General features: G+C 38.9%; 2 protein-coding genes and 1 long non-coding RNA gene across 3 annotated transcripts; 2 read left to right on the forward strand and 1 right to left on the reverse strand.

Annotated features, from left to right (window-relative positions):
- The first annotated feature begins 8,056 nt into the window (after positions 1 to 8,056).
- On the forward strand, positions 8,057 to 11,214 carry LOC121171005. The gene is made up of 3 exons (XR_005886077.1): positions 8,057 to 8,133; positions 10,771 to 10,875; positions 11,137 to 11,214. It is a non-coding gene; the product is annotated as an uncharacterized LOC121171005 (long non-coding RNA).
- An 11,137-nt stretch (positions 11,215 to 22,351) lies between these two features.
- Positions 22,352 to 70,046, forward strand: TSPAN12 (tetraspanin 12). The gene is made up of 8 exons (XM_041002445.1): positions 22,352 to 22,492; positions 23,307 to 23,442; positions 42,311 to 42,393; positions 43,818 to 43,953; positions 59,550 to 59,624; positions 62,848 to 62,955; positions 65,332 to 65,475; positions 68,475 to 70,046. Exons 2-8 carry the CDS (start codon positions 23,377 to 23,379, stop codon positions 68,778 to 68,780), a joined length of 918 nt encoding a protein of 305 aa, XP_040858379.1. The 5' UTR covers positions 22,352 to 22,492; positions 23,307 to 23,376; the 3' UTR covers positions 68,781 to 70,046.
- Positions 70,047 to 90,645: 20,599 nt separating this feature from the next.
- Positions 90,646 to 467,052, reverse strand: KCND2 (potassium voltage-gated channel subfamily D member 2). Its single transcript, XM_041002054.1, has 6 exons — positions 465,757 to 467,052; positions 103,830 to 103,992; positions 97,127 to 97,222; positions 96,223 to 96,315; positions 93,010 to 93,257; positions 90,646 to 91,076 (listed from the first exon to the last, which is right to left on the reverse strand). The coding sequence occupies exons 1-6, from the start codon at positions 466,869 to 466,871 to the stop codon at positions 90,899 to 90,901; spliced, it is 1,893 nt and encodes a 630-aa protein (XP_040857988.1). The 5' UTR covers positions 466,872 to 467,052; the 3' UTR covers positions 90,646 to 90,898.
- Positions 467,053 to 576,716: the final 109,664 nt, after the last annotated feature.

Here is a 576,716-nt window from a genome sequence, read left to right on the forward strand (position 1 = left end):
GGTTGGAGGGAAGATAAAAAGTGCAGACAAGATTTGGGTAAAAAAAAAAAAGTGAAGTTCTTTTAGAGAACTCAATGAAAAAGTAAAGATAGCTCCTGTACTGACGGCCTTATAGAAATTCACTGTGCTTCAATAAAGCCTTTGTACATCTAAAGATGCCTTTTAAAGGGAATAATAGAGATGGGATCTACTGACTAACAGAAGAAAGCTGACACCAGTTCCACAAAGTAACAAACACTAAGATCAAATACTTGACCATCATCTCAAAGGCACTTGGTAGCTGTGTTCTTTTGGGATGCTCAAAGTTAAAAAATCTTCTAGCTGACGAGCTGTTCCATCGAACATTTCCCAACCTGGACTGGAGGAAAAGAAATCTTTTAGTCATAAACCATGTTAACTTTAATCATAACCATGATTAACTTTAAATCATTATACTTAGATGATATGGATTTTAATTGGGTAAAACCACTTTTGTTCTACTATTTTAAGAAAGTTAATTTTTTAATTTGATAAATGTATTTCCAGAATGTATACAAGATACTGGTTAACACAGAGGAGATGAGCCATGGAGATTGCCTCTAAGGGGGGTCTAGTCTAGTGAATATAGAGCAACAATTAGGTTACACATGACTTGTGTGTTAAGTGGTTTATTTGCGGTGTTACAGGAGCCTCTGTGAAAGACACGAAACTCAGGGAGGTCATAGGTCAGAGTTCTCTTAGGCCTACTGTGCTGGACATGTCAGTGAGTCTTCAGGGAAGTCATACTTTCACGGGTGTTTGGTTTTGAGTGGAGAAAGCTGTTGATGCAACCCTAGAGACCAATCCCTATAATGGAAAATCAAATGCCACTGAGAAGCATTTGTCACTCTGGCGTAAATGCTATGTTGCTCCTTACGATTAATCCAGTATGTGTGAAAATGCAGTTTCAATATTATTTAGGGTGACTTTTGAATGAAGAGAAATTATTTTGGATGATGGATTGGCTAGAAAAATAGACAGAGGTATGTAATTTCCAACCTCAGTTGTACAAAGCGTTTAGACAAATTTCCACATCACAATTCATACATGAAATTAATCAAAACATTAAATGAAAAGTTAGTCATAAATTTCTACATAAAAGGTAAATATTTCAGTTGAACTTAGTTTAATTATTTTAGCTATTTACAGGCTGATTGAGATATTTGTGTGGATATTCTGACTATGATAAGTGCATTTTTAGTAATGAATTTATAAATTTTAAAAAAACTTTGAGAAAAATATAATTACTCATAATTTTATTATTTCTGGCCTTCTCTGACCCCACAGTAATTTTTTAAATCTCTGGATATTTTTTGCAATGTGTGTTTATATGGAGAGATGGAAATATATTATGGTCCATTTTATTTTGAAAATTAACTTGGAAAGTATTCATTTGGTCACTATCCTTTTAGATAGAAGATATGTAAAAAGAAGCAGAAAGTAAAGCTTGCTAAATCCATTATCTAGTTGTATGGAGTGGAATAAATCAATTAACTTCTGAGCTGATTCATCTGGTTTAAATGCTCCAGCTTTCTTCTATAAAGAAAGCAGTTTTGGGCAAATCAACTTATCACCAGGGGCCTCATCTGCAGAATGGGGACAGTAATACCTATGGCACATAATGTATAGGAAGATTAAATGAGACAGCACATGTAAATTAAGTGAAGACTCTTACCTAAGGAAAACTCATTAAGTTTTGAGATAAAGAATGGCTGTAGGTATTGGTTGCAATAGAACCTTATGAAGGAGGAGTTGGATGTATATCCTAGAGGAAGCCTCATAAGTCAGGAGGAGCTGGCTTTGGGAAGGTCAGGAGCTAAAACGGTCCAGGCAAAAAAGCACAGCAAGTGCACTGTCTTAGGACAAGTAAGAGGATGATGTGCATGAGAAACCCAGTGTAGACTCCACCAGAGCGAGTGAGGAAAGGCTGGGCAGTGTGCAAGAGACAGTTTCATGCAGAGCCCAATACCAAGATGAGTTTGAATTTTGCTCTAAGGCAGTGGGAAGGTGTTCCATTATTTAAGTTGAGAATATATGATTCAGCACTTTGTTCCTATTTGTTTTACTTTTTAGGGAAAATAGATTTCAAATTCCAAATACAGATAAGTAAGGCAAAGGCTGTGGAGATAGCCAATTGAAAAACACGGCAGTATTTTTTTTTCCTCTTTTTAAATTAACTACACTGGTGACAATGGAGCTGGAGAATGAGAAGGATTTGAGACCATTTTGTAGTTGAATTGATGGAATACTCCATTAGAGTGAAACCGGTTTGGGAATAATAGAAAAGGTGGAATTGAGGACAAAACCTGCGTTTTGGTTGAATGAATGGTGACCCTGTTCGCTGATACTGAGAATGGGCATGATGCTCTCTGTCCATGAGACTCCATGCTGAACACATCATGCCTGAGAAACCGTCTAGCTGCAGGTCCCAGTGGAGGGTGTCTGGGCTAAAGGAGGATGTTCAGGGTTCATTGTGATATAAATGTAATTTAAAGCTTGATAACTAATTGCAGTCCAAGAGAAGGGAGAGACTTAAACTGGGGGTTGGGGGGAGAGGATAAAAATAGCTGGAAATGCAGCATGGCTCAGGAAATGCAGCTGCTGGCCATTCCATCATCTCCCGGGGTCCCAAGAGCTCTTGAAATTAATCCTGGGTTAATTTGGTGGGGATGGGAGGGGACAGCGGGGACATATATGAAAGTCCTAAATAGAAGCAGCTGCTGACTCCTCTGGGTAGTAATTTGATGATTTTTTAGCATCAGTGAAATCATGTTGAGTAGACCAAGCAACTTAAAACATTCATAGGCTAAACTGTGTATACCTTCACCTCTAACCAGTTTTTATTTGTTTGTTTTCCGCATGAGAGAATTCACAGAAGGACATTTCCCAGTAGAATAAAATATTTTGGAGTATTAAAAACCTAAATATGACATACACTTCACCTTGAGTTAGCACTACTATGAAATTCCTAAGCAGTATATAGGAGATGATGAATGAAAGTTCCTGTTTGTGCCTGCCATTGTTGGAGCCAAAATTATATTGACAGTTTACATATTTGATGTCTGTGACAGTGACTTCTTTTGGCTGATATTTATTTGAAAACAATGCATCGTAAGCTAAGGATAACTTTTTTAAATGATTGTTTTATGAATTAAAAATCTGTTCTGCAGTCTCTCTACTTTGCCTGTAACCTTAGAGACTGTTTCCTCCCCCACTCTCTCTCTCTCTTTTTTTTTCCCCTCTAAGACATGAAAGAGATGAAAATCTAAAGCATCCCTGTTAGGGCTGCTCTGAAGTTACTAAGTTAAAAACAAGTTCAGCAAGTTTTAAAGAAAAGACCTGTTAGTTAAGTAGAAGGCAAATATTTTCCTTAGCGCTGAGTGGAAAAGGGAAAGTTTCATGTGACACATCAGTGTTGGATGACTCCTACCTGAAGCCCTTTCAACTCAAAAGAGGAGACAGCAAGTAGTGAATTGGAAATGAGGCCAATTTACATCAGGCAAAATGCCGCATTTTTTACCAAGCAGGAAGAAGAGGCGTGCTGCGTTACAGTGTGTTTAGTATCTCTGTGCTTTTTCATGTAAAATACAAGCTCATGATATTTGGGTATGTTTTGGCCTGGGAGGAAACAACTGAGGGTAATAACCAGGTAGAATGTGTTAAAGATAGAAAAGACGAGGAGAGGGAATGCATTGTTAGAGTTGGTCCCATTGTGTGCACAGGGCACTCCCAAAGGCTTTGCCAACCTCCCAGATGACAGGCAAGGTCAGCACACTGTGGGACTGAGGCAAGGCTTCTGGCATGAGCTTCTACAGCAAAGAGTGATTTCTCACAACAGTAGTCCTAGTTCGAAAGGAGAGTTAAGTTGGATAGCAGAGCTGTGAAAGGAACAGTTACTGGGGGGGGGTGGAGTATTGATTACTGCAAGCTGTGGTCCTTTTAACTCAGCTTCCAAAGTGAGGTCATTCTAGAAAGCTAAATGAAGAATTCACAACCCAGATTTGCACAGAAAGCACCCTCCTTTCCTGCTATGCTCAAGAAATATATTAGAAGATGCCATGCAAAGCAATTGTAGCAAGTAAGGTGGTTACAGGAAACCATCTTTTAATCTGTGACTCTCTAAGTGAGAGAATGCAGCAAGGGAGAGTGTCCATAGCAGAGTGTCCAGTCCTGGCACTCCAGACTTCTGATCCGATTTTTTCCTAACACGTCTGGGAGACATTGTGACTAAAGTGTTTGGGTTCCTGCAACTCACATTGTCAACATGGTTAGACTTGGATTCATCTCGAGCTTGCCTGGATGGTGTGGCCATTTGGGCAGGGAATTAACAGATGGAAGATTTTCTCTCTCTCTCTCTCTCTCTCTCTCTCTCTCTCTATCTCTCTCTCTGTGTGTTTCTCTTTGTCACTTTGCAAAAAAAAAAAAAAGAAATCATTAAGAATATTAACATGCCAGCAATTGCAGCCACTTGGGGAGTGAATCATTGAATGGAAGATCATCTTCTCTGTCTCTCCTGCTCTCTGTATATCTGACTTTCCAATAAAAATAAATAACTCTTTTAAAAAAAAAAAAGAATATAAACATGCTCCAAACCACAGTGTACTGCATAGGGATATGACTTAAGCCCTTCCTTGGGTGGAACTGAAATGAAGCAAACTTGGGTGGATGTGTGGAGATCTGTGATACTTTTCTCTTCTCTGTCAATGTTTTAGCATATATGATGCCAGAAACACATCTGGTCAGTTTCTCTGGGGAAAAGAAATAAGATGCCTAGGAACCCTCGGAATATGTACACATTGAGACTCTGGGTTGATATGAGGTGGCGGTTCCTCATCCCTGGGTACTGGGATGTGTGGAAAGTCATGAGTGATTTCCCCCTTTGTCTCTCCCCTTCCCCCAGGAACAAGAAGAAATAGCACATTTGGAAGCAATGAATTCACCCAATTTTCCCTAAACCTCGATCCTTCCCACCCTGATCCACTATATAATCATTATTTTTAAAAAATGAAATTTATTTTTTAAAAAATTATAATATGGTTATTGTAAAAGACTTGATGTTAAGATATTTGGTTTTTCAGCAGTTAAGATCATTAGGACAAAAATATTAAAAGGGTACAGATGAAACTAAAATGTGCCTTGGTGCTGCTGATTAAAGTAAGTGAATAGTTGTAATTTGTTTTATCATTTTTACAAGAAGGAAATTTTGCAAATGGAAAATAATTACAGCAAAAGCCTAACTAGATGCTAACAGACCATACACTTCTGTTCTAATGCATTAATGATTTCTTTTGTGTTGTAATTGTTATATTCATCAGGACGTATGGAGTGCTTTCTTTGCAATATTCATGTGGAGAATAAATCACACAAGTGGGGGAGGCACCTCTGAGGAGGAACGAGCTACTTGAAATGACTTTGATATTTCTAGTCAAATTCATTGCAGTTTTATTGTTTATACTACAAAAGTTTCTATTACATTTGACACTACTGTTAGCTTTAGCAGAAATTCTGTCTTCTGAAGAATCATAGCTTTCTGTAAGTCTGTTCACTTGGTAATCACAGGAGTACTTGTACTGAGTTGTTCTTGGTCACGGATGCGCTCATTTCTTTGGTGATGACTGCCAAGTCCTAACAATCCTGTAACATTGTCATTTTTATCCTGTACATAAATTCCTTTCAAATAATTATGCTATTATTCTTTGGAACAATAGGTTAAAAGCCTCATGATCTGTAGCTATGAATCTGAATTAACAGAGAAACTAGTAACTATCAATTAGCACAGGTTTTTTTTTTTTTGAAATTTTCTCTTTTCCCTAAGACACAGCTTTATAAAACACAGATGTTCACATCACACACAAAAAAAAAAATACAAGGACTTCACATGAATGTGGAAGAATAATATAATTATATGATTTAATCACACCCAGCTTCAAATGTGTAAATCCAGAGAAGACTAAGGAAGGATATAAATTCAACATGCACAATGCCCAAATCCACCTACAGAGAACCTGGTGTTCTCTGTACCCAGAAAGGCCATTTCTAAAGCTTTCTTAAAACAAAATGCTGGATCTGGGACACCAACCCGTTGTAGACATAACTATGAAATTAAAAATGGTTAGAGTTTGTCATTTTTAGAACATGAAGTTATCATCAGTGGAATGAAAGGACATTGTGCATATCCATAATCATTTTTTAGATGTAAAAGAAGGATTCCCTGATCATCAATGTTTTGCCTCTAAGAATTATGATAAAAGTTATCTTGGTTTTCTTGAAAAAGATCAGAGTTGTAAATATATGATAGCGATTTCTCAAAGTCAGTACTTAGCGTATTACAATTAAAGAAGTAAATAGAATATTCTGGATGCACCATCCTTGTCTCCTTCCTTGGAATGAGCAGCTTGAGGTTTCCAGTTCAGGAAAAAGTCAGATGAGAAACATTTCTGCTTTCCAGTTCAGTCACTATACACATTTCACTCACTATACATCTCAGATGCAAAGTTAGAGTTGTAGATACAAAGATCTGCTATAAATGAAATTAGGTGTTAGTTCAAACATCCTTTCATGACCACTGGCTGTTTATCTCAGAACCTTAGCTGCACAGAACACAGGTGAAGAGAAACACACAGTAGGTACATTGAACTCTCAGCAGTGTATATTTCTTCCGACTTTGTGCTCCTATCTATTATCTTGATTCTCCAGATTTTCTGCCCTAAGTAGATTAGAACTTCCCTTTGCTTTTGGCAAAGAAGAGAGTAATGGACAGAGAAGGGGAGAGAGATGTGACTTGCAGCAAGCAGACTACAACATGCAAAAACAAGAAATCAGCCAAGAGCATCCTGAGAAAAAGAGTTCAGAAACTGATATTATATGTTCAGTGAGAGAGGCTGTTCAGTGATCTGCTTGCTTCTGAAGTTGTGAGATCAACATGGAAAAGTCATTTTAATATATTCACTGTTGTAAAACATGAGATAAATAAAAAACAAAGACACCAAAGTCACATTAATCTCTACAGGCAAACACAGGCAAGGACTGGGGAGGATCATGTCCCTCCTCCACTTCCTTCCTTGCTCTCTCTCCTGTGACTTCATGATCTACAGGCGCTTCCTTAGCCCTCCGCAGCTTGACTTCCACTCCTCTGTGCTTCGAAAACACAGCCGCACATTGTGTAACTTTTTAGCCGACAATAGACTTTGTATTTAATGGTGACTCAATAACATTTTTAATACAGCTGAAAAAATGCTTATCCTCTGTTGATTTCATATTCATCATAGCATCATAGCATTTTATATAATGTGTTATTTACATGTTTGTGATGATGCTGGTATAAATCAACCTATTGCATCATAAAAGATGTAAAGGTATAGCACATTTATGTAATTATAAAGGCTACAAAACACTTGGTAATAACTGACTTATGACTTTGTTGACTATGCTATACTTTTAATCATTTTATTTTAGAGAATAATCTTCTGTGTATTATATGTGCTAGTGATTTCATGTTGTAGTATACACACACACAAATGTCCATGTCATATAGCTATTTGCAGTAGCCTTTGCTACTGTGTAGCATGGGATACATATAGGCTATATGTCTGTATATTTATACTTTTGTGTTATAGGTCTGACAATACTCTGTAGATATGTGTATGCTATTTTTATGTGTTTTTAAAATCAGTTAAGAAAATAAAGGAAATTATGTTTTTATGATGTTATTTATAGTTCATGGTATCATCATTATTGGCATCAATATTGTCATGCTTTGTATTGTATTTAGGTGGATTTGAATTGTTAACTGGCACCACCTGATTTTCGGCTACATTAATATTTATCTTGAGACTGAAAACAGCAAATTCTCCTAGCCTCTGTTTATCTGAAAAACTTTCTTTACCCTTCATTTCAAATAATAACTGTATTGGATTACAATGTTATTTTACTTTTTTATTTATTTGAAAGCAGAGGCACAGAGAGAAGGCCAGTCTTATATTCAACTGTCTACTGCATCAGAAGTGGAGGAGCCAGGAATCAAATCTGGTGCCTATATGGGATGACAGTACTGCAGGTGGAATTCTAGCCTGCTGCACCACAGCACAGCTCAACTGGATGTACAACTCTTGACTGGTGAGTCTTTGAGTTTAATACGAAATTCCACTGCCTCTTTCCCTCCATTGCTTCCTTTGAGAAGTCAGATGTTAATCTTACTGAGTTATTGTAGTGTGTCTTCTCTTACTGATTTCAAGAATTTTTCCTCTGTCTTTTGGGATGTACAGTATATATCTGTATGATATATTTTTATTTATTCTGCTTGAATCTGTTAAGCCTTCTTGATATGTAAATTGCTGGGGTTTTTTTAAAATAAAAAATGGTAATTTTCTATCAATACTTTCCTTTCTCTCATCCTCTGCTATTCCAGTTGTTCATATTTAAGAACACATAGTATTTCATACATTTCTAACATAAATTTTCATTTTCTTCAGAATTTTTTTGTATTTACAGCTTATAAAATCTCTATTGATCTATTTTCATGTTTGCTAGGTCTCCTCCCAGTTGAAATCTGCTTCCCTCATGATTTTTAAATTCATTTAATAAATTTCATTACTTCATATTTTAATTCCTTTCTTTTTTCTGACTTCTAAAGTTCCATTATATATATCATCTAATTGATGTGACATTGTCGTTACATCTTCTTTGACTTCTTTAACTATGCTTTCTCTTAGTTCCATACTCTTATTTATGGCTACTTAAAACTTTTTATTCTGTTTAATCCACCATCAGGTCTTTATTATGCTTTACATTTTTTATTGTTTTACTGTTTTACAGTTTCACTATTCTTCTACCCCTACCTGATATATCAGTAATATTTCCCGTTTCTTATCAGGTCTCATACTTTTTCAATGGAAATGGACATTAGGATTAACATGTTATGGCCAGCACTGTCGTATAGTGCATTAAACCAGTGCCTGTGATGTTGGCTTAACAAACTGAAGGTTTGAGTCCTACCTCAGATCCTGCTCCCGGAATTGTGTTTGAGAAAGAAAATAATGACCCAAGTACTTGGATCTCTGTTACACCCATGGGAGACTGGGATGTCATTCCTGGCTCCTGGTTTTGGTCTGGCCCACCTCTGACCATTGAGCCTATTTGGGAATTATTCTAGTGGCTGGGATAATTAATTCTCTCCTCTCTCTGTCACTCTGCTGTTCAAACACATAAATTTTAAAAAGTGAAAGATACTATAGTAACTATAATTATATCTCCTTTCCCCCTTTACTAATCTTTATTGTGACTAGTTTGTTTTTTGATGACTGGACTATTTTAATAAACTCTATTCTCCTTTCCTCCCTCAACACACAGTTAAGACTCTGACCATGCTTCATCAGCGAAGTACAACTTTGTTTAGGTCCCGATAAAACACTTTTCTACTCTGTCCCTGACTATAGCCAATGGTCTAGCTCCATTAAATATCTGCCAGTACTTTTATTGTTTTCAGCAATGCCTTGGGCATGCCTTTCCTTAATAAACTGATTCAATCAAAGTGGTTTTTTGGAAAGAATCTTTTCTGAGAAACAACTGTTTATTCTGATTGCAGAATGATGCCTCTGAACTGCCTGAAACCTGCAAAAATAATCCTTTAAAGGCTGGTTATATCTTTATTAGAGCCTCCAATTGCATTCTGTCGCAGCCTCCACCTTCCTTGAGAGCACCTTAGGCTTAAGATTCTATGGAGAAGAGCTTCTCTGCAACTTCCTGGTTGCACATGAAGTCAGTTTCTTTGGGAAGTTATTGGCTGTTAATTTTGATGTCTTGCATCAAACTCTGGGCAAAATCACTTAAGCTAGATATGGGGATAATGAAAAGCTTCCATGAATGACATCCTCATTCAGAGAGCTGAGTGATTGATTGGGAGGTGGGCAGCACCCTAAGGTCCCTGAGCCTGGTTCTCTACACTGAGAGCCACCACCACCTGAGCAGGAACAAGGTTGAGTATGTCTATTGTGTGCCGTATGCACAGACTGGATAGCCTACAGAAGGAAGAAAAAGGTGGGAAGAAGTAAGGGGAGGTTGTTCTGAGAAGGAAGAAAAATATGTAGATTTTTAATTACTTATCTTTTCTGTTAGTCATCCAATCCATTGAGAAAGGGAGTTGCTTTTTGTTTCTTAAATATTTTCTTTATTTAACACATGCACGGAAAAAGAGGGACTCCCATCTGCTGTTTCATTCCTTAAGTGCCTGCAACAGCCAGGGCTGGACCAGATGGAAACTGGTAGTCAGAAACTCAGCTCAGATCTCTTATGTAAGTGATGAGAACTCAAAGAGTTGGACCTTCACCTGCTGCCTCGTCAGCATGCACAATATCCGGAAGTTAGAGTGAAGAGCAGTCAGGACTCAAACTCAGGTGCTCTGGTCCAGGATCCAGGCATCCCACATGCATCTCATTAGATTAAAGGCTGACTTCTTGTTCTTCCTCCTTCTTCAACCAACCTCCTCCCCGCCAAACACTCATGCTGCTGTTGCCACCACCCTCCCCTTGCCCTGTCACCATCACCACTGGAATCTACTGGGCAAAGGCAGTAATTGACCACAGAGGGGGCCGAGAGATCATACAGCTGCCCTGCGAGGCCTTCCTCTTATTCTCCAGCATTTATGAAAACACTTTCAATCCAGTGAAAATGGGAGCTTTGTCAAACTAGATACAATATTTTCCATATATTTTTTTCACAAATAAACATCCCTCTGCATGCATCCTTCTCTTGTAGGTTTGAAAATACAATATGATGTTGTGCTGAGCGTGCAGTGTTCTTGTGTCTGTGTCATATGAATTTCTGGAGTGAATCTGGCAGGATGGCTGGAGCTGGGACCTGGTAAGTGGGAAGCATCTTCATGATGGTTTCAACTGGAAAAAAGGGTCACTTACGATGGCTAGAAGCAGTCGATAAGCACATTGAAATGGGGACAAGAATAGAATTTGTCGGTAGCATGTTAACGTAGTGTTGTGAGGAGGCAGAGATACAGGAACCTGATGACTCCCGAGGGTGCAGACAGTCCTGTGCCCGTACGTTACTAGGCTCTGGTATCAGATCAGACCCTATACATGTCTTACCTGCTCAGCATTCTGTTCGCAGGTGCAGTAGTTCTCAGGTGGTCAGCAAGATAACATTCTTGGCTCTGACTCCAGACCTGACCACAACAGTGAGAAAATACATTTGAACATGACCATTGCACAGAATATCTGTAAAATATGCATTTCTCTTCTCCTCTCTCTTGATTTTATTTTTGTATGATGAACAGATTTCATGTACTTCACAACACAAATTTAGGAGTGACACTGCCCAGCCTCTCCTCCTTCCTGTCCTGTTCCTACCTTCCCTCTTCCCGCTTTATTTTTTAATGTGTATAGTGACATACTTCCAGTTCCTTAATAATCAGGCTTAGCCCTCAAAGACCCTGACCACTTCTCAAAAAGCTGCAAACCAGACTCATGATGCAAATATATTTATAAAAAGGAAAAGCCAGACATCTTACTTCAGAAACTATATGTGAAGTTGATCAATAGATCCAGCTTTAGATAAACTTCCATACCCAGACCTATCTGGAACCTTCCCTTGGGTTCCCTCTTGCTGAGCAGGAGTCTGTTTCCAGTAAAACCTACTTTCACTCACCCACTTCCTCTGTTCCCAATGCCATGCTTCATCAGCCACAAGACATTTACCCACTTCAAACTCCAGGTACAGTGTCAAGGGCACAGATCAAATAAAGATGAAAAAGAAGGACAAATAGCAAATATAGAAGCAGAAAAAATGGAATTTGAACATCAGACGTGATATTGTAACAAAACACTTTGCTGGTTACAAAAACATTTTAAAGCAAATGTGAGCTGAGAAAGTGCTTGCTTAAAAGTTTGTGAAATAGAGACATTAGGATGAAATAGAGACATTAGGATAGTGTTTACATAGATTTGAGAGTAATGCTAATTGAATTTTCAATTGAATACACAGGTCTCGTGTAGGATGCCACAGACAAGAAGAGAATGATACTTGTGGCTAAATTCATGTTCATTACACATCCCCTGTATTTCCTTATTTTTGTTCTTTATACCTACTTGCATTGTCAAGTCCTGCGAAGTGTCTCAACCTTCACAGAAATTGCTATTTCCAGTGTAAGTCCAATGGACTATTAGCTCTATTCATTACTGATAGGAATGTGTCTTTCTCCATCTCTATCCATGTCAGTCTTTGTCTGTCTTTGTCACACACACACAAATGTTATTTGACAAAATATATAATTATATTGGTGAAGTTCTGACATACACAAAAGAAATTGCTTTCTGACAAGTTGTAAGAAGCTTTACTATGTTGAAGAGTTGTGAATGTCTGAGATGGGAACAGCGTTTGCCCATGAATGCTGAAAGACGAGTGCTCCACAGGATAACCGGAGAAATACGGCCTTAGTTCCCTAAGTGATCTTGCTGTGTTTGACTTGTCCTACAGTCTACTTGCAGAACAGTCTTAATAATTTATCTATTTGGGACATGTGCTGGATTCTGCCTATTGCTATGAGACTCTGCAAACAGAGGCAGAAGTTTGGCTCTTTTACTAACTATATGACTTGACTTAGTTTCTTTATTGATAAAATGTATTATTTTTAGGATTATGTTATTACTATTTTAAAACCTTTGCATTTTTTTTTCTGAGATACAGGATGCAGGATGCACTCTAAAAGGGGTTTGCTATTTTTCTTTTTTAAACAAGTATTTCTCTTGGGGAAAACATTGTGTGAAAGCTGAGACTTGCTGGCATATTTGGACTGAAAGAAGTCTGAGACAAAAATGATCCTATTCTGTCTGAAGGGGGGTTAGCAGGGCTTGGCCCTGGGGCGGAAGTGGCATGAGAGATCAGTGAAGAAGGGGCCAGGGATCCCAGGCAACAGGGATGAGCAGGAAAGGTGTCTGGAAAGACAGGGGCTGCCATCGCCAGAGGAGCTCTGTGTTAGAACGGCCTGTGATGCTGCTGCAGGAATGCCTTCAGATTCTCTGCTGGACACATGCTTGTATGAAGCTCATGTTGAGAAAGGAGCGGTTTCTTCGCGAAGACTGGCATCCCAGAAAGGAGCGAGATGCACAGATTCACTGGGTCATCATGATCTCAGTCTGACTCTGGAGGGATTTCCTGTTTCTTCTCCAGTCTGAGGAACACCATCAGGCTTGCAATGGGAAAATAGTTTGCTCACTGCTCGAGGCAAAGAGATTCAGCCTATAATATTTAAATCTCAAAGGAGAGTGGGACAACCCCCACCTTCTACTGCTAAATGTTGCACAACTTGCATATCACATAATATTCATGGCTACTTCAGGAGGTAAGGGTACAGACTGAGGCTCTTAGAAAGAGATGGGTTCCTTTCTCATGACCTCATGATCAGTTAGTGGGAAAGTCAGCATTCAAATCCAGGTCACCTTTCTTGCACTGTGTGCTGTTTGTTTTCTTTTGTTTTGCTGGGAGGATGTTTGCCCAGTGGTTGAGACATCTACATCATGGCTTCAGCTCTGGATTCCAGCTTCCTGCTAATGCAGAGCCTGGGAAATGGCAGATGATGGCTGGCTCAGATAATGAGACTACTGCCAGCCCCATGGGAAACCATCTCCAGGCTCCAGCCTGACCCAGCCTGGGGTATTGTGGACATCTGAGGAGTGGACAAGAGCTATCTTTCTGTCTGTCTGCCTATCTCTGTCTCTATAATAATAAATAATAATCATAATAATAAACAACTCCTGGGCCTGGCACATTAGCCTAGTGACTTAAGTTCCTACCCTTGCATGTGCTGGGATCCCATATGGGCGCCGATTCATATCCTGGCAGCCCCACTTCCCATCCAGCTCCCCGCTTATGGCCAGGGAAAGCAGTCGAGGACAGCCCAAAGCCTTGGGATCCTGCACCCGCATGGGAGACCTGGAAAAATTCCTGGCTCCTGGCTTCAGATCGCCGGAGCACCGACCATTGCAGTCACTTGGGGAGTGAATCAGCAGACAGAAGATCTTCCTCTCTGTCTCTCCTCCTCTCTGTATATCTGACTTTCTAATAAAAAAGAATACAAACTCCTCAGCCCAGCTTTTAAGATCTTCCTTAATCTGGAAACTACAAACTTTCTAATCTTCATGAAGTGACTGTCAAACTAGGGTCTAGTGAAATTCCTGGCAGAGTGTGTGCTTTGCTTTTGAATCTTGTTTTTGCTGAGAGCTGAATTCATCTCCCAGGGTCAGTTTCCTGGGCAGAGAGAAGCTAAGTCCGCCCGACGTAGAGATCTTTCCTTTCTTGCGTGAAGCATTCGGAACGGCTGGGCCACTGCGCTCTGTCTGTCTGTCTGTCTGTCTGTTACCATTTACAGGGCCTCTTCGGCACTGCCATCTGTCTTCCTGCCGGCATCTCCACCCAGCGCTTGCCAACACATTCCCCTCATACTTGGTTCCGCTTCACTGCCTGCATTTACATTGCCCTTTGATGAGTCTTCACTCAAGTTCCAGTCACACCCTAATTGATTGGTCTAGTTTTTAGACCCCGGCCCTCCATGCCCTCTCCCATAACCGAACTCACCACATTTGTGAAACTTTGAATGTGTAGCAGATGTGGTGAGCTCATGGGATAGTTTGGAACCCTGGCTGAAGTAGAGTGAGAGCTGTGGAAAGCAGGGAAGAGGAGCCAATTTCTGATATTTGTATGTATGACAATTGGTAACAATACAAAGAAGATCAGGGAAGAGAGTGCAGTTAAGAAATGAAAGCTTTGGCAACTGTATTTTCAGTTTTCACATTTGATTCAAGGACTGCTTATTGGGATCTGTGTTAAGTTCAGCTGCACTCTGTCTTGTAGCTCAGCCTGGCTGCTTTCACTTTTTAGGTCATTTCTCCCACGAGAATCAGTTCATCTTTGCATTGGCAGATGTGGACAATGACTCACAAAATATCACCAATATAAAACTTGTCTCAAAAAATCTATAACTTCAGTAGTATAAGTTATTAAAACATGAGTGAATTTGCTAAATCAAAAATGCTGCATCATAAATCTTTGATCATTACCGTGAGCAGTACAGCGCACAGAGAGAAGGTAGCACAAATGCTTGTGGTAGTAAAGCTACTTGTATTGGTTATCTATGGACGTCTTTCAGTCTTGACATGCTTTCTTCTGCTTTATTAGTGAGAGTGGTAGCCAATCAGTAAATACTGCTTTCTGAGAGAGAAAATTGACCATCCAAAGACGGTAGCACACATTGGCAATTTTAAGAGATGACAGTTGTTTTTCTGCAGTAATACAAATGGAGCACCGTCTCCCCAAACCAGGATGGAGATGACATTTTTTCTTATCCATTCACCAACCATTTCTGCATTAATACTATAACATATGCAATGAATATTCACTGCCTGTTGAGTTCTCCAAACAGTATGGCTGATAATAGCATGCTCACAGGAAAATAACATGAGAATACAAAGTTTAAATTTCAATCAGAAAGCTTTTGTAAAGGTTAAATTTTAACCAGAAAATCACAATGCATTTTGCTACATAAAACAGTTGGCTTATTCATGGTAGCATTCAGACACTATTGAATTTGGATTAGCTAACTGAATACAATTTTCCAAATTAAACACATTAGTGTAAATAAATGATTTCTTATTTAGCACTATGTAGGAATAATTTGAAATTTCTGACACATGTTTAATATTCATGGTCACTGTTTATCTTTTCTTGGTTGTTGTGTTGTTGAAATGACATGAAGCTGACACAGTGGTATAATTGATTAATTCCTGACAAAAGTAGGCCTGTTGGAACTGTTGGAATTGACCTGTCCTCCGGCTTTTCCTTTACAGTTTATTTTAATGAATCATAAGTTAGGACTTTTCACAAAGGGAATGAATTATTAAGTCCTGTGGGTTTTGTTCTCTAAAGAGAAAGAATGCTAATGAAGATATACAATTTTTGAGAATCAAAAATATGTGAGAATGTTTGGCTCCCAGCGCAGTTAGAAGTTTGTAGTCACTGTTCACTAAATATTTATTGAATGGGATTGGATTATTTGTAATAATGTCTACTGATGAACAGAGTCCAAATCCCTGAACTTTGCATGGAGTCTGGGCTTGAATAAACTCTGAGGAAGGCATTCTACAAGTTTATGTGAGTGTGCTAATGTGGGCCATCCTTTACTCCAATGTGTTACGTATAAACACAGATGGGGGTCCAGGAAACTGTGGCAAAGCAGAGAAGCGATGGAGCTGGAATGTCTTGAGTTCTTTCACTGTTTGCCAGTGAGTCCCGCTTCACTGATTCTCACAGTAACCAAAAGAAGGCTTTTGTCGAGTAGTAGTCCAGAAAGTCACCCAAGAGCCATGCTGTTTCAGCAGTGAACGGGAGCGAGAATGATAGCATGATGGGGCCCATTCCTTTCTGCATTGCCTAGTCCCAACCCCTGCTTCAAACACTAAGCTATGTTCACTTACTTCACTTCCTCTGGCCATTTTCTGGAAAGCAGAGTTTCTTGGGCCCCAAAAATGATCCTGCTTGCCTTAAAACCAGTGATAGTGCAGCCCATACTTGGTTCATCTGTGGATATGTGATGGGATTCTATACAATGAGTCAAGAGATGAACTCCTGGGAAAGGTTTCTTTAATCCCAAAAGAGACCCCTCAGAGGAAATAGCTTCTTCTTCTCTGCAGGAGAAACAGTAGCAACACGGAGATACACTGGAGGTGAGCAGACAAGGAAAAGAATGGACTCTGTGATATGATACTATCAGCTCAACAAACCCCTATTTCTTGACTTCCTCTGCTTATTGCTGTAGCACTTTGAGTTGTTTTCTGGCATGCATTCAGTGGGGGCCAGATTTAGCAAAGTAGGAAATGCAATTGTATTTGAATATCAGATTAGTACAATTTGTTTTCAGTAGAAGTATGCTAGTGTGATGAAATAATTGGATCATGTTTTTACCAAAGAATTCATTGTTTGTCTGAAATTAACATCTAATTAAGCATATCATATTTTATCTGTCAATCCTAATGTTGTAGTAGACAATGGCCTACTTTTTCAAAAGGAGAGATTCTCTCAGTTCTTATTGGGCATACACTTTCCTAAGTAAAAGGTGAAGGCAGATTTACCAATCATACTTAGAAAGTACATATTCGAGGGTCCGGCACAGTAGCCTAGCAGCTAAAGTTCTCATCTTGCACATGTTGGGATCCCATATGGGCATTGGTTCTAATCCTGGTAGCCCTGCTTCCCATCCAGCTCCCTGCTTGTGGCCTGGGAAAGCAGTCAAGGACAGTCCAAAGCCTTGGGACCCTGCACCCACGTGGGAGACCCAGAAGAAGTTCCTGGATCCTGGCTTCAGATCGGCTCACCCAGCCATTGCAGTCACTTGGGGAGTGAATCATCAGATGAAAGATCTTCCTCTCTCTCTCTCTCTCCCCTATTCTCTGTGAATCTGACTTTGCAATAAAAATAAACAATCTTTAAAATAAAAGAAAATACATGTTTGTAATAAGTACTAATAATATCAGGGCTGAGGTAATGGCTCAACTGGCTAATCCTCCGCCTGAAGCACTGGTGTCCCATATGGGGATCGTTTCAAGTCCTGACTGCTCCACTTCCTATCCAGCTCTCTGCTTGGGGTCTGGGAAAGCAATTGAGACTGGGCCAAGTCCCTTGGACCCTGCACCTGTGTGGAAGAGACCAGCAAGAAGCTTCTGGGTCCTGGTTTTGGATAGGCTCAGCTCCAACTGTTGTGGCCATTTGGGGAATGAAGCAGTAGATGGGAGGTCCATTATCTCACCTTCACTCTATCTTTCCAATAAAAGTAACATTTAAAAAACATTTAACAGATAAGGACTAGTAGAAAAGGCCTGAGGCTGGAGTCTGGCCTCACAGCTCTGCGGCCTGGGTTGTGCCGTGAAGTGCCTGATTACGCTTCCCTCACCTGCTGCGTGGCCCCTGGGACGTTTCCCTCCTAGCAGAGTCTCAGTATTGCACCTGCGGTTAAGAAGAATTAGTAGATGTTTTTAGAGAAGCCTCTATTACGTCAGGTAAATGGAACAGTCGAAAGCATGTTAGATTTCTTTCCTGTCGTCATTATGAGGATCTGTGCCACGTATACTCAAAAGAGTCTTAACACTAAGAAAAGATGCATTTCCATGATCCATAACGTGCTGCCTTCCGCTTCTCCATAAGCCAGAACAGAGAGTAGAATAAGATCGGGCAACTGCGGTGACTTGCAGAATCACAATCATGTATTTCTATCTGACTCTGAAACTGACCAAGATGGAACTGCTTGAAAATGCTTATTTTGCTATTATCAGTATTATCGCTACTATACAAACACAGGACAGCAGTCTTACCTTCTCATGGAAGGCAGGGAGTTGGTATCTTGTGCTGGAAACTCAGTAGATGACACGTAGTCAAATCACACTTGAGGAAGTGTTGCATGGCCATAGAACTGAGTTCCTGCCTCCATGGGAACAAGAAGATCATATGATTTCCCTGATGTGTTGTTGCACATTTAAACTCCCCTTTGCCAGTCTTGTGAATTCTCCATCCCCCTTTGGTGCCCACCTTCAAAAACACAGTTCTTACAAAGAAAAACATACAGTCTGCAAAAGACAGCCAGGACAGCAAATCTTACTGTGTTTCTGTAATGCTGGAGGAGAGGAGATTGGAGGGGGAGGAGATAACAGCTGCTTCTGCTGGCATTTCTGGAGAAAGTGTTACTCACACACGGAGGACTCCCAAGGACAGAAACAGGGTGAGGATCAAGGTTAAAGAGAGGGGAGTTCAAGGCGGCAAGCTCAAACAGCTGAACAGCCTGATCCCACAAAGCACTATCAGGGGAGTGGGGGAGTCCCAAACTCCCGATCATGTATGAGGACAGCAACAGTTAAAGCCCTGAACTTGTGAAACTGGGATGATTGATCCCAATGAATCAACTCCCAGATGGGAGATAGGAGCCGGAGAGACTCCTTTGTTAATTTTTAAGTAGTTGTAAAGCGTTGGTTGTGTTGATTTTTAAACTTTGCTGCAGACTGTAACTATGGTTGGGAGCTTTGAAAAATCTGTATGCAGAGGCCACATCGACTGCAGTTCTGATGTGAGTGGTGTGGGGCACAGTAAAACATTAGGAGTGGGGCCAGGATGGATTGCGGCACCCATTGGTTCCAGTGGAAGTCGAGGCTGAGGTTGGAGCCAACCCAGTGACTGCAACCACCAGCTGGTCGGGGAGATGGACTGTGCCAGGTCCTGTGCTTGCTAGTGCACATAGGAATGTGGTATGGGAACATCTCAGAGTCTCTTTGGGGGTCCCCTCAACCAAAATAGCAGACTCAGAACCTTGACCAAGAAAAGACAGAAGATGGAACAGGTGAGTCAACCACCACAGCTGTATGTTGGCGGCGAAATACTGGACAGAAGGAGACTCCATGATGGACTATGTCAATCAGTGGATTATGCAACAGCCTCATCATGTCTGGAGTGGCGAGATTGGCAGCAATGCATAACTGGTGAACTACTGGGACCACTTGAGCAGGATCTAAGGGCGTGCCCTGCATCCGGGACCTGGGGTGGGTGGGAGACTGGGTGGGGCTGCTCCTCAATGTTCCCTTTAGCCCTTGTAACTTTTTACCCTTATCAGCAATGTAAAGATTGTCAAAATAAAAAAGTTAAAAAAAAATTAGGAGTTTTTGAAACTCCTCAAGTAATTCGGTTGTGTAATAATTTTAAGAATCACTGGCCTGGCCATTGAGTCGTAACTCTACAGGGCACTTTGAAACCTGAGTGGATGAAAGATGTCATGACAGCAACTTCTTTAACACCTTTTTTGTTCCGTAATTATTTTAAGAGAACTTCATATAGTTCATGGGAAAATGAAATTAAAAATAAGTTTATGTGGCCTGTGTCGTGCTGCAGCATTGGCCTTCCAAATATGTGCTGGTTTGAGTCCTGGATGCTCTGCTTCCAATTCAGCTTCTTGCGAAATTGGCCTGGGAAAAGAGAAGACAGCTCTAGTATGTGTGTGCAGTCACCCAAGTCGGAAATCCAGATGGCGTTTCAGGCTCCGGGCTCTGCCTGGCCCAACCCTCCGTCACTGTGCTCCTTTTAGGATTGAACCAGAGGATTAAGGGTTCCTTCCATGTCTCTCAGTTTCTGTAACAGAGCCTTTCGAATAAATAAATCTTAAAAAAAAAAAAAAACAGTTTATTTTGTTGCAAAAGGCTTTTGAAATCCTTGCAAATGTTTTTTTGTTAATGTATACATTTCACAGACTTTTAAAATATTTTATTTTTATTGGAAAGGTGGATATACAGAGAGGAAAGACAGAGAGGAAGATCCTCCCTCTGATGATTCACTCCCCAAGTGAGCGCAACAGCCAATGCTATGCCAATCCGAAGCCAGGAGCCTCTTCCGGGTCTCCCACGCGGGTGCAGGGTCCCAAAGCTTCAGGGAGCTGGATGGGAAGCAGGGCTGCCGGGACTAGAACCGGCGCCCATATGGGATCCCAGGCATGCAAGGCAAGGACCTTAAGCACTGCGCCATCGCGCCAGGCCCCATTTCATAGACTTTTGAAGACCTTCAGTACACATAGATTTCAAATTCCAGGGGATCTGGGAAGGCAAAATAAACATTTTTATTCCACTTTTCCATGAAATTTGGAAGGCCCCTTAAATACTAGCAAAAGTGGTACACACATATTTGCAAAGCCCCTTCCTCTGCTTTTTTTTTTTTTTTTTAATTCCAGGGTGCTGGTCCCAAGAATTTTGTCAGTTAAGTTGAAAGCACCTAACTGTTGCCGAAACAGGAGATGCTGTGCAGCATCGGGCTCAGCGCGCCTTGCTCTTGGGTTTTAGTGCACAGGCTCGCCTTGGTGCGGGGCATGTTTATTTCTCAGGAATGCGTGGCACCTACCGCATTCCAGTGGCTCTGCATGTAACAGCCACACATCTTGATCTGTGCAGAAACTGCCTGGCGCGAAGAAATGGGCTTTTCCGCTTTTCTTCCCGATTCTAGAAGTAACTTTGGGGCCAGAGGAGTTGGAGTCCTCTGCCGGGTGACTGAACATCGCAGCCCTTCAGTATGCTGTGCTACACATTGCCTGGTGACCAGTTTACACGGAATTTCTCAACTAGCCCAGATCACCAAGGATCTTGACTTTGATTCTTTTTAATGAGAATGTGCGTCTCATTGTCATGCTGCTCATGGAAGCCACTGACCCTAGACAGACGACAGGAGGCAGGGTTTCAGTCCTCTTTTCTCCTGCCAGGAAATGGCAGGACTCCAGTTATTAGATTATCTCAAAGACATTGCTTGTGTGACCGGTAATTCAGATTCGCTGGTGAAGTTTTGCTTGCCACACCATAATAAAAGTAAGCATGGAAATATGTGCCATTGTGAGGCGTAAGACCATCGAATTGAACGTGAGGAACATGATCCAGTGTATGCAGTGCTTTTTTTTTTTTTTAGTGTTTAACTTACTTATAAATGGCATGATACATTAAGAAGGTAGTTGCACTTGAAACTTACTTTCTAGTAAAACAATGCAGAAATCTCGTTTTCCAAAACTCCACTAATACCTACATCTTTGAGAGTAAATTACTCGCTGAAAATGCCCAACAAGTTTACCGGGAGGCGAAGTAAGTGAACATACTGTGCCCTCCTGCCCTGGGTGCCCGGAGCGGGCTCGTGGCCCCGTGTGTACCCAGTGCTGTTATGCGGGGTGGAAGGAGGGGGTAGTGCTGTGAGAATGGAGGGCAGCGAGGCACCCAGAGGGTTCACAGGGCACCAAGCTAGTGACAAGTCACAGGCGGTGGTTCCATAAAGGTTGCAGAAAAAGGAGTTTCTCATTGCAGGAGCTGGGCTGGTTCCCACCTCTCTCCCCCCTCCCCCTTCTCAAACACAAATATTTTCATATAATAAAAGCCTGCTTCCCTACGGTTATAACCCAACCTCCGTTCCTCCAACACCACCACCATTTTAAAGGGGGTTTACTGAGCAGGCTCCTCCGAAGTTTCCCAAACTGAGCTCTTTCTCGGTCGTGTGTGGGAGAGGTGAGGAGACCTCCGAGGGCTCCGGTCCGGTGAGGGAGACAAGAAACACCCACTAGGACCCAACCCCGGCAGCCAGCCGCCCGAGCATGCGCTGAGAGTTTGTGCAGCTGGCCCTGGCTGCCGCCACTGCCTCGTCCGGACTTGGCGAGGACTTGGGAGGGAAGGGACAGCGGCGCTGGGAGGTGGCTTAGCCGACACTTTCCAGCAACTGCTGCCCAGGACTTTTTCTTTCTTTCTCGCCCCCCCCCCCCCCAGGAGGCGGCGGTGAGGGGAGAGGAAGAGAAGGAAGCGTCGCAGTGTGAGCCCGTGCAGCCCTTCGGCTGTGCGGGAGGCACGTCTCTGCCCCACGAGTGGCCGCCGTGCGTCGCCGACGGTGCCCCTGCGGGAGTGGGGCGCGGAGCCCTGCGCCCACGGTGAGTGGCCGTGCGCCTCGCGTCCTCCCCGGCCAGCAGCTGGGTGCTCGGCCACTCTAGGGGCTCGCCCGGAGCTTCCCCCGGCGCCCTGCCGGGGGCGCGCACGCGGTGGCCGGGCCGGCTTTGTGCTCCGCGGGCGGCGGGGGAGCGAGAGACTCCAGCACTGCCCCCATCGCGTGCACAGCTGCCCCGGCCCTAACGCCCTGGCGCACCCCCTCCCCCAGCTCACTCCCCTCCGCCCCCGTGCGTTCCCTGGCTAATCCATCATTCTGGGAGCGAAAGCCTCATTTCTCACATTTTCCCAAGGAAATCCTAGTCGGCGGGCGGAATCCCTGCTCGGAGGTGCGCCCTCTCCGGTTCCCCGCCTTGGCGCCCGAGCTGCGGGACCAGGTGCGGACGCGCGAGGTTGGGAGGTGTCGCGGGAACTGTCCTAACCAGGAGGACACGCGCGCCCTCCGGCTCACCAGTGGCGCCTGTAACCCTCCCGGGACAGTTCCAAGCAGAGCTGTCCCCCAGGAGGGGCGTAAGTCCAGGGAAGTTTTAATAAACTTCTCAGCGGAAAGCAGAGGAACTTGCCTAGCGTCCCCCCAGGACGGGACTTTACAAGGCACCTCCATCGATCCGGAGAGCCTGCCTGGCAGGTGTTAGCTGAAGCACGGTTGGAACTTTTGGGAGCTCAGTTACTATTTACAACGCTAGCAAGTGCGTTTTGATGAAATGATGTTTCGGATGAACTAGGTTTTGGGACTGAGGGTGGGGCTGTCTGTGGAGAGCTGGATGTTGACAAGTTCCCTTGTTTTTCGTAAACCTGCAGATAGCTCCTGCTTTGCCCAGGAGCATAGGATGTGGTGAGAGGATGGAGCTTTTCTCTCGCGGGGCTCACCATGGCCAGAGAAGATTCCGTCAAGTGTCTGCGTTGCCTGCTCTATGCCCTCAACCTGCTTTTCTGGGTAAGTCAAATTGTTCTGCTGCACCCCAACCAGCAGGTGGGGACGGCTGGACCCGGTTTCCTGCAGCCAGCAGAGACTGTGCCAAAGGGCATGGCTAAGCATTATTTAATTACATGGAATCACACCCTGAGTTTTTCACAGAAGTAAAACTTGACCTTTCTGAAATGCCTTTGATCTCACTGGAGCCCCGTTTGTAATTAGAAAAAAGAAATCCACCCTGGATCCTAGTAGCAGTAAAATTAGACTTGAAGCTAATCTGGGGATATAAATAAGGACACGTGCTTGTACTCTTTGATAAGAAAGTTATGACATACTCCTTAGGGAACTATTTGCTAGCAGGAGTTTTAGATAACTGGGCAAGCCATAAGTTATTTATTTTTGTCCCCCAAGTCTATGGAATCTTCTTGATGGAGCCCTTGACACATTTATTTATTTATTTGGTGAAAATTTGTACCTAGATATTCTTAGGGTGATTCTAGACAGTCTGAAAGGTGGTTTTTGTGTAACTGTTGCAGAGTTGGCGAAGATTAAGGAATTTTGTATATGCTTTTGGAAAATCTCATAACCATTTAAGGGAATGAAATACATAAAATTTAACAAGCTCATGGAAATCTTTAGGCCCTATGAATTACTGACTTTTTAATGCCTTATGCTCAGGCATAAATTCTCATAAAATGTTGTTAATAATTACGTTATTATTTATAAAACATTGGAAGTGTAAAAATTTAAACTTGTTTCTTTAGGAGGCTGTCATACTTAATTAAGTTTATTTCTTTTTCTTTCTTTCTCTCTTTCTTTCTTTCTTTCTTTCTTTCTTTCCTTCTTTCCTTCTTTCTTTCTTATTTCCAGGATTCTAGATTTTTCTTTCAGAACTTTTAACAGATTTTTTTGTGGGGTGGGGGAGGAGGGTTGCCTGGCTGGCATTGACCACGGTTTTCTTCATGGTAGTATTGCATATGGTCTCCAGAATGTGACATTTTAGCTGGAACTTTGGGGATGGCTTGTTTTAAGGTGAAAAACCTTAATTTAGTAAATCATCTGCAACTTATCTAAGATGATATTACTTTTCTCTCAACATGAAGATGAAAGCATTGAGTACTGTCACCGTGTAGACATGTAAAATGACTACTTGATCTTATGATAGTTGTTAATTTTTAAAAGGTAGAGTTTAAGTGGATCATTAAATTGGCCATAAAGATATTAACATTTTGAACTCTATTTCTTTCAAATACATATTTGTCATTCTTGTTTACTAACTTCTTTCATTTCTACCTTAGGCCTTTTCATTCTAAGATCATCACATTCTACCTCTAAAAGTAACTTTAGAAGTGACCTTGTTGAACTTCCTTTCCTTGCTAGTGTGGAAATAAGTGTGAGTTCAAAGCATTGCCGAAGGTCAGCTAGTCCAGTGGTGGCCATTTCAGAAACACAACTTAGCTTTCTTTCACTTAGTCCGTGCCTTTAACATGGAGCCTTGCTAACACTTGAAACTTGGAATTGTTAAAATATTTTTGCTGTTATTCGGGAAAGAATAAATCTTTGGAAACTTTTCTTTTTTTGTTTTTGAAAATTTCTTATCTGCTTGAAAGGCAGAGGGAGGGAGCGAGCAAGAGCGAGACAGACTCCCTCACCCCCAAACGCTCATGCTCACACATGGAGTTTTTGCTAGGTTAGTTCACTTTGCAGATGCCTGCGACAGCTAGGCCTAGGACAGGGCCCAAGAACTCCATCCAGGTCTTCCACCTGAGTGAAAGGAACCAAGTAAGGGGGCTGTGATGGTGCATCCCAGTCCGGGGTATGTTGGCAAGAGGTTGGATCAGAAGTGGAGGTGGCACTTGATCCCTTGGAGACGCAATGCAAGCATCATGCCCTGCCTCAGGCAGCCTGCCCCTGAAGACTTTCTGAAAGGTGTTATATATCATGGTAGGAAAAGCTCCTAATCATTGAACAGAAATATTGCTTCTCTGAAACATGAAATTGTTTAGAGACTAAACTCCTCCACGGCCCAGGGCTCTTTGTGTCCACAGAGGGTGAAAAATGATATTTCTCTTGAGTTCTGTACTCCCACCTTCTAACTTTGTGTGCTGGTTTTCTTTGGATTGCTTTCTGTTCTCTCCGTATTCCCTCCTCTCCAAAAAGTAACTGGTGACCATCTAGTATGCATCCCGATGTACTTGAAGTTGTTTCTTGCAACATAAATTCACTCCTCCCTTTCTACGTGGATCCATTCCTGCCATGCACATTCATGTTTTTGTTGTTGTAAAATTGTTTTTCACCTGTGTTAGTCATAAAGAGTGTGATTGCTTTGTTCAAAGGTACATGGTTTCATCAGCAAAACAAGCCCCAAATTATATAGTTATATAGCGGACATACTAAATAGCTAACATGGAGTTGTAAGGCACACAAGTAGTATCCCAGTTTCCTTTCTGTGCCATGGGAATACTAATTCCTGTTTTTTGGAGTTGGGAGGATTAGAGCTAACACATATTGAAAGTACTTAGGACAGATACACAAGAGTGCTTGTCTGTGTAGTAGTGGTATTTGTGGTTGTCATTTCTCCACTGGCTGTACTAAGTGAAGTTGGAGTTCAGGAGCTTAACCGCTGAGCCGATGCCTGCCCCCCTCAAGCTTTTTAAATGTAGAATATTACATATCCTTTTGTATTATATATTCTTATTTTCTCTGAAAGTGATTGTGTTTCTCAGTCAAAAGTTTACTTTTCCATGTGGACTTTCAGATTGTTTTACGTAATTTAAAATGCTTATTGGGGTTTTCATTAAGATTCTATGAAACATGTACACTTACTTTTAGAATACTAGCATTGTCCTGTCAACATTAGAGTGGGATTTGTAGATTTTCTACTTCATTATCAACTCAGAAGTGGACTTTTTACTGTGTGCTGGACACACCCCTGGCTCTCCTTATGTTAGTTACCTCTTACCTTCTTGTCTCTAGTTATAACAGCCCCTGCAGCCTAGTTTTCTTTCCTGTTTATTTATCTTCAGCAAAGAACCTGGTCCTCAGATAAAGGGAGTCACTCATGAGTTGGGGGCAGAGCAGGAACGATGGCAGAGTCCAGCTTTGTTTCTTGTTCAAGTGCAGGAGAAGGTATCCTTCTGGAACAGCGGAGGCTAAGCCGAGTAAACATCCTCAGTAGGAAGGGATTAGCTGTCCACCTGCTCATTCCAAGTCCCCTGGAGCAGTGCTGCTCAGACCGCAAGGTCAGAGTGAATTACCTGGGCATCTCCTCAGGGCGAGGCAGGCCTGGCTGCATTTCTAACGGCATTTTCAGGACAGAACGCTGATGCTGCTGCCACGGGCCACGCCCCCACCCCCAGGAGCAAGGTCTGAATCCTGCTTTCGGTCCTCAGGCAAGTTGCAGGCACAGCAAACCAGGGTGCTCTTAGAGTCTCACTTCTCACACCAAACTGCACCTCCTGAGTCTGGAGAGGGAGTTTGTCCTTCAATGTAGTTTGCAAGATTTAGACATTTGCCTTCGTTACTCCTGGGTCCAAAGCTGTAGCCTTTTATTCTTCACTCAGGGTTTTCAGTGAACTTACTTCTGTTTAACTTCTGTTAGGCTGAAATGTTCTCCCCTTCTCAGCCTCCCCAGGAGTTTAGGGAAGAAAACACTAAAACTTCAGTGAGAATTCATACAGTTTTGTTTTGAAGTTTTGGAATTCTAGATTTTCAGGTGTTTTTTTGTTTGTTTGTTTAAATGGAAAAAAATGCAACTTAAGCATTTAAAATTTTTTTGTGTGAAGATGAAGCCTCGATGATCTAAGAGGAAGCAGTTCATAGCACTCTCATGGACACAGACATATTGTCTTCATTGTTAGGGATTCGGTCACCTTCATTTGGCATCTGTTGGGTGTTTCTTCCATGTTAGGAAGACAGCGTGGTCAAAGGACAGTGGTCCTGCAGCTGGTAGACGGGGCCTTTCAGTTTGCCATGAGAGTTGTGGGTGTGCAATACGAAGGTCTGCGTGAGACGTGGTGTAGGTTGGTAAACTTTGCCCAGAGCTCTCTTCCTTTTTAATCACTCATTTATGTGTTTGAGAACACACACACACACACACACACACACACACACACACACACACACACAGAGTGAGCGAGAGACTGCACTTTCGTTCATTGTTTCATAGCCCAGATGTCCACAGTGACTAAGGCTGGGCCAGTGCTGCAGCCGAGCATCAAGTACCTTAAACCAGGTCTTCACGTGGTTGGAGGGAACACTCCTGCCATCACTGCTAACTGACAGGGTCTGCATCAGCAGGAAACTAAAAATCAAGCTGAAACCAGGACTCAGCCCTGCTAGTCCTGACCCAGGAGCCTTAACCGACTGGATAACTTCAGGGTTAAATCCCCACCATTCCCAAGGTTAGGTGCCTTCACCCACTGGTTAATTTCAAGGTGGAATGCTCACCCTTGCCAAGTTTTGAGACCTGGATTTGCAATATGTTCTTGATGGAGTAAGGACGTGTAGACCTTTACTATTTAAAAATAGTGTTATTGTTGAATGAACTACACCCTTCCTTCACTGTAAAGAAGGCTAGATGGAAATTTTCTGCTATTACAAGTATGGATAGAGATGATTCTCTGAGAATTTTTTCAGATTCTGAGCAACTTAGTATTCACAAAATGTGTAATTTTCTAAAAATATATCATGTTTGTTGTATAAAATAGCAGTAAAAGTAGTAGAGTTTTAAATACAGTATTTGTTTTCATTTATTGGAAAGGAAGCCACCTGCACACCCAGAGACAGGGAGACAGAGGTTTTTCCATCCATGGATACATTCCTCAAATTCCTGCCACTGCCACAGCTGGCGAGGCCCAAACCAGCAGCCTGCCGTTCAGTTAGGGTCTTCCTTGTGAATGGCATTGGCCTATGTCCTTGATCTTCACCAGCCACTTCACACAAGGGGCATCAGCAGGAGGCTGGAATCAGAAAGGAAACTTGATTTTAAACCCACACGCAGTCATAAGGGATGCGGGCATTCTAACGTCAGGGATAGCCAATGTAAATGCTCATGCTTTAGTGATGGCCAGACTGGATTCAGCCACCTTGTACTTCCCCTGTCCTTTCCCAGTGCTGGAAGATAGTGTTATTTGATTCCTCTCATTACTTCTGTCTGATAGGTAGATAGGTGGGCAATGGGAAAGGCACACACCAACAAAAAGGCAGGGAAGGTCTGCCATGGGAAACAGGAAGCACACCTGTTACCAGGGAGAACTTCCGCTGTGCTGCCAGCCTGCAGATCACAAGTCATTGGTGTCTCTTTTTCAGTCAATAAAAAATTAAATCACCCTTTTAAGGAAAGCTGCTAGTCCAGTTTCTCTGTTTTCAGAATAACCAAGTGGAGTTTATGAAAGCTAGAGTTATTGTGTAGGTCTTCTTTGAAGAGACAGAGCTAAAGTTTGTGGTCCTGACTGCTTTGGGGGAATCTGTTGTTTGCTACAGATTTGACAACAGTGGAAAGTGTAGCTAGGCGGGTGTTAGATGTCTGGCATTCCTTTACAGAAATCGTGTCACTGTCACCTCGTGTGAGATGAGATAGTGCACATAGCTCACAGTTGAAGGGTTTGAAGACTGTGGTTTTGACTGTGGCCTTACTGTTTTGTGGTAAATGTAGGTGTACATTAAAGAATAAATTCAGGGAATGTACATTCACATACAATTCTGATTCAGCAAGCAACTCAGTTCAAGACTTAGATATAAATGAAATTGAACCGTATCTCCAAGACAGCAGATTGTATATTCTCAGCATTTGTTGAGAGCTAGTATTTTCTAGGCATTTGCAAGACAGAAAGTGGCAAGTGTCTTACTAAGTAAATTATTGAATATATTTCTATGAAATATTATTTTTGTGAATTCCCTAATGTTTGCTTCAGTTTGAAATAGTATATTACTATAGGAGAAAGTGTAAGGGGCTGTACACCCAGTTACATAGACTGTTTCCAACAATTTAGTTATAAGTGATAGTTGAAGAATGATTTCCGTGACGTACTTGGAGATCTAGCTCAAAAGAACATTATTGGTGAGGAGTTCTGAAGCCTTGCGTTCGTGTGAGTGATGAACTTAGATTCAGTAGCATCAAAGTTAGCAGCCGGGGCCCCAGGCTCAGCTCAGTTGAGCTTTTTGCTGTAGGCATGCGCTGCATTTGCCATTAACTGCTATCGATTTCTCAGCCCCAGTGAGGAAGATCATTCCTTTGAGCACGATCCTTAGCTCTGTAGTACAGCATTCAATGCCTTAGCCAAATATGTTCCTTCTCAGAGCTTCTTGTTCACTACAGGATAAAGATTTAGGGGCAGGTGCTGGGGGACACAGAGTTAGTTGCTCCTTGGGGTGCCTGCATCCCAGATCAGAGGACCCAGGATAGAGTCCTGCCTCCACTTCCAATGCAGTTTTTGCTACTGCACTTGGGAGGCATCTGGATCTGATGACTTCCTGAGTGTCTGGGTTCCTGCCGCCCACATGGGCAACCCAGCTTTCGCTTGGCCCGGCCCTAGTTGTTGCGGACCTTTGGGGAGCGAACCAGTGGATGCAAAATCTGGCTTTGTCTCCGTTACTTGCATTCATATAAATAAATAAATAACAAATAAGTAAGTATAACTTTTTTTAAAGGATAAGGAGTTATATTTATTGACTAGTGTTATTTGCACAGCTGCAATCTATGGGTATACTCTTACAGAGAAAAAGAAGCAGTGGAAGAGAACAGAATGTAACTTCTTCCCCCTTCATGTAGTTTGTAGTCTAAAGGATTTTGAGCATACCTAAGTAAGCAACTAACCTGATGTATAAATCTTTGATGTTGTCATTTAGCAGGGATCTCTCTGCTGGGACACTTCCAGTGACAGGAAGTGTAGTTTTGTTAAAACATGTCCTAATTTTGTAAACGATCTTTACTAGTTAGATTTTCCTGCAAGTTGAGGCCACCTGCCTTTTAATTTAATGATTTTCTCATTTGTTCACTTAACATACATTATACCCTGCTGCTTCGCCTGCTGTTCTGCTGTGCGTTGGGGAGCTAAGCAATGGTCTGTTTGCTCTGCTGGAGTGAGACAGGTGGGGCAGAAGTAGGAAGCAGGAGAATGACTGACTGTTCTGCGATCTTTTTTTTTTTTTGATGGTTAAAGCCGAAGTTTATTAGGGGCATCAGACTTTATACACTGAGAGTCCATACTGTTTCCCTCTCCTGATTGGAATTCCTTTTGTTTTGTATATCCCACCAGGTGTTCTCATTTACATGCTGTTTATACCAAAGGTAGCCATTAGGTTGTTGTCATGCAAATACTGTCCAATGAACTGCAAACCTGTGCTCGCTGACCTTCCAGGCTCACAATGTCCTCCTACAAATCCCCCTTCTGTGTTTTATAAAATTAGGCCTGAAACTTGTAGCTGGGGGAACATGCTCTTGGAAGAGCAGAAGAATGGGGAGAAACAATGTTATATATATTAACAGATATAATTTCTCCCAAGCTAACATGTTTTTGAATTCAACCTAAATCAGAGTTGCACAGGAACAGTGAACAGTTAACATCCATCATATGTAACAGCTAAGTATAAACTTAACATCATAGTTTCTATACAGTTAGTATTAACAGTTGATGAAAGTTTTGGGGAGGATCTCATTACAATTTAAGCCTTGCCATTTATATAATTGAAGTGTGATTTTACAGATTTCTATGCATTTAGGATAATCAAAACAGTCTTATAATTCTACCAAATCATAGAAAAGCGTTAGGCAGGTGAGCAGGGAAATCTCCAACAACCTAGTGAATGAGGAAGAATTTAACTCTATATCCTAACCTAGTAAAGTCCTTGAAAAGCAAATAGGGAGCCTGACCAGTAAGTACAGGCTGAGCGATTATAAGTTAATGGCCTTTGTTCTGACTGTTCCAAATACTCTATATCCATGTCTCTCTGTAGCCTGATCAGTTAGGTACAAGTTGGGTGATTATCAGTTAGCTGACCTTTATTAGTCTCTAGTATCTAAAATAATTTTGGGGCTCACAAGCAACCCTGATAGTCGGTGTGGTGTAAGAGAGGGCTGGGAACCATGGCTGGAGCTAGGTAAGAATTAGGGAAAGCTCCTCCTCTGAGTCCACTTGTCTCTGAATGCCACCCGGGGCTCCGGGCTGAAGTTCCGATGTCACCAGACCCTATCATGAGGGAACTGGGCTGCTTCAATCCCATGTAGGAAATTCACTAGGAAAGGACTGACCTCAGAGTTCTCGGCCTCCAAGGGCACTCACCTTCCTTGTAGTCCCCTTGGCAGTCGGGATAAGGTCCTCCTTGATGAGGCAGGCATCCACTGCTTCTGTAGTGAAAGCACATGGGAGACCTCCGGGGGTCTCTGGGACTAGGATAGAGAGCTCCTCTTATCCTCCTGCTCCGCCTTGAGATCCCCTCCTGCTCTGTACACACAACCTCCTTTAAGAGGGTGTCAGAGTCGTCCTTGGATTCCACCACAAATTAATATGGCTTTTCTAATGTCTAAGGCAGTTAAGAATTTATTATCTATGAATAATAATTTACACTTAAAGTCTTCCTCAAACATCCTAAGAAAGTGGAGAATTTCTCTGCACTCCTGACCTGTAGTGGAACAAGAGGAATATTAAACAAATTTAGTTTTCAGTTCTTAGAGGCAGTTCCACTGGGGGTTCCGTCTTCTCCAGGGGCAGCGTTGCGTTGAAGGGAGTTGCTGCACTTCCAAGGTCAGATGAGTCATAGGGAAACCACAGTTTTGAAGATTTATCAGGAAATTCTAGGGACAAGAGCATAACCTTTCCCATAGATTATTAGTGTTCCACAGTATCAATCATTCAGTTGTATTATCAAGTACATCATGTCAGGGACAGTTGTGCTTGATGCACCAATCTCTTAGAACCCCTCATGTCACCTGGCATTGGGAGGGGTCTGGCCTCCTCCTCCTCCTCCTCCGATGTTTCCTTGATGGTGATGGATCTTTCAGGATGAGGTCGTGAAGCTGTCTTACTGCAGGAGCTTCCTCCAGTGAATGGAGTCCAAGACTTTACATTACAAGTAGGCATCCACACAGGCTGCAGCTCAGTTCCTGGGAAAATAAGCATATCCTCTTCCCACAGTTAGCAAGGAGTTAGGACCTCTACACTTGTGAGTGGCTAGGTCCCTCCATCAAACCAAAGACATCTGCGTTGGGCCTGCAAACTGCCTCCAGTAACACAGAGCTGCTGCTCACTAGAAGGCAAAATCTGAAGAAAATTTAAGGTGAATAAGACCAAATTAATGCACGCACAGGGGTAGCATATTCCCCCCCTCTGCTTTTAAAACATATATTGTTGGACAAAATAAATTAGATTTATTAACAGTTTAAAATCATGCAGATACTTTTACAATTCTATCAGAAAGCTCTGAGCAACCTGCTCTTGTTGATAAACAAACAGCAACACATGATAACAATTTTAAACAACTTTTACAAAAGACAAAATGTTAAGACACACATGTATGCGCACACACACACACAGACACACACACACTTTTGGAGACTTAAAATAGTATTCTCAACCAAGCTTAGTAGTAGTGTTCACCAGAAATCTGTAAGTGAAATGATATTAAATCAATAATCTTGAACCAAGAAACTCAGTGAAAAACATTGATCGCCGCTATGAAATCTCTCTATCAATCTAAAAATGCAAATTTCAGTCTTCCCAGTAATATAGGCATCCTAAGAATACATAGTTAACAACCAGATACAACTTTAGAGCTAAATCATTAAAAGCATGTAAACTAAAATTTAAACCTTCACAATTCCATGGAAGCATACATACACCATTTTGACACAATAAAATTTTACTCCATTTTGCATTTGGCAATAATCTTAATATAATTCAATAGCCTGGTCTACTGTCTCCACAAAACAGGAGATAGATCCGTTGGCATTCTTGAGGCCTCGTAAGAATACCAATCGAAGCCCTAGGATTTGAAAACTTTGAATACTTAAATGCTTTTTTAAAGGTAGCTAAAAATATCTGAAAGATTTGTTGTTGAAGTTAGCATGACACATTATACATTACAATTGGTTATCGATGTGAGAACATCACTCAGATATCTTTAAAACAAATACAAAACCTTGACACATTAAAGGCAGTGAGAGATTTGATTACTAGCCAAAAGCACAAGAATTACATTAATACATGTAAACACTTTGTAGATGATATCACATTAATTTAACTTATAGCTTGAAATAATCTAACAGTGTGTTACAGTTCAATTCTATACCAAAATTACGATAAAATTTCACTCCTTTTTTTAAAATGTCTCCCCAAAAAATCCTCAAGATTTACAAAAGCCCAGTCTTTCCTTTGAATTCCAAGTTCCCAAAAGTTGCAGTGGATATGCAGATGAAATCAGTTAGCTAAACATTTATCACAACAAAAGACCTTGAAATTGGTCAATATTGTGAAATCTAGCAGTTAAACTGAAGGCCTGTATCCCAGTTTTCTTGTATTCCAGTGTCCTCAGCATTATAAAATATTCCAAAAGACATGCAGTTACAACCTGGGTACATTAACACAAAAACAGCAAACTTTCACCTTATAACGATATAATGCCGTCACCCAAATACTCCTTAAAGCAAGAACATCACTTTGTTAATTTTAAACAAGAAGAACTTAATGAGACAGAGAACATAACTTAATGTAAAAACTTGTCCTTAAAAATTGGCATACATGATTAAGCAATGCTGTATAGAAAAAGTGCTATATGAATAACATGCATTCACCACAATTGATTGAAATTTCAGCCTCCAGGATTTACTTGCTGGCTATTTTAAGTTTGAAGCTTCTCTGCAGGCACAAATTGAATAGGGTGTTCCTGTTTTGTAAACTCCTGAATGTTTGGGACCTGGGAATGGCTTCTCCAGCAGTCTTCTGGCCACAGGCGTCTGCCACCATGATCAACTTTAGATTTACATTCCTTTTTGCAGTGGCGGCCTCTTTGGCACTTAGGACATATTCCTGTGGAGTGACTGTTAGAAGTATCAGCGTGGTATCTTTGAGTTGTAGGAAGCATCCCGCATTTTTTTCTCAGGTGTCCTGGCTTGCCACAGTTAAAACATTTAGCATTAATTTGCTTTTGAATGGCAAAAGTTTCAAGTGCTGCTAGGCGTGCAAGGTGTTTAAATGTGCCTATGTTGTGACAGGCTTTGAGGTAACCCAAAAGATCTTCCTTTTCTTTTATAGGACGAATAACAGTCTGGCAGTCCTCGTTTGCATTCTCAAAAGCCAGTTGCTTTCATAACAATTTCCTAGTGCCTTCTCCTCTAACTTGTTTTTCTATGGAGTCTGTCAAAGGCCTTACAAAATCAACATAAGATTCTCTGGCTCCTTGAAAGACTTTTGTACAACTGCCTGCAAATTCAGACCTAGCTTCAATTTTTTCCCATGCCCACGATGCTACGTCTCGTATATGAATGAACACAGCTTGAGGTAGCAGTATCTGCTGCTCTGTAGTAACCCACTGTCCATCTCCGACTAACATATCATAAGTCAATTGCCCCCCTCCAGGGAGTTGGCGACCTGATGCTCCTAACGATCGCAATTTTTCCTTAGCCATATCGCTTCTCCATATTTTCCATTGTAAATATTGAGAAGGAGAAAGTCCTATTTTTGCTATTACTTCAAAATCATAAGGAATCCAGTTTGCTCCCTGGCTGCAGCCATTTAAATATTCCCACACGTACGAAGAAGTAGGTCCGTAGGACAAGCAAGCCTTTTTAAAAGCCGTGATGGCATTACCATCTGGGCTTTCATAGATAGGTTGATGGTTTTCTTGACTATGATTGGAAAAAGCAATCGGAATTCATGAGGTCTCCGGGGAACATCAGACATTTGGAAACGTCTTTGATCAGATTTAAGAGTGAGATGGCATGGGCTGGTATTTAACTCTTCCATTATCCTATCCTTGTTTACCTCACTAGAGAAATCCTGTGGTTTAACACTACAAATTTTCTTCTTTTTCTTAGTTCTCATTTCATTTTCAGTCACATTATGGTAACATCTTTCATTAGGAGAATCTCTCCTGAGTTTTCTTTTCCTAATTTCCACATCTGCAGCATAAGGCCTTTCTCTTTTAGCTGCATTACAGTGGCATCTAGGAGGGTCTCTCACACGTTCTTTTTCATCTTCATCTGTAGTATAAGCCATTTCTTTCCTAGCCACATTACGGTGACATCCCCCGTTAGGGAAATCTCTCACAGGCTGCTCTTTGCCATCCTCCTCATCTGCACTATGAGACGTTTCTTTTTTAGAAATATTACGGTAGCCTTTCCTGTTAGGTGGACCTCTTAAGAGTCCTCTTTCTCTTTCTTCCTTGTCCATATTACGAAACACTTCTTTTTTGGCTACATTTTGGGGGTGTCTCCTCTTAGAGGAGTTTCTTGCACATTCCCCTTCTAAAATTATAATAACAGCTCTAATTAAAGCTGATATAATCCAAAAACTAACTTGAATATCTTCTATCCTTCCGGCCTTTTCAGCATTTTTCTGAGTAAAATTCTTAAATCCAGTTTCTAGTGTCCATTCATCTGGAGACCAACGATTATATTCACCAATAAGCTCTAAATAAGAACGCAATTGCTGCCTAGTTACCTTTGCTCCACTTTTCACTAAAAAATTCTGCACAAGGGAGATAAACGACTGTGCCTTGCACTGGTTCTGGCCCATTGTCCCACTCACCACTTCCTGTGGGGGTCCCCGCTGCACTTTCTTTTCTTCTTTCAAGTCCCTGTTCAGGCGCCACTTGTCGCTGTCCCGCAGCGACGGACTTGGTGCACGGAGCCGATAATAACACGCGTGGACCCTGACTGATGGTTAAAGCCTGTTCTGCGATCTTTACAAGCGCGTTGGGAGCAGGCAGGTAGGAGGCAGGCAGGAGGGCATTGTCACACTCAATCTGAGCTGGCCATGAGAAGGAGAGTCGTTTAGCTCATGAGGATGGGCAAGCAGGGCTAAGATGGTGCCCAGTGGAATGAGCAAAGACAGGCATTGGCAGGTCGACCTGCTGTGCTGTGGAGACTTGCAAGTAGTTTTGTTGTTTGAGATTGTAGGAGGGAGCCAGCAGGAAATGGAATTGAAGAGCCATGTTACAGGGTGGCTGCTGAGGGATCCCAGAGCCCTGCTCGGGAGTTTAAACCATTCTTCAGGAGGGAATGGCGGGTACAGGAAACGGGAGTTTGGAAAGAGCCATGAAGAAGAGCTATAAACTGAAGTGCTTGCTCCATGCTCTGCCATGGTAACCGAAGGTCGAATTCAAAGTGGGAATATTTCTGGGTAAGATGACTGTAATCGCTTGGCAAGGGAGGATGAAGGCCTGACCCAGCCAGAACCGGGGCCTGAGCTAGGCAGGAAAGGGGGTGGAATTCAACAGGCGCCATGCAGGAACAATCTGAAGGACTTGGAACTAATTAGTTATGGGGCTGAGGAAGAGGGAGAGGTTTGGGCTGCCTGCCCAGCTGCCAGCTTGTGTGATTGAAGGGTTGATTATCTCGTTTGCTATCCGTGGGAGGGACCCGTGGCCTTTGGGAGCTGTGGCACCGAGTTCAGTGTTAGAGATGTCAGAAGAGAAGGGCCATGGGCATCCAGTCAGTAGCTGTGTCTCAGCGCTTCCTCTCTTGTGCATTTGGTAGGACTCCAAATAGCTGAAGATTCCATTTCGGAACTGACTCGGGAGGAGTCTGCTCCGCTGAACTGACTGAGGAGATTAAGAGAAAGCCCTTTGATCTGAAGTGACTTAGAAAAATAATAGGAAATATGTACAGAAGGCTCTCACACTGTGTTTTTCCCCCGTATAAATCTGTGAAGCGAGACTTGTTTTTCTAACACTTTATCAGTGAGAAAACTCAGTCTTGGGAATGAGTAAATGGCCTTCCCAAAGCCATCCAGCAAAAGGAGCCAAGATGGAATTTCTAAGCGGAGTTCAAGATGCAGAGGCTTCCCATGGTTAGCAGGACAAGACCGTACCCTGAGGTGGCTGCAGGCCTCTGCGTGCCCTGACCGCTGCGTGTCAGTTATCCTTGCTTGAACAGAGGCTGTCTTCCACCCTGAGGCCGTTGCTCTTCTTTTTGACAAGGATACGATCAATATTTTTCTCCTAATTAATTTTATAATTGCCTTTCAGATCATGGCTATTCTGGAGAAGTTTCTTTGACTTTGTGGAGTAATAGATTAGGCACTCCCAAAGGAATTCCTCTAGCGATTTCAAATCTTTCTTTTTGGTGCTTGTCATAGTTTGCAGTTATAGATTTATATCTTGCGTGAGTCGATTCATGTGTTCAAGTTCAATGTGTCACGGGGAAAATGTCGGCTGTTGATCACCGATGTGTTTAGCACATGGCTGAGCACCCGGCAAGTGGCGGGTGAGCAATACGTGTTTAAAGAGTTCTTTTATTTATTTGAAAGGCAGAGTTACAGAGAGAAGGAGAGAGAGAGAGAGAGATCTTTTATCCACTGCTTTATCCCTCAAATGGCCAAGATGTTTGGAGCTGAGCTGATCCAAAGCCAGGAGCCAGGGGCTACTTCTACATCCCCCATGTGGGGGTAAGAACCCAAGGGCCTGAGTAGTTCTCCACTGCCTCACATCTGAAGGCCACAGCAGGGAGCTGGATAGGAAGTGGAGCAGCTGGAACCTGAACCGGTGCCCATATGGATACAGGCACCTCAGAGAGAGGCCCAGGCTACTATGCCACAGCCCTTGCCTTCAATACATATTTTTGAATGGAAGAGTAACTCCTAAGTCCAGGCTTTTGTCATCCTGTCATATACAAATATCTTGGGGTATATAATTTGAAAGAAATTCGTTTTGTTGTTGTTGTTTTTGCTTTGTTTTATATGAAAGAATTGTATATAATAATACCACTGATAATAGACTACGTGCAATGGGACAATCAGATAATTTGTTGGCACATGACTGAGCTATGATATTGAAAACTGGCTAGCTGTTCTGTACGGACTTGGAGGCTGGAAAAACCAACAGCAATCATTCCTTAGGGGAGAGTGATAAGGAGAGAAGAAAGTTGTTAATGAAACCAACTAGAATGCACGTTGACTTTACTGTGCCTGAGACACTTGTGAGGTATTTAATGACCCAGGAGTTAATCGAGGAGTCTGTGGCCTTGGACCTGTGATGTTTCTTAGATTCTGTAATTAGCTAGGTGTACCTTGTGGTTGTGGACTCAGAGAGTGAAGGTGTAACTTTGGGGGCGGGGGACAGTGAAGAAAAGAAGCACTGGGGTCCCTCCCTGGGCAGAGGCAGAAGCTGTGGGCCTGTCCCTGTGGTTTGATTTCCATGGGAAGGAGTGAATGATTGGGCATAAACAGGTTTGGGATTGGGTAATTAGGGCTGGTGAACCATGACCTGTGTGTAAGAACCCATTCAGAGAGTTACTTAGGTATGTGGAGCCTGGATTACTTGGTTTATGTAGGAAAGCTAGACCACGGGAGAGTGCTTCCTGTTGAGAAGGGCTTGGGCGTGAGCAAAGTAGAGGCCCAGGGAGGTACCAGATGGATTCTTAGGGTCTCCAGGTCAAGGTGCTCAGCGTGCGCACACAGAGCGGAGTGAAGTCTCAGGTTCTCTGAAGTTGGGGATGTGGCCAGTGCATGGTGGCTGTCCTGTTGCAGCTTTTTAAGTCTGATCTGTTCCTCGTTCACCGGAGGAATGAAGATCATGGCACCTGGCCTGATTATCCCGGGAACTGTGGTCCCGGGTTCTTAACCTGTTATCGACGTAGGCCTTGTAATCCTCTGGTTGTCTCAGAAGGCATGTGGCCCCATTATCAGAATCAACTTTTTTTTTCTTTTGAGATTTATTAATTTATTTGAAAGACAGTTGAGAGAAAGAAAGAGCGAGCGACAGAGATGTTTGAGCTACTGGCTCACTCCCCAGACGAGTGGAACTGGGCTGGCTTGAAGCCAGGCGCTTCTGAGTCTCCCATGTGGGTGCAGCAGCCCAAGCAGTTGGGCCCTCCTCTCTTTTTTCACTGGCATATTAGCAGGGAGCTGGACTGGAAGTGGAGCTGCCGCGACTTAACCTGCTGTAGGCCAAGGCATTGCCTGCTCTGCCATAATGATGGCCTCACGGATGTGTTTTTGTCAGCAAAGTGAAATATATTGATTTACAAAGGAAATTAATTATGTTGAAATACAGTTCTAGTTACAGGTGAACATCACTGAAATCCATTTGCCAAAAAGTACGGTTCACACCGTGAACCCAAGCCTGCTCAGGCCATCCCACGCTCCAGCTGTGCAGAGTCCTTGGTCCGCTGAGTCTCAGAAACCCGCGCTGCTCATTTCTTAACTTGGGAAGTAGGCAGTGACTAAGTCAGGGGCTCCGACTTAGTTCCCAGTTCTGCATCTGTGGATCTGTGAGGTCACAGGAAGGTCGGTTCTCTGTGTTTCCTGTACGTACTGCAGGCTGAGATTAGTTTGTATATATAGTCATTGCCTGTGCTCCCCGAGAGACTCCGGAAGGACGCATGTCCTGGGGACGGGCACGGCAGTGCAGCGCGTCCCACTGTCACTTGGGACACCCATGGCCTTTATTGAGGCACTGAGGAGCGAGTGCTTCCTTTGCCTCTGACGCAGCTTCCCGCACAGGCACACCTTTGGAGCAGCAGATGATGGCTCAAGTGTGTGTTGTCTGGCACACAAATCGGGGAGGCCTGAACAGAGTTCCTGGCTCTTGACTCCAGACTGGCCCAGCTGTTGGGCAGGTACTTGGAGGAATAAACTAGTAGATGGAAAAGTCTCCTTCTAGTTTGGTATGTTCTGCTGACTTTAGGACCCTTATCAGGGAAGCGTGAATCACAGCTGCTGCTTGAGTCAGCACAGTTTTCATTGTTAGCTTACATTCATTGCAAATGAGAGCAATTGTATAGATACTTACATAGATAGTGTCCAGGCGTGTAAAGCTGAGTGTGCAGCATATGGGAGTAAGTGTTCAGTCAATACCTGGAAATGATTAAAGTGAGAAGAGGTAGGCGTTTGGTAGAGCAGTGAGGGTGCTTGGGGTACTCGCACCGCACCGCACATTGGAATGCCAGTTTGAGGAACTGGTTCGAGTTTACAGAGCAATTGCAAACCTGATTACAGGTTCCTACTCGCGTGCTGGGGGACCGCTGTCATGGGTTAAGTGGTCGGTCCTGCTTGGAGCCCATGTGGAAGATCAGGTTGAGTCTTTGCTTTCAGCTTTGGCCTGCCCAGCCCTGGCTGTTGCAGGCACTTAGTCAGCAGATGGGACTTGTTCTCTGTCTCCCTGCCACTTCAATCAATCACTCAATCAATCACTCAATCACTCAATCAAAATCGGTCCAGCTTGAGTTTCTGTGTTCTTTGCTTATGAACCTAAGTGTGAAGATGTTACAAAAGACTCATGAAAAACTAAAGCTGAGAGATGTTTATTTTGGTGAAGAAATTTTTTGAAATCTGTGTATAATATTTAATATTTTCCAGCTATTCCACCAATTGTTAAAATTATTTGTACTGTTTGATTCAGGATCTCTTGCACTGAGTAATCTCTCAAATCTCCTTTAATTAGCAAATTTTTTTCCTTCTCTCTTTTTGTCATTTTTTGATTCAGCAAACCAGATTATAAGTTATGTAAAATTTCTCATACGATTGATTTTTACTGATTGCTCTCTCAAGGTAACCTTTGGCAAGGTTAAATCTGTCATGAGTAGTTTCCCCAAACCGAGGTGTTCAGTTGGTGGCTTCAATGGGCTCTGCTTTGACTTTGCTAATAAAAAGTAATCATAGAGGTTACTGAGCTCTTTGCTCAGGTCCCATTGGGGGACCTGTCATGTCTGATAACCTCTGGGGTCTGTTATGAGCCCATCCTAACAGTTCCATTCAAAAAATCCAATCAGCCCTTCATGTGCCTAGGTGCTCTAAGCCCTTCCTGCACAGTGGAACATCTGGGGAGTGGCTACGGTTCTGTGCCCACACCCCACTGCCCAGGCTTGGTCCGTAGTAGACCTGGACTCAGAAAAGCGTTGGGTCTTAGATGATTTTGATGTACAGACAGGATTGGGAACACCTAACCTGGTAAATTTGGCAGTCATTGAGGACATTTCCCGAGACGCATTAGTTCTGACGGGTGTGTGCAAAGGCAGTGTTTGTGCTTTCTGCACATACCAGCACAAATTCTCCCAGGAAAACTCTCACCGAACCTTTGCTTCTCTTCTCTGTAAGTTTTATTTATCTATTCATTTATCTCTATATCTATTTTGATTTGAAAGGTAAAGAGAAAGAGAGTTAAGTGAGAAAAAGTAGGACAAATAAAAATATTGGATTCTTATCAGTTTTCCAAATGAGTGGAATTTCTAGGATCTTCCAGAAGTTTCTAAAATGAGTTTTGTTTAAACATTATTACTGGTTTCTGCACTTAAACATGTTTGGTTTGTTTCAAACTCTAGTGTTTATTACTATTGTTTTAATGTTCACTTAAAAAATCACTCCATTGAAAGTTGCTCCTGTGGTTTTTTTTTGGACGCACTTTTTAATTGCTCAGTAACGTTTACTTGGTTTTTCGCTTTTAGATTTGACAGTGTGATGGTTCTATAGTTCACTTACCTTGTCTCATTTCTGTCCTGAAATTAGAATCAACCATTTGGCAGTTTTGGTTTCTTTATCCTAATTAGTGGTGTTCTGTTTAATGGCTATGACATGATTACAAAACAGAATGACAAGCATTTACAGTAATCATAAGTTGCAGTGGTGTCAAATGGAACCTAGGAGAAACATGAAGGTTACATAACTTAGATCCTTTGCTTTAAAATTCTGGATACATTAAGCCCTCGGTAACCAGTGTTGTGTTTGTTTCTTCCAAGTTGATGTCCATCAGTGTGCTGGCCGTTTCTGCTTGGATGAGGGACTACCTGAATAATGTTCTGACTTTAACTGCGGAAACAAGGTAAGTTTTTTTGGTGATTCCTCAAGTCCCTTGGGCAAGTGGCCTCAGATGCTGACTTTTGAGTGACTTTGCCAACTTTGCCCTCCACTGTGTGTATGGCCGTGGTCTTCTACAGGCTATGGGAAAAGCTTTCTTGATCCATGGCGCTATTGTTCGCAGACACCTGCAGTATCTGACATCTTCCTAGAGGTGTGTGCTTGGTCTCTGTTGGGGAATTATGTAGCCTTGTGTTCATAGGAATGTTCTTGGACACAGTACTATTAGTCACCTGGATTCCTTGAATGCTTGTCAGCTACATCATATTTATATACATATGAAGCAGTATAGCTACTTAGGCTTAGCAATTACTGTTAAAGACGGGTGTTTGGGTTGGAATGTCAGAACTTCAAGTTGGAGAACAGGTTCAGATCTTGGCTGTGCCTCTGGTTGCAGCTTCTTGCCAGCGCATCCCTGGGAGGCAGCAGTGGTGGTTCTGGTTCTTGGGTATCTGAATGACTTCCAAGCCTCTGCTCTGGGCCTGGCCCAGCGCCAGTTGTAACGGGCGTTTAGGGAATGAACCAGTGAGCTCAAAGTCTTTGTGGCTCTGCTTCTCCTCTCTCTTTCAAACAAATAAAAATATATTTTTTTTTCAAAAAACCTAGTGCCAGCCTGTTCTTGCTGTCATATTCTTGGGCTAATGAAAATCTAACTTCACAGAACTATTTCCTTCTTCAGCTTCAAGGGCTGATTTCCTAACATCACTTGGGCCACACTCACCAGTTTCTTCATCTCTGGATGGGGATTGCAGTAGGAAACCTTCAGAACTGTGTTAAGGATTAAAGCAGGACATTTTGGCCTTTAACATAATTAAGCTTAACAAACATTTAATTGTTTTTAATTTTGATAGTGCTATTATTACTGGTTCTAGTTGATGAATTTTGCATAACGTCCTAGTGAAAATGATCTTTCTACCTTCCTCTCTGTTTGAATGTCAAACAGCTAGCTTCCCATTGTGCCTTTCACATCTTGATGGAGAAATCAGTTGTCAAGAAGAAGGAACCTGCTGCTGTGAGCTCAAAGATCAGAGAAGAGAAACAGAATTCTTCCCCCTGGGAAGCAGCACATTTTTACGTAGGCTAAGTCCTCAGAGCTCATGGTAGATGCCTTTCTTATTGAGTTCGCCCATTATGTTTTAAATGAGTTGGGCTGGGGATGCTCCCACTTAAATAAAGAACTAGACCAATATAGAACAAGATAAAGCAAACAAGCACCCCAAAACAATAGCAAACCAAAACAACAGTGAATTTGAAAACACCAGTGCAGTCAGTACCGTTGAGGCATGAAGAGTTAAACAAGAGCGCAGCTCACCACTGCACCTGTTGCAGGTTTCAGGTACATTTTCTTGATATGTTATTTTGAATGCAATCTTCTTTTTCTTCTTTCAGGGTGGAGGAGGCAGTCATCTTGACTTACTTTCCCGTGGTTCATCCGGTCATGATTGCTGTCTGCTGTTTCCTTATCATAGTGGGGATGTTAGGGTATTGTGGAACGGTGAAAAGAAACCTGTTGCTGCTTGCATGGGTATGTGTTTATGTCTCCTCTTCATGAAAGACCAACCAACGATGTGTTATTTTTTCATCAGTTCACAAGGTTAGGAACCTGTGATGGTAGCAATTGTAATCTGTGTTAATTGTTCAACATCCTGTGAGAAAGGAAGCGCTTTTTCCAGCGGAGATGATTTCAGTACAAGGACTTTCTGTCTGCACAAATGCTGAGCTTTAGAAAAATACACGCTTTCTGTTATTTTATTCTGGCAAAGTGGTGACATTATCATTTGGATATAATGTAGTCTTTCTTATGAGAGAAAGGTCAAAAAGGTCTCTGAGAGGCCTTAATGAATTTTTAACTTTTTTCCTCTTCATTTTTAATTTAAAAAAACTTTGAGTATCATAAAAAGACAGAGAGAGAGAGAGAAAGAGAGAGAAGTTTGAGATGCTGGTGCACTTCCCCAGTGCCCACAGTGGCCTGGCCTGGGCTGGTCTGTAGCTGGGCGGCTAGAATTCAGTTGCAGTGCAGGTACTGGCTCCAAGGACTGCATTAGCAGGAAGCTGGGATCAGAATAGAGCAGTTGCTTAACCACAGGTGTACTAATGTGGGAGGTAGGCGTATTAAGTGGGTCCTAATCAGCAGGCCAAATGCAAAGCTCAAAAACACACTGTGTAGTTCTTTGAAAGAGTGTTCAGTATATGCATTATCCCATGCAAGTGACCGCATATGGTAAGGATGCTGGGACATGACCCTGTGTGGCATGCTGCTGGCACCACAGGTGGCAGTTCAACTGACAACACCATATAGCCTGCCGTGGCAATGTACTTTGTGACTCTTACGATGCCAGTCTTACCTGGAGGACTGTGGGCTTTAGGCCACTCGTTTATTCATTCTTTCTTTCTTCAAGGTCTTACAGAAAGTAATACATACCTGCTTTTACATTCCAAAAGATATGTTTGGAAAACAGTTGTGTTACCTAGTCTGATTTGCGCTATGTGCTCGAGGCCAGTGAGGCAGAGCTCTGCTCGGACTGGAAGGGATGGGACTCCGTGCACTGTTCTTGCTTTGTCTCAATACACCATCTCCCCACTTTGCTTGTTAGATGCACCCTTTTCCAAGAAACAACCTCACATTTTTAAAACTCATTTATTGGAAGGATAGAGTGACAGAGAGAAAGACAGAAAGAGAGAGAGGTTTTCCATCTGCTGGTTCACTTCCTAGTAGCTACGACAGCTAGAACTAGGTCTGGTAGCTGGGCTGTGATGCCATTCGAACTAGTGTAAATAAGGCCAGTGTTCATCACATTGGTCAAAACACTGCGACAGAACTTCTTTCCAAATTTAACCTCAACCTGTTCTCCAGAAGACCAGCAACAGAAACAGGAAACCCGAGCTAAGAAGCTGCATTTCTGATGAGCTTTGGTCACAAATTTCACCTTTCTGTTGATTACAGATACCTCAGTATCAGTTGTTCCAATACCTCAGTTTAAGTTCCTCAGTAAGATTCAGGATGGGCAGTTCAAATGTATTTCAGACAAACAAGGTACAATGCGTTAGTGTGAGTGTATCTCATGTGAAATTTAGGATAGCCATATAGAAAGCATTATTGATTATTTATCTGAAAACTAGTCCTAATGGGCATCCTGTGTTTTATTTGTTGAGTCTGGCTACCCTACCTAGTTAGATTTGTTGTTGGAACTTTCATGGAGTGAAAACTCGTATATATTTGTATGAGGAGATGAAGAATAATTGAATTCTGATCCTAAAGGAAAAGTCAGCTAAAAGTGAACAGGAAGAGAAACTTGGATATGTGATGACTTTCAAAGTAATTCCAGTGGCAAGAATTCCTTCGCTGTTTGAAATAGACATCATAGCTAAGTGGCAGTTGGTGTGAAGCCATAGATGGTTGCTCCCCAAGCCTTTGCAGGAAACGAAATGAAATTCACTTGTTATTGCAGTTCTACCTTGCCATTAGCGCAGACATTAGAGAGGCAGTGCTGGCTCACGGGGAATATAAACAGGTGAACAGACGTGTTTACATTGTCGATATCAGCGGAATGTCACCATTCAGAGAGCATCATTTGTTGGAATGTGATGCTAATGTATCCTGAAGTGCCGCAAGCCACAGCAGTCAAGGACTTATCAGAAATGAAGTGGCATGGACCTGGACCTTCCATGTTCAATATCAATGAGTTGCATGCAAAAGGAAGTGGTTTTTTTCCCCTTTAATTTTTATGATTCCAGGGAGTTAGCATATGGTTGGTGATTGTGTGGATAATTTTTTTAAAGATTTGTTTATTTTATTGGAAAGTCAGATACACAGAGAGGGGGAGAGACAGAGAGGAAGATTTTCCATCTATTGATCCCCCACCCCCCCAACACCACAAGTGGCTGCAACAGCCAGAGCTGAGCCAATCCAAGGTCAAGAGCCAAGAGCTTCCTCCAGGTCTCCCATGTGGGTGCAGGGTCCCAAGTCTTTGCGCCATCCTTGATTGCTTTCCTAGGCCACAAGTAGGGAGCTGGATGGGAAGTGGGGCCATAGGGATTAGAACCGGTGTCCATATGGGATCTCGGCACATGCAAGGTGAGGACTTTAGCCACTAGACTGCCACACCAGGCCCAACAATTTTTTTAAAAAAAAGATTTATTTTATTTTTGTTATTTAAAAGGCAGCATGGCAGAGAAAGAAATCTGTTTGCTGGTTCATTTCCTAAACAGCCACAAAAGCCAGGTCTGAGCCAGGCCCAAGGTGGGAGTTAGAACCTGCCTCCTGGTCTCCCACATGGCTGACAGGTTCCTATGTACGACTGCTGCCTTCCCAGGCACCCTAGCGGAGAGCTGGATTGGGAGCAGTGTAGCTGGCACTAGAACTGGCACTCAGATAAGAGATAGCTGGTGTCATAAGCAATGGCTTATGCTGTGCCACAATGCTGTCCTCTGTTCAGGAGAATTTTTGAGGCTGTCTTAAAATATGATGGTCGAACCAGATATGCACATTATCCTTATTAGAAACCAAGGAAACTTCTAAAGATCGTGGAAATATTACCCCTCTTCAAGATCTTATTGTCTAAAACCATAACAAAAAGCTTGAATGTCTTTTTGTTTTCTTTGTCTTACTTGTTTGAAAAGCAAAGAAAGAGCTAGATAAAGGGAGAGTCTCCTGTGAGCCGGTTCACACTGTCAGTGTCCTCACAGAGGGGTGGGGAGAAATTGACGCTGAGACCAGGAACTGTAGCTGGGTTCCCGTGTGAGTGTCAGGCTCCCGGCTACTGGAGTTGCACCCTTCTGCATGCCAGGCTGTGCGTTAGCAGGACGCTGCTGTAGGGAGTGGAGTCCACATGGAAGTTAGGTAGCTCGATCTGGGATGCCACATGCCACATGCCACATGCCTGTCCTCCATCCTCCACAGTATCTGTAACTAGTCCTCCGTTTTCTGAACCTTCTCTCATTCTGGAGAGTGTATGTGTATATATGCCATTTAATCAGTTCTGGACATTTAAGCTTAAATGATTATGTCAAATGTTTATTATTTTTGTTTTTGGTTAATAGCAATTTTATTGCGAATCCCGGTCCCCCTCTCATGTAGGTAATATCTGCCTCTGCCCGAGGCTTCATCTTTGTTTTCTGATACAACACTGCACAGCTCTGAGCGGTGAGAGGCAGCCTGCACAAGGACCCACAGCGGTGCTGGCATTAGCTTTCCAAATACATGATTGCATGCAGCACGCTACGATTAGAATACAGTGAGTCAGTTGCCAGCATTATTTCTTCTGTCTGAGTATGCTTCATTTGTTATTGCAAGGCGTTCAGTAGTCACTCAACTTTAAGACATATGATCTTTTCGTATTCTTATTACAGAAGTAACTGTAACATTCAGCCGTCATCATCATTGTCTCTAATCAAGGAAATGCGCAGTCTCTTCCTTTTACTCCTCCTTCCTTCCCAGTCTCCTCTCTTTCCCCTCCTTTTAAATGTGTGTTGAGTCTAAATTTGTGGTAGACACTTGAAACACAAAGATGAAAGAGGAGAATACAGAAAAAAGCAAAACAATTTGCTAATAAATCACCACGGGGTCTTCAAACCAGGTGCCATCAGAAGCATCCAGAAGACTGCACAGCAGCCTCTATTTGAAAATGGATATTGAACCTGCAGTGGGGTTTCTGTTGGAGAGAGGAAGGGAGCGTGAATGGGCCATGCGTACATTGTGTGGCAACAGAGAGGCGTGAAGGGACAGGTTTAGAATTCAGGGCACACTGGGAACAGGAAGTAGGGCCGAGTGTGAAGGTCTTTGGAGCGTGGGCTGGTGCAGTCCATGGGTGACCGAGAGCAGTGTTTCTAGCTCGGGCTGAAATGATAATTCCTGTTTAGGGCGAGAGGCAGCAGGAAGCCTTGTTAATGGTTACACTGTAGTTTTGGTTTATGCAGGGGCTCACAGTGGAGTTTTGTGTCTGCCTCTGTTTCTTAGCTGAGGTCGGTTTGACTGGGCCTAATCCTACTGCAGGAAAACTTGTAAGCAGATGTAATTAAAAGCACATGTTGTGTCAGAAACAGGGGCCCCAGGACACCTGTGTGCTGTTCGTGGCCCTGGCGTTAGGCTTTTGTGCAGGATTTGGGGGCTCATTGGAAGTCTTGCTTACTTCAAGGTTTTGAAATATAAACGGCCTTTGGTTTTATATTTCTGACCTTTGCACAATTCAGATGTACTCTGTTACAGTAATGCTTTCAAGGCTTGACCTATATTGCCTCTTAGAGTATACCTTTGCAGTGCCTTTAGTTAGCTGAAAGCCGAGTGCACCTGGATTTGGTGGCTGTCCCCAGCCCTGGAAAGTTCAGAGCCGGTGTCCTTGAGCAGCTGTTGTCAAGCTTGCGCTAGCACCAGGTCAGCAGGTGCAGCTCTGTGGTTCATCCAGCAGTTTGACCGTGTTTTTGCTTTCTTGCAAACCTGTACCTTGTCTCTGCTGACTTCCTTAGGCAAACATAAATGGCTGACCTTCATTTAAGATCGTGTAGCTGTCTAGGTGACTAGGAAACTGTGTCCTTAAATGTCTGGAGAGCTAAGAAGGGCAAATTACATGTGTAAGAGATGAGAAAAGCCAGTTGAATCAGTAAGGAAGCTGACTTTCAGAAAAAGTGTTTAGAGACTTAATGTGTAGCGGTTATCTGTGATATCTGGTGGCGTCGATGAATAAAGGGTGTTATTGTGAACTGAGGAAGATTTGTATTCTTGAAGTTATATACATTTTTGAAAACCTCACTTGTTTTCAAAATTGTGATCCATACATATTTCTTCCTTTTTAGGTAAAAGCTGAGAACAGATCCTGGTTACTCACTCAAGTCAAGTCTTTTCTACTCATATGGCAGACATACACGTTACATACATATATATACACATATACATGTAAGCACATATACATACATATATGTATCTATCTATCTATATATATTGCAGCTTTGTTGCATCATGTTCCTGTAAGAGAATATCTTTGAATTATTCCACAATAAATGCTTACTCCTGAACTTGCTTTAGATTGTCACTGTATTAGTTTTAAAACTTTAAAGTTTGGAAATTATCAATTTCCAATAGATTATAATAACTGTGAAACAGCTTCTTTTTAAAAAAAAGCTTTATGTTTAAGAAGATTTGAATTTACTGGTTAATACTTGCCAATTTAAGAATCATTTATAATCAGGCCTGAATATGAGTTGTTTCAGTGTCTTTTCCAGGAAATAAGCATTTGAAATATTTTACAATTTCAGATAATGTGCAAATTTGCATAAAACTGAGTCAAAGTCATGAATTGATAAGCTTTGTGAGACAACTTGATGTTTGCTTTTTATAATCAAGGTATTCTCGTTCCCAAAGCTCTCTCTTTGCCTAATTAAATGTATTGTAAAAGAACTTTGAGAAGCAATGATAGCACTTCTAAAGCTTCACAGAAAATTGGATTAAAACATTAGTTTATTTTGATGCAAAAATATGAATTTTATATGCAGGAGGTATCTTTCAGAAGTTCTTGAGAAATCCATATTGTTACAAAATCATACATGGTTTTCAACTTTAGTGTTTGTGCAGCAAAGTAAACTTACCTTTGGGTTTGGATTCTTTTCTGTGAATGGCAGTTCCCCAGGAGTCGTGTTCTATTGAGAACAGAATAAAAGGCATGTTTGAGCTGAGCTCCAACAGAGAGCAAAGGGTGATGGAGGCAGGCCCGTGGTGGCGGACGGCCCTCCTGGTGCCCAGGGACTGAATCCAGAGGGAGCGATTCGGCTAACACTGAGATGTCCTCGATGGTTTGCCCTGGTTTTGAGTATGTGCTAGATACTCCCGAAGCTGCCTATGGCACAGACTGTTTTGAGTGCATGTGTCCTCCACAGCCTGAAGATCTGGGAGGAGATTGATCTGATCGGATTCTTTTTCTTGCTGCGTGTTCCTACTAGCAGTGCCTGTTCTTAGCAATGCTGGGCCTTTTGCTCAGGTGCCTGGCACGAAACAGCTGTTACCTCTTGTCACTGTGGACAAAGGGAGCACCATAATTAGAGATCACTCCAAGATAGAAGAGCGAACGGAGGAGACACTTTAATTCTGAAAAAGATGTCTTTATGGATGAATGAATAAAGGTGTTCCTGCGAGGAAGGCTGTCTCATGTCTTAGATTGTTCTCCTAGATGTCCATTATGAATAAAATTCTCTTCTTCTGGCCATCTGATTTAGACACCGTGACAGATATAGAGCCATTAAGCCAAAGTAAGCATAGAGCAGGTAGGACCTGGGCTAAAGCAGCCTTAGGGAAACGGGACAGCACCCAGGACCTTGTTGAAAGGCTACACCAGTAGCTCTTGGAATGCCCCAGCCATTTCCAGCCCCAGGGGAAATTTTGCATAAACAAACTAGAATCAGAGGAGTGTGGTAGCTCCTACTTGTTTGAAAACAAACTCTTCAAGCAAATTAGAAGTATTGACTTAGGTAAAGGCTTTTTCAATTCATGGATCATTTTTAAATAAAAGTAGGTTTGTTATATTCAAATATTTGCTGGAGTACAAGCTCATTCCTAACCACGCTTCTGTGTTGGATGCGGTTTAATTCCAGTTGTTCCCCGTGTCACTTGAACTGAAATCCCAAAGCTTTGGTCACCTTGGACACTTGACGATTTTGTCCTTTTCCCACAGGTTTTTCCTTTTCTGGACATTGAGCGTGACAGAGAATCAGGTTGTAATATTCACAAAGGATCATGTTCCTTTATTTTTCTTTTTAAGGGAAAAAGTTTACTTTTGGTTTAGGAAGAAGGTATATTCCCTTGAATGTATTTCTCAAACCACACAAGCCTATTGACTTGCAAATTTCTTTGTATACACAAATTTTGTAGAATCCAAAGGAAGCTATTTTTTAATTACTCATTTTTGTAAAGAGGGGTTTTAAATATTCTGAAGCATATAGACAAAAATAAAATACTTTATGGATATAAGAAAACATGAAAAGATATTTTCAGAGTTGTGAGTCCCAAGTTATTGGCAGATGTTAAGCTCTGGACCTTCTCCCTGCCTAATCATATATGAGGTTTCTAACTTGTTGTCTGATAGAAAGTGCTACCATAAGATGCCTGCTAGAATGATCCCTGCTTCTCTCCTGTTGCGACAGGGCTTGAGCTGGGTCAGAATTGAGATGTGTATTCTTTGTTGTGTGTCTTAGGCTATTTCAAAGGTCTTCTATTTGCATTTTTATATATGGGTTTTGGGAATGGGGTTCTTGTCTCTCATTCTGAGGAATGACCCAATAATTTCTAGAAGAGATTCCTTTCTAAAACCCAGTAACACCCTGTAAATCCCCGGAGATAGGCCTGAGCTTGCAGGCCTGGGCTGACCTAAATCAGAAGACAACCAGAGCTGTGTGCATGGGACCTCTCTAGCATGTCCAGCTGTTTTATGGCCCTACCCTTAATGCTTTTCCTCTCATGATCTAGGTTACTGACCCTGGACCTCAAAGCCTTCATTTAGACCCACATCCTAGCATTACACACCTCCCAGGCAGGATGTTTGAACAGCACACAAAACAAACACTAGTTAATGTGAACTTTGTCAACATCTTTGGTAAAGAAATTACCTTCGTAGTAGTGATCAGTGTAAATAAAATTTAAAGGGAAAGAAGTTAGTATACAGTTTTAGAAATACTTCTGTCTGTATAAATACATGCAGGAGCAAAGGCCCTCAGCCAGCCGTTGCTTCCTTATTTGAGCATGGATCTGCACATACAGAGGAGTAATAAGAACGTGATTTCAGGAACTGGCTTATAGTTGTAACTTTTTCCATATTGAGCTGATCTCATCCTACCTCTGATGAAAGAAAGGATACTTACCGTTGTTTTCCTTCACATATTTGTAGACAAACAGTGAATACGAACCAAGCTTTAAAAAAGGAACAAGCCTGTGTCTGCTTGACATTGGTTTGAAGAGTGGCTAAAACAGAGGCCATGTGTGTTTCTGGGCGTCTTTTCAGCAGAAAGTACTCTTGAGCTGTTAATATTTCAGTCCCTGTGGATTTTTCACAGGAGGGTGGCTGTTCCATTATCTTGTACAAATATTTGGTGCTGGAATTCCCTTGTTTACTAACTATAAGTAATATAATATTTTTAAACCTCCAATCACTGGGAAAGGAAAAATAAACAACTGACACAAAGACACTTAGCACTGAAAGCTTGCAGAGTGTAGTGTTTGACAGGGTGCAACTGGAGTTTATCATTTATCATTGGGTGAACACAGGTCTTTAATCAAGCTTTCTGTTTATGAAGAATTGCTCATGTGGTGTGTAGACAGGAGTCGAAGCGTCTGTGCTTCTCAAATATTCAAATGTCTGGGCAAGTCTGTTCTATTTTGAAATAGTTTTTGTTTCTGGATGGTGGTGATGGTGTGAATTTCTACTTATATTAATTTTCCAAGATAAGCAAGTCTGACTTTTGTGGTTTTCAGTTATGTGGAGTATTATTTATGGGGGAAAAAAATGTTGAGTTTTTAGTTGTAAATTTAGAGGCAGGTTAAAACAACGTTTGCAGTGTTTAGGATTTCCCTGTGGTCTCAGGGTAGGATTCTCACTGCAGGGGTTCTGTGGCATTTGCTTAATGGTTGCTTGCTTGGGAAGAAATTTAGGTGAAAGTAGGAAGATTATGATTTTATTGTACAAATTTTGTTCTGGTTAGCATTGAGACAAAGAATCTGATTGGAAACAACTGCCTTTTCTGTTTGTGGTGAATTAAGACATAAGATTTTTTCTTTTTACGTTAAAAATTATTTATTTCCATACAATTGAAAGGGGAGAGAAAAAATTTTATATGTGTAGTCTATCCGTATCTATACCAATATATCCATATCTGTGTCTCCAGCCAGCTAAGTTTATAGATATCTGTAAATTGCAGGTTAAACCCCTACACCAACCAGAGCCTGGACCTGCACCTGGTTCTCCCACATGGGTGTCAGGGGCCTAAGCAGCCAAGTCATCATCCTATATCACCCACCGTGCAGGTGTGCAGTCAGCTCTATTGGAAGCAAAGTAGCAGGGATTCCTGGTACCACTCTAACATGGGATTCAGTTGTTGCAATCAGCATTGTAACCCGCCATGCCACGATACCTATCCCAAGACATTAGGTTTGTAAACCTCGTCCTTTAGCTAGCGTAAGTCACAGAGATCCTAATTGTGTTGCATTGGTCACTTCCTGCTCTTTTGGCTAAGATCAAATGTAAGTGTTGGATGGAAAGAGGGTGCTGAATTTTACTTTGATGGGATATAGTTTCTCCAAAAGAGTCTTAGTGTTTAAAAGAATTGTTTCTTATGTTTCTCAGCTATGTAGCCAAGTGTTCACAATGGCCGGAGTTGAGCTGATCTGCAGCCCAGAGTTGTGTCTTACAGACGCCTTTGGGTTTACTCTTGTATCTGTGCACCTTGTCTCATAGTTTTCACTTTTAGCATGACTGGCATTTTTCCTGCCCTCCTGTTCTTCCTAATCTTGCAGTGTTCCCTCAGCTTGGGCACATGTAACTCTGGTTAAATCCAGTCATGTCAGGTACAATACCGCATTTACATCTTGTTTCTGAACTTATGATTATTTTTCTTGAAATTAATAACTTTTCTTGGTTTAGTTTCCTATGTTAATTGTGGCTAGTTCAACACTTACCTGGGTGTCATTTTTCTCTTTATATCGTCAAATGCATCAGACAGTTCATTGGTGATATTTTAAGAAAATCTTCCTCTGAATGTTCCTGAACTGCTGCAGTGTAGGCCCGCTCAAGCTCTGGCCATCCAGGGATATCCGTTTACACCATCCTGGCATTTCCTGTCCCTCCCTTTGCTTTAGAGTCTCTGTTGTCTGGATTCCAGGTCGTTGTCCTTGTGTTTATTGGCTTATTAGTGGGACCACACCTTCCCAGACTTTGCCGGAGAGAAGCAGAGGATTTTAAAGGCCCACGTCCTGAGAATGGCTTCCTAACCCTGATATCTTAATGCTGCTGGTGAAAGACTTAGGTGCTGGAAATTGGCTTTGTCTTCAGAATGTTAAAGACACTCCTCTGCTGACCTTGAGCTTCAGACATCCTATTGCAATCCATTGCTATTTCGGTTTGATTTGTGTTTTGAACCCCTGGCTTTCAGCCCTTTGGGTCATTATCTTCTGACTCCCTGGCCCCAGCCCTGCACCTGCTTGTCCTGGTGTCTCTGCTGCCCTGGATTTACAGGCTCACTGGGGCAGAGAGTCACTGCGCTTCACAGGGGAGGGGAGAGGGCTGTGTGCAGACCCGCCTTCTCCAAGTCTTCCTCTCATTGAGCTCCACCTCACCCTCTTGGCAAAGTGTCTGACCCTTGGGGACTGTGGGATGAGTCACTTTGTTCCCAGCTCTCCCCAGCCTTCAGCTTTTGGGAGATGGCAGATCAAGTTCTCGTTCTATAAGCGCTGTATTCTCCAAAATACACTCACCCTGTCTCTTCTATCTCTCTCGGGTTGGGGGGGGGGGGAGGGAGGTTGTGCCTTTAAAATGATTCCTTTGTGATTTTGCTGAAGTTCGAAGAGAGATAGAGGCAGAAGGCCCGTTCTTGACTCTGCTTTCCTCTGGCAGAAATCGTACTGGTGGTGGTGTCCAAGATCGGGACCATATCAATCCATTAACGTGTTTTTAAGAAAAGCCCTTTTGGGGGTTTGACGACCTTGCCTGTACACCTATTTTGAAGTGAAGTGGCCTTTGAAAGGGAGGAATGCGTCCATCTGTGTCTGTTGCATAATGCGTATGTCCAGAAGTCGCCACCGGAAACGCAGGATGTCACCCCCTCCCCTCCCTGCCTCCTCAAACGCTCCAGGGGACGGAGGGGCTCCTAGTGACCTGTGCCAGCCATGTCATCCTGTAGCTTAAAATAACAGAACATTTGATTTCAGCTCTTTCTCAAGAGGAACCGTGTCCCCCACCCTTCATACACTTCCTGTTTTAATTTTCTGATAGAGATGTTTTCAAAAATGGTAACTGTGTTCTCACCAGGCGTGGATTTTATTAAGCACTTTTTCGTTCGTTTTGCAAAGTACGCTTTGGAATGAGATTCTCTTTCATGGGGATGGGAGTGGGGTTGGAGGTGGTGGCACTTAGACGGCTGAGCAGTTTTCCACACTGTCATCATGATAACATAATGATAACATCTAGTTGACAGCTTTGAACTGTGCACCTGCCAGGTGCTAGGCGGTGTGGGACCGGTACAGTACAGTCATTCCTGTGCTCCTGTCCGCATGGAGTTTACACTCTGGCAGATCCTGTTACTAGTCAGTAACAGGTTCCACTTGGGAATGCTTACAATGCAGTGGCATTTTACCTTACTACCGGGGGCTTGAGATGATTTTAACTGCCTCCTTGTACAAATGAGGAACCAGGGGCGTAGGAAGGTGTGTGCATTGCTGGAATGTGAAGTTGGGTCTATTGTGACTAAAGCCCATATTCTTGTATTTGTATAGTTTTAAGAAAAAAGCCAAGAAAGCAATTTAATGTGTATTGTTTTCTCTAACTTTCCATTACCCAACCTGATGATGCTGCCATTTATGATAAACTTCAAGGTATTTCTTCTCACTTCTGGATCGTTGATGAAAAAAAACACTAACAGCTTTTACGTTGTAAGTGTGCCCTACTGTGCTAGAACCTTAGTAGACGGTGGGTGGCTGGATAGGCTTTTTTTTTTTTTTGGTCTTGAACATATATTTAGGGACTAAACTTACTTATAGAACACAAATTTTAGTTTCATGATAGTAGAGAAGCATAGCTACTTAAAGAACCCCATACTGAGTAATTTGTAAGCAAACATAGTTTGCAATGCAAATGACTGTATTATTTTTGCATTGACACTGTTTCTCTCAGTTTCCCTTTGTGTAAAATCATTAGCTAGTGGTAGTTCAGGACAAACTGAGCAACATGTTGTTGCTTTTCTGTGGCTTTTACACTGTCTTAAATATTTGCAGGTACACTGGATTATCATAGTGCAGGCTACAAAAAAAGAACATGTTAAATAGACAAGTAATGTTTTCAAAAAGAAACATGTGGGCACAAGTTAAGGGGCAGTAACAAGCAGCTCAAGGTTGAAATGAGAGAAACCTAAAGAAAGATTGAAATTTGTCTTTTAAGTTAGTAAGCTGCTCTTTGAAGTGAAGGAGTGTGCAAATCACGGGGTACTCACCCACTCCTTGCCATGATTGGCAGTATCAATTCTGAGTTTGTAATGAGAGATTACTTAAACTGTTGATTTATTTGCTTTTATTTGAAAGATAGAAAGGCAGGCCTACACATGCCTACCATCTGCTGGTTGACCCCCCAGTGCCCACAGCAGCAGGGGTGGCCAGACCGAAGTTGGAGCTCTGTGTGGCTCTGTCTTGAGAGCCTGATCATCAGCTCTTGATTTCTGCCATGCGCAACGGCAGGAGGCTGGCGTTCAAAGTGGAGCTGATGCTTGCACCCAGGCCCTTGATGCGGGCTTTAGTGGTTCTCCCAAGGATCTTAACTGCTGGGCCCAGTGCTGAAAGTCTTTATTATTGTTTTCCTTTTTCTTAAGATTTTAAATTTTCTTTGTTTGAAAGGCATAGATGTGGGGAGGGGCAGAACAGACAGAGAGATGGAGATAGCTGTCTTCTACCTGCTGATTCATTGCCCAGTATCTGTAATGGCTGTAGCTGAGTCAGGATCAAGCCAGAAGCCATGCGCTTCATCCTCATAGGGGCAGAGTTCCAAGCTCTTGCGTTGTCTTCTGCTGCTTCTCCGGGCACATTAACAGGGACTTGGATTGAAAGTGGAGCTACAGGGCCCTGCGTGGTGGCCTAGCAGCTGAATTCCTCACCTTGAACATGCCAGGATCCCATATGGATGCTTATTCTAATCCCAGCAGCCCGGCTCCCATCCAGCTTCCTGCTTGTGGCCTGGGGAGGCAGTAGAGGATGGCCCAGAGCCTTGGGATCCTGCACCCATGTGGGAGATCCGGAAGAGCTCCTGGGTCCTTGCTTTGGATTGACGCAGCTCTGGCCATTGCGATCATTTGGGGAGTGAATGATAGAACGAAAGATCTGTATCTATATCTGACTTTGCAATAAAAACAGATAAATTGTAAAAAGAAAATGGAGCTACAGGACTCAAACCAATGCTCACGTGGGATGCCTGCACTGCAGGCAATGGTTTCACCCACTGTGCCATAACATTGGCGCCAAGAGATTGTTTGTGATATATATAAAGCTATATAGCTGCTTTCCTGTGAATACCTAAATAATGATGTTCATAGCCTCTTAATTTACATTTGAAGAAATCAGAGGTGGTGGCATGCTCGTTGTTAGCATACTCCTGTTGTCTGGATCCACCGACCTTACTCAGCTGCTGCATACTCAGGCTACACATCTCTGGACACGTGCATCGCCCTGTGCCGAACGCTGGTGCAGCCTAGGCATTCGCAAGCTGATTGGCGTGTACAGGAGGCGAGAGAGGAGGGTGGTGACCGCAGAGGGACTTAAGAGTGCCGAATCACCGTAAAGAACTTCATGATGTACGCCGGGGAACATTGGGATACTTCTTATTCCCATTCAGCACACATAGTCATTACCTGTGTCTTCAAGAGATAAAAATATCTTCAGAGAGATTTTGCCTTTTCAGGGCGACTTTGACTTTCGCCTTAACTAGATGTCAATTTTGAAAAAAATGTGAGTGAAGGATAGGAGAGCAAAGGTATTGTGTGGTGTAATTTTCTTTGGAGTCTCACTGTCTCCTAGATTCTTCTCTTATCAAAGCTAAGAAAATTGATCAAGCAGATAATTACTGAACAGTTGGTCAATTTGGAATGTAAATGCAAATGTAATATTTTTGTGTGTGAAAGTCTCCTAAGTGAAGCATTAAAGAACTTGGAGGTGAACTAACGTAGAGTACCGTGTTCACCGAATTTCTGTGAATCATCATTTCGAGGCTTGGAGATACTGATGCTTGGAAACGCAAAGTGAGTGGTTTGAAGTAGACCACGAGAATGACACCTGCTGAAAATAGAACCGCTGGGATATGGGGGCCTCTTAACAAAATGTCACTGTGTCATTTTGATCAGTTATTCTTTTTAGGCCATGTTATGGTGAAAAATGTTATGAGTTCTATATTCCTTATTATATGAGAGAAATATGAAGGAAATAAGTTAAATCCATGAGCAGTTTCTGTGTTTGAATCATAAGGGGCGTATCATGGGAAATAGTGGAGGTTCAGCCCCATGTTCTGTACCTGTTATTCTGTCCCATCTTTCTGGGCAAAAATTATGAGCAAAGAAACTGAAGATCTAAGTCCTCTTGTCTCACAACTAAGCAGGAACTGGAGATGCCAGCTGCTGTGTCTTAGGATGCAGTAGCAGGGAGCTGGATTGGAGGCAGAATGACCGTGACTTGAGTTGGCACTGTAATAAGGATTATGGGCATCACAAGAAGCCACACAATGGCAGAGCTTTTAGGTCATCCTTTTTTCATAAAATGCAAGTATGTTACTATTTTCCTCAGATAATTTCGCTTGCTATTGGAGTTCCATTGTACTTGGAATAAAATGCAAGATCTCTCCGTAGAGATCTGACTCCGTACCTATCAAGGACATCAGCTTGTACTTCCTGTCACCAAGCCAAACCTTTCTGTGTTCCCACTTACCGTTGAGTTTTTATCAACCTGGCTTACGGTGACAGGTGGCATTGGACTTGATTGCTTCCTGTCCAAGTTCAAACTGCAGTTGTGGACAACTCAAGTTGGTGGCTTAACCGCTACAACATCCACCCTGTGATTAAATGCGTGGGGTGGTGAAGTTTCTGCCTGTGGCACCCGCGCTGTCGTCCCGTATGGGCCCCAGCTTGAATCCTGAATGCTCCACTTACAGTCCAGCTCTCTGCTTCTTCCTCCTCCTGACACAGTCATCATGGAGATCCTCAGAAAAGGAAGTGGCCTTTCCTGATCACTGCCTATCACATCCACTCTTCTGTTTTGTTTTCGTCTGTTCTTTTCTGCCATAAATTCTGGGTTAGACCCTGTTAATTGCTAAGAATGCAGTAGAGAATTAAATATCCTTTCTTTGGGATGACAGCACTTTTCTTAATCCTTTACTGATGGCGTCCTTTGCTGTTTCCTTGCAGTACTTTGGAAGTTTGCTTGTCATTTTCTGTGTGGAGCTTGCTTGTGGCGTTTGGACATATGAGCAGGAACTTATGGTGAGTTCAGAATGACTTACAACCATAATCCAGAACAGTAACCAGTTCAGCCTTTTAAAATCGTACACTGTCATGGACCTTGGCATGTAATTATTAATTTTGACATTTATGCTACATGATGAAGATGAATGGGCCCAATAATTCTGAAAAAGTTACATTTTCTTTTGGGTGTCTATAGCATGCATTGAAATCATATTTTAAAATATTGAGTTTAGTGTATTATGATGTGTCTTTAATTCCATGGGTGTAATAGCTTGAAGATAGTATAGGTTCTGAAGTAATGATACCAGTTGAGTTAGCAATTGAAAAGACTTTCATTGGGAGAATCATTTATTTGATCGTGCTTATCCCTCTGCATAAAGCCCTGCTCACTAAAAAGTCTACCCCAGCCGGGAGCCCATGTGTATCTGCTGATTGCAGCAAGCTGAACTAGCTTGCACTATAAGAAGTCACAGTGGCTCAGTGGCTAAATCCTTACTTTACAAGCAGCAGGATCCCTTACAGGCACTGGTTTGTGTCCCAGCTGCTCCACTTCCCATCCAGCTCCTTGCTTATGGCCTGGGAAGGAGTTGAGGATGGCTCAAAGCCTTGGATCCTGCTCCTGCATAGGAGATCCAGAAAAAGCTCCTGGCTCTTGGCTTTGGATCGGCTCAGCTCTGGCCATTGTAGCCATTTAGGGTGTGAGTCGGGGGGCGGGGGCGGGGGGGGGGTAAAAGACCTCCCTTTCTCTCTCCCTCTCTGTGTCTCTCCGCTCTATAAATCTGATCTGTCTTTCCAATAAAATAAATTTAAACATCTTTTAAAAATGTGTTTGAAATGTCACTGTGTTTACCACAGTCTAGGAATATTCTCGCAGTTTAGGACTTGACTCCTTGGAAAGAGATCCTTCGCACTTTTCTTGTATCTCAAGCAACTGAAACCGCTGGAGCAACTTTCACAGTCGTGATTGGATGAGTGAGGCTGAGACTTTCTCTGTCTTAGATTTTACCATTGCTGATTTTCAGCTGGCATTTCACTCTTGTTCAAGTTGGGTCTCACTCCTTATTTAATGTTTGCCCACTTCTTGGGTACACACTTCTGAACTTCTGACCAGTGAGGCTGAGTGGTGTTGCATGCCTGTGGAGGCAGGCCAGGTTGTTCCACCATTGTCCCCGAGGAGTCACTCCACCTCAGTAGTACTGCCTGGGTGTTTTTCAACATGTTCTCCTTGATCCATCTCCAGCAGGACATGTCCGGGGAGCTTCACCAGAAAGTGCACAATGGAGAGACAGGCAGGGCAGGAAGGCAATTGTCAGTTACAGATTCCCCAGCAAGTCTTAAGCATTTTCAGAGTCAAGGCTGCCTAAGATGGGATGATCATTTGTTTCAGAGAGCAGAGGGGCGTTGGGCAGTTGTGTAGTCAAATGAAGTTGTCTCTGGTACCAACGCGGCCTTGAAGATTCTGTGCAGATCTGCTACTGTACTGCGGGGCTGTTTTGAATACTAAGTGGAAACCACACAGGGGTAGGCTCTGCTCATGCCCCGATTTACATGCAAATGGTGCTGTGCTTGTGTCATATTCCCAGTGTCTGAGGACTCTCAGAAAGACAGGAGAGCTTATGAGACACTGCACAAGGCAGGTTCTCGCTGATTTCAGAGGAAGCTGCGTGCTTTCTCCCCAAGCCTCCGCGGATGTAGGAATTTACTGTCCTTGCGAATCAGGGTTTTGTGTTGCCCCTAGAAACTTTGTATATTTACAGGAGAAAAAAGCATTTAGTTCCAGGGATTTGGATTCTGTGTTTGATGGGTAAAGAGATTGTGAATTTTTTTTTTCTGTTGCATTTATCTTCTTGCCATTTAAGCTATAAAGTCAGTGAGTCTTATAATTATCTCTTGATGTCTTTCTTCCCCTTTTGACTGTATTCTTTTTGGCAGAGGTTTTCAGAAATGAGTTTATTGCCTGTGGATTTTAAAATGGATTACATAATCTATGTTGGCCAGTAATATTTAATAAATTTCCTGAGTTATAACAAATTCAGCATGAATTAAAGTGTTTGAAAGGGAGTGTTTTGATTCTACTATAATTCTAAGAACCCTGAGGAGACGGGAGCCATGCCCTTGTGTAGATGCATTCTTGTGTCATGTGCAGGGACTGTCTACGCAGCTTCAGATCTTGGGGTGCTCTGTGTGTGCCCAGCACCACTCCAGTCCAGGGCATAGAGCATCATTGCACCTGTGTAACTCTCATTTCATCAGCGACAGAGCAAGGACTGTTTACATCCGAAATGTGGTTAGGTGTTTTTTTTGTTTTTTTTTTATGCTTGTCACAATTTATTGCTTCTGCACTTGTAACAGTGTGAATGAGAAGTGCCATTAAAGTTTATTATCTGCCAAACTTTGCCGAGCCCTGCCTTGACACAGAGTGGGCTTTGTGTTCTGAGCCGTTCCTTGCAAGGAACCAATCAACGTGTGTGTTAGGTTCTGGCCAGATTCCAGCACTTGGTGCCAGACTCACAGGTCTCCTGTGTTTGCTGGCCACATTCAGTTTCAGACTGATTGTGGTTGCCATGAAAACACCCTCTGTATTTATTTTGGAAGGTCGCATTTAAACAACCAATTGTTACATTGACTAAGTAGGAGTGCTGCCGGGCTCCTGTCTTCCTGGATGGTTACCTTCCTGAGAAATCTCTCAGTAGCGTTGTTTCCCATGATACATAGCTCAGGAATTTGTTTTACTTCCATTTACTTTATATAGGGAACAGTAATAATTCAGAGTAAGTGTCTTGAACTTTGCTTAGTTCTTTGGCCTGGTTAAAGCCATAGGAACACGCGGCGTTCCCAGTCACTCTACCACGTGGAATGTGTGCTAGCTGTGTGCGTGTTTTCCTTGCCAATGCATAGAAAAATAACAAGTGCTCGGAAAAAAATGGAGGGATTATTATTTTAATCATTTCCCACAGTCTAGAAGTTTAAAATACGAAACTTCGGTCCATATTACTGTTTTAAAATGTATCCCTCTGCTTTTACTCATCTTAAGCCTTCCTCTGGTTTCTTCATCTTTAGGTCATTTATTGAATGTCAGGCCTGGTAACTGGTGCTTGATGTAGGCCAGGAACAAGTTTAAGTTTAAAGCAGTGTTTACCAGTTGTACTGCGGGGTCTGTGGCTGCTTGTGCGTATTGACACGAGAGCAGGTTGTGCCTGTGTGTGTTTTTGTGTAGTGATGTTTTGCCTTTTATCTGCAGGTTCCAGTGCAGTGGTCAGACATGGTCACTCTGAAAGCCAGGATGACGAATTACGGCCTGCCTAGGTACCGCTGGCTCACTCATGCGTGGAATTTTTTTCAGAGGGAGGTGAGTGCCACAGAATCCGGGGTACAGTGTGGAGCCCTTGATACACTCTGGACACACACGTTCAGAGCTTTGGTTTCGGTCTTTGTGTGCGTGTGTGTGTGCTGAAAAATTGAGCCTAAAATTCATTTGCTGCTGCTGTAAATTGTTTCTGTGTAGAAACACACTCAGTAGCCCCGTGCCCCGTTTCTGCCCTGTGGAGAGCAGTTCCTCTTCATGTTGCAGGGGTGGTCGCTGTGCCTCAGTGGCTTAAGTTGCCTCTGGCACTGGGGGCATGCTCTGTAACTGTGATTCCAGCTCCTCTGCTTCCAGTCCAGCTTCCTGTCAAGGCATCCTGGGTGCCAGCTGGAGCCTGGTGAGCTGTTTGATCATTCAAGGGCTTTGCTTATGCGTAAATGATTCATTTGGCAGATGTGACACAGGAGTGGTGCTGGCTCACCATGCCGTATTAACTTAGGCAGCCAAATGGCAGTGAGACGTCACCACCGCCACATGTTGACGTAATAGCGGGCTTACCAGGGAGTTTGCAGGAAAAGTTTCATCGCAAATTCAACATTAAAGAAGTAAGAATTATATCAAAAGACAAAGCTGATTAAGTTACTTAGAGGAACTTTGACACTGAATGTGATGTGCCTGAATGGTGTGGAAGGGCCACCTCATTTGCTGACACGGCTGGCTGGATGGTTTTGCTCCACAGCGGGTCAGATGGAATACTCCAAGAACTGTCGTTAGCACAGAGAGGAGGTGTTTCCCTTGGAAATGAGGGAAGTGGGTTTTCTGTAAGTGTCAGGGTCTAAAAAGAATGACTTGGAAATGCAGTAAGGTGTTTTGTTTAGCCCTTGACTGGGATTGTTAAAGCTACTCAGTGAAACAGTGAAACATAAAAAACCTAGCAAACCATGTTAGAGTTAATCGCTGATGTTTTGGTAAACTGATGGCCTTTGCTTTGATTTGTGATGTTCATGGTACACACATAGTTTTAAAAACAAATTTACAAAAGAAAAGACTGAAATGTGAAATAAAGTCTTTCAAACTTTTGGTTTCGAACCTTTCAGCAATATATGATTAACAATACCCTTAAGATGACTTCACTTTTTTTTTTAAATCTATGTTTAGACATGTGTGGAAAATGCAAATTTAATTTTAGTACTTTTTTCTAGTTTCCTTTTGCCCTGGGAATTCAAGACTTCCTCAATGTTGATTTAAGTTCAATGTTGAAGTCGTGATGGATTGTCATATTTTAACATATGGACTAATCTTGGGCATGCACTGGCCTGTGGGGCATAGCCAGTAGCCAGTGGCTAAGTTGTCCTTGACTGCTCTGTTCCTTAACATTGAAAGGAGGACTCGTAGTCTTCATAGTTAATTGTTTTTAGGATTTATTTATTTTTATTGGAAAGTCAGATATACAGAGAGGAAGAGAGACAGAGAGGAAGATCTTCCATCTGATGCTTCACTCCCCAGGTGGCCATAACGGTTGGAAGTGAGCTGACCTGAACAAAGCCAGGAGCCAGGAGTTTCTTTGGGATCTCCCACATGGGTGCAGGATCCCAAGTCTTTGGGACATCCTCTACTGCTTTCCCAGGCCACAAGCAGGGAGCTGGATTAGAACCAATGCCCTTGTGGGATCCTGGAACATGCAAGGCGAGGACTTTAGCTGCTAGGCTGCTGCACTGGGCCTTGCTTGTTTTGGATCTAATCTGCATTTGTCCTGAAGCAGTGCTTCTAAAGCTGTCAGAGGAAGCTGTGGCACATCGTAGGAGAAATGAGAGCAATGCGGTATAAGCAGTGCAGTGTGGCCTTTCCGAAATGTTACTCTTCACATCATTCCTGCTGATACCGTGGTGACAAAATACAGTGGATCAAGAACTGCACTCGGCTGGTGTAAAGTTAGTTGCTGACCCTGTGTGCGTCTGTGCAAGTTTTTGCAAATTCTGATCACTAGTGAATCCAGGTGACCTTTGTGATGTGGGCTTGGCCAGTCAATTGTTCTAAAGAGATTGTTACGGAAACTCATAATTCAGTTTGTTGAGCGAACAGCAACTAGGCACCCTGTCAATCTGATTAGTGAATTAGTCTTTGTGGTTAGAGAGGAGTTCTGCTAGCTGATTGGTTGGTGTGTCTGTGAGTCTTATTGCACGATCCCCCACGCAGGCGGTATGTGAGCCTGTCGTCCCTTGTCTGATTGTAGGTGCTGTGAACATGGCGGTTTAGACTGGTTGAGTTAGGGGGCAGTTCCGCACGCGGCGCCTTTGGTGCATCCGTCTGCTCAGCGTGGCCTCCGATCTCCATCACTGTGCGGTGGCAGAGGGGAGCGGAGCTCTGGGGAACAGGCAGTGAGGAGTCCTCCATGGCGTCTGAGTGTCGCTTCCCTTGCAGTTCAAGTGCTGTGGGGTGGTGTACTTCACGGACTGGCTGGAGATGACGGACATGGACTGGCCGCCGGACTCCTGCTGCGTGAAGGAGTTCCCGGGGTGCTCCAAGCAAGCCCACCAGCAAGACCTCAGCGACCTCTATCAGGAGGTAAGAGCCTCCCTGGTGACCTTCCAGGGAGAAAGGACTTCCTAGAATAACTCGGAAGAATTACCAACAGACGGATGACTTTTATTTTTTTTTTCTGTCCTTAAAAAAAGTCTCAGAGTTTGTACTTAATCTGTTTGGAGAAACACAGTAAAAAATTCAGTTTCAGAATCTGCATGCAGGTCACATTTTAACAAAGGTAAGTGGCAAAGGCCAGGTTTTCTCATTTTAAATTTGAACTGTTTTGCTTACACCCAAATTCTGTTGCTATCTCCTGGGAGATCCTTGGGAAACAAACATGTAAATTATGTGGTTAAACCTGCATAGCTAAGAGGCTCAGAATGTAGAATTCTGGGTAAAATGTTTATTTTTGGGCCCTCACCACTTAGCCCAAGTCTGAGCAAATCCCTCAGTTGCCTTAGAAAATGCTCGGGATTGCTCTTCTCTGCCCCCTGCTGGCTAACGCTAAGTCATGCCAGGGGTTGATGTAAAATCATTGGCGTTAAAATCACTTGTCATATGCCCAGAAAACTTGCATGTTTTTCTGTTTGTTTTGCTTTCTGATAGAATTTATCAGGACCACAATTTAGTGCTTTTAGTGGAAATAACCCTGTTTATTAAACCTTTGTGGTGATTTTCACATTTTGATAGCAGTGGAATCTTTTCCAAATTACAGTTTAGAACTATACTACCCAATATCACGATTACACTTGGCTAATTAATTAATTCAATTAACACATCACTTCCTCAGTTGAATAGCCACATTTGAAGTGTTCAGCAGACACTTGTACTATTGTATTTGTGCAAATTGATTACCTAAATGACTTTACAACTTTTTTAAATTTGTTTTCACCCAGAAACTTGGATAGCAAGCTGGCAGGCAGTCAGGTCTGAGGTGTTCCTTGGACACAGGTTTCCTGCTGAAATGAGGTTCGTGGCAACAGAGTCGCCTGCCTTTGACAGATGTTAATGTTTGTAGTGACTTAATGCATTGTTTCAGGCATAGTGGGTTTGCAGAAGTTGATCGGTTAGTAGTAGCTTTACGGCACAAGGACTAGTAAACGTGTAATGTAGAAGAAGACTTCAGTTCCGGTATGTTGTAGAGAACACGTGCTTGATCATTGTGCCTTTCCTGGAAACCTTTGTATAGGAAGAGAGAGTTAGAAAAGGAAACGCGTGAACGGCAGATATGTGGGATGTTTGTTCTGAAGTTGAAGGGAAGATGTCTTAGATGTCTTCCGATATTTTAAAGCTCATATTTCAGAACAGGAGCTAGACCTACTCCGAGGGCCGGAAGTGACAGGAAGGAGATCTTGACTCAATGGAGGGAAGACCTCGCCCATCAGAATCTTTCCGATTATGAGGCCAGTTATCTTGTACAATACGGGGTGTCTCATCAAGGTCAGATAACCATGTCATTGCAGATGCAGAGTTGGTTTTTGAATTAAGAAAGCATCTGGACTAGATGAAGTCCAAGGTCCCCTTTATCTCTCCTATGCTGTACGCACACCGATAAGGGCTGGGGTTCTTCCTGCAATCTTTCTTTAGCAGTCTGAAGTCAAGGAAATAAATCATTCGCAACCATCTGGTGGCCTGCCTGGTCCCTGACCCAGTAATATTTTATGACATATTCTGAAACCTGTGAAAAATGATAGAGGAGAAATATGGCAACAATTGAACATTTTAGAAATATTCCCATAAGAGGCATAGTTAAGTTTGGTGCATAGCTCCCCAGATATCCAAAATAAGCTGTGTATTTGTATCAGAGTAGAAGCTTAAAAGTCACAGATGAGGCTGGCATGGTGGCCAGGCTAACCCCCTAGCTGCAAACACTAGCATTCATACGGGTGCAGGATCTGTCCCGGCTGCAGCACTCCCGAGCCCGCGCTCTGCTGTAGTCTGTGAAAGCAGTGGAGGATGTCCGAGTCCTTGGGGCTCTGCACTCACGTGGGGGACTGGGAAAAAGCTCCCAGCACCCAGCTTTAGATCAGCTCAACTCTGGACATTGTGGCATTTGGGGAGTGATCCAACAGATGGAAGACCTGTTTCTCTGTCTTTCCTTTTCTCTGTATAAAAGTCCTTCAAATAAAAGCAAATAAATCTTTTTTTTTTTTTAAAAAAAAACAAGTCACAGGTGTAAATTTCTCTGCCCCTCACTTTGGTTCCATGCATTCTTTCATCTTAATCGTAAATGCCTGTTGAGTTCCACTGCTCTTCTGAATTCTGGGGATACCGTGGTGAATGTAGCAGACCTCCCCCTTTCTTGTGTTCTGTATTCTAGTTAGGAATACAAATACTGAACAAACATCTGCATAGTTAACCAGCCATTGAAACAGATTTCAGTTGGTGAGAAGCATTTTGAAGAAGAGTCTTGACAGGAGCTGGGTCTTGTTGGTAAGGAAGCTGCTCTGAATGGCCAGGAGCATGCGTCTTAGGAGTTCCTAGCGGAGCTGAGACCAGCTATGACGTAAAGGCAGCTATACAAAGATCTGGGAACACTCAGTTTTGCTGTCAGGAATGGCAAGTGCCAAGGCTTACCCACAGGTGACCTAGACCAAGGATTACCATTTGCCTAAGCTAACCGTTTTTGAAGTTTTCCAGGAAAGCACAGTCACTGAAATGTTGTATGTTGGTTTGGCACGAGACTTGGCCACTTAAGAGCTGTCATCTAAAAGTATTCCTGTCTAGTCATTACTACAAAAAACTTGCCAACCTTGACCCTAGATGTTGGGTTTAATACCAGTAGGTTACGATCTCAGACCGCAGAGAAACAAAAGCACTGGGCTCATCAGAACTTACCGGCCATTCATCATAAATGATGTGCATTTCTCTGTCCGTCACCTTCTCATACTTTCCATACCTACTCTGAGTCCCTGACTTAAATTTTCTCATTCAAAATAGTTTGATTCCATTAGCAAACACCGTTCATTTCTTTCTGCTTACTGTTTGTGATCCTTTGTGGCATCTCTGAAATCATACTGATCAGGTTGTTTTTCTTACAGGGCTGTGGGAAGAAGATGTATTCCTTCTTGAGAGGAACCAAACAACTGCAGGTGCTCAGGTTTCTGGGAATCTCCATTGGAGTGACCCAAATCCTGGCCATGATTCTCACCATTACTCTGCTCTGGGCTCTGTATTACGACAGAAGAGAGCCTGGGACAGACCAAATGATGTCTCTGCAGAATGAGACTTCCCAGCACCTGTCATGCCACTCAGTGCAGCTGTTGAAACCGAGCCTGTCCAGAATCTTCGAGCATACGTCCATGGCAAACAGCTTTAACACACACTTTGAGATGGAAGAATTATAAAGACCGCCCGGGGAGGAAACCACAGATGTGCTTTGTTGGACATGAGAGTTTTTTATGTACACACTTGGTATGCTCCCGAAACGCGTAGAGGTAAAGATGTTGTCATAAAAGAATGCCTAGGCAGATAATGCTCTACCCTTTGCAAAGAGGAGGAAAATGTTCCATGCCAGGTCATCACTGAGTCAGTAGTCGATGCCCTTACAACGCTGGGGTCGGCCCTGACACTCTGATGGCCTTGGTGTAAGCGTGAATCAGGCTGTTACCGAACACACCTGCGTTCGGAGGCCACGTGATTTGATGAGCTTTTCTGCCTTTGAGAGCAGACGCATGCTGGGGTTGGAGCCGCAGTCAAGCTGGATTCACTTGCACCAGCTGCTGTGTAAAGTACCAATTCACTGCCAATGTAGTGCATGCGGCAGTAAGAATGACTTTACTGCTTGGCAGTGTATTCCTTTGAGGGTGAATAGGCTATAGATAAAAAAAAAAACTTTCAAAATTGCTGACTACCTGAACGTGACTGTGGCTGGTCACTAACACACTCTTACCACTCAGATGAGCAAGCTAACGTTGTGTAAACTGATCAGGGATCTGTGTGTATATAAGTCTGTGTTGTGTGCACAATTCAGTAGCTTTCAGTTCTTCATCGTGTTGAGAATAACGGTTGTGAAGAAGCATCCGTGTCCTGTATAACACCTTTGTTTTTAGGTTTTCTTGTTAACAGAGCTTCAAAGTTGTGTCTTGACTTTATATGACATGCATAATTATTAATTTAAATACATAACCACTAATTTTAAAAATTACCAGTGTGCTAAATAGAAATCATTATAATTCAGAATATAGTATGGTCTCTGGGACATATTAAAAATGTACAATAAGTGGGATGATTTAGCAAAGACTTGGATGTTATTTATCTGAGACTAAGGCTCTTTTCTTTTCTAATACTAAACACCTTTTGAAAAGAGCTTATCTAGTAGAAGACACCGCCTCCAAGTCTTTAGGATTCTACAGAGAATAATGGTGTTCTACAGCAAAACTACTTGTGAAAATCATAAAAACAAATGACAATTTACCTAGAGATGATCATTGCTTTATTTCACTGATTAATATACTGTACTGAGTTATACAGATAATTAAAATTTTTTACAAGAGTAAAATATATTTATTTGAATGGGAAAAGTGCATTTTACTGTATTTTTGGTGTTATGTTTATTTCTCAGACTACGGGAAAGAGAATTTAAGCAAGTATCAATAAATACTTTCTAGAGAGTAATAATTTGTCTGTGTCTGTTTTTCACATTCTATAAACATGTTTACCACTCAAGAGGATTAGCAAGGAAAGGACAGTGTAGGGGGGATAGAAAGAGGTAACACTGATTTCCAAACTCTGGTTTTACGCAGTAAGAGTATGTGTTCGGATTGAGAGGAGACACACGATGCCTTTTAATTTGTTTTTAACCTAAAGGATAATCTAGTTTAATATAATCTAAAATATACTTATTACATTCATTTACTTTCTCAAAGCTTTCTTGGCCAAGTTTTAATAGCTATTATTAATTTTTAAAAGAAAATAATTCTGAGTACAGTTCACTGCTGAAATTAGCTGCTAGACTTAGAATCGTCTTTGTATTTAAATGAAAACTGAATCAATTAGTTGCTGAATCTGAATTCCCTGAACCCTTCAGGGTCCCACAATTTCACCTAAAATACCCAAGTAACTGAGACAGCTATAAATCTAACTGGAGCAGTTGTTTAGGTAATGGTCTGATTTGACTGGTTTGTCATAGAAAGTGCAAGTATCTATTCTATTGAGCACAGTAAAAGAAAAAAAAGTCCTCAAATTATAAAATAAAGGTTGATTTTTACAGTTTTAGGCTTTAGCTACTTTGATATATTACCTGATTTACTGCCCTCTAGAAAAGTCAACATAAATTTAGACAATCATCTTCTATGGGATAGGCTTGCCTAATGGGAGCAAGCGACATTTATAGCAGCGTCCACAAAGGCCTCCCGCGCACCTGCAGTCGTAAAGCTGCGAGGGACTTGAGGAAGTGTGTTTAATGCGGTCAAGCTGAGGGCGTTCACTGTTTGGGTACATTGCAAACAAAATTATTAACTGCTTCCTTGGGACTTTTGAAAAGCTTTCTTTAGCTAAAAAGAAAATTACCATTTTAAAGATTATTCTTGGACTGGTTAGGCGTCAGTTCAGATGGCCCTGGGGACTCTGAGATGGCAATATGAGAGAATGTCTGTCCCCAAGCACTGTAAAATCTGGATTAGAAACACAAATACTGAACATATAGAGAAGGAGTACAGGAGCAGACAGCGGGTCAATTCAACAGAGATTTACTTTAAATTATTTAAATATTTATTTACTTTCATTGAAAAGGCAGATTTACAGAATGGAGACACAGAAAGTTCTTCCATCTGCTGGTTCACTCCCCAAATGGCTGCAACAGCCGCAGCTGAGCTGATCCAAAGCCAGGAGCCAGGAGCTCCTTCTGGATCTTTCGTGCAGGAACAGAATCCCAAGGCATTAGGCCATCTTCTACTACAAGGAGCTGGGTGGTAAGTGGAGCAGCTGGGACGTGAACCGGTGCCCATCTGGGATGCCAGAGCTTGGAAATCAAAGATTAGTCAGTTTAGCCATTGCATTGCCCCTCAACAGAGATTTTAAAGCAGGTAATCATGACCTGTGTCTCTCATGGCCTTCTCAAACGCCGAGTGGAGCTCTGGTCGTGTTCAAACCCTGCTCTCCCATAGGCTAGATCTGCCTCTGAGTGTTTGAACCCCGTGTCACTTCATTAGATGTCCTGACCTGTACGTTGCTGGCATCCCTTTTCATTTTTTCAACTGATTTCCCTGTTCAGTTGTTCAGCCTTTCTTGACTACTTTCCTTCTGTTTTAGTCGAAGAACTCAACACATTGCACGCTGAGCTTGTCCTTCAGCTTGAGCTGGTGCAAATCTGCAGTCAGGTGCAGCCCCTGCTGCTAATGACTTGGATTCTGGTTCAATGTGGGGCATCTCTGCTGTGCTCCCAGTAGAGAATCCTTGTTATTCTCAAAGGGCGAGTTAGCTAAATAAGCCCATGGGTAACCTTTACATGACCTTCCAGCAAAGACGGAAATCAGGTTTTGCTTGGAACGGGTAAGCATTCTCTCTATATTCTTCTCTGGCTCTCACAAGCTTGTAGATGGAAAAGTAAAAGAAAAAGAAAATATAGTTTCCTGGAATTCAAAATTAAGCCTTGGTCTATTACCTTTTGTATATTATGGACTAAGGATATGAAGATTTAACTGCCTTTGTGTTAAATTCTCTACACATGAATAGCTTAAAAATCTTATCTCCCTCTGGAAAGCTGTGCTCTGGCAAAACTTGAAAAATAAAAGGCTCCCAGTAAAGGTTATGCTATTATTGTGCATGAGATTCAGTAAGAATCTGATAATTAAATGGCTTAGGATATTCCTCGTGGTTTCACAATCTCTCCTAGCTTTCCTCGGAATTCACTTATTTTCTGTTGCCAAGCTGTGGTCCATTTAATTCTGTTCAGTACGACATTGAACAACCATTATGTAAGACAGGTTGGCATGGCTACTGGGAGGACCAAATGAAAATGTATAATGCAATTTCTGCCTCAGGAGACACAGAGTTGAGTTAGGAAGCCCAGGCAAGTGCATGTGGAGTAACCACCTGGTACCTGCGGTAGTGCCTACACAGCGGAGATGTTTATTAATGTGTGAGCTGAACGAAACGAAGGACACAATGTACAAGATCAAATCTGTGAGTATTTGATGCAAACGCCGATTTCAAGGAAGCGAAATCCAGGCAGGCTGAAGTTTTTAACAGGAGAGATACTGCTTGAGATCAATTTGGATGAGGAAAACCTGAGAAAGATATTCCAGGTTAGAGTAATTACAAATAATTAAGAGATGGGCAGCACCGCACCAACACTTGGACTTCATCTTGGTGAATGCTCATTTTTTTTTTTTTAAATGTCTTCCCCTCTTTTGGACTAAACTTGTTATGGCCCTACAGGTGTTTGTGCTTGCAATTCCTCGATTAAATTCCTTTCTACTAAACATTCCTATAGTGTAGTTCCCTTTCTTCAGGAATCCTAAGAAGAAAACATGTAGACAAAGCAGGTAGGGAGCCAGCTGCTTACCTGTGTGCTGCAGAAGAAGTGCAATTAATAAAAGACACGGGAAAGGAATCATTGGAACATTAAAGGAAAAATGAATACATTCTGTAACAGGAGTCAAATGAAGGAAAAAACGTGAGGTGAGAAATTATTTTTTTTTTTCAGTTAATGGAACAAAATAAGGCAAAGGAGATGGCTCACTAAGGGGAAGGGCATCCTAGTTTTCAAGGTAAGAACAGTGAGTTGGGGACATAAACCAGAGACCCAGAGACCCTGATGCTTACCAGGGTCTGCATTAGCAGGAGCTGGAACCAGGAGCCAGAGCCCACGATTGAACACAGATGCTCTGACGTGAAACACAGGTGGCTTACCTTGTGTCTTAATTGCTGGATAAATTCCTCCATAGGATCACTTCTGGATATTTTTGGCATAGACCATATGGGGGAATTTAATGTGGAATTGACGTAAATTTCTACTCAGACATCTTTTAAGTTTGTGGTTTAGTATTTCTGAAGGGAGGAGTTGTTCCAGCACTGTTTATTGGGTAGTTCCTACCCATCCGCCCTTAATCCAGAGAGAAATGACCTCCAGTGCGGAGGGACCATGCTGAATACATAATTTGCTTTTAGAGCATGCACAGGCGTACACACACAGCCAGCTGTGAGATGGATTGTACACTCCCTGGTATCCATTGTAGCAATGATACCCAGTTGCATGGGTGTGGACACCTATGCCACTGCCTGAGAGGGGGTGGACATATATGTGGCTCCCTGTGAATCCAGACATGACAGTACGTGGCTATGTGGAATGTTCATGTTTCTGAGTGGCACCACAGGCACCAAGACAGGTGTCTCCTGTGGCCCCAATGCCGCTGGAGGAAAAGGACTGCTTCCCTTGTGTCTCTTGCTGCCACTATAAATAAAAGGGGTAAAAAAACCCCACCAATGGCTCCCAGTTTTTCTCTGACAGGGTGGAATCTGAATCTGCTTCTTCTGGGCCTCAGTTCCCGGGCATACATGACTACAGGTGCCTTTGGGGAATAAGACAACTATGTAACCTTCTCGTGGCAGTGTGGCAAGAGTTTGTCCTTGGAACTGGCTCAAATCTGGGAAGCAAGTGAAGTTGTGATTCCCCATTATGCTGATACAAGTTAAAATTGTTTCTCCCCCATCAAAAACGAAAAGATATTACTTTTGGTTATTTTCAGTCTATATAGTGATACCTGTTTTAGGAACACCACAAGCTGTCACGAATCCCATCTGTGAGTAAAGCTGTACTGATTAGGGCTCTCGTCGGGCTGTCGATTTGGGTAATCGCTTTCAGCTGTCTCGTAAACTGGCCAATAAAAGGGCCCAGCTCACTCAGGTGGTAGGACTTGAGCCCCTTAAAATTTGGACTCCGTGAACCCAATGCAAAGGGATGACTCCTCAGTGCTTCACTTGCCAGCAGATACCGAACTTTTCTAAGATGATGATTCTTACAAGAACATTCTCGACGCCTTGGTAAAAGGAGTGTTCCCTACTGAGAATTACTGAGCGGAGTTGGTCAGTGTGGAACAGCATTGTCTCAGTTCTGGAGTTCTGAAAATTCCCGTGGAAAGGATTGCGAAGAGAGTCTTTTGTTCCAGAATTGGGTTCTTAGCACATACCTCTAAAACTCTTGGAATCTCAAGAGTGCTGTTTCTGTTCACACCAGTAAGATTATTGATAACTGGGAACTCGATAGCTTTGGGATGAGAGGTTGAAAGGGAAGCAACCCAAGAGCTGGAGATTTCAGTCTCGGCTCGTCCTGAGCTTCTGGAAGGACAACAGGGGGCAGGTGGAACAGATCACTACCACCAGTGCGTTAATCAAGCACGCCTACATAACCGAGGCTTCTCGCGAACCCTACAGGACAGTCTGTGAAAGCTTCTGGCTTGTCACGGATGTGGAGGCGTCTCTCGAGGCGCATGCAGAAGGGCGCGGGAGCTCTGCCACCTTCCGGGACCTTGCTTACACACCTTGCACCTGGCTGCTCGTCTGTCCCTGTCGTCACACCCTTTACAATAACTCGGTAAGTACAAATATACTATTTCCTTGGGTGCTGTAGATCACCCTAGAAGGTTAATCTGAGGAGGGGTTGTTGAATTGTCGAATTGTGACTTTTAGTTGGCTGGGCAGAAACACAGGTCAGAACCTGGGCTGCGTGAGTGGCTCAGAATACGTGGCTGGGAATGCAGCCTCACCGCGGGGGCTCTGACACTAGTTGGGTGGGGTCAGAATCGAGCTGAACTGTGGCCATGCAGTCATGACCCACTACAGAATTGTTTGCTTATGTGTGGGGACAAATTGTCACAAAACTTATTAACAGGTGAAGTTTTCTGTGTGAGAACAGGAGGAAACATTTGTATTTTTCTTGTATTCCATATGATGAATTCACTTCAAATACATGACATTCCCCAAGTTCCTTTTCCCCTAAACCTTTGAATTTCATCATCTGTAAATGAAACTTTCTAGTATGTCAACTTCATTTAATTTGCATATGTGTATGACCTAATACTTTAAATTACAATATAACTTGCATGAACATAAATGAAAATGCAATGTAAACAAAATTTCAGGTCTGTGTGTATGGAAAATTAGAAGGGGACAGGAGTCAGCAAAGCTTCACTTGCAATTGTAATATTCATTTCTTAAAACATAATAGAAGCTCTATAATAAGTCAAAACATTTGTTGGATTGTAGTGGTATGAACACAAATGTTTATTTTCAGGTTTTTCAAAATATTAAATATTAAAATATTTTGACATCTTAGACAATTGAGATGAAGCTGTTATATTAAATGTCTCAAGTACAGTTCTAGCAAAGCAATTACGGAAAGATTTTTAAGGTGTCTCAACTGGATTTTCACCCCAAAAAACTTCTGAGAAGCCAGAGGTTGAAAAAGTAGCATGTGTTTCTAATTCAGCTTTGTGGTTTGGTTTTTTTTTTTAAGACTGTAATCTTGTATCTGCTTAAGTGGCTCAATCTTGGACACCTGCAGGTTCCCGCAAGTTTGACTTTCTTCTCTTTATTAGAAGCCAGAGAATTGGAAAATTCAGGTCTGATATAGTTACCTCAACAACTAATATGTGAGCACATTACGTTTTACACTTTTGTATTTGTAAGGGATTTCTCAAAGTTTTGGATTTATTTAGGATTTTGCAGGATACAGTTCTGCAAGTGTAAGGATTCCTCCCTCTGCCTCTCGCTCCTCCCTCCTAAAGTTCCCCTCCTGCCTTTCCCCCCATAGGATCACAGTAGTATAGTCTTTTAATAACACATACAAGCTTAACATTCTAGTCAGATATCTTATAGTCTCTCTAAGACAGCCTTCATGCAAAAACACAAAATAGATATATAGGTAGTCAAGCATTCTCAAAGAGAATTGTATCCTAGAAACTAGCCCACCTGGGTGTGAGATCATTGCAGTGCACATCTTTACTCTCAAATAAAAGGGAGATGCCCAATGAAACAGTTAGATACACCTTGGCAGTAGGGTACTAGGTGTTCGACCTTTGCTTCTACCCACAATGCCATGGGGCATTTAAAGAGCAGAAAGTGTTGGTTTTATGTGAGGAGATGATCTACTCGCCTTTTGGTGCGATGGTTATTGTCCTTTGCAGTGATTTCAGCAGGGAGAAACGAGAGCAAAGATGCCAGAAATACTAGCTATTCAGAACCTGATTCAGGTTTCACAGATAATCCCTTCAATTCATGTAAAAAAATGTATCCCAAGAATCCCCAAAGAGGAGAAAGAGCAAGGATTTAAGGGTCACTTAGAGAAGTAAAATACAAGAACAGCTGAGTCAGGCATTTGGGGGCTGTTTGGGGACGCCTAGATAGAACTGTGTGCTTGGGAGTAAGTGCTGAGCTTATACAACAGGTGGGCAATTTGAAGAAGGAACATTAAAGTCAGCTGAGTCAATGTGCTCTGGCCTCCCAGCGAACCACCGGACTCTCGGCTTGTCCCCGTCAACAGCCGGTCAAGGAGTGAGTAGGCGGGGATAGGCGTCATTCCGAAACCTTGGACTGTAAAAGAGCGATCCCAGCTTTGTTTCATTGACTCCTCTCATCCACGTGCAAGGCGGATAGAGCCTCATTTCAGAGCTGCAGACACAGAAGCTCTGTATGTACATTTACACCTTGCAGCCCTGTCCGTTACCATGGTTTGTGTAACATCTGTTCCCCTCATTCTTGTACGTCTCTCTCCAGCTCTGTTCTCTCCGTTACATTCCGTCCTTATGTATTCAGCAGCTTGCGACGCATCTCCACAAAAATCCTATCGATTCCAAATACGCCATGGCCGCAGGGCCCTTGCTTCTCCTAGCTTCGCTTCCAAGACTTAGTACAGTTACACTTCTGTCTGTTTTATCTCCTACCCAGTTCCTGGGCTGGTCCTATTAACAATTAACTACCTCAATACCTCTCCTGATCAAGCACATTTTCTGTTTCTATGCTACCACACTCGCCAAACTAATCTCTCAATTCCCTGGGCCCTTGTAGAATAGTAACTTCGAAAAAGCTTTCCTCCTTTTGTCCCTGTAAGATTCTTCCATTACTGCCGTGATGGTGTTTGAAAATGAAAGCAGATTAAAATTCTGCATTAAAATTCTGCATTTAGAGTTCTTACAGCAAGTAGGCATTTGGTCCTCTGGTTAAAGTGCCTGTGTCCCACGTTGGAGTGCTTGGGTCGAGCTCCTGGCTCCAGCACCCAACTCCTGCAGCGTAGTCCACAGGCGGCAGCAGCCATGGCTCTAGTCTCTGCGTTCTGTGAGTTCCTAGCCCTGGGCCAGGCCTGGCTGTTCAGGTATTTGAAAAGTGAAGCAGTTGATGAGAGCGCTCTGTGTACCTGTTACATACATTATAGATGCACAATACCCCATGTCTTACTGCATATGAAATATTTGAACATTTCTTGTGGCTAGCATTCTGTATTGGAGTGTTTGTTGGAATCGTAGCATTTCCTTCTGATTCGGCTCCCTTCTGCTGTGCCTGGGAAAGTAGCAGATGACGGCCCACCTAGGCGCTGCCACCCATGGGGGGATCTAGATAGACTCTGTCCTGACACAGCCCTGGATGTTCTAAGCACTTGGAGTGTTAAGTAGCAGATGAAAGATCTCTCTGTCACTCTGCCTTTCAAATAAATGCTCTCTTAAAAAAACCTTCTGACGTATTTGAAAGGCAGGGTTACAGAGAGTCAAAGACGCATTTTCAATCTGCCAATTGACTCCCTAAATGGCTCTAAGGATTGAGGCTGGGTCAGGTGGAAGCCAGGAAACAAGGACTCCACCTGGGTTTCTCCTTGAGGGTAGTAGTGGCCTAAGTGCTTGGGCCATGCTTTACTGCCTTCCCAGAGACTTTCCAGGTGCGCCAGCAGGGAGCTGTTTTAAAAGAAGGCAGCCAGAATGCAAAATCAGAACCAGCACTGCAAGCAGCATCTTAACCTGCACAGCCACAGTATTAGCCCCCAAGTAAATAATATGAAAATCATTTCTTATGATTTAACATTACACTTAGAGTGATTAAGCCCAAGTTTTTGTTCTTGAATTTATTTCTCTTTTCACCTAGCTACAGTGGCCTTCATCCTACAGTGATTAGACATAAGCTGTGCAATGCATACCTGTGTGCTGTGCGTGTAAATGAGTATAACTGTTATGTGGTTTGAGTGTAGATTTTTGTGCCCTGTGGTGTGTGAAGGTAGCTGTGGTCTTGTGTATGCAAAGTCTTGCTGATGGACAATTTAGACAAAACAGACACAATAGATAGGTCCCCTGAGAGCACTCAGATCGCAGATACTGTCTCTCCCAATATTGATATTTCTCTAGAGATTCATTAAGTGCAAGTGGTCTCTTGCCAATTGCAGATATCCAGAGAGTTGCACCGTCATCTGTATCTTCCTGTGATTTGTCATAATTAGATTGTGCTTCAGCTAGCCCTTGCTGACAACAAGCAGAGATAAGAATGAGTCGCTCAGTCTCAGAAAAGGATAGCTGGCAACATTTATGTTGCTGGCTTTCTGGCTGCGGTGACGCCTGCTCAAAGGATTCCCTCTCCCGCACAGGCCTGGGCGCTGCAGGGCAATGGGCAAGTGCATGGTACACACTTTGCTGAGTCCCTCATGTGCGTGGCATGCCCGTTGGCTCTGCATTCCTGCTGCTCTTCAGATTTGTGGTCAGTTCCACTTTTACTTAGAACATAATCTCGCTCCCAGTAGGCAGAGTCACTCCTCTGAAAGCAGACAGAGGAGCGAATGGAGTCCCAGTCTGTGCAAGCTCTGCCACGCCTGCACAGCCACACCATGGGACACCCTTCCACGGGAGGCCTGCGCTGGTTTTCCCAGCGGAGCCCCTTCCTTCTGGACATCTTCCTCTGTACTCTGGTTCCATGTCTTCCCTCTGTGCTTTCACTCCTTCCCCCTCCCCTCAGTTCCTGTAGCTTATCTCTTTTAGTTCCTCAGTATCTTCTACTAATGTCCAAACAGGCTGTGTTCTATCCCATTCAATCGAGAAAATCTAAGTTCATGTCCTTTCATCTCAGGTTCTCCTTTTAGAAATCTCTATTGCAGGGCTGAGCCTCAGAGTGTATTCCCCACTTAGTGCCCCTAACCCAATCTTGTCATTGTGCCCCCCACATCACATCAGATGCACTGCTTCGTTGCATGATGACCAGACTGGTGTCAAATCCTTACCCGATTTCAGCTCCGACCTCCCCGGCTCTGGAAGGAGCGTCCCGTGGGCTGACCTCTGCTTTGCTTGCCCTGTCTGTGTGGTTCACCTCAATCATTCTAAGGAGCCTTCTTTTACTCTCTGCTTAATTCCATTCCTTTGTATTTAATCCTCCCTCCTGGCCTCTTTGCTACTCGCTCTGAAATAAATACCTCTTGAATCTTTCTCTGGGCTTTGCTCTCCTACAAAGACAGAAAAGGAGGGAAACCTTTGAGGTGATGGTTAAAGTTTCAGACTTGGAGTTGGAATCAAACACCTGGGATCCAATTACAGTTTTTGCAGCATATTTGCTGTGTGGCTTTAGGTAAGTTGTAGGATATTTATTTTGCACCAGCATTTTTTTTTTTAGACCATATAAAAATGTGAATTCTTTTGGGACACCGTATGATGCTTTTACACATGTGTATACTCCTTTGTGGTGAAAACATAAAAATTCTGTCTTCTAACTTTTTAAATGGAGCACTCTATTAGTATGAACACCAGCTATAGTTAGCCTATTGTGCAGTGAGATGCCAGACCATTTCACTGCCATCTAGCTGTAGTATCCATCAACCAACCCCCCTTGTCCCTCTTTTTTTTTATCAATAACTAGTACTGAATCTACTCCAAAAGGCTTCTACCCAAATTCTAATGATAAATATTTCTTTTAATTTATTTGAAAGACAGGGAGACAAAGACACAAAGATTGCCAGACAGCTCTATCTACTGATCCACTTTGTAAATGTTTTCATCAGCTAGGACTGGGCCTGGCTGGAGTCAGTATTCAGCAACCAATCCAGATCTTCCATGTGGATGGGGGAATTGCAAGTATGCAATCCTAAATTAGCAGGAAGCTAGAGTCTGGAGATAAAGGTGACCGAGGCACTCTGAAGGATGCAGGCATTCCAAGCTACGTCTTGCCCACCTTGCCAGAGTCCCTTCTCAGTGATTCAATGCATTTAAAATCACTGAAATTTGTTGGTGGCATAGTAAAATGGAATTTCAGGAAGTTTCTGGAAAGATGGAATTAAAACGTACATGTATTGGGTGCAAAAGATTTCTGAACTCCTGTAATTTTCTAATGCATTTTCATGAGCTTTTGGAAGCCTCTAAGATGGGATTTAAAAGCTCTTTTACACCAAGATAAATTCCTATTTGAATCTCCTTTCTCAGACTTTTTGAAGTTCTCATAGTGAACAATATTGAATCTTTTGCTTTTCATTGCTATTCCCTCTTTTCTTGCATGATTCTTAAACACACTCAAAGTCAAATATCTGATCGTCACCACAAATGATTTCTTTCCATTCCACCTAAACCTGAAATTGACAGCTTCCCTAGATAGCTCTTGCACTAAGTAGTACCAAGTCTCCTTGACTTTAACTCTAAAACGTCTCTGAAAGTACCCAGTTCTCTCTGGTGCTCTCCTAACTCGGCTCTATCTCAACTCTCACTTGAGTTACTATGATGGTTTCTGAATTGGTCTTCCTGCTTCCTCCCATGCTCTTTTTCTTTCCTCCCAACTTTTTCTTCACCACCTAGCAACTAGAGTGATTGTTGAAGAGCATGCATCAAGTCATGTCACCCCAGTGATTTCCTGCTGGACTGAAGACAAATTCTTGACACCACTGGGTGACAGGTTCCACAGCTCAGAACGTCCTCTATCGCGTCTGATTTGCAGGCTGCAGTCCCTCCTCCCCTTCTTTGGCTCATCCACAGCGTTTCTAAGAGGTTTTCAAATGCGATAGGAGCCTCTTTTATGGATTGTGATTTTGTCTATAGACTAGGTCTGGTTTGTTTCTTGCCTTTCTGGACAATTCCCACTTCTCTTTTGACCTCAATAAATGTCATTCCTTACAGGAATTTTTCTGAACTTTATACCTTACCTACAGACCCCTCTGTTACCCATCTTGTAGTGCTCTGGATGTTTTTCATGATGAAATTTGCTACAGTTTAACAGTGTGTTCCTTTGGTTAACGGTTGTCTTCCTTACCTAGATGTCCCTGTTACAGTGACAGAGCTCGTGTTCATTAGTTTAGCTTGACTAGGCTGAAACATTTGAAGCTGGGTAACTTTAAGATATTTATTTCATTCCCGGTTCTGAGGATTCAAGAACTATAACTAGTGATGACCTTGCTAGCTGAGTCCTAAGGGAAGGCAGGGTCTCACTTGCCAAGGCACAGGGAACACGTGTGTGTGAGTCGTCTTCATTCTCTTATCAATCACGGCGTTCAGTCTTGGAGGTCCGTCATGACAATCCTATGTAACCACAAATACCTTCCAGAGGCTCAACCCAAATGTCCATGTGAGATTAAGGTTTTTTCCTATTAGTGTCTCAAAATAGGGCTTCTGCTTCAACACAAGAAATCTAGGGGACACATTGCAGCCATAACCAAACCAAAGCAGGGACATAGATCTGTCTGATCAGTTGTTTCATTTCAAGTATCTAGCATAGCGTCAGACACATTTGAGGGAATTATAGTTGTTGGGTTAATAAATTGAGCAAAAAAATTGGCAGATTTAACTCCTTACTGGTCAGCAGCATTGAAAAACCAGTCCTGTCATGCAAATATAAGCAAGTCACATGCTGTTCTTAACATATAAGTGGTGAAGTCTTGAATGAGGTTTTTGTACACAGCTTCAATGCCACTTAATTGCACTCTTGACAAAACAACTGGCCCTGTGATAGGGGAAGCGTGTGCCCTTGGCAGTGAGACCTAGGCCTGAATCTCATCCTAATCATTTACTATTGGTGTGGCCTTAAGAAGTTGACTAACTTCTGTGCATTTCAGTTCCTTGCTTGGTAAAGAGTTCTCCTTAATATCATTGTGTAACTGTTGCTGAGATGAAGGGAATGGCTCGCGTTGGTTGCCTAATGAATCAATATTGGCTATCATTTTAACGAAAGACCATTATTTTGGCACTTAACTGTGAAAATCAAGAATTAAACTTATGATTTATTTAACATATCCAAGCAATTTGTTTTGGTCTCCACATAAAAATACCTGAAATAATGAAAAGAGGAAGCAAAAATAAAGCATTTTTTTTTTTTTTTTACCAAAAATGGATTTGTTGTTTATATTCTCGGGGATAATGTATGTATCCTCCCCAGGTCTGGAATGACGTTTGTTTGGGCCCTTTTAAAGTTCTAGAATGCCTTTTTTTCCCCCTGGAGGGCTTTCCTTCATAGCTGTATTAAGCATCCCTGTATTATTGCCTTACTTTTCCTCTTGACGTAATGCCCCTTATCTCGGGCTGTGTGCTTCCGATAGCCGTCTAAGCCAACAGGTAAACTACAGCACCAAAGGCCAGTCTCTGTTCTATCCCCAGCACCTGACCTAGTCCCTCACATGCATGGTGTGCTCAGACGGAAAATGAAGGCAGAGAATGGGGCTTGATGCTCCCCCACTATGCTGCTTTAGCTACAGCTGAAGTAGACTGCAAGAGCCATTCCTTAAAACAAAAACAGCATTGTTTTTAGCAGCTGCACTTGTTACAAACTTCCTTACCAGAGTAATAACACTCTTGAGCCAGATTTTGCACTAATAAGCATGATGCACCTTGCATCTCCATGAGAGAATTTTTGCCTCCTTCCCGTTAGCATGACCCCTGTTTTCTACAGTAACATCTGTGGTGATTAAAACTGACTTGAAAACATGCGCATATATGTATGAGCTTTAAAAAATTACCATGATCTTTATAAATTACAAAGACCACAGTAAGTGCATAACCACATAAAAAGTAGGGATAGGAAAATGGGGTATGTACATGAATAGGCTCCCTTTGAAAAACAAGAAATTGAAATTCTTCATGTGCTCTTGAATTCCATGGTGATAACCCGGAAGAATGGTCTGCTGTTCCCAGCCCAACCATCAGATATATTTATTTTAACATTTAAAGAAAAGTTACTTAAGGAATTGATTAAATGTTAAAAAGATGTATCTGTTGCTTTATATAAAATGTAACCGACACACATAGTCTCCATACACTTGCATGTTAATAAATGGTGAGGTTCCCAGTTTTAACCTGTGCATGCAAACACTGGCAACCTTTTTCCCTCCATGTACCAGCCTGTGCAGGTTCAGGAATTTTAAAGCAGTTAAACCTTAGAAATATCAAATGATTCTTGTTCTCTTTTCTCTCTCCCTCTTTTTATTCTTCTAAGAGTGTTGCTTTAGATAGCTCATTTCAGATTATTTTGGTTAAATGTATAGTTGTAGGCACATTATAAATTTCTACAATTGACAAAACCCCAATGATGTGTAATGATTGCTGGTAAGAAAAATTGTTTCCAAATGGTGCAGCATGTTAAGCTGCCACCATCCTATAGAAATGCTGGTCCCAGTGGCTGCTGCTGTATTTCAGTCCCACCCAGCTCCCTGCTCACGTGTCTGGGCAAGCAGTGGATGATGGCCCATGCACTGGGCTCAGTGCCAACTCTGTAGGATACCCATATGAATTTCTAGGTTCCTGGCTTTTATTTCTCCAAACCCAGTGTTCACCATGTGGGGAGTGGACCATTGGGTGTAATACTTCTCCATCTTTCAAATAACTACATCTTTAAAAACCTTCCATTTTCACTAGATGGTAAAATAATGAGATTCTATGTGTGTGCGTGTGTTTCTATGCCTGCCCTTAGATTTTCTCGAGTTTTGGGACACATGGAAAATATGTCCTAATACCTAGAGATTTTATGGAAATACATGTTTAAAAATAGGAAATCATGGCTATTTCTAACAGCTTTTTAAAAAATTACTGTACATGTTTCTATTATGAGGGATACTCTAGATACTTAAGTCTTTTTGTTGTTGTTTATTGTTTTTAGTCTTCCTCATACTGTTAATTCACTTGTTGGTTTGGGCTTTTATTACAAATTTGGAACAATAGATGCAATTTCCCCTCAGTTATGAAGAGCAACAAAGGAGAGAAGTGAAACTGATCAGAAAGAGACGATCGTGCTTAGGTTCATTAGCATCTAAAGTTTGACTTCAATCAGGATAGACCTTTAATCAGAAGTAGCAATACTCAATCATTTAAAACCCTTGTAAGGGTCATTTGTACACTTAGGTTTTTTTTCAAGAGTTTTATTTTTATTGGAAAGTCTGATATACAGAGAGGAGGAGAGATGGGGAGATCCCCAAGTGACCGCAACAGCTGGAGCTGAGTCGATCCAAAGCCAAGAGACTTTTCCAGGTCTCCCACGTGGGGGCAGGGTCCCAAGGCTTTGGGCCGTCCTTGGCTGCTTTCCCAGGCCACAAGCAGGGAGCTGGAAGGGAAGCGGGGCAGCTGGGACATGAACCGGCGTCCATATGGGATCTGGGTGCGTCCAAGGAGAGGACTTTAGCCACTAGGCCAACACACTGGATCCTATAGACTTAGTGTTTGGCTTAAGACCTTAACCTTCATCTGCTACATTGTGTTTTTATAATCATTTCAACATTAAACCTAAATTTAGGTTGAAATATTTACTATGATTTTGAGGATGTGCGTATTGAGGGGAAAAGCCTTGAAGTAAGTTTTGGTAAACCTACCAAATTGCTAAATCTATGTCTAATAGTAAACAATAAAAATCTATCATAGCTAAGAATGACAGAAGCAAAACACCAGTAAATTCTTAATGTTTGCTGAAGAACTGAACTCTGGGTGAGAAAGAAACAGAGATGATGTTGAATTCTTTTGGTCTTCTAAGCTCTGTTTTTCAAATTGTACAGATTTAAGTTCTCATGATTTCTTTTATTGCATTAGTCTCATTAGTGGACTTTTCTACATTTGGATAAATTCATTTTAGGCATTAGATGTACTTGAATATATGCCTTTTTGTCATTATGTTGTGAGATTTGACACAAGTGTTAGGGTTTACATGCTGTATATTCCTAATTTAGAAAAAGTCAGAAATGAGATTGTTTCTTCTGATTTCCATATCTAGAGATTTATTATTTTATAACAAATTTTATTTTGTAAAACCCATCCGACACATTTTAAAAATTAGGATTTGAAAATTATATGCCAAGATTGAATATTGGTTTCCCATACCTGTGTTCTTGTCCATATTGGTATCTTAAGGTTTCATGAAGTCTTAGACATAACATTAATGCTGATAATGATGTATTTATCATTTGGGAAGTGGGAAGAGCCTGAGAGGGACTGTAAAGCACTGTTATTAATAGGCTAGTGTTATTTTGGAACATAAAACAAGCAAACGATGAAATCCAAAGAAGTTTTATGGCAGGGAGTTGGATCTCAAGTACCATTTTAAAAGGTACATTAAATTTTGTACAGTTCTACGTAAATCAAATCTCTGTGTTTACAACTTAAATGGAGCTTCCCATTTTATTAAGGACAAATAAAATACATCAACCAGTTAGAGAAATATGGAGAATTATTTGTGAGGATGGAAAAATTCAAAGCCTTTTAAGTTTTAGCATATTAATTTGGAATATTGAAATATGTAGTTTTCCATATCTGGATCTCTGCACTTGATTTTGCATGTAAATTCCAATAGCAACTTCATGTGCTATTTTGCAATTTTTACTCATATGAATCAAAGAATCATAAGGAAAGGTAGGAATTACAGTTACTGATATTAACTCTAAAAATACTTATTCTGTTATCAGCCTCCATGATTTAGACTGTTGGGCAACTAGATGCTGCCATGTATAACCACAGCCCTGATCTACACCCTGGGAAATTTTGGCAGACTTCATGCAAAAAGGCGAGCACCCGAGAGATGGTGAATGCTCTCCTGTAATTCTTTCACTGGAAAGTTAACTCGGTGTGCTGTGACTTGACATGAAGTTGACGGAAAAAACAAACCTAGCAGCAACGAGGACAGCAATATTGTTTCCTAGCTAAAGCCTGTCTTATTTTAACTTACTAGTATTCAGTCAGGAAGCAGTAACAGTATAAGAAAACATTTTAGACCGAAGACAATGCAGAGATATTGTCTTTGAAAAAGACCCCGCAGCCACTACTGCTTGCATATGTATATCCAACCCTGGATCTAACAAGGATTCTATTTTTTAAAAAAAGCTTCCATGTTTATACACAATAACCATACAAATACATGATCTAACTAAAACATTTATTAGATTAGGAAAATCCAGACATGTAATTTTTAGTGTTATCAGAAAATGTAGCAATGTTGAATGGGTCCTGAGTTAGGTAAACACATCTGTTAAATCTCCCAGAGATAACTCTTGGGCAGCCGTAACGTCTTATCAGAGAATATAAAAACTGTAAAAGTACTCTTATCTCGTATAGTCCCAGTTTTACAGTGGAGTCCATCTAGGAAGGTGGAGTTCTTAACCCTACCAACCTGGTAATAAACGAATGCACAAACCATGGAAATAAAACCCTAAGACACTCTGTTCAGTGTAGTTTCTTTCTCCAATAGATTTAGAGTCCGCCTTAAACAGTGATTCTAGCAATTGCAAATATATTAAAGAAAACCTAACGATTTCTAACTTTACTGGGTCTTAGAGGTATGCCCAACTCTTTAGAGCTATTGCCCACAATTGAATTCATTAAGAAGAATTTCTTCTGGTTTATTTGCCATCTATTACCACATTTGATGTACCTCCAACATTTCATAACTTGTATGTGGAATAAACAGTTACCTAATATTGATTTGCATGAGAAAACCAGAGAAACATTTATTTAAGGAAGGGTGGAAATTGCTAGAAAAATATTACTGTTTGAAGAGCAAGCAGCAAGAAAATATGGAGTGGGTAGAAAGAGCAAAGGCTGAAAACAAAATTTGACACTAATTTGAAATTTTCAACTCAAAACCTTTTGCAAGGAATGTTTTATAATTGTCTTCAGCTCATTTATTCATTAGCAATTTCTTAGAAGTAAAAAAAAAAATCACTTAGAGAATCTTTTACTATCCTAATATAACCAAAAGGTAAAAATACCTTTCAAAAGATTGCACTACACATCTGTTCAATTGTGATGAGGTTTAAAAAGAGTGGGGGCAGTAACAGTCCTTGTATCTCTGAGTTAATAACTTACACCCTCACCACACTCGAGGGAATCGGAGCTGCCTTTCTGATGGAACTCTGAGGAGTCATCTGTTTGATAGCAAGAGCCTTTTCTTCTTCGGTGCAATATTGCTGCTAGCCATGGACCTAATCCCCAGAGGCTGGTTTCAAGCCAATATCTGACCATGTGGGAGAGAGTGGAGTGTTGAATCTTTTTAATACAGGATTGATACCTTAATAAATTAAGGCTGTAAACTACAAGAATTAACAAGAATGTGGTTTCTTTACCCTGAGGACCCTGTGTTGGTGTAAGTTATTAGCAAAATCAGTCTCTGTGCTAGATGACTGCTTTTGTCTTTTACCTTCTCCTAATGAACTGTTTAACATTCTATTTGTCCTCTCTAGGATATTCCATAGAAAACATCATTGTGTGCATATTAAAATGAAACTGCTAATGTTTATGCCTATCTATATATACACATATATACACAAAACTAAAATAATATTTTCCTGTATAAGAAAGACCTTTGGTTAATGATTAGAGTTCTAACTTCCACTATGCCTCAGAGCTCTTCTGCTTATGGCAAATAGTGGTGCATGCAAATGGAGATGCATCTAAGATTCAAAGTTTGTCCCTACTTAAATGATATTAATTTTGCTGTTTACATCTTCGTGAATTCCCATTGTTGGTGGAAAGCTACTGCCTACACCACTTCAAAGTGTTACGAAGTGTTACTTGCAGTTGATGTCCGAGTTTGCATGTGTCCCAGTGTTCTCACATGTGAATGCTTTGAGAGTGGCGCATGTCGCATAGAAAGAAAATGAAATTCACGAAAACAGGGCAACCATGGACTACACTGTCCTGTTTCAGCATGCATGTGTTTTATTTAAGTATTCTTCAAAGGTCTATTTTTTTTCCAGCATAATGCAGGTATTATGCTATCTTTTGAAATAAGATATATGAACTTCAAACAAAACTGTCAAACAATGACCTTAGTTACTCCATATGGTACACAGAAATAACTACGTTTCACTTACAATACAGATGCACTTAACAGTCATCAAAAGTCATTCACCACCGACACAGTATATTTAAATCACCTAAAACATCAAAAAGGTTTTTCTTTTCCGAAATTCTAAAAAAATTAACAGTTTTGATAAATGATAAATCAGAAGAGGAGGCAGAATTGCCAACAGAAATAACCTAACTGCATTTTTTTTTATGTAATAGTAAGAACACAGTAATAGAACATTTCCTTGGGAATCAAAGTATTCCTGATCATGGTGTTTTTAGTCTACTTTTTAGAAAAGTTTTCCAGTAAATGCCATCAAAGATATTTCGCTCTATTTTTCTCTAGAAGCATAAAGTGACATAAGGCAGGTGTTAATGTAATTGTTAATATTCACGCTGCTGGAAGATTAGTAATTTTATAATGGTCTACTAGGAATAAAGCCAGTTCTTCCCAGACACAATTTAGTTGATCCTAATTTCACTTCGCAAATATCGAGAGCTACTGTGTGCACAGCACTGTTCTAGAAGCTAGTCTAGAAATGGGAAGTGAGGATTTCTGGCTTTACTTGGAATTCATTGGATTAATTCCTTTTTATGATAAATTATGTTAAGTGTTTAAATCTCTAGATAAAGGGATAATTCTTGATTCTTCCCATGTACAGAAGCTAAGCTTTATTTCTTAATAATGGTGGCATGAAATGAACAAAAACTTCATTTGACGTGAAACTTTTACACTGTCACATGAAGATGTGTCTGATATATTTCAAGGGTGAAAAGATGGAACGACTTTTCACTTAAATGTACATAGAGATCAACGTTGTGTCATTAAACTCTTGCTCTCCTGATTTGGCGGAGAAAATTGCACCTTGTGACACATAGCAACTTTGCTAAGATGAATTTGTGCTGCCTTCTTGAATGTCATAGCAAGCTTGCTTTCATCAACCATTGCTACATAAAGCACTCCAATTTATCTTTATATCTGCATTCCAATTTCACTTTATTCTCAAAACATATTCAAGATCTAAAGCAAAATAAATAATATAGCAAGTAAGATTCTGAGATCATTGATCCTATAATATCAGTCCCAGTCAACTCTTTCCATGAAACATGTAGTGGTATATCCAGTCTCTGGGCTTCTCCATAAACGGCAAAGACGTTGGAGATAATTCATAAACATCAACTCCTTTTCTCTGGTTTTTGCCAAGGGGATTGATGACAGTCTCCTTACAAGATACTTTGTAGGGGGATACAGGGGGAGGAAAGTTATTTGAGCTATGGTTGACATTAGTCCAGTTGATGATAGTGAACCCAATAGAAGGTGCTACAGAAACACAGGAACAGGTAATGCACTACATCACAGGGATACATTAGACCAAAGAATATTACCAAGAAACATATATGGCACAATAGTTTGGAATTAAAAAGTTACCTTAAAACTGGCCACACCAGAACTTGTTCTAGGAATGTAGCTTTCACTGTATCTATGAAAATCTGGCAAGTACAACAACAACAAAAAATCCCGATTCCTGATACAACAGGTGTACAATGAATTATTGCAGTTGTAACAGTATCTAGGTGCATGGTTAAAGGAGAATTGATACTGAACTGGCTGAACACATTGTTTACTAGTGAGAGTCCCCATGAGAAACACTGCAGTTCTAAAAGGAGTTTATTTGGAAAGCCCACCATGAACGATCAGCTCATTGTAAGTGCACAGAAGTTCCCCCTTTCTACAAGCAGAGTTTGTCATGCCTATTCTGAAGACAACATAAGGAAACTGAGATCACTCTTCCAAAGAAGTCTAGCATGCATTGTGATGGTTCCTTCAGTGGATACAAATGGGTTGCATGGGTTTTTTTTTTCCCCATATGGGATAATCATCATTGCCAATGTTTATGGTTTCAACAGGAAAAATTTTTATCAAAATGTTCTCCATATTTTTGTTGTGTTGCATTCAACTGGAACATTAGGTCCGAAGATTCATTTTATATAAAAAGAGTTCCGATCCTAAGAAGCATCAATAGATGGCATTTCATTGTGCTCATTCACAAAGTCAAGGGTCTCCGAATATTCCTGTAAGAGGTCAGTCTCTGGAAATGCCAGTGGGTGGTTTTATTCACAGCCTCGAGGTTGGAAGCTTTGTTTTGCTTTTTCTACCAACCTTCTTCTGTCATCGTCTTGATCTGCAGATGGTTTATATCTTCTTTCTTCAACACTGAGATTCTTTCCACAGCCAGGGTGCAAATTCTCTTGAACTTCTTCCAACCGTCTTACAAAGCAGACACTCTGACGATATTTCCTCCCGAGTACTCTGGAGATTCTGGTCTGTCATCTCCCTCTGGTGTGGTCACTGGAGGAGTCGGGATGCTTATTATTGCTGTGGTCACATAAGGTTGTTCACAGTTTAGTTTAACACACTCTTCCATTTTGGCATTCAAACTGGATCGGCTAATGAGAAAAATACCGATTTAATCAAATCAGTTGCTTCAATTTGTTTTCATACAATTGAGCAATGCATATTTTAACTATGTCACATTTTAAATGCATAAGAAATAATTACTTTAAAAACTTTCATTAACAGTATATCCTTTCTAAATTCCAACTAGGTTTGATTCTATCAGGTATTTCTCAAAGTGCATTCCAAAAAATGCAACATAGAATTGGGAAAGATTCAGACATCATAACTAAAATTTCTTTAATGTGGGAACTTTGAAGGTTTTGAAAATCTAGTATGAAATTGTCCTATTATGGACTTGGGGTGCTGGCTCAATTGGAAAATCCTCACCTTATAAGTGCCAGCATCCCATATAGATGCCAGCTCCTGTCCTGGGTACTTCACTTCCCATCCAGCTCCCTGTTTGTGGCCTGGGAAAGCAGTAGAGGATAGCTCAAAGCCTTGAGACCCTGCACCTGAGTGTGACACCTGGAGGAAGCTTCTGGCTCCTGGCTTCAGATCAACTCAGTTTCAGCCATTATGGTCATTTGGGGAGTGAGCCAGTGGATGGAAGATCTTTGTGTCTCCGTAAATCTGACCTGCTTTTCCAATGAAAATATTTTTTTTAAAGAAAGTATCCTATCATAGGGATTTCATGGCCACAGAATCTTTTTAGTATATATCTTCTTAAAATAATGGGGCATCACAAAAAGTCAATGGGAGATGGAATTATTTATGTAAAAAAATAGAATCCACAGCTATTTTTTAGTAACAATTTACATGAACTTTTTGAAGAACCCTTGTATAATCCTCTGAAAGCTTTCACTTCTGTGATGACCATAAGTTAAAAATCCTCAAAATGTTAGCTATTTTATTCAAGTTTGGGCTGGGCAATCCTGGTGCAGTGGAATGCTTACATACCATATTGGGGTGCCAGTTCTGGCAATGGCAAGTCCACTTGCAAACCAGCTCCCCACTAAGGAGCAGGGGAAACGGCAGATGATGGTGCTAATTTTGAGTGCCTATTACATCATTGGCCTGGATAGAGTCCCTAGCCCCTGGCTTGGGCCTGGAGAAGTCCAGGGTGTTGTAGCCATTTAGAGAGAAAACTATTGTGTGGACAATATTTCTTTCTCCCTGTTATTCCAACATTCAGATAAATCTTAAAAACTTGAAGGCTTTCCCAAAGTGCTGTGCTGGCATGCATGTTATCCTGAGTGTAAGGAAAAAAACAATTATAATTTTCACTTGGTAAGGTGTTCATTCTAAATAGTGCTCCACTTCTAGTTTGTTTCATAAGAGATGTGAAACATTGCAGAGATGTGACACCAAATATTAGTGTATGGGTCCCAGGGTCTTTCTATTTATGTAGATCCATTTATGGCCTGAATTCAGACTGTCATGCAGGTCTGCAGCAAACAATACCAAACACCAACAGAGGAGGAGAACTTATGGGCCATCAGTCCAAAACTACCCAAGTAAATAGTTGCTTATCTTACTTATTTGACAGGTATTGTGACAGAGATCATTCCTTGGCTGATTCACATCCCAAGTGCCCTCAATAGTTGCTGCTGGGCCAATCTGAAGCCGGGAGTCCAGAAATTCATTCAGGTCTCCTATGTGGCTGTCAGGGACCCAAGTATCTCCCAGGAATGTGAGCACGAAGCTGGGTTGGTACAAGAGCCATCCCATCATGGAATAGCAGCATACCCAACTGAATGGCTCAGTGTACAACAATGTCTACTCTGTTCTTCCTGCCCTATTCTCCGTCTTTGGTCATTTTGGGGCATGCCAGTGGATTTCTTTTTCTACCTGTTGTAATATCTGTTTTCTCTCCAATTCTTAGGAGCTAAAATCTAGATGACCAGCAGGTAACAACCCAGCTGCAGAGGGTGACCTGTAAGCCAGCATAGCCCTGTGCACGTGGCCCAGATGGGGTTCACGTACCTGTTAGATAGCGGTGTTCTCTCCACACATCTGATCTGAATGGTACTGAGTTCTTGCACGCTGCCTCGATGGCTTCCTGACACATTGGCATTAGGGATGCGGAATGTTTTTTTGTGTCGTCGTGAACAGCAGGTGCTGGTGACTCCTTGTTGTGAAGCGAGAGAGGGACTGTGACTTGAAGGACGATTAACAGTTGCAACTTCCATGCAACTTTCTTCAAAGACTTGCTCATCTACAAACTCGTGATTCTGTTTAATAGTGACAAGAAAATAGAAAGAAAGCAAATAAATATGTGTTCACAGATTTTAAAGAAAATGCATAGCTTTATTTTTAAGTGGAGGTATAATGGACTCCATTAGTATCACTGTCTAATCATTGTGATTAGAATATTCAAACCACTTTTTATGGCACTTGTGTAGAAATAAAATTTCTTTAGTTAAACCTAGAGATTTAATGTATACACATTGATTCAGTGTCTAAATATGGGCTATAGCTTGAAATATCAAAAGCATGGAAATGATTAATTTTATCAAATCAGTAAGCTACACATATTTAAAGTGAACGTAGATAACACTTGCAGAGAATTTGTAAATCTGTATTTGTGAATCAAACATCCCAATTTATAAGCTTCATTTTAAACTTTGTTATAGAAATAAGACAATTTTAATAGAATGTCCCTAGTTTGTTATCTATAAAAGGTCTTTAAAAAGTTCATGAAAATGGCATTCAAATTTTAAGAAAATTGAAAGACTGGTTTTGTTGCAAAATGTCTGAAATATATTTTTCATAATATAGATTTCCCATGAACTTTCTGAAGACCCCTTGTTTTAACAAATATTTTATGTGATATTAAAAAATTATACAAAGATGACTATGATCCTTTTCATTTCTTTACACTCCTTTAAAATACCTAGTATTCAGAAAAATGTGACAGCACTTAAATGAATGATATGTGTTCACCCGTCCAATGTGTCCCTGTATTTGACTCAGGCGATTGCTTTGGTCTTCTGTGTCTTCCTTTCTCTCCATTGCAACATATTACTGGCCACTAATGACACCCACCTGTGTTGGGGTTGCTCTACTACTAACTTCCTCGCTGCCAGCCCAGCAGTGAGCAATACCGGGCATCATGTCACAGCTCACTTTATAGAAATACAACATGCATTTTGCTTTTAAGATGTTTAATAAAACGACTATGTGCAAACTTAATCTGACATAGAAAAAATTTTTGTCTGAAATATTAATGATTTCAATTTTTGTGTGTATGGTAGCGGGGGTAGTTCTTTGGTAGAAATCTCTGCTCTCATTCTAAGATACAAGTATAAAAGTTGTAGTTACTGGCTAAGAGGGAAATATAATTTTTTAAGTTATTCTGCCATCTGTTTGCTGAGACAAGCATTTCCAAATGCAAGGAATTTAACATATTTAAAATCCAGAGGCTATGATCATATAAAACCCAGTTTTCACTAAATATTAAAGAAAAATATAGGGTGGAAAACACCCATGATCTGTTTTCTTCTGCTGCAAAGTACATTTCACACACATAAAGAAAATTATCCTGTATGTGAGGATGCAGGGCAGCGTGCATCTCTACTTCCGAATCAAAGATGGACTCCCAGTGTTGAGTTATTAGTCTCAGTTGTGGAGTATATTTTGACAATGGGATGCTGGACTCTCTACCATTGTCCATACCTACAATGTCAGGATACACTTACATAGCAGAATAGTGAACTTACGACTATTTTTTTGAAGAACTATATTATTGTAATAGTCTAGGGGAAATCAGTAGGGAGGGGCTAGAGAGGGTTGCGTAGATACCCCAGAGCCTATGGAGGTTAAAATTAAATTAAAAATTCCAATTTATCTCCTAGGGTTCGAAAGCAAGAAATGATTCTTTTGTAGGCTGCTGAATTTAAAATCAATTTGTGTTAAGTCATTTAAAATAATTATTTTAAGGAAAGCCCTAAATGGTAAAGTAGAGGAAAAAGGAAAATGAAGGGAAAAAGACAGGAATAATGGGTCCTGTCATTAATGTGTCATTCAACTTTCAGACTTGTCTACATTTTTATTTCAAGATCCAAAAGTAACCGTGAGTTAAACTCTCTAAATTTTTCTTTCTACATCAGGTGCTGATCGAAATTTTCCCCATTGTCTGTACGGTCTAGCATTACCTGGCCACTGCTTCTCTATACCTTTCCTGTGCTGGCTCTACTTTGTCCTTGTGGCCAACCTCAAGTTCTTTCATTCGCTTGCTTTCTTCAGATATGTCTATCACTTGGTGGTGCCTTCATTTCTTTGCCTAATGAACTTCAAGTCACCTGCAGGTCTCAAGTTCCTTCAGAAAGCTTTACATGTTAGGGATCTTTGTCCCCCTTCATTGGGCTCATGATGGCTTCCACTGCTTCCTGGTTTCCTCCGGTAACATGTGTTTGTAGTTTTCCCCTAAAGGGAGGCTCTGTCGACACAGGGGCCAGGCCTGATTTCACAGTATGTCTTGGACTTGGCTGTAGGGTCATAGCAAGGAAGGAATATGTATTTCTTGAGTGACACTTAGGCAGAACAGTCGCATGGGTAATATGCTTGCATTGAGAGTCTTCAAGTACAAGTAACTTCCTGGATGTTGAGTGTGTGAACTGATCTGATGTGGGTGTTGGGAAGTTGTATGGTAGTGCCATGGCTCTGGAGGAGGTGTTAGTGTTTGGGAGTGGAGAGAGAAGCAGATCCCTTAATACTTAGGGACACAAGAGTGATTGTATGTGCCATTTTCTCATGAGAACTTACGCTTTTCTACTATCTATTCCTATTCATTACAACTATAAATGAAAGCAATGCTTGTAATTTGGAGTTCTATTTTTTTTCTTTATCACTATTGATATTCTCTTTTATCCTGGCATCCCAAACTCCAGATTTTCCATGTTTTAATTAGCATTTTAACAATCAAGGAAAATGGTATTTTATAGACAAATTGCATCTTCATTTAACTCATAGTTTACACTGGACTTAATCTAAAGTAACCACTGAGAGCAAAACAGCCTAACTACATCTCCACAATCCCTGCCACCTTGCTATTGTCTTTCAAAGTGCAGGGGAGGACTGTTTGTTTCTTATTTTTCCTGTAATGCACACAGTGGAACACGCGTGGAAGTGTTAAGTATGCAGAGAAACAAATGGCATTCCGGTCAGAGGGCAGAGGCCGGCCTGTGGGCCCCTTACCGTGGTTTTCTCCAGGCAGTGGAGCAGATGGTGGTGCTGGGTTTCAAAGCTGGAGCCGGACTTGCTAACAAAGGCCTGTTCCTCCTCGGAGGACTGTTGATACAGAGAGGACAGAAGGCTTTCTATTTTATTTGCAAACAATGAGAACTTCAGCTACACATTCCACGGAGAGATCTGACCTATTTTCTGAGATTAAATGTCAAGATATTAAAAAAAAAAAAACTAAAAAGGAACAAACGTGCAGTTCCCTCCAAGTTGGATGATCAGCATTTCCATTTTCATCAAATTAGCAGTCTGGCCTTCCTGAACTGAAATTTGAAATCTCTTACTTTTATAAACCTCAGGACCATTTTCTTTGGATAAAAAAAAATTTAACCTAATAATCTCACCATCCGGAAACCACTCCCATGCTAGTTTCCATAATAGCTCATTTTGTGGGGGAAAAATAGGATTAGAATTCTGAACATTAAAGGAAGAATTTTAAATTATATATACCACATGGACTTCATAACAGTGAATGCGGTCCTCTCTTCACTTACAAGGAAAATGAGACCTGTCATTTCCTCAACCCCTCCTCGTCCAGAAGAATTTTAAGCAACTTGTTACTCTGCGACAAAGAGGTATTAAGCATGTAAGTTACTGCACATCATTAACCCCTCTATGTAATAGGAGGTGTGTAGAGATACCCAATCATGATCAGGAATCATGAGTCATTGGCAATAGTTCGTAACACAGTGTCTAACCTACTGCAGCCTATGGAAATACATGGGGGGAAGCTAAAAATAAATGATACTTGTGTTTCAGTAGCCATTTTCTTAATTACCCACAATAAAATGATATGGTTAAATAGAATTCAATCGATATTACATCAGTGAATTAAATAAGACAAAGTGTGTGGCTGTACCTGCAACTGGTTACTGAGTAGACCATTCCGTTTGCTCTGCATGTAGGCATTGGCACTTCCACTCTTGGCTGCCCGGATTCTGGCCAGTCTAGCTTTCTGCAGAAAAAAAAAAAGAAATAGCCTGTCAAGATTTGTGGATGTTTTCCTTAAAAGAGCAAATGCACTCTGCTATGTCAGCATGCATATCTATTTTTTAGTAATTCATGTTTTCACATATCACCATTGAAAAGTACTCCTTTTGTGTACTCTGCATAAGTTAACATTTGGCAGGACAATTACCTGATGATAATAAAGATAACCACTGTTAACTACCTTCAATTTATTCCATGCGTTTGGGGATTAAATTTGTTTAATAGTAGGATCAAGTTATTTCAATATTGTTTTTTTTGAGTGTGTCAAGGCAAAACTAAATGATATAGAATGCAGGCTAGCAAATCAGTTGACACCACTTTTCTTTTCAACGAGTGTCCCTTTTAAATCCAGAACTAAGTTCCAGAAGCCAGCTGCATCCTCCTTGTTTTTCTGTTCCTTCCTCTCTCCCCTTGTGTTTTCTTCCCTTTTTCCTTCTAGTGTCCCTTCCTGCCAATTCCAACCCCGGGAATCAGCAGTGCTGGCTCAGTTAACGGACTGGGTGCCTACTGCTCATTTAGGTGGCCACCTGCATTTAGTTTGTATTTCCAAGCATGACTTTTTCCCCATCTTGGGTACCTTTTGGTCTTTGCATTTATGATTACATTTTCATTTTAAGAAGGAGGCTATTGCTGAGATTTTAGTTTTACAATGTCTGTTTCCTGGAGCTTTTACTGCCTTTTTGGGGGATTCTCTTTGAATGTCTCCCATCCACTCCTCCACCCCTGTCTATCTCCCTTCCCTGTTTCCTCGACGCCTTTCTGGCTCTCTGTCTCCTTTGGTTTTTGCAATTATTGTATGTAATGATATTGTTATTAATGCTGTTCACTAAATACTTAACAGTGCCATGAAATATTATTTTCTTTCATGAATGAGACACATGTGTTAACCAGAAATAATGTCCAACAAAGGAAAATGTATATTTCTCATTTTCTAAAGCAGAGTACACATATGGCCACAACTTTAGCAGGAATTCTTTGCTTTGGGAAAAATAAATGTTTTACAGAAAGACTAGAAGCATCTCCTAATTCACATCTTGTGTTAGAAAAGGTGCTGCCATCTCCATTTCCATCACGTCTTCTCTTGTTTCACTATAATACTGTACAAGTTAATTGATTTAATTGGTCGTGCAGAGCTCCACACCAAATGCCGGTTGAATGCTAGCCTTTATGACCTGTGATTACATCTTTGGTTCCAGCAGGTAGTTGAAGGAAATTATTTTACAAAAACGTTTTAGAAAACCACTTCACTTCTGACCTACTTAGTATGACAATCTTGGCAACTCTGACTGTAACTGGGAGATGAAAAGAACACAGGATGCTGATAATAAGAAATATATTCCTTCCAATCATCTACCTTTATCTCTGCAGAAAATACAACTTCTTGGCATGGCAGAGTACCAGAAAATAGTAGGAGCATTAGAGTAAAGCTGCGGCAAGTACTTTATTCTGCTTACATCAAAAGTGGGAGGATTCCAAAATTTTAGTTAGAAATAGGGTTTATATAAAAGTTTTGTAGTTATTTTCCAATTATTTATCTGCTTTAGGAAATAGTTTTTGAGAAAACCTAACTTTCTCTTATGAGTACATTCTTATTTACCCCAAATTATCCATAAATTTTGGTTTTGCCTGCTTGAGTGGGTTTCAAGAAATTAGTAAGTCTATTGGGTAAAATTTCAACCAGCTAGACAAACAACTGGTTCTGTGGTCACGGAGAGGTTGGGAATTGCTAAGATGTTAAACAGATCTCTTCACTGTTGGAGTCCCCACACTGTGGATTGCAATGTTCACTGTTGGAGTCCACACACTGTGGACAGAGTATGCAGATGTTTTTCAGTAATTTGACATTGAGCTCTTTCACTGTGATGCATTCAGAAGCTACTGTAGAGTGGAACACAATGATTTTTAGCAAATAGGTTGCTTTTTAGTTACATCAAATTTTATAAACCTTGCAATATCTTTCCAGAAACAGTGATTGGATGTCCAGTTGAGAAAGATCTTTAAGTCAGACACTGAAATCAAGATTTCTCTTAAATGGGCAACCAGACTCCAAATGGAATGTGAGACATGTTGAGGGAAATTATTGAACCTCCTTGTTACCACATTACCAAATATTTTCTTTTTTTTTTTAAAGATTTATTTTTATTATTTTTTCATTGGAAAGGCAGATATACAGAGAGGAGAGACAGAGAGGAAGATCTTCCGTCCGATGATTCACTCCCCAAGTGAGCGCAACGGGCCGATACTATGCCGATCCGAAGCCAGGAGCCTCTTCCGGGTCTCCCATGTGGGTGCAGGTTCCCAAAGCCTTGGGCCGTCCTGGTCTGCTTTCCCAGGTCACAGGCAGGGAGCTCTAAGGGAAGCGGGGCTGCCGGGATTAGAACCAGCGCCCATATGGGATCCCGTGCGTGCAAGGCGAGGACCTTTAACCACTTGCGCCACCACGCCGGGCCCATTACCAAATATTTTCAACACTTCAGCAAAATAACCTTGAACAGTGAGAGGAGAAAGTCTCTCTCCTTGGTAATCTTGGACAATTTCCTTTGCCTCCAAATTGGCCCATACATTCCCTGTATCACATATTCTGAATGTTTCACTTACCATTTCGTTCCTTTAAAATCTAGTGAAATACTTCATGTAGCACATCAAGGTCTCTCAGCTGTTATAAATTTAAGGATCTTGAAATCTTTTATTTGGTAAGGCAAATGGCTGCTCTAGTCACGAGTAAAGGTCTGGCCACACAGTAATAGAGACCAAAAGTTAAAGGAATTCCACCAGGAGACAGTGCAGTGCTGTTTAGTTCTAGAGCTGCATTAATGCGGGAGGTGGCAGTGCTGGGCAGACCGGGACTAAGTAGAAGGCTATAGGCATTGACAGTGAAATAAAAGAGGGAAGAAATGGAGGAGAGTGAAGGGGGGTATTACAAACAAAATCATGCTTCCTGATATTGCTTACAATTGGCACTTTGTTCAGTGTGCTGCAGGCACAGAAGCCATTGCCCAGGTTAACAAGCCCTGCTTGCTCACACACTCGTTATTTCACTCACTGCACAAATCTGATGATCTTTCATGCCAGGTGCTACACTCAGTGCAGTGCATGAAGGGGAAAGTGTGGCACAACATGGCCATAGATTGTATGCATAACGTTGCAAGGGACGAATGAATAACTAATGGTGCCATCACATCCAGAAAAACGTTTGTAAAAGGAATATATTTTATCTAAGTCCTGAATCTTGGGTAGGAGCTTGCAGGTGGCTACGTCAGGTGGTACAAGGATAGGTGCAGATGTAAGAGCAGAGCTGATTTGGTGAGGTTGAAACAGTGGATATGGAGAATTATGCAGGTTCTTAAGCTAGAGACAAAAGAACAAGTTCCCCAGAGACCCTTGGGACAGAAGCTAGAAGATTTTATATTTAATGGTAGATAATCTAAGATCTTCCTCGGGGACTAGGTAGAAACTATTGCTTTTTCATCATTCTACAATTACATTAGAAATCCTGTAATCTGGACCATGCTGAATGTATTAGGAGATGGTTTTCATAGTGCAGTTCTAAGAACATCATCTGAATATCGGCAGGGAACTTGTTAGGAATGCAAAGCATCGCAGTTGCAGGCTCTGATCCCAAACTGCAGAATTGGGTGCTGTGGGGATGGGGGTCTGCTCATCTGCATTTACAACAAGTTCTCCAGGTAATTCCAAAGAATCTTAACTGGTGAATACAACCATACAGGGTGTGCCAAATGATGAACTGAGTATCAGTAACGTCTTCTGTGTGTCAAAATAGTGATGAAAAGTAAGACGTTTACTTGCATAGCAGTTGGCTCGTTCATTGTATACGTACTGTATGTAAATTCTCAGTGGTAATAGATTAGAATGTTCTTCTCTGGGTCTTTAGTTGTGTCTGTATGTGTAAGACATATGTAAAGCAGAAATAACTCCACATCTGTAAGTTTGTTTTGTATATTCTAAGTGACAAGTACAAAGCACCCAAAACAAACAAGAAACTTTGGAAAGTGTTATTGCTAGTATTGTTACTTTATAATGATAATGACTTTTGCCATGATTGCAAGGGTTGGCATTCATCATATTTTAAAACATGCTGGGTTCCTGACTTTAGGATATTTAAGGTAGTAACCAGCTACTTATGAAATCAGTTTCATTTTGGCAAATATACTTTACTCAATAAATGTTTATGGAGCAACTGAATGAGCAAATAAATAGTAGAATACTCTGCGTAGTAGCAGGTGTGGGTGAGACGTGTCAGTTACCTGACATATTTACCCACATGTCACTGTTTAGTTAAGGCTTTAACACAGGGTTGGATGGCATTTCTACTTGAAGTAGCTGGATTTTTTGGCTTTTGTTTTTATAATTTTGACATTTGTAAAATCATTCGTTGCTAGATATATCTCAACTAAGCCTAGGAGAAGTTTACTTTGCTTTTTTTTTTAATTTGGAAAGAAAAGCAGGAAATAGTTTGTACCTGACTTCATATCTGTACTCTGTTAGATGAAAACGCTCAGTCTATTGACAGCGGACGGTTGAGGGAGTCGTTCTTTGTAGGATGTTTTCCACCAGGCGTGTGTACTTCAGGGAGAGGGACTGTGGACGGCGGGCACAGCCACAGTTGTGGTGTGTTACATTCCCTGCCGAGGAGCCAGCCACGGCTGAAGCCCTGAAAACTCCGCTTGAAAGCGTGTCCTCAGTGTGAGCACACAATGGTACCGGCAGTGTTTTATTTAACCCCATTTCTCCTGGGATTATCAGTTGTCCATACCCAATGCTGACTGGGCCGTGCACTCTTCCCTGTACTAATTGGTTAAAGCTAGGCATTTGTCCAGAAACGAGAGCTTGCACGAGGCAGACAATTATAAGGCCGAAAGAGTGTTTGCTAAAAGATGGTTTCTTGCAATGCGTATCAATGAACTCTGGACAATGCTGTGTGGCCGCAGTGATTAACCTAAACTTTTCAAATAGTTTATGAGACTTTTTTTTTAAAGGGACCAGTGTTGTTCAAATTCTATTTATCATGTGTGGTAGGATTACTGTCTGCAAGAGCAGTCATGAGCTGACCCAAAATCCTGTGATGGTTTACAGTTACACCACATTAACCAGCCTGTGGGTTCACAGTAGTCATGGTTGTGAGCAGCTTGGGTGGATTTTTGTTTTAATTTTATAAGACAAAAGATACAGTGACCATGAAGAACATGGAAAATATTGCACTGTAAGCACTGAGGAAGCTACACAATATATTTCCAAAGTTAATTATTATCATTGTTTTTTTACTGGGGAAGCAGCAGCTTTACAGAGATCCTCTGTCTGCTGGCTGCCCAAGAGGCTGCAATGGCTGGAGCTGAGCAGATCAGGAGCCAGGAGCCTCCTCTAGGTCCCAAGGTTTGGGTCATCCTCTGCTGCCCTTCCAGGCCACAAGCAGGAGCTGGATGGGAGGTGGAGCAGCTGGGACATGAACCGGTGCCCACATGAGACCCCAGCACATGGAAAGCAAGGATTTAGCTGCTGAGTCATCACACCAGACCCTCTAAGGTTATTTTGAAGCACAAGATGTCCAGCTTCTTGGCGTGTCTATTTGGACAATGCATGTGACATTAGTACACTGATATTCAATCAGTTCTTCTAAGCAGCCAATGATTACAGTGTTAAAGTGTATAACCTGGGAGTCAGGTTTGATGGTTCTCCAATTACTGGGTAGGTGACATTTGACCTGTTAACTTTTAGGGGCGCCATAGGATTCCATAAATGGAATAATGTTACCTGACTCCCCAAATTGTGAATTATAAGAATTATTTTGTTGAGAAATGTTACATTGTTGCCACATAAATAACAAGCCATCATATGCATTAAATGCTATTAACATTAATACATGTTAATATAAATTTACATATTTGAACATCTATGGTTTTGCCCATTTTATTGATTGTGCACTGTGTTAGGCATTAGTCAAATTAATTGTGCACATTTCATAGATGAGGCCAATTGCTGGGCTAGAAATAAGACCCAATACTAATGATTAAATATTTCTACTTCCTGTGTTAACTGTTTAGACTATCTCAGCTATATTTTGATGTTCTTCAATAACCCTCTTCCGTACCAACTTGATCCATGGACAGACCCAATAAATCACATGTAGAAATCTGGTTGTAGTAAATTTCACTAAAAGTTTGTTCTTGATTTCACTGCTATTGCTAATGCTGTTCACACATACTACTTCCTTCTTGCCTCTGGCTCTGTGGCAGGGTTATATTTCGCTGCTTGTTTTGTGCTTATAGGATTGGCTTTGGTTGATACAGATATGGGAGTGGCTTGGGTCATTTTCTGGGAAAGCCTTCCGTGGTTTGGCAGGTACTTTGCCCATAATTCGAGGTATGGTCAAAATAAGTCTGTCTCTGTGTAATCATGGACCTGTAGCATGATTAAAGAATACATTTTTTTGGTATTTGGAATAACCTAGCTGGTGCTGGCAGACGCCAGTTTTGAGCAACTCAGATTCTCTGAATAGAAGCACTGCTTATAAGTACGATTTCAAAGCTCATGGTTGCACAGATCTGAATACACACCTTTTGTGCCCTCCGCTTGTCTGCTCGCTGGTTTTGGTGGTAGATCCGACTGAAGTTGGAGACAATCACTGGGACAGGTAGAGCAATGACCAAGACTCCACTCAGCGAGCAGATGGAACCAAAAATCTTCCCTGCTATGGTTTTTGGCACCATGTCACCATACCTGTGTTAGAGAAAACATTTTTAAGTCTCAGAAATATACTTCTATTTTAAATTTTTGTTCGAAGTAAAACTTTTTGAACAAATTTATTTCATGATTAACATAATATTTCAGACTTTAATCAGCCAGAAATTATGCATAAATGAATATAAAATTAGCTTGCAACAATGCAGAAATTGCCAATGTTTAGAAGTCCCTTTGGAAAATATTTTAAGCTAAAATATGTAATGATAGCTTTTTCTTTTTGCTCTTTGTGTAACATGGCAAAGCTCTTCCCCTTTTTGCATTAGTCACTATTTCTATGGCAGAATTTATAGGCTTAAAAAAGTTTTCCACTTAATTTTCAATATTCAGTTGGTTATGAAATTGAAATCTGAACAATAGTGTATTCCATTCCCTTTATCTGTGAAATCTCGTGGCCATTTCTCCAAGATAATCTTACACAACCTCTCACTTTTCATTAGTAGACTACTCTCTCCTGCAAACTCTTCACTCTTGGCTTCATATAAAACATTCCTCTCATTATTATCCTATGTCACTAATTGCATTTACTCAGCATTTTTTCTGACTTTTTATGATTTATACATCTCGGAATAATTCAATCTTAGTCTGGAGTCTCTTAATCTTATCAGTAAAAGTGTTCTTTCTACATTCGTTCCTCTAACCTCATAGCTTAAAACTGTCTCTGCTGCTCAGTTACATCAACAGCCCTCATGTCTGCCCCTGAAAACTCAGACTCGTGTCTTCAGTGGTCTAGGCTGACTGTTTCTAATCCAGGACTCCTATCAGCCCATGAAAAATTAACCAAAATGAAGTCTCATTTCCCTAGTTTTCCGACCCACCCCTCAAATGTATTCCTTCCACAATTTTCCACCTATCATTAAATAGAACCACAAAGCACGCAGTGGTTCATATGAAAACTGCAGAAGCCACAACCTCAGTGTTCAAATCTTGTCTCTTGTCTAGTCTTGATGTCTCTGACCAAACCAAGCTGTGTCTTGTTTGGGTCTCTCTCATCAACCTCTATGTGACCACAGTAAATTAAGTCATCGCCCCGTCTTGCCAAAGGTAGTGTCTTCACTACCTTTGAAGTGAATTCTTCTTTTGTTGTTTTGCACCACCCCGAGTCATACCGTCACACCAGCCAGAGTTATGGTACAAGATACAGAAATCAGCTAGTTGCTGTTTTGGTTAAACCTGCTAATGAAATTGAAACTGAAATCCAGACTCCTCAGCTTTAGCTGCAAAGGCCTGTGTTTTATTATACACTTGACCAAACTCACTGCCTTTTGGCCAGTGTGGCCATCTGAGTTCCGCAGCATGTACAGTTCCCAGATTATCTTTATTCACATTGCTACTTAATGTCTCCATCTAAGAAGTTATTTTCCATTTTGATCATCCACTTGATTTTCCCATATACATTCACTGTATGTATTCACATGTAATATTTTAAAATTTATTTTAAATTCCTCATCCACCCCACTGACATTAGAATATAAACTGGATAAAGCCGTAGATCTTCTACTTTGCACCCTACTAGCATCAAGAAGATTTCTGCCATACATTGGTTGAAAAAAAGATTATGCTTTTTTGATAGCATCTTTTGACTGTGAGTCCATTCCTGAGCAAGGAGGCAAGCTGGAGGTCTTTTGCTCATGCTGTTGGAAATGTTAGCCAGGGGAGACTGTAGGGCTTTGGGGGCTCTCTGCTCCCTTGAGGCCTACAAGGTATTGGCATCGAGTCTGATGCTTAGAGACAGGCTCAGGGGTAGTTAATGGTTGGCATCCAGATTCAAGGCAGTGGAGGTGAACTTGCGGTTTCACTGTAGCTTGAGGGGGTGTTCTAGGAAGTGATCACCACATGGGAAATTGTTTGTCAATCTGGAGGTGTGTGTAATTCCTCAGTAACTTACAAGTGGATGAGAGCGACAGGAGATAATCTTGGCTAGCCCCACATTTGGTGAAGCGTTGTGTTCTCTGCTGTGAAGGCCTAGTTACTCATTCTTACTGGTATTTGTGGGTAACCAGCAGTTGAGCTCACTCACTGAAAATAAGTCTCATAGGGTTTTGGTTCCACAATAACTGAATTAACTTATGACACAAAAAATAGCAACTTGAGAACTGGGATGCTGTGTCCCTGTGAAGCCAGGCTGCTTCTGTGCTACATCTGATGGTTATGTTGGAGAAGAGTCCAAGCTGGAGGAGCTCAACAGATGAACACAAAGGCTGGAGGATGTTCTCAATATAGAGATGCCAGTGGACTTGGAAGGTCAACCTGTTTTTACATTTTTGTGTGCAGGAGCCAAGTTCTATGTTTGCCATAGTTCACATGGAGAGCCATTCATATTTTATAAATACCTTTTTCTTTGTACTGATTATGCAGTAGGCTCTGAGGAAGCACTCACACACACACACACACACACGTACACACACATGTACACGCAGCTGTAAACCAAGAAATTTGCATTGGGTCTAACTAGAGAAAAGTAAAAACGCATTAATATTATGACCAGAGAAGATAAACATTGAGTCTATATAATTAAAGTAAGCATTTTATTATATATAAATATATAAAGCAAGACCATCAAATGAATGCACCGTATAATTTCTTCTGTTCTAGAGCATTTTCAAAAATTAGTATTTATTAACTACTACTTGTATTCCAGGTTTCCTATGTCATGAGTTGATAAAACCAAAATATGTGTAGTTAATTTAATGAATGAATGAATTAAGGAGATATTAATTTTCCAAAAGCCAAAAGATTTCAGCCTGAGGGTCAACAAGGGAAGGGAGAAGATGGATACACACAGATGGCTGGATGTCTTCAAGTTCTGTTAATCTACATCATGCAAAATGATGTCATTATGTTTGTTTAGTAACCCCAAGTTCCTTCATCGTTCAGGAAACGTGAGTGAGCATGTGAGATATGGGGGTACTGTAGCAGTGATCTTGCTGGAGAGAGGAAGGGGAGTGAGTCAGTATTGGCAGGCATAGCTTGTGTCATTTTTTTCTCTTGGATAGAAAGCTTTCCTGCATTAAGTTCCATCAGGATGGTCCCCAGGGTGCTGCCATCGTGAGATGAGGTGAAGTAAGATGATGCTGGAATGCAAGGGAACAGCACAGTCGGGGTGATCAGGTAGTCTGGTTGTTCTGTGATTATTCATGAAGCGGACAGCCCGAGTCCCTGGCTGATGGCCAAGGAGCGCCATCTGCTTTCTTCCACGCACCTGCTGGCATGTAGAGATGCTCTTCCTGGTCTGCACTGCTCTGCTCCCCCGACTTCTCAGACTGCTCTGCTGTAGATAGTTCCTACTCCTTTACACATGCCACTGTTATTTGTTGCACAACAATGAAGACTACATAGTCTCATGTATGCCTGTTGTTAACATTACCTGTAGTGTCATTCTTCTTTAGGAATGACCTGGAGAAATGGAAGCGGTGCATTTAACATTTGTAATTCGGCACGGGGCATTCTGGAGATGGGCTGGCTGTACCAACTGCACCCTCTGTTAGCAGGGCACTTTTAAGCAGTACTGAAGCTCAATACAAAGTTACTATCGCCACACTCTGCATAACTCGATCCTGTGAAACTTAGTGCAAGGTGCAGAATAGAAAGCTCCATAATGAAAATGACACTTGTAATTCAGTGAACAGCTCAAATATTCCCCAAATCCTGTAATATTTTAATGGTTGCCCTATGCAAATTGGTTACCTCTTGGTACTTCATATTTCACATGAAAGTACATCCCATTCTCTTTTCATTTTTCATTCTTAAATTTATAGCAAGTCTAATAGTATTACATATTTCTATTTTTGTTTTTCTCCCAAATTTCATGTTTCTAGTCTTCAAAAATCCAGTTCCCAAAAAGTTAAAACATTGCTCAGATGTGTTAATCTTCACATAGATATTCTTTATTTTTTATACTTTCATATCAATAAGGTTGATTAAAAGATTACAGGGAGTAGATTTTATTTTGAAAGAATTCTTTAACATAGAACAGGGAGGCTATGCCATGAGGGGACTAATGACCAAAGTTATCACATAATCGGTTACTTGCACTTTGTTCATCGAGAGGATGGTTTCATCTAAAAGTCTTCTAAGTTTCCTGTTTTTTCTCTGAACTCTGTCAGTAGTTCCACTGCTGTTCCTTCCTGCTTCTTTTCATCCTGCACATCTGCCAGTTTGTTGCTCATTTTCCATGGTTATCAGTTGGAGAGGTATAATATAGAAGCATCACCAACAACAAGTGTTAATTCTTAATTCGCACAAATGGTCCCCAAATGACCTCTTGCTAAAACAACTCTGCTTGCCATCTGTTAAAAGTTATATTGGGTGAAGGACAACGAATTACTCAGCAAAGATTTAATTTTTGGCTATTGAGAATTTTCATTGTCAAACACTGTCTAAAATAGTTATGCAAAATCCTTGAATTCTGGCATAAAAGCTATTTTAAAAATGCCAAAAAACTGGTTAAATATGATTAAGTCAGGCAAATATCTCTATCATCTGTTTATCATCTGTGCATCCATCTTATTCATCAAACAGCATTCAGAGAGAAAGTATGCCTAGTTTAAAAACAATATTATAAACAAATTTTATTTCTATCTACTCAGCTTTCCTTGGCTGGCATTTTCCCAGAAATCATATGGCTAGAGCTTGGCTATGTTTGGGTTTCAAGCAGAGAAGTACTTCCTTGAATTTTCTTACACAATTGACAAACACAATATTGCTAGCTTCTTAGTGCTATTCATATGCTTTCTACTTTTCTTCCTTTATTTAAAGAGTATATATGTAGCTTCATTTGATGTAGGAGAAAAGGTTATTTAAGGCCAGATCTTCCTAGTTCAGGTATGATTTCCCATCTGTGAGATTATTTCCCATGGACACCGAAAAAAAAGTCCCCTGCCCCCGAAAAAATACCCTCCATGTATTTTACAAACAATCATGCGTGTTTAAGTGATCTCTATAAGATGGGAAAAAATGCTGATGTAAGAATAAACCTTGGTGGTTCCTGTAATTCAATCTTTCCTTCTTTTTATCTCTTTTTCTTCCTACAATAAAGAGTTGAAAATTGCTAGGTGTAAGGAATAGAATAAATGGATCCTGGCAGGTGCACGGAAGCCCGGAGTATCCCACCCGTTGTACAGGGCAGGTGCTAGTTCCACAAATGCTGTATTCAACTAGTGTCATTTTAAGATCAAAACTTTATAGAGGCTGTAAGTCAAGAATGTCCAGTATAAGCATTTGAAAAAGTATTGTTAAACACGTAAGATGAAACCAATCCCTGTTCTGTGCTGGTGAAAGCCATTTATTGTGTGTGTGTGTGTGTGTGTGTGTGTGTGTGTGTGTGTGTGTGTGTGTGTGTGTATTTTAAGGGTTGGTTTGGGGACTGGACTTTCCTCTTTAACCTGAGCACTAGCTCAAGAGATCCAAAGAACAATTTAGTTCTACCTGGAAGCTGGATCCCTTTGTTACTAAAAATGACGTCTTCCAGGGTCTCAGAAGATGGATTTTCTGCCATCAGTTTGGTATCCTGAAAGAATCACAGTTTGAGGGGCATTTTTTTAAAAATTATTTTTCACAATACGGTTTTCTAGGTATAGGATTTACATTCCTACCCCCCACCATCCCCTCCTGCCCCTCCCATTGTCAAAGTAGTATAGTTCGTTGCTAACAGTTACAAGTTTAGCTTTCTGCTATTTTGAATGTACAAGCAAAGGTAGAAGAATCTAGTATAATATTGTAAAGGTATATTTAAATGTTTCATTGGGAATCCCCCTTTTGTTGCATTCTGCAGCTTCTTTGCCTCCCTGTCCGTTAGTCTGTCATACAAGTTATCTAGGAGAAGGTATGCCTATATTTATGTCTATTTTGTACTTTGCATAAAGGCTTCTATCAGAGAAAACATATCTGTCATTCTGGGAGTGGCTTTAGAACCATTTTGTTGCGAGTGGTAGGATTTGCTTTTTTTTGTGGCTGAGTAGTATTCTATAGAGTACATGTACCAAGGAAGGTGCAATATTGGTAAACAGCAAATAACTTCTTTTAAAGATTTCATGATTTAGAAAGTCAAAGTTGCAGAGAGGGGAGACAGAGTGTCCATCCAATGGTTCCCTTTAAGATGGCCGGAACAGCCAGCACTGGGCCAGTCTGAAGCTTCTTCTGGGTCTCCCACATGATTGGCAAGGGCCAAAAATAACATTGCATGGACCACCTGACTGTCATGGTGGTGTATCTAGCTGCTGTGCTCAAGGCCAGTCCTACCAATGACTTCTGAAATGTTCTGTAGGACACCTGCTTGTGGCGCAGAGCTTGTTCACAGAAGGGCCCAAGGATTACTTCAACAGTAGACATACTTCTCTCTGACATTTTCAAAATCAATGCTTACTTAAAAGCCAGCTTTGATTTTTCTTTCCACCTCTCTTGCCTGGAGAAGCTATTGTCACCATGGTATCCTAGTTCTATAAGCTTGAGAGTAGTTTTGTATTTTCTCAATTTAGACAGTTTTTAAAATGCTCCATTCTGGGGTCAGCTTCTGGTAGGAGAGCCTTAAACTGCTGCCTGGGACCAACATCCCATGTGGGAACCGGTGCAAGGCCTTGCTGCTCCACTTTTGAGCCAACTTACTGCAAATGCGCCTTGGGGAGCAGCAGCAAACGGCCCAAGGGCTTGGGCGCCTGTGCCCATGTGTGAAACTGAGAAGTGCTGAGATCCTGACTTTAGCATGGCACAGCTCGACACGTGGCAGCCGCTTGGGGTGTGACTCAGCTGATGGAAGATTGATTCTATGCCAACCTCCTATTTGTCTCTCTAACACTGCCTTTCAAATACAAAATATAAATCTTCCAAATATTCTATCTTATCATCTGTTACAGAAAATTACCAGTTGCAAATCTTTGCTTCGAATTCAAAATTTACTTATTTATTTGCTTATTTTACTGTGAAAGCAAGAATGGAGACAGAGAAAATACGTGTGAGAGAATTTCCCATTAATTGGTTTATTGCCCCAATGACTGCAGTGGCCTGGACTGAAGCAGATACAACCCAGGAGTTGAGGAATTGGTCTCTCCCATCTGCGTGGGAGCTGGACTCCGGAGTGGCCCCCGCGTGTGCGAGCAGGCTCTGTGAGATGGGATGCGGGGTCTGCAGCAGTATCTTCGCTGCTCTATCAAACACTAGCCTGGCTACTTTTTAACGTGAATTTTTAAAAAGGCCTTTTCCCTCCTGTTTATAGTATTAATTCTCCGATGAGCCAAAAAATGCAAAAGAAAACCAGATGATTCCTGTTCTGATGAGAAATTTTAGGCTGGAGTCAATGGATTTCATGCATAATATTCAATTGGATTAGGGAATTCCATGTTCATATTCAATTTCAAGTATCTTTTCCTGAAAAGAGGTTTTTGTTGTTAGTTTTTGAACTAATTTTAATTGAATCATTTTGAGATTTTAAAGAATTTATCAAGTATGTGGCATAAATAGTATTTAAACCCTATGACTTGGAAACCTGGGAGACTATCAATGTCATATATTGTGCACATAGTCTGAACTAACCCAGGACAAAAGAAACGCTAAAAATACTAGCATTATTTTTCAACTGCAGGAACGGCACATACCCACTAGGGGGCATAAGAGCCTAAATGAAACTTGGAAACAAACCAGGTCCTTTCTGGTTTTCGAAAGCTCAGAGTGAGAAAAGCATTTCCAGTAAATTGCTTGCACCAATCCCTTATCTTTGCCTCCACACATTCAATATTTAAGGTGTATTTGGGGAATCTTATTACTGTGAAAACAGTTGAACAGAAACATTCCGAACAATTTCATAAATTATCTGTTTTTGCTGTGTTTCCAAAGAGATAGAAAACATTTGTGACGGCAGTTTATGGTGCTTCTAGAAAGATAAGCAATGTTCTGTAATGTAAGATATCATGAAAACCTAATTTTAAACAAAAAAGCCTTCACCTGGAGCACAGGTGTGAAAATTGAGGAAAATTAGGTTTGTGTGTAGCAAGTGGGACGGGAGGCTCGGGGGTCGGAGCCAGGATGTCCTCCACACGGACACTGAGGGACCAGGCTTGGCATCCGGGCGCCGCACGCCTCTGCTCCTTTAAGAAGACAAACCCCTGTCTGTATGCTTCTTTTGCTCTTCACCTCCTATCTTTCAAGGATGATTTAAAATTTATACATGGAACAAATGATTATGATCTCACATTCTATTAAAAGACCAGAATCCTTTAAGGAGGAATTTTAATTTTCAGGGTATGTTTTCTTCAGAACATATCTGTATCATTTTTTTTATTCTTAATTTTTGGGAAAACATTAAGAAGATGTATGTTCACTGTTGAAGAAGCGTACCTTCAAGCAAACAGACAAAAAATAAATCACTGGGGGTTGGCTGCTGCAGACGTGGCCTGCAGAAATGGCTTCCCTTTTCTCTGGGCTCCTGGTCTTTGTTGCTCAGAGCTCTCCTTTCATCCCAGCTTTCTTTGAATCCGATCTTGGTAAAGTCTTCACCGTCTCACAGTCTTCTGCTGGAAAAGCTGGTCCTTAGCATGACACAGCCAGTCACCGCATCCTGCAGCACACACTTGCTCTCTGCTAACTGGGACAAGTAAGAGCAGCCTTCCATTGCAAGGCACCATGTCTTCCATCCATTCACCTAGACCTTGGCAATACTATTCTTTGTAGAACATTCAAATGATGCAATACTATTCGTCGCAATATGATTCTTTCTAGAACATTCCTCTTCACACTCCCGCTGTAAAAGCCCTTTGGGTAAATCACCAATCTATATTGATATGCTTAAATATCAGGTCTGAAGTGAAGAATTTCTTGAGTATTTTAATCTATCCAAAACAAGTATCCTTTCTCCTTTCTTTTCTGCCTCCAATGCTGCTTGCAAATTATAGAATACAATTAGATTTTTACAGGTCTGTCTTCTCTCGTTAAGCCACAAAGCCCACAAGGTCAAGGCTCATGTCATCATTATAAACCCAAGACTAGCACAGGCCTTGCCCAGTGTTCAGCAAATAGTTGGAACTCAATAAATGTTTATTGCTTAAATAAATCCTTCAAAGAAAGGTCTGATGCCAAGCAAGAAATATGGGAGGAGAAGGGGAAGGTATTTATCCTCTGTAATTGCTTTTGAACCATGTTTCCTGTCACCCTCCCACCTGCCCAGCACAATCTCATTTTGTATTTTGATTCTTTTGCTGCTGCTTTGAAAGATGCAAAGCATTGATTGAGTGGTCACTTTTCCTACCAGCTCTTTCTACTAACCATGTAAATTAGGAAATCTACAAGGAAAGAAATATGCATGAAGAGGGCCTTAAATTCACGGTTTTGCCTTTATAGATGTACTTGGTTTTTGAGAATCCTATAGGACAATGACTTCATGGATACTTTCTGTATTTCATTGACAAAATAAAACAAAACAAAAAACCCACAAAATGAAAAACATTAAGGTGAAACAAAATGTATCCCTAGTTAAACACAAACCAAGTAAACACAACTTCCATTAAATGTTATTTTCCTCCTCGAGTTTGGTTTTATGGAGGAAGAAGAAACAAATTATATGAAAATAAATTGAAACTAGAAATTAAGATTTGAATCATCCCAGGATGTATCCCACATCCCCAGAACATGAAATGCATCCTTTCTCATACTTCTTTATTATCTACACTTTGATTTTCTGGAAAGGGTTAGATTTTCTTTAAGTACCATTTCTTATTTTGCTTGTAGATTGGGTCTAGGCAAGGAAACACAAACTAGATCAAATCTTTATAGCAGTGAGGAGTTAGTGAAGCGGATCTCCCATCACGTAGATGCTGGAGGAGCTGAGAAGCCTGGACAGAACCGAAAGTCAGCTCTAGCAGCAAGGGCTGCCTGCAGGAGACCAGAGGGCCAACAGGAGGGGAACGATTCCAGCTCGAGGTTAGACTTTCGGATGGCGCTGGACAAAGAGCAGAGCTGCCTGGCTCCTCCTCTGGCTCCCAGCCACCTTCTGCCTGCATGCTCTGTTGGCACAGCCAGCAGAGGATGAAGGACTGGCCTGGGAAGTGCGTTCTCCTGGCACTCAGACACTTAGAGGCATGCCAGCTGTTTCACGCAGCTACCGAAAGGGTCCATTCTGGTCCCCGTCAGTAGGACCCACACACAGAGCTGTTAATTTGTTGATTGTCTGCAGGCCTCTTCCTAAAAAAAAAATTGTGTTCTACCAGAATTGAGATCTCATTGATGAGATGGACAGGGCCTTTCTGGGCGGCAGGATCATGTTTCTGTCACCTGTCTTTAATGATTAGAAGCAAATTGGTCTTCCTACCCAAGGAACCAAGAAGTGGACCTTCTTCTAGGGAAGGCTTGAGGCTTGTCAGTTTTTGTCAAAAAAAAAAATGGTCATTTCAATTCACTATTATTAAGTTTGATAGAGTGAGGGAAACAACGAGAGACACGAAGCGGCATTATGATGTGAATTAGGTCTGATGACTGTAGGATGTTGTACTTGCTTGAAATTGACACAATGTGTAATAAAAGCCAGTCCCTTGGGCCTCCAGGACTCCTAGTGACTAAGTGTTGGCAGGAGGCTCTTACTTGTAATAAATCGTTCCGGAGTTGAATCCTTCAACAGATCATTGAGAATGCCATCAGTAATAAACTGAAGCTTAGTTTAAGGGCAGGTGAGTATATGCAAAATTCAGTTGTCTTTAAAAAATGAACACAGTTACACAATTAGTTCAGCAGCAGCTCTTTATTGCAGGAGTGTGTGTGGGTTGCTGTTATTTTTGATTATAGTAATGAAAATCTACAGCTAAACATTGCAAATGTAAATAAAAATATTCCGTGTTTAAAAGAGAATAGAGACTACCAGTGGAGGTTTTGTCACTAACATGGCGATTAATAATGTGTGCTTGAAATTGAAAACAAGAACACAGTAATTCCATTACAGGTTCATTAACATGAATAACTAGAACATTTTTGAAATTTGTTTGGCAACCTGATGCTTCTACCCCTAAGGAGAGGTTGTGGTAATGGCTTATTTACCATTGCAGGGTAAAACCTGTAGGGTTTTTCATCACCTCACTAAGCTCTAAGAGCAGTCACTGTGACTGATTTTCATGACAAGAAAACCAGGCTGACGCTGGAAACAGCTAAAGTGCCTTCCTTGCAAGATTAGTCAGTGGTTTTATTAATACAATTGTCTGCTTGGGTGGAAGGCCTTAAATTAATGAACTTCCACATGTGGAAAAAAAATAAGCTTAAGAACATAACTTCTAAAAGCAAATCTTCCCCTTAGAAATGCTTTTTCTTTTGCCTCTCTCCTTCCTCAACAATCCATCTGGTTCTATTGTGTAGTGTATCTTGGTGCTGACAGTGCATTGAACACTTGGTTCTTAGAAAGCAAAACAAACAAAAAGTTATGGCAATAACAAAAGAATTAAGGTCCCATGATCTTGTGTTTCTAAGTGTTTGTGTATTTTCTTTTGCTTTCAAAATGCCTGGGGTCGCTATTGCATGCTTGATCTAATCTAACTTCTACTGGAAAGTTGTTAGTTGTCTTGCAGTAGAGACCTCTCTTTCCTAGCCTGCAGAGTCGCCCAATGGCTTTCTCTCCAAGTCTAAGTGAATCCATTTGTTCTCATATGTAGTTGTTTCCAAACTACAGCCATGTGCTGCATAATTCCTTGTCTGAATATAGGATGGTGCTCCCACAAGATTTATTGACCAATGACATCATGGTGACCTTTGTTTGTGTCAAGTACACTGTGGTGTTCAAACTGATGAAATTATGAAATACATTTCTCAGACCGTATTCTGTCCTTAAGCAATTCACGGTTGAGCTTTTGAGAAAAATAATGTTATCAGGTCGCTTGTGTCATTCCTCACATGCTTATTTTGAGCAGCCATTTTTAAAAATACACAATAGTAAGTATCTCAGGCCTTGCAGGACAACCTGCTTGTCATGGTGATTCAATCTCTGAAGAATGGACATTGTTAATCCAGAAACGACTAAGGGTGACTGCGTCCCAACAAAATCTTAGTTATGGATAGTGACATTTAAGGTTCATATTCATTTTACATGTCAAGAAATACCATTCATCTTTTGATTTTTTATGATCATTAAAATTTTTAAAAATTTGTCTAGTTTTCAAGCAGTGCAAAAACAGGAGTTGACCTGTGCGTCACAGTTTATTAAACCTCCAAGTGGTGGGCTGGGTCTTTGTGTCATCAATTCAGTTTGGAAAGGTTATTTTTCCTTCTCAAAGTTTGTAATGATTCAACAATACATTATTGCATTGCAGTTAAATGTGTTTCTTCAAATACTTCATGCTTTTAGACTTTCAGACACGTATCTTTTAGAGAAAGAAAAGAGGCAACCGTATTTCAGCCCATCCAACTTTCCCATTAGTGCCCTCTCGCCACTTCAGAAGGGCTTCTCTCTCTCCACCAGGTCATGGCAGCTGAGAGCCTAAATCAGTGAGATGCTGTTCTTTCCCCTACTGACTCGGTAGCGGGGGATAGGGGAGAGGAATGTTGTACACCATCTCAAACACTGTGCTATGTTTGGGAAAGAAGGGCTGATGGAAGTCCTTGCTGCTGCTGAAAGGAGGTAACCAGGGAAGAACGAATGCCATCCCTGTTATGTAAAGATGGTGTGCGTCCTTGGGCACGTAGAGAGTGCACCGTGGAAATAGTTCCACAAAGTGGCAAGATTTGAACTGGATGAGAATGAAAAGAAGGATTTAGCCAAGCAATAAGAGAAAAGGTTTCTGTTCAAAGGTTTCTAGGCAGCTGCTAGCAAGAGTGGCGCCAGGAAGGAGGTGGCATAAGTCACTGTGGTGATACGGAGACGGATTCCATCCATTCTGTATCTGAAATGCTTGCTTGCATTTCTCGAATTTCACCAGCAGAGACAACACACTTCTGAGAATTCTTCTGTTAGCTAGAAGTACTCTTACTTGAGAGTGCTGGTACATGAATCCTTTGAATTGATACGTGTTGTAGTTCAAGGCATTTCTCTAAGGGAGGCGTCAATGGGGAGAAGGTATGGCAAATTCCTATACAGAGAAAGAACACTGTTCAGAAATGGAGGCTGAAATCCAACAGGTTACTTTAAAGGTTTAGCCAAGGCTTGTTGTGCCAAGAAAAAGCTTTCTTCCTCCCTCCCTGTCCCTCCTGGAGAACTGATTTTTAAGAGGACGTTCGTCTGTGTAGTGGGAATGATCTGAGCCAGCCACTGTGCCTTGTGGACCATCTATTGTACTTAGCAGACAAACCATTTAATCAGACTGGACTACTATGCAATGGAGGACCGATTCTCCCTTCTGCGTAAGTGTGGAGTGAGCCTGTCAACAAGCACTGGTGAAACCTCCCTCTATGAGGAGGGCAGAGGGGGGCTCCAATAAACAAATTAATGAATGATATCAAAATGGAATGTGGCAAATTAGTTTTGTCTTAAACTTGGTAACATCAAGAACAATCGTTTTCCCCATAACAGCTCATATGTATCATTTTTTAAGATTTATTTATTTTTTATTGGAAAGTCAGATTTATAGAGGAGAGACAGAAACCTTTCCAGTGGTTCACTCCTCAAGTGACTGCAATGGCCGGAGCTGAGCCAATTAGAAGCCAGGAGTCAGTAGCTTCTTTTGGGTCTCCTACATGGGTGCAGTGTCCCAAGGCTCAAGGCCCTCCTCTACCGCTTTCCCAGGCCACAATCAGGGAGATGGAAGGGAAGTGGAGCAGCCAGAACACAAACCAGTACATATAAGCTGAAGATTTTAGCCACTGGCTATAGCTCCAGGCCTGTTTCTGTTTTTTAATATATATATATATATTTGATCTGCTGAAACCTCAAGTGACACTTAGCTAATATTTTAGAAGGAAAATGTGAAGAGCATCTTTGTTCTACATTTTAGAGGGTTTTCTTGTTGAAATGTCCCACTAGGTTATGGGAGATTTGAATACAAATAAATCAAGTAGTTATGAACTTTTGCTAGCCTGGAATATGATTATCCTGAAAGAAATTCTGGTTAGATTTACTAAATGAGTGAAAAGCAAGTGTCCCATCAGCTAAGTATTGTCTCAATGGACTCTAACAAATTCCACATTTTTAAAAAATTGTCTGATTAGGTATGGATACAAATTTAACTCACTCATCTGTAATTAATGACAAGTTAAAGCTAGAAGAGTTTTGCAGAAAAGAAACGGGAGAAAACTCCACTGGAGAGCATGTTTCAGCTTCACTATCAGCTCAGAAACCGTCCAGCTTTGGGAAGTTGGCCAGTTTCTGCGAATTAAAATGCAGGGCCGTGAGTGAATGAGGACAAACGGCCTTGGGGCCATGTGTGAATTTTAGCACTGGGATCTTTCTCATGACCTGTGTGATGTGTTGCTCTAACTTTCCCCTCAATTTTCTCACTCCAAACAAAAGTAATCTTGCTGTGATGGCAGTTCTAGGACCCTAACGTTATAGAGGACTCGGAGAATAAATGCCATGATTTTGCTAGGATGGAATTTGCACCTTTGTCTATGGAACATTCGCCCTTCCTGGAGTAGCAGGAGTGACGGCAGGTGTCTCACTCTCACTGTGCAGTGTGTTCAAAAAACACACACCCAGCATAAACAATTATTAACCAGAAGGGAAAAGTGAAGTGCTATATTTCTTAAACTTTAATACATGAGCTATTAAAAGTTTTAGAGGGGGCAGAACTGCCACTGAAAATGTTTTACCTGGTCACCTACTATCATTTAAAAAAATACAACTTTCTGAAGCAAAAACCAAAAATCTTTGAAACACAGAGCCAGTGTTCATACATAAGCAGCATGCTGAGTCTCTCCCACGTGTCAGTTGAAAGATATGAATCCTCCATCGCGACTGCCTGCACCAGCCGGGGCTCTTGTATCAGCTTTCATCAGTAATGGATGGCATGTACTCTCCAATCTTCCAGAACATAAGGGCCCAGGCAAGAGAAATGACTGAGAGATGTATCGTGGATTTGGCTTGCATTGCCTTTTAACACAAAAGTTCTGATAGCCCAATCTGTGTTTCATTCTCTCAAGTTGTTTCACACCTATGATGTTTTTGTGACTTAATTTTTATTTAATGTGCTTGAAAAATCTCTAAAAATGGATGTGTGTTGTAAAATGAAAACCACAGGGAAAAGATGTCCCAGTACGCCATGGCCAGGAATGACTACTGTCCTGAGATCTTCCATTCTTACGTTCTGTTTCCTCATGCCATGGTCCCACCTCCCCCCTTCCCTCCAGCGAAGGATGAAGATTGTAAATTTTAAACTTGTACATATTAGGATGACAGAGCAGGCACAATGTATCTGAATGTTGCTAAATTCTTATGATTCCAAATGAATACTGCACTGAAAGAATTCAAAGATTAGTTCTTTCTGTGGATGGATCTTTGCAAACACAATATGGCTTCACCCTGTGTTGCAGTACAAACTAATCTATGAATTATAGCCAAGCACTTTTTATATGTTAATTGCATTGTGGTCTATAACCGACACATGTTTTTACTTACACAATCAGATAAAACAGTAATTTTCTTTCTTTGTCAGAACTTCTTTATTATCTGAAAGAAGCTTTATCTGATCAACTGTAGTTGGTCAATTAAAATCCTCAGTGATTGCACATATTACTACCGTTCTCAGTGGATACATGAAAGAAATGTGCTTTTTAAAAAAAAATGTTTTTTTATATGGAAGGCAGAGTGTTAGAGGGAGAGCCAAAGGAAGACAACTTCTGTCCTCTGGTTCACCCCTCAAATGGCCAGAAAGGCTGGGGCTGGGCAGGGTGTAAGCCAATAAGTCCAGAACTCATCCGGATACCCCAGGTGCTTGTCAGAGATCCGTGTATACCTGGGTTGCCATCTGCTGCCTTCCCAAGAGCCTTAGCAGGATCTTGATGGGCAGCACAACAGCTGGGGTGGAACCTGTGCTCACATGGGAGACTGGGCTCACTGCCTACAGTTTCACTCATGGTGCCACATGCCAGCGTTGAAGATGATTCCATTGGGGAAGAAAACGAGCCCAGTTAGGCAGAATGAGGGACTGGAGAACTTAGGAGTCCATACCAGATGTTGGATTTTCATGTATTATCTATCATAGCTAGAGATTAAATTATAATTGATAAGCTCAAGTCAGCCCTACTAAAGAACTACTCTTCCCAGATATGAGACAAAGCTTTTTCTATCTTCATTATGCTCCTAATGCATGAGTTACCATAAAGAGAAACATGTTTATTGTCAAAGCGTTATTAGTAAAGAGCTTGTTTACATTTGCTAGACCTGAATTCATTTCTGATATCCCAGAAAAAAATATATCCAAGAAAAATCTGCATAGTGTGTCACCACAATCCAGACCTTCTTCTGAACTCCTGATCAACACATTTTGTAAGATTTATTTAATCTAAAATCAGAGTGAGAGAGTAAGAGAGAGAAACAGGAAGATATATATATCTTCCATCCACTGGTCTGTTCTTCAGAAGGCTGCATGGGCAGGGTCAAGCCAGGAGCATCATCAGGGTCTCCCACATGGAGGGCAGGAGCATCTTCTGCTTTTTCCAGATCATGAGTAGGGAGCTGAATTGGAAGTGGAGCAGCTGGGACTTGCAGAGGATCTCATATGTGGGTCTAGGCATTGCAGGCAGAGGTTTTACGTGCTATGCCACAATACTGCCCCTCCCCATGCATCCTTCACATGAAAATGCAAGCTAAAATTCTAACAGCTACAACAAAACCTCTCAGTGACAATGAGATTGGTAGGGGTCTACTCTCACTTTTTACTCATCCCCCAGATGGGTAAAAACTAGATTGCTAGAACTAGATTTCACATTAGAAAAAGATAACAGAATTATCTGAATGAGAGTTTCTTTGGTGTCATTCTCCATGAACATTTCTGATTGGTTTGTACCCATCATAAATTTGAGAGCTACTCTGACTGATCGCCAAAGGCTGGGGTATATGTTCCCTTTTACTGTTTCACAGATGATGGCATTTTATTTGAAGCAATGTAACTGAGTTCTTCTGATTGGTTGATATGGGATCAGAAGACCTGTAGTCAGTTTGAAGTCCTGTCAACTACTGGACAAGTGATATTGGGACTGCTTCTCTCAGTGTGAAAAATGGGGATGAAAATGGCCACTTTTTGTTCTCCAGTTTGTGATGGCGATTGTTGCTTATTGTGGAAGGCTGAGCTGCTGTATAGTGTATAGTTTTCCAATGAAATTTTTTAAGAGGTGAGTTGTAACCTACGTTGGCTTAGCAGTAAGTAATATTTATAAAAATTGCATGAAAAAGTGTGTGTTGAAACAGACATTTATAATCACTCCACTACCCCACAGTCAGGTGGGTATAATGATTATCCATGTATTCTAGGCTAGCACAGTATCTTAGGGAGGCTAAGCACTTCCAGCAAAAATCATGGCAGAGGTGAGAAGACCTAGCTGGACAGGACTTTGCCATCACAGAAGAGCTCACTGGCGGGCCTATGCCTGATCCTAAATGCGGTTATATATACAGATATTAAATAGGCATATTAGCTGTACAGCTGAGTAGAAATCCAAACTTAGGCATTTTTGATCTTGCAGATGAAATACAACTCTTTCAAGAAGCAAACTGGCACACACTTCTAAATGTGTGCCAGAGACTTTTTTTTTGCCCAGTCATCACTTCAGAAACCTGCAGCTGGTTTTTGAAATTCCAATTTAAAGTTACTATCTGTTTTATTTTCTTTCTGTTTTCAAGTCAAATAGTTTATATATTCATAGGTGTAAGTATTTTGTATTTTGCATTATGACCTTTTGTTTGTGCCCTTTAATATTTCCTTATTCATATACCTGCATTATACAGAGCCTAGTAAATAATACAATGAGGAAACTCCAAGCTCAAAGAAAATCACAAAATTGAAGTTTTAAGGAATTAAATAGGGTCCTCACATACGGGTACAAATTAGGTTTATCATGCCAAAAAATAATAGTTTTTTTTAAAAATTCCTCTCTTAAGGGAGTGCATGCTGATGGAGAGATGAAGGATTGAAAAAAGCTGATGTTCTCTCAAGTGGAGAATGCACTGAGACACTGGTCATTGAATAGAACATCAGTATTTCAGTGTCTTAATCTTCTTTCAGTTTTAGAGTCTTTGTTACAGAATCAGCTTTTTTGCTGTTGACAATGGCATATGTATTTGGTTCATTTATTGATTTGCATATATAGGTATTTAAATAAACTCAGTTATGGCACTAATGATAGACTTCATTGAACCTCATTGTAAAATGCACCACAATACGACCTTCATTCCTTCATACAAATCTGTTATGAATTATTTTTGCAAAGATGCCAATGCCTCAACAGTGGAGCAAGAACATTCAGCTGAACTTCCACGAAGCCCAAAAGCAATGGATGCTCCCGTATTTGTAAAAAGATCAGGAGAACTGTCAGTCCCTCAGTGACAAGGTTTATCCTGTTACAGGATCTAACCTGGGGAGCTGCAGCAGAGCCTTCTTTGGGCTTCTGGTTGCCCACAGCTGTTTAGTGTGCTTATTTTCGTGATAGAACCTTCTTTTCATCAGGGTCTCTGGCATTCCTTAAGTTTGGAAAAGGACCTCTTCATAGTTTTCAGATGTTGAATTGTTTTAGGCATGTATATAAACAACTATAAATCACTGTACATGTTGCGTTAAATTCACTGCTTCGCATATACCATCTTTCATTTGTATTGAGAGAATAAGTATTATATTGGTTGTAGAATATGAACTCAGCAATCTAAATGTACCTAGGCACTATGATAATGGAATCTCTTTGGAAATCTGATAAGTTTCTAGAGTCACTTTTTGATATGAGAATATGACATCCCACAGAGAATAAATTTTGACTTGGTCATTTTTTATATAGCTTTAATTGTATATGTCACATATGAAAGATATTTTATATCCATCTGCAGCACATTTATTATAGCAGTTTAAGGAAGTAACTTTTGCATTTTTATCTTCAAATAAAGCAGTAGCAGAAAAGTGGAAAGTTTTGAGAAAAGCACAGACAGATTAAAATGTGTATCCTAATGCATACCTATATGACAGAGCTAACAACATCAACTTGAGACATCAGAGAAGAACTCAATGGCTTTAGTTGGCAAAGCCATACAGATATTATGATTACATCATTGGTTTCAGTAAGCTTATTGGCAATTGTGTCAGAATGTGTGCTCGGCTAACCCGGAGAGCAAGTCCTAATGCTGCTATTTACTAGCTGTGTGAGTGATTTAACTTTAATGAGATAACTTTTCTCACCTGTCAGCAAATCGGGATGATTCGGTTTGTCTTGATGCGGTCTCAGTACTAACTTAGACTGGCTTTCCTCCAATGTAATTCCAAGTTATGTGATAAATAAGACAAATTTGCGATAGGGAGGCTAACGGAGTATGTGCTTTCAGAACGTGGATTGTGTCAGGAGAACGTGGAGCAAGAAAAGAAAAATCAACCAAGACTGAAATAACTGTGAAATTGATGTCCTTATCTAGGACTGTCTGTTCTTCAAAAGAGATGGAAGAGCCAACGTATTCTTGTCTGAAATGTTTGCTCTGCATTATTGTATAGTTCAACTCTTGCTCAATTTCAATACCCCGTGAAGTAGGGTATAAAGTATAGCTGTGCTAAATTACCTGCTCCCTGCTCAGATCTGAACATTTAATGGTCCAACCGATGGCAAAGCAATTATAAATGTCTGTAAATGAAAATAATTCCGTTTTCCTGGTGCGCAAGCATATGTATACTGCCTCCTTAACTAGTTACAACAGAAGTCTGCAAAGAGACATATGAACTAGTTGCCTCTCTTCATTGTCCTGAGTTACTGAAATCAAGTATATTTGTCTTAGCACGATATGAGTCACTGCTACAGAAGTTGGGACACAGTGTCCCTGGCTACAGAGCAGTGACATGCCATTAGTTACGACAGTCTGTGATGTCAGCTTCCTGAGTATGTGATCTGTGTGGCTTCACAACCACAAGCTCACAACCACCAAGCTTGCTCTGGTTCTCTGCTGCTGCTGCTGCTGTTCCAAAATGTGTAATAATTTTATTTTTGATCATGCATGTTGCAAGTGAAGTACCATTGGACAGTGAGCATGAACAGAGCAGAGGAACATGCAAGTATGAAGACTTCTAGCAGAATCCAGGAAGTGATAGGAAAGGCAATGGAGTTAGTTCCCTGTAGTATACCTGGCAGCAACAAAATCCATATGTAGGAGTTTGAAATATATTGACTGTGTACCTTGGGTGATTTTGCATGAAAAGCTCTCATCTGCATTGAAATATGGTTTAGAACAATATAAAGATGAATGCTAAAAATTAACAGCAATATCAAAGTTTAAAATTTTTCTTAATATCGTATTAAATAGCAAACAATATGGCAAACTGAGAGGAAACTGGGAGTGAGAATGTTTTAATCGTTTACTGGCATATTTTGCTGCTTTTTGAACAGGGGCTCATATTTTTATTTTGTAGTGGGTCCTACAAATTGTGTAGGTTAGCTAGTTTGGGCAAGGTTGTGGGTGGTTACTTCCCAGGGCTTTGAATACACTGAAATTTTATTTGAACAACTTTGCTATTGGTTATAGGTTTAGTTGAGTATCACAATTAATAAAATATCATCAAAGTATTAATTTGTGTTAATACTTATAAATATTAATTTAGAAATCAATACAATATTAATTTTCATATTTAACAGTCATATGTGTTCACACTACCAGATAATGGGAACAGAGTAGACTCTTCATCCTCATGGTACAAGCATGCTCAAAGAGAAGATAGAAATTAAATTTATAAACAATACTTTCATAATTACGTATTATTCTATGAAGAAGTACCAGGGTGTTTTGAGAAAGAAAGCTGGGGAAGGTGTTGAAGAATAACAGTGAAGATATTTCCTTTTTGTCATTGACTTTAACAACTGTTACACAAATCACAAATGAGAAAGTGTCTTTGAGTTATTTTGTCTGTTCCTGACAAACACGGCATCAGTGTCTCCTATAAGGCTATTTTATCTGAAACATTTTCTCAGGTTTTGATGGATTCCCAATTCTGAGGCCAAGTCACTTTCTTGGAAGAAACTGGGAAATAGTTATCTGTGGGTAAACTCTAACAGGTAAAGTCAAACTTGGCTGGGGCTGCTGCAAGGGCCCAATAGGCTAATCCTATCTCCTGCAAGTGCTAGAATCCCCCAAGCGTACCTGTTCATGTCCTGGCTACTCCACTTGTCATTCAGCTCCCTCCTTGTGGCCTGGGAAACCAGAGGATGGTCCAAAGCCTTGGGACTCTGCACCCATGCAGGAGCCCTGGAAAAATCTGCTAGCTCTTGGCTTAAGACTGGCTATTGCAGTCATTTGGGTTGTGAATCAGCAGAAGGAAGCTCTTTCTCTGTCACTCCTTCTCTCTGTAAATTTGCCTCTCCAATACAAAAGAATACATCTTAACAACAACCCCCACCCCCACCCCCACTCTCACTTTTCCTAGCTGTCCAGCAGCTCTCTCAGTCTGCACCTCTCTGTTGGTGACCCGACAGGTTGATCTCTCAGGGAGCAATGTCATTCTACTGCAGCCTGGCTTATCACTCATCAGTACATCCCAAGTATTTGGGCTATCACAAGCTATTGTCCACTCCAATGAGAAATTGATTTACAAGAGAATTAGTCAAGCGAAGTGCTCCAGGACCCCGAGAGTTTGATAGGTGAGATGCTGTGGCCACTGGGCAGTCTTCCTACTGTCTACTTCCACTCTAACTCCGTTTCCTTCTCCAAACAGTGTGGGAGCATTGGGATCTGGCTCTAAGGGGTTACACTGGCAGCAGGCTACATTTCGGTGACACAGCCGCTTCCATGAACAGTTGTTATAGCTGTGTGTGGGTATAGGAGGTATTTCCAGAAATACACCCACCACCCTCTGCTCCCGTCGCTCTGTGCCTGACAGAAAGGGACAGAGGGTGGAATCTGTGTCGCTGTATAAATATTTCTAAATGACCCGATATCATCAGTCTATAATGGAAAGCAAAATATTCTTGTTAATATTACCTATGCTTATAAATCTACTTTGTGAGCAATAAATATATAAATATCGAAGAGTTTTCTCCTATGTAAAGCAGGATACAACGCACCTACATAATTAGTATCAGTTATAAGGTAGGATTGATCATAGTCACTTTTGGGAAGATGTTCCTATTATAATACTAGAAACAATAAATATGCCTGTTTTATGCGTCTCAACTGTCAATCAGGCAAAAAAGCAAATTTCTCTTTTTCTCAATCTAAGTAAATATTCACTTTGCTTCAAATCTCTATCATTGCTATGGTTTGAATGTAGCTCTTCTAAAATTGGGAAGTTTGAACTCTGTGCAATGTGATATTATTTAGAGGTGGGAGGTCTTTAAGAGGTAATTGGCCTTTTGGCTAAGATCAAGTGAAGAGGTAATTGGGCCATGTAGATTCCTTCCACATGAATAGAATTAAGACTTTTTTAAAAAAAATACTTGATAACTTTTTGATTTGGAAAGTCACATATACAGAGAAGAGGAGAGACAGGAAGATTTTCCGTCAGTTGTTTCACTCCCCAAGTGGCCACAATGGCTGGAGCTGCACTGATGTGAAGCCAGGACCCCAGAGCCTTTTCCAGCTCTCCCACATGGGTGAAGAGTCCTGGGGCCTTGGGCCGTCCTTGACTTCTTTCCCAGGCTCCCAGACCACAAGCAGGGAGCTGGAGAGGAAGTGGGGCTGCTGGGATTAGAACTGGCATCCATATGGGATCTGGGCACGTGCAAGGTGAGGATTTTAGCCGTTAGTTTACTGCACCAGGCCCAAATTAAGATTTTTTCAAAAAGGTTCCCACAGTGGTGCTGGGTTGGTTTTCCTTCCCCTGCTGCAGGAGCACGTAGTAGTCCTCCGCTTTGGATGATGCAGCTCTCGTGGACAATTAAAGCTTGATTTGGACTTCAGTCTCCCAAAATATAAGAAACAAATTTCTATGCTTTATATAATACAGTGTGCAATATTCTGTTATTAGCACAAAATAGACTATGGATAACACATTTTTCTTAGTCTGAAGCAGGGTTCTCAGATCATACAATCTTTAGGAGCCGTACAAATCTCTGATCATATTCAAAGGACTGTATATTTTATCAGAAAAATTAGTGTTAAGTATTTGCTAGGATCTTTTGCACAGCTCATACCATGGGGGCATTACTCTCCTTATGGACTCACCCCAAAGAGTCTGCCTGCATCCTTACACTGGGGAGTGAACAGCTGCCTCACCCTACTCTCTGGCTGTACTGGTTTCTTTCAGCATCAGAGAAGCAGATGTCAGCTGCTCCCTGGACATACTCGAGGCAGAAGGGGCTTCAGGCTCTGCGGGTGTTGGGAACATGAGCACACACGCTGATGGAAAAGCATACATCACACTGAAGGAGAGGGGAGACGGAGAGTGGAGAAGGAGAGAGAGAATACGCTCAATTGTCTTTCAATTTCCAGTTGCAGATACTCCGTCTTGAGATTCAGAGAACTATTTGTAAAACAGCATTGCCTCAGTATGTGTCCACAGATGCACTTTGCATGTAATTAAGTGACTCTCAATTCATTGCAAATCACTTTTGGACATATCTTTCCATCTTGTGCGTTCCGTAACCCTGATTGATGGTCAGAGTCCTAGGAGAGGGTAAACAAAGTCACTGAGATAGCCTTCCAGATTTGTCTTACAGGTGCAGGCCCAGAATGTTCCTTATTTATTGTCTGGGAAGTTAATGCCTCTTGAGAAAGTTCAGGTGCACTTAGGTCAGCTGCAGGGTATCATTAGCTGGCTTGTCACATAGCGTCTTACTCCTGAGGCTGAAGCTGTGCAGATCCACGGTCTCATTTCAGATGACCACAACCTTTCTATGCTCTGTTCCCTGCCAGTATTCCAACACATGGTACTGTACAGAGTACTGGTTTTGTACAGAGAACAATGTTCTCGGTCATTACTGCCTTTGGTGACAGGTTCCTTTACAATGAATTTTCTAACTCATCTCCCAAAACTAACCTTCCCAATAGATTCGCATTTTAGTGGAGTGCTCTGAAAAGTAATAGATATGATTAATTGAACGCCTGCCCAAGTATCAAATACCTATACTGTCTCTAATCTTCATGATACCACTAGAAGAAAGCTAACTATTATTACTGACATTTTATAAGTGAGAAAATGGCCTTGGAGAGGGTTAGTGACTTGCTAAAGTTCACATAACTGGAAAGTGAAGCTGGATTGTTTAATTTCAAACTATATGTTCTCACCATTACCACACGGATGCCAAGGTCTAAAGCCAAAAGAAGGAATGACTGATGATGGAAATTTCTGAACTACATTGAGCATAAGACATGCAGATCACCTAATTTTAATCCCTAATTTCTAATTAATGTCATTGAGGCCTCAAAAATTTAGCTCAAGGTTCCAGAATAAGTTTTGCATCCAAGCTAAAAACTTGCATTTTTGGGTTTTCTTCTTTAAATTATCTCTTCTGGTTATGTAACATAATGCCAGATTTAACTTAATAATGTTTCTGTAGTAATAATTATTTGCTTCCTTCAAATTCACATTTAATTAATTTTATTTGAAAATACAACATTAATAAACAGGATTAAAATAATTCAAATATGATTTTGTTTAAGAGTTTTCAATTGATTCCACATGTCCACTCATTTCAAAGGATTTGGACCTGAGATCATTTAGTTTATTTAAAAACTAGAAAATGACACTATTTGGTATTCCTTAGCAAGGTCTCGCTACGTCATCTATAATTTCCATATTCACTGCTGTACGTTGTTTACAGAGAATGAAATTTAGACAAATGAAGTAACTTAGTTTAGGTCATTCAAACAATAAGGAGCAAAATGAGGTTTTGTGACCCAGGACATGTTGGCTACAAACAGCAAATTTTTACCAAATCTGTGGAAGTTCAACATGAGTAACATTCAAAACGTGAGCCCTGGACGTGGGTTATAGCCGCCATTCTTCCCTTGTGTTTCTTACTGTGTGTGCACTGATTGCGGCTTACTGTTGAAATCATTCTTTGAGCAGAGACCTTGATAAATAAATACTCAGGGCTGTGGATTTTCTCACTGAGCAGGAATAACCTTTTTAAGATCTATCCTTGTTTTATTTTATCTCTATTGTTATTAGTTTCCATGCTGTGTTTTTTACAGGTCTACAGATTGTCCACTCTACCTTTCCTTTCACCCTCCCCATTTCCTCCCTCATCCACTGTTCTCTTTGCATATTGTTACAGCAGTATAGTCCAGATTATATGTCCTCTCTCATACATAACAAATGGAGAATAGTACATCGGGAAGTGAGGATACATTGCGGCATGCATGTCTACTCTGGAACAAAAGGACTCTGGTGAATCTGTTATAGATCCCTTGACAATATCATGCTAGTCTTTAACCATTGCCTATACCTACAATGATACACTTAAGCAGTAGAATGTTGGACTTGTGCCCGTGGCTGATGGAGTGGCCTTTGAAAAGTTGATTATTATAGAAAAGCAGCTAAGCCGAGCAGATGTTTAAGATAGAAGCTCTGCATTTAAACCAAAGTTCAAGGATTTGGGAGATTTATTTAAGCCCATAGTGAAAAATATTCTGGAAATTCTATCATCCTGAATAATGTATCAGCCAAGTAGACTAGAATTAATTACAAAATTCTGCTATTTTGGAAATGTTTCTTTCTAAAATTGATCCTTGGCTTGCTGTGGCTGATTACACTGGCATTGATTTTGGTTGTTGTTGAATAAACAGAGGTTATGTGAGGTAATATTCCTTATCGAGAAGTTTTTCTTTCAAGACTGTCTTAGTAGGAAGGTAAACAGAATTGCTAGTTTGGCCAATAGCCATTGCTGGTGAGATAAAATGAATATAAATTTATCACATTCTGGCATACCATGGAAGCTCCGAAAGTGTTAGCTATTATTTTATTTTTCATAGAAAAATGAGAGGAAACCGTCAGAAAACATGCACAACTTCCTAAAACGAACACAGCATTTTGGCAAATGTCTCACAAAACATCCAAATGTTCCAGCCAAGTAGTGAAATAAATTGGATATATGTGTAGCAACAAGATGAGTTTTGGCTCTCATCTGGCTGTGCACCAGTCACGTCAGAGCCCTTGTCGATTGCAATGGAGGCTTCATCTGACCTGCTGATGTGACATTGCTGACACCACAGTTCGGCCCGTGCCACCTGCCATGTATCAGCACTTTTCTTCCTGCAAGTGCCACATGGCTCTAACAAATATCCAATTTCTCCCTCTGGAGACGCACTTTATTTGCTCCTTTTCTTGAACTTAAGGCCCCAATTCAAGTTCTCGTGCTGAGCGAAAACTATTTAAAACAGTACAGCAGATGAGCAGGCTCCCATCATTTTGCACTTGCAGTTATGTGAAAAGGAGCAAGCGGCAAGCCACTCTGCCAGCATAACCACATCGCTGCAAACAGTTTTAACTATAAAGAGTGAAAAACAATTGGTTCAATATCTGGATAATTATTCTCAAGCAGGGTTCACAGCCTTTGGGAGGCAGTTTGCCAAGGTCCTGAGGATCACCATCTGCAAGCTGATGGCTAAATGCTGACTCCTGTCCTGAAGTAGTAAGAATGGAGAGTAGTGACCTTGAATCATTCCCAGGGGAGATGCTGAGGAGAGGGAGGCCCAGCTAGGATTTTGTCATTAATTTAATAGAACTTGTTTGCAGAACATTCAGCTCCTGTGCCAGTGAAGACTGGCATGTGTGAACAGTTTGTTCATGTACGGATGCCCCCTTTCATTCCAGAGTCTCTAAATGATGCAATTTAGTCCCTTGGGCACTGGTCCATTTAGGACATCGAGACAATACATTCCACAGTTGAGTCTGCTTTCTACCCTTTTAATGGAAGTATTAGGATTGTGAAAGAACTAATGAACAACTACAAAGATGAACTCATCATAGCATCCAAACAAGTGATTTAGGAAAATGAATACTGCTTGTGAATGTCACCAATTAACCAACCTAATTTTTATTCTCAATTCCCTTAGCATCTATGCTGCTGCTTGCCTTGCTGTCATGGTCAGGATGGAAGGTTCATGATTGTCCCTGTATACATGTGACAGAAGCACTAGTTATCGTCCATCTCTATGTAATATATTTACTAACAGAACTGAGATCCTAATTTTTACCTAGGCATCAGAACCAATCAGATATTTGCTCATGTAGGCATGTCCTTGTGACTACACACACAGTGAACTACACACAGAAAAGCTGGAGCAAACTTTCAGGGAATATTTTTATTTTATGGGAATATTTCTCATTTTTCCTACTATCTTTTCTCTAGAGAGCAAATGGAATAGTTGGACCTCCAACAGCTTGCTTTGCCCATGAGGACAAGGGCCGTACCCCGAGGATGCGGAGTAATGATCTGAAAAGAACTTGGGTCCTGGAAAGCTTCTGGAATCATCATTTCAGTCTGAGAACTTCTGACCCTTTCTCTTCCACATGTAAGTGTTAAATATAAGGATTTCTCATTCAGGTTATTTGGCTAAAACTAGTTTTGACTCAGAGCTTAATGAATGTTAACAGACATGTTTATCTTACACATTTTGGCTCTCAGCTACTTTCTTTCTCTTTAAGACTCTTCTGAAACCGCTTTGCTTTCAATAAATATTTGGTGAACAAATAGAATTACAACCACCTAAATACAATTTTTACTGCATATGCAGAATTGATAATTATTGGCTTTAACCTTTAAGAAATGGTGATATGAGTTGTTGTCTTCACTTTAATCAATTTTCTTGATATTTTTAAGTGCTCAAACATTTCTAAATTGGTATGTAACAATGTGGTTTATGTCATAAGATCAGATCAAAATAGAGTATTGACTTCAAATGAAGGAAAGTTATAAGGTGCAGGCTACTTATCAAGCTGTGGTTTTATACGTTGGCCAGACATAAAAAAATGTGGCAACTTGGGAGAGCTCCCAACGTTGTGGGTGTCATCTCAAGCAGACTTGTACGAGGTCTAGCTGTTTTTGGGAAAACGTTTGTACGAACAACTGTGTGTTTTAAGCACAGTTAGCCATAAATGAATTAGCCATATGAAATAGCTTTGCTTTTTGTTGTCTATTTACTACATATTGAAACCTTTTGCTCACATGATCAAAGTATGTACTTTTTAAAAAAACATTCTGTTCACTTCTCAGTGCTCGTCTACTTTATTTGTATCCATTTTCAAAGACTGGGTCTTCATGAACAATCTGTCTAAATGTATTTTCTAATCTCAGTTCCATGTGGCTTTTCAGGCTTTTCTTTGAGCCATCTCTGACATGTGTCATAGTTTGTAATGTCATCCATGACGTCATGCCCTGGACATCCAGGAGAACTGTTATCCTGCGTCTCTCAACCAGTGAACCAACATTTATTGTGTCTCGTCTTCCACTGTGCCTGAAATATTGTTTATCATGGGGTTCTGCCTCGAGTTTACTACTGTGTCACTTTTGCATGAATATCAAGGCTTCACATACCATGATTTTCTGATGACTCTTAATTCTAATTCTACTTTCCTAACTTCACAACTGTTTGTTTAGGATTGTAAGCAAAATCCCACAAATCTAAGGCTGAACTGATGCAGATCCAATGTTGAGCTGCTGTTGCTCCCTCATTGGAGGAGTGCTGGGGACATTTCCATTTTCCTTCTTTATCTAGTTCTTGCGAAAGTCATTCATTCTTTACGAATGATACCAAGTTCTACCACTTTGTTGACACTTCCCTGGCACTTTTAGCAGCTTTTCCTGTTCTTCCTTCCTGCTGTTTGTATCTACAACTTAGGCCTTATGTTGTTTAATATTTTTACTCTGTGTTGTCATTATTAAATTCCATATAAAATTTCCTCACTGCACTGCTAATCCAGGGATTCGGTTGCTTATCTGTGCTTTTAGAACCTATCTCGGTGACTCATACAAGTAAGGGGCAAAAAGGTTTTGAATCATTATTTCTTCAAATCTTACAAATAGTTTTTATAGTCTTGTTTATATATACCTAAAACAAGGCTATACACACACACCCCCTGTATCTATTTTTTCATTTGAAAGGCTTTAATAAACTCCCATCCCAATTGGCTTTTCTTTTCCATAAGCTAAATTCTTATTAAAGAATTTTTACTTAACAGAAACAAGTAAATGTATAGAAAATATTTCAAGGAGAATCATGATAGGACCTTATTGTATTTTTCTGTTCTTTGAACCCAAAGAGCACTAATGTTTTCTTGGTGTTGAGGGGAAAAAATATATGTCAGAACTCAATACCTAACACCTCTCATGGGGTATCTGTGATCGGAAAACTGGTCTGTGTTTTAGTTTGACATTCAAATTTACTCGAAAATACACCTAATGAAAGATGCAACCAGCTGCCAATAGGTACTCACATGCCTGTTTAATGATTTTATGCGTGGATGACTGCACCCACTTTCAAGTTGAAGTAGTGTATTTAACTGCTCCTACTAGCCATCACTCCCTGAGAACCTGCTCTGAGAATATAAAATGTGCAAAGCATTGTTCTTTATTGTTTCCTAGTGCTATTCAATCCTTATGACAACCCGACACAGTTGATATTACTCATACTGCTATTAAGACTATTTGGGAAACTGAGTCACTAAGACGTTTCGAATATTTTCCCGAATCTTTTCATTAGCAAATCACAGTAAGCTCAGCAGTCTGGCTCAAGTGCGCATTTGCTTAAATTTGCTGGAGTTGCTTAACAAAAGATAGAGGAGCTCCACTTATCTTCAAAAGAGTTCATTTATATGCCCAAATATGTGTCCTTAAAACATGAGGATTATGAATAATCTAAGTAATTGCTATTTGGCATTTGTTCAAGGAATAAATATGGTGATACTTAGAAAATCACAACCACAATTGGTTTAGAAAGTGTACTATTTTGTAAATATCTAATAATTTTATTTGCAGGTGGTTGATATTCTTTTTTTTATTGCATTTAATTTTATAACAACGTTTGATAGGCTCTGTGATATTCTTTTAACTCCAGCCTAGCAGACTATACTGCATTTTAAAATTTTATCCGTAATAGCTTTGCTAATTGTTGTTCTTAGCATTATCTTGTCATTAGCCTCTTAGCTTCTGCTTTTCATTTTCTTGCAGTTTTCCATTGGGGAAACTTACTACTTTCTTACTCTTTTGGATTATATTTGCTCTCACACTTTTATGAAGCCTCTCTGATGAATAATCTGTATATCATCACATGCATGGCTTTCATACTAAAGTGTATAGCAATAATTTATACTCTGAAAATGCTGCTAAATCCTACTTAGCATATCAGACTGGGGACTTGTTACTATGAAACATTTTGCTGTTTTTGCAAATATCCTTGAGCTCTAGTTAAGCTTACAAAACAAATTATTATAGAAAAAATTCCTCAAATATCCAGATCAATTTACAAAGGGGGACCTTTTATGCTTGTAGGCTAAAAACGTCACCTCTTAAGAGGCTGACATTTGCCCAGTCAACACTGGAAAGACTCTTAAGTCAAGCAAAAACTATCACTATATCAAAAGTTACCCTCTGATTATCTAACTTAATGACACATAATCTATTTAAGCAACTAGAACTCTTTTAGAAGTGCTTATGGAAGACTCCTGGCATATACCCTCTTACTATGTAAAAATAGTTTTTATTGATTTAATCTTCAAATGTTCTATAAAATATGATCTCAAAAATTTTTTTAAAAAGGGTAATGGCATTATTTGTCAATGTATGTAATTTTAGGTTTTTAAAATACTATATTCACTTGGTAGTCTGTAAGCATTTTAAGGATTGATCAAGTAATACAATTTAGGGTTTTGCTGTAGTTTACACAGTGTTGTAACTCTGCCAACTTTAGTATGGAAAAATGACCCAAGCCATTTCAAAATGCATTTATTAAAGGAATACCAAAGTGGGTTCTTTGTAGGCCACTTCTATGCAATTAACAGTGGGAATGACTAAGTTAAATTTCACCCTGCTATGCATACAAAAATGCTAATTAGCCTTCAGCTTCACTCTTTTCTGTTGACAAAAATTAATATAGTGAAGTGGTATTCTTTTACTCATTTATTTTTAAATATTTAGTTACTTTATTGAAAAGCAAATATACAGAGAGGAGGAGAGACAGAGAGGAAGATCTGTCCACCGATTCACTCCCCAAGTGGCTGCAATGGCCAGGGCTGCGGGGATCTGAAGCCAGGAGCAGGAGCTGCTTCTGGGGGTCCCATGTGGGTGCAGAGTCCTAAGGTTTTGGGCCATCCTCTACTGCTTTTCCAGGCCACAAGCAGGGAGCTGAATGAGAACCAGGGCTGCCGGAATTAGAACCGGTGCTCATTTGGGATTCTGGTGTGTATAAGGCGAGGACTTTAAATGCTAGGCTACTGTGTCGGGTACTCATTTATTTGAAACAAAGTATGTCTGTCTATATCCTACATTGAAAATAAAATTACATTGAGTTGCCCAATAAAAATAAACCCAGCTTTTTCTAAAAATAAATTATGGTTTGAGTTAGGTAGCTCTAAGCAATAGAAATGTTGCCTGAGATAATGACATTTTTGGCTGGCTGCCTTACTTGATGCCCCCAGAAGTGGTTCCCATTGAGACTATTAAATAAAAGGGTTGATGTGATCTGGAACATAAGTCAATGGTGTCTCCTGAATGAGGATTAGTTGACTCTTTGATTTATTTTGGCATTTCATTTTGTACTTTTTTTTTTTTAAAGTCAACTCACGGTGGTGTGGCCACTTAGTTTCTTTCTAAAACTGCTCAGTGTATTTCTAATTTGACATACCACACATGTATTTAGGCTAGTATTAAATCATCACACACTTTGCTGAAGATAAATGAATGACAGAGGAAGGATGCATAAGGCTGTGTGAATGTGAAGAAGAAAATGCATTTTTCACTCCTCCCATCATTGCCATCAGCACCATTATCATCATGCATAAATACATTTATTTAACAGATGCATTTGCTATTTTTTCCTTGTTTTGATTATAGTCTTAGTTGAAGGGTTGTGTATTTGAGAATTGTTAAAATATTACTTTAAACTGAACCTGATTATTCCCCTCCTTAGAATGAAGCACATTGTGTGGTAGACCACTGGCATTTAGGATAGATAGTTCATTGGTACTCTTTCACAAAATATGTCTGACACAGGGCAGGAAGTCTCATCAAAAGAGAAGTCAACACAACAATAAGCTTAGCATAGTATATTGACAAAATTCAGAGTTTGTAGTTAAAGAGAAATGTGCTTTTCCCATGTATGCTTTAAAATAAAATGGAAAACTCCTGGATCTATGTGATTTGTGTTGACCTGTGTATTTCATGTTTTGATTGTTTATGTTACAAAATCATGCTTCCTTGTGTGTTCAGATCCATGGAGTAGTCAATGATAGGCAAGAGCTAAATAACCAGTGGTTTGCACACTTTGTTGGGGAGTAAGATCCATTAATCAGTCTAGCTCACCATCAGAGCTAGGGCAGGTTTATGTGTGTTGGGGAGAAGGGATTTCACATGGCACTTCAGTGTTGCTGAGGATTTGTAGGAGATAAGAAATTGAGTTGTATTTCAGCCTCGAGGAAAATCCTGAGCAAAGGTGAAAACAAATGGAATACTGGCAGATCAATCTAATTGCATAGGCAAGTGGTGGATTTTGGCAGTATTGGTTGTCAGGATTACAAAAAAAATTCTATCTGATTTCAGAATATGCGCAATACTTAGGATACCTTCAAATGGTCAATTAAGCAGCATAGGACAGAGGAAAATATCTCAACACTATAGGCATCATTATGGATAATGGTACAAATGCAACAGAATTACTAATTTAAACCCTTTTTAGATTTAATTCATACAAAATACAGAATATATGAGTAAACAGGTATATGCATCTATTCTCAGATGAACTGTATAATGGAGACTAGCATGCTGGGAAGTGAAGATACATTGCGCTATGAATTTCTACTCCTAAATAGACACCCAGCGAAACTATTAAATATGCCTTGACAATATGATACTAGATTTTCCACAATTTCCAATATCTACAATGCCATATTAGAATGTTGGGCTTGTGACTGAGTTGAAGGACTACATTATTGTAATAATATGGGGTAAAACAGTATGAGAGGAGAAAGGGAGGAAGAGTATGTGAAGGGGGCAGGGAGGGATTCCTATACCTACAAAATCGTTTCATGGAAAGTAGTAACAATTTAAAATTACTCCCAAAAGACTGTCTTAGTATAAATGTTCTTCTGAAAGTGCCTTTACAAAGAACCTTCTATGTTGGAGAACAGAACACATTTTATTAGAATTCAAATAAGGGTGTAGAGTCAAAATTTAATGGCTTTCATGATGGCAGACAGCAGCGGATACCCTCATACACAATGCAACCAGACTGCTAGGAGAGCACCTGGCCGCAGTTGAACTGGCTATTCCTGTCTTCAGCGATGTGACAAGTGTTTATCACAGAGACCCCAATTCTGCCAACAGGCACTGTGGGTTAGATGCCATCATATCTGTTCCTAATGCCTCAGTGCTCTTCTTGCAAGCTTCACCTCAATAAGGACAAGATAAGAAACAAGTATTTGTAAAACCTGGGTGGGCTTATGAGGGGGTGTATGTGACACTGGAGGCAATAATGACCTTAGTGCCCGGATGACTAACAACAATCAAGTCTGTAATGGTGCAGGGAGCATGTCCTCTTGCATTTGGTCTTGGTTCACAAGCCATGTCCATCTTCATCAGAACTCATCTGTGTTGTCATTGCTGGATCTTCCTGCGACCTAAGTCTGAGTTTTTTGAGCTGCACCTTAACAATGACTAAAGGCAAGGCAAAGTAGATACCAAGAGACAGTTAAGGTCTTACCGAAGTGCATAATTTCTTATGTAGCCAAAATTGAGCACGTACTGCAAGATTCTGAGTCTTTAAAATGAAAACCTGTAAAAACAGCTTGAAAAAAGCTAGACAATTTGCAACTAGAAGGAAATTTACATGTACCGTTATCATATTCCAGTAGAGAGATTTTAAAATATTTTTATTTTGGTTAATCTTTCTTTGCCTCCTTGAAAATAACTTCTAGTTGCATGCAGTTGCAGAAGCTACAAGGCTCCAGGTAAAAGTGAACTTTTTCTATTTGAAGGTCCTAGAAATGAGATGACAAAGAAAAGAGGCTACTCCGTGCTAGCATGCACATAAGGAATTCAATCCTTTGGACAGAGCCTGACCCTGGGATAACAGCTTTCCATGGAATCAGCAATGTCCCTTTTGCTTTTAAAGGATGATGTAGTCCATTTTCTTATTACAACCATTTTAATACATAAAGGTTCTATTTGGAGACAGCTCCTATTATCCCAATGGCTCAAGTAAGGAATCAGGAGAATTTTATTTCCTGGTTCCTTAGATACTAATTACTTAGGTAAAAGGAAAGAAAAGAAAGGAAAAAGAACAGGCTGTTCTGTACAAGATACAGACTTTACCTAGGCTCCCAGATGGGAACAGAGACCAGAAGCTACTTTCCCGGGCATGTTAGCAGGAGCTGGCTTGGACTTGAAGTAGCCAGGAGTCAATCTGGCACCCGTATAGCATACTGACAAGGCCTGCATAAGAAGGAAGCTGGATTCAGGAGCCAGGCCAGAAATTTAAGTGAGGCACTCCAATATGATGAGTGCAGGCCATTTAATTGCTAGGAAAAATGCACTGCTTTGTGTTTGGACTCTTCCCTCAGCTCTGAGTAAGGTTGCTTTAAAGATGTGCTATGTTCTTCAATAGTCATTTAAATGAATGAGCAGTTGTACCTGTTTTAACAGTGTTGTGGCAGGTTCAGGTAGTTTCTGGCTGGTTCCAGCTTTGTGCTTTTAGTAAAGACATTGGCGACTTATAGAAAGTACCACACATAAGGGATCTGAATGTGTTTTACACGCTTTCAGTTGCTAGTCCCGAAGCTTTATTCGATATTCTATCACTTAGGAAGTATGGTTGTTACTGAAAATGTATGTAGGATTGTTTTTAAATTTCAGATGGTTAATATAGTATGTCTCGCTAAAGCTGTATTAATATTGTCCTTTTTTCTTCACTCATCTTTGAGGCAAATAATTGCTATAATAAAAACAATCGAAGAGAAGACACACAGAAATTTTGTGAAATTATTTATGTTCCTTGATTCAGAAAATGGAAAACCAGGGAAGGTTACTAATTCATTGACTAAACAAATAGCTTGAAGTTATAGAACATATGTTGTAGCAGAGCTTGAGATTATATTTCTGAAATTGAGACAATAAACTATAATTAAAGCTAATTCATATTCATTACATTATGCAGGATTTTATTATTTGCTTTTAAACAGTATATTTCCTACTATGATATTAAAGTTAAGCAGTGTCTTTTTGGGAGTTTAATTATCTCAGAGTTTGTATTTGCTTAAGTTAGTATAATTTTGTTATTAAGAAATAAAGCCACTCATTGACATTCAGCAAAATATTTCCTGTGTAATATTAAAATACTCTCCAGTTCTGCTATAAAAGCAGCACACACAGAAGGTTTACTTATTTCTTTTCTTTTTAACAAAGATTTATTTATTTTGAAATTCAGACTTGGGTCTGGCATGATGGTCTAGTGGCTAAATCCTTGCCTTGCATCTGCTGGGATCTCATATGGTCATGTCCTGGCTGGTCCACTTCCCGTTCAGTGTCCTGCTTGTGTCTTGGACCAAGGCCTTGGGATCCTGCACTCACAAGGAAAATCCAGAAGAAGCTCCTGGTTCCTGGCCTCAGAATGGTTCAGCTCCAGCCTTTGCAGCCACCTGTGGAGTGAAGCAGTGGATGGAAGACCTTTCTTTCTGTATCTTCTCTCTATAGAACTGGCTTTCCAATTAACAATAACGTTTAAAAAAATTCAGAATTAAAGAGAGATAGGAGGCAAATACATTTTCCATCTGCTGGTACTTTTCACTGATGGCCACATGGCTACTGCTGGGCCAGGCTGAATCTAAGAATCAAAAATTCCCTCCAGGTTTTTAATGTGGATTGCAGCATCCAGAAACTTGGTTCAGGTTTCCCTAACTTTTCCAGGGCACTAGCAGGGAGCTGTATCAGAAGTGGAGCAGCCTGCACACAAACTGGCACCATTATGGGATGCCTGTCGCAGGAGGCAGCATTACCTGCCACACCACAACATAACTCCTGCTGCTGTTTTTCCTAGCAGTTCATCCGATAAAGAGATTTCTTCACGTTCAACAATAAAAATGTGAGCAATTATGACCACAGGATAGAAAGAATGTCACCAAAAATTTATATATGTACAAATTTACAAACTTTCAACTAGAACAATGCTTATTTTTTTGTGGTGATGCAGAGCATATTTCTGAAGCACTGACATACTTATGCTTCTGTGTGTGACAGAGTTCCCGAGATGCAGATGAAGAATTGTGCTTGCTAAGTCATGGCACTTAGAGCAAGATCACCTGCCTCCTGCCTTCCCCTTGTCTATCTCTGCCACCCCTCTACCTCCAACCCAAACTCAGTGACACAGAAAGGGAGACCTGAGAATTTAGGACTCCTTATTTGATAGTGGTGAAGGACCCTGAGACTCAGGTTCTTGGTATGAGTATTTCATGGCAGCCTCAGCTTCTTAAGGATGATGTACGGCATCCAAATATTGTTTTGAAGGAAGGGCTCATGGAGAAGTGGTGTTTACATGTTTTGCAATGCACAGTGTGTGAATAAATTGTTGAAAAGATAAAATAATTACATATTGGCATACATACTATAGGATTTCACTTAAAAACACCTGCCGGTGTGGGATGACTAGCTATCCAATGCCTGTACCAACTGCAGTGCCCATTAGTATTGTATCTCTTACGGTCTCCTAGGGAACCGCTCCTTCCAATTACTTGGTTGTTAAATACATATGACTTCATCCAAAATTCTCTAAAGTTAAATTTTGATATAATGCTTGGACATTCATTTCAAAAAATTTGGTGCTTTAAATATAATTAAGCCTTGTTAAAAATTGAACTTAACCATCATTCCTCATGTTGTTCATTTACTTCTTGAATGCAGTGCTTATCGCATGCTACTTTGTGTCAGTCAGTGCTGTAAAATGCAGTGATTTTCATGGAAATAGCTAAAACAGAGAAATCTTCCCGAGGAGCTTCCACACTATTGGATTCATCTGGAAATAATGTTTAATGATAACTGTGGAAATGATAGTGTGTGGCTTGAGAGATGGGAGCCTGGGGGCGGGGGATAAGAACTGGGTGGCTAGAGGAGGTGTCTCTTTTATGACATTTGATTAAAGATCCTATTAATTCTATGATCAGCATATTTTAATCAGTCATATCATTCATTGGATTTGCTCAGTTGGATTTGTTATGTGCCCTCTGTTGTAAAGTATGTTGGCTGATATCGCACCTGGAAAAAATGAGCAGGAGATGCTGCCCCCGTGGGATTCACAGTTTAGTACTAGAAACATGGCCGGGCTTTGCAACCACAACTGATCGCAAGGCAGACAGTGGTCGCTGCAGAACAGAAAAGCTGGCTAAGTAGCAGGGAGAGAAAATGCAGAATATGCTTTTTTGTTAATCTTGGCTCCTTCTTGTCTGGCTGGGAACACAAGATTCCTCTATTTTTCTGGATCTATCTCTGCTTCTAGCTCAATGCTTTCCCCCTTTCACTTTGCTTGGACCATCAGTTTGTGTAGATGATTGGTTATTGTTTCTTTAGCCAGTGACTGTCCTTTAAATTGCCTGGTAGGAGACAACTTTTCTTCAGTCGTGCCGAACATCAAACACAGCTCTGCTCTTTCTCTTGTCTGTGTGTACCGCGGTCCAAGGCTTCTCACATTCTTACTTCTGTTTACTCCACCAGTAGTCATGTTATGAAGACATAGCTATGCTCTCAGTCCATGCAAGAATGAAGGACAGGTAAACAACAAATGTTGAAATGAACAAATGAATGAACGAAAGGACCCCTTTCTGAGTTTGCGTTCGCTTTATTTCATTTGGAATATAAAGTAGGTCTTTCATGATTAAAAGGAACAGAAATGGAAAAAAATTAGTTCAGAAAGAAGCTTTGAAAAACGTACAACTTGGACTCCATGGTTCCTTTCACTGTAGTGATAGGCTTTCTACTTCTGGTGCTTGCCGGACAGCTCTTTTATTTTAGCAGGTTAAAAAAATACTTGAAACGACTAAACAGTCTTGTGCATGATTATGCGGCGATGCGTTTACACACATGCGGGAGCGTCTTCTCTCGTGAGCCCTTTGAAATCCCAGGTGTTTCGTTTTAAATCATTTCAGTTCCTCTTTCAGTCAAAAGATTAAACCATTTCAATTTTCTGAGGGAAGAAGCCCCCAAAGCCACATAGAAGTTTTTAATCTTGCCCTGATAGAAGCTGAACGCTCCAAAATGCAAGCCTCTAGGGTAAACAGAATCCACTAAAAATGGTTATTAACCCCTGTGAGCCAAAACCAAAAAAATATTAAAAGCCCCCAAAATGATAGTTTTGGGGCACTGAAACTTATCAATAGGAGAGTATAGAAGCAAGCATAAAAGTGGGAAAGGGATCCCTTTGTACAAAAACAAGATTATGATGAAAAATTAATTAGCATTTTCATTGTTTCTTTCAATAAAAATCTCAAAAAACTTAAAGGGAGAAGTCAGGTAATAAAGCCTCGGGGTAGGCTACCAGATGGGTAATAAATACACTGAAAAATATAAACAAATGTGGAACCGTCATTATTTACATAAGCCGCGTAGCTGCATATTCTATTTTCTGTGTATATTGCCTGCCACATGCAGTACTTTGAAATTTCCTCTTTAAGAGCCATATGCATGTTTAAGGAAGTACTATTACATTTCTTCAGTAACTTCAGAGTCAAGAATAATTGGGCCAAACTTCACAAGCTTTTATACAGGGAATTAAAACACTTGTATGCCCAACCCTGAATGTTTGTATTCGTAAAACTCCCCCGGTGAGATTGTGTGTGCGTGTGTTAGAGCAGAGCTGTGTAGTAAAGACCTGGAGATCAACAGAGGGGTTTCTTCAGAAGTTCAAGGACAATGGTGCTAAGAAGCATGATAAATTTAATATTGCTTGCATTGAAGTAAAATTATCATTTAATTTTATTTTCCATCAATTTTTTGAAATACACTCATACCTTACATTTATGTGCCCTCAAATTAATGTCTATTGATAAAGGGATGTGATTGAAATACTAATTAGATAGATGAGCCCTGGTTACTCACATGATTACTAAAATAAGATTTACTATGCTTTTTAAAAATGATTTTATTTTTATTAGAAAGATAGATGCTCAGGAGAGACAGAGAGAAAGATCTTCCATCCAATGATTCACTCCCCAAGCGGCCGCAATGGCCAGAGCTGAGATCATCTGAAGCCAGGAGCCAAGAGCTTCCTCCAGGTCTCCCATATGGTGCAGGGTCCCAAGGCCTTGGGTGGTCCTTAACTGCTTTCCCAGGCCGCAAGCAAAGAGTTGGATGGGAAGTGGGGCTGCTGGGATTAGAACCAGTACACTTATGGGATTGTAGCACATGCAAGGCAAGGACTTTAGCTGCTAGGCTACTGCATCGGACTCAATTTGCTATGCTTTTTTATTGATCTAGAAATAATTGATCAAATTATTGATCTAGATCAAATTATTGATCTAGAAATAATAAAAAAAGAATAAATATTCTTTTTTATACAGTCTTGCATTGTAATGCTTACTTTAATGAAAACATTTCTACATATTTTAAAGGTAGAATATTAAAGCAGGGACAAAATGATATTTTCCATCTTCTGGCCCACCCTTTAAGTGACTGTAACAGTCAGGGCTAGTGCGGGGCAGAGGCAGGAGGGTCTCCCATGGGGATGTCACAGACCCAAGCAGTTGAACCATCCTCTCTGCTTTCCAGCCTGTGCATTAACAGCTGGGTTGGAAGCAGAGGTTGGACTCGATCTCAAGCACTCTCATGGGATCTTGGAAACTCACAGGCAGCTTCCCGCACTGTCCCACAGCATCCACCCTTTAACGCCCCTTTAAACTCGCAACCCGTGTTAGGCAACTTGGGAATTGAAGAAGTCATTCACATAGTAACCACTGCCTACAGAAGCTCAGGGTCGGAGTGTATTTTTCTTTGAAAGTGGAGGCACAAACACCCAAAGCTTCGACATTGGAATTGATGTCTTGAGTCTGACAACATCGATCTAACTTGTGCTCTGAAGACCTCACGAAGGAGGGGCTGCTGTGTTTCAGCTTCTGGGTATTCAAATGTGTTTGTATTGTAGGTACCACTTGCAATAGCAATGGATTGTCTACGTGCCTGAGTTACCTGAGGTACCCAGGGTTGTGGAGACTCAACAGCAGCCCTTATCCATCGCCACTAGCTGACAGAGACTGACTGGATTAGCAGCCTTTGGAACTCAGCATGGTTTTTCCTTGCCTTTTCTCCTATCATCTTCCCGGGTTCTTATTATTTATTGCTAGTTAACTCTTGCTAGACTTGGTTCAAGGTGACAGGCTAGTCACAGATCCTGTGACGTCAGTCATGTAGCTTCTGCACATTTCTCTTTACTCATAGATGTCTACTGGCCTGCTGCTTGTCGCTAATGCAGTTCCTGAATTTTACCAGGCCCTCTGCCTGTGATTCCTGCCTTTATTCATGCCACAGCTAGGCGCGAAGCACTCCTGTTACACAGCCTCATCACTGCCTTGGTCTCTACCAGAACGGCAATTTCCAAGTTACTGTAATCTGGCTCTTGATTTGTCCATGGTGATTACCCATTGGATTTGCAGAATGCTTGCTGAATCATGACTGAATCACAATAGATATGATTTTATAATGTTAGGTTTCTGTTCTTTAGTATGGCACATTTGATGACTTGAGGTGAGTCCTTCAAGAGCAGGGACCACTGTTCATTCTTACGACTGTTGGAGTCATTCTTGATGCTTCTTTCCTCTGGTGTATCATCAAATAGCTGGATTTTAAGGGGAGTAAATGTTGTGAAAAAGCACACCTAGAGTTCCTGTCAAACAGATGTACAATATTTCCTAGGAGAAATGCAATTCATTGATTATGATTTTTTACTCTCATGTCATCCTTGATACCTTGAAGAACTTGTTTTTTTAATAATAAATCAGATTATGATACTTAATGCATTAAAGAAATTTGTTAAATGGAATTTGATGTGTAATTCCTCTATTTAAATGCATATATTGTTAAATCACAGAAATTGCTGTGCAGAAACCATTATAACCTAGAGAGACTAATAATTCATATTGTTTAAACACAACATACAAATAACTAATGCAAAAAAATACAGTGGTGCTGAACAGAAAAGGCTGGGAGTGAATTGTGCCCAAGTTACAATTAAAGTAACTCCAAATTGGGTACACAGTTAATGATATAATCCAATTAAATTATAAAATGAAAACAGAATTAATAATTGAATCTGTAAAAATAAAGCCAACAATGAAAATCCTTTCAGTTTGCCAGTCAACTCAAGTAGCATTTAGTGAGTATCTATAAATGCTTGGCTGCTCCTTGTGCTTTGCTCATCGGCTTACAGTCAAGGGACAACAGCAGTATGGCTCATTTATGATGCTATGGGAAACGAGGTCATGAGGGATCCTCAGAACATGAAGAGAGCAAAGTCCCTAGAGGTTGTTTTCGTTCCTGGCTTGTCTTCGCATAGGAAATAGGTGTGTGGCAGATGGGAAGTCTTTCTGTAATATTCATTGTTTATCATATTCCAGAAAATTAGGCATCTGCTTCCCATAAACATGCATTTACCCTAAAACACCAGTAGAAGCTCAACCAAGATCGTAAAGTTCAACAGAGGAGGAGCTAGTGGGAGCAATTGGTGTTAATTTGAAATAACCAAATACATGACAATGTTAAGTAATCGGATGCAAGACTTATAAGCAAAGTGATAGAAAAACATCCAGGATTGTTGCAGTTAATAAAGTTTTAATTTGTTATTTTTAATTTTTATCTTAAACTTCGATTCAGGCTGGGAAAAGATGAAACTGCAATAAACAGTGATTATGACAATATAATAAAAACCAAATAACATTCATTTCTTAAGTGGGGTATACATTTATTTCTAAAGGCACATTTATTTTAAAATCCATTGTAATATAAAGGCATGCTTCAGTAGTTTTTTTGAGAAAAGTTCTCTTCTCATATATTCACCTCCTGGTTGAATGTAAATAAATTGTACTGATATTGTCTGATGACCTTGGATTATGGGCACAAGAGGTTGATCATGAAGCTTGAAGATATTCATGAACTATAGAACTAGAAGGATGTGCCAAGAAATTACCTTCAGGATGTGAGATCATATTACATATATATATATACTTATTCATATATATATGCATTTTTTTTAACAAGCTGAGAAATTTTAGCAACTGCAGGCATTAGAGTGTTGATCTGAAAATTCTTATCTAGGAAAATTCTCGGGCTCAGGATTTAACCAGTTTACTAATGGCTTAACCCTCAGGAAATTCCAAATGCAATTGAACATGCCTAAAGGTACACTCATATATTCATTTATTAATTTATTCTTTCATCAATTTATATTTCTTGAAGCCAAAACTGACCCTCAGGATACAAAGATGATTTTCTCAGATTTTAAATCTGACGCTTTAAACTCACCGGTAAAGAGTCTGTTGCAATAACAACATGATAAGGAAATAAAATGAACACAAGTGCTCTTGGCTATCATTGGAGGGCCAGCTAGTTCAGGCCGGACTGTAGCAGGTTGCTTATGGAAGGGTTCCATGAGTATTGCCTTGTGCTGCTACTTAAAGGGAAATTGAAGCTTTGCAGCTTTAAAAATGGTGGGCTGTTTAAATGCATGGGGAAAAGGGATAAGGTGTTCATCAACTCCATGTGGTTGAACACTGCCTGCAGGACAGAATGGGAAGGCCAGGGACTTTGGATGCTGTCACTGGGACATGGAGGACATTGGATGCCACGACCATGATCTGGTATTCATTTTGTGAGTTAAGAAGAACCATTAGTTATGAAGAACATTGCCAATTTGTGGCAAGGGAATGCTAGATTTGCATTTGGGGAAGCTCATTCTGGCTGCAGTGCGAAGGATTAATCAGAGCAGGGCAAAACAACAGGCCCATGAAGAGAATGAGGAAACATTTCAGGCCTGGCACGATAGTGTAGTGGTTAAAGTCCTCGCCTTGCACGCTCCGGGATCCCATAGGGGTGCTGGTTCTTTCCCTGTTCTTATGGTTATTGCGTTCATGTTTGTAAGTTCAAGGTTTAAACACATCCTGGTCTGGTTCCTGTGGGAGCAACCTGACAGAGAGGAGCTTGAGCTCGGCTTGAGAGATGGAGGAGTATTCCCTGTGTCTGATCACTTCCATGAGCTCACAATTGCTAGAAGCACCTAGCGGGAAGCTTTGCCTCTGACAGTCCCTGTCTCCATGTTCTACAGCTCCAGCAGCTTAGAACCTGGGAAGTTGCTCAACTTTCCCCTTTTCTTTTCAGGTTGGAGACAACAATTGCAGACGGGATGCTGGGGAGCTCTCACTTTCTGTCAAAGGCAGTTAACTCAGAGAGGTAGCCAAGCAACTACTGTATGCTCCTATCTAGAGCACCACGTCACCTAATGGTAGACACAGCATTCTTCCACCCACTGTTCTCTTTTAGCTTTACCAACTTAAAAAATTCCACTGGTCATCCTAGTCTAGCAGTTGACAACATATATGAGTAAGCGAAAACATTATACTTATGTTGTTATTGGTTAACCTTGGATAATGGCATGAATGGGATACAAAATATTTATTTTTGCCTCCTCCATGATTGTACCGTTCTTGTCAGATGAGGCTAATTCATCAATGCTGTTGTTTTCCTCTAGGAACTCTCCATAGGTTTCTTTCTTCTATTCTAGCATGTGGTTCTGTTAAGTGTCATTTACAGTGTTTATTTCAAAGACAGAGATGAGAGAGAGAGACAAAGAGAAAGAAACAGAGGGAGAGAAAGGTCTGAGTCCCTAGCTTACATCTTTCTCTCTTTTTTTTCTTTTAATTTGAGAGATCTTCTCTCTGTTGGTTTGCTCTCCAGATGACAACAGTCAGGTCTAGGTCAGGCTGAATGAACGAATCAGAAGCCACCTCAAGGTCTCTTGTGTTGGTAGCAGCAGCTCAGACACTTGGGCCATCTTCCACTGCTTTCCCAGGCTGTTGGCAAGGAGCTGCATTGGAAGTGAACAGTTGGAACACAAAGTAACACACATATGGGACGCCAGCACTGCAAGGTTTATGATCACACAGGAACCTCTAGCTCACGTCCACGTTAACAATAGCTGGGGTTAGGCAGTGGCTAAAATCAGCAGGGAATGTATCGCAGCTCTCGAGTCAACACTGATGCTTTCTATTATCTGTGGGATCTGTATTATCAGGATGCTGGAACAAACCCATATATCCCAATGTGGGATGCAGGCCGAATGCACGCTCCCTGTGATCCGTTTCGCACGAGTATTGAACAGTTGCTATGACTTCAATGAAGGGAAAGAGTGTTACCAAACTCCATTCGCAACTGATGTGGAAAAAAGGGCTATTAAAGTTCTTGCTTGAGAAGAGCTGTTTAGAACAGGATCATCTATAAAACACATTTAAAAGGCACTGATCACATTTTGCAATGAGTCCTAGATAAAAAAAAAAATACCAGTGTTGTGAAAGATAAAAATGAAATGATTTGGCACCTCTGTCATCATAAATATCAATGGGCACTGTAATTTTAATGTTGCTGAAATTGGCACTAGAACATTATTGATTTTCTGTATCATCTAATGGTTTCCTGCAAATATCTTTTATAAAAGCGTATTATATGTCTTTTTAGCAATCTTTCCTCAAGTCATATACTATCAAATCCCCCAGAGTCCTATTCATTCAGTGCTAAAGTTAAAGCCGTTAAACATATTCCTATTACCATTTATTAGACATCCTGAAACTGATGCATTACAATTTTATTATTCAACCAGCCAACTTGATTGTTTTATGTTAAGAAACATTTAAACATTTTTCCTAATAGGATCATTATGAGATTTTTTATTTTTTGGCAAGTTTAACAGGAATAATTATTTCAAAAGCCTGTTGTTACAATGACTTTTCCTTTCTCAGGGAATTAGTCCTTTTTTCCCTCTATACTATTCACCTGGGCAGAAAGATATTTTAATCTCTAACCTATGTGAAATATACTTTAATTTTGTTCAATTCCCAGCCAGTTTACATCCCGATATGGAAGAATTACTGCATCACAAAGTGTTAGACAGAAGTTAGTGGGTAACTATTGAACTTTATGTCCCTACTGATGTGTGAAATATTTCAAGGAAGAAAATCCATTCATTTCAATAATACAGCATACTGGCTAAACGCAAAACCTGTCTCATCAAAAATAATCTTAATATATTTTCTTTTTCTCTAGTAGGCCATTAATGGGGAGTACCTCAATGAATTTTAATCTTATTTGGGGTTATAAGATGTACTTATTTTAATGTGTGTTTCCTCTGAGCCACTCGTGTAGAATAATAAACATTTTCATTAATAAGATATTTAATGTACTCTATCTGCCTCTACGTGGAACTGTTAGGATACAAGGAGTTGAATTTGCTGTCACATGTCATCTTCACCTTCCCCTACCTGGAAAGCTGATTTGTGCTTCTTGTACGAAAAGAAACTCAGTGACAAGCTTGGTCCTGCTGTCTTTTTGTTCCCTTTTCTACTCTCTCCTTTTTATGAAGTTCAATAAAAAAACAAATTTGGATATATTCTGCTAAGCAGAGATGGAACCTGGATTGCTAGAAGGTCAGATATATTTTGTTGAGCTAAAATTTTTAGCTAAAAAAATTCATAGGGGATTTCTCATGCTGCCACATGTTTATGAAGCTTGATTCAAGAAAATGAATATAATTCTAAAGGACCAGTAATCAGACCCATTGAGGTGTTTCTTAGATGTTTATTACACACATGGCTTGATTGGATTCAGTACACTGTTGTCACTGCATTCACTATGCATACAGTGTAAGTTCATATTTTTCTTTGCATTACGCGAATGAATTGGGGATGCCAGTATGATAGGTAAGATATTCTGTTCTAACCAGGGACCATGGATGACCATAAGGTGTCTGAGACCACATTGAGGCTGCAAGTATTATCAACTTTCTGTAGTTTTCCAGAGAAGTACACAGCTTTAACTAGAATCTTGATCGTTCCCTAAAGGTGAGAGTCTTTGTAAATGAACCACATGATACTTTAAAATTTTATTATATTACCTATTTGAAAGGAAAAAGGGAGAGGGAGAGAAGAGATACATGTCAGTCTTCCATCACTAGGTTACTCCTTGGTGTTCTCAACAGTTGGGGCTGGCCCAGGATGATGCTCACAGCTTGGAGCAGCAGCTGGTTTCTGTGGAAGACACGTACTTGAGCCATCATCTGCCAACTCCAAGAATGTACATTGGCAGGAAGGAGGATTGGAAATACCCTCATAGAGTATGAACTAGCAGGAAGCTGGGAGTGCAGGTGGGATTCAAACCCAGGTACTGTGATATGAGAAACGGTTGTCTCAAGCAGCAACCTAAGACACTGCTCTGCAAGGCTGCCCAGGCCACATACATTAGGTAGCAGTCATACCACATTTTCTTTGTCTCCTTTAAAGTGAAAAATCACAGCCTGTACACTGCCTATAGTAAGTGTGTAGTTAGTCTGTTACTCTGTACCCAGCAGTGGTCTGTTAATTGAAGTTCAGACCCTGAGATATCTTCCCCTCTGTGTGTCTGTCTTCTTGTCTCATGCTTTCTTCTTTTCTCAGTTGTTAATTGTTTTTCATTTTGTGTAGGTAAAAAGAAGGGACTGAAATATTGAGGTCAATTGAACTAATTTTCCCTTAAGGAACAGCCACCACATGCAACCACTATGCCCCTTTTCAGATTGTAGATTCTAGTCTTGGATGCTCTGCTTCCAATGAAGCTTCCTGCTAATACACCTCAGAGGCAGAAGATGGTAGCTCAAGGGAATAATAATAATAATGTGGCTCATGCCACAAATGTGAGACCCAGATGGAGTTCCTGGCTCCTGGCTATAGGTTTGTCCAACTCTGGCAGTTGTGGCCATTTGGGAAGTGTACCAGTGGATGCAAGAGCTTGCCACCCAGCTTGTTCAACACCCAGCTTTTCAAATAAGATGACTAAATTTTAAAAACATCCTCATATCCCTGTTTTTAGTTTAAGTATTGAAGATTCTGCTTGTGAGTTTTAATGAGTTTTCTTTTGAACTACTGGAGAATACCATCTGGCTGGCACATAAAAAGAGGCCGATTGAAGCATTATCATCTGATGGAATGTGTGGTTTCAGTGGAGGGACCTAGTGGTCAGAAGTCAGGTTGTGCTGACTTTACAAACTTTGTGCTAGGGCAGGTGACAGGCACAAAGAGATGCTCTTGTAAGAGCGTGTGGATTTCACAATTTGGACATGAACTGGGGGAGAGGGAAGCATCCCACTTGCATATATGCATGTCTCCTGAAGAAATGGGAAGATAACGTTCCAAATTGAAGCTCAGTGGTGCCCTAGTCATTTAGTTTCTGTGACTCTTACAAAAAAATCAGAATTGCATTATTTTCCTTTTGGATTGTGGATTCATGAAGTAAAATAGTTATGTTTTATATTAGTGTCTTGAGAAACTGGGTGACTCACACATTAGTGGGTATTTAAACTGGAAGTCTCCTTTCTACATATTAAGTAATCCTTTTTCTTGCTGACTTCTCTTCCTTTTCATTCCTTATTGTCAATATCATGGAGGATAACAACATTCTTTAGTTCATGAGTAACTCCCCTTCTTCCCTCCAACATGTCAAAACATTCCTGAGCTTTTACTGGGTAGAGTCCAGATTAAAAATATTTAATATTTAATGAGGAAGTGTTCAAAGAAGTGAAACTAAAAACAAAAACATCAAAATGCATGAGATACAGTTTCCCCTGATCTTGGTTGGTGAGAGATCTCCTGTTGACAACAAAGAGATGGGTTTTATGATTTCAATCCAGTCTAATAATTGAGTTTAAGTCATTTATATTCAGGGTTAATATGTATGTGTGGTAATTTGGTCCTGCCATTTTCACAGTGGGTTGTTAACTGATTTAATCTTCTGTTGCTATTTTACTCGAATGTTCTTCATATTTGCCTTTGGTTCTGGTGAGTGCTATTCCTTTTCTATGTCAAGAGAATAAATTATCATTTGTAGAGCAGATCTGGAAGAAGCATATTCTTTTAACTCTTTATTGTGGAAGAATTTTATTTCCTCTTCAAAGACAAAGGAAAGCTTTGCTGGATATGTTATTCTGGGTCAATTTTTGGCTTTTAGAATTTGGAATGTGTCACTCCATTCTCTACTGGCCTGTAGAATTGCCTGTGAGAGATCAGCTGTGAATTTAATTGCCGTTCCTTTATATGTCTTTTTTTTTTCATGAGCACATTTAACAATCTTTTCCTTATATTTGATTGAGAAGACCTTGATTATCATGTGCCATGGTGAAGATCATGTGTGGTCAACCCTGCTGGGTATTCTGTGCCCCTTCTAGATGTTGTTTCTCAATTCATTCTCCAGATTAGGGAAATTTTCTTTTATTATTTCATTGAATACACTTTTAACCCCAGCTACTCCTTCTGCACCTCCTGGAACACCCATAGCTCTTGTATTTGGCCTTTTAATAGTGTCTCTTAATTCTTGAACTCTTTTTTTTTTTTTTAACTTGACCCAACTCTGTTTCTAGTTTTTTGATTGTTTCCCCATTGTGACAAGAAATATCTTTCAATTCTGAGATTCTTTCTTCTGCTTCCTTGATTTTATCATTGAGACTATCCACTGAATTTTTTATTTGCTCTATTGTGTCCTTCATTTCCAATAATTTGGCCTTATTTTATTTGTGTTGCTATTTCTTGTGTGATGTATTACTTAAATTCCTGCATGTGCTTCTCATTGTTGAGAAGAAGCTTCATAATGAGTTTTCTGAATTCTGTATCCCCCGTTTTCTCCACGTATTCCTCAGTTAATTCTGTGGTTGGCAAAGGCTTTTTGCTTCTTTGCAGGTGAGTTTTCAGTAACATTGATTGTGTCTTTGTCTCTTCTTTTTTCTCTCAGTTATTGCACTTCGGGTTACTAAATTCTTATGGCAGGTTTCTAAGCTCTGTCACCCACAGATCTGTAATTCAGTTTTACTTATTGTGGTTATATATGATTTTTGAGTCACTTGTGCCACTCCTTCTAGCGAGTTTAAGATCTGGGTGCTTATGACTTCCACCATCCCACGTTGTTGCAGTTCACTGAGTCAGAAAGGAGTTCACTCCCAGCTCAGTGCATGCGCGGTACTGTCCATAACCTTTGCCCCCTACACAAGATGGTGCCTGATTTGGCTCTACTGGGGATTTGGGCTGTGAAATCCACCCTGTTCCCACACTGCCTGTTTGGGATCTGGTGCCCTTTCTCTGCTGCTGGTCAGATTAAACAAGCCAGCAGTATGGGTATGTTTTTGTCTGGGTTCATCTTCTGAGTTCTTGGTAAACTCTCCTTCCCACCTGGTTGCTGGTGGAGTTCTGGCCATTGGTATAGTTCAGATCACCCCTGCCTGAATGATGCTTGGATGTGTGGTCACTGCAACACCACACTGTTGTTTTCACTGCTTTTCTGTGTCCATCAGTCTCCAGGTGCCCCTCTGCTGTTGGTCTGTTGTCAGTTCCTGGAATGTGCCCTCTCTGCTTCACCCTAGCTAATGTTTCTCCATCTGTTTAAATGTGCCCTCACCATTTTTCTTTCATTTAATAAAATAAAACCCTTTAAATTTGCTGAGAGACTTATATGCAATGATAGCTTTCTGAATTATTCTATCCTCTCTTCCAGTATTATTTTCTGGCTGATTTGAAATTTTGCCTGTCTAATCAAGAACTTGGTATTTAATGTTAATTACAGAAATATGGACATATTTGAAATATTATCTATAATTATAAATGGTGCCAATACGGATTTAGACTTGACTGAATGTGCGTGCTTATGGATGATTTGCCCATTTGTTATCTGAATAATTGTGCTGGCAATAAACAGAAACAACCAAAGGGAGATTCAATCTAGTCTGATCATTGCAAAACTATTTGAAGAAAAAGAGATGGGTTGTGAGAACCAATTATCATAAAGAGAATGGAAAGTAAATGACTCAAGCAATTTCTTTTAGATTAGTAAAAGCAGCCTAGAAAAACTCTGAATTCCCATTTTTCCTCCTTAACTAATTTTATGTTGGCTTTGTTGCTAGAAAGTCCACAGGCATACACAATACCTTTTCTTTTTACCTTGAAGGAACGAAAGCTGTTGAAAAAATTGGAAGCAAAAAAGTTTGTATTGGTTTTTATTTTTTTTTTTAACTTCATAGGCTTGGGAACATAGTAAAATGAAGCGAATTCATGAGAAATTAACTCAGTACAGCACAAGGAATACTGCATTTCTATATCAAGTGAAGTTGTATGTGAAAGAATGTTAAACTTGGGTGTTATGTAGGAGTGAGGTAAATGTATAACATTTAATTTAAAACCTCATGTGCTTTGAAATCTGACAATACAAAGATGGATATAATTGCCAATTAACCAACTAACGACATATAACCAAATCTGGTTTTCTCAGAAATTACTCAGTAGCTTCTTTATTGTGATGAAATACACCAGATTATTTCTTTCACTACACCAAACCTTTAATTAATTGCTTCTTTTCTTTACAACTTGAGGTTAACAATAATTAAATTTATATACTAGTGTGTCACTGCCATTCATACAAAACTCAACTTTTCTATGGAGACTTTCAATATTTTTGGATCCCCAAACCATGCCATCATAGATATTCAAAGAAAGCAAGCAGTATGTCAGAAACAAATATAATTAAATATGGTATTCCATATCTTTGATGATAGAATGTCACATGTTTTATTATTCACAGCATGATATCTGGGATTCTTAAGTTGTGACCTCTTTAAATATTTTACTATTTGGCTTGAATGCTATGGTACTAGCTATCTCCAAGATTCTCCTGCAGATTTCTCTGGGGTAGAACAATCACTAAGACATTCATGTGAAACTTGTATCTGGACGGCCATAGATAAGGCCTAGATTCTCTCTGCTCATCAACAAAAACGATCAGTGTGGTGTTCCTTATGATTGTGCCTGGCTTTGAAAACAACAGTGACAGGACATTTACTGCTCCAGACTACGGGCATGTCCCCTCTTGACCAGTGCTAACTGGATAGTGATTACTTTAAATACTGATGCTAAAGGTATCTTGATTTTAGCCTGTCATTCCTGTCACTTAACCTGTCAACCTGTCTTCCTTCCCTTGTTCCTTCCTTTTTAGTAAATAACTCATTTTACAAATTCTGCTGGAAGGATAGCAGTGTGTTTTTTTTTTTTTTTGGGACACACACACACACACACACACACACGTTTGGATCCACTTGGTGAAGATTTAAGGAATATATGTCTATATGTGTATAATTACTACATTCAAGACTACTGCCAGTTCTTTCTAGGGTATTTTAATGAAGGAACGAGATTAAATCTGTAGAATAAGAAGACAGTTCTAACCCAAGAGTTATTCATGATAGTTAGAAGGCTGAGGAACCAATCAATAAACTGAGAAACCAGCCAACCAAAACTGAAACAGTGGCATGAGAGCCAAAACTCCGTCATAGTAATGACCCCAGCTATGAAGTGTTTGTACATGCCTAGGTGTGTGCACACAGGCGTTTGTCTTGGAAACGTCCTAATGTTAATGACTCACACCATGGAGTGTTTGCACGTGACTGGGCGTGTGTGCACACAGGTGTTTGCATTGCAAAAGTGATTGGATCCCGGAGGAAAGGCCACCACACCAGATCGTTAGAGGCCCCAGAGGTGTTAACCTACATGACTAGGCTTCTGTTCTTCTGTGTAAATACCCTGGAACTACAATCGGATCATTGAGCACAAGTGCAATGAAATGTTAAAAATGGTCAGGAAAGTAATTGTCAACTTGAAAGACAGGAAGCTGAGCCCGAGGACTAGGAGAGCTTGGAAAATCACGTGTGCTTACTACACCTCTCAGGCAGCTGTGTTGGTGTGAAAGTTTGTGAGATATGATCAAGTGGGAAATAGATGTCACACGACACAACGACAGTTATATAACTGTAATCATATGGATATATCCAACACATTTTAATGGCAACTGAATAAACGGAGACACATAAATACAAATAGGTTATACTGTTAATTTTAGGGAGATGGAGGTAGGGGAGAGATGGTGATAAATAATTTTTCTGTACACTATTTTTAAACACATCTAATTTGTTTTGCTGATGTGATTAATTTAGAAGTAAATGTTATAATTGGTCATTTTTAAAATTTTATGTATCATACATTGGTGAAATCCTGAAAAACTGAAGAGTGTCATGGCTTAGCATATTTTAAGTTCTATCATTAGTTCTTATGAGTAGATGATCAGGAAAGTAAGGATGCATTAAAATCTTCTGAAAAATCATTGCATTGCTTTCATTTTTTCAAATTACTGATTGTTAAATTTTGGTGATACAGTGTTATCACTTGGAATCTCTCCTGTCAGCCTGGTCAATTGATGTAGAAAGGAAGTGGATTTGAGTGGAAACGAGTAATGCGTATGTATTTATCCAACACAAGGAGTTAGTTTCAAGGAACTAGAGAAGGAAGACATGACTTCTACCCTATCCTGTACCTTAGTAAGCATGTGAAAACCCAGTTAGAACCTGAATACCCTTGTCATCGGTGGAACTAACTCCGGTAGTTGTGGGAACATTACACTTAACATTTATCATAGAAAGGAGGCCAAAGGAAGGTAAGAAGTATCCTAAAAAGTTCTGTTTGAACAGGATTGCTTACCCTTCTGCTCAACTTCTCAACTTTCTGACTAGAATATACTTTCCTTCTGGTTACAGGCAGGGGTCTTCCCTGGGCAGATTTTATCTCCCACTTGCAGGAAGAGAGAAAGTACCGTTACATCATTTTTTTTCCCCCATCTGCTGCTTTTTCTTAAGCTCCTTTAGCTCAAAATAATCCCTAATCCAACGTGACGTATCTTGGTGTGGCATGTTGTCTTAAGGCCCTGAAGGAACAATGGGTAAACGCATACTGTTCCATCACAGGGCAGCTGGGCTTTCATGCAGTTGTTTAATTCTCTCAGATAAGGCTTCAGTGTAGCAATTTGCGGTTCCTTCTGAGTGCTTGAGTGTTTCTCCTGCAGGCGCAGCTTTCCCTTCTTGGTTTGTTGGTGTTTGTGCATCATGCTAGCACTCTGCCTGGGCACATCAGCGACAGCATCATTACTAACATTAACAGTAACTACCAACTGGAATAGTTTGTATTATGGGAAAATGAGAGTCAAATTGCCTTTGGGCATAGAGTGCTAGAGGACCAGAGGTGTCCCGCTCTGTTGCTGGGAGCAACACAGGTGCTCCCATGTAAGGATGAGGAGAGCCAACCTTCTCTTGTATTCCACTACAAATCATTATTTCACTGCATATGTTTTGAGCCTGCTCATTTTTATAAATGAAGCTAAAAACTCATCTCAATATCACTTTTGGAAATTTTTCATAAAATAAGTTTCGAAAGAAAGTGATATTTACTCTTTTTCTGTCTCAATTTCTAGGAAAAAATATTTTAATTGGAGAGTTATATGTTGGAAGTTCATTTTTTTAAATCACCAAATCAAGCCCAAGAGAATTGTATTCCTTGATTGAAATGATGGTGCATATAACCGCACCGCATATTCCCTCTAAAATCTCTAATAACTTTACACTGATATCCTTTGTTAATGGTCTGTGCTGGCACATTTGTATCTAACATTGTTTGAGGCCTTCCTAGAACCCTATCCTGGTCAGTAAAAATGGCACAGTTCATGTTTTTACAGCAAATTTAGGCTAAACAAATTTAGCGTAAGTTTTTTTATTGAAGTCTAGCCAACTGCCAAGAAGCAAGAGGTCATAATATATAGTGAAAATTAATGATCCATTTGTAATTGAAGACTTTTTTACATTCACTTTTGTTTTAGAGAAAGGATGGTTTCTTAATTAGGAAGTTTCCTTTATATCATCATTATTTTGCTTTTGGAAATTAAAGGAAGCATGCATTTTCATCTGAAGTCTGTTCAGTGCCTACTGCATTGTGCTTGGAAGAAAGACTTCAGAGTTGACAGTAAGATTCAAAATTTGCTTTCTTCTTAGATGCCATTTACTAAGCAGAAAAATGTAATCCAAATGTATGTAAAATAGCAGTGTCTCATACCTATCTATGGCAATAGAGCATTTCTGTTACAATTTGTTACATTGTTGGTAATAGACAACTATGCTGCAAGTAATATCTTACACCAAAGCTCTGGAATCTTTGGGTGGCATTTTGATTTCTCTTACATTTTTTTTAACTGGTCTCTGAAGCATTTGTAAAATCTTTGTTTCAACATTTGATTTATGTGGATCAGTCATCTCTTTAAACAACTCCTAATATTGACATTCAAGAACACTTGGCATTTACCTATGTTTCCTTTGTACAACATTTAAGCCAACGAGAGCCTTCATACCTACAGGGCAAATACCCATGGAATTAGATACTTACCAGTCATTTTCCCTTAAAATTTTTTAAACATTGAGTATGTGCTATTTAGACATTTTCATGAGTTTCATTACAGTATTTCAACACATATACACACAGTAAACAAATAAAAAGCAGACAGTACACTTTTCCATTTCCTTATTTTTCCTCTAGAACACCAGAACCCATGAACTTTCTCTCACTATGGCTTAGTACCCCTTATCGCACCTCCCCCACCTTTCTCTTCCTCTGGTATTCTAGTAATTACCATTTTAAATTCAGATGGACTACCTCTGTTTTTTTCTCTCTCTTTATATATTTATATATATACACACATATACGTGTATGAATAAGTGTATATGTGCATACACTTACATACATACACATACATACATATCTATTTACATGCACAACACTCTTATAAAAGTATGTCTACATATAAATAAGTCTACATGTAAATAAAGATGTGTGCATGTGTATCTTCTGTGTAGGATGCACTATTTTCTGCATTTGATTGAATTCCATTTCTGCGCACACCTACTCCAGTAGCAGCATCTCTTTTCAAGATAGGAGAATCATTGTTTATTACTCCATGCCCAAAACATCCCTCAATGCAGACTTTTCCCTCGGAGTGAGATCTGTTAGAAAGCTATTTCTTCCTGCCCATTTGGTGAAACGTTTTCTTGAGGTGTGAGTTTGCTCCATGTGCATGCGTGGCCCAGTGGCCTCCTGGAACCTCAGCTGGATGGGTGCCTGGGAAAGGGAAACGGCTAACATCCCACATTAGGACGAGGCTGCCAGATGTCTGCTCCTCTTTATGTACCTCTTAGTCGTTCTGCACGGAGGATCCCTTGGGTGAATGCGAGAGATACATGAAGTGTTGAGGGGAATAATAATTTTGCACAAGGTGAAAGGATAAAGCAAAAAATGAAAAACAGCCCTGCTTAGCCACAGGATAAGTCATATTAATTAGTCTGCATGTGACACAACTCCGCAAGTGGAAATGAAATTTATGAAAAGAGAACCATAAAATGGATACACCTCATAGATAAATATCACTTGAATGCTACACTTCACAGCTTTCCCACATTGTATAAAATTACTTCATTATTCATGACCTTATTAAAGCACATTATAGATACACTTGGATATGAATTCTAAATACGTAATCTCTGTATGCTGTGTGTATTTAAAAATATTGTGAAAGATCCATTTTCACCATTTCAGACTTAGCATTTGCTTTACAGTGATAAATTGTGAAAAGAAATGGTTGGCTATGGTTCATTTAGTAAGATACCTTTGAGTCAAATCTAGTCCATGATAATGTAAATAAGCAGTTTCGTGCATAATCTAAGAAGCATGGGCACACATTTACCCCTGGCATATATCCTTAAATATTTTCTTCAGGTTCATTTTCTAAATTTTGCTTGGCTTAGGATATCAAAATGTATTTATAAGTATACCATAACCAGTGGTCAGGAAAAACACACCAGATATGGGACATATCTAATATGTAAATGAGTATATAGATAATAGTATATGTAAATAGACATATATAATAGTATAAGACATCTTTTAGAATCAAATCTTGACATTGCTAATCCATGTTTCAAGGAAGGAGAATGACAGAATATCAAAAGCTTGCACACTTTGCCCTTTGAAAGCATGAATCATGTGTAGTTTTAAGGAAGGGAGGAGAAGGCAAGTTTGATTTGAGATGTGCCTTCTCCATCTCTAAGGTTCATCCTTCTGACTAGATTGATTAAATATGTGTGCATAGATGATCTCAATTAGGTTTGTGGTCAAGTGATAGTGTCTATTGAGGCAAATGTTTCTCTATTTTTTTTTAACCAATCACACACTAATGTTAAATGTATTCATTAACTAGGGAAAAGGGGCTGGGTAGGGAATGGGAGAGAATGAATAAGAGAAAAAAGTCCCACTTGCAGGTCACTCTGCAAATGGCTGGGACTGGACTAGAGCTACCCCCAGGAACAGAGACCTGATGTCAAGTCTCTCATATGGGTGCTATGAGCTCTAGTACAGGAGCCATCACTGTTACCACCCAGGATCTGCACCAGCAGGAACCTGGATGCAAGGTCCGGAGGCAGGAATGGATTGCAGGTAGGGCAATGTTATAGTGCTCCAAATAGTCCCTTAGCCATTTTTGTCCATTTTTTTTTATTGGTTACATTGCATTATGCGACACAGTTTTATAGGCACTGGAATTCTCCTCTCCCCTCCCAAAACCTGCCCTCCCCCCATGGTGGATTCTTCCACCTTGTTGCATTACCACAGTTCAAATTCAGTTGAGATTCTTCCTTGCAAGCATCTACAAAGCATAGAGTCCAGCATCTTATTGTCCAGATAAGTTCAACAGTTTCTTGGGGAGACCGTTTCTGGTCTGAAGGTAGAGCTGACAGAGTATCATCCCAATCAATTAAAAGTCCCGACATTACATCAGTAACAATTTATAATGTAATGGAATTAGTTGACATGGTATTGTGTAACCAGCATGTTAAGAGAGAAAAAAAAAAGAGTGCAAGTTCTGAACCACATCCTATGACTTCTACATTGACATTGGAATTATTAGTTTATATACAACTGGGTTCTATACACCTTAAAATGGCTATAGATTACTATTCAGCTGTCTCATGTCTATTTTAATTTTAGTATTTCGCAGTTTATAGTGTTGAAGCATGATTTTGCAGAACCTGGCTGTTTTTCGGGTAGTCTAACTCTATAACTCTAACAAGACATATGTCAACAGTTTAGGTGAACAGTTTTAGGAGGGGTGTGCAGAGAAATCTTCAATACCCTAGTGAGGAGTAACTAATCTTTGTGTCCCACCCAGTGAGTTATAAGTGCATCCCCGCTGACCATTTCCTGTTTCTAAGCTTTCCTTGCTGTTCTCTATCTATTCTAGTTTTTTTTTGTTAGTTTGTTTTGAGGGGTTTCTGGAGCGATCCTGATGGTCATTACGAGAGAGGGTGGGGACCCCCCTTAGCCATTTTCAAGTGTGTAGTTGCCAGCACTGGTTTTTAAAAGGGTTTTGACAAAAACCTATCAGAAAGCTGGGACATCAGGAGCAATATAGAACCAAGTTTCAGAGTGACTTACATTCATCCTTATAGAAACACTGAAGCCTGAGAGTTAATTTGTGAGCGCCATGCTGCTTCAGGAAATAACATTTTTTCTTTGTTAATAGCATACTTCTTCTTCAATATGGTATATAAATACTTTTATCAACAAGCTGGAATTAAATTTCTTGAACATATGCATGTATCAGCATTGTTTCTGCTGTGTGATGAAAGCAGTAACCACTACAGTATAATAATTATCTTTTTTTTCAAGGAGTAATTAGGAATGCAACGCTGCATGAGAAATGGCTGTAAATCAGTGTAGGCGTCCCAAGGATCCAGTAGCTCTTACATTCTTCTTTCCAAAAGTTTTTTTTTCTTGGATTATTATGCCTCATTTGCGCCATCAAATTTAGGATTCGTGCCTTTTTTTTTTTTATGGCTGATGCTGCCTCTTTTGGAGTAAAGTAATTGAAGTTTATTTACTTCCTGGGGTAAAAAGTAATTTAAAGAAGTTTAAAGAAATTCTCCCTCCAGAATTTTTTTCCCATTTAAATATAAAAATGAATTAGGATATATAATCCTTATGAATTTACAGGAAACTTTTCTCAATGTTAGTATCAATATGGTTGGGGGAGAGAGATCTGTGTTTTAGGAATTTCTTTTGTTAATTCACTTAGGTCATTTAACATTTGCAAGTTCATAATACGTACAAATCTTATGTCAAAAAATACATGTGATAGGTGATTATTTGTATTTTAGCTCCTTTCTTTTGCTTGACATGAGTACATATTATGAGTTCTCATTTGCTTTTACAAGATTTCTTTATGTAAAAAGCAGAGTGACAGAGAAGGAAGGCAGTTCTTACATCTGCTGATTCACTCCCCAAATGCCAGTATCAGCTGTGATCAGCCACGCCAAAACCAGCGGCCAGGAAGCCCAAGCTGGGCCTCTCGTGAATGTTAGGGGTCCAAGCACTTAGACCTTCATCTGCCACCTCCCAGCTGCATCTCAGAGAGCCAGACTGAAGCACAGCAGCTGGAACATAAACCCAATGTAGATTCAATCATCGGCATCAGTGGGTCAACTTACTGTGCCACAATGCCCAACACTGCTCACTTACAGTCATGGCCTATCCCATTGGTGGAAGTTATTTTTAAATATGCATGTCACATATCCAATGTACAACATTCATTAGCTATTTTGATATCTTGGTCACCTATTGAAGTGAACATTCATGTGACTTGTTATCTGTCACTATTATAATTGCTACAATAAATCCACAGATACCTTCATAAATGATCAACATGCAGATTATAGTTCTAGAATTTAGTAGCGATGAGTCCAAGAATCTGAATTATAAATTATGATTGGCACAAGAGTCCTTCAAAAGTCTTGTGGAAAAATGAAATTGAAAGAAAAATTAACTGATGCAAAATAAGTGTGAAATATTTGCACAATATTAATACATATAATTACAGAAACATCCTAAAGTCCCCTTATATTTACAAATCAGTCTTCATAGAAAGTTTGCTACTGGACCTGGTGCTGTAGCCTAGTGGCTAAAGTCCTCGCCTTGCATGTGCCAGGATCCCATATAGGCACTGTGAGAGACCTGAAAGAGGCTCTGGGATCTTGGCTTCAGATCAGCTCAGCTCTTGACGTTACAGCCATTTGGGGAGTGATTCAATGGACGGAGGATCTTCCTCTCTGTCTCCTCCTTTCTGTATATCTGACTTTCCAATAAAAATAAATCTTAAAAAAAATTGCCACCAATGTCAGAATGGATACAAGTGTCTGTTACTTGTTCCTTTCACCTGAAAGATTCTCTTTGTGAAAGTATTATCTCCATTCGTATACCCGTTTAATAACACATGATTATGAGTATGATAGTTGGCATTCTATTTAAAAATCCCACCTTTTTCCTCATTCACAATATCAAATTTCCTGCCTGCTTTCTTGGAGTTTTCTCTCACAAAATACAATGGGTACAAATTGCTACTTCAATTGGCTAAACACCAAGACTTTAGCTACTGTTGCCATCTCTGTAATAAAACAACAGCAACTAAGACAAAAGGAAATTATAATGATCACCAATAATAAATTTTCTGAGCATTAAAATATATTCAGCACCTTAGTGATCCCTCAAAAGGACATTTTCTGGATGCATTTGAGTTTGAATATCATGTTGCGTAGGAAGCACACACAAACATGCCTTCATTTTTCCCTGTTGATCAGTAAGAGGACTATTAATGGAGTTTCATCAGACAATGTTAAACCTTTGTATGCTTAGAGTGATTTGCTTACAGTGTACACTTTCCCTCTGTTCACCCCTTGACATCTCAGCCATCACTCTGGACTATGAGAGCTTCAGACGAGGAACTAGACTTTTTCTGGAGTGTCTTCAGGATTTTGCATGTTTCACGTATAGTGGGTTTTAAATAAGGGTTTGCTTTAGTGATTATTTTTTTTCATAAAGTTAAAATTTGCTTTATGGTGCTGATCAACCTTTATCCAGTAATAAAGGTATGATGGGATATCCCTGTTCTCTTTTATAGATGAGCTATCTGATGTATCTGTGGATAGGACAGCTGTTTCACGTCACAGAACTAGTTAGGTGTGAAGGCAAGGATCAAATCCCAAGACTCTGACATCAAAATCAAGCTTTGGCTGAATGAAGGCTTTGCTTGGGCACAGCCTAGTTCCCTGAGGAACCCTTCATCTTAGTCCTGTGGAGTCACTGGACCCCAATCTCCTCTTGATAAAGCTGTGATGATTCCATGGTTCCTGAGTGGCGTACTTCACAACGGGCTTAGGATCTGCTCTGGCCTCTACATCCTAAAAGTGTCTTCCCAATCACTAAGAAAACGACACAGGTGCAAAATTAGGAACCCTGGTTGAATAAAGGTTGCTTTATTTTACTCTTAAGCCTACCTCTGGCCTCATGTCCTTTCTCCACCAGAGATAACTGAATTTAAAGTTGGGATTGGAAGTAGTTTCAATGTGATGAGCTATCTGATATCAACCACAGAGCTAGCTCAATTCTGCCAGTCCAAGGATAATCAAATTAAGATCACTTTTCAGAAATAACTTTGTTCTCAAATTTCCTTTTCTGGCCTGACACAGAGAAGCCGTGCTTTTGGTGAGTCATTATCATCTCTTCATCATGAGTTAATGATGAGTCTTTCCAATGAATTTTCCCCCTTGTTTTGGAGTGCTGAGGAATATGTTAATTCAAGTTTACGGAATGAAGGCATCTGTAAGCAGAATCAGTTTATCCTTCCATCCTTCAGTTCTTGCCAGTTTTGCTCTCTTTGCCTTTAGACAGAACTATCTGAGATAGAAGAATGCATTGGGAGATGAAGAGGCAATTTCTCTCACCCTAAAATTAGCAAATTTCCAATAGCTTCTTTTAGCTGAACTGAAACATGTTGTAACCCAAAATAGGTACAACCACGTGTGTATTCTGATAAAGTCAGATAGGTGCTGGGTGTTTGTGGGTACCAGATGTTTTCCTTTGGGGAAGTTTTAAATAAAGATACTTATTTTAAGAGTGAAGAAAATGTGACTTGAGATAATTATCTTAAAATGATTTATGAACCCAAAAATTTGAAAAAATTGGGACAGGGCACCAAAAAGAGCAGACTAGCATTGATTTTCCTCATCTATTGATTCCATGTTATTTGTTTGGAATGTTTGTAGTTTGCTGAAGATAAAGAAAACAGATAACAACAAAATTCCCTCTTGAAGTGGGACTCCTGAGTGGAAGAAACTCCAAACCAGAAAACAGATGAACTTGATTCTATTCCAGATTTAGAGTTTGATGATCTATTCCATGTAGGCAAAACGCTTAATCTATATCCAGAGTTACACTTCCAAACCTGAGATTTATGCTATTTATACAGTTCTGTAATGAAAATACAAAGCAGTACAGAAAGCCTGTCAAGCTGCACCAAAGGAACAGGCAAATCCTTCCTTTAACTTGCTATCATCTGGCACGGCAACACAGTAGGCTCAGGTTTGGCTCATATATTGATCGATGGATTTTTACTCACACTGACATTCCGCAGTAACACAATTTACATGTTTGTTGGTTGACCCTTGAAACAGTTACAGATCCTGACCCACTGTCCAAAGCCTTGCTCTTCTTCCAATATAAATATTATGTTGCTACAGGTGAATGAGACTAGAATATCAGATTGAGGAAGGAAGAGCTGGATAAAGTTTATAGACCAAGAAGAAAGACTGAGGGAAATTAGGTGGGTTTGCCATATTGCTTTTAAAATCGACACTCTTTATATGTAATCTTAGTCATGCTGGGTTCTCATGAGCCAGTGTCCTTCATTTAATGCTTATCAATATGAGATTTTATTGTAACTGTCTTTTAATTTCCCTAATTTTTATTATTTTCCTTTATTTTCTATGGAACATCTTTGCTTTTGGAGAAAAGTGAATTTACCAGCTCTTGTGGACTCCTTTGCTCTCTTTTTTCTTCATATATATATATATACATATATATATATTGTTTCTATTTACTTAGGGTATGCATTCTCAGACAATTCTGATATTTATCTTTTGAACATTTTTTCCTTGAATACTTTTCTTCAGTATAAATTTCAATTTTAACTATATCCATATAACAAAAATGTCATAGGATTTTGAAAAAAATCACATCCTCCACTAAAGTTTGAGTAGTAAAGCATTTCTTAGGTGGAACATGTACAAAAATAAAAAATAAATCCAAGACTAAAATTCTTTATTAACTGAGAAATGAAGTACCATTCTAAGGTTCAATCTCTGTGCTAGGAAAGGGTTGCTCATCGCTGGGTGAGTCTCCTAATTCTAGCATTGGTTATCTCAATATTTAAGTAAGAGGCTATGTTTGGTCTAATTTTTAAAGAAGATTTATGTATTTTGATTGGAAAGGGAGATTTTACAGGAGAGAGAGAGAAATCTTTCATATGCTGGTTCACTACCCAAGTAGCTGCAATGGTTGGAGCTGAACTGATCCAAAGCCAAGAGCCAGGAGCTTCCTCCAGGTCTCCCGCATGGGTGCAGGGTCCGAAGGCTTTGGGCCATCCTCCACTGTTTTCCCAGGCCACAGGAAAGGTGCTGGATGGGAAGTGGGCCAGCGGGGATACATACTGGTGTCTGTATGGGATCCCTGCACGTGCAAAGTGAGGGCTTTAGCCACTAGGCTACCGTGCCAGTGTTTGATCTATTTTAGAGGTCTTATCATTTGTATCTAGGGTTCTATAAATTCATTTGTTTTTTCCCACAGATGAATTTAAATTTGCTGTATAAACAATACATTATTTTGAACATATTATTTATTCATTTTTCTGTTATCTCCTGAAATTAATTTTTGGGAAATTAAAATACAATGACTTATTAAGACTCACATGTTAGTTAAAAGAGGCACAATTTTCATTTATACAAAAATGCCTCTAGGAATACATGGATGAATTATGTTTTGGGGTTGACAGGGTAGTTTCTAGTGTACAGGGTTCTAATTGAGGGTACTCAGGCATGCTGACCTCCATGGATGTCTGCTCTATGTAAAGGCTGCTGGAAAATGTGAAAATAGAAATGTGAAATTCAACCCCACTTCCACTGGAGGCTCAGGGCTCACACAGGGGCTCCCGCAGTTCCTCCTCTCTTGCACTTTTCCTTTCCACTTGTATGCTGCCTAAACTCCTCTCAGTGGTGCTGCTGCCCTTCCTGCTATGCTGCCGCTGCTCCTTTTGGGGGTCACTGCTTCTCAGCACCTTGCTTGGCCCCTTAGCAGAGCAGCTGGGACTCGCTGTAACAGGGGATGCTGGTGTGTGGGCAGCCCGTCAGTCCACTTCACTACAGCACACACCACCAGCTCCTCTTTTTTTTATTTTAACGTATCACTAGTCTACTTGTCATCCCACTATTTTAATACCCTCCTGTGGAGCAACATCTATTCCTTCATTTTATTTATTTGGTTGAGATTTTCCTGATCACCTCACCCTGTAAGTAAGCCTTTATTTTTAAAAATAATCTTTGTGGTTCTTCTTTTCCTCTGGTTCTGGTATGCACTGTGCAGTCACTCATTCAAACCTGTGACTACCATTGCTTTTACCTATCTATTCCTTTCATCACAAGTATTTATTGTACCTCTATATAAAGGAATATATATATATTTGAAGTAAAAGAATCTTTCAAAATATTCACGGGAAAGAAGAGCCACAAATATCTTTCATGAAGAATGTGGAAATTAATATATATGAAGAATCTTCAAAAATTTGAAAATATGTACAACAAAGAGTATGTAAGGATTTCAAACCATGCTTGGATTTTTTCTGCACTGCAATAGTTACTTTTCAATTTCATTTTTCTATAAAACTTATGGAAACTTCTGGCTAGGAATGAAATCCATATATTTTCTTTAATGCTGCCAATAAGTTTGTTAGAAGTCATGAGCAGTTTTCCATGTTAAGTGAGCATAAAGTCATAAATACAAAACAATATTCATGAATACATTTTTCGGAGTTTGGCATTAAAACTAAGGAAAACATACAATGCAATTAATTTCACCAACATCTAATGCAGTACATATGCACGATAATACTAAAGCATGATTAGGCAAAAAATAGGAAGTAATTTATAAATAATTAGTATTATTCCTTCTCTGAAGCAAATCTGTCAAGGTCCTGGTGTTTCAAATCCATCAAGTTCTTGGTGTTTCAACTTGAAACAACCAAAGCTGCTTTATCTCCAACATGGCAACCATGTGACTTAGACTATGACACTAATATATTTAGAAAGGGAAGAGGTTGGGAAGGAAACATACAAGACAGTCACATCAGCACAAAATCCAGATGTGACTTGGAGCCATGGCTTCTCACGCCACGAGTCCATTGGGATTTATCTCCCACTTTTTTAAAAGGTCTGAAAGTTGGAAAGTAATTCTTTCAGAGCACACACTCATACCTCTAGACAGAGAGCAATGAGTTGAGTGGCAATCATGCAGCTTGAAAACAGTCCAGGGAGAGCAAGTGCTATAAACCCTGGAGGTTAATACGATGCTTAACATAAGGTAAATAATGATCCCAGGTCTTAGACTCTAGTTATATTCAATCAGTGAGGAGAGTAGGATGCTTACGGGTAGGGCTAGAAATAGAAAAATGTGAACTGCCCTGGAAGACAATTTGAAGAACTGGTAAAGCTGGGATTATTCTGTGATGCTTTGAGGAAAACAAAAGTTCTCAACCTAATGTCATTTTCAATACATTCTCTATTATTTAGGCTAAGTTGCTTAAGACACTGTATTATGTGAGCAATGAATCTGAACGTTAAAGAAAAAAAAAACCCTTTCTGAGTTGTGCTTCACATCTTAAGAACAGATACATCTGAGTAAGTGAAATACAGAAGATTTGCACATTGAGGCTTATATTTCAGCTATCAGCTATCAGAAAACACACCTCTAAAATTGTTATCTAGCTGAAGAGATACAATTTGCATTAATTTAGCATTGGATCTCTTGGCTAAGATGAATAATAATTATTCTTTTGCTTGCTTACTGGTGTGGTATCTGTAAATTACCTTGCATTTGATATTAAATCTCTTCTTCATTTAGAAACTAAGTATTATGTTTCTTTTTCTCTTTTTTCCCCTCAAAATACAAACCATGGAGCCATTCCTATATTCTTAGAATGGTCAAGTTTTTTTTTACTGAGTATGACCAGAACCCAAACCACAAAGAATGGTGACGAGAAATCTAAACAGTAATAAAGCAACTATAGATATGAGGGAGAAATCACCATCAACAACATTGGAATGTATACATCTATATAGATCTATGTATTGTGTGTATATATATATATATGTTAAAATAGATAACATTCAACAAAATACTTGAGAAATTGTTTCTTAAAAATACGATTTTGGCCATGGTTACACATAAGAGTTGCAACAAATTGAAGCTATTACGAAGAGAGGAAAGAAAGAGTTATTGGGGAAGTAAGGGTGCCAGAAGGAATTGGGATATTGAAAGCAAGCAAGCCTGTGCCATGGTGTTGTGGTTGTTGGGGCAATTTTTTTTTTAACTTTTCTTTGGTCCTCATTCAGAAACAGATTCAGTTATCAAGTTGGGTCACATCTGGTTATGGGAAAAAAAAAACTTTGGGACAGATTATCATAATGTAAGGTCTGGATCACAAAGTAATTTCATCTGACTTCAGTTTAATTTCCTATGGCCACAATTTTATCCTGCTGAGCAGAAGTGATTTCATGGTCCAGATCTGCTCATAAGGCAGCCACCAAGTCGCATCCTGTTGGTGGACGCGCACAGTAGTACCTACTTTCTCTTTTGGTTCAATGTGGGACCCTCCAATTTTTCCACAAGACAAAGAAAATAGAACTTGCTCAGTGTCCACTGAGATCACGCCCTGTGGACACACACAGCCCTTTACTAGCAGGCCAGTTACAACGCAGCCAGCTGATGGGCTTTCGCTGCTCTGGAGCCCGAGGCTACCGCTCTGTACCATCCCTTCATTTAGTTGTGAGAACTGGAACTACCTCTGAACTTGTATCTGTTTTACTAAACCAATTTTCTGAGTCATTTAACAACACATAACATATGCCCTCTGAATGCAATTCACTGCAGTAGGCACAGGGAGACATTAAGAGTAGCTATAGGAAATACAAAATAGAGAGGCAGAATGGATGAATTTTATAGAGAAAATAGGCTTGCCAACAACTGAAATAGAAGTGATTTCATTCAAGAAATATTCAACCTATCATGGCCCAGACACTGCTAACAACTGTGGATATACCTATGGCCAAAATAGGTAGCCCTACATACACTATACATATACACATATGCATATACATATGGAATATAATTATCAGCAAAAGATATTTCCTCTACAGGATATATTAGAGGAGGTAAATATTAGGCACAGAAATATATTCTTCAGAAGGCCTTGACCTTGGTGAAACTATTTTAAAAACTCACTTATTTTCATTGAAAGGTAGATTTACAGAGAGAAAGATAGATAGGAAGATCTTCCATCTGTTGTTTTACTTCCCAAATGGCTGCAATGACTGCCGCCGAGTCAATCCAAAGCCAGGAGCCAGGAGCTTTCGCTAGGTCCCCCAGGTGGGTGGTAGGTTCCAAGGCCTTTGACCATCTTCTGCTGCCTTCCTAGGGCATAAGCAGGGAGCTCAATGGGAAGTGGATTAGCCGGCCCCGTGTATGGGATGCCAGAGTTGTTGGGAGGTGGGAGATTAGCCTGTTGGGTCATTCAGTTGGCACTGAGAGTATTCGTAATTAACATTGAAATGTTGGACCAAGCTCCTGACAGAAATGAGTACTTATCAATAAACATAACTAGAGCCACCATAGACTTATTAATTGAATTCTTTGGCTGGGCACATCCTTATCTTTGTGAAATGACACAGGTTTTCTTTCTACCAGGAATATTTAACCTTGGTGAGGAGGCAGAACTGGACACTCTCATTACCAGAAGCAAAACCTTCACTAAGCTTTTTCTTCACTATGTTTTTACAATGGCATTAGCATTATAGACAGTAAATGTGGCTTTTTCCTGATAATTTATTATTTTCTAGGAGTTTAGAAATCGATTTTATCATCATTTTTCCTAGGAACTTCCTTATTTAGATAAAGTCTGTGTGAAGCATCTATCTTTCTGGAGGAATCAGATTTCATTAAAACACAGGCTCTGCTTGGAATATTTGGACCTTAGAGATGGAGCCAACACCTAGTATTAGACAGACACATTTTCCAGTAGAGTTGCCAATAGGAATGTTCCTGAAATGGAGAATGACTTTTCCATATATAATGGTCACTATAAACTCTTACCACAGTATTTTTTTTGCCTTCATATAATATTCTGGAATACCTCCTGTGGCCCTTAAACACACACAACCTTTCGCTAAAGTTAGTTTCACATTCTTTGTGGTTCGTACATTATTGTTGGTCTTTTAAGCAATGAATTGTCTTTAAACGGACTTTGGCTCCAAATATTGTGAAACGAGTTCCTCAATGAAAAAAAGAACACTTTATTTTCCTAAAAAAAGTTCCCTCTAATAGAAAGGAAGACATAAATAGTTTAGCATATAACTATCTATTTCTTTGACCAAATCATATCTGTGAGAACAGAGAATGCTATTGCAACTCTGCACTATGTAATTTTAGGTTAATTATTGTCAGATAAACCTTGGAGGTTTTCAACACTGCAATGCTACATTTACCTTCAGAAATGTGAATGTTTTATTCCATGTTGACGTTCAGAAGCTGCCATCTAGCTAAGTCAGTATAAATATCACTAACAAGACTAATAGTGCATTCCCCAGAGTTAATATCCTTAGTTCCTTACTTAGACACAAATAAGTGAAATACTTACATGTAGAATACTGAATGGCTTTAGTAAACAGCATCTTATTTGAAAAAATATTCTGATGTATACTATTCTGAATTGTCATTCGTTTAATTAGCAAACATTTCTTTTCCCATACTCATTATCAACACTCAGTACTATTACATTTGCAAGGATTTTTGTGGCCAGTCCTATGGAACAACGTTCTACCAGCTGACAATGTGATACAATGGAAGTTACTGCAGTGTTGAAAAATTTAATTATAAAAATTATTATAAAGTATGAAAAAATCATGTAATTTTGCTAACAACAACAAAACCTGGTTAAAATTTTAACTGTTGGGGTGGGTATTGTGATTCCTGGGATGCCAAAATTCTGTCTTCAGAAGGTGGTTGGAGTACATCTTTGGTTATTTTTTTTTTTTAAGATCTATTTATTTTCATTGGAAAGTCAGATTTACAGAGAGAAGGAGATACAGAAAGATCTTCCATCCTCTCATTCACTCCCCAAGTGACTGGATCTGAGTGGTTGGATCTGAGCTGATCCGAAGCCAGGAGACTCTTTGGGGTCTCCCACGTGGGTGCAAGGTACCAAGGCTTTGGGCCATCCTGGACTGCTTTCCCAGGCAACAAGCAGGGAAAGCTGGATGGGAAGTGGAGCATCTGGGACATGAACTATGGTTCATATGGGATCACAAGGAATGTGAAGTTGAGGATTTAATCATTAGGCAATGGCACTAGACCCAAACTTCAGTGTTTCTAATCCAGCTCCCTGCTAATGGTCCTGAGAAGGCAGCAGAAACTCGGGCAAGTACTTTGGCGCTCACTGCTCACTGGTGAGACCCAGACAGAGTTTCAGACTCCCAGCTCTGAGTTGGCCATGCCCTGGCCATTGCAGTCATTTGGAGAGCAGATTTGTTGAAGCAGTTAAATATATAGACCTATTGTTTTCTACGTATAAAATCTTGCTAACTGCCTCTGTGTCCCAGCTTTCATACTCTGCAATGCATGCCTCATAGATAGTTAGATATAAATTTGATCTCCTGTGAAAATGCTTTCTAAACCCTATTTAGGTTTTAAAGCTTCACTATTATTACAAAGCATAGTTCATGCCTTAAGGACATGGAATAAGAGGGAAAGAAAATCCTTTATGTTACAGTAAAATACCTTTGTTTTAAACATGTAGTCATTTACCTAAAGCATATTTCACATAATCAAAAATCAGTCTAGGTATTGAGCATAAGGAAAAGGACAAATCTGACTCCTGCATTAGGTCAAGGTCAACCCACTTATCTGAGATCTATTTGTGATATAAATAGGAAAGCGGGAAGGGAAGTGGTGATCAGGTCTTGTGGAGATACAGAGCGAAGTGTTGGAACAGCACACTTTCAACTGCAAATAGTCAGAAACATCCGAAATAGGTTCTCACTAGCATTTTTATTATATAAACTTGAATTGGGCATCAAAATCTCAGGAACCCAAAAAAGAAGGAAGTTGTCGTGGTCTCTGTGATCTTATCAGGGAAAGGCAACAGCTGGTTCTCTGGGCTTCATGTCAGAAGCTAGAAGAGAAAGCACGATGCTTTTAGTTCATTCATGCTGCTTTGTAATCTTTTATGCTTCATAATGGAATGCTGCTTATTCTTTCCAGGAAATTTTTATAATTGGCTTTTTTAAGTATCAACTACAGAGCAAAGAAAAATGCTTAGAAGAAGAAGAAAAGAAACATTTTCTCACTTTCAAAATCTGATGCTCAAAATCCCAATTCATGCTGCAATAATGTCACTAATGGTGCCTCTACTTCAATTCATGTCACTGCATAGATATTAAGCAGGAACACTTTGAAGTGTTTTTCCACCAGCCCATTGCTTCGGGGGGATGGGGGGCTTTTCTCCTGGGGTGCTTCTGCAAGCCTACAGCAAAGTCCAATTAAAGTCAGTGGGAGTTAGGCACCCAGGGGGCAGGAGAGGCAGTCACCCAGGGAAAACAGCCATTATCAATGTGATTTATACAAGGTCACAGGGCAGTTTGGTCTCTAAAAGCATGCCATGGGATGAAGCTTGGTTGGAAATCTTCTTGCCTGCTTATCTCCAGAGTCTCTGCAGGGCACAAGGCCTTGGTGGAATAGATGTGCTAGAAAGACCATCTTGTTTCATTTTCTCCGTGTGTTCCACTTGGGTTCAACATTACAGGATTAGCTGGGGGCTGCCAAAATGATAGCCCTTGAATGACTGATGCCAGATCTACACATCAGTCTAGGTAATTGGATCTGCTGGGTTAACTCGGCAGCCTGGCCACAGTGAAGCCCTGAGGACTTCAATCAGATTCCATTGTAATTCTCTGGATAATTAGGAGTCTAGTTGGTTGTAGAACAGCATTCTTTAGCTGTTTCTTTCTTCTGTCTGTATTCTGTATTCCCTGTATGCATCAAAAAAAAAATCACTAACTTGGTCCTCCATCAACATGGCCCTTGATCTATCTGTTGGTGAAAGGATGGTACTACTCAGAATAAAACACCAAATGAAAAGCTTACACCATGATCAATTAGAAGTAACCAAATTCATGAAACAATGGGCATAAAACTTTTGAAGAGACTTTTGAAAATTTGTGTCAGAATTTTGACCTGTTCTCTACAGAAGCACACATTTGCAAAAATGTAAATCACTCAGATACATGAAGCTATATAATGTTGCTAAGAAGATTTATAATACCTCATGTTTATGATATATTTTCACACAACACAACCATTTAATGCAAGGGTTCAAGAAGCCTATTGACATTTTCTTTACTTCTTACCATATATTTATTAAGCCTGAATATAACATTCACATTAACATCAAACACACGTAAAATATGAAATTGCTGGAGAGAAATGATGACATATTTTAGTACTTTGATGGTGGTGCCAACATTTCATTTAGGATATTTATATGTGTCACCTAAAAAGGACAATAAATTTCAGTGAAGGCTCAATATATTACCAGGCTTTCCATCAACCCACTCCACAGGGTAGGCTAAAAACACAGAGGGATGGAAGAAATACTGCTGAAGAATCAATCTTTGAAAGCATTCAGTGTTATTAAAAAATGCTACATTTAAAATATCCATAAGGCTAAAAAATGAACGTGTCGGAAGCAGAGTGATGCATATGTGAGGGTGTGAGTATCTAACAGAACATTGGCTTTTCCTTTTATTTTGTCATTGTTAACAGTAGGCAAACAAAAACTCACAACTGGATATTAATGATGCCAGGAGACACCGCTTCACACCAGCTCCAGTCCTAAAGGTAGAAAAACCCCTTTGTATGAAATTGTTCCTGCTTTCCAGGCTTTGCTCTTGTTTTCTGGCAGAAAATAATTCTCCATGGCTCACACAGATGACAAAGCAAGGCAAACTTTTTAGTGTTAAGGATGACTGAGTTGGCTTAAACAAATTAATTACTCTTCTAACATACTGAAGATTAGAATAATGTTTGCTTATATTTTACTCATTGTGAACTTGGTCTTACTTTCTATGTGTAATATTTCACCATGATAGACAAATGCTGACATCATTCTATGCCTATGCCATGCTGACTGAGCAGAAGGAAGAGTGGGGTGAGGGCCATGCATGCAGTATTTCTTCCTCACCCACTGGAGCTCTACTGCTCTCTGCTAGAACTGGATGTACCAAATTTTAAAAGGAATAAACAGGGTTCTATAGATGTGAATCCCACATCATTGAAAGATTAAATACAAGATGACTTCAGTTATGTCTTCTGGTGCTTAAAAATGTGTATTTTATCAAAGGGCTAGCATTGTGGCTCACTGTGAAGTTGCCACCTGCCACAGCAGTGTGCTATATGGAAGCACCAGTCCAAGTACCAGCTGCCTAGCATCTGATAGGAAAGCAGGAGATGGTTCTCCGACTGCTTAGGCCCTTGCCGCCCAAGGGGAAGACCCAGATGGAGTTCCTGGGTCCTGGTTTGGCCTAGCCCAGCACCAAGTACTGCAGCCATTTGAGCAGTGATACGGATGAATTCTGCCTTAAAGTAAGATTTACTTCAGGAGAGTGGGTTTAAAATGTTGTCAGCAGAATATCATTAAGAGGAATGTGGTAAAGTAACATTTATATTTTTCCTTTTACTAAAAAATATATATTTTATTTGAAAGCCAGAGAGGGAGGCAGAAGTGAGACTGATTTTCAATCTACTGGCTTATTCCTCAAATGGTCACAGCTGCCAGGGACTTGAATTTCTGCCAGGTCTTCTATAGGTGTCAGTGTTCCAATATTTGAGTCACCCTCTGCTGCCTTCCAGGGGAATTAGCAGGGACCCCGGGTTGGAAGTGGAATAGCTGGGATTCCAACTGACATTCGGACATGGTATGCCAGTATTACAGGCAGTGCCGTACTCCACAGCACCTCAATGTCAACCTCATATTCTGTATATTAATCAATCTCTCCTCCCCTCTTTCTCAGCCTTCCTTCTCCTGCATCTGTGTCCACTCAGACATACCACAAGCAGGTACGACTTTGTCGTTGTAATGCACTTTCATTACCATACAGCTCCCCAACAAGTGTGAGGAAGCCATTGCACAGAAGCATTCTGGATTTCTGGAGAGAATTATCCTTCCTGACTTTACAGAGGAAGGCTGTAAGTTAGCTTGGTGTATAAGCACTATTTATAGACGGCCCTGTTCTCAAAATCTCAGGAAGAAATACTTTGTCACTAACCTGAGAATTATACAATAGCATGATAACAGCCTTGCCCAGGAGCAGAATCTCATTCTGCCCAAGGATCCTTTCAGGAACCACATGAAATTTAACTCTTGAATAAGTATGGAAATTAATAAATTAATATTTACCTGTTATCTGAAAAATCAGATTATTATCTCCACATGTCAGGGAGACATGTCCCTTTTTTTTTTTTTATCAAATCTGCTTTCTAGCACAGCTATTTTAGAACTGGTCACATGTGCTCTTGGGGAGTTTGTAAACTTGAGACACCAAACATGTCTCATTTGGCTTGGGCTTCGGCACAGCTCATGGACAGCAGATTGTTGGGAGACCAGAACACTAGACACAGGGAATCCATGCGGGGCACTCGACAACTTTTACTCTATTTTGGAATTCATGGAAGCTATAACGTTGAAAAGATTAAAATCAGTCCATCACACGAGCATACAGGAAAGGTCCTCCTTACCAGACACAGCTAAGAAAGGCTGGGAGAGGGACAACACTGAGGCATACAAGTTGTTGTCCTGGCTGCTCCGTTTTGATCAAGCTCCCTGGGAAATGCAGCAGGAGATGGCTCAAGTGCCAGGGCCCCTGCCACATTGTGGGAAAGCTGCATGAGACACCTGACTCCTGGCGTTGGCCTGGCTGCAGTGGCGTTCTGGTTAGTCAATCAGTGGAAGGAAGATCTATCCCCCTCTTTCTCTGTAACTCTGACTTTCAAATATATAATAATGCATGGGACAATTTTAATTTCAAAGTTATGTAAACTTTAGGATCCAATTATTGTTTTACTGCAGACACTTCATTTCTCCTCGACCATTTAATCTGACATAATTTAATATCTCAGTTTTATATTTCTTTTGCGTTGTCTTTACAGTCTGTGATACCAGGAGGTTTTGTATTTTTGGCAAGTGTTACCTTTAGGTGTCGGCTTCCTGGTACTTTTGTGTGAACTTTGAGGTAGATTTTCCCCTAGGGCTTCATTTTCAAACTCAGCAAAAACCAGACTGGAGAAAATGTCTTCAAGCTAGGTCCTATGATGGTTATCAAGGAAGCTTGACCATTCACAGGAATAAACACACTTAAAAGTTCCTGAATCAACTTTAGAAATTTGAAAACTGTATTTCTCAAATCTGATTTAGTAGAAATTCACCATGTGTGGATTCCTTTCTTCACCTCCACAGTGATTAAATCGAGGTAATCTACTTATCCACATCCAAAACAGGTGCCCGTATCACTAGAGAAGAGCGTGGCCTTCGGGTGATGCTTTTATCAGGAATGGCCAGAAATGAAATCTGGCCCATTCTATATTGTTGGTGTCAATGAAAGAATTATGGAATTATAGTAGAGCTGTTTCTTAGTCTTTAAGTGATTGGCATGCAATAGTGAATACAGGAGAAAATTTCAAGAAAAAATTGAGAATAATGTTAAGTCCATTGTTTGTTTTAAACCTGGCTGAACCCTTTGCAGGACAGAGATGATTATGATGCACATTTTTCAGCTTTAGAAGAGTCCTGGATTTATCCAGCAATAGAGAACATAGAATCTGACGTTTGCACACAATACATTCTTCCAATTACATCCTTTTCACTTTCGTATGGAGATGGAAAACTCCTGAAACTCATTAACACTCAGTAACCTTTTTTGCGGGCATTGTTACATTTCTTCACATGATTTAACTGTGTATCATGCTAGCCACCCCTTAGTCTTGAGTGTACATAACTGTGTTAGAAGGGGAGATGTCACTTCTTACTCATGTTTGGCTCAGACAGTACAGCCAAGTGTTGGAGCAACAATAAATACTTTTCCAATAAGATTACGTCTGGACCTTGAGCCCGGATGAACTAGCTTCTTTTTGTGGTTTATCTGTATAATGAAGCCACAATGTTGAAATTTATAAGGGCCAGTTTTGCTTTTCATAGTTATCCAAGTCACTGACATACGGTGCATTGTTGTCAACTGAGAGGAGGATATACAGATATTGTGTAAAACACTTGAAGAGCTAGCATGTTACTTGTCAGATTGCTGTGGGAGTAAGCTGTCAATTTATATAACCTGCAAGATATTCATGCCGTGATTTTAGAATTTAACCTGAATGAGGTTTTTATTAATTTACTTCACAGACCGCACATCGCTCTGCAGGGTCTGGTTTCACCTTGTCAAGACATTTTGCTAAGACCTATCTAGTTATATTGTTTTATAGTCAAAGCTTCAAACATGTGGGAATCAAATCCCATAGTGGGGAAAAAAAAGCACAGCTTCAGTTTGTTAATAAGGAGAATATTGGCAAATGCAGCAAAAAAATTCTAGTTAATCACAAATTTTAACCACTATTTAGTTGACATGTGCCTGCTGCGTTAATTGCTTCAGTACTTAATTATGCAAAAAATAATAGCATCCACAGCAAACACAGCCCATGAAGCATTATTAAAATACCAAGAAATATGCTCTAAACTCCTTAGCACAAGCATAAATATTTTATAATGAGAAGGAGCACTTACAACAATCATGAGAATGTTACAGCTAGTGGAGTTCAAGTGTAGCCCTGTGATACGAATATACTGTGGACTGGGTTTATCATCAAAGATCTTGCAATGACACTGCACAAAGAGGTTCTCCTTGAAAAATGATAGAGCACTGGCATCGATCCTTAAAGTTGTAATTTCTTGTCATGATATGTTAAATAGCAAAGGAATAAGCGAGTGAGGATAGGAATGAAGTAAAATGAACCTAGTAAGTAGAGAATAGCTGAGGAGTTAGGAGACCAGCAACTATTTCATTGAGATCCCAGGCAGGAGCACTAGAGCAGGAGTCCTGGTTGTGGTCCAGGTGCTCAGTAGTAATTAAACACCTGTCAGGGTTTCATTTACATGAACACCACTAGTCTTGTGCAAATGGATACTCCTGCCCACTGCCTTATGTTTTTTTTTTTTACTTTAAAATTTTACTGATACATTTTTAAATCTTTGTGTTTTTAACAGTCAATATGATTTGTACATAAAATTCTAGGAACACAACCATATTGCCTTCCTCGTTTCCTCACCCTTTCTATCTTAACATTCATCTCCCAGTCTGCTTTTTGTAGTTTTTAAATAACATTTTAAATTTACATTATAGTAGAAAGGCTCAATACTTCTCTGGATGAGGAGTTTAACAAGGAGAGCAAAAGATCATAGTTTAGTAGGAGTAGAAACAGAAGCTATAAAAAATAACGGAATGGAAATATGTGCATTTCACCCCAAAATAAATTTTAAAGTAATCACAAATCATTAAAACTGCAGTAATATGACATTATTTTTAGAAAATATTCATTTTCATTGGAAAGGCAGATTTACAGAGAGAAGGAGAGACAAAGATCTTGCATCATTGGTTCACTCCCCAGTGGCTACAATGGCCAGAGTTGAGCCCATCTGGAGCCAGGAATCTGGAACTTCTTGGTCCTAAGGCTTTGGGCCATCCTCCACTGCTTTCCTGTGCCATAAGCAGGGAGCTGGATGGGAAGTGGTTTAACCAGGATTTGAACCAGAGCCCATATAGGACACGGACCCTTGGAAGTGGATTAGTTGCTTAATCATCACAGTGGCCCCAGTATTCTAATATTCTTAACCATTTGTTTCCTGAAAGTATAAAACAAACTTGACAAAAGTAAGGTTACAGTGAATTGATACACATTTGTTTTTTCAAATTTTAGTTCCTCCATATAAGGGAAGACGTGGTATTTGTCTTTCTGTATCTGCCTTGTTTCACTCAACATTGCAGCTTCTTGTTGTGTCCATTTTTGCTGCAAAGGTTAAATTGTGTTATTTATCAGTAATATGCCATCATACATAGAAATGTACCGCATTTTCTTTATCCAGTAATTCAATGATGGATATTTTGGTTTTTCCAAATTTTGGCTACTGTGAACTGCACTACTATAAATATGGTGGTACAGGGATCTCTTTTCTAAAACATGGTCATGCTTTTGCAGTATGTATCAAATAGGACTGCTGGATGTTACAGCAAATCTGTTCCAGTTCTTAAAGAGATTTCCCTGGTGTTCAACATAGTGGCTATACTAATTTACATCTCTACATCCTCTATAGCATTTGCTGCTCTGAGTTTTGGATTTTAGCCATTGTAACAGAGGTAAAGATACATCGCTCATTGGGGGTTAGGTTTGCATTTCCAGGATGGCACATGATGTTGAGCATTTTTTTTGTATGTTCACTTGCCATTTGTATTTTTTCCTTTGAGCGCTGTCAATTGAGGTCTTCTATTTTTCACAGGCTTTGTGGGTTTTCTTTGTTTTTAATTTTTATTGCCTCATGTGTGGTAGATAAAAAATTTCATTTTTCTCACAATACATATTTATAAGCAGAGTGACACTTCCCACACATGTCCCATTGCTTGAAATGTTTTTTAAGTTTTCCAGAAATTGTTGTAGAGTTTAAAGTCTTCCAAGAAATTCAGTTTTAATGATTCTCTAGTTCTATTTTTCAAACTAAAAAAATAATATTTTGTTGTTGCAAGTAACCTTACCATATGTCCCTAAAATTGGGTAGTTTAAAAGTTGAAAGCCATCTCTAGTTTTATTTTTCAAACTAAAAACAATCGTTTGTCCCTTCAGGTAAGCCTACCACATGTTCTTAAATTTGGACAGTTTATTTCAACTTCAGTTACTTGCAATCATTGAAGAAATTCTAAAGAAAGGGATTCTGATTGAATGCTGAAGAAGTCACAAATATAAAATAAGAAAGCATTGTGAAATACTTGTGTTCTAAAATATCTAAAGGAAATATACTGTTGGATTTCATCATTTCTATTGCATTCTGAATCTTTCACTTTTCAATAAACAATCTACCTTTTAATATTTTATAATGCCTACAATGTTCTTGTATCTTGCTGAATCTTAGAAAGCAGATGTGAAGTTTATTGCACATAGTCTTAATGTGGAGAACTGACATATCTGACAATCAGGAGTGGCCCTCATAGCACATGCTTGGAACTCTAAAGCTGTCTCAAAGTCAGGTAGCCTATGGCTCTCGAGCCTCACCAGTTGATTGCTGTGCATTGTTATTTCCTTCATTCCTTTGTAAAATCAGTGTTTGGATATCAGTATATCCATAGATGAATGGACAGATGGCAGGTCCAACCAAAGCCACAGCTATGTGAGGGATAGTGTCACCAGTGTCGTGATTACTTCTTAAGAGGATTTTTTGTTTGTTTGAAGTTGAAGAGGAATTTACCAACAAGAACATTTAATTTTTTTTTCTAAGCATTGAGTAATGGCAAGGAAATAGTGTCAGCAGGTAGGTTTTGAGGATCTACAGGAATCAACTGAGTAGAGGTGAGGCAGAGAGAGCATGAGGGGACTGAGACATGAGGCAGAGTTGCCGCGATCCCAAGATGACCGATATCTGCTCAGCGACACAGGAAAGCGGCGTGTGGCACCGAAGGCTGATGGGCTTAAGCAGAGTTGTGGGGATACTAAGCATAGAATTTACCAGACGCCCAGCAGAAGCCATTACATGATTTTACGTAGGGAGAAAGAAGGATCATTTTTAAGTTTAAAATTTCACTGGCTGCAAAGTGAAGAATAGAAAGGAGCAGGACTAGAGAAAATGTCTTTCAGGATTTCCTGCAAATATCAGGTGAGGCACTGTGCTCCCAGTAGGCATACCAAGAAATGGCTAGATCTGCATGGGAACTGGGATACATTTACCAGCCTTTGGAACAGGCAGTATGATACAGGGAAATTGAGGGGAACCAGCAGCACAACATCTAGAATTAGAATTGGTATGTGTTCTATGGTACTATTGATTTCTATGCCTGGGAACCTATTGAGTTACTATACTATTGAGTTTCTAAACCTACGCAGTTCCTACTGAGTTCAGTATTGCTTTCATTTAGATTGAATGCATTTGAGACCTTCGTACACAGAAGTAGCTGATAAGAATCTCTGAGATTGTAAAATGTTACATCCAATTTCAATATGTGTTAATAACATCGTTTTAACCTAAAACTGTAAAAGGCAATACATAGCAAGTCATTGTTCACTATGTATTTATGGCTTACTGAATGTCCTCATGAGACTCAAAGGCTGTAATATTCTTTAAGGTTGTGGTATCAGCTACGTTTTTGCAGCTCTACATTTTGTACACTGCCAAAACATGACATCTGTTTACAATGAAAAGATTCTATAAATTCCTAGCACATCACTGTGATATTATATAGTGCTTAGAAAACTTGAAGTTCTTTTTCTAACCACATCTTTCAAGGATTCAACAGCTCTGACTTTTCTCTTATTTGAAATACCTTCGAAACACTTAGCAAATGTTCAGATTGGAAGTCTTCATTGCCTTATCCAATTTCAAACTTGATGCATACCCTAAGCAAGATAAGGTCCTGGTACCCTGTCAGATTCTCTCTAACAGAGATGCAAAAATGGACATTTCATGGGAGGTCATGGGTTTCTTTAGGATTTTGTGTTTATTATACTCACATTCCACTTGATGAATTCATTGAAGTAACGGTTTGTGAACAAGGGTTTTGATACTGAGTTTTTCAATGCTTTTTCCTAAGTGTTGGGCTCAGCCTTAGTGTTCTCCCCCCATGTGTTCCTTGTACGGTTAAGTTGTGCCTTAATATTGTTAGTGTATGTTTGAATTGTTATATTCTCTAAACTGATAAGGAACTTTCCCAAATGGACCAGTCTGCTTGGACGTACGTGCCAAGTGTCCTAAACATAAGCAGTTACCCTGTTCTTCATTTCATGACAGAAGCATTGTTGGGCACAGGTCAGCTAATAGAGTCAAGCAAAAGGCAGTTGCAACAAAGCACTCTTTCTTCCTGATTCCAACTCCCTAATAGAAAGACAATAAGAATATCTTCAAAACCTGGAAGGGCAACAATTTGGTATTTAAAATGTGTAGTTCACAATGGATATTTAAGCATGTACCTATGCTATTGTTACTGGAAATATTTCTCTTAGAACTTGAACAGAGTAAGAATTGAGGTGAATTTTAAAATCTTTCATTATGACAAGATTTTGGAAGTTACCTTAATTTAGTGAAAGAAAGTCTTGGCCAGTTGTGAGAAACTATTCTTGTCACTTTTTACAAAGTGAGTCTCAAGAGTCAATGAGGTGAAAATCTTCCAGCTCTTTACTGCGTGGTCTGGGACAAGCTATCTAATCGCTCCAGAGCCAATTTCTTATCTATAAAATGGTAACCACCAGCCTGTCACATTGTATGCATCCAATTGATTAATCTACATGGAGTATTTATTTGCAGGTCAACAAATACATCACGGCTTGTATCAAAGTAAAACCCATTTATTGTCATTTTTGTTTCCCATGGTTTCAATTACTGTGGTCAGGAGTATGAAAAGTGTTATTTACCTTGAAAATTTCAAGAGTATGCACGTATGACTCACTGATTTAAAACTAATTGTTCTATTTTGAGTTATTGTTAATCTATTATTGTGCCTAATTTACAAATTAAATTTATGTGTTTATTGGAAAATACAGTATATAGAGGGTTCCGCAGTTTCAACATCTGCTGGGGAATTTTAGAAATTATCCCCTTTTGGATAACAGGGAATTTTGTAAAATGCAGCAAATAAAACAAGTAATGTAGGAAATTTTGGCCAGGTAGGACTTATTTCCTCATTTTTTTGTGAAAGGGAGAAACCTCACATTATCAGCAGCAAAAGATATATTCTGAATACGCTCTTACTCTAAGTCACTACAGAAGACTTTATTCCCACGCTAGAGTCTGAATACTTTCCTTCACTAAGAAATTAGTAACTGTAATTTACAGATTGTTGCCTCTGATTTGGAAAATCATTTAACAATTTTCAGTTTTTGAGATGTAAGACATACAAACATAAGAAATACGCCCTTGTTTGGTATCTGTGCATGAATACTGCTTCAATTACGTTACCAGGATGGCAAATTGCACAATTAAGAAATACTCTGCACCAACTTTTTTTTTTTTTTTAGAGAAAGGAAATTGGGATACTTTAAGAGCAGGATGCTGTTTTGTGAATGTGATTTACTGGAATTGTTCTTCTCTAATCATTCAGAAAGCATGCTATATCCTGGATAGGTTACATAAAATATATAGAAATCTATTTATCCTTCAGGGAAATTGAGGTCTTAGAGTAATGACAAGAAGCCGAAATTGAGTTGGGAGCCCTGACATCATGAGTTGGGAAGGTACCCTAATGATTTCATTTTGTGAAGCTGCAACAGTAATACTGAATACACGAATAAAAGAGGATGATGCTTAGCACTTGGGCTGTCTACCCTTTTAATCTTTGTTATTTCTTTCTAAAATATGCTCCAAAATGGAGCATAGACATTTCTATAATGAAGGGTTTATGATAACTCCATATCTAGGCTAAACTGAAGACAATGAACTATTTGTACTTGATGGTGTTATAACGAACTGAAAAATAAATTATATAAAATTACTTCCTCATATTTTATATAGGGATGAAAGCCAATATATACACTTGACTATGCAGTCCAAAAAATGGCTATTTCTTTTCTTCATAATCCAGAATTCTAACTCTACAAATCAGTTAAATACGCTGTTTTAGAAAGCACTGCATCAAGCAGAAGATGCGATGTTACTCTCTGCCAGAGGGAAGCTCTAACGCTGACAGGTGTGTCCTCCGAAACGTGGGAAGTGCTCATGTACTCTTCTGTCTTGGATGTGCTTTCCCATCTTTGCATTATTTCAAGCCTTTGCAAAGTAACGTGTTACTAAAATTTCATACACTAATTTTGATTTTTAAAATCACTCAGCCTCAAACTGAAATTCCGTAACTCTCTGTTGCTGGGATACTTCATACACAATGCCTATGTTTGGCAGCAGATGAGTACAACGGGATCTCAGAAAAAATAATTGAATAAATATTGACTAGTACGGCCATACCACCCTGAACGCGCCCGATCTCGTCTGAATAAATATTGACTCATTAGATAAAGGTTGTCAGAATATCATTTATACTCGCCAGAGCAGTGTCTTATGACATCACACACTTGATTTAATGCCGCCTAAATGAAGAAAAAGATCAAATATTACCTTGAGAAACTTTTCAAACATTTCTCAAAATAATAGATGTTCATTTCCTTTGCTATCAGCAGCTTTGGAAGCAGTTGCCAGAAAAACATTTAATCTCTTTGAAACTGCAGCTTTATAATGTTGTTGTGATCATTAAACCAAAGATTTTCTAATTTACAGATTTAGTTAGCAGATGCATTTAGCACTGCTCTTATAATGGTTAACAGCAGATGCAGCTAAATTCAAGTCCTTTCTTAAAAGATTGTTGCAGTCTGTTCCTGACAAGAATAATATTCATGTATACACACACACACACACACATACATCACCCATCCAACCAAACAAAAAACAAATGAAACTAGAGTTCTTACAATATAGTTGGGGCTGGTATTGTGGCACAGTGGGTCAGCCACTGCTTCTTGTACCATCATCCCAAGGGAGCAGTGGTTCTAGTCCTAGCTGCTCCACTTCAAATCCAGCTCCTGCTGATGGACCTGGGAATATAGCAGATGGTGGCCCAAACGCTTGGATCACTGCCTCCCATGGGAAAGACCTGAATGGTGTTCTTGGTTTCTCATTTTGGCCTAGCCTTTTCTGCTTTCTTTAACACTGCCTTTTATAAACAATCTTTAAAGGAAAGCATGCGATTTACTCTAGAAACCACATTGTGCCATTGCTGCCCTACCTGCCTATAGATGTGGAGTTCCCCGCCAGTTGCGCTTCCCTCGCAGAGAGGTTGCCCCAAGCCTTCACCCTTCACCTTCCTGCAACACTCCTTGGGGGTTGTGTCCCCTGCACTTGACACATCCTTTAATTTAGAGCTAGGCAGTAAAGTGGTCATCTGTGAGGACTACCAGAAGCCAGACTTGCAGGTCTCTGTCACCATGGGTCCCTCTGTGTGTCAAGGCATCTGCATGAGCCCCAAATCCTACAGGGCTGCCCCAACACCCAGCACAGCCCTTCTGCACCAGGGGCTCCTGAAACAGGGGCCTGTCCTCTCCCGGCAGCCCCTGTGGTTCCGTCCACCCCAACCAAACCCTACAACATGCCCAGAGAGACAGGTGAGAAACTGGAAGAGAAGCTGAAGAAGATGGAGCAGAGCAAGATGGCAGCGCCTGGTACCTGCAGGAGGAGAAGGCTGAGCAGAGAGCCCAGATCCAAGAGGGCAAGAAGCTGAGGGAGAATGTGGCTCTGAAGGAGAGGGCCAACTGGCCCAGGAGATCCGGGCCCTGAAGGATTCTATTGAGGTGCGCGTGGAGTGGGGCAGGTGGCAATCCACCCTCCAGTCCGCGCTATTGTTGTACACAGAAGTCACTTGCTGAAGTTGTGCTATAATAAATTACTGTGTAGTGAAATGAAAATGAAAGCATATTGTAAATAGTGTATGGTAATAAGTTTTAAGCAAAATGCCTTCATTCTCTCATTCTATCAGCAGACTGAGAATTGTATCTGTAATATAAATATTTGTTTATTATGATGCTTGTATTTACTATATTCTCCTAATAAATCCATTACTAAAATATTAGAAACTGGTTATAAAATTTAGAAATATGAGCTTTTTGCTCATAAGTTTCCTTGTCATTCATGCTTGAATTTATGAGCATTGTTAGAACATGGCAGAATATTTTCATAACTAAAGCAACAGGAATTAAAATCTAAGATGTTGGGTATTTGGGGAAGAAAACAAAAGCTTTTTTCATACTACAGAAATTTTAAAAATGACTTTTAAAATCTCTTTACACTACAATTCCATCTCACGTTGCCTTCTAAGGAAACTACAGCCTCCCACTCAATGCCAAAGGATTAGCGAATGTGTACTGGCCTGTGAGCACTGAGCTGGTTGTGTTTAGGCCTGACATATCACTATGAAAATGAGTCTCTAATTGGCACACCTAAGCACACTGATGCTGAACACTGCAAGGTAACTATGTTATTGCCTTTTGAGAACAAGACTGAATCATCATTTTATCTTCCCTAAGTGTCAGCACTGGGATTTTTTTCTTGTTATATTCATTCTTATGACTTTAATTAGGGTCTCCTAATATATTCTAAATCTATAACTTCTCTCTCAACTTCTCCCCTTGAAATTCAGACTCATCACACTGCTGTGTGTCTTCCTCATTTCGCATTCGAATGACATCTCAAACTTGACGCGCTCCAAAACTCACAACTTGTGCTGTGTATACCATCATTCCAGTGATTCCAACCAAAAATGGCAAAACCATCTCTCCTGACTTGATATGCCTATCTTCTCTTGCCCATCCTCAGTTCATCCCAACCTCCTGCCTTCCCTCGCCTGCCCATCTGGACCTTGTTTCTGACACATCAGCTGAGAAGCTGCCCAGTTTAAGGCTTCACACTTTTTCTTCTGCCATGAAAAAATCTTCCATAGGTTTACTCCTGGTTCTTCCCATTTCTCTGAGCCATTCCTAAAAGGATGCCACATCAGAGTTCTCCCATGGGCGCCTCTATGACGTATGTGTTTCTCTGCTCATCTTTTGAAAATATCTTCATCATTTTGTTTATCCTAAGTTATTGGCTTCATTCCCTGAATAGCAGGAGAGCCCCTTAGTTCTGTGACTTAGCTTTTGCATATGATTTCAGCAGTGTGTAAGACCAGTGCCTGGAATAAGGCAATGGCACAATAAAAATTTGCTGTCATCATATGGCAAGTCTGCACGATGGCATGATGTAGAGAATGTGGAAAATATGGATTTAGTCATAGATATTTCCTGAAGTGTTCCTCCCTTATATGGAGGCTGGATTGGGGTACCTGGCTTTGCTGTTTCTATAACCTCTAAAATTTCTCTATGCAGAAGGGAGTGGATTTCTCTAGGATATGGTTAGTTTTATTTAATGTATTCTATTTTTAAAGCTGAATGTAGCATATATTAAAATTTAGTAATGTTATGGTTTTAATATTTTCTCTTTAAACTTTATCATTCTGGATACAGTTCTATAGGGCATTGATATATTCTTATTTATGAAAGATATGTGCCAGGGAAAATAGTATTCTTATTCCAGTCAATTACATATTGAGCCTCCTCTCAAATCCTGACTCACATGGCAATCATCTGAACTTGAGGATGACAGCAGGAAGATTTCCTTGGGGGACAGTGACAGTAGACTGGCAGCACCGTCCCTGACTTGGCCACAGTGGCTGCTAATGCAGTCGCTCGCCTGATCCCTCACCTTTGGAATGTCTACACCGATTTACTTACTGTGCTTGATACAGAAGTGCTTAGTGCTTGTCCCAAGTGGTCAGAAAATAGCATGGCTTTGGTATGTAAGTTAGAGTTCTACACCTTTAGTGTTTCCGTGCATGGTCTCCAGAACACAAGAGGAGACTGAATCAAAAACTTTCCTTTGGTTATTTCAGGTCTTTGTGTACCTCTTTCTTCTTTCTCATCTCTGGTTGGTTGTGCATATGTTGCCATCAGGGCTTCTTACACTTTACAAAGTTGCTGCTAGATTCATTCAGAGCCAATATGTGTGGAACCAGGAGGTGCATTTTTTTTTGTATCAAACTTGCTGGCTTATAAGAAATTTTATGCATTGAATTTCAAATCATTGATTACTATAAATTAATTGATGCCTTGTCTTTGAGTTCTTTAAGGTTTCTCTAACAAAAGAGATGGCATTGATAATTACATCAGCAAACAAATGGGTTTAGTCATCTATTTATAATCATTGCATTATATAAACTTTTAAAATGTGTTTGAATTTATATATTTCACAGTTCCATAATTTGATTTGCAATTCAGGATACATGCTATATAAATTCTGTAAGTGTGAGGAGCTTGACTAGACAATTTGGGTCCTTGCCATCTTCATTGCTTCAAGTAATACAGGGTAGAATACATCACTTTAATTCAATAAAAGGGGTTGCCCATCGAGGAGGTTATAAATTTGACAGCCAGAGAGATACTGAAAGTAAATTAAACCAATGAACAATTCCTTTAGAATTGACAAACTAGAGTGTGTAATGTTTAAAAGGAACTTTATGTTACAAAATATTTATCAGAAAAATGGATGTCAGTGCACAATTTGAATTGAACCATGTAATTTTTATAAATCCTATGGTAAGCATTTAAGTGAAATAGTTTATTACAATGAATGAATACTTTTCAACCAAATGCTTTTGAATATTCAAATATTGAAATAGTAATATTGGAAGCAGGATGTTATATATTGTCCTTTCTCTAACTAGATGAAAAGCTCTTGAAAAGTAGGATCTTTATTTTCTGTATTCTTGTGAAAGGTACAAGGCTGGACATAGAACAGCTGCTTAAAGATTTGTGGAACTAGTGAATCAAATTTTCCCATCCCATGTAGATCCCTGTTGTGTGAAGTATTCATCTGTTACACTGAAATATAATCATCTTTGCCATATGATGCAGTTGTACTGTGCACAAATGAGATGCTGATCATCTCTGCATACAACATTTGACAAAGCCAGGGCATGAGACTGCACTGCTTACCATGGCACTGGAAGGGAAGCCAGAGATGATGGATGAGAAAACAGGCATAGGGTTTTGTTAAGGGATTTCTTTTTGTTTCTTAGCATGTTACATTTTTGGAAGTACTTGGCATTTTACGTATTTTCCCTTATGATGTTAATGACAAAGTGTTTTCAAGAAATATTTTTACTGTGTCTCTAGGATATTAACTTGTTCTTCTTACAGCCTGATTTTCTATTTAGAAACAAAAAAAAATGGACCAAGAAAACTTAACAAGTATTTATTTATGAAGCAATAAAACAGAAAATGCAAGGGAAGTAAATGATTAAATATTAATGTACACTACATATTTTAATAGTGATCTTAAATTTGCAAAGGCTACAAGAACAAGAAATATATACAGTCAAAAACAGATCCTTGTTTTTAGTTTGAAAGTGACACAAAATTTAGTATGTCTTTACCTACAAATTTAACATACTATATAAGTAATTTCAGAAGTACAGTCTGAAGCTTTATTTTTTTCAAAGACAAGACAAAATATATCTGAGTTATCCTGCTGGTTATCCTATATGTGATTCCTTCCCAAGAAAGGCACATATTGCATAATGCTAATAACTAATTATACTATGGAGCTGCCATAGAATTAACCAAGGAGTAACCCTCATAAGAGGTGGCCAAGATTGGGTGACTTAGTGCATGGCATCACTCCGAAACAATGGAGCACAGTAGATAATTGGCAGAAAACAATTTGCAAACATGATAAAATACCAAAGCAAGGCAACTGTCATTAATAGAAACCTGTAATGACCTTATGAAAGAGATTGCACTCAGTCCCTATGCTGATTCAATTCTCTGAGCAATGACAGTAAGCTAAAAAAATCTGTATCACGAATGAATCCAAACTTTCGTTGTTTTGTTCTTTGAGATATGCACAAGCCCCTCACTTTTATTTATTCTTATAAATTTCCAGTGTGATTTCACAGTTTAAGAAGCATGGGTGCATTTTTGAATGATCTTGGTTCAATAACCGTTTGCATTTCTCCATGATTTATTTACATTTCTGACAAGTGAAATAAAACTGTTTTCCACATGTATTGTATGTGTTAATAAAACTTTCTTTGTCATTTTTATATGAGCTAAATGACTTATTACAAATTGGAAAATGAAGGGCAAGAATTGAATTGAAATAATTAGCTCTGGATATGAAACTGCAGCTTAAGTTTAAAACTTAAAAAAGATTCAAAAGTATTTCATTTGACTTAGATTTATAATAGTAGACATTATTTTTGTAAAGCTTTGAAAAATATCCAGAGATTTGAATTAGTATAGAGACTGATTAAAATGTCTTTAATAAGGTCATTACAGGTTTCTATTAATGACAGTTGCCTTGCTTTGGTATTTTATCATGTTTGTGAAATTTTTTCTGCCTATTATCTACTGTGCTTCATTATTTTGGAGTGATGCCATGCATTGAGTCACTCAGTCTTGGCCATCTCTTAGGAGGATTACTCCTTAATTCTATGGTAGCTACATAGTATAGTTAATTATTAACATTATGCAATATGTGCCTCATTTCATCGTGCCTCATTCCAGGAAAGGAATCACATGATAGGCAAAGTTGTAAGTAGATACACCGATGTGATTTTAGTGAGTGATTTTCTGTCATGGGCTTCATAATCATATGATCAAAACCTGTGGTCATTCTTTAATCAAAATTGACTTCTAAAACAAGTCTTCCTAAAGCAGTATACATATAATAAACAATGCTATGTTCTATTTTTACATTTTTGTTCTGGAAATGGATTAGCTTACTTGTTTATCTTCTCTGCCTGGCATTTTGTTGTAATTTCATGTGTTAACTGTAGAATCACAGTATTATCAGATACAAAAAGTGTGTCATAAATATGAGTGCACCAATTGGATACAATAAGCAGGAGTCAAGGCATGAGTTCCTGACTCCTGGCTTCTGTATACCTAGGACCCAGCTGTTGTGACCATTTGGGGAATGAACCATTGGTCTCTCTCTCTCTCTCTCTCTCTCTCTCTCTCTCTCTCTGTTTCTCTGTCATTTTTTCTCTTTTTCACACTATTTCAAATACATATATGTATGTTTATATGTATATTAGGCAAGTTGTACCACCTTATTTTATTGGTAGAAGTATTCGTCAACAAATTTAAGACCAAAATATACTTGTACTCTTGTTTTCAGGCTTAGTTAAAATGTTATTTAACATTACAAAGAAGGGATATTTTAGCATAACTTAAACTTGGTGCCAAATATAAATTGTGAAAGCCCATTTGAATATGTACTTATGAGTTAAAGTTTCGATAACATTCAAGCACCTAATTTTTTCCTTCTTTTGATAGCCCACCACCTAGAATAACAACCAAAACATGATGCTTATGTCACAGATTTTGCTTAAGGACTTTTTACATTAGGTCATTATTATAACATATTTGTATCAACTAAGATTTTCAAACTGTCTAAATGTTATTTTTAAAATCAATTGCCACGCTTATTTTACTTCATGACCATTCCTTTTACTTTACTCAACCCATCATTTAGCTCAAAATCATTTCCAAGTATAGCATTTCCTCCATGCTACCCATCCATGTTTTTGTCATTCTTCAGGATCTTGATCACTTGTGTCATGCGTGGATTCTGGAGAATGGAATCATCAAGGCTGCTGGAATCCCACTTAGATCTTCTGAACCGGAATTGAAACTGCATGAGAAGAGGACTTCTAGGTGAGTAATATGAAAAGAGCCTTGCTCTGGAAGTGACAGGTTAGAGCTGATCGCCACACCTTCGTGGGAGAAATCTAAGGTGAGTGGTGATGAATGAAGATCAGTACTGACACTGTCATGAAGTGATTTAGAGAAGCAATCACTTCTTCACCGATTGTCGTGCATGTCCTTGGTCCGACGCTAAGCGTTTAGCATACTTTGCTTGCTTTCCATTTTCATATTGAACACATGTAAGTGCCAGCATCCTCATTTCACAAGAGAAAGATAAGGCACGAGCAGTTTGATGCTGGAGGATTATCCAGGTTAGGATTTACACATGTGAGTATTCTCTGCTTTAACTTCTTGGCACTGCATTGTCTTCACTTATCCATGGTGCTACTCGTAAATGCCTTTGTCATTAGTATTTCCCTCAGAAATAACTGAAAAGGAAGTCATTTTAAAGCCTAAGATGATATGATTAGGTATTTGCTTGTGAATTCCATGATTTTGCTATAACCCTCTGAATATAATGAGGAATTAGGATACTTTTCACTTATCTATTAACTTGCTTATTAGCAGAAATTATAAGACTACATGCATTTATGTAATTCTTCATGGTTCATTAAGTAAATTGCCTAATTCTGCTAGGGTAAGTAAATTTGGGGTAAAACTTTCAATCTATCCATAGAACATTTCGCATATCTATGCTTTTTATATTTATTATTTTCATGATTCAGTTTTATAGCCATGGGGAGTTAATCCCTTCCCCACTCATTCCTCCCTCCCCATTTTCCCTTCCCTCTACCTGTCAGTAGGGTACCACAATAGTATGACCCATTAGTAAAAGTTACAAGTTTAACTTTCTAATATTTAAATATATCATGACATAGCAAGCATAGTTATTCTAAATTAGCATAATTTCCCACCCTTAAAAGGAATACTTATGAATGCAAATATATTAGTCTTCATGTCATGTATCTCTGAACTTTGAAGATGCTGTCTTAATAATTAAGTCATTCCAGTAGAGGTTTAACATATGCCAAGTTCTCTTATGACAAGCAGGATACATCAGTTCTAGGTGTTTAAAATTTTAAAATAAAAGTGAAATAAACCATTTGCTTAAGTGAGGATTATTTATTTTTAAGGCAGTCGCATTTTTCTTACAATCGTGTACAATAAGTATTACAGTGTTTATAAAGGCTTATCACCAAACGTAGGCTGGGTCATAATGATTTAATTAAAAAAAGGAAAGGGTCTTTGAAAAGCAGGGCTAGTTTAGTTCTTTTTTAAAAAGCATCCTTTCATTTTTTTCACTCATAGTCGAATCCCATTTTTCACAGAACATCAGAAGTGGTTGGGTTCTCTCGGGAAGATGAATAAAGGAAGGGACTCCATTGGTAGCACTCTCAGGCTTTCTTCCTTTATCCGTCAGTGCTGTTGTGAAAGGAGACTTGGCAATCTGCTCCTTTAATCTTGTTTTCTTCTAGCACTGGCAATGTTTTCTATCTAGTTCCTTTTATTCAACCTCAGAATAAGCTTTTCTGTTACTAACTGCCCACCAATTTTGAGTTATTTGTACTTGGTGACAGCAAGGTTCATCTTTATGTTTTTTCAATAGAGAAAACCCTATCTTTCTTACTAGTTATTTTATTCACAATATGTTTTATAATAAGCAGGTGTCACAGTGGGAATTATTTTAAGTAAAGACTTATTATGTTGCCAGTATTATTCAACCCCTCACTCACCATGATACCTTGAATATCTATCATTGAGTAGAGAATGTGTTGACTTATAGCTGGGAGACCTTGGGTCAGAGAGTCCAGTGAGGTGCGTTACCCCCACAGTGCATTGGAAAACATGGCAACTCATTCTGCAATGTGTCCGACACAAGCACAAACAAAAGGCTGTGGCTTAGTTTGGCAACATGGGGGGGGAGAGAACGCAAGTGATAAGGTGCATCAGAAGTACAGTAAAAATTACCTTTACGTCGTAATCAAGATGAGGAAGGGTCAGTTTAGGATCCAGACATTTGCATAACGGAATTTTTGCTTACTGCATGTTGTTGAACTTACTTGGATCAACCTGTAATGACTTCCCATGTCAGTTCTTATACTTCATATCTATGGAGAGAATTAGTCTAATTCTTAAAATAATGTCTTTTTCCAATTCCTGCACAATGAGTTGATAAAAATTACATAGTGGTCTCAAGAATTTTTAATTCTTTCGAATTCGGATATTTCTAGAGAAAACAGCCAATAGGAAGTTTTGTTCATTTGTTTTAAAATCACTAACATTTTTAGCATGCTCAGCTCACTATGATTTAGTTTTGTTCCTTGCAGTTACTCAAAATGAGTCATTTGAACTTCTCCATACAAGTGCTATGCCACATACATGACTATGGGCAAGATAAGCATAATTGATGCCCTCAGTATTTGCTCTGGAATTGAAATTATAATCTTCTGCTAAGTAGTATGGATTGGAAATGAGTGAAAATGGCTGAATGCTATTAGGAAAAAGAGTGATTATTGCAAATTAGAATGGAAGGCAGAGAACTCACGGTATCATATGTTTTAACATCACATGAGATTATTTTTCATAACTGGTAGACTTGCTGTATTCTTACAAAATCATTTTCAAAAAACTCATCAAATGAGGTATATAAACATTTTTGTGTATTGGACAGGAAAGATAAATTTTAAAAGTGTCAGTTGGGTACTTATATTGAACAAATATTGCTTTGTGAATGAAGCTAACACTTGAGATGTTTTTTCAAAACCAATATGACTTTTGCTTTAGTTTCTGTTGTACAAGTTCACAATTAGATGTTCAATTTTCAAAGGATTATAAGACAAGAATAGTCATGGCAGTAAGAAAAACAAAATTAGGGCTTCCTGGCTGTGGGACTAATGCTCCTTAAGGAACCGTGTCAGGTGACCCCAGTCTGTTTGTTTAGTTTCTGTTGCTATTGTTACAAATTCTATTTCATCTCTGTAAATTGTGTTTTCTAAATTTACATGCACAAAACACTATTTATTATGCCAGCAGTTGGTTTCATGGTGTCTTACATTCCTGCAGGAACAGCTAGTTGCTTCATTTCAACTACTCACACACTATATGAGAAGGTACAAACCTGAGACATTCATGTTTATATTTAGAAGTCTGTTACAGATGTTTAGTGCTATCTAATACCTATGTTCTTTGGTTGTTATAGGCCAGGTACCATTAGAATGAAAAGTTAGCTGTGTGGCTGCTTTGAACATGGTAACAATTTTATTCTCCACTGAGTCACTCAGCAAACATATAAGATATGCCTATTTAAGAAGAGTGGATTCAAGAAAACTTCCAAATATTCCTTATCGGAGAAAAGGAAATGAATAAAGAATTTTTACTGTCTGTGGAAATTCCTTTGGGAAATCCATATAATGTGAGTACATAAGACCTGAAAAAACAAACCACCTGTGTTCCTTTTTAAAAGACTGATCCATCTAGCCTGAAATACAGCAGAATACTAATGGACAGTTAATTTGCACTAAATTAAACTGTAACTGACAAAGCCCTTCCTTGTTCAATGAAAATCAGTCACTAATGTGATAAGTAGGAAAAATATACAACAGGAGGAAGACAATAAAAGCTTGTATTTTTCCTTAAATAATTGTATGCTCTTTTTCATGAAACGATGGAAGTCTTTAAAAATACTCTAAATGTTAATTGCATTAAAAAGGAGAACATTTAAATAAGACATTTTCCACAAAAGATGTAGAGTTACTGTAGCTGTAATTCAGTTTTGAGAGCAGGAAAAACTATCTTTTCTGAAGACACATTATTTCAGGAGGAAGACAATTAGATTACTGCTCATTAGGCTATAGAATTGAGGCAGTATCAACTTCATCTACTGTGATTTAAGGAACACCATATTTAAGAATATTTTACACAAAGATATGGAATTGCATCTTATAAGGGAGCCATTTGGCTTATATTGGACTCATTTTGATTCTGGTTTCAGTTTATGAAAAATTTTGAATATTCATTAACTATAATTTTGCTGTAAAGCAACATTCCTTAGCACAAATTTGGCACAGACCTGGTAGCTTGGCTGTTATCCCAAAGAATGTAATTATTAGAAGTACTTTGCTGTTGCTGTTTCATTTTTAACTTGCTCCAATATTATAGCCTAAGAAACTTTGGGATCGTAAGTCATCCACAGGGCACAATTGAAATTCAGATGCAAACATCTTCTCTTACCCAGTAATGCTGATGTGCCCAGTGAGGGTCACCATAGCGTGATGCATAAGCTATCTGCTTTCTGTTGACTTTCATCCTCTGGTCAGTTGTATATGCAAATATGGCTGCTGTTATCAAAGCTAAACATGGTGACACTAAAAAGGTAGAAAGTTAATAGGAACTCAGAACAAGATAGACTAAAAAATGATTAGGCTGGCATCACAGCATGAAGGACACTCAAGTGTGACTCAGCTTGATAAATGCAAGTGAAATTTTTTGTAATCATCGCGGTAGAGCAGGAAATGATGCCACACATGTTGGCTTCAGAAGTTGCAGTCTAGCAATGTGCTTATATTTTGCAACATTTTTGGCATGTGACTGATACTTTATGCATTTTGCTCCCTAGAAGGTCCTTGGTTTAGGTGCATCTTCCTTTGAATAGTAACAATGTTACCTCTAGGGTTACTATTTGTAGTAATGAGGTTAATTACTAGTTGTAGCCCATACAGAAATCTGCAGTTATTGGTTACTTGGTTATGGAAAAAGGACTCACCTAGTATAGTGTTGGCTCTTAATCACTAAATAACTTAAGCAAAGGTCAAATTCTCCATGGATGGGATTAAGCCATGTAAGTCACACAGTGCCCTCCAACCTTTCAAGAAGGAGGACAAAAATGCTTGGAAGTACAGCAAGGCAGAGAACTCTCACAGAGAGGCACTCAAGGCTAAATTCCTCCTCCCACTGGGTAACAGAACTCAACCTGTGAGGTTGCAGGGTTACTCTCCTTTCTCTACTTCACATAAGTTTGAGTTTGAATAGAAAGATCTTTGAAATAGACAGAGGCTCATATCAGTTACAATTATCAGGAATATGTAGGATATGAGTGAAAAGTTTCAATGTAATTGATTCAAATAAATCAAATATTTGCTAAAGTCGATTCATGTAATTATAAAGTATTAAGATTTTGATAAAAAGGCAAATTATGTTGAAACTAAATCACTAGGGAATCTACAATTAATTTCAATTATTCTATGGTTCTATTTTTTGAAATTGTCTTTACAGCCAGTATTGTCGCATAGGAAAATGTTTCCTCAATTTAGAGTTCCTGTATAACATATCTAGTTTTCATAGCATGTTTTGCTTATTAGAAATTAGGATGTTATTGAGAAATCATCTGTTTAGAGAAGAACACTTGTGACTATTGACTAATTTCCTATAAGCTTCAGAAGTCATTCCAAAAGAAGTTTCCAGAGATGCTGCCAATGAAGCTAGCATTTCTAACAAACCACATGCAGCTTGTGCCTATCGGGATTGCTGTGAGAACACTGCCCACATACTGATGACACTGATGCAATTTTTGTTATGTCAACAGCACGTTGTAAAGTCATCCATATTGGTATCCCTGAGGCTGCAGTAAGTCTCATTTTACAATAGCAGATGCTCCTTTCTACATAGTGTCCAGACATCCCAAGTGAGCCTTTCTGTCGCACAATAACAAGGAGAAGAAGAATGGCTTAGGCTTGGGCTAGTAAGAAGGCTCTTTCAACACAAGAGAGTTTCTTGGTCCCTTGGTTTTTCCCTCTAACTAAAAAGTTCTGAACTATCAGCAAGTTGTCTGCAAATAATGGAAGCAATTTCAAGTCTATCTACTACCTTTCTCCAGATCCTTATATTGCGTACTTCCCATCTTTTCCTCGTCTTCCACCTGCATCTACCCAACATTGTATATATAACACAAAGGGGAATCATATCATAGGTAAACCTTGGCATGGTGTTCTCTTGCTATTATCTTGTTTTTAAAAAGATTTATTTACTTTTATTGAAAGGCAGAAATACAGCAGAGAGGAGGAGAGACAGGAAGATCTTCTGTCCAATGGTTCACTCCCCAAGTGGCCATAACGGCTAGGCTGAGCCAATCCGAAGCCAGGAGCCAGGAGCTTCTTTTGGGTCTCCCATGTGGGAGCAGGGTCCCAAGGCTTTGGGCCATCCTCGATTGCTTTCCCAGGCCACAAGCAGGGAGCTGGATGGGAAGCGATGCTGCAGGGTTTAGAACCGGTGCCCATATGGGATCTGGGCACATGCAAGGTGAGGACTTCAGTTGCTAGGCTTTCACAATAGGCCTCCTTTTAATTACATCCCATTTTATATGGAGTAAATCTTAAATTGCTGCCATGGCCTATAAGGCTTTAAGTGATTCATTCCCTCTTTGCCTCCCCATGTGAATTCTTTGGCCAAGAGAAGCTTGATCTCTTACATTGTAATGTGATCTTCATTTACAATGTCTATTTCTTGAAGACTGCCTTTTTCATTAGTTATTTGGAATCTGGCATATGTTCTTCCTAGCATCTTTGAGATTTAATTTTTTGTATATTTATTCAATTAGAAGGCAAAACAAAGGACAAACATATCATTTTGTTTTATCCTATGTGGCCAGAAGAAGAGATCTGACACGTTAATAAAGGCTTGCATACTCACTAAGGTAATACCATTGTGTCTTCTCAGGATTGTTGTCACTTCTAACTTCTCTCTGACTCCAGACTTGTACTGCCTCTTCACCCCTTTCCCTTTCTTAGGTTTATCTTTTTGAAACCAACTGATGGTATTGCCATCTGGCTTTCCTCTAATCTTAATAACGTCCAAAGTCCTTAGATGAGCATGGCATTCAAGATGTTACAAAATAATCCTCACTTGCCTCTGTTATGTTATCAACTGAACTAAAATGTTTGCTTTACTGAAATGATTTCTACTCTAATAACATATCAGGTGTTTCTCATCATTTTGGCAAGTGTGTTTACTTCATCTCAGGAGGGAAAATATCGAACTGCCTGACCAAATTCCAAGAACTCCCTGAGCTTTTAAAGTCAAAACAACTCCAGTCATGTAAACATGCCATCATTGAACATCAATTAGCTGCATGGCAAACTATTGAACGCTGAACGCTCAGAAAATTGGATCATTTAGAGGAGCCCGATTTCAGACCATACCCTGAAACTGATGTATTGGGAAACTCAAGCCCTGGAGAGCAATTATTTGCCACACCGACTCTCCACTATCTTATAGAGGGCAGTAAGGAAGGTGATTTATGGAGAACAGAATTCTGGTAGCTACCAGCAGAATTACAGGATAAATGCTGAAGGGGAGAGAGCTATAAACCACATTGAGATGATCTTGGCTACTGGGAAGAAACAACAGCATGTTAGGTCACTGTGACACTTGGCGGTCTGAAATGGGTTTGCCCCTCATCACACAAGGATGCAGTCAAGGAAAGTTAGACATGTGTCAGCCTCTGTGGCTACAAAGGGCATGTTGTTTTCAAGGAAGAATATGTCCTATTGTTTGTCTTTCAAGAGAATAATATATTTGACCCCTTCACTGTAAGAATATCTCCCTATGCGAAGCTAGTAAACATTTTAGACATAATATTTTTATAATTAGACCATTTGGCCTTTAGAATTTGACACAGTCAATGGAGTTTACGAAAAACATCTGTCAACTTAAATGGTGTTCATAAAGGTGAGTGGAGCCAAGTTCAAGGACAGGACTATTAATGACCATGTCAGTTTTTATAATTGATACTTCTAGTAGACTTCTGAAGTCAAGCCAAGAAACAACACAAATTATGGTGTATTTAGAAGAAGTGTTTGAGTCAGGTTTTTGATTCTCTGTATCATTACTGCAGTTGTATAGTTGTGCTACCTTGAGCTAAAAGATAAATAAAACATAGCCATCCAAGTTTTCAATGCTTCCTGAAAGCTTGAAGGGTGATCTGCTTTACCTTCCATGTCCCCTTTTACTTCAAGTTCTGAGTTTATAATAACATCATTTAAATTGCTAGTGTTATGTTACTCAAACGTAAACATTCATGTGCTAAAACAGTAACCTTCCTAGTTATCCAACTCCTCCATCAAGTATTCCATTTGTCAAAAAAATGTAAATATCCGTTTGCAGAACTTTTCTTTAAGATCTCTTGTTTTGCTTTAAAATTCTGCAAATGTTGCATCTTACTCTATAAGGAATTCAACTTAATACAAAAGATGTTTATAACTAGTTAATATGAGAAAAAAAATCAATGTAAAATCATTTGTACCATATTTATCCTGTGATGTTAAATATCTCCTGGTACACATCGGGCAAGAAAATTAGTTCATATCCAGTTCTTACTGCATTTTAATTGACTTTAGCTGGGGAATATATGAACGTAAGTGGGGAAGGATTTCTGTGAAGTGAAGGAGGTTTTGAGAGGTAAAATAAAGAGTGTTGGTGAAGGAATTACATGACACTGCAGAGTTCTACAACTGCAATTACAAAAAAAGTTGAGGTTAACTTTTGTCTCCCTTGACTTTATCATAACTGAAAGACAGCAAAGGCAAAATCATGCCAACCACAAAATGATTCTCTACTGAAACATTTTGTGCCAACCGTTTATGTCATTCAACTTTCAATCCCCTTTTTAAAAATCTTTATTTACTTGTTTGTTTATTGGAAAGTCAACTATAGAGAGAGATAAAGCAAGACAGAGACGTTTTCATTCTTTGGTTCACTCCCCAGACGCCTGCAACAGCCAGGGGCCAGGGGTTTCCTCCTGGGGCTTCCACCTGGGTGCAGACCCCCAAACACTGGGGTCATTTTCTGTTGGTTTCATGGATCATCAGCAGGGAGCTGCACAGCGTGAGGCAACCAGGACATGATCTGATACCCACAGAGGATGCTGGCACTGAAGGTGGCACCCTCATCTGCTCTCCCTCTATGTTGGTCACAAATTCTACCTTTTCTTTTTAATTATTTCAACAGAAGTTAAAATATTTTCTTAGAGAGTTACCTATCTAGAAACATGCGCATACATATTAAGATTTCAAAATTGGTAAATATTTTTTTTTCCTAGTTTCATTAAAACCTTGTAAATTTTTGCTGAAAGTGGCTGATAAACTGGGTATGAAATGTTGAATGCAAATCTGGTTACTTTCTAGTGAAGAAGGAGTTGTCTTTTAGGAATGTTATCAAGGAAATAAAGAGAAGACTATAATTCTAGTCCTGAAAATGACAGAGTCCCATAAGGAAAGCAAACAACCTGACTCCTCAAATAGACTTTGTGTGGTAATGATGAGTTCTGCAATGGTCAAAGGGGAAGTAAAATTCAAGGACTGGGCGTTTAATCCAAGAGGAGTCAAACGCCAAGTTATCACGGTTTAGTGGCACACATGATCACATCTTTTTTTCCTCCAGGTTTATCTAGGGATCTGCAAGCAGAAAATTCCACTAACTGATTTTTTAGGTTTGTAGAGTAAGCTGTTTTTCTGAAATTACTGTGTACTAGAAAGGCTAATCTTCTAATCCAAGATCATACCAGAAAAAAGAATTAAAAACTTTAGCTAAAGACCCAGTTTTCTTCTTTGTACAGTACTGTCTCCCACACATTCCACAGTCATCGTCTTGCCTTTCTTAGATTTATGCTCACACTGTTGTGTAAGAGGCAGTTCATTTGAACTTGATTTTACATTTTGACTTTATAAAAGGATTAATCAAACAAGGTTTCAGAAATCACAGCACTTTCCCAATGAATCAGTAGAAATGGAATTATTTTAACATCTTTCTAAAAATATCAAAAAATTGGCTTGATAAAAACCATCTAATTATAGTCATTATGAATTTATCAGGTATTTGGTAGAATATAATGAGAATACTAGCAGGGCTCATAACAGAAACCATACTTTTAGGACTAAACTCCCTAACTAAAGGATGTTTTTCTTAAGGTTCACAATTTGAGGTGATTTATATTTATCTGGATCTTACTAAGTGCATGCAATAGTTAGTATGGGGATTTCAGCTAACATTATAAAGGGGGTAAGATTGAATTATTTGAAAGATAGTGTGAGAAGTTGGTGAAGCAAACAGGCATGTCTTCCATGAAATGCAGTGACATGGGCATGGCTGTTTTATCTTTCAGCATGTTACATCATCATTTAATTCCTTAGCAGCAGACCTTATGTATTCTCTCCACTGCTGAATGATTCTTAATTACTTTATTTAATGGGAAACATAAAAATGAAAGTGTTATGAAGAGACAGGTCTATGGGACCAAAGTACATCATTAGCTCTCTGTTTCATCAACTACATGTTTAAGTGTGTGGGCACCAGGGATTTGAAAGACGAGTTATGATCTGTTTTTTTCAGAGGCAGTTGCTTGTGCAGATTCAGTGAGAGCTGTTTTCCGGAGCTTTAGATACATTTTCAGGGACAGATTAGCAGTGGTGCAATGGCCCTCTGTCTGCTCATTAGCTGTAAGAAAGCCACAAAAGACGTATCTAGGGTAGAGAGCGCCATTGGCTAATGTTCCATAGGGTGGGTTGGGAAGTTGCAAGTGCCTGACGATCTGCCTTTGTTTTGGATGAGATGCATTTCAGAGTTTGTCGAAGCAGGAGTGATGTTGCTTAAACACCATTTCTGGTAACAGAATTCGGCAGAGCTGTTCTTGCAGAACACTTCCCACGGAGTTGAAAAAGCACAGGCCAAAGGTTTCTTCCCATGAACATCATTTCTCTGCCAGACCCAGTGGTTTTCATAGAGCAGCACAGGCAAAGGCCCTGTGATGACTCTAGGATTTTGTAACCTCTGATCTATTACAGATCATTACCAAGAATTCTTTAAAGGTCATTTTGTCAGGTGACTCTCCTTAGAATAAGTCTGTTATTCAGTTTGTGGAGAAAAGAAAATGAGTGTCTTGGGAGCACTCGGGTTCTGAGCTCTGCATCCTAGAGCAGGCACTCTTCTGATCTCATCAGGTCCATCAGGATTCATTCACACAAACTGGTGTTTATCAACCACTTCTCCACTCATTTTACCCTACATCCCAGGGTAAGCCAAATCAAAATCAGAAACCCAGTCACCTCCTGAGAACAAAAGTCCATTTTCAGACTCGCTTTCTCCCCTACAGAAGCATAGGGCCCCAGATCCCAAATCATCCAGATTTGTTCTACGGCATGCTGCTCAGTCCCTTGGAGAGAGGTCGGGTTCCTTCACCCCAGCCTTTCTTAAAAAAAAAAAAAATTGTGTTCTTACTATGAAGCTTGAATTGAACAAGGCTTTCTGTTGCCCAGCAAGGATACAGTGGCAAGTGAAGCTTGTGATAAATAATACCTACAAATTGTTTGCATAGAGGAATCCAGATATCTGTCTTGAGAGAAGTCACTCCTCTTACTAGCTTTCCTTTAATGGCAAAGTTCAGGACTCCAGGAGGGCGGCTGTAGGCTGTGGGACTTGGTGCTCGATAAGCAATTATCTTCCCTCAACAATAGAGACACAACAAATAACCCGTGATTTCTGTAGGGGGCAGACAGATGGATGTTTTCAGAATTGACGTGTAAAATGCCTTTTGGTAGATGCGAGGCTGGATTATTTTAAGAACAACAGGTGAGTGGGTGAAGAGAACAAAAGGGCAGGCTGAGTTTAGAATCATGAAAATACACCTTGATCTACATTCCCAGGCAGTGAAAACCAGACGAGCAGCTGAGCTGCATACCACGATGTTCCCCTTCCCCTTCCGAATGAAGACCTGCATTTTTAGACACTGCAGTTTCCTTAAAAATGATATAACTGCAGCGGCAAATTGTTAGTTTTTACATGACTAATGATCGCATGGAACATCTATTTGTGCCTATTTTAGGGCAGCTAATTGACTGTTTCCTGTGAGCTCTTGTCTCTCAAACACAAAACGGTATCTTGTGAAAACTGTGGAAACTTAGAATTTCAGATCATTCTATACTGGTATCCATATCTACATTTTCTTGGAGTTGCTCACGTCCTACTCCAGCAGACTGCTTTTTCTTTTTCCTTCATTTGGATTGTGGTACCAGTCAGCATCTCTAGCTTCTCCTTTCTTTAATGTTACGAGCATGGTTTCATGGTCTGCAGGGGACATAGGAACAAGTTCACCGGGAAGTGTTGCAGAGGCCTGCCTCCGTGCATCACCTTTTCTCTGGCTTCCACTGCAGAGTAATGCAGTCAGACATCTTTTGTAGCTTACTCACACATACCTTGGAGTATTGATTTCTTCTTCTTTTTTTAATAAGGAGTAACTATAGCAACATACGTGAAACCACTCAGCTCATGGTGAACACTATGATGGATTAGCTTTTGAATCACCATGAAGCAAATTCAATAGGATATGTACGATATATGATGTTCACACAAGCATACACATACATGTATGGATATACACTTATGAACAGCATTCAACCCCAAAATGAAATGAGAAAAGTAATTGCTTTAACAGTAGATCAAAAATAAGAGTTAATAAAAGAAGTGAAAGGAGCAGAGATTTAGCACAAATGAGGCGCAGTACCCCATGCCAGAGCAGCTGAGCTGACGTGCTAGCTGGGTCTGTCCCCAGGTCCAGCTTTCTGAGAAGGACATCCTGGAAAGTAGCAGACTCTAGTTCATGTAGCTGGGTTCCTGTCATCCACATGGGGGAACTTTCTGGAGTTCCTGGTTCCTGGGAATTGGGACATGAACCTGCAGGTGGGAGCTCCTTCTTCTTCTCCCTCTTTCTTTCTCTCATTTTGCTTCTCAAATTCACAAAATCATAAATAGATGAGAATTTCACAAAATACAAGCGCAAGACTTAAAAACTCTGAAAACTAGAAAGCATCCTATTAAAACAAACAAAAAATACATATGTAAATGAAAAGATATTCTGTGTTTGGACTGGTAGAGTTAATTTAATATTGCTATGATGGCAATACTTTCTAAATTATTATGTAGATTCAATGCAACCCCTGTCAAAACATAACTAGCTTCTTGGCAGAAATGACAAGCTGAGTTTAAGATTTACAAAATTTGATGAAACCAGGATAGCCAAAATAATCTTTAAAGTCAAGAAAAGTGTTGAAGACGGAAGCTTTTCAATTTTTAAAACTGACTAAAAATATACAAAATACAGTGTCATACTGTATAATTATGTATATAAATATAAATTTTGTAGATAAAAGAAATTAAGAATCCAGAAATAAGCTTTCACAGCAATGGTCACAAAACAGTTCAACCGAAAAAAGAATAATTCTTCTGAATGTATAATAGGACAATTGGCTTCACACTTAAAATCAAGCTGGATCACTCCTGTGTTCTAAATATAAAAATTAGCTCCATGTGGATCCCATACCAATGTGAGAGCAGAAGGAGCATAAAATTCAGAGGGTGGGACTCTCCATTAACCTAGATGAAGTATTGGTTTGCTAGATACAACTCCAAAATCACAGGCAACAAAAGGAAAACATAAATTGGATTCCATAAAAAGTTTTTTAAATTGAAAATTCTATTTTTATAAACTCACAACTAGCAAAAAAGGTACACAAAGACACACTTGGTGTTATTATTTTCAGGAAAAGCAAAACCACTTCACTCGGACCAGAGAGACTGCAATAAAAAGGTAGTAAAAGCATTGGTCAGAGTCTGTGGAACAGGAACCCTCACACACTGCAGATGCGTACTGTTGCTATCTATTTAGAAAACAATATCATTGATACTGCCTCAAAAATATAACATTGAGTGACACTGGACAAATTCACTCCACTCCTGGGTATAATTAAAGAAAACTAAAGGTCTGTATTCATAAAAAATTACTATACATGAATACCAATAGATGAATTTACCGTTCTGAGCAACTATCTCTAGACATTAAAGAGTTTGGATTCTAATAACTCCTTATGTAATCCTTTACAATACTGATAGAGCAAGACCGTGAATATGTATCATTAAATAATTTAATTTTAAAAGGGGTGGAATGATGAAAATGCACCAATGTTTAATTCTAAAATCATCTGAATTTTAGAGGAGTGAATTATAGCTTGTTAGGGTAAGAATATTCTGCATCATAATTTTTGCATATGAGTTACAGTGATATTCTCCTAGCATTACAGATGTTATAGAATGATGAAGAGGTCACATCTCTAATGTTTTTATTTTTATAATTCCTAGATAACAGATGATGTGCCATAAAAAATTTTATTACATTCTGTACTTAACATAGCACTAAAAATGTTGAATCTGTTTCCAACAATGATTAAAGCATAATTACATAAATAAAAATAAATCAAACTTTTGCATATTTGATATGAGAATTCAAGAAGCACCTGTTTCCATTTTAATTGCCATGGAGAACACAGGATCTTAATTGGATTTTCCAAAGCAGAAAGACTAAAATGATAAGACTTCCTTATTCAGACTCACAGAGTAATAACAGCTCTAGCAGTTAGAATCTTTTTAAATTTGTTGGACCCTGTACTGCCAATATTAAGTTGGTGATTCTAGTAGGTATGGCTCAAGGACTTACACCCATTCTATAGGTAAGGAAATTCAGGGTTAATATTAATGAGGGTATGTACACAAGTGATATAATTAAGTCCTATATCCAGACAGATTTAATTTCAAAGTCCCATATATTGCACAACTCTCCCTCTGTTTAAGAAAAATATTACATGTTAAGAAACACTATGGAGCGAAAGTGTGATTTGCTTGCATCTCTTTATTACATCGTGTAGAATTTCCAGTTCCTTCCTTGCCACTAGAGAGAATAATCATTACAGTGAACATCTTGGAATTCTATTTCCATATGACAGAGACGATAGGAACCACCAATACTAGAACTTGCAGTGGCCTGATGACAATCAGGATATAATTTGTGTCTCTATTCAAAGCGTTACTTGAGTGGTTCAAAGGCAGCTACTTGATAAGTGTGAAGCCAAGGATTTGAACCTAGGCCTGCCCCATTACTGACCTCCCCCTTGTTTTGTGGCAACATGCCCCTTGTCAAACTTCTGTGAAGCAGACAGTACACACCCAAGACAAGGTTGCAACCAGCTGCAGAATGACTCTGTGCACAGAGCTAGCAACCTGGACCCTAGAAATGACTTGAGATCTGCAAAATTGTTCCCTTGAGGAGCATCCCTCGTTGATCCTTCAAGGTGGAGGAGCTGTAAAATGTGCTTCTACACATCTGAACTTTGTGATTGTAAGTCAGGTTCTACTATGATTTAAATCCACATATGAACATATGAAGCCATGGAGATTTTATATAGCATCTAGTAAGTCACATGCCCAAGAGTAGGATAAAGGAGTCTTATTTCTATAAGTAGTGTTACTTCCACCTAACAGACTACATTAGTTTTATTTTCAGGAAAGTTTGTATTTTATTAGTGTCTTCCTGTCTGGTTTGATAATATTGGAATCTCTCACACGCTTTGTGTTGAATTACGTCTCATCTTGTCCCAGGTGTAGAAGAGAACATTTCAATAGATTCCTAACAGCAATGTTTACTCTCACAAACTGTTTCTGTAACTGAGTCTTTATTTCTATCTTCTCAATGTTATTTCGGGAATTTGTTTAAAATGTTTCCATAAACCAACTGGAGGAGAAAGCAGTGAGCTCTGTGACATTCTGAGTAGATGTCTTTTTGAATGTTGGACACTTGTTCCTCAAGAGATCTCAGTTTGTATTTTGAGGCAGAATACTTTGCTAAAGCAAATTCTCTTTATATACGTCTAGAATTCTTTAGTTATGAAATAATGTTATAATTTACATGCAAAGCTTCACAACGTATAAAACTTCCTAGCTTAATTATTGTAGCTGAGATGGGGTGCCCCATTTTTCTTCACCAAAACATTGCATCTGCTTAGCACCCATTCAACTTCCCAATGCTGAGATTAGATCAGAGAACACTAGAAAAGTAGGAAGTTCACGCAATGGCAATGTTATAGCCCAAAGTACCAAAAGGGGAGAAGAAAACAAGAAAAATGCATGTTGACGTTCAAGCAGGATATTTGTGGAAACAAAGGGACAAATCCCAACACCATGCATTTTATCACTAAGCCCCAATATTTTTTTCATAATAACACATTTAACATCCATGGATTCTCTAAAATCGGAAAATGTGATAAATGTAAAGGATGTTGGAATTTTTCCCAGTCTCAATTTACACGACTTTACTATTTACATTTCTACCACGGAGATATCAGTGGAGGCACTGACTTCCTCGTGGGTGTGGGCTCAGCAGGTGTTTAGTGTGTAACTTAGAGCAATGACTACTCCTGTCTCCCACTGCAGCCCCTCAGTTATATGTCCTTATCTCCCCTGGACAGCTTTCTATGTGGCGGTTTCCCTTATCCACTTCCTGAAGCTGATCAAATAGTGAAAAATACTGAATGGAATTCTATATTCACCTCCCATGTTGGCATAATGATCTATAAATTAGCAAATGGGAAGGGATAATATATTCCAGGGAACAACATGATTCAGTGTTGAAGTTTGAACCTTCAGTGTTCTATGGCAGGGTTTCATTTTTTAGCGAGGGATGGCAGAATGCATTAGAGTCTTTTTTCTCAGTATAAAAGGGTCATTCCAATATATGATTCTTGAATCATATGTTGCTGCTTTAGAACATTGTATAATACATAACACAGCATTAGGCTTCACTTTTTGTCATCTCTGTCTCCTATAGAGATGTGGCCCCTGAGAAGGGAATTTTTAAATCTGTATTTATAAATCTATTCTCTGTGAACAGCTTAGGTTTTGTTAACAATGTCCAGTTTCTACAATAATGATTCCACATGGTAAGGGTAGCTGTGTCTCAAACTGTTTCCATATGCTATTCTACTTTGAACATACTTTGTTTCTCTCCCCTGCAGGGTTGATTTCAAATGAGGTCTCCTCTGAACAAACTTCTCTGTGAGGAATTAGTTACTGGCTTAGAGTTGTGTGGTTAAACATTGATTTAACCATCAGTCACAAATATGAGTACATAAATGTAGTCCCCATTGCAAAATTACAATATTGTCACTCATTATTCTAATTCACCCACAAGAACTCTTAAGAAGATACATAATATAGGCCACTTATTTTTGCAATTTTAGCATCAAACGTAAGGATTTGTGCAAAAAGGACAAATTGTTACACTATTTATACATTGAAATTGATCTTAAATATAATTTTAGTTTTTGTTTATCAGTATGTAGAGATCTCTTTAATATGTAGATAAGAGATCTCAGGAATATCAGAGATATGATGCTTCCCTCTTTCCTCCTTTTTATTTTGTTCTTCCATTTTTTTTTTATAACATCCTGAACTCTAAACAAAGAGCTCTGCAGTGAGGGTGGGTAGATCTCTCTTATGCAGGTACATAGCCAAGGGTTATAAAAAACAAGCCAGTTTAGTTCAAAATACATGGGGTTCTTTTTTTAAATTGCATGTTATTCTCTCTCTCTCTCTCTCTCTCTCTCTCTCTCTCTGTTATCTACTTTAGATACACTCAAATAGGGAAAGCATATATTTGCATTTTGGGGATTGGCTTATTTTAATAGTGGCATCCAATTGCATCTGTTTTGTTGCAAAATATTTCATCCTTTGTGATTGAGTAGCATTCCCTAGTGTGTGTATACACCATGATTTCCTTATCCAGATTATCAATTGATGGGCATCTTGTTTGAGTTCATATCTTAACTATTGTGAATTGAGTTGTAATAAACATGGGGTACAGGTGTCCCTGTGTAGACTGAGTTTGGGTGGATCACCAGGAGCGGGATGGCTGGATGATACGATAGCTCTATTTTCAGGTATCTAGGGAATATCTAGAATGTCTTCCATAATGATATTCTTAGTTTACATATTCACCAATAGCGTATTTAGGGTATGATTTCTCCACATTCTTAAAAGCAGTTTTCTTTCTTTCCTTTTGTCTTTTTATTTCTTTTACTTTTTTTTGGATGCCAGCCATTCTGAGGTGAGACAAAAATCTAATTCTGTTTTTTAATTGCATTACCCCGATGACTTGTGATTCTGAACATTTTTTCATGTCTCTGTTGGCCATTTGTATTTCATGGTTTGAAAACGCCTATTCATATCCTTTGCCCATCCCAAACTGGATTATTAATTAATCTGGAGTATTTCTATTCTGTATGTCTGTTTGTGCCTTGGCAGGTTGTTTTGATTGCCTTGTAGTCTGTCTTGAATTAATATATATGACTGAAACATATGTATCTGATCCATCAGATAAAAGTTCATGAAACTATACAATTACAAAACAAATGAAATTAGAAAAAAAATGCATGGAATTAAATGTCAAGGAGTTCTCATATTTTTACCAGCAAAATGATATATGAATCATTAATTCATTTGTTCAGTTAATAAACTTTCATTGAGGTAATACCTGAACCACATTAAGATATTTTTCCATTTCTTCATATTATATCACACCTTGAAAATCTTTTATGAACTCATTGGAAATTGAGAGCAAATGAAATTTAGAATTTTCTGATGATATCTTGCTAGATGCAGCAATGCTCACTGGTAATTACACACATCACTGTTAGCCTTCTCTATTTTGAAAAATCAATTTACAATTTACTCTCACAGTCTCCCTGTTTACTTTGAATAAACACTTAATGGATTATGTGAAATTAAAAGGTAATGGAAATTAAAGTTCATTTTGAAGTGTGGAATTTTGAACTTAATTTTATATTCATACACTAACTAGGAATAATCAGAAATAGAGTGGAACCATCAGAATGTATCCAACTATATAAAATGTATGCTTAAAAATATCAGTGTCCAATATTTGTACTCTGAAAATGACAAAATATTGATGAAACAAATTTTTTAAAAACCTGATTAAGTGGACAAATATGTTGAACTCATGAATCAGAAAAATCAGTGTTGCTAAAAATAGAAAACCTCCTTAAACTTGTTAAGTATTTCAATGCAATTCTAGCAAAAACTTCAACAGGCGTTTTGTAATAATAAATTTATACTAAAATTTATTCGGCTAGGAAAACAACTCAAAATATATAGACACATTTATCAATGGAACTGAGTAGCAAATTTGCAAACAAATTCATATATATGTGCATATGTTAAATTTTCTATGAATGTGCAGAGGTGATTTCATTTTGGAAAATAATTTTTTAATAAAGAAATGAGTTAAAGCATTTAGACATTTATGTTCCCTAACATAGAAATTATCCCCAATGTTGTACACTCTATGTAAAAATTAATTTAAAGTAGATAAGAAAGATAAAATTTTGTCAGATAATTCATAAAAACTGTAGCCTTGGGCAGCAGAAGACTTCATAAATATGACATTAAATAAACCAAAAACTTACATTAAAAGACATGGTTAATAAAAGGGCAAGCAACAGACTGGGAGAAAATATTTTTTAGAGAATAAACAATGACAGAATTTTCCAAAGAAAATACATAGAATTCTTAACTCATGATAATAAGAAAACACACAACCCACATTAAAAGGTTTTATGGCACATACAAAGCACAAAACTAAATATAACAAAGTGAAAGTGCTGGGATGCTTATCATGACTTTTGAGTACACAAAACACAGATCAATATGAGAAACTGTTTAGCCGAGTCTTAATTAGGCCATTATTACATGACTCAGCAAAAATGTTTTAAGGAGAGCCACACAAGCTCTGCTCCTCTATACGAGATAATTTATGCAAATAGGAGGATGCCCCTTCAGTGCATTGAACCTTTTGAATTTGAAGATATGTAGATTATTCAATATTTAGAGGAAATGCTAGTCTCCCTGATGTTGATTTCTTCTTTTATAAAATTTTTATTTACTAAAACTGTACGTTTGTATCCTGCAATGTAATATTTGACTGCCTATATAAAATGTGCAGTGATCAAGTTAAGACTAATAAATATATTCTCTTCTTTGCAAACAAATATGTAATAGGTTATTGTGAGTGACAATCATCCCATGTGCTGTGTAAAATGAGCACAGTGAACTTACGTATTCCTGATTTGTAATACACACACATACACAACATCAAATTCAAAGTCACAAAGAGTAAATACACATTTCCTCAATGGAACCGCTTCATTGCTTTTCAGTGCAACAACAAACTATTTTTAATTCTTACTCTTTGAAGACTTAACCCAGCTAGTTACTCAACAAATGAGAAATATAAACAAACAAAGCTCTTTAGCTGAAGAACTGAAAATGCCAGTGTAGTGGTTTGAAGTTTTTTGCTCTCTCTGGAGAAATACACTTTTTAAGGGAGTAGAAAGGTCTCTCTGAACACCTACAAAAGGAAGCCACTGGAAGCAAGGCAGTCCTGTTGGCAGGGGCCTGGTTCTGCCATGCTTCAGTCATGGCAGGTGCAATTTAGCACGGGCCATTTTCTGAGAGAAGCCAACTAAGAAAATCAGAGTGGTAAGCCATGGATTTCCTTAAACGTGTATTTATTTGCATTTAAGACGTTTTCCATACCTACCTTCTTTCCACTTTGTATCATTTGCATGGTATCCATGAGCTGGGTCATATTGTCATAGAGACGATTTGAGGTTTGAAAATGCTCCTCCGATGTGCTCAGTGCTACTCATACCAAGCTCCACAGCTCTTGAGGAATTCATAATGTAGTTTTACAAGAACTTGAGTTGACAAGTTCAATGATTTCTATGCTGTGGCCTCTCAAAAAATAAGATTAGAAAATGACCTTGACATTGTTTGGATTTCATTATCTATAAACCCAAATAATATTTGTGATATGATCATTCCATGTGGACTTTGCTAGATTGAGTAGCAAGTGTTATGTTTTCATTGGAGGAGACTTAAGACACATCTGCTCCTGGAAGCATATTTCTGCTATACCATCTTAAAGCACTTCTAATGACAGGCTCTATTTTAAGCGATAAACAGTAAGAAAAAAGCTGTAGCTAAAAATGATGACTCTTAAATTCTGGCTTCTGTAATGGGTGTTACGGTCTCTGCACTCATGTCCCTCAAAGTGCTTGTGTTGAAATCTCCATGCAAGGGCTTTAGGTTGAAGTCCCCATGCAAGGGCTTTAGGAGATGGGGCCATCAGGTCACCAGGGTGACACTGTCATTAGTACAGACTGTGCTCCTATGAGAGATCTCAGCTATCCAGTCTTCCTCCGATGGCACAAAAAGACAAGTTCACAGGATCTCACCAGAACCCAACCATGATGGCGCTCTAAACTTGAACTTGACCTGTGAGAAATAAATGTTCACTGGTTAAGTGCTTTACGGTGAGGAATTTAATCAAAACCCAAATTTCTTGAGATCTGATCTTTGATCTTCACATTTGGTCGACTGAAGGTGAGAATCTCACATGTCCTTTTCGAAGAGGGGACTGCTGTCCCATCTTTAGGTTTAGGAGTTCCCAAGCCTCCTTCCACGAGTTTCCTTGTCATAAGGCAAAGTCCTATAGTCATGGATCTGAGTACTAAGTGTGGCAGTATAGCAGGTGCTACTATGGGCACAGGTGGCAGGTAACAGCAGTCATCAGGAGATTGAGGCAGAGACTACCGTGTTCTACTACTACCTGAGAAAGTGCTCCTTCTCCATCTTTGAGGTCTTAGTGGGCTGGGGCAAGGGCTCGGTTTTAGATGAAAGTTCCAGTTTTCAACCAAGTTGGGCAAAGCATTGAAGAACCAGCATATGATCTCTGCAGGGCAAAATTTTTATTTTGTATGGATAGTGGCCTGATAACTTATGTTGGATTATGCCTGGTCTTTTACACACATCCCAGGATCCATACAATTGAGAGTTCAATAAATCTGTTTAGCCTAATCATTAACAAGGCCAGTGATAGGGAGATGTCTTGTTGCCAAATTGTCTGAATGAGTTTTTGTTGAATGTTTTGTTAGTTTATCTGAACAATGATGAGGAAATTTGTGTCAAAGAGGTAAATCTGTTATCACAGTAATGGTTTGCTCTGGTCTTGAAAATAGTAGAAAGAAACATGTTAAATTTAATGGATTCTTTGATATTCTTCTCCAGTTTCTAAAGAGACAATACCATACAACTTCTCTGATGGAAGTTGTTCTCTCCCTATCAAGTATTTCTTAAGAAAAAGGAAGACATGAATCATACGTGATTGGATCAGTTGTTATTTACCACTTCTTATTTGGGTTCAGTGACCACACTCAGACAAAATATTTCATTGATAAGGTATTTTTCCCTTTAGTGCTTAAGCTAAATAGGATTTTCTCAGAATCTTTCTTAAACACTTTTGTATTTCTTCCTCTACAGTTTAGCTGTTTTTGGTGATATATGAGTTGGCCATTTTTATGTGAACAGTTTAATAAAAACTCTTTACTTATAATTCACATTTCTCAGTGAATTTTGAAAACAGCTATCTACTCCCTCCAAAAACATAAATATTAAGAGTGTTTGTTAGAATTATGCTGTTATAATTTTCTTCTTTTTAAAAAGTTAAATACAAATCTCTATAAGATATAATATTAAAAAATGAATACTACCAAAGATATGTTGGGAAGCATTTACAGTGTTCTGCAAGTACGGGTTTTAATTTTCTTCAGAGCAAAATAAACCTATTTTTATTAGTACATATGTTCTATCTTTACATTTTGTATAAATATTTCTAGCACACACACACACACACACACACACACACACACACACACACAAAGATTTAGGAAGAAAGGGTGGAACATGAAGGAATGAAAGTGCCTTTTGACTTTACCAAAACTTATACAACCTTTAAAAAATCATGATGTTGTTTAAATTTATGGATTGATAGAATATTCTAGTTGTTTCACCTGTTTAGCTAAGGGAACCCTGAATGTGCTATGCTCAGTCTGCATTGTGCACACAGCTGGGTTGTAGGCTTGGTGACAAAACACACCTGACAGCACGATGATGCTAGCAGCTGCTTCCTTAAAGGAGTGAAGCGACCTTTAGCACTGCCAAAATGAAAACTGGGTGACTTGAATATGCTTAGCAGCAATGGTTAAATTAAAAAAAATACATTACATTTTAATCAGTTCCTAGAATCTCATTAACTTCTGTTTATAAAGTCTTTTCAGCCATCATGAAGCCATTAACACATAGTGGATGTATTTTAGCATCGTGAAATGAAACTTCGTTTTGCAATGCTGATTGCTTTTAAGGACCACATAAAAGAATTAACAGTAATAACAGCTAAGATTCATTAAACTTCACGTACACTGACAATTACTGCATTCTTTTGCTTCCATTATTCTGTTTATTTCTCTCAACAACCCTTTAAGAAGACTGAGGGACAGATCAGTTCAAGAATTTGCCCAATATCAAATAACTAATAGTAGAGGAAGCAAGACTGAAGACAGAATATATTATATTCCATGACAGATATTTAACCACAGGTTAAAAGGATGAGGTTGACTTTGTGACTTCGTATTAAGCAAGGCAGCTAAGTAGTATCTGTCTCCATTTCTGGACTCTATCAACACTTTATAATTCAAGAGCACTTTTCATCTTACTATTTTGTAAGTTCTAGCAAGTCTGGTGTATAAACATGGTGTTACTTCCTTGTGGAAGAACAAACTTCTGCTTGAATCTGCCAAACCTACACCAAGGACCAGTCTTGTATCTCCCTAAATTGAAACTTTGTACTGAGTCCTGTAGCCTTTCCGGGTGGACCAGCCTGTTTGCAGCCCACGTGAAATACATTTATCTTTGCATAAGATGAACACAATTTAGAACATTAGAACTTTTTTCCAGCTCTACACCATATGTAAAACTTATAAAGTCAGTTACTTAGATTATAATGCATACAGTAAATAGAATTCAAACTATATCATCATATTATTGTACCAAATAGTAATTTCATAACAAATTCTGTTTGAGACCATGCCAGCACAGTCTACCAATAGGTTTTTTGAGGGCTTGGAGTGATCCAAGGTTAAACAGTCACAATTACTCTCCAAAAAATGAACCTCTGGGCCGCATACTGTTTGGTAAACCATATGAAAGCTTTTATTTGGAATTTTTCTCCCAAAAAATGCACACAGATGTTACAGTTGCAATGCTTATTGCATGAAAAACTATGAGTTGGAAATTTTCAAATCCAGTATCTTTCACAAACAAACAACAAAAGCAGTTTTAATATTCTTTAGGTGATACTTGCCACAATTAGGCTTGCTAAGGATTGCCAGCAGGAATTGGAAGGATGGAGTGTCAGGCAAGAAGCTGTAACTGTATGTTATTTTGCTGGAGAAAGAGAAGGAAAGAAGAGGAGAGAGGTGGGAGGCTGCCCTTTCCTAGAGCCACACAGTGACAAGCTGTGACAGGCTACAGCCAGGAGACATCAATTCACCCAGGGTCTCCCAGGTGGATGTCAGGAATCTATTTACACAAATAAACAATGCCTCCCAGGGTGCGTGTTAGATAGAAATAGAGTCTGGAACTAGAGCTGGCATTAAAACCAGCCTTTTCAGTCTAAGATTCAAAATGTTTCAACCTCTGTGTAAAATGCAGAGCCCCCAAACTCCACCTTTTTGAAACACATCAAAAGAAGATGCAGGAAGGTAGATACCAGCAAAAACAGGAATCTTTATGAAAAGGAAGAGACACAAGCAAATTATTAACTCCAGAAGCCTCTGACTACATATCTATCAAATCTTAATCAAATTCATCATTTATTGAGCACTCAGATTCTCTCTCAACATCATGAAGTTATTGATTCTGTTATCTTCATTTTACATAGAACAAAACCGAGGCCTTGTGAGGTTAGATAACTCATTCCAGGTTTGACTCCAGTTACTGAAATCTGATTATTAACATTGTCAGAAAGTTTTTTATTTTGAAAACTGTGCTGCCTGTTTTTTCTCACAACATAAATCAAGATAAATTCATTAGGTGCTTCCACTGTAGCAGAGTGGGATGAGTAGCTGCTTGCCTGCTGGCATCCCACAGTGGAGTGTAGATTAGCATCCCAGCAACCCTACTCCCAATCCAGCCATGCTAAAGCGCCTGGGAAGACAACAAACAATGGCTCAAGTCCTAGGCCTGTCCAACTCCGAAGATATGCATGACAGGCATGTCACTGCCTCGTGTTACTATTGGAACAATATTTGTCAGGTTTTTATCTCAGTCTTCAAAAGAAACACGTTTTCCTTGACTTAAGAGAAAGCATTTTTGATTGATTATATTTTGGCTTGCTTTATGGAAACACCCATTCTCATGGCAAGGAGTAATTTTGAGTTTTCAAACTTAGCCCAACAGATAATGCTCCACAACTTCTTGACGTTGCCATAGGAAGCAATTACGGAGTAAAAGAGTGTCAGATACGCTGATGAGTAATTATACCCCAAACCTAAAATAATCAGATAAGGCAAGCTTAAAAATATACATTAGGCAAGGGTTTAACATTAACTCAGTCCTCTTCCTGTTCCTGACTATTGTGCCATTCCTTCTCCACCCCCATGTAGGGTTTCTATTGTAATGGGGGACTGAATATAGCTTTATTCACAAGCTTGTGCTCCTTAGCCCACGGATGTCAGGAGGAGGAGGGAGTGAATACAGCTGTGAAAGAGAATCCGATTGCAGCCTAGATTCTCAAGGGAGGGACCCACTTAGAAAAAACAGGTGCATCATTGCTTTCACAAGGGCACTGGCTCCGATCCTTGAGATGTCCCAGCACTAACACTGCTTGGTGGTATTTATTTTCAAGCAGTAGAAAATACTTACACCTGAGGGGCTTCGATCAAATGCTTGCCATCTACATACACTTGAGAGAGACTGGGAATCCTTGGTGTGTGTTTATAGTTCCTCTCTGTATTATTTCTGTTCCTAGCTGTAACAAATCAATGATCACTCTACACCCTACAAAATGGCAAAAATATGCATCACATTTTAATTCTGATATCTAGACTATAAGATATAAATTATCTTCTACATGCCTAATAAGGTGAAAGCATATGAAATATATTTAAAACCAAGAGTAGCACTAATTCCTTGACTTACTTGATACAAACCTAATTAAATATGGTATGTTATTTATGTAAGATTAAATAAGTATAATGTAAACATCCAACTGAGAAGATACTATATGTTAATTAAGATAGTTTCTTTTTAATCCCACAAAGCAAAATAATATAAGATGATGTATTGAAAAAAAGAGTTACATTATCTCTTATATTTTTTCTTCCCCTTATCAAAAAGGCCTGTTTGCTAGAAAATCTATTTGCCTGGAAAAAAAATTCTACAAGCTATTAAAAGCTGCATTCCTTTGGTCACTTAAAATCACATGAATAAACCATTCCTACTAGTTATGAAACAGATCAAGAAGAATAATATATATTGCTGCCCTCGAGCTAAAATTTTGAAAAATTATGACACCTTTGAGGAAATTAGTATTCTTGATGTCTACTCGGCCTGACTAGAAATGAAATTTGGGAAAGATTTCTATTTCCAGTTTCCCCTTTCTGAGTCCCTGCCTTGATGTATTTCTCTGCTGAATTTGGTACATTTTGAAATTACATTGTTGGCTTGAAGCAGAGGTATTAGATAACCGAAAAACACTCTACATTTATTCCTATTGTTTGAGAACATATTTCATTAAAATTACAAAACAAAAACAACAAAAGGTACAAATATTTTGCTCTGTGAAGAATTTTTTTTATAGCATGCAGGCAAACAAAGTGTTTGATTTATAGAGCTGAAATGGTGATAGATTAAAAATATATATCCACTGAATATCCTTTCTCTGCATAAAAAATAACCCCAAATCCTATTTGTATTTCAATTAGAAATTTAAAATTAATAAAGTGCGGAGTATTCCAATAAACAAAGAAATTTTGTATTCAGTTACACTGGGAGCTTAGGAAGCTTCACCTATTCTTTAATGAGAACAAAGTGTTATTTCACCCTGATCGAGATCTTGAGGGGTCTTGAAAGTAAGAGTAGTCTTACTCTAAATGAAACCATTCAGGCAGGGCTATGAATGTGCCTTTGGCAGAGGTTTTCAAGTTCTACTTAAAATGCTACACCAGTAGAAAATGAGATGAAGAAAAACTTCTGAAAGTCAGGAAAGCGTTGAGAAAGCAGTGAGACCCTCAATGAAAGCTTCCCTACAGCACTAACTGTATATCTGACACTATTCCATTCACAAGAGTTGTAAATGCTGATACAATATTGACTGGTACAACACTGTTTTAAATTGGAAATTTAAGTAGGAAATCCTCTATTTGTGCCTAGTAGGTTCTGATTCGGGATTAATGACAGGAAAAGGGTCTATGTATAATAAGTTATATTAATAACATCCTGTCTTACAAATTTAATTATTGAACAAAGATTGTGGTGCTTTTAAATGTTAATGAAGATTTTGTTCCATCCTTTGACAGACCAAAAAAGACAATGAGAAGTTCAGTATTTAAAGTAGAGGAAATGAAGGCTTTTTAAATATTCAGTAAAATACACACAGGGGCCAAACATTATAATCATCAGGTATTTAACTTTCCAAAGCATAAATGTGATTTGCACGAAGAGAAAGTGTAATGTCATCATTTTGTAATTCCCAGTGTTTATGCGTGTGTGTGTGTTTATAGATACTATATATTTTTATATACAGTAAAACTTAAACTCTTTTTGAACATCATAATTCAACCACTAAGTAGGGGGAAAAATCTCACATAGAAATCAATAGCCTTTGGCATTTTTCTTGAGAAGGATTATTTTTAAGCTCAGAATTTATACCCTGAGTCAGACTGAGCCATCTGACCATTTAGAGGATCAATCTTAAAAGCTGCCAATTCTCCATGGTGAACCCGGAGGAATTTTCTCACTAATGGGAACTGAATGAATAGTCCATGATGGACCACAGTCGCCAGGGAAGATGATCTGATCTCCCAGCAACGTGCTTTTAAGGGTTTAGAGTCATTACCACGACTTTCAAAGATCGCTTTTGTTATAAGTCTCTGTTTAAATACCCAAGTGTGAGATGTGCCACTGACAGTGTCTGGTCAACCCAAAATGCCCTGGCCCACATTGTGGGTTCCTCAGCTTGCTTTCTGGAATTCAACCTTTAGTAACATACATGGTACCTGCCCCTCTGCTGGTCAACTTTTGTCTTTTCCTCCCTTTGTACCTGAGTGAATGTAATGTATGGTGCAAATGGGTCCTTTGCTTTGACCTGAATTTCAGACCCTGGCTTCCTCTACAATGTCTTAATGCAATATAATTCTTTGCATTCTTTTATTCTGCCCAAGTCATTCCAATTAGATCTACAAATGAACTGTTCTCATTTTTCATGTATATTTTAGATATTTCAAATAAGACCACATCAAATCTTTGTGGTTTTTTCCCTATCTTCATCATCAACTGCTGTATTCCCCCTCTTTGTCTTCCATCCATCTTTCCCCATGATTCATCCAATGGACAGCTATTCTTTCACTAACGTGAATTTTATATAACTACCGTATTTGTCAGTATGGTTTTGTTTGTTTTTTCACAGTTTGACATAGCAGTAAAATTGCCACTGCAGACATCTGCATGTGAAATCAGAATGCGTGGTTAGAATCCTGGCTTGTTTGTCTCTGAGTCTAGCTTCTTGTCATGGCACAACCTGAGAGGTACAGGGATGGCTCGGGTGGGTGGATTTCTGTTACTGCCATAGGAAGTCAGGTTGAGCTCCTTGTTCCTAGGTTCGGTACAGCCCAGTTATCTTTGAGGTATTTGGGCTTGTATTCCAGCAGATGGAAGACCTGTTTATGTGTCTATTTCCGTGTGTGTGTGTCTCTCTCTGCCTTTCAGATTAAAAGAAAATAAATACAGATTTACACACAGAGCAAAAAAGTTGTGTCTCTTGACACATATTCATTTCAATCATAAAGATTAATAAGATATTTTTATATAAAACAATCACACATGTCCATGTTTTCGTGGGTTTAACTTTTTTTTTTCCCAAAGTGGGCATGTGTGTATGTGTATGCAAAATCTTTCACATTTTACATGAACAGGCAGCGAAGTGGAAAAATGTGGGTCCACATTTTTAGGACTACCATAATGGCTTAAAACACATGAGATTTAATTTTTGCTTCTGTGAGAATCCTGGGAGTTTTGGGGTGAACCCTTGTGATGTAAGCATGTTCTACAGTAGGTAACTCCTAAATAAACCAATTTGTTGGTTTTCTGAAAAGAAAATTTTATTTATTTGAGAGCACAAAGAAAAAAATATCCCTTCCATCTCTTGGTTCTTCCCCTGAATGACCACAGCTGCTGTTTGCACAGCTCAAAGCCAAAAATTGTCTCCTGGTTTTCCACACAGCTTCAAGCACCCAAGCATTCGGGCCATTTCCTACTGTCTCTGCTATTGGATTAGTAAGGGAGGTGAATTGTTGTAGAGCAGCCAGACTCAAACCACCATTTCGTATGAGATGCTGTTAACAAAGGCAGTGACTTAACCTGCTATGCCCTGATCCAGCAAGTGGGCTATTTTGTAATACCCTCAACCTACCTGTTTCAGTCGCTAACTTGTTCAACTTTTATCACCAACAGTTAGAAAGGCATTGAACATAGAATCTATGTTAGCTATGTAAATGCTTTTCCTCTAAATGTTAAGACAGTCAGTTGGGAAAATTACAACATGCATCACTAAAGAAACAACAGCAGGAATACCAGCAAGGCAACCTTAAAATGTGCTGAGTCAACTGAGTGTGAGACTAAAGGTGATCGGTGAAGACCAAGGCTGCGCACAGTCAACGGCTCAGGCCTGGGCCCATGTGGGGGAGATGATCTGCATGGAGCATGAAGTTCTCGCTCCGCAAGGGCAGCGTATGTGCCATGAGGTCATTCCAAGTGCAGCGCCTGGCCCCGAAGGGACAGGGTGCTTATTCACATTCTGAAGCATGCGTATCATATGTCTCTGTCAGTAGTGCAGTCCAAATATTTACCTCAGTCTCCTGAGAATTTCGCAAGGACTAAAAATGTTATCATTGATACCCTCTGAGATTTCACTGGCCGGATTAGCTATTTCCCCTTCCTTACGGAGGGGACACTGCAGAATGTCATGACTTACTGATCTCAAGTGGTTAACACCTTCCCTGCTGAATTCTTCAGACAGTAGGCTGGAGGACTGAACGCATTTTCGTATGGTTCTTTTTTCTTTTTTCCCCCTTTCTGAAGTCTTAATGTCTTTTCTTTCTACAGTTTTCCATTTTGAGTTATTTTTCTCCGTGAGAAATTAGAGATAGAGATGGGATAAGTTATATGTGCCCCTCAGTACTTCCGGCCTAACGTCATCCAAACACTGTCAGTCCGCACAGAGAGGCCCTCAGCTCCAGAATTTCAGAGAGTGAGAGTTTGGAGATACTGGAGGATAATGATAGTGTTAATAGAGTAAAGCTGAGGTTGCTAGGGTGACCAGAATCCAATATTACTTATAGGAAGAGGGTATTGAGATACACGGTGCATCTGGAAAGCCAGGGAGAGAAATCTCACAGGAAAGCAAATTTCCTGACCCCTTGATCTCCTATTTCTCTGGATTGGTTCCAGGACTGCCAGAAAACTGACATGTATGTCTGGTGTTTGAGGCATCTAGTCTGTGTTATTTTGTTATGGGAGATCTAGCAAACCAAAGTCATCTCTCTCTCTACCTCCGCCTACCCCTCACCATGGGCTATCAAACAGTTCATGGAAAATGGAATTAAAAGGTATATTTATTTTATTGAAAGCTATTTTGTGATCAAGTCGAGGTATAATTTTTTCCACATTAATTCCACACAGTCCTTTGGAAATCTTTCTGTGTATGTTTGTGTCTGTTCCAAATGGACAATGTTTGGTTCATGTTAAATACAGCATAAAACTTATTAAAATAATATTTTAAAAACACATTGTTTTCTATTCAAAATATCCTTTTTCATGAACTTTTTGAAGACCTCTCCAATGAACAATTGCCATCACCAAAAGAATTTGAGACAATGATGATGGTGGAATGTTCTGGTCACACAGGAAGCAGAGGAAACCAAACTGCACTCTTTTCCCTCTTTGTGCATTGGATGTGACTGGGTACTGACCAGCTGTAATTACAAATAGCTATTCTGTTTATGAATTGGAGGATGAACCAGGGCTATGGATGGCTCCACACGAGGCTATTTTCTGTCCTCTGAGACCTTACAAGGCCATGTACACATCAACACACAGGCATGCACACACACAAAAGAGTGAGAACTGGCCGAGAGACTGTAACTCTGCGCTCAGGAGGCTGTTGGAAGTCATTTGAGAGCCCTCTGGACCGTAGGACAGCTGGCTGAGACTGGACACCTGCCAGCTGGTATTGGGCCCCAGGGTAAGACAAAACTGACCAACAATTCCAGTGATAGAGTCAAAAAAAAAAAAAAAAAGAATTATGAGTCAGGACCCTGCTGCTGACCACTAAGTGCTGCTAATTCTGGAGTTTCAGACCAGTTCTGGTGGCTGCTGGGGAACACGAGGGAAGGGGAAGGTTCCCTTGGGGACCTGGAGGATGGACAGTAGGTTTCACCTCTCCTTTTCCCTCCTGTAGGTCTGCCTTACTCTCCTGAAAAGGCATATGCTCTATTGGTACTCAAGCTGTGACTGAAATGTTAAAATTGAATATTAACACTGAGAGATGGGGTGCAGACTTGGATTTTCATTGAAATGTCACCACTAGGTTTGGGTATAGGGAAGGGAACCCTAGGCTGTCTAGGATTGGTCCTCAAACACACACATCTAAGATCAGAAATGCAGTCAGATTGTCCAGCCAAATGCCACCACAGGCAAGTGCCAGATTTGCCAACAAAGCATCCATCTGGCTATTCTCCTAAGTCAGGGCAGTGTTCAACATTGCTTTGGTTCTAACAGACTTAAAGGAAAGCTTCTCAATTGTAAATAATACTATATGCTTTTTTATATTTTATATATGGTTTTTTGGTTAAATAAATGCTATTCAACTGAAATAAAAATTAGAAATTTAGGTACTTTTTACAAAAGAATCTTTAATTAAAGAACTCTAGTTGAAGGGAGACTTAGAGTAGTTTTTATTTTATAGGAAAACATAGAGTTTATAAACCTTATTTCTTTAGTAGTACATCTCATTCAACTTGCTGAGGACAGAAATAATACTGGGCCAGATTAGCATGATTTTTGGCAATATAAAAGGAGTTGAATGTAGAATTTTCAGTGCTTCAGAAGCAGCTTTTTTTTTTTAAGAATAAAAAAAATTCAGTTTTTTTTTGCTTGAGAATACTAAGGCTTTTATTTTCGCTGTTGCTTGATTTAAGGAAGGCATAGTTAACTTAGTTTCTCATAATGCTAGTGGAAATTGCAGGCAAGTAGATCTTTATTCTTATCCCTGCAGGCATGACAAAGTCACTTAACAAAATTGGAAAAGTGATGTATGTTCCAGGAAAGGCATATTTCACAATTTGAACATTCATAATAAGTTATGAATAAAATTTGTATAAATTGAAAAGGAACAAATAAGAGTGATCTTCAAAAAAAAATAAGAATGATCTATTATTATCCCTCTTCTCTGATTAACAACTTAGCATTTGCTTTTATAATTGAAACACATTTTAAATTAAATTTAATTCAAACTTAAAATTATACACATAACGAGGCACCACATGGTGTTTCAATATATGTATACATTGTGTAATGCTCAAGTCAGGGTAGCAAATCTATTCCCTAAAACACTTCCTTTCTTTATGGTGAAAACTTTTTAAACCCTTTTAGTTTTAAAAATCATATAGTATTGTTATCAACCATTATTTTCTTGTGCACTAGAACACTAACTTCTTACACCTACCTAGCTATAACTTAGTACTCATTTATCAAACTTCAAGCTTCCACTCTTACTCATACTCTCCCCAACCTTTAACTTTTGAGTAACCAGTATTCCACGCTCAACCCTGATAATTATAAATATGAATGTGAATAAGAGATTTTTTAAAAATCTCGATCTGGCCTAATTTGTCCAAGATATAATCCTCCTAGGAAACATATTGTTGCAAATGTCAAGATTTCATTTTTCTTAAAAGATTTATTTGAAAGGCAAAATTAGAGACAGGGAGAGACAGAGAAAGATCTTTCTGCTGGTTCAGTCATTTCCCAAATGGCTGCAATGACCAGGGATAGCCCAGGCTGAGCCAGGCGCTTCTTTGGGTCTCACGGGTAGGTGCAGGGGCCTAAGGACTTTGACCATCTTTCCCTGTTTTCCCAACTGGTTGATCAGAGTGAATAATCTACTCAATGTGCTTTTGGATTTTATTTGCTAATACTGTGTTAAAAATTTTGCATCTATATTCATCAAGAGTACTGGCCTGAACATTTGGTATGCGTGTTCTTGTCTGATTCTGGTATCAGGCTAATGCTGGAATTTTAGAATTTGGAAAACTTCATTTATTTTTTTTAAAATAATTTCAATAAAATTGGTAATTTATTCCTTAAAAGCTTGGTGGAATTCAGTAGAGAGGCATCTGGCCCTCAGTTTTGTGTTGCTGAGCAACTATTGGTTATTTACTCATTCTCATTACTTGTTGTCTATTTTCTGTTTTTTATGAATTAATATTTGTAAGGTGTATGTATTCATTAATTTGCTCATTTCTACCAAGTTATCACATTTGTGTATGGTTTTTCATAAAAATCTCTTATGCTCATTTATATTTCTCTGATGTCAGCTATATTATTTCTTTTCTCATCTCTAATTTTGCTCAACTCAATTTTTCTTGGAATAGCTATTATTTTGGCTATTTTATTCTTTCAAAGAATTATATTTTTAGTTAATCTCTTGGACATTTGTGTTTCTTTATAATTTCAACTCTGATCAATATTTATTTTTTACTGATTTTAGGTTTTATTCTTTTTTTTGTTTTCTAATTCTTGAGGCACAATTTTAGGGACTTTTTCAGTCCTTTTCTTTTGGATGTAATTACTGGTCACTCTAAACATTTCTCTTAGATCTGTACTTACCATATTTCTTTTTGAACAGATTTATTTATTTAAGGGGCTGGATCAGGAAGTGGAGCACCAGGGACAAGAACTGGAACCCATATAGGATGCTGGTGCTGCAAGAATGAGGATTAGTTTGTTGAGCCATCACACCAGCCCCTAATGCTTTTCTTTTTTTTTTTTTTTTTTTTTACAGATTTCTGGTTTATTCATTTTGATCAATATAGATACCAAATATAATTTCATTTAAAAAAAGTTTTTCAGACTTGAGAATGTCTGTGTGCTATGGAGAAGAATGTGCACAATAACTAGATTGACTGTTTTGTAGAAATCTGTTGGATCCAGTTGATCTAGAGTAGAACTTCCCTCTGCTGTTTTTTGTTGGTGTTTGAATAAATTATTTTACTTATGTGGAAGGTATCAGAAAGAGAGAGGAAGGAAAAGAGAAGGGTGGAGAGAAAGAGAAATAACTTGCATTTCCTGTCTGCTGGTTCACTCCTCAAATCTCTCCAAGCCTTTAGTAACCAAGGCTTGAGCAGGAAGAGCTGAAAGCAGGAAGCTGATTCAGTCTTCCCAGATGGGCCGCAGGATCCACATGCTGACTGTCCTCCAGTGTTTGGCAGAGCACAGGTTTGCAGGGAGCTGGACCTGCGACGGGGCTAGAACCTGGACACTGTGCAATGCGATGTAAGCAGCCCAAGTGAAGTGTTCTTACGTGTGACGTCCAGTGCATGGCCTTTTCTTGCTGTTTTGCTTGACCATCTCTCCATTTCTATGAGTGGGCCATCAAAGTTCCGCAAATGTCCACATTCATCCGTTTAAGTCTGTTAATAATACTCCTGTTTCTTGGGGTCATTACAGTGGGTACTTCCATATTTGAAGTTATGCTTTCCTCTTGTGGGACTGAACCCTTAACTATATGATGACCTTCCTTGTCCTTGATGGCTGCTTTTGATTTGATTTCTATTTCATCTAAGCATGGCTTTTTAAAATTTCTTTTTGCTTTTGGACTCTTTGACATATACAGCCTTGTTTTATCTTTTCCTTTTCTGTATATATGTTTAGAGATGAATTGAGTTTCTTGCAAGCACCATATAACTGAATCTTCTAGAATTATTTCATTGAGTCACCCTGTGTCCCTCAAAGAATTTTGCAGAGTTAGCAGACAGACTTGTAGAAGGCTTATAGGCATTCCTTATGCCTACATGAGGTTTTGCTTTGTTAGTTTTGCTTTTTAAAGGTGTATTTTTTACAGAGAGAAGGAGAAACAGAGAAGTGTTCCATGCACTGGTTTACTCTCCAAAAGCCAAAATGGCCAGAACTGAGCTCATCTGAAGCAGGGAGCCAGGACCTCTTCCAGGTCTCCCACATGGGCATAAGGATTCTAGGGACTTGGACCATCCTCCACTGCTTTCCCAGGTCGTAAGCAAGAAGCTGGGTCAGAAGTGGAGCAGCTAGAATATCAACTGGCACGCAGAGAGGATGTTGGTGCCACATAGGGGAACAATGAACTTGCTGTGCTACTACAAAGGCCCCCCTATGTGAATTCTTAATTCTGACTTGTATCTACAATAAAATCCCCCAAAGTGAAAGCAACAACTCAGGGTGTTAAGTTTTATTTACAAAGAGGATGCAATTGGGAAATACTTACATAAATAATGTTCAGAGGCAATAACTAGCAATTAGAAATTGTATTGGTAGAGAAGCATCACTGGAGAGTACTTCACTGCTCTGGTTATTAATTAAGGAAGCATGCACCCTAATATCAGTTATTCGCAGTCTTTAATATTTTGTTCCAGTGAAATATGGTCATGATACAGGATGTGGAAACCTTAGAAATCTCCTCAGACACAAGGAAGTGTAAATTTAAGGATAATTGCACCCACTACTGCAAACTTCACGTAGGTCAGTTTTAGATTTGAACTATGTCCCAAAGTTGGGATGTTATTTCTTTATTCCCGTACTGTTTGCTAAGCTTGTTTGTGTGTGTGTGTGTGTGTGTGTGTGTGTGTGTGTGTGTGTGTGTGCTGGAAGTGGTCATTAATTATTAGGATAGTGTTACTGGAAGTGAAAGACTGATTCATGCATTCAGCTGAAGGTGTTTGGCAGCTATCTTAGCATCCTCTGAAGGAAACACAGACCCCCAGCGTAGATAAGGGAGTGAGTGCAGTATACTAAGTCATAATCAGAGCAAACATTTATATGGAACTCCTTTTGTTGGCTAATTTTATGTTCACAACAACATTGTGAAGTTGTAACCTCTACTTCAGGCTTAAGGATGGTTAGTCACTTTCTAAAGGGACCATGTTAAGTAGGGTTTGTGATAGGGCAGCCTGGCCCAGAATTCATGCAAAGATTGCCTTCTCCGTTCAAACCCTCCTTGTTCTCATCCTGGCAGGGAGTGACAATTTACAGCAATATTTTCATAACGGGAATATTTGCGACACTTGAGCAATTCTCATAGGTGTTTCTGGGGTTCATGGAAGCCTTCGCAGTAACATACGGTGCAGCTGTGCATTGAAAGGAAATGTAGTCTCCTAGTTTCTCATTTCTTCACATTTATTAGGACTGCTTGAAGTTCAAGATCTTTCTGCCACACCTCTTCCCTGTCCTGATTAGTGTTTTATCCTAATAATTAAAATGTGCACTTTTCTAAAAATAAGTAGGAATCTGGTCAGTCTCATCAGAAACTGCTTTTAGAGCCCACTGATTTTTAATACATCACAAAAATACACCGAGGCATGAGACTTCGTTTCGCATCTAGTGGTCTTGCTGCAACTGCACAGAATTTACAATATGAACCTCAGGGTTGGAAAAGGGTTTATTTGCAGCCTGTGAGTCATTATACTTAGTCCCTCAATGTATGTTGAAAAAAGGCTTATGTAAATGTTCTTGAATTTTTTTTTTTGCGGTGCCTTAAATTGGAAGCTAGTCTGTGTCAAGCATTTTTCTTGTAAGTCTATTACCAAGAACATACATAGGGAAGTGCTAAATGAATCCTTTGTGCATCCATTAGTTAAGTTCAAGAATACTACATGCATCATCGATGGCATGGACACTTAACTGCAGAGCAAGATAAAAACGCATGCTCACCTGGTTTGATGCTACTGGCTGTGATCTTATCTACAAATATTTTGTAATTGTGTTCCCTAAGGAGCTATTTTCTTTACTGGCATGATGGCATCCGTGATGATGGCGTGCAAGTTTGAAAATCTGTAACTAGCTTTGCAGGAAGAAATATAAATCTTAATGGCAGTGTTATGCTGCATAATTACCATGTCAGGAAGCAATTATAAGTAATGTTTTATACCAAGAATATTAAAACCTCTGCTCCTTTTAAACAACTATTTTTTTCCAGGAGCATTTCCATAGAAAGATGCATGATTATAGTTCCTGCAATATCTTACTACCTCAAATCCTGAGAGTGACCTGTCACCTTTTTATTTTAAATAGAGGCCTGAGCTCAAGCTTTCTAAATCCACTGGAAGGAAAATTAACTTCCGCAGTCTAAATGATGATGGATTTATATTCTGCTCAGATCCTGGGCTATTTTTCAGATGACAGATACATGGATTTCAAAACATGGAATACACCTGAGGCAGTCATTTGTATCAAGTGGAGGGAGTTATTGTAACAATATAAAGGGAATACAGTTTCTATTGAGATTCAGGATTACTAGAAAATTTTATTAAGTGTGTACAATTGCATGCCACTGTCCATGGACTGTAAATATGGTAATACAAGTCATGGGTTTTTATGAAGGAGAACATTCATATTTCCATGCAAAAGCATGGTAGTAATTTCAACTGTTGAGAAAATAAAAGGGTTGACTCCAATGATTGCTGAATGTAGATAAACACAGCAGGAGAAGTAGCATGGGGATTCTTCCACAAGACATTTTCCTCCAGAGGAGTAAATCTGATAATAGGCATTCTAATGAAAAGTAATTTCCCATTGCTCAAAACACAAGATGCATCCATAAACAAGGTATTTTGTGTTTTTCAATGCACTCATTCGTAAAGCATAATAAAAAACTTCACAAATGAGCCAGGAACTAAGGCCAGGACTAGACATGTCAGGCATGAGTATAAACATTTAATTTATTTCTTTAAAATGTTCTGTGGCTGTGGGGGTGTTGATGGGCAGTGTGATAGCTCAGCTAGCTAATCCTCCCCATAAGTGCCAGAATCCCATAGGGCACTGGCTCTAGTCCTGGCTGCTCCATTTCCCTTCCAGCTCCCTACTTACATCCTGGGAAAGCAGTGCAGGATAGCCCACAGCCTTGGGACCCAACATCTGCATGGGAGACCTGAAAGAAGCTCCTGGCTCCTAGCTTTGGATCAGCTCAGCTCCAGCTATTGCAGTCACTTGAGGAGTGAACCAGCAGATGAAAGAGCTTTCTCTCTTTCTCTTTCTTTCTAAATTTACCTTTCCAGTATTAATTATCAAATTTTCTGTTGACATCATTATTAATATAGATATTCCAAACATTAAGAAGAAGCAATGTCTTAATTATAAGATAAAACAAAAAATATGTGTGATGAGAACTGGAAATTGGAATTATAAAATTTTATATAGTTATCTTCTATGCTTGTGGGTTCTATATGAATGAAATCAACCAAAAACAATAAAAAATTTGAAAAATGCATACATTTCCCCAAAAGTGAGCTTTAATTTGCTGCATATCAAGAGCTATGGTGAATTCTTCTGAATGAAGTGACCATAGGCATGGTCTCTTGCAGCCTCTCTCTATTTTGCATATTCTGAGTCTGTCCCTCCAACTCTATTGGTGACTTCCTCTCTTGTTCCTGGATTACACATTTAGGTCTACGATGGCTCATGTCTGTAGTGTTTTTTTCTTGCTGTTATTCCCCAAACAATATAGCATAACAAACATGTTCATGGCATTTGCACTACATTAGACATTCCAAATAATCTAGAGATGATTTAAACTGCACAAGAGAACTGCAAAGGTTACATGCAAATGCTGTGCCAATTAATAGAAGGCAATGGAGCGTGTGCAGAGTTTGGTATTGGTAGGATTCTTGGACCCAATCCCCCAAGGATATCAAAAAGATACCGTAGATTCTGTTCTGTTGTGCTGATTGATTTAGCTCTGTGGGCCTTAGTGACTTATATAAAAATAATGAAAGAACCATTTGCTCAAAAGGTGACACACGTATTTTAAACTATGTTCTATGATTTATCTACTCTTCCCTACCTGAAGTAATTTAAAATAATGAAGGAAGCCATATTTCTTTTCCCAATTAATTCCTCTTTCCTTCAAATCATGCATCACTATGCTATTCCCGGGTGAATGATTACTCATGCCACAGTGGCAGCCTTGACATACGAATGTCAGTCATATGACATTACAAGTTCCTGAGTAATAGCATCTTTACTTCTGTATTAAAAGATCCCAGGGACCCTTTCTATCTATGACAATCATACGCTTATTGCAGACCTAGTCTAGTTGGTGAATCTTCACCATGAAGTCCCTTAAGCTCTGTATGATGAATAAAATGACTTGTAGACTCAGGAATAGGAAAATAATTGGGTAATTTTGCATTTGATCATTGGAAAATTGACCAATCAATCTCACCTTGACAGAACTGATGAAGTAAAAAAAAAAAAGTCAACAATTCCTAAATCTACAAGAATGAAAAAGTATTGCATATCTTTTGTCAGTTTTTCTTCAATAATAAACTAGTTTATCATTCAATAAAATGACTCAATAAATACTTTGTATGAACTTGTCCTGACCGGACAAACTTTGTGTTTTATTTTAAAAATTAGAGAATTTCAGTGTCCACAGAATCACCTCAATGCCTGTGGATACAGAATTGTACATACTCCATTCCACAAATTAACCTGGACAGTCAGCATAACCTAACTAGACCATTGGTTCACACCGATTGACTACGGTTTGAAACTTCTAAATATTTCGTAAATTACTGCTAAGCTTTGCTTTCCTTCACCAGAGACTCAGCCTGACATGATGTCACTGTCCTATATAACTATGTTTGTTAATAGTCTCTTTGTTGCTATTAAGGATAGACTATAATGAATACAAAAAATGTGTAATTCAATGCTACATGTGAAAAGGATGTCTGTCTTCTGCACAGATACGGACCATGAGAAGTCATTGTTACATCTCTATATAACTTTTCCAAAGTCACAGAAGTAGTGGCAAACCTGGACTTTTAATTCTATTTAACAAAATAAGAGCAATTAGACCAGTCCAAATGGAAAAAATATTAACTTGGTCTTGTCCTAGTATATACGGTCCTAGTAAAAATGGAAGTGAAATGTATTATTCATTTCAATGGGACTCACAATGCAAGTTTTGAAAATGAGAACTCTTTTTTTACCTTCACTATAGTATCAATGAATATTTTTCTCTGTGAATATATATGCATACCAGTACATCAAGTATGATTTTTACAACATTAAGCAAAATATGGCACATTTTATACATTTTATACAGAGAGGCGTTTTCATTTAGTTTTCTATGCAGCGTACCTGAATTCTGCAGATAGGCTCTGAATCCTTAGTCGCCTCAAGGACAGAGACAGATATGCAAAATGACAAGTTCGGTGTACTTTGTCACTGTTAAGATGGGATAGCTGCAGCCTGCAAGGGAGTATCCAGGAGGGAAAGCTAACTCAGTTGGGGAGTATGGAGAAGCTTGTGGGCACTCCTGGAGGAAGTCACGTGTATGTGGGCCAATGAAGAGCATGCATTATCCAGGTGAAGTGGGAAAGATGGGTTAGGGTCTTCCAGGTGTGGGAAACGGTTTCTGCAAGGCTGAGATGTAGAGTTGTGCTTAGAACATCTCAACATTGGAGAGTTCAGCCTGGTTTTACTATAGAGACAGAAGAAAACAGAAGTCATATCATGGATGCTTTTGTACTTAGTTTAGCATAATGGATTCTGACCGTGTTGATCACAAGATACTGGAGGTGCAGTGCTACTTCAGAATTATATCTAAAACAATGGAGAATGGAGTGGGAAGCCCAACAATATAAGGTAGTTTGATGAATTAAGAACTTAAGGGCTTGGATGATTGGCAGGCTTGGTACATAAAAAGGGAGCGTACTTTCAAGGACACAGTGATTGATGAGGGTGACAGGGGAATGAGGAGTGTTTATATTGGTATCTCACTTGTTGGGCTGAACAGTCTTGCCATCTGAGCCAGGGAATACAGGCAGAAAGGCTTTATGGTACGAGAAAAGTTTTTGTCTTATAAATGACCCTGGAATGAACTGAGCGCATGGTTTCCATAACAGTAAGAAGAGACCGTTAATTGTTTCTGATGGTGATTTGGCTGTGACATATCAAAGCATTCTTCAGATAGCCTTGAAGAAACTCACAGAATGAGCCAGACACTACTTTTATTTCTTTCTTGATCACACCACGTGCATTCTTTACTGAATTTTCAAAGTCCAAGACATAACCATGTACTATATAGGAGACTAGTCTAATATTTCCTTGGGTTGCCAGGGAAAACAATTATATCAGGATTTTCTCTGATTTATCAGGATTCTACTTTAGAAGAAACATTGTAGCATTAGGGGTTCTATAATAAATGGCTTAATAAGTGTCTGATATAAATCAAGAATATACAAATTAAACATGGGATGACTTTTCAAATTCGAAGTTGTTTACACTGCAGATAAACTGCTTTTTCCTGAATGTTGTTACAGCTTCCAAAAATCTTTTCACAGATACTTTGCCTCATTCAATCTATTAATGACCTACAATTTCTCTTGCTATCTTGTAGTAATTTGTTCACCAAAGCTCTGTTTCTGATTGTGCTTTGTTCAACACTTATCTTCCCTGCCGAGAGTAGTGCCTGGTGCTATGTGCATTTAACAAAATGTCTGGACTTTATTTTGTACAACTAATTTCAGTGCCTGCAACATACTATCTTATGTTTCAAAAATTGACAAGCAATTGTCCTTAATGTGACAATTTTATTCCTGAATCTAATTGAGTGTATTTTATTTAAAGGAGCAAGATAAACTGGGTGAAGCCTTCTTTGCATAGAAATCAACCAATGATTCTTCAGGCAAATTCTTTTCTACTTCCCTCAACACCATCTAATTTTTGCAATTCACAATAATTTTGCTTCAATAAAGTGGCCCTCAAATCAACAAATTCTTTCTACCTCATGTGTATGCTTTTTTTTTAAAAAAAAATTTATATTAGAAAGGCAGATTTACAGAGAGAGGGAGGGACAGATTTTCTATCCACTGGCTGGCTTCCCAAAGGCCAGAGCTGAGCTTATCCAAAGCCAGGAGCTTTATCTGGTTGTCCCATGTGAGTGCAGGCTCTCAAGGCCTTGAGCCATCCTCTGCTGCTTTCCCAGGCCACAAGCAGAGAGCTGGATGGGAAGTGGAGCAGCTGGGACATGAGCCAGTGCCCATATGGGATGCTGGTGCTTGCAAAGGGGGAGTTAGTTCATTGAGTCATTACACCAGGCCCAAAGAGTGTGGTTCTGAATACCATAGGAGTGACTTTCCACTGCAAAACCTCTTGGTTGTCAGCAATAGCTGTCACTTATAAGTCCTATTCCTCCTCAACTTCTCTTTAAAGGCAAAATGGGAATAAGCTTCACCTTGAACTGATGACAATATTAACTTGTTTTTCTTTCCGATGTTTCCATTTCAGTCAATTCTACTGACTTATTTTTGCCTGGGTTTCAGTAAATGTTTCAGTGTGTCCTTCAGGGAACCCCATTCCCCAGCTTGGTTTAGTGTCAGAGCAAGCTCAGCTTCACTTAACATCTGCAGCTACTGCCGCTGTACTCATGACTTCCAAACAGCTGCAGCCCTGACCAGCTGCACACATGCCGACTCCCTAACAAATAGATACCTTGACTCTGTCAAAATAAAGAAACCTGTCATTTATCTCCCTTCCTCAAAGCTTATTTCTTTTCCTTCATAGCCCATTTACTTTAGAAATGGTGCCATCTGTTTAGGCACCCAAGCCATTAGCGCTATCCCGTGACAATCAGACAACTTCATGTTTAAGAATGCAGAGTTCAGAACTAAATTTCTGATGTTTATTCCAAGTCAGTGCCTTTAGCAAAAGTTGTTAACTTTTTCTGGGTCTCCAAATGCTTGTCTGGAAAACCTTGTGTTTGCTTGGTCTTTGTTTTTGTGGACCCAATTTTCACTAGTCCCAACATAGTGTGTTTAAATCACCATCATTAACTTTCTCCTTCTCTAGTATAAATCCACACGTTGAATCCAATCAATACTTTGGTTTTATTAAAAGGAGAGATAAGTGGAAAATACAGTTATCTGCTCTCACTTCTGTCCCTGAGAACATGTACTTGCTGTGTTTGATCGGTCTGTAGTGCCCAATGCATACTAGGCTCTCAACTGCTGTTAACTAAGTTAGCTATTGATGCTTTAAAATGCAGTTTCAAAAAGGGAACTCCGAAACTCTTGCTGGCAATTGCTAGCATACTTGTATATTCTCTGAAGGTAATTGGTTTGAAAGATGGATCATTTGGATACAACCATCCTGGGAGTTTTGTGAAGTCAGTCTCTTTTACTGCTGTGATGTGATGGTGCTGATGGTGACTGGCTAATGAGCATTCTGTGAGACAGTTGACATTCTTGGTGCCTACTGTTTGTGTAGCACTGGCAAAGCTGAGTTGTGTGTGTGTTCTACCAACTTACAGGCTCAATTAAGATGACCTCAGTAATTTCATAATGAATTCAGTGTATTTCTGCAGTGATTCAACACTTAGAATACATGACACTGGGAGGAATGTTTCACACGGGGCATCTCATATAGGGAAACAATGGGTTGATAACCTTGGTTTCCCAGACTAATGTTTGGCTCAAAAAGATAGGCTGGTAGACAGGGCTCTGTAAAAGGCAGCTTTTTACATGCAATTTTGCAGAGTTTCCCCTGTTTTAGCCTAAATTTGCATCTCTCCAAAATGTGCATAAGTTTTTATCTTAAGCTGTTTACTACCTTAAATTTTGACCTTAAGCTCAAGAATACCTCCACAGAAACCATTCCTACCATTCAAGATGTTATGGACTTTACAAAATGACAGATGCCAACATTTCATCATCAATTTTTCCCTCTGATTATTTGGAAGTTTTTGTAAAGGAACGGTATTTTAAATCAAATTTGATTCACCGTTCTGCTTCAAGGAGCAAGTTTTTAAGTATATTCTTTTAAAACTAACGAATACCTAAAATCTCTTCTGATTAATCCAGGATAAACTTTTGTGTAATAAAAATAGTCTGCAGAAAAATTTGTAAAACTGAGAACAAAAGCTTTCCTATAAGAAGGAGTAGTATCTACATCATTGTTGAATTATGTATATGCCACCAGCCATCTTAATGTTAAATTTTAACTGAGCATGACCTCAAAAAGTTTGGCCCATATAACTTGTTTGCTTAAAAAATATTTTCTTTTGAGACATAGTCATTTTGTGATTTTAGAATTCAAATGATCATAGTTCTGTTGATAGTTTTCTTGTTGTCTGAGAACTTTGTTTGAAAGGACTGGGGTATTTCACATTATATCCTTAGGAAACCAATGTTACTATTAAAGCTTCGCTTAATTTTTCTAAGTATAATTAGAGAAGTAATTCCTGATCTCACATTTTGATGTAGAAAATGAATGAATCTAGTTTCAAAGACTACAGTTAAATAAATCCGAACCTAATACACTGGAGCTCATGGAATGGTAGACAAAATTCTGCAGTCTGTTTAGCAAGTACAGTTTATTGCTGTGAAATAATTATTTAATAGACTGCAAGTTAATTGTAATATCCCATTTTCTCCTGGGTATCCTTTCTGTTTCTGTAAGAAGAGTCATCTAAGTGTTTCTTTCAGAAGATATTCTAAGTAAACACATGTGGGTAAGAGGACAGACTACAGCATAAATCTGAAGAGTGGTAACTCAAACTCAGCCCTTAATTTTTGTTTTGCTTTTACCTGCATAATCTTGAGAAAGTTTCCTTATGTGCCTAAGTATTGGATTGCCAGCTGTAAAATGAATATATCCGACTACCCTGGAAGCAAGGTGTTGATCTTTTGTTTGCTTATCAGGCCAAATACGACACGGAGTGTTTACAGTGCCTAACAAATAAAAACAACTCAGCTAATTCTAATTACTATCAGTGCTAGTGGAATGGTTACCATTAAACTGAATTTAGCAACTATCAGAAAATACATAATTTGGCTTTTGATAGTAGTATGACTATCATTTCTTGAAAGATTAAATTTGTGTATTTAGAAGTATTTTTATTTTCACAAAGGTGATTAAGCTTCTGAATGATGCATTAACATTTCTAAAGTTTTCAACCACTACTTACATCTACTTGGTGGAAATGTAAAAAAGCATTTATGAACTCTAACCTATCACTTTTCAATCATTTAGAGAAGTCAAAGGATTTTGACATGCTGTTGACTTTTTATAATATTGTACTGCAATGCCTATAAAAAGTTCTTCGATATATTGGTTTGCTTCCCACCAGACTAGATGGTGTGTACACAGGAGAGGGGAGTTGATATTTCAAGAAAACAGACAACTCTAAAATAAACAGGAATTTAAAGACTCATGATCCTTGCTTTAAAGGACAAATCCATCAGCTCATGGCTTCAAACGCCCAGAGAACAGCTGACTCAATCTGTATCACCATAGGACGTAGACCATTACTTTCAGTGGAAGAACCACTCAAGTGTAGATATTATAAGAAACAGCGTGGGTAATTAGCTGTTCACATATATCTTACACATCCCCTTTAGTCCTTTCCACAATGCCAAATTCTATACACACAGATGAGATTAATTCCAGTTTGAAAACAAGGTTTGCCTGCAACTCGAGATGAGCCGTTCAGGAAAGATGTGTTTGTGTGAAGTAGGAGGGATGGCTTTTCAGTACAGTTGATGTCAACAAGCATGCTGTAATTGAAGGATGTATCGGTTCTCTCTGTCATATCCCAGTACCTACCATAACAACGCCTTTCCTCTTGTGATTCATCAGAGACATTTGTATTCTCTCCCTTGAAAGGTTTTCCCATTGCTTTTAGTTAGGCCAAGAGCACAGTCTTTCCTAAGGAGATCATGATTTTTCAGAGGTGAACTTGGTTTTGACTTCCTATGAAAATATAACTTTACCTGTGATGAAAACATGTATGATAATTTTATAATGGTCTCTGAACAAAGTGAAACTATAAAAAATATTAACCACTAAAGGATCTGGGGGAAATATTAGTTAAAATGTAAAAAGTCCACGTTGTAAAATTTCTGAGGATGCAGAAAGTTAGCTAGTTAGAGCAACTGTGGGCACAGAAGTTGTAGCACAGTCGGTTAACCCATATCTATCCAGGCAGGAGATCCTAGTGGAGTTTGGGGCTCCCAGATTCGACCAGTCCTAGCCCTGGTTGGTCTGAGCATTTGTGGAGTTAACCTGCAAATGGAATATATTTCTCACCCTCTGGCTCTCACTCTGCCTTTCAGATAAACAAATCCTAAATAAGACCCACTAACTGAATCCCAATCTTCTATTTCTCCAAGAGTTTGGTGTTTATAAATTACAGCATAGGAATTATTTTTGTTTAACTAAAGATCATTACTCCTTAAATTTCTCAACTGCCAAATCAGAATGTGACTTAAGTGTTGACATTTAACTTAGTCTGCACTTAGTAAAGATGTTTAAAGTGTTATTTTAGTTGCAATTCAGAAACAATAGAAAACAAAGTTCTGAGTTTGCCAAGCAGTTTAGGCTATAGGTGGATACACACAAATCAGAGAAGATTGCTGTGCTGTGGTCGGGAATTAGGTGGCAATGATTGTATGTGGTTTGTCATTGGAACAAGAAAATTATGGGTGCTCGAAGGTTACGAAGTAGTCCTTAGAAATGTGAGTCTGAGCGTACAGGAGAGGAAGATGAAAGACATTTCAAGTGGGGTCAACTGCAGGAGTAAAGGCGAGAAGACAACCGGAAGCATTAATTATAAAAATTGTCTTCTGTTATTGGTTATATGATGTTAATTTAACTATACCTGTAAAAAGTTACACAAAATGCTGTTCTTGAAATCCTTTCTCACAGACTGCAGTAGCTAACATGTTACCATAGGGAATATAATTGACTAACATTCAGCCTGTGAAGAGTTAGAAAAGAGTTTTCAAGAGCTTAGTACTTACAGCTGAATTAACTGGTTGATTGAATAACATGTACAACACATACGCAAACGAACATTGCAAAATCTGTCACTGGGATGAATTTGCCTGACAGACAGGTATCTTAGCAAGGAAAGTCTGCTTTGTCAATGTAACTGTGCCACAAATTCCTTAAGCAGAGTTATGTGTCATGTTTGATATACAGGTAAATTTGTATTAGTGTTGTAAGTCCAGGTCATTTGCCTGCATTCTATAATTTTCAGGTAATATTGTTTCATTTGCATAATGCAGTAAATTCTTACTCTTCCACACCTCATCTTGCACGCCAATAAAGTACAATGACCTAGTGTATAAAGCACTAGTGCCAGGTATCTGATGAGAGAGCTGGAAAAGAATCTGCCAGAACAAGACTTTGAAACAGTGGCAAAGTGGTTAGTGATCTGTCCCGAGGGGAGCTCCTTGAATGCTAACACTGCATATCCACAGTCACGTCGCAACCTCTCTGCTCGCGCTCAGTGTGCGCCCTGACGGGACGGTCTCCACTGGATTCCCTCCTGCTTTCTCAGTATTCACACAGAACCGTTGGGTCACTCCATCTGCATGGAAAACCAGAGTTTATAGACGTGTGTGTACTCTGGCACTGTCAAGGAAGCAGCCGATTCCAAGACTGTTCCTCGTGAAGAACATTCCTTCTCTGTCCCTTGGTTTGGCAGGAAAATACTTTCTGTTCCTTCCACCCTTGACCTTGGAGGCATTGTGAGTTGACAAGATGAGATGGCCATAAATGGTGTTTTTTTTAATGTCATTCCTCATTTAATAGCAATTTCTTAGGAATGACTTATGAAGATAGTGTAAAAGATTTTGTCCTCTGCTTGTAATTTACATGTTATTCAAATTCACCTTTGATTCAAGAATTGCTCATGTGTCAATCTATATTTCCATATTTAAGTTGCCAGTTTTGGACAGTATCATTTTAAATAGAAGTAATATGAGCTATTAATCATTAACATAATTTAAAATATAATCAATATAGTATACTTAATACATTTTAATCCTTTTCCTTTGGATCATTTTGTTCACAAGAGAAAATGACTCTTGTAAGTATTCTAGCAACTGTGTGCTGTGCTAAAGCTAGTACATTTTCAGGCAGATCTGTTCATATGCAGGGTTACAGAGCGGCTCAACTGGAAGCTTCGTCTGACTTAACTGTTTCCTGAAATGACTGTCATTATCTTTACATTTGATACATATTTACATTTAAATATGACTTTAAATTTCATTTTTAGGGGAACTACACAAAACTGTCTTTTCACCCAGATTTAATCTCTCTGTTTCTATGAAACTGAATCTTGAGCAGTCAGGTTTTATAGAAAACCCACTGTTCTGAAGGTAGATGAAGCTGACCTGACAAGACTTGATTTGCATGGAACATAAAGCTTTGCCAATCGAGTGTTACTTTCTAGTAAGGAGTGCAATGCCGCTAAGAGGAATGAATGTACCGATTTCTTCTTAACTGCTTATGATGATCAATATTGTGAATTATGCAATATTATGATCAAACTAAGATCCTCTTACAGTTTGTGGTGATCCATCAGGGACTAGTGGGAGTCATCACCAGCCACTAGGGGTCAGCAGACACCAGGAATGGCAGCCACTATGGTCCCTGAGAAGGGGGTCAAGTTGAGGACCTGCAGATTTCTGAGTGGCTGTAGAGTCACATTGTTCCCTGGCATGTCCTTAAATCTGAACTGAGATGATCAGAATGCCTAGCAGCTGAATGTGGGATCGGGGTTTCAGAGATTTTCAGTGCTGCTTTCTAAAGATCTACCTACTGGGAGAATGGGAATGCTTGGAGAGAGGCAGAAAGCCCAGGCACCTGCCAAGAATGGATAGTGGAACATCCTCCATAGGTCTAGTCAGTCTTCACTCTTGTTCTCTCTGTAGATTTGCGAGATGTTCTTTTGCTTATCAGGAGATTCTCAAAGTGTGGTCTCCATACTCAATGTACTAGCATTGCCTGTGCTGAGAATAAGTGCTGGTAATTGGTGTTGAACAGGCTTTGCAGTGTGACTCTGTCTGATACAAGACAGTCATTGCAACCTTGAACTGAAGTGATATGAAACTGGCCAGGAGAACCAGGAAGGAAACTGTTGTAATTACTCTAAATGATGGAACTGAGTTAATTTTTCTAACTACTTATCAGTGACCTCCTCCTCTCCTGGTTGGTTCTATTCTTTTAAACTGGCACTATACTTGTGGTTAACACCGAGGTTTGAATCCCTTTCCCAGCTCAGCAGGAAAGTAGGCTATTCCCGGGGGGAGTGATAACTGAACAACAGTAATCTCAAGTGGAACACATTAAATGTATAGGTCCGTGATGTTGTGATGGCTAACCAAGGTCAGGGACTTGCAAGAACAGAGTATTTAAGAACAGCTCTGAGCTTTTGCCAAAGCAATCTGTATAGTGACGTTTCTCTTACGGGAGGCAAAACTATGAATCCCTAGGATGGCAAGTCCAACTCACACCAGTTGCTGGGCCATAGGATATAGTCGTAAAAACCTACTAGAGACTTCCTTTTTGTGTGCAATTCCAGTCCAGCTTTTTGAAATCTCATGCCAGCCAATATATATGAAGATAATCATTTCATTTGCTGAGTGGTCGAGGCTCTGTGCTCATGGATGGCATAAAATCATTACCGACTGATGTAAGCTATGCCCGTATTTAAAAAGGGATCAGGATGATCATTTGTCAACCTCATTGGCAGCTACAGAGACAGGAACAGCGGTACCCAGCCCACAGAATATATTGCAGCAAGTTCTGTAGCCACAAAGGAGCCTACTAGGTGGTTTTAAAAAGGAAGTATCACTTTAAACATATTTTCGCATGATTCGTAGTAGCCAAGATATGGTAATAACCTAAGTGTTTCTCAATAAATGAATGGGTAAATAGAACGTGATATGTATCTGTCCAGGTATAGATAGGATGGGACATTATTAAATACTAAAAAGAAATTTTGTCCTTTCTGATGATATAATGAACCCAGTGAAAGAACCTGACAAGTACAGCCCGATTCACAAATAGGTGTAATCTAAGATATCCAGCTCATAGAAACAGCGGTTTAAATGGTGATAGCTAGGGCCTGGCTCGGGAGTGTTTTGGTTAAAAGCTATAAATGTTCTGGATATATAGCAAAGTTATACACACACACAAGGTTATATATACATATATATAGAGAGAGCGCAAAGTTCTGCAGATCTGTGCTAGCTATAGTTACTTTCTAGCTATTGTACACGTAATGTTGTCTAGGAGAGTAGCTCTTAGCGATTCCTACACACATGGACATACAGATTAGATATATTAATTAGCTTAATTGCAGTAATCACTATTCCACAGTTGCATCTCCTGTGTTCTGTAGGCCCGACCAAGTCGCCCCATTTGTTCCTCTTTGTTTGCAATCCCTGTGTCCTTTCACCTTTCCCTTGTGCTTCCCCGTTCATCAGAGCTACACAGACTCTCAGGTTCACCCATTTCTTAGCGTCTTCATTCGTTGTGGTGGCTCCTGATTCACATAGACTTAATATGAAATTATATAAACTTATATTGAATTATATAAACTTATATTAAACAAATTATTATGTTTTTAATCTTTTCAGAATATGGAGATCCTAGAAAGGAGGGATGACAATACTGTCTAGCCATGGATACACGGCAGGAAAAGATTAGCATGAACTTATAAACATGGATTTATTTCAAAATCTAACTCCATATTCAGTAACTTTGCTTGTTTTAGTCCTGTCGAAAGCAATTTTTGTAGTATAAATAAAATTTTAATATCCTGGGATCTATAATTCACAATTATAGAATCAAAAGAAGAAATTTCATGGTAGGGTTTATATAACCTTATAAGAAACTTTCCTTTCTCAATGGGGTAGACATGGACTGAAGTCTGTGTGTGTGTGTGTGTGTGTGTGTGTGTGTGTGTGTGTACGCGCTATGTATGTATTCCCATTTGTTTCCTGAATTTCAAGTTCAACAGGAATGTAAGTTATGCCTGGAGAAAGTAGGAGAGAGATGTGCTGTAACAATAAGGCGCTGGCATCCTGGAGGTCTCTAAAAAGTGCCAGGATCTTAGGGGCTTTTGGAGGGCAAAGCTTTGTTTTAGCTTCATTTCTTTAGTACCTGAGCACAGTGAGCGATGGGTACAAATCAACAGTCAAAACATAGTCAATGAATGAAGATCCGACCCATGGACTGTAGGCCGTGGCTATCATATACACTGCTATCCTTTGCACAGTCCACGTGATTCAAGAGGAAAAGTAATGTCTGGAAAAAACATAAGCTGTGCCTTTTGCAATAGCCTTCAGTGGCGCGTGTGTGTGTGTGTGTGTGTGTGTGTGTGTGTGCGCGCGCGCCTGATTAACGTACAGTGAGATAAATGTGATAATGACTTTGTGTGCAGAGAAGATGGGATGTGTTTCACACATGAAAAGTCCTGATACATAAGGGTTCTATGCAGATGGGAATGCAAAAGCAAATTTTCTCCACATACTAAATGATTCAGCTTTAACCTACAATGCCTACTACATGATTTTGCCGATCAACAACTTAGTAAATATGAAAGGATATCATAGTGTTGACATGTTGAGGTTTTTACTACAACAATCCTGGAGGGGAATACTTTTAACGGATAAGGTTAGTTAATTTGTACCAATTTAAGTAGAAAATACTATCTCTAATAAATAGTGTAGAAAATTTGTAGCGTCCTGAAACTTTACTAAAACTTCGAAATGAGTTGATATGGATGAGGTTTTATTGTACTTGAATGTTGATTACATTTTCCAGTCTTCGCTTCTCTACCGTAAACAACGGCAAATCCTCTTTATTCTCTCCTTTTCCATTGTGGATTTCCAACAGAACAATCTTCTCTACAGAGCCTGTCCACTGCTTATCACATGTGGCCATTCCATCTTTTTTTAAACAAGATATTTTCATTTGAGGAATGCGATTTCAAGCCCCCATCCTCCCTCCATTCGTGTGTTTATGTGGCTCAGGAAGTTCATCTAAAAGTGACTTATTACTTTCTCTCCCAAACTGATAGAAGATTCCACAGACATAAAGGCAAATCGTCCCTCCTTTAGAGGCAGGAGCTGGGAAGGCATGTTTTAGTGCAATGGCTCCCTGGAGACCCCAAGAGCCTGCGAGGATGAAGCAGCCGGGGTCTCCTGTGGCTGACTACAAAGTGCTGGATTGCACACTGCTTCCTGTTTTCTTACCATCAAATGGAATCAAGTAAAAGGAAACCCCACTGAGAAAAATCTGCAGATGAATTTCAGACCACAATAGAAACTCATCAAATGAACACAATTCATTTGCTGTCCATTCTGGGCTGGGCCTTCCTTGTGGGTCTCCTTACTTAAAAGCAGAAAGCCGAAATGGGGTAATTGCTGGTTTGTGGGCTGAGGGATACGATTTCTGATTGACTTCTGATACCCAAGTCACGCCTGTGATACCTCAGTTTCTTCCATTTGTGAAATAAGGATGATACATGAGGCATTAGGACACAGACCATCACTAAACCATGTTGACAGCGCATTCTGTGTCTTAGGAGTATTTAAACTTCCACATAGAGAAATTATCCAACCCTAGCCCTGGCTAGGTTGGCACTGCACTCTGGGAAATCATGAAATCATTCGGGCTTTGATCTTCTCCCCAGTCACCCATTAGCTTTGCTAAAAACATTTTCCATGTGGCTACTTCTGTTTTGTTTTGCCAATACTATTTTAAAATTATGACAGTAAAATAAAAGTTGTGACAATTACAATGGCTGAGGATAGGGAAAGAAGTATTTCTAGAAATAAGGCATTGACTAAAGAAGCCTTCCAAGAAGATGGTGTTTTCACTACTGCATGGTGTTCTTGTTCAGGCAACTCCCATTAATGCTAATGGGAGCTAATCGGTGAGAGAATGAGCACCTTAAAATGCATTACATCTAAAACTCAGCATGATCTGAAAAACAGCTATTTTACTCAGTTAGCAGGATGGATGCTTTTAGAGTAAAGGGAAAACCTGCTGTTGAGTTCACAATTCTTCTTAGGCACGAAAGAAAAGAAATTATTTTAAGTGTTATTTGTATCTGTAACCCACTACTGTGCTCTAGCTATAATTTGCAGCAACATGTCAGTTAAGTAATAACAGATGAAACCATCCTGGTGTTGATCAACACACCAACACTGAGCGAGCGGAGACAAAGCCTCCACAGGAAGCTGATACTGCATTTTGAAAAAAAAAAGGTCTCTTTCCCTCTCTTCGCTTCCTTGACTTCCTCCTGTCATTTCACTTTTCTGCATATTTCACCCAGGTCCTCAGTAGAAAATGATTCATTTTTATAAATCACTGGCAGATCTGCAGAGCAGAAAGGGATGTTTTCATAAATCCAACCACTGACGTCCCCTTGAAAATGGCATGCTTGCTAGTTTGCACACTGCCCAATTCCAAGGCTGCGGAACACACAGCATCCAGGTGTCTGAAGCCCATCTGCTCCTTTTCCTTGCACTGAAAAAAGAGTCAGCCCCCATTTCTCTGGCTGCTGACTTCTTACTGGATGCGAGGTGAGTTTTGACTCAGATACCTACTGGTTAAGATTAAATCCCTACAACAGAGTGCCATTTTTAAATTCAGTCTAGTAAAAAGATCACATTAAACTTCTATACCTCAACAGAAACAGCCACTGGAACTAAGTGCTGAACAGGTTCTATGATCTGAACACCTCCAGTTAACCAACCCCCGCACCCCAAACCCATCTGGGGTACATCCTTTACTTTCCCTGCTGCTGGAGGCTCAACCCGTGCCTTGGCAAGCTCTCCAGTCCAGCCCTTTTAACAGTAATCATCATGAACTTGCCACTTGTAAGAGTCCCATATTCCTTCTCCGCTCTCTGAAATACATCTCTATCAGGCTCTGGTAAAAGGAAAGGAAATGATATGTCATATCTCTTGAGAGAAGGCTGCAAGAACTTTCATTTTTCATTGTTCTTTAATTCATTTATGCAACAAATATTTAATGAGCATAGGGTGCTAAGATGTTGTTGCTGAATCCTCCTTTCCCACTGAGAGATTCTGGGAGGTGAGTCCTCCATTGTATAATACAGAAAGATTTATTCTCCTTTGGGGTTTCCTTGCTGGTGGAGAAAGAGAAGGCTGGCTGAAAGGAAGCCACAGCTTTTTAGTTCCCTAACTCAGCTCATACAAAACCGACTACACTGCTTAAACTAAGGCAGGACGTGCTCATTGCCAAAGTAGAAGGTCAGGAGGATGGGTTGATGGATTTTATTGGGATGATGCATTTTATCAGCTCATCTGATCAGACATAAGATTTTTCTACCTCCTCTGTCTGCAGTGCAGTGACTTAGGTCAATTTCTTGCCACAAAATAACCCAAATACATCGTTCCACAAGAGCGAGAGAACTTGGCAAAATGAAGAGGTCTCCACTTTGCTCCTATGCCCCCTGAAGTGGGTTCTGATTACCACGTAACATGTGCTTGGTTGGAAATCTGACTTGCTACTTGCTTCGAGCAGTTCCCCAAGGCCACCTGTTTCAGGTGAGAGAAGTGCTTTTTCTTTGTAAGACTGGGAAAACTCTTTAAAGGTCAGGCAGGCAGCACAGCTGCTTCCATGCAGAGATGTAGAGGCAGGCCCAGGAGTTGAGGTGGCTTGCAGCCTGTCCCATGGTGTGTTGCTGACAGTCTGAGGTTAGAGCTCCACCTCTGAAATGCTACTGCTCTTCTCTGTCCTAGAAAAGGTTGTAGCTGGAAATGTGCAGGACACATAAAGGTGACCAAAACCATCTGTCTTCTATGCTTAATAAGTCTTGAGTCAGTATCAATGTAGCATCAATCATGTGATGCTATTTTGTACCACTGACAATACAAAGAATATCCGGGAACCGACTATGAGGATTTTCTTTGCACGTTAAATCAAACACAGCAGAACAGCACGATTTTTAGTTGCCTAGATTTATTTTAAGGAAAGCACTTTTTAAAAGACAGGTAAATAATTTATCCATGTCCTCATGCAGACTGTGAAATCCTTATCGACTTTAGATGTATTGGGACCTTTCATAGCCACAACAGAGAGGGAATTCGGAGGCAAAGGGGGGTTTAAGAGCTTCCATGGGACTTGAGCAAGCACACTGGTAAGTGTCTGCTTGTCATTTTGCCAGAGCTATAGGAGAAGTGAAGATTCTTCTTCCATAAAAACCAAAAATAAAATGGAGATTTGGGCACAACATGACCCACAAAAATCCATTTTTTTGCAGAAGGTGCTATCAGAGGCAGAACTTCTCCAGCTAACCATAGGGCAGACTGGAGAGAGTGTAGTCGTTAAGCTTTTATTGAAGTTCCTGATGCGAGCCCAGATTCTGGCTAGGTAACTCCAAGCCTGACTAATCCTGATTCAGTCCCACTTTGGCTCTCTGTAAGTTAACCTTTTAAGACTCATTGTATTGTAACAGAAGGAAGACTATACTTCCAGAAGGTGGATTTCTTTCAAATTTGTAAAAAGTTACATTTAAAAAAATGAATTCTGGTGCCAGTGTTAATGGTTTATAACAACACTTCTCATAAGATGGCTGTTATATTATATCACTTTGATAATGAAAAATACATCACAGGAAGAAAGAGTGGGGAAAGTGGGAGCAAATACCTTCAACAATCTAAGCATGACAGTCTAAGCAACTGCAAAGGCCTATTTTTATTTCAGACCACAATGTATATGGCACAAATATGAATTTTATCAGCCATTAATATATATTTTATTGTCAAATGTAACTTAAAATGACAAGCAACCTTGCATTCTCAACCATGCAATTATCTTTGAGTGCCTGATGAATTGTCTAAGTGCTTATTAAATTCATCCTCAGATTCATAATTTGGATATGATCAAGGTAAGCTTACTAAGAGAGAGATGGAAGAACTTATATAGTGAGAACAACCTGTTAGCTTTTAGGTTTTTATTTATGACTGAGCAGTTCTGGAATCTTGACAGTCATTAAACGTTTACAGTGTTCTGTTTTTTGTTTTGTTTTGTTTTTTTAAGATTTATTTGCTTTTATTGGAAAGTCAGATATACAGAGAGGAGGAGAGGCAGAGAAAAAGATCTTCCATCTGTTGATTCACTCCCCATGTGGCTGCAGTGACAAGAGCTGTGCTAATCTGAAGCCAGGAGACCGGAGCCTCTTCTTGGTTTCATACTTGGGTGCAGAGTCCCAAGGCTTTGGACCATCCTCAACTGATTTCCCAGGCAGGGAATTAGATGGGAAGTGGGGCTGCTGGGACAATGTGGCCATATGGGGTCCTATAGGGCCTAGCACAGCAGCCTATGTTTCTAATTTCACTCAAAAATAGAAACCGGAAAAGTGATGTTTAACTTAGCAGTTAATGACAATTCAGATGCCCTTGCCCCCTACAAGAGTGCTTGGATTCAATACCTGGCTCCAGTTCCTGATTCCAGTTTCCTTCCAACAATGACCCTGGAAAGGATCGGGTAATGGTTCAATGAATTATGTTCCTATTATTCATGTGGGCAACATGAACTGGGATTCAGGTTTCCAGTTTTGTCAGGCTTAGCTCCAGGTATTGCTAGCATTTGGGGTATAACTTATCAAATTAACACCCTGTTTCCTAATTAAATACATGAACACACATCTGTACATCTATATATCTATATGTATCTACATGCATAAGTAACAGGACCATGCCCGGTGAAACATCTCAATATGTCTTTAGGGTTATATTTATATCTGATATAGTTACATCTAGTATGAATACTATTTATTTTTCTTTTTGCTTACACCTACCATGCCATAATACATTTACATAGCAGAAAGTTAAATTTGTAACTGTTACTCAGGGAATGCTGCTTACTAGTCTAAAATATTTTTATTTATTATGCTATTGGTTGTTGAAGGAGAGGTTAGAACCTGTTCATTTTATGAATGACACTTTGTTCCTGTAACTGCAACATGGAAGGTGATTAACCTTTTTTTAAGGTTGATTTTATTTCCATTGGGAAGTCAGATCCATGGAAAGAGGGACAAAGCTCTCCATCTGCTCACTACCTTCCCCAAGAGGCCACAATGGCCAACGCCGAGCCTACCTTAAGCTAGGTGCCTCCTGGGGATCTCCAAAGCAGGTTCAGGACCCCAAAACTTTAGGCTGTCTTCTGCTTTTCCACGCCACAAGCAGGGAGTTGGATGGGGAGTGGAACAGCTGGGACAGGAACCGGCACCCATATGAGATCCTGGCACATGCATGGGAATACTCTATAACCACTATACTACTGCGCTGGGCCCAAGTGGTAACTTTTTAAATGTTAATAATTGCTTAAACTGTAGGTTCTTATCAGAAATGGATGAGAATGATTTGTGTCTAATGTGATCAATTATTCCAAAGACAGATTGGCTGCAACACAAAAGCAGCCAACCCACTTTGCAAATTCAGGATTTCCATAGACAATTTAACCTTCACTCTAAAAGAAAGATAATAAGGACATATTGAAAATCGCTATGGGTTTCAAATAAAGGATATATATCCTAGATAGAAGAAAACTGTCTTCCATTTTGAAAACTTGTCTTGAAGACACACATAATATCCAATCTGAGAAGAGTTACAAAGTAAAAAAAATATCAATAGAGTAGCGAAATCTCAAGATGTTATTTTTGTGAGAATAGTAATATTTTAACCAGTTAGGCAGAATAAGATACTTCACCATGCAGAACCCTCATCCTCATTTTTTTCATCTGTGAAACAACAAAGAATCCTGAAATCAAGAGTTTTATCATCTTCCCCTGTAGTGCTTGACCCTTTGTGCCCTAATCAAATATGTAAACATAACCAAAATGAAAGAATCAATAAAAAAAATTTATCTTGCTTTCCCTATCTTGTGGAGAAGGTGAATATTTCTTGGTTCTTGGATGAATTAAAGCAGACACATCAGGCACCCAATGAGACTCGCTATGCTAGACACAAGATGTGGATCTGCTGGAGTGTGAAACTGAAGTGAGGAGGAGAGAGATGGTCCAAGGGTGGAGAGCACACTCAGACATTCAGCACAAACATTAGACCACCACTCGGACACCTGTATTCCCACACTGTCGTGTGTGGTTAGCATCTCAATTGTGTTTGATTCCAGCTTTCTGTTAACATACGTCCTAGTAGGCAGCAGGTAACGCTACAGTGCTGGCCTCGTTACTCAGGCAGTAAGTTTTCCATAGGCTCCTAGGGGGCATGCAGGTAGGACACACCCCATATCAGCGAAGGTAAACTGACAGGTGCGGATTGAGCAGACCCTGTATGAACGGTTAGGGCAGCATCCACGTCAGGTCCTACTCTCTTAAGGTTGTTGCTATGGAGAAAGCCATGAGGGTAATTTTTCTTATTGTACTCACAATGGTACATGATCAATACTTCAGAAATCCTGTGCTGTGCCAACATTTTCTCCAAGAAGCTTTTGTGTTTTCTTTTTCATTTTTTCATCGACACATCGGTTATTCAGTAGAATGTTACTTAACTCTATTGTGCTGTAAGTCTTTTGCTTTATCTTTATTGTTTATTTTTGTTTTATGGTTTCTCATTTAAGGGAATGTATAATAATTGTGTAATAGAGACTATTGTATCCAGTTGTGAAAGTACAATGCTATATGCATCTCTCCTTCCAAGTCAAAGATGGACTGCCAATAAAACTGTTGGATATATCTTGATAATAGGATGCTAGACTGTCTGGCATGGTCTGTACTAGCAACGTCAGGACACATTTAAATAGCAGAAATGATGGAATTATTGCAATAGTATAGTATTTCATAAGCAGTCATAACATGGGGGAAATAAGGGAATAAAGAGAGGCAGGTAGGGGAAATCCCAGAGCCTAGGGAACTATACCGTAAAATTAAAAATAAAATAGAAGAAAGAAAAAATAATGTGTTATTTGGGGAAAAATAAAATGAATCAATTTCTTTTAAAATTGATTCACTCTAATAAGATGAATAAATTACCCAAGTAAATATTGTCAGGTGTTGGGTTGATTTCAGGGCAACTCAATGGTGGGTAGGCATTGTGGTACAGTGGGTTAAGCCCCTGCTCGGGACACCCATGTTCTGCATCAGACTGCTGGTTGGTGTTGGTTCCACTTGGGAACCATTTTTCACCTACCTGTATTAGGCAAATACTTGACCTACGTCCCTCATATCAAGATATTGTCAAATACTTAACAAAATAGGTCACACAAATGTCATGTTAAATGAATAAGTGGTTGCAAAATGTTTTATGTGTCTAAGGTAAACTTTCACAACATTATAATGATTTAATACTTCATCATAAAACACATGGTGAAGATAAGACTTACTGTGATATAGGTAATAAAATGCTTTTAAATGAGTTGCCTGGATGCTCATTAATTCATTATCAGATAAACACATGTAGATATAATTTGATGATTAATGATATTATATGGTCCATTTCTCTTTCTTCCTGACCAGAAGAATCACCACAGCCTGATTCTGCAAGCCGCTCAATCCCTGCGAACTCCGCCCTGCTTCCAGGTTCACCTGCTTCAGAGCACGGGGCACATGCAGCAGCAAAGCAAGCTGAACTTGGCAGAAGGTCACGGTACAAACTTACTCCATAAAAACACTTATCTGGTATAAAGCTTCCTCATTTTTGGCTCTGAGAATCACTCAGGTTTTGAAACAAAAAGTCAACTATTCCTTCTAAGCTTGCATTATCCTCAGTACCTAGGGGGAAGCTGTAGGAAACGTGACCACAAGAAAAAAATGTGTTTGTGGGCCTAGTGCGGTGGCCTAGTGGCTAAAGTCCTCTCCTTAAATGTGCTAGGATCCCATATGGGCGCCAGTTCTAATCCCTGCAGCTCCATTTCCCATCCAGCTCTCTGCCTGTGGCATGGGAAAGTAGTTGAGGACGGCCCAAAGCCTTGGGATGCTGTACCCGTGTGGGAGACCTGGAGGAGGTTCCTGGCTCCTGGCTTTGGATTGGCACAGCACCGGGCATGGCAGTCACTTGGGGAGTGAATCATCGAACAGAAGATATTCCTCTCTGTCTCTCCTCTCTGTGTATCTGACATTGCAATAAAAAATAAATCATTTTTTTTTTCAAAAAGGAGGTTGGGAATGGAAACAATCCAGGTTAAAAATTTTACAGCAATTTGACAATTACTTGTATGACTTGTGTATCTAAAACTAAATGCCTTCTGTGTCCTTGTTTATGTTTCTAGCATTTTTTGGGTACTTTTTAGGAAAATTTGAAGGATATTTTGACAAAATAATTCCCAATAAAAATTAAAGACCAGTTTAAAAGTTAAGTCAATAAGGGAATATTTCACTGTTTACAAAATATTTTGCATTATACAGACAAACCAATTCAGTCATTGAGATCAATGGGAGCTGTCTCTCTCTCTCTCACTCTCTCCCTCCTGCTTCTCTCTTTAAAAGATATATTTTAACATTTTTTTCTGAATTGGAAAGGCAGATATACAGAGAGAAGCAGATAACAGGGACAGATCATCCATCCGCTGCTTCACCCCCAAGTGGCTGCAACGGCCAGAGCCAGGAGAATCTTCTAGACCTCCCATGTGGACACAGAGTCCCAAGGCTTTGGACCATCCTCTACTGCCTTCCCAGGACACAAGCAGAGAGCTAGAAGGAAAGTCCAGCATCCGGGATATGAACTAACACCCATATAGGATCCTGGCTGATGCAAGGTAAAGATTAAGCCACTAGGCTATCATGCCAGGCCCCTCCTTTTTTCTCACCGTCCTTCTTGCCTTTCTTTCTTTCTTTCTTCCTTCCTTCCTTCCTTCCTTCCTTCCTTCCTTCCTTCCTTCCTTTTCTTTCTTTCTTTCTTTCTTTCTTTCTTTCTTTCTTTCTTTCTTTCTTTCTTCCTTCCTTCTTTCTTTCTTTTCTTTTTCTTTCTTTCTTTCTTTCCTTTCTTCCTTCCTTCCTTCCTTCCTTTTCCTTCTTTCTTTCTTCCTTCCTTTTCTTCCTTCTTTCTTCCTTTCTTTCTTTCTTTCTTTCTTTCTTTCTTTTTTTCTTTCTTTCTTTCTTTCTTTCTTTCTTTCTTTCTTTCTTTCTTTCTTTCTTCCTTCCTTCCTTCCTTCCTTCCTTCCTTCCTTCCTTCCTTCCTTCCTTTCCTTCCTTCTTTCTTCCTTCCTTTCCTTCTCTTTCCTTCTTTCTTTCTTTCTTTCTTTCTTTCTTTCTTTCTTTCTTTCCTTCCTTCCTTTTCCTTCTTTCTCTTTCTTTCTTTCTTTCTTTCTTTCTTTCTTTCTTTCTTTCTTTCTTTCTTTCTTTCTTTCTTTCTTTCTTTCTTTCTTTCTTTCTTTCTTTCTTTCTTTCTTTCTTTCTTTCTTTCTTTCTTTCTTTCTTTCTTTCTTTCTTTCTTCTTCCCTCTTTCCCTCCCTCCCTTTCTCTCTCCCATCTCTTTAATAAAAAATTCAATTGCATTAAGGGCAATCAGTTAAGTAGTCAACATTTAACTTTAAAAAAAAAATGCTTGTTATTTTGATTGACTTACGTGTTGCAGTGGTTGAAACTTGTGTGTACCTAAAGCAACCTGGGAGGAAACTTCCTTGGACGCAGTTTTTTTGTGAATAACTTGTTCGGAAAGTTTGTGAAATTTAAAGTTTCTCCCACATATGAATATATTTCAAAGCCTATGGCATCATCCAGTTCACTGAGGCACTGATTAAGACAAATGGTAATATCACTCCTAAATTCTGCCATATTTTAAAAACAGTCAATGTTAGCATATCAACAAGGTATGACAGCAGTCCTATTTGTGAGGCCACTCAAGGCAGCAGGATAAGGCATATTTAAGTAAGTATATTAAGGTATGGAACTCAAAGCCCATTCCAAAGAACAGAGTGGGAGAAGCAGACCCACAGAAAGATGTTTATCTCAAGTAGTTCACTCCTGAAATGGCCACAGTATGCCCGGCTGGGCCAGGCTTAAGCCAGGAGCACAGACTCCAGGTTTCTCATGGAGTGGCAAGAGCCGGAGTACTTGGGGACATTTTCTGCTGTCCCAGGTTTATTAGCAGGAGATGAGCGGGGAGGGAAGCGGCCATGGCTTGAATCAGTGCTCACAGGGGAAGCCTATATTACAGGCAGTGGGGTACCACATTGTGTCACAGTGCCAGTTCTAGAGATATTTGTTGGAAATTTCATATCATAAGGTAAGCTTAAGCAGTAGGTTTACTAGTTACATAACACTTCCTGCTTTTTTTTGGATAAAGTTACATGCATATTTTATCTCAATTGATTTTTCTCATTTTATTAGATTCATCAAAGGAAAAGCCCTTCCCTTTCTTGAAAAAATTTTCTTGCAAAAGAAAGAACTGGAACACGATTTTGCTTAATTTCCAGTTTTTTTTTCCCCCATCAGACTCACCATTCATTACTGAATCATTAAGTTTTAGACTTACACAACTGGAAACCATTATGCTTAGTAAAATAAATCCGTTCCCAAAAGACAAATATCATGATTTTCCTAATTGTGACAATCAAAATAAACTACAAAAATCTGTGTGACACTGACATTGAGATCTAATTGTTTTAGAGCCTTTGTCTATAATTTTGAGAAACAGTGTTTTTGTTTTCCCTATTTGGTATTGAATTACTTATATAATAATGTGTTAAGCCTGTGATTGCAAAGTGAACTAATAGCATGTCATTATAAAAATTAAAAAAAAAAAACGCCACAACAACAAAGTAAGGAACGTGCGTGGGGGATATAGGCATGAGGGAGACAGGGTAAGAGGTACTACCATTCCATTGCATTTGTATGTAAACTATGTAAATTATTTAGAATGTCAAAGACAAATTAATGGATGTAAAAACATTCAGACTTAATGGGGATGCGTTCTGATGTAAATGATATCTGAGGTTATTGTTTAACAGAACGTAAGCACAAACAGGATGGGTATGTCTAGAGATTGAATGTAGCACGTGAGGACTGCTATTAATAAAACTGTCATTGGATTTCTGTTTGAAGATTTGAGGTGCTCTTGCCACAAAATGGATAACTGAGATGATGAATACATTCAGCACAGCAATGGCTTCAGTATGTATCAAAACACCATTCCTCTACAAATTACACATCTGCAATAGTTTTTTTAAAGTCTTAGCCAAAAACCTGCTTCTGTATCTCTATTACAACCCCCCCATGGGTGTTGCTTGTATCATATGCTTAGGCATTACCGGGAGAATGCCTAGAAGTTCCACCAAAGTCTGGGTTTCCAATGTCCCTTTGATAACTTTGTACCTCTGTATGCCCATCCCATGCATTCCAGACATTGATACCCCCCCACCAGGTACCTCCCGTGAGAGCTGACTTTGGCAGCCAAGTACAGGTAGAATGCTTTAATTCTCAAGGCAAATGCACACTTCAACAGAAACTGTGAAGAAGGTGGAGTTTTCTAAAATGCTTCTAAAGAGAAGCATTTGCGTTTTGGTTATTCCCCTATAGAAATACTTCCATGTGCGTGATGACGTAACTTGTGCATGGACCTGGTTTTAAATGAGAAATGCATGCATGTTTCACAGAGCCCTAACTCATGCAGCCTGAAGGCCATTTTACATAGCATTGTCAGTGTTCCCACCTGTGCGCATACTCCTCACATAAGATCAAGTGTGCAATTTTCTACTTGCGCATCATGTTGGAACTCAAAGTTTCTGACTCTGCGGTATTCCATATTTTAGATTTTTCAGATTAGGGATGCATAGCCTGTACTAGAATGTAGCTGCACATGAGAAACATGATGTGATAAATGTACAAGGGTACTTCAAAAATTTCATGGAAATGGAATAAAAATACATTTATTTTGGTGTGAAATTTTTGAAATCCATGTGTAGTTGTAACACACATTCCCATAAACTTTTTAAAGACCCTCATGCATTTACATATATAGTATCTATCAATTATCCTACATCTTGGTTAGTCTGTTATCCTTGCCTATAATCTGTGTGAATGTATTTAGAATAAAATTATATCACCTATATGTAATGATTAGTACATACAATAGCGATCTCTAAAATATTAAATGAATGCCTCCCTTAACTAATGTTTACATCATTGAAGAATGTCTAGGAGAAAAATAAAAGCCACTAAATACTGGTCTACATTGTCTGTCTCATTTTCTTTCAGCTATACCCTCTTGCATGCCCCTATACGTACACACACACTCACACGCAAACAAAATCACAGGTATCTGGAAGGGTCTTCCAGCATCGTGCCCCCTCTCCAGCTGGATCCTCTCACATTGCCACAGAGACCACGCTTAATTTCATATCTCAGTCACAAATGCCCCAGGTACTATTTTAGACTAGTTGCCCATTTGTCAAAAAATAATGTACTCTGTTGCAAACTATATACACTGCAAATTTAAGTAGCCTTATTAGCATTCAACATATTGGAAAAACACAGTCGTAAATAGTCCTGAGAAGTTCATTAAGAGCAGAAATAGAAGTCCAGTGTGTCTACCTGCCTTCCATGTAGCTGTGTCCCCTCAGGAAAATGATGTTCTCTGCCCCCCGTCTCATTTTATGTCTTTGCAAAATGAAGATTTTACAGTAAGTGAAATTGACACATTTCAGCCCCCAAATAGATTTTTTTACAAGCCATAAATCATACATTCTTATCTAAATGCTGCATAAAATATCTATTAGACTAGAGAATGTAAGACAGTCTATCATACATTGCAGTGCACATATCTACTCCAGAATAAAAATAGGACTCCATAAAATATTGCCATGTACCCTGGCAGTATGGTGCTGAAGGTATAGGTGGTACAGACATTTACCTTTGCCTACACCAACAATGTCACAAAACACTTAAATGGCAGAAAGTCTGGCCTGTAACTCTTAATAAAAGATTATGTGGCTGTGATAATATGGAGAGACAAGGTGGAAGGGAACTAAGGAAAGAGGAAGGGGAGGGATAAAGAGGAGGAACTTACAAAAGTGCACTATGGAAAATAATACTGATAATAATAAATAAAAACAAAAGCCTATTTACAGTTATTTTTAAAGAAGCCAGAAACTGGATCAGTAATTAGAAAATATCAAATCACATATGACTAAGTGTACAAGTTACTTACATTTTTGTGCTCAATGTCAGATGAGAAAAGCAAACAAAAATGTACATATTGTTCTTTAAGAGAAGAAATGATGGCGGCAGTGTCTTACTTGTAGGAGAATGAAGACACCCAAATGATAGAGAATAATCTATCCCTCTCTAGAGGATTACTATAATAGCAAGGTTTTAAGATTCATCCACTTTCCCTCCTATTTATTGAGACATATTTCCTTTGTGCTTGTAGCAGTTAGAACTCTTTAAAACCAAAGACTACACATAAAAAACAATCTTGCTGGATTGATAGGATGAGTCTCTAAAATACATTTCTTAAGCTTTTCATTTAAGAAACTGTTTTTCATCTTTTATAAAGACTATCTCTTATCATGTTGTGTGGTATCTGACATATTTCCCATAAATATTAAATGGTACTTTCTAGTGTACAGTACAAAAGTTACCTGAAGTAAAACAGTACTTTACAGAAAAGTAGCAAAGACAGCACAGCGTTCCCACATGTTAGCTTATTTTGCTTATGATTATTGTCTTATTTTGTTAGTGACACATTATCCTAAGGAGAAGACACGCACCGGTACAGAGTTCTAAACCACGAGTCCATACTGTGTGCAAATAATTTAACTTTTTCCTACTCCACGCATTGTAGCTTGGGCCTCTATGCAGGACACCACGCAATGACTAGTTATATCTGTAGGCTTACATATCTTCAGACAAGGGCAACTGCTTGATTTTTTTTTAGACACTGAAGGCTTTTGAGGAATATTCGTTAAATGTTGTAAGCTCCATTAATTTGGGTTTGGTTCTGATTTCCTTGTGGTTAGACCGAGAGTAGGGTTTGGATTGTGATAAAGCAGAGACATTAAAGAGCAGTTTGTACAAACCCATCAATACAGCCAGGCATGAAGGATGCCCAACTCTGACCATGGAGCTGACATGGTGTTTGACAGATTTTGTCCCATTGTTGAAGATACAGGGTAGCTTCTCCCATCTTCATCTTCTCTGATCATTACCCTACTCACAATTTTGTGTTTATCTAGGATGTTTTTCTTTTACATTGGAGTCATGTGAAGTACATACACGTTAATTGTTATTTTTTTTTCACGGCTGCATTTTTTTATATTTTTATGCTGCTTGTATTATTCTGCTATAGAATTTATTAAGAAGGTTACCTTTTTTTGTAGTTACTTCAAAGAATTATACAATCAATATTTTAAATTGGGCACCTCTGTTTCCTCAAATTGTGTATGTGAAAAGTTACATAGTGACATACTGATTTTTAAAGAATGCAGATTGTATTGAAAAATATACTATAGATTCAAGTGACCTTAAGATTCCTTGCAAATATTTGCTAATATCTAAGTTTATATTTCTGAATCTATGTCACAAGTTCATATGTATTTGTGGTAATAATTAATATTTTAAAGAATAACATGGATTTTATTTTTTACTTTGGATATTGATAAAACCATAAATCAAATTTTAGGCTCTAAATGACATTCATATTAATCATTGCACAGATTCAGCAAGAATCATCATTTTCTTTGATCATCCCCAGTTTTAAAAATCCGAGTTAACTTTTCCATATTTATTTTCCAAGATGCTTTGTGATAGGTTTATTGGCTAGCTCAAAAGAACTGATAAAAGAATCTGATACTTGGGGCCTGAGAGCATAAAGTAACATTTAAAACCATGAGAGCTGATAAGACCACCCAGAGGGAAAACAGGGACTCCAAAGAAGCCAAAGGACAGATAACTGCAGAATGACAGCCGTTGTTGGAAGGGAGAAAAGAAAGCAAGAAATGAGAACTGAAGTCGTCAGCCATCTCAGACCTAAGCTAGAAAAAAGCATCGTGGCTCCAAGGTCATGGATATTAAGTCTTCTGCAAAGGAGTCACTAGCTATGCCAAGTGAGACAGTAGAGTTGAACAAAGTTCTACTTAAAAGTTGGCTATTGGCGTGAGCAGCACTGATGCCATGGTGACCCATACAGCCCTCCCAGGAGGAGACTGGAAAGCCTGACTGTTAACATATGAGAAGTGACAAGGTATAAGAGCAGTTTTTCTACCAAGGGAGGCAGCTGGATGGGAATGATTTTGCACCAGTGTGGTTTTATCCTTAAGGTGGGGGTAATTATAGAAAGCTGGTTTGCCCTTGAGAAGGACCAGTCACTTAGAAGAGTCAATGACAACTGCAAAGGCAAAGACTGAGCACCTGAAACACACGGGATGCAGCTTGAGCTGCTGCCGCCTTCACCATCAGGGACAGTTTATCAAGTTTAGAAATGACTAAGGGAAAGTGGGCAAAGGTAAAGGCAGGCTGGTAGGTATTTGGGTGGAAAAATCTTAAAGTTATCATCTAATGGCTTAAGGGATATAAAAGCAGCTAAGTGAATTAGGTGGGGAGAGGACACATCTGAGGTTGAAGGGGAGAGGGGAGGTTACTGGTAGTTGCTTAAAAGTGCAGGAATCTGAATTCACTGAAGAAATGTGTTAAGATCTCTGGAGTGTGTTGAACTATAAATCTATGGCAACAGATTTAACATTAGTCAGTATTACATTTTTTTTCCCCTCCAGAGGCGCTCAGCTGTTCAGATGTAGCCTGTTAATAGGAGAAGAGATTGATTTAACCAAAGCTAGGATTTGACAGGTGAGTTTGAGAAGAGAAAAACAAGCGAAGAGCAAGCAGGTGTATGCCGGGGAGTGATAATTATAATGATGAATCATATAATCTACACTATATGAAAGGGCAGTAAGCAGGGTGAGGTGAGGGATAATGAGATACTGGTAGCATCAATAAGTAATATCTATGTGGTTGAATAGTGCCTGGTATAATTCCATTATTGATTGAATAATGGTCTAATACAGGAAATGAGGTGGAGAAATGACAAGCAGCGGATTACTCAGATTTCATAAAGTTTGTGAAGAACTGAAATAAAAGTGGGTATATTTACTCACTGTGATGCATTTATTGTATTAACATAAGATTTTAACAATTGGGGAAGCTCTGGGGCTTATGGGAAGTCTTTCTACCAATTCACATTTCTACTTTGCAAAATATAACTAATGCAAAAGATAAAAATGGAATTCAAAGTCACCAAAAGCACAGGCAGTCAAAGACATAAACAAATGGGACTACTTGAAACATAGAAGCTTCTAAGTTTCTGTGCAGCAAAGGAAATAATCAACAAAGAAAAGAAGCAACCATCAGAATGCGAGAAAATCTTTGCATACTACACAACTGATAGGGGACTAATATCCAGGATATACACACAACTTCAGAAAACAACAGCAAAACTTATAACCCTGTTAAGAAAGGCAATGAGCAGGCATTTTTCAAAAGGACAAACTCAAATATCTAAAGGACATACAAAAACAAATTGCTCAGGTTTACTATTAGTGAAATGCAAATGAAAACTGCATTGAGGTTCCCCCCAAGTCCAGCGAGACTGGCCTACATACAGAAATGAACCAACATCAACGACCGGTGAGTATGTGGAGAAAAAGTTACCCTAATCCACTGCTGGTGGGAAGGTAGACAAGGGCAGTCACTGTGGCAGTCAGTATGGGGAATGCTAAGACAAATGGAAATATGACTCAGCTGTCCCACTCCTGGAATATATCCAAAGGAAATAAAATCTAAACATTAAGCGATCTGCAACCCTATAGTTACAGCAGCATCATCCACAACAGTGAAAACATCGAAACCATCTAGACGTTTTGGAATGGAGAGAGGGACGGGTGAGGCCACTGGCCCACACGGCTATGGTATCCTATACAGCCTTTCCAACAGCATGAAATCCTGCTATTTGCAAGACAATGCTCCCAACTGGAGACCACTTTGCTTAGTGAAATGAGCCAGTCTCAAAAGGACAAATATCATATGCAGTGCCGGATATATCACACTCTTAATACAAAATAGATGTATAAGTGATGTAGCATACGCATACATCCTCTTAGATGAGCTGTGTAATGGAGACCAGCGTACTGGGAAGTAAGGAAACATTACAGTACATGCTTCTACTCTATACCTTGGCAGTACTGATACTGTATTCTTACCATTGCCTGTATGTCTAATGCCATGATATGCTTAAGCAGCATAAAGTTAAACTCGCAAAGGTTACTTCAGTACCATGTTACTATGATATTATGGAGGAAAATGATGGGAGGAGAAAATGGAAAGAGACATTCTTAAAATAGTTCAGTAAGAATTATTTTGTGATCTATGTACAATTTCTTTATAATATACACTTCTATGAACTATCTGAATCAATTATTTGTTGCTCATAGTAATTATACAATCTGGATGATCTAGGGATAATCTGTAAATCCCTACATCACGTGAAAGAGAAAATAAGCTACAAGAAGAGACCAAGGATTTAATACTGTATGTCAGTTTCACAGACTCACAAGGAATCACAAAAGATGAGAGCAAGCGAAAGTTTTCAATGAAGGCTGTCATGAGGGTTAGAACTTTACAACTCCACTGAAAAGAGACAGTGGATTCACGCTGCACGCTTTGGAAAATCTTTTAGGAGAGGAAGGAATGGCTTTCTCATAAGAGGTGGAGCAGTCCAGGATATCTGGCATCGTGGCTCCTTCCTGTTCCCTCCCCAGGGGACGTGAGTGGCCTCCTGTTGGAGGGGCCTTGCCTCTAGGTGTGTCGGGTAAATCCATGCCCAAGGAGTGTGCTTCTTTGGAACGGCTGTGGACTGTTTAGTCCAAGGGGCAGGTCACTAGCTTAAGCAGAATTTCAACTTGTGCTCACAATTGAAAGCCTATGGATGAGAAAATGACTGTGGTTATTAAAACTGACTATGAAATAATCCTGACTGCAAAGTGTCTCTTGTATCTGGGGGAGGGCTGCGTGCCGGCAGCCTGTTTATTTAAGAAAGGCACTTTTGCTTCTAGCTTGATTTTCTCTTTGGGATTTTAGTGACATAGTTGAAACTCAGCCAAGGTAATAGAGCATTTCAAATTCAACTGGAGGGAAAGCAGCTGGAGTGCCGCCACGGAGAGCTTTCTGGAAGAACAGGGTGAAGGTGAAATGGCCCAAGCACGTCTGAAATCCTGGCATCCTTCACATTCACTCAGAATACTCAGTGTCACTGCTGAATAAGCTACTAGGAAAACGTCTTTCTCACTTAAGCTGAAATGTAAACCCTGTCTACTCTGCAACCTTATTACAAATATGACCATGGGGACCTGCAAGGAACAGGCAGGAAAGAAGAATGAACGTGTTCTGGACTAGTTTCCAAATGGGTCAATGTGCTCCCAGATTGTACTTTTCCAAGTTTGTTGCTAGGCTACCGCACCAGGCCCCCGATTTAAAATAAAAATTAAAAAAAAAAAAACAGGAAACATGTGTCCCACCCACTTTCTCCACACTTCTATCCTCTCCATCCTAACAGGAGCATACATCTCTCTCAAGTATGTAAATAATACTAAAAATAAAATTAAAAATTAAAAAAAATTAACACTTTGGCTTCTTACGACCATGAATTAGCATTTTGTCCAAATTGAATATTTAATTGTATTTAGTAACTCAGATCTAGGAAAGCTCATGGTCTAACAGCCTTCTAAAATGCATCAATTTTATTAAATCATCACTTTAAAACTTCTTTCACAAATATAACAAGTTCTCTTTTCCTGCTCTAACTCTTCCCTCAGCTACAAAAACTTAAGATTCCGTTTTTCTGACGAGTACCTAAGCTCTGTGACTGCTGTCAGTTTACCCGAAGCCTTTCTGATCTGATTGCAAGATCCGCGCTTGTATAAACTACTGTGAAAATGACACTTTCCCAAGAAGACAGGGTATTGACAATGTTAGAACCACGTTTATCTTTGCAGCAGAAAAATAAGATTTCTGGGAAAAATAAATATATGTGAATTACTGGAATACTTTACTGTATATCATGCTAACAACAGCTATTATTATATTTTACAAAATGTATTTATCTGTGTTCTTCCTTCCCACAGTTAGGTAACAGCAATCCGGTGTGATTCAAACAAGTGGCTAAATACCTCTGCTCGATGATTTTGCCAGCTCCTCAGGATTCCCGGCTTACTTAGTCTGTGTCACAAATACATGCTAAAGGCACTTCCAGGAGTTCGTGAGAAATGTGATTTACAAACAACTTTGTAGTGGGCATTTACCCAAGCAGTGAAGGTACCCACATCCACATACTCGAGTTCAGTTCCCTCTTCAGCTCCTGAGCTGGGCTTTCAGCACAGTCCTGGGAAGCTCCTGAGCTGGGCCTTTCGGCACAGTCCCTGGGAAGCTCCTGAGCTGGGCCTTCCGGCACAGTCCCTGGGAAGCAGTGGCGATGGCACAGCATTTGGGATCTTGCACTCCACATAGACCTACAATGATTTCATGGCTGCTGGCTTCTACTTGGCTTTGATTAGAATGGACTTTTGGAGAATAAACCAGTGGATAGGAGCTGTGCTCCCAAATAAATAACTAGAAAAACAATTAAGTAAAAGATTGTTTCGCTGCAAACATTTTTAAATTCATGCATATAAGATTTCAGAAGGCTCACAGAAAACATATATTGCATGCAAAATGTGTGCATTTTAATACTGCTTGCTGCATAAAATAAGCTGACCTTTTACTTTTGTTCACAAATTTTCTGAAGTACCTTTGCATATTCATCCCTTTATTCACTTACTTCTGTGTCCTTCCTTTCTTCCTATATGCAAACTCTCATATTCTCACAAGATGCTCTTGCTAATATAAAGATGAACTAGTAACTGTCCAAGACTTTCACTTCTCACGGGTCCAGTGCTGGAGAAAGCCGGTAATAGCTGCTCTTACAAAGCAAAGCCACTACAATCGGCGTTGCAGCAGGCGTTTAAACAATGAGCACTGGGAACACAGATGAGGAAGTCAGCTTCAATGGAAGGAGTCCAAAACGCTTTAGGGGACAGTTGATCTCCTAAACTTGGGCCCTGAAAACCATGTCGTGCTTTGTAAAATGTATATAGTCTATATTGATTACAGAAGTAACACAACCTTGTGCTTCAAGATGGTCCATGCATTTCACCTCTCAACTTGTAATGGGGTGGAAGAATGCAAAGAGAAGTCGACTTGTGGATTGTTATGACTTCCTGCTATTAGCTTACAGAAATAAATAAATAGAAATAAGTATAGAAATACGTAATTGTGGAAATAATTAGAGTGAGGAACGTATGCTTTCAACAGAGAAGAACTCGGTGGTGGTGGTGGCGGCTCCCAGAAGGGACCGTCAGCGGGAGACATGGCATAGCATATCACACTGCAGGAACACACAGCTCCACCCGGGACAGAGCGCAGACCCAGATGAAGAAACAGGTCATCAGAACTTGGAAGAGAAGGGCAGGGACAGTTGTCAGAGGAAGATGGGAAAAAAAAAACCAAAACAAGATGCTTTCCTGAATTATGAATTATGACGTAGTGGAATGCTGAACTGATCATCTACCGACAGCCTTAGCGCATTCACACACATGCAGTTCTATTACTAAAATATTAAAAATATATTAATGATATTGGAAAGTGGATGATGTGACATAAACTCACCTCATTCTGGTTAAATCAATCACAGTAAGTGCACTCTATACAATGAAACAGAATATTTAGAGAGATGACCTGTATATATACACATATGTAATGCATGCAGAATGTGTAATTCCAGGTGTACAGAATAAAAATGAATATATATGTATTCCCCATCCATATATGTTAGCAGGCACAGATAAATTATACTGTTGGCATTTCAGGCATTACAATGGAATAGTTTAAATGATGCCATACACATTTATATACTTAATGTATATAATGTTTATAATCCAAGGTTTGAATAATAGTACATACGTGGTGGCATAGAAGACATACTCTTTCTGTATATGTTAACGGACATAAAAATGATAACAAACAACCCTTACATAAGAAACAGTAGTATTCAAAAATGAACTGGGGAGGGAGGCAGAATGTGAAGAAAGATCTGACCCTTTCACGTTTAGCTTTATGAGTTTATCTATTCAACCGAATTGGTAAAAATGGATGAAAACAATTCTGACTAAGGCAACACTGGATATTTAGGGAATATAAGACATTCCTGAGTTCTGCCTTTTTCTATGCATTTTTTCCCAGTGATGCTTCACTTACACCTCACTTGCCGAGAAAGTTTCTCATGCTCATTTCTACAGACAGGCTAGCGCATCCTTGGCAGTGTCACCAGAGAGGTACTGCACCTCAAGTCAGGGGCACTCAGGTATTGGGCAGTTTTAAGGATGCCCTTGAGCTGAGTCCAACTAACAGGCAAGAAGAAGTAATTAAAGTGTGACCCTTGAAACGTTGCATTGATTTCCAGGAACGAGGCCCCTAATGACCACTGCACTTGGCTTGCAGCATGTTTTATAGATGTTTTTATTAAAGTTGATTTAATTTCCCCCTGCTCACGTGTTCTTGCTAATTGAATCATTTCCCCTAAGTTCCCAGAAGGCCATAAAAGAGAGAATTTATTACACAGTACGTAACAATATACATTAGGGTAAATATATTGATGTGACTCTTCAGCTAGTGTCTTGTGCAACTCTGATAAAGAGCCATCATAATTACTCAATGAGTCCATTGCACTTCATTATGCTATCAAAAGCTCTATTGGTTATGAATGCTAAAATGATCCATTGTTGTTATTATTGAATTAAGGTCAAACATTTTATGTGCTCTCAGGTGTGGAAAAGATACATTCTCTTCTTACTAAAATTAATTATGGATGATTATTTGGGATTTATGCTATCGTCCTTTGGCCAATGAATGAAATGCCAATAGAATTGGAAAGGATAAAAATAATAATTGGATTTTTTAATTAAAAAAAGAAGAGTCTAATGTGATTGTCACTGTATTTAAAAAAAATAAAAACTAAACCAATTCTAACCTGAGATAAATGTTTTACTGGAATGGATAATTATCCAGACTTGATACTCATGGATTGACCTGCAATCTTTCTGTCCAGAATATTTTTATCTTAGTTATTTCATCATTTTTTTTAGAAACATAAATGCACCTTTAAAATAATGAAAATATTGGGTTATTTTTGACAGGCTTTTTAAAAAAAACTTCCTCAATATGCTTACCTTGAAGGGTCAAATCTTTCTAGTTTTAGTTAGAGTAACAAAGATGTTTTAGAACTTCCCATGATGTGCACTTCAAGGAAAAGCTTACATTCTTGTACTGTTTACATCACAGTATAATTTTTCTTCTGTATTTGATAAAGAGACATCTTCAGGAGAATTAAATGGAGTTAGTTTTCCCCAAAGCCCCATGAATTTCACCATTGGGATTCATCCCACACCCTTAGACTTAACATCCATTTCTCCTGTTATAAGCTACTGTTTTTCTGAAATGCACAATCAATATTGATTAGCTGAACTGCGAATTGAATCAGAATGAGGAAGTGAAGTCTGGTGGACTGCACATAAAAATTGATAAAAGAGAATGTATAGATCACAGTCCTGTGCCAGATGCTCAGGAGACGTCCCTGGGAGAGGGCAGTGGGCAAGATGAAAGGCAGGGCTTCCTCCTCCTGGGGACTGGAGGGGGTCCCAGGCTTACCAGCGTGACTATCATTTATTAAGAAAGGGAAGATGGAGAAGAACAAGTGAACATATTTGGTCAGAATACAAAGTACTGGATTAACATAGGGAACATAATCAGGTTATGATGAGATGATGAACAAGGGACCAATAAAAATCTTCCTAAAGGAGAATTTGGATTGGGTATGTGCACAGAAATAAGTATGTGGCCCAACAAGAACTTTACTGAGGCGGTGAACATCAAATGGGCATATATGGCAGTTTTTCCTTGTCTACTGATTAAGCAAGTGGTAAGTGAGTGAATAAATGGCTTTTCCCTAGCATCTGGTGTTTGATGCATTAGTGAGCAAAAGCTTGCATAATGTTTATGTTGGACAATTATATCAAAGATGTGGGGAGAGATTGTTGAGTCAATTCCATATTTGTAAAGGCACGCATTCCCAGAACATGCGGCCACCTTTGGGGAGACTGGGATTCCTGGCTAGATACTTCATTGTGCCCGGAGAATCGTAAACAGAAATTTTGAATTTATTTCACTCACACTTTCACTCTGTCAGGTCGATTTTACATTATAAAGTCGGCATTCTAAATACAAGTAGGTGTTCTGAGACAAAACTAGAGCACACTCAGGTTGTAAGGTAAGATTTCGGAAATGGATCCAAATTCTAGATTCAAAAAGAGGGTATGTTTTATGCATTGGTCTACTACTCTAACCATGGCGTAGTATCTAAACATCTCAACTTCTATTATGGAGCCCTAAACCTTAAATATTGTTCACCAAGTCATAATGTAGAGATAGAATTAGAATTATATTAGTTATAGATATAATTAAACATTTTCTCAAGTCATTGATAGCTTGAATTTACACAGAATAACAAACAAATTTGGAAGAAGGAGTTACAAGGTATTACAGACTCTGGGACACAATCAACAGGCGATAGTCACTTCGACTACGCAAAGATCAAACCAGTGGGTGATAATACCTCACTAATTCTAAATGACCAAAGGAGTAAAGTCTAAAATTTGAAAAGAAATAAAGATTTATTTCATCTTCAAATGTGAGATGAAAACCATGTCCATCCTATGTATAAATCCTAGCAAAGATGTGGTTTGATCCTATGTAGGAAGTAAAATCTGACTCCTTGAGAGAGAAAGAGAGAGAACAGCTTTGGACCTTAGAATTCTATAGACTAGTAGAAGAGATTAGACATGCAAAAAATGGCAGTTCGAGGAGTTGGGTGTAGTTTGCGTTACAGGAGAAGTCCAGCATTACTGAGCAACCCATACGTTCCTTCCCAGTGATTGAATCAGAGAAGGCTTTATTTATTTGACATCACTCAGATTATGAGGTAGGGATACGCTCTAAATCCTTTGTTAATTTTTGGCACTAGAAGGTCAATTTTATGCATTGGGATAACTTACACATCCTTTTAGTAACATATTAAAAATGCTTAATACCAAATAGGGTTAGAAAGCATAGAATAAAATTGATACATTTTAAGATTACAGAGATTAGAATAAATGTTTTGAAATTTTTAAAGCTACATGTTACAGCATAGTGCTTTTGAGTATCCACACTGGTGACAGTCATACAATTTTAAGTGTCATTTCTGTCAGGATGGAAAAGCGGGGTGTTCATGTAGAGAAAACAAATGATCAGAAATGATACGGCTTGTGATCATACTAATTTAAACAGGGAACTAATCAGCAACAAACCATCTCAGCTGCATCTTTGTTGTGAAATTCACAATTTTTCCTATCATTTCCCAACGCAGACAGCGTTCATAGCCACCCTTTGAAGTGTCCTTGCCAACAGATGATTTTTTTTTCATAGCCAAGTCTGATTCTGTTTTGTGAAAATCTTCATTTAATTTCATGGTGTGAAGCATCACAGCTCCAAGGCTTGCCAGGCTATCGTAGGGGTTATTTAACTTCCTTGAGGTTTCAACACGAGGCCTTGTCTTCTAAGCCCATTTGTGATTACAACCTGCACTAAGAAGCTGTTTCTTGCCTCTATAGAAGCCACTACCTTCATTTGTATGGCTACCCGTGTTTTCTATCTCCGGTAACTTCAATTGCCCAATCTCATAAAAAATACAATGAATTCACAATAAGAATGAAAAAAACAGGCAAGTCTAAGTAATGAAAGCAAAAAAGTGTTACAGAAAATTGGCAGAGTACAAGGAATCCCTTTAATATTTAGTATTTCATAAAATAAGCTCTTAACAGAAATTCTTTTTATTATTTACGAAACCAGACCTAAATTTACCCCAGACCCTGCGTTTGGCAGTGTATGATTTACCAAGGTCATAAAGCAGCTCTGTCAAGTTGGACAACCTGAATATTCCTGGCTTTCTTTTACCCTTCATAGTGTATCAGGAATGATCCTCAGGACTGTATCGTAACTTATGCTGAATGACCACTCTTCCTCAGGTTCTGTACTGATACCTGTAAGTGCACACCTTTCACATCACTCAGAACGGTGTCACAGGGGCTCATTTTTAAAACCAATGTGGGACACTGAGGTCGTCTTACCCTGCTTTTTCTTTCCAAAGACTGCTTTATATATATCATCATTTAAATATATCATCACAAATGATATAGCATCATCTACTGATCATTCAGTATCTTGATGTTGTGGTGAGTAAATTGACTCTGTTGTGACAACCAGACATGCGATGCTTGCTGAGGGTCACTCCTTCAGCCCATGGTCTAGAAGTCAGCTGTGTATTCTATTCTAATACTAGATCCTACATGCTAGCGGGTAAATTCACTTGGATTGTTGAATTGTGCCTTTAGAATGTCTTCTCTAAAAATCCCCAATATAAATTTAACATAGAAGACCTCAGCAAAATATATGGGTTCCTAATAGCAGATGGAGCGCAAGATAAGAGCGGTTAGGAATAGTGTGGACAAAACCACACACACAGAGGCCAAAGACAAAGCTGAGAAAACCAAAGCCGAAACCGGCTACAAAGAGTGGGCTGCTGCAACTTTGCACGTGGAATCCCATCCCATATCATGTGACATTGCTTTTCCGTACAGCAATACTTTTGGACAACAAAATTTCATTACCCTGAGAGATCATTAGACATTCAAACAGTTGTCGATGAAGGTCTTTTGGCTGTGTACCTAGCAGGTTATTATGCCATGTTCTGCAACAATACTATGAAAGAATTCAGATATGACTATATTTGTGTGTAGACATGTAGATACACATACATCATGCATTTACAAATACATACGGTAAACATATATACACATGCAAAAATGAGCAAACGTTTAGAATCAGAATGAGATACAAAGGGAGAGATTTGTTTTTAAAAGGCAGTTCTTATATCTTAACAACTTTCCCATATTTTCTCCACTTGAGTTCTACCACAGCCCAGTTACGACAGATGACATCAAGTTCAGTTTTGACAGCATGAAATACAGGTCTCAAAGCATAGTCTGGGTGTGTTAGTCTAGTTGATCTACTGCTTTGGTGAATGGAGAATGCAACATAAAATATCATACAAAAGATTATTTTGTTACATTTATAAAGTAAAATGAACATGGATAAGAGACAAAGTTTTGACTGATTTAATGAGTATTGCTTGGATTTTGTAATTCAGAGATGTGATTAAAAAAAAAATTAAAGGAGGGTTGGGTGTGTGGTCTACTCGGTAAGAAAGTGTCTAGACACTTGGCCTGCATGCCCGGTACCAGTACTAACACCTAACCTCTCTGCCGACTTGACTTACAGCCGATGCAAATTCCGAGAGGCACAGGGGATGTTTTAAGCAACAGAACAGGTTAAAACAAGAAGAAATGAATGGGTCACTTTGAATGGCTTCTATGAGCAAAATATCAAGGGTCAGCCTTTTTCTCTTTTGATATTCTAGCCTCAGTTTATTGTGACTATCATTCCTATCTAAGCTTAGATTACCCCCCGAGCAACTGAGTATGCATGAGAAAAGAAAAATCTAGAAATCTGAGGTGATGCAGCTGTAATATAATACATTTCAATACATGATTCAAAATTGAGACTAAAGAGAAGTATCACCAGAATACCTTTACGTAGAAAAAGTATTAGTATTGATATATATTTTCACATTTGATAAAATTTGCATATTCAAACTTGAGCAACCAGCCTAACATTTTTCTTAATATAAGTGACACAGCAGTGATTATGGGTTATTTCACTAAGATCAATATTCAGAACTATGATTATTGAACCTACTATATTCTTCTAAATACTTTAGTCTGTTAATTAATTTGTATAAATAATAGATAAAATAATTTTTAAAAGGACAGTTTTAGGCCTAGCACTGTAGCTTAGTGGCTAAAGTTCTTGCCTTGCACATGCTGGGATCCCATATGGGCACTGGTACATGTCCTGGATGCTCCACTTCCCATGAAGCTCCCTGCTTTGTGCCCTGGGAAGACAGTGGATGATGGCTGAAACCCGTGGGACCCTATCCTAATGTGGGATACTTGGAGAAGCTCCTGACCATGGATCAGCCCAACCCCAGCAGTTGCAACCCCTTGGGTAGTGAACCCGTGAACTGAAGCACGCTCTCTCTCTCTCTCTCTGCATCGCCTTCATTTTGTAAGTCTGACTTTCCAATAAAAATATATAAATCTTTAAAAAAGGAATGCACAGTTCCTTCCATGTTCTAATAGTTTTTATTTCTATATTATTTGGAAATTATTACTTATTCATTATCAGGAACTATTTTGAATATATTCATTGTCAAGGTACTCACTAGATAATGAGAAGAGCCATTACTTTTGAAAAAATATTTTCTTTGTGCAAATATTATGATCCTTAATAATTATGATAATTTGTAATTTATATTCATGGCTTACTGATAAAATGATTATATGTCTTAACATTAACTTTGATTGCATAAATATTACATTAGCTTAAATCACAGAAGAATTTTAGAAACTATTTTAAATAAATATGAAGGAAATTGATCACACTTGACTGCAAAACCCCAACTATGTAATAGATTTTATTTTGCTTTAAGGGTTTATTTTATCTATTGGAAAACATCTATTAGATTCTGTTGATTGTATTAATGAAATAATGCCATCATAGGAAAGATAATTGGTAAAACATGCACTAGTTTTTTCCTACTGTCATAAAAAAATACCCAATCTTAAATCAACACATACATTATTTTATTAAAGCAACATCATTGGGCCTGGTGTGATGACTCAATGGCTAAATCCTCACTTTGCAAGCACCAGGATTCCATTTGTGTCCCGGTTCCTCTACTTCCCATCCAACGCCACATGAATGCAGGGTCCCAAAGCAGCAGAATATGCTTCTAAGCCTTGGGACCCTGCACCCACATGGGAGACCTGGAACACGCTCTTGGATCCTGGCATCAGGTTGGCTCAGCTGTGGTCATTGCAGCCCTATGGGAAGTGAATCAGAGGATGGGAGATCTTTCTCTCCTTCTCTCCATAAACCTGATATTTCTAATACAATTAAGTGAATCTTTAAAAAACATTATTATTATTATTACTATTATTAAAGAGTGGAATTTGATAGCTCTTTTGCTTCTGTTTCCAAGCAGACAAACAGGTGCCAGTAGCCTAGACTTTCACACAGAAACCTAGGTTGTAATTCCAGGGAAAAGTTTGCTCCTGAACATACTGGGTTGTTGGCAGAATTCATTTCCTACTTTTAGGAATGAGGTTCTGTGTTTACTGCTGATCGTCAGCTAAGTGCTGCGCTCAGACACTTAAGATAAAGCTACCCTATACTCATCTCGCTGTCCCTCCAATACCACAGCAGCAATGAACAGCACAACATTCCCACAGACATGAGCAACAGTTATAGAAACAGTTTAGAGGGATGAGATGATGGCTCGAAGACTACACTAACAATAACATTTCCTTGATCTTCTCCAAAAGCATATCATTAGTAAATTCAAATCCTCTTGTTTTAACTATGATTTTGCCTTTTATCAGACTGATTTATCAAAAAAAATCAGTAACTATAACGCTGCACTCTAATTTTGACAAATGGAATTGCTTTATAAATATACAATAGAGTTACTTTAATAAAAGTAATTGTGTAGTCAATAATTTGTGAAATGAATAATCAATTCCAAGTTTAATACTGTTTTTGTAGATTAAAAACTAACATGCTGAAAGTAAAAATTATTTTACTGGAACAAATTATTTCCTTCTGAGAAAATTATATTTTGACACATTCCAATGCTGATTTCATATTTCTTGGGATAACTTTAGGGTCTCAAGAGTGTTGTGTAGATAGAATTTTATGCAACATTTCTCCTTGCCTATCCAAATTACTAGTTATAGAAAGACCTCATTACAAACCTACCTATGCATTAGCAAGCTCTCCTGGAGCTCCTAGTGCACCGTGAGGGCCACCATGTTGGAGGCTCTGCACGTGTATTTGCATTCAGCACCTGGAGTCTCAGTGAATATATACACAGATGTGAGGTGGCAAATTATTCCCAGATGTGAGTAGCATGCGGATCTGCACTTATGCCCATAGTTTCATTTAGGTACACAGCGACAAAGAGAGGAGGAAGATTTTCCATTTTCTGGTTCACACCCCGAATAGCACAACAGCTGGGCTGGACCAGGAAGAACTCTGTCTCCTTGGTGGGGCACAGGAACCCAACACTTCCTGCTTCTCAGGAACATTTGCAGGACATTGCAAAGCAAGCAGTGGTGGGCCTTCTTTCCAGGAATTTCTGCACAGCAGTTTGGCCCATTGTATCACAACTTCCACCCCATGACCATTTCAATGATTAATTTTTTAAATAATTATTAATATAAAGAGATGAAATTTTATGTAGCTCCTAGCTCTATTTCTAGGAATCTATTCAAACTTCCTTTTGTGTTTTCTCTTTCCTTCAAGATTTTATTTGCAATATCATTTTAAATTTATTCCCAAAGGTTTAATGCTCCACTAAAATAAAGTTTAGCAAGTGAAAAAAAAAATAGACCACTGTTCAGTAAGGATACAGATAAGGAGGATAATCAATAATCAAATTAATTCATACTCTCCTCTTAGCTCTCAGTCTTCATGTTAACCCTCCGCTCTAACCTGCCCTACCCCACAGCTTTCAGGCTGCAGGCTGCACACTCTGCCCTCAGGTGGCTCAAGTTTAGAACATGAACAGCATCTTTCTGACTCCACTGCCACCTCTGCTTAGTGTGACAAACAAGGCAGAAAGAATTGGGAAACAATAAATCCCCTCGAAGAAATTGAAGACACATTTGCATAATTATAGAGACTACTAAAAGATTAATTAAAATATTCCCTTGTGTGTATTTGTTTAGATACATGTATCAGAACAAACATACTCAACAGAATTCTAGGAAGTTGATCTGAAGTGCCAGACAAGAGAAAAACTAATTTCTTTACGATCTTTCATAATAAGCCCTTCAGTACTTACAAAATTGAAAAGCAAAAGCCTTAGGTTTTAAGGAAATTGTATCTTCATTTGCTAACAATCATGGAAATCATTCTCAAGGATCATAGAGGCAGGACGTGACACAGGATGCCACACTGGCAGCACGAAAGCAGTCAGAATCTGAACAGAAATCCATTGGAAGGTTAAGGTGCTGATTATTGGTTTATGATCTTTCCACATCAAATCCACCATTTGTCTAAGCCTGGAACTGGCATCTCAGCCCGCTGGTTGCCACTCACTTTTCTCTGGCCTAGAGGGGAGAGGACTAACGGGAAGACAGAAAGCAGTCTGGGTTGCCTGGCTTCTTCCTCACGGCCACCACCCCAGCCAGCGGCTCTTCATCCCCCTCACCAGCTAGCTCCAGATTTTCTCTTTTCCTCAGTGTCTGCTTGAGGCTTTTCTCACATAGGGAGAAGCATTTTGTAGATACAGGAATTCATTCCTCATGCTCTCCTTGCTCCGGCCCTATTCTCCCGATCTCCACCTTCCCCCATATGCTCTCATATTATCACAGTAGTATAAGTCCTATAGTAGCAGTTACAGGTTTAACATTCTGCTATCTATCCATCATGGAATTGTAGGCACAGACAAAGAGAAAATCCAATATTGCCTTGTATGTATGTTTAACTATTCTTAAAACTGTTAACTATAAGTCAGATCGGATCTGTTAAAAATGAATTAAAAATAAAAAAAATTTTCTCATGTGAATTCTGACAAAATAATCGGCATGGATTTTGTTTTTCTAATTGGATCCTGACTGGGACAAAAATTAAAATGTGGAGGTGTGTGGGGTATTCACTTCCACTGGAGAGTAAGTGAGGGCTTGGTAAGATGTAAAAGATTCTGCTTGACCGAGAAGGGATACTGCGCTGTGTGCTTAAGTGGGAAAGATAGAAGAGACAGAGGGGAGGAAGGAAGGGACACATTTGGGGAAGATGAGAAGTCAGTTAGGATGTGGAGGTGTGAATAGGGTGAGAACACTCAGAACCAGGTTTTCTTTTGGGTTCACAGAAATGTACAGTGTAAATTAGAGGGCTTAAATCTTAATAATATTATAAGAACAGGTGTTTCAAAATGCAAAATAGTGGACAGTCTTGTAGTACAGCTGGTTATGTCATCCGTATCCCATTGGAAGGTACCCATTCAAGTACGCTATTCTGCTTATTATCCACCTGCCAGCGAATGACAGTAGATGATGGTCCACGTATGTAGGACCCTGCAAGTCACGTGGGAGACCCAGATGGAGTTTCTGGCTCTCTTCTTCCTCATCCTCTTTCTACTCCTGTGTCTCTCACCCCCTCTCCCAGCCTTTTAGATGAGATCGGGCACATTCAGGGTGGTATGGCCGTAGGCTCTCCCAGCCTTTCAAACAAATACTTCCTCACTTTAATAACTGCAATGGTTTTGTAGATTCACTACCTTATTTACTGGTATAAAACCAAACTGCTTTTTATGCATAAAAATGAGAAAGTTCTTTCATGATTGGATGTTGGACCATCCCATGTTATAAATTCTTACAACATAAGAAGATACAGTGTGCTAAATAAAATATGTGATTGAAATAATAAGACTATATATGAATTCCCTGAGCTGAATCTGATATGTAGGGTGAATACAAAGGTGAATCACCTTTGCAGGGTGTTTGTAGTTTGGACATTTCAACTGATATACCAACAAGAGAATGCAACCAAGGCATCTGCTTCATAACTTATTTCAGATATTTTGACAGTATCTTCAGGATTTCTGTTTTTTTTTTCTTTTGATAAGTAGGAAAGCATGTGCATAGGTCATAAGTCATGAGCAAAATGTCTAATTATACTGGTTTTGAATGCAAACGTTATGTTTTGCTAGCACACTGAGACTTGAAGCATCTTTTCCAGGAACTAACCTTTTAAGCATGAGCAGACTACAGATATAAAATAAATCCCACCAGTTGTTTAGTTCTTTCAGCATATGACCCAGTGACCCCAGTGGAAAAAAATAAACATGTGAGCATACAAGGGCAGATTTTGGCTGTTAATAATTTCACATTTAAATTTTCATTAGTGTATTAAATTGTTAGTAGTGACGTATTAAATATTAGACTGTGTATTCTGGTAGATCAGTGGCATAATTCAAATCAAACTGTGTTCAAAACAACCTGTTAATTCTAGTGTAGTTTTAATTGGACGGACCTTTGGATGTGTATTTTAAGCTCCATTACTTGTTTCTTAAAATTTGCAACTTCAAATGTGAATTTCATGCTAATGAAACATTATGCTCTAATCACATAAAGAAACAAAGATTAGCATTTAGGAAAATTAAAACAAAAAACAAAAAGCCTCCAAAGTGTTACACTTATTTCAAATAGAATTTCTGTACATCTTCATGCTACCTTACTTAGGCAGTATTCATCTAAACCAAAAATACTTTTATTTCAGATTAAAAAATGTGTTTAAGGGCTGAAATTACAGAAACGATAGATTTGATTAAACAGTATCCTACAGTTTTTTATATCATACAGTTTTGCAAAATGGGGTAAATAGTGTTATACCCAAGTTGATGAACTAACTCGTGTTAATTTAATGAAACCAGAGGTGATGGTAATGACATAGATGAATTTAATAATTTGTTTTAAAATGGAATAGCTAACTGTATTAAAATGTTAATATTTTATGTATTTAATTATTAGTTTGTTTGAAAATCAGAGAGAGACAGAGAGAAGTGACCTTTCATCCCTTAATTGATTTCCCAAATGTCCACAATAACCTGGGATGACACAAGCGCAGGTTAGGAGCCCAGATCTATTCTGGTCTCTCTTGTGAGGGGTGGGGACCCCGATATATATTATTACTACCAGGTTGCACATCAGCAAAAGCTGCTATTAGGAACAGAGCCAGACTCAAACCCAGCCACATTGGCATACAGTGTTGATGTCCCAGGCAGAAACTTAAATGCTTCACCAAATACTTGTCCCTGAAATTTAGGTTTTTTTTTTTTTTCAATCTCACAGAGATAAGCTCTATAATCAAGACATTCAGACGTAAAAAGCAGATTTAATTAGAGTTGCTAATTGTTGACTCATTTTGCCTACAAGGAAACCTCAGAGACATCCACAATCCATAACTCTTAGTTCACTAAGAATCTATCTTCCCTGCGTTTATGAAACTGGTGGGAAAAAGAGACCTAACTTTTGTTGTGATTGTCCCTGACATGCGTGTTCATCTGCAAATAACCTCATCGACATTCAGAAAAGATCACCTACGCGAACTTGTCCATATATTGCTCCTTATGATGAATCTCCACAGGATTAATGACTTATTAGTGCCATGGGCACTAAGTGATTAATTAGCCGATTCTAAAGCAAACTGTTAAGTGTATAATTGCTACCTTTTCTTAATTTCTGAAGGTTACAAGTTAATGAATTGCTAATGTAGCCCAATAGATTTAATTTTTGTGTTCACTAACAATTTAAAAAAATCTACATGCTTAAAATTTGTCAATGCTTAACATGTAATATTTAATAAATTACATGCATGCTTAAAATATTTCTTATAATTCTATTACTTATTTTCTAACCTATATCCTATTCTTATTCCCAATTTAAATATAGATAAAATTGTAGCTACATCATGTTTTTTGAAATATTACTTATTCCATGTTCTTTGGAAGACTGGCGCTTTCCGTAGTGAAAGTCACCTTGGGATTGCCAATCTTTCTAAACATAATCAACTCTCAGTTACTCATGTCCATGAAAGGAAGCATTTTTATGGACAGGATAGATGAAAAAAAATGCACAAACAAGGTTATCGTAGCACTAGATGGTGATCTGTCATTTGGGGAAACGAAGTACGGACATCAGAATCTGCAGGGACAGAAGATGTGGGCAGGTCTCACGGATAATACACGTTTGAGGAAGAGATGTGAACAAAGCATGAGCCATGAAGCTCTCTACCTGAAAAATGCTCTCAAGACTGCAGCAGTAAAGCACTGGACGTGGGTGCTCCCAACACATTTCAGAAACAACCAGAAACTAGGATGATTGGTTAGGCGTGCGTGTGGGAGTCAGTCACTAGAAAGAAGCTCTCACAAGTATGTGTTGTGGGCGTTGAGAGGAGGGGGAAAGGCTGGAATCACAGGGAGTCACAAAATCTTTGGTTTGTAACATATCAAGCCGCTGATGTTTGGGTGGAATAACTGGTTCTCAAGGACTCAGTGACGACTGTGTAGAGAATTGAGGTTTTTAGGCTGAAGTAGGAAAACGCAGCAGAACTGGTAAATGTGGAATTTGTGAAAGGTATGCCAGGCACCTTATTGCTAAACTGGTATTAGTCAGACAATTTTAAAGGTCACAAAGTACTTAGTACATATTAGGCAGAGAATTTTCACAATTCGTGCAGATTTGATGCCAACAAGCTCCTTCCCTCTAACACTGGGAAAATGGATACCTTGTTAAATTGAATGCATTTCCTAAATTACAGATTGGTGGTGGAGTGACATAAGGACATTCAGTTAAAGTCAGGTTTGGATTTAAGTTTCTAAATTCCTCCAAACAATGTTCTCCCTTATATTTTCATATTCTTCCAGATTCTGGCAGTCAGCCTCTGATGTGTCTTTGGATCTGGGCTGTTCAGGTTCAAAATCTGACTTTGAACATCTTGGGCAGTAAGTTTATACTCTGGCCTCATTTTCTTCTCATAACAATAATACTGCCTTTAGAATTTTGTTTCACAAAAACTTAATGCATGTGGAGTTCGGAGAATACTACATGGTGTCTCCAATCAGTAGAACCTATTGCCTTTAACATAGCATCTTCAACCTATTTTATTCTCATGGAAGAGAGTCTTTGCTGTTAAGATGCCTTACACAGAATACTAGAAGTAGTAAAGTTGTATACAAAGGAGTGTGTGTCACAAAGAATAACCTGAATATTACATTTCAGTGAATGCTAAGGAAGTAAGAAATGCCTATCTCCTCTAGGGGTTTGCTACTAGATCTACGCAGAGGGTATATTTTTATCGCAGTTATTCCTCAACTACTAATATTGGTGCTTGGATTGAAAAAAAAAACAGAGTAATCCTAAACAATTTCAAAGCACTGATTCTTGAGTAATGAATATTTTCTTTTTATTATCTCTCTCTCTCACACACAATATGGTTCCTTATGCACAGGAAATTCCTTTCCACTCTCCTGTTCCTCCCGACTCTCTTCTATATTATTACAACATAATAGTCCCTTAACAACAATCACATGTAATTAAGAGATTGTGGGGATTATGTACAGGAGGCAAGGCTCAGCTTATGTACAAAAATATAAGTTGGTAAATAACTTTCCAACTTGATGTTTTTAAGTTGAACTGGGATATACAAATGCTTATTGTAGCAGTATATTAATATGTTAAGGTACAACTTTCACTTCATGTGTCAATAAATATATGCCAATAGGATACTGGACTGTCTACCATTGTCTACACCTATAATGTCATGACACACTTACATAGCAGAATGACAGAGTTTTGACTGTTGCTGAAGGATTATACTGTTATAATAACCCAGGGGAAAATATTGGGGGTGGGAAGTGGAGAGGAGATAGGGAGAGTGGAAATGAAGATCCTTGAGTCTCTGGAATTGTTGCATGAAAAATAATTTTTTCTAGTCTCTTTTTTATAGTTTTATTTTGAATTTTAAGGTACAATTCCATAGAGTCTGGGATTTCCCTATCCTCCCATCTCCCCGTAATTCCCACCCCAACCATTTTGTCTCATATTACAATAGTATAGCCCTTCATAAGCAGTCCATCAGTCTGCTTTTTAAGTGTGCCCTAATATTGCTGTACAGGCAATGTCAGACAGTCCAGCATCCTGTTGTCTAAACATATCCAACATTTTCACTGGGAGTCCATCTTTGATTTGGAAGTAGGGACACATATTGCATTGCATCTCCACATATGAATATGACAGTCTCTATTATGTAATCACTATATATCTCTTAAATGAGAAGTAATGAAACAAAATCAACAATAGGTATGAAGTTTTAAAACAAACATTTTTTTTAAAAAGGAAAAAAATGCCAACAAATGGCAAAAATATTGAGATGGCATTTGATGGTTACAGCCATATAATTCTTCTTGTGTATTGTCAAAATTATCAAAAATGTTGGCATTTTTGAAGCTAATACATTTATGACAAGAGATTCCTCATGTGTACCTTTCACTGGATAATGTAAGACTTTATGAAGTATTTATAAATGCATGTTTTGTGTTAGGAACTAATACAGTCATCTGGAAGGTATCACTTAATTTTTGAAACACACTGAATTCATTTAAGATGTTATTAAAAATAGTGTCTAATTTTTTTTGAGATGGAGAAAATATTAAGCACCCAATTCAGGGATAAAATTTCATTTGCGAGATAATAGAAATACAGTTAACTGGGAATAGTTTTCTAATAGAATTTTAACTGTGGACATCAGCAAAGTATATAATAGAAAGGGTGATATTTTAAATTAAAGAAATAATTCTATTCTAAAAGTTATTAAAAATTCAAAAAGAATCGTCCAGTTCATTTCGTTGATGAATATTTTGTTCCTCAATAAAACACTAATTAAAATCTTGTAAATGTGCCTTAGTTTGCATGGCAGCTAATAAGGAGACAAAACTCTGAATTTCATTAAAATGATCAAAGTAGCAATATAAACTCTTAATACCTCTAAATAGCTCTAAAGAGAATAAGCTTCTCATTAAATTAATGAAAATATTACTTCAAAATAAACATTCAAATTTTTGACATGTATTCCCAAGTGGGCTTCAATTTATAAAATACTGTCATGAAAGTCAGCACAAACATTATATAATAATACTGTCCCAGCATACCAAAAAGAAATTTATATACTACTTAGTTATCAGTTTCAAAGAAAAAAGTTTTAAAAAGCAATACCCATGTCAGATGCTAATGCATTTCTTTTTCACTCAAAAATGTTCCCGATCATGTGAGTTTAGGGCAAAGATTCCAAAATAGGGAGCCCAGACACAGTCTGCCTTGACAACAGATTCATACTTAATAACCTGCAATCTTCTCTTTCCTTTTCTGCTTTTTTTTTAAACAATTGTATTTGTGTGTGAGGGGGTGGGGAGTGAGAGAGAGAATCTTCCACCCACTGGTTGACTTGACCAGGACTGAGCCATGCTGAAGGTAGCAGCCGCTAGGAATCTCATCTGGGTCTCCTATGTGAGTGACAGGGTCCCCAGTACTTTTCCTAGGTGGCTGCGCAGGGAGCCAGATCAGAAGCACAGCAGCTTGTGCGTGATCAGCACTGGTATGGAGTTGTGAATATTGCAGGTAGCTGCTTTGCCTGTCATCTCAACACACCTGATCCCCTCTTTCCTATTGCATGTTAATTTCTCAAGTATTAGTCATCAGCAGTGCATTTCAGCCACTACAGAGGAGGATGAACCAGCCTGCTCCCTCCATTGCAGCAGTATTATAAACTGCATACTCAAGACTGCATATGCTCTCTCAAATTCTTTCTGGCAAGAGATAGAAAACAAAGTCAAAAGCCAAGAAAGAATCTAATCTGCATGCAATCTATGGCTGTGGAGCAAAGACAAGCTAATTGGTGCATAAGTGGAATCTATGATCTTAGTATCATTTACCATCATGCTCTAATCCAATTAACCAGTGACTGCCCTTGTCTATGCGCTACTCAAGGGGATTAATCTTATTAATGTTTGTGCACCCACCACCAAGCGCATTTCCTGACACATGGATCAAGCTTGGTGCTTATTAAACAAAACTATAATCTCATATTGTTTTCTTTAAAAAAAGACTTTCTCTTGGTATATTTCCTCTTGCTTCCACATTTTGGAAGAAAAAAATGATTAAAAAAAAATCACAGCTTCACCTGCTCTTGACTTTAAAGCATAAGACAACGACATAATTTTTGTTTGTTTCTAGTGTCTTAAATTCAAGAAATAGTTTAAATTTACTGAAGTATTATTTAAAAATTGTTCAGTTCAGCATACTAAAAACATTAAAATAAGATGTATTTCAGTGTCAAATGCATTTTTGCAAAAAGATTGAACAAAATGTTAATTGGTATAAGGGCAACTAGTGCCCAGACACTAGGCAGATCACAAAGCCTTTAACCCACTGTTACCTCATAGGATCTTTTAAGTTCTACATTGATTCTGGGTTGAGAATTCCAACTAGTATCAATTCATTTCTACATAATTCTAGTATTGTCCAGGGTGGCCCAGATGATAACTGCTAAAGTTTGTGCTTCTACTAAAATAGGGAAAGATCAAAATGAATGACCTCTGAATCTTACATTTTGATTGGCATGAAAAATTGTGAAACAAAAAACATTTTTTTTTGTTATTTTGTTGAAAACATGCAATTTCTCTACAGATTCCTACAGTTGACTAGCCATCATCACAACACTCAAATAAACTCAAGTATTTGAGTTTCTCTCATTGTGGTTATAGCCAATTGCCTGGCTTCACAATTTAATTTCTCTCTTCTTAAAATTTTTCTTAAACTCTGTGCTGATATTGGCCTTTGCAGACAAATAAGACAAGCACTAAATGGAAGCAAGGGAGGAAGCACAGAGCTCAGACCATAACTGGGTGTGAAGTACACTCGTGTTTGGCTACTTCCTGCCACTCTTCACCTGATACACTTTGAGGGAGTTTCAGACAGAAATAATAAAACTAAAATAGGGCTTAAGGATATTAATAAACGGAAGCTAGCAGAGCATTTGCCTTTCATTTTGTGAGAATTATTATATTACGCTAAATACTGCTTGAGTGTTTTTAGTATTTTCTAAAGAAAATTTTATCTTTACATAAAGAAAATGTTATCCAGAATTTGAGCACTTTGTTGTACAAAAGTGTTCTATATCCTGTAATAAGTGAGCATTCCCTAATATCTTTTCCAATGTCACACGCGCCTAATTCCCACCTATTCACCTGCTAAAAAAGAGCCTGTTGATATTCACAAAGGATCCCGAATTCCACCAACGCAAACAACATCCACCCAAGCCTTTCCATGCGTGCACTCATTACAATGACGTACAGAAATGAGGCCTATGGCTGAACGCAAACCTAGTGTTACTTAGTATATTTTCTTACAATTTATGGAACCACCTCCTAATTCTTAATTCAAATGTGTATACCAACATTTTTCTAATTTTAATGACAATTGTACCACATGGTCTTTAGCATGGCATGCTGCCTAGAAACTGTTTCAGTAAATTACACACTAAGATGATCTACTCTTTGGATTGTCTCCAGAACAAAGACTATGATGTATAATTAAAGCCAACTAACAATTAACTGCCGTCAGATATGACACGGGGACAAGCGTTGTAAATTTAGTTATTTACAACAAGAAGCAACATAAAAGCTTTTTGCAATGAATGATAGAACTAGATTTACAGCCTTGAGATTACAACTTGAAGATTTATGTAAGATAATATTAAAAAAAAAGAAAGCTAACATGTTCCACGTTTCATTGTGCTGAAGCATTTTGTTAGCATAATAAAAAATTGTCTGAGAACTTAGCAATTACTCTCTTTACTGTTTGTTTTGAAGTAAGAAAGTATTTTAAGAGACATAGTAATATTACTTTGGCATTATTTTTAGTTATATAAGTGTGAGGGTGTTCAATGAGCCCAAAATTATGTTTTTGTACACTATAATATATTTGCGCATACCAAAAAACGGTTACTTAATTACTGTGATGTAGCTTTTATACTTAACACCCACTCAGGAATCAGATCTTGATGATCTGTACAAGTTTCTTTCATTATTTATTCTTATATAACCTAGGGGAAAGGCACAGGGAAGAAGCTATCTAATTATGACTGTTTTAGAAGGAAAGAAGAAAGGAGCTAAAGACTTCTCCAGGCTTTTTATATATGGTTGCAGAGGCGGATTTGCTGTGAAGTTAATGAAGCTTCAGGGCCCTTCCTTACCAGGGTCCCTGCCAAGGCCTTGAACTTCATTTTATGTTTTTTGCATTGTTTTGTGTTCTATTCTTCACAGTGACTCCCCCAATATTAAAAGTTCCAAGCACGCCTCACATAAAATAGACCCGCAGCATGTATGTATGAAGATCTGCAGCTCTTTTGGTTTAAGAGCTGGAGTCCTGGGATAAAAAAAAAATGGATCAAATGGACAAACACAGTCTTGAGGATGTATGAGCAGTCATAGGCACATTCTAATGATCTTTTGGAATAAATGAAAGGAAGAAGTCAAGGACAGGATGCAGAAGGATTATGTAAAGATGGTGTAAGTTTGGCAATTGGAAGAGAATATAAAAGGGGAAAGAGAATGAAAAGTTAAAAAAAAAATTACATTGTAAAGAGTGATTCTTAAAAAGTTGCTGATGTGCCCCCATGTGGTGGCCTAGTGCCTAAATCTTTGCCTTGCAGCCACGAGATCCCACATGAGTACCAGTTTGTGTCCTAGCTGTTCCCATCCAGCTTCCTGCTTTGGCCATGGGAAAGCAATAGCAGATGGCCAAAAGTCTTTGGACCCTCCACCTGTGTAGGAGACCCAGAAGCAGCTCCTGGTTCCTGGCTTTGAATAGGCTCATCTCCAGGCATGGTGGCCATTTGAGAGTGAATCAGTAGATGGAAAATTATTTTTCTGTCTCTCTCTCTCCTCTTTGTAATAATAATAATAATAATAATAATAATAATAATAATAATAATAATAGCTGAAAAGATGGGATATAACCTTCACCATTTTGGTCCACAGTTTCTTGGTAAAAACTTTCTAACTTTAAAGCTAATTTGTTATATCAGGTTATCCATAACAAACTCCAAAATATTAGTTTAAATTACCTTCATCTCTATGTTGTATGTGCTATTTGATACCTTATTTAAATGCCATTTGAGTTTGATTTCATCAATAAAAGTAGTCAGGAAATCATACAACACGGTTGAAACATAATGTGGTTTCTCTTTAAATTTGCCCCATGGTAGGGTGCTTGCCAAAGAATTACTAACTGACAAGATTTCAGAAGGGATGCTTTGGATTTGACCTAAAGTAAGAGAAGTCAGCTAAGTACCAGGACATTTCCTGCAAGCATTTCAAAAGGGATAAATAAAAGCTGAAACCCAGTAGCTTCAAATATACATGACTAGGGAAATCAATGAGAGGCACAAGGGTCAGAGGAGCTATCCTGGACGGAGCCAGGCTCAGCCTTGTCGCTTCCACAGAGTGGGTAAGAGTGGGTAGGAAGTTCAACCCCACCACCTCTTCCCTCAACTTTTACTCATGTCAAGAGAAGCAGCATTTGATGGACCCACTTGGAAAGCTTGTACACGTGTCCTCCTGCAGGTGAGGGACACATAGCTTTAAAGCTCAGCCTCCACCGCCCCCACCTGGGAATCCTAGTAAAAAAATCAGCTCACCAATTGCTTTGGTGCTAATAGTAGTTTGCTCTCCCATTGCTTAGTCTAGAGAAAGAAACAGAGTCCTATTTGATGGGACCACCTGAAGGGCCAATGGACCCTCAGCAGACCAAAGCTGGAAGTAGATTGGTGAATGGCTACTTGCTGCTAGCAAACAGCCAACCGGGGTTTCAAAAAAGAAAAAAACAACTTTCATCTACATGGACAGAGCTTCAGGTGTCAGTTCAGTGGCCTATGACAGAACTCAAGCACCTGCTATACTCAGGGAAGATGAAGCCAGGTTGCCAGCCTAGTGCGGACTTCAGAGCTGCTCTCCTCTGCTCTGTGATGCCTCTGCGACCTGCTGGGGCCATGCACTTTAGTTAACGAATTGTGGGAGAGGATGAAAGCTTGGCACAGGGGAAGGAGGAAATAAAGACCTGACGCCAGCCTTCAGGGAGTCCTCACTTGGGAAGGAGATAAAAGGTATTCAGAAATCAGACTTGCGATTCTTACTTAGAAGGGACTGCTGCATGAGATGAAGCTGCTTCCTAAAGCAGCAGTGTTAAGTATCCACCAATTCATCAGTTCAAGATTTGTATACAAAATAAAAGAAAATGTAAAAGTGCTTACTGGTGAAATCTCATTGATTGGCTTATTGAAAGCATTGCTTACAAACACAGGAGAATATTTCTTAGCTAATTCAAGGAAATATTTTCAAAGATAAATGACCCTAAAAAACTTGAACCTAGTGGAGACAGTTTTGCTTTGAATCAGGGAAGGTGATTTTGTTATGGAAAATTAAGTATTTAAAATTGAATATTTAAAAGTAGTTTAAACTATCATGGGAGTACAGAATGTCACAGAAGGAAACAAGTGATCCTATGGGACGGGAGCTAGATTTTTGAATAGAAAGTCGAATTGGCAGCAAGTGTTGAGTTCATTATACTCTGCGCAAAACCTACTGAAGAACATATTGAGTATAGAGGCTAAATAATTCTAGTACATTTTCACTTTATAAATATTTACTTTTCTCAAATAATTTCAAGTTTTAGTTTCAAAACCAAAACCTGTGAGTGTGTGTGTGTGAAGGTGACACTGTCATGGGGCAGATGGCATTTATTTAAGTGCAGCTGAAGGCTGCCATTGCTTTGGCCAATTTCCAGGCTTCAGACTCGGCATGGAAGAAATATGATAATCAAGCACATTGCTCAAGAATCTGAATCACAGCTCATTTCTTTTCTGTATGCAGTTACTCCCTCTTACAATGTACAAAACCTTATGGGACCTGTCATATAAATATTTCTACAGATCAGTCAATACCTGCAGTATTGCCATCCATCATTGCTGAACAAGTTCTGTTTTACACGGTAATCACATAAATCGAGTTACGAGAGATTATAATTCTTGAAGACACACCTCTTGGTCCTTGGCAAGGTCATTACAGTACACTGAATCGGTTCCCCAAAGTGCACATGTCAGAATATAAAGGCTGGTGAGACCAGAAAGAAAAATAGTGGACCAACAGAATCTAGAATAAGTATTCTTACTGAATAAACAAAAGCCTCTCAAATAAAGCAGTAGGTTTTACACTAACTTCTGCTGAGTTCAACATGTGCTACACTGAAATCTTTTCATTTGAAAGGCAAGATAGCAAAGGGAGAAAGAGATCTTCCGTTCACTGGTTTAATTACACAAATGTCCACAACAGCCCGGAACTTCCCTGCATTACACATGAGTGTTGCAGAGAAGGAAGTACTTGGAACACCTTTCCTCTGTCTTCCCACAGAAGTTAGAAGAGAACTGAGTTCAACTGGAGCAGCCAGTAGGATGTGGAAGCTGATTTGGGAAAGAGATTAACTGCTGCCAAACCAGTATCTCTATGAGTCCTTCTTACGAAGCCCATTGACTCTACCATTGCATTTTTTTTCACATAAAATAATAACTTGTAGTCAGCAGTCAATACAAAACTTAATCATCAATTGTACAACAGAATGCAATGTGAATCAAAATTCACATAACTTGCCCACAAATACTGAGCCTGATAGTGAGACTAATTTCTGCCATGATGTGAAATATCCATGTTCATCTCGCTCCTATATGGATATAGATTTTAGAAAAGCTAATTTTATTAACAAATGAGACATATATGAAGTCATCTAACTAGGTGAAATTGTGCATTTGAGCAAGAAAAGTTGTACAAGTTCAACACGACCTTAGCTTTATTTTGTTTCTTGTGTTGTTGTTCAAGGAATTAGTTACTAGGTTTGGTTTCTTTTGTGCAATGAATCACATTAGGGACTTAAAGTTCTTGAGCTTCATATCCAGATAGTATTTTTTGGAACAATTTCAGAAAAGTACGTGCCCATTTTTTAGACTGTGCATTGTGACTATCCTAAAGGGCCAACAAAGAATGTTTGAAGGGTGAAAGCAAAGCATCAAGGCAGATTAACCCAGCAGACACACAGAATTAATACCCGATGATTGAAAAGAAAAAGTCTAATTAAATACCTAGTCCTGTCAGGCAAAGAATATTTACTCATGTTAAAGGCAGTTGGTGAAGATGGTGCATTACAGAGCTTGCGTCTATGTCTCACTTCCTTGTTGGGCTTTGGTAATCACAATACTCAGTCATTTTCCATTTCTGGACTATGCTCTTCATTCAAATGAGTTTGTTGATCGACACTAATGTTTATCGAAAATGCAGGCTGGACGCAAAATCTTTCTAATACTAGTTTCTAATTTTGGAAATACTCATAAGCCAACTCCAAATACAAATCAAACCTTAAGGACTAGAAAAGCTCACATGAAAGATACAGTTTTGTGAAAGTGCATATATAATAATCCAGTATTAATTTTAGTATTCATTTTTTTGTGACCGCAATGACTGTGTCTTTTTTTGAGCATTTCTTATGTACTGGTTAGCTTGTGCTAGGCAAGGGCATGTTGACTTTAAAGGCAATCAGCTAGGGAGAAAGTGTTTAATAATTGAATCATCTAACGAGGAAGATACACTATGTTACAACATAAGATGTGCGGTAAGTTATTTCAAGTAAGCACAGATGAAGGGCAGAAAGGGCAGTGTGGATTCCAGGAGGACACAGCCTGATACATTTTACTTCTGGCATGGAAGCTGCATTTTGAAAAGCAAGCAGAATTTCCTTTAGTAAAAGAGTATGCGTTGGGGTAGGAGAGGGGAAAGAGGAATTAGAGCAGGTGAAGAAGTCCACTGCAGTTAGAACAAAAGCAAAGGTTCCATATTGTTGTACAATTTTCTGTGATGAAAATTATTACTTGATAATGCTTTGGGGTTCCTGTGAAATAATAATGCAGTTCTCTTATTGTACCTTGGGCGTATACCAAACAGCACACATAATGGAAATAAAATGTTCTTTGGCTACCGACTGTAAAAACAAGGAAAGTTTACATGATATTAATTTTTTAAGCTCTAAATACAAAATATTAATGTGAATGTGATAATAGAATGACTTATTATTTTATTTTAATTGAGCTATAATTCATTTATAATAAAACACACTAACAGAGTTTTGAACACCCATTAATTTCTATAAATGCATAGGATCTGGATTTGCAAAATTCCCCTGAACAGGGAATCCATTTAAATATAGTTCAGTATATAATGAGATTTTCTTTCCTTTGCTTCAGTTGAATATTTAGCAATACAGAAACTTGACAGGTTCAGCAATTAAAATACAATTTATGGCACAAGGCTCATGTGCATGAATTGCTTCCTGCCCATAATTCTGGATGCAAGTCAAACTGCAGATTCCTTACGCTAGTCTAGAAAAAAAAATCCTATGAACAGTATAATGTATTAATAGTTTCACTAAGATTTTCAGGCGATCATGTTGGAAATACTATATAGGCCAATTTATTTGGCATCTGTAAAGATGAACAACATAGCACTGTTTTTATCTACTGGTCAGCCTAATTCTTACAGAAAACATTTTTTTCCTATAGGGGGACACTAACATGTTGAGGCTTGCTTGATACCTTTGAATATATTCCTATCACTTCATTTTTTTTCAATGCTGTCTCAATAGCCTGTTGGAGCTACCATGCCTTGTGATACGCCTATTTCAGTGACAGCACTGCTATAAAGGTTATAAAAAAAGGTTGGTAGGTGGATATATCCTTGAAGGGATAGTAAACAAAGATTAGTATGGCAAATTAGAGAAATATTAACACATTGTTTCCTCTACTCTTTCATATTACTTTATTTGCTTAAATTTTTAAAAAACTATTTCATTGGGCCTGGTGGCGTGGCCTAGCGGCTCAAGTCCTTGCCTTAAATGCACCGGGATCCCATATGGGCGCTGGTTCTAATCCCGGCAGCTCTACTTCCCATCCAGCTCCCTGCCTGTGGCCTGGGAAAGCAGTCAAGGACAGCCCAAAGCTTTGGGACCCTGCACCCACGTGGGAGACCTGGAAGAAGTTTCTGGCTTTGGATTGGCATAGCATTGGCCGTTGCGCTCACTTGGGGAGTGAAACATCGGACGGAAGGTCTTCCTCTCTGTCTCTCCTCTCTGTATATCTGCCTTTCCAATAAATAAATAAATCTTTAAAAAAATAAAATAAAATAAAAAACTATTCCATTTGTAGCAGTGGATGCTAAGTGTCTATTTCTTAATTTGGTCACATTAACTCCGAAAAGGACTTTTAAGGATAAAAACAATCTCTTTAAACATACGTCGTATGAAATGGGTGTTTTGGAAGCTTGTTAACAACTAGTATAAATGCAATTAGAGAGCTCATAATAGAATTGAATATTCTTACATGCTTATTAATTTTATCTCTGAATGTTAGTGGTATCCTTTATTTTCACTTCACATTTCAGTCTGGTTAACAAAGAGAATGATTAATCAGTATTTTATATGCTGCACATACCATTTAGCAGGGACAGGATGTTATTAAAGTCTCAACTATATGACAGTTCTTGTAAATTATCTTTATCTTAAAAATAACTGAGACAAATTCAAATGCCATCATTATCATCATTAAACCAGTTTAATCTCTTTTCATGGGGTTGGGTCATGTGTTTTATTGAGTTCAACAAGCCATTGCACAAGACACTACAAGCTGTGTAGACAAATCACCTGTTCCTCAAACTGGGAGAGATGAATATCTGATAGAAAAACTAAGACAAAGCTGAGCATGACAGAGACCACAGTGACACACCTTCCATGGGATATAACAGAGTTGTGGAGATGGGCAACTTCTTGGCAAGGACCAGGAACCATCTGCAGAGGCAGGAGGCTACGGTACACTGGACTATCACCTCCGTCCCAACACAGGCTGCTTTCATCTCTGACACTGTGACCCCACTGGAGCCAAGGCAGGCACGAGCACAGCTCACAGACAGGTTAGAATCTGTGCAGCAAGTCTCCGGCTCAGCGATCCAAATCCTCTGGCCTTTCAGTAGCTCAAGGCACTGCGTCCAGGGCAGATTCTTTTTCTCTTCCTTATTTGTACTTATTTGCTTGTAGTAAAGTTGAACACCTTTTCAAATCCTGATACATTTTTTTATATCCTATGAAGAAGACTCCTTGTGGTCTTTATTTTTCTTTGGAATTGTTAATGTTTCTTTTTCAATTACAGTTTTTTTTTCTTTTTACTTTTCATGATACAATTCCTTAGGTTCAGGGATTTCCCCTCCCAACACCCCTCCCCAACCCCCCCCAGACCCTCCCCTCTATCATTTCCCTTATATTATAACAAGAGTATGGTCCTTCAACAACAGTCATGACTTCATCATTCCTCTATTTGTGTGTATCATTGCATGGCAGATGTAGACAACGGTAGAAAGTTCAGTATTCTACTGTCGAGATGTATTGTTAAAGAAACTGCTAAGTTTCTTTGTCCCAGAAAGATTTCTGAGTCATGGAAGTTAAAGCACTCCTTTAAACAGCCACTTGTCTCAGCCTCTTGACTTCCACAGCCTTCATGATGACTCACGTTACTTGTATCAATTCTGAACCTACCACATGAGTGAGCTTTTCTGTATTTGGATTTTGGCTTTCCAAAAACACCCTTCCAGCCCTAGCTTTACTCTGTGTCACATGCTGCCGGTTGCTTAATATACAAATAGGTAAATACCTCGAAATTACAAGATAGGAAAGTTTTCATTCTCCAAGCCACCTTTAAGACAGAATTACTGTGTCTGAGGCCTCTTTTTTGCCAAACCCAGGTGGACACCAGATCTAAGATGGCTGGGACAAGGAAGGAATACTTCAAACCATTGTAATCACCTTTCATTCTAGGAATTACCAGAAGCTTCTTTCAATGCCATTCAGTCTGCAAATCAAAAAAAAAGGACCCAGGACTAAAGATCTACTCATGACAAGTCTAAAATGCTAAAATGGCAACTTTCAGTATTTTTTTTCCTTCCTGTGGATGGGGACAAGTTAATGCCATTAAAATGCATTAAGTTCATCAGCCATTATGCAAATATACACCCTGCATAGCTCAGGGTCAGTAACATTACAGTCCCAACCTTCTTGATTGAAAGGGACACAGTGACCTGGGCAGGTTGGCTTGACAGGCTTGTTTCTTATCTCGCAGTGATAAAGTAGGTCTCATTGAAGAGAGCTAGATCATAATGAATTGGGGTTAAAAATAAGTTGTCATCCTATCCTGCTTTAAAATACCCAAGAATGGGTTGATAACATTTTTTTCCTGTTCCTAATGGAAAGTTTGATCTCATGAATTTTTAAAACAATCATAATCTCTACTGCTGGTAAGACATATTTAAATGTTAGATTTTTTTGTATTTGTTTATTTTAAGATTTAAAATGTATTTGAAAGTCAGAGAGAGAGAGGAAAAACAATGTTCCCCAGCTGACTCACTCTCCGAATGGCTGCAATGGCCACGCTGGGGTGGTCAGCGCCAGGATCCAGGACTTACCACATGGGTGCAGGGGTCCAAAGCCACGGGAAGTCCTCTCTGCTTTCCCTGGCACATTGGCACCTTTGAAGTCAGAGGCGGAGCAGCTAGGACTGGCACTGGTGCCCATGCGAGCAGTGGACAGCAGAAGCAGTCACTAACTGCTGGGCCACAGCAATGGTCCTGGCGACCAGCCTATGCCAGTGTTGCTTTGCTCTAGTTCTTTTGTGATAGAACAAATTTTCTTCACAGAAAATGGAATACTTTGTGCAGAGCTCTGGAGAAAAGGGAGTTGTGTTTTATCTGGGCTCAATGATCAGAACATTTACAGGTAGGTATGGAGAGAGTGGAGGGGGGGACATTTTTCAAAGATTTGATTATGTTTTCAAAGCATCTACTTATTTCAACAGCCTTATTATTACTAATGCACATGATTTCAGGGGAGTAGACAGAAACTGAAGTTAAATAACTACTTTGGCAACACATCGCCAATTATACACTCCATGGCTATTTATGTCCTCTGGTGATCAACGGGCAGTGGGAAGGAAAATTGACAACACACTGGTACAATCACAATTATGGGTCAAACTTCCACCAGCCAGTTTAATGGTTCCATTAGGCCCTACTCGATGTACTGATTTACATATATTTTGACTATTTTCAGAGATGCTATCCACTTTAAAATGCTGTGATATAATCATTTCCCATAAAGATGCATTAGTCCAGAGCATGGAAAATAACAGTATGCCAGGCAGAGAAATTTCTGCAGAATTTAAAATACATTAGAATACATTTGCTACTATATTTTAGCATATTAAAATATCATTTGGATTCTACAACAGGCCTGTTTAACAGAGACTTTGAATATTTTAAAATTGTTTAAGTGGGTGTTATCTGAGTATTAATATATTCTCAAAGTGAGCAAAAACTGAGTCCCTCGGCCATGAGACGACTTCCTGTAGTGGCCCTGGTCTTCCCTGTTACTAGCTTCTACTCAGCGGATCTAAGGATACCTTCCCAGGTCATTTATCCTTGCATCTGAACAGCAACTCTTGTGTGGTGCTCTTTGAACACTGTCCTAGAAATCAGTTTCTCAAAAGATTCATCTCTTTAAAATTACTTCCTTCTAAACATTTTGTCATTATTTTAGAGAGGAAAAAATGTAAGTAATGCATACTAACCTACAAAGCTCCTAACTTCTCTTATAGGCTATGTAAACATCTGGCTCTCACTGCCACCTGTCGCCTTTGATTCTGTTTCTGATCCAACCTTTCAGAGGACACAGTTCCACCAAGAATTTTTCATTTTATTATTCTTAAATGGAGTTTTTACTTGACATGTGACTCTAACTCGTGTATTATTTCTTCATACAGATTTTCCATTAAGTTTTTAAAGGCCTTCCCATGCGTGTGTATGTTTATTCATGGACTTATAACTGTTCATGAGGAGCTAAACTGTTGCAATATGGGTGAAGAGTCGAACAGGGCAGATTTGGGGAAGGGGAAAAGGAAATCTCAGGACCTATGGAACTTTATCATAAAATGATAATAATAATAATAATAAATGAAAAAAGTAAACATAGGAAATGTAATCAAATGCATATGTATAGAGGTGTGTATTATGGAGTAAATACATTGAAGAGACTTTTTTTCCTAAAAAAAAAAAATCTGGGGCAGTAACATAAACATCTTTCAGTTCCATTGTTCCAGGAGTTTTTCAAAGAACATACATTCACGTATGCTTATGCACATATGTGCACACAGAGACGCCTGGATATTTGCGCTATCCAAAATCCATATACGGAAATCCTAACCTACCGAAGTTACTAGCATTGCTCAAAGTAATGGTACAAAGATTAGAGCTTTCAGCACTTCCTGAAGTTGCAAGTGTTGTACCCTCACAGATTGGAGGGCTACCGGAATAAAAGGCCCCACGAGCCATCTCCTCCCGTTTGCCATCTGAATACAGTGACAGAAAGTGTCAAACAGGAAGCAGACTCTGAATATGCCAGTGGAGGTCAAACTGAGAAGAATGACAGCGGTGAGGAATGAATTTCTCTTTCTTTTGCTTATCAGCTAGCAGGCATATGATATTTTAGTTATCATAGGCTGAATGTGCTAAGACATTGCAAAATATATACATTGTCACAGACAATGGTTCTCTAGAAAGACCATATTAATTTTTGGTCTGCTTAATAATATCTTGTATTTAAAATGACTTCAAGAAACTCACATTAAAACTTTCTAAATAATATATTATAATCTTAATGCTACTATGAATAATATATGCTGGAATGTGTGTGCTTTGATTTTTACTAGATTCTCATTTCACAAGAATGAGTAGCGATGGAAATTGAAGTGTTCCAAGAACTAGAAGAATAAATTACTTCCCTTTTGATTGATAGCCATGAAATAAGTTGTTGAGGTAAATGCTGATGTCTGAAATCAAATAATCCAAGGCACAAGGCAGACATTTTTTCATTAGAAAACATGGAATTAAAACTGGTATTTTGCATGGCATTCTTAATGGAAACTTCTATTAAACATGAACTAAATGGCCAAGAATTAAAAATTAAAAATGTTGTTATGTAAAATCATTTAACATTCTAGATAATGTATTAAATATAACAAACATTAGTTGCCAACTTATAAAGTATTTACTTGTGTAACTGTACCTATATTATATAACCAGGTGGCAGCAGTTTAAAACATTAACTGTTTCTAAAATTTGAAATACAAAAACTGAGAATTAAAACTGAAATAAAAAGAGATGGCAGATTTGAGAATTAACTTTTTAAAAAATGATTTAACTTACTGATTGTGCATATACCCACTTATATTTTGCTAAGGTTTAGTATTATTCTAATGCTTTCACAGTTACGACTGTCTCACAAGGTCTCTTTGCAGACAATCCTTTTGTTGTGTATCTTGTGTCAACTTTTAAACCCTAGTTTCAGTAAAAATGTTACCTTTTGAGCAGGAATGATAAACTGCCAACTATTACAGGTTATCACTCCAAAAGGAAAGAAAACCCTTCTGTAATCCTGAGGTCTCCATCCACTCTGTTCCTTTAAGAATACCACATCAGGGGCCCAGTGGCCTAGTGGCTAAAGTCAAGAGAGAACGGGACATCAAACAAACTCACTCTGGTGATAATGGCGTGAGCCACTGATCAGAACTGAGAGCTGGTCGCCACACAGTGTGCTTTCCTCTTAGTACTGTTGCAATGGCAATTCAAGAGTTTCAAACCATAGCGGTGGTCTTTGGCAAATGGACACGTTCATGTTTCTTGTGGTATCTGCAGCTCATTTGCTCCATGATATATATTCACAATTTTTATATGATGATCCAGAAAATGATTTTGGTAAGTCCATTATCAAGAATTTCCTTCTTTTTGAGGATTTTGGGATGGTTATTTTAATTTAGAAGCTTGAGGAATGGCTTTTCTTCCCTTTCTCAGTGGGGAAGATCAATGGTAGCTCTGCACTTGCCCTGACACTCACTGGGTCCTTCTTTGCGATGTGGAGGGGTGGCCTCTTTGAAAATTCTTTTTCAGTCTTTCTCTCAAGCTCAGGCTAACCTCAGCAATGAGGCAACAGAGTCACTTACTGTAGCCGGAGTTTTGCCCCAAGTGCTGCTGAGTAATATCCAACATGCTGAGAAGCACTTTTTTCCTGAGCTATCCATATGTGTTTATCATAAGTAACTCTTTCATTCAGTCATTCCCAGTCCCTTTGTGGGTATTAACACTTCTGCAATCTCCAAGGGAGCAGTTACAGCACTGAATGGAGCCACACATCTCTGACATAAAAATGCCTCTGCACCTTAGAATACGTGATGAAATGCTGCTGCTTAACTCAAGGTCTTCATGCCAAGCAATGATTACGCTCCATCTATTCCTCCAGTGTTTTGATGAAATCTATTCACCCCCCTTTTTCAACAGAATACTAACATGCATAAAATATTATACATAGGGTCATAAAACTAGAATTATTGAATTGCAATAGAAAAAGAATTAAGAACTGAAATCATCATATGCTCCTATGAACAAAATGCAAGTTCTTACATCACAAAGTAGGGATAAACTGAAGTGTCATTGGGAAACATCTGTAACTAGTACAACAAAGCCATTGCCCACACTTACACTGCCATGTTACACTTTAATAGTATAATGTTGGACTTATACTATTACAGTATAATAATATTGCTCAAGGTCTATACTAGTGCAATAAATTGGGGGAAAATGTTGTGCGGAGGGGAGAATAAAGGAGAGTGAAGAAAAGCAGAGAAAAGGGGCGATCCCTTTGCCTACAAAGCTGCACTAATGAGAAATAACAAAAATATAGAACCCCCATCAAAACATGACTCAGTGAATTAGTAATGAAGTGATATAGAGCTTGCAACCACAAGGGCAGCTGAAAGACTCAATAGAGTAAGATTTTGATAGAAAGATGGTGCTTTTGTTTCATTTCCAGTGTATGGACTCTAGATCTAAACTGAAATCTGTGACTATTTTTTTTAAGATAACCCATACTAGACAGCTTGGGGCTCGGAGAATAGAACAGGGGAAGCCATTTCAACGTGCTTTACAAAGATGACAGCCTCAGGTGACCCTCATAGAAGCACTTTTAGCATTCTCTGTGTTTATGCCAGAATCCTTAGGGATTCACAACAAGGTAAAGGTAATCTTCATTCACTGGGGATGGAGGAGAAAGCCCAGCATCCTCTGTAACTACATAAAATGCTTCCACATCAGAATCTGATCGGGTGAATAACAGAAATTGAAATGTAAGTATTTTAATCTCTATGGAAATCACTCTAAATGTAACAGGAAAAATAACTTTACAGAATATGCCAATGCTGACAAGTTGGATAATCCATGACGATCAGAGGGAGAATTTTGCAATGGACACAGAATTTCTGTGAAAGAGTTTTTATTTCAAGCGTACTGTGATGACTGATTTCAGCTGGAGAATTTCATAACTGTTGATTACATGAATGCTGATATTTTAAATGTAAAAAATTTAATAAAATTCATTGGTCTCAGCGTGGACCATTTCTCTTTGATGGTTTATAATCTTAAAATTTTTTTTAAAGATTTATTTTGTTTTTATTAGAAAGGCGGATATACAGAGAGGAGAGACAGAGAGGAAGATCTTCTGTCCGATGATTCACTTCCCTGGCGGCCACAACGGCCGGAGCTGAGCCAATCCGAAGCCAGGAGTCTCTTCTGGGTCTCCTGCACGGGTGCAGGGTCCCAAAGCTTTGAGCCGTCCTGGCTGCTTTCCCAGGCCACAGGCAGGGAGCTGGATGGGAAGCAGGTTGCCGGGATTAGAACCGGCGCCCATAGGGGATCCCGGGTGTGCAAGGCGAGGACCTTAACCACTGCGCCACCGCGCCAGGCCCCTTCTTAAAATTCTATATTATATATGCTATAGATACAATTTAATGCACTGAATAACATATATACATATGCATGAATCTTTCATATATATGTATACACACATATAGAACAGTATTGCCTTAAATACAGTTAACATATGAATCTATGGATACACAGGCTATCTGTATTTATTTATGAATTAACTCCTATTTATATTATGTCATTTAGGTGCCATGCATTAGTAACACAAAAATGAACTACTCCATATGGGAATATATGGATATTTTGACCTATATTTAATATACAGTGTATTAAAACATATGCAAAAGACTGAATTAATTTCTAGCAAAGTGGTAATTTTAATCAGAGTACTTATTAACATTTAGGTATAACTGTCAATTTATCATAATGATCTAACATTCTATACTCTGAATTTGTAGAGGAAAATTGGACAGATTACTTAAGGAACTTACTGAATATGTGCTTATTTTTTAAAAAGTCTAGAAAAGGGGGATAACACTATCCAAAAAAAGTTAATTTTCTTTCATATTATCAAATGTATTTTAATGTTTAAAACAATCTTTTACCAAAATTAACCAGTAAAATATATTCTCAGTCTGTTTAAGATAATGAAGCCCTTCTACTACCCTGGCTATCCTTGTTCTTGTGCGTGTCTTCTCTTGGATGTTTGCATTATGGATAACTGGCTTTGATTTTTGGCAGTTATGCAGGATCCTGAGATTTTGTCCCACATTATTGGACAGAAAGCCTTAGCTGAGGTGAAGTCTAGACATGAGGGGTGTGACTTCAGGAGCTTTGTTCTCTGTCCTTTCAAGAAAATTGAGCTCTATTTGGAAACACTATTCCAGTCCAACTAGAAGGTCAATTAATTTTTTTTTTTTGCTGTTTCTCTTCCTGTGTCATTCTGCCTTTGAAGTAAACATATCTTTCAAAACATGGATCTCAAAGATATACACAGATAATAAAAAGTTCAAAAACAAAAAATATCAGCATTATGATGATGTTCTCTAAATCTAGAAGCAGCTTTGTCACAAGGTCCAGTATGCACTGTGGGAGGAGAAGCTTTGGGGAACTCAAACATGAGCCCTCCTGCAGGCGGGCAAACCCCGGAGATCTCTCCTCTACACAGGACAGACTGACGCTGCTGTGAACCAGGCACACTTGGAGGCTGCACCTGCTGTCGGACCTGGAGATGACATACTCTGGCTCGGAAGGAGTCATTCTCTCCCTCCTTGTCACTAAGCCTGCACTTTCTTTTCTGCTGCCCCATGCCCTGCCGCTTAGCTGTACCCAGAACGGTTATTTCCCTCAGATTCTGCTGCTGAGAAGTAAATTGCTGCCTCGTCTAATATGAAAGGTATCCTTCTTTTCCCTTTCTCTTAAGGAATATTCCTTATTGCTAGTAAGAGCTGCAGGCTACTTTGGCAAGAAGGCCAAACCTGTTGGAATCTGATTTACAGAATACGGATGCCAGACCCTTGGTGGGAGTCGGGCAAGAGCACTGGACTGTCCCTGCACTGTGCTGTTCACACGGGCTTCCAGCAGCTTAGCATATTGATTATACAATTGATGGCTTTCAAAGCCATTTACAGCCTTGATCTTTCTCATAGTTCCAATTTGCTTCTGTCAGTCAAGAACACTGAAATGTTCAGTGGCAGCATGCTTCCTTTGTAGCTCTGATTTAATAGTTCAAGTCATTTCAATTTGGACTGCAAGCTAACATTGATTTTCCTCTTAAATGTCTAGGATTTCTCATATTCTAGTCCCATATATTGTGGGCTTATTACACGCATATATTTAAAGGATAGTTTTGATTGGTAGTAATATTTTACAAACTTCCCTTGTATGATCTCAATTACGATGACTTGACTCAGAAAGTTCAGTGAGCTGTTTAATCCAGAACAAAGGCAATAAATGAGCTGGACATAGCAAGGACTGGGGATTCCTCTCTATTGATCATGAAAAATTTAACTCATTCTCTTTGTTTTCCTTTTGGTGTTTCCAGGGGGGATTTATTAAAGTGATCTGGAGGACAAACTTTGTCATCTGGTGTTGTGATGAAATCATTATGGAAAGTAAACCTGGTTTTCCCCTAGCACACTGGTGAGCTAGCTAAGTGCTCTATCTCCAATCGTCGGGGACTATATATATTATTTTTATATTATGTTTATATTATAGATATTTTTACCTTGTCACCCTAGAGGAAGTAGTACCTGCAATCCCTGAGATATTTCTAGAATCTTAATCAGTATGCATCCTCTTTACACCCACAACGTAGAAGGTCAGGGCTCCACTAAGACCCACTGCTCACCTGTCCACTAGTAAACTTCCAAAATTTGAGCCTCCTTCAGCATTTATGATCCCGTTCTCTTTGCCCGCTCAGGTTTTACGGCTTGTACCACTTGCTTCATTATAAATTTTGCATGGACCTCAGGATATAATCCAGTGAAATATATCTCTTCATTTACACCAAACCACTCTAGATTTTGATATACAGAGGAACCCCTGTGACCCATTACAAAGACTGTACGTATAACATTTAAATCTGTTGGATTCAGTCTTCAGTAAGTGGATTGTAAAGTTTGTCACAAATTCTGATACACGCGTGCACCTCAGAACACACTAATTGTTAGGAACATAATTTCTAAATACTTGAAGAATGTCCATTCATTCACATACTTGAAAGTTTGTATTGAGCACCTTTTATACACCAAACATTGATGAGCAAGAGCAAAGTGAGTTCTCTCATGTGCCTTATTCTTTACAAAAGTGAGATGAAAGATAGAAAAACTTATAAAAAATATATATATGCAGTGGTATTGGGTCTAGTACAAATGATCAATAGAACTGCTTGTAAAAGAATCAACATAGAGGACCTGGTGCTGTAGCCTAGTCACTAAAGTCCTTGTCTTGCACATTCAGGATCCCCACTGGGTGCCAGTTTGTGTCCCAGCAACTCCAATTTCCTTCCAGCTCCCTACTTGTGACCTGGGAAAGCAGTAGAGGACAGCCCAAAGCGTTGGGACCCTGCACCCATGTGGGAGACCTGGAAGAAGCTCCTGGCTCCTGTCTTCAGATTGGTTCAGCTCTGGCCACTGCAGCCACCTGGGGAGTGAATCATCAGAGGGAAGGTCTTTCTGTCTCTCCTCCTCTCTATGTATCTGACTTCCCACTAAAAATAAAATAAATCTTAAAATAAAAGAATCAACCTAGAACTGGATATAAAAAATACAGACTAGATCTGCTTATAAAAGAGCACAGAAATTACTATTTCAGGCAGGGTCTTGTGGGAACATATCTTTGATGGGGTGAAAGCATTATGAATTTTTCTTTTGTAACTTCCCACTTTGATAAAATCATTTCTCTAGTTTGGTGGACATACATAGCATGAGCTCTTTGTTCCTGGAGAAGGCCTACTGTTCAAAATATGGAGGTCACAGTTGAATATAAGGAAATCAAGGACTAGCCTTCTCCTCTTATCTTTTTTTGAAAATATTAGGATGTTATACAGATGTTCGGGCACCTGTTGGAGAACAGAGACTATGTTTCCACTGTACACTTTGATATTTATATTGTCATAGAATCGGCTTCTCCACATTATTTAAAGGGGTAAGTGAGGTTTTCCCACTTCAGGATAAGTAACTCTGGGCATGTCAGGGTTTCATGTTCAGGGGAGAGATTGAAATAATAATATTCAGAATACAAACTCAATAAAATCATTGTTACTCTCATATTAAATATACCCCAAATTGGAATTGGAATGAAATGACAATAGATACAAATAATACATTGAACCAGAGATTATTTTTTCAATTCATTGAAACCATTGAAAGTTTCCACAGTGTTGAGCAAAATGCAAAATCCTAGTTTTAATTTGTTTTAGCTGGATGACTGCTTAGAAAACTTAATTTCTTTCTTCATTACTAAGGAAATGTGTGTGTGCTGGAAGGCAGCGGAAATATATTGTCAGTAGCCTGAACCTCAGGAATAGGTACGTGTGTGTGTGTGTGTGTGTGTAATTTATCTGCTTCCGGTTTTTGTCTGACTCAAATGACATTTTTCTGTTACAACGGCTCCATTCTTTATTTCTATCTGTCTTTATTTCCATCTTTCATCAGACATTTCTTGACTTCTTTATTTTTGGCTTCCTATTTTATCTTTTCAATGGCACTTCTACAACTCCAACACTTGTGTTTCTTTCCTCTTTTGTTTTGTTGGGCACCATGTATCTTTAAAACATGGTTCATGTATCACATTTGCTTGATGACTTTCATGATGTCTGCAGAAAACAAACTTGTGGTTCTATTGTGACATAGTGTGTAAAGTGGCTGCCCGGAGGTCAGCCTTTCAAATGGGTGCTGGTTTGAGTCCTGGCTGCTCTGCCTGTGATCTAGCTCCTTGAGAACAGCCAGGGAAGGACAAGGACAGATGATGCATGTATGTGGTCCCTGCTATTCATTCGGCCAATCCACATGAAGCTTCTGGCTTTATCCTGGCCAAGCACTGGCCTTTGTGGCCACATGGGGAGTGAACCAATGGTTGGCTGATGGATCTGTCACTTGATGTCCCCCTCGTGCCCTCCATTCCTCTCTTTGATTTTTCCTCCTACTGCCAAAATAAACAAATCTTTAAAACGGGCAAAATATGTTTTTGAAGTTTAATCCTTGATAAATAGTGAAGAGAGGGAGGGAGGGTAGAAAAAAATAGATAAACGGAGATAGAGAATTTCTGTGTGCTTGATCAGCCACTAAACATCCATAACAACTGAATCAGGTCTAGGCTAAAGTCAGGATCCTGGAAGTTCACTGGCTTATGATTCCTAAGTTTGTTTTAATACTGTTCTTATGCCTCTCCAATAGTCAGTGGTTAAAATTTAATAAGCAACAAAAATCCACTAAAGATGTATTTCCTCATATAATTCTAGCAAGGTACATTATGAATTATTACAGGCAAGAGAATTAAATATAACTTCATATGGGTTTTTATGGTCAATGTAGAGAAGATATTAGTTTTAGAAAAGAATTTTATTAAGAAAAAAATATAAATATAGGGAATAAATATGAAACCAACCATGTTGATTGTTTTCATGATTTTCCTTAATTGCCAAACATATCCTCACTCTATTTTTTTTTGAAAAAATTCCTATATCATATCACTTTATCAGAAATATATCTTTTTTTTTTTTTTAAAGATTTATTTTTATTATTTTTTCATTGGAAAGGCGGATATACAGAGAGGAGAGACAGAGAGGAAGATCTTCCGTCCCATGATTCACTCCCCAAGTGAGCGCAACGGGCCGATACTATGCCGATCCAAAGCCAGGAGCCTCTTCCGGGTCTCCCACGCGGGTGCAGGTTCCCAAAGCTTTGGGCTGTCCTCGACTGCTTTCCCAGGCCACAGGCAGGGAGCTGGAAGGGAAGCGGGGCTGCCGGGATTAGAACCGGCGCCCATATGGGATCCCGGGCGTGCAAGGCGAGGACCTTTAACCACTTGCGCCACCGCGCTGGGCCCAGAAATATATCTTTTTAAAAAGTTTTTAACTGTTGATTTACGAACAATGTCTCTTTGCAGTGTGCCTCCTATTAACACTGGCATACTGAGGGAAGGTTCTCCACTGGCATTTTCAACAAAAGGACAGAATATTTTGCATTTGGAAGTGCTTTTGCCAGCTATCACATCAATTTTTTAATCAAATACACATTTAAAGTTTATGTAAAATTAAAATAATCTCCTGACTAGTTAAAATGCAAATACTACACTTTTCAAATTCCAAAGGTATAATATACTCCAGATTTAAAGAAAACCAGGAATCTATACTATACATTTATGTGTTTCTAATAAACACAAATAAAACTATGTGCTAAATAAGTGCATTTTATAATTCCAAGAAAAAAATCTTAGGAGCTGCTGCATTTCCTTTGTTTCTAATTGCTGAAACTGGATGCATGAAACCTCACAGCACCTTCGCAAAATTACAACCTTGAATTTGACGTTGATGATGCCTGCAGTCAAGCGCGAGTCATGAATTTCAATACTTTTTTTTCTCAATTGTTCCCGACAGCAAAGAGGCAGAAAATACTTATTTCCCTGGCTAGTGTGAAATTCAAACGAATTTTGTCGTGTGAGCCAACAAGAACACTCAAGACACCATTCTTCCTGCTAAAGAACACATGAGGAAAGTAGAAAGACTAAGGACTTAATGAATGATTTAAAGAGGATCCCATTTTCCTTCTCCTTCCCTTGCACACGATGATAAAATCTCCTGGTTGCTTGTTTTCCTGGCTTGTCTAAAAACGAGATAAAAGATGTCCCTGGAGTCTGGGAGAGAACATGACAGCCAGAGGCCAGTGCAAGAAGCTGGTAGAGTCGGGGATATGAATTGTGAGCCTGGATTTCTTCTGCAGCTCGTTTTGATTCTTATAGCTATAATTACCTTTTTCAAAATATTTATGCAAACCTTCACTAAGATCATTAGAGGTTTGAAATTGTTTCCCAGTGTTCTGCATTTTTCATACTACACAATAAAAATTTTTTTCATGATGCATCACCTAAACGGAATTTCCACTCTTCCCATAAGCTTCTGAAATAAAGGAAAGGCGAGAGAGGTGGGACTTGGTCCCAGTCACATTTTTACCTAGAGTGCAAATGCAACTCATTGCTTAGCTTTGGTTTTTTTTAAACCTAACATTTGGCAGAACTTATTGATATTAAAGGGATAGACAGCATGATCAAATGCTAATTTATGCATAAGCTTAAAAATGTAACTTATGATTTGTTCATACTCTGTTTGAAGTATGACTTTAACAAGTTAACTGACTTGGAGGTCTCATGGCATGAAGAGTATTAGGTGGTTGGTCAAATGACATGTATTCAATTAATTGCGATGTGATTAAAAGGACGTTTCTAGATTAAGCCATGTCAAAGACTCTGAAATACAATAGTAAACAAAGACAAAGGCTTCTGTTTTCAGCAGCCGCATCTGAGTAATAGCTAAGCAGGCCATGCTCTGTGCAAGGCATTTTGATTTGTATTTTAACTTGATTTAGATATTTTTAGTGTCCCAACTACCTCATCAGAGCCGAAGTATTCAAAGGTTAATGTATTGCCAAAGGCATAAAACTGGGAAATTGTGGTGATGGGATTTGAGACAGGATGCTTACCCCATGTTCTCTGCCTCCAGCCACGTGCACAGGTGGGGCTTCTAGGATCCAGGAGCAATTCTGACAGTTGTTTATGACTGACTGTGAGTATTCATCTTGGAAACCTGATGCACTGACAAATGCCAGATGACGTGAAGTACCAGCATTTGACTTAGTGGGAAACATTGAGTTTTTTACATCTAGATTTTTTAAAAAACAATGCATTCAGATTTGTGGCTTGTGTTAAGAGAACTGTTCAGCAATATCATATTACAGCAGAGCTGCATATTTCATACACAGACACACTAAGTGGTGTGCTTATTTCTGTTGCTTACTGTGGTGCTATATGATTAGATGATAACCATTAATTCAAGAAAATGTAGAAAAGGAGATCAGGGAAGACATTCACCCAGCAGTTTTATTCACTGAGCCTCTATATTCTGTTATCTGACAGTAGATCACATCACCTGGACTCCATGAATGCATTTCCCACTTAAAAAAAAAAAAAGGAAGGCTTAGCTACCTTTCTCTGCCTCTGTAAGATACGAAATGCAGAACATAAATAAAATGACTGGACATTTCCAAACCTACTCAAATTTCAAGTTACAACTAACTCTAAAGAAATGTAGCCAACTTCATAAAAAGCACTACTCAAGGTCATTAGAAAGGTCCTAACACAAGGGAAGACAAAATGGAACAAGGTGCACCCCTTGCCCAGCAGTCACTCAACAAACCCTAGCTAGCTGTCTTTGCCTTTACCTATCTATCCTACATATCTCTATGCGCTTATATCAAAGAACCCAACCTGAATACAATTGAAAGAAGTACCCGATTTCTTCAGGGTATGTCTAAAAAAGGATTGCTTTCTTTTCCTTGCCTTTCTGAATTTAGAACGTTTTTGAACAAAAATATCTGAAAAGAACTAGAATTTCTTATAACAATCCGTAGACACGGCTGTGCACTATTCTTAGTTTCAGTACTTAAAATCAGGTCCCCAATGGTGAAGAGTGAAGGTCTGGGGCAAAGGGCAAAGAGGGGATAGGCGAGAAGATGTGATCATTAAACACACACGTGTACACACACACACACCCTTCTCCAGGAGAAACTAGATGCCCACAATTGGAGAAAGGTCATAGAGCTTCGGAGGCATTAGATTAATGAGGGCAATAGGAAACAGAAGGAATATTCTGGTCTCTGCTCTTCATCTAAGAACTCTGGAAAGAAGCATCTCAGAAGACCCTTGTCGGAAGCCCTCGTATCCATAGAGGAATTAGGCAGAACAGATGGGTTTGGGAAGTGAAGCTTTGCTGAGAGGCCAGGGAAGGGTGTGGGGCTACTGTTTGGGGTACGCCTATTCCATATTGAGATTGGGTTTGCTTTCAGGATCCGCTCTCCCCTTCATCTTATGTCTAATGTGCACCCTGGGCGGCAACAGGTGTCAGTCCTCGACAGCCATGTAAGAGATCAAGACTCAGTTCTGAGCTTCCGGTTTTGGACTGACCTAATCCTGGGTGTTGAAGGTGCTTGGGTAGTGAACCAGCAAATGAAAGATCTCTTTGTGCCAAACAAACATAACAATTAAATACAAGTTTCTTTAAAAAATGATTTATGTTGATTAGAAAGGTAGATCAGATTTATGAAGAGAAGGGGAGACACAGAGAAAGTAGTTTCAACTGCTTGTTCACTCTCCAATGGCCACAACAGCTGGAGCAGAGCTGATCCAAAGCCAGGAGCCAGGAGCCAGGAGCCAGGAGCCTCTTCCTGGTCTCCCACATGGGTGCAGGGTCCCAAGGCTTTGGGCTGTCCTCCACAGCTTTCCCAGGCCACAAGCAGGGAGCTGGAAGGAAATTGGAGTTGCTGGGACATGAACCAGTGCCCACGTGGGATCCTAACACTTGCAAGGTGAGGATTTAGTCATTGAGCCATTGCACTAGGTCCCAAAATAAAAATGAAAGTGGTGGGCAGCATAGTGGCATAGCCATGACCTCCTGTATGGGCACTGGTTCCTATACTGGCTGCTAAATTTCCAATCCAGCTCTCTTCTTATTGCCTGAGAAAAAGAACAGAGGATGGTCTAAAGCCCTGGGATCCAGAACACATCTGGGAGACCCAGAAGAAACTCCCAGCTTCAGGTCAGTTCGGCTCTGGTCATTGTGCACATTTGGGGAGTGAATCAATGGAGAGGAGACCACCCCTGTCTCTCCTTCTCTCTGTGTAGAAATGTCCTCTCAAATAAAAAATAAACCTCTTTTTAAAAAAAAAATAATGGAAATGGGAGAGAAGATAAGCATTGGATGGCAGAGACTGCAGGCTCTGCTCCATTTAGAGATGGCACTTGAACAATATTCTGAAGAAATGGAAAAGTGTAGTGAAATGATCCTGCAAATCTATTGGTTAGAGACAGGGTAGGGGCTGGACCATGAAACCTGACCTCCATCTCCTATTATGAAACATTTTACTGCTGTCAGCAAACATACTGTTTGTGAAACTGACCACGAATACCGAGGCGGCAGCCTTTAAATTAAGCATAACCCAGCGCTGCCCGGGATCCCAGACTTTAAGCCAGTAACGCAGCTGAAGGTCTGGCTGCACTTCTCTCTTGCATCTAACACAGGGTCTTCATCTGCCATCTCCCGGGGCTCTAGCCTTGCAGCTTTGCTGCTCCTTGCCTTTATAGAGTTGTACTTCCTCTGTCCCCATACCACTTCCCAGGGTTGGTACTAACTAGCAAACTTCAATTCTAGGGTCAGCCTCCTGTCACTTCCGCAATCAGTGAAGTCCTACTGACCTTTGTCTCCATTTTGAAACGTGAAGTTCATTTTTTGTGTCTCTGAATCCCTGGTTGTTGATGATAGTCATAATTCTTTGTGGCCTTTTGCTTCCCCTTCTTTGTGGATTCTGGAGAGTCCCACGTGTTCTCTGCAGGCTTACTACTTGTGTCCAACACACTTTCCTTAGCTTTCTGATGGCTAACACTGTGTGTGCCTTGGCGAGACCCAAGGATCTCGTGCCTAGGTCACTAAGTCTAATCCTGAACATTACAATGTTGGAACATTTCACAATACTCCATGCTTTTTAATAATAATAAAAAAAGATTATGCACAACCGCAACTAACCAAAACACAGAAGAAAGTCAAAGCCATCTATGTGTCTATTTCCAGTATCCCAACAATCCTTTGAGGACTGCTGTTGCTGCTCTGTGAAAGCACTGAGTGAGAACGCGGATTGCTCAGCAGCAACATCACAAGCTCATGTCAGATGATTCCCACTAGAAGAGTGTCCTTCGAAGTCCTGTGCTCTTTTCACAAGGGCAAGAAGGGCTTACTTCCAGGTCCTCTGTTATCCAACCTGCCGTTCTCTTGTTCACACTATTGTTATCCTGGCAAATTCTCTTCCTGAAGTACCTATAGCACACTCCTTAGTAGCAGACTCAGGTAACTTACATCAACATATTGACAACTCCAGATAATACTAGCACTCAACCCAGAGCAAATGCTTTATTATTTGTATTATTATTCTAGTTGCTTTTGATCAAAAATTTTTTACTTTAATTTTTAAAAATAATTATATTTATTTGCCAACTAGGATCCTGCCACTCCTCTGAAGATATGCCATTCTTTTCCCACATTTTGAATTACTGAACATACCCTCTGATGATAGTTTGCACCAACACCTTTTATGACTATTACAAAGCACTACAGAGCTTATTTGACATTTAATACTTCATAATAGAAAGTAGAATTCAGTAAGTTGTCAAACAGGTTTTCAAAGAATAATGTCAGTTTGTCATGGTTAATCTCTTCTTGACATAGACCCTGAGGACAATGATAGTGAGATGATAATAAATTCAAGTATCAGAGATATTAAATAGCTTGACTATGAGTGAAACAGACAGATGGGGACAAGAAGCTCACAATCCTGTTCACTGATTATGAACACGCTAGTCAAGTCAAAAAAGGTATACCTTGCCTAATGATATCATATGTGTTTCTATACTCAGGTGTCAATATTTTATGCATGCATTTTCTAGAGACAACCTGGAAATAATTTGAAGAGAGTCTTATTTTAATGCATTTAGAATTATTTATAATTCATATTCCAATCAGGCCAACCATGAGTCACTGCTATTTGAATATTTACTGTGATGGATTTACCTCTATTTTGAGGATTAACAACCTATTTAGGAAAAAGTAACATCTTCAATTAAAGGATAGATAGATGATGACAAAGACAGTAAGTTTCCAGTTGATCTTCAAAGGGTCTTAGACAGAAAGACAAGATGTAGTTTTTCCTAATATATTAAAGCCTAATGACTCTTTCAATAAATACCTTTTTTACATGTTATGCAATAAGTATTGTTCACCTGTAACTTGACATGACAGCTCATTACATGGAATCTTTATCAGCATGTAACCAACCACAGTGAACTCCAAGTCTATTATTTTTCAGTTGTAATATCTAATCATTTTACTGACACACTCAGAAAACACTCATTTTTTTTTCTTATTAACAGTGGCACATGAAGAAATCTTAGTTTTTATAAGCCCTTTAAACAATGCCTTAGCCATGAAACATTATCAGAACATTAGTTAATCCAAAGATGAAGATTGAGATGCATTTTGTTATCAAATATGACATGCATGATAGCGTGACACGTGGACCCAGCTACCGTTTCATTCATCTCTCCTTCTCCTTGTACACCATGAGATCTACATTCCAGATCAGTTATCGATCTTTTAGAATTGCAAACTGTAAACATTAAAGGTTGAGATTCATCCAGCCTTTGCAGAATTACAAAATAACTCCTCTCCTTAAAAAGTTTCTGGCAATCAAAGGAGAAATCCTTTGCATAGTTGAGAATAGTTTTATTATTTATTAGATCTAGACATAAAACATCATTATTTGCATAGCAGTTTTATATTAGCTCCCCTGCAGAATAACTTTGGGTACCCTTACGCTAATGAACTTCAAAGCAGTGGATAATTATGTTGGAAGCTTCCGGAATCTGTGCCTAGGCATCTAATGGATTTATGATATTAGTAATTGGATAACACTAGAGTAAGGTTCACTCGTTTGGAAATATATAACTCGTGTTACTAGTTAAAAGTGTTTCTGTTAAATTTGTTCCACTAATTTGCTTCTATGTGAGTGTTTCTTATACATTGTATGCAGTACCTTTTATATGTAAGTGTAAATAAATATTAATGTTAACTAAAAATAATTCCAAATATCATGCCAACTGATATTCAATATTGGATTGCAACAGATTTTGCCAACCCTACTTTATCACCAATTATAATCCTAGTCATGCACTAATATTCAACCAGATACATCATCTGAATAATGAAATAGAAAACCTAATGTGATATTTTAACACTATTAATAGAACTTAACAGTGTAGCCTTTTTGGCTTTTTCCCCTTATAAGCCAAAAGATACAGTTTTGCTTCTAATTTCAATAACACTGGCACTGGTATCATGCAAACAATTTAGTAATTTCTTATTCCACTTGTTTATTTCATGTTTGCAATCATTTCAATCAGAAGAAAACGGTTATTGTTCTAACAAGGAAGATGGATGAAAATTGCACTGCTGTATTTCATTTCAGCTCAGGGCCACAGTCTCTGGCTGCTAATTTGACTCTGTCATGTTCCACTGAAGCTTTCTGGGGAAATATCCTATGCATCTGGCAGATAAAAGCAGACAGAAACGGAACTGGGACATGAGCTCCCAATTCTTTAGCACTGAGAGGGAGCATTGACTAATGGTGATTTTTCTAACAACATTAGTGCAGTCAGACTCTCCCATAACCTTTTGTTGGAGTTTACTGGCACTGTGGAGGTGAGGATGAGCCCACAGGACATATTTGATGCTAAAACACTGTGCATTCACTGAATATGGGTTAATTCCAAAAAGGAAATTCTATGTACTACTTCACTGTGAACAGAATTTAAATATGCCACTCCTGGAAAAAAAAATCATGAATTTCATTTTACTTTCAAATACACATCTTTGTAAAATTATATTCAGCTAATAACTAAACCTATTCCATTACAGAGGTATGACAATGACGAAGTGCTGAGCTTCACAAATGAGAAGATCCAATTCATCTATGTTTTGTGAATTACTCATGCTTGACATTGGAGGAATTTATACCAATAAAATGCATAATGGATCAAAAGTTAGTAAGTTTTCAATTTAATTTTCAAATATAAGGGCTCAAATCCAAGGCTGAGAGCCGTAGTTTAAGGATGAGAGGCATTCTGAGTATGTTTTATATTCTCAAATTTCTTTCCAGAATGTGCTATTATTTTCTGGGGACCATATTTTCTTAATGAATTCTAATATGGAAACAGGAAAAATTTCATGGCCAAGCAGCAACTCTGCTTGCAGTTAAGAATCAATGAAGAATAGTCCAGAAGCTGAGCCTGTATCCTGTGCAATCTCATTATGACAGGTTTCTAGGAAATCAATCTGTCTGCTGTTTATTGCTCATTTCTCAGCGAGATCCCATTGAAATTCTGACCTTAAGTTTTTCAGCTCTCATTGCACAGAAACCAGCAACAGTGCAACCGACCCAGGGTTAAAAAATACACAAATATGTAAATTAGATAATAGCACACAGAAAAGCTTGTGTCTGCTATGTCCTATTAAATATCTGTAAAATAATACAATTTTCTAAAAATACCTTATAGAAGATAAGTTACTAAATAGATCTTTTGTGAATTGTTTCCAGAAGAATTGTATCAAGTATAAATCTGAGAGCTTCTGTGCAAATTGTCAGTAGAGAAAAGATCACTACAGTACTGCCTGGGAGATGCTGCAAGCCTGAGGGATGGAAAACTTCCTGATATTAAGAAGGAAACTCTTTATGATGGTGTTTAAACAAAGACATTATCATTCCCCAATCTGCCCTAGAGAAAATATTGTTACAACAAATATTATAACCTACTTGCTAATTATTTAAAGTAAGATGAAAGTAAATTACTAATTTTCTTTCTCTTTTCTATGTGAAATGAGAATATAAAGGAAAAGTAAATACTTAATATTAGTGAGGGATTTAAATTGGAAACAAAGACAAAATTTTTAATAAATGCTTTCCATACTTATGTGGAATTTCAATTTCTCACAGTCCAAACACTAAACCAGCTGCAAGCATTCTCCCAGAGACCAATTAGCTGATAATACATTTTTCCTTTTACGGAGGCCAGAATGTTCTAGAACCTTCCTTGATGAGTACAAGTCTGTGTGTGTGTATGTGTGTGTGTGTGTAACTGCCATTTATCAACACTAATGTTAACAGTGAACTTAATAAGTGGCCATTAAAAATCTGAGTAAGGTCTGATTTTTTCATTGTACATATACTACAGAAGTACCTTTATGGATTTATACTCCAGATGGGAAGACCATCTGGGAGCTAAATTTCATTGTCTAATGGTTTCTAGCTACATTTACATGTATTAGGCATCAACACCCACTTCTGGTGTTGTTTCCTATTTTAGTGCTAGTGGAACGTGTATTGTGTGTACTTCATTATGAAATTGATCACAGGAGAACAAAAGGAGTAAACAGACTATAAATGTCGTATTCCTAATAAAAGAATACACAGCAACGGAGCGACCCCCGTTGGCCATTTACATATGAGAGAGCAGTAGTATTTGTGTCTAACCTGACGCTCTATTGAATGAAATATACATCCCCAAACAGGTTGGGTCTGCTGGTCTATTCCCCTGCCATGCAGACTTGCCAGATGGTTACAATGAAACTTCATTTTCTTGAGAGGCTGCATTTAAAGAACACCTGATGGCCTCCAACTGCACCAGAAATCAAACTGCTAGCTTTTCTAGACTGATCGAAATGAGAATAAAATAGAGTCGGCAGCAACCACCGCCGTATCTCCCTTAGAGACACATGTCCGATTATAGCTCAGACCTGGAAATCAAGAAAACTCATGGATAGGCCAGTTTCCTTTATTTCACATATCATGAGGAAGATATGGCTTATTTTCAAAGTGCTCGCTGAATGAAATCATTCTTTCTCAATCCTATGTATTTGATTAACATTCTAACTATACCATTCCACTTTTCTTCATCATAAAGTGCTAGATTAACTTTGTGGAGATACTGTGGTTATTGTTAATGTATACAAAACCATGGAGAAGATAATCTCTTAAAACTCTAACTTCAGGAACCACCCTCATTTCTGGTTTTATTCTTCAGCCTCACTCACCCCTCACCACTCATACACATCTGCGGAACAGAGGAGATAAGAAGAGTGTCATTTGAAAATAAAATCTCAATTATCCAATCACTTTACTTGCAAACCTGTACTATACCCTGCTTCTGTAATAAGTAATAACTTAAATTGACTACCATGTCATTATAGCACCCGCCAATGAACAATAATTCTGTTGTTGACATGATGATTCATTAGTGAGTTTTGTTGGTGTTAATTCAAACTGGCATTATAGGGAAGAACTCAAAAAGCAGTTTATTTACTATTATGAAAATCTGAATTTTCTTGGTATTTTACTTACGTTCCCAAATCACCTGCTAATGTTTTGGGCATCATCAGTGACCTAACAGAGGTGTCCCTCTTCTATGAAACCTATGTTGCTTTACACGGCAGAAGTAACTTTGCAGAAGTGGTAAGGTTAAGAATCTTGACATGGAAAGAATACCATGATTTTTCAGGGTGGGCAAACCAGCATTCGAAAAGTCTAACACAAAGCCATAAAAGCAAAAGTCATAAAAGGAAATGAAGTGACAGAAGCAGATATTGAAATAACACAGTATGATCACGAATAAGAAAGCTTGAGTTGAAGAAAGCAACAGCATTGGCTCTGCTGTGAGCGCTTCCAACCTCTTCCTCCATCCCAGACACGGTCTTGTTCTGCATCTTCCTCTGCTATTTCTTCCATTCTTGAAGTTGTATTGTTAATAAACTTATCAACAGATCTCTTACTCTTTTCCTACTATCTTTCGATATCCCTACTATCTTTTTATCCTCTAATTGCAACGATCCTTACTGAATGACTATTCAAATGCACATTAACCAGATATGGGGTAATCAACAATTGAAAAATTTCTCACCCAGAAGATAAGAGGACAATGTTTCAGACATTTTGGTTGTTCTGACTTGTGGCTGGGTGGGTTAGCAGATGCTACCAGCATCTAGTGGGTAGCGCTCAGGATGGCTGCTGACTGATAGTGCAAGGACCATTTTTACAGGGCAAAGCATTGTCAAGCCCCAGATGTCAACAGTGCAAGTGTTGGCCACTGAGATGCCCTGTGCTAGAGCTACCAGGTTTAAATTAAGTTTATAAAACACATTTCAATTAAAATTCATTGAAATGGCAGTTTCCCTCTATATTGTTTTGCTCCCTTTTTGTCCTATTTTTGATTCCAAGCTGACTTGTACTCTGTATTTCCATATGCTGCTTTAGGTTAAAACTTTCATACCTTGCCTTTAAATATTATCAATATACAAATGAGGGTGACATCAGTTATTTATTCTTGATTGAAACACATATTTATATACTTCACACTTCGCAGATTTTCATGGACTCAAACTGGCAGTTATATCAACTTGTTCATTTAAAACATCTCAAAATGAACATAGGCTAAGTGGTATCATTAGTTTATCTGTGAAATTTAGTCTTCTTCCTGCCTTTGCCATTTTCCCCATAGATTCTTCAAGTCACCAATCTTATGTTATTTTCTTCATGATCTATGTATTTTCCTCCACCCAGCTACTGGGGAAATATGTTTACTATTTAAATTTTAGTTCTAGTTTCTTCATGGACACATCGCTTAATTCATCAAACCTCGGAGGGCTGAATCTGATGCACTTTCTCTGTGCTAATTTTCTAGATAAAATCCCCTGATGACCCAGGCACACAGTTTTCCACATGGTATTAGATCTTAGCTTAGCTTGAATGGACACCCAAGAAATGCAGAGCATTTCCCAAAAGAACACAAGATGCACATCACTTGCCTGTTTCGACAGACACAAACGACTTTCCCAGCATGCTTCACAACGCGGCACAGTAACTTTCTCATCGTCTCTGTTCTCCAAAAATGCTAAGGTCCAATCTACCGCCATTTAAAAAGGCCTTTTTAAGTGCTGTGGGCATAAATCCACAATGTCCCTCCTAAACTTTGCCCAAGGTAATACTCCTGCGATTATGAAACCTTACTTGGTCAAAGGATGTCTATTGCATATAATTAAGGTCACTAACCAGTTGACCTTAACATAAAGGGAGCCCCTATGTTAGCCTAATGTAACCACAGGTGCATTTATAAAGCAATTTTCTCTGGTTCCAGAAAGAAATCAGAGACATTTCAAGCACAATTGCTATTGCTGGCACTGAAGATCAAAAAGACCACATGAGAAAGGACACAAGTAGTTTCAGGACAGAAGAGTCCCTGCTTTGCAGACAGCAAGGGAGGTGGGCCTCAGCTCTGCAGGCACAAATACTAGGATTAGGCTCAGAAGGCAGATACGTCCCCAGTATCGCTAGATAGAAGAATTTAGCTAACATTTATTTTATCAGCCTTGTAAGACCCACATCAGAAAACTTGCTCAAGTTGCCTAAGACTTCTGCACTAGAAGACTATAAGGGCAAAAGTGATTACTGCAATCGGCTGATAACTGTAGACTAACTCGCGAGGCAGCAATAGAGAAATCAAACGTGCTAAGCCTCGCCATCCACCTCAGCGGATGAATCGCTCCTATTTGTAAATTAAACCTTATTCCACTACCATGATTTCTTCTTGTGAGAGGATCTGCCTTCTCAAACACCAGCTTCTAATCTCTCCAAAGTTAGACATTGTATCAATGCATTTTTTTCATTATTTTGACTAAAAAATACTTGAGAGAAGCTTATTGGGAAACAAAAGGTTTATTTCAACTTCAAGTTTGGAAGTTACAGTTCAGGATTGTGTGGTTCCCAAACTGGGGTCTGTAGAGGCTGAGCATGGTGGTTGCAGGGGTTACCTGGTGATTTAGAAAAGAAAGAGAAGCTGAACAGAACTGGAATTCAAATCATTAACAATCTGGCCAAGAGTCTCTGTCTCGAAGCACTTCTCCAATTCTTTTTGCAGCAAGTCCTAGCTTTGCTTACATCAGGAAAAATTAAATTTTGGTGATCAAAATTAAAGCAGAGGGAAATACAAGTATCACTCTCAGTTTCCTGTTTTCTTACTTCAATATTTGGGAAGTTTATTAAAAGTATAAAGTGACCATATGTCTCTGCATTGTAAGTCTCATTTGGAAAGTCCATTTCCCCCACCTTGCGCCTTGGGAGTTTACCTTTGTTCTATATATTTTCTTGAAAGGGAGTATGCATTGCGTCGTAATACTGAAATCAGTATTAAACACAGAATAAAGTAAAAAAGTAAACAGTTATTTCAGCCAAGAAAAAAAAAAGGCTCAAGGCAAAGTGTATATACTTCTCATGGTATTTTCTAGAGTGATAGTGATATTTTTTTCAAAACTCATTTACCACATTAGATACTCATACATATTACATATTTAAACAGAACTACTACAGGGAATAATACTTCTTCTTTGCCACAGACACATGAGAGTTTTGGTTTTTGCTATCTTTCATCCTTAAAATGCTTATCGCTTGCAAATATATTTTTAATGAGACAAAGCTGAGTCAATCTCAGCATTGGGAACCTGCACAGGATAGCAGGGTACTCAGCACACCACTGCTCTCTCTTATCAGAGTATTTCTGCTGTATTTACTTCTCAAGACGAACAACCTGGCTTGTAGGAGTCGACCTCAGATACAGAAGCTTAAACATATGTTCACAGCTTTCCCTTTCTCGATGAACGTGTAAAGTAACAATATCGAAGTCATTTTTTTTTTCAATTTTGGACTCTTTTGGACACTGTAGTTTGAATTGTGCTCAGGCAAAATATTAAAGAAATTACATCTACTGAGAATAACCACTATTTAAAATCTGTTAGCATAGCTTTCATGTCCCCTGGTACTATAGCATTGTGGGAAGAATATACATTTTAAATCTATTTTTGAAATTTCTGAGACATTAAGTGCTTTAAATTTTCATTCAAACTGGTGGAAACGTTTTTTTCTTTTTGGTTTTCTTAAAAGAGGGATGACTGTTATGATCCAACTCCTGCTAGTATATTTTAAAATTTCTTGCATTTACTAAGCATACTGATTTGTTAGTTCTGCAATGGAAAACTACAAGTACAGGAGTGGGAAGATTATGATTTTAGAAAGGTGACAAAAGCAGAATCAAATGGGAACAGAAATCTGTTTTTTAAAACAAAAATAGCATTCTATATGCAAAAATAACACAATTTCCATTAATCTACATACATATTTATAGTCTTCTTTGAAAAAGCATCCTGAACCTCTTAGAAAACCTTGACAGTTAGTAGAAGTCTCTGTCAGTTATAACATTTCAAATAGCAGCGCAAATACATGGCAACCTTCCTATATATCTAAGCCACATACAAGGTGAGAAGAGTAACATGAATGAAAAACCAAGCACAAAACCAGGCAATGCCACAGAGGTCTGAACAGAACATTCATGGGTTCTGAAAATGGACTTTGTCCAGGTGAGGGACTGGGGAAGGCAGCTGTATCTGCTTGAAAACACAAGAGTGATGGAAGGAATATTTGCTTTCTCTGGGGGGCGGGGAGGGGGGAGCAATTATAATTTGTTCCAAAAACCCTAGCGAACATGTGGTAGCTCTTGTGGATATTTTTTGCAAAGCCACACTTGTCGCTGGTGGCTGACAAGTCACCAAAGGCTAATTAGCTGTGATCGTGGAGAAACGTACAAATCATTGCAGGGACTGAGACTGCCACACACACTCTTTGAAACAAGGGTGGCTGGAGTGCAAATGCGAGTGACCACGGGCCACCACCATACCATCTCCTGTGAATCTGGGCATCCTGAAACATGAAGAGTGCAGTGGGACAGCAGGTTGAAACGTTGAAGAATAAGGCATACATTAGACACAAGGGACAGATTTCCCTCCCTCTTCTTCCAGGTACTACATCAAAACGATCATTTTCACGACAAAAAAAAAACCCCACCTCCCTTAATTATCTAGGAAAGTATTGATTTTCCCAAAGATCTATAACAAAATGAATTATTTGCCTGGGTTGAATTTGCAAAGGGGACTACCAAGAACTTACATGATTTCATCTTTCATCTGTTGCTTTCTTTTCCCCTTGTTCTGTTGTTAGACTGAAAGAAAGTGGTCAGAGGTAGACTGAACCCTTTAATTGCAGAGATTAACTCTGGTTTCTCTCTAGCTAGTAAAAGAAAATGAGCTCCCGTATGCAAATACCACTGATTTCCACATACTGCTTTTAGCTTTTTTTCGTAGCTTACCTCCCTACACATATTTCAAAATGGATAATTGTTTCTGTGCTTTATATTCTAGGTTCTAATTTCAGTTATATATATATATATATAAGTCTGGGTAGTGAAACCAACTCTCTTGTTATTTTACTAACGTAAGGATGCCTTTAGGGCTGAGAATAAAGCTGGAAGGATGACAAAGAAGACTGGAGGCATGAAGAGACATTTGCAATCAGGATGCAGGAGAGTGGAAAAGCAACCACTTTTGGAGCCAGGCTTCCATGAGTTTAGATGTAAGTTGTATCACTAGCAAATGACCTTGGGCACATTGTCTATTCTTGTCCAACTTCAGTTTTGTAAATTGCATTGCGGGGATAATAATTGCTAGCTCTAACATTATTGTTCGAATTAAATTACACGACAGCTTTGAAAGCTCCTAAACAGTGCCTGGTCTATAGTGTACATTTAATAACTTTCTCTAAGGGCAGTTCAAGTACTTCCACACAGAAATAACAATGCCACGTTGAGTTATGAAGGAAGTTGGTAGCCTAGGACACACTTAGGGAAAATATTCCCCCTTTTTCAAATTTATCCATGGGAAACATTTCCTACTAATTAGGACCATTTATGTTTCTGTCTAGATGAAATTATAAGATGGGGATGATTAGCAGAAAGCAGCCAAAGTAAGGTAGCATTGGAAAAGGAGCCGAGAGGATCAAGTGTTTGTTTATTAACTGTGATATCCCTTCATTCTTTCCTTTCTGATACTTGGAAGGCAAGAAAACTGTCTTCATGCTGGCATATATTTTGGGATGAAGGAGGATTCCTGGATTGTGAGTTCAGAGGTGAGAATGGAGTTATAATGTTCATATAATAGCTACTGAAGTTAGAAGGAAAGTACCTTTGAAGGCACAAGAAGAAGTAAGGCAGCAGAACAAACCTCAACATATTCTCATCCTTCAGTTGGAGTCTGCTCGCATACGTGGTGGATAACTATTATTTAATCATTCATGTGACAACTCTCTATGACATTCCACTCTACACTGGGAGCAGCCTCGGGCTTTGCAGACATTGGCATAACTGCGAAGCTGGGAACAATTCCTGCTCTTATAGAACCTGCCCTCTAGGCAAAGAGGGGCGCAAACAAGGCACAGAAGAAATCAACAAATGACAAAAAGCACTGCAACAGAAGAAAGCTACCTTGCTGTAAGAAAACGTAAAGCAAGAAATCGGAAGGCAAGCGTGGGCTCAAAGCAGCCACCGAGGTGTTTGAGGAAGGACTCGATTACACAGTGAAATCCCAGAGGTGGAGCAACACATCACGCAGGCAGTTAAGGGGGAAACACGTGCCGTGGAGGAGGCACGAGGGAATGCACACGAAGCAGGCACACAGCTCCGGTTCAACAGTCAGGAGGCAAGGGGGCTGCAGCCCCAGAGGCAGGACTGGGAGTGGCTGAAGCGACCCTGGTGGAGCTATTGTAGGGCTCGTTCTGAAAGAGGCTGAGTATTTGAAAGCTTTCTGACGAAAGCTAGCCCACTTCTTATTGATTTGTTAAGAACAGATTTATTTCTTTACTTGAAAGAGGGTGAAAGAGAATGCTTCTATCATAGAGCGTTTCCCAAATGTGTACAACAGCAAGAGCTAAAACTGGAGCCAGGGTTCCAGCCGTGAGCCCGTGTCCAGCAGCAGCTTAGCCTACTCTATCACAATGCCAGCTCCTCCCACTCCATGCTCCTCTTACTTCGTGCTCCTCTTTAAATGCTAATTTTGATTATTTATTATGAGAAGATAGGAACAATAATTTTGGTGAAAATTATCTGAAGACAGGGTTAACAGAAACTGCTACTTGGATCAGACAGGAGGTTGAGAGGAAGAGAATGATCGTTAGGTGGGAAGAATGTTCCACTCGGTTTTCTTCAGTTACTGATGGTAACTGCACAGCTCTCAGTCCTGGCCTTCTCTCAGTCTTGGTTCTCTTTTTTGCATCCACACATTGTACAAGTTACAAATTTTCTATGTGGCCTTTCCCTTTGTAGACTATCTCAAGTTGGTAGAGGAAGCCTTAAACTGTGGATGTGGTGACCATGGGATGTTTAACTCCTTGGCCATCTGGCGTTGAAATACTTTTCTACTGGGAAAATTCTGCAAATTTATTAAATCTTGGTGGCTATCAAAGAGCATCTAATTCAAGGTAGGCATTATGACACAGTGAGTGAAATCACCATGAGGGACAGACACATCCAGAAGGTCTGGTTCAAGTCCTAGCTATTCCTTTCCCAATTTAGTTCCCTGCCAACGTCTGTGAGAAGCAGTGGTTGGTTGCTCAAATGCTTGGACCACTGCCACCCATATGGGAGACTCAGTTCCTGGTTGCATCCGGGCCCTGCCTCAGCTGTTGCAGCCACTTGGGGAATGAACCAGCAGACAGAAGAACTCTCCCTCTCATTGTTTTTCTCATTCTGTCATTCTTCCTTTAAAACAAATATAAACTTTTTTTTAAAAAAGACTGCTATAAATAAGATACAAGTTGTTAAATACTCCCATCCCTGGCTTCTTTTTCTCAGACCCCAACTCTGATCTGGACTGTTCCTTGAACTTCACAAGGAGCACCACCTGCATAGAGCCGGTATGCGAGACAGAGGCAAAATCAGGACTTCTTTCGTCTCACAAACAGGCTGCAATTTCTTAAGCTCTGAAGCAAAGTTTCATTTCGTATCTTTGTAGAATAGGCCCAGGTCTGGTTTTCCAAGGTTTTCAACTATTCTATGATTTTCCCAATATTCATTCAAAACCTTCTTTCTGCTTCAATAGGCCACCTTGACCTGATCATTTCAAATAAAGAACCCCTGCTGATGCTCCTTCAGTAATCATTTAATGAAAGGCCGATTATGACATCTCACTTTTAAAAATTGGTCATTCAGCAGCATTTATTTAACTTCATGTTGTAAATTTTCTGTGTGTTCTTCCTGTTGTTGGTTTTATTTTTTAGATTATCGTTTAAGGGGATGTATACTAACTGTGTAATAGAGACTATTACATCCAGAAGTGAGGATAACAATGCAGCATGCGTCTTTACTTTCGAATCGAAGGAGGACTCCCAATGAAACTGTTAAATAGATCCTGACATTAAAATGCTCGACATTTTGCCACTGTCCATACCTACAATGTCATGGTACATTAGGATAAATGTCAGGATATCACTCACGACTGATTATGTAAAGATATAGGGGAAAAGAGTGGCAGGGTGGAAACCAGCGGGGTGGGTAGAGGAAATCCCAGAGCCTATGGAACTGGATCATAAAACAATAAGATAAATGAATTTAATATAAAAATGTGTATCACATATTTGTAAGATGGAATAAAGGAAAGATTTTGAAAGCATCGCTTTTATTATTGTGTTTGTTACTAACAAAATATGGAGAAGTTTACTGAAGAGAAATTTTGGATGGGAAGCAGATAAGAAATAATGGGGACCATTTCTTATTTTTGTGTGACTGCCAATTTGAAAATCAAGTAAACATTTTGGCTCCCTTCCACTTAAAATTGCATATTACCAAAAGCAGAGAACTTTTGCATGAAATTTTAATGAGATCAAATACTTTGGCTTCTTGCTGTAGTTTACAAAACTGCATTCTAGAAGGTGAAATATCAGACTGAATCTATTCTTTTTTAAACTGATTTTTTTTGGGGTTGCAGATTTATTTACATGAAAGAAGAAAATCAGAAAGGAGTGAATGAGAGTAACAGAAAAAGCGACTGCTTTTCCATCCACTGATTCACTCTGCAAATGGCTGCCATGACCATGATGAAACCAGGAGGTTCTTCTGGGCCTCAGTGTGAGGTGACATGACCATCTTCTGTGCATTAGCAGGGAGCTGAATGGAACATGGAACAGCCAAAGCTCTAACCAGTACCTATACAGAACATCTGTGGTAATTTTTAGCCAAGAATCTAACCTTGTCCTCAGTTCTAGTGGACCTTCCTGCCTATCGATTAAACAGAGAGAAAAGATATGGGTTGGAGATCAGAAAGACCTTTCTAGATCATCAGCTGGCTGCCAATGGGGTGGCAATTTACACAGACCTATAACAACAGCCAAAGCACCAGAGAGAGAGATTTATAGCTACTGATAGAAAATAGGGGAAGCATAAATCTTGAGCACATACATTATTTTCTGATAATCTTACTCCCTGAAGTACAGTCATAGTCCCCCTAATTAATTTTACTCTTGTATCTAATCATTTGTTAAGCCCACACGGCAATTAGTTGTTGTCTACATAGGTAAAAGAAATCTTCTATAGGTTAATTACATGTTGTCTAAGAGAGAATTTGCTGTCTTTTTTTTCTTTGTGTTGCATGTTAGGTACACATTTATTTCCATGACATTTATTTAAGAGACTATTCTAAAGCTGATGTCCACTCTTCTACATAATAAAAATGCAAACAGAGTGCACCCAGGCATCCATTCTCAACATTAAAAAGAATCTCTGGCTTTGATAAATGAGGCCCAAAATCAAAAAGTCATTGCCTGAAGAACAAAAGGAACAGGATTGTGCCTGCTTGTTGCTGAACTATATATAGAAATACACATGCTAAATCCCAACTATGTCCCACATGCATTTTCTCACAAAGTTCACCTTAATTTTTCCATAAGTTTTAGGTACATTTTAATAACACTGACAAGCAACCTGTGTAACAGAGAAATAAAATAGATTGTAGGATTTCATATGTTTAGCAAGAAAGATTCAGGATTCAAATGCAGAAACCTCCAGTCTGATATCATTGTTCCTTTTAAATATACATATAAAGTGAGCCATCCAGTGATAAGCGATTTTGCTCTCCCAAAGCTGGGGAATTTGCTTGCTCTGTGTTTCATGAAAATGCATTTTCGAATACTTAGTAACGTGATGTGAGATGCTCTTGCATCAGCAATTTTCGTGTGCCCATCAGGGTAGTTACTAGACAATGAATAAACACCTGACTATTGCTCATTCAACTGAAAGATGACAGAGTGTGTTCGAAATTTGAGCGTTTTGGTTACTTAATGAGAAATAGTCCTTTAATGTGAAAGGTATTATTTTGCAAAGACAGAGTAACCAGAGAAATCATCAGAGAAGAGAAACTTTGGAAAGATGCTACTAAGAAATACATAAAAATCCACCAGGGCCATTGAGATACTGGGATTCAAAAAATATTTATGGGCTCATTTTTGCACACTACACAGGTGATAAGGGACTAATATCCAGGATTTACAAAGAGTTTCAGAAATCCACAGACAGCAAAACAAAACAAAAATACCCGTGAAAAAATCGGCAAAGGAAATAAACAGACATTTTTCAAAAGAATTGATCCAATTGGCTATCAGACATATGAAAAGATGCTCAGGCTCCCTAACCATCAGGGAGATACAAATAAAAACCACACTGATGTACCACTTAACTTCAGTGAGATTGGGCTACATTCAGAACTTCAAGTACTTTCTTAAGTATGGGACCTCTCCTATATTTTAAAGCACCCTAGTTTTCCTGAAAACACAATTTAAATCTCAATCTTTTCAAGATGTGATGCTTTCCTTACAAGTGAAGACTTGATATTCTGAGCCCAATTTTCATGCTGAAAAAGCCGTCCGGCTCTGGTATTGGACAACTGATCTTTTTGAACGAAGACACAGATAGCCCAGGTAACCATTATTTAGAACATGGTTCTCACAACAGTATTGCTTGATACACACACAGTGAGCTGGAGACAGAGGGAGAAGACGGGGCAGGGGAGAAAAAGAAGATTATGAGAGAAAGAGGGAGACTGAGAGACATCCATTTGCTGGGTTACTTTGTGAAGAGCCCGTGGCAGCTGTGGTTGGGCAAGGCTTCGGGCAGGAACAAGGACCTCAATACAGAACTTCAACATTCCTGGGAAAATGCCCTCATTTGCTGTTTCCCATAACACAATTTCATAATTATTACAAACCTGATGGTGCCACAGTAAAAAAAAACAAACAAAAATAGCTGATTTGGGTGACTATTAAATGCTTTCTGGAAGATATAACGATATCTGAATTCATCTTTACACCCATTCATGCTTTCAGTTACTTACCTAACTAGTGTACTTTAAACAGTATAGTTAGCCTGCATATAATCAGTGTCTGTAGCAAAGATTATTCAAGCTTGTAAACAAGGAATATTTAAGAATATATGAACACATTCTTAAGAACACACGATTAGAGTAGATAAAGGAATTTTAACAGTAACTAAAATGTTTAGCTACTAGATTTACAGTTGTTAAATCTGCGAAGTTTGGGAAGAATGCACGAGGAGTAAAGATTTCTCACCTGTACCCTTCACCTCTAGAGTATGAAATTCCATAGGCTGGAAAGAGAAGAAAATGATATGTAGAACAGAAAAGCCAAGGTATTTCATGGCAACACTGAGTAAAAGTGTTTGTTGTGCAGACACCAAACAGAACAAGACCTAAGTTGGCAGACAATGACAAAATCCTCCAACGAACTGGCACTCTTGAACGGTAGGTTTGTGTAGGTATGTGGGCTGAGAATAGCTCAGAACTTCCTTGCTATGCAGCAGCTCAAGAGAAGCAAAATGTCCCTAGTGAACAATGCAAAGAGAGAGGCAGCAGGTGTAATTTGTCCTTGGAATAAGGATGAGGGAACTGCAGCCACATCCTGCAAGGACCAATGACCACAGACTAGACAGGAAGGAGGCTGTCTCAGTGGGAGCTGGCAGCGGGGACTGATGACACTGCTGGCCAGATGGCCCCACCTGGCATTCTGTGGACAGAGTCCTGCAGGACGGTCAGTTAGGGCTGACTGAGACCGAGTTTCTGTCCCTTGATGGAATTGAGACCCAGAACTCAAATTAGTTTTTTACAAGAGGAAAAATACAGAAAACTGTATCTTTTGCATCTGAACTCCTGAGTTTATGCACTGAGACTTCTATACTACAAGTCTGTGGCTGACAGATAGATAGCACTTATTAATCAAATGCTGCATTCTAATTATATTTATATAATCTATTTACCTATCTGCTTATCTCATTAAAACTCCCATGCCATAATTACTTTATTTATGAGTTATTTTTCTTAAGCATTGAATGTACTAAAGTTGTGAGTCTGTGTACCCCATACAGTACTTCTTTTTCTTTTAATTATTAACATAATGAGAACAGATTACATCTAGCTCATAGATAGAATTCTAGGAATATACTGACACGTTCCTCTCTCTTCCTGTCTTTGTTTTCTTAAAATTTTTTTTGTGATAACATAGTTAAAATTTTCTTCATATTCAGGGGCTTAATGCTCCACTAAATTATGGATGAACAAAAGTATAGACAGTGAATATAGAAAATAATCACACTCATGTGGTCAATTTTCTTCAAACATATATATTTTTCTTTATATATGGCTACCACAAATCAGGGAAAACATGATATTTTTGTCGTTTGAGTGAGTCTGGCTAATTTCAATTAGCATAGTATTCCTCAACTGCATCTATTTTATCTCAAAATGATAGAATTTCATTCTTTTTTATGACCAAGTAGTATTCCTTCACATTTTCCAGTCATCTGTGAGTGGACATCTGGTTGATTCAGTATCATAGCTCTCGTGGATTGAATTGCTATAAGCACAGGGACTCAAATAATGCCCATTTGCTGACTTTAATTTGTGTAGATTCCTATTATTAAATGTCTCCTGAGATTGGCAACAATTATACCAGCCAATTATTTTTACTAAGAATGCATTCTTTAAATGCAATATAAAAGTTTTTTTTCAATTTCAAAAAGCAATCATAGTCTTCTAGTTCCGCACTATTATTATGTTTTTTGGTGTGATTATGTGATTTTTAGCTATTATAATTCTCAAATTTTTGGCCAAATCATACTTAGGTATGTTTAGCACTTCAGCCCCAGCACTGTTTCTTAGACATAATACCTCACATTTTCATCTATTTAGAATATACTATTGTTTGTGTATGATTTAAGTGTGTCCCTATCTGAGAAAATTAACTTCATGGAGAAAAAAGGATTATATAGGTGACATTTTTGGACATTCAAGGCCAAGTGTGAAAGACACCAATGTTTAGTCTCTAATAAAAGCATTTGATTACGATGGTAAAGCCTTGGGCGAGGAAGGATCCTACGCACATTTTGAGTGAAAATGCAGACAGACAGGGATCAGATGATCTGCAGCTCTATTCTAATTGCTCCCTCTGAACCAATCATTCCCGCAATCCTAACTCCAAACACTGAAATTTGAGTGCTAAGTTTATATCCTCTGATAGCACTAATCATACACAGCTCTGGTACTCCAACTTTTAAAGCATGGAACTTCAAGGGACAGCCAACATTTAAACTGTGCCTAAACCATCCAAATGTTCATATGCTGAAAGGTTGGTACCTGGTGCGGTGCTGCAGAGGTGGCAGAATTTCAGATGCTGGAATCTAGGGCACTGTTGGATGAATGCTAGTCTCCCAAAATGACTGAGCTATGGTAACAGCCGGTGGTTACAGAGTGGTGGCATATATGCTCAGCCCTTCTGTACTTTGATCCCTTTTCCATTTTCCTATGGTTTGTGACATGCCCACATGTCCTTCATGAAGATGCCTGCACTGTTTGAATCTTCCAATCACCGTAATCGTGAGTCCAAGGAACCTCTCTAGGTTTGGATAGTGTGATGCCTTCAGAGTGCAGCTGGCTTTGTAAGTGGAGTTCATGACACTTAAACAGGCATGACCTGTTGGAAGTATGAAGTAGGGAAGTGTAGGGAAGATGGGCTATGCTGAGTCTGGCTTTCCATGCATCCATTAGTTATGCTTGCCTGCCAGAAGGAGTTACGATTCATTTTTGTGGTGTAGACCCATTTTTAATTCTGGTTTTCTTCCATTACTGTTACTCAATTCCAACCACTCTAAACTGCCTATTCAACTTAGTAATAACATTATTTAATTATAACCATCGTTACAGTTTGGCTTATGCTGTTTTTGAATGAAAATGAGATGAGTTACTCTGCATCTGGTTATTTTTAAATTTTTAAGAAAAACTAGGTTTCTAAAAGATAATGTGAACTGGACAAAATGTGGTTAGCTAATCTGAACTTTATTTTTTTAATTTACATGCTAATTTAAACATTTGCAAGATAAATTATTCATGCCTTCCCCTACAGATTAGAATAATTTTCCACTGTGCAAATATACCACATTCTCTTTTGTAGATTAAAAAAAAATGTCTGCCAGTCCTGTGAATCCCGGCTGGAAGGCAATGTGTCCTCCGACTTCTACTAATGGACAATGATCGCAGACTGGTGCAGGTGGGAAATGCTATTTCAGGGTAATAGCTCACACCTGGAAAGGTCTATTTTTTCTCTAGGATCTTTCTACACAGCGGTGAAAATAAACTAATTAGGTCAAAGCACCACATTGGGACTCATGAGCCATGACGGTCTCTTGGTTGTGTCCCCACAAGAGGCCACTGTCCAAAGGCAAAGAAGCAATAAACTCCAACCAGAACAGAAGCCCTTGGTTTAACCATTTCTCCGTTGATTGTAGTTGCAAATGGATTGTAACTGCAAAAGAAACTACAATTCATGGAATATTTACACAGAAGAAAACTGCAATAAAGGACTGGATAGCATGCAGGAGGGAAACAGAGGCAGAAGAGGAGTTTGCAGTATCAGAGTTCTGCTCAGACCTGGGGAAACTCTGAGCCTGTTTTTTTTGAGAGGACTTCTAACAAGCAGCCAGTGTCTTAGTCTTTGGACCGCAAGTACATGCATCTAAATTTTGCACTGGCAGTCCTCAAAGCAATGGGAATTCCAGATGTGATCAGGGGAGAACAGAAATACAAAGGAAAAATCAACAAGAACCTGTTACCTTCAAGATACCTCCAGTGGTTTTGCTAAATTTCCCCAGGAGGCTTGGCTTCATAATCTTCCTTCCAAAATAGGACCGACCGGGTACAAAGGGACTGAAGGAGGAAGCACTTCAAAGAATGTAGGATTCATTTTGCTTTCAATGGAGCTGCTTACTTCAATAAAGCAAAACCGGCTTTTAGCTACTGAGTTCCCTTGCCAAAAACTTACATGTTTAAGGCTTCAATTTTTCTTTCATTTGATAGATAGCTATTGATCATCTATAACATACATGAGCTGTGCAAAACAGAGAGATGCAAAGATGTAACACGTCTGTAACTTCCACAGTGAATGAACAATGACGGCAAAGCATTATATACAACTCTAAAATGTAATTTTTGGAAAATATTAAGTAATGTTTTAAATTAGAAAAATATTGCATGACTCATCCTAAAGTTCCATTTTATGTTTCTTCATGTTTTATCTGTGCAAACCATATACACACACATACATTTGTACACACACACACACATATATATATATATAAAATTTGTTAAAAGCACTATCACATTTTCTATGCTTTTAATGCAGGCTTATTTTTGATGATTAAAAATATCTTGACAGAAAATCCCATTTTATTTAGCCTTTATTTACTGAGCATTTACTCCAAGATAAATAAGAATATCGATTTCGAGGGACACATGTGACTACATTCAAAAGGTAACATCCAAAGTTGACAATAGATTTACAAACAAAGAACACACGCCTAATGGATATACTAGCAGATTGGGTCATAGTAAGTCTCATCAGGGTCAAAGGTGGCCAGATAACATCCATCCAATATAGTTCAACTGCTCATCAAGCTACAATAGGAAATAAGCAATCCTTAGAGAAGAAGTGATGTTCAAGCAATATGCTAAGGAAACTAGACCACATACAGTACACTGGCAGAGCCATACTGCCCACTTTGTTTTAATGCAACTAGTAGACATAGTGCCTCAGGCTGTATTAAGGAAGTCATGTTCTTCAGGGGGCCTCGTCTCTGACTGGTTATGTGTAATCTCTGATAGGAGGGCAAAGAGAATGTGCAGTTTGAAGATGCCTCCGGATGAGAACATTTTTGTCCTTTCTCCCCGTGCCCAAATTACTTTCTTTATCTCTGAAAAGCCACTATCTCGCCTGTGCAACTGAAGTGAGAGGAAAATGGGAGAATTCAAGCTGTGTGCGGCCAGGGAAGGTATATGAAGGGTTTAGGTTGGGCTTTGCCATTGGTGAAAGACCAGGAATGATTTTAATGTTAACAGAGTAGAATGATGGGTCTGAGAGTAATACAGTGCACAGTTTGAAACGAAAGGATACAAGCCATGCTCTAAAGGTGGCATGAATACTTCTTCTATAGAGACACAAAGATGTTCAAGCTTAGACAGCACCAAGTCATGTTCCTGTGCCACAATTTCTCCTCATACTTATGAGAAATAATGCCACTTGGTAACAAACTGTGACTACTCTAATTTCTGTTAATAGCTACATTCTAACCACTTCCTAGAACTGATGTGTGTAATACATGTATGTAATTCATGTACATACACACACGCACATACAAAAGGTCTCAATACTTATCTCATTTTATCAGATGACTCTTCAGAACCAAGCCTCATTCCATGCTGTGCCAAACAGAATTTGACATGATGTCTTTTAGGTTATGCAAATCAATGCAGACTCTATGTCAAGTAGTACTACAGTCCTAACTTAATAGACTATTGCAAATATACCTGAAAACACAGCTTGCAATTTTGCCACAATCATCTTTGCAGAAATATTAATATACTCAGATATGTCCTGAGGGGAGTTATTAAGATGGTGGAAGTAATGAAAACCTTATCATCTGAGAATTGCTGGAAATAATTGGTGGTAGTTTCATTAGGGGACAAAATACTTGATGAACTGGTAATGGTTGTGCTCAAATATTTGAAGACTGACATATGAAAAATATTGGTGTTCTGATTGATTCAAAGACATATCTGGGATAAATAGGATACATTTAGAAGAGCTAAGTGTGGATTCATCCTGACTCCCTGCCATTTAGGAGTCGGAAATCCTTAGCAGTGATGTACATTGTTTTCCAAAAAGTAGTAACTCCTCTCTCACTTCCCCAACAGTACAAGCTCATAGGAAAGATTGAGTGTGTAGGTGTGCATATGAGTGTGAATGCAGATGGGAGCTGCAAGTGGGGGTAGTGCAAGAAACACAGTAAAGAAAAACAGAGAAACAGTGGGGTAAGGAGGCAGAGAGAGACAGAGAGACAGAGACAGAGAGAGAGAATGAATAGTAGCGTCAGTGGCAGCACTGGCTTTGGTTGTGGAAATGTACATAAGCCAAGGCTAAATGAGGACTAACTGTTGTATGTCAACACACTTAATTCAACAATATCACACAAAGCCTAAGTAGAAGTCCTCATTACTCCTGATTAATATCAATCTTAAGCACAGGGAATACAAAAAATAATGAGTCCAGGCAAGCTGATTAACCCTGGGGTTTTCATTCTCCCAAAGCAACTGCAATCCAAGAGGAGGTCTCAGAGACAATATATTTGTGAGTGCCGAAAGGCAGAAGCTATGATGATATTTATTTTTATATTTACATATTTATTTGTAACTTAGTTCAGTCCACTGTTTTTGACAAGCTTACTGTAACCAGCTTCCCAGATGCTACAGGAAATCCTTCTCTGTCCTTCTCTGGGCGAGACTACTTCTCCTGACATTGAAGGCAAGATGATTTCCTGCAGCATCCAGAGACAATAAGTGAAGGCACACACCACATATGTTTTATGTTTGTGTACCTAGAGCTCATCAGAGTAACTAAAGAAGGAAGTTATTCTTTTACTGATGATTTTTCTCTTTCTGGTCTTCAAGACAGGCAGCCCACAAGCTGCTTGACCAGCTGCTAATCTCTTCTTTTCCACTTTGATGAACTATCTTCAGAAGAACCACAAGTTCTGAACCTACACATCTAACATCAAAGCTGCTCTTTTGAAGCAGTGCAATGTAAACTGTTCTAACACTTAGAAACTGTTTATTCAGATGTTTGGAAATTATAAAGGACTCCAACAAGCTTTTGTTTATGTGTGATGCATTCATTGACATTTTTCATGTTAGACATTAATACAGATTTATTGACTCATTATTATAACAAAAATCCATAACACATTAAACAAGCAGAATGTTTTTATGATTAAAAAAATATGCCTGTAAAAAAAATACTAGCATACTGGTGATATACACTCTAACACTGCATATTACAGGATATCTGTATAATTACATTTTCTTCCATATTGAGTTTTCAGATATGATGTTTTAGTTGACAGATGTGTGTGGAAAAATATAGCTTTCACAAAAATATGTGTTGGTAAAGAAAATAGAATTTTAGTTGCTTTTTCATGTAATTATAGAAGTTCTTCCTTGATGCTACACCAAGTCTAGCAAGTTGCAGGTTACATGAATTTGGATTTCAATGTAGATTCTGAAATCAGGTTCTTATGAACATATTTGTGTCCCTATAAAATTCATTGGCTGAAGTCCTGTCCCATCACCAGATTCTATTTGGCAGTAGGATTTTAAAGATGCAATTACAGTTAATTGGAGTCATGATGGCTAGACCCTAATCCAACAGAACTGGTATCCTTTAAGAAGAGACACCAGGGTGAGCGTATAGAGGAAAGTGGTCAGGTACACACACGATGTGAAGGGTAGCAGGTGAAAGAGCGTCACAGAACACTAAAACTGCCAGCCTTCGATGCTATGAGGAAATAAATTTCTGCTTATCCAATCTGTGCAGTGGTATTTTTCATTGTATTTTGTTGTATTTCATTTGAAAGTTGCAATGAAAGAAAGAGAGAGAGAGAGAGAGAGAGAGAGAGAGAGAGAGAGATGACGGATGGTCTAGTAAGTTATTCATTGATTAACTCCCCAAATGGCTGCAAAAGGACTGACCTTGGCCATGGCTAAGGTCTATTCTAAAGGCTATTCGACTTTGGTTGCAGAGGCCCAAGTAATTGGGTTAACTTCAGCTGTTTTCCCAGGTGTGTGAGCAAGCAGCTGGACTGGAAATAAAGCAGTTGGAACCTGAATTGGTACCCATATGGATACCAGGATTTCAAACAGCGAATTAACACATTGTACCAAAACACCAGTCCCAATTATGCTGTTTGATTTCAGGAGGGCCAGTGGACGAATACAAAGCATTCATATAGAACGCAAGCTACAACAATATCTACTAGCTCAATCATCAATTTGAAAACAACTTCCATCCACGCATGATTACACATAGGTCATTTGGAACATATTCACTCACCAAGTTACACTGATCTTTGAAATGCTGATGGATTTCATTACATCAAATCAACAAGTTCTTTTAAATGTCATTCTGATTTCATTCAGAAATTCTTATTATCATCTACACCAGACACCAGCTTTCCAGTTTTCTGATTTTAACCTGAATATTGGCATTTAGTGTTGGCAAAAAAATGCTGTCAGTGGTTTTCTGTGCTGTGAGAGATTCATTTTACTCAATATTTATATGTCCACCAAGCATTAAAACATGAGTCACCATGGTCTGTCTGTTACTTGTTCTTTAATTGGTAATGACATTCCTTGATAACCATGGTTAGTTCCACTCTCAGCTGAAACTACCATGCGTGCAATAGTTTCCTTCTTTTCCTAGAGAAAGTCTATGTTTAGTATTTCTGAATATCTTAACTGCCCTAGGTCAAAATATTACTTTGATAAATTAGCAATTTACACAAACATGTAAATCATGGTCATATGAAATGGAAACAAGTTGAAGAATACATCATATAGAAGGATGCTATTGTTATAAAGTGTATAATCTTGCAAGACTTTTGGAGTTTCAAAGACTAAAAGGCATAAGCAATGAAGGTGTCTATGTCAGGTATTAGATGGCTGCCAGATCTCTTGGGAAGCGTTAGCACCAGTGGAGTGAAGAACTAGTCCTGAAGCACACAAAACCAAAATCCTGCTTTTAATTTAAAAGTATCCACATGTTTTCCAATGCAATTAAGTGAATCTTCAAGTATATCATAAGTATGGACAAAATATTCTCACGTGTTATCCTTTCTCTATTGTGGGCAGTTGGGAAGTGAACAGCAAAAAGAAGCTTTAAAATCTTCCTCTTTCCCTCTCTCAAATAAATAAGTAAATTAAATGCATTTCATTGATACGAGAATTTTGGCATTGTTATCCTAAGGAGGTTGAATTGTTGATATGCACCACCAATCCGTTCCATGTGTGCATGTTAATTTATCTAAAGGCTTTTCATATCATGATGCAAGGTTCATCGTTTTGTCCCGGTTGGCTGAGTTATGTTTGAATGGTGCAGCGCGGTCCCTACTCTCTGACTGCTGAGACTTTGCAGACAACAGGGTATGTGAGCACAATAACACAAGAAGAAAGGAAAGGGCAAGGGAAACGAGCTGTGTGCTTTGCCTTGGGGATTTAGGGATCATCTCTGATGGAAACTCTATAGATACCGACAGATTCTACCTTCCGATCAGAGCAGCAGAACACAGTGGCTTTTGAGACAGTCAAGTGAAACAACTTGGGAGAAAGATACTGGGAAACACTTGGGGATTTTTTCTGAAACTGTTCCATATCAAATAATACTTGAAAAACCATGATGAGCTTAATATGCCAACATGGGATTTTATTTTTCTGTATTAACCAGTCACAGCTGAGAATTAAAACATTTCCCTTAGAGGTTTTTTTTTTTTTTTAAAATGACCAGTGGTAATACTAAAAATGCCAGGAAAACGTGCAAGTGAAGAGTATCTTGTTTGCCCCTTGTAACATTCTCCAAAGTTGAGCATGAAACATAGTGAAAGCATTTTCACCTAAATGTGTCCAACTCAAATTGAACGTTAGGGGATGGCAGGTTGTGTAGCCAAGTGGGCCAACCTACTTACTGCCTGCAATCCTGTCATGTCATATTGGAGAACCGATTCAAATCCTTGCTGTTCTTCTTTCTGATCTATCACTCAGGCTAAGGTATCTGAGATAGCAACGGAAGGTGGTCCTGGTACCTGACGGTTCCTTACTTCAGCCAGCTACAGCAGCCGTTAGAAGAGTGAGGAAGGATGGATGATCTCTGTTTCCCCCTGTCCTTATGTTGGTGTGTCTTCCAAATGCATACTTACATACATACATATACAGATCAACTTAGAAATTAAGTTGACTAACAATTTTTGAAATGCAAAAATGTATTTCCATGAGTCATATGGAATACAGAGAAATTGTAATTCTTCCTTCAGTTTGATGGAATGTGTTAATCAATGTGTATTATCCTTCAGACAAATGAGGATGTTACAGCAATGAAATTTGGACAATATTTTATTTCCTTGGTGGGTTAAATTTTAAGAATACTTTTTAAAAACGTATGTGTATGTGTAATATTAGGGTTTAAATAACTAATTCATGGTCACTGTATTTGAAAAGTAAAGGAAGAGAAATAAAAAGAGACAGCGGGAACTCTTTCATCTACTGAGTCACTTCCCTAATGTCCACAGCAAGGGCTCGCCCAGGCCATACGAGGAGGCAGGCACTCCATGTAGGTCTCCACTGGGCTGTAAGACACTCAGATACCTGAACCCTCATCTGCTACAGCCCAGGCTGTATATTAGCAGGAAGCTAGATTGGAAGCAAAACAGGGACTTGAAGCGATGCACTCTTACCAAGGAATGCTGGTATCCTGAGTGGCAATTGAACTATTACGCCAAATCCAGCCCAGAATATAATTTAATTTTTTGTTTCTTCCTTCCATTTAGTGAAGCCTTGTAGCTGCACATAAACTTAATAATGTGCCCCTCCCTTCTCCGAGCTAGGATATATTTTCTTATTCATTTTTTAAAATTAAGGTCAATTACTGATATACCTAAGGTAATTTTTATAGAGAGAACAGAAGTGCTATTTTTAGGACACTTTCTTATTTCTAAAATAAAATTAGCAAGTTATGAAAAATAGAGGAGTATAACAGGGAAAGACTGTGGGAAAGAGAGAAAAGGAGAAGGATGCTGCTCAAACATGAGGCAATTTAAAAATAAAATGGAAGACAGAGAGCTTGAAGTGACGGAGAGGGTCAATTTAGCCAGTAGCAAATACAGTCTACCAGGGCTGCAGGGCTGCAGGGCTGTAGGGCTGCAGGGCTGCAGGGCTGTAGGGCTGTAGGGCTGTAGGGCTGTAGGGCTGTAGGGCTGCAGGGCTGTAGGGCTGCAGGGCTGTAGGGCTATAGGGCTATAGGGCTGTAGGGCTGCAGGGCTGTAGGGCTGCAGGGCTGCAGGGCTGTAGGGCTGTAGGGCTGTAGGGCTGTAGGGCTGTAGGGCTCATGTGACTCCAGGATATCCACAAGGAGAACAGCATCACAGAACTGGCTAGTGCAGTCCAGAATCAAGCTCAGGTACCTTGTTGCTTGTCCACAGAGCAGTGGTATTATGCTGAATGACAGTGGGAGAATCTGAACAGAGTGGGTGACAATCTCACAGCTCAGTTCTGGAATGGAACTTCTCTGTAGCACAGTGATAACTGGACATTGACAACCGATGGCTGCAAAGTGAGTATGTCATACTGGTAGCAAAAGTAGGATTCATGTGTATTTCACCTATCTCATCCCTGCATACCACAATTCATAACGTAACTAATTCTTCCAAAAATACATGTTGAATGAATTAATGTCAAAAAACATTGTCCCAGACAACCATCTCAGAGCCAAAAGTGGTTCCAAAAATGTGCATGTATGGTATGTGTGTATCCATGTTTGTGTCATGTCTTTTATTAAGTACAGCCTTGCTAGATTGTGAAAATTTTTGTATATCAGCATCGAATGGGTATGGATTCCTGCCTTTCTAGTAAGGTAGATGGTGGAGGTGAGCTAAGGAATTACTATTTTGTATCCTTTATTTGCTCAGACTGCACCTGTTATCCAAATATAAACACAGGAGAGAAGAGCATAAAGAGGAGGAAAAATATACAAATACACATTACAAAGAGAACTAATTATATCCACCTCTGAGAAAGAAAAAGGAGAGAAATTATTTTCAATTTTCACTTCAAAAATGGAAGCAATTTGTTTCCTTTTAGTAAACACAGCCTTTAAATATTTTTCCAGGACAAATCCATCACAACTGTAGACATTAACTGTGAAATAAACTAACAAAATGCACATCACACTGAAGCACATAGCTCTGCATCAAAGCCATGAAGGAAAATGTGCCTCAATAATGTGTCTACAGATGAAGGAAAAGATTACACTTGACTACATCTGTATTACCAAGTTAAGTAGTAACTTATTCGCAATTTCGTTTACGTTTAAGCCTTCTGTGATTTTCTTTAGTAGCTAGTTCAGATTTTTTTTCCAAGAAGCTGACTTACAGATTCTGCATCTGAAGTAGAAGAGGAAGTCAAACTCATTTGCGGAAAAGCTGCGCTTAGTAAACAATTGATATATTTCAGGAGGCACTGTAAGACACTATAGAGTCCTGGATTAAACACACCTTTTTGCTATGCAATCTCTTTTTAGGTTCTCTTGTGACCCTTAATGGAAGTGAATATGACCAAACTGCCTCACCATTTTAATTTGTTGTGGTTAATTTACAAGGGAATGTTGATAGTAACATTTTGAATAGTTCCTGGAAATTGTACCTGACAAACCAGCGGATACCAAATCCATTCTTTCCATCAAAGTCTTACGCTGAACCTCATTCCTTTATCTGCTTTATTTCACATAATTTTCATTCAGTTCTGCCAAGTATTTGGGAGATAATGGGTTCAGAAACACTCCTAGTGCGCCCAGGTCACAGAACCAACAAAAGCACTGTTGGCACTTGAATCCCAAAGCTCTAATTCCATATTTGGTATAAGATATTGTCCAACCACCCATTGAACAGTCATTGTATATATGTTATAATAATTAAATTTACCATCAATATTGATGCAAGCTATAACTTATAATGGCTTAGTTACAATCAGAATTTTGATGAATTAAAATGCAATTAACCATTGTTTTGCAATATATAAACTCTTTCATGCAAGTTGGAGAAAAATGCTTTATAGATGAGCCTTATATGAAATGCCACATTTGACTTATAAAGGTTATGAGACTTTATATGTCCAAAATTATTATTGTATTCAAGTTGGCATCAAATGCCCTGAAATTAAAATAGTCATTAAAATAAGCAGCTTGGCTTTGATAAGAAGCCAGATCTAAAAATGCCAGCAGTGTGCATCCACACAGAAAGAGTTAGTTTATAAGGCCATAACGTGTATCATTTTATTAGATGAGCCAGGAAGGCAGAACAAGTAAATGGATTCTTCCAGACGAAAATCCATCCTTCCTGTCTTGGAGGCTAGAGGAAGACAAGTTAGTTCTGTCTCACTGTCTCATGTTAAATGGTGGACGCCCGCATGAGCACGAAGCTTTACGGAAGAAAGAACAGTGCTCAGGCATCCATTTATGTGTAACCTAAGACAAGGATATTCAGGAAGATCGTATGCCTGGAATAAGTTGAAGGATTATTCAGGAACTACCTCTGACATCTCAAAGAACTGGTTCTTCTAAACTCTTGCCTCAAAGAGAACACAAAAGTAAAGCCTCTTAGCAATGAACTGATACATATGTTATGCTCACTTCAACCATTTCAGGGCTATAGGCCTAAGTCAGAAGGAAGGGTAAATGCCATTTTTTTTTTTTGCAACAGCAATGAAATTAATTGGGAGTATCTGATAGTACAGGAGAGTAATCTAATGTCCTTCTGGTTAACAGGTCATTGATGCCAAGAAGTGAAATTAGGAGGCAGATATCAAGGTCTCCACTTGGAATCAAAGTAATGAAGTAGTGAAAATTGAAAAAATGCCAAGAACTGGTCCCATGATAAAGTATCTCCCTCCTTCTTCCTCTCCCTACCTCTCTCTCTTTCTTCTATCCTTCCCTTTCTTCCTTCCATCCTTTAAGATTAACTTTAATTTTTTATTGGAAATTCAGGTATACAGAGAGGAGAGACAGAGAGAAAGATCCTCTGTCCACTGATTCACTCCTCAAGTAGCCACACAGCCAGAACTGCTGATCTGAAGTCAGGAGATGTTTCCTGGTCTCTCATGCAAGTGCAAAGTCCCAAGTCTTTGGGCCATCCTCTACGGTATTCCAAGGCCACAAGCAGGGAGCTGGATGAGAAGTGGAACAGCCGGGACATGAACCAGTGCTCATATGGGATCCCGGCAGATGCAAGGTGAGGATTTAGCCACCAAGCCATCTCCCCAGGACCGATCTGTTTCTTTCTCAAAAGCGTATGCCACGTTGGTTGTAAATTTCTGAGAAAAGTCTGATATTCAGCAAGGTACCATAGGACAGTAGTTCAGAAATGTCTGTAGGATCTATCAATACAAAACGAATGCTGTCAGAGTGTCCTCTCAGATGCACGCTAAAAACACAGGACATGGAAAATGACAGTGAGCTGAATCTAGGGATTTTCATTCTTAAAATTCAGGGCAGAAAACATCCCCCAAAACCTTTCAAAATCTCATGGCACACAGGCAAAAATAGGTTTATTATAGACCAAAAGACTGCATGCTGCCACCCCTGCAGAACAGTACAATCACAGTGAAGGCTGTAGGCAAGGGATCATAAAGATGGGGACGGAGTAGACAGAAGGAGTGTTGTCTCAACCTAAACACTTTGCAGTCTGTGAAAGAAGACAGAGTCCACCCAACAAGGTATTTGGGAAAGATATTATCATTGTCCTCCATAGTTGATTATTTCAGTAATGTGAGTTGCTAACATCGAATAAAAAAAAAAAAACGGGATCAGAAAAGCTGCAGTACTAGTGCCAGATGCCGAGAAAAGGTGAGATTTACCATGCCACAACAGCAGGTGACCCAGGGAAAAGGGAGCCTTCCTAAATTTGGCAAGGAAAACTGCCCAGATGAATGAGAAAAACAGACAACAAACAGGTCAAAGAGGGGATTTTAAAAAAAAGTTTGTGTCTATTCTGGGAATGATTTTGGAATGTTTTGAAGAAAAGCTTGAAAATAATATTTTTCTACCAGGCAGAAGGGTAAGACTCATGAAGACATTTAGATCACTAAGAATATAGCAAGAAGGTACAGATTTTGCGTGTGTAGAGTTTCAACCATGTTGCATATGTCAGGCCCAGATGAGAGGATCCACCCCCTCATTCTTTTTTTTTTCCATATTTAGAATTGTATGAATTTGATAATTTTCCTAAAGCTTGTATGAAGAAGATGTTTTGAACCTCCCCCTGCCCTTCTGCCATCCTGCTGGATGGGTATGCTGAATGTCTCAGCATCCATGCCTCTGGCATGGGATTCCCTCCACCACACACAGCTCCTAGAAGTGGTCTCTAGTCCACCAGCTCCCATCATTTTTCCTGCAGGGAGCAGCTGTGCTGGGCTAGCTCACGCCAGGATTGTGGATGGAAGTTCTATCTTGTTATGTGGGCTGTAATTAGAATGAGTTGGCAACTGAAAACTTGATACCTCCAGAGAGGGAACTGCTTGAAACGATGGTTGGCATTCATATTGATAACTAAAAATGGGAATGCTGTGTGAATAGAAATCTAGGAGTAGGTGATATGGAGTGGTTCATTCCAGATTCTGTTTAAATAGCATTTCCAAATGGTGCTTGAAAATTAACCATCACTGTGAATCTTTGGGAACATGAAGATTTTTATGTGTCATCACAGTGTGAACCAATAGCACACTGAAATGTTTAACCCACTTTCACGTTCTTTTTCTCATTCAGTCTTCAAAATAGCACTGTGATGCACATGTTCATGTCTGTGGTATTCAAAAGAAAAAGCCTGGATTTCAGAGAGGGTGTTATGTGTCGAGGTCACTTGCCTGGAAATGCTGAAGTGTCCTGGCTGCAGACAAAGGCTTCTGCTTCCTACTTTTATCTCTGGGTAAACTGCACCACCTTGCAGAGCTACAGTGTCAGCCTCTCTCTATTACAGTGAGTGATCTACATTTAGAATTGTCATGACAATGTTGTTAACAAGGCTCCACACACAGCCAGATGCAGCCCATGTCACTGACATCAACTGACGTGGCAGGTGCCTCAAGTGCAGATGCTATAATTAGGAAATCTAACAATGTCAGGAGATAATCTCATGATTGTAAATGTATTTTTGAGAATTTTATTTTTTTGAATAGCATCAAAGAGAAATACCTGTCACATTATTAATATTCATAATTGTACTTGTTACTGTGATTATATTGTTATTGCTACAACAGTATCATCAAATACCTCAATTTGTTCTCTTATAAATCTTGTCTGATATTAGAGAACTAACAATTTTATGTGTGTCAAGTTATGTACCAAATACAGTAACACAATTTCTGTAATACAATATTTTTCAGAAGCATGTTTTAGTCAGCAATCATGTTCTTTTCCTAGTTCTGTGTCACTTTAAAGAAATTTGCATCCATTCATTTAATTGCTGTTTCACAATTTGAAATGACACACTTTCAAGATTATAGATTTTGCTTTGCCATCTACTTGCCTGTTGACCTTAACGTTCCTGGGAGTCACTCTGCCGCCCCTCCCTGTCCTTTCTCCCTCTCTTTCTCCACTTCAGATAGACTGCACTTTTCAACTGAAACTTCTCTTGACCAGTAAAACACCAGGAATTGTCCTGGAGTAGTGAAGGGTGATTGCTCCAACGACTATGAAGCTGAACTGATGAAATACTCAACAAGTTGCTGTTTCCAAAAGGCACAATTACCAAGCTACTTTTTCTAATTCCTCCTATAAAGAGAAGATCACAACTTAAAATTAAAGGAATTGTTTGTATTGAATGCATACCACTCTGGCACCCCTATCAATCTGAAGAACTGTAGGCTGACCCACCAGTTGGGGAAGATTATGTGCAGATACAGGTTCACACAGTCACGCCTGCACATCACACCCATACACATATGCACAGATATGTTTAAATACAATAAAAGTCACCTTCACTGTTAACTGAGGTGCTCCAGTGTTTAGCGGACCATTTGGAGGGGACTTCCAGAGAGGGTATTAGAAGTATTTAGTTATGGGTTAAGGGCGGTTGTTTTGCAGAGATAAACACTGGGTATACACTCTCTGGATTCCATTGTAAATATATTTAAACATGAATCATTTGCACATAAAAGTTTGCTTTGACTCATAATGGTAACTGCTTTTCCTGAGAAAGAAGCAATGGGGGACTCATCAACAGCTGTCCCTAATGCACAGCAGATGGGAACTGGGAGCTTGCAGAGGTGCAGAAAAATAAAACTACGCCTCCCTCATAGTAAACCCTTTACTTCAGTAATCCAGCTTTAAAAATGACTCGTGGGTGATATATATAGGAGGTACAATATGTTCCAATTTGACAACAGGAACGGAACTTTGTTGTGAAGAAATATAAGTGCACGGATTTCCTCATATTAAATTATGTATGTATAAATACATACATGTATGCATTACCTGTTCATATGTGTATTCTCTCCCATACACACACATGGATGGTGGCATACTGTTTCACCATGAGTGTGGTTTGGCAAGGGTCACCTAAGTCAATTGTCAGTGAATACCAGTATTCGGTCAATAAAGTTATTCAACACATGACTTCTTTTCGTACTGAATTTCATGCCTACTTTGTAAAAATTAATGCCTTATTTAATCATGGGAACACTGTTACGGCGATGGATCTGAGTTGTGGAACAAATGAGGAAATCAGAAGACAACCACTGGTGTACTGTGTGTGATGGGAGTACTTTTTAAGGATAAAAGGCGAGAGGAATTCAGAGCAGAGTCTCAGAATTTTTCCTGTTTTTAACCTGAACACTGCTGCTCCACATTAACTTGACAGGGTGGTGAGTTATGGACAAGCAGGTACCCAGAAGTCCTCCAGTCTGGCTGAACAGTAACACCACCTGGGAAATTTCCAAGATGCCAGGGCTCCGACTGAGCCCTGAGACGGGGACTGTGAGGATGGGTGTTTCTGAAAGCCACTAGCTGCCGAGGATGAGTGTAGCAGGCAGCACGATTTTAGAGTCACTGCCATAGCAGGCACTCACTATGAACAGTCCAAGGGAGCCTGTGGTTGCTGAGAGCAGCCTAATTTTAAATGAAAATTGTTTGTATTAAAAAAATAATTTTGTCTTAAGTTTTCTTGTTTTGTCAGATTGAGCAAATGGTAAAAGGTGCTTTGCAACTACTGTTTTGTTACCATGAGGGCCCAGCCTTGTGAAAGATATATATGCTTGTTTATATCTAGATAAAGACATGCTGAGATCTTGGCATTAAGATGATAAAGTTAAGCTTCTGCTCTCTCCTAATAGGATTTAGACAGAAATGGAAAGATTAATATCACAACTGGGGTAGAAAGTGGAAATGACCTTTGGTATTAATTGAAGGACGCCATAAAGAAGTTGCTCTGTCTTAAAACAAACACAATACTTGATGATCCAACAGAAATCTTTCCCAGGATAAGCTTTTACCAAGTGACTCTTTAGCACTTTAAGAGAATATTTTATCATATTTTTAAAATTTAAAACGGGTCATTAAAAGAAACCTAGAATGCCCATCGTCAAATCCACACAGCAGGAAAAATACTTCTGGTTCAAAGAAATTAAGTTTGTATCCACGAGGAGCCACATCTTTTTGTTACTTTGAACTCTGGATTCTGGGTTGCACTGTTCCCACTGATACCGTAAATTAAAGGATAAAACGGCGAGTTTCCAATCTGCTCCTGCAATGATGCATTCTTAGCCGAACTTAGGTGAGAAATCTCAGTGTTTCAGAAAACCTCACTGCTTTCTTTCCTGCCTCAGGGATCCAACTGGCACAGTGAGGATCCTGCATCATTCCACAGATTTTATGCTTGCTTACACTATTAGATTTGTTTCAGCCTTTTATTTCTTCTCAACATATTTTTCGCAGCCACAATACTGGAGGCTGTTTCTGAAAACTGCTAATTTTTAAAAATAGACCAGTCAACCAAATTAGCAGGATGACTGAAGGAGAACTTTATTAGGGAGTGAACAGCCGTAAGGTCTCAATAAATCTTTTTAGTCATCTGAAAAAAAAAATGAAAAGCTAGGAGGTATGAGGGGGTGGGAGCATGATTAGTTTAGATGTATTCCCAAAACCAAGAAAAGCAAATGTGTGATTTTGTATGAGTCCCTTTGAAATTCCCACAGACACAAATTCTCCTTTTTGCCTAAGGGGCACAAATATTTTCTATGCTATCAAAGAGTTAGGAATGAAATTTCCTGCTTAGCGGGTATTTATTTTAAAATGCTTATCAGATGTGCTCCATAATTTTCCTCAACAGCCATTTTTTACATATGCGCACTCTATAGCTTATAATATTTCAATTATATTAACATACTTGCTTTACCTACTAGTCCAAGAATTGGTCCAGTGCAGAGTTTATGCATTTACTCTGTTTGCATATGATACGCATTTGCTAAATATTAATTCACTTAAAATCAGGGCTGTAATTTTTCTTAAATGCCTAATTGTATTTATTCATTTATAAAAATGTGGCTGATAGCTTGTGAGAACAACAGAGAGGGTCTGGCATATAGTAAGTACTTAAAAATTGTTTAACTGCAGTTACTGTTTCCCATGAAGATATATCATCAGTTCCAAATATACACACACACAAACATATATACATAAATAGATAGATAGCTATTAAGCAAGATTTTATGGGAATCACTTATGGAACACAGTGAAATCCAATTATAGGAGACTCATTTTATCTGGTGTATCAAGGGAGATTTCAATGAAGAGGTGGTATTTGAGCCACAATCATAAAAAACCAGCAGGCAATGGTGGTAGTGGTGTACAAGGGCTTTCAGGTAGGTTGGGGGAGGGCTTAAAACAATAAAGCACATTGTTGTTAGAGCAAAAAATACTAATCATTTTATAGAGCAAAAATTAATCACAATTTTGTTTTTCTTTTAAAACTCTCTGGCTGTAACAACAATAAATGAGGAATTTCTAAGAAAATACGTTGGTAGGCTCCTGGGGATACCAGCAAAACGGTTGATATAGTCTAAGCAAGAAAAGACAGATGGTATTTTATACCTGGGTGTGATAATGGTAGAAATGCAGAGTAAGAGTTACTCAAGGATATTACAGGCAAAATCAGATGGCCTTTTCAATGGACTTCATCAACAGTGGAAAAAAATTATCAGGAAAGACTCATTAATTTCTGATTTTGTAAACTGATCACTGTCTTTCATTAAAAAAAAGGCAGCAATATTTTGTAGCCTTAAACAAAGTTAATATGCTTGTGAATATCCAAGTGGCAATACCTGGATGACATACAGCATATCCTTTAGAGTTCCAACTAGGCCTGGGTTAGATATAAACACGAGGTGTCCTTGCATGATGACTGGTTTTAAACTTGTTTTTGAGTACAGGCTGTAACATGAAAAGGGAAGGATACTCCAGATTGTACGTAGAAGATCCTTGTTGTAACAGAATCAGAGGAAAATGGAGAAGGAAAAGAAATTGAGAAGTTGGATATAGAGAAGAGGAAAACCAAAAACTATGATGGCAAACAAACAAGGTTGCAGGTGAGTAGGACTCCACGTGTCGGTCTGCTCTGGATGGTAACAGTGAATGCCTGAGGCAGCCGGACGTTACAAAGGAAGGACATTTATTTTGATAGTGGTTCTGATGTTTCACAGGGGAAGACTGGGAAGGTTTCTGGGGACAGCATGCTCGATGAAACGCTCCCCACGTGGACACAAACATCACAGGGCAAGAGTGAAGAAACCTATGTGCCTCTCTGTATTTCTGAAGGCTCGTGTGAAGCTAGCGGGGTTCAATCACAGCACCCCACCATAGAGACAGAATCCAATCAAATGACTCCCCAAAGGCCTTTTTCTCTTGAACACCATAATTAAATTGTGCACCCTCTTAGCTCCATTAAAAAGACTTCAGACACTCAATTCTTGCAAGGATTTGGGGGGCGAATCTTATTCAGATCATAGTATATTGAATTTAATAACATGCTTGGATACAGAGTGGATAGTACAAATTCAGGGGAGGGTATAGTATGCTTCAAAAGGTACTACTGAACAGGTCACTCTAAGCATTAACTCATCGGTTTTCCATGTAAAATTATAAGATTTTATCATTAGTTTTATCATTTTAATCATTTGGGCTAGATTATCCTCAGAAAACCAGTGGAGTGATGGGAATGCTGAAGTCAGGCAGCCATTTGGGGATTGAGCCAATTGATGGAAGATCGTCTCTATCTCCTCTCTGTAAATCTTCCTTTACAACAAAAACGAGTAAGTTTTTAAAAGACAAAAACTTTTTAAAACAACTGACAGTGAAGAAGAGAAAAATGTGATCTTATGGGAGATGGTGTGATCTTCCCTAATTAAAGTTGTATTACTAAATTAAAATGTTTAAACTATTGACTCTGGGAGATGGTTTAGAAGAGAAATACAGCTAGCCTAGAAGCTTATGAGAAATGGGATGCTTGATTTTGGTAACTAGTCTTCTAAGGGCTGTTTATATGACCCGTGTATGAACAATTAGAGCCAGAGATATGCATCTGGCCAAGACAAGGACACTAAGATGCCTGTGGCCTACGTTACAGTGCTTGAGTTTAACGCCTGACTCCCGTTTCCTGCGAGTGCAGACACTGCAAGGCAGGAGTGAGGGCTTAAGGAACTGGACTCCCCACTCCGATGGGAGACCTGGCTCCCAACCTCAGTCCCAGGGTGGCCCTGGAGCCACTGTCAGCACTTGGGGAAGAAACAGGTGATAGCAGTGTGCTCAGACTCCTGCCCTCTCTCTCTCTCTCTCTCTCTCTCTCTCTCGCTCTGTCTCCCTCCTCCCCTCCTCTGTCTCCACTGTCTCTGTCTCAGTCTTTCAATTGGTTACTTCATACGATGTAAACACAAGAACTGTGGGACGAATGACCCGACAGAGAAATAGTAAAGAAATGTGCACTGAATAAATGCTAATTAAATGAGAGTCAGATGGGAATAAAACTGCATAATCAGTAATTATTTTGTGATTGTTATGAACTTTCTGGAACAGAAAACATCTTCTGAGTTAGGTGAAAGTAGAATGAGCAACTGAAACTCCTTTAAAATACAGTATTTTTTTGCATCTAGAATCACATTTTCTACATAATGCACACATTAGCATGAACCCTTGATAATGTTGACTTTAAAACATGACACAATTATGCCTTGCTAAATATAAAAAGCATAAGCAATGATAGAATAAAAAAATTCACATAAACTTTAGTTTTTAGTCTGTATTTTCTGCTCTTTTTTTTTGCTTTAAAAAGAGAGTTATAACCTTATCATCAGATTTAGCACAAGGGAAAAAGTGAACTCCGGTCTAATATATTAACTTACTGTACATGCTCTAAAAAAAGGAAATTGCCTTAGGAAATATATGAAACATAATAAATCAGTTTAAGGATAAAATAGTGCCATATATCTAATCCACAAAAACATTCTGGAAACATTGATTCATATAAGCCATCTGAAGAAAAATATCCCCAGCTTGCCGATGTTAATCACCCAACAGGAAACATTCATTTAAAATATTCGGATAGGATGTGTCAAATAACAGGCAGTTGCATGAATTTCTTTTTGCAATCAACTGGAAGAACTTTTTTGATGTTTTATTATAAACTATTGTATAATTCTGCTTTAGAATTTCAAGGGTAACTTGCTGAAGAGGAATCAAATGGCTATTAAATTATAAAAAGGAACATACAATTTGGTTCCTGCTTTGTGTTTTTCTGAATTGAGAATTTTTTCTAAATACTCATGTGTATAAGTATATACAGACCAATTGTATAAAATTGTATAATTATTGTCATACCTACTGAGAATTAACCATATTTCTAATAAATCTAGACTTTATTAGGAAATTATGACTTAATTACTACTTGATAGCTCAGCTATTAGCTGTTTAACCACTGAAAAGTCATTTAAATAAAACAGTAATGTCTGATATCACAGATTGTCTGACTATTGCTCATACTATGTCTTGAAATGTTTAGTAGAGCAAAAATAATGCTGTATAATTTCATTGGATTGTTCAGCAGAATTCTGACAATTAGCAAGGGTGAATTTAATTGATGTCATGACTGCTGGATCTTCTTTCAAATATTCACTTCGGGATAGGCACTCTGTGTCCTGTTTCAGAGTGCTCTACTTCCAGTCCTATCTCCCTGATAACGAGACCCTAAGTGGCAGCAGATGACTCAAGCAGTTGTCTGTCACCCACATAAGGGACCTGCATCAAGTTCTCAGGTGCTGCTCAGAAATGCCTATAACAGGCGTTTTGGAAAATAAGTCAGGGATGAAATCCTTTTTCGGGGTCAGCACTGTGTCCTAGCAGGTGAAGAAAACCACTAAGTAGATGCTTGCATCCCTTAGGAGTTTCAGTCTGTGTCCTGCTGACTCCATTTCCAATCCAGCTCCCTGTCACTGACCTGGAAGAAGCAACAGAAGGCAATACACATGGCTGGGCCTTTCACTCAAATGGGAGACCAGATGAAGCTCCTGCCTGGGGCCCAACCCTGACTACTTGGGACATGACCAGCAGACGAAGTTCTCTTTCTGTCTGAGCCTCCTCTCTCACACTCAGATGTCCAGATGAACATACATCTATTTTTTAAAAAAGGAGGGGGGGAGTATTTCTCAATATTTCTCTCTGTGTGTCTCTGCCTGTCAAGTAAATATTTTATTTTTTTAATATCTTACTTCTTAAACAATCTTTATAATTACATCCTTAGGAGTACGGAGCTAGAAGTCACTGCTTCTTACTCTAACCATGCATGAGAATTATGCTGCAGGCAATTTTCATGCCCCTTAATCAATTAAGGTTTCAACAGAACACACCAAAAGCAGGGAGTCTGTGTGTAGCACGGATGGTAAAAGGGAACACTGGGAAACCTTCCACAGAAGCTGTGGACTGCAAAGGGCTGATGGATTTTGTGGCCCAAAGATTCATGCAAAAGAAACACTTAGGAAGTTGGATGGATTTTCCAGGATCAAAATCTTCAGAAAGTAAAACTGAGGGGAGTTTCCTGAGGAAATTAACAGCTCCCAAACATTGTGCGAATCCATTCTGGAATATACTTCTTAACACTACAGCTGCAGTGAATTCGTAGCCTGTGTGCAGACTGGCTGGCAACAGGAGGCTCAGTGCCCACACAGGGTGTGGATCTCAGAAAGGGAGCAAAGTCAGCCACGTAGCTGTTTTTAGGTCTAGACAAGTCAAGGAAGAAACACAATAAAGGAAAATATAAAGGATGGTATGAGGAAGGGCACAAAATGTATACCAGATATAAATAATACAAAATACTGCATGTATACATAAATATGTATACCATATATACATTAAGCCACATGCTTAAGATGCCCACATCCCATAGTGCAGTACCAAGTCTGCTGTTGATTCCAGACTTCTAATACATAGCTCAGTTGCGGGGGGGAGGGGTAGCAGGTGATGGCTCGGGTCCTTGGCTTTATGCCCTCATGTAGGACATCTCGACTGAGTTACTGTTTCTGGGTTTGGTATGGCCCAGTTCTAGTTGTTCCAGGCATTTGAAGAGTGAACCAGTGGATGGAAGAATTCTGTACTCTTCTTTTTAAAAATGCTTTTGTTGTTCTTTTGTTTTCTAAGGAACAGAAGAAGTAGTACTAGTGAAATTAGAGACAAAGAAAAGAGGAAGGCTTTGTGGTAGATTACTGAAAACCCAACAAAACGCAAAGGGATCCTTAAGATTTCTCTGCAAGTAACTGACACATCAGGACTTCTACAACATCGAGAGAATTGAGGACATCTCAGTCATAACACAACCAACATGGTTGTTCAAGAGATGCATATGATGCTCAAACTAAGCTCATGCCAGTTCTGCCATTCTAAATTTAGTTCTTATTTTTATGAGTTAAATGTGTAATTTTACAGTGACTCAATTATAAAGTTTAGCTACAATGAGATTAAACTACTGTAAACCAATCTACTTGTCCTTAGCATAATTGAACTGTACCAGTGAAATGCTCTTTTTGAAAATCCTTTGAACTTGGAAGGAACAAAAATTAAAAATAAAGTGTAGCACAATATAGTTGTGAATATACATATGCACACTTTTGTTTGATTTACCGTTTTTTTTCCAGTTTTTAGCAGAAAAAATAGATTTCATGGAAACAATTCTAAGAATATAAAGACATTAATCTGAGCTTCCCTACCAACCATCTGGCTTCTAGATGATACTTTCGCAGGGATAATTATGTCCACTCACACCCTATTAAAGATGGAAGTAGTTACACGCATTACAAAAATCCCTATCTAGATCATTTAAGGGGATACCAGCAGAGTGAAGAGATGTGAAGATACAATATAATATGCATCTCTGCTTCCAAATCAAAGATGAACTCCCAAGGAAACTGTTGGATATATTTTGACAATGGGATGCTGGACTCTCTGCCATTTTCAATGCCTATAGTATCAGGATGCTCTTGGGTAGCAGAATGACGGACTTAGGACTGTTTATGAGGGACTAAACTATTGTGATGATATGGAAGGGGCAAGGGGGAACTCCCAGAACCTATGGAACGGTATCTTAGAATCATTAAATAAATAAATAAAAATAGAGTTAGGCTTCTGGACGGCCAGGTATTGACACATTATTTGCTGTTCACTTTTCTCATACTATTGGTAAAGCCACTGTATTTACGAGTATCAGTTGTTTTCTTTGTAAAATAGCAAATTATGCAGGCTACACATTATGTGACAGTGAGGAATGTGTTGTGAAGGTTCTGACGTCAAATGCAATCAGTAAGTGGTATTTTCTTTCTGGTATTCAAGTATCCTCACATGTTTACTCTTTGTCTTGGCACTCATCCACCTTTTCCAACAGTGTTTTTGTTTTCTCTGTATTTCCCTTTCCTCCACCACCTCCCCACAAACATATGCCAAACTTGAAGAGCAGTTCTGAGATCCTCAGATCCTTTAATCTTGATTAAAATAAATAGCAGAAGTGGGAAATGGTAACAGAATAACCTAGTAAAACTCTACATGGCATGCCCAAATCCCACTGAGTAGTGCCCATTTGAGTCACGGCTGCTTTGCTTCCTATACGGTTCCTTCTAAATACACCCTGGGAGGCAAAAGATGACAGCCCAAATGCTTGGCCCCTTTCGTTGGTAAGCGAGACTGACGGAGTTCTTGGCTGCTGGGGACATTTAGGGAATGAATCACTGGGTTGAATAAATCTCTCTGCAACTTTCTCACCTACACAACTGTAAGATTCCTTCTCTCTCCTTTTCTCTCTTTCACTCATTCACTCAATGTCAACAAAAAAAGTCAAAATAAAAACCTTATACTGAGACATATGCACCATTCCAGCCTCATTTCACCTTAACTTCTCATAAGAAAAATTCTGAGAATACATGAAGGCACGTCATTCATCTGCACCCCTAGAGAAGGAGCTCTCCTTTGAACATCCTGTCCTTTATACTCGTTCTCCACCTTCACCTTCACGAACTTTCTCTTCCCAAAGGTACTTTGAAATGTCACCTTCTGCCATGTGCTGCCTTTATACAATAGCTATGTGTATCTACGTCCCATGTATTCTACACAGACATGAGTTTCATTTGCCTTATCACTTAATATTTACAAGTTGCTATGATTTTCTCCATTTTACAGATGAAAAGAAAATGAAGACAGAGCAAGTACAAGGATTTTATACAAAGACTGACAGAGTTGGTTGGGACAGAGCAAGACTCAAATCTCTGTCATTTCTACCTAGATGCCTAAAGGTTACAATGAGCCTTCCTCTTCAGCAGCTGGCTGGCACTCAGAGTGTTGTCACGCCTTGGTTTGGGGTGGAGCGCAATGCTTTCACTACGTGTGAGTTCCCTGAAGGTAAGCTCCATTTCTAATGGAATCTTCATGTGTTTACCCTCTGGTACAGAGCAGACCTGATATGCGGAATGGAGCTTAACAAACAGCAAGTCAACATGCAGCCTCCCCACTCAACATGAGGAATAACATTAGATTTTGTAATTTGTTTATCTTGCTGGAGGATGCAGCTCAAAAGAAAGTACTTTATCACATAAGTTTGAGGATTCATTTGGCCTCTGCCCCCCTGCTTAAGAGTTTCACAATAAACACGAATAAACTGAATCTCTATAAAATCTGATCAAAAGAACAGGTGTATGGACTGGCATTGCAGTATAGCAGTTTAAGCTGCTGCCTGACATCCATTTTGCTTTTCAGCTGTTCCATCCAGACAATTCCGCTGGAAAAGCAAAAAAGATAGCTCAGGTGACTGGGCCCCAGCACCCTAAGACTTAATGAGTGAACCATCAGATGGAAGGTGTGTGTGTGTAAAACTCTTCCAAAACAAATATTTTAAAAAGAAGGATTTATTTTTCTAATTGTTACCGTTACATCTGGGCTTCACGCCCCCACGAGAAGGGCTATCACATCTTCTGAAAGCACTGTTTTGAAGACCATGCTCTGGGAAGTGCTCATGGAAAGGATAAACAGGATTCCACTTAGCCAAACACTCACAGCTGTCATATCCCGATTCTAAATTAATTTCTATTTGCTCTCCCTCTTTTATTTAACCATACTCACTATCTTGAATCACTTCACTTCCACTTGTCGGTCTTAACCACAGGCATCTCTGGCACTCTGGAAGAGTGACTCTCCTTCAAGGCACAGCTCAGTTCCTGTCCCTGGCAGTATGTGTGGCTCCCCAGTCCAGCCAATCAGCCCTCCATGAATTCTCGTAAGAGTCACTGCCACACTTACCAATATGACTGTTGTGTGTGGCTTTGGTACATATTTTTATAAATTCCTAAGAAAGTCACTCAATTTAAAAAATATACATGGGTTTTATTTTTCAATAAACATTTCTTTGACCTTCCTGAATTATCTATCTGTTCAGCTAGGGCAGAGATAGATCAGGCAACCATAATGTACTGATCTTACATTACTACTTCTAAACAAGTCAAAAAGATTTGCTGAAATCTGAGCTTTGTTGTATATGAATACTGTTAAAGAGAATTTCAAATGATGGGGAGTTTACATCTTTTATGCTATGGAAACTAGGATGATTCTGAGATTAGTAGTAGAAAAAAAATGCATGAAGACATTATTTTGAGTTTTATTTGAAATAATTATCTATTAGCAAGCAAAAAGGAAGAATATTCAAGACGTAAAATTAAATTGTATCCACTATGATTAACTATTGATGCAGCATGGCTACTTCTGAAAATATCAAACATATTTTTGAATCCACAGGAGAACCAATAAATCCCATTAAATATTAGAATTGAATTTTAAGGTAGACCATTTCAACACCTTCACAAGACAAACTGACCTTCAAAGGAGCACCTAACCAGAAAATGAAAGCTACAAACACATTTTTCCTTTTTTTATTTATCACTAACAAATACCTACCACATCATGACAGAAACCAATAAACACTCAAAGCAGTTTATAGTCTCACTAGCATATGTAATTTCCCCAGGAGCCATCCTGACATCTAAAGCACTACTGTGAAATAAACTGCTTACATCTATCTCCAATCTACATGTAATATCCGTCATGATTCCACCTTTAGAAAGGCAGACGAGTCATGATGACAGGTAGTTCAGTGACTACCTGATACAGCAGATGTTTTTAAAATTGCTCCCTTAATTCTCATTAGAAGTACCATCTATTGTTATGAGTTTGTAGGATAAAACCTAATAATGGTGCACATTTGAATGATGTCTTTGGGTGTTTATTTGTACATTTTGCCTGAAATTTTTATGTGTTATTTTTCCTATCATGAAAAATTATTTCATATTTTCAGCAAGTCATAAGTATTAGACAACAATTTTTTTTAATAAGATGTGTTTTCACCCTTCTCTTCAGTTTTTCAACCTCAGCTGTATCAGTATCAATCCACATTACTCAGTGATGGACCAAGAGAGCCATGAGTCACTTGAGGAAATGTCAGGAGAAGACATTAGCAACTCACCTGAGCTTGCACAGGTTAGATATCAGCAATGACAGGCTTAGGGAAGTTGACTTGAAATAGTGCAATGGTCCATGTTAACTTTAAAATGAAAAATAACAAGTGTGCTCTGGAGTTATCTTAACACACCCTTGATTGTGTTGCAATGACCTTTAGAACAGTAAAGCTACCACAGATAGCTTTGTGTCTACGCTTTTAAAAATACCGGTTCCTTCTTTGCTCAGTTCATGAAAGCATGTTAAAATAAGCCAGTCGCAGAAAGAAAGACACTCGATGTTCTGCCTCATATGAGAAGACAGAACAGGGAAATCCAAAGCAACAAAAGCAGATCTAACAGGGGGTTGTGACTGCTGGAATCTGGGAGGGACGGGTGAATGATAAAGGGCCTACAGACAGTGGGTGATGAATCAGAGCAAAGGCACTGATTCTCAGTGCAACACAACAACGTGCAGAGTTTATTACACGAGCAAATAGAAGGAAGAATCTCCAATCGTCCAAAGTGCTGTTGAAGAAGGAAAATGCTGCATCAGTCATGTGGCTTAACAAGTTAAGGTACTGCCAGCAATGCTGTCAACCCAGATGGAAGCCGGTTCAAGTCCTGGCTGCTCCCCTTCTGGTCCCACAGGACGAATATGCCAGGGAGAGCAGCAGAGGATGGCTCAAGTGCTTGGGTCTGTGTTACCCATGTAGTGGACCTGTAGGAAACTCTTGATTCTGGCATTGGACAGTGGTTATAGCCATTTGGTGACTGAACCGACAGACAGAAGATCTCTCTGGCTCTGTAAGTCTGACTTTCAAGAACAATAGATTAGTATTTTTTTTTAAAGAAGGGAAATGGTGCTTGCCCTGTTTCGATCAGTACACACTATAGATACGTACTGATATATAGCACAGAACTGTTCATAAATATATGCAGTTATTGTTAGCAAATTATTAATGAAGATATACAGGTTTTGGTTTTCAAATTACAAATCTGACGGAATTTCTCTATGATCATAACTGAAAACGAACAATACCAGACTGTACTTTTATTTAGTCAGCTAGAACTGGAATAATATTGGTTTATTTGATAGAGTTAACTAGAGACAGGGAGGGACACACATATAAAATCTTTCAAATATTGGCTCACTCCTTAGAAGGCTGCAATGGCTGAGTCCATGAAGGCTGAAGACACAACTCGAGCTTCCCCATGCGGTGCTTGGGTCACTCTGCACTGCTGTTCCCAGATAAGTTAGTGTAGGGGTTGGAGCAGGCAGGACAGGAAGCAACCAGCACCCACATGGGATGCAGGCACTGCAGACACGGCCTTTCCTGCCTGACACGATGGGGCCCCCAAAGGTGTTTTCTATATCATCCAACATGGATTTCTGAGTGAATGAATCTACTTGCCAGTAGTCACAATCTTTAACCTCACAAAATGAAGTTTCTGAGTTTATCTGAATGGCCCGTCACTATGCCTGGCACCAATGATTTCAGCCATTGAAGCTTGGGAGAGAAGGGAGATGGAGGCAAAATGGAGAAAAACACTTCACAATGGGCTTGAAGACAAATACAGATAACAAAAAGGGAATCCTAGAATTCTTATCCTCTGTGACACATGTCAGAATGAATCCAGAAGAGGAGAAGAGTAATAGAGATTACTGGCAAGGCTTGCAGTGAAATCACAGGCCACCCACAGGCCCTTGCCCAGTGCTGCTGTCCCCTCATGCAACGATGGAGAGCAAACAAGTGCTTTCTGCCTTACGTACCAACAAACTTTGATTTTCCGTTTTGGGAAACATCTTAAGTTTCCCACATTTTTCCTGCTTTACATGATTTCCCTATTCTCTGAACATATTTAGAAAATCCAACAAAGCTACAAATAGCTTTTTTTTAGAAATAAGAAACATACTAAAGATGCTACAGATGTAGTTATTGCTGCCCCACTAGCAGTACGGCAAAGGTTAGAAAAATGGCATGTACTAATGACATCCACGGCACTGATGGGGGGCTGTGCAGGGAGTAGCTGAAGATTCTCCCCAGGGTTCATGACTCTGCCAGGATGATCATGTCATTTTTAGTAAATTCAGGAGTGACTCATCCTTGGCTGACAGGTAAATGCAGATGCCGTGAAGTGCTGTCAGTGAACTTGTCAGAGAACGAAACAGAACATCCTTATTAGGAAAACAAAAAGGTCCGAACTCCAACTGCTTTGCCTCAAGATACAGAAATCTCACGGATGTTCTAAATTGAGAATTCAACAAGCAAGGTCTGAAAAGACGCGGTTTCATACCGACTAGCATCTTTTTTTTTTCAATCTTGATGACAGTTTTATTTATTTGTTTATTTTGGTTTCCATGGCATACACAGATGCATTCGAGATTATTTTAAAAGTTCTGATACTTTCTGGCTTTTATGCAGAAGACAAAATTATTTTTCTCTGGTAGCAAACCATTATCGTGTCTGTATAAAACTGGCTTTCACAACATCTCTTTTATAAACAAAATTTGAAATTTATGGGTGCTGAGATATAACTATAAAAATCTGTTTTCATTCTTCAAAAGGACATATTCATTATTCATATTCATGGCACTTCCTCAAAGGAATGATCATTATGCAGATTTGTATTAAAGAAGAGATTTCACGTGGAGAAAGGTACAGAACTGCATACACACGGGTAGTCAAGATTTGCCAACACATTTCTGAATCTTCATTGTGTCCGTGTTCCACTGTCACCTATTAACATGTTCTTGGCTGCCAGGGAAAGGTGTGCACGCTGGCAGACTCATGGTCGCACCTCTGCCTCAGGAACATGGGATTGAAGCTAAGATTCCTTAGTTCAGTCTGCACTCGTGTCTTATGGGGGAATTGTTGCCAAAGCCCAGTTATCCTGCCTGTGGACACTGCACTGACATAAGAACATGGAAAAGTCGAGAGAAAAAAGCAAGCAAGCAGGCGCAGATTACCCGGAGGGCCGCGCTGCTCCTCCACGCCCCCAGGAAGTGGTCGCACAGACCTTGCTTTCCTGAAGCAAGTTCTAGTTCATCAAAATGACCCATTTCCATCTTGCTTTGCATTTCTTATTCTACTCATAATCTCTCAATTTGGTTTCTATCTTTTTTCTTTTTTAAGTAGAGTTGTTAGGGACCCAGGCCTCCTCTGTGGGTGCTGTTTATTGTGGTTGTGGTATGGGTTTGTGAGTGAAAATGAGAATGAGGTTATAGGAAATGCTTTTCAAGAAATATGCTTGCCAGAAATAAGGCACTCACAGTGAAGCAGTTTAACAGCACAAGGAAACGGTGGGTGTCCACTGAGCTGTGCTCACCAGGAAGTCCCCGGATAAGAGCTGGCAAGACAGAATGCCAGCTCACAGAAGTTTCTACCAACATGTTCACAAAAAGAGAGGAGAGCAGACAGTGTGTAACGTAGTGGCACAGAGTCTGTTGTATTGATTGACTTTTAGGAAAGATTCACATTTACATTTTAGGATGTCCCAAGGTAACTTGTGGCTAACCCTACAGGTACTGTCACAGGCCAGGGCTCAACAAACAAGAAAAGATCTGAAAAGGGAGTTTGTGGCAGAAAAAAGGTCAGTGGTTCTTAGCTAGAGAAGTGATTTTGTCCTGGAGACAACTGAGCAAACCTGGAAATTCTACCTACAGTCAAGCCTGGAGCGGGGATTATTCCTGGTACCTGGTGTGCCAAGGTGGCACAGTTTTAAATTTCTTCCACTGTATTAATCAACCTCCAACAACAGTATATGTACAATGCCAAGGTTGCGAAGGCCTTTCTGTCCTGTAACAAGCAATAAAAACTTCCTCGTGGATATCCAGATTCCGACTCAGAGTTCTCATCTGTGCAGATGAGCTCTTTCTGTAAAATGGTTGGAGGTTTAGACAGAGAACTCTCCCCTGAATGAGGAAAATCCACCTTACAACTGGCACACTTGGTCTCTGTAGGTATTTTTATTATTTATTTATTTTTATTATTCGTCTAGCTTTCATAGTTAGTATTCATGTCAACAGGACTTTAACACCCCCAACTCACTGTCATTGTATATATTTTAAGATTTGCTTATTTATTTGTTTATTTTTGGAACGGCTGACTTACAGATAGGAGAGACAGAGAGAGAAAGCTCCTCAATGTGCTGGTTCATTCACATCAATTCACTTCCGAGTTCACTCGATCCAAGATTGGAGTCTCCTCTGAGTCTCCCACCTGGGTACAGGATCCCAAGGCTTTGGCCCATTCTCTGCTGTCCTTCCAGATCACAAACAGGGAGATAGATGGGAAGTGAACAGCTGTGACATGAGCCATATCCCACATGGGATGCCAGCACTTGCAGAGTTTTGCCTGTTGCATCATCCTGGCAGCCCCAGACCCTAAAGTCTTGTTCCATCTTGCGCTTCTCAAACACTGCAAATAATTCCTTTGCATACAAAGCCAAAACACAAAAAAGGCATGTGGCCCATTAATTGTGCATTGTAACAAAAGACCTAGGAAAACACCTACAAATGCTAGAATATTGTCATAACACCAAAAGGTTATACGGATCTAAATTTGGGGGGCGGGGGAGGGCAACAAAGTGGTACAACAAGCCAATCCTTTACCCTGTGGCACCAAGGACTAACATAGGTGCTAGTTCATGTCCAACCTTCTCCATTTCTGATCCAGCTCTGCTTATGGCCTGGGATGATGCATCTACATGGAACACCTGAAGAGGATCCTGGCTCCCAGCTTCAGATCAGATCGGCTCTGGCCATTGCAGCCATTTGGGTGAATAAGCCAGTAGATGGCAGATCTCTCTGTAAACTTGGCCTTTCAAATAAAAAAAGAAAGAAAAGAAAGGAAGCAAGCAACCTGTTTTGTTTTCTTTAAACAACCTTAACTTGATGTATAACACCATGTATAAAGCAGATATAAACTGGAACCTAGATAATTCTGCTTTAAAAAAGAACCACAAAGGCAGATGTGGTATAATGGTGTAAGCTAATAATTGAGACATATGCATCCATATTGAAGTGCCTGGTTTGAGCCCCAATTACTCCACTCCCAATCCAGATTCCTATTCACACATCTGAGAAGCAGCAGTGATGGCCCAATGATGTGAGTGTCTACACACATGGAGAGACTTGGATGAAGATTCTGACTCTTGATTTGGACCTGACCAATCCCTGGGTACTACAGGCATTTGCACAGTGAACCATTGAGTGGGGGATCTCTAGTCTCTTTCTCTCTCGCTGCATCACTCTCAATCTCTTTCTTGCTTCCAATTCCCATCACTCTGCCTTTTAGGAAATAGATATATCTTCCTTTTCTAAAAAAAAGAAATAGGTAAATGTTGCATCAAGACAGAAGTGTTTCATATATCCTGTCTCTTTTGGGGCCTTGGAAAAGGTAGCTATTTATATTGTCCTGCTGTTCCAAGTGTTGCAAAGAAGCCCTTCCTGCACCCTCACCCACATTTGGAAATAGACCAAGATCACTGACGGACTCTCCATGGAATATCTCAGCTCATATCTTTGATCCTGTTCTTACTGTATTGGTTTCCAAGGCTGCTGGAACCAACTGTCACAGATTTGGTGGCTGAAAAAATAACTGCACATTTATTAGGATATAGTTTTAGAAATCAGAAATCTAAAGCAGGCCTCACTGCAGGGTCTGTGTTCCTTTCTGAGGCTCAGGGAAAGAAACCATTGTCTCTCTTTCCAGTGTTGATGGGCTGCCCACCCTCTGGGGAGCGGGCATTGAGCCTCTTTCATAATCAAAGTGAAAATGAATCTTTGGCCTTTCCTCTTCTGGTGAGCTTTGCTTTATCTTCTGAAGGGAGTGTTTGTAATCCCCCAAGTTTTACGTGTTGAAATCTAAGTCTTCACATGATGATATTCCACAGTGGGGTCCCGGAATGCCATTTGGGTCATGAGAGGTCAGAGAACGAGCCATTTTTTCTTGCCCATTGCAGATACATTGAGAAGCTGGACATCTGGAGACCAGACAGGGATCGACTGGTACCTTGATGCTGAACTGCCCAGGTTCATTTGTTTTCAAGTGCAAGGTACTTTGTGACAGCAGCCCCAACTGGCTAAAAATAGATGACCCAGAGCACTCCTTTATCTTAACCTCACCCTCTTGGCATGTGACGTAACATATGCACAGGTCCTGGAATGAGAGCGCTGTCATCTCGGAAGGGGAAGGATGTGCCTCATTCTGCAAACCACGCTTACTCCACGACATTACACAAATCCCGCACACTGAGTCACCTTCGTCAGAGAATGGAGTTTCAGCATGTGAAAGGGAATGAGAACTGTAGACATTTAAACAAAGGTAGTAAGTGAAACACTGATGACTTAGATGAATTAAATAAATTTTCTGAAATACGCATTTCTGAATCCATTCTACCTTTTGAATTGTTCACAGAACAAAGTCTGTGTAAGACAGTAAGAGAATGAAGAAATCATATGAGATCCTACACTACGAGCTAGCAACAAAATTACTGCTACCGTATGTTAGATGCATAACCTTTCTTGACATGCCACACACACAAAAAATCATCCCTGCCTTCTGGCTCCCCACTTCGAGAACTCAGCTTTCTATCAAACACTCATAGAAGGGCAGAAATGCTCCTCCTTTCTACATTGGGAACAAAGTCATGGCAAGTGTCACCTAGGAGGGGCGCATACTGACGGTGTTGCAGGTGATGAGTAAATCAGAGATGACATTTCAAAGATTACTGTCACACTCAGGACCACTGAATTCAATGTCTTCTACAGTTGGAGATTATTTTAGTCTTTGATCCACTTACTAATTTAGCAAAAAGAGTACTAGGAATCACATAGTCATTTCACACAACATGTAGGAGATATAAATGGTCCAAAAGAAGACATTTATCAGATTTATTTTCCAGAAAAGAACTGAGAGGTTTATTGTATCCATTTACCAATAATGACTTCATTTTTGAGAACATCAAAAATACAAAGTCCATAGTGACAACGTTGGATATATAAAAATTTTCTTCAAGTTATTATTCTAATAAGTCAAAGAAATAGTACAGTTAAATAAGTTTATACTCTAAAATGCACTGTAAACCCTTTTACACTTTAAAAAGGTTTTTTCTGTCTAGAAGAATAAAGGTATTTAGGGGCAGGGGTTGTGGTAGTAAGTAAAACTATTGCCTGAAGCACCAGCATCCCATATGGGCACTGGTTTTAATCCTGGATATTCCACTTCAGATCTAGCTCCATACACACAGTTGGATGGGGGATTGTCCCAGTGCTTAGGCCCCTCTGCCCATTAAAGAAACCTGGAATAAACCCCCGGCCTGAGCTGTTGTGGCCATTTGGGGAGTGAATCAAATCACAGGATGCAGAATATCTTTGCCTCTGTCTCTTTGTAAATCTGCCTTATTTAAAAAGATTTAAAGCTTATTTAAAAAGGAATAGTGCTACATTAGGAAGCAAATATCAAACTCTGAATGAATTTTCTTTGAGGTTCATGAGTTTAAACAATTCAAAGCTATCAATAGGAGATATGACATGATACAAGTTAAGTGTCAACTGTTGAATAAAAAATAACTAGGGAAGATAATTTGTTGAAACTCATGACCACACACCTTAGAGGATCTTTAAACACGCTTCCCAGTTCAGGTCCAGTGATCTGTGTGGTCTAAAAGTCTGAGCTTACGTGTAGTTTCTCTGACGCCTGCGTGATGCCTGACAGTTACTTCATCTTAGGAAACTTGCTGTTTGATTACTGAGTTCTATAGTATTAAGATTTTTATCAGATACAATAAAAGTATTAATCTGTGAACTCTAGCATTAAAAAAAACTTGCTTTTTCTACAAAATGCAAACAAATTTCTTTCTTTCCCTCTTTCTCTCTCTCTTTTATCCCTTCCTCCTTCCCTTCCTCCCTCCCTTCCTTCCTTCCTTTCTTCCTTCCTTTTTCTTTACATATATACATACCTATCTGGGGTTCTCCCTCTCTGGTTCACTCCCCAAATGCCTAGAACAGTCAAGTTGGACCAGGCCAAACTCAGGAGCCAAGAACTCAGTCCAGATCCCCCACTTGGTTGCCAGGGACCCATTACTTGGGGTGTCTGCTTCCCTGGAGTTTGTATTTGCAGGAAACTGGAACAAGGAGTAGAGCTGGGCATTCCAGCATTCGACATAGGCTTTCCAACCCTGAGCATTCACCAGTTCTCCAAAAGCCCACTTCTGAATTTTTTAAATGTCAAATTCACGGTAATCAAAGTATATTCACTATTTTAAATCACATGCTTTAATATTATTTGTCACGCTAATACAATTAAATAGTTTTGGTCCAGAACAATAAAAACTGGTTTTATCACTGAACATTAACAGCAGGAGTGGCTTATATGGCAAAGTGGGCTAACCCACTGCTTGAGACACCTGATTCTCACATTGGATTGCTGGTTTATGTCCCAGCTGTTATAGTTCCAATACAGATTCTCGTTAACTTGCAACCTGAGAAGGAGTGGATAAAAGCGCAAGTGCCTAGGCCCCAGTCATGTAGGTGGAGACTCTGATAAAGTTCTTTGCTGATGCTTTGGCTAGCCACATCCCTAAATCTTGCAGGCTTTTGTGAAATGAATAAACAAATAGAATTCTCTCTCTTTGTGCTTTCTTCTTTTCTTTCCTGCTCTCTCTCAAGTAAGTGAAAAAAAATATTTAAAATAGCAGTAATACAAAGGAATTTTAGAAGGTACTTCATTAAGATTATGTCTGTATATACTGGAAACTCATTTGGTCTAATAATCTACTGAAAACATGTAGGTTTCATAAGTAAATTATATGAAAAAGATAATCTATATAAAGTTTAAAAATACTTGCAGGTACATTTTACAACCCTGGAAATATTAAAAATGCACTAGAATTTATTATCAAAGTTTGTCCTGTAAGCAATAAAATGAATCATCTTTAGATAGTAATGAAAAATTTCACTCTCAGGTACAATAGCATGTGACTAATGGCCTTAAAATAGCAAGCAGCTTTGCAATAACCAGCACAAGAGTACTGCTGCATTAATCCACAAAGTGTAACTGATTCAATATTACCTTCTCCAATATTTCTCACATTTTCAGCTAAAATTCACTGTAGCCTGGTTCAATAGAGCAACAATATTTATTGAAATATAAACAAGTCACCGTACATGGAAGATAAAAAGTTATGATGCTCAAGGACGGGTCTGCATTAAGTTACTACCATTCCCATGTTGCATTCCCTGCTCTTTGCTTTCCGAGTTGCAGTCAGCATCCTTTTTGTGGGCAAGGGATGCACTAGGGAAGCTTCCTTAATTTAGTTCCTTTCATCTGAAGATTTCAAAAGCTGTGCTGATGGCTATTATTTACAGTAGCCGAGTAAATGGGAGCGCTGAGCCAATGGGAGAGCCGTAACTATTCCATAAATGAATTACAAAGTGGATGTCACGCTAAAACAAGTCAGCATATAAAATGTCTCAGGCATTGTTTCATTCTGAACTCATTTTCCACGTTTTAAAGCAAGTTGTCCGATTTTATCATCTCATTTTTATATTCTTAGATTAATAATAATTTTTTATATGAGTATGAATTTAAAGGAGGGTTGAGGTATGTTTGATGACACAAAATTTGAATGTATGCTATGACTGAAACTGTTCAGAGAAAAACATGGAAAAATAAAGCTTTATACTCAAAAGGATATGGTAAAAAAAACTTTCCAGATTGGAGGGTTAAAGCAGCTTTTCAAAAAGAGGTATACAACAAAATATTACACTAAAGTGAGGAAAGGCCTGTGTGTCTGAAGCAGAATTGTGTGGTGAGAGATCAGGCAAGGAAGATGGACTCCTAGAAACACACTATGCAAAAACATAGCATCAGTGAAGGCTGTCAGTGTCGAGGTTCCCCTCCCAAGTCAACCATCTGATTCACCGAAAGAGATCACATCGACACTGGTTGTATACATCCAGGATATGTTTTACAAATTTACCGTAGACACCAAGAATCTGCACAGTATACTGGTAAGACTCTGAGGTGAATCAAAAAGTACACTTGCTTAGAAGTCCTAACCCTGCACAAAGACCAGCATTGAAGACGGATCCTCATTCTGGGAGCAGCACACACTTGGCTGGCTCCCATCCACTGACATGAGAAAGCCCAATTGAAAACACAAAGGCAGGAGGAAGAGTTCTGTCCTGGGGCCTGTGCAGCCTCAGTAAAGGCTAGTTCCTGTGTTCTAACGCCTGCATCATTTCGCCTTAGGATGGTACTCTACTTGCTCTAGATCTGTGCTCTCTGCTGTTGTCTGGGTTTGAACACCTGACCAGTAACCTCACTCAGAATGCCGGCTACCTACCTGTGTCCATATGCTGCCACGTGGCCAAATGTGGTTTGACCTTCGCCTACTGCAAAAACTGACCGCACAAAATAAACAGGTAGAGAGTCCAAGGATTTAGAATGAAGGCTGCACTCACAGGGCATCCGGGCCATTGATCTTCACTAACAATCAACGAGCAACTCACTGCCCAGTGACTTTTCCAAAGTTTACCTGAATCAAGGTGAATTCTTAAGCACAATGACATCAACTCAATATCTGATCAATACATCTTTGATTGCTTCTGAATCAGAAACTTGAGAGTCCCCGCAAATCCACTTCACGTCCCGCCTTACCCACTGGACTAAAATCTGTGTGTGGAGTTCAGGAACATGCAGTTTGAAACCAAGTTTTTCAGGTAATGGTATGCACATGAGAGCCTGAGAATCATTGCAAAACACAGTGGTAATTTAATTCATTAAATAATCATTTACTGTACCAATTGATTTCATAAACAACAACTTACTGCTTTCTAGAAGCCAGGTATCTGATTGGCTCTGGGAGTATATGGATGGTTGGAAAAGAGTGTAGTATTACGCTCCAGTGGAGAGAATATACTAGTCAATAGATGCTTGAAAGACAGAATGGTAGCAGCCCCGAGTAATGTAACATACAAAGGGCCTTCTAGGTACCCGAAGTGCTTCCATGTCTATTCTCTAACGTTGGCAGTCATGCACTTTGGTAACATGTCTATATTTTATTGGAAAGTCAGTTATTTGCTACTTTATACATTAAAAAAATAAACTATTCAAAAATTTACAATGAGCTCAAAGTAGTTTCTTAGTATGAAACTCTTTCCCATTAAGATATGCAAATTATTGAGGTCAAATATAACTTCAAAAAAAATCCAACAGTGGCATATTAAAATACCTTCAATGCTTTAACCACAATTTCTGCCACTCTCAGTGAGACATTAAGAAATGTGAAAAAACAAAACTGAGCTCTTGGTGTTTCACAAACATATTGAAACCTACTGAAATTTTAATTTATTAAATTAACTGGGTAAAATTATCTTTTGGTAAAATATATATGGAAAGCATCATGAGACTAATAAAACCTTTGAGCCATCGATTATTTGTTCTTCTGTTTTCCTCGTTTGAATGAGGTGTAAGGAGACTGTATATACATAATTCTATTTATATATAATTTACGTGCTTTTGAATGAGATTGTGTAAATAAGATATTTTAACACCATATATATTCAGGATTTTATATCAAATTGAGTAATTCTAATAATTACTTTCAAAGGGGTAAAGAATCAAGATTTGTGGGCCCAGCATGACAGCCTAGTGGTTAAAGTCCTCATCTTGTATATGAGGACTCCTGACTCCTGGTTTCAAATCTGCTCAGTTCTGGTTGTTGCAGCCACTTGGGGAGTGAACCAGTGGATGAAGATCTGCTCTGTCTCTCCTTCTCTCTGTATATCTGATTTTCCATCAACAATAAAAAAATCTTAAAACAACAACGACAGTATTTGCTTTTTCCATTACATACTGTAAGCACCATGGACATACTACGGATGGTTGCAAAGTTGACCTCTTGTCAGGGATGCCACATGGATTGTTGAGTGCTACGTTAGTCACTGCTAAACCAGATATGGTATTGCTATTCTGCATGTTAAACAGCATATACATATATAAAACACTACACATATATGTAATATGGTAATAACAAACACTGAAGGAAATATAAGTAAAACATGCAGTAAGCTGATAAGACACATCATGACTTAAATAAGACAGATGTCAGGAAAAGCATAAGCAGAGTTCAAAGGAAGGTGAGCTGGAGGGATAAAGAAAGGTTTCATGGTGGAGAGAGAATGAGAAGTCCTCAACCTGCCCTTCATTAAATGTAGTAATCTAAGAGTAACATTCACAAATTCCCTTGAGTGCCTTGATCGAGTGTCTTGGATTGACCAGCCATCCACCAGGGTGACCTAAAAGTTCCTATTTAAAACCTTAACAGTTGCACAAGTTGTACTCTCTTCATTCTACAAGTGGAGAATCTATAGTTCAGAGAGATTAAACAATTCCACCGATGTCATGGAGGCTCACCAAGGTACCAAGGTGCCAAGTGAGCACTCAGACACAACATTCATGTGTTCGTGACCACAGCATCCTGACTCTCCACCCTAAGCACCAGACATAGAGTCCTACAGATCTATCACCTGTATCTACTGGGTGCTGTCATCTAATCAAAGGGTCTGACGATGGAAGTGCTTCCCAGGGAAGTGTACAGTACTTAGCAGTGAACCTGAAGCAAGATAATGAAGAAATCAATGGATCCTCATCTCTTCAAATCACTATTCATCAGTTCAGTGCACTCACCAGTCCTTTCTGGTCTCTGGTCTTCTCTGGAGTCTGCCTGTCTCTCTCTCTCTCTCTCGCGCTCTCTATATAGTATAAATTATGATATATATAATTTATACTTATATAATCTATAATATATAACAAATTATATATAATATATAGTATGAATTATACTATATTATATATATAATATATTTAGTGGCAGCCTCTCTTCATGTCCAACGCCCTGAGCTGCTATCTATTCCAGCACAGTTACCTCAGGATTTTCTTTGCAAACCATCCATCGACTCCCTGCAACTCCCTCCATTACAATCTCTAGTTAGACACTGTTCACGGAGATCTTGAAGCATCGCACAGAAGTGAGTCTATATGAAGTAAACATACTCTGCCAAGGTAAAAAGTTGAAGTCATAGCACACTGAAATTCACATCTTACTCATCCAGTACAAGGCCTAGAACATAGTAGGCACTCAATTAAGGTTTTTTTCTTAAAAATTAAATTTATGTTCCTAAAAGAGTAGCTTTTATACATCTCTGTATATTTGTGTGTGTGCCTGTGTGCATGGACACACTACATAGCATGTGTGGAGATAGCACATGTGTAGAGATCATATGCTATACATGCACGCTATATATCAGACATGTATATAAATGAGTAAATATGCATGTATATATACAAACTACATTTATAAATACAGCAGCACATTCAGAAAATACCCAACCCTAAAACCAGCTGGTTGAGACATAATTATCTAAAAACACATTTGGAAAGCCAAAGTACACTCACACACACACACACATATACATAAAATAACGACAAAACCCCACTGTGTCTGGTATGGGCTGTGCAAGGCAGTTCAGCTGTGCTGGCGTATGTAAGACATTAACTTGAACTGCTGATTTTTGCCATTTTGTCTCACTGTGTACAATGGCTCAAGTTCAATATAAAATGGAAGTTATTTAGAACATTGGCCATTCACATACATGTGTACACATGTACAGTTAGAACCATGAACTTCCTCAAACTCAAGAGTAACAAAAAGCTACAGGAATTGAGAGTAAAATCTCACTGCTTTCAGATATTATTCAAACTCACAAGCTGTCATCCAGGTAAAAATGCAAATTTAATGAAAAAGTTCAAACTCAAATCAGTCCAGTGATGTTCCATTAGAAAAGAAATCATAGAATAAACTTTTAACAGAAAGGTTAAATATAACATCACACCCAGTCCATTAGAGTAAATCATTCGGCATTACCCTGGCTTCAGTCAACAATACATCAAGTAGTTAGCATAAAACACCCTACTAGAGTCTGACAGTGTAAATCCCCAAACTATTTGCTAAGGCTCAGCATGTGAGTCTGTGAAGTTTCACGGTCTCAAAGAACAGCATCAACAATTAGGAAGAAAACCAGCGGATGTTATGACTAATGTGGCCAACACAGGACATACATCTAGGTCAAAGACCGAACACCAGGTTTGACATTGACCAACTTGGCTCCCTGCACGCATCAAATTAGACAGGTAATTGCCAGCATGTGGCCATTTCAAACCCTAGACTTGTCTATTAATCTGACTTTACTTGAAAGTTGAGCTATTGAATTTGTGTAATCTATTTACTTCAATACGTGGCTGAAATGGGATGTGCCCTGCTGGAAGTTTTAAGTGAACATAAAAGATAGCCCCACATAAAATAGGCAGTTTACTTACATATAGCACAAAAACTGAGTGACTGTTGTAAAGAAGAAAAAGTGTAATTTCTATGTCACTGGGAAAATAACTTCAGTGCTACAAGCCAGAGTTAATATTTCTACCTTGAACATGAAATAGGAAGTCACAGACCTGGAACCACTTACACAGTTAACATTTACTTACACCGAGTTATATTGAGTATGAAATTAAATACTAGAGTAATTATTCAAAAGTGTTCCAATTATGAGTCCCAGGCACAGTTCTACCCAAAGAACACAGATATACTTTGGGAGATTTTTAAAAGACGCAAAATCATGCCCAGAAATAATGTTGCTTCTAACTGATATAAAATGGGAAATTTTCCAGAACAAATTTATGCATAAACCTTTAACATCTATTGGTTTAAGGAATTATCATAAGAATGACAATGTGAATTTCAGCACAAATGCAGTGGATGTCATTAATTTGAATAGCATAGAGCATCATGTATCTGATAATCAATCGCCAGGGAATATGTGACTTGTGGAAATATTAAAACAAAATATTTTCCTAAGTCAACACCAGATGTAATTTTAATAGTCTAAAAACATATATGAAAATTAGCTTTTTGCCTAGCTTCTAGCTGCTTTTCATGCCAAGTGGCAGGGAGACTTTTTAAGATTTATTTAATTATTTTTTTGGAAGCCAGATACACAGGAAAAAAGGAGAGACAGAGAGAAAGATTTTCTGTCTGCTGCTTCACCCTCTCAAGCAGCTGCAATGGCCAGAGCTGAGCTGATCCAAAGCCAGGGGCATGACCCAGGAGCTTCTGCTGGGTCTCCCACCTGGGTTCCGGATCCCAAGACTTTGGGCCATCCTTGACTGCTTTCCCAGGCCACAAGCAGGTACCTGGAAGGGCAGTGGATCAGCTTGGAAACAAACTGGTGTCCATATGGGATCCCAGTGGTTGCAAGACAAGGATTTAGCTACTAGGCTACTGCACTGGGCCCTCATGTCACTTTTCATGGAACAGTTCAATTAAAAAAAAAAAAAGAAAAATCTACTTCATGCTGGAAATCAATGGTACAGTTTATTTACATATCTGTTTATATAAAGTAGCTCCAAATGCAAGGTAGTCACCATAGGGCCAGACTTACTCATAAAATTCAAATAATGAATCTTGAAACTCACAGGACACCTAGTGTTGTGATTAAGAATTTTAGGAACCAGCACTATGGCTCAACTGGCTAATGAACTTGCCAATGGTTCATTCCTTGGCTTCTCTTAGATTAGCCAACTGAACCATTGCTTTGGACTCTTCATGACCGAGTGGGTTTTTTAATGACAGAGTTTTTCATAGAGTATGCCATCACATGTTTTGGTGAATAGGGAACCACCAATCCCCTAAAACACACGCAAGGTTAAATCTGAGTTATCCGCATGAAGCTGAACTATATGACAAGTGACATACAGGATGAACACCTGTTATTGAATAAGTGAAAACATAATGAAGAAGGATACTTATTGATGAACAAAATGAAAAAAACTCCTCAATTATTTCCTTGTTACAGTATTTAGTATTTGTCTGCTTGTTAATATTGAATGTTAACATATTTTAACTTTTCAGGGGAAGTAAACAGCACAGGGAGTGAATTAAATGCTGCACAGTTTGTTTCTTTGCACAGAACTGTGTGATCCTGGCTCAGTTTACTATACTCTGCAGGAGTTAGTTCGTTTTCATGCAAAATGTTAAATAATCCTACTTATCCACAGAATAGTACATGAGAACACTTTAAAAAGAACATGAAAATGCCTATTATGAAAAAGTTCTATATTTTGAATTTTTATACCAATATAAAAATATGCTGATATTCAATTTTTTCCATATACATTCAGAATCACTTTCATATTCTTAAATATATAGAGTAAAATAATTTTCAGGGCCCAGTGTGTAGCCTAGTGGCTTAAGTCCTCACCTAGAACAGACCAAGATCTCATACGGATGCTGGTTTGTGCCTCAGCAGCTCCGTTTGCCATCAAGCTCCCTGCTTGTGGCCTGGGGAAATAAGATATTTTACTTGCAAAAAGAAAAATAAATTTGGGAAATGAAATCAAGTGTCTGATCTGTGCATGTGTGAAGGAGAGAGGGAGAAGCAGGGGAGGGAGAGGCAGAGGTAGAGGAGGGAGTAACATTGTTTAAATGACTGTGATCATTTGAATAATCCACAGGAAAAGTATCCTAATTGGCACAGCATGATGGCTCAACTGGTTAATATTCCCCTCTGAGAGTGTCCACAAGGGCACCAGTGTGTGTCCTAGCTGCTCCACGTCCAATTCCCCTGCTGTATCCTGAGAAAGCAGCAGAGGGTGACCAATAGCCTTCAGACCCTGAAGCCATGTGGGAGACCTGGAAGAAGCTCCTGGCCCCTGGCTTCGGATTGGCTCAGCCCCGGATGCTGTGGCCACTTGGAGAGTAAACCAGCAGATGGAAGACCTTTCTCCCTGAGTCACCTTCTGTCATTCTGCCTTTCCAATTAAAAAAAATTAAAAAGTCAAATTAAATTAATTCATCTGTGATGATCTACCAAAGTTATCCCTCATTCCAAAAACATGCAATGAGGTCCCAGATGTGCTGCTTGAGAACTTTGTTCTTGCCTTGCCTGACCCCTCTGCACTGGGGTAAATTACTCTCCGTTTGTTCCCAAGGATTAAGGTTTTCCAACTAGCTTTTTATTTCCCAGATCTATGGCCTGGGACTGTGGTTCTCTTTTTCTTTCACACTCAGAGCACAAACAGGTATCCCTGCATCACTGCCTAACCCAGGCAAAGTCTCAACTCTAGGCTGCTGGCAGCCTGAGACAAGATGTATACACACTCACTGAATCAGTACATATTTATTCTGCATCTGCTTGCACAAAATCCCATGGCATTCTCCCCAGTGAGGCGGATACACTTGGGTCAAAAATGTCCCTTATTATCCTTTCATTTGCAAGAGCAAGTAAACTCAATGGTTAAAGAGCACACTAGACAGTCAATTTGTAACTTGGATTTTTCTTTGAACTGCATAAAAAGCACATTCTTGGAGACAGGAATAAATATAATGTAGTGTAATATATCCATAACCTTTACTATATTATCAATAATTTAAAGTAGCTACCATATGTTTTAAATTCCCATTTCTTCCTACAAACGAATACAGATTCAAACAAAAACAAATCCAATAGAAGCATTAAAGCAATATTTCTATGAAAAACCAGGCAAGGACCAGTAAATGTATACAGGACTTTTAGCCTAATAACCTCATTTCTTTTTCTTGGTAGGATAAATATCTGTTGATGTCTTATACTTAGAATGATGACCCAGATTTACTGTAAAATGTTTATAAGTGATAATAACATCTTCAAGAATATTCAACTACTATTATCAGCATCTTATCGCAAAGGGATGGGGCACTAATGAAGTCTCCGTTTATCTTTCTATCATAGGGTTGAAACAATGGTTCAGGTGAGCAGGTCTTGCTGCCCACTTACGGCACCCCCATCTCTCCCTTCTTCCTTCCTTGTGATTTCCACTCGTTTTACTCCTTTGCATTTCAATTATTTTTTAAAAATGAAAAGACACAAGGAAAGTGTACTCCTTAAAAAGTGAACCCTCAACTGTTACAGGAAACGTTGAGAGACAGCCACTGGGAGCAGCCTTGGTGATCAATGCTTCCCTCTCATCGACAAAAACACATCTTGAAAAATCATTTTCCTAATCGATGTATGAAATACAGCTTGGAATTCATGCTGTTCTCTTAATACTTTCCATTATGAGAAGACACAGGGGTGTAGCTATAAGGAATAAAATGTGCTCAGAAATGAACTGCAAAAGTCCTTATTTGGTTTATGGGACGATGTAAATCAAAAACATAGTCATTCACATGTAAAAATGATTAAAAACATAAATACTCTTCATCAAGTTATTGCCTGGAAAACAATTCTAATATTCAGCATTTTTTATCTGTTTTTCCCCCTGAGCAGTCATCTTTGGTAGGCAAAACAATGTTAAACTTTGGTTTATATCAAAATATTTTGACAACAGATTGAAATAATATTTACACCATGACAACATAGATATTACATGTTTATGGATCCAGCTTGTCACTTGATTTCATTCATGTCACAAATACTCAGTGAGAGTCCACTAGGAGGCAGATGTCCTAACTACTGTGACTGAGAAATAACCAAAAACTACTAAAAACACCAGTCCTCTTAAAAATAATTTTTTGCTTTGATTTAGAAGGCAGGGAGACAGAGAAAGGTCTTCCATCTGTGACCCATCCCCAAATATCTGCAGTCAGAAATGAGCTAAGCAAAAGGCCAGAACTTTGGCACTCAGTCTGGGTCTGCCCATGGATAACAGGGACACAAAGAATCAATCCATCATTGTAGCTTCCCAGGTTGCACCTGAACGGGAATCCAATGCAGGAACCTCAACTAATTCTTGAACAGAAGCACTCCAACACAGCAGGTGGTCGTCTCCAGGGGCACCATAACCACTGTGTCAAGTGCCTAGCCCCAGAATTCCTTTCCCCAAGGATCTTACGTTTTAGTGAGTCAGATAAATAAGCTAATGAATAAAACATTCCTATAGTGTGCTAGATACTGACAAACGCCCTAAAGAAAACTAAAGCCAATAATGGGGACCAGTGTGGTGGTGCCTTGCATCAAGTTGTTATTAACTATGATGACACTATATGTTGGAGAAATGACACAGGCCCACTCCACGTTAGCACGCATGGTACAGCAACAGAGGACGGTTCAGACACGTGGTTCTGTGCTGCCTCTTCAGAAGACGCAGATGGAGGCATTTGGGGAATGATCAGTGAACGAAAATCTACTCTGAGAAAAACGATGGGCTGTTTTTTTTTTTTTTAAATTGTAAAGGCAGATATTCAGAGAGAAGGAAATACAAAGATCTTCCATCTGCTAGTTCACTCTCCAAGTGGCCGGAACTGAGCTGATCTGAACCCAGGAGCCAGGATCCTCCTCTGGGTCTCCCACACAGGTAAAAGCTGCCAAGGCTTTCGGTCATCTTCTACTGTTTTCCCAGGCCACAAGCAGGGAGATGAATGGGAAATTGGAGTAACTGGGATATGAACCAGTACCCATATGGGATCCAGCAGATGCAAGGCAAGGACTAAGCCACTAGGCTATCATGCCGGACCCCAGGTGCTAATTTGGAGAACCACTGAAGCAGGGACAGGCAAGAAGGAGGCAAATGGGTGAGACACATTGTAAAGAGAAACTATGACCCTTGTCTTGCAGCAGTTTCATATGATCACAAAATACAGACCACTTAAAACTGTTCTCACAAAACAATGTGAAACAAACAAAACTAGGAGGTTTGTTTTTGAGCAGGAAAGGTGAGCCTAGCACAGAATTCTTGGGGTCAGTACGAGAGTGTGTCCAACTAAACACAATGAGGCCTTATGTTAGATATACAGCAGGCTAGACGGAATCAGCGTCATCAGGTGGAACCTGTACTAAGTTCCAGTTAAGATGAAAAATAACAGTATGCAGAAATGGAAATAGCTCATGCAGTGTGGCTGGAAACCAGCAAACAAGCCAACTCACTGCAAATACAAAAGAAAAAAAATAACAAAATCAGGTGAAAATCCCACTGTGTGACTGATAAAAAAAATACATATCAAGAATCTGTTTCTTTCCTCAAACCTTTAATGCTGTCTTTGAGCAGGCATGATTCATAATACAGCTGTCTCCAGAACATTAATGAAGCTATTAAAGAAAATACCATGTGCCTTGGAACTCTGTGGGGCTCACTGCTTTGTTTTTCTGCCTACGTTATTGGCTTTTGATGGCTGTCGTTTACTGGCTATGAAAGATATTTTTTCTATGCTAAATTGGGAGTTCAATCTACCCCCTTCGAGCACTTATATATTTGTTTGCTATTTCTTGTATATGTTAGGATAACTGCAAATGCTGATGACTTGAATCTTCTAAAGTTTGAAAAGTCACTCCCTGCACCAACACTGACTAATACACATGCTTTCACACCGCCAGTCACTGATGTAGGCATGGGATATGCAGAAACACATGGAAAATTTTTCATTCAAGCAATTCTTGTTACAAAACACCATGCTCTACACCTTCAAAACTACAAAAGCAACTGTGCTTATCAAAAGAATGATTTAACACAGGATCCACAATTCGATAGAATACTAATCCTCACTCTTTCCTTCTGCAAGAACAGCGTCTTAGCTGGGTACCAGATTCTCCTGCTCAAGAAAATATTGACAGCCATTTTGTGTGGCCATAGAGTTACATTTTAACCAATCCACCGTGTGTGGCAGTTGTATAAACCAATGCTGAAGTCTGTCTTAACAGTGCTTAGGATTGCTAGCTTTTTTCTTTCTGTCCCGCCCCACTTAATAGTCACAAAAACATAGCCCGTTGCTTACATTCAATCTAATATCTTCAGGGGAGGAAAATCTAAAATTAGTATATTCTGTGTAAAAGATACTTGGATTGAGTAATGGAGTGGACAGAGTTACAAGGTATGATGGCCCAACTATATGCAAATGTTGTATTAATGTAACAACAGTCCCACAGAAGCTCATTTTAAAATTGCAGAATATTTTATTCAGGTCCACAAGCTTGAAGTGTGCGCTGAACGAATGTGTGACTGGCGGACGGAGAAGGTAGCAGGCACAGACACCCTAGAAATAATTCACTCGATCGTATCATTTAAATATTAACATCTTTGAAAATCTTTCCTCCCTGTTCACTCAGGAAAGTGATACAGGATATGCACACTTACAAATAATGATGGGGGGCATTACTGGCTCACGTGGCTCCAAAATGTGTTACGATCTTTCTAAGTTCAACAGAACACATTCTTCTGCTTCGTACTGGACACAATCTGTTAGGTGCTTGATTAGAGTATGAAAAGCCATGCTGTATCAAAAGTTAGACTTCGTGCACTTATTTAGCATAATTCACATGAAGACCTCAGTCTTTCTCAAACACTAAGCAATGAAATTATGGGGAGGAGCAGAAGAAAATTGAGTACTTTTAGATTGCAAAAATGTCACTCCATTTCTTGCATAGAAAGAGAAAAAAAGGGTCTGGAGTGATGGCTCAACAGCTAAATCCTCATGTTGTATAGACCTGGACCCAACACCGATGCTGGTTAGTCTCCATCCAGCTCCCTGCCTGTGGCCTGGGAAACAGTAGAGCATGGTCCAAGTCGTTGGGACCGACCCTGCAACCGTGTGGGAGACCCGGATGAAGTTCCTGGATCCTCTCTTGGCTTCAGACTAACTTAGCTCTGGCCATTGTGGTCACTTGGGGATTCAGTGGAAAGAGGATTTTTGTCTCACTTTTTCTCTGTATATCTGACCTTCTGATACAAATAAATAAGTCTGTTCTATTGCAGCCACTTAGGGAGTGAAGCTACAGATGGAAGATGTTTCTCTCCTACTCTGTAACTCTGCATTTCCAGATATATAAATACATCCTTTTTTAAGAAAGAAAAAAAGCACTTTGTTTTTCCTGGTGGAAACGTTTCAAAAACAGTTGATTTTTTGAACTCTTAGAGGACAAATAAAAATAAATTTACCATGACAAACTTGATTGCATTCTGGATAGAACCACAAAGTCAGGCAAATAATTCATATAAAACCACTATGGTAACTTTTACCTTTATAGCACATGAATGATTATTTTTTCCTTATTGACCATTTTATCAATAGCTTACTATTAAGCCCAAAGAAAAAAGTTTCCTTTTTTAAAAAAGTTTTTGTTTTTCTTTTTTCTTTATTGGAAAGTCAGATTTACAGAGCGGAGGAGAGACAGAGACATCTGCAGGGTTGCTGCCATGGCGGGCGCTGAGCTGATCTAAAGCCAGGAGCCAGGAGCTTCCCCTCTGCTTGAAGTGGAGGACTGGCATTTGAGCTACAATGCCAGGCTTCTCCTTTCTCTTCCTTCAGAGTAGTAGAGCTGGCGCAGTGGTACAGCAAGCTAACCCCCTGCTCTATGTCAGCAGTATCCCATTTGTGCAGTGAATGAATCTTGTCCTGGGCACTTCACTTCTGAGCCAGCTCTCTGCGTATGCGCTGGGAGAGAGCAGAGGGTGACCTAAGCCCTTGGGACTCTGCATCCATACAGGAGGCCAGGAGCAATTCCTGGCCCTCAGCTTCGGATGAGCACAGGTGTGGCTGTTGCAGCCATTTGGGAGAATAAACCAATGGATGGATGATGATCTTCTCTGTCTCCTCTCTGTAAAGCCTGCCTTTCAAGTGAAAATACATAAATCTTTTTTTTAGAATATGGCTATGTCATATTTACATATAAATTGCCTTCCTCTACTTAAAAATTACATTCACAAGCAAAAATTTAATCAACTTTAACAATTATCAATTAAAGAAATAATTTCTTTCTCTTTGCATACTTTGTTTCTTCAAAAATTTACTTACAGTTATGGCTAATATTTTGGAGATATTTTCTGAAGAAAATATAATATCCTGGAGGGAGGATGGAAATTATAAATAGCATTTCTATGCATTATTATATCTTATTAATTTCTTCATATTTCCCCATGTGGCACCAAAATGCTTTCTTTCATCCATCACATATCAAATAATAAAGACCATAAAGCATTGGCAAAATGTATTCACAAGGAAGTTTGTCATGTCTTTTTTACTGTCTATAATATTACTATAATAAAACTTGAAGTTACCTCCTTTGAGCAAAAAATAATTAAAATATATAATTACCTTTCACAAAATAAGAATTATATTAGGTTTAATATTATGCTACTTATTTCTTAGCAAATATTCTATGAATTTTTCATACCTTTAAATCTTTTAAACCATTTCTTCTGTAGGGATGATCTTGTGTATGTTTTGACAATTGCTTAAGACATTATTTTGTGAATTTAAAATAACTTTTCAAAGCAGTTCTCTATTGTTGGAAAGTTATAGATGATGTTGAATTAAATACAGCTGAAAAAAATTTTAAAATATAAACATCTACATTTAAGTAATGACACTGTTATCCACAGCATAAAGTGTTATCACAGTTTGAGTTTGGAAAGGATTCTTTCCTCAGCATTTTCCATATGATAATTATCTGTTCCTGGAGTACTCAACATCTATGTAACCCTAACCCTAGCCCTTACCTCTAATAACTCAATATTCAGACAGCGAAACAGAGCTTGTATCTGCTGGTTCACAGTCCAGATTCCTGACACCTGGGGCTTGGCCAGGTTCAAGCCAAGATCCAGACACTCAATCCAACTTCCCCATGTGTGCAGCAGGGACCCATCCACTTGAACTGCCACTGTATATCAGCAGGAAGCAGGCACTGGGGGCAAAGCCAGAAGTAATAGAATGTGGACATCTTAATCACCAGGACAAATGCCTGCCCTCCCACCCCAGCAACTTTATTTTTTTGTTGTTGTTGACATAACGTATGTCTTGTGCCCACTACACTTCAGGGTAGCTGTTCTTCCTACAACAACAAGTCAGTGGTCCAAACTGCCTTGATATTTTATTCAACCATCTGGGCCCCTGTCTTAGCAGTAGGACTGAAAGAGATTGGATCAGCACTCCAATCTGCCCCTGCTTCTGTTAGATATCCCACTCATTTTCCCCCATCCCCATACTCAGAACTAACTCAAGATCGTTGTAAAGTATGATTTTATTGCACTCAATAAGGAAAGGCAGCCATCAAATCTCCTCAAGTGTTTGCCAGGCCATAGATAAATGAGTTGTAGATGGGTGATGTTAAGAATGAGTTATAAAAGGTGCATGTGAAATGTTCCTAACAATAGTTTACACATGCTTTTGTATTTATTGTATTGAAAAAACAACATAAATAATTTTCAGTAGAGTCAACTGACATGAAGGGATAATGGAATTGAAGCTTTGATTGGCTGTGACCTTAGACAGGTTACATGATCCGATTTCTTGGTGACACCATTCCTTCTGTTCAGCAACAGCAATAGTAATTCAGTAATCACTGCAATTTCCCGAAAACATGTTAGTAACAGCGATGAACTCCTAGGGCTAAATGCTAAAGGCTCAAGTGCAATTAGTGATACTTTCAAACCCATATATATGCATTGTTTCACTGGTTTGAAATCTCACAGCACACAGAAAATCTCCAAACTTTGAGCTACATCACGTGTCGGAATGATTTTATCCCATTCTTATGAAAGAGTTAACCCTGAAACAAATGACATTAAATATGTATTTTACAAAAAAATTGTGTGGGTAGACCTATGTCTGCCTTTAAATCACTATTAAAATTTTCTGGCCATTTATTTCAGTTTTAGTGCATTTTCAGTAACAAATGAGTTCTTCTTTTAAACATGCATATAAATTTCCAGCATAGATTAAACTAAAAGACATGAGCCATTTCTGCTGACAAAAGTAATATTACAACGAAGATTTTATCATCCTCTCAGTCCATGTAACAGTCCAGATACTAGACTCAAAAAGACTCTTTAAAAAGCATGTTACTCTTTGTCAAATTTTTCAGATATTGTCATTTTGACCTGTTAACCATAACTTTTAAAACTAAGCTGAGACAAATTATTTGTAAAGACTTGATATGGCTAGATAGTCCAATGAGGAATTACAGTTTTGGAGGTTGGCGTGGAGGTGCAGTAAGCCAAGCCTCAGCTGGAGAAGCAGGCATCTCATGAGTACTGATTTTGACCCTGTTGGCTCCCCTTCTCATTCAGCTCCCTGCCAGGGCCCTGGGAACCCAGTAGTTAGTGGCCCAAATATCTGTCCTGGCACACATGTGGAATGTGTGAACGAAGCTCTGCGATACTTGAGGCTGGCCCACTTCCAGCTCTGCTCCCATTTTGGGAGTGAACCCCCAGATGGAAGATTTTTTCTTTCCTCTCTCCCCCTTACTCTTTATCATTTGCCTTCCAAATAAATACATTCTTAACTGAAAGACTCATCGTTGTATGAACCCATTTTTATGAGGATATGCTATGGTTATAATATGTATTATTTCAAATATGTTAACAATAAAGCTTGTTTCTATAATTATTGTACTCAATTAAGCACACCCATAAAATTCTACACATGATATGTCACTGAGGGAACTAGTGACCATTACCAAGATTCTAGAAATTCTTCCTAATTCTCATAAATCTTCCATGACCAGAACCCTCCATTTCAGCTGGTCTGATCATCACATTTTACCATTCCTGACTTATGGTTTTCATCCCGAATTTCTTTGTTCAAATCTACACCTGCTGAAAGAAAGCAATATACTATATTTTAATCATTTCTACCAATTGAGTGATTTTTTAGTCTCTCCAAATAGTAATCATGCTGCATGACAATCATAAATTTAAAAAATTGCATATATGAACACATTTAACATGATAAATTACGATTAGATATAAATCTTAATTATTGCTTATTAATAGAAATGCAGCTAGAAAAATAAGCTATTTTTTTTGTTTTCCTTAAATGTAACTCTTCTTTCAGAGTTATTTATTTGAAAGAGAATACTTTATATATATACGTATGTACACACATGTGTGTATATATATACATACATACACACAAATGTATACATGTATGTATATAAGAGGGAGAGAGAGAGATCTTCCACTGCTGGTTCACTATGCGAGTGGCTTCATCAGCCAGAGCTGAGCTGATGGGAGTCAGGGCTCCAAGCACTTAGGCCATCTTCTACTGTCTTCCCAGTAGCACTCCCAGGGAGCAGGATTGACAGTGGAGCAACCAGGACTCAAATCACTACTCCTGTGCCAATGCACTGGTGAAGCTGTACCCACTAGGCCACGGACCCTGCCCCTAAATAGTACTTTTACATATTGCCTATATTCATTCCCTCACGTGATATTAGTGTAGCATATTGTATCGGTACTCTCGTGACTCTAAAGGTAGTTGGGACACAACAAACAAAAGGCTATGAGGCAATACCCTCACTTCCTTACTGGAGGTATTGTTATATATGTGAGCACAACAGAGTTAGGCTGTCTGCTGTGTCACAGAAAACATCATTGGTGCTACCGTAGCTTCGGGATGAAATTTAACAGAGAAAGAGATTTTCACTAATTTTTTCCTTATTAGTTTTGCTTTGAAGGGCAGAGACAGAAAGAGACAAACATCTTTCATTCAGTCTCCTTTCAAATGTCAAGCAGTAATGGCCAGGCTGGGCTACGGTAAAAGCATGAGCCCAAGCTCAGTCCAAGTCTCCCATGTGGATGTCAGGGATTCAACACATTAGCAGGAAATATAGACTAGAACGCAGGCACTCCAATATTTATACTAATAAAAATGTATCAAAGGTGGGATAATGTCTGTGCTGTATTAGTACTAATGACAAAAATGAAAATTTGCTTTCATCCCAATAGTCAATTCAGATTTCAGAAAGAAATGATGATTAATTTTCCTTACAGGATAATTTTTCCCCTGAAAGCCTTAATACCTTACTTTTACTTTGATTAAAATGAATATGACTCGTTTCTTTTTCTAGGTCATGCTGGTCTAACTTGGGGGCAGAAAGGGTTATTTTGCAACACTGAGGAAGAATTTCATGAGGATTCTAACACCCACACAGACAGACTTAATTCATTTATAAACTTTAGCTTTGTCAGGAAAATGCTATGTTAACTGGCTTTCCAAATGCCAGAGAACGGGTCATTAGCTTTAACTGTAATATTATGAGGACAATTCATGTAATAGAATGGAGAACCTTATCTTTTTATCTACATAAAAATAATGCAGCGTGTGATGAATTTAGAATTTTCTGACAGTTATCAAGCCTGGATCTAGACTCACACAGCATATTGAAAATGCATTTTTCCACTGTCGTGGAACATTCAAGCTGACAAAGATAGATCTAAAGAATGATTCTTTGATCTAACAGAGACGCTGTGTAAATTATAATAAGCATTGTTCCTCCTGGCGTTTACATTTGGAGTCTAAAAGGAAGTTAAATGTCCGAGTATATTCTACTTGTGGGCAGTTGTCAGCTATTAAATTCTTAATAAACTGATATTGCCACAATTTATTAGAAGAAGATATCTATTTTACTTGTGTGTTAAAAAATAAATAAATATTCCACTGGAAACAGTATAGGTCAAATCAGAAGTTTTGTAGTCTCTGGAAGTTTAGGGATTTTAATTTAGTAGTCACAGAACATTAATGAAACAACATTAAAATAAAGAATTAAATGTAACTGCGAGGCATAAGGCAAGCAATTTCTTCACGAAGTTGAGCAGGTTCCCATGGGAGATGACCAGAAGCAACCACCTGGCGCCCCTTTTCTGGCCCTGGAGTCAGGAAAGCAGAGCAAAGCTAGTGGTTGAAGCTAGTGCTTTGCTCTATAGAGTTGAGTAATAAGGAAGTTCACCGGAATAAATGTAAATGTTTTCATAAAATGGATTACTGAAAAAGCAGTGCAGATGGCAGGACCAATGTACATTCAGGTAAAATAAATATCATGAGTAAAGCATACTAATGCCCTAGAATGAATGTGTTTTTGGGAAAAGTACTTTAGCACTGTAGACAGGATACGGGGTAAAGAAAAGGTACAGCCATATGGGGAATGACTTGAGTTGCCCACTTCATTTGCTGAATTTTGCCTGAACATCATTGGGGAATCCTTAAGGAATATCCCTCAATGAAGATGAAGACAAATATTTGAACATTTAATGTGTTGGAGAATTGAAAGTTGAAGCTGATACAGGACAAGGCGCAGAGACCCATTTAATTTGAAGAACTGCTGTAACTCAATTTTTAAAAATCATAAAGCTATAATCAATGAATCATACTTCAACTAATTTTATTTTTAGCATTAACTTGAATTATAGAAAGTAAGCCAATCAATGAAGTTTTCAAAATGCCATTTTAAACGCAGCATTTTGATGAATTGCTTATAAATATATACTTTTTTTTGCTATGAAAGTTTGATTAAAAATTTTACTTAAATGTACCCTATGGTATAAGCTTTGCAGTAACAGTTTGTAATTAAAGAATTTGTAATCATGTGGGCATCTGTCAAAACTAGATTAAGGTCTCCCACATGGGTTCAGAGTTCCAAGTCTTTGGGCCATCCTCTACTGCTTTCCCAAGCTACAAGCATGGAGTTGAATGGGGAGCAGAGCAGCTGGGACATGAACAGGGCCCCATATGGGATCCCAGCATAGGCAAGGCAAAGAGTTTAGCCACAGGTTATTGTGTGGGACCCTCAGCAAACTTTTCTGGTTCTTTTCTGAGCTCCAATCTAACACCTATACAATGAAAAAGTCAGCCAACAAATTCAGCTCAGTTAAGCAGCTCGGCTTCATCTGTCTACTATTTAATCAAAGGTATCAGGTGCTTCAAGATTTACTTATTTTATGTTCATAATCTTTTTCTTCCCTATGTGAAGACACTCTTGGACACATCCCCAAAGTTATGAAAAATCCCTTCTTACACAGATATTGTAGTCAAAAAATGAAGTTCATTATTGCGCTTAGACATGAAGAGCAATTTAAAGGCAGGGCAATTGGAAAAAAGAGGTAAAGAGTTTTTCACATTTGCATATGAATCACTTCTTATAAAAGTTTGCAGCTTTTCAAGATGAGGTGTTGAATGCACATGGCTATTCCCGGTTGAAGCATGCCAGTTAATGCAGACAGAAATAAAAGCAAGGCCTCGGTGTGGGTTCTATTCTCCCAGGGGCAAGAAGAGTGAATTGCTATATTCTTCAACCTTTTTTATAGAAGAAGGAAGCAAATCAATACCATATTCAAAAGCCTAGTCCTAGATGAGAAGAAAGAAAAAAAAAAGTAAGAAAATGTCAGAAGTAAAGTCACCTGTAAAACAACCAGATAGATTAGATTTTGAATTTAACACTGAATGAAAGTCGGAAGAAAATCCTGGAGCACAGGCAACTAACAGGAAATGTCTGAGAAGATGCAGGCCTGAGTCACCCAAGGGGATCATTTTCCGGAGAATATTCTCGTGAAGTCTGAGAACCCCGGGGGAATGGGGGGGAATCTCAGGACACAAATCTGCAGTAAAACTTTATAAAGAGAATTCAATCCACAGCCTTCTAACTTGGGTCGTAAAAGTCCAGGTTCATAAAGACTTCCAGTTGAAAGCCTGGTGGCAGCTATTCCATTTTGGGGACTTAGCAGGGAGCTTTGATCCCAGACTATTTGACAGTGCTAATTTTAGTTGCCTTTTTCCTCTATGGAAAAAGAAACCTAGCAGGTAAGAAAGAAGTTCAGAGTGAAACAAAAAAAAAAAAAAAAAAAGAAAAAGAAAAAAAGAAAAGAAAAATCACATTTCTCTCCAGAATTTTGAATATGTGTGCAAAAAATTCCAGAATTATAATTGTAAGAAAAGAATGATTTGTTGCAGATTTCATCCACAACCTAGTAAAAGACATATCCTTGGAAGAACTCTGAAAATTATTCCAAGCTTTTGCAAAAATCAAATAGTAGTTCCTAACTGTACAGAAATAAATTCTTTTACAAAGAGAAAATAAAATGAATTCAGATTTTTTAAGATACTAAACTTCTCATTATCTAGTGGACTGGCAATAGTAATGTTAAATATCAAAAGGAACTGGTCATGGCAGAAGTCAACAGCTTTCCCTTTCCAGATGTATTTGATGTACGCCAATTCTGGAAATGTAACAGCAGTGGGGAGCTGGGGAGCAAGGGCTCAAAGAGGAATTAGAGTGAATATTTCAGACACTGCAGATTGCTTTCACAAAACCAGGTAGTATAGTGCATCTTGAGTTTCCAGCATCCCATCAGGGACTGCTTCTGGTCCCGCTTTCTGCTCGTGAGCATGTGGGATGTGACATCTAAGGGCTCTGTCCCTCAACGCCTGCCACCCGTGTGGGAGGCATCTGGGGAGTGAGCCAGGGTCACCCAACCTGTCTTTTTCTGTTTCTGCTATTCAAGTACAATGAAAATAAGCAACAAGGCAAAGGCCCAGAAGTTGTTCTCCTAACATAATATTATCCCAATCCCAAGAAAGTGTCTGCCACACAAACTTCCTTGGTTTTACTTAACTTGTTTTCCATGAAAGAGTGGCTACTTTCCCTGGCCAGCCCATTATGTCAATCCTTTCATGAAGATTTTTAGAAGCACGCACAAAGAGCCAAAACTAAACTATTAGAATTTGCTGGCAGCTTACATTCAGGACAAACTGATTAAATATATGCATGTTGCTTCAAGTTAGCCATTCGTTCCTCTAGTGAATTTTGACTATATTTAATTTGGCATGCTCTGCAGTAGGTAGAGGAGAGAGAAAGTGGTAGCACCCTGGCCTGTTTTTGCAGGAGCTTTCATTCCATGGAAAAAATGTGCAAACTGACACATTATGATATCTCATGTATCTTCTAACATACGCGTATAGATTCAATACAGAAATAAATAAATATTTAGAGACTGCTGATTTTCTTCGTTTGTGAGATACCTAAAGTTTAGCAGAACTTGAGATTATCCATTAGCATTTTACGTATGGCATTTTACTTTCTTTCTGCTGGATGGCCCCGAGTTCCAGAATAAGACAAGAGGAAGTAGAGCTTCAGCAGGGTCTTCAAAAACTTGGAAAGACACAGAGAAACTGTGGAGAGATCCGCGATTTCCATTGCTTGAGCCGACCTCTCTGGAGGAGGAGAATCTCCTTCAGTACCACAAATACTCCATATTCCTGTTCACTCCTCTTTGTAAGCAACATAAAACAGACGCATCTTAAAATCCTAAGCCATTGCTATCATTTCCTGTTGGAACTTAGGAACAATCTCTGTTCCATAATGAGCAGTTCCAGTTATGCCCATTCACTGTGCGCATGCGTGTGTGCGTGTGTGTGTGTGTGTGTGTGTGTGTGTGTGTGTGTGTGTGTGTGTGTGTAGTGTCCTGATTTAAGTTAAGCTGTTTTCCTTTTTCAGCTGTACGTTCGGTCAAGGAATGACTGTTTCATGCCTCACGGGCCTCTTTGTAAAGTGGGAATAATAACATGGTTTCCAGCTCCCAGAGTGTATCAAGGAGTGACTAAATACATAAAACAGAGGAGGATTTGGTCAACGGCAACACTGTGCCTGCGAATTTTGGCCACTATTACCACTGCTATTATTTGCTGTGAAATTATTTACCAAAATATCTATGGCTTCCATAAGAATAAGCATGAAATTCTGGGTCTTCTGAAATTCACTTCTAAGCCATTAAAACTACTCTGGCTGATGTTAATTTAAAATGTATCCAGAAGACATAGAGGACAGATAATACCATTCCTATGAATGGAATCACAGTAGGCTATTCCGTCCTGGTTGCTCCATGCCATGCCCTCTCTAATCTCACAGTCCTCCCTGTTCCACCCTCGAACTCTCCAAACCGGAGCACAAGTGATGGAGCTCAGGTCACACTTCCTTCACTGATCCTACAGTAAGTTCTTGTCTTCCGCATCGCTTTGTGCAAAAGTCATTGTCCTAACAAGGAGAGAGAGATGATCTTTCCTTGTAAATTGCAGCTCTTTCCTACCCACTACCACTTCACCTCCCTTAATGCTTAAGTTAGCCTTACATCTACTTTATATAATGTGCCGCATTGTCCCAACACACTATATGATGTGCTTAAGATCCATGTTTGATATTAGCACCTTTTACAAAATGTTTTACTGTTTCATCTTCTATGATGCAGTAATACCAGTATCTCTTACCTGCCACCAAAATGAAAGCTTTATGAGAATAGACCTTTTTGTTGTGTTCGTTGATTCCAGGCAACTGGGGAAGTGGCTGATTTATAATTAATAAATACTCCTAGGTGCCAGAATAAATCCGGCATAATGTGAAAGTCTTGTGAAAATTAACACTTCAGAATCATGGGAAGTTAATGTCTAGGAACCTGTGTCCATTAAAAAAGCTAAGGCGCTCAATGGTAAATCAAGCCCCAGCGATGGGCTGGAGAGACCAATGAGGGGTTCCATATCCATGCAGATTCTACATTTGGACTGAGGAAGGTCAGCTATTTCAGGCTAATAAGAAAATCATGCCCTCAAAAGCCCCAAGACTGTAGCCTGTTTAGAACTGTTCTTTAATATTTAATTTCATATATTTCCTGGAGGAAACTGATTAATAATTGCAACCAGTGAGGCATGGACTTTCAAAGATTGACCCCTTCAAGCTGTTGTTTTTTTTGAAGATTAAAGCAGCAGCTTTTTTCTTATAAAACAAGTCACTGGTTGGACATCTTTTTTATGTTCACAGAGCTGAAAATAAATGCAGGCAAAATATGAAAGATAGCTAATTAGCCTCGTGGTTTACGGTTTGTGTATGCGAGCAAATCAAAGCTGATGGGTGCATATACGTGATACTTTGATTTGGTCTTTATGAGATATTAACTTTACTATTCTGTTTTAACTTATTTTCATTTAAATTATGTCATCTCAATCAATCATTATTGTTAGCTCCCACTCATTTACATAAAAGAATGGGGACAACATCTGGCAGAGCAGATAAGATGGCAGGCAGAACACCTGTACTACTCATGGGAGTGCGTAGCAGCAAGCAGTTCTGTAGCAAGAATCAAGACAGTTCTGCTCTTGATTCCAGCTTCCTGCCACTGCATATCCTAGGAGACCGCAGATAACCGATGGTCCACGAACTTGGTTCTCTGTCACTCATATGGGAGGCCCAGATTGCACTCCAGGATCCAGCCTGATCCAGTTCTGGATCTTATTGGTATTTGGGGAGTGAATCAAAGGGTAGAAGATATCCTTCTTTTTTTTCTCTGCCTTTCAAACAAATAAAAAAAAATTAAAAAGGAGTATCAAAGATTAGAAACAACAGCATCAAACAGCGTCACAATCACACAGTGACCCATCACCACACTCAGCTGGTCTACTTAGTTGCCACAACTAGACTGGGGACACAGCAGCTGCCTGTTATCCACAGCAACTGTAATCTCTTCAAAGTGCAATGCATGGAGGGAGACATAAGCGCTTTAATTTCCCCTCAATGCTTTATTTAATTTGTCCTTTCTCCTCGTGAAAGCCCCCTGTGTCAGTACTGCAGGCTTCCTCTCCTTTTGAACTTCTTAATTCCTGATGGATAGCAGTAATTATTTCCAAGAGATTTGGCTTACCGTCAAATTTCCTATAAACATCACCAAGTCATTTAGCCAAAAAGAAAAATGATAAAGGAGAATGAGTAAAAACGAATCCTCTTGAAAATTAAATGAAACAGAACTTGTGCACGAGGGATAGGCTGATTCTGCCGATCTTGTTTGTCTCATATTTTCTACCTTACAATCCGATTTCCACAGCAGAGAAAAGTCATTATCAGGATGAGAAATAAAAGTAGAGTCTTCCGTTTTTACTAAGCACTGTGAATAACTTTTAATATTTACACCAAGTACGTAGGAACTGGTTTCCGTCACTTGATTAGCTCACATTCCACACCCAACATACTTAAACTGTCAGGAAATACTCTGCAAACATAGAAACTTAAAAATAGAATTCTCTCCTCACCACTAAGAAAAATAAAAGTATTTGCAGATCTGTAAGAAGAATCTAAAAGGACAATAAACACATCTTTGATTTTTTCATCTACTGATTTCTTTCAGAGAAGCCAATGAGAAGTAAACCACAATGCAAAGATGCTCTTCACTGAATGAGCCTGGACACAGACCATCACGGAGGGACAAAACTCATGGGACTCAGGCTCTCCAGTGGGACACCCCTAGTATGGCTTGTTCAGCTGAATTAACAACAAATACAACAATCAAGCCAGGAGTTTTTATACTCCTGTCAACAAAGTTCCCCTGGTCAGGATGGATAAAGCCCTTCCCCAGCCACCTTGACAGGACAAGGAAAGAGAACAATTCAGCTGCTGCGGCTGTGTCCATGGTGTCGGATGCTCCTTTTGAAACTGCTCATGAAATAAACTAGTCATTGGTTTCTGAAACTGACACTACAAATAGACTCTCCTTGGTATTTTTTTCCAAGCAGCAAAATCGTAACCATTCAATAACTAGACTATTCCTAGAATTTTACCAAGGCAAATGTAATTTTAAATTCATTGTATTTTATGTAAAAGGCAGAGAGACAGGGAGTGTGAGAGACAGAACAGTCTTCCATCCGATGATTCGCTCCTGAAATAGCAACAGCAGCTAAGGCAGGCTCAAGTCTAACTTGGGAACCAGAAACTTATCCTGGATCTCTGTGATGAGTGGCATAAATGAATTCTCACAGGTTGCCTTCCAGACAACGCCACAGCAAAAAGCCCCCATCAGGAACCCAGCCAGGACTCAAAGCCAGACTCCTGATATGAAATGCAGGCATCACAAGGGACCTATACCACAGGACCAAATATATGTCCTATCTTTTCATCTTTTTAAAGAGATTTTATCACGGAACAGAAATTCTTGCTGGGAGATGGATATGTTTAAATCTGTGATATTTTACCTTTTTTTTTTTTTAACTACCCATTCCCTCAAATTTCCCATATGGGCACTCTTTCTTCAACATTGACTTTACAGTTCACATTGTGCTGATAAGAAACTGAAATGATACAAATACCATACGGGAAAAGGGACCCAATTTTCAAAATAATCTGCCATAGAGGCCTTCAGGCCCACTTCATCTTTTTGTGAACAGAAATAGACAGTCATATATCTTTAGATCAGAGAGGAAAGCCTGGCCGCGCTGAACTAAGGTCCTCTCATGATTCCTTCTCGTAAAGTCCCAGAAAATAACTTGGCAGTTCTAGATTTGTATCCTAAATTCTACAATATTTTGACTTTTTACTTCATAGTCAGAATTACAATGAGAAGAAACACAGAGAGAGAGAGAGAGAGTCAGAGAGATGGAGAGAGAAGGCTTTCATCCGCTGGTTCACTCCCCTAATGGCCATAATGGCCAGGCCAAGCTGATCCAAAGCCAGGAACCAGAAGCTTATCCTGGGTCTCCCACATCAGTGCAGGGGCCCAGAGACTTGGGCTATTCTCTGCTGCCTTCCCAGGCTGTAAGCTAAAAGCCTGATTGGCAGTGGAGCAGCCTGGACTGGATATGGTGCCCATTTGGGATGCCACACCACAAGTGGAACATTAGCTTGCATGACACTGATGCCTCTATTTTAAGTTTAACAGCACTTTTGTCTGTTGTGATTTCAACATTTCTCATCAACAGCAGGTTCACTTGGTGTGTAAAAGATAATACACAGAAGCAAAGTACCATTCATGGCAGGTGCTAAGTATTATTTAAGGCCAAACCCGTATTCTCTTAGATTTTGTAAATATGAACATAGTTATAGGTGAAACTTTCTATGTTTAAAGTTGTCAAGTGCATTGTTTCATCCAATTCTAAGGAAGAAATGAGGAAGAGAGTGAAACTGAACAATTTAACAGATGAGGAGAGAAAGTGCCTACAACCCAAGTCACATAGTAGTAACATAGACTCAGACTTTGGGAATGATTTAGTCCAATCTGTTCTTCGAATAAATGTTGATTATGGTTCAGAGGACTTCCTGAGGGCGTATTATTACAAAACTGGTGTCCTACAGAAAAGTCTTTCCTAACCACACCCTGAAGTTTTCTGCCATGTGGTAGGTTCTAGCAGGGGCTAGGCAGCAGCAGCCAAAGCAGGTCTATTCCAGCAGTGTTTAGGACAAAGTACTCAGGGCATTCTAATAATAGTTTGTCCTGAAACACCATGCAACTGCTTAATTTCCATATCAATACCCACCACTTTATTATAGGCCTTGAGAATCGAAAAACTTATTATGCTAAAACCTCAAACACAGACATCTTCTGTAACTCAAAATACCAGCGCAGCACTAAGCTGTAAACCAAGGGTAAGAACAAGACAGTTATATGATTTCCATGATAGCCTATGAGTATTTACTTCAAATTTTAAACACAAAATTAATTCTTTCAGTAAGTTTCTGGCTTCACTCGTGTCCTGATCGCCTCCAACCGGCCAAGAGGATAAATCAGCACTGCCCACACATTTGTCTCTAGTTTCTGAACACCTGAGCTCACACTGGTGACCTGAGCTTAGGCCCTTCCCTAGACTCTGCCCTTCCTGTGGTCCCACCACTGTTTCAGTCCCCATGTGCTACCTGTTACCATGGAGATAAGGAATTCCAATCCTGCCACTCTCAGGGCTATATCCATAGTGATGAGCTTGCTGCCTCATTGGAAGAGAATTTTTTAAAGGCTAATATCTCCAAGGCACAAAGCGATCTATGGTGCTCAGAAGTAATGTGTCTGCTTTTAAGTCATTATAAGCTTTTGGCAGCTAAGTTTTAAGTAAGGGCAACAAATGGCTAAATTGTTCCAAAAGACTGAATTTGGTGTAGAAAGAACACATGAAAATAAAGGAACTTAAAAGCTAGTTAGAATGCAGTTATATGTAATACACCCACCATGTCTTATGTCTCTCTCTCAAAAATTGTAGTGGAATCGGTCACAATGTCCTGAACTTTTAGTGTAATGTTCCCCATGCATATTTGACTGCTTGTTAGTCACTACAATTCATATTTTTCATCCATAAAGTTTCTTTTTTTCTTGTTTCATGTGATTCACCCTAATCTTGTTTGCCAACTGGAATCATCATTACTGCAATTCATAATTGTCAAAACCCATTTACTGGGAAAGTCTCAACACCTTTTGTGGTCTTTTTCTATTCCAATAATTTAAGAAAATTCTGTAATACTTCTAAACTTCTGTTAACTATTTTTATGTTGTTTCCATTTAAATTAGCAAAATTGCTAAACTTTATTTTTCAGTTGTATACATTATATTCTATTATTTAAACATTTGTTTTTATCTACTGTTTTTGTAGCATCCTTAGAGTTCTATTTAAAACATGTACATTTGTTTGAAAAACTCATCTATTGTTTTCTGCAGGTGCATTTTTCATTTCTTTTTTTTTCCTCTAGCTTTAACCATGTATGTCAAAAAGCATTACAGGATTAAACAAGTGACATCTCAGTATTCATCTCATTTATGCATTCATTCCCCACGGGTCCGGCTGCTCTGCCTTCCCTTAATCAGCACCGCACAGGATTGTTCAGGAACTAAAACATGGGTCACTGGAAAATGGAAACGTGTCTGCCTCTTCTGCCATCTCTGAGTCAGAACTGAAAAGAGGAAGGAGGGCTCTGGCTTCCACCCTATGAATGCAGAAATTTTCAAACTCTGGTCCCCATGTCCTGACCCACTACGACATCTGCAGGAGCTTACTAGCAGACATACTCCTCAGCCTACCCTTGCACTCTTGTTTCTCACTCCTGAAAGTTCTTGGTTCAAAACGCTTCTCACAGGCAGATACTGCCAACCACTACCTTCACTGCGCTTCATTTCTCCCTTGCTTGTCTCCGTCTCCCTTCTTCCCTCTTGCCCTCGTTTTCATAAAATGCACAGATCAAGACCTGTGAAGTTAACCCTGAGTGATTCATCCCATCACCATCTTGCTATACCTTTAATTGCCTTTTTATACCTGTGCCTGCAACCTAAGTTTTATATTTCAATTTGAGTAGTTTTTAAACTTTTAAAAATATTTTGAAAGTAAGAGATACAGAGAGAAAGAGAGAGAGACAAAGATAGAGATCTTTTATCCACTGGCTCACTCTGCAGAAGGCATTTAGGCCAGAGCTGGGCCACGCCAAAGCCAGCAGCTTCATGTGGGTTTTCCGTGTGTGGAAGAGGCCCAACTTTGCTGTTTGTCAAGGCAGGTAGACTGGAACTGGAACAGCCGGGACATGAACGGGTTCCCACACAGTCACTACACTAGCCAACTTGTAATTTTGTACTTTGCTTCTTTTCATCTTTCCTCTCCTCTCAGCACCATGTCAGCTTATCCCACACCTTGCATGTGCTCTATAATCTGCAAATACTTCAGCTTTGAAAGTGTATTTGACCAACTTCCCTTCCCATTGCTTTTCCCTGGAAATGCCTCAAGTTACTTTTAATTCCATTTACTTTAGATGTGATTTTTATCATTTCTTGCTTCATGTTCATTTTTTTCTTTTTAACTAAGTTCTTGAGATAGATTTGATCATTTATTTGATACATTTCTATTTTTTTTAAGCTCCTGGTGTTATAAAAAGTACCTCTCACTGTTTTAGCGACAGCACATGAATTTTGGTACTTTTATTTTTTCATTTTCATTCCTTCAAAATTTTTTTAATAATTTGTTCAAATACATGTCAGCCATTCGGTAGCATTATTTTCTTCAAGAAGATTTTTGGTTATCTTTTTCACTTCTTCAGAGACACACTGATCATTCAGGAACCTGTTATTTAACTTCATGCTATAGATTTTCTATTTTTCTTCCTGTTGCTGATTTGATTTTGTTTTATGCTTTCTTATTTAAGGAGATATAGAGTATCTCTGTAATAGAGACTATAATATCCAGATGTGACGATACAATGCATAAGCATCTCTACGTCCAAAGATGGGACTCTCAATGCAGCTGGTAAATGTATCAGGACCATAGGATGCTGGAGTCTTCTGCTGTCCACACCTGCAATGTCAGGATTTACTTAATTGACACAATGATGGACTTACGAGTATTTATAAAGGACTACACTACTGGAATAATAAAAGGAAAATCCTGGCAGGGGAGAAATTTGGTGAGGTAGTGGAAAAATTCTAGCACCTACGGAACTGTATCATAAAATAAGAAACTAAATTGATTGACTTAAAAGAGTCAAGGAAAGAAAAAATACTTAAGTTACTAAGCCATAACTAAGCTGCCTTTCAATCTGAGCAACAGTGCAATTGGTTGATGGCATGTGGGGCAAGGATGATGTTCCCTTGACGATGAATTTTTAAAAACTGGAATACAAAGTCCATATCAGGATTAAATTGACAAACTAAACACTCTATGGTAAGATTAGAAATGTGTAGGAGGAGCCCCAGTGATTAAATATAACATTCAAAATCAATCTGGGTATCCACACAACATATTTATGCCACCAACTGTGTTACATGCTTCAAATACATCATTGAACAAAATAAAGCTACAGAATGCAGTAGCATGGTAATGATGAGATATCCAAGGGTGAGACAAAGTCAGCTAAGTGAGTATCTGTGAAAAGCAAATTCCAGTAAACTGTGCTTCTGGCATAAGGAAAATAAGTACCTACTGTGCTTCTGGCATAAGGAAAATAAGCAAAGGCCAGTGAAGCTGGGTAGAGTACACAAAGGAAGGGTTAGAAGGCACACAGGAGCAACAGAACAGCAAGCAGATGTCAGCTGCTATCTCAGTATCAGAGCTCGGGTAGGACCACACAGTCCATTAGAAAGATATGGTTTTTATTTTGCATAAGACTGGAAATCACAGGGTGGCTTTGCATAGCAAAGTAACACACAGAGCCACATTGCAACAACAGGATTGGATCGCTGAGTAAGGCATGTGGCGAGTATGCGCTGTTGTTGGGTGCCTAGGACAATGAAATTGCTGCAAGTTAACTACAAGAGGACGGACTGATGCAGTCACAGGAGGTGGATGCTTTCTCTAAGTATTTTGGACATGAAAACAAGTGCATCATATGTTGTGTGTAAAGAAGAATTCGGTATCAAGGGGAAACTCCCAGATGTTCGTCATGGAATGAAAAGGATGTGAGGTCCCATCATCTGAAGGAGCTAAGAGGTAGTTACATTTTATAGGACGATCAGAAAACCTCAGTTTCCGTTATACAAAGTTTAAGAAATTTCACACACTAGAAATTTACACCAGAGCCACTACAAATACATATAAACACACACACACACATATATATGTATACACACACACACACACATATATATATGTATATACACACACACACGTATGTCTTCTCTGGTTTCTCCTCTAGCACGTTCTCTCTCTCTCTCTGCAACACGTCTAGGGAAAGCGCCCTGCTTCTATCTTCATAATTCTCTTAGCCCCTGACCTAAACTTCAGTAGCACTTGAACAGAAAGAGAGAAAATACAGTGAGTCATTTCACAGATGAAATGCATTGGATCACTGAACTGATTCCAATAGGAACCTGTAATGTATGCCTACTTATAGAATAGAATGCTTTACAGACTTTTAGGAACCTCAGGCAGAATCTACAGGAACCTCTTAACACACATCTGAGGGATCTGAAACCCAGGGAGGATAAAGGACTTGCAAAGGTCAGTCATTTAGTTGTTACTGAGCTAGAGCTGGAACCTGGGGCTCCCGAGAGCTAGCACAGAAGTCTGCCTCTTCGTTAATTTCCTGCTTCTGTCTTAGTCCTATGCTGAAGCATCCACATTCTATTCACATGTATTTATTTGGAAATACAATTAAGTGCCAGAGTCACCATTTTCCTGGCCTTGAAAACAAAACACTGTCTTCTCCTTCCTTCCTTCCTTTTATAATCAGATGCCTTTTGAGACCTTCAGTTAACCTCAAGATAAACAGTCTATGGATTGCAAAATGTCACACAGATAAATGATTTACACCAACAGGCTTTTTTGGATTTAAACCAGGGAAAATACAACTTTCAAAGACATTTAAATGAACAAGGTTGGGCTATGTAACAAACAAGGTAAAGTGACTTATGGAGAAACTGCTATACGGTCATAATTTGGGGGAAAATATGCTACAATTTTGCTGCATGTTTAGTTAAAAGTTCATATTGTACAAGTTGCATTGAAATGGGAATAAGTGATAGATTCAATCTTACCCAGGCATGTAATCCTGAACAATTTTTAACCTTGAAATAGGTCCATGAAATGAAGGATAATTGATTCTGTTAATTTTTTTTTCAACCTATATATCTGCTTCAGGAAACCCTCAAGGGCCCTGATGTTCACTGGATCCACACAGAAAGCACTGGATCCCCCAGAGCTGTAAATCCTCTACCCAGTCCTGGCAGCACAGAAATAGCCTAGACTGCTTCAAGGTAATTAAATAGTTTGATGAATAATGATCTTTAAATAGAATCAGAACTTAACTTGGAACCCACTATCAACCAGATTCTCACATTACATTAATGAGCCAAATAGGGATTAATGGTGATAACTGCAAATCAGTATGTGAAATAGTTGAGCCCTTTGTTTCGAAGCACTTGTGCCTTTGCCTTTCTAACTTCCTTCACGGCCTTCCTTTTCACGCCACGTGCTTAGCATGCAGCTCACTGTTGGTGTTGTTGCTCATTCTTCTCACAGGCTCTGAATGCCTCCAACCTCACACTCCGTCCGGGAATCAGTGGCTTTTTACAAACTGTCCTTCCAAGCACAGGAAGGTGATTCACTGACTCTAATGTAGGTAGATAGTATACTAAACGTTGACTGAATATTTTATTTCTAAGCTATAGCTCATTATGGGCCAAAAGAAAGGCAACAGTTTCAGTTCCAAAAGTGTAACATACCACTTTTCCTTGGAACTGTACACTGCCTACACTAACGAGTTAAAACCAGACCTTACCTCCCTGCACTCCCCCCACCACCCCAAACCAGAATGGAGAACTGTGAAGCTAAAATGGTGTACGGACACCACAATCTTTGGTTTCAAGATTTTGTTTAGAAGACATTCATTTGGATTCCATGACTTGAATTCTTCTGGGGTAAAAATAAAGGGGTATTTTAGGACTAAGTAAGTATTACCGCCCTTGTTGGAGCCAGAGAAACAAGCCTGTGTTTCTTTCCCAGATATTGAACAAAAGTAAAGGCCAACCACACACGGATGCAGAGAGCGGACAGCTACCTGATCTGCAGTGAATCAGGTTTAAATCAAGATAAATATTCTCTGCCAGTGTTTGAAAACAACCTTACTCTCTGCTTACAGATACATGCTCCTAAATAACACAGCAGAAAAAGAAAATGATCAGCTTCAAGTATTTGAGAAAATAAAAACACATTTCCATTTTTTGAAAGTTATGAATTCATATTCTACATTTTTCTTTTCTTAGTCTAAACTGTTACTTTTAGTGCATTCAAACTGGAAGTCATTTAATGTTACCATTAATATTCAGATATAAGGACCAAGCCACAGTTATTTTAAAGAAGAATAGATAGATAAATAGATGTTAACTGAGGTACACATTGCAGGAGAGCACATTACCAACACCTTCATGGCCAACATCCATATGAACACGTTCATGTTTGTTGCGTTTCCTATCTAACTTCCTTCTAGTGTTCTTGAAAAGGCAGCAGAGGATGGCCCAAGTACTTGGGCTCCTGCCACCTACATGGCAACCCTAGACAGAGTTATCTTCTGAACTGCTTAGCTCCAGCCAGTGTAGCCATTTTGGGAATGAACCAGTAATGGAAGATCACCCTTCGCCCTTTCCCTCCACTTCCGGCAACCCCTGCTCCTTTCTCACTATGCAACTCTTTGCTTTTCCCATAAAAAATAAATAAACCCTTTTATAAACAAAAAGGTCAATGACAACAGGAAAAAAAAAACTTTTATCCTGCCTCAAATCATCTAAATCAGATACATCATTAAAAATTTAGAACACTGAGTCTACTTTCAAAGTGAATGCAATAAAGTCAAATAGTATCAGCATAGAGACATCATCTTTGAACAGATGTGAGGTATAATCTGTTAAATGTTTCACCCTTCAAATCTAATAGTATTTCCAAAGCTTCCAGATAGAAGATTTAAGTATGACACATTGTGCTAAGAACGCAGCAAATATAACACAATAAAGTAAGAGCAAATGGAGATCAAATTTGGCTTTGCTAAACCCTAACAATCATAGGAGTTCATTAGAACACTTTGATAAGAGAAGTTATAAAGGAAAAGCATGATGTCATGAAATTCCTAGGCCAAAGGCATGTGCATCTTTTCTTTATATCTTCAAAAACTGAGACTTAAGATCATTAAGAAACATATCTCGGGCCCAGCGCGACAGCGTCATGGCTAAAGTCCTCGCCTTGAACGTGCCAGAATCCCATATGGGCACCGGTTCTAATCCCTGCAGGCCCGCATCCCATCCAGCTTCCTGCTTGTGGCCTGGGAAAGCAGTTAAGGATGGGCCAAAGCTTTGGGACACTGTACCCATGTGGGAGACCCAGAAGAAGCTCCTGGCTTTGGATTGGCTCAGCTTCGAGCACTGCAGCTGCTTGGGGAGTAAACCATCAGAAGGAAGATCTTCCTCTCTGCCTCTCCTCCTCTTTGTATATCTGCCTTTCCAATAAAAATAAATAAAATCTAAACAAAAAGAAAAAGAAACATATTTCACTGGCGTGACTCACATTTACTATGAGTTCATGATGGTCAGGGTGAGCATCTTCCTTGGGAGCCTGAGCAGAATGTTGCATGGGGAGTTACATTCTCCCCGCTAAGAAAAGGCTACCAGGAGTACCAATCTCCACACTCAGACCCTGTGGTAACCGAGTTTACAGTGAACGAACTCACACCCACAATAATCACTTTTTGCATTTTCAAAGGAGAAGTTTCTATGTTTACCTCTTGATTTTAAAGTAATTCTTTTTATGGAAAAGAATATTTGGAATAAAATATGCCTTAATATTTATACAAAATGAGATGTCATTGGAGATTTTTAAAAAATTATTTAGACTCAGATATAAATGGTCTCTGATATCTGTATTTTCTGCAGGTGTTGCTCAGTGTTGTGGGCTTGTATTAATGATGTATGTTATGGTACATTGAACAGGTCAAGGGTCACCAGAGTGGCAAGTGTAAAACCTTCTCTCCTCTGGCATATTGCCTTAATTACTTGTAATATACAGAATGTGTGCTGTTAAGGAGAGACAATGGGACCCTTCTTCAGTAGGCAACTGAAGAAAACATTTATGCACATAGTGCAGAATACTGCCTAAACTTGGCATTCATAAGGTAGGCATCTTACAGAGCACAACCTGCTCCCATTAGGAGACACCCTGAGAATCTTGTCCTGACATTCCAACTCATAAACTACCAACTACCGCTCCTACTAATCCTCGTACAACACAATGGGACGGATTAAGCTCTCCATCAATGACAGTGACCTGTGGCCTGGGAGCCTCTTTCTCTTGAAGGATTTGATGTATGCCACAGAACAGCTTCAGCTGATGTTAATCAATAGCTGTATCTATTGTGTGCACTGTTCAGGGCGGGGTAGTGTTGCAGGTAGCAAATGGAGTATTTGCTATCAGTTGCAAAGACAAAATTTACCTGCACGACATATCTGAAAACCTATGCAAGACATTTTATTATCATGTGTTTTGCAGAATGTAGTCTTCACATAGTTAGACATCCACTGTTGCAGACTCTAATTAAAGTTTTTTTTTTTAATATTTTTACCAGAAAGGCAGATTTACACAGAGAGAGATCTTACATCTGCTGGTTTGCCCCCAGATGGCCAAAACAGCCAGAGCTGATCCAATCTGTAACCAGGAGCTCTCTCTGGGTCTTCTATGGGAGTGCCCCAGGCTTTGGGCCATCCTCCACTGCTTTCCTAGGTCACAAGCAGGGGGCTAGATGGATAATGGAGCAGTTAGGATACAAACTGGCACGCAGGTGGGTTTCCCAGTGCTTGCAGAAGGGAGAGTTAGCCAGTTGAGGCCATCACGCCAGCACAGGCTGATATCTATAGCAGTTGAACTTAAAGGTAGCCCTACACCAAACCCTTGGGATAATGAAGAAAGTCTGACAGAGCCTTTTAGACCAGATATATTCATGAATGGATGCAAGCGGAATCTTACACAAAGAGTCTTCATATTATGAACACTGTTGAAATAGAACTAGCACAAGTTTGGAGAAAGAATGAGAAAAAGCTCGACAGGGAAATGGAACCTAGAACTCAAATCGCTGAGATAACAACATGAAAAGTCTGAACCGAGGGAAGAGAAAGCAGTCATCTTGTGTCCCATCTGGCATTCACCGCATTTTAAGTCTGATTGACTCCCGTTCAGACTTATGTGCTGACTTTCAAAATAATACCTGAGTCTCTGTTGGGAAAAGAGGAAGAAAAATATGTCTAATGCCACAGAGTATGCCAATGTCAACTTTGAAAGGATTTTCTGAAGGCCATATCCATTTATCCGAATCTATCTTTTTAGCCTGACATACACACCTTGCTAACTGATTTGCATACATTTTTACTTAGTTTTTTTTCCTTTACCATAACATCATATTGTCTGTATTGAAGTTTAAGATTGTACCTATTCATCCATCCAGCTAAAATTTATAGCTCCTTTTATCCCCAGCAAATGTATCAGAATACCCTTTTCCTATACTATATTATTTTACATTTTCTCAACATTCACATTTTTTTTTAACTCACCAAAGGCAATGATCATACTTGCTGTCAGAGATTGAAATGTGTTGCCCAGGAATTTCTCACTGGATGATCTAACCCCTAAACTGACAGAAACAGGCGAAGGGACTCAAAGTCAAGAGAAATCCATAAGGGCATAACTGTACTCAAATAAAATTTGCATTATTAATGGAAAGGAATAGACATCAGGAATACATTTGGTGTGACATCTCAGGATAAACCAAGCTGCGGGCACCCTGCTCTTACACTTGCAGCCTCGAGACTCGTGAGAAACATGTTTGTTATTAAAGCCATTTCTTCTAATATTCTGTTATATCAGCACTTGCAAAATGGTATCCAGGAAGCATTTATTGACGTCATTATCTGGAGTGCAATTAAAATTATTTGTTTTAAATCTCATAGTGCTAAAAATATTTTATTTCTAACAATTTTAGGTTATTACTTGTGTACTTGTATGAATGAGTGAATGGATGAGTGAGTTAATTTCAGGTTCTTACAAAGGCAAGTGTTCTTAAGGAAGATTTAAACTAGTACTTAGATCAAGGAGTGAAAATTGCTTAAGAATATCATTATAAAATGGGAGTGCACATTGCAACAGATATGATATTTGACTCTGAGTCTGAATCTTCTGTTTCAGCTGCTTAGTACATTTATATTTAGTTTGATCATTTTAATAATTGAACAACGTCTAACTTTCAGTAGTGTTACAAGTAAATAAGAATGTTAAGTACCAATTTTAATTTCTGGTTTCACTTCCTCAGTAAATCTTGGCTATTTTGATCATTTCAAGTAGTTATTTGGCAAAAGACTAAATTAGGGATAAAGTCAACCTGGAAAAAGATGGGCTTATTGTCATAGTTCTAAAAGATCTTGATGAAAAGCAAATGATGAGAAAATTAGCAAGTTACTACAAAGAAAGAAAATAAATGCAAAGCACTGTCGATAAGCATAGATGAGAACCTTAACTTTTTATTATTATTATTATTTTAATTACGTTGCATTATGTGACACAGTTTCATAGGTCCTGGGCTTTCCCCACCCCCTCCCGTGCCCTTCCCCCATGGTGGATTCCTCCACCTAGTTGCAGTATTATAGTTCCGTATGGTAACAGATTTTCCCCCAGCACCGCTAAGTAGCCTGGACATCAGAAAAGAACAAACAAATGTACATGGATCTCTAGAGGAGTCTGAGAGTTTAGCCAAAATAAAAGAATACAGAAAGAAAATGAGAGTGCTAGAGGAAGTTTCTATTTTGTATTAGATCTTTGGTTCATGCCAGATAACAAAGACGACAAGCCTAAAAAGAGCTGACAACAAGAAAGGACAAGGAAACGGACATTATGGTTATGGCCTCCCAAAATTCCATGTCTGATTACACTCTGATATACACGTCCAATCACAGAGCAACTGTGTTTTCAATAAGTCATGGTAACAGGATTTCAAATTTATGATCATCTCATTTCTCACCTACTGTCATCATACACTATTGCAGGACTTACAGTCATTAAAAATATTGATCTGTGATTTAGAGTTCCCTTTCCAATGTCTTTCAATATTATATTTATAAAGAGAGTCTTTAATAGCAGCCATCATTCTTAGAGGTGCTGTACCTTCAGCAGTGTAATTATAGTTTATAAGATGTTAACGGAAGATCTAAGAGAACACACATTATTTCATGACTTGGTAAAAAACTCTAATTATATAATCACCAGGGATGGTGTGCCTTCTGTTCAGGCAGCATATAACATCTCAGTAGTTTTCCATTACAGCACTTACCATGTGCAGTTGGCATAAGGAACTCGGTGCCCTCCCTCAGACCAGGGTAACACATAGGAATCTGAATCCACACTCCCATTGAGACTGACATTTGCTTTCTAAGAGCTTTCTCTCATCCAAATGAGTTATTTCATATCCAACAGTTCCAATCTTTAAATATTGCCTCACCAAGTTTTTTTATAATGTTTATTTATTATTATCAGAAAGTCAGACATACAGAGAGGAGAGACTGATTCACTCCCCAACTGGCCACAATGGCCAGAGCTGCGCCAATCTGAAGCCAGGAGCCAGGAGCTTCTTTCAGGTCTCCCACATGGGTTCAGCTTCCTAAGGCATTTGGCCATCCTCTACTGCTTTCCCAGGCCCCGAGCAGGGAGGTGGAAGGGAAGCAGAGCAGCTGGGATATGAACTGACTCCCACTGGGATCCAGGCACGTGCAAGGCAAGGACTTTAGCCACTAAGCTTATGTGCTGGGTAAATACAGCATTTTAAATGCGCTTACTATAAAAATTCAGGAAAAACAAAAGTTCATCCAGTATTCTGTGAATTTAGTTCAAGTACTAGAGGTGTTATGATTTACAAAAAAATATGTGTGGAAGATTCAGAAATTAGTATCTTTTGCTGCTTTATATTCTGTGAAAATTCCTCAGAAATACTAAACAATATTAAAAGAAGACAAAAACATTATTTCTACTTACCGATTATATTCATATTACATGTTAGAGAACTCTAAGAGAAAAACAAGCCAGGGAGGGAAGCAGACACTTATGTTTTTTGAACCGAAAATTCAATGAGAATAAACTTTCAAGGACATTGACTTAATAATTACCTCACTTCTCATAAAATGTTAATATTATTCACTTGAACATATTTTTGAATCTTTGGCAAAATTAAAGAGTGCAATAGCTCAAATACTGTATCTTTTATATCAAAATGTTTTCTTTAAAGATTTGTAAAGCTATCAAAATTAAAAAAAAAAACTTCTTAGAAATTCTTTGCCTCCATCCTGTAAGATTCTACTTAGTTACATGACTCTGTATGCCAAGTATCTCATCATTTTCTAGAAACAATCCTCAATAAATGGTTGACACATTTTAAAATTTAAGACTTCATTAATTAAGTTGAATGGCAGAAGAGTGGGACCAAAGGGCAAGGAAGAGATCTGCCAATGGTTGGTTCACTTCCCCATGAACTCCCAGAGTCAGGACTGAGCCTGAGCAAGGAGCCAGGTATCAGCACCTGCATGAGCGTGGAGTCTCCTGTGTGGACAGCAGCGATCCTGCAGGTGGCCATCGTAAGGTCCTACCCAGGTGCCTTGGCAGGGAAGCTGGTGGGAACCAGAGCAGCCTAAGTGGCAACTTCATTTATGGCGAGCACTGTTTCGGACCCAGACTGAGTTGTTTATTGTTTTTAGAACTCAAGTTAAAGCCACTTCCAAATCAATCACAGTAATCTTTAAATTAATAAATTGAAAATGAGCAATGTACTTGTTACATAAATAACATCTCTACCATCAAAATATTTGAAAAAAAAAACAGTTAAAGAATGACATGGTCTTGCAATTTTATGTTTAAAACAGTTGCCTTAAAACAGAGTTGGGTGACCACACCTGCTGCTTCATTTATTCTCCTGAATCTATACTGTGACAGAGAGGAGAATGCTGCCACATTTTAGGAAAGGATCATAACACTATACCCATCTTTCCTGTTATATCACTCCATACACAAAACCATCAAAGTCCTAGATTCTAACTCAATAAAAGTAGTAACTTTTGCTGCTTCCAGATTCATAAGTGAAAACTTATTTTCAAAGAACAAGTATGCAGGGACGGAAAATACGCTAGTTCAGTATCAATGCCTCTTCTTAGCTAAGGTACCTTTATCAATGACTGCTTTGCAGCGTCAGCGAAAACATCAATTCCACAAAAAGGATAGCAGAGTTTTAGAATTTAATCTAGATTTACATGATGCGATCTCATGGACTTGCCAAGAATATCTCAAACGCTCTCTGGAGTCAGTGGGCCATGACCTGAGCTAGTCTCTAGCTCCAACACCTTGCTTGAGCCATAGACCCGCAGTTGCAGTGGTCTGCTAGATACCGATCAGGCATGTCCAACAATGATCGCTATACATTTTCATTTTCTGTCTCAGATGCCAGTATTATCCAGGCCACTCACAGCAGAATCCTAGAAGGTCTTCTGGATCCTTTTCTTTTTTCCTGCCACCTTATATGTAGTCACTAACTACCATCTCTCACATGCATTCATTCAAAGCTGAATAAAAAGTCTTCCATTCAGGAAATTAACCTATTTCATAACACCTTGACCCCATTCCCAGGCTCCTTCAACTCCCATTCTTCCACTCCATCCTCTGGTTGATACTGGAGAAAGTATATTTAAATTATGGAATTAATACATGGTTAAAGACTGAGGCTCTGGGCCACATAACTACAGTCTTCTTTTGTCACTTTCACAGAGGGAGTAGAGGGAGTAACAAAGGCAGATTTCTCAGGACTTGGGTTACACTCCTTGCCCTTGTAACACAACAGCTCAAGCATTTATATCAATAGCTGAGGAAGGAGACAGGGCAGCTGTTGCCTGACAGGAGACTGAGCTGCCCCTTGGGATGCCTGCACACCTATCCTGAGACGCTGGGCTGAGCCCGAGTTCTCCCCGCTTTGGATCCAAACACGTGCCCACCATTCCCTTTACTGCAGGTCTGGGAGACAACAGATGACAGCCCACGTACTGGAATTCTACCACCCACATGAGAAACCAATGATGGAGTTTCAGGTTCCATCCTAGCTATTGCAGGAATTTCCAGAGTGAATTAACAGGTTAAAAAAAAATCATTTTCATACCTCTCAATCTCCTTTGAAGATCAACAGATCTTTTGTAACAGTGGGATCTATTTCTCTTTTTTTTTATTTTAACTTTAAAAAAAATATTTTATAATACAATCCTAGAGGCTCTGGGATTTTCCTTACCTCCACCCCTAAATTCCCCTCCCCTCCAATGTTCTAAAAGGATGTCTACTGGATTCTCAGAATGCATTAATAAACATTGACAATTACTGCCTGCTCAATCCCTTTCTTAAAATTATCCCAGTTCTATTATAAAAATCATCTGGAATATATTTCCCACTCCTACATATGATATCTTCGAAGTCAGACATACTTTAACTTACATAATTGTCATTTAGCATCATGATTCCACAACCCCTTATGTATGTCTAAAGCAAAGTTCCTTATAAAACTCAGCAAAGAATGCACATACAAGCTATTCACAATCTCCTATATACTTTAAATCATCCTTAGTTCACTTATAAAGCTAACAAATGCAAATGCTGTATTAACGGGCTTTATATTGTTTTTAGGCAATACTAACAAGAAGAAAAACTCATGTGTACCTTCAGATACAACCATTGTAGGCCTAACTAAACAGCATGTCTCAGCAACAATGTATATTTTTAGGATTAAAGATAAAACATAGCATCTGCAATATAGTTTATGGTAAATAATATCATTTAAGAAATGCAACATTTTCTGTAAATAATCTAAAATGTAGATTTATCTCAGTTTTGTTATAATTCAGTTTTCACTCATATATTTCAATTCTTTCAGACCCTAACTACAAGCCTAAAATGTATGTCATAAAACAGAAATTAAACAAAACTGTGGAAGAGGGCTCACCTGCTGTCTTGACACTTGCTTCTAATGAGCCATACAGATAAACATCTTACCTGGGCCGTGGTGGCCTTGAGTATGGGTAAAGACAGCCCATTCAAGTGATGGAACTCTATGCAACTTGTGGTGACTATCACATGTATGTTTTGGGGACAGGAGTATGTTGATTGCTGTCTTCAAATTCTCAAAAGAGGTCTGTGATGCAGACAAGGTTAATAACAACTGTTATAGAAAACGGCAGAGGATAGAGTGCCGGGAGCTGGCAGGGTCCGTGACGGACTACAGGAGATATGTTTTTTCAGCATGGAAATTTTTGGAACATGTCAAATCACACAGTAAAGGCAATCGCCTCCTGGGTCTACATTTATCTCAGCTTTGGAAATAAATTTTATAACGTCTACAACTCTGAACCCAAGCACCTGACCTCTGAACAAAAGCCAATAAATAATGTCATTAAATCACAGTGCCAGTTTTACTGCAAGCTTCCTCGCAGCGTCTGTGACCAGTACACCCAGGGGCACAGAGAGAGTGTATGAAGATTCTAAAGGGAAATGTGGGTTGCATTTGTGTATGTGAGCGCGTTTTTTAATTTTGGAGATTATTCAACTTAATGAGGACATTTTAAGAAAAGGATATATATTACCTACAATTTACAATCTAAGTTATGTTATATACAGAATCATTTTATTGTACAAAATTATTAAGTATAATATATAATATAATGAAATGAGATTCAAATATAACATGATATCTAATGGCTTTAGAAATTTAGGCATTTAAATTATACAATAATTTCATACATTAATAATAATTCTGTATATTTTATAAGAAAAAAACTAACATCGAACTGGGCCTCCTCAGTAGCTTTGATGGAGCAATGGCCAGCATCCATGGAGGCACATGCAGGATATCTCAGACCACTGGAGCCTGCAGAACACACCTGGTACCACAGCACAGGAAGAAGGGCAGAACAAATTGATTAACTACCACAGTGAAGCATGATAGCAAATGTATGAACAGACAGACTTAGAGGTGGACTGTGTCAACCAATGAACCCTGAAAAGACATGCTCATTCCTGCATCTACAAGATTGACAGCATTCCAGAACTATGGAAGCCATCTGAGCAGAACCTTGAGGCATGCTCCACATGCGGGACTTTAGGATGACACTGGATTGTCATTCCCCATGCCATGGTGTTGAGGCAGTTGGGATGCTGGGTGCAGTTTCTCTTGTCTCTCTCTTTCTCCAAGATATAGGAAGAAGAAAAAGAAAAGGTGGAAATAAAAGTCTCACCCATTTTGTCCTGATCCTGGACCCTTCCCACCCTAATCAACTACATAAACATCATTAACAGTAAAATTTTAAAAAAGAAAAAAGCCAACATCATTCTCACATGTCAATAATAAACTGTCATCTCTAGTTCAATTGTTACACTTGCTAACTTAACACTAAATAATATTTAATGAGGAATAAGGCTGTAGCCTAGTTTGATTGTTTTCATTTTTAGGATTTTATGGTTAATCAGTAACTTCATAAATAAATACATCAAATGGACCTATGTGTATACAGCTTAAATCAGTATTTGTCAAAATGTCATTATCGCTGGAAACACAATTTAAGATTTAGAACTTTGTTTTGCCTGCAATGAATGTTAACAGGTGCTAAGGCACAGGCTATTATGGGAATAGAAAGTTGTCCTTCAGATGAAATTGGCCAGGGAGCTGAAGTAGAAACAACGGGAGCATGCTGAAAGCACAAACATTCTGAAACCCAACACACCAATTAAAAATTCACAGGGTTGCCTCTAAATTTGCTTCCGAAGCAATCACTGTGTTGAAACAATCATTATCAACTTTTTCATCATTACTGCATGCTTGACTGCCTCACAAAAAATCAGAAAATTAAATGCAAAATCTCACCACTTTCGCACCGTTAAACTTATGCATTTCAAAACAAAGCAGAGTATGAAATCCAAGATCTTAGTAATATGAACTAGTCCAATACTGATCACATATAATTCCTGGTATGCTGGTTGATGTTCTTGATGCATACTTTATTGTAAAGGCAAAAAAATAATGTAGGAAAACTTATGAGAACCCTTACATTTTACTTCAAATTATGAAGCTTAAACTTCACAGCCTTAACATAAAATAGCATAAAATACTGTAATGTAATCAAATAAACTGGTTGAGAAAATAAACTACTCTCTTAATGAAACTGATGCCTGTTTTCTTAAACAGAAGACGTATACTACCTGCCTTTAAAGATAGTACATGCAAGATTAATGATTTATTAATTTTTTAATAAATACTGATAAAAGTACTTTTTTATACATTAAAAAGTAAAAAGACATTGTTATTTTTTGAGATAACTGTTTTACACCGATGCTGCCAAGTTTTAAATGAAGAGAAGCAGAGTGGCAAGACACAGATGCTGAAACCCTGGATTGGGGCAGCGTATTGCCACACAGATGGTGAAGTTACGCTCTGTGATGCCTGCACGGCACATGGACAACAGTTCTAGTTCTGGCTGCTCCACTGCAGATTGGGCTCCCTGCTAACGGCCTGGGAAATGCTGCAGCAGCTGGTGCCAGTGCTCAGGCCTCTACCTGTCACAGGGGGGATCAGGAAGGAGCTTGAAGCTTGTGGCTCCAGGCTGAACCAGGCCTGTCATTGTGGCCTGGTGAGTGGATAAAAATCAATCTTTCTCTCTCTATCTCTCTATCTCTCTATCTCTCTTTCTCTCTCTCTCTCTCTCTCTCTCTCACATACACTTTGGCTTGCAAATGAAAATTAATGATTCTTTTTGAAAAATTGATTTGGAATAAGTTCCCTTTATTATAATAACTGCATATGCATAGTTTTTACACTATTCTGGATACCTAAATATTCTAGATCTGGAGAGCCTTCTATGCATGATGAGACAACCATTACTGCAAGACCTAAACACCCCAGCACAATGGCCTAGCGGCTAAAGCCCTCGCCTTAAATGAGCAAGGATCCCATATGGGTGCAGGTTCTGGTCCCAGTGCCCTGCTTCCCATCCAGCTCCCTGCTTGTGGCCTGGGAAAGCAGTAGAGGACAACCTGGATACTTGGGACCCTGCACCTGGGTGGAAGACCCAGTAGAGTTCCTGGCAACTGGCTTTGGATAGGCGCAGCACTGGCCATTGCAGTCACTTGAGGAATGGATCATTGGACGGAAGATCTTCTTGTCTCTCTTCCTCTCTGTATATCTGATTTTGCAATAAAAATAAATAAATGTTTAAACAAGGCCGAAATAAATAAAGTCAAATTAGCAGCTCACAGGCCAGGAAAGCAACTTAACTTTATTTTTTTTAGAAAAGTAACCTCATTTAAAATGAACTTTTCTAACAAGATTTAACTGCCAGAGGAGACGTGGCTCACTACAGTTTCAACCAAAGAGGGCGGTGGGACAGTGAAAGGCCTCACATTCCTCCCTCAGAAGAACAACTCTGGGGAAAAAAGTCTCTCATCTCCTCCTTTCTAGAGCAGAGAACAAAATACCACCAGTACATGCTAAGAGAAAAGGTTTTAATATTTTTGAAATCCATCAGTGTACTCTCTATAAGGAACATATACTGCAGGTTTTTTTTTTTTTAATTAAGACAATGTGTTAGGTTACCTATAGGAAAATCAAGTCACTAGCAAAGAAAAAGCAATATAAAAGGAAGGAATAGGCAAGGAGAGGAGATGAGAGGCGAGGAGAGGAGAGGAGAGGGGAGAGGAGAGGAAGGAAGAGGAGGAAAGAGGTGGGAGGGGAGAGTGAGGGAGGTAGAGAGAGGAGGAAGCGAAAGGGAGAGTGAGGGAGGTAGGAGAGGAGGAAGCGAGAGGGGAGGAAATGGTAGGAGTGGTGAGAGGCAGTTATCACAGGGCAGTGTAATGCTTCTCAAAAATTCAAACCAGAATTAGCATATGATACACAAAAATCCAAAATAATCCAATAAAAGCCTCAGAGAAATTTGCATGCTCATGTCCATAGCATTATGTATGACGGACACAACGTGGCAATGATCTGGTATGCATAAGCCAAGTGCAGTGTGCACATACAGCCTTAAGAAGGAAGATATTTCTGATACATGTTAAAACATGGATCACCCTCAAGGACATTATGCTAACTGAAATAAGCAGTCATGTATACAAGCGATTTAGAGAAGTCAAATTCACAGAAAGTAGAGAGGTGGTTGCCAGGAGCAGAGAAAGTGGAGATAGGAATTGTTTGATGAATACAGAGTTTCAGTTTTGCAAGATGAAAAAAGTTTTGGAGTTGTTTCTAGAGGAAAAAAAATGTGGTTATATTTAAATGATAGTAAACTACATGAGTGCACTTACAATGCTTAAGATAGTAACTTAAAAAACTTAGTTCTAAAAAAAATTCTTCTAGATAGAAGTCTTAATCATAATACTTCACTGGAGGACATGTGTACCATCCAATAGATACTACAGCCAGTTATGTTGACATAGGTCCAAGGAAACCAACTAACCATGCATTTCTCCAATTGTAGTGCTTTTGAAACAAATTCACCTAAGTGCTACGCTGCTGCAGCACAGGCTCCTGATTCTGCAAAGAAACTCAGAAAAACCTGCATGAAATTCTTCCCCGTGTTTCTGCTGTGTCGGAAGGAAACAGCGTGTCTGCTCATTTGTGTTTATGTCCTGTATCAAGTCTCACGCTCAGATCAAAATGTTTCTTCCCTGTGATGTGTTCGCTCATTGATAATGCTGACCATTCATTGCTTTGGACTGCTGTTTTATTTCACAATCAACTATTTACTGGGCCTGTTGCCTAATCGGGGATATATAAGGGTTCTTCGAAAGTTCAGAGGGAATGATTTTAAAATATGCTTACTTTTTGCGAAAATTTTTGGAATCAATGCACATTTTCAAAATAAGCACTTTTTTTCTGTCAACTTTGCGAAGACCCCTCATGCCAGCTGTGAGCTCCTTAAAAGTAAAGATGTGTCTTACTCATCTATATATTCCAAACGCTCAAAATGAAGTCAGGCAAGAAATAGAAGTTGAATGTTTATTTATGGGATGATGTCCAAAGCAAGTCTTGTAAAACTGCCTGCTAAAGAATTGCAAATGAAGGTTCTTCTATGAGATCACAAATATGGAAGAAGAATAACGAAAGCCCAGGCACTCCTGCTTCTTACCAGATAATACTTTTAGCTTTACTTTTTGAACCGAGTGCTAGGTAAACCAAATGTCAAAAACCTGTCCTAGACACAGATTTGTCCATAATGTTAGCAACCTAGTATTTTTTCCTACCACTGCCCCATCGTCTTTTATCCCTGTCGCTGTGCTGCTGTAGCATCGTCTGGATACAAACAGTCTATTTTGGATTGAAGTGGGATAAGACTAACATATATAAAGTATGCAATTCAAGGCTAAATATGAAGGTGCTACTTTAAAGCTTCTCCTTTCTTTGTTCCATGGATAATGGTTTCTACATTTCAGTATAATCCTAGATAAGTGTGTCCTCACCACTACAATCTGTGGTCCTATCTACTTCACTTTGTGCCTCACTTCCGGTTAGGTAACATCCTCTTCCCAATTATTCATTTTCTCACATGTGTGCCATGTTCGTTTTTTTTTTCCCCTTAAGCTGTAGCTACACTACACTATTTTCCAAAAAGAATAAGGTAATTCAACTTGTGTCCCAGCTGCTCCAATTAGTTCTGATTCAATTCTTTGAGGTTTCAGAAGGCAGCAGAAGATGGCCAAAGCCTGGGAACCCTCCACCCATCATGTGGGACACCCAGAGGAAGCTCCTGACTGCCTGTCTTGAGATTGTCTCCAGAGCTGTGGCCATCTGGGGAGTGAACCAGCCTATAGAAAATCTCTCTGTCTCTCCCCTCTGTAAACACACCTTCCAAATAAAAATAAAGAAATATTTCTTTTAAAAAGCAACACGCTGATAAAAATGAAAAGAAATCAAGATGTTAACACTTGGCCAACTTTAGATAAAAATAAAACAATCAGGCAATCTATTTTATATAGTATCTAAATATTTTAGTAAAGATAATTAAGACAATAGGAACTATGATTTTCTTAATTTTACCAGGCAGATTGATAAAAATTAGACTGATAAAGTAATTATTTTAACCCATTATTTAATCAGTACATTGTATATATAAATATCCCACTGAATTCCATTTATTATTTAATTCAAATTAGGTATTTTAAATAGTAACTGAATTGCTAACTACTTCAGTAATTCAAACATTTAAGGAGATGAAAATGCTTAATAACCTAATTATTACACATTATATTCATGGATTATCACCTTACCTTTTAAATATCTATAATTAAAAAGAACTGACAATGCTACTAAGCAAGACCCGGTTAGCTGTGATCTAGTGGGAAAAAAATCACTTGAGTCTGTACAACTATATTTCAACACTAAAGGTTTTACAGGGCTATCAGCAATGTCTAAGAAGAGTCCAGGTGCTAAATTAACTCACATATGGGGCCACTGCCTGTTGAACAAGCCCCTCGAAATCTAAAACACATACTCCAAAACTGACATGTCCCAAACGAACCTTCTGATTCCTCCTCACCCACTACACATTCTCCAGGTGGATTCTTTCTCACCTCTAATTTAATTGTGAGAAAGTTCTATCACTTATGGACCTGAGACATATTTAATATGTTTAAATCCTTTTACAATAGCTTCACATGTATGCAGATTTGAACTCCTTTTCAAAAATTTGCTTTCTATTACCCTATGATGAAAAACATTATCCTCACTTACCTAGATTGCAATAATCACTTAAATGATTTCTATTCTATGTTTCTACTTTTTTTCAATGTAATAGGCAGAGTGATTCTTAGAATATGTAAATCAGGGCCCGGTGCGAGGCGCAGTGGTTAGGATCCTTGCCTTGCACGCCCAGGATCCCATATGGGCGCCAGTTCTATCCCGGCAGCCCCTCTTCCCATCCAGCTCCCTGCTTGTGGCCTGGGAAAGCAGTCAAGGACGGCCCAATGCTTTGGGAACCTGCACCTACGTGGGAGACCCGGAAGAGGCTCCTGGCTTCGGACGGCATAGCATCAGATGGAAGATCTTCCTCTCTGTCTCTTCTTTCTATATATCCGCCTTTCCAGTAAAAATAAAATAAATCTTTAGCATATGTAAATCAGATCAAACTTCCTCCGTCCTAAGTCCTATTAAAAAATGTATCCTTTTACTGTAAAATACGAGTCCATACAAGCAGAAACAAGCACCGCAGTGAGGAACTGTACGCTCTACCTTCTGGTTGACCTAATGTTCCCCTCGCTCATTGACCTGCAGCTGCCTCACCTCCTCACTAAGCAATGGATGCAACAGGCCCACTGATGTTTTACAAGCTGGCACTGCTGGGGTACTTCCTGGAATGCTGTCTGCCACATATCAGTTTGCTAATTCCCTTTGGATTTGCTCAGGTGTCGCCTTCACACTAAAGTCAACTCTAAAAATCCAGCTAAAAAAATACAAACCGTACTACTTCCCTTCCTATACTCCAGCTTGTCAGTAGCACATCTCACGTTCTGTCATCTAACACGTCCCTGTGTGTCCCTCCCCAGACATTCCACATGCCTAGAGCAGTTACATGGGAACTGCTCGTAAATGCTTTCTGAATAAAACAATGAGGTGTAAGCTGGAGCAAACGTATGCACCGCTGCCCTTCTTGCTTGCAGGCATGCCCGAGTGCACACACACAACACATCCACATCTAAATAAAAATGGAAATTTATGCTCAATTGTAATATGATGGTCTACATCTAAAGGATAATTAATCATTCTGCACATAGAATAATTGGTTCTCAAAATGATGAAGAATCTTTAAGGTTATACAAGTCAACCATTCATGTAATGCTTATATTTCTTCTACATGTTTTTCCCATATCCATTTTCTAGTCAGCGTTTGAATACTGACGCAACTGGGAAGACATTACATTATTTGCAATGAGCACATTGGAAGTCAGATTTTAGCATTGCTAAGAATGCACAGAAATTAAAGAAAGTATTGGTGCTGGAATTATAAACCATACCTTTTGCTACCAGTCTAACACATTTTGATATTCTCATTTCTGTGCAGACAAGTCACAAGTAATTTTATATAAACATTCATCAAATAAACCAAATGTCTACTTTAGTTATAAAATACTGTGGAATGGTTAATTCATAAAATCCAATTTAAAATAAAATCAAGAGTCTGTGTGTGCAGATAACCTTGAAAACACGATCATTACAATATTGAAGTAACTTGCTTCTTACAAAGCAATGAGCAGGATTCCACACAGACTGGAATCATGAATGAGAGTGCTATTCAAGTTCTGTCAACCCAACTTCTCATAAAGTTCCCTTAAACTGTGCCTGATAAGGCAGAGGAGGATGGCTGCACTACTTGGGCCCCAGGCATCCACGTGGGAGACCTCGCTGTAGGCACTAGAACTTGGCTACAGCCTGGCCCAGGAGTTGATGGTATAGACATTTGGGGAGTAGATCAACATTCCAGAGATCTCTCCCTCATTCTCTGTTGTTCTCTGTCACTCTATCTTCTAAGTAAACAACAGACAAAGCTTTACAAAATAATAAAGGAATGAAATTAACACCATCATATCACTAACAGATACTGAGTTTGTTAGCAGGGACAATGAAAAGAACTTGACTATTCCATAAGTGACAAAGAAATACCAATACACTATGCTCTAAAATATCCATTTCCATTAAAAAGTTGAAGACAAGAATGGAAATAGACAAAACTGTGATTAAAACCTAGCCCCTGAAAGCTTTCCCTCTCGGGATGTTTTAGGCAATGATTGATTATAGAACTTAGAAAAGACATTGTACTGTTTCGTTCCTGAGCGGAGATGGTACAAAAGGCAGGAATGCGCAAACACTACGTCACAAGTGTGAGTGCTTCAGACAGTTTAATTATGTCTGAGATTTTTGACCCATATGCCACACTATGGCACAAATGAAAAAAACATAATGAAACTATAAGATGCAATAAAGCATAATTAAGACGCCTAAAGACAGCACTGTAATCATGAATAAGAAACTCTAAGTGCTCAGTGACATCATTAAACTCTTGAAATATCTAAAGATCTCCAGTATCAGGTCTCTCTTGGGTGAAGATGTTATATTTAATAGATAAAAGGACATTTTTATTACTCTGAAACTCTGAAATGTAAAACAGCTTGACATTCTTGATTTGCCATGTTGCATATCATGTTCAAATTGGCTTTATTCTGAATGGCTCAAAAAAAACTTTCAAAACTTCAAAAGATCAGTGTCTTACAACTATTTGTCAGAATGAACAAATTCTTGATAGTATTCCAGAAAACGGGGCAAGTCTGCTTTCAAAACAAACAAAAAAACTCTCCTTATTAAAGCTTTTATGAACTGATAATCACCGACCATTGTTTCTTCATTGAATTTCTAAACTCGTTCTCTGGTTTTGTCAATATCTGCATACTTTACATCTGTCTGGGCAAATATGTATACGTCCATACATATATCCATACACCTAGTAGTTATTCTAAACCAGAAAGCTACATTTATTGATATACTTTAAAATGGGAAGGACATTTACTGAAACTCTATGAACTTTGTGCTGTTAAGAGCATCAGAATGGAAAACCCTTCAAAAACCCACACAGCAATAGAACCCGGTCTCCGAGTAGTGTTACTTGTAGTAATCCAAACTGCTTTACCAACTGCACCGAGCTGATAAAGCAAGCCTTTGCTCAGTCTGTTGCGTTGCTACACTCAGGTTAGGGTTGACTGTCTTTGAATAAAAGATTTAAAATGGATTCTGCTTCAGTTGCAAAAACTACTGCCTGCATGAGAGCTGATTCTTGACAACCTGCAAATTGTAATTCTGGTTGTTCTGCTTTGGCCAGAACTGCACTGGTTCTAAGCTCAGAGCCAAAAAATGCTTCCAGGGGCCCAATAACTTCGAGTCATCCTCCATTGCTTTCCCTGTGCATTAGTAGAGAGCTGGATCAGAAATGCAACAGCTGTGACATGAGCTGCTGTCTATATGGGATACTGGCATCTCAGGTGGAGGATTAGCATGCAATACCACTGCAAAGACCTTAATTTTAAAGATCTGTAAATGGCTTTCCTCACCATACAATGAAATTATTCAAATCATAATTAAAATGATAATCCCATGTACAAATGTAAATCAGTAAGTAATTTGGGGGAAGGGAGGAACAAATGGGGTTGCAGAGGAGGCGGATAGGAAAACAAGGAAGGAAGACCAAGGGAGAATGAATGAGTAAGAGTGAATATGGGTGTTTAATCAACCAAGCAACACTGAGCTTGCATCATTCATCGCTCTTTTGTAGAATTCTCTGTGTTGTCATCTAGAGCAGATTTCTATCCAAAGTTCCATGAATGACTTCTTGTAAAGAATGCTTCAAACTGGGTGCCAGGCTAATAGATATTCAGTAAAGCATTTAAGAAAAATAAATAAATAAATAAATAAATAAAAAGAGGGATATAAGGACTTCAATAGCCATTCATCTGAACTGCAGACACTGCTTGACCAAATGAACAGCTCGCTGCATTTGGGTTTCTTACATTAAGATAACAACCTTCCAAGAAATACCAGCTGCGTCTACCTGCTTTTTTTTTACATTATAAAATTGGTTCTGTCAAAGCTGTTTCTTGAACACATCACTGATTTTTAAAACAGGCATAGAGTAGATGTGATGTTTTGTCTCCTCGCTCACATCGGCAGATGCTAAGACATTCGATTCGATATGTTGGAGTACAAATTAACAAACGGCTTTTATTTGAAATATCTTAAAAGTGCTTCCACAAATGGATGACTGTGGTTCCTGCAAACAGTAAGCTAAATGACTGCTCCAGTATTTTTCATTAATTGGACAATTTTTCACATGCTTTCCCGAGGTAAGCTGTGAGTACGGTCACTACTTTCTCCATATCATTAATCGCATCATCATGAATGGATTATACAAGCTAAAACAAAAGCGCCATTGACTTTGCTCATAGGATATGTTTTGCATATCCTTCCTCAGCCAACTCTTTGTCATTCTGCCCCTCAGTGTAAAAGAATCATGAAATACCAGGTCAACAGGAAAATCATTTTGAAAAGGTATAAGAATAAACATATTACAAATTAAAATAAAAATCATTGTATTTTTAAAAAGTTTTAATTTGCTTGAAAATTATTTTATCTGTAATAATAAAAATTTGAAAGTTCATGATTTAAAATATAAATCTGGAAAAGATCATTTTCTGAAGAAGTTTCACGCTTTAAGGATTACTAAGCTCTAACAGACCAAGTTGAAACCCCAAAAATACTCAAATTTTTACAAATGATTAAAATAAATCACAGAAACAAATTTCTTTAAAATCTTAATTTTACTCACATTCTTCACATTATTTGAAAGCTGCTCCATTTCTCACTTCAGTTTCAGTTAGGGGTAAATATGGGTTCTACAGAGTTAGCCACATGATGTCTTTCGTCTAGTTTTAAGATCCTTTGAGAAGCTGAAGGCATGAAAACAGTGAAACAGCCCAAGTATACATGGATTAATTGCTCTGCATCTGCATGCTGATTCTCTGACATTGTGTATTTTAGGACGATTTTCGCCACAGTCTTTGACATAAGAATGAACAAGTGTGGCTTACAGTGGCTTTATTTTATGTTATATTTCTATTTTTTTACTTCAGGTGCTTTTTATTTGAGTCTGATGAAAAAGTCTGTACAGAAAATAGGGGCGTTGGCTGCTATTTCCTTTCATGCCTGTCCCGTCGGGCACTTTCTGAAGTGTTTAAAATGGATGAACTCATTTCTGCTTCACACCTTCTATCTTTGATGTGTGCGTCTTAATTCTGTACTTTCATTTAATTTCGTTTCATGACACACTTGCACAGGCTCTGGGATTCCTCCAGCCCCTTCCCACCCCTTCCCCTGTGTTGGATTCCTCCACGTTGTTGCAGTAGTGCAGTTCAAATCCAGTCATGATTCCTTCACTGCAAGCATGTACTGTGTACTTTCCAACCCCCACATTACAGAGGGAAAAAGCTGGCAAAAAAAGGCAGGCCACTTGCCTAAGGTTTGCATATTTAGTGAGTGGCTTTCCTTCTGCATAGCATAACTCAGGAGGTTGATTTGGTTTTTCCATACTTTCTGTGGAAATCCCATTTCACTCATAGGAATACAAACAAATGAAAAACACTTCTGAGTGGGAAATATTAAAGAAGCATTCTATTAACACATCTAAGGAGGCAAAATAAATTACAATACATACTACTATTTAAAGAAACTGGAGTTGCAAAATGGGGGTCCAAATAAATTAGTAGTACAATCAACAAGCATGTTTTACTTGTCTAGATTCACTGGAGTTTTTAAAGACCTTTAATTTGTACTAAAAATAGTAGAAAGTATTTTCTTCACTGCCTAGACAGCATCCGTTATTTGGCCCTAAAAAAGCCAGGAGAGTCGGGAAGATTTTTATTGAATCATTGCCAGTTCTGGAGCCCGGAATAGTTCGTTCACTGTCAGATTTGAAAAAGCAGAAATGTCAGTTCATGAAAGACAAAATGAACCGGAAAAGATATTAAGTCTTCATTTTATTGGACAAAACTCCTCCATTTTGCACTAGAAAAAGTTACATTTCTCTCCTGTAAGATCTATTAAATTTTCCATTTTCATGAAAACAGCATCAAAATAAACTCTTGAAAGTTTCAACTTAATTTTCAAATGACACAGAAAATTTATATTAGGGTCCAAATCAGAAAATAGGCTTGGGTATAAATACATATTAAGCTGGTTATAGTTCTATCATCTTAGTTTCATCTTATATGCCATTATTTTATTTCCATGACAGTAGACTGCAGTAGCTGCCCATTGGCTAGATTAAGGGAATTCTTAACTAAATTAAAATGAGGGAAATAAGCAACCGATCCAATAATTTATAGTGAGATACTTTCACTGTATTTCCCAAATGACTTAAGTGAAATAAAAACAAGATGTATTAAACAGTACTGAAACCTGAGCTTCACAATTATCAAATACGTAATTAAAGAAGAAATCACCTGTTAAACTGCGTCATCTACAGGGTAAGAAATACAAAACTATGATATTTTATGTGTATATTTAGAATCCTAATGCTGGAAGGAAAATAAGGATCATAGTATGTAAGATCAGAAAAGTTTTCCCTCTTTTGAAGATAAAAACAAATGGTAAAAATGAAATACAAGCAACATACAGATAATACATTTACCAGCACATCTTGATGGTATTTTTTTCCTTTTCTTTGGTGGCGAGATACACTTTATGTACTGATTAATTCATTCATTATTTACTATAAAGCAATGCTTCTAAGGCTGCAAGTCAACATGCCCATCTGTTCTTAGGCGTGTGGGCTTAGCAAACAGGTTATGCTAATTAGAGACCAAGTTAATATGTACTAGCTGAATAAGTACAGGTCAAATTCTTTATCAGTATACCTGTAAATTTCTTCACCCATAATGTAAGATCTGTATCAACTATACCAATAGTATTATTCTTTTAAATAAAATAATGGGGTGAGTTTAGTATACAACTAAGATTCAGCAACTACTGCTAAATTTTCATTGAAAGTAGTAATAATTTTACATATTTGAGAACATTGTAATAATATTCACTTAGAGCTGTTTACTGGTATTTGGAACTAAGTACTAAAAACTGAATATTTTTTATGAAACATGTGTGAATTTGAAAATATTGTAAGAAACAGAAGGAGGGCCAGAAAGAATCTGACATCCACTGATTCATGCCCCACAGTGCCTCAACAACCAGAGTTGGAACAGGCCAATGCCAGGAGCCAAAAGATCCAACTGGGTCTCCCATGTGGGTAGCAGGGACACATGTAGTGAGCCACCTTCTGCTGCTTCGTCAGGAACATCAGCAAAGAGCTGTATAGGAAATGGAGAGGCCAGGTCTAGAACCAGTGCTTAAATGGATACAGGATGCTGGCATCAGAAGCAGATTTACTCAGTGAAGCATACAAGATTGAGCTACTGAAAGAGAGCACCATCATCTAAAATTGAGAATGCCATGACACTACATCAAGAAAAAAAAAAACACACACAAACAAAAAAAAACAAGGCTGAAGTAGTCAAAATAATAATAGGAATTGATGGAATTAATAAGAGTTCTCTGTAGGTGATTCTTGTGAGCCCTTGGCAAGTGTTCAGTGAGATCTGGGATAATATGGAGGCTGTTGATGTTGGGTCATAGTTATTAAATGCATAGTCTCAAACTCAGCTAATAAAGGGCTCACTGGGACACAAGGCATTTTATAAACAGACATTATCGCATTATCACAAAGCTGTCTTTATGACTCGTTTTTAAAAGTCCCCAATATATTTAAGTGACTTCATTGGCTTTCCAAGAGCAGATTTAAAACTTTCTACAGGAAGGCATCTTTGCAGTGAGACTATGCTTTGTCTCATGCTTCTTCCGAAACATTCTGAGTCTGTAGATTTCCCGTCGCTTTCTGATGAAGCGGACTTGAATAGATACAAAGGAAGGATATGAAGATGTCAGCGTATTCTATGCTTCATATTAGAATCAATTATTTGCTATAACTTTATTAATTCATAAATACCTTTGGTTGCTGTCATTATGAATTGATTCCACGAAATTTCTGTCTATGGTCTTGAAGTGGGGACTCATTTTAAGGTTTGAGAAGATTATTTCTGGATATGATTAGAAATGGAGTAAATTTCGAAAGGTTCACCTGCAAGCTTAAGAAGCACTTTAGAAAGAAACATTTTAGATAAATGTGGAGACAAAAACATTCACAAAGATTCTTAAAGACAATCGACTTCCACTGCGGTTCAGCGTGAATGCTCATGTTGTGACATGTGTTTTAGAAATCATAAATTTAAATAATTTAGTGAGCTTTGCAGACTGCCTATTACAGTGTAAAAAAGATTTATTAAATTAAAAAAAGATTCCAAATGGCATGCTTACAGCTGAATCTTCGTGGGTAGGAGTATTTGACTATTTGATTCCAAACCTTGGCAGCCCCTACCCAGCAGGCGTTAACCGCAGCAGATCAAGTTGGCTTTAGTCGCTGGCATCCACCATCACCATGGTTCAGCACCTGGCATTTGCTCAGCCACCGCTGCCTACTGAGTACCTACACCGTCACCACTGAAGTACTACGGGAAACAGAATCATGTTGGTGCTTCCTTGTAATTTATATTTTTGTGGACAAAAGATAAATGAGCTCTCAAACACATTTTACACTTGTGAAAGAAAAGCTCAAGTATTTGTTTTCATTTATCCATAGACTGAATAAGTCTGACTGTAATTGTCTAACATTCTTGAAGAAATTCCTTAATTCCACATTTCCCCTTCCTCAACGGGCTGCCATTCCCCTTGATTGGACTTGCTATCTGTAAGTATGCAGACGTGCTTAGGCACAGTCGTGCTGAATGTGGAAATAGAAAAACTCAAAGACAGTCATTAATAGGAATGTTGATTCCTGTAATCATTTTTCCTGGACTGTTTTAGAAATTGAATCATTTTTTTTACCAGCTGTGAGTGAATAAACATGTAAAACCAAAGTTATTTTTTTCATTCTACTTCCAACTATAAATAAATTTTTTATGAATGAATTGTTAAAAAAAAAGCAAGCTACATTTAATTCACAGTATACTTCTCAGAAAGTCAAAACAACACAGCAGCCAACATCTGTTCAAGGCATTTTTCAGATTTATATTTTTATCACTGCTTCTGCAAGCTCAACTATTTCAACAGTCATGTAAATGCATATTTAATATTCAAAACTATTACATATTTACTCAATATAAATATTTAATGTAATCAAGAAATAATATTTAATGTGTTAAAGGAAAATGTGCCTAGACATGTTCACAGGGGAAAGCTTTCACATGAGCCCAACTATCTGCTTTGCATCAAATTCATGATTGTAAAAACTCAACCTGAATCATACAGAAAAAGGTTGAGAGACGGGCAACGTGGCATTGTAGACAAGGTGGCTGCTCTATCCCATTTGGGTCTTGGTTCACATTACAGCTTCTCCACTTCCAAATCTAACACCTTGTAAATGGCCTGGGAGAAGGCAAGGGTAAATTAATGACATGGAATGACAGGGGACACTGTAAACTATGTGGAGGCCTGGATGAAGTGGCTCTTGTTTTAGTTCCTGCTGCGGCAGCCATCTAGAAAGTGAACCAGGAGACAGATGGGACATTTTGCCCTCTTTCCAACTCACTTGCTATTTAACTATAACTTGGACTTTTAATAAAATAGATAAATCTTTAAGAAAGATAAAATTTCGAAAGCCAGAGTTCTTAATTTCCCTGGTATTGAACCATTATTCTGTGATTTTCCTTTTGGATTCTACAATTCTCCAGCTGCTCATTTGAAGTACAAGAAGACTCCACTTCGTAAATCAAGGCAATGTGGCTGTAACTGGCCCCAGAAGACCCTACCCTAAACCAGCACTGCTATCAGAATGGCTAACTCTATTTTAACTGCCACCAATTTTGCTACCAAGTCATCATTTATCATACTTTTAACTTTTAGATGAATTTTATTTATTTTGGAGAGAAAGGTAGAGGGAGGGAGAGCATGAGAAAGAATGAACATATATATTAGAAGCTACAAACTCATTCCAGGTCTCCCAGTTAGTAGGCAGGAATCAATGCCTTAGAGCTGTCATAGGCTGCCTTGCAAGGTATACACAAGCAGGAAGCCTGAATCAGGAGCAGAGCTCAGGCTCAGAATTCAGACACTCTGTTACAAGCATCTTAACTCTGTCCTTTTTATGAGCTACTAATGAAAACCTTTGTGCTGATCAATGATCTTGCTTAAAACTTTTTAAAATTCATACATCAAAAAGCAACATTTGTAGCAAAGTATTAGCTTTAGTAATCTCTAGAATTTAGCTGGAAGCTTTCCATTTAAAGACACTAAATAAAAAGGAATTCACTGATTTAAACCCGATGTCATATTTTGGAATAAACAGTATGTTATGAAAAGACAAAGCAGTTCTATGGCATTGCAATAATAGTATTGATCTTTACTCAACACAGAAAATGCCAGCAACTGATTAGCTCACACAGAGAGAACTGTCATCTTTCATTTTCACAGTGATCTTAATGCTGTTTAATGATCTCAAAGTCCAGGACATGGAGACATTTTAAATGTTAGGTAACACAGCAATGGAAAATCGCACTAAATGTTTTCCATTGTATGCTTGCTCTGTCACTGAAACCATGTTACACTGTGGGATAAGAGCTGCAAGGCAAGTCAGCACATCTTAAAAGCTGAGAAATCACAAACTGTGTCCTACAGAAGATGGGAGAGTGGGTTACGGGAACAGTTAATTTTTGATTACTAACGTGATGAGCTAGGAATAAGAAATTCTGGCATTCCATTGCACAACAGACTACAGATAACATTAATTTACTATTTCTCTATAAAAACAAATTAGAAGAAAGAACTTTACATGTTTCAACTGCATGTCCAATATTTGAAGGTGAATTTATGCCCTCTGATTGGACCTTACATGATGCATACATGGACTAAACCAACACTTAAAGCTCTGAAAGTATGTATTCTTTATGTTTTACAATTCTTAAAAAAAAGAGAGAGACAAAAAAAAACATCCTCTAAATGAGGGCAGGCATGTGTCCTAACAGTCAAGACAGTGATTAGCTTGCCCATGTCCTTTGTCAGGGTATCTTTGTTTAGTTCTTGGCTCTGCCTCATGATTCCAGCTTGCTGACACCTGCAGATCCTAGCAGGCAAGAGTGATGGTTTGGGCCCAGGCCAGTAACCTAGTGCTTGAAGTCCTCAACTTGCATGTGTAGCCATCCCAAATGGGCATCGGTTCATATCCTGACTGCTCCATGTCCCTTGAAGCTCCACGCTTGCAGCCCTGGAAAGCAGTAGGGGAAGGCCCAAAGCCTTGGGTTCCCTGCATCTACCTGGGAGACCTGGAAGAAACTCTTAGCTCCTGGTTTTGGATGGGTTCAGTTTCTGGTCATTGTGGCCAACTGGGGAGTGAACCAGTGGATGAAAGATCTTTCTGTCTATCTGTAAATCTGACTTTCCAATGTTTTTTTAATCCTAAAAAAAACAAACATAGAGATGCCTCAAGAAGTTGGGTTTCTTTCCCTCTTCCCCTTCCCCCCCCCTCCCCTGCCCCCCCCCCCCCCCGCCACTCCTTGTACCAGGACCTGAACTTCAGCACTCCCCATTCCCACCCAACCACTTCAGGCATTTGGACGTATGTGTGTGAAGCGGCAGGTAGAGTAGCTGTTGGGCATTGTGGCACAGTGGTTTGAACCATCACCTGTGATGCCTTCATCCCGTCTGGGCACTAGATGAGCTCTGGCTGCACTACTTCTTATTAAGGTAGAAGACCCAGGTACTTGGGCCCCTTACCCACATGGGAGATGCTGGAGCAGTTGGAAGCTCCTGGCTTCTGCTTGGCCCAGCCCTTGCCAATGCAGTCGCACTAGGGAACTGAACCAGCATGTTGAATAGCCACTCACACTGTTACCATGATTTCTGAATAAAGAAAAATTTAATACATAAAAACTCTAATTTTTATTCATAGCATTCTTTCCATTGCTGCGTGTTGGAAAGAGCAATGAACAGGCAAGGGGGTAGATTTTGTTCTAACCCTGCCATTGACTAGAGGCACAACATTATGTGGTACATTTAATATTCTTAGCTGTCAGCTTCTCCATCTGCAAAAACTACAGTGCAGTTTTTGTGAATTTCCTTATTTTTCTAAAATTTTATAAGCCAAATATAAATTGGCTTAAATTCCTCATGAACAAGTGTTATGAATTATACTATTTGTCAGTTTATTTTTATGTAGACTTTCGTTGAAATACTAAGATTTATTTCTCCTGAAAATAAATGAACAGAACTTTGCACATTGCTATTAATTCTTCATTCTCAGATTTCTACTCTAAATCACCTTTTTTTCCTAAAATCCAATTACTTTTCATTTATTTCCAGATGTGTTGATTCAAAACTACTCATTCTATTCCCATTGGAGAAAAACAGAGAAAATGAAGATGAAAGATTACCTGTGCAATGATATATAATTTTAACATCCAAAAAGTTCATGAGAAGGACAAATAATGTGTTATGTATGGATTTCAAAATCATTTTAGGCCCAAATATACATTTTCTAATTCCACTGTTCCTCAAACTTTCTCAAGCAATCTCTGCAATGATAAAATAAAAAATTCAAATCTGTCCAACAAAAATTTGTGAAGATTTGTTCATTTTTCCTAAATTAGAATATTCTAATAAGAAAATAGATAAAAGTAAGCTGAGCCTCCATCCTCTCTTCCCTCACTTTCCCAGATCCCCTTCCAAGGAATTATTCTGTTGCAAGTATTTCGGGATGTTCACGGAGGGCTCTCCTTGAAATCAGAAATCTCATGCAGTGAGTTAGACTGCAAGATCCACCAGACTTTGCACATGGATCCCTCAATCGGATTAGCATCTTTTCTGTTGTGCTATCCACATTGCACTATGCTTCAACTGCCTAGTGCTCTGCCTGCAAGCACTGGCATCCCCTATGGGTGCCAGTTAGTGTCTTGGCTGCTCTGCTTCCCACGCAGCTCCCTATTTCTGGCCTTGGAAAGTAGCAGAGAACAGCCCAAAGCCTTGGTAACCTGCATCCATGTGGGAAACTCAGAGGCTCCTGGTCCCTGGCTATGGATTGGCTCAGCTACTGTGGCCATCTGAGGAGTGAACCAGTGAATGGAAGATTTTTGTCTCTCTCTCCTCTGTGTAAATGTGTCATTCCAATGAAAAGAAATCTTTAAAATATGCTGACTTTCTAACAGATTTATGGTCTAAAGATATACACAGAAACTAAATTATAGAAATGCAGCTACATCTTTTCTTTGGTGCTTTCTGTCACAAATAATCAAGGAGTTAAATAATAATTAATAATTGGAAAATGCAGTAATTCTGTACTTGCCACACAGTAGCCTGTCACTTTGCTTCTTGGTACTTCCTATTAAATTAAAACGATGCAGTGCTGAGTGTATCCTTTTCTGATGTGCTTGCATAGCAATTTTTCAAAAGAAAACCTCTCAATTGCATTAATTATGAATACAAAATACATAAATGAAATCCAGAACATTTAATTTCATGCAAGTATTATGCATCAGGCACTTTAAAATGCTCACTTCCAACTTGGATTCTAAGCTTGGCAACAGGGTTCCACTGGACAACCTCTCACTCATCCATAAAATACTTTCTTATAAAGAATACATCTGCATAAACTCTGTAAATTTTTCACATACTCACATTGAACAAGGTAGACTGCTTTACTCCTACAAACCTTTTCTTCTTTCATTTCGGATCTTTACCAACTGTTTTACCCTCGGCTCTTTCTACCTGTTGATAGAGTAATCACTCTCCTCCTTCCCTTCCCCTCAGTGACTCAGCCTTTGTTTTTAACTTTCAAAACACGCCTGTCTCCCTTGCTGCATCTCCCATCTCACTCTCTTCGTTTTGACCCATTACAATGAACTTTATTTGGCTTCCCCACTTCCAACCTCAACCTGCTTCAGTTTTCTCAAGTGCAGCCACATTATGACTTGTTGGTGTGAAATCCCTTGGTGATCCCTCTTCTCAGAGGACACAGTGGAGAGGGCTTTCCTTGTCACCTACACCTTTCCGCCGGGCTGCAATATATCAGCTTTTCACCCACTTAGCCACCGACTAGACCTTTGATGTACTAAGTTTTCACCCTTGTGAGTTCTGTGTCTTTCGGTCCCAGGGTGCCCTCGTTGATTCTGAACATTGGCAGGGTGTTATTCATTCCACCTGACCAGATGAATGTGGTGTTTCCTCTGCTTCTATCTGTCCTTATTCTCTGCAAACAGGAGACTATTGTCTTCAGGACATATCTGTACCTGCCGTTATTACATTTCTCTTACTGATTCACATGTCTGTGTTTCTGAATGTATATAACCAACAACATCAGGCACATACTCTTAATTTAAAATTGTCTCTATTTTCTTTTACAAAGGTGCCACTTGACACTTTTGAGATGGGATAGGCTGTCCCCGTGAATTTTAATTTCAGTATGTTTCTGCCTAAAACTGATTATTTTGGTTCCTTTGTATTTTCATAAGCCTAAAACAATACACATGCTTAATACTGAAACATGATGAAGTAAAGTACCAACTTTAAACAAGTACATCCTGACTTTAACAGCAGTTTATGACAACTAAGAAGACACAGCTATGGGGAACAAGAAGGTTGAAAACTAGTAAAAGAAAACAGCTAATCTGCTGAGCCTTGGAAAAGCACCAAATTGTCCTTACAGGTAAGATGTAACTATTCTTCATAAACTTTCAAGGCTATCACATTCTGACATTAACTTAGTTGTGAAAGATATATTAATGGCAATAGATTATTTATAATGGTTTAAAATATTATTAGAAAACCCAATACAAACATATTAAAAGCCACCTATTGAATTTGGAACTGTAGAATTGAGTGAATTTCAGATTGTTAAAATATCTTCCCTAGGTTTGCATGATGTGAAACACGGAACACAGTTTTGAAGCACTGTTATGTACACACAAGGGAAAATCTTCCTCATCAGCTTTGATTTTGAATCTTGGCCTCTGAATTCAGGTCCCCAAGGAGCTTTTTCAAGTCATTTCCTAAGCTAAATGAGTATCTAGCATTCTCGTTATTATAAAGAACTGAATTTCCCAAAAAGGTTTGTGACTGTCATGATTAATTTAAAGTACTATAAAAGTATTAACTATTTCAGCACATATTTGAGTCTTTCTTAGTGACCCCAACAGAGAGTTTCATCCTACCTTCATGTGAATTAGCTAAAGGGAAATTAAATCGGAAAAGATAAGGATTATGAACTAGATGTAAAGATAAATTTTATTTTTAATCCTTCCCTAACCTTGCTTATGTCATTGCTGTGTAATTTGTTCACTTTACACTTTACTATCTTTAGTCTATTCAACACCTACTCTGAGCTTCTAGGTTCACTTTTTTTAAAAAATTTGTTTTTCTCTTCTCTGCTCCAATTCTAGAACTGACACTAATTTTAGATGTGAGAATTTAAGTCGGTTGCATTTTCCAGTACTTGACAATAAAGTAGGAAAACTGAACCAAGATATTTCTCTAAAGCTTTCGCCATATTTAATATTCCATGACCCCCAGAGATGTCGCTTCTCAGCTTTCACACCCTGGAGAACAAAGGGGACACCTACAGCAGGTGCATAGTGAGTGCACCTCGTTAACAGCATGCCTTCCCCCACCTTCCGCGTCCAGTTCCACTGCAGGATGGTCGTGCATCTTAACGTTTGTGATAATACAAAGCAATTTTTTACAAAATTAACGGCTGGAACATCTCAGAACTCTCCTAGTGACTTGAAATCATTGACTCTACACTCACCCCATAAAACTGAGTTTTTATAGTTTTATAGACAATAATGAACACACTTAATTACACATGTACAGTCACAAGAATCTCTAAAGCCAGTTTAAATTCCGAAGCCATGTACTATCATCCCAGCCAAATCACAGACTCACAAAATCAAGTGGGGATGAAGTTCAGGGACAGAAAAAAAATTCGCTTAACTCGGCAGTCGTCTGAAGTTATCACTAAATCTTTACTAGTTTTTAAATTCTATGCCATATTAGAAATAAATATTAATTAATGCATATTGTTGATCATTGTGAATGCTCTTGGTAAAACAAACAATTCACACTATCCACAGTTAACTTTTGAAGGAAAGTATAATGAATTCTTTTGGGGAGATGCGAAAATATAACTAAGAATACAAAAAGAGAAAGAAAAAAGGGGTCCAGTGCAGTGGCCTAGCAGCTAAAGTTCTCACCTTGATCTCTCCAGGTTCCCATGTGGGCACCGGTTCCAATCCTGGCAGCCCCGCTTCCCATCCCAGCTTGTGGCCTGGGAAAGCAGTCGAGGACAGTCCAAAGACTTGGGACCCTGCACCCACGTGGGAGACCCGGAAGAGGCTCCGGGCTTCAAATCGGCTCAGCTGTGGCCATTGCAGCTGCTTGGGGTGTTAATCATTGGACAGATCCTCCTCTCTGTCTCTCCTTCTCTCTGTATATCTGCCTTTCCAGTAAAAATAAATAAATCTTTAAAAAAAAAGATTAATACAAACTTACTGTTAGGGGTAGCATTTATGATACTTGAAGTATTATAAAGGTTGATGCAAATATTGACATAAATTAACAATTACAATCAGATGCCCATGACAGCCTTCATGAGAATTTCAAAGCTGATGCCTTGGTGTTTCATTGAGAACATTAACAAACCACCATAAAATTAGACCAAAGTAAAATATTTCTAATTGTTCACTATAGAATTGAGATACATCCGTTCTTCAAGACATTAAATAGATTGCTTTATAAACATTTTCTACCATTAGGATGCCATGATCTGATTATTTCTCTTTAGCATCAAGCTCAATAATTTCACAGTAAAAAGGTTCTCTCTCTCTTTGCCAGGTGTAAAACTTCACACTTAGCCATTTCTGATACAACTGATATAAATATATAGTTAGCTATTTCTGACACAATTAATATATAGTTACACCTTTTTCACAGTCCCTAACAAAATTGGCCAGTATGTCAACATGACTGAAAAATATTTTGATAATATAAAAACCTAAAATTCCCATTAACAAGCTTTGTTGAAGCTCTATAAATCCATTGGAAGGGGGAAAAAAGTCTTTACAGCAAATTTCACATGTAAGTATACAGAAACTTCACACCAATGTGATGCTGTGAGCTTGAAAACTGTAGCGGAAATGAGTTATTCCAAAAAGAGTTTTGATTTAAATGCAAGCTTGCGGTAGTTATGAAAAACATTAGTAGAAATTGGAAAGACCTTGTTAAAATAATTGAGCTTACAGAAGCAGTGATAAGAATGTAAATCTGAAAATTGCTTTTGCGTCACGTAGCTATCTAAATAACTCTAGAAGTGGAATCATTTCTCTTCCTCTCAAAGCAAAAATGTAATTTCAATATGCACATAAAAGTGGCATGAAAACCAGCAAAGCCTAGATTTCCATCTCTCATCAGACATATTAAAACACAAAATAATATGATTTTATCTTTTAAGTCTTTAAAAATGGGGGCAAGTGCAAAATATCCGTTTTATTTAACCTTTTGTGAATTGTGATTGTACTTTTGGAATGAGTAAATAATATTTCCAGCTTTCATCAATTTGGGAACCATGTGCTACCTTTTGATGTATTTATAAATTTAGTTTTGAATTCTTCCTTTCTTGGTGTTTCAAAAAGTGCCTCATCACAGTTTTCTAGACTTTGGTACCCTGCCCCAATCTCTGCTTAGGTCATTACTTAGCATCACTTTTCACCTGCTTTCATTGGATACATATTTTAATTTTTATCATCAAGTCATAAAACTCTTGAGTGTTAACACACATACACACAAATGTATGCAAATATGCACACACACACACACTAAAACAAGGCCAATGATAGCTCACTTCTTGATTTTTGTTCATTCGTAATAATGTTTAGCAATAAAATTCACAAATTGGGGCTCAGTGGCGTGGCCTAGCAGCTAAAGTCCTTACCCTGAACGCACCAGGATCCCATACGGGCGCCGGTTCTAATCCCAGCAGCTCCACTTCCCATCCAGCTCCCTGCCTGTGGCCTGAGAGAGCAGTCAAGGATGGCCCAAAGCCTTGGGACTCTGCACCTGCGTGGGAGACCTAGAGGAGGTTCCTGGCTCCTGGCTTCGGATTGGCGCAGCACCGGTCATTGCGGTCACTTAGGGAACGAATCATCGGATGGAAGATCTTCCTTTCTGCCTCTCTTCCTCTATGTATATCAGGTTTTCCAAAATAAATAAATAAATCTTTTTTAAAAATTCACAAATTGGTGATGAAGTAGGCAATTGGCATTCCAGTTGGTGATGCCAAGTTGAATTGGGGACTATTCCCCAGAGGGGTATATTTTGCTAAATATTTTACAGACAATAAATGTATTATTTTCTATGTCTGGAAAACCACACCAATAGTGTCTTGAGTCAATATTCTGGCATCCATCCTCTTCTAAGGTTTCCACTTTACCATGGAAAACAGGAAGTTTACATTGTCTTGTATTCCACCATATCACCGCAGAAAACACCTTGCAAGATTTTAAAGTCCTGTGACCCTGGGAAGCATTTCATGATGTGTATAACAAGGGTTTCTCATACTACTCCACAGCAAATATTAAGTCAAGCACTGTTTCTTTGCAAAGGCACCAATTTCCACGAAGATCTGGATGTGTTCTGCTTCCCCTCTTGTGACTGGGTAATCAAGCTCTTGGTGGCGGTGAGCAGGGGAGGCAGGGAAAGCCACAAAATGCTAAGCAAGGGTCAGTTCCTTCAGACTTGTCTGAATCTGAAAGAAATCATATTAACAGATGCCTTTTCTTCTTTCCAAAGTAATTTAGTTGGACTAAGCTTTAATCAATCGATAAATTGAAATTTTACTTCAATATATCTTTCCATAAGTACATTTTACAGCCTCCACAGATCTTGTGCGCATGGGATCAGGCCGTGTGTGTGCAAGTGCGCACGCTGGGAGGAGGGGACAGGACTTCCCTTAAAAAACATTTCATCAGTTACAACACAGAAATCATTTCAGCAAAGAACGTGTCCTCAGATTTAAGCTTCCAGTGTGATAAATGAAGAGATACTCTCAGCATACTCCATTTTAAAAACATAAAACTTTATTATCCTTGTATATGTGGCATGTGTTTCTCTATTTCTATACAGGGACTGTTACGGATGTCAAGCCACATAACCTAGACCTTGGCAACTGACTATATCATGCACTTGGATGCTATGCTGCGTAGATAACACTGTTTCAATTCTCTGCATTTTTATGCTGATGAGGTTCCTTGCTTATGCTAGCCCTGACACATATTGGTTGAATGGATGACCACTCAAGCCTCCCCAGCCTGTTCTTCTATGCATGAAATGGAATTTATAGTTCATTCTGCAGTGTGCTTCAGGATGATCAGAATATGTGAAATATCAAGGAATTACTAAGCACCAATTTGATTATTCATTTATTCTAACATATGACCTACAAATCATCCATTTTACTAATTAGTTCTTTAAACCAAGACTTTGAAGAAAAGTCTTTTTTTTTTTTTCTGCTTGGTATTAAGTAAAATGACAGCAAAAAATCATTTGGAAAATTAAATATATATATATATTTCTGATATAACCCATATTCTGCTGGTACAAAATTGTACAAAGTTGAACTAATCTTAAAAGTAGAATATTATAAATTCTGAAAATATTTCATGCTTCCATAAGCAGACAGTGCTCCTGAAATTTATACCAAAAAAAAAAAAATCAATTGTATCCATCTTGAAGAGTCTTCTAAAGTATAAAAAGCTTTAGGTATTCCACCCAAAGTGCCAAATCTACAAGCAATTTAGAAGCCACCGAAGAGGCAGCCTATGGAATTACAAATCTCAGCTGCTCTTTCTCTACGTCTTCTTGCCCTTGCGTCCAACTCCTGTACTTGCTACTGAAGAGGGAGAAACGGAAACGAGGTCTGACTGAAATCAACTGCAAACTACAGTTTCTGCAACCAATATGGTCACAATGCGCCTTTGAACATTAGTAGCGCAATTTCTTTGCATATGGCAATTTTCCTTCCCCAAAATCTTTACATTGATCTCAAAAGGACAAATATAATATTCTCTCTGCCATAAGGCAACATCTATGCAAAATACAAAGCAGATATGTAAACGAACAAGTACTCACATATAAAATCATAGATGAATGGCATGAATGAAGATAGCATACTGAGAAGTGAAGATATGTTTGAGTAAGTATCTCTACTCTCAACTATAAAAGAGGATTCAGGTGAACCATTTCAATATACCTCAGTGATACGACAATAGCCTTTCTATCATTTTCTATACCTACAATTCCACAGTGTACTGAAATAGCTGAATGTTAAGTTTGTAGCTGTTATTAAAGGACTATGACTGTAATGACATGGGGGGGGGGATGGGAGAGGGGAAAACGGGGTCAGAACAAAGAGAGGAGGACAGGGCAAATTTCTATACCTACTAAAATGTATCACGGAAAATTTTTAAAAAGTAATTTTAAAAATAAACAAACTGTTAGTCCGTTAAAAATAATGAGACAAGCTTGACATTAGATAATTGTCAGGTGTAACAATGCAAGTTTCTATAGAGTAAACATTTTTGTTATGATAGCATAAAGAAAAACTATGTCAATCAATGTGTTAACAAACTTCCTTAGTCACTCCTAACAAGTGAAATTTCCATTCCACCATCATGTCCACATATACTTCAAACTAACTTTAGCATCAAGCAGAAAAAACAAAATTCATGTCACATCTAAATGTCATTGTGCTTCAAATTAACATAGTAAAATAAATGCCAGAAAGTCTCAAGCTTCTAATTGTATCACTCTCATATTTTAAATATTTATATATGGGCTTTCTTCAAATACAGCTGACAGTACCAGTTACAGAGTTGTATTAGAAAACTTTTAGGAAAAACAGGTATAACATTGAAGTGCAGCAAGTAAATCCGCCACTGGCATCCCACACAAGATCACTGGTTTACATCCTAAGCTTCATTTCCTGTCCTTCTTCCTGCTAATGACCTTGGGAAGACAACAAGAGATGTCCCAAGCACTTGAGCCCCTTCCACCCGGGAGAGGCTAAATAAAGTTCCAGGTTCTTGGCTTCAGGATGGCCTAGAACTGGCCAAGGTGCACATCTGCAATGTGATCCAGCAGATGGAAGATCCATCTCTCTCTCTCAAAATTCTAGCAGATCATTTTTTCTTTTATATTTAAAAGTAAGTCTGCAACCTACAATTATTTATTGTTAATGTCATTCCGACTGACTCAGTGCATCCCTCCTCCCCACCCCATCAGCCATGCAGACATCATTACACCAGCATGTGCAGCTCTTCTAGGGGGTCTGAGGGCATGAGTGCAGAGTGCCACATGCCTTTCTCTGGGAAATCAGGAAGACAAAATCACAGTTGATGTCACAATGGAGAATCGAACAAAAAACACAGAAATCTGTCAATCTCACAAGATTTGAAAAAGGTATATTGAAAAGCAAAAACACATACAAAGGCCATTCAGGTTTACAGAGTTTGGCCTTTGGCAGGGAGTTGCATATGAATGGAGTATAGAAAATGAAGGATCGCTCTTCCATGCCAAAATATTGTCCCTTCTATTGTATACAAACAGCTGCTACTGGACAGTTTTAAGCCAGAGTGACAAGATTAAGGGATTGGATCTGAAGGTTGGAGACCAACCATTTATATCACTTCTGTCACTGCGCTGGGGCTAACAAGAGCTAACATTTGTGAAGTACTTAGAATAGAACTTGATGTATACTAAGCTGTCAGAATAAAACAAACATCCTCTATTACATTTTCACAATTTGCTAGGAAAAATCTCTTAATTTTAAGCACATAAGTTTCTTTCCTAAAGTTATACCTAGTTCTCGCTTGCTCTCTAATATATTAATATTTATATATATATAAGACATTATCTGCAAGTGTTTTAATCTTATTTGAAGGAGGAAGAGATGAAGAGACAGACAGCAGACAAGGAACGTGTATTCCATCTGCTGACACCTCCAAATGCCCACAATAGCCAGTGGGGAGCCAGGTCAAAACCAGAACCCTAGAATTCTACCTAGGTATCTCATGGGAATGCTGGTAAGACAATGACTTAAGTCGTCACCTGCTAGCTCCTGGGATGTGTCAATGGGGAAGCTGGATAGGAGGCAGGATATCTGGTACTCAAGGCATACATTCTGTATGGAAGGCTTCTCAACAGGTGGCTTACTTGCTACACTTTAACACCTGCCTTTGGCAGCTTAGTTAAGGCTAAAGTACTCGCCTTGCACACATTGGGATCCCATATAGGCTGCTGCTTCTAATCCCTGTAGCCTCGCTTCCCACCCAGCTCCCAGCTTGTGGCCTGGAAAAGCAGTAGAGGACGGCCCAAAGCCTTGGGACATTACACCAATGTGGGAGACCTGGATGAGGTTTCTGGCTGCTGGCTTCGGATTGGCTCAGTTCCAGTCATTGTGGCCACTTGTGGAGTGACTCAACTGTCTCTCCTCCTCTTTATTTATTTTTATTGGAAAGTCAGATATACAAATATTAAAAAAAAACAGTTTTTGCATGCTTATCTTTAGTTATTTTATTTCTAGGGGTGGAGTTGGGTGCAGCAAGTTAAGCAGCTGGCTGCGAGGCCGTCATCCCATATGGGTGCTAGTTTAACAGCTGGCCACTCCATTTGGGATCTAACTACCCAGTGATTGGTCTGACAAAGTGACAGAACATGGCCCTACACCCACCTGGATGAATCTGGGGGTTCCTGGCTTCAGCCTGCCGCAGCCCTGGCCACAGAGGCCATTTGGGGAGGGAACAAGCAGATACAATCTCTCTCTTTTGTCTCTTCATTGCTTTATGTAACTTTACTTTCAAATAAATAAATCATTAAAAGAATGTTGCACTCTGTTGTTAGTTTTATAAATATTTTCTTTCTCCAAAAGTTTTCCAACTAGATTTTCCCACAGAAGAACCAACTCTTTTACCAGGATTTGGGAAGTGACCAGAACACACAAACTATGACCCTGAAGTTGTCAAGTATCTCTCTCTTTTTTAAAAACATTTATTTTTATTGGAAAGCCAGACATGCAGAGAGAAGGAGAGACTGAGGGGAAGATCTTCTGTCTGCTGATTCACTCCCCAAGCGGCCACAATGGCCAGAGCTGAACCAATCTGGAGCTAGAAGCCTGAAGCTACTTCCGGGTCTCCACGCAGGTACAGGGTCCCAAGGCTTTGGGCCATCCTTGACTGCTCTTCCAGGCCACAAGCAGGGAGCTGGATGGGAAGTGGGGCTGTTGTATTAGAACTGGCACCCATATGGGATCTCGGAGCATGCAAGGCAAGGATTTGAGCCACTAAGGTACCATGCCAGGCCCAAGTTTCTCTTCTTTTTAAATGCCTTTAACAAGTTACCAACTCTTGTCTTTCAGTATATCAAATATTTCCATTTCTTCAGCCTCCCTGGTTTAGAGCACACACTGAGGCTTGTATTATGTGTCAGCTGTAAAAGGCATTTAATACAATCTCATCTAAGGTGCAGTGATCATTCACTATGTCATCTGTTAAAATCCTAAGACGTGGGGCTGGAACAGTGGCTCAGCCCGCTGACCCTCTCCCTGCAAACTCTGTCATCTCCTGTGAGTAGAGTTTAGGTCCTAGCTGCTTCCCTTCCAACCCACTTCCCCGATTATGCCCTAGCAAAGCAATGGAGTTTGGCTCAAGTTTTTGGGCCCTTGCACACTTGTGGCAGACCCAAAAGAAGCTCCTGGCTCCTGAATTCAGATCAGCTCAGTTTGAGCCATTGTGGCCATTTGGGGGTTGAAAAAAAGGATGGAAGTCTGTCTCTTCTTGTCTCTATAAATCTGCATTTCAAAAATAAATAAATAAATCTTGTTTTAAAAAAGAAAATGTTCTAAAAGACTGCATGCTGTATGTTCACTTACTACCACCCCTTACGCCATTCTCCTTTTCCTTATAGGCAAATCCAATTCAATGCCACATCATTTAAATTTGTTTAATGAGATCTCAGGAAGGAGTGGAGATAAAAGTCTTCAAATTAACCTGCTAAGCCAGAATCTCTATGTACTCAGGTGTAGAAACAAAATCCTGCAACCATTAAGTCACTTTACATTTACGCAGGCAACAACTGCTCTGAGACAAAATCAATTCCAGATATACCTGCCCCCACAGCAACTTTTTTTTTTTTATCCATCATATTCCTGAACAATACAAACTTGACAGGGTAGTGATAAAACCAAAATAATCCTATCCAGGGCATGTACCCAGAATCAGTCACAACTGAAAACAATTTTTGAATCAACTGATTCTATGAATCCATGTAACTCGAGGTCACTCCTTGTACAATGAAGAGCAATCGCGATGCGTATGTTCCTTGCAACCTTAATTCTGTAGTTCTACCTCGACTTGAGTTTTTCTTTACTCACCATTAAAAAATAATTGTAAGATTCTGCTAAGCCCTCAGACAGCAAATTGAAAGAGCTTCCGTGCTGATAGCGGTAGAGATGGTAATGTGTCATCTCAGCATGGCACTGCTTGGAACTATTTCAGTAAACAGCATAAAGCTATGTCAGACTAGGAGAGCCAGTGCCCTCCCATCACCTTTGGAAGAGCCACACGGTGATTAAAGAAGCATGGACATAAAACCTTCTTTATCATCATAAAAGCATTTGTATTATTTGAAGATGGTCAACTGTCAAAGCTAAAAACAATTTTTTTCTCTCTCTTTTGCGAGGCCCTTCAGCAAGTGGAATTGCAGGAAAAAGAACAAGAAGGAGTTCTGGGCTTCAGCATTTCAGCAGCTGCAACGGTACATTCGTAACTGTTCACATAAACAATTGAAATATATCTGTTTACACATTCTCATGAGGGAAAAAGGGCTTGCATCATAAAATTCTAAAACCCTCAAGTTTTAGCTCTTCTGTCACATCCCAGTGCATTTAATATCCCTCTGCCATATTATTTATGACTTCACAAAGAAAGTAGTTATTTCCTATTATCTGTCCAATAAATACATAGAGGAATGCAAGCTGCAGAAATACAATTTGTTAATGAAATAGCCCAGAGAATCTTCACGGAGTCTAGTTTCAAAAGCTTGCGCAGCATCTATTAAAAACTTGCTTCAGTTCTGAACACTGACTGCAAATTTTACACATTGAGGTGTTCCGCTCAGACGGCCGAGGCATGCCCTTTGAGTAGAGATCATGCAACATGAGTAATGCCTACTGTGACACAACATATATTTGACCACAAAGGCACGCCTAAACACTTCTCTGTACTTGTTCAACATGTTTCTGTTACTGGGAGTTCTGTCTTAGTTATAAAATGAGATGGATAGAGAATTCCCAACTCTTGGAACCATTTCCAACCAGAACAGAAAGAACTTTGCTCGTTGCAGCTGTCAGCCCAATGTGACAGCACTATGAATGCACTACGTTCAACAGGGAACCCGTCGGCCAGACACTTTATTTTTGAATTTGTATAATTTTATTATCTCATACACAGCAAAGGCTCTCAAACATCTCCCATCTCCTAAAAGATTTCATTTGATGCGGAAAATTTCCCCACAAAGAAAAAAAAAAACAACATTGCAAGACTTGCTATCATACTGTATATTCCCCTAATTTCATATCAGACCTTTGTGGTCTGTGAAGGAAGGTACCCAGCGGCCAGCGGTGTAGTGTGGCACATCAGGCTGTGGTTTGTGAAACCAGAATCCCCGACCAGAGCACCTGTTGAATCATGGCTGCTTCATTTACAATTGAGTTTCCCTCCAATAAGCCTGGGAAGGTAGTGGACAATAGGACACGAGCTCATGCCCTCACCAATCTTGGAAAACCAGGAAGGAGTTTCCAGTTCCTGACTTCAGCTGCTTAGGTCATTTGGGGAGCAAAGCAGTGATTGGAGAATCTTTTTGTCTTACTGTTTATTTTCTCTCTCTCTCTTTTTTTTTTGGTCTTTCTCTCTTCCCTTCATCCCATCCCTCATTTTCTCCTCTCAGTAACTGTACCTTTCAAATGATAAATTTAAAAAAAAAAGAAACATAATCAAGCTAACCTAAGGGAGATATGTGTATTGGGTACAGGGGAAATCCACTCAGATTTTGAAAATTTCTACATAAAGAAACCAATAGGATACAAAAATCAACATCTAATATTAAATAAAATATTGTTTCTCAAAGCAAATCTAAATCTTTTCCTTTAAATGACATCAACGGATGCTTTTTTGTCATTTGTCAATATTCTGTCATTTCACTATTTAAAATGAAGTCCCATTTTTCCAAAAACAACTGTCTACCAGCTTCAGAAAGCAATAGCTTCTGGGATTCACAAATTCTACGTCACACTACAGTGTGAAACTCTGAGGATACTCAGCACATACGTGTTTCATGAATTTGATACTATTATTTACAAACTAAAAATAGTCATGAAATTTTAGAAAAGCATTCATATTTTTAAGAACATGTTAATACACAGCTGATGCTCATGTTATTAAGATAATTCTTGATTATGTACGAAATATAATCACAACCTTCATTTTTTTTTAACTGCAGTGAACATACATCTAGGCAACTGAGAAAATAAGTATTTCTTATGAATGGGTATAATATATAAAGATTAAATTGACTAAAATTTTCATTAGACTGATAATTTTTTCTTTTATGGAAAAAAATAACATCCTTTTGAGATTCAACTACTAATGGAAATAACAATTGTGTATAGATCGGCTTACACAATATTTTTTTTTTCAGTCTCCAAATTTAGATCATTGCCAAACAGAACTACAGCCTCACTTAATTCTTTTAAAAAGTACTTTCGAAATTGTTGCTTTATCCTGTGTCCTGATATATCCAGACATATTAAAGCCACAATTCCTTAGTCTTAAGAGGTTGGGACTGGCCACCCTAAATCTGGGAGCCAAACATTTAACTCAGGCCTCCCAGTTGGTGGCAAGGCACCAGCTATTTTGGTTGTCAGCTGCTGCTTCGCAGGGTTTGATCGGCAAGGAGATGGAATTGGAGTTGGACTGAAGCTCAAACCCTGTTACTACAACATAGAGTGTGGGCATGCTAACACCCACTGCAGGACCAGTGTCATGACCACAGACGCCGAGTACTTCGTCAAACATGAATACGCATGCCATGGTTTATATGTGGTTTGTCCAGATATTCACGTACAGTTGGACCCCAGATTGGGTGATGTTGGAAGTGGGGGCTGGTGGGACGTCCTTATTTGACATGCAGACGGGAAACCTTGGGAAAGCCAGTGCTATGTTGAGTGCATTTTCCCTAAGCTGTGAGGTACATCACCCTCTTTCATTTTCAAATTATCTAACTTCAAGTGTTTTATGACACCCCCCCCCAAAAAAAAGTTAATATGCTAGATGTACTTCAGTCTCACAAACTGCATGGCTGCCGATGGCAAAGCCCTTAAGAAAAACAGTCAAAGGAAATATCCTGAACTTTCTCATCAAATCAAAGTTCAGTTAGTGCGACAATTGATTACCAAGAATTTATAAATACTGACATTCCATAAGCTTCCACTGGGAAATACTGGTGTATGCTTGGAACAAATAGAGTCGTTGTGAAGAACTAATGGAATTCAAGGGTTAAAGTCAAGAGTTGAGGATAAAGCGCTGACCCTGGAAACTTTAAGACATAGACAATTTTGAGTACAAAAATGCAAGTGGGACTGTGCTTTGAAAAAAGTGAATTCAAAGGAGTCCACAGTGGGAAGAGAAGGAGACAAGGGCTTGCCACTGTTTCATTAAGATTTACAGAAAATCCCTCTCAGTCTCTGGGACGAAGATGCTTCCCCAACGTGAGTTCTTGTACACAGATGTCCTGCCTTGGCACTTTACCTTCTATGCGGTCGAAGTCTCATGAGGCCTTCAGGTGACATAAAATGTCACTGAGACACAATAAAAAGAACAAAAAAAAAAAAGGATATGCATTTATATCTAGCTTAATGTGGACACATTTTCAACTGAACAGCTTCAACCTCTAGACATAATTTTCATGCTCTTGAAAAAGACACTTGTGAAATTATTTTCTTGCTCCTTTGTAAGGCTCTGGCTCAGAGAATCACTACCCTTTTGATATGAAGGCTGATGTAACTAATTATAGCTTGGAAGACACAATTCCTCCTTTAATAATAAAGAAATAGCAATCTTTCACCTAGAATAGAACAGCGTCTAGATTTGAAGCATGAAAGATTAAATCAGCAAGCTTTGAAATTCTCTTATGTTCAGAGAGACAATGTTTCCAAGGACAGTAATATTGACAAGAGAAGAAGCTTTCTTCAAGAGCATTTCGAACAATTAGGAGACCGTGGCGCAGTTTTATTGTGCATGCTGCCAATGCCAGCACAGTGGTACAATGAAAAAGCTGCTCTGAGCAGGAGACAATTGATAAAACTGTTGCCTACCTTGGCTTGAGTCAAAATCAGCCGAGTGCCTCCATCAAAGTAGTTAACTGCTGCATTTCACAGCAAGTCAACGATTTGCTTCAGTCGCCAGATCACAGCAGAGGGTATTTAAATAAAGATGGAAGGAAGAGAGATCAGGGAAAGATAGAGGAATGGAGGAAATAAAGAAGCACTGGAGAGAGGAAGAAGAGGGGATGAAGGGAGAGGAGGGGAAGGGACATGGGAAGAGGGGGAAGTGATAAGGATTCAGCCCGACTCAGTCCACGTGTCCCGAGTTTAACTCACGTGAGCATAAATCGGAATGCTTTGTTACAGACTCATGGGCCCAATTCCCAGTTTTTGCTTCCATCTTTGTAGGGCTTGGTATAGTCAGGATTTCTTAACATGCTGCAGAATGACAACAATACTGCTGGTATAGAGACCACACTCTGAGATTGCTACTAAGAGCGGTCCAACTGGGGACAGTGCACAAGTGTAGCATGCTAGTTCTCTGTCTGTGGCACTAGTATCTCACGTGGATGCCATGTGGGTCCTGGTTGCTCCACTTTCAATGCCACTCCTTGCTCATGGCCAGGGGAAAGCAACAGAGGATGACTCAGGCCTTGGGCGCTCACATCCACATGGGAAGTCCAGAAGTTTCTGGCTCCCTCTTTTGGATCAGTCTACCTTTGACCATTGTGACCCACTGGTGAGTGAACCAGTGGATGGAAAAATCTTTCTGTCTCTCCGACTTTCTGTAACTTTTTCAAGTTAGGTAAATTTTAAAAAGAGTGAAGTGTCAAATTATGAGGAGTATTAAAAATCAGATGCCATTCAGCTTGTAATTTCATTAACATTGTGTCAGTATATATCTTCCTATAGACCATTATCTTTTCTGTATTCAAAACATTGAACTTCCTTAAATCACACACATCTTTCTCTTTACATTACTGTGTGTGCTATGATGAAATAGGTAATAGAATTCATCACAAATGACAGGTTAAAAAAAAAGGAAAGGCAAAAGGAAAAGTCGAGCAGCCCACAGGAGCAGTGCACATTTGTTCTGGCAGAACCGTGACAGACTGGTCCAGCAGATCATATGACAAATGGTTACATACATCCACTGCTGGTGCAAGTATAATTTGGTCCAGTTATTTCAGGATATCTTTTGTTTGCATTGTGTGTTAAAAACCTCAGTAACAGAACCGTTAAAGTACAATTGCAACTGCGATTAATAACAATGATAATTGAGTACTTACTCTTTGCCAGGCATTTGCTTAAGCGCTTTACATACATTATGATATTTAATCTTCCCAACAGCCTGAAGCAGAAGAAAATGATCCCACTGTGCTTTTTATTGGTCAGATCAATTTTTAACTGTTATTTACTTTTGCAGGTGTTATAAGAGAGACATTCGCACATGGAAGCAAGCTGCTCACACACATTCAGAGCGAGATGGGAGACATGGTCTACTGTTTGCTCAGCAGAAGATGGTCAGGAAGGCAGGAACAAGACTTACCGCCTTCTGCTCTGGACCAGCATTCTTGGAAATAACTTTGAAACAAAATGTTCAAAGATAGATTTTAGTTGTAAAAAAGTAAGTTCCCCTAATTCTTCCAGCATCAAATCTTTGTCCTTGCTAGAATATCGGGAAGCAGTAATCCTAATTAGTTTTTTTTTTTTTCCTTTGGAGGTTATAGGTGATTTAAGACAATACATTTCAGTGGAAACACTTAACCTGTATTATGTCTCCTTTTTGAATTTACAGAGATGGGAACTTAATGATCTTAAACTTTCAGAAACCTTCTTTCATCAAAAGGAAAGAAATAGGTCTGTTTGGAAATATAATTCAGCTTTCCTATAACCAACGATCTTCAAGTTGTTGCTTCATGGCATATAAAGGTAAGCCTGTGTCTTCACAGTTATGGGTGAGTTGGATCGCACAGCTCCAGGAATAACACACAGCATGCACACTTTCTCAAACATTACAGCATTACCCTTCATAAAGTAATTGTCTCATCTCTCCCTGCTGCAATCTATGGAAATGTTATTGCCAAAAGATAGTTTTTCTGGTCATTTTGACACATAACATCTATCTCCCATCTTTGCTCTATCACAGTCATCTGCCACACAAAGTGAAATGTATTAGCAGCAGAACTCTGAACTTCCTAGCGAGCAGCATAGGTAACTGTGCTGTGAAAAGGATGGGGATGAAGCTGAGATGCGTATGTCTTCTTTGCAGTTCCATCTCTGCCTGCAAACAGCTGGGTGACCTTGTAGAGATCACTTTTCACTGATAGATCTGATTTTTCTCACCTACATGAGCTAATAAAATCTAAAAAATTATGCAAACACTTCAAATTCCTGATTCATTCAAATAAACAAGCTCTGCTCCTGGCTAGCCAAGGTGACATCATAGAGAAAGGTTCAAATGTCTAACAGACTTAAGGAAAGATGTTCAGGCTCCCTAGCTGTCAGGCCGACTTTGTTTCGTGGCTTCTCGTTTTTTTTAAAAGATTTATTTTTATTGCAAAGTCAGATATACAGATCTAAATATATCTAAATATATCAATCCTTCCAAAACACCATGTCCGGCTGCCTTAAAGGTATACACGGTCATATTCAGACTTGCAAGCGAGTGTGTCTGGGAATCAAAAGAAACCTCTTCAAAGAAAGCCAACAGAAAAGTTGCCTCTTATTTCCTTTTCTTCATCCTCTTTTATTATTATTTCCTTTTATGACACAATTTCATAGGCTCTGGGATTCCCTCAACCCCTCCAAAAAGCCCTCCCTCCGTATTGAATTCCTCCATATTGTTACATTAGTACAGTTCCTAACCAGTTATGATTCCTTCATTGAGGATATGGACCATGCAGAGTCCAGCCTCTTATTGTCCAGATAAATTCAACAGTTTCTTTGGGAGACCATCCCTCATCTGACAGTAGAGCTGGCAGAATATCATCCCCTCCAATAAAAAGCCACTACACAACTTCAACAATAACTTAAAATACCATGAAGTTAATTGCCATGGTACTGAGTGACCATGTTAGAAAATCAAAGCTCTTAACCGCATCCTGTGACTACTCCATTGACATTTCAATTTTAGTTTATACACAACCAGCTGCTATACACCTTGAAATGGTTACAGGGTACTATTCAGCTGTCTTGTGTCTATTTTCATTTTTATATTTAGCAGCTTATAGTATTCAATCATGATTTTTACTGAACTTCATGAATTTCAGGATAGTCCAAACAGTCTTATAACTCAAACATGCCATATGTTAAGAATCCTACTCTTCTGCAGATATACTATCAAGAGCTCAATTAGCTACATTGACCATAAGGTAACATGTGTTGGACTAAGCAAAGAACTTGAGAAAAGCAACCATGTTTGCTTATATAAAACTAGTCAAAGCACTTGTGGAATACTGAGTTCCTGTATGTTGGAAGTCCAGAGTCATCTCTCGATTGAATCATTTTATGTCAGACCGACTTGCTCGTTGAATCTAGTAAGCACACAGATATGATATCTGAAGTTGAGTGGATGCTATGAAGAAATGCAAAAATATACATATATCAATCACACAGAACTACGTATAAAAGCATACTTCACTGCGCTGTTAATTTTCTACTTTTTCTTCCTGCTAATTTTGTTTTATGGCTTTTCATTTAAGGGGATGTAGGACAACTGTGTAATAGAAACTATCACATCAAGATGTGAAGATACAATGCAGTAAGCATCTCTACTTCCAAATCAATGATGGACTCCCAATGAAACTATTAAATTTTGATAATCAGAAGCTGGACTCTGCCATTGTCCATCCCTACAATGTCAAGATACCCTTAAATAGCAGAATGATGGACTTATGACTGATTATGAAGGACTACATTCTTGTAATGATACAATGGAAATCAAGGGGGATGGGAATTTGGGAAAGGGGTAAGAGAAATCCCAGAGCCTATAGAATTGTATCATAAAATATTAAAAGTAAATTTAATATAAAAAGTATATGTCACTGAAACACACAGAGAATGGTCAAAGTCTGATATTAAAACAGCCTCACTTCTTATTGAGCTCCTAAGGTACTGATTGTGGCTCATTTACTCACGATTGTTAATGACAGGTGCCTCACAGATTATTTTGCCAGACAGAATGTACCATTATGAAAATAAGATAAAACTGAATTAAATTATAATAACATACAAGGTGAATACATTCTCACTCAGTTTGCATGTACTGGTGATTCATCAAAAACCAACTGCTAGGCCCGGCCTGGTGACCTAGCGGCTAAAGTCCTTGCCTTGAACACGCTAGGATCCCATACGGGAGCCAATTCTAATCCCAGCGGCCCCACTTCCCATCCAGCTCCCTGCTTGCGGCCTGGGAAAGCATTCGAGGATGGCCCCAAGCCTTGGGACCCTGCACCCATATGAGAGACCTGGAGGAAGTTCCTGACACCCGGTTTTGGATCTGCATAGCACCGGCCATTGCAGCTCACTTGGGGAGTGAATCATCAGATGCAAGATCTTCCTCTGTTTTTCCTCTCTGTATATCTGACTTTGTAATAAAAACAAATAAATCTTAAAAACAATGGCCATGGTGGTGGCTTTGCAATAACAATTATTATCAACCTGCAAGAACAGAAGAAAGAACTTAGTTTTCTGTGTAGTTTACCAACTTGAGGCTTTGAGAGAAACACTTCCTACTTTTGTAACATTATTATTATTTTGAAACAGAAACTAGAGGAATGCTTAAATGAATATCCCCCTCAAAGGGAACGCTTTGGGATTGGTTCTCAGCACTTATTTTTAGAAATTATTTGCAGGAACCTCAGAAATACATGGATTCATAAGAAAGCAGTCCCAACCATCCATCATCGAAATCACACTGAATATTCAATTTAAGATCATGAAGCCATCAATCACGAAACAGCTGTACTGAGAAGATTTTAGAAAAGCTTAGTCAGTGGACTGGTATATTTCACATTATTGATTTTTGTTAGTAGTGTGTTTTTGTTTTCCATACTGGCATAATATAGTATCAAGATTGGAATATATTATCTTTGAGCCTAACTACATAAATTATCAATTATGCATCTTAAAAAATACAGAATTAGACACACAGTTAAAATAGTTAGAATGCTTTCTATTTAGTCTATAAGCCAATACACAAATATATCCTTCAAAATATGGAAATCACTAAATGGAAAGAACAGCAATGCCAGCGCCTCAGTCACTACAGGTACTTCCCAAGGACACAAGAGCCACAGGCAGCCAATGACTGCTCCTCCGAATTCAGCAGTCCTCATCATTATACAAATTGCTCCTGGACAGGGCCAAACTACCTACCATATAACCACAAGCATTGAAAGAATACTAATTTAAAACTTCAAAGTGGGTATTTCTTACAACTTTTACCCAGCATAACTAGCCTCAAGTTTTAATTTTGCAAAATATTTTAGTCACAGCTCAGCAGGCTTGGGAATCCATGAGAAACAACAGCCATCCACAAACAGCCTTGAGTAGAACTGTTCTAGTAACAGCTTTGGAAGGCAATATTGATGCAGCTAGATTATTTTAAAATACCCAGATTTAGAAGCTGTATCACAGAAATCTGTCAAAATTAAGTTTTAGACTAATATAATAGCACAGAATCATGCCTTACTCTAAGCAAAACTGCAATTCTTAAATGCCCAAAAGCTTAATTTTTTTAAGAAAATAACTACAGAATGGTAGAAAAGATTAGTATTTGCACATTATAATTCTTCATTGTTGGCTTTTTAAATGCATGTGTCATTTCCAGGTCTGGCTCTTGTTTCTTCCATTCTAGCCAATAGATTAGATTACTTTAAGTGTCTGGTTATTTACCTCTCCAAGTATTGGGAGATTGCTTCCTTCAGCAACTATATATAGTACAGTGTGGCACGTAAGGAATACTTAAAAATTTATGTGGTGATTGCCACCAAGATAATTAGAATGGTTTAATTTATTCTTAGATCACTTTTTTTTGAAAAATGCTCCTGAGTTTATAGTAACCAGTATTTTCATATGCACTCGATATAGGTAGGCCCACATTGATTATTTTTTTTTTAATGAAAGATAATGTAAAGCCTATTATTTACACTAACGCATTCTCAGGAAAATTATTTGCAATAGAAAATTCACTGCTAAAGGATCATATTCAAACAGAGACTTCTTCACATTCCTAGAAGGTCAGCGCTTCGAGAGTTTATGGGACACAAACGTCACAATTAGAAGTTCGACTTCAAATGCCTCAATTGAAAAAAACCTGATGTACAAAGTTGGAGGAAATATCAACCTTAAACGCAACATTTCAATTTCTCATATTCAGTACATAAGTGCAATCTTGAACCTGCCAAAAGGAGACTAGATGAATATATATATATATATATAAATTTTTATAACTGTCAAAAGAGACATGCCAACCTTCCCAATGTGAGAAAAACAGAATTAAACTTTTAGAAGTATACATTAGAAAATCGTTCAAACTGCTGTAGGTTATACTTGACATTCAGTGTTTGTCTTAAAGCTTTCCCAAAGCTCTTGCTAAAGGAGTCTAGTTTAACTGTCTATGTATCTTTTTGGAGAATAGCTTGGTTAGTATCCCAACCAAAATGGCAAAATTGTATGGGGCATTTAGAAACAATTCGAGTTAGACAGCTTGCAACTGAACTCAAGCTCTCCCAATATTTGTAATGCGAATTTCTTTCCTATTTAAAAAAAAAAAAAGGCATAAAATTTCTCCTGGTTTGGGGCTGGCATTCTATATAGGCCCTGGGCTCAAGACAGAGCACCTCTGCTTTCCATACAGTTCTCTGTGTCACAGTTTAATGTGTCTAAAAGAGCAGTGGAAGATGGCCCATATGCGTGGGCTTCTACATCCACATGGAGGAGATCTTAAACTCCTGTCTCACAGCTTGGACCCAGACTAATCCAAGTTGTTGCAGCCATTTGGAAAGTTCTAGCATGCAGACTACTGTCCCTGGTTTTCTCTTCTCTTTTATTGTGCCCCTTCTATGTAGAATATTCTTCCATTTTCATTCTTACTCAGATTTTGTATTTATCCTTAAATATCTAATTCTGCATTCACCTTCAGCATTCCTTCATGGGATTCCCAGCCAGATTAGGGTCCCTCCTCTGGCTCTTATAACTCACTGGCATACCTATAACACATCCTAATCACATACTGTAATGTAGAACATGAGTGTGTGTCTACTCCATGGCACACTCCTTCAAGGCAAACAATATGTCTCATTAGTCTTTGCATTAATACTTAGCAAGAGCACAACCCAGAGTAGGCACTCAAATATTTGCTGAACAAACGAAAGTGCAGAATCTTGATATTTTCTAACAGCTACTGAAACAGAACATTATAACATTCTTGCAGCCAAAGCTGAACTGAGCTAATGTTTTATTGAATTTGTTTCCTTGGCATCAACATGAATGCCTAGTGATACATACTGAAAATCGTTATCTCTAAGATAATTCCGTTTTATAAATAGAATACAGCATATTCTCATCAAAGTTAGTATAAAGTAGCAAAAGAATGTATCCAATGCCAACAAGGTTACACCAAATCAAGTTAGTTACAGGTCCTGACTTAAGGGTTTATAATACAGGAGAGAATACAGGATAAATGCACACTTTAGAAACATTTTATATGTACCATGCATGTATATATACATCTGTGTATATTTGCATATACATTACAGATGTTTCAAAGAAAACAGACTAAAATATTTATGTAACATGCAAAATTTCCTTGCATATCTTCATACTAATTAAATCCTTTCATTACAGATGTTTTTTAAGAAATCCCTAACTAATGTTCAGAAAATTTTTAAGCCATCCTAAGATGTTTTCTATTACATTTATATATATATTCCTTCTCAACTTTGTTAGATGAAAATGTCCATATAAATATGGATTTATAAATATGTCTTTTCATATTATATGAAATTGATACTAATAAGATACAGTGAGGTGATGTTATAATATCCATTGTAAGTTAATAAATTTCATGAGACAAATGATTAGCATTGTCAAAAATATTTTTATCCATTAATCAAGAATAAGTGGAAATGGTTTTCAAATTTAATATATCTCCATGATTGTTGAGATGACCAACGAGTCAGATAAAACCTACAGCTAGCATGTATGCACTAGAAATTCCTTTTCTAGAGTAGTAACACAATTAATCCTCTCTGCTACAATAACTGTGCATTTTTTGTAGCTGTGTATCATTGCAATGATTCTTGGATGATAACATCAAGCAGATGTTAGAAACTATTTCAGAGGATATTTTTTCCTCCTGCAGTAAGATGAAATAAACAAGGCTAAACAGTCTAGCCATCTTTTCAATAACCAGTTCAGATGGGCTGTATTTAGGATTGTTGTTTTCATCTAAGTGATTTCGATTTGGAATCTCAGACTTTGCAAATCACAAATAAACTCATGGCTAGGGAAAAAAGTATATGCCACCAAGTAGTAACATCAATTCATCCTTTACCCAAGACAATAATCAAATATGTGTACCTCTCTTGTGAGTTTCCATAAATATACCTCAAGAGGAGCAAATTTAGCCATGTCATTGCTGCACTTCACACAAGTTTCGTTCAGGTCTTTTCTACACCAATCCTACCTCCACATATACAGTTCTACATCAATATCAGTCATTATTTGACATATACTTAAGTCATTTTCTGAGCCTTTGTGTTTCTGATTTCTTTTTTACCTGTGAAATAAAGACACTACTGTGTTGTAGACTCATGATTATTCATAGACAATGCAAGTAAAGCAGTTACAAGAATGGTGAGGACCTAGGATAAGTAATGATTAAATGAGGGCTTCTATGATAATGATCAAAGAAAAAAAAAGAAGGCTCCATGTATCGGGCCATATTCCTCTCTGCATCCCCTTTGTTTTTAAAAGGTTTATACTTGATCAGCATCCTGAACGATGAAATCATTAAGAAATGTGAATAAATCCTGCCTCTTGAGTGGTGCATGCTGGAACAATTCATTTAGATTTTTTTTAACATACTTTTTTCTCCCTTCTTCCTCTGCATTGAATTTTAGCGTGAGTACATTGGGTGGTTGCTTTTGGGTACAGTTGTGTGTATAAACACTCCCAAAATGAAGAAGTTCTTTTATAGCTTTTCCAGAACAACAGTCTATTGTGGATTCCATTTGATTTTTATACTGTAATTAAGCAGATGAATGGAGTTGAGCCATGTGGTTAGGTAACACAGTTTTTTAACTCATAGAAAAAAATTTAAATATCTATTTTAAAACATGGTACCATCTATCCACAATGACTCGATTCCAAGTCATCTTCTCCTGGTTATATGCGGTGGATAAGATCTGAAATGAAGGCAATGAGGAGCCTAGAGGCTAGAGAAGGCAGCACAATTTGAATGACACACAGTGGTTAACACTAGTAAAGAAAAGTTCAAGAGAAAACATGATAGCTTCTACAAGTTCCATCTTAGACAAGTGTGTGAAAATGAAAAATACTCAGTTCAGCCGCATAAAACTTAATTAGATAAATGAGTGCAAAAAGAAGATATATATTTAAGTTCAGTTTTTAAAACTTGGTTCTTTAAGGAAGTTTTAAGTAGATTCCCTTAAAACTTCTACTCCAGAGAATATTAAATACATCACGGGAGGCTCTGTAGAAATAGATGATGCAATACAGTAACTTAAAAATGATAAAATTTCTTAAAACTACATGTCTATTTCCTTTATAAAAATGAGAAGTTTTTAAAACAGGGATATGTTTGAACTGGATGAGGTAGAAGGAAATCTTTAAGATTCTTTGATTCCAAGGACATAGAGAACTACCCATTTGAACAATATTACCTGTCATTATCTATGATGTCTGGCACTGAAAAAATTTTAATGTGAATATTATAGAATATCATGACTTTGGACCACGATTAAATCAAAAGAGAATCAGATACCTTTGCAAATAAATGCAAACTAATTAGGAGGAGGAGCATTGAGAAACTGAAGATGAATGAATCACTTGATTTTTTATCATATAATTATAATTATCTCTAAAATGACAGATTTATATTACATCAAATGACAGTTAATATTCTCTATAATATGGCAGTATTTATTCTTTTGGCCTCATCTTATACCACAACAGACATCGGGAATCAAACAAGTTGAAGAAAAGTACTGATTAAAGTTTCAGAAAGAGAGAAAAAGAGAGGGGGGAGAGAAAGAAAGAGGGAAACACGGATGTCAGCCCAAAATGTCCTTTAATGCACCCATTGATGCATTAAAATAAAAAATGCCCCATTTTTCTCTGATAGGACAGGCCATAGACGCAGCGGAGTTGGTGACAGAGGGACAATCGTGTACAAATGTCTCGGCAGTTTTCTAGATCTTATGGATTCTAAGCTGAATAGGACCATCTATAGTTGACTTATCCATTTAACATGAGCAAACAGATATTTCAGAGCAGTGAACCACCAACAGACTATGGTCATTTGTTACACTGTCTATAATAATCAAGGGCTTAATATCATCTGATGACAGTTATTGTCTGAAGCTCTGAAGAATGGTCCAGAACAGAAACATGAATGAAGCAACAGTCTAAAGACAAGAGAAGTATCAGAAATGGGGTTTCATTTGGTGTTTACAATAAATAAATGGATCTGGCAAGTTTTCATAGAGAACAATCCATGCACCAAAATATATCATAAGTCTAGAAGTTCATACAATGTATAATTTTCTAAATGTAGATTCAGCTGAAACCCTTGCATCGGTGGCAATTTTATTCCAGTGTGTTGGTATTTGTGCCGCAGAGGACGTGCGGCTGAGAGAGGAGTGGAAAGCATTGTGTGGTACAATTTACTGCAACTGAATGGATTTAGACTCTACAGTAAAAAGAAAACAATGGTCTTCAGTCAGCAGCTATGGATCCACAAAACAACATTCCAAGCACTGTTATTAAACCTGCGGGGGAGATTTCAGCTCAAATCTGAGGTTTCTTGGAAGAGAGAACTTGTGTCAGCAGGCACACCGGAGTACCTTAAGCACAAGGCCCCGGGCAGAGCACCACAGAATGATAGGGGTCCTTTCTGTTTGTTTTTCATTTGATTCCTTGATGTGGCACAAACAAAACTACAATGTGAGGTTAGATGTAGTTAATAAAATATGAATTATAGCCATAGCTCTTCCTATAAATATTGATGCTATGCTACTTCTTGCTATTACTCTAAATCCAAGAAAGTGAGGGTGAACAAGAAGCACAGACACAATCAAACTAGATCTTGGATTAAGGTTGGAAATGATTTGGTTTTAAATATTCCAGATTTAAACAGCAGGTCAGTCGTTCCAAGCATGGTATGCGTGGGTTTCTGGCTGCTGTTTTATCTGGCCTTAGGTGCCGAGAAAGGACAGCTGCTCTTCTTGGCAAACTCACTGCTCCGTTCTGGGGTAAGATAAGAGGACTTGTTGATTTTGCGGCTCCAGGCTCAAATCTCTAATTCAAGCATGAAGTTTTTCTACAAAGATATGAGATTAGACACACAAGACGGGGTACATAAATCCTTGCTGATCCTTCCCTGATATTCTCCCAGGAAAACTTCATATATCAAAACTCAAACTTGACTTCCAGAACACGTGGTACAGTTCTGTTGTGACATCGTCTCATTTTTAACTGAAACATTTTGGCTCTTGTTAGCTCTCCTTTCTGAGCTTAAACATTGTTATCTGAGTGGTCTTCCTGTTTCACCTTCTCCACTTGGGCAAGTTAATTGCAGAGCTTGTTTTTATTCTCTCTTGCCAATGGGAATCAAAATGCAGTAGAGAGGGGACTGGCCAATGGGAATCATGAAAATTATAATGATGCTTATGCCCCAGACACAAGACGCTAGTAAACGGTCTGCTCTTCTCACTGCAAGATTATGTTCTTACGTGTGCATTATGTCCTTATATCTCTATACCCATATTCCTTCCATATATATTCTACTCTGGGAGGAGGAGGTAGTAGGAAGGACCTGACTATGAGTGATTAGATTATGGCCTTTCACTGCAAGTCTCATTTTTAAAAAACATGGAAGCACAGCTAATACGACAGAATATTTCAAGAATGGAAATGTGAATTTTAACTGCTGCCACATTGACCTTCAAGCAGACTTTCCGAAGTCCAGTGTGTCCTGCAGGACCCAAAGGGAAACATTTTTTTGTGTATCTCCTCCCTATTTGCACCCAGCAAAACAGTCATTTTAAACCGGAAAACATCCATGAAAAATCAACTAAAAACTCAAGATCAAATTAGTCATTCACTATTTTGACATGACTTCCCCTTATATTCCATTGTAGAAATCTACGGGTATTTTTCCCCATCATTGGAAACGGCATAGTTGAAATCATTTATATGTGATAATAAATTATCTTCCTAATGAAGGTAAATCCTTTTAAATCAATTTTGTGGTAAGAAAATTGGCAAAAGCAGAAAAAATTTATTCTAAGAAAATTCTAAACCTGTAAGACTTAACTTCACTTTTCATGCTATCTTATTTTTCATAAGTTCCTCCTTCCTTAAAGCCTCTGATTTCACTCTACTTTTCAAATTTTCATTATGATTGATAATTCCATTATCTAGTGTCTCATATACGAAAAGCTCAACCCCCATATATCTGCCTTAGTCAGTTAACAACTTTAAAAGATCAAAATCTGGAACTCCAAAAAGGACCCTGTTGTGTTTTCTTTGCTCCAGTTGGTCTTCAAAGCCCTGATGTCCCATCTCCCTGAACATTCTCTTACACATAAGGTTGATATGAGTTCTGCAGTAAAGCAACATGTTATCCATTTTCAAAACTTCTACATTTTGATAAGGATAAAACTTGCAACTACTACTAAATGATAGTTTTCAATTATTTTAGTCTCTCTACAAACCTTCAATTTTACTCAGTGATTTTTGACACTATCAGACATAGGATAAACACACCGTCTTTCAGACAAGTGCTTCTCCAGATTTGCTGAAAGAACAGCTCAAAGTCACGTACCCGTCTCCAGAGGAACTAAGTCGTTTTAGGAGAACTCCAAGAATTTTCACCTTCATAAGCATTGCAGGTGACACTAATTCTGATAGTCTTTGGTCTACATTAACAAACATCATTCTAGATCATTAAACTCTGCGTTTGTCCCCAAATGATAAAAGGGTTTTATTTTTTGTTTCATTTATATTTTCTAAAGACACATTTATAATCTTAGTTTCATTAGTTTACTTTCCAAATGATATAGATGATATAAGCTAATTAAAAGTGTTTCTGAAGGCTTTTTTTTTAACTACATAAGAACTTCCTCTTATTTCTCCTAGAACTGCCTATGAGATAAACAACATGTGTTCTGGGAAGTGCGCTGGAAATTACTACACTGGCCTTCTATTTGGCTATTGGATAAAATTGGACATGAAATGCCTAAGTAACACTTCTTAAACAATTTTTTTTTAGTCAGCATTTTCCTTGGATTTTTAATCCTTGGCACATACTTAATCATTTAATCATTTACTTAACAGTAAAAAAAGTTTGAAGTGACAGTAAAAACCTGTTTTGAATCTTCTTTAGAATTGATCAGAAGATACTCAAGAAATCAAATCTATAATTTAAAAACAACTTTTTCAATGGTAGGAATTTTATAATTTGTAACACAAATATGAATTTCAACCAAAAAAAAAATTGTGTAGGGACTCCACATTCACCTTCTAAACAGGAAATGTCTCAAGTTACAGCATTACATCAATCAACACTTCAACAATAATTTCCTACATAATTATCTACTGATGCGACACCAGAGTTATTTTTCTTCTGCAAGGGAAATGTGTAGTTGCTTTAGCAATATGTTTAATAGTATGTATTTTTTAAAAAGATCAAATATACTCCCCAATCCATCCACATGTAAAATAATGTCCTATCAATAATCACGCTTGGTCATTAATTTATACACAAGTTATAATCCACATTTAGAGATTGGAACTCCTAGGCAGCATTTCAGTGATTTGGCTGTACTTACTGTTCTGGGAAAAACTGTGGGGTGAATACTCAAAGTTATAATTTCTTATCTATGATACAATATATGTAAACTTTCCGAGTTAATTAGTAAGGATTTTGGCATGAGGTGAGACATCATTTAAATAAAATCAGGTATTCTTTCAAGAAAAAAATTAATTTACAAAGCAGCATATCTTAGGAGAAAGCCCTCTTTTAACAGAAGTTCTATGATCTAGGGAAAGAAATATGGAAGATCAAAGGAAGCACATTGGAATCTAAGACAGCCTTTACCACTTTCTACATGTGAATATCTTTTTAAAAGAATTATTGGATTTTCACCAATAGCTTGTCTTCAGATGTAAATAATCATATTGTGTGTGTACACATGCACACACACTAGTATTTATTACATAATTGCACATTTTATTGATGTAATTTTATTTCCTATGAATATATCTGTTCCAAAGTATTTTAGCAACATTTAAAATAATATACAAATCTAGGGCCCGGCAACGTGGCCTAGCATTTAAAGTCCTCGCCTTGAACATGCCGGGATCCCATATGGGCGCTGATTCTAATCCCAGCAGCTCCACTTCCCATTCAGCTCCCTGCTTGTCGCCTGGGAAAGCAGTCGAGGACGGCCCAAAGCCTTGGGACTCTGCACCTGTGTGGGAGACCTGGAAGAAGTTCCTGGATCCTGGCTGTGGACTGGCACAGCACCAGCCGTTACGCTCACCTGGGGAGTGAATCATCAGACAGAAGATCTTCCTCTCTCCTCCTCTCTGTATATCTTTGTAATGAAAATAGAAATAAATCTTAAAAAAAAACTATACAAATCTAGACACAGGGCACTAAGTAATGAGTTATGAGACAAAAATGAAGGAAAGAGTGCTGTGTGTAAAGTCAGTTCTTAATTTATTCAGTTTCGTTTAAAATAGTATATTCTTAAAGATATCGCCAATATTGCTGTGTAACTGAAAAATGCTTCCCTTTAATTTTTTCAGCAATCTCACTTCTCATTCAGATAATTATAAGTGTATTTGAACTCTTCACATGAAAATTATAAAGTTCACAGAAATCAATAGACACTCCACTTATCACCATTCTGACTATGCTTCCTGAATAAAATGCCTTATTTACAGATGTAAGGGATGACAGCCACTGCCCAAAGCACATAGATTGATTCATTTAAAGACTTCCATCTGCTGGCTCACTCCCAAAGTGGCCCAATGGCTGGAGCTAAGCCAGTCCAAAGCCAGGGGCCTCTTCCTGGTCTCCCATGTGGGGACAAGGGGACAAGGTTTGGGGCCATCCTCCACCGTGTTCCCAAGCCACCAGCAGGGATTCGGATGGAAAACGGGGCATCAGGGAATGAACTGACTCCCATATGGGACCCTGGATTGTGCAAAGTGAGGATTTAGCTACTCAGCAATTATACTAAGCACAAAAATTACACTTTTAAGATTCAGTTACAGAAAAAAAAAAAATCTACCACCTACTGATTCACTCCCCCACTGGCTGCAATACAAGGTGAGCCTATCCGAAGCCAGGAGCCAGGAACCTCCTCTAGTCTGCCACGTGGGTGTAGGATCCAAGGCTTTGGGCTTTCCTCTACTGTTTTCCAGGCCACAAGCCGGGAGCTGGATGGGAAATGGAGCAGCTGGGACTTGAACTGATGCTCATATAGAATTCTGGTTCTTGCAAAGAAAGAACTTTAACCACTAGGCTATCAGGCCAGGCCCCAAATTAAATTTTCACTGTATCTGAAGTTTTCTGAAGCTTTACATCAAATTCATGTCATTTAAAAGTGAAAAGCAGAAACAATATTTTAAAAATGGATCCATATGTACATATTCCATGTCATTATACTTTGGAAAACAATTGCCTTTGATTGCAAACATGAAAAAAAATACATAACTATCTATAAATGATTGGGAAAATATTCATTGTAATTTTCATAACTAAGAATTTCCTGAAATGGAAATAGTTTCCTTTTGACATTAAATCTTGCATTCTACTTCACAGTGCTGTATCACCTTCTGAATGCTGTGGAATGGTTGAAGTAAGTTTTTCTAACTACTACAATTTTCTGATGAAGTACGGAGAAAATGGGAGTACTTTGATGCTACAACTAAGCAATGCAGAAAATCTAATGTTATAACACAACGGGCATCTCCTTCTCTGGCTCTTCCACAGTGTAATACTGGACCGATCCCATTTGAAAATACATGTGCCTATTTTAATTCCACAGATACCAAATTTAGTGTGAGCTAGAAATATTTTCAGAAGTTTCAATGTTATCTAAAAATGCGTTAGATTGGCACAGGATTGTTCAACAGCCTTAACTTCTGTAGTATAATGAAATAAGATCAGTTTCCTATTCATATTACACAAGGGGAATAATTATGAAGGCAATAACCACTGCCAGCTTCATCACATACAAAGATGGGATGCAGCGGCTTTTCCCCTTTGATGGCCTCACATGCACTAGTTGACGTCATCAGGGACCAGGCAAATAGAATGCAGAATTATCTAGAAGGCAAATATTTAATGGAAATGTCACGTAGAATTATTTCACACTCGGGAACTATTTATCCAAATTCATCTTCTTTAAGAATCCAAGTCTCTCCAATTGCCTATCCATGATTACATTTAATTCTATATCATGATTTTTAAAAGAAACATTATCTACATTTTTTAAAGATGTATTCTTATTATTTTTATTGGTAAGTCACATATACAGAGGGGAGGAAAGACAGAGGGCAGGATCTTCTATCCATTAATTCACTCCCAAAGTAGCTGCAACAGCCAGAGCTGAGCTGATCTAAAGCCAGGAGCCTGGGGATTTCTCAGAGTCTCCCACACTGGTACAATGTCCCAAGGCCTTGGGCCATCCTCAACTTCTTTTCCCAGGGCACAAGTGGGAAGCTGAATGGGAAGCTGGGATTAGAACCGGCACCCATATGGGATCCTGGTGTGCAAGGCGAGGACATTAGCCACTAGGCTACCGTGCCTTGCCCTTATCTACATTTTTAATATGCATCTGCTGCACACATGCTCCCAACTTGTGTTGAAAATAAAATGTATAATCTATGGGATCTTTCAGAGATTCGGTGTCATTTAAGCCATTTTTTTTCTTTGAAGCTCACAAGGAACAAAGAACCTCACAGAGAACCTGTAGAGAACACACAAACTATAACATGAAAAATTAGTAAAACTTAAATAGAATTCACCCCACGTGAGACCCCCGAACACTAATATTAGAACTGAGAAGTATAAATCTGTGTATATTCAAAATAAACAATTTCCCTCCATTGCTACCAAATACCAGCTGTATCTTCCAGCTCAAATACAGAATTCATCTTCTCATGTGAATGTTAGATATTTCATTTTGGGATATTTGCATGGAAAACTGAACAGAGATTATATGCTGAGGAAAACACAACACATCCGCAAGCCTGTGATCATTCTAACAAAGTAGGTCCTGTTCCCACCACGGTCCTAGCTCTCTGCACTTGTCTACTTTTTCTTGTTAGGAGTCTTAATTACTGTCTGTAATATTTCCTTTTGGCTCCACCCAACTACCTGTCTTACTCCATTTGCTAATAACTTTATTCCCCTTTGCCTCAAAGTTGCATTAAACAGATCATAGCAGAACTCCCTCTACCCTTAGGGCTTTGTTCTTAACCTCTTCATCCAGACACTCATGCAGTTACTTCCTAGTTTGAGTTAGCGATGAACTCAAAAGCCTTCTCTTTCCCAACATAAAAGCAGCATGCTTCTTATTAATACCACCCATGACTAATATTTATGTATTTTTCTGACTATTCCACTATTCTAATCATACACAGCTGTTGAGCTTGGCAAATTGATTTTACTTTTATGTGTAAGGTCAATGGATGTAGTTAGGGATCAACAAGAGCCTATTACATTGAATTAAATCCTATAAGTCATATTTCATTCCCCATGGGTATGAAACTGATATTACTTTGGGTTTCCAAAATTACCATTACTGAGATTCCTGAAAGTGAAAAAAAAATGAGGAAAATGGAAAGCTGAAACAACAGAGAGAGTAAAAGCCACCTTGAGAGCAGAACCTTTCCGTTCTATTTGACATGATCAACATTCATCCTACACTGTCAGTGTCATTCTCTCAGTAGCAACCTTTAATAACTCACGCCTATCCCCCTACACTTTCTATGGTTTGGGATTTTCTTTACATAACTTATCAAAACTCCTGGGAAGACACAGATTGTCCTACAACAGGATCACATCAGTATTTCTTTTCAAATTCTGCTCACCTTTCAGACCCTTACCATGTGGACTGCCTCCTAACAAAAGTTACATCACTCTAAGACACTGCAGATATAACACAAGTGTTAACATAGTGGAATGTTAACTAGGTTCTCTCATCTATGTGAAAACTTTAAAGAGACAGATAACTTTAGTGATGCAGTCTCAACAAAGCACCTTGTGCTCCCCGAGTTGCTCCTAGTTAGAGAACTGAGTTCAAAAGGAGCCAGTATATTTCTGTGCTGATTCAATGCTACTGTGAAGTGCCTCCATCTGCTTCCCATAGGCAGCTGCAATGTACCCAGTCTTCAAAAGCAAACCGATTAAGGAAAGACCCACATACAGTTATTAATTCTAATGTTTGTAGACTTTACTAGATGGAAAAATTAGCCCTCCTCTGTCAAAAGTGCAAAACAGACTGTGGGTAATGGTACACTAGGAAAGAAAACGTTCAAATGAAGATATGCATATTTTTAACCATGGGTTACATCAGTGCACTATTGCTTAAACTGAGATAGCAGTGCTGCACAGAGTTCTTTACACTGTGGAGGTATCATCCCAATCTTGTTCAACAGCGTATTAGTGTGGATTTTTTTTCCCATATTTGAGCAATGCACTATACAACAAGCCCCCCAAAGTTATCACTCAAAACTCAAAAGCCTGCTAATAGAATAGTAAAATCATAAATTATATGTAAAATGGAACTTTCATCAAATGTAATACCAACTATCAATGATGCAGGCTTGGGAGGTTGAGAAGGATTCAGAGAGAAGATTGTTGTAAAGGAGCACGTAAAGGGTAAAACATTCAAATGGGATGCCCTGATGCTAAGAATAGGACAAATAAAAACCTAAAGATCATGTCTCACCCCTGCTGTGTTTTTTTTTCAGTATGAGATTGTCTTCCACATCAACAAATCAAGTTACTGAAAGCTAGAACACTGCTCCTTTTCTACACACACATATACACAGTTAGAGTGCAAAGGTGTGTGTGTGTGTGTGTGTGTGCGTGTGTGTGTATGTATGTGTGTGTGTGTGCGCGCGTGTGTGTGTGTGTATGTGTGTGCGTGTGCGTGTGTGTGTGTGTGTGTATGTGTGTGTGTGTGCGTGTGTGTGTGTGTGTATGTGTGTGTATGTGTGTGCGTGTGTGTGTATGTGTGTGTGTATGTGCGTGTGTGTGTGCGTGTGTGTGTGTGTGTGTGTGTGTGTGTGTGTGTGTGTGTGCGCGCGTGTGTGTGTGTGTGTAGTCACAGTCCAAAAACAATGTAGAACATATGGAGAGTTGGGGGAAGAAAGAGCATGCATTTATTATTACAGTTTTGAAAGGAAAAATTATACTTCCTTTACAGTGAATGCCTTTAGCATTCCAGTCCTTTCTGTGAAAGAGAAATTAAATTGTACGTTCTTAACATTCCACAGGCCAATTTGTTTTTAGATGTTTTGACCAAGATAATTGATTTAACTTCATCAGTTCAGGCAAAATATTGAAAATTAAAGTTTTTTTTTTCTTTCTTTCCCTCAAGTGGCTTACAAGGTCACTGCAAGAGGACAAAAGGTGGGGCCATCAGCCCAGGGCCATCACGGTGCGTCCCAGTGCTGGGTGAGTAAGTGTGCAGCCAGCAGTGATGCTGAAGCAGGAGAGGAAAGTCCTGTATCCATGCATCACATAGCGGGCATCTCCCATTTCTCACCCCTGTCACATCATCAGCAACTCTCAGGAAATGGCAAGAGCACATGTCTACATAATGTTTGGTCTCCGAAAAGTGATTTTTAAAGTGAAACATCAAAAAGTATGGCTTCTGTTTCAATGTTTAATTATGAACAATTCACAAAATATTTCAAGTCTAAGTGAAAGAATTTTAAATGGCAATTGAGCTTTCTCCACCATGAATCCAGGGATCGGATAATTAAAAATATGAACTCATTTCCTACTGCCATAACTAATTTTCAAAGAACAGAAAAGTTCAGAATAAAAGACATGATTCTGGAAATTAAAAAATAAACATAACACAAAGCCTGACTAGTATTTTAGTTTCATTAGTGGTCTACTGATTAGCAGTCTAAAGTAAAATTCTGGTAAGAAAAAACAATGGCAAAACAGATCCACTAATACAAACGGCCCTCTCTCTTGAAAACTGCCATAACTCTGGCATCCAAGATAATGCTAGAATTTTAGATGCTAAATATACATCAAAATATTATGTCATATAATTCTTTCATCTCTATTTTCAATCACAGTTAAAACCAAGGCACTTAAGTCTTGTGTACCTTCAATGACAAAGGAGCAACACACACATTTGTCTACACCTTTTAAAAGCTCATTTTCAATACCCATCAGCATTCCCTAAAGATAAGTTCACTCATATATGTTACAGATTGCCAAAATAGTAATGGATCACCACCATAATCCAGGTTTTTCTCTAGAAAGAGAAATTTGGTACTTCCCTTCGATACACATTGTAGATCAAAGTAATATATAAGCATAGATGCTGGCGCAAGCAAAAATATTCCACCCATTTTCAGTGACGGCTGGATACAATGAAACTCTTATATATGATTCTAAAAGACATTTTGCCAATAGTTCCCAAAGTGACACAATCAGAATGGTAACATGTACTTGGAGAAGGCTACTTAAAAGTTCATCTTCTTTCTCAATGAATATTTACAACAGAATGTATGACAGATATCACATATGTAAATGACAAATTCCCACTGTATGTCATTCAAAAAAAAAGGAATTGATGCTTTTTCTAGAAGACCATATGAAACATATTTCACTGTTTTGTATCCTAAACCATCAACAAACCCAGTAAACATGAAATACGATAGAGCTACTTCTGTCAGCTTTTCACATGGACAACTTCAGTCAGACTTCCAGGAGCAAAGGTGAAAATTTGCCATATTTGATTCAGAGGAAGATACAAGGGTACTTCAAAAAGTTAGATGGAAAATGGAATTAAAAACAAGCTTCTGATTCGAAAATGAAACCCACAGTTTTTTACAATATGCATTTTCCACAAGTATTTTGAAGGGCTCTTGTATGACACATGAACTAATTTTCTTAAATGGGTCCAGAAATCAATTTTACAGATTGGAAAAAAAAAATCACAAAATTTCATTCTAAGCATGAATTCTACAACAAATGATGCACAGCAGCTTTCATGCACATATTGATGTGCATGATTAAAACAACCTGTTTTGAAGTAGATGACATGGTGACAGAAATGATGCTAATGTAGTTAAGATTCGTATTATAGGCAACACAGTCTCCTCTTTTAAATAACTCTGTAACCTACAACATTCAAAATCACAAAAATTGTCTAATGACTTGTTAAATTCTTTAATGTGCTACATGCTTCTACTAGTAACTCCACAGCCGCCAACCTGAGTTTAATGTAAAATGAAGCTTGGCCCTATGGACACATTCTTCTTTAAGTAGTTTTAAATAATTATTGTTGAATGTTTTTAAATTGCCTAAATTCAGCCACATTTAAGTAGCACTACTTGAATAATACTCATAAGAACAATACCACTTTGGCCCTATCTTCCAAAGGGCTATCAGGACGAAAGTGGAGAGTTCATTTTAAGAAGCAGCTGAAGGCAATGATGAGACTTTGCATGATGGAAGGGGCAGCAATGCGAGCCTGGTGAAAGGCTCATCAGTCTTGTGCAAGTCATTAAATGTGCTCAGAAAGAAAGAATAAAGAACAGCTCCACACGACCACTTCATCTAAATTCTGCATCTAAATTCTGCATATAAAAAAATATTTCTGGCATTCTTTCCTGCATTGACTTTTTTAAAATTACCCTTTTGATGTTTAATTAGTAGGAAATAGGTAACCTTAACACTATTTTAAATTCTTAGTTTTGCTGTCATCTTTTTTTTTTTAAAGCTACTTCTATAGTAATCATGGTCAAGCAATAGTCTGATAGTCTGATAGTATTTTTTTGCAATTTCTGGAAGCAAAATAAAAATAATTAGATGGACACAGAATAGTTCTTAGACCTACTCAATTCTTCAGATAAAACAAAAATAAAAAAGCAAACAACCAACCAACCAAAGAACTGAGTGCTGTCCAGTCTAACTTGGCGAGCAGTGGAGGATGCTCCCAGCGCCGGATGACAAAGCCCTCGGTCGCTTCTCCACATGTACATAATGACCTGGAACTTTTGATAGCCTACTATCCCAAACCCCGTTTCTACTTCTAAAGTAGTTAACTGATTTTAGTTCCATTAAAAATGATTGCCTTATTTAAAAAAAAAAAGCTTGGAAAGCATTATCAAAAATTCTTAACAGATGAAATAACTATTACATATTTACCAGAAAGTTTATAATGTAACTTTATAACTTACTTTATAGTCATACTTAAAGGTTAAAGTGTGACAATGATGTCTAGTAACTATTTTCAATTCTTAGTTAATGTCATTAAGTCACAATGCGGCCAAAGGTAACTTACAAAAAACAAAAAGATTCTAAGAATATATTCTGATTCTAAAACATCTTCCCCATGAAACTTTTCTATATTATACAGCATGTACAATTTTAAATGTCTACATATGTTGTCATTTTGATTGTACTGATACTTCTACATCATAAAAGAATTTACTAATGTACTCTATGAGGATCAGCAACCTAATTTTCTAAAAATCAGAATTCAACTTCATTGAAACATAAGTCTTCAAACAGTTCACATTTTCCTCAATTCTCTGAGGCAGAATGTGTTTAATCCTCCTAATCCATTTATCTATGGAACATGTGAACTAAATCTACTGCACAGGTTTCCACAAGAATTGTGATCCAGTTGGAGGTATTTTTCAAAAAGCAGATAACTATCAGCATGTCAGTTACATGATCAACACTGCTATCCATGGCTTTGCACTTCAGATTTTCCCCAAAAACACAAACAAATGCCAAGATAATAAAATGGAAAAGCCATTTTGGGAAATTAATTTTTTAAAAATAACAATACTATCTCAGGACAAGAACATTTAGGAAATTAGTATATCATCAGCATTCAGTGTAACAAAACCAAAGGACATGATAAAGTCACAAAAAGTCTACTGAAACTTCATGCTAAATACTGCCTGTCATCTACAGCAAAGTTTTTAAACTGTATTTCCTTTTAATATCTTTTTTTTACAATTTCTTCTCTATACAAAATCCACTTCTCATTCAAGGGCATTTTTAATTTGAAACCAGGATGGTGATATTTACTACCTAATAGGTCTTAATAATGTTTTCACATAACATAAAAAAAAAGGGGGGAAATAATCCTTTTTGAGGAGAAATATGTGTCGGCACTACTAAGGTATTCTGTAGGATATGACACCAAACCACCACCAGAATCAAAGGAAACATGAGCTGTAGGATCTTAGTTTTGCCAAAATCAGTCTTTAAAATGAGCTAATATGCCTTCAAAAGCATAAATACCACTTTGTCAGAGCCATACATAATGAATTTACCTTACCATAACATCTTAATTAACTTTGCCAAACAATCCTTCACATAGAAAATCTTCGATGAGTCATAGAACATGAGAAATTCCACTCAATACCTTTAGTAAAATCGATTTTAACCACAATGTTACCATAAACAGAGAATTAAATTAGAAACACAAAACTTATAAAGGAACCTTGGGAATAACTTGTTTTTCTTCATTACCAAATCCTTATTGAACTGATTTTATGTGCAAGAAAAATAACATAAAACTGAAAAACAAAATGAGCATTAACGTCACATCCTGGCTTATCAAAAAACTCAGAAACATAAAATGCTCCAATGTTTTTGTTCTATCAGAATTTCTCACATGTGAAATTTGGCTACCTTACATTTTAGCATTAATATTTGACACCATTTCTTTTTTCTACCATCTTATTAAAAAACAATTCTTAATTCTGGCCCTAGAAATCCTTTAAAAAGTGATTACAGAATGTTTTTGGTTGCAAAATTCCAATTCTCCTTAATAAAATAATGAAGAAAAGCGATTCAAAAGGAAATGAGTACTGGACACTCTACAGTTCACGCAGAGGTGGTTACCCATCAATTTCACTACAGTTGCACTACCTTCTGTGTACACTCAACGTCTGAAGAGGCAGAAGAGACACAACTTGCAAAACCTGTGCGGGTACGAGAAGTCATTTGCTAATTTCTTTGGAAACAACAAACCTAGAGTTTTAAAAATGTTGCAAATATTATTCTAATGCAATTCAAAAAGTTAATCAGTTTTAATATTCTAAAATACTGTATGACTTACCGGCCATCAAGAAGTAACATTAAAGAATCCTTTGTTAATAACAGCTATAATCTATGTATTTTAAAAGTTGTAAAACAAGACTCTAAGAAGGAAAATGTCGTAACTATCTATTCATGAGAAATAATATTTCAAATCCACATGGAGACTTCTCATTTCGATGCTATGAAGCACTCTGTACATACCTCCGTGTGTGTACCAATCACATCTTCATCAGGGCGCAAGTTTCATTTGTAATCACACGTACTGACTCATACATATGCAAATGGTTCCGACATTCAACAACTCTAAAACTACTGTTGTCACTTTTACGCATCAGTACCCCACAAGTGCCAGGACCTCCCTGGCACTTCCAGCTCTGTGCCACACCCATTTCTCAAGTCAAAGGTGTTTCCCCAAATTGCTGACATGAAGCTGTTCCAGACCCATCTAGAGAAAAGTTGCCGAATTATCCGAATACTCATGGCACCTGGATAGGACGCAATCGTCTCACCCACATCCCACCTCTATCCCGTTTCCCTTGCGGGCACCTACCCCAATGTTGTCATGGTGACGATGGTATACCAGAAGGCCGCAGGGATGCTGGTGAACTTACTGGCCGAAGACCCCTTCTCCGCGTAGAACATGACCGTAGCGAAGATGATGATTGCCATGGTGAGCGAGAAGAGCAGGAAGCCCAACTCGGAGGCACAGCTCTTGAGCGTGTAGCCGAGGATGCGCAGGCCCTGGGAGTGGCGGGAAAACTTAAAGATCCTGAAGACCCGGAAGACACGGAGCGTGACAAAGGCCCCGCTCACATCCTCATTGTCCGTCATCACCAGACCAATATAGTAGGGCAGGATGGCCACCACATCTATGATGCTCATCACACTGCGCACAAAGCGGTAACGACTGGGCGCTGCAGCCAGGCGCAACAAGTACTCGACGGTAAAGATCATGACACAGGCCGTGTCCAGGCAGAAGAAGGCCACAGCATAGCGCTCTCCGCAGGGCAGCTCTTTAATGTGGCCCGGGCTGGACCCACAGGGCACGGTCTCCACCACATTGGCGATGACAGAGACCGCTATGAAGAAGCCAGTCACATAGTAGAATACCAGGGCCATGGTGCTGGTGTGGGGGTTCTCGAAGGCGCGCCAGACCCTCTGCCGCGCTGTCATGGTGGGCAGCGCGCTCTCCCCGGTGGTGTCGGTGTCGGCATCGTCCTGCAGGCGCTCGGCGTTCTCGCGCCGGCGGTCCTTGTATTCCTCGTAGCAGCAGTCGCCAATGATTTCTGGGATGAGGCCAAAGAAGGCCAACTCTTCATCGTAGGCGGAAATGCACTCGTGGCGGGGGTAGTGGAGCTTCCCCGTGCGGTAGAAATTCAGGATGTGGCGGAAGATGTCTGGGTCCCTGTCAAAGAAATACTGCTGGGTCTCTGGGTGGTAGAAGAAGTCCCTTTCGGAACTACCCAGCAGAGTGTCCGGGTAGCGTTCCAGGGTGTCCTGCCACGTCTGGAAACGCGTGCCGCTCACGTTCAGCACGATGAGAGCATCTTGGGTCCGTTTTCTCTCCTGCCTCGGGGGCGCTGGCATGGGCCCCGAGGCCACGGGCATCCACCCAATGGCCGCCGCCCTCGCAAAGGGCAGCCAGGCCGCCACACCTGCCGCCATGCTGCTGGAGTGAGACAAGCGGGTTCCTAGGGAGAACCAGTCGCAGTTGCCGAAGGCTCCTTCTTGCTCACGTGCAAAAAAGGAGTCAGAAACGTGGCCCACGGGTCTTGTTACTCCAGACGAAGTCCCAGTTCTCAGAAGGGCCCAGTTTGCTTCAAGGGCAGGAACTTGGAATCAGAGCCATAGCCTAACCAAACCTCTCCCAGCTTGTGGGCGCGGGGATCGACGCACAGGTGATTTAAGTAGCAAATATCTTTCTTCAGACAGGTGTTTCTGATAGCTCGCCCAGCCACGGGCTGGATAACAAGGAACCCAGTGTGTATAGTTGAGAGAAGACAAAGTCAGCCAGCTGTATTCTTTTTGACGAATCAGGCAACCCTTTCACCTACCCTTCTCGTTCCAGGTCCAGGCAGCCCTCCCAGCCAAAGCAGTCTCCAAAAGGCGACCTGTTGTGGCTTCCAAGAAGCGGTCACAGCCGCTACCCCGCGCCTCTCTGGGGAGTCCGATGGGCGATTACTCTACTCCTGCCAGTATTTGCAGAGATGGGGTTGATGCGCCCTGGGCACGGCAGGGGGGGTCTCGAAGGTAGCGTCTCCTCCCCCACTCCTCCAAACGCCCTCCGAGTCTGGCCAAGAGCCGTCGCCCAATCGCCCCTTCACTCTCAAGTTCCGCTTAGGTGCAGAGTGACAGTCGCAGAGCCCAGGAGCTTGGCAGCCACCACCGCCTGGGCGGCAGCAGCATCTGCCTCCTCCGCGCACCACGCGCCTCGCCGGCGGCACGGACCTGGCAAAGTGCGCGCCGGGGCTGAGTTGCACAGACTTTCCCGTCGCCGTGCACCCGGAAAGGGAACAAGAACAGGCGGCGGCTCGAGAGCAGCAGCTGAATCCCAGGAGCCGAGGGAGCGTAAATAAAGCTCAAGCGAGCTCTCCTTCCCCTTCCCCCATCCCTCCGTGCCTCCCTCCTCGGGTTCACCTTCCCCAAGCCCGGCGCAGGCGAGCCACGAGCAGCAGCAACAAGTTCAAAAAGGTGCGGGGGAGGCGAGAACCCAGGGCACTCGCTTCCTGCCAACTTACTGCGCGGCTACCGTCGCCAGGGCCGAGGCGGCGCGGTACGGGGCTGCGGGGCGCCGGGCTCGCGGGGATGCCGGGCGGGTGGCGGTGGCGGCGGAGGCGGCGGCGGTGCGGCGGGGCCCGGGCCGGGGCCGGCGTGGGCTGTGGTCCGAGAGCGGAGGCAGGAGGCGCTCGGCGGCGCGGGGGCGCGGAAGGGCTGCTCCCTGCTTCCCCGCCCGTGGGTGGTCCTGCATCTCCCCGAGCTCCTTGCGCCGCTCTGCTCGTGCGATCAATAAATAAGGAAGAAATAAATAAATAAGCGCGCGCACGCCCCGCCACGCAGGTTAGGAGAGGCGTCTCCTGCCTTTGCCTCGGCTTGACCTTTCTCCGCCCCCGCCCCCTCGGGCTTCTCTCGCTCCACCCCAGCCGCCCACCAGCCCCGGCGCAAAATGTCACCGAGGGAGAGCATCCAGGTGGATCTGCCGGGGAAGGAGATCGCGCCTCGGATGAACAAAGGGAAGATTCACGCGCTCGGCTGCGGTGCCTTGCTGGAGCCGAGGAGGCAGGGGACCGGTGATGCCTCGCGTCTGCCTCCCGAGTCCCGGTTCCCGGAGAGCGTGGGAAAAGGGGGGGAACGGGAGCCAGAGACGCCGAGAAGGAGGGCGAGTGGAGCGGAACGCGCACGAATTGGTTGTCTTCTGGGGGCGCCCGGGTGGCGCGACCCGCAAAGCCTCGCGGCAGAATTTTTTAAGTGCCGTTGTTTTTCCTCCTCTTCGTGTTTTTAATCTATCTGTCTACCTATGCATGCTCAAGACCAGATGGTGACGTTGAGGGGGTTAATGTCATCTGCCCAACTTGCTCCAAAGTCAAGCAGGCTCCTCGGTCTAGGTCTCGCCTCAACTCCTTTTCTCGTCCTTTGAGAATGACAGCAGGCTTGGGAGCCCTTTTTTAAATGCCAGCGTCCAGGGCCGCGCGTCTCCCGGGGTGTGCGCCCCCCTCCATCCTGTCTGCGCAGCTCTGCGCATATCCGAAATGGTTACAGTTACTGATAGGTGTTCGTGTGAAGGGTGAGCGATGTGGAGGGAGATAGGAAAATTTTCGCGGACAACCTTTTTTTTTCCCCTTCAGAGTACACCTCCCCCGCCCCCGAGTCATTAGGAATGTTCCTTAAACCCAAACCCAGATCGGTGAGAACCGCTAGATGGCGTGAATGGCGAGAAGTTAAACCGACATGCATGGTGTGGGTGCCTTAGGGAGGCGGAGGATCACAAGGAACTGATCCAAAAGAGAATCGAATCCCATAAACATCCTCAGATGCCCTGCCGCCACTCACCTTGGTCGTGTGCAGGTGAGAGAGGCTGTTGAGATGAGGGTCTGCACATCGATGGGGATTGGAAGCAGCTGTAGCGTTTGTTTTCCCCGGTGAAATTCCTTTGGAAATCAAGTCTAGATTACTGAATCATTACCGTACAATTAGGATCATTGGAAAAACAGTGAAGTTTCATCTGTATTGATTAAGAAGAGGAGCCCGACTCCCACGTGAAAATGACTATGCCAGGCTTGGGCGTGAGTCCATGCTTTGTAAAGCAAGAGACGTGTTGGGGTGTGCAGAAATGGACTTTCAGTCCTGCAGGTCACTGGCATTATGTGTGAGACTTAACAGTTTGAAAGGTGATAGCCCAAAGGAAATATGTAAACTAAAAACAATCTAGAAAAAGGCTAGAGAAGGAGAAAAATAAACCTTGTGCTACACAGAATATTCTGTAGTGATGAAATAAGTGGTGTGCGTGTTGGTTTACTGAAATAGAGGTTTAGCAGGTAATGAAGTCGGAGCTAATGCACCTAGCAATTTGGAGGACCTGCAGCTGATGGCACCTGCTGTTTATCTACTTGTATTAGCCGAAGTGAAAGCTGCTAGTTAATGCATCTATAGAGCATGTGTTATGAAAACAAACATGTTGACCGCTTGCCAATTAAAGTAAGAAAATCAACCCCTTCCTAATCCAGACAAATACATGTCATTTTTGGAGGGCTGTGCAGAACATTCAGAGTCAAGAACTGCGGATGGCCCATGACTGTCTATCAACGTGGAGCAGAAAACTTAAACCTTTACAACTTCTCTCCAGGAAACTTGCAAATAGAGATATCGGAGTTGAGGCAAAACCAAGTATATAGAGTACCGCCAGTTTTCAAGATAAAATTGTGAACCATTCTCTACTTCCCATCTTCCTTAAGGGGAAGAATATGGGCTTTCAAAGGTACAAATTGAGGGCCAAGAATTTCTCTCGACACAAACTTGGTTTAGTCTGGCAAGTTGTTAATTCCTATGATTAGAAAGTGTACATGATGATGTAAGCTTCTGGTTCAGATTAACCAGGATCCTGGTGATGTAGGCTTAGAGGTGGGTAGAGTTGTGGTCGCTCTCACCTGTAGTGCATCTCAGCCTGGCTCATCCTAAACTCCACCCCCTGCCACGCCCACTGAGGTGCTGCAGTTCTGCCTTTGAAGACCCAGCACCTTCAGTGCAGCTGCCTGCTGTGCCTTCCACCCCTTCCTTCCTATGACCTTCAGATCATGAGGCCAACACCTCGGACTCCGGTCATGCACCTGATGCCACTGCACTGCAGGATTTGGGAAGGAGGTAGGCAGTCCTGAAGCACTCCAGTCTCCACCATCTTTGAATATTGAGCTGTGTCTTGCCCCAGATACCATTTCCTTGGCTCCCAAATCATATAAAAAGATGGCCTTCAACTCTCCTGCTCCCCTTCCCAGCTGGTTCACATTCGTTCCTGAAAGAATATTGTTGCTTTATTAATCAGTCTTACTCTTGGCTCAGCTTTATGTATGGCTTTTCCTTGAATCCTTGGGTACCAGACAAGAAACTGGGTGAAGCCTAGCCTGGGCTACTGCAGAAGACTAAAATTCCTGAAGAGAAGCATAATACTTAGCACCCAAGGGACACTCAATATCAAGTCCTTTTTATGTAAACACATATAGTAATGTGATTTAGTTTTTAGCCAGAATGTATGTATTTGGATTTCCAGAGACTTTTTTTCCTGTTAATTCTTCCTCTAGATGAAAAAAAAAAAAATCAACTGGTTCTGTTACACACATAACTCAGTTAAATATTCATCCATGCACTAAAAACCCTCAAGAATTTAGACACACGAAATGCAGCAGAGATATGTATATGTCTCCTCCCTTGCCCAAGGTTTTCTGTCCCTTCCTCTTCTAATTTTATGCACACTGCTTGATTGATTACATGGGAAAACAACTCAACGCAATCAAAACTGGACACCTCGGCTCTGTTCTCAACCATGTACTTTTCTCCTGATCATTGAAGTTCAAGTGAAATCATCCGTCTGTTACTTTCCCCGAGCAAACGCACAAACTGTACAGTGACCAAGTGAGTCTGTACATGCCACCTTCATTACCAATGCATCCTTCGACCCTATCTACAGCAATGTGCTCAAAGGGAGTTAGATCATTTCTAGGCACATTTCCCAGCCTCCTCTTGGTTTCTGGGTGTATTTTCTTTGAAAGGCAGAATTATAGAGAGGAGGAAAGGAATACATAAGCAAAATCAAGCTTCTGTGCCTCCTCATGGCCCAATCGGGTCAGCTCTGGCTGTTTCAGCCTCTTGAGGAGTGAACCAGCAGAAAGAAGATCATTGTCTGTCCTTCTTGCTGTAAATCTGGCTTTCTAATAAAAATGAGTACTTTTTTTTTTAAAAGAAAACTCAAGACTGTCAAAAGAATATGTATTTTTCCCAGTCAAGACAGGCAGTTAGGGACCCTGTCTCCCCACCCATGAGGAATTGCTGGAGCCTAATTGTGCTAAATACCAGCAATAAATCCCAAGTAAGTTTTGCATGAAGCTCTGCTGTTTCAATTTGTATTTTTTAAATTATTTTAAAATTTGTGGTTTTTATCAACATTTTTTAAAGATATAACCTTACTGCTGTAAAACAATGTATCCAGTTTTCTGTGACAAAGATTATCTTTTTATTAATTTGCATTTATTAATGACTAATTTTATCAAATACATTTTAACTGTAGAGTTCTTCAAACAAAGAACATGCATATTATAAAACTGAATTACAATTTTATCACTATAAAATCATTTTAGTACCAGTTTTACAAATTTTTTAAAGATTATTTTTAGTACAACGTCAGATATACAGAGAGGAGGAGAGACAGAGAGGAAAATCTTCCGTCCAATAATTCACTCCCCAAGTGACTGCAACAGCTGGACCTGAGCCAATGCAAAGCCAGAAGCCAGGAGCTTCCTCCAGGTTTCCCACATGGATGCAGGACCCCAAGGCTTTGGGCCATGCTTGACTGCTTTCCCAGAACACAGGCAGGGAGCTGGATGGAAAGTGGGGCTTCTAGGATTAAAACCGGTGCCCATATGGGATCCTGGCGCATTCAAGGTGAGGGCTCTGGCCACTAGGCCACCTCGCCTTACCATCACAAATTTTTTGAAGCAGTCTCATGATTTCCATCCACATCTATGGATTCTAGAATGTGTGTTCCTTCTATTGTGTCCATTTTTGCTTAGATTGTTTGGTCTTTTTACTGTTCACTTTCAGCTCTTCCTGTATTTTTAAGTAATTGCCATATGTTCGACATGTTGTTTGAAAGTATGTTCTCCCAGTCTGTAAATTATGTTCTAATCCAGTTCAGACTCTTTTGCAAAGTGAATAATCTCAGTTCTAATGAGGTCAAATTTTATGAATCATATTGTTGGTATAGTCTAAAAATTTTCTAGCTCCAAGTCCCAAAGATTCTTCTCTATCTTTGTAAGTTTTGCATAGTTTGAAATTATTAAAATTAAGTCTAAGACCTATTCTGGTTTAATTTTGATGTTATGGTGTTTAGGTCAAAGCTCATTTTTCTACTGAAGTATACACAGTTGCTCCAGAAATGTTTATTGGAAAATTTATTCCATCTGTAATGAATTACCTTTCTGACTTTTGAACTATTTCTTTCTAGTTACCAACTACTCAGTTCAGCAGTCCTGTTCTCCAGTTCATTGCCTAAAATACAAAAGATGACATCAAAATCATGTGTCCCAAGGCTCTAAAGGCTTGTATGAGGCTTCTGTGTCATCAGGCTCCTTAATAATATTCTGGGGCCTGGCGCCGTGGCGCAAGTGGTTAAGGTCCTCACCTTGCACGCCCGGGATCCCATATGGGCGCCGGTTCTATCCCGGCAGCCCCGCTTCCCTTCCAGCTCCCTGCCTGTGGTCCGGGAAAGCAGTCGAGGACGGCCCAAAGCTTTGGGACCCTGCACCCGCGTGGGAGACTCGGAAGAGGCTCCTGGCTTCGGGTCGGCATAGCATCAGCCCGTTGTGCTCACTTGGGGAGTGAATCATCGGACGGAAGATCTTCCTCTCTGTCTCTCCTCTCTGTATATCCGCCTTTCCAATAAAAAAACATAATAATATAAATAAATCTTTAAAAAAACAATATTCTGTAAATTGCTAGAAGGAAGGCATTTATCTTTTATCTCTATATTATCAAAATCTGAGATATGTTCCACCTGTCAGAAATATAGTGAATGTTTGTTGAATAAGTGAATGAATTCTCAAAAGTTAAATGTAGCTTTTAGTTATGGATTATTATAGTGACTTTGTAAAGGGTTAACAGGGGATCTAATTCACTATCAGAATGTATAACGAAAAAATAATAATAGCAGCCAGGGTACAACAAACCTCTGCCCTATAGTGCCAGCATCCCATTTGGGTGCCAGTTCATGTGCTGGCTACTCCACCTCCAATTCAGCTCACTGCTATTCCTAGGAAAGCAGCGGAACACAGTTCAAGTTCTTCAGACTCAGCATCCATGTAGCTGATCCAAAAAAGGCTCCTGGCTCCAGGTCTGAGATCAGCTCAGCTGGTACCCTCACTCTTCCTGAGAGCAAAGAATACAGGGAGTAAAATGGGAGTACATTGTCCAATAGCCATGTGCATCAGTCACCGACAGTATGTAAGGTGGCAGATGGGATCCATGAAACACCCAACGTATTTAAGTCACCCTGCACTGGAAAAGAGAAGGAGAGTCCAGGAGATTTCCTTTAGCCCAAAAATAACCTACCAAGTTTCCTATCAGAACATTTCCCCTAAGTATCCAAGATGTTAGAAATTATGTTAAAGATGGGAAAAGAAGCACAACAGGAAGAAATACAACCATTTTCTTCTTGGTCTCATTATCATATTTATGTGTGGGCAATTGCTCCCAGGCCCCTGTCTGCTACCTGATGGGCTCGGCTCACCACTTACCTGCCCATGACCTTGGAATGTGACCTCTGACATGATTGGAAGTTCAAGAGGAATAGATGTACCTTATAGTCCATACAGCACTTTGGTGTATGGTGGGACTACTGGGAGACGACCCCTGTCTTCCCCTTTTTTAGTCTTCAAAACTTGTAACTTTGCAAAACAAAGAGGACATTCCTCACCAGCTGGTCTCCAGGGTTCTGCTGCTGGAGAATACCATTGCCACACCTCGGTGACCTAGGGTCCTGCTGGCAGGCTTAACCCAAGATTTATCATTTTGGAATTAATTGCTATGGAGTAATTCTAGTGCCATAAACTGAGGACTGTGACTGCAAGTGAGAAAGCAGCAAGAATCCTGAATAAAAACGTCCTGTTTTTCTGAAACTATAATGGAACTTATTCCTACATATGGTCTTAACAACGCCAAAGGAGATAATTGACTTCCAGAGTTTATGACCACTGAAATTATTGAAAAAGTCTTGCTAGGTTTTTACCATTTCAGAAGGCACATTGTGAGAGAAAACTGGCAATTAATTTGTTTACTTTCTCTAAACTACTTGGTATGTTTCAACTGGTTACTTTGATATGCAATCATATGGACTTTGTGATTTCTACATGTAGCTATGTGGTTGGATCGTGCAAACACTCAACATAGAATTTGAAGTGCCACAACGGGTTTGGTTGGCAGAGGATCTCTGTGTTATGCTACTTTAGATAATGCCATTGCGTCAATATTGTGTTCATGACTTAACCTGCATTGGGTAACAGAGTTATTACACAGATTTATTTTTTACTTTGCAGCTTTTCTGGTCCCTGGGCTAAATACTCACTGAAAGAGCTGATTAGACTTTGTCTTACTTTTCCTATGTTTAAAATATTCCTTCCCCCTTCCCAGAGGTCTTAGCGGGAGGGGCAGGGCCCCCACTGATTTTGAAGAGTTCTGTGAATAGAGATTCAGGAAAAGCAGCCTCCAGAATACTTATTAAGGTACAGTCTCTGATGGTTTGTCAGTGTCCAATTTTACTTTTGGTTTAAACACATTGTGTTTAGAATAAAGAAATTTGGAAAGGGCAGATTTCATAAAAGTTACTTTTCTTTGAAAGGCATAGGTAGAGTGTGAGACGGTGAGATCTTTCATCCACCTGATTGATTCCTGAAATGATCAGAATAGCCACCTGCCCTAGGCCAGCCTGAGGAGCTTTTTCTGAGTCTCCCACCTGGGAGCAGGGGCCCAAGTCTTTGGGTCATCTGCCCTGTATTTTCCAGGTCAGTTACAGGGTGCTGGGTTGGAAGAGGAACAGTGAGGACTCCCCTGGTGCCCATATTTAGGCAGTAACTTAACTTGCTATGCCATGGACAGCTTTTCTATCTTAGCAAACGGTTACAGAGTCAAAGGCCACAGATGAAATCATGGAAATAGATTAAATATAGTTTTACTTACATATATTTAAAACATCCAAGGCAATAACAGAGATTTGGGCAATGTTTGAAGTGAGGTGATGATACTTCAGAGGGAAGCAGGTTGCTTGCATGGAAATGGAAAATTGAAGGTTGGAAAACAAGAAAGGAATTAGAAAAGACACGTCAACCCTGATACTTTTGCCCCTATTGTTAATTTCTACAACTGATTTAGAGAAGAAGAAATTAAATAATGTGCTTTGCTTAATTACAGCCACGTACAGTTAGAAATCCGAAGGAGCGTAACGTGATAGAACAAAGGCAGAGGCTGGTGTCTGGAAGATGTCCCCCGCGCAGTGACACGCGCTTGCATATGGTTCATGACGGAACATGACAAGGAAGATGAATGACTGACTTGATGATATTAGCCCTGGATTGTTCAGGAAGGAATGAGGGCATTTGAGCTGAGTCAGGTAATTATTCAGGAAGGATGATCGTGGAAAGGAACATGAGCTATAAAAACCTTCAGCTAAATAGAAAAGAGTCTTAACGATCCATTATTTTCAACAAACTCAAAGTACTTTTGATTTTCCAAGTTCCGTAGAAAAGCGTATTTAGGGGGCAATGTGGGCGAGACGTTTCAGTGTGTTGGAAATGACACATCAAAGTAGGAAATACTGTGTGAGATATAAAAGTAGAAGCATTGAACTACTGATGAGGAGCAACTGAACCTCCAGGTGTCAGGAAATCTGTAGGGAATGGCTTCTTATGCTGAAAAAGTTAATGCTGCAAACTGGAGACCACTACCTTTAGAAAGACTGCTTGAGTGACTGGCCTTGACCTTGGCATTTAGAAACATGATTACCAGGTGCCAGCTGACTAATGCATGCGAGTGTGCCTGGACTGTTTGCGCAGGCAATAGAATTCACACATCTATTTTTTTTTTCCCCTGGTTGACAGGATGCTACTCCTGTACATGGTGGGCAGAGGGGGGCTTATGACAAAGCAGGACCACGGTCCTTAATGGACTTACTGGGCAGAAATATGGCACACGCGTTTCTGCTTTTCATTCCTTGAGGGAGAGTACACCTTGTGTGACACCTCGTGGAAAGGAGAAGGCATGCGGAAATGGCGTCAGGGACTTCCCCTGATGTTGCTCTGAACACTGCTGCATCACAGTTCAGTCACGTGTCATGACGTCATGACGGCATGGCTTTGGTAAGTCTCCACGGTGAGGGCAGCCCCCTGCTGAGTTCTGTAAATATGGAAAGGGGAGCCATGGATGTTGGGGTGTCCTTGAGGACACTGGGCATGCTACTGAATTGATTTACAGACGCTTGGATCAATGTTGTCAAGAGAAGAAGATATTCAGCATAAAAATCTGCCCTGAACTTGGCAGAAAATTCAGCATAAGCAAAACCTTGGTAGTCAAGAATCTACTCGATATTGGAATCTGGACAGTTTCAAAAATAAAGTCCATTTCTGAAGCCTGAGGTTAGAGGGAGGCAGTGTCAGAAATGACAAGCAGAAAGCAGTTCTCACGGTTTCTGTGTTAATATTTCTTCATATTTCAGGAAGTGTTTAGGGTGAATATATAAAACAGTTATTCACTGGCTACTTGAAGAAAATTTTTAAAATGTTAGATATTATTACTTATACTTTTAAGTAAAACTATGCTATTAACAGTCATGAAAATCATTAATTATTCAGCTTCCTGATGTAGTTTCAAACGTGGTCTTACCAAAGTTCTTTTCAGCTTCATAGTTGCCTGTCATAGATGATGGCACATTTCAATCTTAGTTTTTTTTTTTTTTGTCAAGTATCATTCTTTACTCGGAGATATTAGAGTTTTACATATGCTTGACAACATCTGCAGGGACACATTAGTTTAGAAAAAAACATTAAGAAAGATGTAATTTCCTTTGCAACAGATATTATAAATGAAGAAATACGATGACTAGTTATTTGTGGTAAGACACAGAATTTTGAAGCCAAAATTATGAATGCAGCTTACTTGAAAAATGAGTACAATATACATTTGAGATAGTAAAGCAATTTCTATGTCTCAGGTAATAGACAAATACAGATAACCAAGTATAAACCCGACAAACTAAATGATGAGGCTCAATATAAATAAATGAAAATGAATGCAAAACAACCACATATTTGGGAATTTTTATAGCTTTTAATGAACAGAAACACTAGTTAATTCTTTATGAATAACATTTTTGTTAATTTTGGATAATTTAATGAATTTTACTTGCAAACTATTTATTACATTTATTTTTCAAAAACATTTACAGTCTGGTTTGTATTTATTTATTTACTTATTTATTTACTATAAAGCTATTATATCATTTACAAAGAACACACTGTATTCTATGTGTTGAGACATACTTTTCATGATTGCTTCTAGTTTTTTTTTTAAGGTTACTACTGTCTAACTACTTTAAAATTATTTGTCTCAACAATGTTATGTCAATTTGTATCACAGTGATTCATTCATTTTAGTCATTGAAAGGATGTTGGTTAAGTTAGAAAGATGGTCTGCTAATTGTCGGAATGGTAAATCAAATACATCAGTATGAAACATCTAATTCAGCAAAATAATCTTCCCAGTCAAAATTACAGCAGAATAAATATCAAGGATCACACATCAAAACGCTGGAGAGCTGGAGGTAAGTTTCACATTTATGGCTTATACTGAAAGTTTTTGTTGTATACATGAAATTGAGTGAAAAATAGGTTAAAAAAATGCTATGTTACATTCCATTACAGGTATCATTTGATGATTTCTTATCATTAGCAAAGAATATTAACTATCTTACAGATGAATTTGAATCCATTCTTTCTTTTCACTATTCATTTATAGAATTTTTATGAGTAAAAGACTCAGTCACATCATGTCAGCCTGGCAAGATCCTTCTTAAGGAAACTGTCCTATAAAGATAACAAAGACAATAAAAGGCTAGATTGGCAGGCTGAAGCGATGTGGCAGGGGACCAAAGAAAAGAGAAACGAATCCTAACTCGGGTGACAGGACGAAGACAAGCTAAATCAGCTGGGTGATCTGACGCACACGAGCTATTTTTAGACAGTGAAATGGAAGATGTTAAGTTTTCATTGAACATGGTAAAATAAAATTTTCATTGGAGTGTCTTCTATGTTGTCATAGGAAAAGTTTACTAGATTGCTGTGGAAGTGAAAATAAGGAGCTTATAACGTTATATTAAAAAAAAAAAAAACCCCTCACGTCTATATGATCCTCTTCATCCATGCAACCCTCAGCCAAGCTGCCAAATGTGGCCTGCTTTAAGTTTCCCTTTTCTCCAAGATGGTATTTGCAATGCACAGTGACATAATGGAAATATAAAAACTAGAAAAAAAAAAAAAGATTGACTCATTGGTTAACTTGCCTAAAGAACTAACCCATTATCTGGACCATAAACTTCAACGCTCACTGCTATGGTTCCGTAGCATTTTCTGCAATGGTGCTCCTCGTGCTCCCCGTGCTCCCCATGCAACTAAGAAACTGCCATGACCACATGTGCACTAATAGAGCAATGTCACAACACTGAAAAATTGAACATTATTTTTGCATATGTATGCATATTGTGGCTCTTTGACATACATGCCAGTTTTCTTCCCTTTCCTGCAAAATCATCTTCAGATAGATAGATCCCAATATTTTTTTTTTCCTTCAGAACCCTGCATATATAATTCTCCCCATGGAACTTTACATCTGCATAGTTACAAATTCCATGAGGCTGGAGTGCTATTCACTGTCGTCTCTCTTCTCAAGGCAGATACAAAGTACTGTCTTTTGACCCTGGATACAATTGTTTTTACCATTTCTTATCCAATTATCTATGGAAAACAGGAAAACACAAGAAGTATTTAGTGACAATTATAAATTAAAACTATCTTAAAAGTCTATTTAAAGACCATGTCAAGAGAACTTTGACTCTGTGCATCGTTTTAAAGCTGTACTTACAGGCATAGATATTAATGAGATTACAGAAGTAATTGAAGGACCAACATAGCAGTATAAAAATAGTTCACTAGGATAAGTTTAAAGCAAGCATCACTTATATATAGATGTCTACTAATTAATGAAATTGCTTACAGTTAAAATTAAGGATGGTGATGCTATGCTTAATTTCATTAGACTGTGACAGCTTGTCACCCCTCAACATCTTGGTGGCATTATCTACGTCCACATATAAAATACTGTTGGTGAGTTGCAGCTTAAATAAATGTGTTTTAGGAAAAGAAGCAAGTATGCAAGCTGCAAAGCATCTAGACTCTCTTCTCATCAATTTGGTATATAACATACTCAGTGTTTAATGTGTATATCTGAGCAGATGTTTATCTATACAAAGATTACATCAAGCTGTCAAACTGTTCATATATACATAAATTGGAATATGGTTCATTTACATGTCATCTTATGCTTATGTGAGAAAAACAAACAAAAAAACCTTGCAGTCTGTAATATTCCAGATTCAATGTCAGGGCCTGAAAACTTGAACAAAATGAATACCATATAATCATTAATATGCATTTTTAAATTTTATCAATAAGATCATGATTGATCCTCAGCTTACCAAAGGTTTTAGAAATAGATGCAAATGCAGCAGCTTATAAACTACCCTGTCCTGTAAGATTGTTTCCATGTGTGTCGCTCTCAACTGGGCACACAGAATCTGCAGTTCAGATGGCATAGCATGAAGTGAAGGCAGCCAGCCCTCAACGCATGCAGTCTCCCCTCCTGTGGGTGGGAGCCATAGAAACCTTGCTTTGGCACCTCAAGCATTTCAGCCGGAGTAAAGCTGACTTGCACTTTGATTCTTAAAACCAGGAGCAAACACTTCCAATAAAAGTAAATTTTTTTTCATTAAAACAGTGTTGATATATTTTTTGCTTTGGAAATAAACCAAAAGTTAATCATTAAATGATTTTTCTAGTCCGGACTGTATTGCCATAGTTACTACCTCATGATTAACTCAATTTTGATGGACCTAAGAAAGTCATTTCTGAGAAAAGAGGGAGAAGGTGTAAATGTTTGGCAGTAGCAGAAATTGGAATGCAATTTTGATAGAATTTCCTTATAAATCTAACTACCCATGAAACTATACTGCAAGTGGAATAAAATGACTAAGAGACTACTTATAGAATTCCAAGGACTTCTATTTCTTTAAATATTCAAGCAGATAATTGTTATTTTAAAAATAGAAGGCATGAAGAACTTGAATGTGACCTGCTTGAATACCAATTTTAACATCAGCAAATGTATTTCCAAAGGAGATAAAGCGTGAGGGGTGATGTGAAGACAGGGTGGACCCCCTCCTCGGGCTTTGCATTTCCTCTGCGAGGCATTCTTGCATCTTGATAAAGAGACAAATTGCTTGTGAATTGGGCAAAAAAAAAAAAAAGTCCAGCTCAGCTTGGGGGTTGTTTAAGTACAGTGCACATCACAAAATATGAAAAAATATGGTAATTTTGGGGATGACTAACACTGACTTCATCAAGAACATATACAAAAAAAATCCTCAAATCTTTTTTGAAATAAAATTGATTCAGCTTCATTTACATATAAAATGTTCCTGTTTGAGTATATATTTTGATGAGCAGCCACCCGCAAACTATAGCAGACTTGCATCTCCTAAAAGTCGTCCCTGCATCCCTCACAATTAATTTAACCCCATTCTGTGGTTTGATATTACTTTGAGTACCCCAATGGGTGCATGTATTAGAGGCTTGGTGCTAGAGTGGCACTTTGGGTGGGAGGTGGGATTTGGAAAGTGGTGCACACTGGGGACATGTCACAGTGAGCAGGAGTCATATGAACTCTTGATTTCTCATGAGAAGTTCATTATAAAAGGCTGAGTTTCAGGCCACTAAATGTATAAATAAATTAGGGATAATTTAAAGATAACTGACCTTGATATGCCTCTTCATTTATTGGAGTCTCTATTAACTAATCACTCTATAGTGGTTTATAATTGGTTAAAATTTTCCTATATGACTCTTGTCCACTTCATCTCTCATGCTTTGGTTTTTATTAACAGTGTTTTCACATAAGTTTCCACTAAGGCTTTAGACAGTAACTTTATTTAAAAGTTATTTTCACCAGAAACTAATAAAAATGCCTTTTGGCTTATTAAGGGTTGAATTTCCATTTGTAATTGAACACTTCATCTTTTTTCTGTCTATTATGAGATTCTTCCTATATTTTTCTTTTTCTGCTATATCTCATTTTGGAAAGTTTCTATTGTTATTTCTTCATGATTATATCTTCATGATTTATTGTGTGACATTATTTTATTATAAATACTAGAGAAGATACACAGAAAAAAAAAAGAATACATTTCTTATTTTAGTGTCTTTATCTACCTTCTGAATAGCAGCTGCCCATTTGCACCGGGCTTCACCCATTTTGTGTTTGGTTCTGCTTATGTAAATTTATTTCTCACATCAGCTTCCTTCATCAAGGCAAAGATCAGATAAAGGCACTTTAGCAGATCTTGTAGAGAAGTTGGTACTCCATTCAAGGAGATCATTCATAGATAGATAGATAGATAGATAGATAGATAGATAGATAGATAGATAGATAGATAGAGATAGATAAAATAGGCTTTCTAGCACCAGCACCTCTAATTCCCTCTTAACCTTAGTCTGTGGCCAGTGTTGCATGATAACAGGCTAAGCCCCTTTGGGGGATGCTGGTATCACATATTAGGGTGTCCATTCAAGTCTAAAATACTCCTATTTCGATCCTTACGAGAGAGACCAGGATGGATTTCCTCATTCCTAGCTTTAGCCGACCCCAGTCCAGACTACTGTGGACACATATGGAATGCACTTATACTTGGAAGGTCTCTTTCTCTGTCTTTCCTTCTCTGTTTTTCTGCCTTTTAAATCAATGGATACACATTTCTTAAATAAATAACTTTCCCTCTACATTAAGTGATCAGATCGTTAGAAACACAATTACATGGGAATCTGAAAGAGACACAGCTGCCTTCTGTGTTGATGTTAGAAACAAAGGTCCCAAACCTTGACAGAAATAAACGGGAGGTGAATATTGTAATACATCATTTTACTGACATACATGAAAAGCTAAGAGAAATTCAGGTATTATGTAATACCAGCCACTTTCAAATGAAGAATATGTAATACATAAATGATAATTGATTATTCAAAGGTCACACAGCTAATTAGAAAGAAATGTGGAATAGGATCTCAGTTTTTTGATGTTTGCTTGGGAAATCTTACTGTTAAACACCTTGCTTTGCATACATTTTGGAAAGACTGCTCTCCTCTGGCTATTTACACAAGTCTTAGTCTTCTCCAATAGGGTTATTTGTCATTCTGAGAACAGAGATTAAAGCATGTTAGAGTTCCAAGGGTAAAGATAAACTATATCTACTAAAAGATGCGTGATGTTATGCTGTAGTGTGTCCCTTTTTATTTTGTTTTGTTTAAGAAATCAACAAATATGGTGCATTCATTTCAATTATGACATGTAAAGGAGTACATTCCATAATGTTTTAAGTGTCAAGTCTGAGTTGGGTGTATTCCAGATAATAATTTAAACACAAATTGTGAAAAGATAACAAAACATGAATAGTTGCTTTTGTGTCATTGGAATCGCAGGTGTTTCTTGTTCACCAAATCATTCCCTATCTTGAAGACCTAGTTAGACTGAGTATCAAACTGCGTTCTTGAAGTGGGCATTGTGATATAGCAGTTAAGCTGTCACCTCGGGTGCCCACATCCAATATTGGAATGCTTAGCCTGTGTTCTAGCTTCTCTGCTTTCAGATAATGTATGCTTTTGGAGATAGCAGTTTATGGGTAAATACTTGAGTTCTAGTGGATAAATCAGAATTCTAGGCTTCTGGTTCCAGCCTGTTTCAGCCTTTGCTATTACACGCATTCGGGAAGTGGATGGAATCTCAATCTCCCCCCAGCCGACACACCCTCCTTCATCCCTCCATCCTTCCTTTCCATCTCTATCTCAAGTATAAGACCTAGCATGTGATGCTGAAGCCTATTTGCATGAGTTTGTCACTCCTATCAAACCTGGAGCATTGGGAAGTCATCTTCAATTTTTCATATTAAAATTTGTATTCCCATTTTAAGCAAGAGTTCAAACAGAGTAGTTACTGAGTAAATATTTATTAATTGGCCAGCATTGATGCTCTGTACTAGTGGATACAAGAACAATAATTTGAGAATAATGTTTTCCCAAGTATGTTTAAATTAAACTAAGGATACGATAATAAAATAGTCGCTCTTTATCCCCTTGGTTCATATCTCTCTTCTCCTTTAAGATATCAATGAATTTTGATACAGAGGTTAAATTAATTCATGCAGGTTTTGAATTAATTTTAGGTTGAAGCATTTTCACTATTTGTTTCTGAAGGTTTCCTTGAGTATGTGAAATCTAACATTTGGATAATGTAACACAAATTTATTGGATTTGCCTCATGTTTACTGAACTTGAATTTAAATAACATTGAGATCAACTAGAATAGAGATGTGTTAAATTAGTCGAATTATTTGGAGAAATAGTAAGACAGATCTGCAGAACAGATGGAGCAGAATGAGGAAAGAGACAGCAAAGAGTCATCATCTAATTTCATCAATAAAAGAGCTAACAATGACTTACTGTAAATCTAAAGAATGTGATAAATACACACTTCTAGAACTGAGTTTACATATGGGCATGCTTACAGGGGATCATCAGAAAGTTCCTAGACAATGTAAAATATGAACAAGTATTCATGGATCCAAAGCCAGGAGCCTGGAGCTTCATCTGGGTCTCCCACACCGGTGCAGCGTCCCAAGCCTTTGGGCTGTCCTTGACAGTCTTCCCAGGCCACACGCAGGGAGCTGGATGAGATCTGGGCCATTGAGATATGAACCGGCATCCTTTTGGGATCCTGGCACCTGCAAGGCGAGGACTTTAGCCTCTATGCTATCATGCCAGGCCCCAGAGTGGAGCTTTAACTTGTTAAAAAAAAAAAAAAGTGTGGGCCCAATACTCAGTGCAGCTTGGCAGGCTAATCCTTTGTCTGTGGCATTGGCATTCCCCAATTTCAGCTTTTCCACTTCTGACCCAGCTCCCTGTTTATGGCTGTAGCAGAGGGTATATCAAGTCTTTGGGCCCCTATCCCTACTTGGGAGATGGGGAAGAATCTCCTGTCTTCTGGTTTCAGCTCAGCTCTGGCCACTTTGGCCATCTGGGGCATGAACCAACAGATGGAGATCTTTCTTTGTCTCTGTCTGTAACACAATCTCCTGTAAATTGTCTACAATCGACAGCCTAAATTTACTATCTCTGTCATCTTTCCTAAAGTCCCAATGATAAACTATTGATGTTCTAATGACCTTTTATTACCTTAAATTTACTGTACATCGATAAAATGGTCAAATTTTCTCTCAATGTTTTATATCCACTGTCTATATTCCTACTAAACAGGGGCTTTTGATTTTTGTTAACCTTCACATTGTGCGAATTATTAAATCTTTATTGTATATAAACCTAAAATATATTATCTCAAAAATTATAACAAGGAACCAAACGGAGAAGAAAGAATAGAAGGAGGAGTAAAATGAGTATCACTGTGTTCTTAGAATTACATCCATTTGCAGCTATTTGTTTTTTAGAAACTAAGTCATTCTAATCTCTGCCATTAGCCTGAGATTAAGTTCAATTGTTTATTTGTTTCTTGTGCTGGAGAAACAGGGCTAGTTTAGAGGTTCCCATTTGGCCTTAAGATGGATTTAAAAGCATAGGGAAGGAATCAATAGAGGGTTCCTAAGAAAAGTGTCAAAAGAATGGATACCGCACTTCCAATATTCCAATTGAAGGTCGACATTACATTTCCACATCCCAAATGAAACACCGATGAGACTTCAAATCTTTTGTTAGCAATATCAACACCCAATAGTTCTCCACATTTTTGGGTATTATTCCTTTCCCTGTGAATGTTAACCTGAGTAACTGCAAGAGGGAGAATCTTTTACATAAGCATTTGTTATGTGTTTCAAGGTTCTCTTTTAAGGACCTGATTTCTCCCACTGTCAGTGGGGTTAAAGTTAGGTGTGCTCAATGGTCGTAAACATGGGCAGGATATTGTGTGATGCTGAGACAATGGACTTTTCATTTTCGATCTTTTTTTCTATCACTTAGATTGACTATGTTGAATAAAAATTACATTAGCCATCCAGCTTTGTTGATCCAAAAGACACCGCATTCTATTAGCCACATCCAAGATTCTTTGTTTAGGCCTTTATGATATCTATTCTTATATAATTTTACTTATTTTTCACTATTAAATGCATCCGTCTGGCCTCCGTTATGGGAGTGGGCAACCCCTATTGCTACCAAAAGTATAAGAGTATATACAATTGGGCCCAGCGCGATGGTGCAGCGGTTAAGGTCCTCGCCTTGCATGCCTGGGATCCCATATGGGTGCCGGTTCTAATCCCAGCAGCGCCACTTCCCATCCAGCTCCCTGCCTGTGGCCTGGGACAATTACCAACTCAGTTGCCAGGAGATAGAAAACATTATGGTTTATGGTGAAGTTAATATTTCTCTTAGTAGTGCTTTCACTGCCAATTCATTAATAGGATGTTTTCCAAGTCCTTCTCTAGGATAGAATTGTCTAGAAGATTATTTCAGCCTTATGAACTATACACACTCTGGTAGGTTTACACTCAGACTTTTGAGCTTTCAGTGTTTTGATGAACATTTCTCTTTGTGAGTCACTGCCTTCCCATGCTTCCAAGGGCATCATGCTAGAACTATTTTCTGAGATCCTTCCTAGTTATAAGGCTGACATCACATGAAAACATCTCTATGTCTATACCTTCCCCCCTTTGAAACCTCATGCTTTAGCATTCTTGATCCAGTATGTTTAGAGTTCAGACCACTTGGTACACAATGGCTGTCAACACTGCATTTTCTCTAAAGTATAGCTCTTGTTGCATCTTAGCATGTATACACCTTACCTGCAGGCAGCATGACTTGGTAACTGATGCTTCGCCTTAAGGGAATATGTAGGTTGGTGCTAAATTGTGCACATTTTACCTTGAAAGGAAGATATTTCTACTAGAGCTAGTAGCAAGATATATATAACAGTGGAGGAGTGTGTCATGACTGTGGAATCAGCGTTTACCATATTCTGGATTTCCAAGTGTTTCACGTGTGGCAAATAGAAGGCCTTTCCTGTCTCAATGTCTCACCTTTTGCAATATGTGTTTGATATAGTGAATTTAGCAGACAGAAGGGGCTAAGAATAAGCCTTTGCCGAGCTTTGCTACTTACATAATTAGGCTCTAGACTTACTCATTAGTTTCCTCTGTCCTTTCTTCCCTGGAACTGCTATTCTTTATAATTAAGTCTCAAGCTTCTTCCTTATGTTTTCTTGCCCTCTGGCTATAGGAGATAAGAGTCTCTTTTTATGCTACAAAGGAAGATGGCTGACTTTCACACTAACTTTCCTTCGGTGATTAATCACCTTGTACTTTTTATTGTCTTCCCTGAGTACATAAATGGCACCACGCAGAATTTATCAGGGTAGTGTTTCTCTTAAACGTAAAAATTACTTCCAAGGAGCATTTTAAAATTCTGAAATAGTTTACCTGCTGTTGTTTCAGTTCATTATTGGTAAAATTGATCAGTTGCACTGTAAGGGCCTACAAACAATAGTTTCTTCTTTTGCACGTGGATAATAGGAGGTCCACTTAAAAATTCCTGGGAAGCAAAGTGTGCAGTAGAAATTTGCATATTGGAAATTTGCTGGGAACTGCACTCAGTGTCAACACCTATGGAAGAGTGTAGGAAGCAGAGCTGAAAACGTAAGAAATGAACTGTGAGGTAACTGCACTGATGGTCTGAATTCATCCCATTGGAGCTCTAGATTTGGAGCAATGATTCAGGGCTGTTCCAATTTGAAACACTCCCCACATTAAGCACTCACTGGATGCATGCTCATTTCCAGGAAGGAGATAAGTTCTTAGACGGAATTTTTTGTTTCAGTTGATGGCAATCAACTTTGGTTGATGGGAATCAAATAAGAGTCATAGGACGACAGCACACTTAGCAGCTGGCAGAAGATGCGCCTCAGTCTAGAAGTAGACCCTAGGTGCCTCATACAACCCTCTTGTAAATGTGCAAATAGCAATCACACCTGCTTTATGCCCTTTGCCAAATGTTTCTATCACATGTTGCCAGTGCTAGTATTCAGTGTCACCAACGTGGGAGAAATCACTAAATGTCTACACACATTCACCATATTAGATAAGCCTCATCTATTTATATTTGTTAAGTAGCTTGGAATCACAGACTATATATATGTGTGTACATGTGAACTATATATTATGCACATAACTATAAGCGATATAACTATTAGTATCTTTTATTTAAAACAGGTTATGCTTCTATTTGTTCCAAAATCTGATGCTGAAAATGGAAAAAGAGCAGAGATTTCAAAAATACATGCTACATTATTTGAGCTTCTTTATAAGAAAAAAATACTGTATGGTAGTCAAAGGACTAGAAGATAATAAAATTTTACAAAAACTCTGGAGAAAAGTGAGCTTGAAGGAAGGGATCGTTAATAAATAAAGCCTGGTAAGCTAATGGTGATTCTGAAGGATCTGAGCTATTGAGCTCAGTTTTAAAAATTTATACTAGAAGGAAATAAAGAAATGAAAAGCTTTGGATTATTTAGCAATAATTATGCAGATCCTGGAAAGTTACAAAATTAAAAAGAACTAGGGTTAATTTCTCTAACAGAATGAATGACTTATCATATTAATGGATGGTGTCAGATTTCTTTTTTAAACTGTTCATAAATTTATATCTTGTGTTTTTAGTTTCTCATTAACTGGCTCTTTGCTTTGACCGTGTCACTATTATGTCTTCTTAACCTGATAGGCAGCTTCTCCCTGAGTCTCTCATCCCTGGTAGAGAGGCATTCTCTCTTAAAGACGCTCTTTTTAGAAGTTGCACAGGAGTCCCATCTCCTGAGTGAGGGGTAGAGGTCCAAGCGATTGGAACATCACCTCCTGCCTTCCCGGGTGTATTAACAAGAAGCTGAATGGAAGGAAGCAGGCAGCCTCAAATGGGCACTCCAACATGGAGCGTTACTATTATAAAAAGCACTTTAGCCTGCTATGCCACAACACCAATCCCTTGAGTTTAGTTCCTACATGCAGCATGACTATGTAATTTTCTCACTTCCTATACTGATTGAAATGATTACTGCAGTATTAATCACAAAGGTATCAATGTTAAAATACTGTGTTTCAACAATGAAGATTAAATTGGAATATTACTGAAACAGTAGGATAATTTGTATTTGTTAATTTAAAAATATCAAATGCTGATTGTTTTAGTAGTTTGTTAAAAGTTATTTATACATATAAGACGCTGGACTTTATGCTAGATATGTGTTTGCAAGGAACGAATCTCAACTGAACTTGAACTGTGGTTATGCAACAAGGTGGAGGAATCCACCATGGGGGGAGGGGTATGGAAGGGGTGGGGGGAATCCCCAGTGCCTATAAAACTGTATCACATAATACAATGTTAACAATTAAAAAAAAAGTTATTTATATCACTCTTAAGAGTGCGCTTGCTAATATTGGTATCATGAGTGATTCTGTGCATTATCTGATTATTTTTTGAATGTTTTGTTACATAATTTAAAGAGTAGAAGCTTTTTAACAATTAGAAAGTTAAAGCACAGAAAAATAATGAGTTCAATGTCACATAGTCATTAAGGGATAAGAGGTGGAGTTTGTATCACAATCTGGTGCCAATATTAGTGCCTCAGGTGACTGTGCTGTCATAATTTATTAGGACAGATAAGTGCAAGTCCTGGTTACTGATTGATGGGTGATCCCTGTGCATTTCACAAGCAAAGTAAATGAAGTCATAAAATCAGGAACCTGCAATTGTTTCCAGGAATTACCATCACCCTTCTCCCTGAAGAACTGTTTCAAGGGGACCTGTGAGCTACACCATAAGGATAACTAAGAAATGTCTCTATATTTATCCAGGTAATTGGTTGAAACTCTATATTTTCATGTCAGCCTGAACAGATAATTGAGTCTTTAAAATCTAAGACTAGGTATTAGACATTAGCTAGTTTAATTGAAGTAGAAAGTTATTAAGCCATCAGTTTGGGATTGTCATAAAATATTAGCTATAAAGATTTCCACCCCCACTCCTAGGTTATTGAATAATTGACCCATGGAATGAAATTATTTAGCACAGTTCTTTCCAAGTAATGAAAACTACTATGTGGAGATATGCTTGTATAACGCTGGCATATTTTTGTTATTTATTTTCTTGTGAAGCAATTATATAATCTAATCAACTTATTAAACACTTCGTAAGCAGTGGATGATACAAATTATTTTGTTTTTCTTCAATCATTGTCTTTGACCAAGCTGGGGAATTTCCTTTCTTTTTAAGCACTCCTAAAAAACATGTATGAGATAGACAGATTTTAGTTTATTTAAATTTTTTTTATAAATTTTCAGACTAATACTTGTAAAAACTCCAGTATCATACCTAATTTAAAGCACTGTGACTGTCCACTTCCCATCCACACTCAGTTGTTGGCTCACATGACCTGGTATTTCAGGAAGTCATCCTCTTTGCCTTTGCTTGTGAGTTTTCTCTTCAAGGGACTGCGGTATAGAGAAGGAACGAGACTGTACTTCCCACTAACTTGGCCCATCTATCAACACATGTTGTATATTATGTTTCCAAATGACCTGGAGTTTGTCTGAGATTGAAGAACCATCAGAAGTTTTTGCCTGAAGCTTTCACTATCGTTGGATAGTGTGCATAAGACTACTTTCTGTCCAATTCACACTCATAACCATTTAATACTACACCTTGCTTACAGGAACTTCCTGTCTTACCAGCAGGGCTATGTCAGTGTATTCCATGCCCCTTCAGACTTTGCTCAGATGAGTACTAGAGGCAAAATGTGATATACTAAGTAAACATACATCGAACTAGGCACTAATCAGTTTTTATGGTATGACCATTCTTCCAAATCCTTGGGGTGTCTCCCCACGATTCTCTTCATTTGCTTTGAAAGATTTTCTTTTTCATTTTTCAGCAACACGGTGGTCATGCAGTAGCACGTTATTTTGCTTCATGTCACCGTGTTGTATATTCTGTGAGCTCTGTCTGCCTCTCCTCTATGCATCTACTACCAGCAAGTGGTTGATTTTGACACATTTTTTAACCTCATACTAGTTTTCAGATACATTCACCTGTTTTATAACAGAGAAGACACAATCTGACATTTTATTACAGTGATATTTAAAACTAAAATTAATGAATATATGTCATTGAGCAAAAAATGTAAAATTGCAGTTAAATAGAGTAAATAAGTTCAATAGATCTTTCATATATTACAGTGATTACAGTAAATATGTTGCACTGCATATTTGAAAATTATCAGGATACATTTTAAAGAATGTCATAAAACAGTCGGTAAGCATGTAATGCCTACATTAATTAGCTCGATGTAGTCATTATACAATGTTGTATCCCACATTTTGTACCCTGCTACACAATTTTAATTTCACAATGAAAGGCAAGAGTTATTGGGTTATATATTTAATATATTCTGATTTAATTTAACTGCTTTCTACATCATTAAATATTATTCCAGGAACAGGTGTTTGGGTCAGTGTTTAAGATGTACCTGGGTTCAATGCTTGGCTTCCAGTTCTGGCTTGTTCCTGATATAGACTCTGAAAAGCAGCAATGACAGCTCAAGTGATCATCTTGCCACGTATTCTTTCATTTGCTTAAATACTTCCGCAAATCTATTGTAAAATTATATGCAATTTATTAATGATACATTTTGTGTGTTTTGGAATCAAGTCTATCAGTGTAATATTAATTAGTATTAGTATTAGTATTAGTATTAAGTATTTCAAAAGTTGTATGGGGCAGACACAATGGCTCATTTGTTTAATCTTTTGCTTGCAAACACTGGCATCCCATATGCTGCTGGTTTATTCCACAGCTGCAACATCCAATTCCTTGCTTGTGGCCTGGGAAAACGATGGTAGATGGCCCAAAGCCTTGGGACTCTGCATCCACATGGGTGACCCAGATGATGTTCCCAGTTCCTGGCTTTGGATCTGCTGAGCTCTGGACATTGTAGCCATTTGGTAGGTGAACCGAGAATGGAAGATGTGTCTCTCCTTCTCTCTGTAAATCTGCCTTCCTAGTAAAAATATATAAACCTTAAAAAGTAAGTTACAGGCCCCGTGTTGTGGCCTACTGCCTAAAGTCCTTGCCTTATAAGTGCTGTCATCTCATATAGGAGCCAGTTCATGTCCTGGTGTCCCTGCATCCCATCCAGCTCTCTGCTTTTGGCCAGAGAAGACAGTAGAGAATGACCCAAAGCATTGGAATCCTGCACCTGTGTGGGTGACCCAGAAGAGACTCCTGGCTGCTGGGTTCAGATCAGCTCAGCTCTGGCTGCGGCCACTTGGGGAGTGAATCAGTGGACAGAATATCTTCCTCTGTCTCGTCTTTCTGTATATCTAATTTCCAATAAAAATAAATAAGTCTTTAAAATTGAATAAAACTTTTTTTTAAATGCTCAATATTTAAAGTGTTTATGGTTTTATTAAAATCAATAATGCAATAACAAAGGTCTGTTAATTCATAACACTGTTTTAAATCTACATCCTTGACTATATCAGAGACCAATATGAATTTCTGCTTTTGATGAGTCATTTTAAAATCTTTGTAATTCAAATCTTTTCCCAAGAAATATCTATACTCATCAACAATAGTCCCATGGGTTCCATTTTTCATATTATGTTTTTGTAAGATTTATTCTACATATTCCTTTATTTTACCTAAAAGTCATATCTATAGAGCGAGGGAGAAACAGGGAGGGAGGGAGAGAGAGAGAGAGAGAGAGAGAAATATTGCATCTATTGGTTCCTTCCCCAAATTGCCAAAACAGTTGTAGCTTCAACTGTTGAAGTCAAGAACCAGGAGTTTCTTCCAAGTGTCTCACATCAGTGCAGAGGTTTAGACTATAGACATTCTCTACTGCTTTCCCAGGCCAGAAGGAAGGAGATGGATTGGCGCTGGAGCAACCAGGACACAAACTAGCACCCATCTGGGATGCTGATGTTACTGGCAGAGGATTCGTTTGCCATGCCACTGTACTATCCCCTAATTTATTTATTTGAAAAGCATTCTTCTAGAAAAAGAGATGGAGAAAGAGTGAGGTCTTCCAACTGCTGGTCCATTCCCCAAATGGCCACAATGGTCAGGGCTATGCCAAGCCGAAACCAGTAACGAGACTTTTCTTTATGATTCCCTACATGATTAAGGGACCCAAACATTTGTGCCACCCTTCTCTGCTTGTCCAAGTGCATTAGCAGTGATCTGAATTCAAAACGGAGCTGCTAGATGCTAACTGGTGCCCACATGGGATCCCGGCACTGCAAGCAGTGTCGTAACAGATGCTGCTACAGAACTGATCCGTAGGTGTAATGACTGCAAAACAAATTTCTCATATACATTCACTCTGCTATCCTGATTATTTCTCATTTTTAAAAAAAATGTATTCTTTAACCTGAAATTAAAAATCATGAATATGTTTATTCAATTAAAACTTACATAAGATTTCTTCAATGGATTTCATATATAGCACACATCAATAGGATATTGTGCATTGAAATGTGTGTTTATGCATTGAATGTGTACACAGCATATGTACATTTACAAAGAAAGGTCTATTGCATATTGTAGTTTACACATAATTGCATATTTCAATACTATCTCAGGTTAAACAATGTTATCCAAATCTGTTTATATACAACTTCAATGCTGGTGTTAACACATTCAAAAAGGACAAAAAAATCCATTTCTCTATCATTTATTTTTGGTATAGATGATTGACTATAAGGTTTTGATTATAAATTATTATTGCATCTCTAAAGATTTTACAAAGATTTGGCTATAATCAAAACATTTAAAGATCAAATTCTAACCTACTGCTAAATGCTCAGCAGAATTTCCATCCAAAAATTGACCAGAGAATTGTAAACTACAAAGTGTGTCAGTAACAGAGACCCGAGTGCCAGTCAGGGTTCATGTTGACGTTGACCCCCAAATCATGAAAACACTGGAATCGGGCTCCTCCACTCTTAGCTAATGCATCAGTAAACATGTTTCTTGAGCACTTTTCCCCCATTGTACTCTTTGAAATACAACAGGTAAGCACTTGCGAGCTTACATAGGAAAGAAAATTGCTCATCAAGCAGCGCTTAGAAAACAGGTCACCACGGTGTCACCCTAAGAGCAATGTCCAAAATGTGAGGAGAGGTCACACACAGGGCAGACTGGAATCCCGCGGTAGAAATGAGAGATGGCTGGTTTCTTTGCTGAGGCTTTTAAAACAATTAAGGCGAGGAAATCATGTAGGCATCGTTGAGGACATGATTTTATCATATGGTGAGAGGGCAGCCATCCAACACAGTTAAATATGTATCTTAATTTAATTGCACTGTAAAATAAGTCAATGAGATAATTCAGTCCTGAATCATATCATTTCAATTGGAATTTCATTGACTAGGAACACTTTTTCTTTTTATGTGTATTCTTCAAAGATCAAACTACTGTATATAAACCTAAATCAATAACCTGAACTGTGAGTCATCTAGCTTAATTGATAGATGTTCCTTACCATTCAATAAAAGGCTAAGGCACGTGGATCAATACATCTTGATCATATCTAACATCATTCACAGATATTCTCATTAAGCAAAATACTTTAGATTAATTTTTATATCAGCATTTTCTCATTCAACACAAGAGATATCTGAAGAATATACTTTGTGAACTAAGCCAGTCCGCAAAAGACAAATATCATATAGTTCTGATTTCTTAATAACCTAGAGTACAAAAATATAATGTATATGACCTTCAAACAAATAAGTCTTTAAAGATAAAAACAAAAAAAACTTGTGAAACCCTCTCATATGGCAATATTTATGATTTAAGGAGGGCAAATAAAAATTAACCAAGCTGGAGAAAACTCTAGGATCATCCAAAGTCATAATGAGTAATAAAATTGAGATGAATGCGTAGGAGAAACGAAAGATGACTACAGTTGAGTGTTTCCATCAGATTTATGTAAAATGTATTCTTTGGTGTTTTAGGAGAGAAGGGCAATCTTTAATATGGTAAGTCTTTTGGGTAGTCTTTTAACAATCTATAAATCATCAAACTGAGAATCATATCAACAAACAGGATAGCATGCTAAGTCCAAGTGGTTCAAGGATGCTGTATTAGTAGTGATGATTTTGGATAACATTCTTTTATTCAGTATCATTAGTTGAGAGTTTTAATCTTTCCATGAAAGTAAAAAAACAAACTAAAAATATGTTATAATTTTATGATCATATATCTTATGACATTTCTGTATCTTTTTAGTTGAACTTTTATTTAAACATGACTTTAGCCAGCATCAATACAATTTCTTAAGCTTGTGAAAGAGATATAAAATCTCTAAAAAAAATCAATGTGTGAAAAAAACAAGATTACAAGGTAATATAAGTTATATGATCTTTTTTGAAATGCAAAACATAAAGGGGTAGAATGGATGTACCATCTCTTCCCCTCCCCCCCCCGTAAAATATCCAAGATGCTGGAGTAATGGGTCCAATAGTAAATCTAACAGAAATGGTTTTATAGATTGTGAAATTGAGGTCTGCTGGTGTCAAGACAGAAGGTCATAGAACAAATCAATGGATCAGAAAGGACAGGAACTTGGAAATTTCTCTTATGTTCACTATTACTCATTGAAAATGTGTTGAAAAATGAGGTTAAATGCTGGCAATTGTCTGAGAAAAAGGTGTGCAGATGGACCATATGTACACATGATTTTGGAGCTATACTTCTATGCATTCTGAAATTCGGCAGTTTCTACTGATTATATATTTAAATTCTAGCGGATCATTTTCCACTTTCCTCAATCGTATGTGATAGCCTTAGGGTCATCCATACCATCATAGAATTATGAATACAGGAAGTAAACTACACACACTATTATGAAGCAGGAAAGCAGGTCAAGAGGAAGAACTCAACAGAACTCACTGGAATAGTACTGCAGTTAACATGGAATTAGTATTGTTCTATATTTTAAAGGAAATACACTGTTAAGCCACAGAATCATACATCTCTATCTCATTTAAAATGCAATATAAAAATCCTTCAATCTCTAGCAGGAGATTTTTGCTGATCATCACCATACTTGAATGTTTGCTCTATACCTTTTATTCCCTGACGTCAGACATTGCACTTTGATGCTGCAGAAGCTGTGAAAAAAATCGAAGTCCATGGGCATCTTGCAGACATTTCTATTTCTGAATAGTCTGTGGAGGCCTCTGCCCTAAAGTGGCTGAACTTCCAGAAACGCAAGCTTCTTACCGTCTTCACCACAGTAACCATGGGCCAATATTATAACTGGGAATCAAAATGCCATTACATACACTGGGTCCTGGAAACAAAGACATAAGGACAGAAAGATTTAATTTTCATCTTTAGAGTGTAAAATCATAGTAAGGAAAATTGACAGGGAAGCATACTCAATACACGCAATGCAGGATAGAATTTTTAAATTATACTAAAAAAGTATGCATTAAAATAGAGAACCCAAAAGTACAGAGAAGAGGAAGTATTCCTTTGGATTCTGATTGTTGTCTGTTTTATTGTGAAAGGGGTGTTTTGTTTGTTTGCAAACACTCTAAAGACATTGAATCATTATTAGGAATGATTGAGGCCTGAAAATATGAATAAAACCCGGCTCACTCCGTGTACTTAAGTGCAAGGCCTGTTTGTAGGCTCAATGGGCAGAAAAGGTAGTAAGCCTTTGGTCCTTCCTCAATACAGTGCAGGAAATGTTAAGTAAGATCATAAGCCTAAAGCAAAAAAAGAAAGTAATAATTGAGAAGTGCAGTACAGATCCCAGCCCCTGAATTTCACAACTTCTGTGTCATGCAAACCTCTTCTCTCTCACTGGCAATGAAGTTTGGTGAATTGAGGTTGTTAGCAGGATCACATTACGTGTGCTGTGGTACCCATCCATCACCATGCAGACAGGTGCTGAAAGGCATCAGGCTTTGTGATTTGGGGTATGCGTGACTGTTGAATCAGGAGTATAGAACCCCACGCTCCATTGCTTCCAGGAGCCATGGAGGAGGGAGATCCTTCAGTAGGGCTGCTGAGAGATACCTGTATTTGTCCAAACGGAGGCTGCAATAGAACTGTGAACATTTCAGGAATCAAAACAAAACAAAAAAAAGCAGTATGTTCCCTATCGCATCTCTTTGGGAAAAATACCAGATTGTATTAAGATAAATTAGAGAGAAAGCATGCTATTCAAGGAACAAGAGATTCCCAAAGGTGAATATTGGAAGGGATTCTCAGTGTTGCTGACCATGCTGTTTAAATCAAGGCACAGAAGTGTGTGGCTGTGAAAAAAAAGTATCTGGGCCCAGTGCAGTAGCCTAGTGGCTAAAGTCTTTGCCTTGCAATACCGGGATCCCATATGGGCCCCGGTTCTAATCCCTGCGACCCTGCTTCCCATCCAATTACCTGCTTGTAGCCTGGGAAAGCAGTGAGGGACAGCCCAAAGCCTTCTGACACTACACCTGCATGGGAGACCCAGAAGAAGCTCCAGGCTACTGGCTTTGGATCAGCACAGCTCTAGCCATCGCTGTCACTTGGGGAGTGAATCAGCAGACAGATTGTCTTTCTGTTTCTCCTCCTCTCTGTATATCTAACTTTCCAATAAGAATCAATCTTTTAAAAAATGGAAGAAAAGAAAGTATCCAATGGGTAAAACCAATATGATATGCTAGAGCATTTGGAAAAATTATCTTCGAATGGTGGGCATGAAACTTAGGCAACCATGATGAGCAAATAATAATTCTGGACGTAAAGTTGTTTTAAAAGATCTAATTGTAGTATGTTACATAATAAGTAACACTGTACCGTCCAACAGTTTCAGTAGCGACTGGGTGAATAGGGTAAGATTTTGAAAACTGTAGACTAGAAGATTCAAAGTGTCACATTACCCATCAGGGATATCAATACAATTTTCTATGAAACTTAAGAAAATTGTGTCCCAGGTTAATCTGCCACTTTAGATTGGTGTGTTCCTGTTGGAGAGCCTGTTAAATACCAGCGGCTTAATTTCTCACCTAGCTTCTTGTGAATGTCTCTCCAGGGAGCACTGGATGTTGGTTCCCACGTGTGAGTCAGCCACCCATGTGGGCAACGTGGATGGTGTCCCTGCCTTCTGGACGTGGCCTGACACGGGCTTGCTGATCCAGGAGCATGGTGAGGGAAACTTGCTCTGTGTGTGTGTGTGTGTGTGTGTTTTCCACGCTGCCTTTCATGTATATGAAAACAGACAATTTAAAAAATGACAATAAAATGGCATTATTTGTATATGCAAAATTAGCCAGTTGCTACAGAAAGTGAGACATGGGCATCAAAAATTGTCGGACAAGATATCATTTTTTACATTTTAAACTCAAATCACTATTTTAAATTATTGCTTAATTTAAAAAGCACTGATTTCATATTGATATATATCCCTTTCAATTCCTTTAATATCACAGCTGTTAATATATAATATTTGATGACATATATCTTCTTACCCTGGAGTAACATTTTCATTAGTGATACAAGGAGTACAGTCAATGTTTGTGGCCTAATGTTATATTTATACATGTTGTTAATTACAGTTTGATTTTGATTTTAGTAGGTTTTCCAAAGAAGGATTTATCTTACTGGCAATGTCTACATAAAATATTTTACCTTCATGGTGGACAAGCTTGTAAAATGTGGCATGTCAAAACAGAAAGGAAGATTTACACACTCTTTCTTGCTTAAATTGTAAAAAACAGCAGAGCTCTTGAATTGATCTAATCAAGCTCAATGAATCTGAGAGTAGGATTTAACCAATTTTCAACTGCTGAAAGCTTCATTTTTTTTTTTCATGTTGAATCGTAGGAACGTTAGAAAAGAATGAGAAGTGAGCTGTTCCCATGGAGATCTGCACCATGCCCAAGGACAGATACCTTTTGTCCTGTGGTATTAAGATCAAGGATGTCCTAGGCACCCATGAGGCGTGACCTCAGTGCTACTGAGCCATTCCTATGACTTAGCTGCTGGGACTCCGAGAGCTCCTGGAACAAGCGCCCTCAACAAAGAGAATCCCAGCTTTTTGTACATCCAGTGTCTCACTGCCCCCTCTTTCCAGCTTGGTTAAAATGATGAGTGATGTGGTTTTCTGTGGATAGACAACACCTAAATTCTACATGCAAAGGGAACAGAGAATATAGGATTTTGTTTCCTTGCAATAACGAAGGCAGGGCAGGGCAGAGAAGGTTAAAGACATAAGCAAGACTTAGCACAGCTTTTTCCTGTGTTGGAGTCGCGAGGCTATCTTCTCTTGTCCAGTGTGAAAATGTTTTCCTAACTGCAGGAAAGACATGATGTGAAAGACAGACTATTTAGACATGGACTTCAACATAAATATAAAAGACCAAAAGTGTGTGTATGTAGATAATTAGGTAGATATAAAATACGCAGAAAATTTTCTCTTTCTCTATCTCTTTGTCTATCTGTCTCTGTCTCTTTCTCTCTGTCTGTCTCTCTCCTTTCTCTCTCTCTCTCTCTCTCTGGGTATCATATGGTTGTGAAGTTAATTACCAAACACTCTAAAAAAACATCCAAAATATTTTTAAAGAGTGATTCTGTGCAGAACACTTTATTTGTTCTGGAAAAGTGTAATTATCTCTTAATTAGCCAGTTATAAGATTTTTTTTCTAATTCTGTATAAACTGTATCATAACTTTAAGGACTATACATCTTAGAAATTATCCAGAGTTTAAATGTGTATATACAGAAGCTCTGGAAGCCTCTGCTTCAATACACTTAGTGTTTTAGTGTCTGTTCTGATTGAGATTTGGAGCTGTGGAAGGGCTCTTATTCTGCACAGATGTGTCTGCAGGCGACTCCTTCTGACTCAGAGGGCATGCCCTCAGTCACGTGTCACAAATCAGAGAGCAAAGCACGGTAGCAAGATAAAACTGGCTCATTCCTTGTCAAGTGACAGTAGATTTGAGTAAAGCTGACAATTTTTCTTGCTTCGTTATTTTATCACGTGATCGCTGAGATGGAACCTTAGCAGCAAAGAGTCCATATTTACTTTCAATGTCATATCCATTAGTAAACCATTTTACTTATAAGTTTCTTGATAAATTCTCTTAGAAATTTAGTGATGATTTGGTGAATTTTTAAAGAAATTGTTGACAAAAAGAACACTTGAGCACTGAGGGATAGGCTGGGTGGGATTCTTCAGATCTAGCTTATAGGCAGGTATGTGACTTAATGTGGCCTTGTGTAATAATTAATACATAAGAAAACTGTGATTTTAAAATTCTTTTAATTATGATTTTTTAGGAAGTACACACTCTGAAATATTCAATCATGTTTGTTTCCAATAGTGCTGAAGCTAAGAGAAAATCGTTTCTTTTATCTATTGATCCTGGAACGTTAGTTTCTTAGGGCTGTCCAGGAAGGAAATTTCCTACAAAATACCAAACATTACCTACAGAGCAACAGAAATATCATCTCTTATGGTTCTGGTGGCTGGAAGTCAGCAAAATGTCAAGAAGGCCATGTGGGTGCAGAGAAAGAAATTGCAATTCTCTAGCTCCCAGGCAAGACATGCTAACGACTGAAGTAACTTTTAATAGCTGGACAGATGAAAGATTGTTTCTTGGAGGAAATCTGAAGAAGCATTTTGTACCTTCACTTTATCTTTAGAAAACCAGAAGTAAAACTAGCTGAGATACCAACACTTCCACTTTTGCTTCTTTTTCCATATGACTTAAAATAATAGTTGGTCAATCTTAGGAATGCTCTTTTTAGCATAGATGTTTTATTTTGTGTTGTTTATTCGTATACTTTTTCAAGAATCGAAGTTTTCAAAATTAAGTCTTTTTTGCTATACTGTATGCCTAAAAAGGAAATAAAGGGCTGCTAAAATCAAGACAGGGAAGAGACCGAGAATCAAATGAGTCCTCTTAGTGTCAAATGAAATGAAGATTTGAGCTTTAAAATTCTGATAAACTTTGTTTCCTCAAGCTTCAGAACTGTTCACACAATTTTCTTTGCTATCAGGCACAACCTAAATGTAATACTCTTTGGGGTGTGAAACATAACACATGATAATCTTTACAACACAATTGCATTATGACATTAAGTGCTGTTCTTTTTTGCTAGTGTTTGCATGCGAAAAAAAAATTAAGAATAAGAGTTAGAAAGATCTATCAAAATATGTAGGGACACACATTTAATCTAATGGTTAGGATGCCCTTAGGATATTTGCCTTATGTGCTGGAGTACTGTACATTTAGCTCTGATCTCAAATCCAGGTTCCTGCTGAACTGGACTCTGGGAGACAGCAACTGATGGTTCTCATACTTGGATCCTTGCCACCTACGTGGGAGGCCTGGCGTGAGAACCCATCTCCTGTGTTCAAACTGATCAAGCTTTAGCTATTGCAAACAGCTGTAATCTGCACTTCTGTCTTTCTGCTTTTTAAAACAAAAATGTTTTTCGAGGCAGGCATTTTTTGTGCAAGGATTAAGTTATCACACAGGGTGCACCAATCTTACACTGCGACGCTGGGTTTGAATGCCTGCTACTCTGCCTCTGATACAGCTTTCGGAAACGCACACCACAGGAGGCAAAGTGTGATGGTGGGTTCTCCCACAGAGACCCCTGCCACTCATGCTGGGGAACTGGATTGAGCTCCAGGGTCTGCAGTGGCCTGGTACAGACCTGGCTCTTGCTGGCATTAGGTCAAATGCCTGCTCCATTTTTTAAAACAGTCTCCTAATTGTTTTTTTCCTGCCAACTAATATTTGAAAAACAGAATAGCATTTAAAACTTGTATGTCCTATTTTTAAATGTCATATATTACAGCCTACTGTTGAATTTAGTTCAGGATTTAGTCAAGGATTAAGCCTGTGACTATAAATTAAATTTTAAGTATGCTGTTGTAAAAATTATAAGGATAAAAAATAAGAAAGGAAGGAGAAATAAAGAGGGAGAAGGGAGACATATAGGGTGAGAAATATCATTATGAGCTTAATGTTTAATATATAAAATGCATGAAATCTGTTTTTATATAAACAAACATCTTTGAAAGTAAATACAAAGTTAAGAATTGGATAGAATATATCCACACCCCTTGCCTGTGTCTCTTCCTTTAACATAAAAAAGAAATATAACTTGTAAAGCTTAAAGTATGTATATTTTCTATAGGGAATATATGTGCTGTGGCTTAAATTGTTTGTTTTTTATTGCTTAATTTAAAAAAAAATGATTGATTGGAAAGTCAGACATACAGAGAGAAAGACAGACAGAGGAAGATCTTCCATTCGTTGATTAGCTCCCCAAACAGCCGCAATGCCCAGAAATGAGCCAATTTTAAGCCAGGAGCCCCAGCCTTCTCTGGGTCTCCCACGTGGTAAAGGATCCCAAAGCTTTGGGCCGTCCTTGACTGCTTTCCCAGGCCACAGGCAGGGGGCTGGGTGGGAAGCAGGGCTGCTGGGATTAGAACTGGCACCCATATGGAATATTGTCGTGTGCAAAAGTGAAGACTAGCCACTAGGGTACTGTGCTGGGCCCATGGCTTAAATAATCTTAATGAGTTTTTACATAGAATGCAGATGTACATGCTTGGATTTCCTATTAGCATTTTCCTTTGTTTTCTTCTCTGCCTATAAATAGGTAAATATAATCATTTACATTAAGATCATGCCCTAGTGCTATTGCAGATGCGTTTCCATTTGATAGATGTTCTAACAAAATACATGCAAAATATCACAAACTAGCTAAGCTATGCAAAGCTAGTTCAGCTATGGTTAGTTTCACAAATTTACTTAATGCATAACTAGGAGCCTGTAGGTTTGTTCATCAGGACAAAAGAAGATAGGAAGTTTCATATGATTAGAAAGAAATTTCAGTAACAGAAAATCACTTTATCATAGTTCAAGTCACCTGTGTGGGGCATATTGCTCTCAGTCACAAATAATAGGATGCTTTTAAGGACATAAGCTAATGGTATGAAAACATATTTGTCATTTGCTGTCAATGATTTGCTTTGTAATTAAAGAAAGGGAAAAAAAACCTACATAATCAAGAAACTCTAGATGGGTAATTTTCTGAATATAAATTACTGTCCTTTGTATAAGCATTAGCTAAAACACCCTAGTGAGTCTCACTTAATTGTGAAATAAGTTGAGAAGCGATGCATACACACAAAATATCACAATCTCGTTTTTGCTATTTATAAATTTTGTTTTCTCGACCATGTTATTTTTTTAGTTACCTTTTCTACCTACACAGATGAACATGACACATGCATGATAACTTGGTATGCATGTGTTACTGAACTTCTTCCTTTACTAGAATATCTGTGTCCCTTCAAGATTCCACATTGAAATCCTAAAGTCCAAAGTGATGCTCTTGGGAGGGGATGAGATGGTTAGGACCAAGATTTCAATGAATACAATAAATGTCCTTTAAACAGAGGCCCTAGGAGATGGCCTTCCCTACAGGAAGTGAGAATCAGCAAGAAGATACCATCTATGAGAAAGTGGGATCTCACCAAATACTGAGGGGAAAAAAGTTATTATCTGGGCTTTGCACTTCTCAGTGTCAAGATCTGTCAGGAATTCATGTTTTGTTCCCAGGGTCCATTGTTGTGACTTGGCATAATGCATGACTCAATTGGTATCCCATATCAGAGAGGCAGTTCAAGTGCTAGCTACTGCATTTCGGACCCAGCTTCCTGCTGGAAAGCTGGATGGAAAGAATGACTCAACTGCTCGAGTCCCTGCCACTCATGTGCAAAAACAGGATGGAGTTCCTGGCTCTTGGCTTTTGACTGGCCTAACCCTGGATCTCATGGCCGTTTGGGGAGTAAACAAGTAGATGGGGTCCCTCTGCTGCCTCCCTCCATCACTCCTCTGCTGCCTCCCTCTCTCTTTCATTCCCTTTGTTACTCTTTCAAATGAATAGGTAAACATTCAAGCATTTTGTTCTGAAGAAACAGTGCAGTCTATGATCTATATAAAATTAAAAGTAGCATTTTCTCAGAATATACTAAATACATCATTTTTTGAGTTGATGGTGGGAAATAGCGACTTGCCCACATCCCATATGAGTGCTGGTTCCTGCCTTGTTTGCCTCATTACCAATGCAGCTTCCTGATAATGAACTGGGGAACGCAGCAGAGGATGGCCCAGGTGGTTGGCCCCTTGCCATGCATGTGAAAAATCTGGAAGATGTTCCTAGCCCTCACTTTGGCTGCCCATCCTGGCTGTTGTGCACACCTAGGGAGTGAACCAACACATGGAGGGTCTCTGTGTGTGTGTTTTTCCCTCTAACTCAGCCTTTCTAATAAATATTTTTTTAAGAAAATACATTGGATGTGAATTTAAATGATTCATTGAGCCTTCTATTAATAGCTATCATCTTTACCTCTTTGGTAGTACTAGATTTTTCTGCAACACACATAAAACTTTTCAAAAAATATTATTCTGGTGCCGGAGTCCAGCTCCAGCTGAGTTCGGAACTCGCGAAGGGTGCGTAGATGAGGCGCAAAGAAAGAGACGGACCACTAGGAACTCTTCATCATCATAATGGACGACGCACAAAAGCTGTCCGCTTTATTTATACAAAATCAGTCAAACTCTGGCTCAGACTTTTTACGTCATGGTCAAGTGGGTGTTTCCAAAGATGACTCTGCCATTTGTTTCACCTAAGGCTAGAATGTTAACCAACTGGTGCCTGGCTAGGAAAAGGTTCTCAATAGATGGTGCATATCAGTCAGTAGCACATTCCTACCACAATTGGTCTTGAGATAGTCAAGGGAGGAAGGGGCCTAAAAGATCAAAGAAGAAGGAAAGAATAGATTCCCACTACACCTGAAGGCAGAACTCCCTTGATTAGCATAGGATCAAAAAGGGGGGTTAGCACCCTTGATTAACATATTGCCACAGGATGCAGCCCTAATAGCGACAGTAGCTCTTTGGCTAAAAACGGCACCAGCAACATTAGCTTCTAAGTTCCTATTGATATTTAACAGTAACTCCGCAGAGGCAGACAATGCCTAAATAGATTACAGAATACTCAGCGGGGTTGTCCGGTGTCCATGCAAAGGGAGGCAGAGCTGTATTCAGGTGTTGTAGAGACATCCGCCAGGCCTTGCCACACAGCAGGAAGTTCCTTGCAACCTTGCCTGCGAAGGAACTATACTCTTCACACCTTCCTGTCTTCCACACCCATCACACGGACCCCAACATCTCCCCCTCTCTTATTATTAAGTTGGAGGGTGCGGAGTTCTCTGCGAGTGGCTTGAATTGTGGAGCTTAAACGTTGGAAGATGACTTGGCCAAAAAACAATACAAAAAGGAGAATAATTAGTGTGATCCCCAAATTTATAAAAAATGAGAAGGAGGTCTTATCAGAAATAAAAAATGAAAGAGATTGTAAGAATTGATTAGTAACACTTCCTGCAGAGAGAGCTTGCAGATGAGAGTGAGAGATGGTAGAAATCTGGCCATGTAATTCCTGAATGCTAAGGCTAGTCCATGTGTCATTCCATACACCTTGGAGATGAGTCTTAACATCACTCCAAGAGACATGCGAGTCATTATAAGGAAGAGGAGTGACACAAATCCATTTGTAAATACTATGGCAAGTAGTACCAAACCTGGTTTTTAGATGTTAAGTTTCATTGCCAGTATAAATATCTGCTTCTTCTAATGCACCAATCTTGGCCTCTAGATTTATCAATACTTTCTTATGAACCTATTGCACCAGCTGTAAGAGGTCCAGTAAGGGTAACAAATGCAGTGAAGCCCAAAGATAACACACAAAGGATGGAACAAAGTAGTTGAAAACAATTCCAAAGCATAAAGATCAGTATCATCATACCATGGCTCAGTCAAATTTACAGGTAACATTACGTATGAGGACCTTCTCAAGACACCAAAAGTACCAGGCATAAGGTTAGAATCAAGACAATCAGTGACAACACACTTTGCACAAGTTACAGCATATACAGAGCCATCTCAGGAAAAGCGAGAGGGAGCTTAAGGCTCCATCTTGTAAGGGAGGAATGTTACTTAGCAGCAGTCCTTTTGGAAGTAGCTTAAGTCCTGTGTGGAGATGTCTTCAGTGGTTGAGGGTGGTCAGCAGATGTACACGTGACGTGTCCTCATGGCAGGTGTTGATCTGTGCAAACTTCGCCTTTAAAATATTTCCGAGTGGAAGTGTCCATTGACCTCAGCAAGGGTAGCACTGAGGCTAGTGAAGCTCTTTCTGTTGTTTTGGCCAGAGGGAAGCAAGAAGGAGAGATAGCACCAGGGTTCCTCCTGGTACCTAGGTCACTACTCTTCCTCTGGGCCTCTAGGAAATTGGGCTGTAAAGGCAGTCTTTGGGATGTCAGGTTTATAAGTTAGCCATACCTATATAAATTCTGGAGGTCTACCTGTATATTCTGAGAGGCCTTTTGGAGTTTCAGAGAGGAAGTAGAAGAGAAGTGAAGAGAAAGCTAATCACGCTTAGTAACAATATCAGGTGAAAACTATTAAATAATAAATTTAAAATAAAGATACTGGCTTACATAGTACATTGAAAAGGCAGTGAGAATATACCATGAGTAACCTGGTTATTAAGTTAACTTGAGTACAAACATATGGATGACTTAAAACATTTTCAATGACAGTCTGAGGCTTAAATTATGTGAGCCAAAAGCAATCTTAATTAGGGAAAAGCAATAAAGTAGTTTCAGTAATGATCTAAGATCTTAGACATTTTGAAATTATAAATTGGTTAGAATAACCTGTTGTTTGTAGTAAAATAAGTTTGCATGGTTATTCAGATGGTTTCTCATCTGATCTCAAGGAACATTGAGACCAGACAGTAAAACACACACACATTCACTCCCCCCCCCTTTTTTTTTTTTTAACTATGAGAAGACTGTAAGAGTAAAATTTCAAACAATTTTAACAAAAAGACATACAGCAAGACAGACATAGGTGGCCACCACACTCATTCAATTTTAAATAGCTAATGAGGGTCTCATATGGACCCTGACTCAAGAAGTTGTGTTGTATCCAGCCCTCTTGAGTCCCAGATGAGGATGAGTACTCAAAACAAGCAAATTTGGATGATGATGTAACTGTATATAGGCAGAGGTCAGTGCAAATCCTGCGAGCCAGGAAGCCAGGACTGGCAGTGGGGCCGTGTAAATCATCACGGTGGCCTCCCCAGATGACCAAGCCAGGCTCCAGAACACAGGATGGCTACTACCCTCTGACTGAGGCCTCCAAAATGTTACAAAATGCACGACAGATCATGTCAGATACATTTAGGATTTACTGAGGTGACTTTATAAACCAAGCTTGGTGATAGCAGTACTTATTAAAAAATTAGTAAGCGAAAAGTCAACAATGATAACTCGGTCTGAATTGAAACCTGAGAGGAAAAAAATTGGTCATTATCGAAGACCCTGATTTTAGTTATCTTAGCAATATAAATTAACCCAAGAGATATGCAGTCAACAGCCTAGACATATTTGCAAAACTGTAAACATTTATCCTTATCTGGCTTTTTGTTGTTAAGTATTACCTGTCCTGGAACTTTTGGAAATACAAAAATTTGAATTAGACTTCTGTAAGTAAAATAAAAAAAATTTTTTGTAGTATATATTGATGACAAAACTTTACCCCACTTGGCATCTGACAGTATCTTTAATACAATCCAAATGCCTACTCAGTTGTATCTACTAAGTAAAACTTTTGAATTTTTAAAATGCATAAAGGATGTCAAGATTTACAACATCTAGTTGAAATAGAATCTCGTCATATAACACAATACAGATGGGATGTAATTATTGGCATTAAGTGATCACTTTAAATACCTATAAAATAAGTACATAACTTTTATCAATCTGAAGCAATGTGAACATACTGAAAGGCAGAAAACACAAAGATCACTTCAACATAGAATCTTATATGCTGAGACACTTCAACAAAGTCAGGTCTGGAGTTCACTGGAGCTAACTAGAAGGAGGTAATCATTAATTAGATAAAAACAATTAAGAGGAGATGTTATAATAATATGTGCTTTCAAAACTTTGTTGTAATAACAGAGGATCAGACTTTAATTCCATGAAGCAATAATGAACATTTTAGAAAACGCTGCAAACAGTATTTTAAAGTCAATATATCTAAATATAAAGACTAGCAGATAAAAGCATGGGTGCATCCCATACCTGGAAAAAATTTAACAGTGGATTAGATGTTACTTTGATTCCAATTTATGTTTGGTGTAAATGTTACACTTTTAAAGAAATGTCTTAAACAATACCTTAAGAGTTATATTCATAAAATTCAAAAATTCAATATAAAGATTCAATAGAGTTAAAAAAGAGATGTTAATTATGAGAAAACATTATTTATAAAGTACAAGATGTTAGATATTTTTCTGTGGACCCAGGTTAGTTTATCTTCTACCCTGCTGCTTTTGGCTAAAAAAGGTTGGAGGTGGTAGGCTTGACAAAGGAAAAAAAAGTAAAAGGTCCTGGAGAAACTGCATCTGTGGGCTGAGTATCCTAACAGAGAGGAGGGGGAGGAGGTCAGGGAGAGATTGTACCTGCTGGAGAGAAGAGAGTTTAACCCTGAAGTTGCTGGGCAGGAGGAGGAACTTCAGTAGAGGATGCTTGCCGCTGCAAAATGTAAATTGGGCAAGGATGCCTAATCAGTCGATCTGGAATCCACATCAGCAAGTCCGTGACCTGTGGAAAAATGAAAGCATTCCCTCCTCCAAATTTTAAGAGGAAATTGGGTTCTTTCCATTGGTCAGTAAGGATATTTTCAAAATCTATGATTAGAGAAACTATTTTGTTAGATGACCCATCTGTAAAGACTAAAGAAGCAGGTTAAGGAAACAAAAAAGGGATTAAAAACAAAGGAGTCAAGGAACAAATCTTTTGAAATATAACTGAATGACTTTTAACAAGGAGATTTTTAGTTAAATGGTATGAAATTGTACCTACAAGGGTTAAGAATGCTATTTGTCATGTCTCATCCTTGGATATTAGATAACTAAGCTGTTAAGAGCTATAAGGAATAATTATTTAATTTACATCTTTGCAAAAAGGCTCCTATTCCTATGATATCTCTTAATAATTAAGGTGGAGACCAAAGCACAATAAGGAGTAATAACCTTTTTATACAGCCACTCTAAAGACCCTTGTTGTCACAAGCATCTAGTTGGGGTATGAACAGTAGGTAGCATAATTAATTGCCAAGGAAGATACCAACTTTTAATTAGCATTTCCATAATCAATATTAGATTTTAAGTCTGTTACTCTTCTATAGGCACAGCGTGGGTAAAATATTGCTGTCTTTTAAACCTCTGATTGTTTAGGGCCTGAGACTGGCCCTACCAGGAGTTTCCTGCCAACAGGCGCTGGCCATCATGATCAATTTTAGATTTACATTTACATACTTTTGCCCAATGTACACCTCTGTGACATTTAGAATTTATCTTAGGGCATTGATCCTTAACAGTATTAGTGCCACATTTTTGAGCTAAAAGAGGTGCTGCTTGGCATTGTTTTGGAAGGTGGCTGGGTTTCCCACAGTTAGAACACTTAGCATTCATTTGCTTCTGAATAGCAGTGGTTTGAAACCTTGCAAGGTGAGTAGGGTGTTTGAAAGTCCCCATGTTACCACAGGCTTTTAGATAACCCATAACCTGTTCACCAATTTTCGGGTATTTCGTTTCCTACAATCTTTCCATATATGTCCCAATTTGCCACAATTATGACATTTAGATCTATTTTGCTTTAAACCATTGCTTAATGCAGCACTCATCATTTTAGTTTTGTACCTTTCAGAGACAATATCCATACATGTCCTCATTACTTGGGGGGCCCAGGACAGGGCCCATCTCTCGTTTCCCTGCATCTCATCCTGTACAGACTGTTTACTCAATTTAGATCGACTGCGAGGCAATAGAACTGTCCCATTCTTGTGGAATTTAGACTGACAAGCCTTTTGCCAACGAAATCCCTTCTCACACCGCGGACAGACAGTGCGAGGAATATTTAAATTGGATTTAGGAGTGTCCCTATAAGTTTTTTCCTGTTTGAAATTTTGGGATGAGTTTCTGGCAGGACAGCCGTGGCTGAAATGCCCTACTTCACCACAAGAATAGCAATTGTTTCTTTTTCTATTTCTTTGATTGCCTCTTATGTTCTTTAAAATCTGAGTAGCAGTTTGACCCTGAAGAGCTGCAGCGATAGTTAACGCTTTCATATAAGATGGAGTTACTTCAGCACAAGCTCGAACATAGTCTGACAAATCTCCTGTCCTTCTCACTGGCTGAATTAAGGTTTGGCAAGTTGGAGTGGCATTCTCAAAAGCTAGCTGTTTAACTATGAGATCTGTAGCTGTATTGTTAATTACTGTCCGGCTCACTGCCTCGGTGAGTCTAGCTACAAAATCTCAAAAGGCTCCTCAGGCTTCTGCTTAACATTTACAAAACCTGGAGACTTTTGATCTGGAGATGGCAGGCGCTTCCACGCTCCTATTGCCAGGGAGGAGATAAGCTGTAATGTCTCCTTAGGCAGAGTAAGTTGTTCTGAAACGCCAAGATGAGTGCCCTGTCCTAAAAGCATGTCTAAGGTAAAAGAAAATTTGCCATGCCTCACAGATCTCTGAGACTTTACTTCTGCTTTAGCTAATTCCTCATATTCCATTTTCCACAAAAGGAAGTTTCCGCCAGTGAGGCAAGCCTTAGCAACCTGAAACCAATCATAAGGAGTCATCCACTTTACTGCTAGGCTCTCCACTATTGCCATAGTGTACGGGGAGTTTGGCCCGTAGTCAGAGACAGCATGCTTTAGTTCTTTAATAAGCTTATAAGGCAACGGCTCCCATTCAGGTTCATCGCATTCATAGACAACAGGAAAACAGAAAAAATCACCTTCCTTATGTGCCTGCTGCATTGCCCCACTAAAGCCAATCTTTGCTGGATCTGGTCTAGGTGGAAGGGGCTCACAAGGCTTAGCAGAATACCTTGAAGGCTTATCATCAACAGCAGGAGACCTATTATCATGTAACTCAGCCATTTGCCCCTTTTCACAATCTCTAACTCCTGATCTAAATATTTCTGGTTTTAAAAAATCTTCTTCCTCATCTGTTAAACTTCCATGATCAGTTTTACAATATTTTACATTATCTTCAGGACAGACACTTTCCATTGAGCTATAGCTAAGGCCTAAGCTTCCCTTCTGAGGATCAAGAAGGGGAGTATGTTCTCCCTGCTGAGCTGAAGGCGCGGGATAAGGCTCAGGACCCGCATCTAGTGCCTGCCGTAAAACGTTCCAAATGGCATATGCAGAGGATGGCATGCCCACTCGTCCATTACTCCGATACCACCTTCTCATATCATTTCCTACCTGGTCCCACGTGTTTAATTCTAAAGTGCCCTGCTCAATAAACCATGGGCTAACTTTTTGTACAAATTGTAAAAATTCTAATAATTGCTTCTTGCTAACTTTAATGCACTTCCTATGTAAGGTATGTTTAATAATATCAGCATATAAACTTCTTTCACTAGAATCGCTCTGGCCCATTTTTACAGCACAGAGGGTACACAACTTCTCAATATAAGTTCTGACTATTCACCCCTCCTAACCTGACCTTCTGTCAGGGGGCCTGCAGCACCCTGGGTGAAGTCCTATCCACGCCGCAAAGAGAAAGAAAAGACCTACCTTCGTCGAGTCCCTGTTCAGGCGCCACTTGCCGGAGTCCAGCTCCAGCTGAGTTCGGAACTCGCGAAGGGTGCGTGGATGAGGCGCAAAGAAAGAGACGGACCACTAGTAACTCTTCATCATCATAATGGACCACGCACAAAAGCTGTCCGCTTTATTTATACAAAATCAGTCAAACTCTGGCTCAGACTTTTTACGTCATGGTCAAGTGGGTGTTTCCAAAGATAACTCTGCCATTTGTTTCACCTAAGGCTAGAATGTTAACCAACTGGTGCCTGGCTAGGAAAAGGTTTTCAATAGATGATGCATATCAGTCAGTAGCACATTCCTACCACAATTGGTCTTGAGATAGTCAAGGGAGGAAGGGGCCTAAAAGATCAAAGAAGAAGGAAAGAATAGATTCCCACTACACCTGAAGGCAGAACTCCCTTGATTAGCATAGGATCAAAAGGGGGAGTTAGCACCCTTGATTAGCATATTGCCACAGGATGCAGCCCTAACAGCGACAGTAGCTCTTTGGCTAAAAACGGCACTAGCAACATTAGCTTCCAAGTTCCTATTGACGTTTAACAGTAACTCCGCAGAGGCAGGCAGTGCCTAAATAGATTACAGAAATCTCGATGGGGTTGTCCGGTGTCCATGCAAAGGGAGGCAGAGCCGCATTCAGGTGTTGTAGAGACATCCGCCAGGCCTTGCCACACAGCAGGAAGTTCCTTGCAACCTTGCCTGCGAAGGAACTATACTCTTCACACCTTCCTGTCTTCCACACCCATCACACGGACCCCAACATTCTGGAATTAATTCTGTAGTTCATATAAAGTTACTAGATGATAGTAGCATACTCATATTTGGAGACACTCAGAAAATAACATTTATGTCAACTTGTTTCTTATTTTTCATTAGAAAATTGACATCATATAATCCTTTTACATTCCTCATTTTGTTTTGACTGCCAGAAAGTTGAATCACAAAAAGAATGATTAATTGTAAGAATTAATTTTACCTTGGGTCTGAATTGATTTTTCCTTATTTCTTCCAGTAAGACTTTTTTTTATATAAATAGATTTCATTATTTGAAAAAGTAGCACAAAAAGAGGAACAGAACTGCAGCAGTTTCTTCCCAGTGGCTGCAATGCCCAGGGCAGCGCCAGGGAAAAGCCAGGAGTCTGGAACTTCTAGATCTTTCTAATATTAAGGCACAAGGACCCAAGAACTCGGGTCTCTCCTGCCTTTTGCAAGATGCATTAGATATCCTTGCTGTAGGTGGCAGCTCTACTTGGGATACCACAATGCCAGTTCTTGAACTTGCTTTTCTAAGATTTATATCATTTAATTATACTATCGGTAGATTACAAAGTCCAATCTTAATTTTTTATAATACAAGAACAACTAAAGATTTGTAAAAGCTACCCTGATTTTAATAAGCAAAATTATCTCCCTAGTTACTTTTCCAGAACTTTTCTGGCGATTTGTTTGTGCCAATATTTCTTCAGGTAAGTTTCAGATTATAATATGGGATCAAATATTCCAAAGATGAATGGACACTTCCAAACTACAGTCTTGAGTGCTATACAAACTCTAACGTATTTTTGCTCTCCCAGCTATGCATTAAGCAGTTCTTCATCGGGTTCTCACTGTATTATCTCCTTAATCCTGTGAACAGCCTTCTTCCCTTCTGCTTTCCAGTTCTGTTCATCCTTAGAGACACCACAAAGAGGACAGAAGGTCGGAAAGTGGGCAGTTTCTATACGTTTTGTTCCCTCAGGCTGAGTGTGTCCCAAGCAGAACGTATCTCCTGTCCTTCCTAATTCTAGTCATCTATTCTTCGCTCCTGGGTCCTTTGACTCTCAGCAAGAGACAGCGTTGCCAAACTCAGAAGAGAAAAATATTTCTTCAACCCTTCTCAGCTTGTCACATGTTAAATTATTTCCCTTTCACTAACTATTTCTTGAATTAACCGCATCTGTGCTTGTCATCCATTTCCTGTTGGGATTCTAAGGAATCCAAGAGCTTGTAGTTGCTTTAGATTCTGGGAATATATCAAAAAGAAAATAAAATGATAAAAAATTAACTACACCCATGGAAAAAAGTCCAGTCCCACTTGAATTAATCGGGAAATTATGCCACATATTTAAAGAAGATAAAGTGTGTGATCATATCATTTACACAGATAATTTTATAAAACGGGGTCATTTGAAAGAACAACCAGCTGTTTAGACTGCAGTGTGCTGAGTGAATGGTTTGTACTGGGTTTGAATGGTGTCCTCTGGTCTTGTTGGACCAGAAGTTGCACAGGCTTTTGCAATCAGCTGCTGCTTAGCTGAAGTTAGGTTAATGAGGTTGTATTCCACTGGGTAATATTTATCCTTCATATTTCCTCTCAGTCATTAACAGTTTAAGCCTGGCCTTTGTTTTCAAGGAAAATTGGGAGGTTCCATGAGGAGGAAGTTGGTAAAGCCGTTTTGTGTATGAACTTGCACGAAACACATCATGTATTATGCTGCTTTTACTTGCCAAAGAACGTCACAGCGCTTCATCTCAAGGGGAGGGATTCTAAAGTCATATTGCAAGGAAAAAGGTAAGTAAAAGGCTCTGAGTTGTACCACAATTACCTAAATTTAAAATTATTTGCAAATCAAGACAGAAAATTTTGTCTGTCAAATGGCCTAAAATGTCAATAGTTTCTCTCAAGATTCTAAATTATTCATAACATATTACTTAGCAGAGATATGCCCTAGAAATATCATTTCTTAGTCTGCAGTTTTTTCATTCATTGTCTTATGTAAGTAGGTATTTTGAAGAGATTATAGTTATGTTTTCTTATGAAGGTAGTGATCCTACATACCTTTCTGTAGTTCAGAATTGCAAGTATGCTTCTTACTTTCTCTTCTAAAGCACTATTGTTTTACTTTTCACAAGTACATCTTTGACACTGCTCAAATTTTTGTTACGGTATGAAGCAGTAGTTGAGTTTATATTTATTTCCCATACACTTATCTCACTATTTCAGTACCATCTGTTAAAAGATGTTCCCGACAAATTGCTTTGAATCTTGTCAAAAATCAATTGACCATGTATGCGTGGGTTTATTTCTACTCATTTTCTTTTTGGCATTGATCTATTTGTTTTTACCTGCACTATTGCATCACTGTCTTGCTTTTATAAAGTCTTGAAATAAGAGAGCATAAATCCTCAAATTTTATTCTCCTTTTTTCCAGACTGTTTTAGGTACACTGTGTTCTTTCAATTCTCAAACTCATTTTACTAGCAGTTTATCCATGTCTGAAACGTAGGCTACTGAATTATGATTAAAATTATGTTGAATCTAAATGATTCTGTAAGACAGAGAAAGAAATTATCCAAAATGACCATACCCTTTCATTAGATAGTTTACAAAGAACGGTAACAGTGGACATTAATGAAATGGGGGTTCAGGTCATTAGGTGACAGAGTGAAAGTTAAAACAGCTGTAAGGGTCTGGTGCGATGGTTAGATGACTAACTCCTCAATTTGAATACCAGGATCCATCAGGCACTGGTTCGTGTTTTGGATGCTCCACTTCCCTTCCAGCTCCCTGCTTGTTCCTAGGGAAAGCCATGGAGAATGGGAAACCTGGAAGAAGGTCCTGGCTCCTGGCTTAAATCAGCTCAGCTCTGGCCATTCTGGGCACTCTGGGAGTGAATCAGCAGATGGAAGAGCTTTCTCCGTTTCACCTTCATTCTATAAATCTGCACTTACAAGAAGTATAAATGAATCTTTTTAAAAATGATAAAATATTCATTCACATGCGAAAGAAATACTAACATCAACACACTTAACTCTAAATGCCGCTACAGAAATTTTCAGTTTTTTGTTTGTTTTTTAGCAGTTTCTCATAATCTTGCAGCGTTCTTTTCATGAAGCATTGCCACTCCCTGTTAATTCCTCAGGAGAAACAAAAGAAAATATCACTCAAATGACACATACAAAAAGGATAATAGCTTTTTCACAATTGCCTAAAACCAGAATAACCCAGGGGATTTGATTTGGGGGACTCATGCACAATTTAAAATGTCAACACTTAAACACGGCTCAGCAAAATAAAGGGACAATACACTACTAGTCCACGGAAAAAACATGCCAAGTCTCCCCCTCCAAAAAAGTTAGGAAAATAACAGAGAAGAATACCTTGCTCTACAATGTTGAGTATTTGAAGTCCAGCAATGGCAAAAAACTAAATTCCAGTGGTAGCTTTCTGAATAGTGCTAGCATTGGGGGTGGGGAAGATTAATCAGAAAGAGCGTGACAGAGTTCTCTAGAGAGAAGGAACTATCATAAATCTTGATTTGAGTGGCGTTACACAGGTAGCGTACATTTGTCAAGACTCATTAACCTGTATACAAATGACCATCTATTTCCCAGTGTATAAATGAGATCTCAATACAGCGAGGATACAGCAAAATAAAGCCAATTCACTCTTACAAACTGACAGGTACAGTGAGTTTCCACCTTCCTCAGCTGAGGAGAATCTGGAGGATTTCCCTAGTCTCCAATTTTGTTTTTCTAAAAAGTAATAATAAATTATCTCCATTCAACAATTTGGATTAAATGTCAAGTCACATTTTCTATCAGAACCATCCCCCAATACTTTTACTTATATCTGCATGCATGCAATTCTCAAAAAGTGTGTAAGAGCTTTAGCATTTAATTCACTGGGGAGTAAATCTTTGGACGAAAGATCTTCCTCTCTATATATCTGTCTTTCCAATAAAAATAAACAAGTCTTTAAATATATATATATTTGTTCCCTGCTATCAATAAAGTGCATAGGTGACAGTGACACTGCCATGAAGTATTTAAGAAAACACCCAGTGTTTCATACAATTGCACAATATGGCTTTGTTGTTGTTGTTATTGTTGCTAATCCCTAATTTATCTCACATTGCAGTCACAGTTCCACATTCCTCCCTACTTCTCCACCCCAGATTATGGTCAAGGTTGAATTTAACTAATATTGTAGTTTAGTAAATTATATATTAAATGTTGTAACTATAATTTATTCAATAGTAAGAAACCAAGAAACATATGTCCTGGCTAAGTTCCTATGCTAAGAATTTTATAATTCATTTTCTCAAATTTTCAGCATATTTAGAAACAACCCGAGGAGACCTTCTTGCCTTACTCAGTAGCATAGATTTATCCATGACAGCGAGCCAACTGGCACTTTAAAGCTCTGGATTGTTCTACTCGTCCTTCTTGTCTCTATTACAATGATGCAAAGAGGATGAGAAGGTGAAAACCAAGGAAAACCAGGATTGGTCTAGTAGTTACTATGGTTACTTCAATGTGAGGCCACAGGAATATTTTACAACCTTTAAGCCAAAAAAAAAAAAAAAGGTCATTAAATTGTTCACAGGCCCCTTCTAGACACTGCCCCATGTAGACGATAGGGAAAAGGCCAAAAGGCAGGAAATACAGTCTATCACAACGAACTATTGGCAGGTAGGGGTGACTTCCAGTGTGCTGCGTGGGACAAGGACTTTTTAATGGTGAAACCAATAGGAGAGGCTACTTAATTACATGTGACAAGTAAGAGCCATCAGGGAAGCGATGTTACCCCTTAAGACAATGGGGGAATCAGAAGGAGAAGTTGGGGGTGGAAGGATTAAGAATTCCACTTTAGATTTGTTACATTTGTGATATATAATCAAAATTAATTTGCCAAAGAAGTTGCTGGGTGTTCTAGAATTCAGGGAGAGGCTTGGGCTAGATATGAAATTTTAGAAAGTGATAGCATATGCTTCTGCCAATTGATCTTACATACTCAGAGGCACATGAGCTCCACAGAAGTCCACGTTTGCAGAGAAGCCCAGGAACTAACTCTAGGGCTAGCACAGCAGTAATAACTGCTAGTTAGAGAGGTGTTCATTGAAAAGCCACCATGAGCTTAAAGGAAGGCATTCTATGACAGCGTACATAAGAGAAACAAGTCTGGTCTGGAGTCATCAGAAGGTCAGCTGCTGGAGGTCACGGGTCATGTTGGGAAGAACGGCTCTCTGGTGCAGTGCGGGTAGAGGGGAATCGTGGCCGGGTCGGGAGAGACATGCGCAAGTGCGTCCAGAGAAGGTTTTTCAGAGTTTTGCTCTAAAGCGATCAAGGATGTAGAAACAATTCGTTTTCCTTTTTAAAAATTCACTTGTATAATTATCTCATCATTTCTATTTCGCATGAATTTTAGTGTTTTATTTTAACAATCATTATGTATGACTTTATCAACGACATCATATTTCTCACGTCAATTTCCTCTTTCCTATGATCTTTTTCATTTTTAAAAAACCTGGTCAGAAACTACTTGAATTTCTACCACAATCCTCTTTCTTCAAAATCTTACTTTCGTATTTACAGGACTTCGGTAAGTGTATCACCGACTGTGTGGGCGGTTTCTCCGTTTCTGGGTCATGTATTCTATCTCCTGTGTAACAACTGTGAGTTGTTTTACCAGAGAAAACTCACGTTGCCCTCTTTCTGAATTTTACCCCGCTTGAGATTTATCTTCTGTTTTTATACTTGGATGAATATGAAACTCAAAGTCATTTCCTTCAGAACTTATTTCTTTGGTATTTCTAACACTCTAGCAGATTGCCTTCTGGTTTTATGCATACCTGGGTATAACCTGATTTATTTGCTGGTCAGTTTTACAGTTCTGGCTGGATAAAGTATATTTTAAAAATATATGACCTTTGATTTCATGGTACAGCAATGTTGGCTTTTGTTTTCTATTTTTAAATTCATTTTGGTGTAAGTGGTATAATTTCATTTTCTGATTTACTTGTTCATTTCAGGGAAATTTTGCTGTGTCATTTCTTTGAATATGTTTTCCAGGTACAGTTGATGCATGCTCTATTTTAGAAAACCTCTGTTGAATAATCACTCACTTATAGTGATTATCTCATTCATATAACTAACTTCTGGGTCCTTTTCTTTAATATTGAAAGTGGAAATATAGATTTTGGCAATTGCTATTCGATGTTTTAATTTATCAGATAAGCTATCAGATGGCTGCAGGTGGTAATGCATTTGTTTAGCAACCCTTATGCTAAAAAGTATTATAAAACTACAGGGAGAGACAAAGACAAGTCTTCCATTTGCTGGTTTATTCCTCAAATCCTGCAATAGCCCAGGCTAGGCCTAGCTGAACACTGGAACTTAGGCCACCACCTTGGTTCCCCATATGAGGGGCAGGGAGCCAGATACGGAGCCCTGGCTTGCTGTTCCCTAAGGTGCACCTTAAAGGGAACTTAGATTCTTCAGGTGAACCAGACTTAAACCCACTCTATGGGATGCAGCATCCTAAGCAGAAGCACCTTAACCATGGTACAAAATGCCCATCCTTCTCAAGTATTGTACAATAGAAGATTAATTGTACATAAAAAGCTGTGCTTGCAAAAATTTTAAGTGTTTGTATTATATTCCCCTTTCAACCTATTTTATTTTCTTCACTTTATCATCTGATGAATAATCCCAGAATATTATGTTGCATTGCTTGTTTAAGAGGATCAGTCTGTACTTAAGCATTCGGCCTTAGGAATGGTTTCCTCACATTAGACAGTATTCTATAGGTTATTTTCTTATCTGAGCTTATATCATTCTAATTTTCCAATGTAATGTGGTTGTTTTACTCTGTGAAAAATAACTCCGTGTCTTTCAGACCTTATCTTCAACATTTTTCAGTTAGCTTTTTCCTTTTTTTTCCGGTGGGTCTTGCTATTCTGTTTCAGAAGTCAAGGTAGTTACAAGCCATGGACAATGATTTAAAATAAACATTAAATGAATTATGGTGCATTCTTACATATTCTGATAGGCTCATGATTGACAGGGCTTTTATCCTTCCAGGACATATGTAAGATACTGATTAAATTTCCAGATCATAGCCTCATCTTTGGCTCAGATTCAGCAGTCAAAGGCATTTGAACCAGTGATGAACTCTTTCTCTCTTTCTAATTAAGAAGAAAAATGGATACATGGCAATCCTGCATTTATTTGTAGCTAATAACTGCTTCAAGATGCAAAAGCCAAAATTTAAAGGCATCAGCAGAAAAATATATAACATTACTGTGATTTGAATATAAAATTTAGCAACTGTTAAGCAAAGCCTATGTAAAAATCATAATAGGTTTTGGACATATAATGTTTCATTGATACATTTAACCAATTTGCACTATTTGACATTTACAGTTCTGGCACATAGGGGGCGTACATATTGCTTGTGAATAAAAATAGACACTTCCTAAAAGGAACTTAAAGAAAACTCTAAGGTTAATGATCAACGTAGAATTTAACTGGAAAAAAACAGAATAGTCTTACAAGTCCCAAAATGTGTGGACACTAAGCCATCCCTTCAAGCCCAATAGAGTGGTGCTGTGGATAAGGTCACCACCTGCATCACAGCTTTCTCCTTCTGCAGAGCTCCTTGTTAATAGACTGGGAGAGCAGTGCAAGATCCCCATGACTGGGCCCTTTCCACATGCTGGGAGACCTGGAAGGGCTCCTGTTTTCAGACTGACCCAGCCCTGTCATCACGGCCATCTCAGGGAGTAAACCAGTGGAAAAAAAGATTCTCATATTCTCTCGCTCTCCTTCTCTTTTCTCCTCCTATTTAAAGTTATATAGTGCCCCAAAACTCACACATGTAATCTTTTATTCTGCAAGCTGGGTGGTAACTCCTCCAGCAAATATCATATTTTAACTGATAATTCATACATTGGCCATTGTCAAATGACGTTTCTAACATTTTTAAATGAATGCATTTACACAAAGGATAATTAATTGCTATAAAATATGTAAGTATGTGACATCTGTATTAAAAAATTGATTTTGTCAATGAAGATAATTCAATGGTTGCTTCTCAGCAACAAGTTATCTCCCACATTCTGTTCCGATTCTGTTATTACATTGCAAACTGCATTTAGCACACTGCATTGTGAGCTGGTTTTACTAGACTCATAAGAGAAAGCTCAGAAACTAGGAAGAGAGGGGAGTGATGAAAGCTAGGAAAAATGACATGTTAAGACCATGTATGTTTTATTGAGTAAGAGAACTTTGTAAGTTATAGCTATTTCTTGTGAAGAGTCACTTCATGTAACTAAACAGGAAATTCATTTAATAGACATACACTTGGGAGTCGAAATGTATAAAATAATATTCTCCAAAACCATCAATTCTGTGTGGGTTTTTTGAAAAGTAAAGATCACACAACTCATCTAAACTAATGGTTAGTTACTCATGGTTATCAGTAACGCTCAGATAACAATCAGTCATGCAAGGACATCAGGAAGGCAGGCAGAACTCTGTGGGCTGGACTTGCCTGGGCACTGGCATCGCTGCATAGGAGCATGATACCATGCTCCATGGTCATCTAATAATTTAGTTTCGCAGCTTCATATCAGCACATACATGATCTCGCATGTTTTCCCTCCAACATCGAGTCCAGGTAACGCATTGTGCATCCAGAGCCTTTCATAAGGGTCAGGAGCATCTTTCCTGCCTAGGCCCATGTGTGTGTTTATAATATCATCTGTGAGTCACACAAAATGAACAATTTAAAATGACCCTCTGTACATTAGTCACACTTTGAGTCCCACGTGGCACTGCCCTGACAGCCAGACCAAATCATTTGTATATTTTGCATCTGTCATGGGCCTCATGTTCCTCGGCTCATAGTGACTTTTTGCCTGTTAATTCTGCATCAAAGTACTTACTGTTTGTGTTCTATCTCAAGTTATTGAGAGAACAATATTGCATTTCCCTTTTAGTTTTGTGGTTCAATACATGATACAATTTTAGATCAGATAACAGTATTGTTTCTTTAACCAGAGTCAGTCTGGGCTTATCATGTGGGTGGCTCTAGGAGAGTAAAGTTTTAGACTCTAAGGTATATAATATTCTTTAATTATGAGGTGGCACATTTGCTCTGACAGTGATAATATTGCCTTTTTCAAAGGTTAGTGACTATTTGCACCAGAATATTCTGTTGCCCTTGAAAATGATATACAATGCTAAATTCTATACTAGATCTATGCTGTCTTGAGTTTTGTGATTATAGTTGAGGAATATGCTTTTTCACAATTTCCCCAGGAAAATCAAAGTACCATAATATTTGAAAAACACAGGAAATGTCAGTTTCAATCTTCATCTGTTCCTATAAATGCTAAAATGCACACAAATGAGGAACTGTGCATGGGTTCCTTTGGGGGTTGATAAAACTGCAGCCACTCTTCTATAAATTCTGTAACATTTGAAATGTACATGCCTATGTGAGGGTTCTTTTTTTCTTCCTAGAAAGTTGAGTGAAGTAAAAACCTTCCATGCTACATTGAAAAAAGGATTTCTGCTGCTTTTCTGGAAGTCGATTTGAAACCCATGCAAGAAGTTTGGTCTGCAGCTTGGAATTTTAGCAGCACCCCAAGAAAATTCCTTGCTTTATATTCATCTTACCTTTAGAATGAAGATTTAAAAAAAGGTTACACTTAAAACTGCTTCTAAAAGGCAGAGCCTGGCCCTGGATCCAGGTGTTTATGGAACCCAGGTTTGGTAAGGAGTGATATGTTATCATTAATTAGTGGAAAGGGGAAAACTTTATAGAAATAGTCATCTTCATAAAGTAGAGGAAAATTATCAATAGCTGTGAGATTCTTGTCATTCTGCCTTTGGATAAACTACTCCCAGCAAAAAGCAATCACAAGAATAAAGGTTAAGGCACAACTGGCCTTTCAACAACATTGAAAGGGAAGAATATTTCATTATAATAACAGAGTGTTAGAAGAAAATTATGCAAAACCCAAGCTGCAAAGTGTTATCTGGATGTCTTACATTTAGAAACTCTTCACATTGTGTTCGGTTAACTATATTTACATATTATTTATTTTTTTGAAGTAAAAGAGTATTGAGGTCAGGGTGGGGGGTAGACAGAGAGAGAGAGAGAGAGAGAGAGAGAGAGATGGGTCTGGGCAAAGCCAGGAACTGGATCCAGGTTGGCTGGCAGGGAACTGGACATCTGAGCCAACACCTGCTGCCTCCCAGTGTGTATCAACTTGATACTGGATTGGAAGCAGGCAGGATTTGAATCTAGCTACTCTAACATGGGATATGAGAATCCTACAGCGGAGTCTTAACAGCTGTGCAAAATGTCCATGGAATTTTTTGGATCAAGTTAAAGGATTTAATCATTAGTGACCTAACATATTCAGCGTGTTACCTAGAATAAAAAATGAGGATGTTGCTTGGTTATATTGCCCTCTTGTAAAGGGCAAGATTCATTGTGAGAGAAGGTAAAATCCCTCTGGCCTTAGTCATGGTTCTTAGACCTAAGCTGCCTCAACACCTGCTTGTCCGAATGTGTCTCCTTTCTTGAGAAGCGTTCCTCTTTCTGTTTTTTTAGAGAATGAGACCATGAACCCAGATATGGCTCTTTCTCTTCTTGATGTCTTTCTTTATTCATGTTCCACAATCCATCACTACATTGCAAAGTCCACCTCTTCAATCTATACACACTGCAAGCACACTCGTCTGGATTACCACTGTGGCATTCCAGGGAGTGCTACCATCTCCTGCCTAGGCCGCGTGCTGTAAACGATTTGCCATTACATTTAGACACTGCAGTGGAATATTTAGTTATTTTTTTTTTAAAGAAAATACTGAAAAAAAATTGAGAAGGTAGAAAAGTCCTAAGAAAGTGTTTACCACAGTTATCTGCTCTTCTGTAGGTAGGGCATTTGTAAACTCTAATTTTTATGTCAATTCTGATCATGCTATGTGACCTCATGGATTATTTGAAGTAATATAATCTCCATGAATATATTCTATCTGGCATACTTGGGGTCTTTAGCTCTAATATGCTCATTTACTCAATTATTCCTCTAGTATATATTTTAAGTACAAATCACTTTTGGAATTAGGCAGGATATAAATAAATTAAATAATATAAACGAATTCGACCTGGGCTGGCAGACAACCTGAAATGTCCTTTGGGACAACCGGTTTCCTGTAAATTACATTTGCAAAACAATTCATCTTGTTCAGGGCGTGTCTGAGAGGTTCTGCGCCGTTTTATACCGGTGGGTTCAGTGATAGCATGCTTCAGTTCAACTCCCCTCTGATCACTAAGACACTAATACATCTACCCATGGAAAGCCATCTGATTTCATGCTTCACAGGCTCTATGGTTTTGACCTTTGAAACAGTATTAATAAATGTCATAACTGTCTTTGACCTCATCATCTTTAAGAGACGATTTTCAAAGCCCTGCTGAGAGGCGTACTATTAAGACAATAATTAAGGAAACCACTGCGGATAAGCCTATCGAATGTGGGGAACATCAGTTTATCAGTGTTGTAACCTAGAATCTTTGAGTTATCTGGAAATATTTCTGGAGTTATTCTGAAGGGAAAATTAATGGATAATTGCTTGAATATTTCTCTTTACCTTCATTCTCTGAATCAGCCAGAGCATGCCACTTCCTATAAAACGTGCAGATGGCCTTAAAGGTCTAAGAAAAGGGAGCATTTGTTTTAAAAAAAAAATCTATGTAATTTTTTAGTAGTGTTTTCAATAAATCAGTATGTCTTTCCCTCCTCTTGTGACTAAAAATCTTATTGTACCAAGCCAACATGCCCAACTAAGGATTAAAAAATTATGTAACTATTTGCTTTAAAGCAGAGTTAGAGAGAAAGGGAGAAGCACAGATTTGCATACAGAGAGAGAGAGAGAGAGAGAGAGAGAGAATCTTTCATTTGCTGATTCACTCCTAACATGGCCATAACAGTCAGGGCTGGGTCAGGCTGAAACCAGGAAGCAAGAAGTCTGTCTTGGTCTACGCTTTCCCAATGCATTAGCAAGGAACCTGATTAGAAGCAAAGTAGCCAGAACTTAACCACGGCTCAAATGGTGCATCAGCCTGGTAGGTGCAGCTTAACCTACTGTGTCACAGTATCAGGCGGGGTCCTCATTATTTTTCTCTTTTTCCAAGGCTCTCATTCAGAGGATGTGAATGTTGTAGTCCATCATAAGTGAACCTTGTTTTTAATCTCACGTTAGCAAGATTAATCACTATGTCAAAATGTATTACTCACCTATCTGTAGAAAGGTACAAATCTCAATATATAAATATTTTTAAATGTTACAGGTTATTCTTGGTCTATCAGCTTTTCTTATGCTTAATAGAATTGTGCCTGAGTAAATACATAAAATTGGATCATGAAAACTTGTTATGGTTAACACTAATTCACTGTATATTACACATCAGCCCAGACCTGGGAAGGGTATAAATTGCATCTTAAGTACTTCTGATTCACTTCATCAGGTAACTTCAAGAAGTAACTATCTCACTATAAATTGCAATAGACAACATTTGCTGCCATGGGGCTTGCTGGCAAAATGGCTAAAGAGTTATTCTCATCCATGTGATCTTTAAAAATCTATGCTTCCAATTAAATGCAGTTGATTTTCATGATCATTACTATTTCATGATCTATTTTAGAAGGTAAAGTGCAGGAACCAGTGTTTCCTAGATGAACCAGAACATTTCCAGAATGATGAGAAGTATTCCAGCCTACTGAGTATAAAATTAGATTGCTGAATGACTGTGGCTGGCTCCAATCCTGAGGTCATGATGACTCTTCCTTATGCTAAGCAGATGAAATGTCAGAATAAAATCACAGCCTGGCTTGACTTATGAATCCTAAATTAGGGGAGATAAAAAACCTTTTGAAGTGTCATGTAGTATGATTTAACTTTATATCTCCTTATTCTTATCCTGGGTGCCGGAAATCTTATTATATACCATGAAGACAACTTGCTAGCTAAGCTGACTTTAAATGAGCTCGTATTCACCCTGTGGGAGCAGTGAAGCTTCTTCTTAACACACTGAGTTTACAATCACAAGCGTACTATCAGATTCATGACTTGTTTCACGTTCATTGTTAAGAGTATAATTGGTAGGCAACCAATGGCACAAAGCCCAAGACTTCATCTGCACATAATTGAACACTAATTTGTTTCTTCTACCTCTATCTCCGCCAGTGGCAAATGTTTGATTTGGGGACATTAAGTTGATGAGCAAAGTATTTAACTTTCCCATTAATTTGTTAACTTTAAAATCTTTTAAAGATTTACTTTTAAAAAATTTTTTGAATGCAGAGTTACAGAAAGAGAAGGAGATGCAGACTGATGGAGAGATGCACCATCAATGCTCACTGCGTGAACGTCTTGAGTTGGCCCTACTGCAGCCTGGGACCAAGAGCCACTCATGTTCCCCATAGGTGCAGTGACCCAAGCACTTAGGTCTTCCTCAGTTGCTGTTTCAGGACATTAAAAGATTGATGGATCAGAAGTGGGACAGCTTGGACTCTAACCTCCCCCATAAATGATCCCGGTGCCACAAGCAGAGCCTTCACCAGTTATGCCAGGATGCCAGCTTGAAAAATGAAGATTTGATCTGAAACTTGTGAGAGGAGGAATATCAAAAGGGAAAAATCACAATCTTTGTAGTTTGACATGTATGTTGCAGTCCTTAACTCCCTCATCTGGGGAGAGTTGGTGCCAAAGTGCTTCATTGTGTCAACACAGGCCATGTGCCTTGGACGATCCTTAGAGGGCCTGACACACATTTTTTGCAAGGTTATGATATTAACATGTTCAGCTGTTAGAATGCTGTGTTCTTCAGTGTTGCTAAGATTTGTCCTAGATTGAAGCGGATAACATTATCTACTCAGTTTTCTGAAACATGGAGTCATGGGACTTTTAGTAATAGTATGTATATATTTTTCCTTTTTCTGTGTCAGTGCTTCGGGGGTGGGGGAGAGATCCCTGAAGGACAAAAAATTTCAAAGACCCATATAAGATTATCTTTCAATTTTTTCTCCTAGTGCCTGGGAGAAAATAAGAATGGGATTCCAGTTACGTAACTATATAGCTCTATCTCTTATTTTTCTCTTTCTCCCTAGCTCCCACATTATCCATTAGTTTGATCAAATGAAAAACTATATACATGAAGATATAAATGGACACACTGAGATCCACATCTGTCGACAATAACCAAAACATCTGGCACAAAGCAATGAGGCTCCAATATTGCCCCCGCTTTGAGACAATGAGTCCATTTCATGGAATACTCCAGGTTCTATTTATATGTCTTTCTCTTATATAGACAGGCACACCTTTCCTGATCTCTGAAATTTTTAAATTACCAAATATTAAACAGGATATGCAACTTCACTGTTTTATTTCTAACTTTGAACCCCTTTTTTTGTATTTTTCTGGGTAATTTAACAGTTTTCTCCTATAGCATCATAACATGTCCTTTACCCTTTATCTTTTGTTTATTTTAAGCTGAATTTATTCACAAGCCAGAAGTTTTTTGTTTCTTCATGTTCTCTTGAGGTATGTTTTTCTTCTGTTACCATCTCTTCCCAGGATTAAGACCACTTTCTATTTTTTTAATCATTTATTTATTATTATTATCATTTTATGATACAGTTCCATAGTCTTGGGGCTAGTGTGCTGTAGAAGCCTGTGCTGTCACTTGCACCCCTCTTCCCATTTCTGATGCACAGCTCAACTCCTCTGCTTCCCAAGCAGCAGTCTAGCATATGGGCAACTTACTGCTGTCCACCTGCCCCACATCCCTAGATCAGCTCTTCCACAGGAGTCTAAATGGTGCCCCATGTGGCACTGGTGAGGGCCTGGGCCATGAGATTCACCCGTTCCCACACCCGTGTGATAGGACTCCACCGATCTGTATTACATAGACAACCTATATTATATAGACAAATGAGTATTTGAAAAAAAAAAAACGAAGAGATAAATTGTCTTTCAGCATAATACTCAGGATTTTCTATGGATAGCCTGTTCTCCATCAAGAATGTAAATCCACATTCCTTAGGAATAGGCTGCACAGAGTGGCCTCCAGCCAGTAAGGAAAACATGGAAAGAAGGAACAACTTTAATTTTGTATTTAGTCTATTTAATTTTCCTTCAAAGTGTTAATGCTTTCCTTTGTTTTACTCTTGGTAAATACAACCGAATCTGAGAAGATGTTCCTCTGTGTTGTGTTCTGAGAGATACATTTCACTGCACTACTTCTGACCTGTTTGTTCTTTTCCTATTTCAATGGGAGTAGATTTAAATAATTTTCCCATTACTATATAGCTCTCAGGTTAAATGGTCTATTTTTGTTCTTTTTCTATTCTCAATAAACAGAAAGTGCAGCTGAAATTATTTCCTAAAATATCATTGCGATTTCCTGCACTCATTTACCTTTTGAACTTTCTTTGCTCAGAACATTTCCATTTTTTATCATTAGTAAAAAATCAATTTCTTCAGGTTTATTTTTTTAAATCATCTATGCACCTATTTTCCTCTCTGATTATGCTTAGGATTCCTCACTCAAACGTGCCTCTGTTTCATTGCTTGACTAGTGACGACCACACATGTCATTAACTAGTTCCATAAGTATGTATACAATTTTTATCTTTATCCACATTTTCGACAGCAAACAGTATTTCAAGCTGTTTAAAATAAGTTTGGTTATTTGTCTTTTGGTTTGTCTTTTACATAGCTTATTATTAATTGAAAAAGTAAAAATTCTATGAAGATTTTTGGCTTGAAAGTGAGGAAGGCCTTCCATTATTCCCCAATTGATGTTCAAGCGAAGATAGTTATGTAAATGTGATCACACCAGATAATTAAATAACAAAAAGATATGTGCCAGAAAAGAAATAATTGATAAACTGGACTTCACCAAAAGCATCCATTTTGCAAACAGTAATGTCAAGAGAATGAACTGATAAATCAAAGAGTGGGAGAAATATTAGCAAGACAGGAGCATTCAGATGGCTGAACAGACATGCCAAAACTGAGCCCGGGAATGACAGTGGAGGAATCAAGATACCAGAAGGCAGCTGAAATGTTCTGAGTTGAAAACTCATAGACCAGAAGAGAGAATCCATGGGACACCAAAGACAGTGTACCAACACATGGCAGCTGGCAGTAGATGACCAGCTACTCCAGCAGTTAGCAGCTGGTAGGCACACCATAGTCTCTAAGAAAAATGAAGGGAGGATGCAGCAGCTGTCCATGCCAAAGCCAATGTTGTCTGAGGGAGAATCCCACGGTCCTCATTGACTTTGAGACTGACCTGGAGAGCTGGCAGGGGCATGGCACTCACTTAGCTCCAGGGAGGGAGACCACATGGACTGCGTCCCCTCTCCCCACCAAGGTCCCGAAACAGAAAAAGGGGAGCAGCAGCCTACACACCACTAATGGGCTTTTTGAGGAAGCCCTATGCAGTCCATCCTGGAGACCCAGGAGCAAGAGGATGCTACACTTAGCTCCATAAAAGAAAATGTTGTTTGCCTCCCCTCACTCCACCATAGTCCCAGACTCAGCTTGTCAAGGCTTATCACCACGCAAACTATATTGGGCAGACATCTTTACTCACTACATGGCAATGCCAGACTTCCAGCAAATTTTAAGGGAAGAACTAATTCTCAAGCTGTTCAAAACAATGAAAAGGGAGGACATCCCCTGACTCCTTCTATTAGTCTTGTCTCATCTTAATTGTAAAACCAGAAAGTAAATTAAAAAATCATGGACCAATCTTTTATTGATGAGCTTAGGTGCAAAGCTCAACAAAATACTAGCTAACCGAATCCAGCAACACAGGAAAGAGACCATCCACTCTGATCATGTGAGATTTATCCCAAAGGTGCAGGGATATATCATCTTATGCAAACTAATACCACATTAGCAAATTGAAACATGAAAACTGCATGACTATCTGAATAAATGCGGAAAGACATTTAATAACAGCATCTCTTCACAATAAAAAAAACTCCATCAAATTTGGTATAGATGGAATACACCTCAACACAATCAGCGTGATTGAACGAGGAGAAGCTGGAAGCATTCCCAGTAAGATCTAGAACTGGATGAGGATGTCCACTCACTGTTACTATTCCGCATAGATCTAGTGGTTTTACTAAGAGCCACGAGGAAAGAAAAACAAATGACAAGGACACAAAGTGGAAAGGAGGAGATCAAATGAACTCTATTTGTAAATGACGTGATCCTATATCAGGTAACCAAAAGACTCCACTAAGAGATTGTTGGAATACCTAATACCATGGCAAGGACAAAGTCATAAGATAAAAATCAATACACAGAACAGTGCCATTTGTATACACTAACAATACCATGGCTGAGACAGAACTTGTAAGACCAGTTCCATTCACAAGAGTTACAAAATTTTACATACATTGGGATAGTATAACCAAAATTATGAAATATCTCTACAATGAACATTATACAATATTAAGGAAGAAAACAGAAAAGGCTAAAATCAATCAGAAAATATTCATGTTTGTGAATTGGAAGAACTATTATCATTGGACTGTTCAAAATAACCCAAAACAATTTTCTTATTCAATGTGAGTCCAATAAAAAATATCTAAAGGGTTCTTTTCAGAATAATAAAAAGATCCTTAAATTTCTCTGGAAACGTAACAGACACTGAATAGCTGAAGCAATCTTGAACAATGCAAACAAGCCAGACATCACAAAGCAAGACTTCAAGATATAGGACAGGCCTGGAACTCACACAGAAACAACCACAAGTTTCTTCTGTCTCCCATGTGGGTGCATAGTTGCAAGTCTTTGGGCCATCCTCCACTGGTTTCCCAGGCCACAAGCAGAGAGCAGGTTGGAAAGTGGAGCATCCAGGACATGAATGGCCACACTTTTGGTATCCTGGTGCTTGAAGAGGGAGGATTAGCCCACGGAACCCTGGGTTCCCAAGTGGCATTTTAAAACACTGACACATACCTGTTGCTGATCAATATCCACTAATATATCAAGCAAATACAATGAGGAAGCTATCTTTTAAATTCTTAGGCCAATCTTAATAAGTCTAAAATCATGTACTTGCGTAGGTGTTAGTGACTGAGCCATAGCCATTTCCTTAGGGAATGACTGCTAATTCTCCCAAATGTACCAGTCCTTCCTTCTGGAAGCATCTATTTCTTCCCTTGCATCAAGATGTGTCTGAATGGTTGTTGATGGAATGTAAGAAGAACTTGGGTAATTAGTCCCCAAGATGGTGGCTGTAACCTTTCTACAGACTGAGCAGTGAGTAGCCACAGGCACTCAACGTGGACACTGAGGGAATGAGAAGCCTTCATGGCACAAGGACGCAACATGATGGAAGAAATCCTAGTCTTTCAATGTCCCTCTAGGACAGTTATGTTGTAAACAATGACTGCTGGTAACTATGATATGAAGTTGGAGCAGACTGCCCTGTTCCTTCAGGGGCTGTATAGTCAGGCCTTTTTATAAATTAATACCAATGAAATTTTATGTTTATTTGATTTAGCAATAAGACAGTAACATACAAATGGATTCTTGTGCAGCACACACATTAAAATAAATTATGATGGGATCATCAACTGCACATTCCCTTTTTCCTTTTTATTTCCACTACTTTATCACATGAACTAATATAGTTTTGATAAAAGATTTATCTTCTTTTATTTTTGCAAAAGTCACACAAAATGAATACAGTGAACATCAGAATGGAACATGGCTAAGTGTGTATATGTAAAATCATATGTGATTTTTGAAATTCCTCATGTAAAGATTAAATGGGTTATTCAAATTTTCATTTTTTGTTTTCAAAGTTGAACTTTTTAAATATGTGCCTCAAATCTGAAGTGCAATTGAAATGATTTTAAATGAAGTTTTAAAATAAAGTCTTAAAAGCTTTAAAATAGTTAAAATTTGTATAAAGAAATATAGATTTTAAATATGTACATATGGGCCCAGCGCAGTGGCGCAGTGGTTAAGGTCCTCGCTTTGCATACCCGGGATCCCATATGGGCACCAGTTCTAATCCCGGCAGCCCCGCTTCCCATCCAGCTCCCTGTCTGTGGCCCGGGAGAGCAATATAGGACGGCCCAAGGCTTTGGGACCCTGCACCCACGTGGGAGACCCAGAAGAGGCTCCTGGCTTCGGATTGGCTCAGCTCCAGCCGTTGCAGCTGCCTGGGGAGTGAATCATCGGACGGAAGATCTTCCTCTCTGTCTCTCCTCTCTGTATATCCGCCTTTCCAATAAAAATAAAATAAATCTTAAAAAATAAATAAATATGCACATATACACACATGCACATATATATATATATATACGCATAGGGAAAATGTGGATGCCATGTTGCTTACTATGTAGATATTCATAGTTATTACTTTCACTGGACTATAACCCTCACAGAATAAGCTTTCCTTTTTCCTCTTTCTATATTTGTCTTGAACTCTAAGTTATGTAATGTTAGCCTTTCTACTTCCGCTTCCGGTATTCCCCTGGCATAAATACTCAAATTTTCCAAACCGTTTTTACTTTATGTAAAATGTAATACTGTTGCTGTTGACACTTTCTGATAAGACATTATATCTTAATAAAGATTATTTGTATTCAAAGAAACAAAATATATCATTTCAAAAAGGAGTATACAAGATTAAAGGTTTCACTCTTAATATTATATTTTAATAGAGTCATAAATTAAGTAATTTTCCAAATAGTGCTGATTGAAGTTCCAGGAAAGATTATGATCCAACTTGAAAGGATATAATCTGGTGTGTGTGTGTGTTTGTGTGTGTGCGTGTGTGTGTGTGTGTGTGTGTGTGTGTGTGTGTGTGACAGTAGATCAGTTTTCAGTTCTCTGAGCACTCTCCATACTGACTTCCATAGTGGCTGTTGACCCTACATTCCTACAGAGGAGTATGGTATGTTCTCCCCACATCCGCACCATCAGGCCTTATTGGTAAATTTCTGGATGTAGGGCAACCTCAATGGAGTTAGATGGAAATTCAATGTAGTTTTTATTTGTATCTCACTAATAGCTAGGGAGCCTGAGCATTTTTAAATGTCTATTAGCAACTGACTGTTCTTTTGAAAGATGCCTGCTCATTTCCCTTGCTCATTTCTTCACAGGATCGTCTGCTCTGCTCTCAGATTTCTCAACGTCTCTATAAATCCTGGGTATCAGTCCTCTGTTGGTTGTGTAGTGTGCTGAGATTTCCTGCCATTCTGTTATTATTTCTTCACTTTGTTGATCATTTCCTTTGTTGTCCAGAAGCTTCTTAATTTGATGTGATCCCATTTGTTTACTTTTTGACAAGTCCCTCTCTCCCTGCCACCCCTCACCTTATACAAAATTCAGCTCTAAATAGATCAAGGATATAAATCTGCATCCAGAAGCCATCAAAGCTTGTAGGTATTGGTAAAGACTTATTAGAAAAGTCACTAAAAGCACAGGCATTAAATTAAAAAACAAATGGGAACAAAACAAACCAAAGAGTTTCTGTACAGTAAGGGAAAAGGTTAGCAAAGCGAAGAAGCAACCAACAGAATGGGAGAAAAATCTTAGCACACTATGCAAAGATGGAGGGTGAAAATTGGGGATTTACAAAGGCTTCCGAAACGACAGCGAAACAGACGACCCTGTGAAAAACAAGGCAAAGTAAATGAGCAAACATTTTTTTTTCCAAAAAACAAATTCAAATGGTTAATAGACATAGGAAAAAGCTCAGGCTCACCAGCGATTAGGGAAATACAAGTAAAAAATGCATTGAATTTCTATCTAACTCCAATGAGACTTGCCTACATTTGAAAATCTATTGCCTTCTTAACTCAATGTTCTGTCTTTCTCTCTGTAAAATCTGCCTTTGGAATAGAAATAATATATCTTTTTAAAAAAAGCAGTCAGTGGAACAGGCAATTGACATAATATTTAGGACACCCCCATCTCAAATCTGATTGCCTGGATTCAAGTCCTGGCTCTGCTTTTGAGCCCAGTTTCTTATTTAAAGATTTATTTTTATTTTTCTTGGAAAGTTAGGTATACAGAGAGGAGGAGAGACAGAGAGGAAGAGCTTCTGTCCGTTGGTTCATTCCCCAAGCAGCTGCTACGGCTAACCCTGAGCTAATCTGAAGCCAGGAGCTTCTTCCAGGTCTCCCACATGGATGCAGGGTGCCAAGGCCTTGGGTCACTCTTGATTGCTTTCCCAGGCTACAGGCAGGGAGCTAAATGGGAAGTGGGGGCACTGGGATTAGAACCAGCACCTATATGGGGTCCAGGAACATGCAGGGTGAGGATGTTGATTGCTAAGCTATCACACTAGGTCCCCAGCTACTTAATAATGCGTACTTTCAGAGACAAGTGATAGATCAAGTAGTTTGTCTACACCTGTTTTAATGGGAAACATGGTCCATTTTTGGATCCCTGCTTTGGCCCCACTCACTCCGAGCTGTCATGTGAATTTGGGGAATGTATCAGCAGTAAGAAGACTTTGAAATAATCAAATTTAAAAACCATCAACATTTCATAGATGTAACTGCATGTGACCTTTGAACATTAATAGCTCATCAATAGTATTTACCGCTTTTTGTAACTTTTTGCTAATTTATTTGAAAGCAAAGCTTGAGAGAGGGAAGAGATGTTCCGTCTATTCTCCACGCGAGCACAGTATCCAGGCGCGGATCTGGCAGAGAGCTCCACCCTGGTCTCCCACAGCCGATTGTCACTTTAAAAACTTTAAAATGAATTCACCAAGTATCTATGCAATACATTTTATTAAGAAAGACCAGTTTTAATGATTTGGAAAATAGGTGGCAACAAACTAATTCCTTACTCTTGAGGAAATGTTGGTACAGCTAAGCAGATAGATATAAAAATACAGCTACTTACAGCATCAAGGGTGAGAGCTGGTAAAGTGACCTAGGTCCTGTGGCTGGTGCTGTGACATAGAAGGTAAAACTCCTGCTTTTGTGATGTCAGCATCCCATATGGGTGGTAAGTCAGGTACCAGTCGCTCTGCTTCTGATCCAGCTCCCAGGCAGCCGCCTGAGAAAATCCAAAGATGGCCAGAATACTTGGGCCCCCATGTACTATGTGGAAGACCCAGAATAAACTCCTGGCCCCTGGCTTCAACTTAGAGCAGTCCTGGCTATTGCAGGCATGTGAGAAGTTAAAATGGAAGATCTCTCTCTCTGTCTCTTTCTCTAATAAATGAATGTTTTTTTTTTAATTATACCTTTCCCAATTGCTGCAGAAACCTAAGTGTGATAAGGGCAGTTCTGCATACCTTGTAAATAGGAATTTTGATTTATAGATACCTACAAACAATGAAATAGATTGCCTCTTGAATTAATAAGTGGATATTTGTTAAAATTAGTATAGCATTCATGTATTTTTGTGTTAAGATTACTACAGAATGTAAAATTGCAAGAAACGTCCAATTAAACTATTTTACAAAATCTGACTTGGAAAGAAGCAGTGATGCAGCCTCTATGGAAAACAGCATGGTGAATACTCAGACAACTGAAAATCTGCCTACCTTATGACCCAGCAATACCCCTTCTCGGAATGTATCCAAAAGACCTGTTACATGAGAGCAACAAGCACCCCTATGTTCATAGCAGCATAATCAATAATCGCAAAAACATGGAAACAACCGAAATGCCCATCAGCAGAAGACTGGATAAAGAAACTCTGGTTCATCTACTCCATGGAATACTACTCAGCTATGAAAAAAAATACATTTCTTTGTGGCCAAATGTGCCCAACTGGAAACCATTATGCTAAGGGAAATGCGTCAATCCCAAAAGATCAAGTATTATATGTTTGCCTTAATATAGTATCAAATCTAAAAACAGTACCTGTAAATTGTGTCTTATTAAACTTCCAAGCTGGTCTGTATTACATGCAATAAGATCTTGTGATATAACCTATTAATTCATTAGAGACTGACTGCATATGGTCGCCTGAGATCGTTAATACCCCTCTTACCACTGTAATTACTATTACACGTGGGTAACGATCTAGTCTGTCCTGCACTCCCATCCTAGGCACACAGATTTGAAAATCCAGACTCATGTTTGATTCAAAGAGAACAAAAATAAGTCATCTCATTTGTTTATGAGAATATCTAAGCCAAGATGCTGGCATTTTCATAAATTATTCTAGATGATTCAGGGAGGCTCAGTATAGTTATATGCAATCTAGAAGCAGAGAAGGGAAGGGAAATGAAGATAGTGGGAAATCAGATCATGTGGGTAGCAAGGGCTCACCTATGATTACTGACTGAAGATGGGAAAGAGTGTGGACATCAGAAGACATGGACAGCCTCTAGGAAAAAGCAAAATATGGGACAGGAAGATGTGGTATCTTCCATCCTATGACAAGGAATTCAGCCAATCTGTGTAAGCATGGAGCTTCCAGTCAGGATCTCAGCCTGAGAGCCTGGACTGCAGCCTGGCAGAGCCTTGGTGGACACACAACCTACAGCACATGCAAACAGCTCATCCACACACAACCTACAGCGCATGCAAACAGCTCATTGGTGTTGTGCTAAAGACTTTGAGATAATTTGCCATGGAAATAATGTAAAACTAATATTAAGGCACATATCAATTGTTATTGATATTCAATGTATGTACAAAGTATTAAGAATTGTATCTGGCATATTTTAAGCAATAAATTGTGTTATTGTACTATCTACTTCATTCCTTAAAACTCATTATATTTTTATACTTGTATCTATCTTAAAAAATACTCAATTTATTTTTGGAAGAAAGCAGTAGCAGATGGCTCAAAGCCTTGGGTCTCTATACCCAAGTGAGAGACCAAAAAGCTCCTGACTTTGGATTGGCTCTACTTCCAGTTGCTGTGACCACTTGGGGAGAGAACCAGCAGATGGAAGATCTTTCTCTGTCATTTTCTTCTCTATAAATATGCCTTTCCAATAAAAATAAAATTTCAAAAAAAAAATGCAGAGTTGGAGTGAGGGAATGGGGGAGGGGGAGGAGAGAGCCCTGAACATATGAAACTGTATCATGAAGAACAAAAAATGTAAAAATTAAAAAAAGTCTGTATTTTTGGTAACTTTACTCTTTTAAATACACCTTGAAGGGTTTTTTTTTTTCCATTATGGGTTTCTATTTGACATTTGAGTGAATGATCTAAATACCTATCTAGTCAAAGGAGAAAAACATCAAGAATTTCTAAGCATTTTAAATGAATCAATGTCAATCAAGTTTTATGGATCAAGTATTACTCTCAGTGTCAGCTTGTTGGAGGCCACCTGCTTAACATCGCACCCAGAAAGCTGCAGGCAGATATCCTCCCTGCCTGGTAATAGGAGACAATCCCCAGGCTGTCACCTTCCACGTTATATCTTATCTTGGCATTGATTTTAATGAAATAATAATGCACTTGGCAACAGAACATCATCCACCATCCAAGGATCTCCAAGTATGTAGCAAACATTCATTAAGTGGTACAATAGCTGTGTATGAGAAAACAGCATTATCACAATCGTGTAATTGAATGGTGTGTTGAACAGGGCAAATTATGATGGGGGAATCCATTTGGACTAATCAGGAAGAAGTAGTTGCCAACTCCAACCTTTTCAGGTCATTATCTTTCTTAAGTGGGCATAAACAGGCTTACCACAAGGATGGGGACTGCTGAGGAGAGAAGGAACCCCAAATCCTGAAACTGGGTACATTTTCTCTTAGTAAGTAGTATCTAAACATTTTTGGAAGGTTAGTTTAAAATAATATTAAGTTGAAAATTGAAGAAAATTAGAATACAATTGTGTGAACTTATCATGTAAGAATGGATGTCTGGATAAACTTTCAGCAATACTATTCAAACTTCCCAAACTGCCACTTGGAACCTTCACTACCATCCTCCTAGTTAAAAGCAGCACAACATATTTTCTGATTTCTATCACATTTCCAGTTTCTATTCCCTTCTTTGACTTTGCCCTGTAAGAGTCTACCTTTAAAAGGGTCACTTTAAAAAGAAGTTAAAGCTGAGTTCAATTGAGTCACAGAAAGACTGAGTATTTGGCGAGACATTGCTGCCATTTGGGAGTCCTTGCATTCTGTGTCAGAGAGACTGGGCTTGTGCTCCAGCTCTGTCCATGACTGCATGCGCACCTTGGGAGCCAGCAGCTCAAGTTCTCCAGTCCCTGTCCTCCCTGAGGGAAGATCTGCTTGAACTGAGTTTGGACTCCTGTCATCCACGTAGGACAACTGGGTGTGCCAGGAGCATTCCTGACGAGTGCAGTCAGCTGAGTGCAGTTCACTGGGGAGTGCAGTGAACCAGCTGATGGAAGATCTAACCATTTTCAAATACATAATCTTTTCAAAATGATCATCTTGTAATACATAAGAAAATTTGGATAAATGGATTCATATGATTGTGCATCTCTGTTAACCACAGAATTAGCCATAGAGCAGAAAAGCATTCTGTTCAATATGAAGTAAATATTTCCTGCCTAATCATTCTAAGTGTTAAATATATGGCAATTGATTTTCTAGTTATAATTACAATTGCCAGTTTATATGCAATATTTATAATTATCATAAAATTCTGGAGCACCAAACTAGCATCAAAATTTCCACATGTAATTCAGTGTAAAATTGCAAACCAAGAAAAAACCCTTGCAACAATCAGGGAGAACTATGTGAAATGCTTAAACGTAAGCACAAAGCATCCCTGAGCAGAGGTAGCCTTTTGGGATTGGTAACTGAAGTTGACAGTGTAACAATATTGTCCTTAAAAGATTCGTGCATGTCATCTCACATAAAAACTTTGTATTTTTATATTTATAAGTATTTGTATTTATAACTACTTCGTTTAAAATTTGTTTTAAAAAATAGTGTATTTTGCAAGTAGTAGCTATAGGCGTGTTTCAAATCAAGTAGATTGCTAATCTTTCTTTGTAATAGAAAGGCTAAATTGCTCAAGCGAAATAGTGCTTAGTAATTCTCCTTTCCTAATTTGAGATACCAAGTCTATTATCAACAATAATTAGTATTTTTCACTATCACCTTATTTGGAACGGTAAGAACGTAAAATTGGTGCTAACTTTAGTTACTGCTGCTCATTTGTCCAGCAAATAGAATAGCTTCTAACAATATGTAATCATGGTCTTGGTTTAAATTTGTAATAATGTGACCATTAAAGTTATACTCTGACAAAATAATATTGAATTAATTTACACTTCAATAGACTTTCAAGCCAATGTCAATGAGCTTATAATTTCAAAAGTAGTTGCCTATAGATGTTTGCCAAAACAAATAACATTTCTGTGTAAAACTTCTGAAGAGTAATGAGAATTAAATGCCAATATAAAAGAGGAAGAAAGGGGAGAAAAGTGAAGGAAGATAAGAGGAACCGGAAACACAAAGGGTCAGCATGACAGGTGCTGGAACTCAGCTGAATGACACGGTGCAGAGCTGAGACTGGGCCGCTGTAATCCAGTTTCAGAAGCCATTCTTCAGCACTCTATGCCACCTTTCTGTAATGCTGGAAAAGGGTGCCACTTGCACATTTAACGTCCTTTGCATTGTTTCCTTTAACATTAGAGCCTTCTGACTCAGAGAAAAATACTTGTTTTCAACTAGTGGATTTCATTGTGGTCATGGGATTCAACTGATCCATTGACATGCTTATCTTCCTTGAAAGTGAAAGCCCATTGGCACGATGCTTTGGGAGGCCCTTGAATATGCTGTGGAGAACTGCTAACGCACCTGTTAGGAGTCACCCGGCCTTGAGTTCTCACACACACAATGTCAGGTCAAAGGAAATCAACACATAGGAAACACTAGGCTTTAGGAAAAACTGTTTCCAACTTAAACCACATTATACAATTAAAAAAAATAAGCATTGCTAATATTCATGAAGAAAGTTACGTCTGATTTAGGATCCCTTAGACCCAAAGACAAGCAAGTTCAATCCAGAAACTGGCTTATGTGGCAACAGTTATAGTCATGAACAAAAATCTTTTCCCTTATTTTCACCAGGACACAAAGCCAGACTAGTATCCAATCCTTGACTACGGTTAGATTATGCCCATAAAACTTAGTTATAGTCAAAGTAATGTGAATAGAGGGAAATGTGCTCTTTCCAGGGCCAGCTCTAAAAATGACTGATGGATGGCCCTCTCGGTCTTTTCCCATTGCCTACAATGGCGACGCCCAGCACAAGCTTGAAGCCTTGTGTTGAAGACAAGGGAGTCACAACTGACCTAGTTTGCCGACTGCCTGCCTGGAACTAACACATCTTGGTGCAACCTGACACCACCACCACACACTGTTCTTTTCTCACTCACCTGTAATTCTTTCTCTTGATATTAACTAAGAGAAAGGCATGTTTTTTTTTTTAAATCTTTAGCATTTTGTTAAATGTTATATGTATGTGTTTCTTTAATTTGCTGTAGCTGCTACAGGATCTGCCTGAGCATCAGGCACAGAAGGAGGTTATTCTGTTTCAGGTAAACGCAACTGGGCAGCCTCTTTCTATGGGCCACTTAATCTTGAACAAATTCTTTAGCTAGGTAAAAAAAAAAAGGTACCCATTAGTATCTCTACTTTTACCATATGGCTAGCAGTATTTTAAACTGGATAAGTAAAATGTAGAAGTATTAGAAATATTTGTCTTAATCCAAGGAGGGGAAATGCTTTATTTTACTTCAGAATTATTTCAAAGAGCCATTTTTTTAGTTGAAGTGCCCTTCTACTCTTAATCATGTATTTCAAATACATGAAATCGAGTTTTAAAACTTCGGAGAATCCTTTAAAGGAATGATTATAAATGAAAAAAAATCTAATTTGAATCTGAAAGTTTCTCCTTTGTGCTTTACCACATTTTATGTAAGTGTGCTGGACTTCAGTGCTTCTGAAGCAATTAGCAAAGCTTTTCACATGAAAAAAATTAAAATGTAAAACCTATTTATAACCCATAGAACTGTATTTTAAAAAGCACCTTTGTTGAAACATTAATATCACTCGTAATTCTAAGGTTGCAAAAAAATTCCCAAAGTGTTTAACCAGTCATCAGTTATGATGCAATAATTCTCAGGTGGAAAAATGATTATTTTTCTTTCAGCTGAAGTAATGGAATGAAACTCACCTGTAGATAAAACTTTTCAAAGGAATTTTGTTAACATTAAATACACAGTGCATGTCCCTAACATAGATGAATATTTTAATGCACAAATTATTAAAAGGCATATGTAAGGACCATCTTGTCACTTGCCTTACCTAATTGCTACAAGCCTTGGTAAGGCAGCTGTTTCAGATGAAATGGTAGTGAGGATCACCACTCTCCATCAATGAATCTCATTCTGACTTTCAATTGTTTTATCAGCCTCGGTGTCCGTAAAGATACAAAGTGGACACTATTTGCTTCTCTGGAGCCCCTGTAATGTGCTACTCCCACAAGAGAGAAGAGCTCCTGCTGTGCAGCTTTGAAACCTCCCTGGGAACTTCATTCCCACACTAATCCTGACCACCAGGCTTCTCAGAGTCTCCCTACCAGGGTTCTGGCTGATAGTCAGGTGCTTCCTTAGAGACTCTGTAAAGAAATAGCCCTTCATTCCAGGGAGCATTTAACAAAGAATGGAGCAGCTCTAAACATTCTGCACTGGCCACGCAGCTCATTGCCTGTCCTGGGGCCGAGTGAGTCTTAACTTCTCCAGTCTATGTGTGCCCAGGCTCAAGGATTTATGTCTTAAAAATTAAAGGACTGACTAAACTTGGAAGAGTAAAGATCATCTTATCCTGTCAAAGGCAAATGTAGAGAAGCTGATTATCATGGAGGGTGTGAAGCAAGAAAAACTGGAAAACAGAATGCTAACAGTCTCTTATTATCAGCAAACGCGCACAGCAGCTGGTTTTAATCACCAATCACAACAGGCAGATAAACAGCAAAGAGAAAAATGTGGATGCACCCAAATTCTAAATCTTGGCATCTAACTGAATTTAGCACAGAGCATCAGCATGAATTCAGATATGTGTGAATCACAGTAATCATGTGAAGTGCTAAATCACACATTCTGTGATTTATCCAAGCTACCAAAAACATTGTGCGCAGCGAACCACAGGTCCTACTGCTAGATTTCATAAGGTCAAGCTGCTAAGTAGTCACATTAAACATGCACACGCATATGTACCCACTCTCTCTCTCTCTCTCTCTCTCTCTCTCTCACACACACACACACACACACACACACACACACTTACCCTTCAACACAGTAATCACAGTAATACTAATTCGACTTTATTAATAAATCAAATATCTGGATATTGCATCAGTTTCTAATGAGAACTTTCATCAAAATCAGGTCAAACCTCAATAGGAAGTATAATATTCAATATGTATTTATCATTAGGATGATCCCTTGCAAATTACTAAAAATCACAAAAAGTTAGGTACTGTAGGTATTAAGTAAAGCAGTACAGTTTGTAAGACATTAAGAGCTGCAGACTGTCACAAAGGGAAGTACATTTGAGTGGAAGGCTTTTTAAGGAAGATGTAGGAAATGTGGCCATAAAAATGAATGATGAAAGATCAGAGATAGACAGATGGTTGAAGTGGAATTTCTCTTGAAAAATAGCAGATGCAAATCTATCTAGCTACCTATCTATCTAAACATATCCTTGATATACGATGAGAAGAGAAAGGCAGAGTAATTCATGATTCAGGGTAAAGGAATTAAAGACAACTTGGCAAAGCCACTGGCCAAGAGTTCTCTTGTGAGGTGAAGTTCATCTGGGACCATCACTGGGAAGAACTAGACCTTGGATTCCAAGTGTTGGGCTGCTGGAGCAAGGCAACATGCCCAAACTGCATGGGACTACGTAGAAGCAAACCTGGATGGATGAGGGCACTGTTGGTGGAGTGCGTCAATGATAAATCACGGCTTTAACATCGTAGAGCAGTTTTGTAAGTTGGAGTAGGTAAAAACTGGGAAAAGTCAGCATGGGATTTCTCATGACATGTTACAACTTCATAGGAATCTACAACGATCTAAAATTAAAAGGTTTACCTAAAATGACGTTGAAGTATAATTAAATAAATCCTATTATAAAAGTAAAGTTACTGTGGGGCCTCACCAGGGCACTAAGAGCTGGACTGAGACAAGATGATTAGTAGAAATTAGCTAAATAGCAAGAAGATCAGAACAGCAAAGGAATACATTTGTGCAAAGAATGCAGCCTAGAACAGTTTTTATGTCTATTGAAGATAATTTAGAATATTCTCTAGGCAAGAAAAAAAAAATAAACCTTAATAGACTGCAATGAAGTGAGAATTAGTATATAATTCTTAAAAAATATGTGATGACTTTACTGTTTATGGATCTAAACCATAAAACCATGTGAAGCTCCCCCAAAATTATGTGCATATTATTAAAATGATGTAGTGGCAGTATGGTGAATAACATTGCTGAAACGAAGACTGCAGACATGGGCAATATAATATGATTGTTTGGGATGAAACTCAGGAGGTGCCTGTCACAACTAGGACCAGAACAAAGATTCGATTGTAAAGGACTGTGGTAGTGGAGATGAGGAGGCAGTGTGCACTCTTGACTATCCATTGAAGACAGGTGGTATGATAAATTGACATATGCTCGGGTTTTCTGTTTTTGAAAATGTATAAAGAAATCATCCCAGGGTTGAAATTAAGGACCTTTATTATGTGTTAAATGATAAACTACAAATGTATGTTTATAACTATCTGTCCACTTTATTTTTCCATTTTGTATGACAAGATGATGTACTCCACCTTGTACTAAGAAAAATGGAGTGGATAGCAATGATTACCAAGAAACAAAATAAGAAATTCTGGTTCTTTTGGTTCATAGTTTTTCATCCACACAGTCTTAAATAATGTGGTTGACTCATGCCTTTTGAATTCTCTTCGGATAGATGAGCATTGGTTTTTGTTCTACAAGTTAAAATGGTAGTTCACATTGGGAATCTGAAGTGCAACGTCACCTAAGCTACTTCAGCAGTGACCCTGGACTTGCAATGTCTTTGAAGCTACCAATGGCTGGCAAAAACACCATTTTTAACCTCAAGATACCCAATTGTAGTTCTTTTATGATTTCCCTACAGTAGTGAAAATGGAAGTTATCGACTCTGGGACTCTGGCCTACTGTGCTGTTAATTACTGCACTGCCATTAATTGATTTCCTTAGGTGTGAGCCAGGAGACCCCAGGACATCCCCCACACTTACTGAAGTGATTTGGGCACATCCCAGAACACAATTTTTAAAATAAAACATGTGGGTGTCCTAACAGATATGCCGTTGTATGCAGCCAATTAAGAACAAGCCATTTAAATCATGCAGTAAAAGAATGGGTTTTGGAGTAAGAAATGCTTGAAATTGTTCTTTTATCCTCTTAGCATCTTTGTGCACAGAATCCTCAAAACTTTTCATGGTTTTGAAATATAAATAGGGATCTCACTAATGTGCTCAATATACCAAGGAAAATGATATTTTGTCAAAAATGCCAAATTTCTAGAATCCAGGAGCTAATTCACTTTTTTTAAAAAACAAATTGATTCTGGCAATGGAAAATATAAATCAAATATTATAAGAACTGAAATTCAGAATAAAAATACACAATGATAAAAATTCAAAATGATACCATTCCTATGTGGACATGAACATATACATGGAAATATTTAAACAGTGAACATGTGTCTATACAGTTGAGGAACTACTGCACAATCCATTTTAAAGTTTCCCGGAGTGATCATTTTGCCCTTTTCCTTAATAGACTATTACGTTATTAGACAAAGGAAGAAATAAAGTCTCCATCTAATCGATCTGTATCATAGTGGAAAGGTCAAAATAGAATTGTACATTACTACTGTCAGAAATTTATAAAACATTAACATTTCCCCACCATATTCTCATCATAGGAGACGTAATGGGTACTGAAAAAGACACAATACTAGTCCATTCTCACGACCAAAATAGCTATTACATTGGAAATAGAATGGCATAAATCTTATCTCGGGAGAGGTGCTGACTGGAAGAAAACACTACAGACTCACTCCTTCTTTTGTAAGATTCTGTGTTCTCACTGCTGGTTCAGAAATAGAGCCAGGCATAAAGGAACAATGATAAATTGCATAAATACAGTGATGAACAGCAACTAAGAACTGTATTTTCCATCTTGTGAAATTAATGCTGCACATATACACACGTTTATGAATTACAAATATTTAAATTTTCTATGAATGGCTCCACATTTACTGTACTTTTAATCATTGAGTATTACCCTGGTATGTATACATTATTCTTCAGGGCTAATCAAATTATAAACTGATGTTTCCTTTAAGTGCTGCACTAATACACTACAAGACTTGTATTGCTTTTTGTAGGGTTTTTAAAAAGTCATAGTGTATACACAAGTTGTTTTTGCATTCCAACACACCAAACTGTCAATTTCATGAAGTATTTAATATGTGCACAGGACAAAATTAGCTGCTTAACAGAATCCTCAAAATGTTAAGTTCCCTGTTAGCTGTAAAACAGCTTATGTTCTTTTAATTCATTCAGGCAGTTTATTTTTTTTTTTTTGGTTAAAATTAATATGATGAGCTTCTTAAAACTTCCATCCTGGAAGAAACTTAAATGCATAGTTACCTGCATTACAGAATTTATTGTTATTTAGAAATACCTATACTCTTAGGCAAAAATAGTATATATTAACCCTGGGATAATCATGAAAAACACAGTACTTATGGAAATGAAAACTTTCAGGGCAACTTTTATCTTGAGTAAAGATTACATTGTAAACCTTGCATTGCAAAAAAATATATATATGAATAACTATTTGAATTCCTGTTGAGTACAACACAATTATGAAACAAATACATTATAGGGAAAGCTTCCAAATAGCTTATCAACATAATAATTAGTACAATACCATAATTACTACAAAACTAATTTTAGAAGTGATGAGAAATATTAGAGGGGAAAGAAAGGTTAAGATATCAGGGGGAAAAATTCATGAAAAAAATGGTAGAGTTCAAGAATCGGAAATTTGAAGTGAAAGTCCAAATGGAGGAAAATGAAGGATTTATGGGAAAATAGAGTTATGAGGAATTTATGAGTAAATTAGGTTTCTTAGAAAACGGTTTAATGCCTAAGGAAGCACCGGCATAGAAAGCAGAAGGCTCAATACTGAAATGGATGTCAAGCTGAATAGCTGTGCTAGCTTCCATGTGACAAGAAGTAGAGAAATTTTAAACTTTAAATGCTCTTGTTCATATAGTTCAATTTGCATAGTAAAGTTCAGAGTCATGCAATCAGTAGGACAGTCCTCCATCTGTTTAGTTTGCATACAAATGTAGAGCTAGGTGAAGGGTCCAGGTTTCCTGGTCTCATGAGTCAGCTAGGCAATGAAAAAGGAAAGTTGGGGAAAGATTTTTGTTGTTTCTAAAATGTAGTAAAAGGGACCAGATTTACTGATACGAAACACACACACACACACACAATCTATTCATATAGAATGGTTTTTAAGTTACTAGACACCAGGTTAAATAATAATAATAATAAAGACAGGCATGTTTGAGATTATGGAAATAGCGCAGTAATTCCTGTTACTGCGGAGGCTCCTGCCTAGGAGGAATTCTCAATGTGGAAGTACTTTGCTCTATTTGGGGCGATGCAGCTGGGATCTGGTGGTAGGGTGGGGTACGGATGTGGAGAGGTCAGAATTCATAGGACACAGGTATACAGAAGGATGAGTTTCTCAGAGTATGAAAGTCAGAAAAATACAGAAAGGTTTTATTTCTAAGCTAAATATTGACCAATTGTCTCAGTGTGACAGTTACCAAAGAGGGAACGGAAAGAAAAAACCCCTACAGCCACTGAAAGGCAAGAACATGTGTTGTTCCTCCTAGACAGAGTGAGAACTCTGCATGGTGATAGCTTTGCTGCAGATGACATATCCCCAAATCCCTTGAGCATCTTTCCAGCAAGCAGTTTCATTCTCATCCCTTCGAGCATGTGGGCTGCACACAAGGTCTCCCCTCCAACAAATGAAGAATAAAACGGAAAAAAGAGTAACCTTATTGTAGAGAAGTCAGATACCCTGAAGAGGGCCAGGCTACAATAAATTCTGTCCGTCACCTTTAGCATTTTGGGAAGAGGAAGGCACTTTGTTTGGCAGTAGGATCCAAAGTTTAATCTGTCTAATCAGGCTAACTCAAATTGTGGGGCCTTCTTACTTGGTTCATCAAAGACAAAAGGTAATTTGAACCACTCTGTTAAACATAGAGGCCCACCTCAAATAAGGCCCCTTTAAATAAAATTCTAGATCCAGAGGCCTTAACTGGGTAACTCTAGCACACATTTTAGGAAGAAATACCACTAATGCCCAACAAACCTGTCCACAAGATTTAACAGGAGAGAATACTTCCCTATTGATTCTGCATGGCCAATATTAACCTCATGTCAAATCAAAACCAAAGTCTTTAAAGATATTACCAAAAATATACATAACTTCTGATTAATATAGCAATCTTAGCAACAAAAATCCAATAAAACATAAGAATGCTAACACATAGTTAGTGTCACTGCTATTGTTTTGGTGACATTTTCACGCATCCAATAAGTGAGTACTTGAAAACCACTAAGTTAGACATAAAAACAGTCAATATATTTTCACTGTATTAATGATCACCTCAAAAGATGCAGAGAGACAGGTGTTGAGCTGTAGAGGGGTCAGTGTTGAGGTATAGGGGGCAATCCGCTGCTTGGGATAAGCAGCCTGAATAGGTACTGGTTGACTCTGGGGTGACCATGGAAGACAGCCCAAGTGCTTGGGCTCCTGTCCGACTCAGGAGACCCACGGAAAGCTCCTGGCTTCAGCCCCACCAGGACTTGGCTTTTGTGGCCATTTACAGAGTTAACAAACAGAAACAAAAAAAAAATATCTTTTTCTGGCTGTTTCTCTGTTTCTCTCTCTCCTCTTTTCTTCCCTCCCTGTACTCTAACTTTCAAAATTCATATCTAAAAACTGATTCATAAAAGTACTAGAGTCTTATAAAAGCCTAATATTCACTTACAAAGAACTATCAGTAAACACAGAATAAAACTATCTTAAATATTATTTACAAATATTTGACAAACCATACTGGCGGGAGAAATATGTTACAAGTTACTTTACAAAAAATGTAGCAGCTGAAAATACATCTATGAGCTTATATACTTTCTGAATGCCCTTAAACTGGGAATTTATCTGGGTAAGTTTAGTTCAAGGCATTTCATGAGGCAGCAGCCAAGATGAGAGCCAGGATCACAATCTCTGAAAATCCATAGGATTAGGTGTAAGAATAGGGGATTATAGGATTGAGGGATTACAGGATTAGGGGGTTTATGGCCAAATTCACACCTTTGCCTGAGTCTTGGTTTTCTCTTCATTAACAGAAAGAGTGAGGGGCTAGAGAGAGAGCGAAGGGGAACCTGGGTTGGAATTGCAGCCTTTTTGTAAATCTGTCTCCTAGGAGACATGCCTCAACTTCTGCCATATTCTACTATTGAGAAGTTAGTTTAGCTGACATATGAGGACATTGAAATTAAGATTCTCCACTTGTGGGGAGGCTCATCTAATGACTGCCAATCACTGCTCTTGGCCACAGAGTACTATATTCACATGTGTGTGGACATACACACAAATCATTGTTCATCTTTATTAAATACAGATCAATAACTTTTTTTAAAAAAAAAAGGAATGGTAAAGAAAAACTAGAGGATGAGTGTGTGTGACATCACCAAAGCAGTATCAGTGACAGTACCAAAATGTGTGTGTGTCTGCCTGGAACATGGGGAATTATTTCAGTAATTTGTGACCAGAAAAACAGTGGATTTAAAGATATGTGACAAAACACTTAGAGGAGCTTCTCTTCAGGAGAGAAATTTCCATCCCATTATTTTCAAATGTGGAGTAACTAGCTTAAAATACTAGAGCAGGGCAGAAACAATGACCTGTTACTTTCAAGTTAGGTTATAAAAATACTACGCATTCCTTTGATGTCTGTGTATCCTTATCTCTAAGGAAAACACAAAAACAAAAGTTAAATACTTTGTAACAGAAAGATAAAAAAATTACCTTTTTCTCCTTTAAGTTTCCACTTAGTCATGCATTGACTAAGAGTTGGACAGTAAGAGTAAACAGGCTCTGAGTTTGCCTAAAGCTTAATCAGGAGTAGGTCACTAAGCTTTACAGGTTCAATATGTCTCCTAGTAAAAGTTAAGTGTGCCTTCTCTTAAAATGCAGAATTTCACCCTGGGGATCAAATACGCAACAGTTTTCCAAGCTTTTGATACGTAATTTCAATACCAACTCCTTAAAAGTAACATCTATTTGAAAGAGACAAGGAAGGGAGTAGGTGGGGGGGGGGTGGGGATAAATATTCTAAATACTGCTTCACTCCACTGACTACAATAGCAGGGATAGCTATTGCCACATGGGTGGCTGGAACTGATGTGCTCCGACCATCAAAATTAGATTCCAGACCTCAAGCTCCAGATGTATTTTCTATTCTCTGTGCCTTATTTGAATTTATGGCAGCTGTATTTATCAATTCTACTGCCTCCCTCACTTCTGGTACTCTTTTAATCCTGTATTATCTACTTAGTAATATGGCTATTGCTATTTTCATTCATCTACTTTACAATATTCTTCTCATACCATGATTCTCCTTTAGCCAACATTTCTTTCATACATATTTATGCATGCTAATGTATTATAGCACAAATCCAAATTCTCAACTTCCACCACTCATTAATTTGTACTTTAAGAAGAACTTTTTATTGTAGGAAATTTGAGCATGCATATTTTGTTATTTTCTTCAGGAAATAAATTTCAAGTATAATTTAAGTCTTTGATTATCATCCAGAGTTCCATTTGTTTGCCTAGCTCTTTTAAGACTAAATATTTAATTTCTTTTCTTTTCATATAGTTTATATGAAAAATTAAAATTTTTACGGATCTTGATAATTCATGCAACATTTTGGGTTTGAGATTTACATTTGATGGGCTATGGAAAGTTGTAATTGTTTAGCAATATTTAGTACTCATAGTCCAGTTCACTTGCCTATTTTTCAATGAATGGCGTATTTTGGTGGACTTCTAATAATTGTGATTTAACAATAATGTAAATCGGGTCTTTGAATATGTTCTCTAGTGCATTTATACCAGATGTTCTTTGGGATATATGGGTAGAAATAAAAAAGCTAGGTCATTAAGAATATGCATTTCCCATTAAATGGCGTGTCTTTCACTATAGTCCAAATTGGCTGTTAATCCATGTGCATTTATAAGTGTTTGAGGGCCACTTTTATTTTCTGATAGCCATTTTTGTTTTACATATGGGGTAAGAAAAATGAAAAACAGTTATATCCTTTCATATTATTGGACTTATTTGTACATAAATCTGATCACATTATTATTCTATTTAATATTCATTGACACTAAATCGTTCCCAATATTAAAACAGGAAAAGGAAAAAAAAACAAGTACTCTTAATACTTTGACCATGTTACACCAACCACTTCACTAAAGACATCAAAAACATGAGATTCTGCAAATACATAGCTACTCACCTATATCACAATGAGTCACAGTGAGTCATTTCATTCCCATGCTCTTCTATGTCCCCTTTTAGAACACAAATTATGTATCAAAAGCTTGAAGATTTCTGGGGAGAATGCTCCAGAAAGTATGATTTATCATAGTAAATCAGTGTTCTAAATGAATGGCTTATTGATTGCGCTCTGCTGCCGAGTTCATATGCCAACTTCTGACTGTGCTAGTTTCCATATTTAGTCCTCTCTACCACTTTGAATATGCATTTTAATGCTGGAATAAGCAGTATTGCAGTCCGTTTTTGTTCACATAGTCCTTCAACATTAATGTTCATAAGAAAGTAGAGACAGTCAATGTTATTTGTTCAGTCTTCAAAGAGTTCCTGGCAAATATACATTATCACAAATGTATACATTTCAAATATTCTAAAGTAAGCATTTTAGAAAGATTTATATGAAATCCATAGACAAAGAGGATCTTTATTCATTGGCTCATTCCACAAGTATCTACAACAACCAGGGCTGCTCCAAGCCAAAGCCAGGACTTTCTTCCTGGCCTCGCATGTGTGTGGCACGTGACCAAGCACTCGTTATCCTCCGTTTCCTCACGTCATCAGCAGAAACTAATGTATTTCGTTTTCCATGAACTTTTTGAAATATTCTGCATTCTACTGGTAACTTTGAAGCAGCTAAATATCTAATATTTAAATGTATGCTTTGATAAACTATTATTATCCACTTTGGTTCTTTTGGTCTATAATCTAGAATTTATGTACAAGATCAAGGACTTCAGCTCCCTTAATGTGCAACAAAGAGGCATGAAAAGACAATGTTCCTCTCTATTTTGTCCTTGTTATATATCCTTATTCTTACCCAGTGCTCTTCAGGTAAATTCTTTTGATGTTGTAACAGGAAATTTTGTGTGTTCATTTGCAAAGAACACATTCATATCCAGTCTAAAATATCAATTCCTCTTTACCAACTGCAGTCAAGTTGACTGGTTACAGTGGTCAGTGGAGTTCCTACACAAGAATAGTCTCGTTTGGCTAAACCAGAGTTTCCTTTGCCCATTAAAAGATTCATATTCTTCTTGAGTTAGCGTATCAGGATTACTATGTGACAGAGGGAAGACTCAGGAATCTCAAAATTATCAAGTGCAAGAAACACATCTGGGTATTGGATTAACAGTGAATTTTGGTACATGTGAGAAGCTGGAAGCAGAACCAACAACCAGAAGGCAAAGTCATGAACATAGAAATGAGTACGGTGTAGTCGAAAGAGAGAACTAGTGCAGTATCCTTGTGGTCTCTTATTCAAATCTTAGAGTCTTCATTATGGCATCTGAGTAGTACTAAAATATGATGTTTACTATAACGTGGTTCTTTGCTGGGCAAGTACTCTTTTGCTGAAATAAACAAATCTTAGAAATTGGTTCCCAAGACTTCTGAGAGTAAAAACCACGAGTCATTTGACTCCACACACTGATGGTAAATGATCTCAATTTAACTGGTGTGAAATAAGCCACAAACTACAGATTTCCCTGGTCGAAACCAGTTACAACAACAACAAGAAAAAGGGAAAAATGTTAGAAACAAAGATGCAATCTGGTAGTAGAAAACATGGTGCCTTAACAGCAAAACAGCTTGCAGTCCTTGCTCCTATCTGACCTAGAAGGTTATCCATTGATTAACATTTTGTTTTTTACAATCTGAGGAGACTCAGCTTAGCAAGTCATAGTCCTGTTCACTACTCTTCCTCATAATACTTTAAATTTTTTTTTGTTTCTTATTTGCCCTCTCCCTGGTTCTAAGATGCAAATGAGTTTGGTGGTTATCACTTGCTGTTACTTGGCTTATGCATATTTTGACAACAGAAGCTAATATAAACAGAAAACTGAATTTGTGAAACTGAATGTTATAACAGAAACACATTGTCAGCAATTTTAATTAGAGGACTCCAGTTTGCAGAAAATACAATGTTTTTTAGGTTTCAAATGTTCTTAAAGCCATGCATTAAAAAATCCTCAAGAAGTATATGACAAATATATATTACCAATAAACCATGCATGAATTTAACTTGTGGTGGATATATTTTTATTCTGTTTTCCAAGAAATTTAGTAAAGACAGGAAAACATATGCACATGGTAAGAACACTCATCTCCCTGCAGGCTACAATAGCAGCAGCTTGTCAAGAACTCAATCCAGGTCTCCTACCTGAGTGGAGGAACCTGGTCACTGTTGGCTCCCACCCACAAACTGGCAGTACAGAAATGTGTACTGGGCCCTGCATGGTAGCCTGCTGCCTAAAGTCCTCGCTTTCCATGTTCCAGAATCCCATATGGATTCCGGTTCCATTCCCAGCTGCTCCACTTCCCTTCCAGCCCCCTGCTTGTGGCCAGGGAAATCAGTCAAGGAAAGCCCAAAGCCTTGGGACCCTGCACCCTTGTGGGAGACCCCAAAGACACTCCTTGGTCCTGGCTTCAGATCAGCTCAGCTCAGGCCATTGATGGCCACTTGAGGAATGAATCAGCAGATGGAAGATTTCTTTCTCTCCTCTATAAATCTGACTTTCCAGTAGAAATTTTAAAGTAAATAAATGTTTGGGAAAAAAAATGGGTGCTGAAGACAGGTATAAGAAGTGCTCTTCTGCAGGAAATAGTTCTTACCTCTGAATTAAACACTTACTCCTATCCATCTTCTTTGTCAGAAAGTTGAGAATGCTTTCCATCAGAACAAGGAAATAAAGAGTGGAATTGGGATCTAAAGACAGGATACAACATGATAGAGGCCCAAGGAAACCTTTCCACAGCATGGCAACAAGGAATTACCCGTCAGTCATACAAGAGCTCTTGTTTTAGCTAGGTCAGTAAGTCTTTTGCAGCCATGTGAACAAAGGAACAAAATGTGCTTGAAATGAGCTCATGACTTAGGCGACATGGAAACTTTTATAATGAAGCATTTTACAGAGTTTGAGTATATGTGGTGATTTATTTTTAAATTCAAAGAAAACCAAATCAAAAGAGAGGCAGGGAGGCAATTTTTAACATCATTTTTTAAAAAAAGTTGTAGAGGAAGGAAATGTAATCAGAGTACATTTCTTGGCTCAGCAATGAACATTTGAGAAGTCAACGTAGGAACACGAAATGAATTTTAAGCAAAAATTTAGGCATAATTATCCTGAGAGAAAAATTGAAGATGTAAGTTTGTCAAATAGTCTTATAAATACAAACTGAACAGGTAACATTTACATTGCCTTAACTGCATATGATGGTACTTTTATAGTATTTATTATAGAGTTAATTACAAAAAACTAAGCATTTGTGCCCTAATAACATAGGGCAGATCATAAAGTGACAAGGATTCTTTTTAAAATACACAGTTTTTTAAATTAGTTCTGGGGAACTCATTTGTTTAAAAAGTTAACTTTTAATAACAAACCGGCGTACATACCTGACTACTGTAACTGCGTCAAAATTGTGCTAACTTAGTCGTCAGGTTTCGTTTTGTTTTCTGGCGAAACTAGATATATTTCCACTTTAGGATTAATATTACAAAGTCAGAGTTCCAGTTTTTACCTTCTCCATTTTAGTGCTTCTCTAGTTGCAATGGAAAGTTAATTGAAATATTCTGAATTGCCATTATGCTGTTTTCATTAAGATTACCCTTTGTAGACCAAGTTATGTTGAAGATAGAATGATTGAGATCTAATTCATCTCTAGAAGAGCATCCTTCTAAATCTCTAGGTCATACCTCAGATGAGTGTCCAATTTTTTAAAAATTGCAATCTTATTTTTGTAAACAAAATTGATTAAGAAATCCATGATAAATAAGAAATAAAAAGGCATTCTAAAACTTATAAAGATTTATTTATTTTTATTGGAAAGTTAAGAGGGGTAGATACAGGAAGACCTTGTACTGATTGACTCCCCAAGTGGCCACAACTGCCAAAAATGAGCCAATCCAAAGCCATGAGTCTCTGGTCTCAAATGCGGGTGCAGGGTCCCAAGGCTTTGGGCTATCCATTACTGCTTTCCCAAGTTACAAGTAGGAAGCTGCTGGGAAGCCAGTCACTGGGATAAGAACCAGCATTCAAAGCAAGGACTTTAGCCACTGGGCTACCACACAGGCCCCAGTCTTTTCATTCTGAATCTAAATGAAATGAGAAATTATTGTGAGTTTCATATTTACTGCTACATGTTGCAGTAAATGCTATCTAGTTGGACCCTGGAACCTGACTTGTATCAGACATGACACGCAAGTGATCACTGTGCTATTTAATGATACTGTGGCATCGCCTGTGTGTTTACTCATCAAGATAACCCTTGTATTTGTAAGGAAACATACTATGCAGAGCTCTATGTAAAGACTCTTAAATATGCTGAAATGGTGGTTAAATTTAATAACACACAGCATAGAAACAGCAGAGAGCAGCAGGGATAGACATAATTGTAGCCAATCTCTAAAGCATTATTTCCCAGCTGAGGTATGCTAGAAAGAGGGCGATTGTTCAGATAATCAAGTATTCTCAAGATTATAAAACCAAAGTGCATTCTCACAGGGTAATAAAAATGAGAACTACGAATCTGTCTAGCATCTCATTTTATTCAAAAATGCTGGTAGGTTAGAAATAGGAGATATCTTATGAATTAGAAGGAATCACAATTTAGCAACAAACACTTGTATATGAGCTATAATTCTCACTGATTTGAAATTTCAAATGTCAAATCAACTGGATTAAATTTCTTTTCAACAGTGCCAGACGAGGCTATAGACAAAATTATTACGCTGTGGAAGAGCCTCGTGTCAGATATTTAAACAATGTTCCAATAAAAAATTAAGATACTTACTTCAGACTCATTTTTACCTTTAGACGAATATTAATGCTTTACAACAATTCTGTCTAGTACAGAGGTTTGAAGCCCAAAAAGACTTATAGAGCAACTTCAAAAAATGTATTCAGCTACAGTGCTAATTATACATTCAGGATGTTAAAATGAAGAGTGTCATGAGAAAAATATGTATTTCAAAAATCTTGCAGTTAAATTTTTAAATTTCCATGGACTGTATCTTATACTCTTCTATTATGTAGAGAATGAAATGTTTGTCTGATACTTTTAAGTATATTTTTTTATTAAATATTAAAGCAATACTACAATGTTCATGTCAAGCAGCCATAACATAGAAAAACATCTCCAACTATTGCAAGCAGCTTATTTAAACCAAGCACAGGGATCAGTAAAGGCAGTACAAGAGCTAATACACACGTGTACTGCAACTACTCAAAAACTGTTGTAAATTCCACCAACCTAATTAACTAATTGCAAGGGGTTTGGCACCGTGCGTGGACAATTTCCTTCAAGAGAGATATCAAGGCACATCTGTTTAATTTCATAGATGTGTTATTTTTCACAAATCTATAAATGATATGAATCATCATTTGATTTGTTCTTATGTTTATCTGTGCTTAAGGACACCAGCAAAGAATAATTGCCAAACACGTCACAGGACAGTGTGTTCGGGGAAGGCAGCGGATAGAAGACTACAGTAGAAATCAAGCTAACTCAGGACTCATCTTCAACCTGGAAATTCTACATTAAGGAAGCTGATACAGTGATAACTCCTTTAGGATGTTGCATCTATTGTGTAATGTGTGAATTCACCTGGAAAGTGTGTTTGGCATATTTTTGTTTCAGGACATAGACGTGTCCGAGTAAAATGAGAAGTAGAAGTCTGCCCAATTTAAAAACATGTATTCTCTTCCTATGACTAGATAATCAAAATTAAAGAATTAAGAAATTATCTGGATAGTTACCTCAACATTTTCCAGTAATTGAAATTTGATAGAAACACAAAACATTTATGACTGTTGTGTTGGCTCTTTGTGGGGAACAAGGTGACATGCCAATGACAGAGGATTTGACTTTCTCTTGAAAACACTGAGCTGCCTCCTTCGTGTGAAGTTGTATACAACCAACTCCTTTCCGGGCTCTGGCCACTCTGGCAGTCATCTCTCTGTAGGAGGATGCCAGTTTGCTGCCTGCAGAGAACACCGCACTGTGGTTTGATCTTCCACAGCCCCAATCGTCATATAGAAGCAGGGGACACGAAAACAGAAAACAGAACAATGGCAAATTGACACGTACTGGCATTGTGACACTCTGCCTCACATGAATCATTTCTCCTTGTCCTTGAGTATTAACTTTCTACAAATGAGATGTTTTCTATACTCTACAAGTTGGCTTAGATTATCTTGCATGAATAAAGGTGGGGTTTATTCCGCTTTAGCTGATAGTGTCTGTGGAGTTTCCGTGAACCAAATCATAAGGGGAAATGTCCTTGACAGCACATCTGATTACACCGTACTTCAGAGTTCCCTTGTTCATTCCAGACAAGAAGTCTGAAGAAACAGATTTGTGGCGCTGTTAATAGCAGGGTTCCTGTGGAACATCTGACTGTCCCTACACAGGCAAAAATTCTGTGCTGATGAGAATACTGTTAAAATCTGCTGCTGCTAAGACAAGTTTGACACTACTCAGAACACTGGGGAGTCACCGAGAAGAAACCTGTATAATGATATAACGCACGAGGGAGAAAACACTCTAAATCATCTCTAAAATCTAACAGACCTCCTTGAAATATGCAGCAGCAATGCCATATTTATCCTATAGCAAATAACTCCACGGTGAGACTAGCAGAAATTATGATAAATTGTGCTAGTTCATATTTCAGGTTAATAAACACCCCAAGAGTAGAAATACGCATTGTTAAATGGATTTGTGTTCAATAAATTGGTTGAAAGATCTGCCTTTTATTTATAAATGGGATCATGGTTCCATTTTGCTTGGGAGCTAAATCTGTGAAACATTACTTTTAAACGTGTAAACTTATAAACCCCAATGTGAACTTAATTTTAAATAAAGCTCCTAAAATCTCAGCTGAAGGAATTAGAGTCCACATAGATTTGACATGATCAACATCATTTAAAGAAGCGTCAATACCAACCTCCTGTTCTTATTCCCCAACTTATTCTGCTACACACATTTTCCATGCCAAATTAATGTGTAATACATGTCATCCTGGTAGTGTTGGAAATAAACACCTCAAAATATTGGGTAAATATGTATGATAATATTGCATGCTGGATATACTTTAGCTTCCCCACAAACACAAAACTCAGTTCTTTATGCAATATTCTCATTCTAGAGATGCTTGGGTGAAGTTAAAAGGGCCACCATTGCAATACTGTACAGTAGGGAATTATGGTGATAAATAGCTTTTCAAAGATATGATGACAGATGTCATTAAAAGGCACAAGCTGTTGAATCTAGAGTCTCATATGTGCTTTGTTCTTGATTTCTAAATTTATCCCAGGTTGTTTTCACAAGTTAAAGCACAGCCATGGGAGGCATGTGATTAGAGAAACGTTTCAAGTTTCACAATCAGAACAGCTGGTCTAGAGAGGACAGAAGATGATGCTAAGGTCTACAATGCAAACGCAGAACAGGGACTGGGGAGCAATGGGAAGTAATGAGAAGCCACTGGAGACGCGCTGTGGGTGACAGAGGGCATTCAGGTGGCGTGTGGTTTTCGAGACCCATGTACCGTTTGGATCTTTTGTTTTTTTAATGATAGTGACATGGGCATTGGGAAAACAGAACTTTAAAAATAACTAAGAATGACTTATAGGACAGATCTGATTCTAAGAATATACGATTACTGTCATCCTTCACTGAAAGTATAATAGGTTCCTTCAAGTTCATTCTATTAGAAAATTATTTCCTTCCAATAAGAAGACACGGTGAGACCTGCCTCCTTAATGTTTAAGCATACTGAAAACTACAGGAACACTGCTGAACAGAGAAATATTTGGAAATTAATAACTGCACAAGATAAAGTCACCGAGTGTAAACTCATTGAGAACCTAGTTTCAATTCTTAAAATACATGCCGAGAAAGGAATTTCCAGAATCATATTTCTTGAAAAGTTCCAACTGTGTTTTCATCCCATCTGAAAATTACCAGGGGTTCAAAGTTTCCTAGATTCTTGCTAACATTTGGTGTCTGTTACTTGTGTGTAGGTAAGACGAATAGCTTTTAAAACGAGGAACAAGTTTTTAAAATATTAAAGTTTTTATTGCAAATATTGCATTTTAGGAATACAGATGCCTCATCCTAACAGGCCTGGAGTGATACGTCATCAGAAATGTTACGAACATTTTCCTAGTGAGTAATGGTGTTCTCGTAAACATGTTGGCCAGTTTTATGTCTTATTTGGAAAACTACATATTCAATTCCTTCTTGCTTTTTGAATTAGGTCATTTTCATTTGTTTCCTTCATTAGTTACTTTCGCTATCGAGTTTTAGGATTTTTTTGATATGAAGACTTGGTGGTGGGCAATACAGGACCGCTTCCAAATTCTCGGTGTGGCATTTCTGTGACTCTCTCTGGGTACAACAGCATCAGAACCCATGCTTGCTCTTCTAGGATTTTAGATAATGGGAACAACAATCTTCATATACTTAATTCCCTTTCATTTAAATTCATTACTTTCCCTATTATTAAATGTTATCTAAGTTTCCCAATTATCTTTATTATTTTGTAATCATAGATGTCATGCTTCCTCAGTATGCTATTTTGATATTAAAAAAATAAAAGACATTCAGTGTCTTGTTTCCTCATTGGGTATTGGTTTCCATTTCCTTGTTTTACCTATGCTTTCACTGGATAATATAGTTATAGGAAAATATTCTGTCTTCCGCTCTCCACCAGAAATGAGAGTTTGAATATTACAAATGGTAAGAAGGAGAAGCATTAGTTTTAAACAAACTTAACATGTTGTGATAAAACATGTGCATGAAGGGTAACAAAGAATCTAAGTATCAAGCCAATATTTTTAAAAAATGACATTTAAGAATTCCATGGTTCTGGGGCAGTCGGGTAGCTGAGCTGGCTAACCCTGTGCCTGTAAAGCTGGCATTCTATATAGGCATGAGTTCGGGTCTCAGGTGATCCACTTCCAAAATGTTTTCCTGCTGATGGCCTGAAAAGCAGCAGAGAATAGCCCAGAAGTCTCGGGACCTTGCACCTTCCCACTCTGTGGGAAACCTGGAAGAAGTCCTGGCCTGGGCCCAGCTCTGGGCATTGTGGCCTTCTAGGCAGCGAACCAAGAGAGGGAAGACTATTGTCTCCTAAATTTGCCATACTAATAAAAATAAATCTTATCCGCTAAAATCCCATGGTATCTTACATCATCTTCAATTTCAGGTCTCATGGAAAGCAATCTTTTATTTAATTCTGCATTTCCAGAAATATTTTCAGTTTGGGTGGTTTAAGAATGTATTTACACATACCTGTCATTTACACAAAGATTTGTACATGCTGATGCATTCACTTAGACATTTCTACATGTACAAATTATTTGCCCTAAGTGAACACTGTTCTATTTCACGGAAATGAAGATTTAGATAGCAATGCTATATTTCTATCACGACTGTTTTCAAAACTATTTGAAAGGAGCTGAAATTGATCTGTTTCAGTATAAAATGATCCTTTGCCAGGAATTAAGTGTAATTATTTGAATATTATATACATAAATATTGAAATCTATTTTAAAACTTTCTACAGCCTTGGGGCATCATAAAAACTCCAAGTTATTCCAAATCTTACTAAATATAAAATCAATGGAGTTATTATTTCAGTGTTAGTAAAAAGAAGTCGATGAGAAATGCTATTGATTTTTTAATCTCCATCCCAAACCTGGGCTCTTGCATTCGGTTCCTGAATTTCACAGGGGCAAATTTCCTTTGCTTAGGCTCAGATTGGGCCTCTCTGCTGCTCTTAATTTACTTTTCTAACACACACACGTGCACACACACTGATATCCATGGAATAACTTATATTGAGAGATTGTTTTTCCCCCCGCAGTCCAAACACATGGCCGCTGCCACACATGTGGGAGACCAGAGAGCACTGCTGGCTCCTGATTTAACATGGTGCAGACCTGTTAGGGTCGTCTACAGGGAGCCGATACGAGAGCTAGACTCTCAAAATTTGGTTTAAAAAAAAAACCTTAAAAAATATTAATGGATGGCAAAAAGTTTGTGTGTCCAAATCGAGTGTATGCTTCCATGTTGGACGAGTTTTCTGTACTATACTTCAAGGGAAAGAAAGAAGGGTGGGGGAAGAGAGAGTGTCTGTATGTCGTGGTTAATATGTTTACTAAAATTTATGTTTAGCAAAGGATTACTAAGTAAAACACATTTCATCCCCTAGAAAAGTTGATTTCACAAATTCTTCAAGCTCAGTCATCTATATTCACTGTAAAAAAGCAAGTAGCCATGACATCCTGCATGTCAATTTTCAACACCCATGCCATGTCCTTCCCCTTAAAATTAGTTTTTGAGCAAGCCAAATTCTTTTTTATCTTTACAGATGCTAAGATTTTTGCGTTTCTCACCTGACTGATTTAAATCTATGGCATTGGGTAGATTTTTTTCACTGTGCGTGATTTAATAAATGACTAACTGTAGAAACACTTCATGGTAAGTTTGGCATTCTCTGGCAAATGTCTAAGGGATGACATATCAAAAATAATGTGCTGGAAATGACAGCTCTCTAGGGCATTGCTTCGCAATACCCCTATACTGAAAAGTTCATAGTAGTCATTGCAGCAATTACCATAACGGCTGAGCCTTTAGGTGTGTCTTCACTTGTAAATCTTCAGGCAATTATCTGTAATAATGCTGACATATTTTCACCTATCAAATATTTCCACTTTTTTTATTCTATTATAAAATTCAGGTGTCATTCAGTGAAAATATGCACTGGATATTAAACTAGAAAAAGTAGATAGTATTCATATTGTTCTATGCAAAGAAGATACATGTGTCCCCCAAAAAACCAAATAAGTTTCACTTTAATTTTATTCAATGCTTATTTTAGTGGGAATGAGTCTCTTGCCATTGTATGAATCAAAGCTAAGTTTCAATGGGAGATGTTCTGAACATTAATACTGGGCAAAGAGCAAAGTTTTCATTTTATTGAGATGTCCCTGGGTCATGTGCTTAAATCACTTCAGTATCCTCATGCATTCCGAAATGGCAAACCTTGCATAACAGAAGTGCAAGCTACATCTCTCAACACCTGGACAGAAACCTAACTGAGTGAGTGAAACAAGGAAGAGAGGGCAGGATGGAAGTCAGGGAGAGAAAGAAAATCTTTGTTTGCCTGAGTCCCTCCCCAGATGAGTGCAATGCCAGGGAGAGCCAGTCTGAAGTCTGTCATGGATATACGAGGAGCCCATATGTGGGGCATCCTTTTGTCCCTGCCATTAGGAGCGGCCTGGACCAAAACTGAAGCCTATGCCCACGGTAGCGTTGGCATCATAGGCAGAGTTGAGGCGTCTGACAAAGTTTGCACCATGCCTTCCTAGGGTTATTTTTTTTTTACTTGTCATCCCTTTGAGCCACAAGAGGCTGACAGATTAAATAACTAGCTACCAAACAGTACTAAGTAGGGAAAATAAGTCATTAATATAGAGAGAACTTGGTCAAGATAAGGAGCAGAAGATCCTGACAAAGCTGCTCAAATAGGCTAAATGCTAGAAGAAAGAGCAGCCGTGTGGATTAATTCATGTGAATGCAAGCACAGATCACATCACACTGCACAATGCTCACCTGGAAGAAAGTTTCACAAATGATTTGAAAGTGGAAAATTTTGTAATACAGGTAAACTTTGTGGCACAGTAGGTTAAGCTCATCTTTGTGATATTCATCTTGGAGTCGTGGTTCAAACCCTAGGAGCCCTGTATCTAATGAAGAGAATGTGTGTGGGTATGAAGCTCATGGAGGCAGAAGCACTAGGTCCCTCTGTGGGAGATCCAGGTTCAGTCCCTGGCTCCTGACTCCAACTTGATGGGATTGCTACTGATAGAGGGAAGTTATGGAATCAATGTCCTCTCTAAACTCATCTCTCTGAAATTTAGGTAAAAATACATTGATAGTTTTAACAATTCCTACAATTAGAATGTAAACTAAGCAAGGAAATGAAAAATGTAGATGGCAGATTGAAATACTTGGATCAACTACAAATTGTCTTTGAAAAAGAAGATTGTAAATTGAAAAAAAGTCCACAGCGGAAGTAACATTATCATATAACCCTAGAATCATGTACGGTACACCAGAGAAACTTGAATCACCGATCTGAAGCATCAAGTGGCAGGAAGAACAAGGGGAGCCAGTCAGCAGCTCAGATGTGAGAGCCCGTTCATGTGACTGTCAACTTCCAATGACTGAAAGGCTCTTACTGATCTAGGCGTAGACTACATTCTGGCAGTATGAAAAATAAGCCAATTGGCAACAACCAGGGAGTAACTCAGGGATGGCAGTACATCTGAGTTGCCCCTAATATATCCGAAGACAAAAGCCCGGCTAACTAACAAATGAACAAAAGCAGCAGCTCCAAGGAAAAGCCTTGTTATCTGAATTCATTGAGAACATTAACATACGTACCTAACGGCTATAAAGTCATATGTTAGTGCTATAATTTTACCCAAATCATAAATTATGAAGATGAGCAAATTTAGAGGATTTTAGGAGTCCAGATAAGAATCCAACAATTTAAGAATCCAACAATGATAGCTACAATTGGAACACTCTTTAAATTTACCTAAGGATTTCACCCTTAGCATTTTCCATAATTGCTATTATAATTAAAATGATCGTTTAAGATCTTAATACCAAGAATTGCAAAATACAAGGATCTACAGTTTTGATTTTAATTTTCTCCTGTTCAATTGAAAATTCTTTTTAAAAGCATATAAATTGTAGAGTATTTAACCAAAATTTATGTAGATATTATTTAGGCATCATATGTGTAGGAAATAAAGATGTTATTAAAATCAGAACACTATTAAGTTAATCCAGCAATGCTTAAAAATCAATATCCATGATGACAATGGGATATATTTAAAGTATGTGATGTTTGTTTTTTTTTAAAGATTTATTTTTATTATTTTTTTATTGGAAAGGCGGATATACAGAGAGGAGAGAGAGGAAGATCTTCCGTCCGATGATTCACTCCCCAAGTGAGTGTAACAGCCGGTGCTGTGCCAATCTGAAGCCAGGAGCCAGGAACCTCCTCCAGTCTTCCACGTGGGTGCAGGATCCCAAAGCATTGGGCCATCCTTGACTGCTTTCCCGGGCCACAGGCAGGGAGCTGGAAGGGAAGTGGGGCTGCCGGGATTAGAACTGGCGCCCATATGGGATCCTGGGCGTGCAAGGCAAGGACCTTAACCACTGCGCCACCGCGCTGGGCCCTAAAGTATGTGATGTTGCTTCAACATGAGAACATGTCGCTCAGAGCATCAGCAGGACTGCCTGCCCACATTCACATCTATAAACCTCTTCAAAGATTTGTTATACTGACAAATAATTGTTCTGTACAGAGTTAATTGTAATTTTCAATTCCAAACAATTCACATGCATGTATGCCATCCAGGAGTTCAGGCATAACTAACATTTCAATACAAACTGTCCATGGCGATTTCCTTAATCATGTAGTTAGAAGCCAAGATTAACAGTACGTAAGCTGGCCTCAATAGGTTGATCAAGGTTAAAGCTAACAGTGGTAAATCATGTTGACACCAAGTATCCTCAATATTGTGAATGAAAATAGCTTATTACCCTTGTGATTCATCCCTCACAAACAAAGCTCGGTTTCATCTTTAGAAAAAGATTAGACAGTTCTTATAGAAGGACACTCCATCGTACCGAGATTCTCAAAGCTGTCAAGATGATCCAACTCGGGGAAAGTCTAACATATCATGAGAAAGTCTAACATATCATGAGCCAGGAGAAGTCCTAGTGGAAATGGTAGACAAATAGAGTGTGATATCCCAGATAGAAAGCATACCAAGGGCCCAGTGCCATGGCCTAGCAGCTAAAGTCCTCGCCTTGAACGCCTCCTGGTATCCCATATCAGTGCCGGTTCTAATCCCAGCAGACCCACTTCCCATCCAGCTCTTTGCCTGTGGCCTGGGAAAGCAGTCAAGGATGGCCCAATGCTTTGGGATCCTGCACCCACGTGGAAGACTGGAGGAGGTTCCTGGCTCCTGGCTTCAGATTGGCACAGCACCGGCTGTTACACTCACTTGGGGAGTGAATCATCGAATGGAAGATCTTGCTCTGTCTCTCCTCCTCTCTGTATATCTGACTTTGTAATAAAAATAATAATTTTAAAAAAAGAAAGCATATTAAATAAAAATTAAGCTTCCTATCAAAACTATTACATCCACTCAGCTATATTTCAAAAACAAAGGTGGGGGGGGTACTTTCCCAATAAGCAGAACTGGAATTCACCACCCCCAGAACAGCCTTGCAAGAAACTAAGGGTTTCTTGCAGCGGAAGTAATCATGGACTGTTTCACACCAAAATCACTAACACGTAGGTCCTTATGCAATCAAAACAAGGCAGGTTTAAGGGTTCTTAATCTATTAGTACTAACAATTAATACAAATGGATTAAATTCACCAAAAAATTTAAGTTGGAAATCGAAGTTGAGCAGGAATGGACATACTGATGTTAAATAAAAGGCTTTAAGATAGAAACACCTGTTTTGGTTGTGTGTGTGTGTGTGTGTGTGTGTGTGTGTGAGCCTCAGTGCAGAGCTGGATGCCACAGACACAAGGGTTTTGATAAATGTCTCAAACTCAGGAAAGGAAAAGTTGAGCATGCATCCGCTTTTTATTCTCCATTCCAGATGGGAAGTAAGCCACATACAGGAGGCACCATCTTGGGAAGCATCCTTGAACATTAAGTTTGAGGACCAAAAGAACGGCAAGGAAAAAGTGTTGAATTTTTTTTACACGAATACATAGACTAGTTGGAAGCTAGAAGATGGAAGAAAGCCTGAGTGGGTTGAGGTCCCTTACATTGTGCTAAACTATTTCTGATAGAACCGGGGGCCACAGAAAAATCCATCGTTTTAGAACATTTAAGGGAGACCTTAAATACAGGTGTAAGTGGCTTTAAGAGAGTCCTAATCCAGTCTGCACTAGACATTGGGAGAATACTCGAGAGAGCTGCAGTGGGACCTGACAGCACCCTGTTTAAGTTCTGAAGTTTGGTGACCGTGGTCTTTAGATGAGGAGATTCAGCAGCAAAAGCAAAAAAAAAAAAAAAAAAAGGTTGAGGAGGAATGCCCTCGGGGTGATGTCTTGGCTCCAGTGATCACCCCCGCCCAGGGACATTCCAACTGCCTCCGTTGCAGACAATGGGCACTCTGTGGAGGTTTATTAGGAGCAACCCGCAGGGCCATGTCCTATACACAGAGGATATCATTCGAAGTTTTTCTGCCCTCAAATGCCAAGAACTCTCCAGTCTCAGTTCTGATAGCCCGCTCCACATGGGAATAAAAGCACCCAGAGCTCTCCTTTCAAGTTTTGGTGACGTATCCGGTCAGCACCCATGGGTCCCTGTAAGTTTCCTTCTAGACACAGGAGATTAACTTTGTTTTCTTTAGCTCAAGTCCAGTACCTTCACTAGATAGAGCCCTCCTGTCCCCCATGAGCACCACAGATCTTACAGGACAGGAAAGGCTTTATGCCACCTTCTGATAGAAGCATACATCAACCTTGAAGTGTGAACACCAGGGGAAAGTTGGCCAGCATGTAATTGTTCAACCTGTCCAGGTGCTACGGCCCTTGCCAGCTACGTGGAAGACCTGAAAGAAGGCTTTAGTTTGACCCAGCATTAGGGCATGAACCAACAAATGGAAGATCTCCACCTATTTGTCTTTTTAACTCTCCCTTTCAAATGAAATGCTTCCTAAAAATGGTGGTTAGATATTTCCCTAAAAGATTAGGGAAAATTAGACAACATGGCATCCCTTAGTAGGAACAGTTGAGACCAGGTGCTGGGCCTTAGCCACTTAACAAAAACAATGCCCTCCTTGCCCAGCACACACTCTGGGCATGTCCTAGGATTCTTAAGATACTCATCTTGTATTAGTGTGGCCCAGAGACTTAGGCTACCACAGAGGTTGTGTCTTCATGCAAGATAGACTTTAGACGTGAAGAGAATAACAGCATGCGATACAGCAAGACAGTGGCATTCGGAATCACAGAAAATAGGGGCACCACTCCTCATTAGTGAAGGGAAAATCTTGCACTAGCCTCCATTCGACCTCTGAAACCCAGAATTGGAGCATTGCTTTAAAAGTCCCTGCACCTTGTATATTATGGTTGTTATGCCTTTCCCAATCTCAGGCACTAATGAGATCAGTTCTCCTAAGAGGAGAACGGAACTATAAGCTGAACCTGAACCATCCTCACCTGGTTCCCCAGGCACCTCAGCAGAGAGCTGAATTAGAAATGGAGCAACAAAAACCTGAATAGACATCCATATGGTATTCTGGCATAACAGGTTGTTCCTAACCTACTATGTTACATTTGACCCTCAATCATTTTGTGAAGACATGAGCAAGAACTCACAAAAACAAAATGTTTTAAACCACTGGAATTTAAAAAAAAAATCACTGACAACACTGCTTCTACAAGTACCAGGTTTTGCTTTAAGAAAAAAAATGATCCAGTAAGGAGACATCTGCTAACAGATCTTGGAAAATACATGCATACGCACACACCGCAACCCCCTCCCCCATAAATTTTAAGCAAATTTTGACTGCTCAGTTAAATAGAGACTTCGAAAGTTAAGCTTTTTCTCTTTCTCCCTCTCTGTCCGCACCTCCTACCCAAGGACCAGCAACTTCATTGTAAGTAACTTATGAAGCTTTCCTTTATAGATATAAAAAAGGACAGCATTTCTCTCCATCTCCCCATCTCCTGATCAATCTCACCCTTTAGTTTCAGCATACAGAAAATGCCTAGGAAAGGATGACACAATCCTTTAAATGATCCTCAACAGCCCGACCACGGAGTCCAAAAATCCGTCTTTGATGACATGAAGACTAAGAAGCGAGCCTCGTTTAGCTGCTGATTCTTTATCTTCCAGACAAAGTGTCGACCTTTTAGTTGTCTACCATTTTTCACATGCATTCTAAAGGTAGTGATTCTCAGGAGACAAAATGAAAGACAAGAGAAAGTGTGTATTTCAGGGGTGTGAGAATCTGCTGAAATGTTCTTTCAAGTTCTAAAGTAGATGGAATTTCCCTCTTCACACACACAATGTAAAAAGGAAAAACAGAAGTCAAGCTCTAAAACCTACAGATCTTTAATTTTTCCTCATGTTAGACCTTCAGAAAACCACACAGTGGATGCACAGGGCGATGTGATCATGTTAAAGAGATGTTTAAGGTGTAAATGAGAGGATTGCAAATGCAGCTTCAAGTGATCACTTGCCCTTTACATGGAGGTAAACCAGCAAACATGCAAACAGCTAGAGAAAAAGCAGGTTACTGACAACAAAAGCAGTAGCCATTCAGTTGTGGCAAATAGTTCAGTTCTGTACCACTGTTTGTGGCCTCTACATATGTAATTCTCAGAATTGCTAACAAGTGTTTCCTGTGACTAACCTCATTTACAGATCAGAAGACAGAAATTTTAAAAGCTGTATAATTCATCTACAGCAATATTTTAGGTGTTAACAGAATGTATGAGACTCAAGTTTCTGACCAGGGCATTCAACTACAGACCAGTCTTAAGATGAGGGACAAAATGATTTGCAGACACACACACACACAGCAGTATGTAGAAATACTAAGTTACAGCATTAACAGGTATATATGTAATATATACCTATGCCATATATAGATAATATAAACTATACTTAATATACAGAATATAAACTATACTTAAAATTACTATAATAATCCATGTTTATACAGATCCTATCTCCTTTCTCCTTTCTGTATAACCTGAAATCTCAAAATATGGAACTGTGAATGAGCTTTATGTCTCTTGAGAATTATCTAACCTGAAATGTAAGAATGTCATAACCTTTCCAGAAGTGTTTCTAATTGATTAGCAATTATGTATAACTCAATTAAATGTGCTCATTTTTACTTTTAATGGACTTATTACTGTAGTTATTTTCTGAATGCTGCACTTCAAGCATCTAAATTTCTCCTATTTGTCTAAATAATGCCTTGTGTAAATTAAAATAATTCCTTTTTGTTTCAATACTTAATCTCTTGCTCACAAAGACATCAATAAACATGTACATCTCTTTCCAACATTCACAGCCAAAAAAGGTCATTCCATGGTTCTAAGAAACAGCACAGCCACACAGACAATATTATATGAAAGAGCAGCTGTAATAATAAATGTAACCACAGAAAAACTGAGTTAGAAAGCACTTGAGATGTTGAATGTTTTATATGTAAATACTATAAGGAATTAAAGGAAAGAAATGAAGTGTATTATGGAAGATTAAAAGTAGGAAGAATCATTAGGAGAAGTGGGGTATGGCACAGGAATAATAAAATATGAATATTTGAGAGCTTAAAATGTACAATTGCTTTGCTAACTCACATTCTCTTTGTGGGAGGAGGCGATTAGGCAAATATGATTCAGAACCAGCCTGGGCCTTTTGAGATGATCGTATGGATCACTAATATAGTCGAACCTATAGATACTAATGTGTAGGTAGATTCTTGACATGAGAATGTAGTAGGTAGTACTTGAAACTCGGGGGAAGAGTTTAAAGTGTTAAAAAATAGACTTACCCTAGACCAAAGCAAAATCTTATAATAGCTGTAAGCATTTCCTGAGGACACAAGATGTACTGCTGATTCGAGTGACTCAAACAAGGTCAATTTCATCTGTTTGTTAAACCAGGTAGGGAAAGGAGAACAATTAGTGGATTAATAGCAGTGTAGACAAAGTGAACTGAGAAATGCTTTGGGTGGTAATAACTCCGAGTGCCGAGACAATTTAACTATTTCCTTAGCTGTTTTAGGGGATGAAGACAGAGGGGTTATCTTCCAAGAAAGGGTACAGCCACAGCCACTGCGCTAGCACCTGACAAGCACTCAGTCATGCCATCCAAATCCACGTATCCAAGAAACAACTGGGCAAGCAGCCTTGAGTGGCTTGGTGCACACAGGATGAGACAAGCTGACCAACCTTAGTTACCCCAAGGTAATGCATTGAAAAATACTTCAAGATAATCATGGCACATTTTCAATGGAAATCTATGGATACAATTGTTTAAGATCAATCTATGCATTTCATTAAGTAAGATCAAATCTATGTATTTCATTTAGAATTCAAAAAAACTTACAAATGAGGTGAGGGCAATGGATCAAATCTGGATTTCCTCCAGTGATGACCTGCCCCATATCTGCAATAATCTTGACCACCATACATCAATTGTAAGATCCATGATCCTTTAATTGAATAGTTGCATGAATTCCATTGCCTTGAACAAAAGTATCCTAAGATGTTTCAATCACCTTAGAATAGTTGACAACACAGTATAATGCAAGGCTTTCTCAGGAGCATTATTTACTTCATGTAATTGAATTAATTTGTTTAATATACCTAGGTGTAGAATGGGTTAAGATTAGGTTTGATTTTAAAAATTAGGTTTTATAGCTCAAGTCATTTATTTTAAAAATTATAATTGTAAGTGTAGCATATCTCATAAAGAAAACAGACTTGAAGGCTTTAAAATGTGTCAGCACAGTCTATCTTCTAGAACAGTGATATAAAGGGTAAAGACTCCTATTGGACGAGACAAGAGATTGATAATGACTTCAATTTCACTATTCAAGGTAACATACATGCACAGTGTCTAAGTTTTTGTTTGGTTATTGAAGGTCGACTATTCTGTAGAACTCTTCTGTAGGATTAGACTGAAGAAACAAAGATCTCTTAAAACAGAAAAATGTAACTGATGAAACCTTTGTGCTGCCTAAGAAGCTGAAGTGAGAACGGCTATGTGTTTCTATGCTTCTACATGCTTAGAACATGACAAGGTCTCAGAGACAGAAATTCAGATCCAGGTGCAGACAGGTCTGTGTGCTGGGACTGCAAGGTGGCTGGAAGGCCATTTTGGGAATTACAGGCCTGTCAGATAATGGATGGTGGCAACTTGTCTCACGTAATGAAGCGACTACTGAAGCTTAAAAGGATGACAGGGGAGTCTGGACAATTTTTATCTTCAGAAAAAAGGTTTGCAGCATTATACTAAAGAACTAAACCCAGACTATTTTTCAACATCATTCGTCTTTCCAGGAAAATTTCATTCAAGAAGCTTGAAGGCCACTTTGAGGAGAAGTCTTCCTTCTTTTGTTAACAGAGCCAGTGGTTTCTTCACCCTGTTCACCCTTCGCGGCCATACCTAGATGGCCACAAAGCTCTGGAGAAGTGAGTGTGACAATGCCAAAATGGCACTTTGTGAAGTCTTTCCCTTGTAGGGTCAAGAACACCAAGATGATATTACTAAGAAACTTCATACAGAGTTGTTGATACTGGAGGAAAAGCAAGCTTTCCAGTTGTCCCATTGAATCATTTCTGTAATTGGATCTTAGCAGTGCAACCGCATAAACAGTCGGAGGGCTGTGTCACAAAAATGTCACAATGAAAAGGGGAATTAAGAACAACTCACATTCCTAAAACAGTCACAGAATTCTCCAGTCTTCATTTCCCAGGTTCCTGGCAGTTCCAGCTACTATATTTGCATACAGCTATTATCTATTTGTACAAAACAAAGGCCAGTAACACGTAGAGTGCTGGAGAATCCTTCCTTCACAAAGTAGTCAAAACCCAGCAATTTCACTCTTCTAAAAACACTGGTATTGATAGGAAACAATTTTTCCAAATCTATTTAAACAATTATAAAGTGGAGAATTGAGTAATTCATTATTAAGCCAGTATTTTTTGTCATGTGTACCAATGAGGCCATTTCAGGTACCTAATTACAGCTCAACAGTATTATGATGTGCCTTCGCAAAGTCTTGATGCTTTGTATTTGAGGTGGCTGCAGTTTCTTTTAAATCACAGGTACTTATTTTCAGCCTTGTTTTTCCCCATCAGTTTCTGCATCTGTGCAGTGGGTGGAACTGGCTCTCAATCAGTTCCCACCCCCTAATGATAGGGATCTGCAGCTAAAAAAGCACAGAATAGAATGCCAAAGGCAGTGAGGGGGAGGCAGGAAAATCAGGGCAAAGTCTGCTGCTGGCCTAATTCTTTAGGAATGCAGCGTGATGTTCTCTGGGATTACTATTCTTCCAGAGTTCAGGAGGGAACGTATGAGATCTGCGTTACCAGTTGTCTTGATTCGGCTCATGCACAGACTAGGTCACAACCAATATTACTCGCACGGAGTTGTCACCGTGAACATGCAGAAGCAATGAGTGAAGTAATGCAAGGCAGAGGACATAAAGGGCCTTTAAAGATTAACTATTTTCTTCTACATGTTCTTGGAGATGTAACTGACAACAAGGTTAATCTAAGATTTAGATCTTAGGCTATTTACAAATAGAGAATAAATTAATGATAGAATTTCAATTGGAAAGTTACTTTAATTCAGTTCTTGCTTTTATGATTTAATTCAGCATGAAAATATATCTAGTCACATTATTGATACTTATGTTAAGATACTTAAAAGAAGCACATCTAAAATGTGAATTGTACCAGTAGCTTAGAGGTTTCTTCCTTTAAGATTTGTTTGAAAGGCAGAGTTCCAGAGATCAAGGGTGCTGGGAATGAGCTTGGTCCACCTCTGCTGGTTCATGAGTAAGCCTAGAGTCTGGGACTCCATTTGGGCTGCCCACATAAGCGGGAGGAGACCAGGGATTTGGGCCATGTTCCGTGAGTATCACCTGGCACATTGCCAGGAAAGTTAGACCAGAAGTGGAACACCAAGGACTCCAGTGGTGCTCCTACCACAGCCCTTGAAATTTTCCTGTTTTGTATCATTTGCCCTTAAAACTGCGCGCGCGCACACACACACACACACACACACACACACACACACACACACACACACACACAGATTGACAAAACACACATCTAGGATTTTCCATTTTCCGCTCTGACATAAAGGACTGGGAAATTGTTACTCATGTTGTTAGAAAAAATGAGAACTGGAGATCAATCATTCTTGGACTTTTCAGAGAAAGAAATTTCTATAAACACATCTAGAGATTTATAGTTTACTTGAAACAAAAGGTGCTGGAGACAGAGTGATACACACACTGCAATGATACTTTAGATAAATTGCTACAAGCAACTGCCAACCTGAGACTGCCAGCATCCTTAGGATTCCCCTAACCTGCACCTACGCTGACACAGGAAGGGGTGCCAAGCTTATGCATAGCAACCACAAAGCAGACATTCACTTTGATCCCAACTTACCCGCTCAGTGTAGGTTGTTGGTATGTCAAGAAACTAGACCCTCGTTAACACTCTGGACTCGCAGCCAAGCTCTCATTTCAGACACTTGCTCTCCCGTCCATCAGCTATCACATGCAGGTAGAATTTGTCTCAACTCCGGTGCCACATTAGCTGCCATTGCCTTGCTGCTAGTTGTTGCTTCCTGGCTATTTGCCACATATGCTTTCTGCAGGTAATCTCCCTAACTCAAGGGTGGAAGTGCTTGTGCCTAGCTGCCAGTGCTATTGTTACCTAGGCCACGGGGATTCGGTCCATTCATGTGTGCCCATGCTTCAGGACTCAGCTATCTGGTAACTCCAGACCCAGTGTCAAGAGTATCTTCTTGAACTCAACTTATTTAATGAAGGGGAAAAAAGACTGCAATGTTCTTAGCAGACATTGCCCCAGAAAGATCCCAAACACACTTTGTCATTGGGGTCATCCATAATTGACTGTTGAGGAATCCTGCATTATTTATACCAGCCTTAGCAGACAACGTACCATGGAAACTACACATGTCTGTCCACACCAGCTCCGCGACTACCCAACTATCATCTAGATCCTTCATCACAACACATCTCCTACAGCGGAAAGGCCTTTCCACAACAAAAAATGCTCTGAAATCTACAGGAGAAAATTAAATAGAATGAGCAGGTATCAATTTAGGGTAAAAGAAACTCGGGGGAGGGGCATAATGGCACATCCTTCGCCCAACTCAAGTCTTTATGGAGCCACTTGAGGATAACAGCCATTGCCCCATTCCATGAATCTTCAAGATCCCAGAGCCATGGCTTCCTTACAATTGCTACATGTCAGACTGACTGCACTGAGGTCACCTGCATATCAGAAACAGTAGCCATTTCCAGCACAAGCTAGCTCTCCCTTTAGGACACAGCACACTAGAGAGTGACTGATCCAGAGAAGTAGTGGGTGGCAGTGCCTCAAGCAAAGTTAGCCCTATTGTCATGCAAGGAACAGTATATCTTGTAAGGATCCTTATGAAATACTCAGAACCTCAGGCTAAGCCACGTGAAAAGAATTCAAAATTTTCATCGAAAGAGGTCTTCATGCATCCTTACAAAATGATATCAGAAAAATAAGAGAACAAAACAGGAAATTTACCAGGAATACTGATGTTACAAAAAAAATCCATTCTGGAGTTGAGATACAGTGAAACAGAAATGTACAAAGGGGCTTTCAAATGCAAGTCAAGAAGAAAACTACGTAAAAATTACGTATTTGAAAATAATCAAGAGAATAAAATAAGGTAGAAAGGAATAAAAAATGTTTACTGAGCTAATAGAATTCCATCCAAAGAGTCAAATTCAAATTATAGAACTTCAATATGGATAGCATAAAGGAATAGAACGGTTGGTTTTTAATTTTAAAAATCTGAAAGGCAACACAGAGTCAACCCTTCACCTGCAAATACTGCCACACTCAATGGAGCACTAAGAGGATGGGAAGGAATTCCGTGTTCCTGGGAGGTTGAGACTGATATGCATAAAGAACTGACGTGTCCGCAATCAAAATCTGACAGTTGTTTTGTGGCTATCAAACCGAAGATTACATGGAAATCAAGAACCAGAATAGCCAACAAAACATGAAAGCTCAAGAAAAGAGAGCTCATGCTACCTAATTAAGACCTATTTCTAAAGTGGTCAAGCCAGTGTGGCATTAGTGAAAGTAGAGGTGCGAGGCATGGAGCGGGGACTGGCATTACCTATGGAATGTAAGCCTAGAATTAGGCCCACCTACATTGCCAAATGAAATCTGATGAAGGAGTAATTGGAATTCAATGCTAAAAAAGGTACCCATTTCAAAAGTGGTGCTAGAACAATTGGAATATACATATGAAAAAGCATGACACATGCTAACACCTAAGTGCAAATCAAAATGGATCCCACATAAGAAAAGCAATGAAGGGTCCTGAAACAGTAAGGTGTTTATCATGAAGTTTCTGTAGTATCATTCTGAAGGGAAAAAAAATTATGGGAAGGCAGTTTGGCACACGTATAGTAAGCCAATCCATTTATTCCAGTTCTATCCCTAGGTAATTACCCAATTGATTTAAAGATTATCTTCAGGCTGGTGAGTATATAGTTTTATCACAACTGCTGAAAACTGAAAGCAGCCAAGATTTTCTCCAATGGGTTTGGCAAGGGAAACCAAGTATGACCAAAATATGGGTTATTCAATGAAAATGAGTCATGTGACCAAGAAATGACATTTTGCCTTAAATGCTTGATGATCCTTAGTGAAAAACAGTTTTACCCATTACCTGGTGCTTATTATAGGTTATTTGTATAAAAATTAACGTATCTAAGGAATTCTCTAATGTGCATATTTTATTCTATATTTTTACAAGATAGGTATAGAAATACCTATTAGACATTAGAAAATGTTTATTATTCCTCTAAATATAATTTCAGTGAAACCTCCCGATTGCTCCGCTTCAATCCAGCTCCCTGCTAACACACCTGGGAAAGCAGTGCGAGACTGGCAAAGTACAAAAAAAATCCAAGGATAGTTTTATAATTTAGTTCTTATCATGCAGGTAATGGGTGATTATAGAATTCAAAGCTAGAGACTATGTCAATATTTCGTACTTTCACAACTCGTGGTATTTTAAAAATAAATAGTGGTCGAGCACAAGCTTAAAGAGCAAAGTGCTCCGACAGGACTGTAGCCAAGGGTGTGTTGTTCGTGCTTTGAGAGAGAAAAATGATAATCATGATTTCAGATCCTGAGGGGAATTGGGGACTTAAGGGGATTTGTGCAAGATTGTGCACTGCAGTCAGGGATTGATTCAAGCCCGGCCTGAAGCTGACGTGTGCCTCCTATGAAGGTTAAAACAAACTTTGCACTGAAACTGCCAGAATACAGAACAAATGCCATATATTTCAAAACGGCATGTAACTGACAGAATAAACTTAAAGGTAGTTTATGACAGCACACAGTGCATAAGAAGTAACACAGGTGTAGGTGTGTGTGTGTGTGTGTGTGTGTGTGTGTGTGTGTGTGTGGAGACTGGACACAGAAGGGCCATATGTAGCATGAACCAGACTACATGGAGAAGGAATGGCCCACCTCTAAGTTCTAAGAAGAAGGAAAAGATACAGTTTGCTTGATGCAATGACCTTGCTCACAGGCAAAACTACAGAGCAAAGAATATGGTGCCAATCTGTTTTCAAATGATGCTAGTTGACCATGCTTCCTTTTGAGCCTGCTACCAAATATTCTTCAAGCCAAGGGTAATCACATTTGCTTCTTTAAAAAAGGCATGACTTGGATTTTATGCTAATAGCAAGCGACAAGCCTAGCTGCCAGTATATGAACAAAATAAATCACGTTTTGTAGGGGATAAAAATCATTATCTTTAACCCATCCATCAAAAGGTTGACTGTAGGCATCACTATAAAAGGATTATTAAGAGCAGAAAACACATTTCTAAAGGTTTATTTGACATACAGAGCTTTAGAAACTGAAACCTAGGGACCAAAGGAAAAAAAATTATGCTGATTGTGATGAAAGCAGGAAAAGTTGCAGACAAGAAAGATGGGACAAAGAGTATGACCCAAGTCACAAACATGATAGTCCTCTAGCCAGTGGGGTCCCTGGTTAAGCTTCATGCCGATTCTTCCCCCAACACATGCACGATGCAAAGGTAGAGCCCTAAAGGTGTAATCAAAGCTGGATTTATTTAAAACAAAATGCAAACTCTAGAAATTAGCCAGGCAAGTTTAGAGATCAAAAATGATCAAATAGACAAAATGCAAAAAAGGTCCCACAGTCAAACCCCTTTGGAGGTAAAAGTCAGTCAAACTCCTCAACTAGTTTAGGTCTTTGCTTTAAACTCTGGTGGTCTAGGTAGCAAAGTCCCTGGTGAAGGCAAACTGAATATTCAAAAATGGGCAGAGTCAAGCACTCCCTAATTCTCGCTTCTCTTTGGGGAGCATTAGAAGTGTCTGAGCATCAGGTGCACGAAGGGACTGGAGTTCACCCCGTGGGACTTTTACCATGACATAACTATGACCTGAAAATTAAAAATCCATTTCAGGAGAATTACAAATCATCAAAACCATTGTTTGCTTAGTTTTAAAAACAATGGCATGCTTTCAACTGCAAATACTTTTCATGATGATCTATGTTTTTTTAAAAAATTATGTAGAACAAATTTTAGATGTATTTGTTCATAAGGAAAATAAAACCCCAATTTTCAGTGTTTATATGAAGTTTTGAAGCCACAGCTCAAACAGACAATAAAATGTGTCTGTGGAGGAATGTCATTGTGGCTTTAGTAGTTTTATTATTTTGTTGATG

The sequence above is a fragment of the Ochotona curzoniae genome, unplaced genomic scaffold (assembly GCF_017591425.1).
Source record: "Ochotona curzoniae isolate NIBS_2020 unplaced genomic scaffold, NIBS_Ocur_1.0 scaffold_2476, whole genome shotgun sequence".
Taxonomy (NCBI): Eukaryota; Metazoa; Chordata; class Mammalia; order Lagomorpha; family Ochotonidae; genus Ochotona; species Ochotona curzoniae.

Bases quoted from the DNA above. Each gene is read 5' to 3' on its own strand.
- TSPAN12 (XM_041002445.1), top strand. From the start codon at position 23,377: ATGGCCAGAGAAGATTCCGTCAAGTGTCTGCGTTGCCTGCTCTATGCC. The intron at 42,394-43,817 runs GTAAGTTTTTTT...TTCTTCTTTCAG, and splicing joins ACTTTAACTGCGGAAACAAG to GGTGGAGGAGGCAGTCATCT. The intron at 65,476-68,474 runs GTAAGAGCCTCC...TTTTTCTTACAG, and splicing joins TCAGCGACCTCTATCAGGAG to GGCTGTGGGAAGAAGATGTA.
- KCND2 (XM_041002054.1), bottom strand. From the start codon at position 466,871: ATGGCGGCAGGTGTGGCGGCCTGGCTGCCCTTTGCGAGGGCGGCGGCC. The intron at 97,223-103,829 runs GTGTGTATTCAG...TTTTTTCTGCAG, and splicing joins ACAAGCGGAGGGCACAAAAG to AAAGCTAGACTGGCCAGAAT. The intron at 93,258-96,222 runs GTAAGGGGCCCA...ACTATTAAACAG, and splicing joins ACTGCCTGGAGAAAACCACG to AATCACGAGTTTGTAGATGA.